The sequence below is a fragment of the Bufo bufo genome, chromosome 2 (assembly GCF_905171765.1).
Source record: "Bufo bufo chromosome 2, aBufBuf1.1, whole genome shotgun sequence".
Classification (NCBI taxonomy): Eukaryota; Metazoa; Chordata; class Amphibia; order Anura; family Bufonidae; genus Bufo; species Bufo bufo.
In genome coordinates, this window is record NC_053390.1 from 190252330 (window position 1) to 190829045 (window position 576716).

The window sequence follows — 576716 nt, forward strand, 5'->3', positions numbered from 1 at the left end:
TATATTTTGGTCTACCGACCTGTATAGTTTTTATTGGTACCATTTTGTGATATGTACAACGTTTTGATCATTGTTATTACATTTTTGGGGGTAAGGACAAGATAACTAAAAAATGGCGTATCGCGTTTTTTCATTTTTTTCCATTATGACGTTCATGACATAGGTATTTTTTAAAATATTTTTATAGTTCCATACAATTGCAGGCACATTATGCAGTACATGTACAGCATTATGCGTTAAGGGGTTAAAAGGAATGTGGCATGAAAAGATGACCTATTGTTTAAATCACATATTCTTTTAAAAATGTTGGTCCTTTTTTTTATTTTATTTTTTTTATGTCACTTAAATGTATGTAATCCTACAATTTTCACACTGGCCACTAGGTCTAAAATATGTTCAGACTTCCAATCTTTTGAGAGCAGCTGCATGGGCCGTAGACACAATGGACAGGACTTCTATGGGAGAGTTTTCTAGGCATGTTCTGTGACCTGTGCAGAGGTCAGGAGGGAGCTGATAAGCTGGGATATCATCTATTGCAAAAGTTGGATCCTGTGTTATCTGTACAGAGGTGTTACTTGCCATTGTACAATTTTTTTTAATTATAGAAAATTACATAGAAAATTAAAAACAAGTTGCCAAAACTACTAACAATAAATAAATAAATGTTTAACATAAAAATGTGATTTAAGCAATAGGTCTAGAGATTAGCAACTTTCTTGAAATTTTTAAGCGTCTGATCTGGCACATTTTAAAAAAAAATTGATTTCTACCCAAATCGTTACTAAATGACTTGATTATGCTCCAATTGGCCTGAAAATTGATATGTGACACTTTGATGTCTCCTAGTTGGTTATCTCTTTTTGCTAATTTTTTATGAATTTCTGCTCTTTCTTTCTTACCCCTTTAAGCTCTTGAATACAATGACAGCAATAGCAAATAATGTCAGAGTGAAACTGACATGTATATCTATGTTAAAATTTATTATAAACTTTATTTTTCCTTTAAAATTTTACAGTAAAAGACAACAAAGTATACAAAGTTCAGCCCCCCTATTCCCTCCACATCCACCCCCGGCTGAGAAAAAAAACCCTCTCTATTTAATAAGACATAAGACATTATCCTCTACCTAGTAGGCATATTTTATCTTACTCACTACTGGCCAAGCAGACTCAAAGTGGCTGGTGACCAATTTCTTACAAATAATGAGCGGAAATAAAAAATAATAATTAAATCATTTCCTGTCTCTTCCGAGCCCGGGCTTTAATATTCAAATCATCCCCCAAGATAGCGACAAGTGGTGAGAAACTCTTTAAATCTCATTATACCTGATATTTTTATCTCTCACCTCAGAAACTCTTAACTACCGAGCAGTTCCAAACCATGTGAAAAAAAATCAGCATCACTCCTCCCACATTTAGGTTACTATTACTCCACTGCTGTATCCTAAATAAAAATTTAGGCATGTAATAGAGCCTGGGTAATATGCAAAATTTAATTAGACAATGTTTCTCATTTAGAGAGGAATAGCCAAATATTCTGGTCCACTGAGTTTCGGAAGGCACAACTCCTTCTGCCAGAGCAGGCAGCTCTTAAATTCATGAACTGCCTCTCCAAAATATAACAATTTCTTAAACATCTGCAACAGAGCTTTCTTCTTAATTTTACCCATTTGCCACATAACTAACAATGATTCTACCTCTGTTTCAAAAATCACCATGTCCTGAGTTGTGGCAAAGGCATGCGTGGGCCACATATATTCAAACCATATTCCACTCCCTCTAATATCACATTTGCCTTTTAATTCATGCCATTCTATAAATATGCCATCAGCCCAAACATAAAAAAAATGGTTACATCCTACTTTATATGGACCATTTAAAGAGGACCTTTCATGGGTTTGTAGTAACTGAGATAAATATCTGTACCTGCGGGGTACCCCCCCCCCCCCCCCGTTGTGCTGCCACCCTGCCTGTTTTTTTTTAAATAGCGCTCCTGCGCCCCGTTATGGTCCCCTGCAAATTTTGCGCTCAGTATGGTAACACTGAGCATCGGAGCAATGGGGAGGAGACGCAGTCTTTATCTGTGGGCGTCTCCTTCTCCCCTGGCTGTAGGGCTGTCCAATCGAAGCGGAGAGCGTCACAGCCAGAGAGAAAAAAACTCCCTGGCTGTGACGCTCTGCACTGCGATTGGACAGCGCTACAGCAAGGGGAGAAGGAGAAAAACTGAGCGCAACATTTGCGGGGGGCCATAACGGGGAGCAGGAGCGCTATTTAAAAAAAATAGGCAGGGTGTCAGCACAGCGGGGGGTACCCCGCAGGTACAATATTTATCTCACTTATTAAAAACTCATGAAAGGTCCTCTTTAAGTAGCCTAATTTATAAACCAGTTAAATGTTCATTAAACCATAATAGGGCCTTGACAAACAGGTTTGTTTAATTCAGTCTTTTTTTTTTAATAAGGCCCAGGATTTCTCCAAAGATTTAACCACCAGGTTCTTTCTCCATCTTGCATTTTTTAGCTGCCCAGACTCTAAAAGTTGAAATATGTCTGAATAGTTACCCAGGCTGTTATGGATCAAATACTTGGAGAAAAAAAAAATTCTTCCATAAAGTAAGAAAATACATTTGGGATGTATTATTTTTTTTTTCATAATATCCAGAAATGAAATACCCCCCTTCTCTCTAGGTAGACCTAGATATTCCAATTTTATCCTATCCTTTTTCTGCTCCAGATTAATGCATTAAAGATGGCAACTTTTTTTTTTAAAAGAGCCTCTTCAAACCAAATCAGTGAAGCCCTAAAAAGATACAATAGTTTATAGAAGGGCAGACTTTTAATTAACACAATTCTGTCAATCCTAGAAAGGGGAAGGTCACTCCACACCACTGCTTTTTGTTTAATTCTCTAATGACTAGTTTGGATCTAGTATTATGAAAATTTGAAATGTTTCTTGATGCCTGTATCCCCAAGTAGCAGAAACTTTCAGCATTCTTCAGTACCTTCAATCCTAACAAAGGTATTCTCTCCCACATTCACAGCGGCAAGAGTGTGGACATGGACCAGTTAATTGATATATCTGAATATGCTCCATACTCTCTCACCATTTACATCACCCTAGGGAAGGAGACCAGTGGGCCCTCCAAAAACAGTAAAACATTGTCAGTGTATAAGGAAATCTTGTCCTTACTTCCTCCTGCCCCGAAATGTCAGATTAATGGATCCGCTCTCACCTGGATGATCAAAGGCATCACCAATGCAAACAGCAGGGGGGAGAGCGGACAGCCCTGGTTCATACTCCAAAATAAGGGAAACTCCCCCAAAAGCTCCCCTCCTACTGAGATGCATTTGGGCTAGAATACAAAAGTGGAACCATAATAATAAAACCCTCTCCCAGGCCGAATTTATCCAACACTGCCCAGAGGAATTCCCCCACCACCCTGTCAAAGGCCTTAACCACGTCCAACGACAGAATGGAGTGGGACCCTTCGCCTCTGCCAATCTAATTATTGAAAATAAGGGATAGATATTATGTTTAGCCATTCTTCCTGGGATAAAGCCATTTTGGTCCTCCTTAACCGCCTCCGGACCGCCTAACGCAGGATTGCGTTCCGGAGGCGGTTGATTCATTCCTCCTAGACGCGCCGGCGCGTCATCTCGCGAGACGGGAGATTTCCTGTGAACGCGCGCACACAGGAGCGCGCGTTCACAGGAACTGCAGGTAAACTAGCTGATCTACAGCCTGCCAGTGGCGATCATTCGCTGGCAGGCTGTAGATCCGATTTTTTTAACCCCTGAAAGGTATATTAGACGCTGTTTTGTTAACAGCGTCTAATATACCTGCTACCTGGTCCTCTGGTGGTCCCTTTTGCTTGGATCGACCACCAGAGGACACAGGCAGCTCTGTAAAGTAGCACCAAACACCACTACACTACACCCCCCCTGGTCACTTATTAACCCCTTATTAACCCCTGATCACCCCATATTAGACTCCCTGATCACCCCCCTGTCATTGATCACCCCCCTGTAAGGCTCCATTCAGACGTCCGTATGTGTTTTGCGGATCCGCGGAACACATACGGACGTCTGAATGGAGCCTTACAGGAGGGTGATCAATGACAGGGGGGTGATCACCCCATATAGACTCCCTGATCACCCCCCGGTCATTGATCACCCCCCTGTAAGGCTCCATTCAGACGTCCGTATGTGTTTTGTGGATCCACGGATCCCCAAAACACATACAGACGTCTGAATGGAGCCTTACAGGGGGGTGATCACCCTATATAGATGATCACCCCCCTGTCATTGATCACCCCCCTGTAAGACTCCATTCAGACGTCCGTATGTGTTTTGCGGATCCGCGGATCCACAAAACACATTCGGAGTCTGAATGGAGCCTTACAGGGGGGTGATCAATGACAGGGGGGTGATCACCCCATATAGACTCCCTGATCACCCCCCCTGTCATTGATCACCCCCCTGTAAGGCTCCATTCAGACGTCCGTATGTGTTTTATGGATCCGCGGATCCGCAAAACACATACAGACGTCTGAATGGAGCCTTACAGCGGGGTGATCACCCCATATAGACTCCCTGATCACCCCCCTGTCATTGATCACCCCCCTGTAAGGCTCCATTCAGACGCCCGTATGTGTTTTGCGGATCCACGGATCCGCAAAACACGGACACCGAGGGTCTGCAAAACACGGACACCGGCAATGTGCTTTCCGCATTTTGCGGATCCGCACATTGCCAGAACTATATAGAAAATTCCTTTTCTTGTCCGCAATTGCGGACAAGAATAGGACATGTTCTATAGGCTCTACAAAAAACGCAGTGTTCGCCCAATCAGGCGTGATCTTGTGCGCACACTTGCGTTCAGTCTGCCCTACCGCAGTGACAGAAATGTTTTTATTCTGATCACTACAAAAACACCGTAAAATCGCTGCGGCGCTATAAAAAGATCACTTTTGAGGGGCATGGCGAGTTCATAGAAGATTTTTATTTCTTTTTGTCACAAGTTAGCGGAGATTTTTTTTTTATAGTTTTTTTGTTTTTTCTTACAAAGTCTCATATTCCACTAACTTGTGACAAAAAATAAAATCTCACATGAACTCACCATACCCCTCACGGAATCCAAATGCGTAAAAATGTTTAGACATTTATATTCCAGACTTCTTCTCACGCTTTAGGGCCCCAAAAATGCCAGGGCAGTATAAATACCCCACATGTGACCCCATTTTGGAAAGAAGACACCCCAAGGTATTTCGTGAGGGGCATGGCGAGTTCATGTAAAATTTTATTTTTTGTCACAAGTTAGTGGAATATGAAACTTTGTAAGATAAAAAAAAAATCATTTTCCGCTAACTTGTGCCAAAAAAAAAATATTCTAGGAACTCGCCATGCGCCTCACGGAATACCTTGGGGTGTCTTCTTTCCAAAATGAGGTTACTTGTGGGGTATTTATACTGCCCTGGCACTTTAGGGGACCTAAAGAGTGAGAAGTAGTTTGGAATCCAAATGCGTAAAAAATGCCCTGTGAAATCGTAAAGATTCTCATTGGAATTTGGGCTCCTTTGCGCACCTAGGCTGCAAAAAAGTGTCACACATGTGGTATCGCCGTACTCAGGAGAAGTAGGGCAATGTGTTTTGGGGTGTATTTTTACATATACCCATGCTGGGTGAGAGAAATATCTCTGTAAATGACAACTTTTAAAAAATTTTTATACAAAGTTGTCAATTTACAGAGATATTCCTCTCACCCAGCATGGGTATATGTAAAAATACACCCCAAAACACATTGCCCTACTTCTCTTGAGTACGGCGATACTACATGTGTGACACTTTTTTGCAGCCTAGGTGCGTACAGGGGCCGAAAGTCCAACGAGTACCTTTAGGCTTTACAGGGTTGCTCACAATTTAGCCCCGCCCAAAATGCCAGAACAGTAAACACACCCCACAAATGACCCCATTTCGGAAAGTAGACACCCCAAGGTATTTTCTGAGGGGCATATTGAGTCCATGAAAGATTGAACTTTTTGTCACAAGTTAGCGGAAAGGGAGACTTTGTGAGAAAAAACAAAAAAAAATCAATTTCCGCTAACTTGTGCCAAAAAAAAAAACTTCTATGAACTCGCCATGCCCCTCACGGAATACCTTGGGGTATCTTATTTCCAAAATGGGGTCACATGTGGGGTATTTATACTGCCCTGGCATTTTAGGGGCCCTAAAGCGTGAGAAGAAGTCTGGAATCCAAATGCCTAAAAATGCCCTCCTAAAAGGTACTCCTTGGAATTTGGGCCCCTTTGCGCACCTAGGCTGCAAAAAAGGGTCACACATGTGGTATCGTCGTACTCAGGAGAAGTTGGGCAATGTGTTTTGGGGTGTCTTTTTACATATACCCATGCTGGGTGAGAGAAATATCTCTCTAAAATGACAACTTTGTATAAAAAAAATTGGAAAAGTTGACTTTTAGAGAGATATTTCTCTCCCCCAGCATGGGTATATGTAAAAATACACCCCAAAACACATTGCCCTACTTCTTCTGAGTATGGCGATACCACATGTGTGACACTTTTTTGCAGCCTAGGTGCCCAAAGGGGCCCAAATTCTAAAGAGCACCTTTAGGATTTCACAGGGCATTTTTTGGATTCCAGACTTCTCACGCTTTAGGTCCCCTAAAATGCCAGGGCAGTATAAATACCCCACAAATGACCCCATTTTGGAAAGAAGACACCCCAAGGTATTTCGTGATGGGCATAGTGAGTTCATGGAAGTTTTTATTTTTTGTCACAAGTTAGTGGAATATGAGACTTTGTAAAAATAAAAATAAAAAAAAAATCATCATTTTCCGCTAACTTGTGACAAAAAATAAAAACTATGAACTCACTATGCCCATCATCGAATACCTTAGGGTATCTACTTTCCGAAATGGGGTAATTTGTGGGGTGTTTTTACTGTCTGGGCATTGTAGAACCTCAGGAAACATGACAGGTGCTCAGAAAGTCAGAGCTGCTTCAAAATGCGGAAATTCACATTTTTGAACCATAGTTTGTAAACGCTATAACTTTTGCGCAAACCAATAAATATACACTTATTGCATTTTTTTATCAAAGACATGTAGAACAATAAATTCTGAGAAAAATTTATATAGAAATGTAGTTTTTTTTAAAAAAAAATTTACAACTGAAAGTGAAAAATGTCATTTTTTGCAAAAAATTCGGTCAATTTCGATTAATAACAAAAAAAGTAAAAATGTCAGCAGCAATGAAATACCACCAAATGAAAGCTCTATTAGTGAGAAGAAAAGGAGGTAAAATTAATTTGGGTGGTAAGTTGTATGACCGCGCAATAAACCGTGAAAGTAGTGTAGTGCAGAATTGTAAAAAGTGGTCTGGTCATTAAGGGGGTTTAAGCTAGGGGAGCTGAGGTGGTTAATTAATTCTGGAATAACCTTCAAAAGCCTATTTGCCAATACTTTAGTAAACCTTTTAACATCTGTATTAAAGAGTGAAATAGGCCGATATAAGTCGACCAATACAGGGTCCTTCTCTGCCTTTAACAACAAAATTATTACTGTGACAGGCGGCCCTCAGGAATAGATGAATCAAGAACTCTTAAGAGTGATAGAAGGAGAATTTGCCTATACTTCCTGTACACCTCAAAGGGGAACCCATCTCCACCTGGTAATGTTACCTTTAACTGAGTCTAGCACTTCAGTTAACTCATTTAATGTCAATGGGGCATTTAATATTTCTCTCTGTGCTTCAGTAATTCTAGGAAAAATTACTTGTGCTAAATAAGTGTTTAAATGACAATGAAATTGAAAACATTCAGATTTATATAATTCTGAGAAATAAAAGGCAAATTCTTGCAAGATTATATCTATATTAGTGCTGATCATACCAATCCTTCGCCTGGTAGAGGCTATACCTCTTCCACCCTCCTGGTACTGAATTATTGAAATCAAGCATCTATTAGGCTTTCCTGTCTTCCAATATTTATTATATCCTTGAAAAAAAAGCCACGTTTTTACTTTTGTCTAACAGAAAATCATCAAGCTGTTTCTGTTCTTTTAACAGAACCTCTATATCACTCTCCGGTGGATACAAATGTTGTGCATTTTCATACGTATACAATATTATCTAATGACATTATATTCAAAATGAATGCTCATCTCATTGCCTTTAAGAATAAGATCAGCCTGAACCAAAGTTATGTTATATGGCTGAGGAAGCCAAGATGAGTTCATGGCAAGTTCAGTTTATATAAAAAAAAAAATAATTGTGAACATAAACGGACATTGTATTTAAAAGTTATTGCTAAAGATATGAGACCATCTGTAAGGAGTAAGTCAACTCCCTAAAACATGTCTGTCTGGAGGGAACAAGGTTACTTGATAAGGACTCATGTCCTTATCGCACACCTGCTGTATGAGGTTCAATTTATATATTCATAATTATATATTATATATATATATCTCTGTATGGTATATTTAGTTTACAACATATGTTAATCAATAATTCATATAATGTGTTATCTATGTATAACAATGTATCGATTTATATATGTTATACTATGTATTTATCATTTAGAAGGTATTGTAGAAGGTACAGAAACAAATAAGTTTATGTTAATTGGATTTCAAAATAATAGTTATTCATGGACGTAGATAAGTGAAATGTACAAGTTCCGATGCCTAGCATCAAAGCCGCTATATAAAATTTTCATCAAGTCAACCTATATTTCAAAAAGATAGGAGAAGACAGTCAACTCCAACAAGTCCAGGATATAGGTAATTAAAAGTGTCAGGAAAAGACCTTCCTCAATGATTTATGGTAAGAAAGGTCAACAAGTTCATGTGAACATATTATTAGATATTTAATTTTAATGCTTAAAAATTGTTATGTTCATCTACAATACCGCAGTGCCATCTGGAGGCAGATGGATAACATTATATTATTTCATTATTTGTTCTATACCATATTAGGAGTTGAGATAACGTCATGATGTTATTAGCATGCGAATACACCCACCTTACCTGATTGGGAATCCCTAATTTAAAGGGGATGATTCTTAGGTAAGGGGGGGAATAATTATTCGTGTGCGGAGTAGCATGGAAAAGTTAGCAAGAGGAAAAAGAAGGCTAGCAAGAGAAAAAAAAGCGAGAGCTGGAGATTAAGGGAGGAAGAGAGAGAAGTGGAGCTCTCTAGAGGGGTCTATCAAGATGAAAGCCATAAAGAGATGCGCTATGGTGGACCACCCAGCTTTCCTAGAAGCAGAAGTGAGATTCCTACTAGGACTTGGTAAGAGACACAGAAAATGATATTTCATTTTATTAAGACTAATTTGATAGTGTGGGTGAAATTATACCATCTAGATTGGCGAATAAATAAATGATTAAATAAATTGATCATCTCCATATTGAGATGTAGTCTTAGGATATTGTGAGGCTTCATTCTACCTGCAGAAGAATCTAGACTCATAATCTAGAAAAGCATTAAATGATTGCTTATATATATATATTTGATAGAGCATTCTTCGCCAAGCTAAGTGATGGATTCCCACAGGAAAGATTAATTTCAAATCCTTTCCATTTAAGATCCTAGATCCCTGTTATTTGTCTTAATAGTCTTAACAAAGTTATATATGTGAAAATAGTCCAGGATGGGGCAGAAGGATACAGTTATCTCTTCTAAATTATATCCTTGGATGGATTTGCCCATCTTGAAGTCATGTGATGTGTAGTTGGTTAGGGGGGGCAGAATGTATTTATCATTCTATAATGATGTCTATGATTAGACATGCCCATCCTGATATCATGAGGTTTTCTCTGAACAGAAGTAATGTATATAACTTATGTTCATATTTTGATATCCTAACGTAATAATAGCTTGGTTATAATGTGACAAGTTATTTCCACTCACATGCATTGTTAAGCTTGTAATGCTTTATATTAACGCTATATATATATTCATTTGCATGTATCATTGTGTTTATTTACTTATATATGTTTATAATCTTGTAACCAATAAATCTGCATATTTTTATAATACCTGTGTATTATTGTATAATGCAGAACTACATTTTATCATTAATGTTATCTCACGTCAAAAAGAACTTATTTATCTGAGGAAATAGTCGGACTCAGATGTGAATTGTATCAGTTAGGTTGTCTACAATTCACCAGGTCATGATTTTAAGAATTTATGACAAATTTTATAAATGATTTTTTTATGGTTAATTATTTTTATGACCATAATTAATAATTCTTAATTGAATTATTACCCCCCGACACAAAGTATAAACATATTATACTCTTGTAGCAGATGCTTTTAAATCTTGCTCTGCAGACTTAAATCTTATTATTTTTTATTTTTTTTAAATTAATATTACCATGACTAACTCCCCCTTCATATGATTCACAATTGCATCATTATCAGGAATCACATTAAACCAGTGGGGGTTAATACTTCTTAGCCTATTAGTTCTACCTGTCTGGACAACTACATGCAAAGGGAAATGATCTAAAATGCATATCTTATATAGATATCTTATTTTCCTTATCTTGGGTCTAATCGATTGATTCTCCAGGAATAGATCTATTGTGGCATAGTGTTACATGACTCATTCCAACACAAAAATATCTTCTTACCTGGATTAAACACACGCCAAATGTCAATTAACCCCAATTTTTTATTTTTTATTGCCAATGGGGTCAAACCAACAGGGTCAACCACGTTAATGTTCTAAAATTAAAGCAATTTCCTAAAGACTGGATGTAAATGGTGGTGGATTATAAATAAAAGCCAAAATGCTAATTAAATCACCCATTTTGCAGTGAAAGAATATAATCCTACCCTCTAAATCAACTACCTTATCAAAAAACTCTCATTTTACTTTATTATGTATTAATACCGTGACCCCCCTTCCCCTTGAATATGAAATGTAGAATGAGTGATATTGGTAAGCCCACCATTTTTTATAAACTATATGAAAAATTATCCTCTATTACATATGATTCTAAGAAACAAATAATACTAGGTAAGTACTTTTTCACAACATCCATCACTGCCAACCGTTTAGGTTTATCCCCCAGTCCAAACTAAAACCTGTGTAGACATCCAGAATCTTCACTGAAAGAGAGATAAGAAAAGAAAGAAAAAAAACACACACAAACAACTCCATAAATTACTCAGCTGGGGGCCATCATTAGCAAGAAGCCTTTTTTTTAACATTATAATAATGGGTGTGCTTTTTTTTGTGTCTCTGAGGCATAATCAGGGTATACAGAAACCTTAGAGTTAACACAGGACAAGTTCCTTTTACCCCGAGCCATCTTCAAAATGATGCCCTGGTGTTTCGCACACAGTAATTTGATGATCATTGCTCTAGGGTATTTTCCTGAAGGTAAAGGGTTAGCAGGAATTCTATGTGCCCTTTCTACAGGGTGGGCCATTTATATGGATACACCTTAATAAAATGGGAATGGTTGGTGATATTAACTTCCTGTTTGTGGCACATTAGTATATGTGAGGGGGGAAACTTTTCAAGATGGGTGGTGACCATGGGGGCCATTTTGAAGTTGGCCATTTTGAATCTAACTTTTGTTTTTTCAATAGGAAGCGGGTCATGTGACACATCAAACTTATTGGGAATTTCACATGAAAAACAATGGTGTGCTTGGTTTTAACGTAACTTTATTCTTTCATGAGTTATCTACAAGTTTCTGACCACTTATAAAATGTGTTCAATGTGCTTCCCATTGTGTTGGATTGTCAATGCAACCCTCTTCTCCCACTCTTCACACACTGATAGCAACACCGCAGGAGAAATGCTAGCACAGGCTTCCAGTATCCGTACTGCTGGAACAAAAAAATTGATGGTATGGTGTGGTATATGGGGTACAAAGATAGTGGGGCCATTCTTCATCAATGGAAACCTCAAGGCCACTGGATATGCGAAATTGCTACATGATGATGTGTTTCCCTCTTTATGCACTGAAGCTGGCACGTTCCCTGAGTTTTTCCAGCAAGATGGTGCACCACCACATTATGGGTGTCAGGTCCGAGCATTCCTAGATGAACAGTTTCCTGGAAAGTGGATTGGTCGTCGTGGGCCAGTTGAATGGCCCCCAAGGTCTCCCGATCTGACCCCCTTAGACTTTTATCTTTGGGGTCATCTGAAGGCAATTGTCTATGCTGTGAAGATACGAGATGTGCAGCACCTGAAACTACGGATACTGGAAGCCTGTGCTAGCATTTCTCCTGCGGTGTTGCTATCAGTGTGTGAAGAGTGGGAGAAGAGGGTTGCATTGACAATCCAACACAATGGGCAGCACATTGAACACATTTTATAAGTGGTCAGAAACTTGTAATTAACTCATGACAGAATAAAGTTACCTTGAAACCAAGCACACCATTGTTTTTCTTGTGAAATTCCCAATAATTTGAAAAAACAAAAGTTGGATTCAAAATGGCCAACTTCAAAATGGCCGCCATGGTCACCACCCATCTTGAAAAGTTTCCCCCTCACATATACTAATGTGCCACAAACAGGAAGTTAATATCACCAACCATTCCCATTTTATTAAGGTGTATCCATATAAATGGCCCACCCTGTATATTAAAAAATGCAGACAGTTTTTCAGGCCCAAACACAGACTGTAGCCAATCTTGCATAAATCCCACCTGATTGTCTATTTCTACCCCCTCGAACAGACCAACAAATCTCAGATTTACACGCCTTAATCTATCCTCCATATCTGTCAGCTTATATTTCATGTACCTGTTACAGGACTTCACTTCTTTTAACTCAGCTTTCAGGGCAGAGGTCAAATCTTCCAGTTCTGAGATGTGACCCTCAGTCTCGGTGCATCTGTCTCTGACTTTCTGTAAGTCTTCTCTAATCGAACCAACCTGAGATGATAAAGCTTCAATAGAGGTATTATGTTTTTTTACATTTTGACAAGAATTACATTTACTCCTGACACTTGAAATACTTCCTCTGTGCAGAGTGAAGGCAACTCATCTGTTTTCCGTGTGGCAGATTTTGTTTTATTTTCCGGGAGAGTTTTATTTACTGTGGCCATGGAAGCAAGAAATGTATCAATTTTATTAGTACAAGAAAATTTAGACTAGCACAATCATGGTCACTGGTGCATATCCATCAAGCAAGCATATAGAGAACTAATAAAAGCATGGCTGCACAACATTTCACATGCAAACAATAGAACTGAGAAATTGGGGTCATTCAGAATTAATGTGGTATTATACCAACTAGAAATGAAAAAATAGAAGCTCTTTGAGGACATTTTTATCAAACGTGTGTCGGGCCCATCTACCAGGCGTCAAGGTGGCTTCCGCAGATGGGTCCCTAACACTAACAGAACTGCCTCTCTTGGACTTACCTAAGCCTACAATATTCAGGGCGATGTTCTGTTAGTGTTAGGAACCCATCTGCGGAAGCCACCTTGACGCCTGGTAGATGGGCCCAACACACATTTGATCAAAAATGTGCGCAAAGAGCTTCTATTTTTTTCATTTCTAGTAGGTATAATACCACATTAATTTTGAATGACCCCCATTTCTCAGTTCTATTGTTTGCATGTGAAATGTTGTGCAGCCATGCTTTTATTAGTTCTCAATTTTATTAGTGCCATTATTATTTTTATGCTCTTTAGTTTGGGCCACTGACCATATTTTATTTTTCTGCTTTCCACACACCAAACACAATTACCCATAGTTTCCACAGTTAGTAAATGTACTACAGTCCTGTCCAGTGCCACAGATCCCAGCAGGCTAAATTAGCCACAGTTATACAATAGTGAGTACAGAGAAACTCCACAATGTTAGTCAGGTAGTTAATTGTACAGCTATAGCCTATAGTCACGAAAAAAAAACATAAGTAGATGTTGAAATCCAGGTCCAATTATCTTGTGTACTCTAAAGCAAACCACATCAGCTGTGAATGTCTGTGGAACTACAAGTCCCAGGTGTCAAATGAAGCTTGAGCATGATTCCACTCCATTGTTTGACTTCAGGGCTGCTCCACAGCTAACGTTTCCACAGTTGGTAAGTCTACTGCACTCCTGTGCAGTGCCACAAGTCCCAGAAAGCCCAAGTATTCACCTCCTCCACCCTGGAGAGATCACTGCAGCATTCATCCACAAGTAGTAGCAGGTGCAAATACAATAGTTTCACTCTGTAGCCTGCTTATTTCCAGGCTGGGCAGTCTGTTCAACAGCCCCTTCCAAAACAGCATTTACCTATGGTGACCAGCATTTTCTCTGCAGTTTACCAAACAGGTTGGCCGGCGCCTCTCTCTAGCACCCTATTTAAAACAGAGCACTAAGATTATGGCAGAAATTTACAGCTGTTATCCCTCCATTGCCAGTCTGTCTGTGCCTGGGCTCACATTGCACTTCTCCGCATCACACTTGGCTGTACATGGAGGATGGATGATTTCCCCAGGTACGAGAGCACAGCAAGGTGAGGAGGAAGTGCTATCTCCGCTTCCTCCCATCATGCTCCTCCAGTAAACACATGTTTCACAGTGTTAACAATCAGTATGTTTAAAAACACACTGTGCAATCGCATATGTTGTGCTTTTTCTTATTAAAAAGCTTCCAAAAATTGTCAATTTTTGAGACCATATGGTGTTTAAAATACACATTGTTATAGGAAAAAAAACTGTGACTTTCCTCCAAAAATTATGCGTTAACGGGGGCAAAATCCATACCCTTGTTTACACACACACACACACACACATTAATGTCATAAGAAACAGTGAATTGTTCTGTACAAGCATCCAACAATTATGCATTAATTGGGGCAGAAAGCCTGCATGTATTTATACACGCACAACTGTTAATTGTCAGAAGAAACAGTGGCTTGTTCTGAATGAGCCTGGAAAATTCTCCTTTTTACTTTGGGGCAGTAAAGTGTGTATGTGGAAAGGGTAGGATATTGGTGGCATCTGGCTGCAATATTAGCAGCACAGCATGGAACAGACAAGAAGTAGATGTGAGTGAGGCTCTTTAGGAGTAGTAGTAGTAGTAGTAGTAGTAGTAGTAGTAGTGACAGCTGTATAATAGTAGTAACAGTAGGGATAGTGAAATAATGTAAAGTGGCAGGTGTGGCAGAGATGACAACAGCAGCCATATGGTAAGGAACATGAGGGTAGGCAGGCTGACAGCAGCAGTGGCATGATAGCAGCATCAGCCATATGGTATTAAACATGATTGTAGGCAAACAGACAGCGGCAGTGGCATAATGGGGCACTGTCAGCAAAGGCAGATCTTATCATCGGCCTTAGCTGGAGTTGTGTGAAAATCCTCATGGGTCCATGCCTCATTCATTTTGACAAAATTAATGCTTTGTACACTAGAGGTGGACAACGTTGTCTGTTTGGGTGTCATAATTTCCCCTATCGTACTGAAATCTCTCTCTGAGATGACAATGGAGGCTGGGCAGGACACAACCGAGAGACCATACTTGGCCAGTTCTGGCCACTGTTCCAATCTGCCTGCCCAGAAGTCCAGTGAACACAGTATGCGCTGGAGAAAGGCCAGCATCCAGGTAGGACTTAATCTGGGTGTGGAGGTGGTACTTCTTCATGTGCTAATTTGCATCAACCTGGTGCAGAACACAAAAAAAAAATTGCTTCGTTATGTTGATACTGAACTGGCTGCTACGGCTTTTAATGGTTGTGGTAAAGGAGACAGAAGGAGGTGGGTGACTCTGCAAAGGGCAGGGACCATCCTCATGGACAAATATGCAGGTGGCAGGCATCTGCTTGCTGAAAGCTACAGCAAACTGCGTGCACGGTGTCTCCTGGTAGTAAAGTAATTTGGCCTCACTTTTGCTTTGATAACGAGTGTCTAAAAGCATGGTTGCCCAGTAATCAACAGATTGCTTGATGGTAAGGATACAGCTTGTCATTCTGTCCAGTGTGCCCGGGGACCCAGTTCTTTCTGGCTCCTCCTCCTGAGATGATTGGACATCAATCTATCCGGGGTGCCGACCAGTTTTTGCATATTCATCATAGCCAGTGTCGTCAACATCCTCACGCTCCTGCTCTTCATCCACAACAGACAATTCCTTATCCAGTGGTAGCTCCTCTTTCTCCTCGTCCATAGGACTTTCTTTATGTGGGTCCCCAACAGCTACATAGCAGCCACCAAGATGCGTAAGCTGTTCTCCTTACACCATCCCTTTTTACATCAGCATGAGCATCTGCTCTAAGATAAATATAAGGGGGATGACATCGTCTTCTAAGTGTCTCAGTACACGACAGGCACCTCTAATGAGCTGTCAGTGCCTATCCATGAAACAACACATGCTCCCTGCTGAGGTGGTCTGCTGCATGATGAAATCATTCATGGTGTTGTGGCAGCCACGTGACGATCGTTGCCTCGTGTTCAGGTGAATGACGTAGACGGAGGAAAATTACAGCAGTCTGAGTATAGTTCAAAACCTTGTCAGGAACCCAACATGAAAGTGTCCTGGACCCTTTATTTATACACAGTTCAAAGGGTGTAACCCCTCAAAGTAAAACATGATTGGCTTACAGACATTTCAATAATGGCTTTTGAATCCATCTATTGATTGGTTAGTATTTTCCCAGTTTCACTTTTCCAAAAATGTGTTAACTAATGAGTTTAGTTTTTTTTAGCAAGAGATGCATATTTTGTTAGTAGTACGTACAAACCTTATCTTATCTTAACACACACAGTTCACTTCTATAGGTCTTTAGCTTACGCTTGTTCTTTTCCAAATGTCACCACATTATATCACGTATACAGAGAAAATGAAAAACATCTTATGAATTTTATATCCACTTTCAGAAAAGCTGGATAATTTCCTTAACAATAGCTTTATGCTTCTTGTACAGATACCTTAGCATATGCATGGTGGAATCCCAGTGAGCTGGAACGTCGCAAATCAAATCAAGAAATGGAATGGCAGACCGTTTTGTTGCTGCAAGTCCAGGAGGACATTCCTTGCGTTTTCAAAAAGTGTCCTATGACAAATTGATCACGATGCAAGGAGCATGTGTTGCGACCATGATGTTCCTGTCATTGACGCTGAACACTTTGCCCAGTTACAGTTGGCGAGAATTGCAAGGAGCAGCCCATGTTCTCCGCTACGTCAGAGTACAAGGCAGGGAGGTTTTTTTTTCAAGAAATAATGGTGGCTAGGTATCTCCCAGGAATGCTTAGCACACCTGCCATCAGCTCCCGAAAGGCAGCAGAATCCACTAAGTGGCATGGCAACCACTGTACTATCAGTAACTTGGCTAGGTGGGAGTTAAAGGGGTTGTCTCACTTCAGCAAATAGCATTTATTATGTAACATAGTAACATAGAACATAAGGCCGAAAAAAGACATTTGTCCATTCAGTTTGGCCTGTCATCCTGCAAGTTGATGCAGAGGAAGGCAAAAAAAAAAAACTGAGGTAGAAGCCAATTTTCCCCACTTTAGGGGAATATAAAAATTCCTTACCGACTCCAATCAGGCAATCAGAATAACTCCCTGGATCAACGACCCCAGTCTAGTAGCTATATCCTGTAATATTATTACGCTCCAGAAACACATCCAGGCCCCTCTTGAATTCCTTTATTGTACTCACCATCACCACCTCCTCAGGCAGAGAGTTCCATAGTCTCACTGCTCTTACCGTAAAGAATCCTTTTCTATGTTTGTGTACAAATCTTCTTTCCTCCAGACGCAGAGGATGTCCCCTCGTCACAGTTCTGGGGATAAATAGATGATGGGAGAGATCTCTGTACTGACCCCTGATATATTTATACATAGTAATTAGATCTCCCCTCAGTCGTCTATTTTCTAAACTGAATAACCCTAATTTTGATAATCTTTCACGGTACTGTAGTTGCCCCATTCCAGTTATTACTTTAGTTGCCCTCCTCTGGACCCTCTCCAGCTCTGCTATGTCTGCCTTGTTCACAGGAGCCCAGAACTGTACACAGTACTCCATGTGTGGTCTGACTAGCGATTTGTAAAGTGGTAGGACTATGTTCTTATCACGGGCATCTATGCCCCTTTTGATGCAACTCATTATCTTATTGGCCTTGGCAGTAGCTGCCTGACACTGGTTTTTGCAGCTTAGTTTGCTGTTTATTAAAATTCCTAGATCCTTTTCCATGTCAGTGTTACAGAGTGTTTTACCATTTAGTATGTACGGGTGACTTGCATTATTCCTTCCCATGTGCATAACTTTACATTTGTCAGTGTTAAACCTCATCTGCCACTTCTCTGCCCAAGCCTGCAATCTATCCAGATCCCTCTGTAGCAGTATACTGTCCTCTTCAGTGTTAATTACTTTACACAAACATAGAAGAGGATTCTTTACAGTAAGAGCAGTGAGACTATGGAACTCTCAGCCTGAGGAGGTGGTGATGGTGAGTTCACTAAAAGAGTTCAAGAGGGGCCTGGATATATTTCTGGAGTGTAATAATATTTCAAGTAATAGTTACTAGAGATGGGTCGTTGATTCAGGGAGTTATTCTGATTGCCTGATTGGAGTCGTGAAGAATTTTTTTCCCCTCTAAAGTGGGGAAAATTGGCTTCTACCTCAGTTTTTTTTTTTGCCTTCCTCTGGATCAACTTGCAAGATGACAGGCCGAACTGGATGGACAAATGTCTTTTTTCGGCCTTATGTACTATGTTACTATGTTATACAGTTTAGTGTCATCTGCGAAAATTTTTATTTTACTATGCAAGCCTTCTACAAAGCGGAAATTGATACAAGCCACTTACTAATATATTGTTATTATCCATATTGCTTCCTTTGCTGGCTGGATTCATTTTTATATCACATTATGCACTGCTTATTTCCATGGTTACGACCACCCTGCAATCCATCAGTGGTGGACGTGCTTGCACACTAGGAAAAAGCAATAGCCTATGTGCGGTCCCACAGTCCCGGCTAACAGAGAGGTCAGCGCTTTTTCCTATAATATGCAAGCACGACCACCACTAATGAATTGCAGGGTGGTTGCCACAGCCACCACCCACCTCCTTTGATGTCATCTCCTTCTCAACTCCCAAATCCCGCTCCCAGGTCCTGTCTAGCACAGGGAGTTTATATTAGGAGGAGAGTAAACCGTGGAAGAGAAGAAGAACAGGGGCAGGTGCAGAAAGCATCCAGCAGGCCTGTTGCTGGGATGTTGGTGCCGCATGGAGGGGTGCCTCTGGGGCCTGGAGATGAAGATCGTGCAGAGCAAGAAGATCATCAGGAGGCAGGACCATCAGCTGCGGGGTTCACAGCCCCCCGGCAGCTAGGTGAGGCTAACTGGGGTACTGTTAATGCGTGGACGGGCTGCCCAGGGGGGGGGGGGGGTTGGGGGGCCACAAGGGGACCTGGGTAGGGGCTTGGGTCAGCTTTTTCATAGTTTGGCAGGGTGGGTGTCGGGTTTTGGGGCTCTAGGTGTTTCCCTGGTACCGGGATGGGGGATGGCGTTAGTGGTGGAGCTGGCAGTGTGGCGAGCAGGGCATGTGACTCAGTGTCAGTGCAGACGCAGGTTGGGGGGGATGAGGATAGACCGAAGGTGGACGACGCAGCAAGTGGGGAAGTGTATGTTTGCTTTGAAGGACCGTTGGGGGCGCATTTGAAACAGGAGGCGCGGGAACGGATTTGGAAGGGGGAGTATGTGGAAATTTTTTCCTTGCTCCCCCTGGAAAGGTTTAATTTAGATAAGGGAAAAAAGGAGGACGGTGAAAAAGAGGAAGATGAAAAACTTAGGTTTCACCTAATTCCGCATACTTTTTCTAATTGGCTCCAGGCATTCGCTATTTTAGCCAGGGTCATAGGGGAAAAGAAGCCGGAGTGCTGTTTGGCTCTTTTTTGTTATATGGATGCGATTGGGGAGGCGTTCCGTGTGTACGGGGGGACGGGCTGGTTGCGATACGACGAGCAGTTCCGACAGAGGATGGCGGTGCGAAGTAACATTAGATGGGATCATAAGTATATCGGCTTATGGATGCGGGTTATGGCTCCGGTGTGTACGGGGCAGTCCTTTCGGGGTGAGTCGGGGTGGTCAGTACAGTCAACGTTTTCGGTGCCGTCAGCAAAAGGGCTTTGCTTCCTCTTTAACGAGGGCAACTGCAGATTTGGGGCAAAATGTAGGTTTAAACATGAGTGTTCGGCCTGCGGCGGTAATCATGGATTCAACCGTTGATTTAGAGGGGGCTGGCAAAAAGGAGGGGAGGCTGGTGGAAAAGGGTCTGACTCTGGTACGGGTGGAAGAGATGGGGCCCTACCTAAGTAGATACCCTAATCGAGGGGTGGCGGAATTTCTGAGGGACGGTTTTACTAAGGGTTTTTGTATTCCTTCAGCGCTGTTGCTGGTTGTTATGGGGCGAAAAAATTTGCGTTCCGTGACTAATCATCCGTAGGTGGTGTCGGAAAAATTGGCGAAGGAGGTATCCTTGGGGCATATGGATAGCTCCTTTATGAAGCCGCCTTTGGTCAATTTGAGGATATCACCTTTGGGAATTGTACCCAAGAAGGAGACGAATAAGTTTCGGCTTATTCATCATTTGTCCTATCCTAAGGGAGCGTCAGTCAATGAAGGTATCGATCCGGAACTCTGTTCGGTGGTGTACACTTTGATGCGGCTGTGGATTGGGTGCGGAAGTTGGGAGTGGGGGCATTGTTAGCAAAAACGGATATTGAGGCAGCGTTCCGTCTTTTGCCAGTTAATCCGGATAGTTTGCATTTGTTGGGATGTTATTGGCAAGGGGGTTATTTTGTGGATAGGTGCTTACTGATGGGGTGTTCGGTGTCTTGCGTATACTTTGAAGCATTTAGTTTGTTTTTGGAATGGGTCGTTATGGATGATTTCCTTTGTTTGGGCCCGGCGGGGTCCCGGGTTTGTTTGTTGTTGCCGAGCACCTTGGAGTCAGTTTTTGGTTTGTTTGGGGTGCCAGTGGCAGTTGGAAAAATGGTGGGTCCCACTACGGGAGTTTTCTGGGTATAGTCATTAACACTGAAAGGATGGAATGTCGTTTGCCTGAGGAAAAGGTACTGTCACGGCTGAGGATGGGGGAAATCCTCAGCCGTGCGATGTAGGAAGATGTCCAGTCGCTACTTGCCAGGAACACAGAATCAGGGAGCAGGTCACCTCCTGTTGCGTCCCTAACGCTGACCCTGTCTCCTACCTGCATGGGACGACCTTGATAGTAGGAGGACCCATGCGCAGGAACCTCGTATCCCTGACTTACCCTCCGACCGGTCCCTGGGCTAAGGAGCAGGGTAAGACAACCCACTCCTCCTAGGCACGGAGGAGCAGGAGTCTCACTGGCCAAGCAGCATGAAGAAGGGGTACATAAACAGGACTATGGATAAGACAGGTGAACCAAACAGTTCCACACAAACCTGTCTCAGCCTTGCTGACTGGAACCCGTGCTAAGGAAAGGCTGTCCACACAGACAAAGGTAAACAGCACACACATGAAGACACACAGGGACCAGGACATCCATAGCTGCACAAAAACCAAAGACATCAACAACACATCACGGTATTAGAACTTATGACCGGAAGGGTGGCCCTTACAAGAAGATGGAAATCACAGGAGGCTACTACAGCAAAGCATGACTGAAGCAACCTACTGAGCCATGCCAAAGTGAGAGGCTTTATAGGCCAAAGAGGCCACACCCAACGGTCAGACACACCCAGTGACATCACACACACTGGGAAGGGAGTTAACCCTTCCAGCACCACAGGAAAGGGAAAACACCAACTTAAAGGAACAGTGTCCAACACAACAAACACACTGTGGTTGTTGCCGCAGGCAACGACATGGGTGGCAAACGTGTCCTGGGAGTCAGCCCCAAGGCCGGGACACTGCCACCACATGTACACAACGACAAACGTTGCCACGAGCAACCACAGTGCAGGAAAGGTGTCCGTGCACACCACACACTACACAGAGTGCACACCGACAAACGACAGTGCATACATACACGCACACAAACTCCAAAGGGACCGCACACATACCTGTTGTCCGCGGCAACCGCACTTGAGGCAAACAACATCAAGCCTCAAGCTGCGGTTGAAACAACAACTCAAACCGCGGGCAACTGTATGCGGCTCCCAAGGAGTCACGGCCAAAACCGTGGCCGTGACAGGTACAGGATCTGCAGACGGTGGTAGAAAAGGCAAGGAAGGCGTCAAAGATCAGATTGAAGGATTTGCAGTCATTGTTGGGAAAACGTAACTTCGCGAGTCGGATTATGCCAATGGGGAGGATTTTTTGTCGACCTTTGGCGGGGGCTACGGCGGGTGTTATGGCCCCTTATTAGAGTTGAGCGAACACCTGGATGTTCGGGTTCGACGAGTTCGGCCGAACTTTCGAAAAATGTTCGGGTTCGGGATCCGAACTCGACCCGAACTTCATCCCGAACCCGAACCCCATAGAAGTCAATGGGGACCCGAACTTTTGGGCACTAAAAAGGCTGTAAAACACACCCGGAAAGGGCTAGAGGGCTGCAAAAGGCAGCAAAATGTAGTTAAATCCCCTGCAAACAAATGTAGATAGGGAAATGATGAGTTAACATAAAATAAATAAAAATTAAACAATATTAATTGGAGTGAGGTCCCATAGCACAGAATCAGGCTTCAAGTCACCCACCAATGGAGAAGGTCACTTACTATTATTTTGACCACAGCACCCAGACAAAGGAGAGAGGTCCCACAGCATAGAACCAGGCATCATATCACCCACCACAGGAGTAGGCCACCATTTAGTTACTTTGACCCCTACACCCAGACGGAGGAGAGAGGTTACACAGCAGAGAATCAGGCATTTAGATCACCCACCACAGGAGTAGGCCACCATTGAATCAGACCCCGGCAACCATGTCAGATGGCACAACCATCAGCTTCATATCAATCAGCACAGGAGAAGGCGACTTTGAAAGACTTTGACCCCTACACCCAGACGGAGGAGAGAGGTTTCACAGCAGAGAATCAGGCATTTAGATCACCCACCACAGGAGTAGGCCCCCATTGAATCAGACCCTGGCAACCATGTCAGATGGCACAACCATCAGCTTTATATCAATCAGCACAGGAGAAGGCGACTTTGAAAGACTTTGACCCCTACACCCAGATGGAGGAGAGAGGTTTCACAGCAGAGAATCAGGCATCATATCAACCACCACAGGAGAAGCCACCATTTAGTTACTTTGACCCCTGCACCCAGGAAGAGGAGAGAGGCACCACAGCACATATTCTGGCATCATATCAGCCACCACAGGAGAAGCCACCATTGAGTTACTTTGACCCCCGCACCCAGGAAGAGGAGAGAGGCACCACAGCACATATTCTGGCATCATATCAGCCACCACAGGAGAAGCCACCATTGAGTTACTTTGACCCCCGCACCCAGGAAGAGGAGAGAGGCACCACAGCACATATTCTGGCATCATATCAGCCACCACAGGAGAAGCCACCATTGAGTTACTTTGACCCCTGCACCCAGGAAGAGGAGAGAGGCCCCACAGCACATATTCTGGCATCATATCAGCCACCACAGGAGAAGCCACCATTTAGTTACTTTGACCCCTTCACCCAAACAGAGGAGAGAGGTTCCACATCAGAGAATCAGGCATCATATCAACCACCACAGGAGTAGGCCACAATTTAATGGGACCCCGGCAACCATGTCAGATGGCACAACCATCAGCTTCATATCAATCAGCACAGGAGAAGGCGACTTTGAAAGACTTTGACCCCTACACCCAGACGGAGGAGAGAGGTTTCACAGCAGAGAATCAGGCATTTAGATCACCCACCACAGGAGTAGGCCCCCATTGAATCAGACCCTGGCAACCATGTCAGATGGCACAACCATCAGCTTTATATCAATCAGCACAGGAGAAGCCACCATTGAGTTACTTTGACCCCTGCACCCAGGAAGAGGAGAGAGGCCCCACAGCACATATTCTGGCATCATATCAGCCACCACAGGAGAAGCCACCATTGAGTTACTTTGACCCCCGCACCCAGGAAGAGGAGAGAGGCACCACAGCACATATTCTGGCATCATATCAGCCACCACAGGAGAAGCCACCATTGAGTTACTTTGACCCCTGCACCCAGGAAGAGGAGAGAGGCCCCACAGCACATATTCTGGCATCATACTAACCACCACAGGAGAAGCCACCATTGAGTTACTTTGACCCCTGCACCCAGGAAGAGGAGAGAGGCCCCACAGCACATATTCTGGCATCATATCAGCCACCACAGGAGAAGCCACCATTGAGTTACTTTGACCCCCGCACCCAGGAAGAGGAGAGAGGCACCACAGCACATATTCTGGCATCATACAAGCCACCACAGGAGAAGCCACCATTGAGTTACTTTGACCCCTGCACCCAGGAAGAGGAGAGAGGCCCCACAGCACATATTCTGGCATCATACTAACCACCACAGGAGAAGCCACCATTGAGTTACTTTGACCCCTGCACCCAGGAAGAGGAGAGAGGCCCCACAGCACATATTCTGGCATCATATCAGCCACCACAGGAGAAGCCACCATTGAGTTACTTTGACCCCCGCACCCAGGAAGAGGAGAGAGGCACCACAGCACATATTCTGGCATCATATCAGCCACCACAGGAGAAGCCACCATTTAGTTACTTTGACCCCCGCACCCAGGAAGAGGAGAGAGGCACCACAGCACATATTCAGGCATCATATCACACACCACAGGAGAAGGCCTCTTTCAGTGATTTAGGCCTTTGGACCCAGACAGAGGAGAGAGGCACCACAGCACATATTCTGGCATCATATCAGCCACCACAGGAGAAGCCACCATTGAGTTACTTTGACCCCTGCACCCAGGAAGAGGAGAGAGGCCCCACAGCACATATTCTGGCATCATATCAGCCACCACAGGAGAAGCCACCATTTAGTTACTTTGACCCCTGCACCCAGGAAGAGGAGAGAGGCACCACAGCACATATTCTGGCATCATATCAGCCACCACAGGAGAAGCCACCATTTAGTTACTTTGACCCCTTCACCCAAACAGAGGAGAGAGGTTCCACATCAGAGAATCAGGCATCATATCAACCACCACAGGAGTAGGCCACAATTTAGTTTATTTGACCCCTGCACCCAGGAAGAGGAGAGAGGCCCCACAGCACATATTCTGGCATCATATCACACACCACAGGAGAAGGCCTCTTTCAGTGATTTAGGCCTTTGGACCCAGACAGAGGAGAGAGGTCAGAGATTAGCTTCGTATCCCCCAGCACAGCAGAAGACCGCTTTATTTGACTTAGGCCTCAGCACCCAGACAGAAGACAGAGGTAGCATGGCAGAGGTTATGGCTTCATGTCACCCGTTAGTTTAACCGGCCACTTTCATCTGGTTAGGCCCCGGCGCCCAGACAGAGAAGAGTTTCATTCAACTGTGGGTTTCATAAAATTTGTATCAAATAAAGAAGTGGCCCGTAGCACAACAAGACATGTTTTAGGCAGTTAATAAGGACTACTCTGCACAAGGGAGGGACAGGTCCTGTGGGATCCATGCCTGGTTCATCTTTATGAAGGTCAGCTTGTCCACGTTGGCTGTGGACAGGCGGCTGCGCTTGTCAGTAATGACGCCCCCTGCCGTGCTGAATACGCGTTCAGATAAAACGCTGGCCGCCGGGCAGGAAAGCACCTCCAAGGCATAACATGCTAACTCTGGCCACGTGGACAATTTCGAAACCCAGTAGTTGAATGGGGCCGAACCATCCGTCAGGATGTGGAGGGGTGTGCAGACATACTGTTCAACCATGTTAGTGAAATGCTGCCTCCTGCTAACACGTTCCGTATCAGGTGTCGGTGCAGATAGCTGTGGCGTGGAGACAAAACTTTTCCACATTTCTGCCATGCTAACCCTGCCCTCAGATGAGCTGGCCGTGACACAGCTGCGTTGGCGACCTCTTGCCACTCCTCTGCCTTCACCTTCCACCTGTTCCCCTGTGACATGTGGGAATGCTCTCAAGAGCGCCTCTATCAGCGTGCGCTTGTACTCGCGCATCTTACGGTCGCGCTCCAGTTCAGGAATTAAAGTGGGCACATTGTCTTTATACCGGGGATCCAGCAGGGTGGCCACCCAGTAGTCTGCCCACGTTTTAACGTGTGCAACTCTGCTGTCGTTGCGCAGGCATTGGAGCATATATTCGCTCATGTGGGCCAGGCTACCCATGGGTAAGGACAAGCTGTCCTCTGTGGGAGGCGTATCGTCATCGTCCACCGTATCCCCCCAGCCACGCACCAGTGATGGGCCTGGGCTGCCACCCCGCTGTGAACTTGCGTCATCCTCGTCCCCCTCCACCTCCTCCTCCTCATCCTCCTCGTCCTCCAGTACAGTGCCTTGGCTGGCGACTTGTGAACCTGTCCTCTGCTGCTTAAACAAACCTCCCTCTGAGCCACTTCGAACAGACTGGCCCGAAAGTGTTAGAAACGAGCCCTCATCCTCCTCCTCCTCCTCCACCTGGGCCACCTCCTCTAACATCATTGCCCTAAGTGTTTTCTCAAGGAGACATAGAAGTGGTATTGTAACGCTGATAACAGTGTCATCGCCACTGGCCATGTTGGTGGAGTACTCGAAACAGCGCAGCAGGGCACACAGGTCTCGCATGGAGGCCCAATCATTGGTGGTGAAGTGGTGCTGTTCGGCAGTACGACTGACGCGAGCGTGCTGCAGCTGAAACTCCACTATGGCCTGCTGCTGCTCGCACAGTCTCTCCAGCATGTGCAAGGTGGAGTTCCACCGGGTGGGCACGTCGCATATGAGGCGGTGAGCGGGAAGGCCGAAGTTCCGCTGTAGCGCAGACAGGCGAGCAGCGGCAGGATGTGAACAGCGGAAGCGCGCACAGACGGCCCGCACTTTATGCAGCAGCTCTGACATGTTGGGGTAGTGGTGAATGAACCTCTGCACCACCAAGTTCAGCACATGCGCCAGGCAAGGGATGTGCGTCAAACCGGCTAGTCCCAGAGCTGCCACGAGATTTCGCCCATTATCGCATACCACCAGGCCTGGCTTGAGGCCCACCGGCAGAAACCACTCGTCGGTCTGTTGTTCAATACCCCGCCACAACTCCTTTGCGCTGTGGGGCCTGTCCCCCAAACATATGAGTTTCAGAATGGCCTGCTGACGTTTACCCCGGGCTGTGCTGAAGTTGGTGGTGAAGGTGTGTGGCTGACCGGATGAGCTGGTGGAAGCAGTGGAGGAGGAAGCCGAGTAGGAGGAGGAGGCTACAGGAGGCAGAGAATGATGCCCTGCGATCCTAGGGGGCGGAAGGACGTGCGCCAAGGAACTGTCCGCCGGGGGCCCAGCCGCCACTACATTCATCCAGTGTGCAGTTAGTGAGATATAGCGTCCCTGGCCGTCCTTACTGGTCCACGTATCTGTGGTTAGGTGGACCTTGCCACAAATGGCGTTGCGCAGTGCACACTTGATTTTATCGGACACTTGCATGTGCAGGGAAGGCACGGCTGTCTTGGAGAAGTAGTGGCGGCTGGGAACCACATACTGTGGGACAGCCATGGCCATCAGCTGTTTGAAGCTGTCTGTGTCCACCAGCCGGAATGACAGCATTTCAAAGGCCAGCAGTTTAGAAATGCTGGCGTTCAGGCCAAGGGCTCGAGGGTGACTCGGGGGGAATTTGCGCTTCCTCTCTAAGGTTTGAGATATTGAGAGCTGAACGCTGCTGTGTGATATAGTGGAGACGCTAGTTGACGGTGGCGGTGGTGGTGGTGTCGGTGGCACATCCTCTGTTTGCTGCTCGGCAGGTGGCAACATTCCTCTCGAGGCGGAAGCCGAGGCAGCAGCGGTAGAGGGAGCAGGGGGAGCCTCAGCGAGTGCCTGGTTTTTAAGGTGTGTACCCCACTGCAGTTCATGCTTTGCATGTAGATGCCTGGTCATGCAGGTTGTGCTGAGGTTCAGAACGTTAATGCCTCGCCTCAGGCTCTGATGGCAGAGCGTGCAAGTCACTCGGGTCTTGTCGGTAGGACATTGTTTAAAGAAGTGCCATGCCAGGGAACTCTTTGAAGCTGCCTTTGTGGGGCTGGGTCCCTGTTGGCGATGTCCAGTAGCAGGCGAACTCTGGGGGCGGCGGCTCGTCTGCTTTGGCCCCCTGCTCCCTCTTTGGCTTCGCTGTTGTCTCGGTCTCACCACTACCTCTTCCTCTGAACTGTGAAAGTCATCGCCACGACCTTCAGTCCATGTGGGGTCTAAGACCTCATCGTCCTCTGCATCGTCTTCCACCCAGTCTCCCTCCCTGACCTCCTCCTGTTCAGTCTGCACACTGCAAAAAGACGCGGCAGTGGGCACCTGTGTTTCGTCATCATCAGCAGAGTCACCGACTCTGCTGTGGTGGTATTCCCATGTCCTCTTCATCTGGAGACATAAGTGGTTGTGCGTCAGTGCATGGTATGTCTTCCTCCACTGGGGAAGGGCTAGGTGGACGCCCCTGGGAAACCCTGGAAGCAGAGTCTTCAAACAGAAGAGACTGCTGCATAACTTGTGGCTCAGACCGTTTCCCTGATATGCTTGGGGGTGATGTGACAGACTGATGGGCTTGGTTTTCAGGTGCCACCTGTGCGCTTTCCGCAGAAGACTGGGTGGAAGACCATGTGGTGAACGTGCTGGAAGCACTGTCGGCCACCCAATCGATTAATGCCTGTACCTGCTCAGGCCTTACCATCCTAAGAGCGGCATTGGGCCCCACGAGATATTGCGGTACATTCTGCCTGCTAGTTGAGGGAGTTCGTTCCCTACTGTGTGCGCCTGGGGCCGAACGGCCACGTCCTCTACCAGCAACAGAGGCTCCACGGACACCACCACGACCGCGTCCTCGTCCCTTAATAGTATTTTTCTTCATTGTTGCGATTCAACTCGCACCACAATGAAATATATTATTTTTTATAAGCAAAATCCCCTCACTGGAATACTTTCAGTTTTTTGACTGTATGGATTACAGATGGAATGACTGTTATATGTGAGTACCGCTTTCTTTGACAGATTCTAGTATGGGTACATATATGTTTTCCCAACCCCAGCACATTAGTTTGCTAATTCCAGATGTATGAAACGCAGGCCTAACTGTATCTAGTATATTGAACGCCAGATAAACTAACTTGGCCTTTTTTAAATAAAAAAAATTCCCTCACTGGAATACTTTCAGTCTTTTGACTGTATGGATTACAGATGGAATGACTGTTATATGTGAGTACCGCTTTCTTTGACAGATTCTAGTATGGGTACATATATGTTTTCCCAACCCCAGCACATTAGTTTGCTAATTCCAGATGTATGAAACGCAGGCCTAACTGTATCTAGTATATTGAACGCCAGATAAACTAACTTGGCCTTTTTTAAATAAAAAAAATCCCCTCACTGGAATACTTTCAGTCTTTTGACTGTATGGATTACAGATGGAATGACTGTTATATGTGAGTACCGCTTTCTTTGACAGATTCTAGTATGGGTACATATATGTTTTCCCAACCCCAGCACATTAGTTTGCTAATTCCAGATGTATGAAACGCAGGCCTAACTGTATCTAGTATATTGAACGCCAGATAAACTAACTTGGCCTTTTTTAAATAAAAAAAATCCCCTCACTGGAATACTTTCAGTCTTTTGACTGTATGGATTACAGATGGAATGACTGTTATATGTGAGTACCGCTTTCTTTGACAGATTCTAGTATGGGTACATATATGTTTTCCCAACCCCAGCACATTAGTTTGCTAATTCCAGATGTATGAAACGCAGGCCTAACTGTATCTAGTATATTGAACGCCAGATAAACTAACTTGGCCTTTTTTAAATAAAAAAAAAATTCCCTCACTGGAATACTTTCAGTCTTTTGACTGTATGGATTACAGATGGAATGACTGTTATATGTGAGTACCGCTTTCTTTGACAGATTCTAGTATGGGTACATATATGTTTTCCCAACGCCAGCACATTAGTTTGCTAATTCCAGATGTATGAAACGCAGGCCTAACTGTATCTAGTATATTGAACGCCAGATAAACTAACTTGGCCTTTTTTAAATAAAAAAAAAATTCCCTCACTGGAATACTTTCAGTCTTTTGACTGTATGGATTACAGATGGAATGACTGTTATATGTGAGTACCGCTTTCTTTGACAGATTCTAGTATGGGTACATATATGTTTTCCCAACCCCAGCACATTAGTTTGCTAATTCCAGATGTATGAAACGCAGGCCTAACTGTATCTAGTATATTGAACGCCAGATAAACTAACTTGGCCTTTTTTAAATAAAAAAAAAATTCCCTCACTGGAATACTTTCAGTCTTTTGACTGTATGGATTACAGATGGAATGACTGTTATATGTGAGTACCGCTTTCTTTGACAGATTCTAGTATGGGTACATATATGTTTTCCCAACCCCAGCACATTAGTTTGCTAATTCCAGATGTATGAAACGCAGGCCTAACTGTATCTAGTATATTGAACGCCAGATAAACTAACTTGGCCTTTTTTAAATAAAAAAAATCCCCTCACTGGAATACTTTCAGTCTTTTGACTGTATGGATTACAGATGGAATGACTGTTATATGTGAGTACCCGCTTTCTTTGACAGATTCTAGTATGGGTACATATATGTTTTCCCAACCCCAGCACATTAGTTTGCTAATTCCAGATGTATGAAACGCAGGCCTAACTGTATCTAGTATATTGAACGCCAGATAAACTAACTTGGCCTTTTTTAAATAAAAAAAAAATTCCCTCACTGGAATACTTTCAGTCTTTTGACTGTATGGATTACAGATGGAATGACTGTTATATGTGAGTACCGCTTTCTTTGACAGATTCTAGTATGGGTACATATATGTTTTCCCAACCCCAGCACATTAGTTTGCTAATTCCAGATGTATGAAACGCAGGCCTAACTGTATCTAGTATATTGAACGCCAGATAAACTAACTTGGCCTTTTTTAAATAAAAAAAAAATTCCCTCACTGGAATACTTTCAGTCTTTTGACTGTATGGATTACAGATGGAATGACTGTTATATGTGAGTACCGCTTTCTTTGACAGATTCTAGTATGGGTACATATATGTTTTCCCAACCCCAGCACATTAGTTTGCTAATTCCAGATGTATGAAACGCAGGCCTAACTGTATCTAGTATATTGAACGCCAGATAAACTAACTTGGCCTTTTTTAAATAAAAAAAATCCCCTCACTGGAATACTTTCAGTCTTTTGACTGTATGGATTACAGATGGAATGACTGTTATATGTGAGTACCGCTTTCTTTGACAGATTCTAGTATGGGTACATATATGTTTTCCCAACCCCAGCACATTAGTTTGCTAATTCCAGATGTATGAAACGCAGGCCTAACTGTATCTAGTATATTGAACGCCAGATAAACTAACTTGGCCTTTTTTAAATAAAAAAAATCCCCTCACTGGAATACTTTCAGTCTTTTGACTGTATGGATTACAGATGGAATGACTGTTATATGTGAGTACCGCTTTCTTTGACAGATTCTAGTATGGGTACATATATGTTTTCCCAACCCCAGCACATTAGTTTGCTAATTCCAGATGTATGAAACGCAGGCCTAACTGTATCTAGTATATTGAACGCCAGATAAACTAACTTGGCCTTTTTTAAATAAAAAAAAAATTCCCTCACTGGAATACTTTCAGTCTTTTGACTGTATGGATTACAGATGGAATGACTGTTATATGTGAGTACCGCTTTCTTTGACAGATTCTAGTATGGGTACATATATGTTTTCCCAACCCCAGCACATTAGTTTGCTAATTCCAGATGTATGAAACGCAGGCCTAACTGTATCTAGTATATTGAACGCCAGATAAACTAACTTGGCCTTTTTTAAATAAAAAAAATTCCCTCACTGGAATACTTTCAGTCTTTTGACTGTATGGATTACAGATGGAATGACTGTTATATGTGAGTACCGCTTTCTTTGACAGATTCTAGTATGGGTACATATATGTTTTCCCAACCCCAGCACATTAGTTTGCTAATTCCAGATGTATGAAACGCAGGCCTAACTGTATCTAGTATATTGAACGCCAGATAAACTAACTTGGCCTTTTTTAAATAAAAAAAATCCCCTCACTGGAATACTTTCAGTCTTTTGACTGTATGGATTACAGATGGAATGACTGTTATATGTGAGTACCGCTTTCTTTGACAGATTCTAGTATGGGTACATATATGTTTTCCCAACCCCAGCACATTAGTTTGCTAATTCCAGATGTATGAAACGCAGGCCTAACTGTATCTAGTATATTGAACGCCAGATAAACTAACTTGGCCTTTTTTAAATAAAAAAAAAATTCCCTCACTGGAATACTTTCAGTCTTTTGACTGTATGGATTACAGATGGAATGACTGTTATATGTGAGTACCGCTTTCTTTGACAGATTCTAGTATGGGTACATATATGTTTTCCCAACCCCAGCACATTAGTTTGCTAATTCCAGATGTATGAAACGCAGGCCTAACTGTATCTAGTATATTGAACGCCAGATAAACTAACTTGGCCTTTTTTAAATAAAAAAAATTCCCTCACTGGAATACTTTCAGTCTTTTGACTGTATGGATTACAGATGGAATGACTGTTATATGTGAGTACCGCTTTCTTTGACAGATTCTAGTATGGGTACATATATGTTTTCCCAACCCCAGCACATTAGTTTGCTAATTCCAGATGTATGAAACGCAGGCCTAACTGTATCTAGTATATTGAGCGCCAGATAAACTAACTTGGCCTTTTTTAAATAAAAAAAATTCCCTCACTGGAATACTTTCAGTCTTTTGACTGTATGGATTACAGATGGAATGACTGTTATATGTGAGTACCGCTTTCTTTGACAGATTCTAGTATGGGTACATATATGTTTTCCCAACCCCAGCACATTAGTTTGCTAATTCCAGATGTATGAAACGCAGGCCTAACTGTATCTAGTATATTGAACGCCAGATAAAATAACTTGGCCTTTTTTAAATAAAAAAAAAATTCCCTCACTGGAATACTTTCAGTCTTTTGACTGTATGGATTACAGATGGAATGACTGTTATATGTGAGTACCCGCTTTCTTTGACAGATTCTAGTATGGGTACATATATGTTTTCCCAACCCCAGCACATTAGTTTGCTAATTCCAGATGTATGAAACGCAGGCCTAACTGTATCTAGTATATTGAACGCCAGATAAACTAACTTGGCCTTTTTTAAATAAAAAAAATCCCCTCACTGGAATACTTTCAGTCTTTTGACTGTATGGATTACAGATGGAATGACTGTTATATGTGAGTACCGCTTTCTTTGACAGATTCTAGTATGGGTACATATATGTTTTCCCAACCCCAGCACATTAGTTTGCTAATTCCAGATGTATGAAACGCAGGCCTAACTGTATCTAGTATATTGAACGCCAGATAAACTAACTTGGCCTTTTTTAAATAAAAAAAAAATTCCCTCACTGGAATACTTTATGGCTTTTCACTGTATGGATTACAGGTGGACTGGTATTAGTAGGGGTGACACAAGCACACCCAAGTCCCTGATGTAGGATTTCTATGGCACAGACCACTATTACAAGTGATTAATGGACGTTGGGAGAGATTGTGCTGCAGCACTAGTCCCAAGATGGCCGCCGCCTATCAGCCCAGTAACATGTGCCACAAAATGGTCTGCACAACCTTTAAAAAAAATAGCCTTGGACTGTGCTGCTAAATCGCTATTGGTCTGAATCCCAGGTGTAGATGTCTGACTTGTTTGGAGCTTTGGAATGCACACTGTGGCAGCTTCTGCTGCAGCACTACAAGTCGCAAAATGGCGGCCGGCGGTCAGCCCAGGTACATGTGGATGGAAAAATCACTCTGGCCACTCTAAAAATAGCCAATCCCTATCAAAAAAGCAGCTCAGCTGCAGTTGTTCAGATGAATCACAGGTGGAGGAGAGAAATTTGCTTCCAGTTATTCAATTATCCCTGCCTATTCTCGCCCTAGCATCAGCTGCGTCTAACCCTGTTCTATTCACATCGGGAGTGAGCACGTCCCGACGTGCGCACAAGCTTATAAGAGGCTGAGTCACATGCTGCACTTGGCCAATCACAGCCTTGCCAATAGTAGGCATGGCTGCGATGGCATCTTAGGGCAAGTAGTATGATGCATGTTGATTGGCTGCTTTGCAGCCTTTCAAAATGCGCCAAAATACATGCCGAACGACGAACCCGAACCCGAACTTTTACGAAAAAGTTCGGGTTCGGGTCCGTGTCACGAACACCCCAAAATTCGGTACGGACCCGAACTATGCTCGAACTGTTCGCTCAACACTACCCCTTATCATTTTATTAGGTTAGGGAAAGAATTGAAAGGGGATTTAGCGGTGTGGGGGCGGAATTTCTACAGCACTTTAATGGCAGGACATTGGTTTTGGGGGCAGCTGTGGATAAATTTGACATTGAATTGTTTTCGGACGCGGCGCTGGCGGCTCTGGCTTCGGGGTGTACTGTCATGGCCAATGGTGTGCGGACAGGTGGCCGGAGGCCTGGGTGGACAGGGGATGGGTTCGGAACTTGGCACTGTTAGAGCTTTTTTCCAATTGAGCTAGCAATGGTGTTGTGGGGGGATCGGTTTAGAGATAAAAAAAAAATCTGTTTTCATTGTGATAATCTGGGGGTAGTGCAGGCCATTAATAGTATGACTGCGTCGTCACCGCCTGTGGTTCGTTTGTTACAGCATTTCGTTTTGGTCTGTTTATCGCTGAATGCTTGGGTGGTAGCGGTACATGTACCGGGTGTGTTTAATAGTATTGCGGATGCCCTTTCTCGTTCGCAGTGAGAGCTGTTTCGGCAGTTGGCGCTGGGAGCGGATTTCGAGGGATTGGAGTGCCCAGAGTCCATGTGGGAGGTGTTGGAGGTACCATAGACAGGCTGCTGCAGGATTCAATGAGTACCGGGACGTGGGTGGCTTACGGTAAAGCGTGGAGTGAGTGGCAGCGGTGGTGTGAGGAGTTGGGTGCTCAGGTGAATGAGGGGGATATCCCATTATTATTGTTCCTAGGCCATGTTAAGGAGCTTGGCTGGTCTGTGGCAAAATTGAATAAGTGGATTGCGGGGGTTGCTTTTGGATTTAAATTTAGGGGGTGGCCAGATGTGACAAAAACGTTTTAGTTAGACAGGTGTTGCGGGGTTGGCGGCGCGGGAAGAAGGTTGAGGACAGAAGGAGACCAGTCTCTTTTGAGCTATTATTAAAGCTGGGTTCGCAATTGGATTTGGTTTGTAGTTCGTGTTGGGAGGTAAGGCTGCTTAAGGTATCTTTTTCTTTAGCGTTTTTTGAGGTGTTTCGGTTAGGGGAGTTGGTATGTAACAGCGTGCGGGCTATTGGCGGAGGGTTATTGAGAGAGGACGTTGTGCTTTCAGGGACAGGGTAGTGATAAAAATTTGCAGGTCAAAAATGGATAAGGAAGGTAGGAGGAGTTATGTTAGGTTGTTTGAGGTGCCTGGTTGTTCCCTTTGTCCGGTCCGGTGTTTGTGGGAGTATGACGTGGATGGTGTGGCAGAGGTGGGTCCGTTATTGAGACACGTGGACGGGTCATACTTATTGCGTTCCCAGTTTCTAGCGGTGTTTAAACGTTGTTTGCATAAGCTAGGTATTTCAGCGGAGGATTTTACAGGGCACTCGTTCAGGATAGGAGCTGCTACAGAGGCGGCCAGGTTAGGAATGAGTGATGAAGTGATCAAAAGAATTGGGAGATGGGAATCAGTTAGGTTTAGGTCCTATATTCGGGTGGGATTGTTGTAAAGTTATGCGGACTAATGTGTTTCTGTGTTTGCTGTGTCGTATTTTTCAGGTTCCAGCCCGGCTTTGGTTTGGCTTTGACGGCGGATGTTCGTCATGAGGGTCGCAGTTGGGGTTCGATACGGACGTTGCGGTTGTTCGATGGTTGGGGCTGAGAGGTATGTTGTGGGAAGGGGTTTTAAGGGAAGTTCATCGTTATGTACGGTTGGGTAGGTCACCGGATGTGTTGGTGCTTTATGTAGGGGGAAACGATTTGGGGGTTAGGCCAGTGAGAGAGCTATTATGGGACATTAAGTTTGATTTATTACGTTTGTGGTCGTTATTCCCGGGCATGGTAACTGTATGGTCCGACATTGTGCCTCGCCGAGCGTGGCATGGGGCATGATCAGTGGTGCGCCTTAATAAGGCAAGGATTAAAGTTAACAGGGCGTTGGGAAAATTTATGGGCGGTGGCGGTGCGACATTCAGAATTGGAGCCGGGTGTGGGGGCGTTTTGGAGGGCGGATGGTGTGCATGTAAATGCTGTGGGTATTGATTTGTGGTCTTTGGGGTTGCAAGAAGGAATTGAGAGAGCACTTGGGGTGTGGAGGAACGCGCAACCCTGAGGGAGGTTTGTCAGGTTGCGCGTTGTTGGCGGTGGGAGGTCCTCTAAGTTGGTGGTACGGATGCTTTGGGAGAATGGAAGGGCCTCAATGGTGGGGCTGGACTCCCATGGTTGGACAGTTGGCTCGGATGAAAGGCGTCCCCCAGGTGGTCTCCGAGCTGGTGCTTTACGGCTGGAGGCAAGATGGATGTGCCAGTTTGAGGAGTTGTGTTTAAACAAATTTTGGGCTTCAAGGACCTCCCTCGTCAGGGCTAAAACATTGTAGTTATGTTATTTATGGTTATTGTATTTATTTTAATAAACAGCTGCTGTGGCCATTAAAGGGAACCTGTCACCAAAAAAACGCTTACTAAGCTGTTAATAGTACCTTATAGTACTAGCAGTACTTACATACTAGCGCAGTTACAGAAGATGTCGGGCGCATGCGCAGTAGCGAAACTGAAGCCGGCTGAGTGTACGAGCCGGAGACGGGATCGCGCTACTGCAGCCCTTTACTGCGCATGCGGGCTGGGAGCGCGGTCCCGGCACTGAGATCCGGCTTGTCAATAAAGGCGATGGGAGGCGGGGAGAGCAGCATTGGAGACGCCTAGGCTGCTGCCCCCTTGACTTCAAACATGACTTGAAGCAGGGGGCAGCGGCTGAATAAAACATCGATTTCTCCAGGAGGCTAGATGCGGCTAAACGATGAAAAAGTGCATTAGGAAACTACTATGCAGCACTATAAGGTACTATTAACAGCTTAGTAAGCGTTTTTTTTGTGACAGGTTCCCTTTACATCCAAATTTGGTCTCTGTGTTTTATTTACGGAGTTTAGGGCAATAAGGTGGGTCAGAGCAAGTAAGGGAGGCCACCGGAAGAATAGCCAATAACCTACTCATGCTGCGTTGTGCTTGTGTTATGGTGACTATAATTGATAATGGAGAAAACGGTTATGGTATATTCACTATAGGAGAGAGAAATTCTTAAGCACATGAAAAATAATTTCAAGAGTGGGCATGTGGAGCCAGTTCAGGATGGCACACATAAAACGTGCTTTGTCTTCTAGTGACTACCAATGACATTTATCTACAGTACTTTTCACATCTGCTGCTTTGTAGGATGAAGTGATTTTATATGCCACAAGAGTGAACCAGCCACAAGCTATTTGAGTAAATGTCCCATTAATGTGTATGTATGCATGCCTGATTATCAGTAATGACTGTGTTTTTTCTTAACACATGTAGGAGGACTAGATGGGAGAATCTGGGTCGCATCTGAACTGGTAAAATCTCCAGAAAATAAAAATGAGAGTAACTAGATAGATAGATAGATAGATAGATAGATAGATAGATACCGTAGATAGAAGAACAAACTCTACATGCAGCAGCAGACTGCTCTTTGTGCAAAGACACATGGAAACACTGAAAATATGGATAAATCTGAATAGCATTATTGCTATACTTACTGTATGAAAATTGTAAGCCCTTTGTGTACATTTTTTATCAAAATTATGTCAGGCCCATCTACCAGCGACAAGGTAGCTTCCAGCAGACAAGAACTACACTATCAGACTTGCCTCTCCTGTGGCTAAGCCTACAAAATTTAGGGTATTATAGAATCCAGCTATATCATACTCTGACTAAGGCTACATTCAGGCGACTGTAGTGTTTTGCGGTTCCACAAATTGCAGATCTGCAAAATTCTGATACCGGCCTGTGTGCATTCCGCAATTTGCAGAACGCAAACGGCCAACACTTTGATGGAAATGCCTATTCTTGTCTGCAATTGCGGACAAGAATTGGACATGCTCTTTCTTTTTTGCGGGGCTGCGGAAGGGAACTATGGATGCAGACAGTACACGGTGTGCTGTCCACATCTTTTGCGGCCCCATTGAAATGAATGGGTCCACACCCATTCCGCTAAATTCTGAAACGGATGCAGACCCATTCATACGGCCGTCTGAATGAGCCCTAAAAGTCCTGGGCAGATGGGCAGGAGTGCAAGGTCCAAATGGAGGCAGCCACTCCTCCAAATGTATAATGCAACAAAATTAGACCAGCACCTCCAAACAATATTAAATAAAGTACAGGTGCATGCTACCACAGCTAAAATGTAAAAGCAAACTCTATATGCAGCAGCAGACTGCCCCATGCACAAAGACACATGCAAACACTGGAAACAGATACATCTGAATTGCATTAGTACTAATACTATATTCATTTTTTCCAAAGATTTTTTTTAAGCATTAAAAGAATGAATGAAGATCACAGGTCCGCATACGGAACGCAGCAAAAACAAAATCCATAAAACTTTTTTTTAATTCCACACCATCTGGAATTTTCTTCCAGCTTCCCACTACATCCTATGCAATATTAAATTACGCCATTAGAAAGCACAACTTGTCCTGCAAATAACAAGCCCTCACATAATCCGTGATGCTAGGGAGGCTTGTCCCCATCGCGGCCTGCTATTAGCTGCCCCCCCGTTGTCGTCAGATGTTTTGATCCGTGCAACAAGGAGATGCAGCGGCGACCGTGTAGGGACCAGGATCGACGCTGGTGGCGGGAGTGGGGTAAGTGGACACTGGGGTCATGTTTTATAGCTTGGATAAACCCTTTAATATATGGAGAAACAAAGTCTGTAACAGTAAATCTGGTCTGCATAAGGGACTGGTCTTCTCAAAGAGGTGGTCTTCAGTGTAACATATGTTGCTAAACGCCAATGTGATTCTTCCAACCATCTTACAACTGGAGCACACAACCACTAAACTATGCTATGTATCTTTGGCACTGCCTTTTTTTCTTCAGTACTGTAATGTGGTTTGAAAAAAAACTAAAGTACCTAAGTAATGCAGCTTTAGGCCCCTTTCACGCGAGCGAGTTATCCGCGCGGGTGCAATGCGTGACGTGAACGCATAGCACCCGCACTGAATCCTGACCCATTCATTTCAATGGGTCTGTGTACATGAGCGTTGTTTTTCACGCATCAGTTCTGCGTTGCGTGAAAATCGCAGCATGTTCTATATTCTGCGTTTTTCATGCAGCCCTGGCCCAATAGAAGTGAATGGGGCTGCGTGAAAAACGCATTGCATCCGCAAGCAAGTGCGGGTGCGATGCGTTTTTCACTGATGGTTGCTAAGAGGTGTTGTTTGTAAACCTTCAGTTTTTTATCACGCGCGTGAAAAACGCATCAAAACACATTGCACCCGCGCAGAAAAAACTGAACAACTGAAAGCAATTGCAGACAAAACTGACTGAACTTGCTTGCAAAATAGTGCGATTTTCACTGAACGCACCCTGAACGCATCCGGACCTAATCCATCACACTCGTGTGAAAGAGGCCTTAGGCTCCATTCAGACGTCCGTAGAATGTGTCCGCACCCGTTCCGCAATTATCCGGAATGGGTGCGGACTCATTCATTCTCTATGGGGCAGGAATGGATGCGGACAGCACACAGTGTGCTGACCGCATCCGCATTTCCGGAGCGTGGCCCCGAACTTCCGGTCCGCGGCTCCGGAAAAAAATAGAACATGTCCTATTCTTGTCTACAATAGCAGACAAGAATAGGCAGTTCTATGGGGGTGCCGGCCGGGTGTATTGCGGATCCGCAATACACTACGGACGTGTGAATGGACCCTTATTGTGTCCCAAATAAAAAATTCCAGCTTAGCAATCTTAGTTCTAGTTCTAGAACCCATGATCCTGTGCAGCTTGCATGCATCTCTACATGTACAGTATTAAAGCTCCATACACTTTACATTGAGAGTGCAACACCAAGAAGGACAAGCCATAAGGTTATGCAAATCAAGGAAATGCCAGGTGTTGCTAAGATCTGCAGATGATTAAATTTTCAAGCACCTAGCTCCAATCTGTGGTATGTCTGAAGGGCAGAAAAGCCAGATCGAAAGCAAAGATTTTTAGCCACATGAAAGCTCAAAAATTGGATCATTGTACAATGCCAATCATCCGTCTATGTTCATCTAAACGCCAGTTATTACCACTTGCCACAAAATGAGAGGGACAGAATCCATGAACAAAGAGACCTTGGTCTATCACTGTGGCAGATTGCTACGCACCTGGGCTGAGATGTCAATGTTGTGTGTCTCAGATGGGAGAACAACGATGAACTGGCAGCAAGAGGTGCACAGAGGTGAACTGGACTGATCATCTGATTGAAAGAATGGTGCATAGTGATCCATTCTATACTGCAAGTGAAATACTATATCACATCCCATGCCTAGGGAGACAAACAGTGTCTACACAAACCATCAGAAGGTGTTTTCTCGACATTGGGCTACAATCTAAATGACCAACTACAGGTGTTCCATTGACCTCATGCCACGGCTTTCAAAGGCTATCATGATCCATAGCAATATGGCAATGGAGTCTGGAATGAAGGTCTATCCTCTTCAGCGATGAGTCTCGCTTTTATCTCAGACCATAATTATAGCCAAGGTTGTTCTAGAGACCATGTGAGCAATACCATGAAGAGGCCTTCACAAAAGAATGTCACACCAGTCCTACTCCAGGGTTGGTGTGAGTGGCTTAATACAGTGGGATGTGAAAGTTTGGGCAACCTTGTTAATCATCATGATTTTCCTGTATAAATCGTTGGTTGTTACGATAAAAAATGTCAGTTAAATATATCATATAGGAGACACACACAGTGATATTTGAGAAGTGAAATGAAGTTTATTGGATTTACAGAAAGTGTGCTATAATTGTTTAAACAAAATTAGGCAGGTGCATAAATTTGGGCACCACAAAAAAGAAATGAAATCAATATTTAGTAGGTCCTCCTTTTGCAGAAATTACAGCCTCTAAACGCTTCTTGTAGGTTCCAATGAGAGTCTGGATTCTGGTTGAAGGTATTTTGGACCATTCCTTTTTACAAAACATCTTTAGTTTCATTCAGGTTTGATGGCTTCCGAGCATGGACAGCTCTCTTTAAGTCACACCACAGATTTTCAATTATATTCAGTTCTGGGGACTGAAATGGCCATTCCAGAACGTTGTACTTGTTCCTCTGCATAAATGCCTTAGTGGATCTTGAGCAGTGTTTAGGGTCGTTGTCTTGTTGAAAGATCCAGCCCCGGCGCAGCTTCAGCTTTGTCACTGATTCCTGGACATTGGTCTCCAGAATCTGCTGATAGTGAGTGGAATCCATGTGTCCCTCAACTTTGACAAGATTCCCAGTCCCTGCACTGGCCACACAGCTCCACAGCATGATGGAACCACCACCATATTTTACTGTAGGTAGCAGGTGTTTTTCTTGGAATGCTGTGTTCTTTTTCCTCCATGCATAACGCCCCTTGTTATGGCCAAATAACTCAATTTTAGTTTCATCAGTCCACAGCACCTTATTCCAAAATGAAGCTGGCTTGTCCAAATGTGCTTTAGCCCACCTCAAGCGGCACTTTTTGTGCTGTGGGCGGAGAAAAGGCTTCCTCTGCATCACTCTCGCATACAGCATCTCCTTGTGTAAAGTGCGCCGAATGGTTGAACGATGCACAGTGACTCCATCTGCATAAAGATGATGTTGTAGGTCTTTGGTGCTGGTCTGTGGGTTGACTCTGGCTGTTCTCACCATTCGTCGCTTCTGTCAATCCAAGATTTTTCTTGGTCTGCCACTTCGAGCCTTAACTTGAACTGAGCCTGTGGTCTTCCATTTCCTCAATATGTTCTGCTGAAATCTCTGAGACAGCTTTCTGTATCCTTCCCCTAAACCATGATGGTGAACAATCTTTGTCTTCAGGTTATTTGAGAGTTGTTTTGAGACCCCCATGTTGCTACTCTACAGAGAAAATTAAAAGAGGAGGGAAACTTACAATTGACCCCCTTAAATACTCTTTCTCATAATTGGATTCACCTGTGTATGTAGGTCAGGGGTCACTGAGCTTACCAAGCCAATTTGAGTTCCAATAATTAGTTCTATAGGTTTTGGAATCAATAAAATGACAACAGTGCCCAAATTTATGCACCTGCCTAATTTTCTTTAAACAATTATAGCACACTTTCTGTAAATCCAATAAACTTCATTTCACTTCTCAAATATCACTGTGTGTGTCTCCTATATGATATATTTAACTGACATTTTTTATCGTAACAACCAACGATTTATACAGGAAAATCATGACGATTAACAAGGTTGCCCAAACTTTCGCATCCCACTTTATATAGTAGCTGGACCCCTCTAGTCTTCATTGCAGGTATGCTAATAGCTCAGTGTTACATTGTTTTGGCCATGGAACCAGTAGTATGGCCATTTATCCAAAGTATACCTGGAGCAGTTTTTTAACAGGACAATGCCAGGCCACTTATTGTTCGTGCCACTGTGAGCAGCTTGCGTGGCCTAAACATGTTACCATGGCCTACAGCATCTCCAGACTTGTCTCCCATCCATCACATCTGGGACGTCATTGGTCAGAAATTGCAAAAGGACCTGCCAGCAGCGGATCTTGATGATTTGCATGCCCAAGTGCATCTGACTGATAGCATGCCAAGGCTTGTAAGGGCATGTATTTCTGCATGTGGTTAGTTTAGTGCTCTCATTAAGAGAAACAAAATAAGAGTATTGCAGGTTTGATACCTTTGAAAAAAAAATTGTTAGCCATTAAAAGGTATCAAACCTGCAATACTCTTGTTTTGTTTCTCTTAATGAGAGCACTAAATAAGTTTTCTATTGGCTAACACGGTACCAGACTTTTTCCTTTTTCTCCATGTGATGCTCATACTCGATACTGAATTAATTGAGATATTTAGAATTTTTGTTCCTTTTTATCATTTGCGTATTATGTCTATTGATCCTGTGATTTCCATAATCCCAGGACATTTTCTTCTTAGTGTTGCAATTTCAGTGTTGAGGAGTGTATATGACAGTAGTCACATTTGACCTAATCTTTTCAAATTCTCCATATCCAAAGTGATGTAGTTCAGCACTTGTCACATGGACTGGGAGATTGTTGCTGTCAACCCCAAGAAGAGCATGGCAATAAAAAGAGAATTATGCTTACATGAATACTTTTTTCACTTATAGTTGTCAGAATTCCATTTTTTAATAAGAAGCTCAAACTACTGCCTATAAACATAGAGTGTTGTTGCCTAGCACAATCCCTGAACCACTAGGGGGAGCTTAGGAGCTCCAATGTATAAACAGTATACAGTAAGCGCCTGAGCTCCCTCTAGTGGTTGCTGCAGGCCATCAGAATTTTATCAGTGAACTCTAACTCTTTGTAGATTACCTGTAGCTATCTATTAGAAAAAATTTAGCTTTTGACCTTAACAAGGATATAACAAGACATTAATCAGCACAGAAGTCTTGATCTGATTAGATTAAAAGAACAAAATGATTGTCATGCTTGGGCTTAGGCATTTACTTTCATTGAAATATATTACAAAATCTCTGACTTTTATGCTCTACTGAAAGGTCAGTATTTGCCTAGGCTTTCTGAAATTGGAGGTTCACTTTAAGTGTTCAAGGAATGTGAGTAGGTGAGGATTTTGTTAGACCTTGGGTTATTTGCAGTGATGAACTTTATTATGAAAGAAATGTAGATTTGCTGGTACGGGGTGAGCCTTGTGTACTTTCAGCAAGTGATAATCATGAGGGAGGAAGGTTATAGCAATGGAAAATGAGACTTATCCTATGTCTAATTTGCACTTGGTGGAATGCATGATATGTAGTTTAACCTTACAACAGATAAGCTTTAGTCTATACTTTGAAATTAATGCCAATCACTAGAATCAGAATAGCTTCAACTACAGATCTCTCCAGAGAAAAGGTGATATACAAGTAAAAACAAAATTCACCTCCTAATTATTATACATAAATTGAAATGAATTGCTCTGCTGAGTGAACCCCTTGTACCACAATCAGACTGGCATAGGCACAGAGTTTCAGGAATCCCTCATCCTCACGGATCTCTCATGATGAGGTATGTCCTTTGTTGAAGAAAGGTTCTCAAGACACAGTCCTCATTTTATTGCAACATAGTTACCTTCCACTTTTCCTGCAATGTCTGTGTCAACCAGTCGCCATTGCTAGGTAGCAATGGTGGGAATGTGGGGGCAGTACATGCGCAGAGTGTTTGGCTACCTGACCAATTTCAGCCATTTGGTACGGTAGGTGCAGTGGTAACCAATAGGGATGAGCGAACCCGAACTGTATAGTTCGGGTTCGTACCGAATTTTGGGGTGTCCGTGACACGGACCTGAACCCGAACATTTTAGTAAAAGTTCGGGTTCGGTGTTCGTCGTTTTCTTGGCGCTTTTTGAAAGGCTGCAAAGCAGCCAATCAACAAGCGTCATACTACTTGCCCCACGAGGCCATCACAGCCATGCCTACTATTGGCATGGCTGTGATTGGCCAGTGCAGCATGTGACCCAGCCTCTATTTAGGCTGGAGTTACGTAGCGCCGCACGTCACTCTGCTGTGCTTAGTGTAGGGAGATGTTGCAGCTGCGACGTTAGGGCGAGATTAGGCAGTGATTAACTCCTCCAAAACACTTAAGTCAGTGATCGATCTACAACTGTGGATCATTGAACTGCTGCTATTCAATTGCTCACTGTTTTTAGGCTGCCCAGAGCGTTTTTCAGTCACTTCTTTCTGGGGTGATCGGCGGCCATTTTGTGGCTTGTGGTGCGCCAGCACAAGCTGCCACCAAGTCCATTTAACCATCAATAGTGTGGTTATTTTTTTGCTATATCCTACATCAGGGGCAAGCTGCCACCAAGTCCATTTAACCATCAATAGTGTGGTTATTTTTTGGCTATATCCTACATCAGGGGCAAGCTGCCACCAAGTCCATTTAACCATCAATAGTGTGGTTATTTTTTGGCTATATCCTACATCTGGGGCAAGCTGCCACCAAGTCCATTTAACCATCAATAGTGTGGTTATTTTTTGGCTATATCCTACATCAGGGGCAAGCTGCCACCAAGTCCATTTAACTATCAATAGTGTGGTTATTTTTTTGCTATATCCTACATCAGGGGCAAGCTGTCACCAAGTCCATTTAACCATCAATAGTGTGGTTATTTTTTTGGCTATATCCTACATCAGGGGCAAGCTGCCACCAAGTCCATTTAACCATCAATACTGTGGTTATTTTTTTGCCATATCCTACATCAGGGGCAAGCTGTCACCAAGTCCATTTAACCATCAATAGTGTGGTTATTTTTTTGGCTATATCCTACATCAGGAGCAAGCTGCCACCAAGTCCATTTAACCATCAATAGTGTGGTTATTTTTTTTGCTATATCCTACATCAGGGGCAAGCTGTCACCAAGTCCATTTAACCATCAATAGTGTGGTTATTTTTTGGCTATATCCTATATCAGGGGCAAGCTGCCACCAAGTCCATTTAACCATCAATAGTGTGGTTCTTTTTTGGCTATATCCTACATCAGGGGCAAGCTGCCACCAAGTCCATTTAACCATCAATAGTGTGGTTATTTTTTTGCTATATCCTACATCAGGGGCAAGCTGTCACCAAGTCCATTTAACCATCAATAGTGTGGTTATTTTTTGGCTATATCCTACATCAGGGGCAAGCTGCCACCAAGTCCATTTAACCATCAATAGTGTGGTTATTTTTTTGCTATATCCTACATCAGGGGCAAGCTTTCACCAAGTCCATTTAACCATCAATAGTGTGGTTATTTTTTTGCTATATCCTACATCAGGGGCAAGCTGCCACCAAGTCCATTTAACCATCAATAGTGTGGTTATTTTTTTGCTATATCCTACATCAGGGGCAAGCTGTCACCAAGTCCATTTAACCATCAATAGTGTGGTTATTTTTTGGCTATATCCTACATCAGGGGCAAGCTGCCACCAAGTCCATTTAACCATCAATAGTGTGGTTATTTTTTTGCTATATCCTACATCAGGGGCTTGGCTGTGCTTGCTATTTTATTGAGGGATGAAATACAATTGCCAAAATAGCAGTACCCTAAATCTGGTGTTTCAGCCAATTGTGGCCAGCCAATTGTAATACTGTCTGCTGTCTGGCAAAGGATATATTTTTGTTCTGGGTTGAAATACAATTCCCAACTTAGCAATTTCCTAAATTAGTGGTTTCTGCTGTATCAGGCCTACTTTAAATCTATCCCTAAAAGGGTATATTAGATTCAAGGTGCTGATAGGGTCATTCTCAATAACTTTACACACACGCTACTGTGCATATCCAAGTCTAATTCTGTCCGTAAACGTATACCTGTCACCCAGCGCCTAAATAATAGGCCTGAAATTTAAATTCAGCTAAATCTGTGGTTATTGCTGTAGCTGGTCAAAATATATTGTGTCCGTCAAAGCACAGTTTTTGTTCTGGGTTGAAATACAATTCCCAACCTAGCAATTTCCTAAATTAGTGGTTTCTGCTGTATCAGGCCTACTTTAAATCTATCCATAAAAGGGTATATTAGATTCAAGGTGCTGATAGGGTCATTCTCAATAACTTCACACACACGCTACTGTGCATATCCAAGTCTAATTCTGTCCGTAAACGTATACCTGTCACCCAGCGCCTAAATAATAGGCCTCAAATTTATATTCAGCTAAATCTGTGTTTATTGCTGTAGCTGGTCATGTTATTTTGTGTCCGTCAAAGCACAGTTTTTGTTCTGGGTTGAAATACAATTCCCAACCTAGCAATTTCCTAAATTAGTGGTTTCTGCTGTATCAGGTCTACTTTAAATCTATCCATAAAAAGGTATATTAGATTCAAGGTGCTGATAGGGTCATTCTCAATAACTTCACACACACGCTACTGTGCATATCCAAGTCTAATTCTGTCCGTAAACGTATACCTGTCACCCAGCGCCTAAATAATAGGCCTGAAATTTAAATTCAGCTAAATCTGTGGTTATTGCTGTAGCTGGTCAAGTTATATTGTGTCCGTCAAAGCACAGTTTTTGTTCTGGGTTGAAATACAATTCCCAACCTAGCAATTTCCTAAATTAGTGGTTTCTGCTGTATCAGGCCTACTTTAAATCTATCCATAAAAGGGTATATTAGATTCAAGGTGCTGATAGGGTCATTCTCAATAACTTCACACACACGCTACTGTGCATATCCAAGTCTAATTCTGTCCGTAAACGTATACCTGTCACCCAGCGCCTAAATAATAGGCCTCAAATTTATATTCAGCTAAATCTGTCATTACTGCTGTGCCTGTATTAGTGTAATACGGTACCTAAATAGATAGCCAGATAGTGTTAGGTGTCTGTAAAAAAAAGCCTGAATTTGAATTCAATACATTGGGCCAAATAATATTTTTCTTATTGTGGTGAACGGTAACAATGAGGAAAACATCTAGTAAGGGACGCGGACATGGTCGTGGTGGTGTTAGTGGACCCTCTGGTGCTGGGAGAGGACGTGGCCGTTCTGCCACAGCCACACGTCCTAGTGTACCAACTACCTCAGGACCCAGTAGCCGCCAGAATTTACAGGGATATTTGGTGGGGCCCAATGCCGTTCTAAGGATGGTAAGGCCTGAGCAGGTACAGGCATTAGTCAATTGGGTGGCCGACAGTGGATCCAGCACGTTCACATTATCTCCCACCCAGTCTTCTGAAGAAAGCGCACAGATGGCGCCTGAAAACCAAGCCCATCAGTCTGTCACATCACCCCCATGCATACCAGGGAAATTGTCTGAGCCTCAAGTTATGCAGCAGTCTCTTATGCTGTTTGAAGACTCTGCTGGCAGGGTTTCCCAAGGGCATCCACCTAGCCCTTCCCCAGCGATTGAAGACATAGAATGCACTAACGCACAACCACTTATGTTTCCTGATGATGAGGACATGGGAATACCACCTCAGCACATCTCTGATGATGATGAAACACAGGTGCCAACTGCTGCGTCTTTCTGCAGTGTGCAGACTGAACAGGAGGTCAGGGATCAAGACTGGGTGGAAGACGATGCAGGGGACGATGAGGTCCTAGACCCCACATGGAATGAAGGTCGTGCCACTGACTTTCACAGTTCGGAGGAAGAGGCAGTGGTGAGACCGAGCCAACAGCGTAGCAAAAGAGGGAGCAGTGGGCAAAAGCAGAACACCCGCCGCCAAGAGACTCCGCCTGCTACTGACCGCCGCCATCTGGGACCGAGCACCCCAAAGGCAGCTTCAAGGAGTTCCCTGGCATGGCACTTCTTCAAACAATGTGCTGACGACAAGACCCGAGTGGTTTGCACGCTGTGCCATCAGAGCCTGAAGCGAGGCATTAACGTTCTGAACCTTAGCACAACCTGCATGACCAGGCACCTGCATGCAAAGCATGAACTGCAGTGGAGTAAACACCTTAAAAACAAGGAAGCCACTCAGACTCCCCTTGCTACCTCTTCTGCTGCTGCCGCCTCGGCCTCTTCTGCTGCTGCCGCCTCGGCCTCTTCCTCTGCCTCTGGAGGAACGTTGGCACCTGCCGCCCAGCAAACATGGGATGTACCACCAACACCACCACCTGCGTCACCAAGCATCTCAACCATGTCACACGGCAGCGTTCAGCTCTCCATCTCACAAGCATTTGAGAGAAAGCGTAAATTCCCACCTAGCCACCCTCGATCCCTGGCCCTGAATGCCAGCATTTCTAAACGACTGGCCTATGAAATGCTGTCATTTAGGCTGGTGGACACAGACAGCTTCAAACAGCTCATGTCGCTTGCTGTCCCACAGTATGTTGTTCCCAGCCGGCACTACTTCTCCAAGAGAGCCGTGCCTTCCCTGCACAACCAAGTATCCGATAAAATCAAGTGTGCACTGCGCAACGCCATCTGTGGCAAGGTCCACCTAACCACAGATACGTGGACCAGTAAGCACGGTCAGGGACGCTATATCTCCCTAATTGCACACTGGGTAAATGTAGTGGCGGCTGGGCCCCAGGCGGAGAGCTGTTTGGCGCACGTCCTTCCGCCGCCAAGGATCGCAGGGCAACATTCTCCTGTCTCCTCCTCCTCCTACTCAGCTTCCTCCTCCTCTTCTTCCACCTGCTCATCCAGTCAGCCACACACCTTCACCACCAACTTCAGCACAGCCCGGGGTAAACGTCAGCAGGCCATTCTGAAACTCATATGTTTGGGAGACAGGCCCCACACCGCACAGGAGTTGTGGCGGGGTATAGAACAACAGACCGACGAGTGGTTTCTGCCGGTGAGCCTCAAGCCCGGCCTGGTGGTGTGCGATAATGGGCGAAATCTCGTTGCAGCTCTGGGACTAGCCGGTTTGACGCACATCCCTTGCCTGGCGCATGTGCTGAATTTGGTGGTGCAGAAGTTCATTCACAACTACCCCGACATGTCAGAGCTGCTGCATAAAGTGCGGGCCGTCTGTTCGCGCTTCCGGCGTTCACATCCTGCCGCTGCTCGCCTGTCTGCGCTACAGCGTAACTTTGGCCTTCCCGCTCACCGCCTCATATGCGACGTGCCCACCAGGTGGAACTCCACCTTGCACATGCTGGACAGACTGTGCGAGCAGCAGCAGGCCATAGTGGAGTTTCAGCTGCAGCACGCACGGGTCAGTCGCACTGCGGAACAGCACCACTTCACCACCAATGATAGGGCCTCCATGCGAGACCTGTGTGCCCTGTTGCGCTGTTTCGAGTACTCCACCAACATGGCCAGTGGCGATGACGCCGTTATCAACGTTACTATTCCACTTCTATGTCTCCTTGAGAAAACACTTAGGGCGATGATGGAAGAGGAGGTGGCCCAGGAGGAGGAGGAGGAAGAGGGGTCTTTTTTAGCACTTTCAGGCCAGTCTCTTCGAAGTGACTCAGAGGGAGGTTTTTTGCAACAGCAGAGGCCAGGTACAAATGTGGCCAGACAGGGCCCACTACTGGAGGACGACGAGGATGAGGAGGAGGTGGAGGAGGATGAGGATGAAGCATGTTCACAGCGGGGTGGCACCCAACGCAGCTCGGGCCCATCACTGGTGCGTGGCTGGGGGGAAACGCAGGACGATGACGATACGCCTCCCACAGAGGACAGCTTGTCCTTACCTCTGGGCAGCCTGGCACACATGAGCGACTACATGCTGCAGTGCCTGCGCAACGACAGCAGAGTTGCCCACATTTTAACGTGTGCGGACTACTGGGTTGCCACCCTGCTGGATCCACAGTACAAAGACGATGTGCCCACCTTACTTGCTGCACTGGAGCGTGGTAGGAAAATGCGCGAGTACAAGCGCACGTTGGTAGACGCGCTACTGAGAGCATTCTCAAATGTCACAGGGGAACAAGTGGAAGCCCAAGGCGAAGGCAGAGGAGGAGCAAGAGGTCGCCAACGCAGCTGTGTCACGGCCAGCTCCTCTGAGGGCAGGGTTAGCATGGCAGAGATGTGGAAAAGTTTTGTCACCACGCCACAGCTAACTGCACCACCACCTGATACGGAACGTGTTAGCAGGAGGCAACATTTCACTAACATGGTGGAACAGTACGTGTGCACACCCCTCCACGTACTGACTGATGGTTCGGCCCCATTCAACTTCTGGGTCTCCAAATTGTCCAAGTGGCCAGAGCTAGCCTTTTATGCCTTGGAGGTGCTGGCCTGCACGGCGGCCAGCGTTTTGTCTGAACGTGTATTCAGCACGGCAGGGGGCGTCATTACAGACAAACGCAGCCGCCTGTCTACAGCCAATGTGGACAAGCTGACGTTCATAAAAATGAACCAGGCATGGATCCCACAGGACCTGTCCATCCCTTGTGCAGATTAGACATTACCTACCTCCCCTTAACCATATATTATTGTACTCCAGGGCACTTCCTCATTCAATTCTATTTTTATTTTCATTTTACCATTATATTGCGGGGCAACCCAAAGTTGAATGACCTCTCCTCTGTCTGGGTGCCGGGGCCTAAAAATATCTGACAGTGACCTGTTCCAGTGGTGGGTGACATGAAGCCTGATTCTCTGCTATGACATGAAGACTGATTCTCTGCTGAGTCGCTGACATGAAGCCTGAATCTCTGTTATGGGACCTCTCTCCTCTGTCTGGGTGCCGGGGCCTAAATTATATGACAATGGACTGTTCCAATGTTGGGTGACGTGAAGCTTGATTCTCTGCTATGACATGAAGATGGATTCTCTGCTGACATGAAGCCTGAATCTCTGTTATGGGACCTCTCTCCTCTGCCTGGGTGCCGGGGCCTAAATATCTGACAATGGACTGTTCCAGTGTTGGGTGACGTGAAGCCTGATTCTCTGCTATGCAGGGCTTTTTTTCTGGCGGAACGCACCGGAACGGCATTCCGCCACCTTTTGACATCGCAGCTTGCCATGCTCCAGCATCGCAGGCTGCGATGTATCAGCGGGGAGGGACTGGGAGGAGGAGCTGGGGGCCGGTGCGTTCACTGTGCTCCGGCCCCCAGCTCCAGTACAGTTATAGAATGTGTAAAATTAATAATGATTCTATTCATGAGGCCCCCTCTGTAGTAGAAGATTCAATATATCCATCCTACTCACAGGGCTGTTATCGTAATCCAGGCCGGCCGGGCAGACGAGCGTCAGCGTCACTGACTGACGTCACGTGCCTGCCCGGCCTACTTTATGAATGAAGCAGGCGGCGCAAGCACGTGATGTCAGTCAGTGACGCTGCCGCTCGTCTGCCCGGCCGGCCTGGATTACGATAACAGCCCTGTGAGTAGGATGGATATATTGAATCTTCTACTACAGAGGGGGCCTCATGAATAGAATCATTATTAATTTTACACATGGGTGGGGGAAGTCTGTGGATGGCACTGTTATGGGGTGGGGGGTCTGTGGATGGCACTGTTAAGGGGGGGGGTCTGTGGATGGCACTGTTATGGGGTGGGGGGTCTGTGGATGGCACTGTTATGGGGTGGATGGGTGTCTGTGGATGGCACTGTTATGGGGTGGGGGGGTCTGTGGATGGCACTGTTATGGGGTGGGGGGGTCTGTGGATGGCACTGTTAAGGGGGGGTCTGTGGATGGCACTGTTATGGGGTGGGGGGGGTCTGTGGATTGCACTGTTATAGGATGGGGCGGTCTGTGGATGGCACTGTTATGGGGTGGGGGGGTCTGTGGATTGCACTGTTATAGGATGGGGGGGTCTGTGGATGGCACTGTTATAGGATGGGGGATCTGCGGATGCCATCCCCAGATCCCCCATTAACAGTGCCATCCCCAGATCCCCCATTAACAGTGCCATCCCCAGATCCCCCATTAACAGTGCCATCCCCAGACCCCCCATTAACAGTGCCATCCCCATCTGGGGGGTTTCTTTGCTGGGCTGGACTTTTATAGTCCCCCCAAATTTTACTTGCATCCCTGTTCTCTAAAGGGGCGGTTTTAGGAGGCGGTCCTAGATGTGGGTAGGGGCGTGGCCAGGGGAGGGGGGCTGAGTTCCACCACCTTTTCTCTGAGAAAAAAAGCCCTGCTGCTATGACATGAAGACTGATTCTCTGCTGACATGAAGCCAGATTCTCTGCTATGGGACCTCTCTCCTCTGCCTGGGTGCCTGGGCCTAAATATCTGACAATGGACTGTTCCAGTGGTGGGTGACGTGAAGCATGATTCTCTGCTATGACATGAAGACTGATTCTCTGCTGACATGAAGCCAGATTCTATGTTATGGGACCTCTCTCCTCTGCCTGGGTGCCGGGGCCTAAATATCTGACAATGGACTGTTCCAGTGTTGGGTGACGTGAAGCCTGATTCTCTGCTATGACATGAAGACTGATTCTCTGCTGACATGAAGCCAGATTCTCTGCTATGGGACCTCTCTCCAATTGATATTGGCTAATTTTTATTTATTTTATTTTTATTTTTATTCATTTCCCTATCCACATTTGTTTGCAGGGGATTTAACTACATTTTGCTGCCTTTTGCAGCCCTCTAGCCCTTTCCTGGGCTGTTTTACAGCCTTTTTAGTGCCGAAAAGTTCGGGTCCCCATTGACTTCAATGGGGTTCGGGACGAAGTTCGGGTCGGGTTCGGATCCCGAACCCGAACATTTCCGGGAAGTTCGGCCGAACTTCTCGAACCCGAACATCCAGGTGTTCGCTCAACTCTAGTAACCAATCCAAGCATCTAGTGCTATGCTCTGCCACCTGTGCCAATTGTGTTCCACATTCTAGTGCTACCTTATTGTTTTGAGATTCCTGTTTGTTCACGCTTGGATGAACCCTCTTCTATCTGTGTTGGTAGTGACCTGGATTGTTTGGCTTCCCATTTGCCTGTCATTCTGTCACTTCTAGTAACTTCCTGGTTTTGACGCTATTCTGCCTATAAGATTTGGGTATTGGGTCAAGATTTTGGGTCTTGTCTGTCTTTCCTCTCTCTCTAGGTATTGAAGTCCTCTGACTCCTTTAAAACAAACACAGATCACAAGCCCTTCAGAAATAACAAGCCATTGTTTCTCCTTCATTTCCCTACCACATACCTTCTAGCAATATACTGTAGATGGTCAAAGAGCTGGAACGTACACAGATTTCAAAGGACCCCATAACAAAACTTAGGCTGGGCCACCCTGCACCATACAGTGTCCCAGTTCTGTATGTCAAACAGTCCCAGGCAAAACAGAACACAAAGCATGAGCTCCCAGATTTCTGACTAATTTACAATTTATTTTTATTACGTGGAAGAAATGTTTAATTAAAAAAGAATTGCATAAAAAAAATACATCTTCTGCCTCAAATCACTTTATCCAAGTCAGAAAAAGTGGAATAGGTGCCTTATCTATATGACACAACATATTTCATTGTCATGGTGCGTTTCACTGTGACAGTTTTGACTGTGTAGGCTGGCTGCAGGCTGACTCCTGTGTATGCTGGTTGCTTGGGGCTGCGTGCTGGCTGTGGTGTCTTGTGTGAACTGCTGCCTGTGAATGTGTGCACTCCCCGTGTCTGCATCTCTGTGCAGTTCCTGTCACTGTTGCCGTGTAGGCTGGCTGCAGGCTGACACCTGTGTATGCTGGTTGCTTGGGGCTATGTGCTTGCTGCAGTGGTGTGTGTGTGAACTGTGGTCTGTGTTTGTGGCTTCCGTGTCTGCATATCTGTGGTTCCTGTCTCTGGTGCCGTGCAGGCGGGCTGCATGCGCTTTGTGTACTGGCTGTGGGTGTTCCCATGTATACCGGTTCTGTATGCATGCTGGCTGCTGCCTTGTGTGAACAGGAACTGAGTTGGATTCACTTGTGATTGTATGTTCTGTGCTTTTTGTTAATCCAGTTCTGATGGGGTTAACCTTCCCTGATCTGTTCCTGGGTGTGTCTTATCAGATGCCCTCATTATGCAGCTATATCTACCTGTGAGCTGTGGGGCTTGTGGTCGGTCTTTCTTCTGCCTGCACAGCACCAGAGACAGATGCCACAGATATGGAGACACATAAGCCACAAACACAGACCACAGCTTACTCACACACCACCGCAGCCAGCACGCAGCCCCAATCAACCAGTATACACAGGTGTTAGCCTGCAGCCAGTACACGAGAGAGCTTGAAGCCAGCCTACAGGGCAACATTGACAAGAACTGCACAGAGAAGCAGACTTGGAGAGTGCACACATTCACAGGCAGCAGTTGATACAAGACACTGCAGCCAGCACGCAGCCCCAAGCAACCAACATACACAGGAGTCAGCCAAAGCCAGTACGCGAGAGAGCCTGCAGCCAGTCTACACAGCCAAAACTGTCACAGTGAACTGCACCATGACATTACGTCCCCCTCACACCCTCCCTCCGGAGGATGAACATGAACGCCAGAAAAACGTCAGGCACAACATGCAGACACCCTCTTATCGAAGGCAAAACCGGAAGACAAGACACAGAACACAGTCTCGGACAACAGACCACAGATCTACAGATCCAGGGAACAGAAACTCGGAAATTAAAGGCAAAGCTTGGAATGCCAAACATGGCACAGAACAGAGTGGTCTGGTATGCATACTGTCACGTGCCAGAGGCCAAAGGCAGACCTCCGGGATGTCTTGCAAACAAGACACAGGCAAGATTCAGACCAATGACCAACAGAGTACTTTATTACACATGTAATAAAAGAACATGACAGTACATATGCAGGTTAGGCAATAGTGGTAGCACTACCATGGAACCAAGTGCACTGGCGGACCAGAGGCAAAACACAGAGAGCAGAGAGGCAGCCCCATTCTTCATAGAGCCCCTGGTGGTGGGGATGAACTGGGCTGAGGGCTCACTGGTCACAGTTCCAGGAAGGTGCCAGTGAACTTGGTTCTGTGGTAGTGCTACCACTTTTGCCTAACCTGCATATGTTACTGTCATGTTTACTTATTAGATGTGTAATAAAGTATTCTGTTGGTCCTTGGTCTGTTTTGCCTGTGTCTTGTTTGCAAGGTCTGCCCTGGGCCTCCGGAACGTGACATTCACAATGTATTTATACCAGACAACTGGCAAAAATTCACTAATAAATCTCCTCTTCACAGTATATAAAAGAAACTGGTTGCCTATATCCAACACTAGGGGAAGCTTAGTGTATAGGAATTTATGCAGCTTTAAGGGCTCATTCACACGTTCGCATCTGTTTCGCATTTTTGCAGAACGGATGCGGTCCCACAAGATGCGGACAGCACACAGTGTTGTCCGCATCCATAATTCCGTTCCATGGCCCCTCAAAAAAAGATAGAGCATGTCCTATTCTTGTTCGTTACAGTTCTATCACAGGGCCAGCCATGTGCGGTTCGCAAAATGCGGAACGCACATGGCAGGTGTTTGTGTTTTGTGGATGTTCAATTTGCGGACCGCAAAAACACTTGTGTAATGACCCGGAGTGCCATAACCACTTCTTTTGACACCTTGCTACCATTTCCTATGTGCTAATACATAATATCTAATGTATTTTATGTCATCACCTAATAACGTGCATATGTATTCCTTAAACTGTTGTGTTCAAGTGTAATAACCTGATCCACCAGCAGATGGCGGCAGCAACCTTGGCAGTATTAGCTTCCCTGGAGAGGAATCTTTTGCTTCCTCCCAGCCCTCTGTAGCTAGAGGGAGGAGTTTAGTTAGTTAGTGAGTGAGTGAGTGAGTGAGTGAGTGAGTGAGTGAGTGAGTGAGTGAGTCTAGCTTAGACCCTGCAAGGGGAAGCAGCAGGCTCTCGTCCCTCCTGGACGGGCCTGCAAGTGTGTCTAGCTACCCTTCTTAGGGAGAGGTTGTGTGCTGGCTAGCAGGGCACAGCCTGCCCTGCTAAGCCCAGAGGCCCTGCCTCTGAAGTCTTCATGGTTGCTTGTTCCCTCCTGGGCTTGCATTGCCTCCTTCCAAGCTAAGCCGAAGCTTGAGGTACTCTAAAGCCAGGACAAGAAGTTCCTAGGGTTATAAGTAAGAGACAGACTACAGACTACATTTAAGTTCCAGCAGAAGAGGAAGTGTTTCCTAATTATACAGCCAATCATAGCAGAGCTGAGAGAGCTACCGCATAGCAGAACTGAGATTGTTGCAGATAAGTATTTGCCTGCCAAAGTCCTGCCAATACTTGCTGATGACAAAGATATCGTTTGGAAGCTGTTTGGATTACCAATTTATGCCAAGTAAGGGCAACTGTTCAACGTTACTACAAAGTCTGTACTCCATTTATTCCACCCGTTCATCATCCAAGTTCAACTACTCCTTTTGCACTGCTTCGGACCACATCACATCTGGGATCCACGGATATCCAGGTAGGAACACCGTGACACGTGTACATAACATCTACAGAGACTGTAGGCCACCCTTAACCACTCTGGCACTCCTACCCCTGGGTACCACCATTACCATCTACAAAGGGAGCCTTGTGTTTCCGCTGCTTAACTGCAGCTGGCGTCACGTTTACTTGCTCTATAAGAGGGACATATTTCGTAGAAACCTCCTAAGGGGCGAGGGATACCCCAGACGCTGAAACACCCATGGGCCCGTTGCACTTGCGGACGTGTGAATGGACCCTAATTTCTAGCAAATCCCCATACAGGACTAGTCTCTTTAAGGAGATTCAGCACCCTGACTAAGCGGCTTCCAAGGCATTGCTCTCAGCCAGACAGAATCCTATTCCATACTGACGGGGGCAAGCACCCCGAAACAGCTGTCTATGGATGCATATCTGACAGGCCCCGCTTCCTCTCTGGGCCCCTAGCAGACATGTGGTCTGCCTCCATGGAAGGAATGCTACTGTCATAGAGGAAAACAAAGTTCACTGTGGGGAAAAAAGGCTTCATTTTTTTTTTTTACAATTGGGTTCCTTTATTTGCAGATAACTATAAGGCTACTTTTACATCTGTGTTTAAATTTCCGCTATTTAGATCCGTCATAGGATTTCAATAGCGGAAGAAAACGCTTCAGTTTTGTCCCCATTCATTGTCATCGGGGACAAAACTGAACTGAACTAAACGGATCTGCAAAAAACGCTAATGTGAAAGTAACCTAAAGAAATTAGCTGAATATACATTGAGGAGACATTGAGGGATTCTGTGCTATAACACCTATACTAGTCATCCTGTAGTACTAGTCATTCCAGTAGTACCAGTGTCTCTGGTCACCAGACGGTTAAAAATCCCAGGGGCATAGACTAATAGAATGAATCTAACATATTGGTAAAGGTGATGTTCTTATCCAGGTTGTCAACACTAAGAAAACAGGGATATGTCCAAGGATATGCAAACATTTACCTGTGAGATTAGAGCTAGTTGACAACGATGACATTTGAAACATAATGAACTCCTTTTCACTCCTAAACTAGAGGTGCATGTTGAGTTTGTAATATAAGGCACTGTGCAGAATCAAAGTACAGATTGTAGCGACATCTGCTGGCCAATATGTATATCTACAGTTTATAGAGACTAAAATGGAAGTTTTTATGTTAAACTTATTTTTAAGAAATGTTGGTGGTGTTATAGTTTCATTAAATCCTAAACTCCTGTTGTTTTCATGCTGGCCACTAAGCGTAATAGTACAATGACACTTTCTGCTCTATGAAGATCACTTTTCAGCAGTCATCTCATCATCACCAGGTTTACAATGAAAGGTATCATCTATATATATTGTGAGGCAGTGACAGGCCTCCTAGCTATGAGAGGAGATGTATGGCAGGATTTTGAGGGCTTTCCCCACAATCACCAGGTCTGAGGTAAGACCAGGTGTGATCATCACATGGGGATAAAACGATCCCCAGAGTAAGGAGGAGGGGGGGTATTTTGGAACAGAGGCTCTGTGTAGCTCCAGCTAGGAGGGCTGGAGCCGCTAGGCTGAGGAAGCCTGAATTTGTGGGGAGCCTGCGACGCCTAAGGAAGAGAGGTGTTGCAAGGTCACAGTCAGGAGGACTGCTGGACCCAAGCCCCCCAAGGTATTTCACTGCTTCCACCACAAGGACTGGTGGTTTGCATTGGTTGACAGCAGGGAGGCTGTCGGACCGAAGTGAATACCGTACAATGGGAATTGCGTCTTATAGGTGAGTTAGGGAAACCTCTGTTTAGTGAGTGCCTAGCGGGCGAGTGTTTATTGTGTTGTGTTGATGTAACACAGTGTGAGTTGAAGCTGCGACTTCAAAGTGCCGAGCGATGTCAAAACTCGGATATATATGATGTGGAGAGCGCCAAATAAAAGCGATGTTTGGACACAAGAATTATACAACCAGAAAATAAATATAAATTAGAAAAAAAGGAATGTGCCACACTAAAGATGGACAATTCTTAAATCTAGCATGCTTTAAAATATCATGCTTCACAAAACAGAATGTGGGTAAGCTATGCACATATTAGCTGCCATGTACGCTTTACCGGTACCTAGTTGTTGGATGCTATGTGATGCACTATATTAGTGCTGGGTTGTTGTTGATAATGTCTATATGTCTCCGGTCATTCAATGATGCACCTTATAGGTAAATCCTTTATGCCAAAACTTTCAAATACAATCTATCACTTGTGAACGCTAGCTGCTGAAGCATCTAACCTCACAGGACCCTGCCTCATGATCAGGGGCATAGCCAAAGACTCATGGGCCCTGATGCAAGAGTTCAGCTTGGGCCCTTCGTCCCTCAGTGCTTTATGGGCAGGGGCCGGGAAGCACGTAGCCTTTGTGCTGCCTGAGGCAAAAAATTAAAAATGGCACCCCCCCATGCCAAATTCTTGACCTTACCCCTTCCCTCCAGCCAGAGGTGTAACTTGACCAGCATGCACTTTCTATAATACCAGCGTCTTCTTATGTGGCCCAAGGTTCTTTGGTCCCCCTCAGGCTCCTAGGCCGGGTAGTGACTGCTACCTCGGCACCCCCTATAGCTACGTCCCTGTTCATGATGTTTCAGAGGGCCACACACATACAGAAATTAATGGACATTTAACTTACTGCTGGTGCTGGAGCTGGCAGAAGCTTAGGGCAAGTGAGGAGAGGAGCAGGATACCCACTACCATAAGCCTTCTTCCAGGGACCAACCTTGTGGGGCACAGGTAGAGCGTTGAACGGGATACACGACACGTTTTGTTCATTAAGGACACTCATCTCTTCTGTCAGCAGCTAAAGCTGTCCATACACGTTTGTCAACAGTTGATCAAAATTGATCAAAATGACAACCAAAAGAAAGGTTTGTTGGTTAAAATTTAAAGACAGACAATCATTTTAGCTGACGGATGACCGAACATTACTGTTTGAAGTCGACCATGTTTAATAAGTTGGTCAAAATATCCTTCATTGAAATAAAGATCATTCGTGAAAAAAAGATCTTTCTTTGAAAGAACGGTCCCAGAAATATATTTCGTCCATCGCCCAGTTTCATTGAACATGTATGGCCAGTTTAAACAATGGTAAATAGTGATGAGCGGCAGGGGCAATATTCGAATTTGCGATATTTCGCGACTATTTGGTAGAATATTCGTCATATATTCGCGAATTCGACATTATTTTCTTGATCGCGAAAAATCGGCAATATAATATTGGCGCGAAATACAGGCGTGGGTCACTATAGCTACTTTGTTCAAGCTGCTAGAAGTTTCCGGAGACTAGAGAAAATGGTTGGCATGGTAGAACATTACAATAGCTTTATATCCAGATAGAGTGCTCCAATATATTCGCAATTGCTAAATCGGCCCTAATGATGCAAATATTTTGGCGCAATATGTGCAACTTCACATTTTAGCAGGTCTGGCTACATATTACTGATTGTTGCACTAAGTATTGTTGTGAACTTGTGACATCACAGCACTATGTCTGTAGCATGTACTGTATGTATGGACAGCAGAATCTATCAGCTACACTATATCAGGATCTAACCTACACTGACTATCTCCCACTAACTATCTGTATTATATATATAGAAGCTAACTAACTAACTAATTATCTAATGAAATGAAACAGTAAAGCAGAGAGCACAGCAATAACACTGCTGTCTCTCTCAGATCTGCAAAATACTGCATACAAGGGCTGCTGGGGAGGTTCTTATATAGTAAGGGGTAGGCAACTTTCCTATTGGTTGCTAGGGATGTTGCTAAGCTTAGACAAAGACATTGCAGCCTTCTTATTGGCCCACAAGCAAGAAAGGAGGTTACTGATGAAAAGAAAATCTAGAATATATCACTATATTCTAAATATTCGCAAATTCTCAAAGTGCCGATATTCACGATTAATATTCGCTATTCGAATATTCGCGCCCAACACTAATGGTAACTCCCAATATAGACTAAAATGACTGTGACTGTGTCTGTGAAATGAACATTCATCAGATGTTTAATTGCTGTTCAACCATCAGCCAACTTCTATCTAATGTGTATGGCTACCACTATTATGGTGGTTATTACCCATTTATTTCTCGCAGTACATGGGGCAGATTGGTCATTCTTCCCAATGATGGCCGTGATTGGCTGAGGTCTGGGCCTGTTATGTTTAAGGCTTTGAGTAGAGATACCTGGACCCTGGTAACAGTTACCTGATTGGTGGGGGGTTCAGGAGTGGGGCTATAAGTGTCCTGGCTCTGTGGAGCCTGGATCTGTGTGCCAACCTAGAAGATGGACGCCCTTATGGAGGAGCTCACCAGCCGTGCTTCAGAAGATGGTGCCCCGTCCTGGATCAGGGAATGCCTTCTGCGGGTCTTGTTGTCTACCTCGTCTGCGCTGGAGCCTGCTTGGATGTCGGCGGTCCCCCCTGGTCCGGTGATACATGAACACCGAGGCGCGGCGGCATCCCTGGTCTCTGAGGTCCATGTTCAACGGGGAGAAGATTCCGGAGAAGTGCGCCCTTCAGGATCTCGCAAGAGGAGCCAGAGGAAGAGGACGCAGAAGAGGAGATTTTCGCCTTCACCTTCTGGGCATGCGCGGTGATGACGTCTGACGTCCCAGCACTGCGATTCAACCAGCTGGAAGTTGCGAAGATTTGTCAATAGCAGTACGCCGGGTTGGCGCAAGTGCCATCCTCCTCCCTACAGATGCCAGGTTTGGTGTCACGGGGAGTTGAGGGACCTGTGCTAGATTACAATTTACTGGGCAAGAAGAGTCTGCAAGGCCGGCTGGACCCCTTTCCTTCCTGGATATCCTAGGACTGTTGCCGCTGCAGCACCTCAGCCTGGACCAGGTTCACAGTCGGGTGAGTGGTCTGCTGCACAGCTGGCCCCTGTGTTGTCCTCTTTGTCCACTGTCCTGTCCTCTCTTAAATCTGTTTTCCCTATGTCTTCTCCTCTGACCCCTCCCCCCTCAGCCTGCACTATGTGACCCTGTCACTACTGATGTGTCTTCTGCTTGGCTTGCAGCTGAGAGGGAAGGGGGAGGGTGATTTGGACATTGTTGTGGAGCAGTTAGTGGTTCTGCAAGGTTTGCCCGTAATTGACAGGTCTAGAGGTCTTGCTGAGAGTTGTTTTAAGGAAGTTCTGGCTTGTTCTATCTCTCCTCTTGGTTTTCATTTTTCTACATCAGTTAAAAAGAAAATATGGAACTCAGAATATGTGGATATTTTATCTCTCTTGCCTGCGTCCAAGAAATTTGTTTCCAAATTGGATCGATCGTAGGGAAGAGAGATCAGAGGAGGATAGGCGCCGTCCTGTACCTCCTTCTTTTAATAATTGGCTTCAGGCATTTTGTATCTTTGCCAGCGTTCTTGGTGAGGAATATCCTGAGAAATGCTCAGGTTTATTTCAGCATGTGGACATTGTATTGGAAGCTTACAGAAGCTTTGGCGGTTTTGGATGGTTTCAGTATGATGAGAATTTTCGTCAGAAATTGGCAGTTTATTCTCAGTTAAATTGGGGTACAAAAGATGTTGGCTGAATCTTTTGGTTCCCCAGAAATCACCGGCAGTAACCCAGCAGCCTTCCCCTGCTGGGGGTTTGTTGAAACGTGGTCTTTGCTTTTCTTACAATGAATCGCAGTGTAAATGGCCTGCGAGTTGTCTATATAAGCACGAATGTGCATTTTGCAGCGGGAGACACCTTCTTTCCAGATGTTTTAGAAAGGCGAATTTGCTGTCGCAAACGACAGCAAGGGAGTTTCTTTCCAAAAGCTTGAACGCCGGTAAACTTAGCGAAAATGCTGCCATGGTTAAGCAAGTTTCCAAATCAGCAGATAGCTGATTTATTAACTGCTGGATATTCTGAAGGTTTCATTCTGCCTCCATTTTCGGGACAGGGCTGTACAATGGTGAGTAATTTACCTTCCGGGCAGAGTTTCCCAGAAGTGGTTAGATTAAAAATACAAAAGGAAATTGATGCTGGCAGGACTTGTGGTTCTTTTTTGGTACCGTGTTTTGAAGATTTTCGTTTGTCTCCTCTTGGAGTAGTACCAAAGAAGGAGCCTAACTCTTTTCGGATTATAAATCATTTGTTTTATCCGTTTGGGAAATCTCTGAATGATGAGATTGATAAATCCTTGTCGCGTGTCTGTTATTCCACGTTTGATAATGTGGTTTCTGTTGTTAAAGCTTTTGGTAAAGGGGCCCTAATGGCTAAGGCTGATATTCAGTCTGCATTTTGGCTCCTTCCAATTCACCCATCTGCTTTTAATTCATTAAGTTTTTGTTTTGAGGGTGTTTTTTTTTTTTATAAATGTTTACCCATGGGGTGTTCTATTTCGTGTTTTTATTTTAAGGCTTTTTCCACATTTCTTGAATGGGTTGTTGCAATGCGCTCCATGAGATGAGGCATTGTACATTATCTGGATTTTGATTTACTTGTGGGTCCAGCTGACCCAAGTGTTTGTCAGGAGTTGCTATCAGAATTTTCTGGTGTTTGTTCAGAATTTGGTGTTCCTTTGTCTTCTGAAAAGACGGTGTTTCCTTCTAGTTGTGTTGAATATTTAGGGATAGTTATTGATTCATATGTTGGTGAGTTTCGTTTACAGGAAGAAATTTTTTTAATTGCCGCATAGTGATAGGCCTCATGCACACAACCGTTCCGTTTCTTTTGCGGTCCGCAAACCGTGGATCTGCAAAAAATGGAAGCAATTTTTTTTTATCCGGTAGGCAATCTTCCTGTGTAAGTGCACGGGCTCTATTGAAGGCCGCTTCTATTATTAGAAGTGGCCTTTAATAGAGACCGTGCACTTACACAGGAAGATTGCCTACCGGATAAAAAAAAGCTTGACCACCAAGAAGGACCCTTCCGTGGGAGGTTATAGTACCAACTTTCTAACCTCCTTTAACAGCAATCATACCACGATTAAAAAGATCCTTTCCAAACACTGGTTCATCCTCAAACGAGACCCCATCCTGAACAAGATTCTACCAGAGAGACCCCGTCTGACATTTAGGAGGGCCCAGTCTCTGAAGAACTTACTCTCGCCCAGCCAACTTAAACCAAAACTGAGTCCCGATTCATGTTCGGGTAGTACTGGTCCAATTGGAAGCTCTACGTGTAAGCAGCTTAAGTGCTTATGCTGCAAAAGCATACCTTTTCAATTAAAGGACATCTGAATTGTGGCTCTTCAAACATAATTTATGTACTCGAGTGCCCTTGTGGCCTCCAGTATGTGGGGCGGACCATCCAGACTCTCCGCAGTAGATTGAATAAACATAGATCGAATGTCAAAAAAGGATATCTTCAACACAGTATCTCCAGGCACGCCACTGAACACCATCAAGGCTCATTCCTTGGATTTACCATTAACCCGATAGAGCAGATCAAATCTAATGGCTACAACATTATCAAAACCTTGCGGAGACGAGAAATGTTTTGGATCTATAAGCTCAACAGTTTGAATCCACGCGGTCTCAATAAAGCATTTGAGATGAATTTATAAAAGGTATATTTGATCCATAAGAACATCTACGCTAATTTTTTCCCATGCCATGATATTCAACCCCCCGATTTTATCCAATTATATTCTGACTATAGTGCCTTTACTGTAGCCTTGCATTGAGTTATCCTACTCATTTTATACATCACTTCACTTTATATTCTTTTTCGCTCTTTGCAGTCACCATCAAACTGAAACCATCACAGTATATCATGCTCAATGCGAATGTTACCTTTAGGGACTAGCTTATCCTGTCCTGTGATTACGATTGTACAGTTAATCTGGGAAATTTATTTTACTATATTGATAATTTTAGATTTATAATTATATTTATTTTTATTTATATTTATATTTATTGTTATTTACTTTTCATATGTTCTCTGCAGAGAATGGGTCCTTGAATGGGTCCGCAATTCCGGAGATGCGGAACGGAGTCACGGAACGGAACACCGGAAGCACTACGGAGTGTTTCTTTCCGTGGTTCCACACCACAAAATAATATGACATGTCATATTTTTTTGCGGTGTGGTCCCCAATGCATGGAACGGCAGCACAACAGCTGTGTGCATGAGGCCTAACCTAGTAACCGTCAGTGACTTCAGTGGACTAGTCTTGCATGAAGAATAGATGAAGATACAACATACTGTGATTTTTCCTGAATGGACAGATGGTCAGTGATAAGTGCAGCACGCCAGACCTGCAGGGTATAGCGAAGCGAGGTCACGGTTATGGGCAATCGAGGGTTGCTCACTGTATTGGAGAACCCTGGGCAGGCATGCGGCAGTGAAGGAGAGGTAGACACAGTTCCTCTGGGGCACACTCGGTATGTAGGGACCAGGCCGGATGGTGGATGAGGTGCCCTGGATGTTACAGGTATTTTGAGTGCCTGGGGCAAGGTCCCTTTTGGATTCGTGACGCCAGTGCCTGTAACGGTGGCACACCGATTTATAGTTGGAATAATTGAGGTACACAGGTGGTATAGTGAACCAAACGTTGCTTTACTTAATAGTCCAACTTTGTACATACAGATGGTAACACAGTCCTTTAGATCACAGCTTTACAAGCAGGCTTACTCCACAAGATGGCAGGTATTAATTATGCAAGATACTCAGAGGGTAAATCCACAATGCACTCAGAATCAGGTTGTACCTTTCCTCAGAAATAGCGTACACTGTCCTTTCTAGAACTCCTGTCTGGTTTCAATCCCAAGGCCCGGATGCCTAAATGGTGGCTTAAATCCTTGGTATATATATATCTTCCTCTCGTATTAAATTCTTGCTTTGCTTCCTATATAGCATCTGCCCATCAGTGTTACTTATCTTTGCTGGTAAGATCCTGACTGGTCTTGATACTGACTGTGGGTTTCTCCCAGGAGGTTCTGTCCTGCAACTGGGGTGTCTCTACTGAGCTAATCCTAGCCTCAGGAGCTTCAGGTGGACGAAGTAACTCCTCTAGTCCCCTGGAATGAACTACCACTCCCCTGCCTGGGCCTTCCTATATATATCTAGGGCTCTCTGGCTCCCTCTAACGTCTGGGAGGCTAAACTGCACCCTAATAGGCCTGACACCCAGTTAACACAGGAAAATGCATACACATGACATTAAATGCAATCAGGACACATTAACCCCTTTTGTGCAGTGCCCACCTTTACCTAGTGGGACACTACATACAACCACGCTATAACGTTGCCCGTCCTCGGCGCAACATGGAGGGGCCCTGCCCGGCTGGATACTGCAGCCTGAAAGACAAAATAGAAAACCGGCATACATGGCAATTATCACAGCAACAGCATAAAAATTAACAAACAATGTAACTGCAAGGAATGGTGAAAAGGGGCGTCGTTCTCTTCTCTCAGGATAGTGTAAGGGAACAGGGGCGCTGACCTGGTGCAGTGTATTAATAAACCAGGATAGTCCATGAAAACATAAATAAACATAAGTCCTTGGAGGCTCAAAGGATCAACATGAGTCCATACCCAGGCTTGCAAAGGTTAAACAGGGGTTTCCCGTGAGGGGCTACCTGGGCCCATGATGTAGTCCTCAAACCTCACAGGTGGGTGTCCCCTGGTAGAACGTGTAGACCTCCTTAGTGGCAGATTCTTCCTGCCTGGACTCAGGAAGGTCAAGGGAGCTCACCGCCTCTGGAACTTCTTCAGGAGCTCTCGGAGGTGAAGTCTCCTGAGACGGGAGACCAACAGGAACATGAGCAGGAACCAGCAAATTCAGCCAAGGCGTGAGGGCCCAGTGGAGTGGCTCTTTATCGTGGATCAAGTTCTCCACAGCCTGCATAGGGTCCATAGGTGGAGCCGGCAATTCTTCCTCAGAAGGCTCAGGCTCCATCTCCTTCGCCGCTGGTTCTCCTTCTATACAGGACTTGAGATGGTTCCTGTGAACGACTTGGGGATCTTTTCCTTCTCTGGAGACCTGGTAAATGTGGGCTGCAGCATTGGGTATGGCAGTAATAAGGTAGGGAATCCTTTCCCACATGCTGTCCAACTTGCTGGTCCGGTGGTTGTTTCTCAACCATACCTTGTCTCCCAGAGCCAGGGGTCCCGCATGGGCAGTCTGGTCATAGTCCTTCTGCTGCCTTTCACGAACAATCTCCATCCGTTCTTGGACAATCTCCTTAGCATTGAGGAGACGCCTACCCAATCGGTCCTGGGCAGTGGGTTGATTACATCCGGTACCTGGACACCCAGGGAGTGATCCGCAGGCAATCTCCCTTGTCGGCCAAACATCAAATAGAACGGGGTGTAACCGGTGGAACAATGGATGGTGTTGTTGTAAGTGTACATGAGCTGCGGCAACAGAGTAGGCCAATCACCCCTCGTCTCAGGGGGTACTGCTCTCAACATTTCAATGAGAGTCTTATTCATTTTTTCGCAGAGTCCGTTACCTTGCGGATGATAGGCGGTGGTCCGGACTTTCAGGCAGTTGTGCAGCAGACACATCTCCTGGAACAGCTGTGACTCAAACGCATACCCTTGGTCCGTGAGGATCCTCTCTGGGCAGCCGTAGGGCAACAGGAAATGCTTCCAGAACGCCTCCGCTGTGGTCTTGGCTGTCAGGTCTTTCACAGGCACTGCTACGACAAACTTGGTGAAGTGATCAATTATAGTCATGGCATAAGTATACCCAGAGCGACTCGGCTCCAACTTCACATGATCAATCGCGACAAGTTCTAGAGGAGCTGTACTTACAATAGGATGGAGAGGCGCCCTCTGGTCATGGCGTTCAGTCCGTCCCACAGCACATGCAGTGCATTCTCGGCACCATTTTTCGATATCCTCTCTCATCCCAATCCAATAGAATCTCCTCCGTATGGTAGCCTCAGTCTTTTGCACACCGAAGTGTCCGGACTGGTTGTGGTACATATCCAGTACCAGGCTGGCATCCCGACGTGGCAGGAGAATTTGGTAAACTCTATCACAGGACACTGGATCCAGACTCCTTCTGAGCAACAGACCTCTTTGAAGGAATAATTGGTGGCGATGTCTCCACAGTCTCACTAGTTCTGGGTCTGCACTCTTCCTGCGGATTCTCTCAGGGATTTTCCCACTGGTAAGGAAGTCGAGCAGTTCACCGAGGACTCTACTTTCGGACTGGAGCTTAATCCATCTTTCTTGATTGCCTCTGGACTCAGGATCATCTGATGAGGGAGGATCAGCAGCAGGGAGATTTTCAGTACGGATATTATCCTGCTGGGCGAATTTATTGTAGAATGCGGGCATTTCCACTTCTTCCCAGGCATCTTTTAGCTCATCTGGGGCCTCTGTAGTGGGAAGCCGCGACAGGGCATCAGCATTATCATTGGAGCGGCCTGCCCGGTACTTCACAGTAAAGTCATAGTTGGCAAGGCGGGAGGCCCATCTTTGCTCCAGTGCCCCTAACTTGGCCGTGTTCAGATGCGCCAGGGGATTATTGTCCGTGAAGGCAACAAACGGTGTGGCAGCGAGATAGTCTTTGAACTTTTCAGTCACAGCCCACACTAAGGCAAGAAACTCCAGCTTGAAAGAACTGTAATTCTGGTCATTCTTTTCAGCTCCCTTCAGGGATCTGCTGGCGTAGGCAATTACCCTTTCTTTGTTGTCTTGCACTTGAGCCAACACGGCCCCCAGGCCTCTTTTACTGGCATCTGTGTAGAGGAGGAATGGCTTCTGATAATCTGGGTAACCCAGAACAGGGGGTTCAGTCAACTTCTTCTTTAGGAGTTGAAAGGCAATTTCTCGTTCTTGGTTCCATTCAACAGGAATAGGAGTTTTCGGGCTCTTCTTTGGATGCCCCCTCAACAGTTCCTGGATGGGATCCGCAATTTGTGCGAAATGCGGGATGAAACGCCTGTAGTACCCTGCAAAACTGAGAAAGCTTCTCACCTCTTTCACGGTCGTTGGAGTAGGCCAGTTTCGGACAGCAGCAAGTTTATCAGGATCAGGCTGTATTCCTTCGGCACTGACAACGTGCCCAAGGTATTTGACCGCTGGTTTCAGTAGGTGGCACTTGGATGGCTTGATTTTGAGGCCATATTTAGCAAAAATTTGAAACACCTCACCCAGGTGCTTTAAATGGTCCTCATACGTCTTGGAGTATACAATGACGTCATCCAGATATAAGAGTACAGTCTCAAAATTCCTATGGCCTAAACAACGTTCCATCAGCCTCTGGAACGTTCCTGGAGCGTTACACAGTCCAAACGGCATATAATTGAACTCAAACAGGCCCATAGGTGTAGTGAAAGCAGTCTTTTCTCGATCTTCTGGGGCCATGGGTACTTGCCAGTACCCACTGGTTAAGTCCAAGGTAGAGAAATAGGCTGATGACCCCAGAGCAGTCAAGGACTCTTCAATGCGTGGCAGTGGATATGCATCTTTGTGGGTGATTTGATTAATTTTTCTGTAATCCACGCAGAACCTTATGCTGCCATCTTTTTTTTGGACAAGAACTACGGGCGCAGCCCAGGGACTATGGCTGTCCCGGTATATATTAGAGTCTTTCATCTCTTTTATCATCTCTTTCACAGACTGATAGGTAGTAGGTGGTATGGGTCTGTGCCTCTCCTTAATAGGAGGATGAGAGCCGGTGGGTATGGTGTGTTTGATTACACTGACCTCTCCGTAGTCCGTGGAGTGCTTGCTGAAAGCCTGGTGGTGCTCCTTCACCAGCTTCAGGACTCCCTCTATTTGCTCTTTTGGGGTGGATTCGTTCCCCACATGTAATTCTTCCCACCAGGATGTTGTAGGGGTGCTGCTGCTCTGTGTGGTCTGGAATGCCTCCGTGGCAGGCAGACGGATCACATCCTGGAAAGACACTTGAAAAAGCTGAGCAACAGGGCAGTGTTTAAGGAGAGTAACGGGATGATCACCAAAGTTAATTAAACGGACAGGCACTTTACCTTGAGACACGGTCACCAGGCTCTTGGCTGTCCGTACGAAGGGATGATTTTCAAAGAGAATAGGTTCCACTAGGGCTTGATAGTCTTGGCCCTGGATCCCTAACACCGCACGGCACCACAGGATGATCTGGGAATTTGGAGGCAGAATTACCGGTCGGTTATCCCGGATCCGGACAGTGCAAATTTCTCCTTTCTTGTTGGCAAACTTTTGTTGAGCACACAGCACACTAATAGTCTTTTGAATAACCCTTCTGGAAGCAGGTGAGGCTGAAGATATAGCCTGATTCAATGCTTCAAGCACTTCGGAGTAGCAATTTTTTAGAACGTTAGTCCCTAAGATCACAGGGTGTCCTCCTTTATCTCCTGCTTGTACCACAATCACGCCTTGCTGTGGCAGGGTGGCTTCTCCCACCTGAAGGGTAGGTTCCCAATACCCATGCACTTTCACTGGCTTACCGTTGCTGGCAATGATATCTAGCCAGGACTCTGGTGGCTGGGTGAGGAGACTTGGATCCCAGAATTTGTCAAAGGCAGGCCGTTGAATGGTGGTGACCTGTGACCCAGTGTCCAACAGGGCTTCAAAGGGTATCCCGTTGATACATATATTAATTTTTGGACGGGATCCTACATACTTAGGCATCCAGCTTGGATCCTTTGGACCTACTGTTCTACCTCCCGAGGGGCGGTCCTCTGCCTCAGGGGTTGCCCGGTTTAACTGCCAGCACATGGATTCAGTATGTCCATATTTCTTACAATGATGGCAGACAGGCTGCTTTCTACTTCTGGGCCGGTACCTTGGTCGCCCATCAGGCTCTTTTGGGTATACGTCTCCATATGCAGGTGGGAGCCTTGGAGGAAAAGGACCTTCATCTTCTAGTAGCAATGGTCTCTCCCATTCCTCTATCTTCTTGCACACCTTCTCTAGACTTAGAGTAAGATGGTTCACTTGCTCCATGAGGGCTTCCACTACATCTGTGACTGGAGCTTGGGTGGCCTGACTGACCCCTGCAGACCCCACATTCACAGTCCTGGGCTGACAAGCCTGGGGTTCATAGGAGGCTGCTGGCCCTGGAGCAGGGTTCAGGCCTAATATACTGATTCCTTAAAGTCCAGAAATGCACAGTGGGGGTGTTGAGCTGACAACATGCGTAGCTGGCCCTTTAAATGCTCATTACTTATGCCTGCAATGAATTGCTCTCTAAGAGTCCGGTCCTGGTCCTCAGCTTCTTTAGGATCCACTTGGACTACAGCTCTCAGTGTCTCTTGTAAGGTCAGGGCAAAATCGCGGAGCGACTCTCCAGGCTGCTGCTTTCGGCTGAAGAAACGCATTTTAACTTCTGACACCGTTCTGGCCTCAAATGTGGTGCCCAAGCGATCAAAAATCTGTTCCAGGCTACTCTTCTCAGAACGGGGCCACGACATGACTTCCCTGTGGGCGGCCCCTTCCAACTGAGCTAGGAGGATCTCCATTTGTTGTTCAGCAGTTATGGGATAAAGCCGGAACAAGGCCAGTATCTGCTCCCTAAAGTCCTTTAACGTATGGGCTTCCCCTGAATAACGTGGGAACCAGGGGGCCCCAAAATAGTACGGCATAGTTAGCGGCATCAGGCTTGGCGGTGCCGCGGCGGCAGGGGCCCTAGGGTCGGCTGGGGATACTCCAGAAGGCACGACTGGGGCCACCTGTCCAATTTCCTCAGGTGTGGACATGGCGTTGCTAGGTGGGTATGGCCCTTTAAATGTAGCAGAGCGGACCGGAGCGGCAATGATAATAACTTTTTTTTTTTCACAGAAAAGTCTTTTGTCACTAACGGGGCTCCCTCCGGTGCCCTGGCAGGGGTCGGGAATGTTCCGGTAAGGTAAACAGAAGAGCCGGCAACAGTTCAAAGTCTGTACTTACTCCGGTGATGCTCGCTCCAGGTCTCGCGAGATGCGTGGCTACGGGCGTTGAGCGTCCTGCGTACAGCGTCAGCAGGTGGGTGCGGCCTCTCGTAGCTCCGGGACTCAGGTAGGCGGCACCTTTTCCTCCAGACAGGGCGGCGTTCTTCCTCCTTGCTGGCCGGGCGATGACTCCGCCTCGTTCTTTTCGCGCCAAAGTCCTCTTTTTCGCGCCAAACAGTTCACCAGGCGCACTTGCAATCCACCTCAGGTTTAAGTGGCAAAATCGCGGTCTATTCACTGACAGCAAGCGGTGGCTCAAATAAGCAGCAAACAGTCCAGAAAATATTATTTTCACACGGCTAATTAGCACAGTTCTTTGGCCCCGCACTTTTTTTAATAAAACAATAGGGCTTAGTCACTTTAAGGCAATTTTCAGCACACAGTTTTATATCCGCAATGGCGCAGGAATGTTCCGTAAATCCTGTTCGTGACGCCAATTTATGCAGCACGCCAGACCTGCAGGGTATAGCGAAGCGAGGCAATCGAGGGTTGCTCACTGTATTGGAGAACCCTGGGTAGGCATGCGGCAGTGAAGGAGAGGTAGACACAGTTCCTCTGGGGCACACTCGGTATGTAGGGACCAGGCCGGATGGTGGATGAGGTGCCCTGGATGTTACAGGTATTTTGAGTGCCTGGGGCAAGGTCCCTTTTGGATTCGTGACGCCAGTGCCTGTAACGGTGGCACACCGATTTATAGTTGGAATAATTGAGGTACACAGGTGGTATAGTGAACCAAACGTTGCTTTACTTAATAGTCCAACTTTGTACATACAGATGGTAACACAGTCCTTTAGATCACAGCTTTACAAGCAGGCTTACTCCACAAGATGGCAGGTATTAATTATGCAAGATACTCAGAGGGTAAATCCACAATGCACTCAGAATCAGGTTGTACCTTTCCTCAGAAATAGCGTACACTGTCCTTTCTAGAACTCCTGTCTGGTTTCAATCCCAAGGCCCGGATGCCTAAATGGTGGCTTAAATCCTTGGTATATATATATCTTCCTCTCGTATTAAATTCTTGCTTTGCTTCCTATATAGCCTCTGCCCATCAGTGTTACTTATCTTTGCTGGTAAGATCCTGACTGGTCTTGATACTGACTGTGGGTTTCTCCCAGGAGGTTCTGTCCTGCAACTGGGGTGTCTCTACTGAGCTCATCCTAGCCTCAGGAGCTTCAGGTGGACGAAGTAACTCCTCTAGTCCCCTGGAATGAACTACCACTCCCCTGCCTGGGCCTTCCTATATATATATCTAGGGCTCTCTGGCTCCCTCTAACGTCTGGGAGGCTAAACTGCACCCTAATAGGCCTGACACCCAGTTAACACAGGAAAATGCATACACATGACATTAAATGCAATCAGGACACATTAACCCCTTTTGTGCAGTGCCCACCTTTACCTAGTGGGACACTACATAAGCAATAGCCATGGGCATATACACACTCAAATGAATGGGTCAGGATTCAGCCCTCAACACATCGGGAGAAAAACCTTGCTCGCGTGAAATTAGCCTTAGGTTAATTTCACACGAGCAAGTTTTCTGTCTGGATACAGTCTGCATAAGTTTCAGAGCTCCTACAAGCTGATAAATAGGCAGAGTTTGCCACCTATTGTCTGAGTGCAGAGTGGCTGCGTGTAACACCAAAGGGGCCTGCTGAGAGTGCACTTAAGCTAAGGATTAATGCAGTGAGACAAGTCGCTGGGCTGGAGCCAGATGCTGGGAGAACTCAGGAGCGTGACTGGTGCTGTGCAGTAAGGCCGAATTGTAGCTGCCAGGAGACAAGCTGGTAAGCTGGTAAAGAGAATAATATGTTTTGGGAGCCATTGCTGAGTTGTGGGCTCTGGAGGCACTAGCTCAAGGTTGGAGGGAAAGCTGATAGTGAGAGACTGGCTGTCTTGAGTAAGTGGACTTGAAGGGCTAAGAAGAAACAGTACAAACCTACATTGCTATTGGGAGACAAGTTCAAGAATTAGAGAGTTATCTCTCCTACTGTGTTCTACAAGCGGAAGATGAAGTTTGTTAGATGTTTGTTGAAGTTACCTATTAATTAATGTTGTTGCTGCTACCGGGGTGTAACTATAAGGGAAGAGGCTGCTTTGGGGCCCAAACTCAGAAGGGGCCCACCCAGGATCAGGATTAAAATATTATTCCTTATTCATTATATACAGTGCCACTCTATAAAACGTATGGAGCAGGTCCCGGGTCGGATTTGAAAGAGTGATCTTGATTAGCCACAGGAGTTGTTCTTATAAGACTTGGTATCCTTGTACAAGGACTTGGACTAGAGCTGTGTTAGGCACACTGTGGCCCTGGGATTAGACACTAGCTGATGAGCACACCTTACGTTTGCAGCCTTGTATAGTTGGGCATCTGTAGTGCCCTGGCAGAAGACCCACTGTTGAAACCCTGCAATTGAGGGATAGGTGAGGCAGACTGTTGCCTGTTAGGAGCCTTCCAGAGACCCACAGCAAGCACAGTGCGATGGATGAAAGTTGACAGTAACTTTGGCTTAACCCAACTCTTGTGAAACCTCAGGTGTATTGAGGGGTTCCCAGCCTCGGTCAAGAACCACTCAAGAATTGTCATTCCACTATTAAGGAAGATGAAAGTTATTTAGTCAACTAGGAAAGGTCTGCATTAGAGATGAGCGAATCGACTTCGGATGAAACATCCAAAATCAATTTGTATAAAACTTTGTTAGAATACTGAGCCGAAGTTATTACTTTGCGAAGTCTCCCGAGACTTCGGGTAATAACTTCAAAAATTCATTTCTACTGTAAAAAACCTTTTACTGAACTTGAATTCGCTCATCCCTAGTCTGCATTATTCCAGTTTACAGACTAAAGTTAAAGTAATTAGAAATAGCCAAAATGGTGACTGCTGTGCTGTAGGACACTTTGGAGGCATTTAGAATCAATTCTGTCCTATGAACAGGTATTTTTGTTTACTTTTATACTACTCCCTATAAATAAATTAACATAATTGTTAACTTACATAATGACATACGTTTTTTACTGGCTTGTGACTTCATTTATTACAACTGTTCCAACACAAATCTTGTATATAATAAATTCACAGAGGGAAACTTGTGTAAATGTAACTACTCATCCATCTATTTATATCCATGTAAAGCTGCAACCATTCTAAATGTTCACAGTCAAGAAGTGTGAAATGGTCCAGCCTAGGAAATATGCATTTCTGGCAGCTGAAGGCTTGAGTATGTTTTAATGTTCATGGTGAAAACAAAGTGCTGATTTAAGATGAGAAAAAAAAAATGTTGAAATGACGCAGGAACAGATGTGGTTAACATTATTAGAAATTGTCCAGAGAGAGTTGAGGTAATGGAGAAAATTGATTGTGTTACCTCTTCGGCTCCTGGAAATCCTAACAAGCTTCCCAGGACAGAATGTGCTACGTCTGTTTAAATGTATTTCCTATAGGATTCTGGGACTTTTCTTTAATGAAAGATTTTTACTTGTTGGAGAATTTGATCAGTTTTTTTTTCTAATTGAATTAGCGGTGATGGGGAGGAGTTGGAGAAAATCAGGAGCTCATGAATATTGAGGACTCATCAGCATGAGCTGGAGCTGTTTAATACAAGATTTTAGAAAAATGGCTGGGTCAATTAAAGAAAATGAATTTGGCTAAAGGGATCTGTCACTAGTTTATGTTGCCCTTGGTTAGGACACCATAAAACTGGTGACAGATTCCCTTTAACTACTTACAGACCCTGCCATTTACCCCTTTCCTGACCCAACCTTATTATGCAAATCTGACATGTATTACTTTATGTGATAAGAACTTTAAAATGCTTTTACTTATCCAAGAGATTCTAAGATTTTTTTTGTGAGTTCAAATGCTTTACCTTTATTTATTTAAAAAAAAATCCAAAATTTACAAAACCTTTGGCAAAATTAGAAATTTTCTGAATTTCTCTGCCTTAAAGACAGATAGTGATACCTCACAAAATAGTTAATTAACATTCACCACATGTCTATTTGGGTCAAGTTGGTGGAGTGATTTGTGTGGTTTATTCCAATAACCAACGACACTCCTCCTGTATGGCAATAATCCAGATGCCATGTTTGCTCCATCCAGAAAGTTCGACCCATCTGGTTTTATCCCGAATACAAGGAGTTATTTGAACCCTGTCGTTCCGTGTCCAACTTCCTGGAGGCTCAAGTGGTGTTTAGCACTAACTGTTCTGTAATGCTCTTACATGTCCGGGGCTGCACATGCGCTGCAGTGAAGGGATCGCTGTTTGTCAACCCTTTGTTGTCGCGCTCAACATCGTTTGTCATAGGGATTGGGGATTGTCATACTGGAGCAGACTCATTTATTAGGTAAAATACTAGTTTATTCACTAAAAGACTAATTTGTTTGCTACAAGACTAATGTCTTCTCTAAAATAATAAATTTTGAGATAAAAGAATATTTTTCCTGACAAAAAACAACAATCAACTCGTGGGCAACTCTACTGTGTGAACATTTTTTTTTTATTTGCACTGCCCACAGGCTGTTAAATAAGACTGCTCTGTAACACTAAATCACAGTAACTGTTTGGCTGAGGAGGGGTTAAATATCAATGTGGACATGCCACAAACAGTAGAATGAGACAGGTGTATCACCCCAATTTGTGAATCACAGCCTAATAGATTTGCTTATCTATTAATCAATGTGGACATGCCACAAACAGCAGAATGAGTCTGGTATATCACCCAACTTTGTGAATCAGGTCCTAATATAATTGCTTATTTATTAATCGATGTGTCTATCTATAGCAGAACAGATTAAGTATTAATGGCGCAGCAAGTGAACTAGATAAAAATGACTATATATTAGACCGCCTGTTGAGACTGAGTCTGACGCACAGTAAGTCTATGTATAACAGAACAAATTAGGTATTAATGGCACAGCAGGTGAACTAGATAAACATGCCTATATATTAGACCATCTGTTGACAATGAGTCTGACGCACAGTAAGTCTATGTATAACAGAACAGATTAAGTATGAATGGCGCAGCAGGTGAACAAGATGTACAGGCTGATTACACTCAGCCTGTACTGTCCATGCAGTCTCCCTATGCTCTCTCTACAGTGTCTAAAAAATCTTCCTACACTGTCCATATCCAATATTCTACAATTAAAGCTTTCTAAAACACTGTCCCTAACGCTTCCCACATCTCTCCCTATGTTCAGTTCACAGTGAAATGGCGGTGACCGTGTGGGATAAGGTGTTTATAGGGCTGTGACATCACATAGGATGGCTATCTGCTGATTGGCTGGCTGCATGGCATTATGGGTCATATCGCGTTACAGGGCTTCTTACTTTCACTTTTGTAACGTGTAGCTGCCATTTTAAGAAAAAAACTTTGTTACCATTAGCGTTGAACGAATCGAAGTATACAAAGTGGACTTTGATCCAAATTTCAGGAAAAATTCAATTAGCTGCAAAGCCGAATTACCTTGTGCTTTGTGGTAACGAATCAATTCAATTTTTCCCTGAAATGGTGGTAAAATAAAAAAAAACATACCTCATGCATCGAGGCCGCCGTGGCCATCTTGCTTGAAGATCCCGCGCGAAATCTTGTGTGTGGTGACATATGACATCACCACGCCGGCCAATGTTATGGTGTCATCATGCACCACACGAAATTTCACGCTGTATCTTCAAGCAAGATGGCTGCGGTGGCCTACTTGCACTCAAATTGATAAGGTAAATACAAGGTAAGTTTTTTAACTTCTCAACTTCTGAAAGGCCTTAATATTTATCTCAGATGCCATGATCAGTGATAAACGCAATTGCATTCCCCATCATTCTACCCGTTATATACAAATGCTCTTCGTAACGAAGTAATTAGTCACAAACTACATTTTTTTGTAAGATTTGGCAAAGCAGCCAAATTGAATTTTTGAGAACTTCACTCGTCTCTAGTTACCATGAAGCTCAAGGAAATTCGGATTTGTGGTGATTCAAATTTTTCCTGAAATTTGGATCAAAGTCAATTTGTTTCACTTCGATTTGCTCAACACTAGTTTTCAGGGGCCATGTCACATTTGAAGAGTCCCTGAGTTACCCTTACAGTGGAAACCGCCAAGAAGTCACCCCTCAAGGAATTTGTTGAGGGGTGTAGTTAGTGTTTTGATCCCACAGGTGTTTTAAACAATTTAGAAACACTTGGCTGTGAAAATGAAAAATTTCATTTCTTCCAATAAAATGTTGCTTTAGCCTCATTTAACCTGCTCAGCGGTCCTGTTACTCTGGGTGGACGCGCCGGTGCGTCCTCTCGCAAGATGCGAGATTTCGGGCAAAGCCGGCCCGCGCATGCGCATCGCGGGCCGGCAAAATTTAAAAGACAAGTTCGTCATCAACCTGCCAGCCAATGATCGTCACTGGCAGGTTGATGATTTTCAAAAAATCAAATCAGAAGCCATCTAACACATTATATTTATAAATATAATGTGTTAAATGGCTTCTGTGCTCCTCTGCTGGTCCTTTTCGCCGGTTGGTTCCAGCACTCCATCACTGTGAGTACCCACCAACACCACACTTAGCCCCCAGATCACCCTCCATCACCCCAATTAACCCCTTGATCGCCCCTGTCAATCACCTAGTGAAAGGGAAAAAAGTGATCACTGTAAACTGTCACTTTTTTTTTCCCACTGGTATTGATTTATAGTTTTAGGATAGTTTAGGTCCCTTGGTTAGGTAGTTAGCGTCGGTTAGCGCCCAGCCCACCGCACCACACCGCACCGCTGTCACTTATTTGCTGATTAGCGTATCACTAATCAGCATTTGTACTTTTATAGTATCTGTAAGTGATCAAAACTGATCACAGTCAGATCTATAATTGTATTAGTGTCACCTTAGCTCGCCCTCCACCCAAAACGCAGTGTTTGCCCGATCAGGTCTGATCGGTCGCCCACACGTGCGTTCACCTACGCCCGCCCCGCCGCAGTGCCAAATTTTTTTTTGTTTTTTGATCACTGCACAATCACTTTACAAGCGCTGCGGCGATAAAAAAAAATCAGGTTTGATATTTTTTATCAATCGCAGCGGCCTTCGGTACTTCGCTAGCCTCCCCTTTGTAAGACAGGCTTGCTTTTTTTTTTGGGTAGTCTCAGGGAATACCCCTAAATTTAGTAGTCCAAATGTCAAACAGGGGGTATTCTTCTGAAGAGGCCTACAGGCTTCTGATCCAGTCGGATGAGGAATGGGAACCCTCATCTGACGAATCTAACGGGTCAGAATATGAACCTGTAGAAAGCAGTGGCAGTCTGACCCAAAGTTCGGACGAGGAGGTTGAGGTCCCTGATAGCACCAGGCGTACCCGGCCCCTTGTTGCTAGACCACAGGTTGCGCACGATCCGTTTCAAGGGCAGCAGAGTGGGGCTGGCGCTGTCGGATTACGTGGTGAGGCATACACCAGCAGCGCAGCCCATCCTGGACCTAGTACCAGCACTGCCGTACAACATGGGGAAGTGGCGAGCACCAGAAGGGCAGTTGAAGCTGGTACGGTGGCACGTGCAATAGTTACCCCATCGCAGCCACCGCAAAGACAGGCCCGTAGAGCCCCTAGAATCCCTGAGGTGCTGGCAAACCCTGATTGGCAGTCCCCAACTTCAGCTGCACCATTAGTTCCCCCTTTCACCGCCCAGTCTGGAGTTCGGGTTGAGACAGCTCAGATCGGTTCGGCCCTGGGATTTTTTGAGCTGTTCTTGACTGCGGAGTATGGATGAGCGAACCCGAACTGAAAATTTTCGTAAAAGTCCGGGTTCGGGTTCGGTGTTCGGCGCTTTCTTGGCGCTTTTTGAAAGGCTGCAAAGCAGCCAATCAACAAGCGTCATACTACTTGCCCCAAGAGGCCATCACAGCCTTGCCTACTATTGGCATGGCTGTGATTGGCCAGTGCAGCATGTGACCCAGCCTCTATATAAGCTTGGGTCACGTAGCGCTGCACGTCACTCTGCTGATACAAGCGTAGGGAGAGGTTGCTGCTGCGACGTTAGGGCGAGATTAGGCAGATTAATTCCTCCAAAAGACTTCATTCAGTGATCGATTTCCAGCTGGGGATCATTGAAGTGCTGATATTGAATTGCTCACTTTTTTTAGGCTGCCCAGAGCGTTTTTATATCACTTTTTTCTGGGGTGATTGGCGGCCATTTTGTGGCTTGTGGTGCGCCAGCACAAGCTACCACCAAGTGCATTTAACCATCAATAGTGTGGTTATTTTTTGCTATATCCTACATCAGTTGCAGGCTGAGCCTGTGTCACCCAAGTGCATTTAACCATCAATAGTGTGGTTATTTTTTGGCCATATACTACATCAGGTGCAGGCTGAGCCTGTGTCACCCAAGTGCATTTAACCATCAATAGTGTGGTTATTTTTTGGCCATATACTACATCAGGGGCAAGTTGAGCCTGTCACCCAGCGCCTAAAAAATAGGCCTGACATTTATATTCCTTCAAATCAGTACTGTTTTAGCTGGTCAAGTTATTTTTAGTGACCGTAAAAGCACAGTTTTTGTTCTGGGTTGAAAAACAATTCCCAAATTTGCCATTCTCAAAATTAGTAGTTTCTGCTATATCAGGCCTACTTTAAATCTATCCCAAAAAGGGTATATTAGATTCAAGGTGCTGATAGGGTCATTCTGAAAAACTTAACACACACGCTACAGTGCAGATACAAGTCTAATTCTGTGATTAAACGTATACCTGTCACCCAGCGCCTAAAAAATAGGCCTCACATTTATATTCAGCTAAATCTGTCATTACTGGTGTGCCTGTATTAGTGTAATACGGTACCTAAATAGATAGCTAGACAGTGTTAGGTGTCTGTAAAAAAAGGCCTGAATTTTAATTCAATACATTGGCCCGAATAATATTTTTCTTATTGTGGTGAACGGGAACAATGAGGAAAACATCTAGTAAAGGACGCGGACGTGGACATGGTCGTGGTGGTGTTAGTGGACCCTCTGGTGCTGGGAGAGGACGTGGCCGTTCTACCACAGCCACACGTCCTAGTGTACCAACTACCTCAGGTCCCAGTAGCCGCCAGAATTTACAGGGATATTTGGTGGGGCCCAATGCCGTTCTAAGGATAGTAAGGCCTGAGCAGGTACAGGCATTAGTCAATTGGGTGGCCGACAGTGCATCCAGCACGTTCACATTATCTCCCACCCAGTCTTCTGCAGAAAGCGCACAGATGGCGCATGAAAACCAAGCCCATCAGTCTGTCACATCACCCCCATGCATATCAGGGAAACTGTCTGAGCCTCAAGTTATGCAGCAGTCTCTTATGCTGTTTGAAGACTCTGCTGCCAGGGTTTCCCAAGGGCATCCACCTAGCCCTTCCCCAGGGGTGGAAGACATAGAATGCACTAATGCACAACCACTTATGTTTCCTGATGATGAGGACATGGGAATACCACCTCAGCACGTCTCTGATGATGACGAAACACAGGTGCCAACTGCTGCGTCTTTCTGCAGTGTGCAGACTGAACAGGAGGTCAGGGATCAAGACTGGGTGGAAGACGATGCAGGGGACGATGAGGTCCTAGACCCCACATGGAATGAAGGTCGTGCCACTGACTTTCACAGTTCGGAGGAAGAGGCAGTGGTGAGACCGAGCCAACAGCGTAGCAAAAGAGGGAGCAGTGGGCAAAAGCAGAACACCCGCCGCCAAGAGACTCCGCCTGCTACTGACCGCCACCATCTGGGACCGAGCACCCCAAAGGCAGCTTCAAGGAGTTCCCTGGCATGGCACTTCTTCAAACAATGTGCTGACGACAAGACCCGAGTGGTTTGCACGCTGTGCCATCAGAGTCTGAAGCGAGGCATTAACGTTCTGAACCTTAGCACAACCTGCATGACCAGGCACCTGCATGCAAAGCATGAACTGCAGTGGAGTAAACACCTTAAAAACAAGGCACTCAGGCTCCCCCTGCTACCTCTTCTGCTGCTGCCGCCTCGGCCTCTTCTGCTGCTGCCGCCTCGGCCTCTTCCTCCGCCTCTGGAGGAACGTTGGCACCTGCCGCCCAGCAAACATGGGATGTACCACCAACACCACCACCTGCGTCACCAAGCATCTCAACCATGTCACACGGCAGCGTTCAGCTCTCCATCTCACAAACATTTGAGAGAAAGCGTAAATTCCCACCTAGCCACCCTCGATCCCTGGCCCTGAATGCCAGCATTTCTAAACTACTGGTGTATGAAATGCTGTCATTTAGGCTGGTGGACACAGACAGCTTCAAACAGCTCATGTCGCTTGCTGTCCCACAGTATGTTGTTCCCAGCCGCCACTACTTCTCCAAGAGAGCCGTGCCTTCCATGCACAACCAAGTGTCCGATAAAATCAAGTGTGCACTGCGCAACGCCATCTGTGGCAAGGTCCACCTAACCACAGATACGTGGACCAGTAAGCACGGCCAGGGACGCTATATCTCCCTAACTGCACACTGGGTAAATGTAGTGGCGGCTGGGCCCCAGGCGGAGAGCTGTTTGGCGCACGTCCTTCCGCCGCCAAGGATCGCAGGGCAACATTCTTTGCCTCCTGTCTCCTCCTCCTCCTACTCAGCTTCCTCCTCCTCTTCTTCCACCTGCTCATCCAGTCAGCCACACACCTTCACCACCAACTTCAGCACAGCCCGGGGTAAACGTCAGCAGGCCGTTCTGAAACTCATATGTTTGGGGGACAGGCCCCACACCGCACAGGAGTTGTGGCGGGGTATAGAACAACAGACCGACGAGTGGTTGCTGCCGGTGAGCCTCAAGCCCGGCCTGGTGGTGTGCGATAATGGGCGAAATCTCGTTGCAGCTCTGGGACTAGCCGGTTTGACGCACATCCCTTGCCTGGCGCATGTGCTGAATTTGGTGGTGCAGAAGTTCATTCGCAACTACCCCGACATGTCAGAGCTGCTGCATAAAGTGCGGGCCGTCTGTTCGCGCTTCCGGCGTTCACACCCTGCCGCTGCTCGCCTGTCTGCGCTACACCGTAACTTCGGCCTTTTCGCTCACCGCCTCATATGCGACGTGCCCACCAGGTGGAACTCCAGCTTGCACATGCTGGACAGACTGTGCGAGCAGCAGCAGGCCATAGTGGAGTTTCAGCTGCAGCACGCACGGGTCAGTCGCACTGCGGAACAGCACCACTTCACCACCAATGACTGGGCCTCCATGCGAGACCTGTGTGCCCTGTTGCGCTGTTTCGAGTACTCCACCAACATGGCCAGTGGCGATGACGCCTTTATCAGCGTTACAATACCACTTCTATGTCTCCTTGAGAAAACACTTAGGGCGATGATGGAAGAGGAGGTGGCCCAGGAGGAAGAGGAGGAAGAGGGGTCATTTTTAGCACTTTCAGGCCAGTCTCTTCGAAGTGACTCAGAGGGAGGTTTTTTGCAACAGCAGAGGCCAGGTACAAATGTGGCCAGACAGGGCCCACTACTGGAGGACGAGGATGAGGAGGAGATGGAGGAGGATGAGGATGAAGCATGTTCACAGCGGGGTGGCACCCAAAGCAGCTCGGGCCCATCACTGGTGCGTGGCTGGTGGGAAACACAGGACGATGAGGATACGCCTCCCACAGAGGACAGCTTGTCCTTACCTCTGGGCAGCCTGGCACACATGAGCGACTACATGCTGCAGTGCCTGCGCAACGACAGCAGAGTTGCCCACATTTTAACGTATGCGGACTACTGGGTTGCCACCCTGCTGGATCCCCGGTACAAAGACAATGTGCCCACCTTAATTCCTACACTGGAGCGTGATAGGAAGATGCGCGAGTACAAGCGCACGTTGGTAGACGCGCTACTGAGAGCATTCCCAAATGTCACAGGGGAACCAGTGGAAGCCCAAGGCGAAGGCAGAGGAGGAGCAAGAGGTCGCCAACGCAGCTGTGTCACGGCCAGCTCCTCTGAGGGCAGGGTTAGCATGGCAGAGATGTGGAAAAGTTTTGTCACCACGCCACAGCTAACTGCACTACCACCTGATACGGAATGTGTTAGCAGGAGGCAACATTTCACTAACATGGTGGAACAGTACCTGTGCACACCCCTCCACGTACTGACTGATGGTTCGGCCCCATTCAACTTCTGGGTCTCCAAATTGTCCACGTGGCCAGAGCTAGCCTTTTATGCCTTGAAGGTGCTGGCCTGCCAGGCAGACAGCGTTTTGTCTGAACTTGTATTCAGCACGGCAGGGGGCGTCATTACAGACAAACGCAGCCGCCTGTCTACAGCCAATGTGGACAAGCTGACGTTCATAAAAATGAACCAGGCATGGATCCCACAGGACCTGTCCATCCCTTGTGCAGATTAGACATTAACTACCTCCCCTTAACAATATATTATTGTACTCCAGGGCACTTCCTCATTCAATCCTATTTTTATTTTCATTTTACCATTATATTGCGGGGCAACCCAAAGTTGAATGAACCTCTCCTCTGTCTGGGTGCCTGGGCCTAAATGTGTGACAGTGGCCTGTTCCAGTGGTGGGTGACGTGAAGCCTGATTCTCTGCTATGACATGAAGACTGATTCCGTGCTGACATGAAGCCAGATTCTCTGTTACGGGACCTCTCTCCTCTGTCTGGGTGCCGGGGCCTAAATATGTGACAGTGGCCTGTTCCAGTGGTGGGTGACGTGAAGCCTGATTCTCTGCTATGACATGAAGACTGATTCTGTGCTGACATGAAGCCATATTCTCTGTTACGGGACCTCTCTCCTCTGTCTGGGTGCCTGGGCCTAAATGTGTGACAGTGGCCTGTTCCAGTGGTGGGTGACGTGAAGCCTGAATCTCTGCTATGACATGAAGACTGATTCTGTGCTTACATGAAGCCAGATTCTCTGTTACGGGACCTCTCTCCTCTGTCTGGGTGCCAGGGCCTAAATGTGTGACAGTGGCCTGTTCCAGTGGTGGGTGACGTGAAGCCTGATTCTCTGCTATGACATGAAGACTGATTCTGTGCTGACATGAAGCCAGATTCTCTGTTACGGGACCTCTCTCCTCTGTCTGGGTGCCGGGCCTAAATATGTGACAGTGGCCTGTTCCAGTGGTGGGTGACGTGAAGCCTGATTCTCTGCTATGACATGAAAACTGATTCTGTGCTGACATGAAGCCAGATTCTCTGTTACGGGACCTCTCTCCTCTGTCTGGGTGCCAGGGCCTAAATGTGTGACAGTGGCCTGTTCCAGTGGTGGGTGACGTGAAGCCTGATTCTCTACTATAACATGAAGACTGATTCTGTGCTGACATGAAGCCAGATTCTCTGTTACGGGACCTCTCTCCTCTGTCTGGGTGCCTGGGCCTAAATATGTGACAGTGGCCTGTTCCAGTGGTGGGTGACGTGAAGCCTGATTCTCTGCTATGACATGAAGACTGATTCTGTGCTGACATGAAGCCAGATTCTCTGTTACGGGACCTCTCTCCTCTGTCTGGGTGCCAGGGCCTAAATGTGTGACAGTGGCCTGTTCCAGTGGTGGGTGACGTGAAGCCTGATTCTCTGCTATGACATGAAGACTGATTCTGTGCTGACATGAAGCCAGATTCTCTGTTACGGGACCTCTCTCCTCTGTCTGGGTGCCAGGGCCTAAATGTGTGACAGTGGCCTGTTCCAGTGGTGGGTGACGTGAAGCCTGATTCTCTGCTATGACATGAAGACTGATTCTGTGCTGACATGAAGCCAGATTCTCTGTTACGGGACCTCTCTCCTCTGTCTGGGTGCCAGGGCCTAAATGTGTGACAGTGGCCTGTTCCAGTGGTGGGTGACGTGAAGCCTGATTCTCTGCTATAACATGAAGACTGATTCTGTACTGACATGAAGCCAGATTCTCTGTTACGGGACCTCTCTCCTCTGTCTGGGTGCCTGGGCCTAAATATGTGACAGTGGCCTGTTCCAGTGGTGGGTGACGTGAAGCCTGATTCTCTGCTATGACATGAAGACTGATTCTGTGCTGACATGAAGCCAGATTCTCTGTTACGGGACCTCTCTCCTCTGTCTGGGTGCCAGGGCCTAAATGTGTGACAGTGGCCTCTTCCAGTGGTGGGTGACGTGAAGCCTGATTATTTGCTATGACATGAAAACTGATTCTGTGCTGACATGAAGCCAGATTCTCTGTTACGGGACCTCTCTCCTCTGTCTGGGTGCCGGGGCCTAAAAATGTGACAGTGGCCTGTTCCAGTGGTGGGTGACGTGAAGCCTGATTCTCTGCTATGACATGAAGACTGATTCTGTGCTGACATGAAGCCAGATTCTCTGTTACGGGACCTCTCTCCTCTGTCTGGGTGCCAGGGCCTAAATGTGTGACAGTGGCCTGTTACAGTGGTGGGTGACGTGAAGCCTGATTCTCTGCTATGACATGAAGACTGATTCTGTGCTGACATGAAGCCAGATTCTCTGTTACGGGACCTCTCTCCTCTGTCTGGGTGCCAGGGCCTAAATGTGTGCCAGTGGCCTCTTCCAGTGGTGGGTGACGTGAAGCCTGATTATCTGCTATGACATGAAGACTGATTCTGTGCTGACATGAAGCCAGATTCTCTGTTATGGGACCTCTCTCCTCTGTCTGGGTGCCGGGGCCTAAATATGTGACAGTGGCCTGTTCCAGTGGTGGGTGACGTGAAGCCTGATTCTCTGCTATGACATGAAGACTGATTCTGTGCTGACATGAAGCCAGATTCTCTGTTACGGGACCTCTCTCCTCTGTCTGGGTGCCGGGGCCTAAATATGTGACAGTGGCCTGTTCCAGTGGTGGGTGACGTGAAGCCTGATTCTCTGCTATGACATGAAGACTGATTCTGTGCTGACATGAAGCCAGATTCTCTGTTACGGGACCTCTCTCCTCTGTCTGGGTGCCGGGGCCTAAATATGTGACAGTGGCCTGTTCCAGTGGTGGGTGACGTGAAGCCTGATTCTCTGCTATAACATTAAGACTGATTCTGTGCTGACATGAAGCCAGATTCTCTGTTACGGGACCTCTCTCCTCTGCCTGGGTGCCTGGGCCTAAATATGTGACAGTGGCCTGTTCCAGTGGTGGGTGACGTGAAGCCTGATTCTCTGCTATGACATGAAGACTGATTCTCTGCTGACATGAAGCCAGATTCTCTGCTATGGCATGAAGAGACTGATTCTCTGCTGACGTGAAGCCCGATTCTCTGCTATGGGACCTCTGTCCAATTGATATTGGTTAATTTTTATTTTTTTTATTTTTATTTTAATTCATTTCCCTATCCACATTTGTTTGCAGGGGATTTACCTACATGTTGCTGCCTTTTGCAGCCCTCTAGCTCTTTCCTGGGCTGTTTTACAGACTTTTTAGTGCCAAAAAGTTCGGGTCCCCATTGACTTCAATGGGGTTCGGGTTCGGGACGAAGTTCGGGTCGGGTTCGGATCCCGAACCCGAACATTTCCGGGAAGTTCGGCCGAACTTCTCGAACCCGAACATCCAGGTGTTCGCTCAACTCTACTGCGGAGCTCTTGGACTTAGTCGTGGCAGAAACAAATCGGTATGCCACTCAATTTATAGCCGCCAACCCGGGAAGCTCTTATGCCCAGTATTTCCGGTGGAAACCAGTCCAAGTTTCCGAATTAAAAATTTTTCTGGGCCTTCTCCTGAACATGGGTCTAACCAAAAAGCATGAATTGCGGTCATATTGGTCCACGAGCCCGATTCATCACATGCCCATGTTCTCTGCTGCTATGTCCAGGACACGTTTTGAGACCATCCTGCGTTTCCTGCACTTTAGCGACAACACAACCTCCCGTCCCAGATGCCACCCAGCTTTTGACCGGCTCCACAAAATTCGGCCCCTCATAGACCACTTCAACAACAAATTTGCAGATTTGTATACCCCTGAGCAAAACATCTGCGTAGACGAGTCCCTAATACATTTTACCGGGCGCCTTGGCTTCAAACAATACATCCCAAGCAAGCGCGCCCGGTATGGGGTCAAATTGTATAAGCTCTGTGAAAGGGCCACAGGCTATGCCCACAAATTTCGGATCTATGAGGGAAAAGATCAGACCCTGGAGCCGGTCGGTTGCCCTGACTACCTGGGGAGCAGTGGGAAGACAGTCTGGGACTTGGTGTCACCCTTATTTGGCAAGGGGTACCATCTTTATGTGGACAATTTTTACACAAGTGTGCCCCTCTTCAGGCATTTGTTCCTAGAACAGATTGGCTGCTGTGGCACCGTGCGACCTAGTCGCTGGGGCTTCCTCCAACGGCTCGTTACCACCCGTCTTGCAAGGGGGGAGAGGGCTGCCTTGTGTAACCAAGAACTGCTCGCGGTGAAATGGAGAGACAAGCGTGATGTTTACATGCTCTCCTCCATTCACGCAGACACAACAATCCAAATTGAACGGGCAACCAGTGTCATTGAAAAGTCCCTCTGTGTCCACGACTATAATGCGCTCATGGGAGGGGTGGACTTCAATGACCAGATGTTGGCTCCCTATTTAGTTTCCCGACGCACCAGACGCTGGTATAAGAAGGTGTCTGTATATTTAATTCAATTGGCTGCATATAATAGTTTTGTTCTCTACAGTAAGGCTGGGAGAACAGGATCCTTCCTCAAATTTCAGGAAGAGATCATCGCGAACTTCCTGTATCCAGGAGGTTCAGTGGCCCCAACCACCAGTGTAGTGAGCTGTCTACACGAGCGACATTTCCCCAGTGTCGTTGCTGGTACCTCAAACCGACCGCCACTCCGAAAAAAATGTCGTGTCTGTAGCAGGAGTGGAATAAGGCGTGACACCCGCTATTTCTGTCCTGACTGCCCTGACCACCCTGCCCTATGCTTTGGAGAGTGTTTCCGGAAGTACCACACACAGGTACACTTAGCATAGGGATTGCATCTCACAGGACAGGCACGCAGGGCTATTAGGGCCTTTTCTCTCACAGCTGCTGAAAACCTCTCCTTTCACCTGGGATAAAGTGCATAATGTACTTCGCCACATCTTTGGGCGATTTGCGCTTTGCACATTGTCCCATGGGGAAGGAGAGGTTTGTCCTATAAAGGTAAAAAAACAAACAAACAAAAAAAAAACACCAGTAAGCAAAAAAGTTAACTTTAAGTTCAAAAAGTAAAAAAAAAGTTTATATGTTCTGTTCAAAAGTTATTATAAAGTTAATAAAATTTATTGCCTTGCGGCCTGGTTTTTTCTTTTTTCTTTTGTTTTTTTTACCTTCCAGGTGGACCAACCGATCGACTAACTGCAGCACTGATGTGCATTCTGACAGAAGCATTGCGCTGCTGTCAGATTACACACAAGTCGGTGTATGCGGCGCTGCAAGACGAGATTTCTCCTCTGCAGTAAAAGATACGTTTGCCGAGGCATATGAGCTGAGGAGGCGGCGGTGTTCATATGCTTTGGCAAACACTTTGTATATATAAAAAAATATAAAAAATATCCCGGCAATGATTTATTCATCCACATCGATTGATGTGAATGGAGAAATCTGGTTTGGCAGGGCATACGGGCTAAGTGGGTATGGATGTTGGTCGGAGCTCCTATGTCCTGGCAGACGCCTTTCCCCTCCTTTTTTTTTTTTGGCAGAGATTTTTTCATCCACATTGATCGATGCGAATGAAGAAATCTGTGCCGTTCATTTTTTCTTTCAGCGCAGAGGCTGAACGGAAAAAAAAAATCTCATTACCTGTATGCTCAATATAAGGAGAATAGCAGAAACTCCTAATGCTGGCCATACATGTAATGATTGCGGAGACCCTCAAATGCCAGGGCAGTACAAACACCCCACAAATGACCCCATTTTGGAAAGAAGACACCCCAAGGTATTTACTGAGGGGCATATTGAGTCCATGAAAGATTGAAATTTTTGTCCCAAGTTAGCGGAAAGGGAGACTTTGTGAGAAAAAACAAAAAAAAAATCTATTTCCGCTAACTTGTGCCAAAAATAAATAAATTCTATGAACTCGCCATGCCCCTCATTGAATACCTTGGGGTGTCTTCTTTCCAAAATGGTGTCACATGTGGGGTATTTATATTGCCCTGGCATTTTAGGGGCCCTAAAGCGTAAGAAGAAGTCTGGGATCCAAATGTCTAAAAATGCCCTCCTAAAAGGAATTTGGGGCCCTTTGCGCATCTAGGCTGCAAAAAAGTGTCACACATGTGGTATCGCCGTACTCAGGAGAAGTTGGGCAATGTGTTTTGGGGTGTCATTTTACATATACCCATGCTGGGTGAGAGAAATATCTTGGCAAAAGACAACTTTTCCCATTTTTTTTTATACAAAGTTGGCATTTGACCAAGATATTTCTCTCACCCAGCATGGGTATATGTAAAATGACACCCCAAAACACATTGCCCAACTTCTCCTGAGTACGGCAATACCACAGGTGTGACAATTTTTTGCAGCCTAGGTGGGCAAAGGGGCCCACATTCCAAAGAGCACCTTTAGGATTTCACCGGCCATTTTTTACAGATTTTGATTTCAAACTACTTACCACACATTAGGGCCCCTAGAATGCCAGGGCAGTATAACTACCCCACAAGTGACCCCATTTTTGAAAGAAGACATCCCAAGGTATTTCGTGATGGGCATAGTGAGTTCATGGAAGTTTTTATTTTTTGTCACAAGTTAGTGGAATATGAGACTTTGTAAGAAAAAATGAAATAAAAAAAAAATCATCATTTTCCACTAACTTGTGACAAAAAATAAAAAATTCTAGGAACTCGCCATGCCCCTCACGGAATACCTTGGGGTGTCTTCCTTCCAAAATGGGGTCACTTGTGGGGTAGTTATACTGCCCTGGCATTCTAGGGGCCCTAATGTGTGGTAAGTAGTTTGAAATCAAAATCTGTAAAAAATGGCCGGTGAAATCCTAAAGGTGTTCTTTGGAATGTGGGCCCCTTTGCCCACCTAAGCTGCAAAAAAGTGTCACACATGTGGTATTGCCGTACTCAGGAGAAGTTGGGCAATGTGTTTTGGGGTGTCATTTTACATATACCCATGCTGGGTGAGAGATATATCTTGCTCAAATGCCAACTTTGTATAAAAAAATGGGAAAAGTTGTCTTTTGCCAAAATATTTCTCTCACCCAGCATGGGTATATGTAAAATGACACCCCAAAACACATTGCCCAACTTATCCTGAGTACGGCAATACCACATGTGTGACACTTTTTTGCAGCCTAGGTGGGCAAAGGGGCCCACATTCCAAAGAGCACCTTTCGGATTTCACCGGCCATTTTTTACAGATTTTGATTTCAAACTACTTTGCACGCATTTGGGCCCCTAAAATGCCAGGGCAGTATAACTACCCCACAAGTGACCCCATTTTCGAAAGAAGACACCCCAAGGTATTTCGTGAAGGGCATAGTGAGTTCATGGAAGTTTTTATTTTTTGTCACAAGTTAGTGGAATATGAGACTTTGTAAGAAAAAATATAAAAATAAATAAATCATCATTTTCCGCTAACTTGTGACAAAAAATAAAACATTCTAAGAACTTGCCATGCCCCTCGCTGAATACCTTGGGGTGTCTTCTTTCCAAAATGGGGTCACTTGTGGGGTAGTTATACTGCCCTGGCATTCTAGGGGCCCTAATGTGTGGTAAGTAGTTTGAAATCAAAATCTGTAAAAAATGACCTGTGAAATCCTAAAGGTGCTCTTTGGAATGTGGGCCCCTTTGCCCACCTAAACTGCAAAAAAAGTCACACATGTGGTATTGCCGTACTCAGGAGAAGTTGGGCAATGTGTTTTGGGGTGTCATTTTACATATACCCATGCTGGGTGAGATAAATATCTTGGTCAAATGCCAACTTTGTATAAAAAATGGGAAAAGTTGTCTTTTGCCAAGATATTTCTCTCACCCAGCATGGGTATATGTAAAATTACACCCCAAAACACATTGCCCAACTTCTCCTGAGTACGGCAATACCAGATGTGTGACACTTTTTTGCAGCCTAGGTGCGTAAAGGGGCCCACATTCCAAAGAGCACCTTTCGGATTTCACCTGCCATTTTTTACAGATTTTGATTTCAAACTACTTTGCACGCATTTGGGCCCCTAAAATGCCAGGGCAGTATAACTACCCCACAAGTGACCCCATTTTGGAAAGAAGACACCCCAAGGTATTTCGTGATGGGCATAGTGAGTTCATGGAAGTTTTTATTTTTTGTCACAAGTTAGTGAAATATGAGACTTTGTAAGAAAAAAAAAATATATAAAAAATCATCATTTTCCGCTAACTTGTGACAAAAAATAAAAAGTTCTATGAACTCACTATGCCCATCAGCGAATACCTTAGGGTGTCTACTTTCCGAAATGGGGTCATTTGTGGGGTGTTTGTACTGTCTGGGCATTGTAGAACCTCAGGAAAGATGACAGGTGCTCAGAAAGTCAGAGCTGCTTCAAAAAGCGGAAATTCACATTTTTGTACCATAGTTTGTAAACGCTATAACTTTTACCCAAACCATTTTTTTTACCCAAACATTTTTTTTTTATCAAAGACATGTAGAACAATAAATTTAGAGAAAAATTTATATATGGATGTCGTTTTTTTTGCTAAATTTTACAACTGAAAGTGAAAAATGACATTTTTTTTGCAAAAAAATCGTTAAATTTCGATTAATAACAAAAAAAGTAAAAATGTCAGCAGCAATGAAATACCACCAAATGAAAGCTCTATTAGTGAGAAGAAAAGGAGGTAAAATTAATTTGGGTGGTAAGTTGCATGACCGAGCAATAAACGGTGAAAGTAGTGTAGTGCAGAAGTGTAAAAAGTGGTCTGGTCATTAAGGGTGTTTAAGCTAGAGGGGCTGAGGTGGTTAAAGAGGACCTTTCACCAGAATAAAGTATCTAAACTGACTATACAGATGTGTAGAGCGGCGCCCAGGGATCCCCCTGCACTTACTGTTATCCCCAGGCGCCGCTCCGTTCTCCGGTTATAGCCTCCGGTATATTCATAGTTAGGCTCCACCCAGGGGAACCTGCCGGCGTCTCTTTCTCCTATGCTGTAGCGCTGGCCAATCGCAGCGCTCAGCTCATAGCAGTGTTTCCATAGATATGGCATTTCACTGCTCAAAATGCTGTGCCCAGCTGGTGCCATTTAGACTCACACTACACTTCTTAAATTGATAGGCTGGTTCTAATTAATCTTCGCATAGTAAATATAAATAAACTTTATTGACAATGTAAAATACATACATGAAGATAAAAAAAGGCAGCACAAAGGTGGAACACAAAGGAGAGGAATAGGACCCAAGGAGGGGCTGGGAGGTCAGCACACCAGGAGTCAGGGAAAAATCTATAATAATAACCAGGCAAAGGCAAGGCAAATCTTATACTTAGCACTTTATCATCTCTTGATGTCCTATATATATTACGCGAAGCGCTTGGACTAATATGTTGTCTAATTTGACAATATATAATAGTCCTTCATACATATGTTCTTGCACATTGCACTTTATAGTGCCTTTGATTGATTACAGGTACTAATTGTTATTACCTAATCATATATTTATGTATGTATTGTCTTTTTAGTCACCCTGCTATGGAATAATGTTGTAAATGTTATCAGTGCAATCCTGTATTGCCACTCGGCTGTCTTTATTTATCTATTTATTTATTATGTATTCACTTATTAGCTTGCTGAGCGAAAATCGTGATTTTGATCCCTGGTTATGCATTGCTTTATTCTTACCTGCTTGATTGGATGTATTCTTATTTATTTATTATCTGCAAATGTTTTAAATGAGGTCAGGGCCGCTTGTACATTATCCAGCGTCATGATTATTCCGCCCCTGCTGCCTCTTCGTATGCCGACTGGCTATCTGGCTGAGGGGGAGGCGGCGGCCGCCGTGTCACGTGCCTCATCGCGTGACCGCTGCGTCACACCCTCTGGCGAGGTGTGGTTAGGTCGGGTTTGTGATGGCATGGTCATGCGGTCTTGTCACGTGGCGCGCCTGCTCCGCCGTCTCCTCCCTCCGCAAGTTTCTGTTGGCTGCGGACCGGCCTCGATCAGGGGCACTGCCCCATAATTTTTAATTTACATTTTTTTAATATATATTTTTTTCTTTGCTCTGATGCTGCGGTCATGTGCTGCGTCACGTGACCGCTGTGTCAGCTTCGTTCCGCCCCTATTCTGGGCACTGATTGGTCCACCAGACCTAAAGCTCCATGACTACTGATGGAGGTGTTACCTAAGTTTTTAATTAATCCCTTCACACACCTGTGTGGGCAGTATATTAGGGGAGTGTTTGTTCATTGTTTCACATCCCCAGAAGAAGCCAGATTGACTGGCGAAGAGATCAACACACCACTCAGGGTATGCTTATCTTTTTCTTTTAATCACCAAGTCTGTTTATCCTCACATTTGTCTCCATTTGCCATTGCTTGGGGCTTATTGTCTTGAGGTGTCTTGGTGACTAGCATCTGATTATTATAATATATTTTTCCCTGACTCCTGGTGTGCTGACCTCCCAGCCCCTCCTTGGGTCCTATTTCTCTCCTTTGTGTTCCACCTTTGTGCTGCCTTTTTTTAAAATATTCATGTATGTATTTTACATTGTCAATAAAGTTTATTTACATTTACTATGCGAAGATTTTTGTGCAATTTCTTTGGTGATAGTTAAGGCTCCTTGTGGGTCCGCAATTCTTTGCAATTTTTTCTGTCCGGTAACAATTTGGTAGCCTGGTTCTAATTAATGTAGACATAACCTGCTGTATGGGCCCATGGCATGGATGGATTTTGCTGGAATGGTTATTCAGTGCTATAGCACTCTTGCAGAGGAACTAATACAGTGGAAACCCCCAGCAAGTGACCCCATTTTGGAAACTACAATCCTCAAGTTATTTATAAAGGAGTGGAGTGAGCAGTTTGACTCCACAACTATTTCACAGAAATAGCTGAGCAGGTGCAGTGCAAAATAAAAACTGCAAGTTTTCCACAGATATGAAATTTCCAGCTGGTGCATTCTGAGACACCCCATGCCCCTTAAATTGTTAGGTGGATTCTACTGGGTGCAAAAATGCCATACATTTTTGAGGGATGAGGTGACATTTTTACTGGTACCATTTCAGAGTACATATGACTATTTGATTGCTCAATATTCTGCTTTTGTGAAGCGAGGTGATTAAAAAATGGCTATTGGCATTTTTTTGGGGCGTTCACCTGACGGGGTAGATCATGTGATATTTTTGTAGAACTGGTCACTATGGATACAAGGATTATAATTTTTACAATGATTAAAGGCATGAAAAGAGGAATGATCTTTTTTAAATTTTACACTTTAAACTTCTTTATTTTTTTTGTTTTGTTTTACACTTTGTTCCTCCATAAGGTCATATAAGACTCTTGGGTGTCATTTAACGTTTTTTATTTATGTATTTATCTACTTTATTTTATTGCTGATTTCTCCTGTAACTGGGGCTGTTACATGGGGGATACAGCCCCTAGAGAGTTTGTACAAGACTGTACAACCTCACTGCCGAGCTGATCATGGTCTGCCAAGACCCAGCAGCTCATGCAGACTGTAGCCGCCCGGTGTTCACATGAATGCTGGGGCCGGAACAGGAAGCTGCATAGCATTTTCTGACCTCTATACACAACGCTAGTACCAGTGCTGTTAGGGAAGGCAAGAACAGTGAAAACCCATCCCTGCCTTCTCTATGTGGAGCCCTGCTGTCGCTGACAGTAGGACAATGTTCAGCAGTTACACTGTTAGCATGTAAATGCAATCAATAACTTATCTCCATGACTGAAACATGAGTCACCAGTACTTATTGTGAGAGAATTCTTGTACAAGCCATTCTAATTGAGAAGTCAGATGACTAGTGAAACGTCTTGAAGAAAAAAAAAAAAAAAAAAAAGAACAATTCCAGTTGATGTGACTTACTACTGCTGACATACCATGACCTGGATGAATGAGAACCTTTACAGACAAATTACAGAGCCATTAATAAGTCTGTCCTATAACATGAAGTGACGTACATTATCTTGTACTGTTCTTGTAACAACTATTGATATTCTGTATCACTGAAACATGAACTGCCTCCTCTAGGTGGCGCTGATGGATTGCTTAGCTTGAAATCATAACAAAATCACCCTGTGATAAATGGAGTTTAGATTTGGATAAGCATTAAGCTGCATATTCTACGATACATTACAGAGTTATCAAATATGCAGATTAGTAAAACTGATTAGCTCAGTGCATCTTAATTCAACTTTTCTGCACATTATCATATTATATAGTTGTATAGTCTTATTTAACCAAAGCAAAGGTTCCATGTTAACCTGGTGTCACCCACACGTTACAACAAAGTAGCAGAATTCACTAGAATGACCGTGCGACTATATCTCACTGTCTTTTTTTGTTTACATGGTCTGACTTCTTAACATACCGGTAACAACTCCATGCTACATTTTCTCAAAATGAAATTGTCTTCTTCACAGTGATCTTCAGATATACTAAATACTGTGCAGTATCCATACTTCTAGCATGAGGATATATGCCAAAACATTGCCTTTAGCCTTATATTTTTCAGGTTTACTTCTGGATTTTTTTTTACAGTACTTAAAGGGTTATTCACATTTTGGAAAGTGATGCTGTAATGCTAGAATACTTCAGTACTTTATGATTCCTGGTGCCACCTCCTGGACCCCCACCAATCCTGAGATAGGTAGTGATGTGCAGTGAGCTGCAGCACAGGCCATTCAAGTAAATATAGCTGCCTACAGTTCATTGGAGAGCTGGGTGGCTAGGAACACCACAGTAGAGGAAAAACTTAAAAGGAGATATCGCTAAATCAGCTTTGTGCCCCCTTTTTTCCCAGGATCAATGAGGATTCCCAGAGGTTAGATCCCAACCCATAATAAGTTATATTACAAAATGGGCACCCCCTTGAAAAATGTTAGCTTTTTTATTTTATTTTTTTGAATCCAGAGGGAAAAAAAAGCAGGCTGTTTTGAGAGCTCCATTTATACAAGCAGGCAAATAATGCGAGTTTGTGAGTGTTCGCATGTTTGATTTTCAAGTGTGTGTTTGTATTAAGTGTGTGACTTTAGATTAGGTGACTCAAATTCCGGGACTTTAGGAGGGGACTACAGTAAGTTAGATTCTTATCACTGCACTATATTGTATTTTTCTCTTTTCTTGCGTAATCCCCATTTAGTATGTGTTCCATTATTGACAGGGCAGTCCAGTGCACATCTTTTCTAATGTATGCAGTCCTGGAACAGCCGTTTGAGGGTGCATATCTTTGTTCGAAATGTGAGCAAATTGGTCATTTGGAATCGCACATCGAGTATCTAAACGGGCGAGTTTCAACACTGAGAGGCGTTGACAATTTGAAAAAGAGTTCACTGAGCAAGCACTCTATGGGGTAGATGTGGGGGAGGGTGGTAGCAAGGAGGCTGAGGAAAGTGAGGTAGCTAGCTGGATAACAGTTAGAAAGAGGGGTAGAGGGAAGAGTGCTAGGGAGGCTAGCCCTGATCTGACACACCCCAACAAGTTTGCACAGTTGGCAGATGAGGGGGATGTCAGTTCAGAGATAGCACTGCTGCAGCCGGACACTTCCTCTGCCAGTCACGGGAATGTCGGCTCCAGTAAGCCGGGAACCAGGAGAGCAGGGCAGGCCAGACAGGTGCTATTAGTGGGAGACTCAATTATTAGGGGTACAGATAGGGCAATCTGTCACAAACACCAGGATCATCGTACGGTGTGTTGTCTTCCTGGCGCTCGAGTTCGACACATCGCGGATGGGGTTGACAGATTACTGGGAGGGACTGGAGAAGATCCAGTGGTCATGGTCCATATCGGAACCAATGACAAAGTTAGAGGTAGATGGATCGTCCTTAAAAATGATTTGAGGGATTTATGTCAAAAGCTTAGGGCAAGGACCTCAAAGGTAGTATTTTCCGAAATACTGCCTGTACCACGAGCCACACAAGAAAGGCAGCGGGAGATTAGGGAGGTTAACAAGTGGCTCAAGAACTGGTGTAGGTAGGAGGGGTTTGGGTTCCTGGAAAACTGGGCCAACTTCTCTCTCGTCAACAGGCTCTATTGTAGGGATAGGCTGCACCTCAATGGGGAAGGGGCAGCTGTGTTGGGGGAGAAGGTGGCTAGAAGGTTGGAGGAGTGTTTAAACTAGGGACTGGGGGAGGTTAATTACGTTATAGGAGGGGAAAGTAGTGCAGATTGAGACCTGGGGCAAGGTAATGGAACTGGGGGAGGAATGGAGGGAGGGACTAGAACAGTTCAGAAGGAAAGGTATAGGGTAAAAAATATACACAAACCTCTTAAATGTATGTATACTAATGTCAGAAACCTAACTAATAAAACTGAGGAACTGGAATTATTGATGTGTGAGGAGGACTATGACATAGTGGGAATAACTGAGACATGGCTGGATGATAGTTATGACTGGGCAGTTAATGTACAGGATTACAGTCTGTTTAGAAAGAATCGCCAAAACCAGAGAGGGGGAGGGGTCTGCCTTTATGTAAAGTCCTGTCTAAAGCACACAGTCCGAGAAGATATAAGTGAGGGACATGAACATGTGGAGTCACTGTGGGTAGAAATACATGGAGGCAAAAACAATAATAAATTACTAATAGGAGTTTATTATAAACCACCTAATATACCAGAGTCCACAGAAAATCTACTACTAAACGAGATAGACGTCGTGGCAAATCATGATGAGGTTGTTATTATGGGGGACTTCAACTACCCAGATATAGACTGGGAAACTGCAACCTGTACATCTCATAAAGGAAACAGGTTCTTGGCAATAACAAAAGACAATTACGTTTCCTAACTGGTTCAGGACCCGACTAGAGGGACAGCCATACTAGACTTAGTATTAACCGATAAACCTGACAGAACAACACGTGTGTAGGTTGGGGGACACCTCGGAAATAGTGACAATAAAGTAATAACCTTCCAATTATCATTCAAAAGAGTGTTCCTTCAGGGAGGAACAAAAATACCAAACTTCAAAAAAGCTAAATTTAGCCAACTAAGAGAGGCCATAGGCCTAACTAACTGGGACAAAGTCCTCAAAAATTAAAAATACAGCAACAAAATGGGATATTTTTAAAAGCATCCTAAAATCTAATTATGAGAGGTACATACCTTATGGGAATAAAAGGATAGGGAACAAGAAGAAACCAATGTGGATAAATAGAACTGTAAAGAAAGCAAGAAATGACAAAAAGAAAGCATTTAAATCACTAAAACAGGAGGGTAGTGAGAATGCACTGAAAAACTATAAGGAAAAAAATTGAATATGTAAAAAACTAATAAAAGCGGCCAAACTAGAGACCAAGAGATTAATTGCCAAAGAGAGCAAAACTTACACTAAAATGTTCTTCAATTATATAAATGGTAAAAATTATAAATCTGAAGGTGTCAGCCCTATTCACTGAAGAAAAAGATGAAATACAGAATGTAAAAGTAAATTCCCCATTAAAAGTGCCCTGTCTGACCCAAGAAGAAGTACAGAGGCGTCTTAAAAAGATTAAAATAGACAAATCTCAAAGACCAGATAGCATACACCCCCGTATCCTAAGAGAATTAAGTAATGTCATAGCCAGACCCTGATATTTACAGACTCTATACTGACAGGGAGTGTTCCACAAGATTGGCGCATAGCAAATGTGGCGCCAATATTCAAAAAGGGTCCAAAAACTGAGCCCCGGAAACTATAGACCGGTAAGTTTAACATCCGTTGTGGGTAAACTGTTTGAAGGTTTTCTAAGAGATGATATCCTGGAGCACCTCAATGAAAATAAGCCAATAACTACATATCAGCATGGCTTCGTGAGGGATTTAATCAGTTTCTATGAGGAGGTAAGTTCTAGACTTGACAGCAGGGAATCAATGGATGTCGCATATCTGGACTTCTCCAAAGCATTTGACACTGTACCACATAAAAGGTTAGTATATAAAATGAGAATGCTTGGACTGGGGGAAAATGTCTGTATGTGGGTAAGTAACTGGCTCAGTAATAGAAAACAGAAGGTGGTTATTAATGGTACACACTCAGATTGGGTCACTGTCACTAGTGGTGTACCACAGGGGTCAGTATTGGGCCCTATTCTCTTTAATATATTTATTAATGATCTTGTAGAAGGCTTGCACAGTAAAATATAAATTTTTGCAGATGACACTAAACTGTGTAAAGTAATTGACACGGAAGAGGACAGTATACTGCTACAGATGGATCTGGATAGATTGGAGGCCTGGGCAGAGAAGTGGCAGATGAGTTTTAACACTGACAAATGTAAGGTTATGCACATGGGTAGGAATAATGCAAGTCACCCGTACATACTAAATTGTAAAACACTGGGTAACACTGACATGGAAAAGTATCTAGGAATTTTAATAAACAGCAAACTAAGCTGTGAAAACCAGTGTCAGGCAGCTGCTGCCAAGGACAATAAGATAATGGGTTGCATCAAAAGGGGCATAGATGCCCGTGATGAGAACATAGTCCTGCCACGTTACAAATCGCTAGTCAGACTACACATGGAGTACTGTGTACAGTTCTGGGCTCCTGTGAACAAGGCAGACATAGCAGAGCTGGAGAGGGTACAGAGGAGGGCAACTAAAGTAATAACTGGAATGAGGGACCTACAGTACCCTGAAAGATTATCAACATTAGGGTTATTCACTTTAGAAAAAAGACGACTGAGGGGAGATTTAATTAGTATGTATAATTATATATCAGGGGTCAGTACAGAGATCTATCCCATCATCTATTTATCCCCAGTACTGTGACTGTAACAAGGGGACATCCTCTACGCCTGGAGGAAAGAAGGTTTGTACACAAACATAGAAGAGGATTCTTTACAGTAAGAGCAATGAGACTATGGAACTCTCTGCCTGAGGAGGTGGTGATGGTGAGTTTACTAAAAGAGTTCAACAGGGGCCTGGATGTATTTCTGGAGTGTAATAATATTACAGGCTATAGCTACTAGAGAGGGGTCGTTGATCCAGGGAGTTATCTGATTGGCTAAATGGAGTCGGGAAGGAATTTTTTTCCCTTAAGTGGGGAAAATTGGCTTCTACCTCACAGTTTTTTTGTTTGCCTTCCTCTGGATCAACTTGGAGGATAACAGGCCGAACTGGATGGACAGATGTCTTTTTTTCGGCCTTATATACTATATTACTATGTTACTATGTTTTGCTTTTTTAGAGCAAAGTCAAACCACAGGAAAGTCAATGGCAGATTCATGCCACTTTACAGGCATATTGTTGTATACATTTTAATCTTCTTTTTTTTTTTTACTGAAATTATTGTCAAATATAGCATGAACTGCTCAATACAGCAGATCAAGCAAGATGGATGTCTCTGTAATCATATGAATAAAATCAAAGTAGAAAATATAAATGTGAACATTTATGTTTTAATTTAAAAATATAAAGGTGATAAATTACTTATGTATAAATGATACCACACTTATTGTGCACTTAATCTATTCAGTTTATGCACATGCATCTAATAGACGGACATCTAGACAGTTTGGTAACATCTTGAAGGCACTCATGAAGCTTAACATTTTGGAAAGTCTAACCAGAAGAAAAAAATGTATTAAAGGGTTATTCCAGCCACAAACATTTATTGCTTATTAACTGGTGATAAATGTTAGAATGGGTAGGGTCTGGGACCCCCCTGATTGCTAGAAAGGCAGTCCCTGATGGATCATACCAAGGATGCGTTTGAATGGAATGCATGTAAAACCCAAATAAAGGTAACAGGGTTTGGGGGGCTGTATATAAAAAAAAATTCAACTAGAATCCCTAGATGCTGAAGTAAATTCAGCTATAGGACCGTTCATTTATCTCTTTACTGCCCTAGACTACCAAAGACAATATCTCTAACCTGTTCTAAATAACCAGGATTGTTCAGTATTACCCACTAACTTACTCTAGACTTCCAGGGATATATTAGGTACCCACTAAGTAAAACTGTATGGCATAGTAACTATTAGGCTACTTTCACACCTGCGTTCGGGTGTCCGCTCGTGAGCTCCGTTTGAAGGGGCTCACAAGCGGCCCCGAACGCATCCGTCCAGCCCTAATGCATTCTGAGTAGACGCAGATCCGCTTAGAATGCATCAGTCTGGGGGCGTTCAGCCTCCGCTCCGCTCAGCAAGCGGACACCTGAACGCTTGCAATGGGGACGGATCCGTTTGAAGATGACACTATATGGCTCAATCTTCAAACGGATCCGTCCCCCATCGACTTTCAATGTAAAGTCTGGACGGATCCGTTTAGGCTACTTTCACACTTAGAATTTTTTCTAAGTTATAATGCAGACGGATCCGTTCTGAACGGATACAAACGTCTGCATTATAGGAGCGGATCCGTCTGAGCAGACACCAGACGGACCCGCTCTGAACGGCAGTGTGAAAGTAGCCTAAGATGTACAATGAGGCATTTTGCTGTCTCCACTGTGTGCACCAATTAATTTGTGGCCCCCAGCATACTTACCCTGGTTTTGCCTTGGTGATTCAGTGATAAATTGATTTCACTATTCTATTTTCTGGGAGTAAATAATTGCTTATTGTCTGTAAAAATGCCTTGTCTGCTTTCTTAAAGAGAATATTTGGCTGACAATACAAAATAAACAGAGCAGATCAAATAATCTCTAAATAGATTCATTAGTAATGGTGGAAGCTAGTCTGACAATCATGGCATACCATTCACTTGAATGCATAGCAGAAATGTACTGTATATTATATTACACTGTATAGTCATGGAGGAAGGGGCGTATGTGCACACCAAGCTCATGCTTTTCAAACTGACATCTGAAGCAGAATACTGGCTCTCAATAAGGAGACCAGCCCTGTGTAGTGACTTACTTGAAGTGTTCCATGGTATGGAGACATATGGACAATGCTTACAGGGAAATTTCCTGGGGGACCGATGCCCAGGGGGTCAGCCAAGCCCTCCTCTCTGCTGCTGGCTGGGTACAAAATGAGCTCTCAGCGGTAATTAAACCTGTGAGAATCAAGTACTCATGTATTTGGCCATCAACTGCACATGCTCTCCTTAATTTCAATGGTCATGGAGTCTATGCAACAAATTCAAGCAGAGGTCGCCATACATACCAACAGACTGGATGAGCTGGAGCACAGGGATAGTCTGCTGGAGGATGACTCCTCAAACTCCATGATCAAAATTACTGATCTACTTAAAGCAAATGCAAAGCTACGGTAGCTGAAAAGCTGGAAGCCCTCGAAAACAGATCCAGGAAAAACAATCTGCGGCTCCTGGGTCTGCCTGAATCTATGAAACCTCATACTTTGCAGAAACTATGTGAAGAGCGATTACTGGAGGCATCTGGGCTTTCCGGCCCTAAGAGGGTGGGGAGAGCCCACCGAGTAGGACCTGTGCAACAAGAAGGAAAGAAAGACGCTGATGGACCCAGTAGACCCGGCCAAGTGATCGTAAGATTTTTGGATTACAATCATAAATGGGAGATACTGCGGGCTTTACATGCAAGCAGATCCCCACTTCAAGTTAGAGTGGAGAAAGTGTTGGTTTTTACTGACTACTCTGCGGAGGTCACAAGTAAAAGAGAGTTTAGATCAGTTTCTTCAGTCTTCTATGCGAAACGTATTAAATTCCAGCTCCTATACCCAGCCGCACCACAAGGGGGCAGTCATACTTTCAAGTAAAGTCAATGTAGGAAAGGCAACTGCTATAGGTGAAATAAAGTTCTGCAGTGCTGCAAGCAACCTGCATTGTTACAATTATCAACACAAACAACAAATTCCTAAAAGAAAAGAAAAACATAAGAAATACCCCAAAATATGTTTATTGTAATAAAACAGATGTCAACCAGATACACACTGAATGAAATCTAAAATGCATTACATATCAGCACTCGTCAAACACTGATTCAGTTGTTATTAAAATACTGTCTTTAAATACTTTTTGGTCTATACAGGTGTGTAATAAAATGTATTTATATGGGAATAAACTGGTTCTGATTTGCATTATCATTACGGGCCCAGTTGTCTAAGGAAACAAATTACCCTTTAAAGTAAAAGGGATAGTTTTTAACAATATCTAATATACAAAGATAATTTTTTTTCACCCATTTCCACAAATAGTGGAGAAGTATATTGTATAAAGTTTACATATAATTGGACCAATGTCTGCTGCCAATGACATTTAGTTATAATATCCAACCTTACAGTTGCAATGCCTACAGTAAATAGATAATAGAGCACCATGTTGTACAGAAAATTATGAGACATATGCAGAGTTACAGTACATATGTGAATGGAATGTTATAAAAAGTTATGATAAAGTATTCATTTTACTACAGCAGATGAAAACTATAACTGTATTACCAAGTACACAGTGTAACACATATGTTCAGGGCTGGATCAAGAATGGTGGAGGCCCAAGGTAAAGAACTTGGTGAAGGTCCCTTGGCGAGGTTCTCCCCCAATCTTAGCAGTACCATTCTGTAGCAGTCCCACAGCACTCACTTCCAATTTCAGCTAATTGAAAGCCCTAACCCTCTAAGTGAACCTCCAAATATGGATGGTTTTGAATAGGAGATTCTGCCTTCTAGTGGTCCATGATTTCATGTCAGCAGCTCAAGCACTGGCAGACTGGTTAAGACGGCTGCATGTTATTTAATATGGTGCTCATGGTTTTGAAACTCCAATGTCTGGCTGCTGGAAGTATCTGGGAAGTATGTAGAGCGGACTTGATGGTGAAGGCCACTATAATGTGTAAGGCTCTTGTCTATTGTCCTCTTTGTCCTCCCTATATTGTGGCCCTGCATGTGTTGAAAAGATCCAGTGTTTGATGGTGTGGTATTTTACTAGCTTTCATTGGACTTAAAAACATCCATCAAACATTCAGTATGGCTGAAATAGCCTATTAGGTGTTATGCAGCATTGTAAGGTAAAAGATTGAGTAAGGGCTCATGTACACGAATGTATTTTCTTTCCGTGTCCATTCAGGTTTTTTTTTGCGGACCGTATACGGAACCATTCATTTCAATGGGTCCACAAAAAAAACGGAATTTACTCTGTGTGCATTTCATTTCCGTATGTCCGTATTTCCATTCCGCAAAAAAATAGAACATGTCCAATTATTGTCCGCATTACGGAAAAGAAAAGTACTGTTCTATTAGAGGCCGGCTGTTCCGTTCCGCAAAATACAGAAAGCACACGGACGTCATCCATATTTTTTGAGGATCCGTTTTTTGCGGACCGCAAAATACATACGGTCATGTGCATGAGCCCTAACTGTGTAGAAAATGGCTCAATTATGACATATTAGATAAACAACAAAGGCTCCATGCTTGTTTAAATTAATTTTCACTATGTATCCCATATATTACTGCAGCAAATAAATATACATTAACATTTTACTACAGACAATAGCAAAATATCCCCAAAAAGTTGTAGATGATTAACAGAATAATAACCTCAGTGTTACACAAGATATTTGAAACCTTTATTGCTTCAGTTGGTGGTTAGCACTTTGTTCTGTTTTCTTTTCCTTTTTGACATCAAGAATAGCATAGTCTGTCTGCAGCGCCAGAATCCTGATGGACCAACTCAAAATCACTGAGATCCATCAGGATTGATTGTGATCTGTTTAAAACAGATGTGTCACGGCTTTCATTGTTCTCATAAGAACGGAAGCCATGATGGTTGTGTGAACAGATCTAAAATCTATTCCAGAAAGTAGAAACCAATCGGAAGTTAGAATGCCCAGGCCTTTTCTATGTATTCATGTATTTTTATCCATAATGAATATTTGTAAGCTTCTTTTCCAGATCCCTGAGTCAAGTTATATTGCATCACTCAGAGAGTCGGGTATAGTCACTAATAATTTTCAACATTTTTTGAAACATTTGTTTAAAAAAATATGTCAGCTATACTGCTTGACCCAAGTTTTTGTGCCCATAAATGATATCTTAATTTGTCAGGATCAATGCAATCAATGTGTCCATGACTTTTTCAAGCAATGTAATACTACAGACATTGAAAAAATGTCAACTTAGATTTTGACAAAATTGGCTTAAATGTTAACATAGTAAAATTTTATATGAGAATTTTGAAAACTTAATATTAAATATATTGAAAAACAAAAAATTTGATTTTCAACCCAAATTCTAATTAATATGTCCTATCTGTGTGCAGTCTGTAGTACTGGCACAAGACCTTGGGTCACAGATAGAATATTTTAACTTGAACTGATGAACAAATTTGAGGCTATACTTCAGTTAATATAACCGTAGATGACATGTCTTATAATAACATAATTGTATATGATATGCCTTGAAAACATCATTGTGCTGGTGAAGTACAAAAAAGTGGTCCATTAAGAATGGTCACTGACTCCTTAAAGCTTTCAAAAAGAGAACATGCTCAGATAGATAAAGAGGTGGACGTGATAAAACTGGCTGGAGTTTGCATTTGTGCCTAATGTTAAGAGATATCAATTTGTAGTCTCATTTTGAGAGTCTCCCCAAGTTCTCCTAAGAGGTAGTTTTCATCATGTTTTTTTTCCAGTTTAGCAATGTCACTTTTCTTATAAAGGGGAATGCTGGTAATGTCCAGTGTGTAAGTTCCTGGTAAAACATTCTTCTGAGCTATGTGAAGGTAACTGAGTCCATCTTTCTGATTAATGCGGAAGACAGTGTCATTACCGTTGGAGATAACATAGCGTACGTGGTTATTAAGAGGCTGAATTGCTGGCATAATTTCCAGGATGTGCTTCTTTTTCTTTAATTCCGAGATGTTTAACATTATCTTCAGTGGCTCTTCTATATCTAGGCTCTTCAGACTTATATCTTCATTCTGTTTAAAGCAAAACCCAAAAATAAGACTCAGCTAAGAGAGATATAGAAATAAAATGTAGTTTTACACCTGCTATAATATTTTATCATGATAGACATCCACAATATTTGTACCCTTGGAGCTTTTCATCCGATAATAAAACATTCGAAACATGATCTTAGAACAGAATCACCATGTTCAGATATGTGAGTATTTATACAAAACCCAAATCATCATGATTAGAGATGAACAAAGGATTCCAAAATTCAATTCGGATGCTTCGCAGAAATTAAAAAAAAAAAATTGCTTTATGACTAATTACTTTGTAGTTTCTTTTTTTTTGTAAATAGTGGGTGCATTGACAGGGAATGGCGATTGTGCAGCTCCCCGTCATTGTACCCCTCAGAGGCCACGTTCAAAGCTGATCGCAGCATCTAATAGTAATAACAGAGTGTAAAATAAAAAATTAAAAGTCATACTTACCTTATTTATTTGCTCATGATGGGCCGACCGCCGCCATCTTGATTGAAGATCTGGTGAGAAATGACCACGTCATCACGTCAACCGGCACAGGATTTCATGCAAGATCTTCAAGCAAGATGCCAGCGGCTGGCCGGTTGTGAGCAAATGGATGAGGTAAGTATGATTTTTTAAAAAAAATTTTATGCTATTTCAGGTTAAATCGATTCGCTACCACAAAGCATGAGGAAATTTGGCTTTGCGGCAAATCCAATTTATCCTGAAATTCGGATCAAAGTCCACTTTGTGGACTTCGATTCACTCAACACTAAATATGATATGAGCCATGAAAATTCACCATTAAAGGGGTTGTCTGTCTTCAGCAAATAGCATTTATCATGTAGAGAAAGTTAATACAAGGCGCTTACTAATATATTGTGATTGTCCATATTGCCCACTTTGCTGGCTTGATTCATTTTCCCATCCCATTATACACTGCTCTTATCCAGGGGTTATGACCACCCTGCGATCCAGCACCAGTGGCCGTGCTTGCACATTATAGGAAAAGTTGCTGACCTTACTGGTGGCTGGGAACATGGGAGTGCGAATAGGCCGGTGCTTTTTCCTATTGTTTGCAAGCATGGCTTTGTCTACATGATAAATTCAATTTGCTGAAGTGAGACAAACTCTTTAAGTTATGGAGTCTATATATTTACTATGCCAGATGTTAACAGCTTGTGAGTTGAAAATTCTGGGTCCCCCAATTTGAGGTGCTGGATTTTTCTTTGTATAGGTTCCTGCATAGTCATCACGCGTCAAGAAGAGGAAGGTGGGGTTGGCAGAGGAAATAGGAGCAAGGGTGCACAGAGTGGCTTCAGCACACCATAGGTGGATTTAACTGTTCATGTGCATATCCATTCAAAATAATTTTTCTTCAGAATGAAGCAACGGTTCACTAACTGAAAGGTATTGTTATCTTCAGCTGAGCTAGCCTAGGTTTAAATACCGAATACTTTTGTAGTTTCAATTGCTCTTACCGTTTCAGACTCTGTGTCATTCGAACTTCTTTTTGCCCTTCCAGTTTTCTTTGGATAGCCATTTACTTTACATTCATAGCATGCTTCTGGGGACAATTCATTCTCCTCCCTTTCCTCTCTGGCAGTAGGTAAATACTGGCCTCTGTTAAATGCCAAGCTGGACACACAGTGGCTGCAACAAAAGGAAGAAATACTTTTATAACCATTGCCATAAGTCAACATATGATTGATCAACCTCTTTCAAATATATGTCCGCTGGAATGTGTCTCTTTTGGAAGGTTCACTTCCATTTTTTTTATTAGAGATTACTTTTATGTAAGGTTATTCTGGTCAAGCAACTACTTGACGATGGATAATGAGTTAACTTAGTAATAGCACAGAACAAGACGTAAGACATTATATGAAACCTTTAAAAGGGTTTTCTTAGATGTGTTTATGTTTTTTTAATCAAAAAATCTGCAGCTGTTAAAATAAAAAAAGAAAACAAGAACAGAAAAAATTACTTTCCCATTCCCCCTCTGTTCCAGTATCCCCCTGCCACTGCAGCAGTGACATTTTTTTCCCATGACAATAATGTGATGCATACTGCCTGCAGCCAATCGCTGGCACCAGCTCTATGCAGTACAGTGGTCACGTTTCGAAAACGGCATGTCAGCACTGCAGTCAGAACAACAAAGCCTGGCTTGGAGGAGGAAGGGGTAGCTCTTGAACAAAGTATGTATATTTTTTCTAATTATTTTAACACTGTCCCTGCAAATTTTTTAATTTTTTTTTATATTAGCTCAATTATATCAATTCAGATATAGCTATAACTATAAAAACTAAAGCACAGAGTACTTAGCACTAGGTAGAGTTCTGCCTGCAGCTATAGTACCTGAGGTCTGCTGTGAGGATATTACAACATGTAAGCAGGTATAGTGGACAATTCATTGAACTGTATTTACAAGAACACAGAGAACCCCTTTAACCCCTTCTCAACCAGCGCCGTAATAGTACAGCGCAGCGGGATGTGACTTGCCGCCCACCGCCGTACTATTATGGCGAGCTGATTGGGTGGGTGCAGGAGCTGCGCACGCCTGATCAGCTGCAGGGGTCCGGCAGTCACTGATAGCCAGACCCCTGCTGTATGCAGCGGCATCGGTGAAAACACAGATGCCGGCGCATTAACGTGCGATGTGTGGAGGGAGAGAGCTTCCATTGGGTACCCGGGCTGCTGTGACGGGGCCCCGATGGCCTTCCTTAGGCATCGTAGCTGCCTTCCTGTAAGCCTGTGAGATCCAGCCCCCTGGATCTCACAGGCAAGCAGGCTGTAAGTGTATTACAGCCTGTAATACACTTACAGCCAATGCATCATAATACAGAAGTATTGTGATGCATTGTAAAGGGGATCAGACCCCCAAAAGTTGAAGTCCCACAGTGGGACAAAAAATTAAGTGTAAAAAAAGTAAAAAAAATAAAGTTTTACAAAAAATTTAAAGTTTCAAGTAAAAAGAAAAGCGTCCTTTTCCCAAAATAAAGGAAATCATTATAATTTTTTTTTCAAATAGGGAAACAAAGAAAAGTAGCCATATTAGGTATTGCCGCATCCATATCGACCGGTTCTATAAAAATATCACATGACCCAACCCCTCAGGTGAACACCATAAAAAAAGTTTAAAAAACTGTGCTAAAAAAACATTTTCTGGTCACCTTACATCGTTAAAAGTGCAACACCAAGCGATCAAAAAGGCGTATGCCCCCCAAAATAATACCAATTTAATCGTCACCTCATCCCGCAAAAAATTTGATCCTACCTAAGAAAATCGCCCAAAAATTAAAAAAAAACTATGGCTCTCAGACTATGGAGACAATAAAATATGATTTTTTTGTTTCAAAACGTAAAAAACATATTAGGTATCGCCACATCCATAACAACCTGCTCGATATAAATACCACATGACCTAACCCCTCAGGTGAGCACCATAAAAAAAGATAAAATAAAAACAGTGTCGAAAAAGCCATTTTTTGTCACCTTACATCACAAAAAGTGAAATAGCAAGCGATCAAAAAGTCATATGCACCCCAAAATTGTTCCAATCAAACCGTCAACAAATGATACCCTACCTGGGACAATCGCCCAAAAAATAAAAAAGCTATGGCTTTCAGACTATGGAGACACTAAAACATGTTTTTTTTTGTTTCAAAAGATATTATTGTGTAAAAGTTAAATAAGAAAAGTAGACATATTAGGTACCACTGTGTCTGTAACGACCTGCTATATAAAAATTTCACATGACTTAACCCCTCAGGTGAACACGGTAAAAAAATAAAATAAAAACGGTGTCAAAAAGCCATTTTTTTGTCACCTTGCATCACAAAAAGTGTAATAGCAAGCAATCAAAAAGTCATACGCACCCCAAAATCATACTAATCAAACCATAATCTTATCCTGCAAAAAATTAGATCCTACCTAAGACAATTGCCCAAAAAATAAAAAAACTATGGCTCTCAGAATATGGAGACACTAAAACATGATTTTTTTTGTTATTGTGTAATACTTAAATAAATAAATAAAAGTATACATATTAGGTATCGCCATGTCCATAAGAACCTGCTGTATAAAAATATCACATGACCCAACCCCTCAGATGAAAACATTAAAAGTATGTCAAAAAAGCAATTTTTTGTCACCTTACATCACAAAAAGTGTAATACCAAGCGATCAAAAAGTCATATGCACCAATCAAACCATCATCACATGCCCAAAAAAATTAGCCCCTACATAAGACAGTCGCCCAAATTTTTTTTAAAAATATGGCTTTCAGAATATGGAGACACTAAAAAATCATAAAAAATAAAAATGCTTTATTATATAAAACTGAAACAAAAAAAGTAGTCTTAATTGGTATTGTCTCGTCCGTAACAATCGGCTGTATAAAAATACCACGTGATCTAATCTGTCAGATGAACACTGTAAATAAGAAAAAATAAAAACCGTGCCAAAACAGCTATTTTTTGTTACCTTGCCTCACAAAAAGTGTAATAAAGAGCAACCAAAAATCATATGAACCCTAAAATAGCACCAACAAAACTGCTACCTTATCCCGTAGTTTCCGAAATGGGGTCTTTTTTTTGGAGTTTCTACTCTAGGGGTGCATCAGGGGGTCTTCAAATGTGACATGGCAGCTTAAAATTATCCCAGGGAAATCTGCCTTCCAAAACCATATGGTGTTTCTTTCCTTCTGCGCCCTGCCGTGTGCCGTACAGCAGTTTACGACCACATATGGGGTGTTTCTGTAAACTACAGAGTCAGGGTAATAAATATTGAGTTTTGTTTGGCTATTAACCCTTGCTTTGTTAGCATAAAAAAATTGATTAAAGTGGAAAACCTGCCAAAAAAGTGAAATTCTGAAATTTCATCTCAATTTTCCATTAATTCTTGTGGAACACCTAAAGGGTTAAAAAAGTTTGTAAAATCAGTTTTGAATACTTTGAGGGGTGTAGTTTTTAAAATGGGGTCATTTTTGTATGGTTTATATTATGTAAGCCTCACAAAGTGACTAGAGACCTGAACTGGTCCTTAGAAAGTGGGTTTTGGAAATTTTCTGAAAAATTTCAAGATTTGCTTCTAAACTTCTAAGCCTTATAATGTCCCAAAAAAATAAATAAAATGGCATTCACAAAATGATCCAAACATGAAGTAGACATATGGGGAATGTAAAGTAATAACTATTTTTATTATTACTATCTATTATAAATGTAGAAAAATTGAAATTTGGAAATTTGCTAATTTTTCCAAATTTCTGGTAAATTTGGTATTTTTTAATAAATAAAAATTATTTTTTTTTAAACTCAATTTTACTACTGTCATGAAGAACAGCACGGTAGCTTAGTGGTTAGCACTGGTGCCTTGCAGAGCTGGGGTCCTAGGTTTGAATCTGACCAAGGGCAACATCTGCATGGAGTTGGTATGTTCTCCCTGTGTTTGCATTGGTTTCCTCCAGGTACTCTGGTTTCCTCCCACACTCCAAAGACACTAATAGGGACCTTAGATTGTGAGCCCCACTGGGGACAGTTGGATGCTAAAGTTTGTAAAGCACTGCGGAATATAGTGGCGCTATATAAGTGCATAAAATAAATAAATAATAAATCAAGTACAATATGTGATGAAAAAAGAATAGCCTGGATAAGTAAAAGTGTTTTAAAGTTATTACCACATAAAGTGACACATGTCAGATTTGCAAAAAAATGGTCTGGGCAGGAAGGTGAAAACTGGCTCGGGGTTGAAAGTGAACATGTCAGCTCTCCTGACATTCTCCATAGAACTACAAATCTGAATCATCTTGTCTTAGAACTTTGCAGTGTTCTGTTTCTCTGTTATTCCTTCTGGAAATGTATGAATAAATTGACAACTGGGTATTACCATTCCCTTTTTTGAAATGTGCGAATCCGTACACATTATGACATTGTCTAATGAGTGCTGACAGTATGAGACTGTGTATGGGCACGCTCTGCTGACAAGGTGCATGAAAACAAAAAGTTGTCAAGTTAATCACCAGGAGGAATACCAGAGCAAAGAAACAATGCAGAATTCTAAGACAAAGAGAATTATTATTTCATGGAGAGTAGGATTATTTACTAAAAATACATGTCAAAGGATAAAGGGTCTGTTCCACAAAGGACATATATTACCTATCCACAGGACACAGGTTATATGATAAGTGTATCAGCACTTGGGGCCTCAGTGCTGGGACACCAATGATCACTAGAGCACCACCTGTAGTGAGGAGCACTTTAGACGGGTGTTCTCCGTCACTCCCATAGACTGTGATTGGAGCAGTAGCGCACATGCTCAACCGCTGCACTATTCAAATTCTTATCACTGCGGTCATGTCATGAGGGAGAATGGGGGACTTAGAATTTCCACTCTAGTGATTGGTAGGTGTCCCAGCAGTGGGACCACCAATGATCAAACATTGATAAGTGATCACCTATACTGTTAGCAATATTCCAAACACTTTAATGTAAAGGCATTAAAAAAGATCGAGAGCAACACCTTACCCTTGCCCAACTCTATAGTATCCAGGAGGACATCCACAGACATAGCCTCCGTCTGTGTTAGAACAGCCATAATTACAAGGATTGCTTGAAGTGCACTCATTCACATCATGGCAAGAAGTAGAATACTGGTCAAAGGAGAATCCTGGTGGACAAGCACATTTGTAGCTGCCTAATGTATTGTAACATGAAGCAGAGCCACATGTGTTTGGCGCTGAACATTCATTCTCATCTGTGGGAGAAAACACATAATTAACATTTTATTTCAATTTTGTGATATTTGAAATGATAAGACTTGAGAAACTGAAAATATAATTTGCTTCGATTCTGTGAAAGGACAGACATTTCACTATAATCCAAATGATCAGTGCTTCTCAATTATGACATTAGACCTGTGGAGGTTTTCTTCTTCCTATTGAGTAGGCTGTTCAAAATGAACATTTTGCAGGCTTGGACTCACTGTGATTACTACAGTGTGACAAATCCTATAAAAATTTGTAGAGTAAGAAGTAGATGTAGCTTACGGTGCTTCATGCTTATATGAATAACTTAAAGATACTATAGACAGTGGTGTACTTGTCATAAAGGCTTAGAGGGGAGGTTGACCTAGCAATGAACTGCCCATCCAAAAACACCAATTCTTATATTTCAGTGCTGTACTGCTAATGTCAAGGACATCCATTTTTATTTGGTTTTTGGACTCTTCTTTATACACTCAACTGCAGAAGCACAATTTTTTTGATTAGAGTGAAACCACTTTGAGACATCCTCTAAAAGGAGATGGCCAGTATGTAAAGTATATGATGGAGCTGAACAGTATGTTCCTAGCAACCAGTCTATCTCAGATTATTGAGTTTGTTAGGCTTCAGAGAGGCTTGACAAGATAAAGGGCATGGATTTCCTACCATATTAACCCTACTAAAATAGGTAGAATATCCTACAGTTTTCAGTAAGTAGAATTCTTACCAACACACTGGTTCCATTGGTAATGCTGAACGAAGCCCTGTGGACAGCTACAGCGGTACCCACCAGCTGCATTCTGACATCCATGTTGACATCTGTGATTTCCATCACACTCATCAACATCTGTAGAAATGAGGTTTACAAAGATGAGACTGTAACTATGAACATCTATAAATGAAAGGAAAATAACATCCTCAGCAGTACATACCATCACAATTTAAGCCAGTTGAATCCAGGGAAAATCCTCTTTCACATTCACAAGTGAAGCTTCCAGGGGTGTTCTGGCATACTCCTTTAGGACCACATAAGCCAGACTGCAAACCACATTCGTTGTTATCTGTAAAACATATTGTGGAATAAGGGCTTATTGGAATATATGAATGATAGGATAATGGGTTTATTTTTTATTAACTGGGTGGAATAGCCACAGAAAACAGAGTCTAAAGGAAAATGTTTAGAATCTTATATGATTTAGCAAGACCTAACTGAAAAGCACCAGGGTAGATGGTTCAGACAAGGCAAGTTCTAAGGAGGACAAGAGCACAAAAAGTTAGCAGCTCTTACCCTGTCCTCCTTGAGGGACACATCTCTATACAACACTTGAGGCTTGGTACTTGGGCAAATTATTTTTGTAATAAAAGGAAGATAAGATGGTAAGCAAAGGATCAGGAAAAATATTTTTGGTCTCCACATTTTGTTTGACAACCGTTTCCATATGCCTATTAGGGCAAATAGCTGTAACAGAAAGGGGCACCCCACTCTGCCCTGTATATTAGTGAGATGGGGGATGCTACATACAGAGGGCATGGCTTGTTTGTACATTAGATGTACGACCCATTATTTTTAGTAAGTGATGTGTAAGTAATTTCCATTGATGACAACTGTCTTCCTCTTTCAATTCAACTAGAGATGTGTGACCAAGAAAATCCCTTTAAAGTAGACAGAAATATTAGAGGCAATTAAACCAAATTGGTGAAAAGGAAAAGTGGAGTAACCATCCCATCAGAATGTTTCTTACATTTTCAAAAGGACCTCTGAATACTTAGATCTGAAATCTGACTGGTTATGATGGATGACTGCTCCGCTTTCCATTTGCCCTATCTGGATAAATCTACTCCAATATGCTTAATATTTCTGGGTAAAATATTCTTGGGCAACAGCTTCCGTGAAGGGAGCTTCCAGTACCTAGATATCGGCGACCTGTCCTGAAGATGTCATTAATATCAGATCGGGTGGGGGTCCTGCACACTGAACAACCAGAAGCACAAGGCTCCATCCATTGTGTAGTGGGTACTGCAGCTAAACGGAATAGTTGATAGGTTGCAGTATGTCAGCGCTGAAAATTACACAGTAGATGGAGCCTTGTGTCCACTGTATAGTTTACGGCACCAGCGGCTGCCAAAAACAGCTGATCATGGGGGTGTGGGCTGTGGGACCACCACTAATCTGATATTAATGACCTATTTTGGGGATAGATAATAGGTATCTAAGAACACAAAGACCCCTTTAATTATTACCCTTTTCTGAAAAAAACTATTTTGCAGTGACAGAACTAACATAAGACTGGTTCTTTGGTAATTTTCACATTTTTGGCAGTTTTTATTCATGTCTTATATTTCAATTTTTTACCATAACTGTCTTAAATAAATATTATTGGCCTCGTCCCTGAGAATCCCTTTAAAAGGCTTTGTTTAAGGAAAATAAATGAATTTATAGTGACAAGGAGTAAGAGTGCTTTCAAAATACACTGTCCTTTCAGCAAGCATTGACTGGGATGAATAATATGAATATTAATCAAGCAGTGACCTCACTGCTTCCAAACAGTTGGCAGCTTACAAGATCAGGCACAAAAATAGAAACAGATTTTTGTATATTTTATGGCCAAGCGGATTGTACATTGTAAAGAGAAAAAAACAGAAGGAATTAAGCAAGCCAGACGGCAATGGATGCATATGACATAATGACAAGTTAAAATAATGCTGACAAAGAACATTGCATGCTCTCTTGTGCAGATGTTCAGTGTTGTAGTTGCTAGTAAGTTCTCACCAATGCACGCCGTGTGATGTTGGGTAAAGCCCGGAGGACATTTACAACTGAAACTTCCAACGTTGTTGACACAAAGGAACTGGCAGTTGTGCTGCTTGGTTTGACATTCATCGAGATCTAAAATAAATAAGAATGACTTGGTTAGGCAATTTTCGTTCATTAGGCAGGTGCACTTGTGTTCAAGCCTTGAAATGCTGCAGATGTTTTACTATTACACATCGGAACAATCAAAGAGTTTCCTTCTGATTTTCTCTTGAAGACTACAGACATGGGCCTAGAAATGTTTGTGGAGTGCAATAATATATTGAGTAAGAGCCAAGAGCATGACTATTTATAGAGATGCTCTGGGGGTGGGCTGGCAATAGACCCTACAGGGAAATTTCACAGCTGGCCACCTGAGCCCTCATCAGCCAGGTACATAACGATCAGATGCTCTCAGCATTAATAAATGCTAGGAGCATCAGGTACTTATGTTCCTGGCTGGTGGCTACATGTCCCCCTCCTGAATTCAACTGTATCTCTGTCTTTTGGATGGTGATACAGTTTAATACTACAGCGGAGGTGGCAGTATTTTATTCAGCACTGATATTTGGCTCTGCTGGGGTGGTATTTTGTGCTGCACTACGATATTAGGGCCCCATCTGCTTTTGTTGTCCCTGCCTACTTCTGTTGTCCATGCCTACTTCTGTTGCCCCACCTTCTTTCAATTTAGATCTGCCTACACCATGTGGCCATATTTAGTTCAGGCCCACTTTAAGTTCCCAGTCCATCCCTAGAGATGCTCATTCCATTTTTAATGTCTATTCTGATAGGAAACATTCATGGTGATTTAGGATGCAACTACATAGCTCCCCGTTCATTCTAGGAATTCACAGGGATCCTGTGCTTTCTGACTTGTTCTAATGCCTTATGGTCAGGAGACAACCCAATGTACAATGGAGTTAAAGGTTCTTCTTGTCGCACCATATTATGCAAATATTAATTTGAGGAGACAATGCTGCTAGGTGAGAATATCTATATAATGTCATAAGATGGTACATTCAACAAACAGGTAACTTGGCCACTGAAATGCCACCATGATACATTCATGCAACAAATGTGGCTCTCTGTTCACCCGCAGACACAGCTTAATTCAAATTTTTGAAAGATGATGCAAACTATTTTATTGTACTAGACACATTTACAAGCTGTAAAATCAGTAACAGCTCACACTCTTTGGTCCACGGTGGTATGACAAAGTTCACTGCTTCACAATCCACATGGAGGTGCTGCCATAATGGAGATCAGGTGTATTTATTTGTCTGCTCAATCTGCATTTTTTCAAAAGAATCCTTTCTATTACCTTGAAATATGAGGGAGCATGACAAGAGAAAAATCTCTGTATATCTCTGTAGGACACTGGAAGCATGCAGATAAACGATGGGCCCATAGACTTCTATTGGTGCCCTACTATGGCTCCCATTAAATCAACACTACTAAAGTATATACATTTATACTCCATTCATTGATTCCTTTGTTCACAAAGCTCAAAAGATCTATAGATTGATTCTAAAATGTTAGAATTGCTTCTTTACTACTGGGCATTCAGGAATATATATTTATAATTTTTGGATTGAGAGAATAAACTTTCATTTGGGGCATAGCAAGTAACTAATGTTGAGTGAACTTAAGCATCCAAAGTGGAATCTGATTCCTCGTGCTTTGTGGTAATGAATACATTTTTCCTGAAATGGTGGCTGAAAATAAAAAACATTATACTCACCTCATCCACTTGCTCGAGGGGAGACCATCAAGCTGGTCATGTGGTGACATCATAGTGCTCACCGCAGGTCCTTTGGCAGGTTTTCTTCAATCAAGACAGGAACAGATGGCCTCTCCGCAAGCAAGTGAATAAGGTGAGTATAATTTATTTTTTTAACCCCTGAACAGCTTAATGGGAGTCACAGATGCCGCGATCAGCGTTGAATGCGACACCTGCGGGGTTAAATGACAGGGGTGTCGCATTAGCCGTTCCCCATCATTGCGCCCACTCCATACAATGGAACAATGGAAAGTAATTTGTAACAAATCAAATTCCTTGTTGAAGTTTGGCGAAGCAGCCGAATCAAATTTTTCTAAACTTTGCTCATCTCTAAGATCTAACATCTACTATTACTTTTTCTATGTGTACATCACACATGCAATCTGGTATACCCTATGTCTTTTCTGCTATTTGTACATCATACACCTACACTGTGAGCAATGTAAGTACTCTAACTGCTATGTGTATCTAACATCTATTATTTATCTATGTGCACATCACACACACAATCTGATATACTGTACTTATCTAGGCTCTCCATATTGCCCTAGTTTATTGTTTGTATATCCACTTCTTTACCTGGATACCCCAGTGTGCACAGGGTTTTACCTGGATACCCCAGTGTGCACAGGGTTTTCAGACAAAAAAGATGACAGTGGGATCGCCCTTGTCAGGGCAGCATTTATGCTCCAGGGTAGGGTGGAATTAGAACTTTGTAGGATTTTATGGGGTTTAGGCCTCATGCACACAACAGTATTTTTTCACGGTCCGCAAAACGGGGTTCCGTTGGTCCGTGATCCGTGACCGTTTTTTCGTCCGTGGGTCTTCCTTGATTTTTGGAGGATCCACGGACATGAAAAAAAAGTCGTTTTGGTGTCCGCCTGGCCGTGCGGAGCCAAACGGATCCGTCCTGACTTACAATGCAAGTCAATGGGGACGGATCTGTTTGACGTTGACCCAATATGATGCAATTGCAAACGGATCCGTCCCCCATTGACTTTCAATGTAAAGTCAGGAGTTAATATACCATAGAATCAGAGTTTTCTCCAATCCGATGGTATATTTTAACTTGAAGCGTCCCCATCACCATGGGAACGCCTCTATGTTAGAATATACCATCGGATTTGAGTTAAATCCTGAAACTCATATCCGACAGTATATTCTAACACAGAGGCGTTCCCATAGTGATGGGGACGCTTCAAGTTAGAATATCCTACGAACTGTGTACATGACTGCCCCCTGCTGCCTGGCAGCACCCGATCTCTTACAGGGGGCTGTGATCAGCACAATTAACCCCTCAGGTGCCGCACCTGAAGGGGTTAATTGTGCGTATCATAGCCCCTTGTAAGAGATCAGGGGCTGCCTGGCAGCAGGGGGCAGACCCCCCTCCCTCCCCAGTTTGAATATCATTGGTGGCCAGTGTGCGGCCCCCCCTCGGCCCCCCCTCCTTCCCTCTATTGTATTATCATTGGTAGCCAGTGTGCGGCCCCCCCGGCCCCCCTCCCTCTATTGTATTAATATCATTGGTGGCCAGTGCGGCCCCCTCCCTCCCTTTATTGTATTATCATTGGTAGCCAGTGTGTGGCCCCCCCGTCCCCCCCTCTATTGTATTATCATTGGTGGCCAGTGTGTGCCCCCCCGCCCCCCCTCTATTGTTTTAATATCATTGGTGGCCAGTGTGCGGCCTCCCCTCTCCCCCCCATCATTGGGGGCAGCGGAGAGTTCCGATCGGAGTCCCAGTTTAATCGCTGGGGCTCCGATCGGTAACCATGGCAACCAGGATGCTACTGCAGTCCTGGTTGCCATGGTTACTTAGCAATATTAGAAGCATCATACTTACCTGCTGCGCTGTCTGTGACCGGCTGGGAGCTCCTCCTACTGGTAAGTGACAGGTCTGTGCCACCAATGATATTAAAACAATAGAGGGGGGGCCGGGGGGGGCACACTGGCCACCAATGATAATACAATAGAGGGAGGGAGGGGGGCTGGGGGGGGCCGCACACTGGCTACCAATGATAATACAATAAAGGGAGGGAGGGGGGCCGCACTGGCCACCAATGATATTAATACAAAAGAGGGAGGGGGGGCCGGGGGGGCCACACTGGCCACCAATGATATTAATACAATAGAGGGGGGGGGGGGGGGGGGGGGGGGCCGCACTGGCCACCAATGAAATTAAAAGGGGGGGTCTGCCCCCTGCTGCCTGGCAGCCCCTGATCTCTTACAGGGGGCTATGATACGCACAATTAACCCCTTCAGGTGCAGCACCTGAGGGGTTAATTGTGCGGATCACAGCCCCCTGTAAGAGATCGGGTGCTGCCAGGCAGCAGGGGGCAGTCATGTACACAGTTCGTAGTATATTCTAACTAGAAGCGTCCCCATCACTATGGGAATGCCTCTGTGTTAGAATATACTGTCGGATTTGAGTTTTCACGAAGTGAAAACTCAGCTCTGAAAAAGCTTTTATGCAGACGGATCTTCGGATCCGTCTGTATGAAAGTAGCCTACCGGACACGGATCACGGACACGGATGCCAATTTTGTGTGCATCCGTGTTTTTTCACGGACCCATTGACTTGAATGGGTCCGTGAACCGTTGTCCGTCAAAAAAATAGGACAGGTCATATTTTTTTGACGGACAGGATACACAGATCACGGCCGCGGATGACAAACGGTGCATTTTCCGAGTTTTCAACAGACCCATTGAAAGTCAATGGGTCCGCAGTAAATCACAGAAAACGGAACAACGGCCACGGGTGCACACAACGGTCGTGTGCATGAGGCCTTACTTGGTTATATTTTTGGATCTTTTTAATCGTAGTAATAAAGACTACATTTTAGGGGAAGTTTTTTGTTTTCTGTGATATATTTTGAGCACTTCTCCCAGATCTTTGAACCCACTGAGGATAGACTTTTCAGGTCTGGGATACTTTTATAAATGCCAGCCATGGTACCAGCCACAAGTGCTACCATACCTTCCCCATAATGTCTTTTGGTTAAGCTGGACTATTTTGACGTGTGGAACTCTCAGCAGCATGTAACATGATAAGGAAGGATGTCATATGTGACATGTAACTATCACATCATCTTTTACACTAACCTTTACATGTTTTTCCATCTTCTTGCATAATATAGCCTCGAGGACATGAACACTGATAGCTGCCTTCTGTGTTCTTACAGATAAAATTGCATGGCTTGGGAGACTGTGAGCACTCATCCAGATCTATAATGCAGTAAAAAAGCATAGTGAGGAAACACATATAACTGTCCACTATTACCAAGTTAATGCTGCCTATGTAAATTAGTGACAAAGACCAATTCCAGCACTGAGTCACTTATCTATTTTGGAACTTTCAGAAAATCAGTGTTTATCAGCTGCAGTGTGAGCCGAGCCTTGGGGTCCTCTCACTGATGTGCGTGCGCTTGATATTCATGAACTCCTGGCTCCCTCACGGCTGATTGACAGCTTTCTTCCAGTTAAAGGGCGAAAGCTGTCAATCAGCGTCAGGAGGGTTTGGGAGCCTGCTGCTCATGAACACAAAGACTCTTGCACTGCGCTAAAATAGTGAGAGATTCACCACTGGTATCAGGGTCTCTGTCATTACTTTATGCTGTCCTCACATCAGGCAGCATGAACCTGGTGACAGATCCCATTTATTATGCAATATATATTTTACCATAGAATAATGATAATATATGTATAATAACACAATATATAATAATAATAATAATAATAATAAAAAAAAAAACTATTTTCTTAACTTTTCATTTTTCATGCTATAATGCCCTTATAATGCTGTTTGCAACATATATCTTAAAAGAGCCTAGATTCATTTGACAACATTGTTTCTTTTTATTCTAACACTGTAATCCCTATAAGGCAACAACACTCAAACCTGCAAGTTACCTATGAGATTCTATCTGTGATTACAATCAAGCCATTATCCTGCCTCACACAATATAACTCTTGGCTCTAAAAGTCAGCTGGGCCATTTCAACTTTTTCCCAGAATATTCCCTTAATACCTATAGTATATGCTAACAAAATATTATAATGCATTGTAATGTTTTAAGAGCTTTATTTGCAATATGACTTGAGTGTCTTACCAACACATGAAGTGCCTCCAATATCAGTTGTGTAGCCAAAATTACAAAAGCATCTAAAAGAGCCGATGTTGTTGACACACTGCCCATTGCGACACAGGTTTGGCATCACTTTACACTCATCAATATCTGTTCAAAAAGATCCCATTATATGAGTAAGAACATGCATTTGGTTATATGGTAGATTACATTTATAATGTTTGTTTAGGCCTGTGTTATAATTAAAGAATGGCAAAATATATAAAGCAAAGACACAAGAGAAAATCGACATTTTACATTTGCAGACGAATTGCAAGTATTTTCAGTGAGCTAATACTCATTGTGCATCAGGCAGTCTGAGAAGCGGTGCACCATTGTCTGAGCTATGAGACGTTGTATTTTCACAAGATTCAGGGTGGACTCACATCACTGCTATATATCCGCAAATTACTTCCACTGTTCAGCTCCACCAAAGGAGGACAATGAAAGGATGGAAGTGCTGTATCCGTCAGTTAACAAAATCAGCAATTGCACCTAAATAACCAGATTGACAATAATGTGGTCCGCTGGGTTTCTATCATGGTTTCCATAACTTTACATGACAAAATTGGGCAACATTTTGTGTTGTTTTGTTTTTTTCAGTGGAAGATTTTTAATGGTGCCTCCAATGCTCATGAGAACATACCGTGAGTCAGGAAGATTCAGAAAATTCTGCAGACTGACAAACACTTTAGGCAAATATATCTCCTATGTAAACTGATCTGTCAATTTGTCAGTAGTTTTTTTACTAGTTCAGATCAGTTATGGAGGAAAGTATACTGAAATAAAAATAAAATAAAAAAAGCAGCCAAATTGTTTTGGTCCAGAATAAAATTCATACCATTCTGCCCTGGATGCCTACTGCTCTGTAGTATAGAGCAAGAGGGACTACATAGTGATGTGTCAGTAGATGCAAATGTGTGGAGCTTAAAGGGATTCTGTCATCAGAATTTAGGCCTATGACCTAAACATATGGCGAGGTCCCTAGTAATACACAGAATCCTAAAGTGACCTTATCAAATGCGCCTGTGGCTCTATAATCATATAAAACAGGTTTATATAACCTGTCACTCACGTCAAAATGTGTCCAAGGGGACGTCTCACGATGCAGGGTGCCCGGCTGCAGCCATCTCCTTTCGGTGCCCAGCGCCGCCTTCTGAATTGAAATCTCCGCCCTCCCTCCCATTAGAGCCGCCTACCTCAGTTCATCGTTCACTCCTGCCAGCGAAGTGCGCATGTGCCTGTAATTGGGGGGCCAAGGCAGGTTCTAGCGAAGTGCGCCGGCCGACGCATGCCCACTTCGCATAACGAGGCCGCTGCCAGGAGTGAACGATGAACTGAGGTAGGCGGCTCTAATGGAAGGGAGGGCGGAGATTTCAATTCAGAAGGCGGCGCTGGGCACCGAACGGAGATGGCTGCAGTTGGGCACCCTGCATCGTGAGATGTCCCCTTGGACACATTTTGACGTGAGTGACAGGTTATATATACCTGTTTTATATGATTATAGAGCCACAGGCGCATTTGATAAGGTCACTTTAGGATTCTGTGTATTACTAGGGACCTCGCCATATGTTTAGGTTATAGGACTAAATTCTGATGACAGAATCCTACTGATAATGGGGTCTGCTGGGTTTTGCCAAAATATCCACAACTGAATCTCTAAACAAACTCTTACATGAGGACAGTGAATAGTGAAGAATGTAAACTTTCAATGCAGCCTAAAATTTTATATTATCATCCAGTGAGTCTTGAAAAATTAATGGGACTGAAAAAATGTCCTGGATTAACGTCTTCCTTATTTTTGTGATCTTACATTTATATTTATGGATTTACCTTTTCCATCAGTTGTGTATCCAGGACCATGTGGGCAAAGCTTCTTATACTGAGTGGTACCTGGTAGAGGGCAGAGCTCACACTGATTCCCCCAACCTCTACCTCCATTGCAGCAACATTCAGATTTAGTGACGTGATTGCGACTACTAGAAGACATCTGACACATTGTTTGTAGAACTTCAGAGAAGCAGAATCCCTGGCGTGTATCTGTAGGCAGTGAAAAAAATGAAAATATCATGTTAAGCTCATAATGATCAAGATAAAGTTGACATTTTTTCCATTTCTCTACCACATTATTCCTGTTTTAGCATACATAAAAATATTATTTAGGCAAGAGATTTCACCTGGTCAGATATATTTCCAAGTAAAACATTGCTGTGGCTGTTGTTATTTTTATGAGCTTTCTACTGTGGCGTCCTATTTCTATTAATCATAAATAGTTAATCGTTTTACTACTGCATAACTAGGACAGTTACCCTATGGGAAAGGCAAAGCCAGAAGGTGAGATTTATTCTCTGGTTTAAAAAATACTGTAAGATATAAAAAATGCTTTATAAGGGAGTTTATTGTGCTTTAATGTATGGACTCATTTTTCATCATTAGTTTTTGGCTTATTTTGTAGCCCAATTGGGAAATATTAATATTATTATTATCATCATTAGTGTTGAGTGAAGCAAAGCATCCAAAGTAGAATTCAGTCAAAATTTTAGGAAAAGTTCTATTCTAAACAAAGCCGATTTTCCTTGTGCTTTGTGGTAACGGATAATTTTTCCTAAAATGGTGGCTGGAATTGTCTTAAATAGAATGGGAAAAAAATAATCCCCTCATCCACTTGCTCGGGCATAGGCAGTCTGCTCCTCTCTTGATTGAAAAAGACCTGCTGAAGGACCTGTGTTGAACGTGATGACGTCACCATGTGCTCACGCTGGGTGACGTCATCACTCTCAGTACAGGTCCTTTGACAGGTCTTTTTCAATCAAGAGAGGAGCGGACTGCCTCTGTGTGAGTAAGTAGATGAGTGAAGTGATTTTTTTTTAAACCCAAAAGGCCATATTGCACTGGCGTATTACCGTTTTTTAAAGGCCTTTAGACAGGTGCACTTCTGTCTAAGAGGCCGTTAAAAACAGTCCCATTGATTGATAAGCTGAATGGGGTTTTAACATAGTGATTCATGACAAATTAATTTGTAACAAATCAAATTTCTTATCAAACTTCGGTGAAGCTGCAGAATCAAATTTTTCAAAACTTCGCTCATCTCTAATTATCATCATCATCATCTTTATTTTACCAAAAAAAGACAAGTAGGATTGATGTCAGAATTCGTTTTTTTTTTACCAAGGCATTCGATTCCTGTAAGAGATGGCTGAAATCCTTCATTGCAATCACATCGATAGCTTCCAATGGTATTGACACAACGGCCATTTTCACAGATGCCTGGTCTTGCCCGGCATTCATTCTCATCTTTTGAAGGACAGAAGAAAAGGCATAAATAAAGGGAAATGTTAAATGATGTACTGTTATCATTCCTATACTGTAGCTCACCCACCAAAATGCTGCTCCTAAATGGGCAAATTTACATCATGCATGGTTCATGTGCTTGTATTTTTATATAGTATTTTATATTGATACACACTTTTATCAAAGAAAACAACTAATATAAATTTTCCATTTGTTTTTTGTTCATGGACTTACTGCTGGTTCACGACAATGTATAAAACTTACAGGCAAGCTTGGGGTGAAAGATCATTGATAATCGATTGATTATTTCCTAGCTAAAACCATTTGTAAACCATACAAAACCATCTGTTTTGTACAAAAACAAAAAAGGACCCTTTTATAGAAAGGGAACCTTTTTCTAATATATAATCACAAATTGTTTTGCAAATAGTGGATCGAGTACTACTGGACACCTATCTTGTATCCTTCTTTTGATTGCAAAATGTATACTATCTATAGAAGAATTAAAAATAGAGCTGAAGGAACGGGCATGATTTATGTAGCTCAATACGGTGAAAAGCTTAGTGCAAACTTCCATGGAGAAGGCACACTTTACCTAAGCAGAATTATCTGTTTGCCGCGTACAGAGGACCTGTCATCTCTCCTGACATGCTTGTTTTAATGACTATATGAATTCATAATAGCAATTCTGGAGCATCTATTCTTACAGCTCTATGATGTGCCAATCCTCTATTGTTTCTTCTAGATGTTTAAGACTGAAATGCTAGCAGTCTGCAATGAAGGCCTAACTGGGTGTTACAAATGGCAGGAATACCCCTGAAAAGTCAAACCCCCAAATGGTAACACCTATATGGACAGTGGCGTACTAAGGGGGGGGCAGTCCACCCTGGGTGGCGCCAGAAGTAATGAGCTCTTCATTCAATACAGATGGAAGCGGACATTGCTGTCACTTACCGCTCAGCTCCCAGCGCTCTTCCCCTTCTTCAGGCCAGCCGTGCTCTGAATGGTGAAGCAGGAAGACTTCTCCCTGCTCCACCATTCAGCCTGCAGGCACAGATCGTGCTGCCAGCCTGTGTGTGCGGAGACTGCAGCCAAGAAATCTGCATAAACTCCACCCACACCAAGGTGCAGAGCGATCTGTGCCTGCAGGGAAGAGAGGTACAGTATGTGAGCTTCAGGAATCGGACAAGGTGAGTAGTTACTGTGTTTTTTTTGTTTGTTTTTTAATACATAGGAGGTTATGAGGGCTTTATTACTATGGAGGGGGCACAGAGGACTTTATTACCATGGATGGGGCACAGAGAGCATTACTACTATGGAGGGGGAACAGAGAGCATTACTACTATGGAGGGGGCACAGAGGGCATTACTAATGTGAAGAGAGCACAATGGGCATTTCGACTATGGAAGGGGAACAGAGCCAGAGGGCATTACTACAATAAAGGGGGCACAGAGGGCATTATTAATGTGAAGTGGCACAGTGGGCATTATTAATGTGAAGGGGACACAGAGGACATTATTACTGTGAAGGGGCACAGTGGGCATTATTTCTGTGAAGGGGCACAATGGGGATTTCTACTATGGAGGGGGCACAGAGGGCATTACTAGCACAGTGGGCATTACTACTATTAAGGGGGCACAATTGGCATTATTATTGTGAAGGGGCACAACGGGCATTATTACTATAAAGGGGGCACAATGGGGATTATTACTATGAAGGGGACACAATGGGGATTATTACTATGAAGGGGGCACAATGGGGATTATTACTATGAAGGGGGCACAATGGGGATTATTACTATGAAGGGGGCACAATGGGGATTATTAATGTGAAGGAGCACAATGGGAATTATTACTGTGAAGGGGCACAAAAAGGGCATTACAACTGTGAAAGCGGCACAGAGAGGGCATAACTACTGTGAGGGGGGCGCAATGTGGGCCCCCACATAACTACTGTGAGGGGGCACACATCTGAACAAAACTACTGTGAAGGTTGTACAATGAGGGCAATACTACTGTGAGGGGGTACAATTTTTTTAACAGTATGGTGGGGATGCCATAGAAAGGACCCATCCCGGGTGCCAAACACCCTAGGCACACCACTGCATATGGACCTTTCAGACTGCTGGTAATTAATTCATAAACTACTAGAAGGAATAACAGAGAAGTTGGGCAACATAGATGTATAAATATTGATACGCAATAATTGTTATTACTAAAATAAACTTGCTGTGAGAGATGACGGGTCCTCCTTAAAGGCTACAGGTGGAGACAATTTTTTTATGATTGCATTTTACTCATTTTGGGCTAAAAATCTTTTTTTCAATTGGTCATTATTAAAAATATTGAGCCATTCTGTCACAAAGGGTTAACCTTTTTTTCTATCTGTGTGAATCTTCTTTCATTTTCACTTTGTGTCAGTCATTTAATAACCCTTATCTCTAAATTACTAAGAGGTCATAAACACTAGTTTTAGATGTTACTCAGTAAGATAAGGACTGAGCTTTAATGAGTGTTTATGAGGTCAGAGAGCAGAGATAAGGAGCTTGTCAGCTCCCTGCCTGATGGAAGAGAGAAAAAAAATTCAGATCCTGCTAAAAGAGCATCTCAGCTCTATACAGGGAAAAGGGCTCCATATGTTTTAATAAAGACCAATTGAAAAAATGATTTTTACAATATATATGTTCAAATGTGCATCTTACACAGCATGCCTTAAGGTTCAGTCGTGGACTCCTTCCAAGTACATAAATAAAGATTTTAAGCCCAGTATAAGGTAGTCAACTTTTACCTATGCAACCTTCTCCATCTGGTCTTCGAGTCATTCCAGGAGGACAAATACACATAAATGTCCCAATGAGGTTTTTACACATCATACCCCTGGATTCACAGTCATGGAACCCTTCCAAGCACTCATCGAGATCTGTAAAGTAGTACAAGACAATCAATGTTTAAAGGTGCAGCCTTTTCCTTGTATTGACTCACCCACTAGTGAATATTTATCTTACCTTTACACATCTTCTGATCTTCTCTAAGAACATATCCAGCAGGACAAGTGCATTCATATGAACCATATGTATTAATACATCTGAATGCACAGATCAGAGGGTTTAATGCACACTCATTAATATCTGGAAGAAGGAAATACAAATACATACGTAGTCAATCATGTGTAGTTAGTGTATTTAAAAAAAAAAAAAGTGATAGCAGGCACTGGGTTTTAGTGGAAAGGTATTATGACTGTTTTCCCAAGTTTGTGTCAAATGGATGTTAGCATAGTTCTTGTGTACTACTTAAGTACTCTTTCACCTCATTATCAATAAATTCTGTCTCTGGGATTTATTGGGGTAAAGTCCCAACCCAAGAATGAAACCATCCAAATAAATTGAATTATGTTTTTTTTTTTTTTTTACCATTAAGGGACAACTACCCTTACCAGCCAAGTTGAAGTAATGGCTTACCTTCACAGTTAATCATAGGTCCAGGTTCAAATCCTTCATCACAGGTGCACTCAAAAGTACCAATAGCGTTAATGCATGTTCCATTCCCACATGGATTGCCAATAGAACATTCATCGGTATCTAAAATGGTAAGATAAATTCTACATAAACTGAATAAAAAAAATGAACAAAGCATTTTAGGGTGCATATGACGGCACATAATAAGGTTATATTAACTGATCAATGACAAGTTGTTGTTTTTGATAGTAATAGATATACATGCTTAAAGCATACTTGTCATATCAGGCGACTCTCTGTCATGAGAAATAATACTATACCTTGCCTTGATTTTTATTCTGCATTGTTCTCTAGTTTTCCCATCTGCAGGCTATTTCTATATTTGTCAGTTTTCCCTGAGTGCACACGAGAATAGTAGATCCTGCTACTCTATCTCACATAGTATACCCCCAGAAGCATTGCAGCACCATTGAGGATATTATACAGCAGTATGGAGCAGTGTAGCTGTAAATCCAGCACTGGGGGGAAATAGAAAACCTGTCTTCCTCGAGCAGATTACTTTTTCCTTCTTCCCCACCTTTTTCCATAGACATCTATGAACAACATGTAACCTGATCTCGCAGTAAGATGATAATATGACATCTCTCAAGGCAGATTTTAGCTGCAAATTGTGGGTGAATGATCAGTTCAGGGAGTGGGTGGATGATGTGGCTCATAAGAGGACAAGAGGCATTTTTCTCTGATAACATGTACTACACAGTTTCATATATTCACTTTGTCTATTAATTTATGCAAAGTGTCTACTTAAATATTGTGGCACCAAAGTTACTTTATTTGGGATTCACAGGAATAGCAATATAATTCAAATGATCCCAAGTGATTTTACTGTTTGGAATAGGTTATGAAATAGATTTCCCTTAATTCTCTATTGATTTGTGTGGTTGAGAGGAACACATCTGATTAGCAGAAATGAAATATGTTCAGGATGGTTACTAAGTGCTTATCATAGTTGTTTTGTAGCACTATGGCCCTAGTTTCAAATTCAAACCAGGGCAACATCTGAATCGAGATTGCATGTTCACCCTATGTTTGCTTTGGTTTTCTCAGAGTGCTCTGGTTTCCCACCTTGCTCCAAAAACTTGCTTTGTGCACATTTGTCTTAGGGAAATTAAATTGTAAGCCTCAATAGGGAATCGGACTGACAGATGACAATCTCTGCATAGCACTGTAAAAAATAACTGAATTTTATAAGTACAAATACATAAATACGTATAGTTAGCTGGCACATACATGAACTGAGCTGTACAGTACTGAATAATCATAACTGGTAACATATTTCACATACCAACACAGGTGATTCCTGTATAATCTAGATTATAACCCATAGGACACTCGCATCGGAAAGATCCATCCGTATTAATACAGAGACCGTTTGAACAAATTCCTGGGTTTTCTAGGCATTCATTGACATCTACAACAAGCACAAAAATGTACATTCAAAATTCATGTCACTAATTTCCATGACTGATTGAATATATTTATATTTAAAGTAGGTTATGTCTAGAATATCATACACACATACCATGAATCACCATATTGTCAGAGATCTATATTTGGTACATACAGTATATTCCAAATGTTAAAGCATTTAATTTATTGAATTTGCTATGTTAATATTCACATCAATTTACACACTTGCTGGTCCTCTCTCAATGTCTGACTACATGTAAAGGAGATGTGTATAGTACATTTGATTCCCAATATGCTGAAGGGGTATACAGTACTTCCCATTGCTATCTCTAACCTGCTTGGGAACTCTTTTTGTCCCATCTTTTGGCATTATAGTTATCTTTTGGTGTTTATATGTTTAGTATTACTATTTGTGTTTTACCTGCATTATCTTCCCAATGACGGATGTGTTATATTTACCTTCTCTGTCCCCTTCAGGACCTGTGATGGTACCATGTCCAAATGGACATAAATCTTGAAAAGCCACTGGAAATGGGAAAATACAAAAAGTATAAGCAAATGTAATAGTATTTATCTCAGAAAAAGACATTTCTTGTATCACTAACCTCTGCTCATGTCAGCTTAACAGAAGTTAACAGAGACAGACATCACAAATTTGGTAGACAAAGCAAAATATAACAAATCTGTCCTAACTGAATCAATGCAAAGAGATTTGGCAGTCTGGGCATAGCTCTTGGCAGTTCTCCAACCACAAGAATGTCATCTGAAGTAAGAAAGCATCAATATTCCTGCTTCGCATCTACAATTTATGGCCATTATAGAGCAAATTCAGCTCAAAACACTTAGGTGTTTGTCTATGATCTCAGGAATGAAATGAAGGGATGACATTAATGAAGAAAGTTAGTCTTACATACCTTCTCCTTCTTTTGGACAAAGCTCACATGGATCTCCCCAGCCCTCTCCTGTCATTGTGCTGCAGCAACAGATTGCTTTAGTGTTGTTATATGCTTTGGGAACTGAACATTTCCCATTTTCAAATTTGGTAAAACAAAAGCTTTGCCGGGTATCTGGAAGAAACATGATGCATGTATTATTAATCTTAAGTAGACTGCACTATGAAATAAAAAGGTCCTATGGGGTTATTTGCACTAAACAGCATATGGACTTTCTTGGATTTACATTGTTTAGAAAGTAAAAAGTTCAATCTTCATTTCCTACAGTATTTTTCATCAAAAAGTAGAACTAATCTTAATGTATGGAAGAAGACAAGGAATCTAGAAGCATTTCTTTGGTGATGTCTTGGGCAGATGCAATACATACCAAAACATCTTCTCCCATTATCTGATAAAACAAATTCAGGTGGACAAATGCATTGAAAACTTCCTGGGGTGTTTGCACAGGTTCCAAAAAGGCATATATTTGGCTCTTCAATACATTCATCAATGTCTATAAAAGGAAATAAAATACTTTTAAAACACTTTTGCATCAGGTAGTGTAAAATAAATGGTTACTCTTAGAATATAATCTTTGGTTTGTTGTTATAAGTACATGCCTATAGGCAATGAGCCCATTTCAAGTCCCTATACATGTATGTACACACACAGACACAAACACACTTTATTTGAATCCCATTTAAACACTACAGTACTTACATGCAATGCCATGCCTAACCACATGGTGTGCTGTTGAGAACAAACTTTATGTAATAGAAAGCACGGGAAAAGAAGGATAGTTTTAAAGAAATGTGTCACTAACATTTTTATCTGCCAGTTAAAACAAGATAGCAACACATATGCTTTTTCTAATGTGTTTTTATTTTCTGATGACAGATTTAGTTATTCTATTTCTTGAACATGATTATGGGGGCGGCCATCTTGCCTGAACTGTTCTTAACAGCATTTACAAAGCATTACGAAAATTGCTTTAATGCAGCCACATTGGCCACAGACACAATGGTCAGGAGAGGACCTCATTCACTTCTGTTGGAGAGTTTTCTAGGCATGCTCTGTGACATGTGCAGAGGTCATTGTACAAGAAGGTTAAGCATTGATAATCATCTTATTGGGAATGGTAGATCCTATTTTATCTATACACAGAGGTGATATCATTAGGCAGGATTAGAATGACAGATAAGCAGGTAACTGCAGTAAAGTGATCTGTACAGACCAAGAAGTGGCGCCTATTACTAGGCTTAGTGGCCAGTGCGAAAACCGGAAGATTTAATGTTTTTTGTTTAAATATAGATATTGACATGTAAAATTAAAAATAACAATAAAAAATTCTTGTATGTTAAACATAAAAACGTGAGTAAAACGGTAATTTTCTAATGACAGATTTCTTTTAAGTCATGCACCATTTATGTTAAATCAGTGACCTACTAATCATGTTCAGTGCTAATGTCCTATTAACAAATCACTGATGCTATACTGTATGTGTATGCAATGTGTTTTTAGCACAATTACTATTCCAATGACTCTTCTTTACATCTGGTCTGTAAAGAATCTTTGTGGAAGATGGAGAACAGTTTGGAGAACATCATTCATCCCATACACTTACATACATGGTGTATTAAGAACTTTGTTTAAAAAAATGAGAGAGGTTCTTTGAAGTCTGCTTGGAAAAAATGGGATTTTGTTGTGTGTGGTGTGTATGCTAATGCACTGAAGCTATAGGCAGTAATTGCATATTTGATGTCTATAGTGTGTTACCACAGTAAACTACATTAACAGCTTCTGGATATGTACTAGGCAGGCATCTGATGTCTTTCTTCCAAGATGAAAATCGTTCTGAAAGATCTGAGACTTTTCCCCAATCCTGAATAACATGTAGACACAGCTAATAACAGTCAAACATGGTGTTTGCCAAGCATTACAGTTCTGTAGACACTGACATTAAGTAGACTGTCTGCATTATGACATGTGCAGAAGCAATTATCAAAAAAAATGCTAAAGTGTCCATTTCTATTTGTGAGAGATTTTAATTGCCGGGGCTTCGTATTTGATGCTAGACCTGATGTGTAATGTTATATCCTGTTTTATTTCATTTGTCAGTGGACATTGAGCAGACAGTGAAAGACATGTTTATTGTCCTGTGCACAGAATATGAAGAATAAAGCAGATTCTGTCATTGCTTGCCAGCTGCTGTTAAGATCCCACAATGCTCTACTGCAACCAATGTATGAGAATACACAATACTACAGCCTCCATTATGTAATGCAAGCATTTGTGCAGCACTGTAGATAATCATTTATACGTCCACTATATGTCTCTACTGACATGTATGTATTAGATAAAACAGAGTCAGGAGTGTAGCTATAGGGGGCGCAGTGGTGGCAGTCGCTACTGGGCCCAGGAGCCTGAGGGGCCCAAAGACCCTTGTGCCGCATAAGAAGACACTGGTATTATAGAAAGTGCATGCTGGTCAAGTTACACCTCTGGCTGGAAGGAAGGGGTAAGGTCAAGAATTTGGCATGTGCTTCCCTGCCCATGGCCTCAAATCAGTGAGGGAAGGGGGCCCAAGCTGAACTCTTGCACCACGGTCCATGAGCCTGTAGCTCCGCCCCTGGGCAGAGAAATATGTAAAGGATAATGGATGTAGAAATCTTTTGCTATATGTTTTTTCTTTATATATTTTTCTGTCTGTAGTTTGAAAATGTCCCATGTTTTAGGTTCTGTTCTGTTCACATCATGGTTGGTTCATATACTGTATCAGAGATATACATTGGGAACATTTCCCAGAGTTTACATCCAACATATACCTCACAGGCATGCCAATAAATACAGTGCTAAAAGTTGGCTATTGGCTGCAATGTGAAAAAATAAATAATGTTTAAATCACCCCCTTTCCATAGAATAAAAAGATAAATAAATAAATAACCAAAAATATAAACATTATGGGCATCGCCTCATAAAAAAACACCTGTATTATTAAAATATAAAAATATAAAAATTTGCCATTTTTTAATCGCTTCTCTTACCCAAAAGAATGTAATAACATGTGATGAGATACACTCCAAAATGGTATCAATAAAAACTACAGTTCGTCCTGCCAAAAATGAGCGCCCACACAGCTCAGTAGCTATAACTATAAAAAAGTTATGGGGTTCCGAATATAGTGATATAAAATATTTTTTTCAAAGTTTAAGTTTATTTTTACACTATTTAGACATAAAAAAAAACTATACATGTGTGGTATCATTGTAATCGTGCTGACCCAGAAAATAAAGGACACAGGTCAGTTTTGCCACAAAGGGAACGCCGTGGGAACAGAATCCATAAATCCATGTTTTTTTCTTCCGAATTCGACCACATTTGGAATTTTTTTCCCGCTATACTGTATGCCATATTTAAAGGTAGCATTAGAAAAAAAAATGTCCCGCAAAAAATAAGCCCCCATACGGCTTTGTGAATGGAAAAATAAAAAAGCTTTGGCTCAAGAAAGATAGGGAACAAAAATGAAAACAAAAAAACCTCCGGTATCCTAAGGGTTATCATTGAGGCTTTTTTTTTTTCACAAAAAAGTCACAATCTCACTCCAGGAGGAGGGTGGAGAGGGAGAACTGGAGTAGCTTTTCTAGACAAAAGTGTTAGGTCTAAGGATAAGCCAAATTTTTCAAGTAACGTGACATTTGATAAATGTGGCATAAAGTACTCCAATGCAGACTCAAGCAAAACTGACTTCAAATTTTCCCCTCATGATAAATTCCCCCCTTTGGTGTGTATGTTCGGAGAAAGCTGTGAATAGAATGAAAGCAGAGTTTTGCCATGTACATAGTTTCCTCCAAGAATGCATTAAACTACTCAATGTGCACGACAATCAAATTAGAAGCTAGACTTTCTGTTACCCAGGGCAAATATCCAATTCATTGTTCCAGCTCTGTTTCTAAATACCTGAGCCAAAACTTAGTGGCTTTTTGGCACCCCATGGCATCTGGCAGCATAACAGGAAAAGACCAGCTGATGCAGGTAGAGTGAAGAGCAAACCCTGGTGCATGGATTCCACTATAGCAGTGTATCAACAGTACAGGTGAAAGAAAGCCATTCAGCTTCAGGGGTAAATAAAATTTCTTCTATTTTATTTCCGTGTCTGTCCAGTTTTTTTTTGCGGACTATTCATTCCGTTTCTGTATGTCCATATTTCCGTTCCGCAAAAAAAATTGAACATGTCCTATTATTGTCCGCATTACGGACAAGGATAGAACTGTTCTATTAGGGGACAGCTGTTCTGTTCCGCAAAAATACGGGATGCACACGGACGTCATCTGTATTTTTTGTCGATCCGTTTTTTGCGGACCGCAAAATACATATGGTCGTGTGCATGAGCCCTAAGGGTACGATGACACGGTCAGGTTTCCTAAAGCAGTTTTAAAAGACAAAATCAGGACAAATATGACTTATTTTTGGATCCACTCCTGAATTCTGAGTTTTCTTCTTTTTGAATCCACTCCTAGTTTTGACTTCAAAAACTGCCTGCAGAAACCGGACTATGTGGTCATACACTTACCATGTTCAGTTTCTTGCTCTGAATTAAACGCTAAGGCCCCTTTCACACAGGCGAGTTTTTTCCGTGCGGGTGCAATCCGTGAGGTCAACTCATTGCACCTGCACTGAATCCGGACCCTTTCACATCAATGGGGCTGAGCAGATGAGCGTTGATTTTCATGCATCACTTGTGCGTTGAGTTAAAATCGCAGCATGTTCTATATTCTGCGTTTTTCACGCAACGCAGGCCCCATAGAAATGAATGGCTGATAAGGTGAGGATGAGATGCGATTTTCACGCATGGTTGCTAGGAGATGATAGGGATGAGCAACCCCAGACCCGATTAAAGTCTATTCACTGTTTTATTTTCCCTTATAACATTGTTATAAGGGGAAATAATAGCATTCTTAATACAGAATGCTTACTAAAATGTGGCTTGAGGGTTTAAAAATAAAAAATATTAATTCAACTCATCCACTTGATCGCGGAGCCGGCATAATCTTCTTTCTTCTTCTTTTAGGACCTGCAAAAGGACCTTTGATGACGTAATCCTTCTATCTTCATTCAGCAGGACCTGCGCTGACGTCACCACGCTCACCACATGGTGAGCGCGATTACATAATCAAAGGTCCTTTGGCAGGTCCTGAAAGTAGAAGAAAGAAGACGATGACGGCTGCGCAAACAAGAGGATGAGGTGAGTTATGTTTTTATTATTTTTTAACCCTCAATTGACATTATACTTAGCATTCTGTATCAAAGAATGCTATTATATTCCATTATAACCATGTTATAATGTAAAATAATAAAATCTACAGAACACCAAACCCAATCCTGAACTTAAGTGAAGAAGTCCGGGTTCGGGTCTGGGTACCACATTCAGTTTTTTCTCACGCGCGTGCAAAACTCATTGGAAGGCAATCGCAGACAAAACTGACTGCAATTGTGTGCCTACTTGCGTGGGTTTCCCGCAATGCACCCTGAACGCATCCGGTACCTCACCCGCGACGCCCGTGTGAAGGGGGCCTAAGGCTTCAAGGGATTCATTTTGAAAATATAAAATGCTGGTCGACTCTTTTATCTATAATGTTTTAGGAGGCATAAGGGGAAAATTGCTGACAAGCAATTATAGTCATGTTTTAAGTAATAGAATAGAAGATCTAAAATACAGACAGTAACATCCAGAAATCTCTCTGTAAGGTAAGATTGTATTACACAGACTTACCTATGCAGTTATCACCCTGGACTGCATACCCCACAGGGCAAATGCATCTGAATGAGCCTTCCAAGTTCTGACAGGTTCCAGGAGCACATGATCCAGGATAAGCAATGCATTCATTGATGTCTTTAAAACAGTACATACATCATTATTAATACTGGAACATATAATCCACTGCATAGTATAAAAAAGACACAAAATAGGTAGACTACCATGCTATACGATTACATTAAGGGTCCATTCACACATCCGTGTGTGTTTTGCGGATCCGCAAAACACGGACAGCGGCAATGTGCGTTCCGCATTTTGCGGACCGCACATTGCCGGCACTAAGAGAATATGCCTATTCTTGTCCGCTATTGCGGACAAGAATAGGACATGTTCTATTTTTTTCAGGATCGGAATTGCGGACCCGGAAGTGCAGTTCCGCAATTCCGGATCGGGGCCGCACGTCGTGCGGCTCCATAGAAATGTATGGGTCCGCAATTCCGTTCCGCAAAATGCGGAATGGAATTGCAGATGTGTAAATGGAGCCAAAAATGAAGGAAAAACAGTCCATCATACATAAACAATACCTATAAATATGTTAAAGCATTATTATTATTGATATGTTCTGCATAGCTCATACATTAGTTAACCTTTATTGAAGCTTTTTACCACTGGATTTTCTGGGTAGGCATTTAAAGGAAACATGTCAGCAAAAATGTTATCTGCCAGTTAAAATCAGAGAGCAACACACATCCTTTTTTTCTAATTTTATTTTATTTTTTATGACTTAGAAAATTTCAGGAAAGACCAACTAGAGCAGCTGAACTTTATTTGGGGTTAATCAGAGGCACTTTAAATGATGGCAGGTGTATGCTGACTCCTATTTAACATGATTTTGAATGTGATTGCTTAATTCTGATCACAGCTACATCCCCAGTTATAAGATGGTGTGCACACTTCTGCAACCACATTATTTTATTTTTATATTTTTTCTTCCCTCCACCTAAAAGATTTCAGTTTGTTTTTCAATTGAGTGGTACAGTTTATAGGTCACATTAAAGGTGGAAAAAGTTCTGAAATGATTTATCTTTATTTTTTTACATCACAGAAACCTGACATTTTAACAGGGGTGTGTAGACTTTTTATATCCACTGTATATAACTGGAGTAAACTGATCTGCACAGACTAAAGGATGCATTACATGGGCAGATTTTCTGCCCGAAGATCGCTAACAAGCGTTCATATGACTTCTCGTTAGCAATCATCTTGCAGTGTAAGGCCTCTTTCACACTATCGTATGGCTATTTAAGTGTTTTGCGGTCCATTTTTCACAGATCCGTTGTTCCGTTTCCATTGTGTTTCTGTTTCGGTTCCGTTTGGCATATACAGTATACAGTAATTACATGGAACAAATTGGGCTTGGCATAACATTTTCAATAGATGGTTCTGCAAAAAAACGGAACGGATCCGGAAGACATACGGATGCATTTCCGTATGCATTCCGTTTTTTTTGCGGACCCATTGACTTTAATGGAGCCACGAAACGTGATTTGCGGCCAAATATAGGACATGTTCTATCTCTGCATGGAACGGAGCAACAGAAACGGAATGCATATACGGAATGAATGGTTCCGTATACGGACCGTATACGAAACGCAAAAAATGGCCCGCAAAACGGAAAAAAACCTGTAGCTTTAGGCTCCATTCACAAGTCCGCAACGTGTTTTGCGGATCCACGGATCCGCAAAACCCGGACAGCGGCAATGTGCGTTCCGCATTTTGCGGACCGCACATTGCCGGCACTAATAGAATATGCCTGTTCTTGTCCGCAAAATAGGACATGTTCTATTTTTTGGCGGAACGGGAGTGCGGACCCCATCGTGCTGCCCCATAGAAATGAATGGGTCCGCAATTCCGTTCCACAAAATGCGGAACGAAATTGCGGACGTGTGAATGGCCCCCTAAAGAGGCCTAATACTGTCGCATGCTGAAAGATCAGGATTTGCTGGCGGAAGATCGTTCTGTCTAATTACAATCTGCTGCTGGCAAACCCCTGTACAGCATGGGGACGAGCGATGGCATAGCGGAGAAGATTGCTGCATGTAAAAGCTCCGCTAGCAAGCAGGTGATTGCCGGGAAGGAACGCTTCCCTCGTGACAATAGTTTGCTTGATTAGGGTGTCTAATACACCCTTAAGAAGTGGCGCCATATATTAGGCTTTGTGGTCATGGCAAAAAGTACAGGATTTTATGGTTTTTGTTTAACTATAGTTATTGACATGGAACATTAAAAATTCTTTAAAAATATGTTAAACATTAAAACATGATTTAAACAATACGGTAGGTCATTTTATGATGACACGTTTCCTTTAACCAGAAAATGCAACAGTGCCAGCTAAGACATGCTTCTTCTCCCTGCCCCCATAACAAGAACCAGCTAAATGAGGGTGCAGGGCTTGAAGAAGATGTGTAGATTTTAAGAGCATAGTAGTACTATTTGTGGTTACTATGACATCTAAAAAAGAAGCAGCAAAGAAAAGTACTGCACAGTGTGGCTGGATGACCCATTCTCTAACTCTCCAGAAAGCAAGAGGAATGGAGTTTGGGTAATTTTCTGGCTACTCACAACATTATCATTAAAAGAGGTTCCCTCGGTCAGGGACTTTTTTTTCCTGAAGTAAAATGTAATCCAATTATTAATATTCTCATAAAACCAGTGATATTCCACATTTCACATCATGGTCTCAGTCCGTTTTTATTATTATGTTTGATGCAGTGAAATAAAGCCAGGAGTAGAGCCAAAAGATAGGAAAACTGTGAAGGACCCATGACCCTTTTACACCAGCCAATTCTAGATGACTTGTTCCCGAACTTAGGGCTTGCTCACTCGAACGTGCCGTGTTTTGAGGTCCACAAATTGCGGATCCGCAAAACACAGATGCCGCCCACGTGCCTTCTGCAATTTGGGGAAAGGAATGGACGGCCCATTATAGAAATGCCTATTTTTGTCCGCAAAACGGACAAGATTAGGACATGATCTATAATTTTTGCGTAGCCACGGAACGGAGCAACGGTTGCGGACAGCACACGGAGTGCTGTCCGCATCTTTTGCGGCCCCATTGAAGTGAATCGGTCCGCACTGAGCCGCATTTGCGGAACCAAACCACGGTCGCGTGAATGAGCCCTTAGGTTGATGTAAAGATGGCAATGATCTACTGAGGCTCATTTGTCGCCTGCTTCAATCTTTTATAAAGGCTTAAAAATCATTGTGTCTGAAACATATATCCCCACGTAAACTGAGGAATGGGCTGCCGACAATATGAAGACCGTATGGGGATCAAACAAGCTCGTTTGGCCATCAGGCTGTATAAAAACCCTTTAAATGAGCACTGATCAACTTATATTGTCAATCTGCACTTGTTCAAGGCTGAAATCGACCAGTGTAGAAACCCGGACATATCTCCTGTATTTGTATAACGTTTTTTGCTTCGCTAAAAATACTGTATGTGAATTTAACAATAAAACAACAAAGAATTAAAAGTTCTTTTTCTTTTGTTAAATCTAATTTTTGGATCAATTTTTGTTTAAACTCATAGCAAAACCTAGTGGAGTGATGAGAAATAATTGATATATATCAACCAAAAAACAGGTGTTCAAACAAATTAGAATATTAGTCGCTGGTTCACACATGAGTCTTTGTGAGTCTTTCAAGCTAAGCAAGAAGGAAAAAGTTTTATTTCTCCTTTATGCTGGATGCACGTCTCATTTTGGCTCATAAGAACTGCCACAAAAACTGCAGAAAACCCACCTAAATAGAAACTAACAATAATTAACTATCCTTTGGGATTTCATTGTAAAACTTCCTTAGACTTACCAATACAGTTCTTGCCATCAACAGTGAGTTCATAACCTTCATTACACAAACAGATGAAGGAGCCAATATTATTAAGACAATGGCCATTTCTGCATACCTGGCCAGGAAAGGAACTGCATTCATCAATATCTGTGAGCAAACAGAAAGTTTTTAGACAAGCATTGAGTACTGGTTGCCAATACAAACTATAGTCTGTAGTCTGCTGATGAGACTGCAGGGCAAGCAATGTCATTTTGTATTCTTCACTGTTATTATTACTGGATTACAGTGGATTATATAATGCCTATGCAAAGGCTTCACTGGAAGTGATCGTGCATCCATTGTCTATACTTTGTCACTGCCAACTATATCTTTTACTAATTTCAAAATTTACAACACATTTTATTAGTTAAATTTTGCACAAAATGTAGACATAAGGCTTCCAGATGACGATGGTTTCATATAACTAAGTGGTCATGCACAGTCCATTTTGTATGGAGACACAATAGATCTTACATAGGAGTTCATGAGCCCTTTAGTATACTTTTGAATACCTCTAATTTCATACAGAGGCATATGGAAGATGTTTCAGCCAGATCATGAATAGATAGAAAACAAATGGTGTCATGCTCCAACAGACAGTGTCTTTGGAGGTATTCTCCCTAGAAGAATATACATGCTTTATGCACCAATGCTGCATAGGCTACATGCACATGAGCCCTTAGGTAGATGACTATAAAGATAAAATCTGTAATGTAAAAGCTGCATGAATTGAAAACATTTTTGTAAACTGTAATTTATACAGTGATACATTTAAAGAACCTGTGCCTGTCATTGTCATAAATATATACAGGGGTACACATGACATTTTGAGTGTAGATAGTATCCAGTGTCAGTGTGGTTGTGTTTTTTTTTAAACTAGGAACTCCTCTCCAAACAACAATGAAGAAATTAGAAGTGAAACCCTAACTAGCAGAATCTAGAAGGCGGAGGGCATAAAAGTCAACCCACTGCAGCTAATTGTCTTGAGATTTATTTTACACTCTTCAACACTGATATTGTAACACCAAGAAGGAAAAGTTGTGGAATTATGGAAATCACAGGATTGATAGACATGTTAATCATATGCAAAAAAATAAAAAATAGAATGTTCAAAACATCTTGATTTGTTCAGCATTGAGTAAGAGCACATAAATACACACACTTACATGTCTTGGCATGCTATAAATAAGGTTAATGGTTTTCTGAGGAATGTTTTTCCACGCATAATGCACTTGGACATGCAAATTCATTGTATGCACTTATATAGCGCCACTATATTCTGCTTTACAAACTTTAGCATCCAACTGTCCCTAATGGGGCTCACAATCTAAGGTCCCTATCAGTATGTCTTTAGAGTGTGGGAGGAAACCGGAGTACCCGGAGGAAACCCACACAAACATGGGGAGAACATACAAACACCATGCAGATGTTGTCCTTGGTCAGATTTGAACCTAGGACCCCAGTGCTGCAAGGCACCAGTGCTAACCACTGAGCCACCATGCTGCATCATCAAGATCTGCTTCTGGCTGCTCTCTTTGTGATTGCCAATCAATGACATCCAGATGTGCTCTATGGGATACAAATGCTGAGATGCTGCAGGCCATAGGTATGTTTATGCCACGCAGGCTGCATGAACAATATGTAGCCTAGTGTTGTCCTGTTGAAATACTGCTCCTAGAACACTATGGAGAAATGGCCGTCCTACTGGTTCCATGACCAAATCAATTTAACATTGAGCTGTTGGTGTACCTTAAATGATGACTAGAAGGGATTGCCTACTGTACATTATGTACATAACATCACACACCATAATCCCAGGAGTAGGATTGGTTTAACGTTCCATTGTTAAGGACAATGGCCACAAAATCTCCAGATCAATCTATCATTCTATCCAAGACAAAAGCTTGCTGAAGAGGATAGACCTCCACTCCAGTCTCCACTGCTGTCTTACTGTGCACTCTGATAGCCTATGAGAGCAGTGGCATGAGGTCAACAGAACACCTGTAGCTGGACGTCTGGCTCATAGGCCAATGTCGTGCAAACTCCTTCTGATGGTTTTTGTAGACACTGCCACCCTAGGCTTGGGATACAGTATGATGACTAATTTCACTTGCAGTACAGAATAGTTCACTACGCACCATTATTCTCATTAGATGATCCCTTCATGCAGAGGCCAACTTCTTGGCCTAGTAGCATAGTGATCTGCCAGAGTGATAAACCAAGATCTCTAAGTTCAAGGATACTGTCCCTCTCAGTTTGTGATAACTGGTGATAACTGGCACAACTGGCACATAACTGGCCAGGACCGGATGGCATACACCCCCGTATCCTAAGGAAATTAAGTAATGTCATAGCTAGACTCTTATTTCTGATATTTGCAGACTCTATACTGACAGGGAATGTCCCACAGGATTGGCGCATAGCAAATGTGGCGCCAATATTCAAAAAGGGTTCAAAAACAAAGCCTGGAAACTATAGGCCGGTAAGTTTAACATCTGTTGTGGGTAAACTGTTTGAAGGTTTTCTAAGAGATGCTATCTTAGAGCATCTCAATGGAAATAAGCAAATAACGCCATATCAGCATAGCTTCATGAGGGATCGGTCATGCCAAACTAATTTAATCAGTTTCTATGAGGAGGTAAGTTCTAGACTTGACAGCGGCGAATCAATGGATGTCGTATATCTGGACTTCTCCAAAGCATTTGACACTGTACCACATAAAAGGTTAGTATAGAAAATGAGAATGCTCGGACTGGGAGAAAATGTCTGTATGTGGGTAAGTAACTGGCTGAGTGATAGAAAACAGAAGGTGGTTATTAACGGTACACACTAAGATTGGGTCACTGTCACTAGTGGAGTACCTCAGGGGTCAGTATTGGGCCCTATTCTCTTCAATATATTTATTAATGTTCTTGAAGAAGGCTTGCATAGTAAACTATCAATTTTCGCAGATGACACTAAACTGTGTAAAGTAATTAACACTGAAGAGCACAGTATACTACTACAGAGGGATCTGGATAGATTGGAGGCTTGGGCAGATAAGTGGCAGATGAGGTTTAACACTGACAAATGTAAGGTTATGCACATGGGAAGGAATAATGCAAGTCACCCGTACATACTAAATGGTAAAACACTCTGTAACACTGACATGGAAAAGGATCTAGGAATTTTAATAAATAGCAAACTAAGCTGCAAAAATCAGTGTCAGGCAGCTGCTGCCAGGGCCAATAAGATAATGGGTTGCATCAAAAGGGGCATAGATGCCCGTGATAAGAACATAGTCCTACCACTTTACAAATTGCTAGTCAGACCACACATGGAGTTCTGTGTACAGTTCTGGGCTCCTGTGAACAAGGCAGACATAGCAGAGCTGGAGAGGGTCCAGAGGAGGGCAACTAAAGTAATTACTGGAATGGGGCAACTACAGTACCCTGAAAGATTATCAAAATTAGGGTTATTTACTTTAGAAAAAAGATGACTGAGGGGAGATCTAATTACTATGTATAAATATATCAGGGGTCAGTACAGAGATCTCTCCCATCATCTATTTATCCCCAGTACTTTGACTGTGACGAGAGGACATCCTCTGCGTCTGGAGGAAAGAAGGCTTGTACAGAGCAGTGAGACTATGGAACTCTCTGCCTGAGGAGGTGGTGATGGTTAGTACAATAAAGGAATTCAAGAGGGGCCTGGATGTATTTCTGGAGCGTAATAATATTACAGGCTATAGCTACTAGAGAGGGGTCGTTGATCCAGGGAGTTATTCTGATTGCCTGATTGGAGTCGGGAAGGAATTTTTTATTCCCCTAAAGTGGGGAAAATTGGCTTCTACCTCACAGTTTTTTTTTTGCCTTCCTCTGGATCAACTTGCAGGATGACAGGCCGAACTGTATGGACAAATGTCTTTTTTCGGCCTTATGTACTATGTTACTATGTTACTATGTTACTATATAACAATGAACAATGAGAACAATGAGGCATCACACAATCAGGTTTTTTCCCACTTGCTACAGATTGGAGCTAGTTGCTTGAAAAATTGATCATCTTCAGATCTCAACAACACCTGTCACTTCCTCGATTTGCAGTGGCTTGTCCTTCTTGGTTTTGCACTTTCAATGTTGAGGAGTGTAGTTGCTACTTCTGATGAAATTTTGTAGGTTGTATTTTAAAGAGGATTTAGACATTTCACGATCTGATCTTTACTTAGTGGTCCACTCATTAGTTACATATGCCACCTTTTAGTACATGAAGAACTTAATTTTCAAATTCATTTTTGGCATATGAACCAGATTCTCCTCTAGAAGAAGATACTATAACAGAGCAAAGCTCTATGAATGGTATTCATATTGGTTTTATTGTATTTTTCGTCTAAAATCTCAGCCGAACTTGTGGCAGGATTGTGGCAGGATTATAACATGCTGTACATTTTTAAATTTATGTTTCTCATAGAAGCATATCGATTACTAACTTTATCCACATGAAAATCCACCAGGATGCCATTAACACCGCTCAGAGACATCAATGTAATAAAGAACTTACCCATGCAGTCATTATTATGAGAAAGCTCAAATCCAGGATAGCAGAGACAGTTATATGATCCCACTGTGTTTTTACAAGTTCCGTTTCCACATGGCTGACGCTCACATTCATCGATATCTGCCAAAGAGATGCACATGAAACAGGAGGAAACATTCTTCCTTCTGTGGTTTAAGTTTCTTGACAGTTGGATATTTTTTCCTAAATACTGGATGGCTAACATAAAAGCAGTCGTAGCCCAACAATAATTGACTCTCTACAACTTGTCTACTGCTACTAGACTGCCGCAGGGCGCACTTAAAATGTCAGCAGTCACAAACTCACTAACATGGATGCCAATATAATTTAATATCTTATAAGCTTAGCAATATTACTAAAGAAGTATATGAAACATACCCATGCACATTGTACGATCTGAAGACGCCTTGAAGCCATTGTTGCATACACAGTAATAACTGCCCAGCGTGTCCTCGCATATGCCATGACTGCAAACATTGGGAATTTCCAGGCATTCATTGCGATCTGCAAAATGGATGTACATCGAAAACACATGTTAATAAATAATGGAATACTAGTACAACCCGCAGGGTTATATGACCTAATGGAAGCATACATCCACTTTGCAAGTACATAAACGGAATGGTAGCATTACAATGAATGGTTCTTTGAAGACCTCGACTAGAGTATGTCATGAGGCATAGACTGGGATTTATTATGTCAGTATGAGAATTTTTCTAGTCATTTTGGACAGGTTTTTGTGTATTTATATACTGTATATGAAAGATGTAGAGTATGTGCATAGTTGAAAATACAGACCATTTGGTAGCTAATAGATTGCATCCCTGTTAGTATTAGGGCTCTTTCACACTTGCGTTCTTGTCTTCCGGCATAGAGTTCCGTCGTCGGGACTCTATGCCGGAAGAATACTGATCAGGATTATCCTAATGCATTCTGAATGGAGAGTAATCCGTTCAGGATGCATCAGGATGTCTTCAGTTCCGGTACGGAACGTTTTTTGGCCGGAGAAAATACCGCAGCATGCTGCGCTTTTTGCTCCGGCCAAAAATCCTGAAGACTTGCCGCAAGGCCGGATCCGGGATCAATGCCCATTGAAAGGCATTGATCCGGATCCGGCCTTAAGCTAAACGTCGTTTCGGCGCATTGCCGGACCCGACGTTTAGCTTTTTCTGAATAGTTACCATGGCTACCGGGACGCTAAAGTCCTGACAGCCATGGTAAGTGTAGCGGGGAGCAGGGGAGCAGCATACTTACCGTCCGTGCGGCTCCCCGGGCGCTCCAGAGTGACGTCAGGGCGCCCCAAGCGCATGGATCACGTGATCACATGGATCACGTCATCCATGCGCATGGGGCGCTCTGACGTCATTCTGGAGCGCCCGGGGAGCCGCACGGACTGTAAGTATACCGCTCCCCCGCTCCTACTATGGCAACCAGGACTTTAATAGCGTCCTGGGTGCCATAGTAACACTGAAAGCATTTGGAAGACGGTTCCGTCTTCAAATGCTTTCAGTACACTTGCGTTGTTACGGATCCGGCAGGCACCTCCGGCAACGGAAGTGCATGCCGGATCCCAACAACGCAAGTGTGAAAGAGGCCTTACTAATACTAAATATAGTGTTCTGAATATGGATGAGAAATGAATCTGTCTTCTACATATCGTACTTGCATTGTCAGTAGCCCATTGGCTCTTAGAAGGTCACACATAGCTAGATGACAGCTTTCACATTCTGAGTAGAATAGGAATGGAAGATCCAGTACGTTGCTTTGGAGAATACCTCCCCTGTTGTTTTACACCTTACCCTCTGCCATCTGCCAGTTTACAAAAGTGCTTTCCAAAAGGAAAGGACTGGGCACGTGAAATAGCAGTCCCAACCTTCTTGGCAACGTCTGCAATTTCCATCACAGACTTCTTTCCTTTTGAAACTGGCAGGGCTCTGAAGTCACTGACCCTCATATTGTATTCTTGTCAAAAGATCTCTTTTGGCTGGATTTTCACTCTGCCACTAGCAGAGGAAAAGGCGGTCTTCAGGTCTGTCCTTATAAAGGTTAGTAGGTCCATTAGGATTCACCAGAATCCGATGGAAAATGGATCCGGCATAGTTGTACTAACTCCAATTTCACCAGATGCATTGCTGCTGGTTTGAATAGAGGCTTAGAAATAGGTACAGGTGGAGGCCTGGATGAGTCATTTAGTTTCCAAGTAGCTTTGGACACAGGGTTTAGTCAGCATTGTGAAAGGTGTATATGAACGGTACACACTGTATTGAATGAAAAAAAGAGGGTCTTACCAATGCAAGCACCATTGGGCAGCAGCTTAAACCCAGCAGAACATTCACAGCGGTAACTCCCAGGACTGTTTAAGCAATCTGCATTTCTCTGGCAGAAATAATCACCACTGGAGCATTCGTCAATGTCTAAAATGTTAAATAACACCTCAGTCAGTACTGACACAAATACAAATATCCTTTCATTATGCTCCTATCATATCAACACTTTTATTCAGGCACAATTTAATTCTTAAGTAAACATAGTGTAATAGTTTTTTTTTTTTTTTTACAAATCAGAAGAAGAATAGATTATTTTTAGGTAAGTGGCTAAAGTGACCTCTGTCTTCACTGCGGGGCTCTATCATTAAATTAACTGTCCAGGACTTTCATATTACAGCTTCTCCAAAGCATATCAGATCGGTGAGAGTCCAATCCCCACCTCTACTAATCAGCTGGCTGAGTCCTCTTTCACACTTGCATTGTTGGGATCCGGCATGCACTTCCGTTGCCGGAGGTGCCCGCCGGATCCGGAAAAACGCAAGTGTACTGAAAGCATTTGAAGACGGAGCCGTCTTCAAAATGCGTTCAGTGTTACTATGGCAGCCAGGACGCTATTAAAGTCCTGGCTGCCATAGTAGTAGTGGGGAGCGGGGGAGCAATATACTTACAGTCCGTGCGGCTCCCGGGCGCTCCAGAATGACGTCAGAGCGCCCCATGCGCATGGATGACGTGATCCATGTGATCACGTGATCCATGCGATTGGGGCGCCCTGACGTCACTCTGGAGCGCCCCCGGGAGCCGCACGGACGGTAAGTACACTGCTCCCCCGCTCCCCACTACACTTTACCATGGCTGCCAGGACTTTAGCGTCCCGGCAGCCATGGTAACCACTCTGAAACTCTGAAAAAGCTAAATGTCGGGTCCGGCAATGCGCCGAAACGACGTTTAGCTTAAGGCCGGATCCGGATCAATGCCTTTCAATGGGCATTAATTCCGGATCCGGCCTTGCGGCAAGTCTTCAGGATTTTTGGCCGGAGCAAAAAGCGCAGCATGCTGCGGTATTTTCTCCGGCCAAAAAACGTTCCGTTCCGGAACTGAAGACATCCTGATGCATCCTGAACTGATTTCTCTCCATTCAGAATGCATTAGGATAAAACTGATCAGGATTCTTCCGGCATAGAGCCCCGACGACGGAACTCTATGCCGGAAGAAAAGAACGCAGGTGTGAAAGAGCCCTGAAGGGGGCACAGCGCTCTGATGACCACCATGAATCCTTCATTGTTTACCAGGCACAGTTTATTTATTTATTTTATGCACTTATATTATGCTACTATATTCCACAGCGCTTTACAGACATTAGCATCCAACTGTCCCCAATGGGGCTCACAATCTAAGGTCCTTATTAGTATATCTTTAGAGTGTGGGAGGAAACCGGAGTACCTGTAGGAAACTCACACAAACTCCATGCAGATGTTGCCCATGGACAGATTCGAACCTAGGACCCCAGTGCTATTAGGCACCAGTGCTAACCACTGAGCCACAGTGCTACCCCCGTACATTCTGTAGCTACTGTGTCTGGTACTGCGGTTCAGTGCTACTCAGTCCAGTTCAAGAGAATGGGACTGTTCTGCAATACGAGTTGTGGCCGCTACAGAATGTACAGACAGTGCACCACGGCCTCTTTAATCAGCTGATCGGGGGGGATGCCAGGAGTAGCACCATAATGGATCTGACATTGTTGGCATATCGATGGATAGACCATCAATATCAGTGTCCCAGGAAACCCCTTTAACATTTTTACACAAGGGTGTAAAAGATTTTTAATGTATATGGAGAAATATTATCAAAGGGAAAGACAATTAATCTGTGAGCTATAAGGGTTGTTACCGCTACGGCCACCTTGCCATATAAAAGAATACTTTTGTATGTTTTCAGATGGTGACATCACTGTGCTCATTTACTTCCTCCATACTGTGGCATCTCTTTTCCCATTAGCATTTAGCTTTTTTTTTATAGCAAACATTGTCTGTGACATCATTGCGCGTATTATTCTTGAATTGGGATGATGTGTTTCTTATCCATATGCTGTGTTATCACTGTGTTCCTTAACTACAGCCTTAACTATGCTTCTTCTTCTTCTTCATTATATTACTCCTCTTCTGTGACAGTAGTGTGCATTATTCCCAGATTCTGACATCACTGTGGGTTTTCCGAGATATTTTTTACTGATGACCTTATCGTCTTCATTGGTCATCAGTATCTGAATGGTTTAGGTCCAACACCCTGGACACCCACCAGTCCCATGGCCTAAGTGCTGCTCAGCCCCATTGAAGTGAAATTGGGCTGAGTTGTGATATCAAGCACAGCTTCTATACAATGTACGGCGTTGTGCTTGGTGAGCCAGAAGAAGGTAGTGACACTACTACAAGAACCGCAACCTTCTCAAACAGCTGGTCAGCAGGGGTCCTGGGTGTTGGACCCCCACCGATTAGATACTGATGACCCATTGAGAGGATTGTTCATCAGTAAAATTATATTGGAAAACCCTTTTAACCCTTTTATATGATGTCACCGTATGTGTACCGTATGTTACATACATTTGGCTTACAGTTACTACTTATACTATTTCGTATGAATCATAAAAAAGAACATAAGAATTTGGTATATATGTATACTTGCATTGTTGAACTTACCTTCGCAAACTAGAAGTAAATCATTGTAGTTAAATCCTGTTGGGCATTCACAACGGAAACTGCCTATCTGATTAATGCATACCCCATTTGCACAAATTCCAGGGATCTCTGTACATTCATCAATGTCTAGAAAATAATTGTAGAAATAAATAAAAGAAATAGAAACTAGATTATGATCAAATATTTACAGCTAGTTTCTGTAATTTTATATTTTTAGATGTCTTACCTACAGCTTTACCAGTGTGTATATCGAAGGTGAATCCAGGGATAGCTCCACAGAGGTTTCTGAAATTAACTTCAAGTGAAAGAAAAAATTACCAAAAAATTACCATTATTTTTTATAAGGGGATATAGATTAACAAAGATAACAGTGTATAAAATAATTGTCTATACAGTGCAGCAAGAATAATGTAGAGGCTCTTCTCTATGCCTTGTGTATACCTGTTTTAGACATTACTGAAGTCTGATTGCCCTGTCTCCTGCTTGTGATAGGTTTCTCCCTGTGATGGCCATGGGGTGGACTAGCCATAGACCCTACAGGGAAACTTCTCAGTAGGCTGATGCCCAGGGGTGTCCTAACCTTCCTCATGGACACTGGCGAAGCACATTATGATTTGAGATCAGTGTTAATGCTAGGATCATCAGGGACTTATGCATCTGGCCAGCGGCCGCAGGTGCCATACTGAATTTAACTGTATTGCTGTCCTCAGGACAGTGATACAGTTGAATACTGTGGCTGAGATGGCAGCAGTTTGTGCTCCACTGTAGTATTTGGTTCTGCTGGGGCAGTATTTTGTACCCCGCCTACTTCTGTTGTCTTTGCTTACTTGTGTTGGCTCTGCCTTCTGTCAGTCTGTTCCCGCCTACCACATTGGGCAACTTTTATTAAATTTTTCCAGGGCCACTTTAAATTCCCAGTCCATCCCTTGTCAGGTCTTACAAGCAGGAAGCAAAAAATATGCAAAGACATATCTCCCAAGAAAGAGAACCATCTTGCTGGTGCCACCTTTTGGAAGTGGTTCCCTATGAGTCAAAATACAACAAGCCTTGGGATTGTACAAGGAAATATAGCAAAGCCAGATATCCATCCATAGACAGCTGTTTCAGGGTGCTTGCCACTCATAGAATTCTGGTGTGGGATTCTGTCTGTCTGGGTGCCATGCCTTGAATGTGGCTTAGGCGGGGTGCGGAATTCCATTAAAGAGATCAGTCTCGGGAAGGCACCTCAAAACAACTGTCTACAGCTGAATATCTGTTTTTGCTATATTCCCTTGTCAAATCTCAAGGCTCGTTTGAAAGTTGGCGCTAGCGACATGACTCTCTTCTTTGGGAGATACCTCTTTGCATATTCATTTCCCATGGGGCATTGCCAATAAGTCTCCATACAGGACTGGTCTTTTCAAGGAGATTCAGCACCTTGCCTAAGAAGCAGGAGGCAGAGAAGTGAAGTATGAAGATGCATCTTATAGAAATGGCGATTCTACACACAGCACACAGATAGTATAGCCAGTGTGAGTCAAGGGAGTTCTTTAACATTGCAACTAATAATTGTAGGGACTCACCATATCACTGTACTCCTTGTCTTTTAGAGCAGAAATTATATCTTCATTCACACTCTACAGGACATACCATGGGGAGGGAGGGTGCCTGAAAGCACCAGGAGGGATTTGATAGGTTAAGATTAGGGATGAGTGAATTAATTCTTAGAGATCGACTCATCTCATCAACCAGTGTTCTTCACCTTTGAGGGCCTGTTCCTGCTATTGAAGAATCTTGTTAGGCTGCTTAATCGACAGGGCTGGACATCACGCCCGGCCAATCTTGCACCTGCGCTGCTGCTTCAAGTAGTGGCACATGTGCAGAGGCTCTGCTTCAGTAGCACCAACTGTTCATGTGCCAATACTGAAAGTGCAGTGGTGCATGCACAGTTGCTGCTCCAGTAGTGGAAGCAGGGTCTCTGTGCTTGTGCTGCTTCTTGGTACAGCAGTGTAGGTGTAAGACTGTCAGGGCATGTCCAGCCCTGTCAATTAAGTGGCAGGGAAAGATTCTTTACCAGTGAGGACAGCCGCCCACTGGTGAAGAACTATGGTTGATGAGATGATATCCCTAGTGATGATGTAAACCTGTAGTTCACAAGAAGTCAGCCACATAGTAAAATAAAAGACTATTTACACAGAAAAGTAGGCACTGGAATAGCGGTCAGGCTGGAATTTACATGACCATTATGAACCATAATGAAAGTGTTCAAAATGTATGTATTCAGTTGAGCTAAACTGAAACAAATGATGCTGCTAGAATATTGGTGGTTAAGTTAGCATTTTATGTGCAAAAAATGACCAGAGTTCTTCTCTAAGTCATGTGCCACTTTATCCTTCCAATGTTATGCCTCTGTAAAGTTTAGAAAATTCTGTTTAGCATTTTTATATTTACATTGGTTAAAAAAAACTGGGTTCTGCAGACAACAAATATGGTGACCACTAAAACTATTTCTCCTGACACCAGCCTAAATATGCATACTAGAAACAAGCAAATGTCTTAAAACTAGTTTAGTTTCCAATTTGGTGAATTTATAATAAAATTCGATTCGGGTCCTAATCGATTCAGCCCAAATCAAATATGCTCCAATTGCCCTGAGAATTGGTATATAACCCTCTCTGGTCTCATACTACTACTACTACTACTACTACTCTGGGTTTCTGGGCAATATTACTCATTATGGAGAGAGCCTAGTAGTACATGTACGTAGTATTGTAGGCTACGCAACACACCTCTGGGTTTCTGTGAAAGATATTCAATTAAACTTTCAAATTAGCTAAGCCTAGCTGATGCTAGCAGATGTAAGATGTGCTAATTTTAACATTTATTTTTTTTGCAGAAACCCGGAGGAGTGTCGACTATCTTACAATACTTCTCATGTGTACTGTCATACACATGAAGCACCGTCCATAAGGAAAAATTGTATCCGAATAAATGCCTCTCAGGCAACCAAGCAAATTTCCTTTGCTCAGCTCTGGTAAAGGGCTAGGTTCCTCGTATGAGGGACCCCATTTTATTTTCCTTTGGAAAGGAGATTGGCTTGCACAAGTACAGCAACAGATAAAAAAAATATTATTATGAAAAATCGCTGATTGAAAAGTTTGAAGCTACCACCAGGGAAAAGTCTTATTAAGAAAAAGCATTTATTGTTCAAGGCTGCCACCAAAAACTTGTGGATAAAGATGGGGGAAAATTAGCACACTAGATGGTTTCCAATTTTTTATTTACATATGAAGTAGTAGAAATGAAGTCCTTTGAATACCTCGCAGCCACAACCAATACAAAGATCATTGCTTTGTTCTGTTGTGCATTTATTACAGTGTATTTGTCTAGCACAGAGCTCTGAGGTCGTAATGCAGGGTAACAGGATCCCACCTGCCAAGTGCCATTCATAATATTGTGGCTTTCTTATGTAGCAGCGGTGTCTTTGGGCCTCCTCAGGCCAACTGCCGCATCCCCTATAGGTAAACCCTTCATTCAATAGCTACTCAATCAAACCCTGCTGCAACAAAGCATTAGCTTTCATACACTGCAGTGTTAACATTTTGGCAATTAGCATCCTGACCTATTTTTGAGGACATAGGGGAACATTTTTAATTCCCCTAGGCCAGCTTTCTGCTGTAAAACAGTCACAAAATATTTGCAGAGTGTGGGTTTTGTGTCGTGTTTGACACTTTACAAAAAAGTGGGCTGCGCTGGGCGAGGACTAGGTGGTGAAGGGTTAGGACTTGCTAGCCAGGCACATACAGTATATTATAATTTACACCATAAAACCGGTGTAAGCTATACCACAAATCTATGCCAGCTCCTAGCTGGTCTTAATAAGTGTCCCTCAAGGAAACCATTAATGCTCTACTGTGTTGGACAAATGTGACTATTATTAACAAACAAATTGAGGTCTGGGGTCTTCTTGTATCTAAAGGTCTGAAGCTCCCATGAGCTTCTGATCATGCAGTAATAATTTGTGTGTATAGAAAGGGACACTCTTCTTCCTGAGATTACAACTTCCTTTTTGCAACTTAAATATTTTTTGTAGACTAATAAACAAGCCTCTTAAAGTCATCTGACAGAATAAAGTAGCGTCTGCACCACGGGGATCTTTAAAGACTTCAATGCAAAATGTTTCCAGGCTACCATTAGTTTTGATTTCTAAGAAGCTGACGTTGGCAGACATTTTGCCTCTAATCATTACAACTTCAAAAATTCACCCAAACTATATGCTGACAATTAATTTACAAAATCCATTACTATATTTACTGGATTATCTCAATTTCTTGAAGAATAAGTTTCCTATAAAGAAGTTTCAATTTGTAAGGATGGCTGCCACAGCTCAGGGTTTCCTGCCAGCCATATGGTCATTGATGTGGAATGTTAATCAGTATCGGTACATGTATGGAAATGATGGCCATCAATGCATTTATTTGGTCTAGATTTAGGCCATATAGGCATTAAATGTGCTGCTATTAGCAATAAAAGAGAGATGTTCTTTGAAAACTAAAGCAGTGAATATAAAATGCTCAACTATCATTTACTATTTGCTCATAGCATTGGATGCTATAGTTTTGGTAGATATTAAATGATGTTATTTGTATTACTTACATGTGAATACAATATTCAAGCATATGGATATCATAGAAAGGGGTCTCCTGCTCAGGTGTCAACATGTAAAAAATTAACAAAGGGGTTTTCCCATCTCAACATTTATGTCCAATAGTTGCGAGTCTCAAAAAAGATTTTTAACCCCTTCACTTCGCTAAACCCCCCCCTCTAAATCTGCCGCCTGGCTTACATAGAACAAAGCAGATTAACCAGGTGTTGTCTGCAGGATTTTTACAGGACTGTTTCAGGATTGTACTGAAAAGGCTGGCAACTGAAAAACAGTGGGAGCAGCTACTGTATATGCTGGGTTTATATTTAGCATTACTTTCTAGGGTTAGTGTTTCTTTAAAGGGGTTTCTCTGGATACGTCATCAGTATCTGATCTGTAGGGGTCCAACACCTGCCGATCAGCTGTTTGAGAAGGAACCTGCACTAGTAGTAGCGTCGAGGCTTTCTCACAGCTTTCCCTGTCACATGGCCTAGGCGCATCTCAACCCCATTGAAGTGAATGGGGATGAGTTGCGATACCAAGCACAGCCGCTATTAAATGGACTTTGATCTCTATCAAATGTGCTTGGTGAGCTGAGAGAAGGCTTCGGTGGTACTGTGAGCACTGGTACCTATTCAAACAACTGATCGGCGGGGGTCCCGATAGCAGACCCCCACCGATCAGATACTGATGACCTACCCAAAGGATAGGTCATCAGTAGTGTTGAGAAAATGGAAGTCAAACAAATTGACTTTGATCCGAATTTCAGGAAAAATTAAATTCGCTGTGAAGCTGAATTTCCTCACCCTTTATGGCAAAGAATAAATTTTCCCCGAAATGGCAGGAAAAACAAAAAAAAAAACCATACTCACCTCATCCATTTACATGCAAAGAGGCCGTTGCGGCCATCTTGATTGAAAGATACTGCGTGAAATCTCATGCACGGTGACGTATGACCTCACCCTGCCGGCCAGCATAATGAAGTCATCACGTCACCGCGCAAGATTTTGCATGGTATCTTCAATCAAGATGCCCGCGACGCAACTCAAATGGATAACGTGAGTATTTATTAATTTTTTTACCCTTATTAACCCCTGAAAGGCCTAAATGGTAGCCTCAGATGCCGTGATCAGCGATGACCATGGCATCTGAGGGGCTCAATGACGGGGGAGCAAGGGGGGTGCGTTCGCCGTTCGCCGTCATTGCGCCCACTACATACAAAGAAATGCACTTCGTAACAAAGAAATTTGCTCATCTCTAGTCATCTGTATAAAGATCTCGGAAAACAATTTTAAGGTAAATGGACTTGAAATTGGACAGCTGGTTTATAAAATGCATCAGTTTTTCAATGTGCAACCACTCATTTTGACAGTAATAAGATGTATTTCAGGAACATTTTTTTAATTCTTTGGCCTATTTGTCCAAACTGTAAGGGTTAGTTGTAAAGAATAGCTTAAAAACACAAGTGAGTTAGTTCAGAAGACCTATTGCAAAATCAAATTTTAAAACTAAAAATAAGACAACATTCTTTAGGATTTTTCTACTTAAAAACTCTCACTTATTTGGTTCATGCACATGACTATACTATGGCTATATTTTGTCCTTGCTTGTGGAAAGAGGAAGAGACAAGACACCACCTCGCTTTGCCTTTGCCTTCAAATATAGTCCCGCAGTAGAGGTAATCAGGTGGGTCATCAATGAGAATTGGGACCTATTGAGAGGGGACCCTTCTTTGAACAAGTTTTCGAGTCAGCGACCTTTGGTCACATTCAGAAAGTGCCCTACCCTCAAGGATATGTTGGTTAATAGTGTATTCAGCAAACCCCAGGTGGAGACCTGGCTCAAAAAAAACAGAGGGAATTATAAGTGTGGGCATTGTTATTTTTGTGAATTAAATGCATGCAGCAAATTCCTACACATAGGAGGAGTGAAGCACGTAGTACGCGACTTCATCAATTGTCGCACACCATATGTGGTCTATGTCGTGTTTTGCCCCTGTAAAAGATTTTATATTGGGAAAACTATTCGTCCCCCTTTTGAGTGAATCCGTGAGCATGTCGGGTCCATACGTTCAGGTAAAGGTTGTCCCCGCTTGATTGAGCACATCCGCACTGCCCATGATGCCCACCCGCGTTGTCTTTCCTTTGCAGGAGTGGAGCATGTCCGACCCATCCCTAGGGGAGGGGATCGGCACTGTCTGCTCCTGCGAAGGGAAGCAAGGTGGATCTTGCATACGGGGGCCATGGGGGACGCGGGGCTGAACGACATGTCGGTCTTCCTTTAAGGGGAACTAGGTGATACACATTTGTGCCGTTTATTTAGTAATCGATGATATACCGATTTTTCAACCTGTCAGAGTTTTTTCGCTCCTCTAGTGCTTAGTATTCCCTTGCCAGTGTGGGACGATAGTTTGTCTTTTCATCACGTAGCAAAATGTATTATAATAGTGACTCTATCTTTTGTATTTACTTAAGTGCTTTTTGTCCCTTTCTGCATTTTTATGGTTTTGATTGTCATTTACCTGCGGCGCACAGCTGTTGGCGATGGTCCCGGCTACTGAGCGCCACCCCTATAAAGCGCAAGGAGGCGCGATGACGTCCACAGCGGCCAGAGGAAGCGCGATTACAAGCGCGAAACGGCCGTAGCCACTACCACCTGCAATAGAGTGTCCGCCCCAGGATCCTGCATGTAACTCTTTTTGAAGATGATACAATAAAGAAGTAACTTAACAGCAACTTCGGTGAGTGCTGCGCACCTTTACTCATTCTCCCTACATTGTTGCAAATTGAATCAACTCCCCCTCTTTAGTGCTGAGCACCACAGATGAAGTTCAATTTACCACTGCACCGGCTATCGACAAGTGAGCAATAGTGGGTCTTGGTATTGAGTGTGAGCAGTGCCGCTATATTCATTTCTCATTGTAACAATATATTTTGTACTGATCCATAATAGAGCTTGCCGGAAAAGTCCATGAGGCATCTACTTTACCTCTGATTTCAAAGTGTTTTTCTGTTGGATACATCTGACAAAAATGTGGAATAATCAGTCATACTTCATATATATGGAGTTATTCTCCCCTAAAAATATTGCTTTTAGGGGAGAATATCCATAATATCTGTAAATGTGTTATACTAAAAGCTCCAGGACATTTTTTTTTTCCCGGACGAAATGGGCGGGGTCTCCCATGGTAGCTCATAATAGGGTACCTCTTTACCTACTGCACATTGTATGATAACCTACAGTAGAGTTTGGCACACCTGGCCATTGCTCCTCAAAAATATTTGAAGATTAAGCAGTATTTATTTTTTCCTGGATTAATAGACCTCTGAAGGGGGAAGAGAATTTGACAAGGCCTAAGACGAAGAGTGGAAATGTTAAAGACAGATTTGGAGAAGGAGATTAATGACATCATATTCTGTACCTGTTCCAGGAGTTGGGCATGGTTCACAAGGTTTACTCCAGGCTTTGCCGATATTATATGTACAGCAGCACATCTTTTTTGTGACATTAAAAGGCAGTTCATTCTCACACATGGTTCCATTATAAGTTCTGTAACAATAACTCTTCCTCATATCTATAACAAATCAGAACACATTTTTGCATATATTATTGAAGTAAATTTTTGTTCAGGAACAGTTTATAAACTTGTTCTAAAATTGAATCATAGCAGAAATGTTTTAGCTAAACTTTGTCTCTGTAAGTTTTTTTGCATTTTTACTAATTTATATTCTCCCAACTAAATACTGTACTTTAACAGATCAATTCACATAATAATGTTTCACCTTATAACAAGTTTTATGTCTAAGATGATTAAACTTCTAATTAAATAATAAATAAATAAAACATACAGCCATAGAATAAGTTAACTATGGGCATTAAGGGTAAATTATGCCATATACATCAACATTTGCAAGCCTGTTGCTAGGCATGTTACACAAACTCTCTCCCTTACATCACCTTATCATAGCACACAGCTTTTACATTTGGAGAACTTTACGACCTAGCCACCGTTTTACAAGATTCTTGAATTTGGTACAATTTACTTAGTACATTTCCTCTATTTTTTCTACCTTTTCTTCAATAACAGTCTTCAGAGATTTGTCAAGAAGTACATAGAAATTGAAAGTGATTGGAATGTAATAATCTGACCTTTTTCACAATCTGCAATGATAGCAGTGCTGCAGTGAAGAGCGCTTTCCGCTACAATGATAAAGGTGCTCTGTAGCTCTGTAGCGCTGACTTCCAGCAATGAACAAAACAGCTGATCAGTGGGAATGCGGGGTGCCAGATCCTTGCCAATCAGCTAGTGATGGGCCATCACTTAAAAATTATGTGAAATGTATGAGTAAAACGATTACATTTCTAAACTTTCATTTCTCCTTTATTCATATGTTAGGACATTTGACCGATTTGAGCAAAGACCGATTGTCAGTAGCTTACCCATACAAGTGTGTCCACCGTTGACTTGCATGTACTCTGGAGGGCATATGCATGTAAAGTTCCCCAAAGTATTGTAGCATATTCCTGGTCCACAAACTCCGGGATTAGTGACGCATTCATCAATATCTAAAGGATAATACAAGAGAGATTCAATATAAAGAAACAAATATGCATGATAACATGGGTAAGAAATACACTTTTCACATATAATTTAGCTTCATGGAAATCCATAATTATTGACTGTGTGTTTGTAAAGACCCCTTTACATTGGCAGGCACAGCAGGTAATCATCAACGATCTGCTTGTACCCGATAATCGTCTGCTCGTCATAGGAGGTGAGATCTGCATTTACATTCACCTCTGCAGTTCCCATACTGAATGACTATTCCTGGGTAGTAGATAACTGTCTACACAGGAAGATCTGCTGCCTAGAAATGATGATTTAGGTGACTGCATTAGCGATGCTTTCACCCGATGAACAAGCGCTTGGTCATTCATTGGGTAACCTGCGGCACCTTCACACAGGGCAATTATTGGGAATGATTGTTCCTAGGAACACTCTTTCCCAATGACTGCACAGATCATTGGCCCATGTAAAGGGGCCTTACGTATCTATTTTATGCAAAAAGAGCCATATTGTAAATATTGTATAGCCTTATGTGACATGTTGAATACTGTATACTACACAGAGGCTACAATAAAAAAAATAGTTAAGTGTAAATGTTCCCAAAAGGTGCTATATGGAGCACAGCGTAGATTTATAGCTACTGTAAGATGTTATCTTCATCTTCTTCATTTATACAATGCAGTTACCTTCACATATACGAGTTTCCTCACTGAGATAGTAGCCTTGTGGACATTCACACTGGAAGCTTCCAAATGTATTAATACAATTACCACCTTGGCACAGACCTGGTAATTCCTGGCACTCATCAATATCTAAAGTAATAACAAGAATATTGATTAAAAAAAGAAATGCAATGTTAATTCAAAAATGTGTGCAATAGTTGTTTAGCTGCTTAAATAAAGGGGTTGCCAATGGGGCTGACGAAAAACAACAGAGTGATCTACTCTCCTTTTTTGTCAGTCCCATAGACTTTGAATGGAGTGGCGGGGTACATGGGTCACCATTCAAACTCCTCCTCACTGCAGTCGTGCATTGAGAAGGAACATGGAACTCAGGACCCTGGTTCTAGTGATCTTTGGGGTCCATAAGTGGTGCCCCAAGCAGTCAGAATCCCCTATCCTGTAATTAGGTGATAAATGTCCTCTGTGCAACACCTTTAAGAAGGGATTTTCCAGGTTTAGGAAAAAAAAAACCTTTTTCCAAAAACAGCACCACTTATGTCTAGTGTTGCCGCTAATCCCTATTCAAATGAAAGAGACTAAGCTGCAATACAGACAGAGGGGAATTGTTACTGGAAACAACATAGACCCATTTTCCTCAATACAGAAAACACATTTGCTTAATTATCAACGTATCATCTAATAATTAACTGATTTAAATAAACAAGGTTATTGAACTTGTTTGTAGAATACTTTTAGCAATTTTTAATCATAATTGTAGAAGATTTAATAATATTTTTATAATATATTTCCAAATAATTTTAATACATGAAAAAGATTCAAGACTAATTGTTGAATAGGGATGAGCGAACCCGAACTGTATAGTTCGGGTTCGTACCGAATTTTGGGGTGTCCGTGACACGGACCCGAACCCGAACATTTTCATAAAAGTCCGGGTTCGGTGTTCTGCGCTTTCTTGGCGCTTTTTGAAAGGCTGCAAAGCAGCCAATCAACAAGCGTCATACTACTTGCCCCAAGAGGCCATCACAGCCTTGCCTACTATTGGCATGGCTGTGATTGGCCAGTGCAGCATGTGACCCAGCCTCTATATAAGCTTGGGTCACGTAGCGCTGCACGTCACTCTGCTGATTCAAGCATAGGGAGAGGTTGCTGCTGCGACGTTAGGGCGAGATTAGGCAGATTAACTCCTCCAAAAGACTTCATTCTGTGATCGATCTGCAGCTGTGGATCATTGAAGTGCTAATATCGACTTGCTCACTTTTTTGAGGCTGCCCAGAGCGTTTTTAGATCACTTTTTTCTGTGGTGATCGGCGGCCATTTTGTGGCTTGTGGTGCGCCAGCACAAGCTATCACCAAGTGTATTTAACCATCAATAGTGTGGTTATTTTTTGTTATATCCTACATCAGCTGCAGGCTGAGCCTGTGTCACCGAAGTGCATTTAACCATCAACAGTCTGGTTATTTTTTGGCCATATACTACATCAGCTGCAGGCTGAGCCTGTGTCACCGAAGTGCATTTAACCATCAACAGTCTGGTTATTTTTTGGCCATATACTACATCTGGTGCAGGCTGAGCCTGTGTCACCCAAGTGCATTTAACCATCAATAGTGTGGTTATATTTTGGCCATATACTACATCAGGGGCAAGTTGAGCCTGTCACCCAGCGCCTAAAAAATAGACCTGACATTTCTATTTAACCAAATTTGTACTGTTTTAGCTGGTCAAGTTATTTGTAGTGACCGTAAAAGCACACTTTTTGTTCTGGGTTGAAAAACTATTCCCAAATTTGCCATTCCCAAAATAACAAGTTTCTGCTATATGAGGCCTACTTGAAATCTATCCCAAAAAGGATATCTTACATTGAAGGTGCTGATAGTGTCATTCAGAAAAACCTAACACACACGCTACCGTGCAGATACAAGTCTAATTCTGTGATTAAACCTATACCTGTCACACAGCGCAAAAAAAAAACAGGCCTCACATTTCTATTCAACCAAATCTGTACAGTTTTAGCTGGTCAAGTTATTTGTAGTGACCGTAAAAGCACATTTTTTGTTCTAGGTTGAAAAACTATTCCCAAATTTGCCATTCTCAAAATAACTAGTTTCTGCTATATGAGGCCTACTTGAAATCTATCCCAAAAAGGATATCTTACATTGAAGGTGCTGATAGTGTCATTCAGAAAAACCTAACACACACGCTACCGTGCAGATACAAGTCTAATTCTGTGATTAAACCTATACCTGTCACACAGCGCAAAAAAAAACAGGCCTCACATTTCTATTCAACCAAATCTGTACTGTTTTAGCTGGTCAAGTTATTTGTAGTGACTGTAAAAGCACACTTTTTGTTCTGGGTTGAAAAACTATTCCCAAATTTGCCATTCTCAAAATAACTAGTTTCTGCTATATGAGGCCTACTTGAAATCTATCCCAAAAAGGATATCTTACATTAAAGGTGCTGATAGTGTCATTCAGAAAAATTTAACACACACGCTACCGTGCAGATACAAGTCTAATTCTGTGATTAAACCTATACCTGTCACACAGCGCAAAAAAAAACAGGCCTCACATTTCTATTTAACCAAATCTGTACTGTTTTAGCTGGTCAAGTTATTTGTAGTGACCGTAAAAGCACATTTTTTGTTCTAGGTTGAAAAACTATTCCCAAATTTGCCATTCTCAAAATAACTAGTTTCTGCTATATGAGGCCTACTTGAAATCTATCCCAAAAAGGATATCTTACATTGAAGGTGCTGATAGTGTCATTCAGAAAAACCTAACACACACGCTATCGTGCAGATACAAGTCTAATTCTGTGATTAAACCTATACCTGTCACACAGCGCAAAAAAAAACAGGCCTCACATTTCTATTCAACCAAATCTGTACTGTTTTAGCTGGTCAAGTTATTTGTAGTGACCGTAAAAGCACACTTTTTGTTCTGGGTTGAAAAACTATTCCCAAATTTGCCATTCTCAAAATAACTAGTTTCTGCTATATGAGGCCTACTTAAAATCTATCCCAAAAAGGATATCTTACATTAAAGGTGCTGATAGTGTCATTCAGAAAAATTTAACACACACGCTACCGTGCAGATACAAGTCTAATTCTGTGATTAAACCTATACCTGTCACACAGCGCAAAAAAAAACAGGCCTCACATTTCTATTCAACCAAATCTGTACTGTTTTAGCTGGTCAAGTTATTTGTAGTGACCGTAAAAGCACATTTTTTGTTCTAGGTTGAAAAACTATTCCCAAATTTGCCATTCTCAAAATAACTAGTTTCTGCTATATGAGGCCTACTTGAAATCTATCCCAAAAAGGATATCTTACATTGAAGGTGCTGATAGTGTCATTCAGAAAAACCTAACACACACGCTATCGTGCAGATACAAGTCTAATTCTGTGATTAAACCTATACCTGTCACACAGCGCAAAAAAAAACAGGCCTCACATTTCTATTCAACCAAATCTGTACTGTTTTAGCTGGTCAAGTTATTTGTAGTGACCGTAAAAGCACACTTTTTGTTCTGGGGTGAAAAACTATTCCCAAATTTGCCATTCTCAAAATAACTAGTTTCTGCTATATGAGGCCTACTTGAAATCTATCCCAAAAAGGATATCTTACATTGAAGGTGCTGATAGTGTCATTCAGAAAAACCTAACACACACGCTACCGTGCAGATACAAGTCTAATTCTGTGATTAAACCTATACCTGTCACACAGCGCAAAAAAAAAACAGGCCTCACATTTCTATTCAACCAAATCAGTACTGTTTTAGCTGGTCAAGTTATTTGTAGTGACCGTAAAAGCACACTTTTTGTTCTGGGTTGAAAAACTATTCCCAAATTTGCCATTCTCAAAATTGTGGTGAACGGGAACAATGAGGAAAACATCTAATAAGGGACGCGGACGTGGACATGGTCGTGGTGGTGTTAGTGGACCACAGCCACAGCCACACGTCCTAGTGAACCAACTACCTCAGGTCCCAGTAGCCAGCAGAATTTACAGCGATATTTGGTGGGGCCCAATGCCGTTTTAAGGATGGTAAGGCCTGAGCAGGTACAGGCATTAGTCACTTGGGTGGCCGACAGTGGATCCAGCACGTTCACATTATCTCCCACCCAGTCTTCTGCAGAAAGCGCACAGATGGCGCATGAAAACCAAGCCCATCGGTCTGTCACATCACCCCCATGCATATCAGGGAAACTGTCTGAGCCTCAAGTTATGCAGCAGTCTCTTATGCTGTTTGAAGACTCTGCTGCCAGGGTTTCCCAAAGGCATCCACCTAGCCCTTCCCCAGGGGTGGAAGAGATAGAATGCACTAACGCACAACCACTTATTTTTCCTGATGATGAGGACATGGGAATACCACCTCAGCACGTCTCTGATGATGACGAAACACAGGTGCCAACTGCTGCGTCTTTCTGCAGTGTGCAGACTGAACAGGAGGTCAGGGATCAAGACTGGGTGGAAGATGATGCAGGGGACGATGAGGTCCTAGACCCCACATGGAATGAAGGTCGTGCCACTGACTTTCACAGTTCGGAGGAAGAGGCAGTGGTGAGACCGAGCCAACAGCGCAGCAAAAGAGGGAGCAGTGGGCAAAATCAGAACACCCGCCGCCAAGAGACTCCGCCTGCTACTGACCGCCGCCATCTGGGACCGAGCACCCCAAAGGCAGCTTCAAGGAGTTCCCTGGCATGGCACTTCTTCAAACAATGTGCTGACGACAAGACCCGAGTGGTTTGCACGCTGTGCCATCAGAGCCTGAAGCGAGGCATTAACGTTCTGAACCTTAGCACAACCTGCATGACCAGTCACCTGCATGCAAAGCATGAACTGCAGTGGAGTAAACACCTTAAAAACAAGGAACTCACTCAGGCTCCCCCTGCTACCTCTTCTGCTGCTGCCGCCGCCTCGGCCTCTTCTGCTGCTGCCGCCGCCTCGGCCTCTTCCTCTGCCTCTGGAGGAACGTTGGCACCTGCCGCCCAGCAAACATGGGATGTACCACCAACACCACCACCTGCATCACCAAGCATCTCAACCATGTCACACGGCAGCGTTCAGCTCTCCATCTCACAAACATTTGAGAGAAAGCGTAAATTCCCACCTAGCCACCCTCGATCCCTGGCCCTGAATGCCAGCATTTCTAAACTACTGGCCTATGAAATGCTGTCATTTAGGCTGGTGGACACACACAGCTTCAAACAGCTCATGTTGCTTGCTGTCCCACAGTATGTTGTTCCCAGCCGGCACTACTTCTCCAAGAGAGCCGTGCCTTCCCTGCACAACCAAGTGTCCGATAAAATCAAGTGTGCACTGCGCAACGCCATCTGTGGCAAGGTCCACCTAACCACAGATACGTGGACCAGTAAGCACGGCCAGGGACGCTATATCTCCCTAACTGCACACTGGGTCAATGTAGTGGCGGCTGGGCCCCAGGCGGAGAGCTGTTTGGCGCACGTCCTTCCGCCGCCAAGGATCGCAGGGCAACATTCTTTGCCTCCTGTCACCTCCTCCTCCTACTCAGCTTCCTCCTCCTCTTCTTCCACCTGCTCATCCAGTCAGCCACACACCTTCACCACCAACTTCAGCACAGCCCGGGGTAAACGTCAGCAGGCCGTTCTGAAACTCATATGTTTGGGGGACAGGCCCCACACCGCACAGGAGTTGTGGCGGGGTATAGAACAACAGACCGACGAGTGGTTGCTGCCGGTGAGCCTCAAGCCCGGCCTGGTGGTGTGCGATAATGGGCGAAATCTCATTGCAGCTCTGGGACTAGCCGGTTTGACGCACATCCCTTGCCTGGCGCATGTGCTGAATTTGGTGGTGCAGAAGTTCATTCTCAACTACCCCGACATGTCAGAGCTGCTGCATAAAGTGCGGGCCGTCTGTTCGCGCTTCCGGCGTTCACACCCTGCCGCTGCTCGCCTGTCTGCGCTACAGCGTAACTTCGGCCTTCCCGCTCACCGCCTCATATGCGACGTGCCCACCAGGCGGAACTCCACTTTGCATATGCTGGACAGACTGTGCGAGCAGCAGCAGGCCATAGTGGAGTTTCAGCTGCAGCACGCACGGGTCAGTCGCACTGCGGATCAGACCCACTTCACCACCAATGACTGGGCCTCCATGCGAGACCTGTGTGCCCTGATGCGCTGTTTCGAGTACTCCACCAACATGGCCAGTGGCGATGACGCCGTTATCAGCGTTACAATACCACTTCTATGTCTCCTTGAGAAAACACTTAGGGCGATGATGGAAGAGGAGGTGTCCCAGGAGGAAGAGGAGGAAGAGGGGTCATTTTTAGCACTTTCAGGCCAGTCTCTTCGAAGTGACTCAGAGGGAGGTTTTTTGCAACAGCAGAGGCCAGGTACAAATGTGGCCAGACAGGGCCCACTACTGGAGGACGAGGAGGACGAGGATGAAGAGGAGGTGGAGGAGGATGAGGATGAAGCATGTTCACAGCGGGGTGGCACCCAAAGCAGCTCGGGCCCATCACTGGTGCGTGGCTGGGGGGAAACACAGGACGATGACGATACGCCTCCCACAGAGGACAGCTTGTCCTTACCTCTGGGCAGCCTGGCACACATGAGCGACTACATGCTGCAGTGCCTGCGCAATGACAGCAGAGTTGCCCACATTTTAACGTGTGCGGACTACTGGGTTGCCACCCTGCTGGATCCCCGGTACAAAGACAATGTGCCCACCTTACTTCCTACACTGGAGCGTGATAGAAAGATGCGCGAGTACAAGCGCGCGTTGGTAGACGCGCTACTGAGAGCATTCCCAAATGTCACAGGGGAACCAGTGGAAGCCCAACGCGAAGGCAGAGGAGGAGCAAGAGGTCGCCAACGCAGCTGTGTCACGGCCAGCTCCTCTGAGGGCAGGGTTAGCATGGCAGAGATGTGGAAAAGTTTTGTCACCACGCCACAGCTAACTGCACCACCACCTGATACGGAACGTGTTAGCAGGAGGCAACATTTCACTAACATGGTGGAACAGTACCTGTGCACACCCCTCCACGTACTGACTGATGGTTCGGCCCCATTCAAATTCTGGGTCTCCAAATTGTCCACGTGGCCAGAGCTAGCCTTTTATGCCTTGAAGGCCAGCGTTTTGTCTGAACGTGTATTCAGCACGGCAGGGGGCGTCATTACAGACAAACGCAGCCGCCTGTCTACAGCCAAAGTGGACAAGCTAACGTTCATAAAAATGAACCAGGCATGGATCCCACAGGACCTGTCCATCCCTTGTGCAGATTAGATATTAACTACCTCCCCTTAACAATATATTATTCTACTCCAGGGCACTTCCTCATTCAATACTATTTTTATTTTCATTTTACCATTATATTGCGGGGCAACCCAAAGTTGAATGAACCTCTCCTCTGTCTGGGTGCCGGGGCCTAAATGTGTGACAGTGGCCTGTTCCAGTGGTGGGTGACGTGAAGCCTGATTCTCTGCTATGACATGAAGACAGATTCTGTGCTGACATAAGGCCAGATTCTCTGTTACGGGACCTCTCTCCTCTGCCTGGGCCTAAATATGTGACAGTGGCCTGTTCCAGTGGTGGGTGACGTGAAGCCTGATTCTCTGCTATGACATGAAGACTGATTCTGTGCTGACATAAGGCCAGATTCTCTGTTACTGGACCTCTCTCCTCTGCCTGGGTGCCTGGGCCTAAATATGTGACAGTGGCCTGTTCCAGTGGTGGGTGACGTGAAGCCTGATTCTCTGCTATGACATGAAGACAGATTCTGTGCTGACATAAGGCCAGATTCTCTGTTACGGGACCTCTCTCCTCTGTCTGGGTGCCGGGGCCTAAATATGTGACAGTGGCCTGTTCCAGTGGTGGGTGACGTGAAGCCTGATTCTCTGCTATGACATGAAGACAGATTCTGTGCTGACATAAGGCCAGATTCTCTGTTACGGGACCTCTCTCCTCTGCCTGGGTGCCTGGGCCTAAATATGTGACAGTGGCCTGTTCCAGTGGTGGGTGACGTGAAGCCTGATTCTCTGCTATGACATGAAGACTGATTCTGCGCTGACATAAGGCCAGATTCTCTGTTACGGGACCTCTCTCCTCTGTCTGGGTGCCGGGGCCTAAATATGTGACAGTGGCCTGTTCCAGTGGTGGGTGACGTGAAGCCTGATTCTCTGCTATGACATGAAGACAGATTCTGTGCTGACATAAGGCCAGATTCTCTGTTACGGGACCTCTCTCCTCTGCCTGGGTGCCTGGGCCTAAATATGTGACAGTGGCCTGTTCCAGTGGTGGGTGACGTGAAGCCTGATTCTCTGCTATGACATGAAGACTGATTCTGCGCTGACATGAAGCCAGATTCTCTGCTATGGCATGAAGAGACTGATTCTCTGCTGACATGAAGCCAGATTCTTTGCTATGGCATGAAGAGACTGATTCTCTGCTGACGTGAAGCCAGATTCTCTGCTATGGGACCTCTGTCCAATTGATATTGGTTAATTTTTTTTTTTTTTTTTAAATTCATTTCCCTATCCACATTTGTTTGCAGGGGATTTACCTACATGTTGCTGCCTTTTGCAGCCCTCTAGCTCTTTCCTGGGCTGTTTTACAGCCTTTTTAGTGCCGAAAAGTTCGGGTCCCCATTGACTTCAATGGGGTTCGGGTTCGGGACGAAGTTCGGGTCGGGTTCGGATCCCGAACCCGAACATTTCCGGGAAGTTCGGCCGAACTTCTCGAACCCGAACATCCAGGTGTTCGCTCAACTCTATTGTTGAATACTAAAGTCATTTTTTCATATTCTACTATGTTTCTGTGGATTATATAGTAGAAAGTTCTGTGGACTGTTGTAGCATTGTATCTACCTGCAGCTGTAGACTGACTTTACATTGTGCAGGTTTTCTTTTGTGTTATTGCCAAAGTAAAGGTAGTAAAAGGCTTGTTTCATTACAAAGGTTTATCCGCCATCCAGAGGATAGGGGATAAGTGTCTGATCAGCAGAAGTGGTCTGAACACTGGGGTCCCCACTGATCACAAGACCTAAATATAATGTCATGGTTTCTACTTTATATTGTGGGTGATATGCCTATATATACAGTGTTCGCTCATGTTACAATATTAATTGCTTCCATGATGACCATTGTACAGTATGTTGAAATCGTTGTAACTTGAGAAAACCAGTAACTGGTTCCAAAGCCCCAAAAAATTATCAAAAATAAGAAAAAGTGAAGTGCTTACATATAGCAGTCAGGAATAGATGCTGGAAGCTGTAAATCACTTTTTATGGCGAGGGCAGGAGCTTCTTCACCATCTTGCATAGTAGATACACCTGGTATCCAAAGGCGCAGCTCATCCTGGCACAGGCAGGGAGCGTTACAGAACATCCAGTACCACAGAGGAGCTACTAGACAACCAATAAAGGTGTTTTACCAGTGAAATGGCCATTCTGATTGGTTGGATCTGAGTCTGAGGCATTGTATGTTGAGTATAGTTTCAACTTGAATTGTGTGTTAAAAATATTGTATCCGGAGGCCATCTCACTGGATTACTGACTTTACAATCTTTATTATTTTTCTATTTGGAAGCTTCAGGGGTTATCCAACTGTTGAAAAACCTAATACAACTTGCAGTAATTAAAACTTTTAAAATGAAAATATATTATGCCTTCATGTTCCTCACTTGTTGTGTTTTAAATATTATTATAGTAAATTGTATTCATGATATTTATAATTTAGCATTTTCTGGCCTTTCTCTGCATCAGCTGTTTGAAGGATCAGTGGCACTTGGGTGAGCGCTCTTTATTGTATACCAGATACACCACTGAACATTGTATAGCAGTTGTGCCTGGTATTATAGCTCCATCCCATTAGCTTGATTGAGCTGCAGAAAGGCCATAGGACCAATTAACATGACATCACAGACCCCAAAAAGAAGCCAACAGTGTTTACCCAAGCACCTGCTGCCCCTTAGATGATCAGCAGGAGTGCCATGAGTCAGACCACCAATCTCATATAATTGATGTACTCTACACATGGGTAATCAATATTTCAGTCCCAGAAATGTGTTTAATTACCATGACTTACTTTGTTCATGAAAATCCTTACCTTCTAAAAGAATGGTAATAGGGTTAGGTCTGAAGCCTTCTCCACCAGGGCACAATGTATTATATTCAGCTGGAAACAAAAAATTTGCTTTTTTTATATAGATTATTCTTTGAGGCTATGATAAATGCTTCTTATATATCATTTTCACCCAGTAAAGTCATTACTCTCTGCTCTGCACCGATGAGGGGCAATCTTCCCCCCATTGTTATCCAAGTCATGTATCCAAGGCCTGTTTAAAAAGTTGACATCCACTAGCTACCTCACATCTGGTGGCATTAAAGGCAGAGCTTGCTAAGAGCTCATTTGTATACCCTCTTATACATTCTATGAATACATTTTTGTTTCTACAATGATAGTTTTTCTTTTGATTAGGTCAAAGTGGCATTTCAAAGTTCTTAGCCTGATCAGCATACCTGAGAGGCCAAATGAAATCTATTCTATATGGTAATCTTTCTGTGAAATACACGCATAGTTTAATGGAGTTGTGCTACTTTTGTGGTATAACTTTTGCCAAAATATTGGTGCAAAATGTTTTTTTAGACACAAACCATTTTTCCAAAAAGAAAAGATGTTTTCTAAAATGTCTACACAAGGGGGTAGTTTAAAGGAAAGGAAAAATGGTGTTACATGTGACAATATGCCCCATAAAATGCACCAAAATGTTCTTGCAAATATTTGTTGTAAACTAATAAAAAAGTATTTTGAAGTTAGACAAAAGTGTCTAAACATGAGCATGACCTATCATACAACATGTGCCAGTATAATACATTTGGCATTTTTTTTTTTATTTACATTGAATTTTAGACTGAGGGCCAAATGTAGAAATAGATTGAAGTTAATTTGCTAAAGTAGAAGACTATGGACTCACTGTGTAATAACTTGCCCCCCCTTAAAACAAATAAGAATGAGATGAGTTCTTACAGCTGTTAACTGGTGGACAAATCTCACAAGGGTTTCCCCATGCCCTTCCACGAGAGCAGCAGCATGATGACCGGCTCACACCAACACCAATCTCTGTACTACAGGAGATAGTTCCATCACCACGAGGTCCATAGTTCCGATAACAATTACCCACTCTTGTATCTAAGAAGAAACAGAGGTGATGTTATTGTACAATATATTGAGAATTACAGAGCTTACTGTATCTGAATGCTGCCCTGTGTTTCTGAATGACTGCCTCCCTTCTGCACCTATTATTTGGCATATACTTTTTCAGGATTAGGGGAATGTTTTATTAGACACCACAGTGAATGAATAGTTGTGATTGTCTGCAAGCTCCACTTACGACATGACTTTTGGGCTTGCATTCTAACTGTAATACTTGAAAGTATGGGTATAAATAATATTACTGTACTGAAGTATTTGTCATAGCTTAGTTTTATTCCAGGTCAACTTCTGAACAATGTTCTAATTAAATTTTAGCTTTCAAAAGAAGCCAAACACTTAGCGTCTGCTTCCATGCAGATTTCAATCTGTTAGCATAAAAATGATGGCATCTGGACAGGTCGAGAGATCAGTCATTAATCAGTCATACTTCCAAAAACACAGCTGGCAAACCAGAAAGACTAAATTTAAGAAGACAAACAAATTGGCTACAATATGATTCCTGAAATGTTGGAAAGTTTTTGTATGTCGTGGCATTGCAGAATGACTAGTTAAACAAAAGCAGGTGTGCATATTTCTTTTAATAGAAACACTCCTCCAATATAATATTTTTCTACCAGATTATCTAGATATGACTACTATCTACATTACATTTAGAACAAAACATGGGCTTAAAGCTATATTCACATGATGGTGGAGAAAAAATAGATGTTAAAAATTGTAAAATGCTCTATTTTTCACAGACTTTTTTTCATGAATGCTTTTCTTGAAAATGGCGAATAAAAAGAGCAGCCTTGACTTGTAGGCTGTCGGGCCATGAAAACAGACGAAATAGGAAATGTCCTATTTTTCGACGGAAATTATTCAAGGTCCATTAAAACAATGGATGTGTGACTGCACCCGTAAACTTCAACTGTTTTGAAAATGGCCATGTGACGACGGTTAAAAAAACTGCTGTCACACGGCTATTTTTCATTGTCTTGTGAATATAGCTTAAGACTAAGGCTACACAGGATTTGACACTTAACATCTGACAATCACAGCTATTTGCATAGTATACAAAGACTCATATTTATAATTCTGTGTAATCCTGATTTTTGTGAAAATTGCACAGGTCAAAAAGTTGCGTTCAATAATGCACTAAAATGGCAACATTTGTCTTCTTATGCCAAAACAAAAAGTAAACAAGCATGGCAATATTTAAATTTAGCCTCATTTATCAAAGGGAAAGGTTGAAGGAAAATGACTAGCCCAACTGTATGGATTGTCACAGCAGACATAAAAAGAAAATTCAACAGACAAATGTGCCAGGTTTAGGGCTCATGCACATGACCGTGATCGGTGCGAGGAACATGGTCCATGTGTCTGCTGGATTTCCTGGACCGACCACAGCTCCCATGAGCTGAACTTACTGTATCATACTGTTTTATGATGCAGTTCATATCTGATTACCAAACTGTGAGATACATTCGGTTCAGGGGAGCTGCAGTCGGCCTAAAAGATCCAGCACATATATGGACTGTGTTTCCGAAGCCAATCACGGCCATGTGCTTGAGCCCTTACTAAGAAGCATGAGTCTTTTAATAAATTGCGCACTTTTCTTGCCAACTACTCTCTCATATGTCACATGCAAAATAAGGCAAAATTAATAAATGTGGGGCAATCACATGAAATTGAATGATAGTTACATGGAAATCAGCAATTGTCATGTGTGTAGCCTCATCCTTGGTGTGAATCCAAAATAGGCCATTCGATCTATCGTATTTTTCAGACTAAAGGTCCTTTTACAAAAGCCTGTGTTAAAGGACATTTCACAGAGGCAGATGATAGGGTGAACGCTTGCCATTTCAAAAGCTTATTCCCAATATTTGCCCTATGTATAGGTGGCCAGCACATCCCTACTAACATGGGATGGTGTGCCGACGAAAAACAATAATTTTTATGCAAACATAAAGGATGTTTGTTGCCAGGACATTGTCCCATGTAAGCAGGTGATGACCCTAAGTAGCAAACGATTGTTCATGCAGCTATTTATTTAAGCCACTAAATGGTCCTTAAATATGTGAAATGTCTGCTCTGCCAAGATCTTCTAGCAACAACCTCCATGCCTACAACACAAAGACTCACAACACTTTACTCCCTTAAGTTGACAGGGAGCAGATCCATCTCTGGTCTGTAGATACTTCATCTTGCTGGTAAGCTCATGGGAAGGGGTTTACTGTAAAATGGTCCCTGATAATGAAAGGGCTGGTAAATGTGATGGGGCACTGTAGGCGTGTAATGTGATAGGGCACTATGGCAAGCAATATTAATTATATATTCTGGATTTCTATGACTCTACTACATCAAATAAAAAATGCCCAGAGAAAATGTACAATTTTTTTCTAATTATTGGAGCATCTTATGGCCTAGAGCAGTGATGGCGAACTTATGGCACGGGTGCCAGAGGCGGCACTCAGAGCCCTCTCTGTGGACACCCACACCCTGGAAAAAGTCTATGGTGTACCAATATGCCTTAGACTTTTTCTGCCATTCAGCAGCGCATGGCGCACTATGAACAGCACAGGCAGTGGACTGAATGTAGGCAGGATATTGTAAATAAATGATAAAGTACATGGAAGATATTCTATATTGGACTGTAGTATTCAAGGTAAATTGCTGTGGTGGCACTTTGCGATAAATAAGTGGCCTTATGTTGCAGTTTGGGAACTCGGTCTGTAAAAGGTTCGCCATCACTGGCCTAGAGCATCTCATAGTCTGAAAAATACAGAATTTTGTATTTAAAATTTCTTGTGAAGACATTCCTTTAACGTATCCTATGGGCCTCAATATTTTTCATATGCACTAGTTTTACCACTGTTCTAGAAAAAAAAAGTTCATGATAAGCTATCAAGCCTATGTTTTCCCCACATTTATTATTGTTTATAGCTTTCTGCATGGCAATAACTTCCACTGGAACCAATGAGTAACCTTTAAAGCTCCCAGGGTAAATGGAGCACTATTAGCGTCATCTTACCTACACAGCCCACTCCGGTGGGATTAAGCTGAAAGTCAGGTGGACAGTTGCATTCATATCTTCCAGGAGTGTTAACACAGAAGCCATTAACACAGTTGATAGGATCTGCACACTCATCCACATCTGCAGAAAACAATTAGATGTTACATACTTCTATAAATGTGACCTAGCCTGCCCAGCAGCTGCCCTTTTTCCACTAGACTATCTGCCCTCCTTGTCTTTGTTCTGTAGCTTCTGTATCTGGTGTGTTATTTCTTTTTTGGCTCATTTGTTGTTAGTTGACCTACTTAAATATGTGCCACCCTTATGCCTCATTCACATGTCAGTGTTTTGGTCAGTAATTTCCATCAGTGACTTAGAGCCAAAACCACTCATGGTTTTGGCTCACAATCGCTGATGGAAATCACTTGAATGAGTCTTTACCTTAGTTCTAATTTGATTAAGAACTCCAATTTCTCATGAAATGTATTCAACACAATATAGCAACATGCTTGCGAAACCCTTAAATGACTGCATGTCACAAAAGAACTAATATGTGGTGCACACAGAAACAAACAGATTAGGCATCTTGAGACACTATATTGCTAAATCGTATTTTTTAGAAAAGCTAGTCCAACCAAGCTATGGCTCGATGTTCCCAAAGCTGTGCTTCCAAGTAGCAGTCATGTATCCTGCTCAAGTTCTGTGTTCAGTGACTTAATAAGGGATCTGGTCAAACTATCAAGGTAATAGAAAGATTTAACGATCATAAAACATTGCTGTAGAGTATGAGGGGAAAAGGCAACATGGGTTACCTATGTAGTAGTTCTGATATCCTTTCCGATATCAGCTTTAGTAAATTAGGTTCAGATCATTTTATGGGCATGCAGTAGTAGAGGGGCCAGTGGTTTCCTGTAGTTGCTTGGCCATCAGGTACTAACTGTACCTGTCTGATCCTATTGTCCAATGAGGTTTATAATGTATTCTTACGCCTATTAGCTATAACGTTAAAACCACTTGATTAATATTGTCTAGGTCCCCCTTGTGCCACCAAAAAGGTTCTGATTAGTGTTGATCGAGCACCAAAGTGCTCTGGCCGAACACCTCGGGATGCTCATATGCTCTACCGAGCACCCGAGTACAATGGAAGTCAATGGGAGAACCAGAGCATTAAACCAGGCACCCCCTGGTGCATGAAAAGGTCAGAAATTGATGGAAACACCACTGAAATGGTTCGGGAACAGGATGGGGAGGATGTCTTGATGCATCTTGGACTCCCAGGTCGCTGCTGGGAACAATGTTGTCCGAGTAGTACGCCACTTTTACAGACTGACAATAATACGCACAAAACCAAAGATAAAATCCATTTTAGAGGAAAAATTGTTAGGAAACATTCTTTCCTGTATATTTACTTGTATATAAAGTGCAAGTGCTTCCAAAAATTACAAGGAAGAGGCACTCTGATACAACCTGTATATCACATAAAGGAGGGCCTTATTCACATTGTGGTACAATTGTTCAGGTAGTGGGACTCCTACACTCATAAAGCCTATGCACTAAGTGAAAGGGCTGCCAAAAATTACAAGGAACCAGCACTCCAGTACACCCTTTATTACACATAAAGGAGGGCATCATACACCCTTGAAAAATTATGATTGATGGCCTGCTGCTGAGCTTACCCTGTAAAACATTATATGCGAGGGCCTGCAGGTGAGCTGATCCTCTAAAAAATTATATGCGAGGGCCTGCAGGTGAGCTGACCCTGCAAAATATTATATGCAAAGGCCTGCAAGTGAGCTGACCCTGTAAAACATTATATGTGAGGGCCTGCAGGTGAGCTGACCCTGTAAAACCTTATATGCAAGGGCCTGCAGGTGAGCTGACCCTGTAAAAGATTGTAGGTGAGGGCCTGCTGGTGAGCTGACCCTCTAAAAAATTACATGCGAGGACATGCAGGTGAGCTGACCCTCTAAAAAATTATATGCGAGGGCCTGTAGGTGAGCTGACCCTGTAAAAGATTGTAGGTGAGGACCTGCTGGTGAGCTGACCCTCTAAAAAATTATATACGAGGAACTGCAGGTGAGCTGACCCTGTAAAACATTATATGTGAGGGCCTGCAGGTGAGCTGACCCTGTAAAAGATTGTAGGTGGGGGCTGGCTGGTGAGCTGACCCTGTAGAACATTATATGCGAGAGCCTGCAGTTGAGCTGACCCTTTAAAAAATTATATGCGAGGGCCTGCAGGTGAGCTGACCCTGTAAAGCAGTATATGCGAGGGCATTCAATGCGACGAATAAGCATGTTTATATGATGGAAGAGGAGGAGGAGGATGAGAAAAGGAAGATTCAACCATATACCCTTGTTTGTGGTGGAAGGGGTGCATGGGAATACAGTGTATTCAGTACATTATAAACAACACATTTAAAGTGCCTTTTTGTTTATCAGCTTTCCTCTGGTGGAGTCAAAAAGTCATAGTCAATCCAGGCCTTGTTCATTTTTAAAGGAGTCAACCTGTCAGCATTTTCAGTTGACAGGCGGATACGCTTATCAGTTATAATGCCACCAGCAGCACTAAATACCCGCTCGGACAAAATGCTGGCGGCAGGGCAGGCCAGCACCTCCAAGGAGTAGAACTCCAGTTCGTGCCACGTGTCCAGCGCTGGGACATGGACGTGCATGTGGTCTCTGATGGTGCTTGAGAAGGTCCAGGTGCAGGGTGGGAGGCATCCGGGCCTGCGCCTTCGACAGGGCATTGGCCAGCATGTAACACAGGGGAAGAGGAGGCAGTAGTGTGACCCACAGACACAGATTGTGGACCCAGGCGTACGTCCCACTTATTAGGGTGCTTGGATGCCATGTGGCGGATCATGCTGGTGGTGGTGAGGTTGCTAGTGTTCATGCCCCGGCTCATTTTGGCATGCCACAATTTGCAAACTACTATTCTTTTGTCATCCGCACTTTGCTCAAAAAAGCGCCATACTATGGAAAACCTACCCCTTGGCAAGGGAGATTTCCGCAAGGGGGTGTTCCGTGGAACAGTTGCGGGCCTGTTTTGTGTGGCCTGCCTTCTCCCTTTTGCAACTCCACTGCCTCTTCCAGCCTGCTGCGGTGCAGCAGATCCCTCCCCCTCTGTACTGCTGTCCTCACTCGGCTTTCTACCTTCCCAGGTTGGGTCAGTGACTTAATCGTCCACCACCTCCTCTTCCTCACTCTGCTCACCCTTCTGATTTGTTGACCTAACAACAACCTCAGTGATTGAGAACTGTGTCTCATCCTCTTCATCAACCTCTTGAGACAGTAATTGCCATTTACTTATTGGCAACTGTGTCTCATCATCATCCACCTCATTAAACAGTAATTGCCGTTCCCCACTGTCATCTTCTTGTGACTGTGAATGCTCAAGAGTTGGGAATCAGGGCACAAGATCTGTCCCTCTTCAAGCGTGCTTGGCAAGAGGGCCAAATCAAGGAATGGCGCTGAAAAAATCTCCTCTGAATATCCAAGTGTGGGATCACTTGTTTGCCCAGACTCTCCATGGTGGGAGGAAGGAGGATCAGGGTGAGGATTGTGTTGAGCAGACTCTTGGCTACTGAGACTGGACCTGGTGAAAGACAGGGTGGTGCTTAAGCAACTGAAAGCATTATCTTCTGCAATCCAACCGACCACCTGGCCGCATTGGTCTGACTTCAAGAGTGGTGTCCTGAGCCGCCCTGCAAACTGGGACATGAAGCTAGGTATCGTGGATGATTGTTTTTCTTGTGCTCTGGCGGCAGGCACAGTTTCACCGTGCCCAGGGCTACGGCCTCTGCATGTACCATCACGGCCACTGCCCCGTCCCTCACTGCTCGCCTTCTTCATATTAAATGTTATATATGCTTGAAAGTCTGTCACACATACAGTAGCGTAGGATTTGGAAGTGTATGCGCAAATAAATTTAAAAAGGTATTTGAGATGTGGAAATGTCACACAGGAGATATCCCGCAGATAATGTCAATGCTGTCACCAGCGGCTAATAAAAAATTACAGGGAATGTCACAGGTATTTAGGATGAGGAAACGTTATAAAGGAGAGGTACAACCGGTAATGTCACTGTCCGCAGCGTCTACGAAAAAAGTACACTGTATGTCACAGATACATTTTTTCAGCGCACACGTTACACAGCAGATGTGGCACTGGTAATGTCACTGTCAGAAGCGGGCACCGTCTATTGAAAAAGTACACTGTATGTCACAGATAATTTTTTTTAGTTTACACGTTACACTGCAGATGTGGCACTGGTAATGTCACTGTCAAAAGTGGACACCGTCTATAGAAAAAGTACACTGTATGTAACAGATAGATTTTTTCAGCGCATACATTACACAGCAGATGTGGCACTGGTAATGTCACTGTCAGAAGTGGACACCGTCTATTGAATAAGTACACTTTTGTCACAGATATTGTTTGGATGCACACACTTTACACTGGAGATATGGCACAGCTAATTAGACTGTCCGCAGCAGACACCGTATACGGAAAAAGTACACTGGATGTCACAGATATTTTTTAGGATGCGCACACTTTACACTAGAGATGTGGCGCAGCTAATGTCACTGTCCGCAGCGGACACCGTCTATGGAAAAAAGACACTGGATGTCACAGATATTTTTTGGATGTGCACACTTTACAATGGAGATGTGGCGCAGCTAATGTCACTGTCCGCAGTGGACACCGTCTACGGAAAAAGGACACTGGATGTCACAGATATTTTTGGGATTCGCACAGTTTACACTGGAGATGTGGTGCAGCTAATGTCACTGTCTGCAGTGGACACCATCTACGGAAAAAGGACAATGGATGTCACAGATATTTTTTGGATGCGCACACTTTACACAGGACATGTGGCTCAGCTAATGTCGCTGTCTGCAGTGGCCTAACTATTGCACGCTATTTAGCGCAGGATGCGCTAAAATAGATATTGCTGCTGCCACACACAACAATAGTCCTTAAAAGGACTTTTGAGACTCTGAAAAGTTTTTACAATACAATTATTCCTATATCACTCCCTACACTGTCTGTCCCTTCCTCAGCACAGCTCTCCCTGACTAAGACTAAGCTAAACACGCGTCATCGGATGCTATATAGCACCCGATTACACGTTTCGGCCAGACAATTACTCTAAAGCCAGTAACCAACATGGCTACAGCATTACAGTGAGGGCAGTACTTACCTGCACGTTTATTGGCTGCATAGCAGCCAAGAAACGTGCGGGGAGGAGACTCGAGCATTGCGCTCGAGCACATGTGGTATTCGGCCGAATACCGCCATGTGCCAAGCATCGAGATGCTCGAGCCAAACTGGTGTTCAGCCTAGCATGCTTGATCGACACTAGTTCTGATTCATGAAGTCATAGATGTCACAAGACCTCTGAAGTTGTTCTGCATTAAAGTGGTTTTACAGGATTATGATATTGATGGCCTATCCTCAGGATAGGTCAACAATATCAGATTGGTGGGGGTCCGACTTGTGGCTCCCCACAACTTAGCTGTGTAAGGAAGCTGTGGCATTTACTGGTGCTCTGTTGAGCGCCGTGGCTTTTTTGCAGCTTACCAAGCACAGCACCATCAATTTCAAGGCAGTTTCCTTGGTGAGATAGGCTAAGCATCGGCCCCAGTTGGCAGGGCTAACAGAAACTGCTGAGCAGGCTGGCGCTCCACTGTTTCCATAGCTCCCATTGCAGAAAATGGGAGTTACATAAAGAGCATAGCGGAACGAGTTACACTGCTTCTGTAACTCCAGAGTTACAGAAATATTTGCATAGCTTCCAGCCACTGTAATGAGAGCTACAGAAACAGTGGAGCGCCAACGCACTCAGCAGTTTCCGTAAGCCCGGCCACCTGGGCACGGCACTTAGTTCCATCTCGCCATGGAAATAACGAGATGGGACAACCCCTTTAAAGCATACTATATATTAATTATAATATAATGATATGAAGATGGTATAAGCAAAAAGTAAGAAAAAACAATAGTAGTTATGTGTATGCCGAGTCTATACCAAAGGCCTCTTTCACACGACCGTATGGCTTTTCCAGTGTTTTTCGGTAAGTTTTTCACGGATCCATTGTTCCATTTTTTTTGTTTCCGTTGTGTTTCCATTTCTGTTTCGTTTTTCTATTCCGTTTTTCTGTATGGCATATTACATAGTTATTACATAGAAAAAATTGGGCTGGGCATAAAATTTTCAATAGATGGTTCCGCAAAAACGGTACATATACGGAAGACACATGGATGCATTTCCGTATGTGTTCCTTTTTTTTTGCGGACCCATTGACTTGAATGGAGCCACGGAACGTGATTTTCAGGCAAAAATAGGACATGTTCTATCTTTCAACGGAATGGAAAAATGGATATACGGAAGCGGAATGCATGTTGAGTACATTCTTTTTTTTTGCGGAACCATTGAAATGAATGGTTCCATATATGGACCGTATACGGAATGCAAAAAACGGCCTGTAAACGAAAAAAAAAAAAACTGTCGTGTGAAAGAGGCCAATCTGTGAAGACACTAGCTGATGGCCTTGGTTTTGAGACAAGCAGGAAATATCTCAGCCTATCTTATTTCTGTCATATGTCCACAAAGTCAAACCATTACCTATGATACATACCTGTGCAATTTCCTCCTGAGCGGTCCAACTCGTAACCATCATCACAGACGCACTGAAACATGCCTGGAAGATTCCGACAGGTTCCAAACACACAAATATTCTCGAAATAACACTCATTAATATCTAAAGGAAGTAATACAAAATAAAGTTACTTTCGTGTTACCATGGGCATGTAGAATAAAAGTTTGCAAACAGTTCCATGTGCATACCCTCTTACTCTTTAACTGTTTCCAAATTTTTATCTTTTTTCCAAGGGTTACACTTATGTCATGCAATGTGTCTTAAAGGGGTTGTCCAGGCTACAGATACTGATTACCTATTCTCGGGATAAGTCATCAATATCAGATTGATGGAGTCCAACACCCTGCACCCCCACCAATCAGCTGTTTTGGGCATCCAAAACACGGAAAACTATACAGTGTATAAAGTTGAACTGAAGGCTCTGTATACTATGTAGTTTCTGTCATTACGATCTGGTGGAGCTTCATGCTGCAGTATCCTAACATGACCACTACACAGTGGTCTGAAAAAGCTGATCGGTGGAGGTGCTAGATTTCGGAGCCCACCAGTCTGATATTGATACCTATCGTGAGAATAGGCCATCAATATTCACAGCCTGGAAGAAACCTTTAAATAAAGTGTAATATCTAAAAAGCATCAGAAACATTCTTGACTTATATACTGTGTTATGCTAAGCAAATAATACAAATGTGTTATTATATTCATCTCATTACCGTTTCATGGCAATAAATATCAATTTTGTTTGAGATTCTTAAACTAAGAAGAAAATAATATTGTGTTCTCTCATTTGTCAGTTATGATATGGTACCCAAGCAAAATAAGACATCTTCACAAACACACATATCTGTTTTTCAGTTCAATTCAAGGTCTAAAATGTTAAAATTATTTTAAGGGATTTTATCACTTCAGCAAATGCCTTTTATCATGTAGACAATGTTAATACAAGGCACTTACTAATGTATTGTGATTATCTATATCCCCTCCTTTGCTGGCTTGATTAATTTTTTAATTGCATTATACACTACTCATTTTATTTCTAGGGGTTACAACCACTGCTGCAGCGTAGACATGAGGTGACCGAGATGGCAACTGTGACACATGCATCCCTATGCACATTCCCACTGTTCCGGCCATCAGAGGAGGTTGAAGCCTTTTCCTATAGTTTACAAGCAGGGCCAAGCAGTGTATAATGTGATTGAAAAATGAATTATGCCAGCAAAGGAGGCAATATGGACAATTAGATATGTCTGACCCAGGAAGAAGTGCAGCAGCATCTTGAAAAGATTAAAATAGACAAATCACCGGGTCTAGATGGCATACAAGGTCCAGCTAAGGTATAACCCTACAAAGTGGATAATCTTTAATAATATTCACAAAACAAACATTCAGTCCTATTCTGTCCAAGCATAAGCGTGTCCACCAATATAATAAAATGGGGGATAGATGACCCTAGTAATATTTCTAAAACTAGGCCCTGTGCCCAGGGGCGACTCCTGAAGGTGGAGACCCCCCGTCCTCGAACCTCACTGGCAACTCCTAGTTAACCCTAAAGTGGAAGGGCAGATAATCAATATAATTGGTGGACAAGGTCAGGTATGGACAAAAAGGATACAACAGTATGCACAATGTATACAGCCCTATTGGTAATAATACCAAAAGGTACACGGTGCAGCTGACTTCATAACACAATGACGACACCTAAGAAATAACTAATAGTAACACAGACGTATCTGTGCTCAACCCCAATGGGGTTGAGCACAGATACGTCTGTGTTACTATTAGTTATTTCTTACGTACAATGACGACACCTAAGAAATAACTAATAGTAACACAGACGTATCTGCTCAACCCCCATTAGACGACTAAGGGGCAATCTAAAAACCATGTACTGTATAAATATATCAGGGGTCAGTACAGAGATCTCTCCCATCATCTATTTATCCCCAGGACTGTGACTGTGACGAAGGGACATCCTCTGCGTCTGGAGGAAAGAAGGTTTGTACACAAACATAGAAAAGGATTCTTTACGGTAAGAGCAGTGAGACTATGGGACTCTCTGCCTGAGGAGGTGGTGATGGTGAGTACAATAAAGGAATTCAAGAGGGGCCTGGATGTATTTCTGGAGTGTAATAATATTACAGGCTATAGCTACTAGAGAAGGGTCTTTGATCCAGGGAGTTATTCTGATTGCCTGATTGGAGTCGGGAAGGAATTCCTCCCCCCTAAAATAAGGAAAATAGGCTTCCACTTTATTGGGTTTTTTGTCTTCCTCTGGATCAACTTGCAGGATAACAGGCTGAATTGGATGGACTGATGTCTTTTTTCAGCCTTACAAACTATATTACTATGTTACAGTACATTAGTAAGTGCCTTTGCATAATAAATGCCATTTGCCGAAGTGAAGCAACCCCTTTAAGAGCTGAAATTACTCTGATGTCCATTTGTAAATTTCTAAATGCTTCTAGTCCATCGGGAAGGATCAGATATTGTATTACTTTACCTACTGCTCCCAGGTTGATGTCCTTCCAAGCATTCCATATAACTTCTATTTTACCAGTTCAACCCAAATGTTAAGTAGCTGGAATAAAAAAAAAGTCACGGACTTACCTTGGCAGGATTTACTGTCTGGAGCTGGAGTGAAGCCCATCTCACATTCACATCGAAACGAACTGGGAATATTCAAACATTGTCCATTCTCACACAGATTAACATTTTCCGCACACTCGTCAACATCTGTGTGTGACAAGAAGAAATGGTGACCTGCGACATTCCACCCTCAAACACTGTTTAATAATAAAGGACATTTTTCTTTCTGCTTTCAACAGAAGATTAAGGCAAATGGCCAGTGACCAGACACCATGACCTGAAACATAACACCTCTTGCTTTTTTGTTGAATAGGACAGTTGAACATATGTATAGTAAATCTGATTTTCAACAACAGTTTCTTTTTGGCCACCAATTTGTCTCTGGTTTTACATAAAGCAAGCTTGTGTATCAGGTAATCCCATCATAGCAATGGTTCTTTGCTTTGGTTGGTAAAGTTCTCTTTTATACTTGAAAGTAACAATGATAATTCTCTACTGAGTAAAGGTGTTATGTCACCATTAAAATGTTATGGCTAATTCATAAATGACTAACCAACTGTATGGAAGGGTTATTCGCCTATTGTAGGGCAAAGATGCACTATAATTACATGAATTAGTTGCTTTATTCTGGAGAAAGAGTAATTTTAATCCATATGCAAAAAAACAATAGCATCTCCCCGTCGCGCGGATCAAAACATCTGGCGATGGGGGGAGCAGCCAATAGAAGGCGGTGACGGGGACGAGTCTCCCTAGCATCACCCGCGACGGGGAGATGCAGTGGTGGCCATGCGGGGATCAGGAGCTACGCGGTTGCTGGGGAACTGGGTAAGTATAATCTATATGAGTGACCCAAGCATTGGGAGTCATGTTTTAGACATTGGATAACCCCTTTAAGTGCACTGTGCACACACTGCCACACTGTGCACACTTGCTCCTCCTGTTTCTATGGCCATCCCCTCCATCTCTTTCTTGATTGACATGGCTAGTGGCTCCTTCAGTGCACTTCTGCTCATTTGCATATGGGTTAAAAGTACTTTTTCTTGAGAATGAAGCAACAGATCGCTAAGAGAAAACATCATTACATTCACCTGAGCTAGTCCTACAATTCATTGTGCATGGGTTAAAAATGAATGTCCTGGTGACAGATTCCCATTAAGGAAGTACATTTTTCTGCTCTGTCATTGAAGCTGTGATGAATCCCTCAAATGACAAACATCAGTGTTGACTGACATATACCACTGACTTATAATGAAGTCCATCATTTTTCTGTCATTGTGCCTGTCATTTCCCCCAAAAAAGTAATGTTGCTTGATGTGGTATTTTGTTCTTGCATTTATGAGGTGACATGCGACAGAGGCTCCTGACAAATCTTCCAGTGCAGATGTAAATCCGGTCAAAACCATAATTTTTCTCTAAGGCTGTGTCATGTATTCGCCATATCTGCAGAATATACTCATAATTTATCTTATTCTGATTAAAGTCCACATAAGTTTGGCCACTCAATAGAATATACAGTTTTTCAATTGCATTCATAGTTTGCGATAATCAGATGCATCATTTAAAGGGTTTGTCCAACCTAAAAACAAATGTAAAAGACCACTCTGCTCAAAACTGAAATATCAGCCATTATCTGGCATGTATCTGTATTCCTTACTTCTACATTGATCAGGCTTTCTGCTCCCTTTTATTTCCTGTTACTACATACGGTATTTCCACATTGCAGCATCAGGTGGCTGTTATCTCCATGACTCCATGACTCCAAGGCCAGTAAGTCTAGACCACAGCATACAGGGAGTGCAGAATTATTAGGCAAGTTGTATTTTTGAGGATTAATTTTATTATTGAACAACAACCATGTTCTCAATGAACCCAAAAAACTCATTAATATCAAAGCTGAATATTTTTGGAAGTAGTTTTTAGTTTGTTTTTAGTTTTAGCTATTTTAGGGGGATATCTGTGTGTGCAGGTGACTATTACTGTGCATAATTATTAGGCAACTTAACAAAAAACAAATATATACCCATTTCAATTATTTATTTTTACCAGTGAAACCAATATAACATCTCAACATTCACAAATATACATTTCTGACATTCAAAAAGAAAACAAAAACAAATCAGTGACCAATATAGCCACCTTTCTTTGCAAGGACACTCAAAAGCCTGCCATCCATGGATTCTGTCAGTGTTTTGATCTGTTCACCATCAACATTGCGTGCAGCAGCAACCACAGCCTCCCAGACACTGTTCAGAGAGGTGTACTGTTTTCCCTCCTTGTAAATCTCACATTTGATGATGGACCACAGGTTCTCAATGGGGTTCAGATCAGGTGAACAAGGAGGCCATGTCATTAGATTTTCTTCTTTTATACCCTTTCTTGCCAGCCACGCTGTGGAGTACTTGGACGCGTGTGATGGAGCATTGTCCTGCATGAAAATCATGTTTTTCTTGAAGAATGCAGACTTCTTCCTGTACCACTGCTTGAAGAAGGTGTCTTCCAGAAACTGGCAGTAGGACTGGGAGTTGAGCTTGACTCCATCCTCAACTCGAAAAGGCCCCACAAGCTCATCTTTGATGATACCAGCCCAAACCAGTACTCCACCTCCACCTTGCTGGCGTCTGAGTCGGACTGGAGCTCTCTGCCCTTTACCAATCCAGCCACGGGCCCATCCATCTGGCCCATCAAGACTCACTCTCATTTCATCAGTCCATAAAACCTTAGAAAAATCAGTCTTGAGATATTTCTTGGCCCAGTCTTGACGTTTCAGCTTGTGTGTCTTGTTCAGTGGTGGTCGTCTTTCAGCCTTTCTTACCTTGGCCATGTCTCTGAGTATTGCACACCTTGTGCTTTTGGGCACTCCAGTGATGTTGCAGCTCTGAAATATGGCCAAACTGGTGGCAAGTGGCATCTTGGCAGCTGCACGCTTGACTTTTCTCAGTTCATGGGCAGTTATTTTGCGCCTTGGTTTTTCCACACGCTTTTTGCGACCCTGTTGACTATTTTGAATGAAACGCTTGATTGTTCGATGATCACGCTTCAGAAGCTTTGCAATTTTAAGAGTGCTGCATCCCTCTGCAAGATATCTCACTATTTTTGACTTTTCTGAGCCTGTCAAGTCCTTCTTTTGACCCATTTTGCCAAAGGAAAGGAAGTTGCCTAAAAATTATGCACACCTGATATAGGGTGTTGATGTCATTAGACCACACCCCTTCTCATTACAGAGATGCACATCACCTAATATGCTTAATTGGTAGTAGGCTTTCGAGCCTATACAGCTTGGAGTAAGACAACATGCATAAAGAGGATGATGTGGTCAAAATACTCATTTGCCTAATAATTCTGCACTTCCTGTATATGTTTCCGTATAGAAAGAAAAGCTGGACAGAGAGTAGTGTGGGTCTGCAGTTGTCATGGGCCCCTTGTTATTCACTATAGCCATTTTCTTCTGCAATCCCTCCAATTTAATTTTAGTAAATTCTGTTCCTGAAAGGCTGACCATGGGCCCTCAAACACTATTCAAATGCTATAGTGGTCAAGATGAAGAAATACCAAATAAGCTTAACTTTACAATCTTTTAGACAGCATATACTGCAACGAAAACTGTATAAGACTACTTTCACACTAGCGTTAATATTTTCCGGTTTAGATCCGTCATAGGGTCTCAATACCGGGAAAAAAACGCTTCCGCTTTGTCCCCATTCATTGTCAATGGGGACAAAACGTAACTGAACAGAACAGAATGCTCCAAAATGCATTCTGTTCGGTTTGGTTGCGTTCTCATACCGGAGAGCAAAACGCAGCATGCTAAAGTTTGTTTTCCATCCTGGAATGGGGACGGATCCGGGACGGGGGACACAATAGAAAACGCATCCGTCCCCCTTTGACTTTCAATGGAGTTCATGACGGATCCGTCTTGGCTATGTTAAAGATAATACAACCGGTTCCGTTCATAACAGATGCAGATGGTTGTATTATCAGTAACGGAAGCGTTTTTGCTAAACCATGCCGGATCCAGCAAAAACGCTAGTGTGAAAGTAGCTTAATAAGGTCATTTTCATTGCTTTAGGGGGTTAGGGGGCACATTTATTAAGACCGGTGTTTTAGACACCGGTCTTAAAATACCCCTAAGCTGGCTGTGGTTCCACTAAAGTTATGAAGAGGCGTCCTAGCTGTCTTACATTTAGACCTTTTTTTACACCAGGAACAGGCATAGAAAATGGTAAATGAGATGAGCCTGCCGTCCCGTCCCCTTCTCCGCCTGCGACATGCCCATATTTTTAGACCTGGAGTGATCGGGGAGAAATTGTAGATTGTGGCACAACTAGCTGTATAGGCGTATAGGCGTATTTCAGCTTAATAAATGACCCCCTAAGTCGATTAGTATCTTCAGTCATGTAGTAATTATTGTGTCTTATAAGTTAAAAAAAAGCATCTACAATAAGAGAAAACAAGAAATAGCAGTTCGTTTTACCTGAACATGTAAATCCATCGCCAGTATAGCCTTCAAGGCAAGAGCACTTGTATGAGCCTGGGGTGTTTAGACAATGGGCAGAAATGCTGCACCGGTGAGTTCCGTTGGCGCATTCATCAAGGTCTACATGCAAAGAAAGTTGTTAGCTGAACTGTGTATGAACATATAATTATTATACTTTATTATTAAGATTATATCTTGGGTCTTTAGCAATCGATCCAGACTTTACACAGGATAGGGGATAACAGATTGGTGGGGGCCTACCTCTGAGATTCCATCGATCATAAAAATAGATTCCCTGTACCCCTTGGAGCCCCGAAATGAATGGAGTGGCAGATCAGGCATGCAAACTGCCACTTCATTAATCTCTATGGGGGTTCCTGTAATATCCAAGTGCATGCTCAACCTGCCACTCCATTCATTTGCGGGTGCTCTGAGGGGTACATGGTACCCATTCTTGTGATTGGTGCAAGTCCCAGCGGTAGGACTTCCATTGATCGAATAGTTATCTCCTCATCTTAATATGGCATAGATAACCTTTAACAACTGCAATGCCTCTTTACCTCGAATCAAAAAATGGAAATCTGACTATTGCATAGCAGATCCAAGACCACAGAGCTTGATGCAAAGCAAGAGAAATGTTCTGGTCCACCAGACTCCACAAAATGAAGAAACTTGCAGCACTGCTGCCCAGAATGCTATCTGTTTACTTATCAGGGGCATCAGTGCCTAGTTACATCAAAGGTGGCATCTCCTATAGCTATGCTACTGGGTATCATGGTCAAGTTTAAGATCTTCTGGGTTTGTAACAATATATTTATACATAAAACAACAGGGATGGGAATAAAGGAGAGTAGGAATTAATAAGGATAGAGCGAAATGGTATCACTAGCAAATCATGGAACAATCATGGCATTTCTGCAACTTATGAGTTTGCTTACAAGAACTCTGACCTTGTCCTATAATTGGCAGTTATATGTATATTATACCATGACATGTGGGCCACCAAATACCGCTGTGGAGATAGCAGTTAACATGTGAAGAACTTTTATATTGCTTAGAATAAAACTAATATCTATGTGATACATTTCATTATTCTGCCTACCATGGCATGTGATTCCGTTGCCTATCCATCCTTCCTTACAAGAACATTTAAAGCTTCCAGGGACGTTCAGGCATGTAGCATGTAGATCACAGTTGTGAGCACCAATATCACACTCATCCACATCTGAAAAGATTAAAGAAATATGAAGGAACATGACATTCTGAAAGGCAGAAATCAAGGTTATGGATAGGTGTATGACACAAAGTCACCATGCCAATGACCCATCCTCCTGATTTAACTTTATGTTTATAAAGGAACTCTAGATTGCTGAGATCATAAAGTCCTCTGGTGTTACCCACCACTACCTGGGTGTTAAAGGTAAAGTATCTTGAAAGAAAGATGAACAGAATATGAGCTCCTATTATTGCCCTGCATCAGGATGTACAGAGAGAATTGTGTAATAAAAAAAATGGAAAAAAGTTGTACCAAAACTCCATACATAAGTCATGAGTAAGCTGGGGAATCCTAATTCTGTACATTTTTATGTTTTTTTTTTCAAATGGACTCTTTGGATGGATGTCATCCGAATCATCTCCATGGACTGCATCTGGTATGGTAGCTTATCCTTTTTCAAGACAGGGGCAAGATCAGTAAAGTTAGAGGCCATAGTGGCAACACTATGCACACAGATAGGAGTCTATATGCATCTTCTTCCACCACTCCATGGTCTCTGCAGAGGCGAATGTATTTTATGCTTCCTGGAGAGTGTATCAGCCTATTGACAATTTTCTGAGAATTAACTACAGTTCATTGCAGCTGCCGTAAAGCACGCGCGTTCTTCTGCTCTGCCTATACAGAGGAAGGATGCATGTGTAACCAATAAAATCACCCCTAGGGGTAATTCAGGACAGATTTACTAATTCTGTCAAACATTTAGACAGCGTAAATTTTGATCAGAAAGTCTAAGACTCATGCAGAACGATACATTTGGTGCAGTCTTAGACACTTTTGTCTAACTTTAGGGTATGACTATACAGCGTGGTCATGGGGCATTCAGGCTGAAGCTGGCTCTTATTTATTGTAACTAATGAAGACCGTACTGTATAGTGTGTCAGTATTGTTAATGGCTGCACTGTATTGGAGGTGTCACGCAGCCATTAACAACACAGACCCACTGAACAGTGCCTTCTCATTAGTTTATTAGAGGCAGCTATGGTCCGTACGACAGCAGTGGTACTCGACCACATCATGGCCATATCCTGAATACCCCACAACCACGTCATGTGGTCATACCCTTACAGCACCTAGGGCAGTGATGTCTAACCTCCGGCTATCCAGCTGTGGTGAAACTACGACCAGCATGCTCTATTCATTTCTATGGAGTTCTGAGAAAAGCCAAGCAACTGTACATCTTGGGAGTCGTAGTTTTACCACAGCTGGAGTGCCGGAGGTTAGCCACAGACCTAGGGTTTGGCTTGCTTTGTGACAAATTTATGGTCAAATCTTATCATATGCTGTTGCATCCTAAACTGCACCCATTTCAGATACACCAAACCCACTTTCCACTAAGTCATGCTCCACTGTTCAGTAAGGTGCAAAAAGTGCTTGAAATGCCAATAAGTGTGGCGTATCTGCCAGAATTCCGGAGAAATTTCATGAGTAAATCTGGCCCTTTAATTCTAAGTTTCATTTAATAAAAAAAAACTACAAATAAAATGCATAAATGTATAGTGCCCTATTAAGAAAGGTTGTCCGAGGGGCTGTCCGAGTTATGAAAAAAAAAATATATAGCACTGAAAATTTGATATATAACTGAGCTAAGCAAGTTGCAGCTTGCTGTATGTGTAGGACTAAGAGTCCCAGCTGTATAATGACACTGTTAAGGGAATGGATACAAGAGCTGCCCCGAGAGACATGTCTGCCTGCTGGGAGACTCTGCAGCTTGTTGTATGTGTAGGACTACAAGTCCCAGCTGTATAATGACACTGCTAAGGGAGTGAATACAAGAGCTGCCCTGAGTGACATGTCTGCCTGCTGGGAGACTCTGCAGCATGTTGTATGTGTAGGACTACAAGTCCCAGCTGTATAATGACACTGCTAAGGGAGTGAATACAAGAGCTGCCCTGAGTGACATGTCTGCCTGCTGGGAGACTGCAGCATGTTTTATGTGTAGGACTACAAGTCCCAGCTGTATAATGACACTGCTAAGGGAGTGAATACAAGAGCTGCCCTGAGTGACATGTCTGCCTGCTGGGAGACTCTGCAGCTTGTTGTAAGTGTAGAACTACAAGTCCCACCTGTATAATGACACTACTAATACACACAGGATGTTCCCCCTACCTTCTTGTGTAATGCTCTCTCTAGTATGTCAGATCATGTGCCCAGCACATGTCTCCTCACTGCCTGCAGAGCTGTGCAGCTGAAGGGGTTAAGAATCCTAGCAGAGAGTAGACGGCAGTGAAGGGGGCGTGGCCAGCACAGTGACGTCTCATTTACAGGCTTGTAAGCGAACTTTATCAGAGCAGGGAGAGAAGCTGACATCACAGGTCATGTGACCCTTAGTGAAATCTGAGAAACCAGGCACTGCAGATAAAGTGAGTGAATTGGAAAGCTGTTACATTTGCCCAGTTAGGAACATAGAAAGAACAAAAAAATAACTCGGATAACCCCTTTAACTTTTACCCCTTTGGCCTTGACCATAGCCATGCAAACCAGGAAGCGGTTAATCCCACCATCATGCACATGCAAGCCACAAATATCACAGACAAGCTTTTTCCTCACTTCATGTGCTCATTTCATGCAACTCCATGCTTGGAAGAAAAAAACAGAGCAAAACACGAAGGTCAGGTTAGAAAGACTTTATTAGGACTGATGAAAAACAGAATATAGTAAAGACAGCACGTGTGTCCGAACACATGGAGGTAGAGAAAGCAGTAGGTTCATGGTATACCTGTACATCCAGTCGTTCCCTTTTTCACTGAATACCCCACCTGACAGTGACATACAAAGGATCCTTTGGTGTTCTCACATTCACCAAACATGCAGATGTTCGAATTGATGTCGCATTCATTAACATCTGTAGAAAACAAAAGGATGACATTTGCAAAGACAATAATTAGCGCAATAAAATCGTGATACCCAATGTGAATGAAAAATTGGTTTGGGTCGGCATATGAACTGGACATGTATTGTTGTTTTGACCATAATGCACTGATCTTCTTTACTTCTGTAAGGAGACACCAACCAGAATGTCTATAAGGCATATGTGCTGTAGAATTTATACTTCAAAATTGTGGCTGGAAAATCCACATCATTTTGCAATGAAACAGATCTCATCCACATAGTGTGTGAAAAAATACACACAAGGTGCAGATTTTAGAAAATCCAAATTCTGCGCAGTTTGAAATTTTTTTTTTTTTTAAAGGGGTTATCCAGTTTCAGGAGCAAAGAGGACAACCTCTGGCAATTAGGTAAGTACTTACCTGACGGATCCAGTGCCGCCACTCAAGTTACAGCAGTGTTGTGGACTTGACATTACTGCTGCAGCCGGGTAAAATAAGCCTGATTGAGAGAACCGGAGCTGCAGTATTGGATGTGTCAGGTAATGACTACTACACTGCGACATTTGTCGTGTGACATTTTGTTGCACCAATGTCGCGCGACAATTTTTATAATGGCAGTCTATAGTGTCGCACTGCAACATGCAACATGCTGCGACTGCGATGCGACAGTCGCAGAAAATCCATTCGAGATGGACTTTTCTGCGACTGTCACGTCGCAGCTGGTTGCATGTTGCAGTGCGACACCATAGACTATTATTAGAAAAATTGCCGCGCGACATTGGTGCAACAAAATGTCACACGACAAATGTTGCAGTGTAATTGTACCCTATCTGTCGCGCGACTTTTTGTGGGATGTCCGGTTTCCTCCTGAAACCAGACAATTCTTTGAACTGGTCACTGATTGTTAATGACTGTATGGTTGTAGGCATGACTAGGTAGTCAGTTAACAATCAGTTAATTTACAAACTGTGCCAACTCATGACCATCGGCTCCACCTTGCCTCTGCAGTACACCGGATACTACTTGGGACCCCAGCATAAATTAAATTAATATAAATTCAATTTTTAAGAAATTGGTGCCATTTTAAAGCTAGCACTCATGGAAATTGTTCATAGGGAGGACTCTTTTTTGTAGAGTGTCTTTAAGCACTTTTCATGCATTTTCATTTTCATGCATTTTTTGCACTGATTTTTTTGGGTGCATTTTTTTGCTGTCAACATGCTATCAACAAATATTAGTTGAATGCCTATTAGATGCCGGTAAAGTTTATTAATTTTTTTACTGCAACGCATTGATGCAATTATGTATTTTTCAGCAACGTTTTGCTGCCCCGTCTACAATGAAAAACACGTTGCACCTAAAAATACAAGTGGTTTTCATGGATTTTTTTTTGTGTGTTAAAAAACAGCATAGCAACTTTGTTTGTGAAGCCTTTAAGAAAGTTTTACTACTGCATAATATACATTAGAATACTATACTTATGAAATGTTTACTTTTACTGTAGCGTAAATGGTTAAATGTGAATGAAATATCCAATGGTGTGCCAAGCCAGAGATCTGTTTTCCTTAATCTGGAACAGCACTGAGAAAGTGCAACAGTTAAAGCTAGTGTGCTGATCTTATTATAAGGGGTTAAGTGCATTCAGTGCTTCTCATAAATCCATGACATCACCAGCATCTGGATTACTGTAAGTCAAATGAAGAATAGGATAAACACTGAGCCATGGAGGTGGGAAGAGTTTTTCCAACGAAGGACTCTAAGGAAAAGATTCAATGTCTAGGCCGCCAGGGGATTTCTATACCTGAACACTTTCCAGTACATCATGTGTTTTCACCAGGGATAATTTATACCATCCTTTACTTCTACAGTTTTTAATTGCCTCAGCTTCATACTAAGGATTTAAGTATACATCAGCGAGACCTCTAAAAGGGCAGCAAGTCAACTCTCTGATAATTAGTGGGAAACCAGAGTGACGACAATCGTAGTAAACTAATAGTATGTGACTAATAACTCCGCAAGACTACATTCGTTTTCAATTACTATTTAACCTTGCTCTAGTAATATCTGCAATAGCATTTAGATCTATTGTAAGTATATGAATGGCTTTAATGTTTTTTTTTTTCCCACTTTGAAAAGTTACCTTCAACAGGACATTGTACTCTGGGAAATAAAATGGATGGAAATAAAGAGGAAAGAACTGAAAGCACATACATTTTCTTGATAGATAGATATTATATATAGATATTATTTATAATATTTACTTATTGAAAACATTATTATTTGTCATCAGGGCTGGATTACATTTGTTGAGGACATCCATCCCACCTCTGGGACTCTGTCGCAGCCTGCTATTGCATGCCCCCCCCCCCTCCGTTGCCGGATGTTTTGATCCGTGCAACAGGGAGATGCAGCGGCGGCCGTGCAGGGATCCGGAGCGATGTGGGTTTTGGGGAGCAGGTAAGTATAATGTATACGAGGGGCTCGGGCATTGGGGAGATCTTTTAGATTTCAAATAACCCCGTTAACTGATCTCCAGCACTGGGTCCCATCTCGCTCATTCCTTGGCCTACGCTGCTTGTCTTGGGTTCTCCATGTAAACTTCCTGTTTGATACCGCTGCAGCCAATCACTGGTCGTATCGGTGATCTGCTTCCCTTGTGTCACGTGACCATTTGACATGATGCAAGGGGAGCAGTGGCATCAAACAAGAAGTTTACTTGGAGGGGCCTGAGACATGAAGTGGATGCCAGGGAGCAAATGAGCTGGGACCCAGCGCTGGGGATCAGGTAAGCATGCAGGTCCCGCCAGTCTGAGAATTTGTGCAAAACACCTTTAAAGCTGACGATTGCAATTCAACCAATGCAAGTGAACCATGACAATAACTGGCAACTGTAAAAGGGTCTTTAATGAGGGTGTATTGAGGTCTAATGACTATGGCAGCGTGAGCGGTAAATATGGCCCTACCAAGCATTGAGACAACCCCTTTAATATCAGGCAGATACAAAGGGAAAATAAAGGAAAACCTAGTTTGCTAAATCCAATGTCAGACCATGGATATGTAAGAACAATTAAACTTGATACAGTGATGCCGCGCACTCTCAGATGTAAGTGAAAACAGTTGCAGTAAATCTTGTGTCTTGTTTTCATCTAGTACTGGTATAAATAAGACGTGTCATGGGAAGACTGACGGATTTTTGGTCTTGCATTAGCAGCAACTCACTTACCTATGCATGTTTTCATGTCAATGCTCGCCATAAACCCATCATAGCAGAGACAGCGGTACTCTCCTGGAATATTGGTGCACTGTCCTCCATCACAGATATCAGGGTTGTCTTCACATTCATCAATATCTAGAAGATATAGATTTATATAGTCACTTAATACAATATCAGATTTCCATGATAAATAAGAACCAGTATATATTGCAATAGAAACGTTAATGAATGCCAGAGGTGCAAAACACGCATTTCTATATTGTTGGAAAGGTAATTTGTTGCCTCTTCCCAACAAATATTCCGATTAAAATAAATCACAGGTTATAGTCAAATTGTGAAAATACAGCTTAGCATCAAATATGATGTGCATCCATAAAGTTTGACAGCAATGCAAAAAATATAGACAAATGCAAGTCCTAGTAATAAATATGTCTGTTTGAAGCTAGTAATTGCTTTGTAGAAAGACTTACAATACCATTCATTCTATATCCTTCTAGTGTTTGCAACCTTTTCCCAAGATACATAACCCAAAAATAATTGTGGTTGATTTGGCTTATTGTTATCAGGAAATGAGTACGATGAGATCACTTCTCATAAATCTCACTTAGACTCTCTTGTGCAAGGGAAATGATCTTGCCATAAAGAAAACGCAATAGTTCTTTAATCGCCTTGCAAAATATATGATCCTTAGTCTGAGTCAGAATACAGCTTTATGAATCACATTCCTTCTGACAAGTGGGGATAGCTACATATTTCAGCTACTCATGCTTATAACATACATCACATACCAGGTTATTTGTCTTATCTATGCGAGTATATTTGTGTATGTCAAGTCTTTGAAACAAAGGTTATCCCAGTTACCTCCACAGGTTCTCGAGTCCGGCAGTAACGCATAGCCATCAAAGCAACTACATTGATAACTTCCTTCTGAGTTTTCACAATGTGTATCACATCCCCCATTCATTATCTTACACTCATCAATATCTGAAACAAGAAAATATATAAAGTTATACTTATCCCTGGTATGTAATATGACTTATAGGACATCTTGCTGCATCCTATTTTATAGAGTATCTTAAAAAATGGGATCCTTTAATGCAATGGGGCATGACAGGTTACCAATGTAAAAGGCAAAATTGTTGCCGTGTTGGTGACATTCGAGGATGTAGGTGGATGTGTTTCATGATGTAGGCGAAAGTGTTTGAGGATGTTGGTGGAAGTGATTGAAGATGTAGGTGCAAGTGTTTGAAGATGTTGGTAGAAGTGGTTAACAATGTAGGTTGACTTCTCGAGGATGTAGCTTCCTGCTATTTTGGAAAAAAAAACTATAAATACATTTGATGAAGACTCAATATCGGCCTTCTTAAAGGAAATATATGTTAGATTACTTTGGTTTTAAAAATATTTAGGATATGATCAACAGGGTTTATAAATAATTTTCCATACGACAAACAATGAATAAGTGTATCTATGTCAACTAAACAACTATGTTGCCATATGCACATAGTATGGTAAAATAATTCTAAAATAAACACACTCTCAGGTTCTGGAGTTAAGTATCGGTTCAGGTCCAGAATGATCCCACTGTCCGAAGCAGGTCCAGGATTGAGCATACGAGAAGCAGGACATTACGCACTTAAACTGTAACTGTTGATTCAGATGATTTTTCAGAAAAAAACTGTTATGTGTTAATACATGAAAAATAACACTCACATTTCTGGTTACTATATAATTTCTACATTAAAACATTTCTTTTTCTTATTTGTACTATTAATGTATACAGTAATAGTGCAATGTTTTGAGCCACAAATACCCTTATCAAGCATGGATGAGTATAAACAGGGACTTCAGAAACACTTTGTCTTCTATACTAGTTGTTCATTTAGTGGGGTCCTTTTGTACTGATTATCACACATACATTCCATCTCATCTGAACTTACCTATGCAGCCTAGTCGGTCTGGAGTGGATTGATATCCTGGGTCACAGGAACATTGATATGTGCCAATTATATTCACACATTTTCCATTTCTACAGAGATTGTCACTCAGTGAGCACTCATTGACATCTAAATGAGACAGAAAAATGGTTAGGTATATGTGAGGTGTACAGTGTGTTTGTACATTATAGGCTCTGCACTATTTGGCTCATATGACAGTTGATATTTCAGATTAAAAAAATATGTACTGTATAAAGTAATATATAAATAAGAAACTTTAGGTATAATGAAGCCCAGACCCCTACTGAAGACTAATTTGTACCGAAATTGAAATTGTAAAACTGTGCTATACTGAATAAGAGATTCCATCTTGGAGCCTTCTGGCCAGAAAGTATACAACAATATAATTTGGCAGAGGATGTAAGTTGCATTTACAGCAGGACTGGCAAACCGCTATATCAGGCTTATCAATTGGAGAAGAGGCTTGTTAAGGTGCCTCTACACGTAAGCTGGTTAAACCATCTGTTCTCAGTCGGCCTAGAAGAATACATTAATTCTATGGGGTTGTGATCATTTTTAACGTTTTTGACGCACTCCTTCTCTTTATTATATAAAAAAAAATTCCAACTAAGTCAGATTGCTCACCATTTTTGATTTTTTTCATCTGACATTTAATTGCGTTTCTCAGTTGTAGATACTAAAAGAAACGTACACTTAGAAATCATATTCTGATTGTAAACTCGCAAAGTCTTGGAGTTTGTCAAAGACCCTGCTATGTCCTATGAAGAGAGAAATTTATCACTGTATAGCAAATTTTTTATTTATATTTTTTTAAAAACCACTCCATCTAAACCTACCACTGATGGATCTTGCCTAATTAGTATTGCAAATAGCACTATTATTAGAATAAAGAGTAGAGGAGAAAAGGGACAGTCCTGTCTCGTGCCTCACCTCAAAATAACAACTGCTGACGATCTTTCACCATTCAGAGAGCCAAACTACGTGCCTAACTCAAAAACATCTCCCGCATCCGCGCTTTCCTTAACTTTGAATCTGTTAAAATGCTTGTACATGCCCTCATCATCTCCCGCCTAGACTACTGAAACACTCTACTCTGTGGCCTTCCATCTAGCACTCTCGCACCCCTCCAATCTATTCTCAACTCTGCTGCCCGACTAATCCACCTCTCACCCTATTACTCCTCTGCCTCTCCCCTCTGCCAATCCCTTCACTGGATCCCCATTGCCCAGCGAATTCACTTCAAAGTACTAACAAATACATACAAGGCCGTCCATAACCTGTCCCCTCCCTACATCTCTGAGCTACTTTCCCGATACACCCCCACACGCACTCTCCGATCCTCACAATACCTCCTTCTCTCCTCTCCTCTTATCGCCTCTTCCCACAATCGCCTCCAAGATTTCTCCCGTGCATCCCCCATACTCTGGAACTCGCTTCCCCAACATATCAGACTCTCACCTACAGTGGAATCCTTCAAATGAAACCTGAAAACCCACCTCTTCAGACAAGCCTACAACCAGTGACCCTGCTGCCTCTATACCGCCATGACCAACTTCACCCGCACCTACTGTGTCCTTCTCCCATACCATGTAGATTGTAGGCCTCACGGGCAGGGCCCTCTCTCCTTCTGTACCAGTTTGTAACTCGTCTTGTTTATGATTAGTGCAATTGTCTGTATTATGTATGTATACCTCTTCTCATATGTACAGCGCTATGGAATGAATGGCGCTTTAATAATAAATAATAATAATAATAACTACTTTGTCCACGCTGATTTCAAATCCATTTTAAAGCTTACCACAACAAACAGACAATGTCTAGTAGGGTACTCCTTGAAATATTGTAATAAATTGAATATACACTGAATTGACACTTCCCTTTGACATTTTTATGTGAACATTTAGGATATCATATGGAGCATACAAAGTATCTTAACGTACCTACACAGGCATCCCCTGTTGATGTGAGCTCATGTCCAGGGGGGCAATTACACAGAAAGCTGCCCTCAGTGTTCACACATTCTCCTCCTCTGCACAACAGAGGGTTCCGTTCACACTCGTCTATGTCTGCAATTAAACATACAAGAGAGAAATTTATTAAAATGATATAAAATTTCTAATTGTTCTGCCATATTGGATATCTGGCAATATCATATTGGAAATGTTTCTTTTCCAAAGTGTTACAGTGTCTGTCCTAAGTAGACATCCACTGCAACAGATGTATTCCTAGAAATTAATGCATTCTTGCCAAATCTGAAAAGTCATAAAATAGAGAAATACATAGCAGAACTGCAATTAACTATAGAAATTTATGCAAATAGTACATACCTAGGCTATGGTGCAAATTAAACGAGAAGACTGACTTTTTAAAGGCTATAAATACGTGAGTCCATTTTTTTATGATTGTTTCACACTGAACCTGTCAGTTGCTGCTCTGACGGCTCCATGTATAGTCCTTATCTGTAAACTCCTCACAGCTCATAAACCCTTATTTAAGTAATATTCTTATCAGTTTGATAAGAATTTTGCTAAGTGTTTATGAGCTGTCATTATGAAAGCAGATAGTCTGTAACATAACCCTGCAGAACAAGGCCACTTGAAAAATATTTAATTTAGCACAAAATGAGTAGAATAAAGTCAGAAAAAAATTGCCCCTGAACAGTGACATACACAGAGAAGTAAGGACCCCATATCAAGGATCAAACCGCCCCTCCCCCTCCCCTGACAGGACAGAAGGGTTTCTGCCTAAACCCTTTTCAATGAACCTTGGGCCATTTTTCCACTGCTTCATTTGCTAAAAGAGGGTAGATTCCTGACCAAGTTTTGACCTCCAGTAAAGAGGGGATAATCCCTACTTAGAATGGGCCCCCTCTTGCCCTGGGCCCCATAGCAGTTGCATGGTCTGCTGCTATGGTAGTTACGCCTCTGCCCCTGAAGGTGTTCATAGCCTTTATCTATTCAGAATTAATCTAGGTTCCTATTCCCCTTTAGCAAATTTCTCAAGTCAATTGTGTATATTTGTCAAGCACATAGTGGGAGATTTATCAAGACATAGTGGGAGATTTATCAAGACCGGCACTTTCTGTGCTAGTCTTAATATCCCCTGCACTGCCGGAGGATGCACCTAATTTATGATGATGAGCAGGCCAGTCCATGCGCCTAAATAGAAATCTACCACAGCTCTGAGCTGCCGTAGATTTCTGGCTTCATTTGCGCCAGAAAACTGAAATAAAACTGAATAACTGAATAAGCTGACCATGCCCCCTTGCCACTCATCCCTTTCTAAAAAACACCACTTGTGACTATTTTGTTTAAAAAAAATCAGATTTAAAAAGTCGCAAATACGCAAATTTGCGACTTTTTAACACCACTTTTCTGGCACAGGGAGATGATAAATCTCCCCTTTAATTGAAAAGAGGCATAAGACATAAGACAGGATATAAGACTATATATTGAGAGTGACTACTAGTGTTGAGCGAAGAGAGCTTCAGATGCTTCATCCGAAGTCGCTTGGTTCAAAACTTTGGAATAATTCTGTACAGAGATCCATCTCTGTACAGTATTAGAATGTATGGGCTCAGATGAGCCAAAGTCAGTTATTCGCGAAGTCGCACGTGACTTTGTTGAATAACTTTGGTGGAAAACCACTTAAAAACTTGAAACCAAACTTGGTTTCGGTTCCGACTAGTACCTTGGAACCGAAGCCGAGTTCAGGTTAAAGTTTTAAAGTGGTTTTCCACCGAAGTTATTCAACGAAGTCACGCGCGACTTCACAAATAACTTACTTTGGTTCATCAGAGACGATACATTCTAATACTGTACGGAGACAGATCTCCATACAATATTATTCCGAAGTTTTGAACCAAGGAACTTTGGATGAAGCATCCGAAGCTCACTTCACTCAACACTGGTGACTACATTCTTTCAAGCACAAATTTAATTATGTGAATGAAGACAATATAAAGAAAAACTATGCTATAACTTACCCATGCAATTCTTCATCATCATGAAGCCACTCTCAAAGCCTTCAAAGCAGTCACATTCAAAACTGCCAGGGGTATTCACACAAGTGCCGCTACCACAGAGGTCAGGAGAAATTCTGCATTCATCAATATCTGCACAGAGATAACATGAATACACTGATTAATAGTCCTTTATATCCAGAGTAAATAAACAATATATAAATAATTGAATATTACCTGTGCAGTTCCTTTCTTCCATATCCAAAGCAAACCCACTGTCACATTTACACTTGAAGCTTCCAATAGTATTTTTGCATTTTCCATTTGTACATATTCCAGGGAAAGCCTTACATTCATTTATATCTGGTTAGAGGCAGAAATTTAATTTTACTCAATGATCTCCATATCTTGTAAGGAATCACATTTCATGTAAATATCAAATCATAAAATGCTCAGAAAACACCAAACTTGTTCTTTTCACTCGGCAATAAAGTCTGCTATAACATAAAGACAATTTTGAGTATCTTAATGAGCAGAAAAAACTTCTGTTCCTTCTCTAGAATTATGGAGTAATTTACTAACACTCTACGCCAGTTTTTTTATATAGAAAAATCACTCATTTTGTTGCAATCGCAACAAAATTTGTGATTTTTTTTTTAGCTATTTCTGGCACCCTTAACACTTCCAAAATGTGGGCAAGCTGTGGGTGCAAGGGGTTGGGACTGTACAGCCTGACTCATTTAACAACATGTGCTCCAGAAAACTAGAGTAGATTACACCAGAAAACGACTCCAGCTCCTGGCTAGAGTAGATTTCTGTTCAGACATATGGGAGAGCAGATAATGTAGCAAATTTATTTAGAAGTGTGCGCCTCTTAACAAATGGTTTGTATCTACTGCGAGCTGGGATTTTATTAAGACTATCTGCAGAATAGAATGAAGAAAGAACAATATATGAACAGCTGAAAAATATACTGTTATACTAGTGCTTCTAAAATATCTGGATATCATTTTATGTTTCAAAATATTTTATTGAAGGAAAAACTTCAAATAGTACAGAAGTCTTGACCTGGTTGTTAATTGACGCCTCATTTAGGAGTCTACAATGTCAGCATATGGTCAGGTCCTCAAAATAATGCCAATATAACAAGTAATTAAGAAATCAAACAGACAATAGAACAATAACAATTGGTCCACTTCAAAGATAGTCCAAGGTTGCCTGTGAAATGCAGTTTCGCATAAAAGAAGTATCAGGGGGAACTGTACCAGAGGGGGCCATTATTCTATAGCGTCTCCCTATAAACTAAAGTGAATTATAATATGCTGAATAGGAAGAATAGGAAGAGGGTATCAGAGACAGACTATAGGGGATTTATGGAATGTAGTACCCAAAAGATCAATTAAAATAGAATGCACAGAGTTCCAGAAAGCACACACAATGGGGCAAGCCCACCAAATCACCACAGCACAGCTCCTAAAGCACAACCGGGAGACCGCTGGATAAATACGATACTCGGGGACATAGTACGTTCTGTGGAGAACTTTTAGAGGGGCTTCTATCAGGTTGACCTGCCAGCTACCTTTACTGATAGTCTTACAGCAGGATCACCACTTTGGTACAGGCATCTGCTGTTGAAGATCCTCCTCCCATTTGAGCATGTTGGGGAACTTACAGTCTTCCAAAGGTGTATTCAACCAGTTATAAATATAGGAGCCCAATTCCTTTCTACAGAAAGAATACAGTACAAAGCGCTCAAGAGGGGACTAGTGTTATCTATCTGGATATCATTTTACAGGTGCAAATCTCTACAGCAAAATGTCATGAAATAGCTGCCAATTCAGTGAATTAGTAAAAACACCTAGAATTCATGATGGATTGGACAAAACTGCATTACACCTTACCTTTATAGTTATATATCTAAACATTTTACTACAAAAAAAATGCATTGATCCTATGCCTACATACAGTACCTTTGGGGAGTACAATTTTTGCTTATGGAGCGCACCTAGTAGGTGTAAGGAGTCTTAAAGGCCAGAAAATGCTCCTCTGGGAACATTTGTGAGCGTTCTTTTTGGAAAGGATGCTAATTTGCATGCCTGCATATAGAGATTTTTGTCAATGTGGGAATGATTTTTCCCATTAAGAGTTTTTCTATTTATATCAAATTTATTACTTGCCAGATTAATGTTTACATGGAACAAGTTTCAGATAACTATGATCTGCAGAGAACAAAATCCTACATGTCTTTAGTTTAGAAACATCTGAAGTAATGAATTTCAAACATTAAAGGCTAGTGTTGATCGAGCACCAAAGTGCTCGGTGCTCAGGTAGAACACTTTGGGATGATAGGGTGCTCTGTAAAATGAAGTCAATTGGAGAACCAGAGCATTAAACCAGGCACTCCCTGCTCTGAAGAGGGGAGGGTGTCTGGTTCACAGGAAAAGGTCAGAATTGATGGAAACACCACTGAAATGGTTTGGGAACAGCATGGGGAGGATGTCTGGATGCATCTTGGATTCCCAGGTCACTGTTGGGAACGATGTTGTCCGAGAAGTACGCCACTTTTACAGACTGACAATAATACGCAGAAAACAGAACATAAAATCGATTTTAGAGGAAAAATTGTTAGGAAACATTCTTTCCTATATATTTACTTGTATATAAAGTGCAAGTGCTGCCAAAAATTACAAGGAAGAGGCACTATGATACAAACTGTATATCACATAAAGGAGGGCCTCATTCACATTGTGGTACAATTGTTCAGGTAGTGGGACTCCTACACTCATAAAGCCTATTCACTAAGTGAAAGGGCTGCCAAAAATTACAAGGAACCTGCACTCCAATACACCCTTTATAACACATAAAGGAGGGCATCATACACACCCTTGAAACATTATGATTGATGGCCTGCTGGTGACCGCCAAAAATATCAGGAGCAAAGGCCTGCTGGTGACCCTCTAAAACATTAGGGGCGAAGGCCTGCTGCTGAGCTGACCCTCCAAAACATTATGGGCGAAGGCCTGCTGCTAATCTGACCCTCTAAAACATTAGGGGTGAGGGTCTGCTGCTGAGCTGACCCTCCAAAACATTAGGGGGGAGGGCCTGCTGCAGATCTGACAATCTAAAACATTATGGGCAAGGGCCTGCTGGTGACCCTCTAAAACATTAGGGGTGAGGGTCTGCTGCTAAGCTGACCCTCTAAAACATTAGGAGCGAGGGCAGCCTAATAAGCATGTTTATATGATGGAGGAGGACGAGAAAAGGAAGATTAAACCATATACCCTTTTTTGTGGTGGAAGGGGTGCATGGGAATACAGTGTATTCAATTAAATAAACCATAAAAGCCACATTTAAAGTGCCTTTATGTTCAGTCGCTTTCCTCTGGTGGAGTAGAGAAGTCAGGGGCAATCCAGGACTTGTTCATTTTGATAGGATTCAACTTGTCAGAATTTTCAGTTGACAGGCAGATGAGCTTATCAGTTATTATGACCCAAGCAGCACTAAATACCCGCCCTGACAAAACGCTGGCAGCAGGGCAGGCCAGCACCTCCAAGGCGTAACGCGCCAGTTCGTTCCACGTGTCCAGCTTGGACACCCAATAGTTGTAAGGCACAGAGGGATCATTGAGGACACAGATACGGTCTGCTACGTACTCCTTCACCATCTTCCAAAACTTTTCCCTCCTTGTGACACTAGTCCGTGCATCAGGGTGAGGGTGCTGGCGGGGTGTCATGAAACTGTCCCAGGCCTTGGAGAGTGTTGCCCAGCCTCTGTTGAAATTGCTGTGTGTTCCCCTCGTCTCCCTTCTTGGTTTCCCAAGGAACTACGGACTCTGCCGCCAGCATTGTCAGCTGGAAATTTTTGGAGCAATTTTTCCACAAAGACCTTCTGGTATTGCACCATTTTTCTAGTCCTCTCCACTACAGGAATGAGAGATGAGAAGTTCTCTTTGTAGCGGGAGTCGAGAAGGGTAAACAACCAGTAATCGGTGTTGACCAAAATGCGTATAACGCGAGGGTCACGGGAAAGGCCGCCTAACATAAAGTCAGCCATGTGTGCCAAAGTCCCAACAGACAAGACTTCGCTGTCCTCATCAGGAGATGACTCAATCTCCTCATCCTCTTCCTCCTCTTCGGCCCATCCATGCTGAACAGATGGAATAAACCTGCTATGGGTACTACCCTCTGTAGTGGAGGCAACCGTATCCTGCTCCTCCTCCTCCTCCTCATCATCCAAATCACACTGAGAAGATGAACGGAGGGTGGTCTGGCTTTCACCCTGTGCACTGTCTTCCTCCATTTCCACCTCTTCCACATGCAAAGTGTCCGCCTTCATTGTGAGCAGCGAGCGTTTCAGTAGACACAGAAGTGGCATGGTTACGCTGATAATATCGCCGCTCACCATCTGTGTTGATTCCTCAAAGTTGTGTAAAACCTTACAGAGGTCAGACATCCATGCCCACACGTCGCTTGTCAAGAACGGAAGCTGACTGGAAAGGAAACTACCATGTTGCAGCTGGTATTCCACTACTGCCCTCTGATGCTCACAAAGCCTGGCCAACATGTGGAACATGGAATTCCAGCGCCTGCTCACGTCACACAATAGTCAGTGAGCTGGCAATTGCAAGCGCTGCCAGATCGGCAGAAGCTGTATATGACTTTCGGAAATGCTCAGGAAAATTGGGGTAGGTTTTGAGAAACTGCTGAACCACTAAGTTGAACACGTGGGCTAGGCATGGCATGTGTGTGAGCTTGCTGAGCTCCAAAGATGCCACCAAGTTACGGCCATTATCAGACACAACCATGCCTGGTTGTAGGTTGAGTGGTGAGAGCCGCAGCTTAGTCTGGGCCCTTATACCCTGCCATAGCTCTGCGGCGGTGTGCTGTTTGTCACCTAAGCAAATTAGTTTCAGCACGGCCTGTCGCCGCTTCCCCACTGCAGTGCTACACTGCTTCCAGCTACACCTATGCCATCCAAGGGTATGACTCGCTCCCGGCCTCCACATCGTTCACCCAGTGTGCCATCAGGGAAATGTAGCGTCCTTGGACAAAAGCACTTGTCCATGTCGTTAAGTGGACCTTCCCAATAACTACGTTGGTCAGGGCACTGGTTATGTTATGGGACACATGCTGGTGTAAGGTGGGGATGGCACACCGGGAAAAATAGTGGCGGCTGGGGACTGAGTAATGAGGGACAGACACCTCCATCAGGCTGCCGAAAGCCTCTGTGTCCACAAGCCTAAATCGTTACATTTTCAGGGCCAGCAATTTGGAAAGATGTTCATTTAGTGCTATGGCCTGTGGGTGGCTGGGTATTTGCACTTTCGTTCAAAGGCCTGGGGTGTGGACATCTGTATGCTGCGCTGGGACACAGAAGTGGTGTGCTAGCTGATGGTGCTTGCGAAGGTCCAGGTGCAGGGCAGGAGGCATCCGGGCCTGCGTCTTGGACAGGGGATTGGCCTTCATGTAACACAAGGGAAGAGGAGGCAGTGGTGTGACCCGCTGACACCGATTGTGGACCCAGGTGTTTGGCCCACCTATTAGGGTGCTTTGATGCCATGTGGTAGATCATGCTGGTGGTGGTGAGGTTGCTAGTGTTCACGCTCCTGCTCTTTTTGGTATGGCACAGGTTGCAAATGACAATTCGTCTGCACTTTCCTTAAAAAAAGCGGCAGACTGCGGAACACCTAACCCTTGGCAAGGGAGATTGCCGCAAGGGGGTGCTCCGGGGGAACAGTTGTGGGCCTGTTTGGTGTAGCCCGCCTTCTCCCTTTTGCCACCCCACTGCCTCTTACAGTCTGTTGCAGTGCTGCGGATCCCTCCCCCTCTGTACTGCTGTCCTCACTCGACTTGCCACCTTCCCAGGTTGGGTCAGTGATTTCATAATCCACCACCTCCTCTTCCACTTCCTCACTTTGGTCATCCTCTTGACTTGTTGACCTAACAACAACATCATTAATTGACAACTGTGCCTCATCCTCATCATTAACCTCAACCTCTTGAGACACTAATTTTGGTTGACTTATTGGCAACTGTGTCTCATCATCACCATCCACCTCGTGAAACACTAATTGCCATTCCCCACCGTCATCTTTTTCTGACTGTGGATGCTCAAGAGTTTGGCAATCTTCAAGCAGGCTTGGCGAGAGGGCCAAATCAAGGGATGAAAAGAGCTCCTCGGAATATAACCTGTGTGGGATCACTTGTTGCCAAGACTCTCCATGGTGGGAGGAAGGAGGATCAGGGTGAGGATTCTGTTGACCAGACTCTTGGCTACTGAGACTGGACTTTGTGGAAGACAGAGTGGTGCTTAACCGACTGGAAGCATTATCTGCTGCAATCCAGCCGACCACCAGGTCGCACTGGTGTGGCGTCAAGAGTGGCATTGTGGATGAGTGTGTTTCTTGTGCTGTGGCAGCAGGCACAATTTCACCGCGCCCAGGGCCATGGTCTCTGCGTGCACCATCAGCAGTACGGCCACTTCCCCATGCCTTACTGCTCGCCTTGAGCATATTAAATGGTATACAGTGCTGCCCATAATTATTCATACCCCTGGCAAATTTTGACTTAAAGTTACTTTTATTCAACCAGCAAGTAATTTTTCCCCACAATAATGCCTCTTGTACATCGTCTTATTATCTTTTGGGAGACACCTATGTAATTTCCCGTCAAAAAATTACTTGCTGGTTGAATAAAAGTAACTTTAAGCCAAAATTTGCCAGGGGTATGAATAATTATGGGCAGCACTGTATATGCTTTCAAGTATGTCACATGTACAGTAGCGCAGGTTTTGTAAGTGTATGTGCAAATAAATTAAACTGAATGTCACAGATATTTAGGATGCGCAAACGTTATACAGGAGATGTAGCGCAGGTAATGTCACTGCCACCAGCGGCGAAAAAATTAAAGGGACACTGACAGGCCCTATAAACATATTTAGATATTCATATGCTGTCATAGGTCTTATAATGTGTATGCCAATCATATAAGTGTGCATTTCAAACACTGTAAAATCAACTTTATATTCATATGTGAATCATATGTGAATACTTGCCTTTGTGCCCAAGGAGCGTTCTTTCTCCTGCATTTGTGCCCAGCCGCGCCCCAACTGCCATTTCCTAGCGCTGCCCGGCTCATTATTATTCACTGCGCAGGAGGCGCTGAAGCCGCCGCATTGAAGGTTATGGGACGCAGGCGTACTACGATTCCGGCGAGTGAGGGTGCCGGGTAAGGTGTCCGGCGCACGCGCAGAGGCTCCGATGCTCATACGTTTCTATTTGGCATGCGCAGGATCTCGCAGCATTGGGGACTGGAAAAGCCTAGCGCAGTGAATAATAATGAGCTGGGCGGGGCTAGGAAAAGGCATTTGGGGCGCGTCTGGGCACAAATGCAGGAGAAAGACCACCCCTTGGGCACATGTTTATAGGGCCTGTCAGTGTCCCTTTAAACTGAATGTCACTGATATTTGTGCAAACGTTATACAGGAGATGTAGTACAGGTAATGTCGCTGTCACCAGCTGTAAAAAAATTTAACTGAATGTCACTGATATTTAGGATGTTCAAACGTTATACAGGAGATGTAGCACAGGTAATGTTACTGTCACCAGCGGCAAAAAAATTTAAATGAATGTCACAGATATTTAGGATGTGCAAATGTTATACAGGAGATGTAGCACAGGTAATGTCGCTGTCAGCAGTGGCCAAACAATTGCATTGAATGTCACAGATATTAAGGATGCGTAAATGTAACACAACAGATGTAGCAGAGGTTGTGTAACTGTCAGCAGCGGCCAAACAATTGCACGCAATTTAGCGCAGGTTGCGCTAATAATATATATTGCAGCCAGATAAAACAATAGTCTCTAACACCTTTCAAGACTAAACTCTGCCTAAAAAAATTCCTGTCCCTACACTATCTGTCCCTTCTGCTGCAGCTCTCCCTGACTAAGACTAAGCTGAACCACGTGTCATTGGTTGCTATATAGCACCTTATGACGCGTTCCGGCCAGCCAATCACTGTAATGCCAATAACCAACATGGCTATGGCATTACAGTGAGTGCCAGTACTTCCCTGTACATTTATTGGCTGTGTAGCAGCCAACAAACGTGCGGGGAGGAGACTCGAGCATCGTGCTCGAGCACACGCGCTGTTTGGTTGAACACCGCAATGTGCCGAGCATCACAATGCTCAAGTCAAAATTGTGTTTGGACGAGCATGCTCGCCCAACACTATTAAAGGGTTTTTTCACCCCTCGGGGCCTCTTGGGAAGATTCCATAGCATAGGTAGACCTGTGGAGGGAATCATACTTACCTCCCCACCCTGGGCTGCTGCAGCTCTCAGGTCTCCTCTTGTTTGACGAAGGTCAAATGAAGTGGTGATGTGTCTCCTATGTGTCATGTCACATGATACATGAGTGACACGTCACTACTGCAGACAATCATTGGTTGCAGCGACTCCATGACTGCATGTAACTGGTTGTTGATAAGGGTAGACATGAGCGTCAGAAACCAACAGCAGGGATCAGGTAAGTATGATTTCCTCTGCAGATCCAGCCCCTCTGGGAGATCTCCAGGAGTGAAGAACCAAACTCTAATGATTAAATATTGAAAGAACAATGTGACCTGTTCTAGCGAACATTACCTTTATAGAAAGGTCTCCCTGATAAAACATCTCCCCTGTTCGTAAAGCCAGGACCTCTTGGACAGATGATATCGTATTCAGCAGTACCAGGCTTTGGACACTCCTCACATTCACTACCCCAGGCTTGTCCTATAGTACAACAGCAGGCATCTAGACGGAACCTGCCAGGAACTGGATGGACACACTCATCTTCATCCCATTTTAGGAAACACTGCTCCATACGTAGATCTTCAAAAAAGAAAGACACTGTCAATTATATGTTTGGATCCAAAACGTTGTAACTAAACAGTTTGAATAAATATAACATTATGGGTCAAAACAGTGACATATATTATTTGCAATCAACTCTAAAAATATGGGATTAATATAAAAATAAAAACAAGAACATTACTCACTAGAAGTCACACATTATAAATCCACTCTTGGTGCATCATATACTCTATATGTATATTGAGTCAAAAGTCAAGAACCAAAGAGATAGAGGTTGCTTGATGAGTCATAGCAGATCTGGGACCTTCACTCCAGTAGATCCAGCTGTTCCATGAATTATAAGGACAGCCATTCACTTGAATGGCAGTCAGATGCATTGTGTGGCTTCCCTATTGTAGACCAATTATTTAAGCTATGAACAGGATATAAAGTGAAGAGACAAATGCTTACCTAAACAAAGTCTGCCTGTTCCATCCAGAGTTAGCCCATCAGGGCACTTACAGGAAAACGATCCCATAGAATTGACACAAATGCCATTAGGGCACACACCAGGAAAGACTTCACACTCATTGACATCTAGATAACCATAAAACCAATCACTTAGTAAACTGAAGGAAATTTATTGAAACACAATTTTTACATAGATTTTGTATGATGAAAAAATTATACTGTCATTTCAAGAGATTTTATAAGGACAAGGCTAAAAATAATGTAGCAAACAACGAAAGCTATTATCATGTGCTAAAAAAAAACAGTTTTCAATAAAATAAGGTGCACATGCACATTACAGAACGTCTGCTGAACCAAACAATTCTAATGTGTATGGTGGTGACCCCACTCTCCTCAACAGCTATTGTCAGGGGAAAGAAGGATTGGCATGTTGGATTTTTACATACCTGGTATATTGTTTCCAAGGGAGGTGCCTGGAAGTGGATTGCTGTATTCTCTTTTCCTCACTGTATATGTGTTTAGGGGTGGGGAGGTCAGGAGACATAGCAGTCTGCTGGCAGCCTGATCCTGTGCAAATGCCGGCTATTGAAAGGACAAAAAACCGTTGCATGCAGCGTTTTTTGTCCTGCTCAAACCTGGCATTTTTTGCCGGACAGTGACTGGATCATCGCTGCACCTCATTACAATCAATGCGGATCTGGAGATGAGGTGCAGAATCTGGCAATACCGGATTCTGTGAGATCCAGCAGGCTGCTCTGTGCCTAACGGAGATGCGAACGAGCAGTAAGGTGTATGGCCACCTATTGTGTTAATCCATTTATTAGTTCATAGTGTACTATTAACCTCATAAAATTCCCAACTTATAGAAAATAAAAAGAGGTCATCTGCTTTCATACAATCTGTGCTTGTTCAATCTCTGCCATCCGGAGGAAACTAAATATTACACAGTGCCCATTTTTATCTGTAGGTTGCCTGCACAATACCTAATACCAGACAGGATCTCCAGGGTGAAAGAGGCTCTTTGTAGCTGCTCTCCAATCTAGCCAAGATATGAGGATCCTGAATAGAGGAATCCCTCTAAAAACCGTTATCTCGTGACAAAAGCCATTGAAATCTATTGAAAAGTTAGTCATCTTTTTCTTGCCATTCTTTACTTAACGCGTCAACCATCAAGTTTAGCTTGGCTGCATCTGTATGTAGTAAAGTTAGGCTGTGCTCATACTTTGTGGTTTTGTACAGACTACAGGAGGTTCTGTGAAGACTGCAGTAAAATTATGGAATAAAAACCACAACAAAACCACAATATGTGAAACAGACCAACATTACTTAAATGGTCATTCGCGTTTCAACAAACTTTGCTAAATCAATAGTAGAAGTGAATATAAGAAACTTTGTAATTTATATTTTCAGAGAAAAGTGTTTTTACTTTCTTCCTCTAGCAGCATTCTTCCTCCCCTCCATAGAATTCGATGGGCGGCATGTATGTCTCTGTTAATAAGTTCTTCTCTCTCACTGCACCTCCCTCACCCTCCCTTTTCTGTAGACTACTATGGGCAGCATGTAATCTGATCCTTCAGTGAGCTGACATCTATCTTTTCTCCAAAAGTGGACTTTACAGAGAACATTAGTTTAGGAGTGGGGTGTAAGAGTCATTTTTCTCTGATAAGATATATTACAACATTTCTTATATTCCCTTGCACTGTTCATTTATGCGAAGTTTGTAGAAATAACAGTGACTTTTTAATGCATTCAAGATGGGGAGATTTATCAAAACTGGTGTAAAAGAAAACTGGTATTGCTGTTAATCACAATCAGTCAGATTCGACCTTTCATTTTCCAAAGTAGCTCTGAAAAATGTAAGGTGGAATCTGATGGTTGCTATGGGTAACTAATCCAGTTCTACTTTACACCAGTTTTGCTAAATCTCCCTTGTACATCTTTTAGTCTGCAAGTGTCATATACAGGCTCGGACTGGCCCACCGGGGAGGTGGGGAATTCCTCGATGGGCCCCTGCACCGTAAGTGAGCCTTCATGTTTGAAAGCTCACTGTCACTAAAACTTTTTCCTTGAGCTGCAGACAGGTGGCGGTCAATGAGCTGCGTGGAGAGGCCCACCTCCTGTCTTCATTGGCCCGCCCGCTGAACACATCCATGATCCCCTGCTGCAATCTACAAAGATGTCAACCACTGGGGGGCCCACCATGCTGCCCCAAGCTGTAGTACAGGAAGTGTTAAATAGAAAGGCTGATAAAGGGGAGGAGAGCCTGTGAGTACTTTTAACTGACATGGGTTCCTCCAGTCAGCACTCCCTGTCAGTGAGCTAGCAAGCTTATATCCACATGTTCTGATTTTCACAAAAATCGCGGCAAAATGCAACGTTTTTTGTGAAAATCAGAGCATGTGGATATAAGCTCACTGACAGAAAGTACTGGCTGGGTGCACCCAGTGGCGTTGCAAGGGGGGTGCGGGGAGTGCGGACCGCACCGGGTGACACCATTGATGGGGGTGACACCAGCAGGGCCAGCATTTACGAGTCATTTGTATTGCCGTCCTCAGGAGAGGGAAAGATGTGTCTGGGATTCGAACCCATGACCTTCTGTATCAGAGGCAAAGCACTGCGATGCAGCCTCTTCCTGTGTCTCACCCTGTATGTCCATATATGGAGTCAGTGCTTGTGTATTCTAATTTAGCCTGTATTTCAGAAAAGTTTCTGCTGGGATTCGAACCCACAACCTTCTGTATCAGAGGCAAAGCACTTAACCACATATACATCTATATATCTCTAAGTATTGCTATACAGTAGATAGATATATAGAGATATAGCAGAGCTGAGTGTGCTGGGGCAGCTGTCATGTGTATAGATGTAGCAGAGCTGGGTGTGTTTGGGCAGCTGTCATGTGTATAGATGTATATTTTTTTAATACCCAACTGTTACTGCCATGGGGGGAGCGGGAGGCACTTGATACTGGCACATGGGGGGAGGGGGGTTGGCACCTGATACTGGCACATGGGGGGGGTTCGCACCTGATACTGGCACATGGGGGGGGGAGATGGCATGGCACTATGGTACTGGGACATGGGGGGGAGAGAGGCACTTGATACTGGCACTTTTTGGGGGGTGGGGAGATGGCATGGCACTATGATACTGGGACATGGGGGGGAGAGGCACTTGATACTGGCACTTTTGGGGGGGAGATGGCATGGCACTATGATACTGGGACATGGGGGGGAGGAGAGAGGCACTTGATACTGGCACTTTTGGGGGGGGGGGAGATGGCACTATGATACTGGGACATGGGGGGAGAGAGGCACTTGATACTGGCACGTGGGGGGGGGTTAGCACTTGATACTGGCACATGGGTGGGTTTGGCACTATGATACTGGCACATGGGGGGGAGAGGCACTTGATACTGGCACTTTTGGGGGGGAGATGGCATGGCACTATGATACTGGGACATGGGGGGGAGGAGAGAGGCACTTGATACTGGCACTTTTGGGGGGGGGAGATGGCACTATGATACTGGGACATGGGGGGAGAGAGGCACTTGATACTGGCACGTGGGGGGGTTAGCACTTGATACTGGCACATGGGTGGGTTTGGCACTATGATACTGGCACATGGGGGGGAGAGAGGCACTTGATACTGGCACTTTTTTTGGGGGGGGGGGGGAGATGGCACTATGATACTGGGACATGGGGGGGGAAGAGAGAGGCACTTGATACTGGTGGGAAGGAGAGAGGCACTTGATACTGGCACATGATGGGGGGGGCATCTATGGGGACACTTACTGGCACATTATTGGGGGGCATTATGGGGGACACTAGGCCGGCAGCCTATCAGAGGCCGGACACTGAGGGCATCTACTGGGGCACTATATATGGGGCATTTTATACTGGTACATTATGGGGGGCACTAGCAGGAAGGGGGGAGAGGAGCACTATGGGGGAATTTACTGGGGGCACTATATAGGGGTATTTTATACTGGGACATTATGGGGGCACTATGGGGACATTAGCTCAACTGGGGGGATTACAAGGGGGTATTTTTTGCACTGTCACATTAAAAGGAGAATTATTTCTACTAAGGAGGGGGAATTATGGTGGGCTTTATTACTCCCCTATGGTATGAGCCCCCTAGTAGCAGCACCAGCCTCTCCCTGCTCTGCTATCCCTCTGCCCTTTCTCCAAATCCTTATTATGAAATCTTTCTCATTAGGATAAAACACATCAGCTCCGCCGAGCCTCTGGCCAAAGTGTTGAAGTGGCGTCCGAGATCCCCAAGGGCCAAGCCAAGTAATTGTAAGTTTTTATGTGAAATATGTTTGTTATACACATATAGCATACACTGTGCCACACAATATACAGTATACCGCTACACTGTGCCACACAATATACAGTATACCTCTACACTGTGTAGTCTGTTCTATAAGCACCATTGTTTTGTCGTGGCGGGCAGAAAATGATCTGGAAGTGCCCCTCCCGAGACCAGGCTCTGACTGCTAGGGGGGGTCTGCTGAGCTAACGGATGCCCCCTATGGCAGTAGCACCACCATAGCCCCCATATATGGCAAAAAAATTATTGCTTCGGGGAGGGGGGGTGGGGGGGTGACACCATTTTCTACCGCACCGGGTGACACCAGCCCTAGCAACGCCACTGGATGCACCCCTGATAATTAAAAGTACTCACAGGCTCTCCTCCGCTTTATCAGCCTTCCTACACAGTATGGAAGCACTGCTGCTATGAGAGGATGCTGCAGCCACAATACACATGCCAGAGAGGGCCACCATATGAAGTAGGTAAGGGAAATCTATACTGTCCAGTATATAGTGTAGTGTTAAAGGGTGCCTTCATATGTAAAAATGTGTATAAAACCATGCCTGCCTGTGAAGTGTGTTAGACTACTTTCACACTTGCGGCAGAGTGATCTGGCAAGCAGTTTCGTCGCCGGAACTGCCTGCCGGATCCGGAAAAACGTATGCCAACTGAATGCATTTTAAGACTGATCAGGATCCTGATCCGTCTTACAAATGCATTTCAAGAACGGATTCCTCTGTCCGTTTGTTATACGGACAAACGGATCTGTTACAATTTTTTTTCACATTTTTACCGGTCTGTGCATGTGCAGACCGGAAGGACGGATCCGGAATTCTGGTATTTTAAATGCCAGATCCGGCACTAATACATTCCTATGTAAAAAAAAATGACGGATCCGGCATTCAGGCATGTCTTCAGTTTTTTTGGTCCGGAGATAAAACCGTAGCATGCTGCGGTTTTATCTTTTGCCTGATCAGTCAAAAAGACTGAACTGAAGACATCCTGATGCATCCTGAACGGATTACTCTCCATTCAGAATGCATTAGGATAAAACTGATCAGTTTTTTTCTGGTATTGAGCCCCTAAGACGGAACTCAGTGCCGGAAAAGAAAAACGCTAGTGTGAAAGTACCCTAAGTGTGACTCAAAGGGGAAAGGAAATGTTCACTAATATTTTCTTAGGAATGGTTTCTCTTTTTCTTAAAAACACACTCCAGTCCTCCTTTTGATCTAAAAACATATAAGGGAAAACAATCTCCCAAATGTGAAGTAAAAGGGAATGTATTTTGGGGTTAGACAGAAGCTGCATGCAACTTAGTGATTTCATAAGAAACAAAACTGCATATGAGTTGCATGGAAAAGTTGACAAATTTCCCATCAAAATGAGAAATTTCTGTGGCAGTTGCACGCAATGTAACAGAACACATGTAATCACTGCAGCATCACTATTTTTTATGTGCTGCTTGGTGTGATTGTGTACATATTTAAGACTGACTTCTGTTGCTTTCTCTAAATGAGCTTTGTTCTGTTACTACATGGAAGCACAGAGCTTGATTCCATTACTGTCTCTATGCACAAATCTTGGTTCTGTTACCGTCTCTATGCACAAATCTTGGTTCTGTTACCGTTTCCAGGCACAGAGCTTGGTTCTGTTACCGTCTCTATGCACTGAGCTCGGTTCTGTTACTGTCTCTATGCACAAAGCTTGGTTCTGTTACTCTCTCTATGCACAGAGCTTGGTTCTGTTACTCTCTCTATGCACAGAGCTTAGTTCTGTTACTCTCTCTATGCACAGAGCTTGGTTCTGTTACCGTCTCTATGCACACAGCTTGGTTCTGTTACCGTCTCTATGCACACAGCTTGGTTCTGTTACCGTCTCTATGCACAGAGCTTGGTTCTGTTACTCTCTCTATGCACTGAGCTTGGTTCTGTTACTCTCTCTATGCACACAGCTTGGTTCTGTTACCGTCTCTATGCACACAGCTTGGTTCTGTTACCGTCTCTATGCACACAGCTTGGTTCTGTTACCGTCTCTATGCACACAGCTTGGTTCTGTTACCGTCTCTATGCACACAGCTTGGTTCTGTTACCGTCTCTATGCACACAGCTTGGTTCTGTTACCGTCTCTATGCACAGAGCTTGGTTCTGTTACTCTCTCTATGCACTGAGCTCTATTCTGTTACTGTCTCTATGCACAGAGATTGGTTCTGTTACCGTCTCTATGCACAGAGCTTGGTTCTGTTACCGTCTCTAGGCACAGAGCTTGGTTCTGTTACTGTCTCTATGCACAGAGCTCTGTTCTGTTACTGTCTCTATGCACAAATCTTGGTTCTGTTACCGTCTCTATGCACAGAGCTTGGTTCTGTTACCGTCTCTATGCACAGAGCTCTGTTCTGTTACTGTTTCTATGCACAAATCTTGGTTCTGTTACTCTCTCTATGCACAGAGCATGGTTCTGTTACTGTCTCTATGAACAGAGCTTGATTCTGTTACTGTCTCTATGCAAAGAGCTTGCTTTTGTTACCGTATCTTTGCAGAGAGCTCGGTTCTGTTACTGTATCTATACATGCAGCTTGGTTCTGTTACTGTCTCTATGCACAGAGCTTCGTTCTGTTACTGTATCTATATACAGTTGCAAGAAAAAGGATGTGAACCCTTTGGAATGATATGGATTTCTGCACAAATTGATCATAAAATGTGATCTGATCTTCATCTAAGTCACAACAATAGACAATCACAGTCTGCTTAAACTAATAACACACAAAGGATTTAATGTTACCATGTTTTTATTGAACACACCATGTAAACATTCACAGTGCAGGTGGAAAAAGTATGTGAACCCTTGGATTTAATAACTGGTTGAACCTCCTTTGGCAGCAATAACTTCAACCAAACGGTTCCTGTAGTTGCAGATCAGACGTGCACAACGGTCAGGAGTAATTCTTGACCATTCCTCTTTACAGAACTGTTTCAGTTCAGCAATATTCTTGGGATGTCTAGTGTGAATCGCTTTCTTGAGGTCATGCCACAGCATCTTAATCGGGTTGAGGTCAGGACTTTGACTGGGCCACTCCAGAAGGCATATTTTCATCTGTTTAAGCCATTCTCTTGTTGATTTACTTCTATGCTTTGGGTCGTTGTCTTGTTGCAACACCCATCTTCTGTTGAGCTTCAGCTGGTGGACAGATGGCCTTAAGTTCTCCTGAAAAATGTATTGATAAACTTGGGAATTCATTTTTCCTTCGATGATAGCAATCCGTCCAGTCCCTGACGCAGCAAAGCAGCCCCAAACCATGATGCCCCCACCACCATACTTCACAGTTGGGATGAGGTTTTGATGTTGGTGTGCTGTGCCTCTTTTTCTCCACACAGTGTTGTGTGTTTCTTCCAAACAACTCAACTTTGGTTTCATCTGTCCACAGAATATTTTGCCAGTACTTCTGTGGAACATCCAGGTGCTCTTGTGCAAACTGTAAACGTGCAGCAATGTTTTTTTTGGACCACAGTGGCTTCCTCTGTGGTATCCTCCCATGAAATCCATTATTTTTTAGTGTTTTGCATATTGTAGATTCACTAACAGGGATGTTAGCATATGCCAGAGACTTTTGTAAGTCTTTAGCTGACACTCTAGGATTCTTCTTTATTAGTGTTGAGCGCGAATATTCGAATAGCGAATTTTTTTTGCGAATATCGGCACTTCGCTAATTTGCGAATATTTTGAATATAGCACTATAAATTCGCTATTTCCAATATTCTTTTATTTTTTATTTTTATTGTTCTATTTTTTTCTTTCCCACTTCCCAAAAGTAGTTCTTACCTGTCCTGAGGATTCCTGGCTTCCTGGCTGCTCCAGTCAGTGCCCGTTGCCGCTTCTGCCGACTTCCGTGCTCATGGAGCGTCCCCATCACCATGGGAACGCCTCCATACTAGAATGTACTGTCGGATGTGAGAATTAAGTTGAAATCGCAATGCGATTACTTCAAGTTATATTAATTGAATTGCGATTTCAACTTTAGCACTGCTATACCATATTCGTTAACTTTGTTAATTCTAGCAAGCTGACCCATTAGAAACAGCTCTAAGTTGAAATCGCAATTCGATTAATATAACTTGAAGTAATCGAATTGCGATTTCAACTTAGCACTGCTATGTTCCATATTCGTTAACTTCGTTAATTCTAGCACGCAGACCAATTAGAAACACAGCTCTAAGTTGAAATCGCAATTCGATTAATATAACTTGAAGTAATCGCATTGCGATTTCAACTTAGAGCTGTGTTTACTATGGTTGGCTTGGTAGAATTAGCGAAGATGACGAATATGACGAATGTATTCGTCATATTCCTCAAAACGAAGATAACGAAGTATTCTCCATCTTCGTTTTAACTCCATATTCGTCAACTTCGCTAATTCTAGCAATCAAATACGAAAGTTGACTATAGAGACATGCAATTATTTTACTATGCGATTATATTACTTTGCTTTTTTTAAATAAATAGAATAATTATAATAATTATCAAGTATTATAATTATTTTATTTATAAAAAAAAGCAAAGTAATATTATCGCATAGCGAATTAAAAACTTAGCTGTCTCTAGTCAACTTTCCTATTTGATTGCTAGAATTAGCGAAGTTGACGAATATGGAGCTAAAACAAAGATGGAGAATACTTCGTTATCTTCGTTTTGAGGAATATGACGAATACATTCATATTCGTCATCTTCGCTAATTCTAGATATCAAACCAATAGGAAAGTTACCTTAAGCTAAAATCGCAATACGCGAGTATTTAAATCGCATATTAATCGCGATAACTAGAATAATGACGAATATTCGATTTCGATGAATATTCAAGCGAATATTCGCGAATTTCGTCGAAATCTAATATGGCACCTCCCGCTCATCATTATTCTTCATCTCATTGAGCAGTCTGCGCTGTGCTCTAGCAGTCATCTTTACAGGAGGGCCACTCCTAGGGAGAGTAACAGCAGTGCTGAACTTTCTCCATTTATAGACAATTTGTCTTACTGTGGACTCATGAACAGCAAGGCTTTTGGAGATACTTTTATAACCCTTTCCAGCCTTACGCAAGTCAACAATTCTTAATCGTAGGTCTTCTGAGAGCTCTTTTGTGCGAGGCATCATTCACATCAGGCAATGCTTCTTGTGATAAGCAAACCCAGAACTGGTGTGTGTTTTTTATAGGGCAGGGCAGCTGTAACCAACACCTCCAATCTCATCTCATAGATTGGACTCCAGTTGGCTGACACCTCACTCCAATTAGCTCTTAGAGATGTCATTAGTCTAGGGGTTCACATACTTTTTCCACCTGCACTGTGAATATTTACATGGTGTGTTATTATAAAAACATGGTAACACTTAATTCTTTGTGTGTTATTAGTTTAAGCAGACTGTGATTGTCTATTGTTGTGACTTAAATGAAGATCAGATCACATTTTATGACCAATTTGTGCAGAAATCCATATAATTACATACTTTTTCTTGCAACTGTATGCAGCTTGGTTCTGTTAGTGTCTATATACACAGAGCTTGGTTCTGTTACTGTCTCTATTCACAGAGCTTGGTTCTGTTTTTGTACCTAGGCACAGAGCTTGGTTCTGTTATCGTATGTATGCACAGAGCTTGGTTCTGGTATCATATCTACAGTCAGGTCCATAAATATTGGGACATCGACACAATTCTAACATTTTTGGCTCTATACACCACCACAATGGATTTGAAATGTAACGAACAAGATGTGCTTTAACTGCAGACTGTCAACTTTAATTTGAGGGTATCTACATCCAAATCAGGTGAACAGTGTAGGAATTACAACAGTTTGCATATGTGTCTCCCACTTGTTAAGGGATCAAAAGTAATGGGACAGAATAATAATCATAAATCAAACTTTCACTTTTAATACTAGGTTGCAAATCCTTTGCAGTCAATTACAGCCTGAAGTCTGGAACGCATAGACATCACCAGACGTTGGTTTTCATCCCTGGTGATGCTCCGCCAGGCCTCTACTGCAACTGTCTTCAGTTCCTGCTTGTTCTTGGGGAATTTTCCCTTCAGTTTTGTCTTCAGCAAGTGAAATGCATGCTTAATCGGCTTCAGGTCAGGTGATTGACTTGGCCATTGCATAACATTCCACTTATTTCCCTTAAAAAACTCTTTGGTTGCTTTTGCAGTATGCTTTGGGTCATTGTCCATCTGTATTGTGAAGCGCCCTCCAATGAGTTCTAAAGCATTTGGCTGAATATGAGCAGATAATATTGTCCGAAACACTTCAGAATTCATCCTGCTGCTTTTGTCAGCAGTCACATCATCAATAAATACAAGAGAACCAGTTCAATTGGCAGTCATACATGCCCACGCCATGACACTACCACCACCATGCTTCACTGATGAGGTGGTATGCTTAGGATCATGAGCAGTTCCTTTCCTTCTCCATACTCTTCTCTTCCCATCACTCTGGTACAAGTTGAACTTGGTCTCATCTGTCCATAGGATGTTGTTCCAGAACTGTGAAGGCTTTTTTAGATGTCATTTAGCAAACTCTAATCTGGCCTTCATGTTTTTGAGGCTCACCAATGGTTTACATCTTGTGGTGAACCCTCTGTATTCACTCTGGTGAAGTCTTCTCTTGATTGTTGACTTTGACACACATAAACCTACCTCCTGGAGAGTGTTCTTGATCTGGCCAACTGTTGTGAAGGATGTTTTCTTCACCAGGGAAAGAATTCTTCGGTCATCCACCACAGTTGTTTTCCATGGTCTTCCGGGTCTTTTGGTGTTGCTTTTGGTTGCTGAGCTCACCGGTGCGTTACTTCTTTTTAAGAATGTTCCAAATAGTTGTTTTGGCCACGCCTAATGTTTTTACGATCTCTCTGATGGGTTTGTTTTGTTTTTTTCAGCCTAATCATGGCTTGCTTCACTGATAGTGACAGCTCTTTGGATCTCATCTTGAGAGTTGACAGCAACAGATTTCAAATGCAAATAGCACACTTGAAATGAACTCTGGACCTTTTATCTGCTCATTGTAATTGGGATAATGAGGGAATAACACACACCTGGCCATAGAACAGCTGAGAAGCCAATTGTCCCATTAATTTTGGTCCCTTAACAAGCGGGAGGCACATATGCAAACTGTTGTAATTCCTAAACCGTTCACCTGATATGGATGTAAATACCCTCAAATTAAAGCTGACAGTCTGCAGTTAAAGCACATCTTGTTCATTTCATTTCAAATCCATTGTGGTGGTGTATAGAGCCAAAAATGTTAGAATTGTGTCGATGTCCCAATATTTATGGACCTTACTGTATACACACAGCTTGGTTCTGTTATCATATCTAGGCAAAAAGCTTGGTTCTGTTATCGTATCTATACACAGATCTTAGTTCTGTTACTGTATCTAGGCACAGAGCTTGGTTCTGTTATTGCATCTATGCACAGAGCTTGGTTCTGTTATTGTATCTAGGCACAAAGCTTGGTTCTGTTATCGTATCTAGGCACATAGCTTCGTTCTGTTGTTGCATACAGATACAGAGCTTGGTTCTGCTATTGTATCTATGCACAGAGCTTGGTTCTGTTATCGTATCTAGGCACAAAGTTTGGTTCTGTTATCATATCTAGGCACAGAGCTTGGTTCTGTTATTGCATCTATGTACAGAGCTTGGTTCTGCTATTGTATCTATTCACAGAGCTTGGTTCTGTTATTGTATCTATGCACAGAGCTTGGTTCTGGTATCGTATCTATGCACAGAGCTTGGTACTGTTTTCATATCTAGGCACAGAGCTTGGTTCTGTTGACTTATCCAAGTACAAAGCTTAATTATGATGCCATCTGTTAGTGTATGATAGTTCTGAGCATGGTTCTGTTAGCATTTCTGAGTTTTCAGCACGGGTGCAATGCGTGAGATGAACACATTGCACCCGCGTGATAAAAACTGAACAACGGAATGCAATTGCAGTCAAAACTGACTGCAATTGGGTACCTACTCGCGCGGGTTTGCCGCAACGCATCCGGACCTTATCCGGACACGCTCGTGTGAAAGAGGCCTTAGTGCTCAGCTTGGTTAAGATATTGTATGTTAGTACTGAGCTTGGTTCTATTACTAGGTCTAAGTACTTGGCTCTTCTGCCATATCTATGTTTAAAGCTTATTTCTTTTACCATATCTGAGCATATCTTATTGCTGAGCTTAGTTCGGTTAGCATATCTAAGTAGCAGCTTAGGATAATATAGATAATATAGTGTATATATCATATGGATATGTTGCACGGCATTAACTTTAGTAAAATGTACTCCTTTCAAAGACAATAAGGGTCCATTCACACGTCCGTGTGTGTTTTGCGGATCCGTGGATCCGCAAAACTCGGACATCAGCTATGTGCATTCCGCATTTTGCGGACCGCACATCGCCGGCAATTAATAGAAAATGCCTATTCTTGTCCGCAATTGCGTGCTGCCCCATAGAAATGAATGGGTCCGCAATTCCGTTCCGCAAAATGCGGATGGACCCTAACTGTAACTCATGCAAAAAAAACAAGCCCTCATTCAGCTACACAGCTAGAAAAATAAGGTTATGGCTTTTGGAATACAAAGACAAAAATTACTCTTTCTCCACAAAACGTGCTTTTACAGTTCAAAATTTGTAAAATATGAAATAATCGATACAAATCTTTTTAATAATGTTATTTATACTGTTCATGCAATAAAAAAGCCATGTAATGAAAGCGGTTTTACTATTTAAAAAGTTATGTGTCCTGGAATTTGGAGTAAAATTAGTAATGAGCGGCAGGGGCAATATTTGAATTTGCGATATTTCGCAAATATTTCGTAGAATATTCGTCATATATTTGCAAATTCGAGAATTCGCTATGCTACATTTTTCAAGCTGGTATGTTTCCTGAGACTGGAGAAACAGTGTGCTCTCCGCATCTCTTCCGGCCCCATAGAGAATGAATGGGTCCGCACCCGTTCCCGATATTGCGGAACGCATGCGGACCCTTTTGCGGACGTGTGAATGGACTCTAACACCCTGTACTGGAACCTATCAGCTACACTATAGATCAATCTTACCTACACTATCTCCCCTCTAACTATCTGAATTATTTATATAAGTTAACTGTCTAATGTAATACAACAAAGCACAGATCACAGCAATGACACTGTTGTCTCTTTCATAACTGCAATAAACTTTAGAAAATAGCTGCTGGGGAGGTTCTTATATAGTAAGGGGTAGGCAACTTTTCTATTGGTTGCTAGGGATGTTGCTAAGCTGTGACAAAGCCTTCTCATTGGCCCACAAGCTAGAAGAAGAGAGGGATGATCACCTGATGTGTACTGTGTTAAAAAAACAAAAAATGAATATTTATCATTACGATTATATATCACTATATTAAAAATTTTCGCAAATTCTCGAAGTGCCGATATTCGCGATAAAAATTTGCTTTTTGAATATTCCGCTCAACACTATGTAAAATTGCTGTGTCATAAAGGCCTAACAATGAACTAGCAATATTTGCATGCAACTGTAGGGAGGGCCCCAAAAGTCACTTCCACTGGTGGGCCCTATGGTTCCCATTCCGACACTGGTCATATAGCAGTGGAATTGTGTTGGTGTAGTCCTGTAGTTGTAGTTTTAGTGTTATGTAGCTGTTACATTGCACTAATACAGAACTTAAGTGCCAGTTATGTGGTTGGTTTCAAGTCATGGCTTTCATCCTGGTGCCAATGTCAGTAATGCTATGACATCCATGATTTCATTAGTACACAACAGTATTTTTTTTGCCAACAGACAGTGAAGAGCCTGAGGGATTTGTGGTACTCACAAGCCGATACTTGGGTAGAGCACTGTAAAGCATGAAATATGACTGTGAACACAAAAACATCAAAGTAAAACAAGACAAACATCATCACCTTCACATGAAACTCCCATCACTCTTGCAAATCCACGTGGACAGGCTGGATCTATAATGAAGTAAATTACATGTGATGATTTTTAAGCTTCAATGCAATATTTTTCAGTTTGAAATAATGCTGAGATTATAAATGATGCTTTATGTTCATGTAAGCTACTATAAGATATTAAATTATTTTTAGCTATGTCTTCTGGTCCATAAAAAGATATAATATATAAAAACACTTATTTTTTACTTAATGAAGAGGGAAATATGGTATTATTATTATTATGTATATAATAGAAAGCGATGCTGGAGGATCATGCCCTTCAGCATTTCCTTTCTCTTGGTGGGCACAGCAGCTGGAGTATTCACACCAGCTGGGTCCTCACCTGCCTCCTGGTGATCTCCTCCTTAGGGCATGCACACTTCCCAGCTCTTAAAGAGGACCTGTAACATCTCCTGACATCTCTGTTTTAGTAACCTATTGCATTCCCCATGTAATAACAATTCTGGAGCATCTATTCTTATGACTCTTTGTTGTGCCATTACTTTATTATTCCTACTAGAAATTCAGAATTAATTGCTAGCAGTTTGCAATGAAAATCCAGTTGTGCATTACCAGTTGGGGGTGTGCCAGCCTGACACTGGCAGCGCCGATTGGATAGTGCCAGGTGCCAGACTGTGCAGGAACAGACTCCCAACTGGTAACACCCATCTGGACCTTCATTGCAAACTGCTAGTAATCAAATGATAACTTCTTCTGAACCTAGTCCATCGTCAAATACCCACACTCCATGCACTCAGAAGCACTACTCCACTATTGTATTAAGATGGCTGTACCATAGTTCAAATCAAGCACTTATTGCCTTTTGTGTCACCCCTATATTCTCATAGATTGTAAGCTCTTGCAAGCAGGGAGCTTAATACTCTTGTTTTAATGGTTAACTTGTTTTTTGCCATGTTATTTATGACTGTTTGTACTTGAACCTCCTGATTGTGTAGCGCTGTGGAATATATTGGCGCTATATAAATGTTATTATTATTATTATTATTATTATTATGTTTAGCAGGAATAATAAAGGAAAAACACATTATAAAGTCATAAGAATAGACTCCCCAGAATTGTTATTACAATATTTGCTAAAACAGCAGGTTAGGAAAGGTTACAAGTACTGTGTAGGGTCAAAACAGACATAGGTTAATCTTTCTTCATTCAATGGGAGCATTCCCTGAGGTATGTAGGGGGCATTCACCTATAGGAAGGAGCATGAGCAAAAGGTTCCTAGCGTGTCTAGTCCTGCAAAGGTGAGCTATTGTATTATTCTAATCTTCTGCACCCTACCTCTGCCGTTTAAGAGATTGACCATGTCCTCCCCCCTGCCTTATCCCCATATTGACCCTGTGCCAACAGTCCTTCCCACTGCCTTATCCCCATATTGACCCTGTGCCAACTGTCCCTCCCCCTGCCTTACCACTATATTAACCCTGTGCCTGTTTTCCGTATTGCATGAACTCTGCCAGTCCTGACCTCGCCTTGTCCACTGACCTTGCTATTGCCTGTCCCCTTGGTGCCATGCACCAGTGTTTCTTGACCCACCTGGGTCAGCAGCCTCTGGAAAAAAAACACTATGTACTCCTAGTACTCCTAGATGTAGTGAACTGGTGGCCCCTGCTGCAAAGTCCAGATTCCTGTAAGGGGATGAAAGGGGGAAAACCAGGGGTCCACCTTGACAATGCCCTTAGAAGCAGCCTCAACCTAAATCCATTCATTGGTCGACAGCTGCTGTGTTACATTGTTATTTAGTCCGAAATATATTAGGCATGATTTATCAAAGTCATTGGTTTTCATTTTCTTTCAGGAGCAGCACCACTATTGCCCGTGGGCTTTACTTGAATGAATCTGAGCAGACCAAACAGTCGACGGACAAGGCCTACACTACAAAAATTAGCCCCTTTTCTTGCTTTATATGTGCATCTTTATGTTACTAGTCTTAATCAATAATGTGACCCAGATTTAAGATATATATAGCTATAAACTAGAAAATACATACAAATATCCATAACATACCAAATTCACATTTTTCACAAGGACTTCCCCATGCAGCGCCCAGTGTTGCACAGCATTCTGACTTAAGAGTGGCTCCATTTATGTTGACCTCACAGCGATTATCTTGTACATTGAGCCAGCACGTTCCTTTCAAGCTGTCTGTAACAAATGAGATGTATTTTTGTATTAGTTAAACTTTGCTATAAGATTCTGGAAATACCTTAGGCACTGGTTTACTGAAGAGCATAGATAAAATTGGTTATAATGATCAATAAGTCAAACTGTTAGCTGGTGTCAAAATCTCTATCGTAATTTAGATGTATCTTATCCAGAAAGATTATTGCTTTTGGACTAAATATGTTAATAAATAATAAAAGTCTGGTTGTGAGTAAAAACTAAGATCAAGGACAACATCAGTTTGTATGTTCTCCCCGTGTTTGTGTGGGTTTCCTTCGGGTGCTCCGGTTTCCTTCCACACTCCAAAGACATATTGATCGGGAACTTAGTTTGTGAGCCCCACTGGAGACAGCAAATGATGACAATGTTTGTAAAGGGCTGCCGAATATGTCAGCGCTATATAATTGTGTAAAATAAATAAATCAAGAGATTCGTCCATTGGTTGAGGCTAGTTTCACACTAGCATTTACCATCTCCGGTAGGCTGTTCCCGCAGGGAGAAGCCTGCCTGAGATGTCTGGATCCAGATACTACCTGACACCCGTGGGCCCCATTGACTATAATGAGGATCGGCAGAGACCGGCAGTCAATGGGGCCAGACAGCAATGCAGTAGATTCAGGTAATGCCAGATCCAGACATCTCTGGCAGGCTGCTCCCTGCCGGAACAGCCTGCCAGATATGGTAAACGCTAGTGTGAAACTAGTCTAAGGCAGTGGTCTAAAACCTGGCCATCTCAAGCTTTTGGGAAACTACAACTCCCAGGTGGGAGAGCCACATGTTGGAGTAGGTACAGTCTGGGGCTTCTTGCCTAAACTGTCCATTAATCTGACTTTAAAGGGGTTGTGTCACTTCAGCAAATAGCATTTTTTATGTAGAGGAAGTTAATACAAGGCACTTCTTAATGTATTGTGATTGTCCATCTTGTCTTCTTTGCTTAATTCCTTTTTCAAACATATAAAAATCCCTCGTTTTCCGGGGTTACAACCACTGCTGCAGTGTAGCTATGAGGTGGCTGGGATGGGAGCTATTGTGCATGCATGCCTATACACACTTCCACGGTCCCAGCCACCAGAGAGGTGCACGCACGACCACTGCTGCTGGATTACAGGGTGGTCATATCCTCTAGAAATGAGCAGTGTATAATGTGATGGAAGAATGAATACAGACAGCAAAGGAGGCAATATGGATAATTAGTAAGTGGCTTGTATTAGCTTTCTCTACATGATCAATGTCATTTGCTGAAGTGAGACAACCTAAATATCTTCAAAATAAATGTTTTTTCCTTTAATTATACTATTACAGAAGGACCGGTGCCTGTGGCGACAAACGGTTTCTAGCAGGAAAAATCGAAATTGCTGGTGTGATTGTTGGCCACAAAGATTTGGTTGCACAACATACAGTACAAATGTTTGGATGAAAAAACAGACAATGTGGGAGTTAAAAGGCAGAAATGAGTAGATACTTTGGAAGGAGAAAACACACAGGATTATTTTCAAAGTGCATAGAGCACAACTACAAACTAACCACTATTTTAGGAATATGCCAACCATAATTTCAAACCAGAGCCAAACGTTCATTATTGTGGCATTAGGTTTTTCCCATTGCCTTTCAGTAAATAACAAATTTAAAGTGATGCAATGTGTTCTGATGCCATAATGTGCCAATCTGGGAGAATTGAGGCTGTCAGTTGGGGCACTGTGGGGTATTTTGGCTAGCTCTGGGGGTACATTATAGCTGGAACTATTTCGAGTCAAACTGTGTTTGAGTCTGTGTGAGAGGGTGGGGGATTGGTGGACACGCAATATATTAAAGTAAACTGGGTGGCACTCTATTTTGGCAGACTTTTGCTAGCACACTAGTAGACTTTTGCTAGCACACCACGACTGTGCAGACCCTAATTCTGAAGAAGAAACAGTTCATGTTATGCTACTGACAAAACACCTGCCTCTTCTTAAAATTCAATACGGTGTGCACATCATAAAAGTAGAGGACATATATTGTCACGTGATTGACCTTTTTCAAACGCTTACACATCTCAATGAAAACACATAAGGTGTTTTAACCACTGTAAACCTGTATTGTGATAATACACATCTTATGGACTTCCAATATAAATCATTCTGATTTTGGCAACAGACATTCAGTGTTAAAGGGGGTTTCCAGGAATAGAATATTCATGACCTATCCTCAGAATCATCAATATCAAATCGGTTGGGGGTCTGACCTGTAGCACCCCTAACAATCAGGTGGATGAAGAGGCTGCGGTGATCCGATGAGCATCTCAGCCTCTTCCTAGGACAATGATGTCACATTCATTGGTCACATAGCCTGAGTGCAGCTCAGTCCCATTCAACTGAATGGCTCTGGGTTGCAATACACTGTATGGGGCTTTGCTTGGCTCACCTGAGCAACTTCTTCAAACAGCTGATTGGCAGGGATGCTCGGTGTCAGACCTTCACTGTTCAGATATAGATCACCTGTCCTGAAGATAAGTCATCAACATGCTACTCTACTCCCAGCAAACCGCCTTAAGTATAACATGGTTTACACTACTATCATTTTCATATTTTTGTTGTATCTTCTCTTAAGCGCAGCTGAAATATAAAATATTCACTTAATATACAGTAGGATGACCTACCTATGCAGATGAGGCCAGTGGAATCCAGCTTACTTCCAGGAGAACAGTCACAGTGAAATGAGCCAAGAATATTTCTACATGCCCCATTAACACATGGACTCTTTTCACATTCATTAATGTCTGGAAGCATACAAAATACTTTTGGTTAGATTGGGATTATGTAAGAAAGTAAAGTCTAAAATGAATAAATGAAAATGTCAATATATATCCTCCCCTGTTTTAGGTATCCTAAAAATCTTACTATAATAAGTTTGAGTATAGTCTTATATGACTTGGCAGCAATGTGTATTTTTCCATAATCTCAACTAATTGTCCCAGAGAACTTTTCCTGTTCAGAATTTACATTCAATAGAGCAGCAAGTTTTGCATTCTAACAGATGCCTGTTTTTATTCCTGGTGGGTCAAGGATTGCATCATCTTAAAGGAACACTCTGGTCAGTGACATACATCATGGAAAAGGGGTCCCATAGTAAAGATTTATTTGGGCCTCTCGTTAATGATAGGATTTGCTTCTAAGACAGAAAGACCTGGTGTTTATTCCCCCCCCCCCCCCCCCCCAATTCCTTTCAATAACCCTTAGGCCAATTCCCTATCTCCTAGTTTGCTTGCAATGGAGTTTCTTAGAGTAACGTTTATCTCTACCCAAAGGTAAAAGGTATGGGACAAAAATGCATTGGCCCCATAGCTGTGACATGGGCTTCTCTAGAGTATATGCACACAGATTACACAAGGATTCTCACTTTGGTGGTATTTAAATCTATGTGTCCCCATCATTGCCTGCACTAGGTTCAACACAGTGTGCCCGTTATCCATGATGTGTTCCTTTAAATACAGATCTAGATAGATTAGCAAAACCAAGCTATTGCATGGTATTTACTGTGACCACTGTGGTTTTCCCATCACACTAATGTAAGTCAGAGGTCAACAATGGTCTTCTAAGTATCAGCGTAATATGAGAATAATGAACTCTGTATCTCTTTTTTTCCACAGAATGTGTAACCATATATTCCTCACTGACTTCTTAGCTTATTTGTAAAACTTTAAAAATAGAGGTGTCGCCCAGGATTAGAAAAATATGGACATATCAAAAGTGTTGATGGGTGGAGGCCTGAGCTATGAGACCCCACCATTTGCTAGAATGAGAGGAGAGAAGCTCTTGCTTAGCGTGCTGTCTCTCCTTACTACACCAGATGAGAGTGAGATGGGCCCATAGACTTTCTATTTAGTCAGTCTTCCTTTTCTCTCCTTGTTCTAGAGATCGGTGGGGGGAGCCTCAGCACTCAGACCCCTGACGATCATAACTTTTGAGATGTCTGTAAGCTTTCTGAAATCTCAGTGACCCTTTAAGGGGGTTGTCCAAACTTAGGAAAGAGAGGGGCTCACGAAGGGATGCTGTAAAATAATAAAATAAGCAATTGCAGGGATGCATGACAAGGATAGAAGCAGATGCAAGAATGGAATTGGTGCAAACATGCATCTATGTCTGTATTTCATAGGCAGAGCAATCTACAGTGATTATCTGTAAACCAATAATTACCTTCACAAGTATCAGTATCAGACCTGAATAAATACCCCTTGGGACATGAGCAGGTGTAACTTCCTGGTGTATTTCGGCAGAGACCATTGTCACACAGCAGTCTATTTACTAAGCATTCATCGATGTCTGGAAAACAAAACACTCTGTTTTTAAACATCACAGCAATACCATTTTGTGCAAGGGAAATTTACAGAATAGGTAGTTCTAGGCTAATCAGTGTCTCTGAAAGGGGTTCCCAAGTGTAGCCAGATTAGGTTTCAGCTCCTCTAACTTCTTGGCTATTGCAAGGTAAATGCCTTCCATTCTAGCTCAAAGAGGGCATCGCAAGTGAGGAACTACCTTCTACACCAAGCATCCTCAAACTGCGGCCCTCCAGCTGTTGTAAAACTACAACTCCCAGAATGCCCTGATGTAGGCTGATACCTGCAGGCTGTTCGGGTTGGCTGAGAGTTGTAGTTTTGCAACAGCTGGAGGGCCGCAGTGGGCATTTACATAGAGGACATTCATCCTTGCAGTTGGACCGATCAGAAAATAATTGCAAATGTTAGTTATATGCCATCATTTGCCAAGAGGGAAATACAATCATAATAAACTCATAAATAAATGTATCAAGAAATAATTCACACACAATTTGAAATTTACAACAGAGCCTCAAAAAAGCTCTGCAAAACCTGAACAGATATAAAGAAATGTCTGGAGAACATATGTTTGCTTGCATTACCACACGCAATGTTTGGAATTAACAGAAACCACAATTAATGATCTTTCCTTTTATTTACCTCAAAAAGCTCATTCGGGACAAAAGGCTATAAAATGATTTGTCAACAACATAAACTTAGGTGTCAGGTTGCATTATCTGCATTATCTGTTCCTTTGCATGCAGTTTTTTTTATTGCATACTGTGTCTGTATTATCACAATACAATATAACTCAACCTGAAGAAGATATATTTTCACATTCGCATAAAGGTTTCACACTACAACAATAATTAATAGATAACTCTAAATGAATGAAAAAACACAGCTTTGCTAAAACTCTCTGTCCAAATAGTTCACATAGTCTTGGTCCTTCATCGTTACACTTGAATGTAATATCTTCATGACCTTCCTTATAGCTCCATGCATACACTGATATAGTAAGATCTCAGAGTGGTAAGAAATGGAAAACTCAAGTGAAGCCAGACGGAAGCGAAGTTCAGGGGAGGCCGGCATGAGGGGTTTTGTAGAGCGAGGGCTAGGGTTAGGTTAGGGTTAATGAATGCGGATGTGAGGCGGGGAGTGGTCTGAGAAGGGGCGGGGGTCCGAGTTTTTAAATGAGAGTGGGAGCGGGAAAACAGGCGCCATTTTGGGGATAAGCAGGAGCCAGCATCTAGCCAGCATCGCGTCCAGCCATGTCGCAAGCAGTGGAGGCGATGCTGCGGCGGTTGAGGGAAGCGGCAGACTCCAGAGGCCCCGGGTGGTTGGAGCAGCAGGTGACTACCATGTTAGGGGGGGCGGAGGTGGGTACAGCTAGCCCCACTCCACCAGCAAGACGCCCCGAGTTACCCCCCCGGGTCCGGCGCCGTGTCAGTAGCCCCTCAGGGGACCCTTCACGCCGGGAGGTTCCCAGCCTTACCTCTCCTTCTGCCTCCCGGCATGGGAGGAATCCACGTATCCGGCGGGACCCAGCGGCGGCAGGGGGGGTCTCTTCCCAGCCCACAGCAGCGGCAGCCAGGGAGTCAGGACCGGGTTCTGTGGGATCCCCCTCCATCAGAGCGAGGAGTAGGCCTGCTCTGTGTGGGAGTAGTGGCAGCAGCAGAGACGACAGTGGGGCTGTGCAGGCATGTAGCAGTGCCCAGCGCAGGCCTTCACAGGATGGGCCCCTAGTAGTGGCAAACCTGGCTGTGTCTGGCGGAGCCAGGAGTGGGCACAGACCTCGCCAAGGACAGCATCATCTAGCGGAGGAGGACGAGGTTGCTCAGGCGGGGACCCAGTACCTGGGCAGGCCTCTTGGGCGTGAAGATGCGGTGGTGGAGTGGCACGAGGCTGCGCATGTCGGAGGAAGGGATGTGCGCAGGCCTCTTTTGGAGGACGGACGGCTTGCGGCTGGTCCCTACGGCCTAGACGTGAGGGAGCTTTCCAGAGTCTTGTTCAACGTGCCCAGCGTGGCCGCAGCTGGGGCGCCGTCTGCGTCTGAAGCAAGTGACCAAGAGAGGACTGTACTGATTGATCCAGAAGCTGTGCGACAGGAATCAGGACCTTCGGCTGCTGGGTTCACAGCGCCCGGGCAGCTAGGTGAGACATCCATGGGATCGCTGTTATCTATACTTCAAGGGTCAGGCAGTTTGGGTGGGAGCAATAGTACCATTATTGGGGGTTTGGGACGCTTGCTATGTGGCCTAGCTGGGGTCAGTCCGGATGGGGGGGTTAGGTGCGGCCCCCTTACAGGCATGAGGATTGGGGACAGGGGGTAGTAATGTGCCCACACCCGCTAGCGGAGGGGTGGCGGGGTCAGTGTCAGTACAAACGCAGGCGGGGGGAAGGGGGGGGCGAGGAAAGGTCCAGGTTAGATGATGCTGCAAAAGGGGAAGTGTATGTGTGTTTTGAGGGTCCCCTGGGAGCACACTTGAAGCCTGATGTGTGAGAAAAGATTTGGCGGGGAGAATATATAGAAATTTTTTCTCTCCTTCCGTTAGAACGCTTTAATCTGGATGTAGTAAAAAAGGATGGGGTTAGGAAGGAGGAAGATGACAAGCGTCGTTTTTTCGGCTTATCCGCGGACGTTTGGTAATTGGCTGCAGGCCTTTGCCATTCTAGCAAGTGTGATTGGGGAAAAGTATCCCGATTGCTGTTCGGCGCTTTTTTGTTACCTGGACGCAATTGGGGAAGCTTATCGGGTGTACGGGGGCTCTGGGTGGTTACGATATGATGAACAATTCCGTCAAAGAAAAACGGTCCGCCCTACCATGAGATGGGACCATAAGGATATAGCCTTATGGATGAGAGTTACAGCCCCTGGAAGGACTGGTCAGTCCTTTCGGAGTGAGTCGGGGGGGGGGGGGGGCGGCCCAGTCCACGGGGAACGCGCCAGCCGGTAAGGGGTTCTGTTTCCTTTTTAATGAAGGAGGTTGCAAGTTTGGACAAAAATGTAAATTTAGGCATGAGTGTTCCGAATGTGGGGGCGGCCATGGGGCCAACAGCTGTTTTAGAGGTGGTAGACAAAGAGGGGGGGATGGGTTTGCAAAAGGGGCGGACTCCAGTGCAAGTGGAAAGGATGGGGGATTATCTAAGTAGATATCCTAACCAAAAAGTGGCAGAATTTTTACGTTTGGGTTTTACGTTAGGATTTCATATCCCCTCTCATCCGTTGCCGGTGGTGGAGACGCGGAAGAATTTGCGCTCGGCATTAGAATTTCCGGGAATCGTGTCGGAGAAGTTAGCAAAAGAGGTTTCTTTGGGAAGGATGGATGGCCCGTTTTTTACGCCGCCCATGAGTAATTTGCGTATCTCCCCTCTGGGTTTGGTTCCCAAAAAGGACCCGAATAAATTCCGGCTTATACATCATTTATCCTTCCCAAAGGGTGCGTCGGTCAACGAGGGCATAGACCCTGAGCTTTGTTTGGTGTTTTATGCTTCCTTTGACGCGGCTGTCGAGTGGGTGAGAGAGTTAGGACCGGGTACCCTATTTGCAAAATCTGACATCGAGTCGGCATTCCGCCTATTACCGATTCACCCGGATAGTTTGTATTTACTGGGTTGCTTTTGGAATGATGGCTATTTTGTGGATAGGTGTTTGCCGATGGGCTGTTCAGTGTCTTGTGCCTATTTTGAGCGTTTTAGTTCATTTTTGGAGTGGGTGGTTGTTAAAGAGTCGGGTAGTTCATCTATTATTCCCTACCTAGACGATTTTCTGTGTTTAGGGCCGGGAGGATCTAGAGTTTGTTCCTTGTTGTTATCTACGTTGCAGTCAGTTTTTGAGTTATTTGGGGTTCCATTGGCAGTTGACAAAACAGTGGGGCCAACAACGGAGTTAAGTTTTCTGGGGATAAGTCATTGATACCATGCGAATGGAGTGTAGATTGCCAGAGGACAAGGTGTTGGATTTGAGGGCAGGGGGGGCGGCCGCATTGAGGACGAAAAAGATTCGCCTGCGGGACTTACAGTCCTTGCTGGGCAAATTGAATTTTGCCTGTCGTATTCTCCCTATGGGCGGCATTTTTAGTAGGAGGTTGGCTTCCGCGACCGGGGTATTGTGGCTCCGCATGATTTTATCAGGCTGGGTCGGGAACTGAAAGGGGATCTAATAGTGTGGGATTCGTTTCTGCAGCTTTTTAACGGCAGGGCGTTAGTTATGAGTGGGGTTGTTGATAGTTTTGATTTTGATTTGTTTACAGATGTTGCGGGTGGGGTTGGTTTTGGGGTGTACTGTAATGTACAGTGGTGTGCGGCTTGGTGGCCAGAATCCTGGGTGCTAAATGGCTGGGTTAAAAATGTGGCGTTATTGGAACTCTTTCCAATTGTGCTGGCGGTCACGCTTTGGGGGGAAAAGTTTAGGGACCGGAAAGTTAGGTTTCATTGTGGCAACCTAGGTGTAGTGCAAGCGATCAATGGCTTGACTGCCTCTTCCCCCCCGGTGATTTGTTTATTACAGCGGTTGGTCCTTATGTGTCTGTCTCTTAATGCTTGGGTGGTGGTGGTGGTGCACGTGGCAGGGTCTTCTAATAGCATCGCTGATGCACTTTCTCGTTTGCAGTGGGAGCGGTTTCGCCAGTTGGCCCCAGAGGCGAGTCCAGACGGGTTGTTGTGTCCAGAGTCGCTGTGGGAGATCTTGGAGGTACAGTAGGGGATCTGTTGCAGGCATCATTGAGTGAAGGCACGTGGAGAGCATATGATAAGGCCTGGCGTACTTGGAAACGCTGGTGTTATGACCTGGGGGTCGATGTGATAGGTGGGGAAATCCCGCTATTGTTGTTCATTGGCCATGTGAAGGAACAGGGATGGTCGGTCACGCAGATGAACAGCTGCATGGCTGGGCTGGCCTTTGGGTTCAAGTTGCGGAATTCCCGACATCACTAAGTCCTTTTTGGTGCGTTAGGTGTTAAAGGGGCATAGGAGATTTCGGCGGGTAAGGGACCCTCGACTTCCAGTGCCTTTTTCTCTGTTGCTCAAGTTGGGGGAGCAAGCGGCCTTGGTCTGACATTCGGTTTGGGAATTGAGGTTGTTCAGATTATCGTTTTCTCTGGCCTTTTTCAGGGTGTTTCTTTTGGGAGAGTTATTGTGTAGAAGTGTGAGTCGTGCGGGGGGATTGAGCGGGGAGGACGTAATTTTGTATGCCGACAGATTGGTGGTTTTTCTTTGTTTTTCTAAGACGAATCGGGAGGGAAAAGGTCACTATATAACGTTGTTTGAGGTACCGGGTTGTTTGTTGTGTCCAGTCAAGTGTTTGCGGGAGTTTCAGGAGGGGTCCGAGGTTGGTGCCGGCCCGCTTCTCAGGCATGCAGATGGGTCCTTTCTGTCAAGGTTTCAATTCCTGGCGGTATTTAAGAAGTGTTTGCATAACCTGGGAATGGATTCTGGTAACTTCACGGGTCATTCCTTCAGGATTGGGGCCGCCATGGAGGCTGCTCGGCTGGGCATGCGAGAGAAGGTGATAAAGCACATTGGGAGGTGTGAGTCAGAGCGCTTTCGGTTATATGTGCGGTTAGGGGCGGTTTGAGGGTGCGGGATTGTTTCTAATCATTGTTTTGGTTTTGTTGGCTTGCAGGTGACGCCCCGCTGTTAGTGTGGACTTTGGGACACTCATTCGTTTTTTGGGGGGCCTTGCGGGCTGATGTTCAGCAAAACGGGCGACAGTTGGGGTTTGACCGCGATGTGGCAGTGGTGAGGTGGATCGGGCGTCGAGGTATGTTGTGGGGTAGTGTCCAGCAGGAGGTACATCGTCATGCCAAGTTGGATAGGGCCCCTGATGTGCTAGTGTTGCACGTGGGGGGTAATGACCTAGGTGTTCGTCCCTGCAGGGAATTGATTCGGGACATCAGGTTAAATTTTTTACGTTTGTGGTCACTTTTCCTGTCCATGGTCACTGTGTGGTCAGACATTGTGCCGAGGAAGTCCTGGAGGGAGGCTAGATCTGTGGATAAGTTGAATAAGGCCAGGATCAAGTTAAATAGGGTGATTGGGAGATTTTGTGCCAAGCATGGGGCAGTGTCGGTGTGGCATCCGGAGTTGGAATCGGTTACCGGGGGTTTCTGGAGAGAGGATGGGGTCCACTTTAATGCAGTGGGCATTGATCTGTGGTCGCTGGATTTGCAAGGGGGAGTGGAAAGAGCTTTCCGTGTGTGGCAGAATGCGCGAGCTTGAGGATTGGAGTCAAGCTGCGTGTTGTTGGCAGGGGGAGGTCATAGAAGCTGTGGCTACTGGATGGTACAGGTGAATGAGAGGGCCTCAATGGTGGGGCTGGACTCTCAGAGTTGGGGCACCTGGTTGGCTTGGTGTGGCGTCCATCAGTTGGTGTCCCCGAGCTTGTGGTACGCGGCTGGGGGTAAGATGGAATTGCCATGGTGGTTTTGGTCGGTTAAGATGCATTTAGGCGGCTTCTACGACCTCCCTCGTCAGTCCTAAGTCAAATGGTTATGTCATTATTATTATTATAATTATTTATGTTGTTTATGTTATTTATGTTATTTAATAAAACGGCTGCTGTGGCCGATTTAATCCGAACAGTGGCTATGCGTGGTTATTTGGGATGGAGAGAGGGTTGGATGGGTTAATTTAACGGGTTGTAGAGGGCCCGAGCTTAGCCAATAACCCTACTCATGGCCAGCAAGAGAGATCAGAAGGAAATGCTGCCCATGCTTATTTTTACCATGGCTGTTCAGGACAGATGACAAAATATAAATGTATTGGCAGGTACAAGGACAGACAAGAATATCACATAAGTATCAAAAATGGGGATTCATTTAAAGGGTTCAGAAAATGTTTGATATGTCATAGCGACATATCAAAGGTCTTGATCAGTGGAGGTTTGAGTGCTGAAACCCCCCCAAAAGATCACTAGAACGAGGAGTGAGAAGTACCTACATATCACGCACTCTCTAAACCCTGCTGGAAACAAAATCAGGATGGGACCATGGACATTTCATTGAGTCTGTCTTGGTTCCTTGTTCTAGTGATCAGTGGGGTCTCAGCACTCAGACCCCCACTGATTTGACATACAGTATCAAAAGTTTTCTGAAAACTGAATCATCCACAATAAACCAAATATTCAAATGTGAACCAATGAGCTAAACATGTGCTAACTCAATGAGATCCCACCTCTCATCTTTACCTAGCCAGCTCAAGACTGAGACATTTACCACCCCTTTCTGGCCAGGGACATTTTCTGTTTATTTTAGTACATGTGTCCTTGAAAACCATAACTTTTTATTTTATTTTATTTATTTTATGAACGTGCCGTGTTTGGATGTCCGCAAATTGCGGATCCACAAAACATGGTTGCCGCCGTGTGCCTTCCGCAACTTGCGGAACGGAACAGATGGCCCATTATAGAAATGCCTTATCTTGTCCACAACACGGACAAGAATAGGACATGATCTATAATTTTTGCGGGGCCACGGAATGGAGCAACGGATGCGGACAGCAGACGGAGTGCTGTCCATATCTTTTGCGGCCACATTGATGCGGCTTGGATGCGGAAACAAACCATTGCAAAAGGCCTTATGTAAGTAATTTGTGTGTTTTTTTGTAATACATGGAGCTTTATTTTTGTATTTTTTGTTTTATTTTTATAAAATATAATTTTTTTTATATTTTTTAAATAGAACGAAATGCAACTGAAATATACAGTACAGACCAAAAGTTTGGACACACCTTCTCATTCAAAGAGTTTTCTTTATTTCCATGACTATGAAAATTGTAGATTCACACTGAAGGCATCAAAACTATGAATTAACACATGTGGAATTATATACATAACAAACATGTGTGAAACAACTGAAAATATGTCATATTCTAGGTTCTTCAAAGTAGCCACCTTTTGCTTTGATTACTGCTTTGCACACTCTTGGCATTCTCTTGATGAGCTTCAAGAGGTAGTCCCCTGAAATGGTTTTCACTTCACAGGTGTGCCCTGTCAGGTTTAATAAGTGGGATTTCTTGCCTTATAAATGGGGTTGGGACCATCAGTGGTGTTGAGGAGAAGTCAGGTGGATACACAGCTGATAGTCCTACTGAATAGACTGTTAGAATTTGTATTATGGCAAGAAAAAAGAAGCTAAGTAAAGACAAAAGAGTGGCCATCATTACTTTAAGAAATGAAGGTCAGTCAGTCAGCCGAAAAATTGGGAAAACGTTGAAAGTAAGGGCTATTTGACCATGAAGGAGAGTGATGGGGTGCTTCGCCAGATGATCTGGCCTCCACAGTCACCGGACCTGAACCCAATCGAGATGGTTTGGGGTGAGCTGGACCGCAGAGTGAAGGCAAAAGGGCCAACAAGTGCTAAGCATCTCTGGGAACTCCTTCAAGACTGTTGGAAGACCATTTCAGGGGACTACCTCTTGAAGCTCATCAAGAGAATGCCAAGAGTGAGCAAAGCAGTAATCAAAGCAAAAGGTGGCTACTTTGAAGAACCTAGAATATGACATATTTTCAGTTTTTTCACACTTGTTTGTTATGTATATAATTCAACATGTGTTAATTCATAGTTTTGATGCCTTCATAGTCATGAAAATAAAGAAAACTCTTTGAATGAGAAGGTGTGTCCAAACTTTTGGTCTGTACTGTATATATTTTTTTAATTATGTCCTCTTACTGCAAAGGTCACTTTGATATAGAATATAGTTTCCGGGGCAGGGCCCTAGAGTCTATGGTGTTATGTGTGGTAGCATTTTTTATGAATTTTTTTATCTTGCTTTTATTTTTTATCTTATACATTGTGACCCTCGTATTTAAATAGTACACTTTTATTTATTGCTGATTTCTCCTGTAATTGGGATTGACATATTTCAAAACTTCTCTATTAATTATCCAACAATGCATATCACTCTGATCCTTTTTGGATCTTGAATCTGTTGAATATGTTCTACATGTCTACTGTGTAGGTTTTACACATTTCATTACATTCTTTCAGTTTAAACAAAATTATGCGTATTAGCAGTGATATCAAAGTCACAGCTGTACCCAAGACCCAGAAATCAATACTAGGTATTTTGTTTACTCAGATAACATTTATATGACCCTTTGAAAATCCTGTAACTTACAGGACTAGACTATGATCTGAACATCTGGTGGGGACATCGGAGGAAGAGCAAACAGCCAATTACGTAACCCCCGCCAGAATCAAGGAGTTGGTGGAGCGATGGAAGGGTAAGTACTGTTGGAAGTCTATTCTCTCCACAGGTTAGCTGAAAGAGGCATTTTAGGTACAACCCCTTTAATTATCAATATCTCTTTTACCAGGGAGGTTGTTGAAAGGCTATTTCATCTATTTGCAAAAAAAATTTTTCTACAGCCTAATATTAGTAGATGTTGAAGTTATAATATCCATTCATTACAAGTTTGTACTATTTTTCTAAGTTTCTACATACCCAGGCAGTGTTTGTTGCTGAATCAAACTGTCTCAGGGCTAGATTAGTTTTCTAATAGCAATTAACTAATAAATATTCAAAATCTGTCTATAGGGAACAAAGGACAGAATCATTTTAGGATGAAATATTTATGGAGTTATAGTAGGACAAGTGCAGTGTCTCACTGCATGGCAGTGGTACACTGCTAAAGGGGTTTTAGATGTGCTTTATGGTGTCTATAAATTTTCCTGTGTAATAGGCAATTAACAGGCCATAGAAACCTAGATGGGGCTGTTACCACACTCCCCTTAGGGAGGAGGAATTAGAGTAGGAGAGTCCATGTCTAGACAGTGAAGTAAGCAGATGCAGTGAGACAGCTGCGGGATCAAACCAGCCAGTGAATAGCAAAGGTGAAGAAATAGACAAAAGGGAAGTTTACACAGCATACCAGTGTCAAGAGGAAGCGTGTGTAGAAGCTCTGTGGAGGTAATATTTTGAAAGAGAAGCTTGTGGCCTCCACAGTGAATTTGTTCAGAAGATTTAAGTCTTATGGTACCTGGACATACTTTGCAATCACACTGTGGAAGTTGCTAAAGATTCATATCCCACTGAGGACATTGTGGAATAATGTATTGTGAGTACCACAACCTGTGAAAAAGGTGAAGAACTTAGTCTGATGTTGGGGGCTGCCCCATGATTGCATAGTGAAAGAGAAGTGTTGGACCTCTATTTCTGGATTCTTGTGTGTAAGTCAGCTAGAGAGGTGCAATGTGACAAATATTGCTACAGAGAAAGAATTTGACCTGTTAACTATTACTGCAGCCATGAAACTGTGGGAACTGTGGAAATTATCCTTTGTGTAGAGAATGCCAAAAACTGACTACTGTATCTGTAACTAGATTCTTCTTCCCTAAAGAACCTTTCTGCCTGTAAACTGGTGTCATTATTGCCTCCACTGGCACCTCATCGCTAGATGCCAAGGGACCCGGCCTTGCACCTCACAATTCATCATCATCAAGGGCACCCCATACCACCATCAGGAAGGAGAAAACAAAAACCAGAGTGTGTCCTGAAGGGAACAAAGGTGTGCCCCTTTTATCACTTCACAGCCCAGAGGAGCATCAGAGTGGGTAACAACTACAACCACCATTCTTGCTACTCTCTTCTCCTCTCCCCTCTCCTGGGCTTGCTACACAAGACAGGTAAGAAATAACCACTAAATTCTTGTTATTTTTATGCTGAAAGATGAATGAACAGCATCCTGGCCTCTGCTAAGGTTAAAGTTTATGCAAAAGTAAAAAGAAAAGTCTGCTCCTTTTATGAGAATGTGTAACTAATGATTATTATACACAACAATTTCCTGTGGAGTCCAAGCCAAACTGCCCACTTTGGATTACGTCCAAAGTAAACAGATGTTCCATACACTAGTTCTTTGATTAAAGAAAAAAACTCAATCACCCTCATGTAAAACCACATATCCTTATAGACAAATTTATTTGATTTGCAAGTGGTTTAGTCATAACCATGAATCACCTTTCCCCACCAGATTTCCGTCCACTTATTTACAATCGTGTACATAACTATAAAAATCTTCTACAAAGTCACATTTATTTCACTTATGGAATCGTGACACCTTTGCTGGACCTAATCTGTTTTCAAATGGATCCAAATAAATCCTGAGGGATCTCATTGATGATCATAGGTTTATCAGGTTTTTATTTTTGACACTAGAAACCAAAAGAATCCCAAAGGAAACAAGTCTTGTGGCAACGTGAATAGACCTTTAGAGACCAAGTTTTGTTAGAAACCAGTAGTAAAATTTAAGGTTATTTGGACATTATATGCCCATTTCAAAATAGTATGTTTCTTCTCAAAAGGAACATAAATAGGGATTTTGGAGAATGTATGACTTCTAAGACTTAATCGTATTAATATTAAAGTTGTGATTATGCTACCGTATGTGTCAGTGCAATCAAATATCAGGGTTCAATAGTCTTGTTTTAGAAGTGTCCCTATACAAGCTAACAATCAAGGGTATGTCACACAGACCATAGCGTTAGGTAATGGTGTAGCCAAATGAAGCAATGATACGGTTGTAGACAAGTTATTCTTTTATTATTAGGACTACTTCCCGTTCTGTAGACTTATTCAGCATTATCGTGTCGGCATAATGTGACCCCAAATCATAATCCACAGCAATACTTACGCCCTAACTTCCTTGACTAGCAGCTGTCACCTTATCCACTGATGTGGATAGTGATCTGAATTCACACAGCAGCTAGGCTTATCTATCCGTCTAGCCACTACTCCGATGCCTCCGCCCTGTGCCAGTCATTGCACTGGTTGCACATGCAGTAGAGGATTCAATTTAAAGTCCTCATTCTCACCTACAAAGCTCTTCACAGTGCTGCACCCCCTACATCTCTTCCCTCATCTCTGTCTTTCATCCTACCCGTGCTCTCTGTTCAGCCAATGACTTACGACTGACATCCACCATAATCCGAACCTCTTACTCCCGTCTCCAAGACTTGTCCCAAGTTGACAAGTTCTCTGGAATGCCGTACCCCAATCAATTAGGTTAATTAATAACATCCACAGTTTTAGACGCTCCCTAAAAACACATCTTTTAGGTTAGCCTATTACATCTCCTAATCTAACTCTCTCCATTCACCACCCCACCCCCTTCAGAATCATTCTCCTGAAACTGATCCATCATCAGATATCCACCACACCCCATGCACCCCAGACACAAACCACTGCGCGCTGTGGATCACCCGGATCTACGTGCCGCATATGTGAAACTAGCCTAATGTGTACAGTCTTCAACTTCAAGCACTGATAAGGCTAGTTTTACATCTGTGGCACATAGATCCGGCCACCTGATCCGGCAGACAGTGTCGGGAATCGTCCGGACACAAACCGCAGTATGCAGCGATTTGTGTCCAGCTGACTCATCGCATTTTTGCCAGAATGCGGCCGGATCTCCGCTAGACCCCATTACCTAACTATGTCATTACAGGGTTCTCCCTTCAGCCAGAAATATTTGGGTGGTTTAGGTTACAATATGATTTTTGAGAGTGTAGTATAGTAAGAATGGTCTGTGACAACAAGGGAGATGAAAAATGGTGTTACATGTCCATGGCTAGTGTCAGAAAAAAACAAAAAAACTATAACTGGCAAACATAGAAAATTACAAAATTACTTGCATAAACTCACCAATACAAATCCTTCCTGAAGAATCTGATTCATAGCCACTATTACAATTACAGCGGAAGCCTCCTCGCAGGTTTTCACAAACTCCATTGGGACAGATGTCAGGATCAAGAGCACATTCATTGATGTCTGCAAGTTACAAAGCATTTGATAAGATCAAATAGAAGCTCCATAAAGTAATAGTGATATAAACCTATCTGATATCAAGCAATATGTGATTTCTGTTTCAATAGGTGGGGTTACTAGAATGATGAGGCACAGAGATGTAGTAAGTATACATTATTTGGCATAGAAATTGCTCCACACGTATTTTAAATTTAGCACTCATTGAGCCAAAATATGCCACCCCACAATCTACATTATAAGAGATAATTAAATTCTGAATGAACAGACTATACAGCATACATAAAAGAGTTGTCTCACTTCAGCAAATGGCATTTATCATATAGAGAAAGTTAATACCAGCCACTTACTAATGTATTGTGATTGTCCATATTGCTTCCTTTGCTGGCGTGATTCATTTTTCCATCACATTATACACTTCTCATTTCCAGGGGGTTATGGCCGGTCTGCAATCAAGCGGGGGGTGGCTGTGCTTGCACACTATAGGAAAAAGTGCCAGCCTATGTGCACTCGCATGGTCCCGGCCACCAGAGAGGACAGATCTTTTTTCCTATAGTGTGCAAGCACAGCCACCACCACTGGATTGCAGGGTTGTCATAACCATGGAAATGAGCCGTGTATAATGTGATGGAAAGATGAACCAAACCAGCAAAGGAGGCAATATGGACAATCACAATACATTAGTAAGTGCCTTGTATTAACCTTATATACATGATAAATGTCACTTGCTGAAGTGAGACATCTCCTTTAAACAGGACCTTTCTCTGTTCCTAACATGTCTGCTTTAGAAACGACAGGACTTTTCATAGCTATTTTCATATAACGCTATGTTTTTTCACGCATTAGTTCTGCGTTGCGTGAGAATCGCAGCATGTTCCATATTCTGCGTTTTTCATGCAGCCCTGGCCCCATAGTGAATGGGGTTCGGTGAAAAAAGCATTGCACCCGGATGTAATCCAGACACAGTCCAGATTCTATGCGTTTTTCACTGATGGTTGCTAGGAGATGTTGTTTGTAAACCTTCAAAACTGATTGCACCCGCGCGGAAAAAACAAAAACACTGAACGCAATCACAGACAAAACTGACTGAACTTGCTTGCAAAATGGTGCGAGTTTCACTGAACACATCCTGACACAATCTGTATAGTTTGTGTGAAAGAGGCCTAAAGGAATGACTCAACTGAGAAAAGAGGCTCCAGAATAGATATTTAATGCAGATTAAAATCATTTACTAAAACAGACATGTCAGGAGAGGTGGCAGGTCCTCGTTGAAGGCTTTGATTTGGAAACCTCATGTTTAAATACCCCAGTAGATAATTCTGGGAGGGGTTCCCTTTCAGGAACCTTGTTTACTAGCCACAACAGTGAATGGCTAAAACTGTGGTCTCTCACACTTGAGGGCCCAGCCTATCCGTGCACTACATGAACTGCTTATTCATTTCCACAGAAATTTTTTGGGGATACTTTGCGGGTGCCTCACTGAAAGGAAAGATAATTAAGTTCCAGTTAATTTAGCTTTTGCAAAAAGAGCATAACAGCAAGGTACAGCAGAATGAAGAGGAGACTGTAGACCAAGTTCTACAGATACTTGTGCATTCTGCATTGACTTAGTTACATTTTATTATTCCATTGTACTATTTTAGACTGTTTCTAAAAAGTTAATTTTATGCCCTGAAACTCTGTTTTAAAATTACCTCTTCCATCAACAGTAATTCCTATTCCTCCACTGCAGAGTCCATGAAATTCAGCTGTAATGAAATGATAATTTTATGAAATATTTAATGTTAATTATACATGTGCTTGAATTGCTGCAGTTATCCTTCATTTTTTGTATTTTAATAATGCATACAAATTTATTAGATCTTGCCATAAACCAAAGAAAACTGATAAATACATTATACATACAACAAATAAGTCTAGACAGAAAATAAGATGCAAGAATCTTAAAATGTATAAAAGGAACATAAATTACTGGCTGTCATTGCTTTTCGATTTTTATATTTTCGTCTCACTATTGTTATACAGTGAGGAACAGAAGTATTTGAACACCCTGCGATTTTGCAAGTTCTCCCACTTAGAAATCATGGAGGGGTCTGAAATTCACATTGCAGGTGCATTCCCACTCTGAGAGACAGAATACATTTTTTTTTTCAGAAAATAACATGATTTTTAAAGATTGTATTTGTCTTGCACTGCTGAACATAAGTATTTAAACACCTGAGAAACAGCAAGAATTCTGGCTCTCAAAGACCTGTTACTGTGGCTTTAAAAAGTCCACCCCTACTCCACTCTTTAATCTAACTTAGTAGCACCTGTCTGAGCTCTTTAAAGACACCTGTCCACCCCACAGTCAGTCAGATGCCAACTACTACCATGGGCAAGACCAAAGAGCTGTCAAAAGACACCACAGACAAAATGGTGGACCTCCACAAGGCTGGAAAGGGCTATGGGGCAATTGCCAAGCAGCTTGGTGAAAATAGATCAACTGTTGGAGCAATTGTTAGAAAATGGAAGAGGCTAAAGACAACTGTCAGTCTCCCTCGGACTGGGGCTTCATGCAAGATCTCACCTCATGGGGTATCACTGATGATAAGAAAGGTGAGGAATCAGCCCAGAACTACAAGGGAAGAGCCAGTCAATGACATGAAGAGAGCTGGGACTACAGTTTCAAAGGTCACTATCGGTAGAACACTACGCCGTCATGCATTGCACGGAAGGTTCCCCTGCTCAAGTCATCACATGTCCAGGCCCGTCAAAAGTTTGCCAATGACCATCTGGATGATCCAGAGAAGGCATGCGAGAAAGTCATGTGGTCAGATGAGACCAAAGTAGAACATTTTGGTCTAAACTTCACTCGTCGTGTTTGGAGGAAAAAGAAGAATGAGTTGCATCCCAAGAACACCATCCCTACTGTGAAGCTTGGGGGTGGTAACATCATGCTTTGGGGGTGCTTTTCTGCAATGGGGACAGGACAACTGCACTGTATTAAGGAGAGGATGAATGGGGCCATTTATTGTGAGATTTTGAGCAACAACCTCCTTCCCTCAGTCAGAGCATTAAAGATGGGTCGTGGCTGGGTCTTCCAACATGACAACGACTCAAAGCACACAGCCAGGATAACCAAGGAGTGGCTCCATAAGAAGCATATCAAGGTTCTGGAGTGGCCTAGCCAGTCTCCAGACCTAAATCCAATAGAACATCTTTGGAGGGAGCTGAAACTCTGTGTTGCTCAGCGACAGCCCCGAAACCTGACAGATCTAGAGGAGATCTGTGTGGAGGAGTGGGCCAAAATCCCTGTTGCAGTGTGTGCAAACCTGGTCAAGAACTACAGGAAACGACCTCTGTAATTGCAAACAAAGGCTTCTGTACCAAATATTAACACTGATTTTCCTCAGGTGTTCAAATACTTATGTTCATCAGTGCAAGACAAATAAATTATTTAAAAATCATACAATGTGATTTCCTGAAAAAAATATATATTCTGTCTCTCAGAGTGGGAATGCACCTACAATGTGAATTTCAGACCCCTCCATGATTTCTTAGTGGGGGAACTTGCAAAATCGCAGGGTGTTCAAATACTTCTGTTCCTCACTGTATCACAGTCAAAAGATTTTAGATTTCTTCTAGTTTCAAGTAAATTGTGATATGTAATTAATGAAAATGTATAAAAAAAAGTTTCACTATATTTTTTACATACATGTAAACCGAGCACCCGAGCACAATAGAAATCAATGGGAGAACCAGAGCATTAAACCAGGCACCCCCTGCACTGAAGAGGGGAGGATGTCTGGTTCACATGAAAAGGTCAGAAATTGATGGAAACACCACTAAAATTGTTCGGGAACAGCATGGGAAGGATGTCTGGATGCATCTTGGACTCCCAGGTTGCTGCTGCGAACGATGTTATCTGAGTAGTACACCAATTTTACAAACTGACAATAATACGCACAAAACCGAAGATAAAATCGATTTTAAAAGGAAAAATTGTTAGGAAACATTCTTTCCTGTATATTTACTTGTATATAAAGTGCAAGTGCTGCCAAAAATTACAAGGAAGAGGCACTCCGATCCAACCTGTATATCACATAAAGGAGGGCCTCATTCACATTGTGGTACAATTGTTCAGGTAGTGGGACTCCTACACTCACTAAGTGAAAGGGCTGCCAAAAATTAAAAGGAACCGGCACTCCAATACACCCTTTATTACACATAAAGGAGGGCATCATACACACCCTTGAAAAATTATGATTGATGGCCTGCTGGTGACTGTCAAAAACATTAGGAGCAAGGGCCTGCTGGTAACCCTCTAAAACATTAGCGGCGAGGGCCTGCGGCTGAACTGACCATTCAAAAAATTAGGGGTGAAAGTCTGCTGCTGAGCTGACCATCGAAAAAATTATGTTTGAGGGTCTGCTGGTGAGCCGACTCTCTAAAACATTAGGGGCAAGGGCCTGCTGCTGAGCTGACCATCAAAAAAATTATGGTTGAGGATCTGCTGCTGAGCTGACCATCTAAGACATTTAGGGGCGAGGGCCTGCTGCTGAGCTGACCATATAAAATATTATGGGCGAGGGCCCGTTGCTGAGTTGACCATCTAAAACATTAGGGGCGAGGTCCTGCTGCCGAGCTATTCATCTAAAACAATATAGGCGAGGGCCTGCTGCTAAGCTTAATATCTAAAACATTATGGGCAAGGGTCTGCTGCTGAGCTGACCATCTAAAACATTAGTGGTGAGGGTCTTCTGCTGAGCTGACCATCTAAAACATTAGGGGCGAGGGCCTGCTGCCGAGCTGAACATCTAAAACATTATGGACGAGGGTCTGCTGCTGAGATGACCATCTAAAACATTAGTGGTGAGGGTCTTCTGCTGAGCTGACCATCTAAAACATTAGGGGTGAGGGTCTGCTAATGAGCTGACTCTCTAAAACATTAGCGGCTTGTGCCTGCTGATCTGACTCTCTAAAACATTATGGGCGAGGGCCTGCTGCTGAGCTGACCTTCGAAAAAATTATAGTTGAGGGTCTGCTGCTGACCTGACCATCGAAAAAATTATGGTTGAGGGCCTAATGCTGAGCTGACCATCGAGAAAATTATGGTTCAGGGCCTGCTGCTGAGCTGACCCTCTAAAACATTAGGAGCAAGGACAGCCTAATAAGCATGTTGATATGATGGAGGAGGACGATGGGAAAAGGAAGATTGAACCATATACCCTTTTTTTGTGGTGGAAGGGGTGCATGGGAATACAGTGTATTCAATACACCATAAAAGCCACATTTAAAGTGCCTTTATGTACAGCCGCTTTCCTCTAGTGGAGTAGAGAAGTCAGGGGCAATCCAGGCCTTGTTCATTTTGATAAGAGTCAACCTGTCAGCATTTTCAGTTGACAGGCGGATGCTCTTATCAGTTATTATGCCCCCAGCAGCATTAAATACCCGCTCTGACAAAACGCTGGCAGCAGGGCAGGCCAGCACCTTCAAGGCATAGAGTGCCAGTTCGTGCCACGTGTTCAGCTTGGACACCCAATAGTTGTAAGGCGCAGAGGGATCATTGAAGACGCTGACATCGTCTGCTACATACTCCTTTACCATCTTCCAAAACTTTTCTCTCCTTGTGACACTAGTCCGCGCATCAGGGTGAGGTTGCTGGCGGATGTCATGAAACTGTCCCAGGCCTTAGAGAGTGTTGCCTTGCCTCTGTTGGAACTGCTGTGTGTTCCCCTCATCTCCCCTCCTCGTTTGCCCAAGGAACTATGTACTCTGCTGCCAGTGTTGTCAGCTGTAAATGTTTGGAGTAATTTTTCCACAAGGACCTTCTGGTATTGCACCATTTTGTTATTCCTCTAGTCTCCACCACAGGAATGAGAGATTTGAAGTTCTATTTGTAGCGGGGGTCGAGAAGGGTGAACAACTAGTAATCGGTGTTGGCCAAAATGCGTATAACGAGAGGGTCACGGGGAAAAGCAGCATAACATAAAGTCAGCCATGTGTGCCAAAGTCCCGACAAGACTTCGCTGTCCTCATCAGGAGGATGACTCTCAATCTCCTCATCCTCTTCCTCCTCTTTGACCCATCCACGCTGAACACATGGAATAAACCTGCTATGGGTACTACCCTCTGTAACGGATGCAACCCTCTCCTGCTCCTCCTCCTCCTCCTCATTATCCAATTCACGCTGAGAAGATGAATGGAGGGTAGTCTGGCTATCACCCTGTGCACTGTCTTCCCCCATTTTCACCTCTTCCACATGCAAAGCGTCCTCCTTCAATGTGAGCAGCGAGCGTTTCAGTAGACACAGAAGTGGGATGGTTACGCTGATAATAGCGGCATTGCCGCTCACCATCTCTGTTGATTCCTCAAAGTTGCGTAAAACCTCACAGAGGTCAGACATCCATGCCCGCTCGTCGCTTGTGAAGAGCGGAAGCTGAAGGGAAAGGCAATGACCATGTTGTAGCTGGTATTCCACTACTGCCCTCTGCTGCTCACAAAGCCTGGCCAACATGTGGAACATCGAGTTCGAGCGCGTGCTCACGTCGCACAACAGTCGGTGAGCTGGCAATTGCAAGCGCTGCTGCAACATTGCCAGACCGGCGGCAGCTGTAGATGACTTTCAGAAATGTGCACACACGCTGCGCACCATCACCAGTAGCTCAGGCACATTGGAGTAGGTTTTGAGAATCCGCTGAACCACTAAGTTTAACACGTGGGCTAGGCATGGTATGTGTGTGAGCTTGCCGAGCTCCAAAGCCGCCACCAAGTTACGGCCATCATCAGACGCAACCATGCCTGGTTATAGGTTGAGTGGCGAGAGGCACAGCTCAGTCTAGTCCCTTATACCCTGCTACAGATCTTTGGCGGTGTGCTGTTTGTCACCTAAACATATTAGTTTAAGAACGGCCTGTTGCCACTTCCCCACTGCAGTGCTACACTGCTTCCAGCTACTGACTGATGGATGACTGGTGCTGTAAAATCGAAAGTGGAGGAGGAGTAGGGGGGGGTTGCAGTTACTAATTTAGGTGGTGGCAGAAATCCTGTTGGAAGTAGTACCCGCAATGCTTGGCATCGGTAGTACCTGTGCCATCCCAGGGTTCAACTCGCTCCCGGCCTCCACAACGTTCACCTAGTGTGCCATTTGGGAAATGTAGCGTCCCTGGCCACAAGCACTTGTCCATGTGTCAGTCATTAAGTGGACCTTCCCAATAACTGCGTTGGTCAGGGCACGGGTGATGTTATGGGACACATGCTGGTGCAAGGCACACTGGAAAAAAAATTGTGGCGGCTGGGGACTGAGTATCAAGGGACCGCCGCCGCCATCAGACTGCGGAAAGCCTCAGTGTCCACAAGCCTAAATGGCAACATTTCCAGGGCCGGCAATTTGAAAAGGTGCGCATTTAGTGCTATGGCCTGTGTGTGGGTGGCTGGGTATTTGCGCTTTCGTTCAAATGCCTGAGGTATGGACATCTGTATGCTGCACTGGGGCACAGAAGTGGATGTGCTAGCTGATGGTGCTTGCGAAGGTCCAGGTGCAGGGCGGGAGGCATCCGGGCCTGTGTCTTGGACAGGGGATTGGCAAGCACGTAACACAGGGGAAGAGGAGGTAGTGGTGTGACGCGTAGACACTGATTGTGGACCCAGGCGTTTGGGCCACCTATTAGGATGCTTTGATTCCATGTGGCGGATCATGCTGGTGGTGGTGAGGTTGCTAGTGTTCACGCCCCTGCTCATTTTGGTACGGCACAGGTTGCAAATGACAATTCTTTTATCGTCCGCACTTTCCTTAAAAAAGCGCGGAAAACCTAGCCCTTGGAAATGGAGATTGCCGCAAGGGGGTGCTCCAGGGAAAAGTTGTGGGCCTGTTTGGTGTGGCCCACCTTCTCCCTTTTGCCACCCCACTGCCTCTTCCAGCCTGTTGTGGTGCTGCGGATCCCTCCCCCTCTGTACTGCTGTCCTTGCTCGGTTTGCCACCTTCCCAGGTTGGGTCAGTGATTTCATTGTTCACCACCTCCTCTTCCACTTCCTCACTCTGGTCATCCTCCTGACTTGTTGACCTAACAACAACCTCGCTTATTGGCAACTGTGTCTCATCATCATCATCCACCTTGTGAAACACTAATTGCCGTTCCCCACCATCATCTTCTTGTGACTGTGGATGCTCAAAAGTTTGGGCATCAGTGCACACGATCTCCTCATGTCCCTCTTCAAGTGGGCTTTGCGAGATGCCCAAATCAAAGAATGGTGCCGAAAAGAGCTCCTTGGAATATCTGAATGTGGGATTACTTGTTTGCCAAGATTCTCCATGGTGGGAGGAAGGAGACTCTTGGCTACTGAGACTGGACTTTGTGGAAGACAGGATGGTGCTTAACCGACTGGAAGCATTATCTGCTGCAATCCAACCGACCACCTGGTCACACTGATTTGACTTCGAGTGTGGTGTCCTGCGCCGCCCTGCAAACTGGGACATAAAGGTAGGTATCGTGGATGATTGTGTTTTTTGCGCTCTGGCAGCCAGTACAGTTTCACCGCGCCCAGGGCCCCGGCCTCTGTGTGCACCATCAGCAGCACGGCCACTTCCCCGTCCCTTACTGCTCACCTTCTGCCTATTAAATGGTATATATGCTTGCAAGTTTGTCACACGTACAGTAGCACAGGTTTTGTAAGTGTATGCGCAAACGTTATACAGGAGATGTAGCGCAGGTAATGTCGCTGCCACCAGCAGCGAAAAAATTAGACTGAATGTCACTGATATTTAGGATGCGCTCACGTTGAACAGGAAATGTAGCGCAGATAATGTCGCTGTCCGCAGTGTCTACGGAAAAAGTACACTGGATGTCACAGATATTTTTAGTATGCGCACACGTTAAACAGGAGATGTAGCGCAGATAATGTCGCTGTCCGCAGCGTCTACAGAAAAAGTACACTGGATGTCACAGATATTTTTAGGATGCGCACACGTTATACAGGAGATGTAGCGCAGGTATTGTAACTGTCCGCAGCGGACACCGTCTATGGAAAAACTACACTGAATGTCACAGATATTTTTAGGCTGCGCACACATTACACAGGAGATGTAGCGCAGATAATGTCGCAGTCTGCAGCGGCCAAACAATTGCAAGCTATTTAGAGCAGGTTGCGCTAAAAATATATATTGCTGCCAGATACAACAATAGTCCTTAAATGGACTTTTGGGTCTCTAATAACTGCACGCAATGTAGCGCAGGTTGCGCTAATAATATATATTGCTGCCAGATACAACAATAGTGCTTAAAAGGACTTTTGGGTCTCTAATCGCACTAAAAATATATATTGCTGCCAGACACAACACTAGTCCTTAAAAGGACTTTTGGGTCTCTAACACCAACCCTGCCTAACCAAAAAATAAAATTCAATTCCCTACACTATCTGTCCCTTCTACAGCACAGCTCTCCCTGACTAAGACTGGCCGAACCAAGTATCATCGGGTGCTTTATAGCACCCGATGACGCGTTCCGGCCAGCCAATCACTGTAATGCCAGTAACCAACATGGCTACGGCATTACAATGAGTGGCAGTACTTACTAGAGACTTTAAAATGGCGCTCGAGCACACGTGGTATTCAGCCGAGCATGCTCGATCATCACTAATGATATGTTATCTTTCATTTCTTTTATGCAGTGAATCTTTTATAAAGGTACATGATATAATCTGTTATTACCTGAGTTGCGTGGTGGACATGGTTTGCATGGTTCTCCAAACCCATAGTCTGGGTTGGCACAACAACACTCAGACTTGGTCACTGCTCTGGGAAATTGATAGACACAAACCCCTTTTTTGATGGCTCCATAGCAAGTGCTATGCACGTGGGTATCTAAAGGAACAAATAAAATTTAAAACCATATCATATAATCGCATAAACAAATTTTCTAAACTATACTACAAAGCATTAAAATTCATTTTCAGCTTTTGTAACTGATAGATAATGCATCAGAATTGTGAATCTATCTATATTTGGTGTGTCTTTTCCTACAGCTCTTGGTATGCTCTTCTTGAGATAAACACATTAGTGTTGAGGGAAATTATGGCCACCCATACACATAGTTGCCAACAGTCCTGAATTTGCAGAGACTGTCTCAAATTTTCAGAGACAATCCCTGCCTATTTGGGCTGTTCGAGGTTTGAAATTGACAGAGTTTATGTTAGCCTAACCCATAAGTGGGTGGTCCTATCTAATGGGACATTCCTAGTGTGGGGCTTGCATGCCCCAAATTTACCAATTAAAATATTAGGAAGCATACATGCCGTGGCTACTGAAATTCAGTTGTACACAACTAAATGACTGTCAATAAAATATATAGATAGGTTGGGTTCACCAACAGTGGGTCACAAACATGGATGCATGGATAGGGTATATGAAAATAAGTTTCATAAGTAAGGCAGATCTCAGACTTTTTCCATAGTCTAGTTATCTTCTAATGGGCAGAAGTAAACCCATGGAAAATACTCTAATATTACATAATCAAACACAAAATCTCATCTTTTGGTAAACAATACCCTATAAATGATGTGAGCAACTGCCTGTTTACAAGATTATACAGCTGATATCAAGTTCTAAATGTGATGGAATAAGAAAAATGCTAGAGAACTGAAATAACTAAGGAACTTACCAACACAAACACGTCCATCTACCCCAACAACCAAACCAGGAGGACATTCACAGCGAAAAGACCCTTCTGTGTTGATACAATGTCCATTCATACATATGCCTGGTGTCTGACACTCATCAACATCTACAAGAGCAGATATTGGAGAAAAATGTAAACAGAATAGAAATAAAATGAATCATATATACTTAACTAGAAGATGATCATGTGATAGAACATACCTGTACAATAGCGACCATTGGCTGCCAGGACAAATCCTGGTTTACAGATGCACTTGAAGCTGCCATCCTCATTTATACACATTCCATTTAAACACATATTTGTAGTGGCACATTCATCATGATCTGGCAATACAAGTAGGAGCTTGATTAATATTAAAAGTTTTGTGTTCATAATTACATATAGTATACTAATATACAAACATTGACCACCATTTATTGGCTGGTATTTAAATTGGCTCCTAGCAAGCCATGCCTCTAATACTAACAGATGTAAGGTAGCTATCCTACAAGTCAATATTCATCCTTTTAAAGGGTCTTGAGACTTGACTAAGTTAATAATTAAGCGAGCATATCATCTCAGGAAAGCTGTTTCAGGGAGATTGTCCCTCATCAGTGCAGAGCTATAGATGAGATCCTGGCTTAATTGTTATCCGAATCATGTCTTAAGGTCTTTTAAAATGCCAAACATTAATTCATAGGATAGCTACCTTCCATCTGTTAGCATTAGAGGTACACCTTGCTAGGAGCTCAGTTGCCTGCCCTCTTCCCAGAATTCTAGAGGAGCATTGGCTGGACTATAAGACTCCTCACACCATTTAAGGAGCTATTGTATTCCTCAAGTTAAGACTGGTATTTCATATGCCAGTCTTAAACAAAAGTTCATCACCGCATCACTCAGTTTACATGCTCATGTTTTACTTATCTTTTAACCCCTCTTGTCTTTATGTCTTGGCTTCTTATCTCTTTTGCCTTTTGCTGTTTTCCTTGCACATTTTTTAAATCATTCACATCGAAAGATTGTATTTTGTGTGAAATATCAGAGAAATGTAACATTCAGGAATAGGCGAACCCCATTAATACTGGAAAGATACTGAATGTACTTTATTTTAGGTTTTATTATTCCTCAAACTACAAGTCAATGATGAAGCAAACAAACCTATTTATGTAATAAAAACTGACCTTGATTATGATTATCATATATCCCATGCAAGAACCCTGGACACATTTCATCCATATTTGATAAGATCCATCTATGCTACTAGAGCTTAAAACCTGGTTTAGCGCTGCCTTCTAACCCTCCATGCAGTCTAGAGATACTATCTTATAAAGTAATAAAAACAAATGATACATGACGTAGTCAACTGTCCAAGATTAGATTACATGATTAATGAAATGGCAGAAAACCAGTTCATTTCAGAGAAGAACTCTTTAATATTGACAAAAAAGCCTAGATAATTTTGATCAGTATCGAGGTTTAGGCATTTGTGTTATTTTAGACTATTACTGTCTCCATGGCCATTAGAAAAATGTTGGTTGAAATGACAGCCCAAGTGCTTCTGCTAGCTTCTGCTAGCAGCTGCTTGCATGATTACTATGCAAAAAAAGGTCATTTATTTAACCATTTAGTCACAGTTTAATTGAAAGTTCTGGAGAACTGCTTTAATGACCAAGTGTTCAGCATATCAGAATTAAACAAATGACTGTTACTAATACAGCATATTCATGATAGATGGTTGTCCAATGTGGACAGTATACAGTGGATATAAAAAGTCTACACACCCTGTTAAAATGTCAGGTTTCTGTGCTGTAAAATGAGACAAAGATAAATCATTTCAGAACTTTTTCCACCTTTAATGTGACCTATAAACTGAACCACTCAATTGAAAAACAAACTGAAATCTTTTGGGTGGAGGGAAGAAAACAAAAAAAATAAAATAATGTGATTGCATAAGTGTGCACACCCTCTTATAACTGGGGATGTAGCTGTGTTCAGAATTAAGCAATCACATTCAAAATCATGTTAAATAGGAGTCAGCAAACACCTGCCATCATTTAAAGTGCCTCTGATTAACCCCAAATAAAGTTCAGCTGCTGTAGTTGGTCTTTCCTGAAATTTTCTTAGTCGCATCCTACAGCAAAAGCCATGGTCCACAGAGAGCTTCCAAAGCATCAGAGGGATCTCATTGTTAAAAGGTATCAGTCAGGAGAAGGGTACAAAAGAATTTCCAAGGCATTAGATATACCATGGAACACAGTGAAGACAGTCATCATCAAGTGGAGAAAATATGGTACAACAGTGACATTACCAAATGTCCCTCCAAAATTGATGAAAAGACGAGAAGAAAACTGGTCTGGGAGGCTACCAAGAGGCCTACAGCAGCATTAAAGGAGCTGCAGGAATATCTGTCAAGTACTGGCTGTGTGGTACATGTGACAACAATCTCCCGTATTCTTTAGACTACTTTCACACGAGCGTTCGGGTGTCCGCTCGTGCGCTCCGTTTGAAGGGGCTCACGAGCGGCCCCGAACGCATCCGTCTGGCCACAATGCATTCTCAGTGGAGGCGGATCCACTGAGAATGCATCCGCCTGCCAGCGCTCAGCCTCCGCTCCGCTCAGTGAGCGGACACCTGAACGCTGCTTGCAGCGTTCGGGTGTCCGCCTGGCCGTGCGGAGGCGAGCGGATCCGTCCAGACTTACAATGTAAGTCAATGGGGACGGATACGCTTGAAGATGACACCATATGGCTCAATCTTCAAGCGGATCCGTTCCCCATTGACTTACAATGTAAAGTCTGAACGGATCCGCTCAGGCTACTTTCATACTTAGAAAATTTTCTAAGTTTTAATGCAGACGGATCCGTTCTGAACGGATGCGAACGTCTGCATTATCGGAGTGGATCCGTCTGATGAAACATCAGACGGATCCGCTCCGAACGCTAGTGTGAAAGTAGCCTTATATGTGTGGGCTATGGGGTAGAGTGACAAGACGAAAGTCTTTTCTTACGAAGAAAAACATCCAAGCCAGGCTACATTTTTCAAAAACACATCTGAAGTCTCCCAAAAGCATGTGGGAAAAGGTATTATGGTCTGATGAAACAAAGGTTGAATTTTTTGGCCATAATTCCAAAAGATATGTTTGGCGCAAAAACAACACTGCACATCACCAAAAGAACACCATACCCACAGTGAAGCATGGTGGTGGCAGCATCATTCTTTGGGGCTGTTTTTTTTCAGCTGGAACTAGGGCCTTAGTTAAGCTAGAGGGAATTATGAACAGTTACAAATACCAGTCAATATTGGCACAAAACCTTCAGGCTTCTGCTAGAAAGATGAACATGACGAGGAACTTCATCTTTCAGCATGACAACGACCCAAAGCATACATCCAAATCAACAAAGGAATGGCTTCACCAGAAGAAGATTAAAGTTTTGGAATGGCCCAGCCAGAGCCCAGACCTGAATCCGATTGAAAATCTGTGGGGTGATCTGAAGAGGGCTGTGCACAGGAGATGCCCTCGCAATCTGACAGATTTGGAGTGTTTTTGCCAACAAGAGTGGGCAAATCTTGCCAAGTCAAAATGTGTAATGCTGATAGACTCATACCCAAAAAGACTGAGTGCTGTAATAAAATCAAGGTGCTTCAACAAAGTATTAGTTTAAGGGTATGCAACTATATTATTTTATTTTTATATTTTTTCTTCCCTCCACCTAAAAGATTTAAGTTTGTTTATCAATTGAGTGGTACAGCTTATAGGTCACATCAAAGGTGGAAAAAGTTCTGAAATGATTTATCTTTGTCTCATTTTTTTACATCACAGAAACCTGACATTTTAACAGGGGTGTGTAGACTTTTTATATCCACTGTACATATTTCTTATATTATTTTGCCAAGTATTTGAAAATGAATTCTTTTGCAAAGTTATAATTGTATTTTTTCACACGTGAATACATTTTACCTGCACAGTTCTTGCCATCAGCAGTTAGTTCAAATCCAGCATTGCAGATGCATTGAAAGCTTCCTTCTGTGTTTACACACCGACCATGTTTGCAGAGAATGCCATTTTGAATGCACTCATCAATATCTGTGAGTTAAAAAAATAGATATTATTTACATTTTAACAAACCAGATAAAAATCAATCCAATCTTTGCAAGAAATGAGAGATTATCTGTAGTGTCCCACTGCAAGTGTTGATGTCAGTGTATTTTGTGCACAGCATGTTCCAAGGGCTGTATATGGAGAGAATGGAAGTTGGTGAGCTACTATTGCTGAACTGCTCCTCTATAGAAGAAAGTGAGTCAGTCTAGAATAAGCTGTGAGTAAGTACGAAGCAAGAGTGCAGCAACGAATGAAGCTTACCTTGGGATACGTCAACCCTGTGGATTAGAAACAGCTAAAGTAACAGCAGGTGTGCCAGAGCTTGAGGAAAGAGCTATTAGATTTATCAGAACATACAGCGGCCACATAAGGGAAAGTGCAGAGCATTTGTCAAAGAAAAGTAACACATCTATATTGTGGCTACAGACTTCTGTGCATACTGGCGGGAGCAATAAGGTTCAAGTTCCCCATAATATCAAAAGTACAGAAGGGCTTTATGTTCAGAGACTGTATTCTGGTGAGGATACTGCAAAGATAAGTTATAATGAGAGTGAAAGAGGTCAGTTGCACCCCTTTGGCCAGGAAAGGAGAGACTATACAGACTGATAGAAAATGGAGAGAGAGAGAGAGAGAAAGAGAGGGGAGACCAGCCTCAATTTGTTTGACTTCAATTCGCTCATCTCTAATGATTAGGCACTTATCAGGAACAAATGGTGATTTCCTGATAATTGCCTGTAACATGGGTTCATATAAAAAGACCTTAAGGGCTCATTCACATGAGCGGATGCCGTGTGGTTAATCCTCTGCATGAAAGAGGGCCAAGCCCCGTTCCGGACAGCAGATACACAGAGCAATAACATGACTGATAATGCTCCGTGCCTCTGTGATCTTTTTACTACAAAATCACGGTGACAACTTTATCTCACCGTGATTTTGTAGTAAAAAGGTCACAGAGAGCATTATCAATAAAGTTATCGCTGCATGTCTCTGCTGTCCGGAACGGGGCTTGGCACTCTTTCATGCAGCAGAATACTTGCACGGCATCCGCTCGTGTGAAAGAGCCCTAAGGTGACTTTGACTACACATATTTGAGCAGCTGGAGAAAGCTTGAAAAGTCACTGTGTTAGTAACATTTAATAAGTCTTTTGCTATAGTATTGGATGAATCTCATGTACAGGATTATTGCTGATGTGAGTCATTGTATCGATAGTGAGCCTTCATCCTGAATGACACATCAGTGACAAAGCTTTTCTTTATCTTTTCTGCTATGCAATCGGTAGGAAATTTTGAAAAGCCACTATGAGAAGAAAAATGTTAGTACCAATGCAACACATTCGCAATAGCATTTTGCATTTGTGATGACAAAGGAAAGTCATAGTTAATAGATTATACTTACCAATACAAGCTTGTTTGGCGGGAGTTCTTTGGAAGCCAGAATGGCACTTACAGTAATATGATCCAGGAGTATTAACACAGTCACCATTATTACATGGATTTGATGTGCACTCATCCACATCTGGTTACAGTAATGAGAAAAATATAATTTGGTTTAAGGTATATCATTAGGGTTATATTATTATTCAGGGTGGAGCAGTTAAGTAAACATTTTAGATAACTTTCACTAAGTCTCCAGACAATAGAATTATTCAAATAGGCCAAGTCAAACTTTGATTATTTATCCAAATTACTTTATTTCCTTGTGGATCACTTCCACAGATTCTACATTATTAGGTAATGTCAACTATATTCTATTCATTTCTAAAACATAATTTTCCCATTAGCTAATTTTGCATAAGGTAATGTAGTTCACTTATTTAATTTAAGATTATAGTTATCATTGCACGTTTTATGTTTTTAAATTATTCTTAATGACACCCTGGGGTGCTGAGCACGCATTAGCGCAGAGTTACTGTGTATTACCAGTCTCTCTCCATTATGTCTTGTATGTTTATTTTTGCCCTTTAGAAAGTAATTGTTGGAAATTGGAAAGCCATTACACAAACAAGTTTAAGCATGTAGTGTGTACAAATAATATATATATATACTAAATAATATTGGTTCAAAAAGTCCACAAATTTCAAGCTATTATAAATGTTACTTACCAATGCATTCTGTGTGTGTATCTTGCTTATAGCCCAAATTACATTCACAGCGATAGCTATTAAGGTGGGGAATACACCGTCCATTTAGACAAAGATTTGGGTACTGTTTGCATATGTCTATGGTTTGATTTAATGTTGCTGAAATAAAAAAAAGATAAACACAAATTGGGGGGAATTCACCATGAGGGAAAAATTTGAAGTCAGTTTTTTTTAGTCTGTGTCGGCGTACTTTATACCATATTTATCAAATGTCGTATGCTGTTTGATAAATTTGTCTTATCCTTAAACCTAACACTTTTGTCTAGAAAAGCTACTCCAGTTTTCCTACTTCGTCCTCCTATTGGTATGAGACTGAGACTTTTTGTGATTTTTAAAAAAAGTCTCAGTGATAAATCTTGAGTGACACCCATATTTCAAGAGTAGTGTGAGTGGTGTAAAAATGCAAAAAATGTTTGCACAAGTAAGTTCAAAAAGTTGCCCATTTTGTGACTTTTTGAAGTCATGAGCATGATAAATCAAGGCCATTGTGCATATAGTTATTTCATAAATGTAGGTTATAACAAACGAGTTTTCCCAGTGTCTACAGTCGTGGCCAAAAGTTTTGAAAATTACAAGGAAATTGGAAAAGTTGCTGCTTAAGTTTTTATGATAGCAATTTGCATATACTCCAGAATGTTATGAAGAGTGATCAAATGAATTGCATAGTCCTTCTTTGCCATGAAAATTAACTTAATCCCCAAAAAAACTTTCCACTGCATTTCATTGCTGTCATTAACCCCTTAAGGACCGGGCTCATTTTCACCTTAAGGACCAGGCCATTTTTTGCAAATCTGACCAGTGTCACTTTAAGTGCTCATAACTTTAAAATGCTTTGACTTATCCTGGCCATTCTGATATTGTTTTTTCGTCACATATTGTACTTCATGACACTGGTAAAATGAAGTCAAAAAAATTATTTTTTTTGCACAAAAAAATACCTAATTTACCAAACATTTTGAAAAATTTGCAAATTTCAAAGTTTCAGTTTCTCTACTTCTGTAATACATAGTAATACCCCAAAAAATTGTGATGACTTTACATTCCCCATATGTCTACTTCATGTTTGAATTGTTTTGGGAATGATATTTTATTTTCTGGGGATGTTATAAGGCTTAGAAGTTTAGAAGCAAATCTTGAAATTTTTCAGAAATTTACAAAAACTAAATTTTTAGGGACCAGTTCAGATCTGAAGTCACTTTGCGAGGCTTACATAATAGAAACCACCCAAAAATGACCCCATCTTAGAAACTACACACCTCAAGGTATTCAAAAGTGATTTTGCATACATTGTTAACCCTTTAGGTGTTGCACAAGAGTTATTGGCAAATGGGGAGGAAATTTGAGAATTTCATTTTTTTGTCTAATTTTTCATTTTAACCCATTTTTTCCACTAACAAAGCAAGGGTTAACAGCCAAACAAGATTGTATCTTTATTGCCCTGACTCTGCCGTTTACAGAAACACCCAATATGTGGCCGTAAACTACTGTACGGCCACACAGCGGGGCGTAGAGTGAAAGGTGCGCGTTTGGTTTTTGGAAGGCTGATTTTTATGGACTGGTTTATTTACACCATGTCCCATTTGAAGCCCCCTGATGCACCCCTAGAGGAGAAATTCCCTAAAAGTGACCCCATCTAAGAAACTACACCCCTCAAGGTATTCAAAACTGATTTTACATACGTCGTTAACCCTTTAGGTGTTGCACAAGAGTTATTGGTAAATGGGGATGAAATTTGAGAATTTCATTTTATTGCCTAATTTTCAATTTTAACCCATTTTTTCCACTAACAAAGCAAGGGTTAACAGCCAAACAAGACTGTATCTTTATTGCCCTGACTCTGCTGTTTACAGAAACACCCCAAATGTGACCGTAAACTACTGTACGGCCACACAGTAGGGCGTAGAGTGAAAGGTGCGCGGTTTGGTTTTTGGAAGGCAGGTTTTGCTGGACTGGTTTTTTGACACCATGTCCCATTTGAAGCCCCCCTGATGCACCCCTAGATTAGAAATTCCATAAAAGTGACCCCATCTAAAAAACTACACCCTTCAAGCTATTCAAAACTGATTTTACAAACTTTGTTAACCCTTTAGGTGTTGCACAAGATTTAATGGAAAATAGAGACACAATTTCAAAATTTCACATTTTTGGCAGATTTTCCATTTTAATTTTTTTTTCCAGTTACAAAGCAAGGGTTAACAGCCAAACAAAACTCATTATTTATGGCCCTTATTCTGTAGTTTACAGAAACACCCCATATGTGGTCGTAAACCGCTGTACGGGCACACGGCAGGGCGCAGAAGGAAAAGAATGCCATACGGTTTTTGGAAGGCAGATTTTGCTGGACTGGTTTTTTGACACAATGTCCCATTTGAAGTCCCCCTGATGCACCCCTAGAGTAGAAACTCCAAAAAAGTGACTCCATTTTAGAAACTACGGGATAGGGTAGCAGTTTTGTTGGTACTATTTTAGGGTACATATGATTTTTGGTTGCTCTATATTACACTTTTTGTGCAGCAAGGTAACAAGAAATAGCTTTTTTGGCACGTTTTTTTTTTTGTTATTTACAACATTCATCTGACAGGTTTTATCATGTGGTAATTTTATAGAGCAGGTTGTCACGGACGCGGCGATACCTAATATGTATACAATTTTTTTTATTTATGTAAGTTTTATACAATAACTTCATTTTTAAAACCAAAAAAATGTTTTAGTGTCTCCATAGTCTAAGAGCCATAGTTTTTTCAGTTTTTGGGGGATTATCTTGAGTAGGGTCTCATTTTTTGTGGGATGAGATGACAGGTTGATTGGCACTATTTTGGGGTGCATATGACTTTTTGATCGCTCGCTATTACACTTTTTGTGACGTAAGATGGCAAAAAATTGCTTGTTTTACACCGTTTTTGTTTTTATTTTTTTACGGTGGTCACCTGAGGGGTTAGGTCATGTGATATTTTTATAGAGCCGGTCGATACGGATGCGGTGATACCTAATATGTATACTTTTTTTTTATTTATGTAAGTTTTACACAATGATTTCATTTTTGAAACAAAAAAAATCATGTTTTAGTGCTTCCATCGTCTAAGAGCCATAGTTTTTTCAGTTTTTGGGCGATTATCTTGAGTAGGGTCTCATTTTTTGCGGGATGAGATGACGGTTTGATTGTTACTATTTTGGCATACATGCAACTTTTTTGATCACTTTTATTACCTTTTTTGGGAAGTAAGGTGGGCAAAATTTCAATTTTCTCATAGTTTTAATTTTTTTATTTTTATGGCGTTCACCATGCGGAGAAAGTAACATGACCGTTTTATAGATCAGGTCGTTACGGACGCGGCGATACCTAATATGTGTAAATATGTGTAGTGTATTTTATTTTTTTTATTTTTATTCAGTGATAAATGTTTTTTTTACATTTTTGTGACCCAGACCCACTTGGTTCTTGAAGATCCAGTGGGTCTGATGTCTGTATAATACAGTACAGTACAATATATATTGTTCTGTGCTGTATTTTACTTACACTGAACAGATCTATGCTTTTAGCACAGATCTGTTCAGCACCATGGACAGCAGGCGTCCTGTTGCCATGGGAACCTTCCCCGTCTGCCACAACTTCGCAGACGGGGAAGGGTAAGCACAGGGCTGAGGGGGGCTCTCTGGGGGCTCTCTTCCTCTCCATCGGGGGGCTGCAAAGGCACAGCAGCCCCCCGATGGAGAGGGAGGGAGCTCCCTGACTGATGACAGTTAACTTTTTACGGACCGCGGTATGGAAAGGGTTAAACGGCTGGCATCTGCACAGATGTCAGCCGTTTATACCAGGGTGCCAGCAATGTGCTGGCACCCTGGTATACCCACTAGAAGCCAACGATCGTTCATGGGGAGGCGGGCGGGCGATCGCGATCCCGCCTGCCGCACCGCCCGCCTCCCGCAACGCCCCCACCGCCTGCGACACCCCCCCCCGCACCACCCGCCGGCATAAAATCGTGCAGGGGTGCAGGGGGGGGTGCAAAATATTGATTTTAGCCACTCTAAAGTTTCTGATCCGCGGGGATCAGAAACTGCAAAAAGCGCAGCAAACCGCAGGTCTGAATTGACCTGCGGTTTGCTGCGATCGCCGATACGGGGGGTCAAATGACCCCCTCCTGCATTGTTACGGGATGCCGGCTGAATGATTTCAGCCGAAATCCCATTCCGATTAACCCCTGGGGCGCTGGAATACAGATTTTAAGTCAGGACGTACCGGTACGTCCTGGGTCCTTGAGGACTCGGGAAATAGGGCGTACCGGTACTTCCTGGGTCCTTAAGGGGTTAAAGGATCTGCTGAAATCATTTCAGTAATCGTCTTGTTAACTCAGGTGAGAATGTTGACGAGCACAAGGCTGGAGATCATTATGTCAGGCTGATTGGGTTAAAATGGCAGACTTGACATGTTAAAAGGAGGGTGATGCTTGAAATCATTGTTCTTCCATTGTTAACCATGGTGACCTGCAAAGAAACCCGTGCAGCCATCATTGCGTTGCATAAAAATGGCTTCACAGGCAAGGATATTGTGGCTACTAAGATTGCACCTCAATCAACAATTTATAGGATCATCAAGAACTTTAAGGAAAGAGGTTCAATTCTTGTTAAGAAGGCTTCAGGGCGTCCAAGAAAGTCCAGCAAGCGCCAGGATCGTCTCCTAAAGAGGATTCAGCTGCAGGATTGGAGTGCCACCAGTGCAGAGCTTGCTCAGGAATGGCAGCAGGCAGGTGTGAGCGTATCTGCACACACAGTGAGGCGAAGACTTTTGGAAGATGGTCTGGTGTCAATAAGGCCAGCAAAGAAGCCACTTCTCTCCAAAAAAAACATCAGGGACAGATTGATCTTCTGCAGAAAGTATGGTGAATGGACTTCTGAGGACTGGGGCAAAGTCATATTCTCTGATGAAGCCTCTTTCCGATTGTTTGGGGCATCTGGAAAAAGGCTTGTCCGGAGAAGAAAAGGTGAGCTCTACCATCAGTCCTGTGTCATGCCAACAGTAAAGCATCCTTAGACCATTCATGTGTGGGGTTGCTTCTCATCCAAGGGAGTGGGCTCACTCACAATTTTGCCCAAAAACACAGCCATGAATAAAGAATGGTACCAAAACACCCTCCAACAGTAACTTCTTCCAACAATCCAACAACAGTTTGGTGAAGAACAATGCATTTTCCAGCACGATGGAGCACTTTGCCATAAGGCAAAAGTGATAACTAAGTGGCTCGGGGACCAAAACGTTGCCATTTTGGGTCCATGGCCTGGAAACTCCCCAGATCTTAATCCCATTGAGAACTTGTGGTCAATCCTCAAGAGGCGGGTGGACAAACAAAAACCCACTAATTATGACAAACTTCAAGAAGTGATTATGAAAGAATAGGTTGCTATCAGTCAGGAATTGGCCCAGAAGTTGATTGAGAGCATGCCCAGTCGAATTGCAGAGGTCCTGAAAAAGAAGGGCCAACACTGCAAATACTGACACTTTGCATAAATGTGATGTAATTGTCGATAAAAGCCTTTGAAACGTATAAAGTGCGTGTAATTATATTTCACTACATCACAGAAACAACTGAAACAAAGATCTAAAAGCAGTTTAGCAGCAAACTTCGTGAAAACTAATATTTGTGTCATTATCAAAACTTTTGGCCACGACTGTAGATATTGATAATCTATCCTCAGGATAGATCTTCAGTACCAGATCATTAGGGTTCCAACACCTGGAACCCACACCGAGCAGCTGTTTTTGGCAGCAACTGGTGAGGGAAATAAAACAGTGTTAGAGTCAGAAGGCTTCATCTACTGTGTATTGACCTGATGCGTACAGCAGTATACTGCAGCTCAGCTCCCTCTTTGTATGCTGGCTAATAGAGTGTACCACTCACTGTGTGATGCCCGAATGCCCTAACAGAGCACATAGGAATAGACAGGAGCAAAGCAGTCTTTGTAGCACTTGAAATTCCATTATACATTTTCATTATTTAATTTTTCTGTAAGTTAATAACTACAGAAAAGATGCTTCTCTGTGAAAGATATGTTTTGCTGATATTATCATTAATCTGTGACCTAAAATCTAAATTTAGTGTGCCTGGGATGCATACCTAGGCATAGCTGTTCATACTTCCTTTGGAGAACAATACAAAGGACTATTTTTAGACCTTGCCATTGTGTATTGATTATGCTGTAGCGATGAAAATATCTATATACTGATATACTACAAATATCAGTGCAGTAAAGTGTTATATCAAAAAGAAATTGCACATTAATATTATTTTATTTTTCAAGTTTTCATATCATAAATATACAATGTGCTTATTACTTATGTGTCAACTAAAGGAGGCCATAAAAACTACATGAAACTGGGGCAAATCGGCCAATTTCTTTGGGATTGGCCAACCATCCAGTGTGTATGATCTTGCCACGCCTCTCTCATGATGGACGCTGGGGGATAGAAAGGTCGGGGATGTTGGATTACAAAATGCTTATTCCAATTATTCTCATCAGTGATAAGCTGCTACCAGAGATATGTGACAGAGGTTTATTTCCTTCTCTCATTAAGAATGCTTGCCTGCGCGGCAGATCCTTTTAATGGTGGTGGGGGGATAGCTGTTGGATTAAGATTTGCATTTCCAAACAATATTGATGTACAATCTAAGTGCCAGCAACTTAATTAGTTTTCAGAGTTTTCCACTTTTCATGTCCTAATCAGATGACATAATGCCTATGCAACTCACTTTTTTATCCAGCATTCAATCAGAATATTCCATTCCAACTCACCAACACCTCCATTGCCGCCAGTGCCTGCTCCATCTATGCCTGTTCCCCCTACAATGGGAGGAAATCCATTGCCACCAGGTACAGGAATATATCCATTTCCAGGGCCAAACACATTGGGGCCGAATACATTTGGACCTCCAGGTCTTGGACCCCCAAATGGAACACCCTCAATGCAAAGCCTTCGGTAGTCATCTGGTGAGAGAAATACAATTAATTTCAATATTCATACTTAAAAATATTTCACTATTATTATCAAGTAGCCATGAAAGTATCATATAGCATGTAAGCTTGATCCATACAGGTAATGGTGGAATTCTTTTAGTGCTTCGTGTTATGATTTTATAATATGAAGATATGAGATAATCTAGTTTATGAGCAATTTGGTTATATTTAAATATACATGAAGACAACAACCTATGACAGCAGATATAGTGTCAGGCTCAGTCTAGGTTTAATCAAAAATTCACATGGAATCTAGATGCTTCTTATCAGGACAGATGAATAAATACAAATTTTTATTTTAGACCAGATTTCACCATTAAATGCTAAATGTAAGGCCCAGACAGATATATCGTTTTCTACAAAGTAGCCTGGGCCATCGAAGTGGGCCTTTTGCTTTTGGGTGCAAGATGCTCCTGTTCAGAAGAACTACGTTGTTAGCAAGCAAAGGAGGGAAAGGGGTGATTATTGGCCAAAGAGCCATAATGGAGTAGAAAATAAACCCTTCTATTTTGGACGACAGGTTCAGGAATAATGGAGTTCGGGCATATATACATAATTTTTTTAAAGGCTTGGCATTGTAAGATAAAACCAAATACTTGAATACTCACCTTAATAAATCCCAATGCCTCCTGCCCCCTCTGGACATACAGGAAATGCTCCTTAGGAATTAGGAGGAGGGTTAGGAGGAGTGGACATTTCTTGCATGTCAAGTGGTACCAGAAAGTATAGACCAGCAGAGTACCCGGGAAGCATCAGAATGGTTACAGCGGAGTCAGTGAGGTGAGTATTACTTGTATTATTTTTTTTAAACCATTTTTCCCCATTTATAAGAATTTTCTATCCACCAAATAACCCCTTTAATCTTTCCTATGGAACCTTCTCTATTTTATATATACTCTACTTATTTTGGAGGAAAAGATGTGGTATGAAGTGTACTATATTGATTTAAATTTACGCTCACTCATGTATGCTTTGATATATGATTAAACATATTAAGGAATTACTTGACTAGAGCGTTCACACTTACCAGAGCCTCTGACTGGACACAACTCCGGTAAGGTCCCCAGCGCCCAACAACGACCAGATTCACAACAACACTGCATTTTTGTAAATCGGCCTGTTATCTCCTGCGCACAGCGTCCATTTATCAGGCTGGAGAAGCAAGCACCAGATCTCTGATCTATGCAAAAGAAAAAAAAAGCCAAAAGAAATTCATTACAATCATTTAGCAATAGAAAATAAGTCAGCAATGCCTTTACTAGAAGCTTGTGTGGACATACAGCTGCACTGGGAAACTAGTACCGTATTTGGAACCACATAACATCAGCTGCAAAAACACTAATACACAGTACATATAAAACCACAATTCCTACACCACAAATGTAGAGTCAGTCATAAGTTGCACAAAACAGCTTACTTTTGAGTATGCTGGTCTCAGAAAGTGGCGAGGTAACACTGAGGCCATGCTCACACAGTAATGCTTTTAATACACCTTTTGGATGGGTTTTAACTAGCCAAAAGATGGTAGATATGAAAAAGAAGATAAGTACAAGTTGTTCCTTTATACTTGTTCATACCTTAGGATTAGCCCCTAGCTTTAAATAAAAAGCTAAAGAGGTTTCCTCATGAAATGATTTATGACATTTCAACAGCACAGGGGAAAATCGTCAGTCAATTCAGCAGAGGCCAATTTTAGTGTATCCCTTCTAAGGAGGGTAGGTTGAGCATGCATAGTCTCACTCTCCTTAAAGGGGTTCTCTGAAAATTATTTCAAATGGCCGCCAGCAACCTGTCCTTGAATGTGAGCAGCAAAACCTATAATAGAACCAACCAATAACCTCACAATAATACGCATGAGATAATATATAAAATATAACACAAAAATGTATTAAACATAATTAGACATGTACATGTCTAATTATGTTTAGTACATTTTTGTGTTCTATTTTATATATTATCTCATGCGTATTATTGTGAGGTTATTGGTTGGTTCTATTATAGGTTTTGTTGCATGATTTACTAGACCCCTTAGGATAATGATTATTGTGGTCTGAAGTACTGGTTGGTTCTAGAATGTGAGCAGGACTGGTTGTCTCCATGTGCAGAGCTGCCTAGGGGGGTGAGGAGACAAGCCTCACTAGACACTACACTGCTCTACAATAGATAGTAATGATGTGATCCTGTCTATTATATGCCATCACGGCTGAGCAGCCTGACAGGAAAACTCATCAACGTGTAACATATACAAGTGCCACTGCGTAGTGTGTATGTGGAGGAGGAGAGTGGGCCCAAAGTCTCATCTGACTCATCTCCCTCATGACGTTGGTTCACCCTGGTAATACTCTAGAAGTACTGAATTCTAGCCCCAAAGTTATAGTCTACTAAAATCAGCTGGTCTGTCACTCAGAGAGGGCAGCATAGTAGAGGTGATAGGTTCCCTCCAAATCATTCCTGGAGAATCCTTTTATTTGCTCTCTTTATGTTGGAACTTTCCAAAAACATAAATTCTGTGCTCCATTTACAGTAAGGACCAGGTCGATCTCAGGGTCTGGATCCCCAGCAATTAACATTTTCTGATATATCATATGAACATATTATAACTGTTTAATTGGAAAAACAACTGTTTATAAAATTGTTTATTTTTTAATGACCTATCCTCTACAGTGGCAGTGCTTGGTATCACAGCTCACTTCAATGGGGCTGAGCTGCGCCGAAGCCATGTGACTGATGAACGTGATGTCACATGGCCTACGCTAAGCTGCAAGAAGGCCTGAGGATAGGTCATCAGTATTAAAGTCTTGGTAATCCCCTTTAAGATTTGTAATATATTTATAGTGGTTCAGACTTCCAGAAATGGGTCTTTATGAGCCCTTGTTCCAAAAACATTTTTCCAGCTAAATTTTCATCTCTGTAATGGTTATTTAACAGTTACATGATGTAAAGCAGTCTGTTCTTGTCTCCCAGGATAATATCATTTAAAATTTTTAGTATCTTGTTATTAATAGTGCAAGGCTTGCAAGTTATTGTTTGAGGCAGTGGCATAGCATGGGGTGTGGGGGGGGGGGGGGGGTCGGGGGGGCCATTGCCCTGGGCGCCAAATTGTAGGCGACGCCAGGCAGCAGAATGAAGGTGATGGAAGCCTATGGCTCCCATCCCCTCCGTTCTGCCTCATAAGCTTCAGGCCAGGCCTGAAGCAGTGGAATAGCGCAGGAGATCGCAATTGCATCACCGTGACCTCCTGCGCCGGGTCTCGTGAGATGACTTGATGACGCGGCGCAGGAGGGCACGGTGATATGTTCCTGACCGCCTGGACCGAGACGCCCAAGCAAATGCTACAAGAGGCGATAAAGAGAGGTGAGTATTTTTTTTATTTTTTATGTAAGTACTAGGGGCCATACTGGGGGCACTATGGAGGTGGGGGAAAGAATGGGGTCCATTACAAGAGGGGCAATTACATATTATACAGAGGGGCCAATATATATTATAAAGAGGGGCCATTATACTGTATATTATAAAGAGGGGCCATTATATATTATACATAGGGGACATTATATATTATACAGAGGGGCCATTATATATTATAAAAAGGGGCCATTATATATAATAATTATACAGGGGGACCATTATATATTATGCAGAGGGGCCATTATATATTATAATTATACAGAGGGCCCGTTAATAATGGCCGCCTGCGCTGGGATGCCCAAGCAAAGGCTACAAGAGGCGATGAAGAGAGGTGAGTATTTATATATTTATAAATATATATATATATATAATGGCCCCTCTGTATAATTATTATATATAATGACCCCCCCAGTATTATTATAATATATAATGGCCCCCTCTGTATTATTAGGATATACAGTGGTCCCTCAAGATACAATGGCCTCAGGATACAATAGTTTCAATATACAATGGTCTTTTCTGACCTATCGTAAGTTGAAACCAGACTCAACATACAATGTCTGAGACTCAGATCCACCCAATCAAGGCCACTTCTCTGGTAAAATAACTGTATCAGTTGCTAGTTTGCCGCTATTCCTGACTGTTACATGTAAGGACTTGTTTTATCTGTTTTGAATAACATTTTTGGGCTTTGGAACCAATTACTCAACTTACAATGGTTTCAACATACAATAGTCATCCTGGAAGCAATTAATATTGTAACTTGACGGACCACTGTATAATGGCCCATTATATATCCTAATATTACAGAGGGTCCATTATACATTATACAGAGGGGGCCATTATACATTATACAGAGGGGGCAATTATATATAATAATAATAATAACTAATAATAATAAAACTCTGCAGAGATGAGACGCCGCTGAAAGAAGGTATCATGGCGGTCTTATCTCCGAATAAAGAAGTTGAGGAAAGTCTACATCACAGGAGATGTCACTGGATGGATGAGGTATGTGGTGCTGTATTAGACTGTATATTTTGTAGTAATGTATGTAATGTCCAAACACATATTTGTTTCACGGTAGGGTTGGGGGGTGGATTGAGAATGTGGCCCACCCTGCCGCATCCTTGCCCCAGACTTCAGGTCACACTGTGCATGTTCTGTATTCTGGGGGCTCACACCCATCTACTATATTATCTGTACTCAGAGTTATCACTGTGTTATCTGTGGTGTTACATAGGACTGCTACGTTATCTGTAAAAAGGGGTGTGTCCACAGGTTGGGGGGGCGCAAAACATGTCTTGCCCTGGGTGTTGGCAACCCACGCTACGCCACTGGGTTGAGGTGGCTGAACCCCTCTGCCTGACCTGACTTTGGACTCTAAAATCTTATAATATACATATTGTAATTTTTTTTAAATGTCAGTGTGTCAGTACTAATAAGTTCAGGTCACAGCAGCACAGCGTGGCACAAAGACCAGGAAGAGCGCTGGATCACAGGAGTGGCGACAGTGTCCGGAGCAGGAGAAGTAAATAGATTTTTGTCTTATTAACCTGGGAATTGATCTGAGGTATGATTGGGGGTCATATTCACATTGTGGGTCTTATATAAGGTCTTATTCACATTAGGGGTATAATCTGAGGTCTGAATGGAGGTCTTTTTCACAGTGGGGGTCTGATCTGAGGTTTTATTCACGTTGGGGATCTGATCTGAGGCCCAATTGGGGGTATTATTAACACTGGGGGTTTGATCTGAAGTCTGATTAACATTGGGGGGTTCATTGGGTCTCTAAGCTGAGGTCTGATTAACATTAGGGGTCTGATTGGTGGTCTGATCTGAGGTCTAATGAAAAATATTTTTTTCCTTATTTTCCTTCTCTAAAGCCTATGTACATCTTATGGCCAGGTGTATCTAATAGGGCAAAAAATATGGTACACACAGGTATATACAGTACAGACCAAAATTTTGGACACACCTTCTCATTCAAAGAGTTTTCTTTATTTTCATGACTATGAAGGCATCAAAACTATGAAGTAACACATGTGGAATTATACATAGCAAACAAGTGTGAAACAACTGAAAATATGTCATATTCTAGGTTCTTCAAAGTAGAGAAAAGGAGAGAAGAAAGAGACAGGAGGCCGCGCCTCGTGTGTGTGGCTGTATATTTGGTTTGAACGCACTGTATACAAGAAGCGCTTACCGTATGTTGTTGTGTGAAGCCACAACAACTGTAGAAAGCTTGTGCTGGTATTCTCCCGTCCAGCATGCGGGGTCCTGTACTGCTGCCAAGGGTTCCTTTTTCTCTGCCCCAGACGGTGGCAGGAGAAATAAGAATGAAGATAAAAGATATAGTGGTTTTTGAACCCTATTTGCGGCGCTGAAAACAGGAGGCAGATTCTCGTGAAGTATTTTTTTAAAAATTGGATAGCTTGTTTATTCTTTTGTCAACGCGTTTCAAGGGCGCACAGCCCTCTTCGTCAGGACAATAAAAGCATATGCTTTTATTGTCCTGACGAAGAGGGCTGTGCGCCCTTGAAACGCGTTGACAAAAGAATAAACAAGCTATCCAATTTTTAAAAAAATACTTCACGAGAATCTGCCTCCTGTTTTCAGCGCCGCAAATAGGGTTCAAAAACCACTATATCTTTTAGGTTCTTCAAAGTAGTCACCTTTTGCTTTGATTACTGCTTTGCACACTCTTCATGAGCTTCAAGAGGTAGTCCCCTGAAATGCTCTTCCAACAGTCTTGAAGGAGTTCCCAGAGATGCTTAGCACTTGTTGGCCCTTTTGCCTTCACTCTGCGGTCCAGCTCACCCCAAACCATCTCGATTGGGTTCAGGTCTGGTGACTGTGGAGGCCAGGTCATCTGGCGCAGCACCCCATCACTCTCCTTCATGGTCAAATAGCCCTTACTTTCAAAGTTTTCCCAATTTTTCGGCTGACTGACTGACCTTCATTTCTTAAAGTAATGATGGCCACTCGTTTTTCTTTACTTAGCTGCTTTTTTCTTGCCATAATACAAATTCTAACAGTCTATTCAGTAAGACTATCAGCTGTGTATCCACCTGACTTCTCCTCAACGCAACTGATGGTCCCAACCCCATTTATAAGGCAAGAAATCCCACTTATTAAACCTGACAGGGCACACCTGTGAAGTGAAAACCATTTCAAGGGACTACCTCTTGAAGCTCATCAAGAGAATGCCAAGAGTGTGCAAAGCAGTAATCAAAGCAAAAGGTGGCTACTTTGAAGAACCTAGAATATGACATATTTTCAGTTGTTTCACACTTGTTTGTTATGTATATAATTCCACATGTGTTAATTCATAGTTTTGATGCCTTCAGTGTGAATCTACAATTTTCATAGTCATGAAAATAAAGAAAACTCTTTGAATGAGAAGGTGTGTCCAAACTTTTGGTCTGTACTGTATATATATATATATATATATATATATATATAATTTTAGTTACATGCAACTTCAGATCTAATTAAAAAATAAACCAGATTGATTTTGTCTTTTGCATAACATTCTTGAATCTAAATGTGTGTTTAGCATTTTTTCTTTGACTGAAAATTATAAGTAATGTATCCAAATCCTTGCTTAGGAAGCCAAAATGAGAATGTTTGCAGTCATATTTCAATTTTATACTAACTGAGGTAAAATAAATGACAGCAATTTATAAGACCACTTGTGATATAGCTCTGTGTCAGCACAAGGTATCATGTCCCAGTGTTTAAGATCTCCATCTGTCAGCACCAGGGCACTTGCAACAATGCTGATTCTCAATCTTTAACAACTGAATCGTTGCATATTATAAAATCTTTCTGGTCGACTTCCAAACCAACATTATTACAGTAGACAGCTTTCAACAAAGTGGTGTGTAATAGCAGTCACCAACCACAGCTGAAAACTAATGCTCCTTGTCCTTGTTTTTAGATCTCCTCTGCTTGGTGAGAAAAAAAATATCAAGGTTCTTTCCGAATGTTCCTTTATGTTGTTTATATTCATTTAATGCATTTGTATATCGGATAAATCATAGTGACTAAGGGTTTTCCTGTATGAATAACCTCAGTTGACCTGAGAAGTGATGAAGTCCAGAGGAGCGATGTAAGGTTTATCTAAGGACAAACTAGATAAACCATGCATATATTAATTTATATTTCACATTTACAGACTGATTTTATTGATAAATATAGCTTGTAGAGATGAGCATTGTAAAATTTGATTTTGGTCCAGTTTGATTGCCTGGATGTGTTCTCTCTCTCTCTCTCTGCAGATTTTCATCACAGATTTCATTTATTGTCATGCATTATTTATTTAAACTAATGTATTTATAGGAAAATTTTAAAAAGCAATATCATATACTTAAAATAAAGCATTCCAAACAGGTACAGCAGTTGGCATCCATTCAGGGAGATTTACTAATCAAAATGCACCCCTATTCTGCAATCATTTTCACAAAAAACTGGCGTACATGCTTTGCACAACATTTGAGCATTTTAAACACTTTTTTCAGTATGTCTGTGGTGCAAAGGGGCAGAAGTGTTCAAATGTGATTGGTTCTCCTCAGATAGGTATACAGATTCATACAAAGTCTATAAGCATGTTGTTGTGGAAATTTTATTAGGATGTGTATTTAATATATTGTGTATTGTCATCATGTCTCTCAGTGTCAGGGTAAACCATTCCCGTGTATGTCCTGTCACAGCTGCTGGGCGCAGAGGTCTCCGTCAGCGAATGGTCCATGTGCTAAGCACTGGGCTGTGGGCCGGGGGAGACTGATGTGTTCAGCAGAGCAGTGTTTTGTTGGCTGATGTATGGACGCCGGCTAGGGCCCCCGCGCAAGACGCGTATTTATTGGCTTGGCGTGGGTGCATTTGTTAAGAGAACGATATAACGAAAGTAACGTGCGTTTGTTGTCTCTAGTGCGCCTGATCAGCCGCTGGAGATAATGACGCTGTCCTCGCCTTGCTCTGTAAGCTGGGTGGCGTGTCTTTATGATGTCATCCCTGCAACACTGGGCGGATACGCTAATTAGCTGCCAGCTGTGGACCACACCATTTAAGGACAAACTCAGTTTGTTACTTTACCTCCTGACAAAGCCTCTCCAGGTGAAACGTACGTCGAGGTGCAGCTTTTGGTCACACGCTCTGCGTCCAGCATATCATGGGTAATATATGTTTTGTTGTTTTGCTCAGTTAGTTGTTATATTCCTATTACCATCTGCACTTGGCACACTTGCCTCTGTCTGTATCATACAGCTCAATGGCTATGTGCATACCTCATGCGGCAATCCCAGGTCTGTGGGTGGGCTAGTTTGCCTTGTGCTATTTGTATCTTTTCATTTCATTTACTTTTTCTGTGCATACAGCATACATACCAGTACATGTTACTTTGAATGAACCTACAGTTATCACAATTTTCATGCTGATGTATACCTAGGGCTGTGACCTCTTTTCCCTGCCAGCTGGGTGTTTGGGAGAGAGATTGTATCTGACCTCCTTACATGAGGGCCCCCCCCCCCCCCCCTCCTGTACACCTGTGCCTTATGTCTTGTATATTGTTCGTTATTTGGTTATGTCTTAATAAATTACATATATTTTATATGTGAGTCTCCCATCTTTCTTTGGGGTTATTGGTTTTGTTCTTGTGTTGGCTTAGTTGTCCTGTAAATAAACATGCATGAGGATCATAGTAATTTTATCTGGCATTGATCACTGAGCAAGGCAAGATAAAATTAACTCCAGTGGTAATGGCAGATTATTGCATACATGTGTTTGTTGGCTAGGTTATTCTAAATGATGGTGTCTTGTCTTCCTATGTCATCACTTCCTGTATGTCATCACTTCCTGCATCCTTGTTATGGGCCAGCCCCTTTTACACCTTTTGTGAGTAAATAAAAGAAACAAACTGGGCAGGGGGGAGGGCAGTTGCTCAGCAGAACTTAACATGAAAACACCTTTGGCTGACTGCGGTCGAGATTTTTGCCTTTCCTTACACAAAGTTTGATGCGAGCGGATTACAACCATTAATATGTCTACAACAATGTACACTATATACTTGTCTCTCCAAGGAACTCTGAGAGCTATCTATCTATCTATCTATCTATCTATCTATATATCTATCTATCTATTGCTTTTACTTGCTCAGGACACATAAAATGACTGTACAGGTCCTTTTACCTGGTAGATATTTAGAAATGACTCTCAATAATTGCCTGATCATCAGTGGAGATACTTGCTGCATTTACATGCATCAATCACCACTGCTGTACTAGGACAAATGATCACTATAGCTGTTAATGCTGTGACAACAATATGATATCTAAAAAGGAAATATGCATCAGTGCACCACACCTCTGCTCCGAAGCCACTGGTAATTTATCTAACTCATGATTCTGAAAAGCAGATTCCATCATATAAAAGTGTGGCCACTAATAATGGGCTTGATCAGACCACAATTTGTATTTTACATAAATCTATGAATTATGAATGGGTTCAGTTTACCAGTAAGCAGGAAATTAATGCACTGGGATAAAAATCTCTATGACATCTACATGATAATAGGATTTCTAATGTACAGTCTAATCAATTGAGGGTTATAATGGACACAGAGTAGAATTTCTGACTGTAGTATGGAATGAATCATAGCGTTTTTCAACAAAATTGCCTCTATAAAATGAAATTAGAAAAGCAATACATATGGAAACACAGGGGCCAGAAAGCAATTTTATTTTGTTATTGTATAGAGCAGGGGTGTGGAACCTCCGTATGTGGCCTGCGGAATCATTTCATATGGCCCCCTAGCTCCCTGCCCCCCCCCCCCCGACAGAAAATAATGTATTTTTTTAAACCATAAATTTGTGGAAAGTGCCAGTGTGTCTTATAGTCTGAATGCTAATGACCGCTTCCATTATGGAAACCATCATTAGCATGCAGGAGGCACAGGAAGGTGAGGGCAGCACTGCGCTGGCTGTACTCACCCTCCCTGGTCTTCTTCTAGGTCCGGCTGTGCTCTGTGTCCTGATCGCACACAGCGTCAGGACGTAGTGCACGAAGGCGTGCACTATGACCTGGCGTTGTGTGCCGTCAGGTCACAGTACACAGTGGGACCTGGAAGAAGCCATGCCGGGAGCAGGGAGCCCTGGATCTGCAGCGCCACCGGAATCAAGCAAAGCAAATATATTTTTGTAACGTCTGATCTGAGCTCTGATGGGGGCCTTATCTGATGCTGATGGGGTTTGGGGAGTCTGATATAAGACTGATTGTGGCTAGGGGGGTACGATCTGAGACTGATTAGATCTGATCTGGGGGTCTGATCTGAGGCTGATGGGGCCTTGGGGGGTCCAATCTAAGGCTGAGTGATGCTGGGGGCACCGATCTCAGACTGATTAGATCTGATTTGGAGGTCTGATCTGACTCTGATGGGGACTTGGAAGTCTAATAGGGGTTGGGAAGTCGATCTGAGGCTGATTGGGGCTCTTATCTGAGTCTGATGGGGGCTTGGGGGTCTGATCTGAGGCTAATGGAGACTGGGGGGTCTGATGGGAGTCTGATCTGAGGCTGGGGAGGTCTGATCTGAGGCTGATGTAGGCTGGGGGGTCTGATGGGAGGCTGATCTGAGGCTGATGGAGGTTGGGGGGGGGCGATCTGAGGCTGATGGAGCTTGGGGGTCTGATTTGGGGGTCTGATCTAATTATATGTTTGACCAAATATAGCAGTCTAATTCTTAAGTTAAGAATTTTGCATGGCCCCGAAACGATGTTAAAATAGCCTAAATGGCCCACGGCAGCAAAAAGGTCCCACACCCATAATATAAAGGATTCTTATAAGGTATAAATAAGAAAATGTATTCTTAATATTGATCACCCTATGTAATCAATGTATTTAGCATGAGAAAGTAACTTCAGTACAATGGCATTTTCTGGTGAGCAGTGATGTCAAAATTTCAATAAGAAGGCATTCTGTTTTAAGATTAACCATTATGTAACATCCTAACAGCACAGAACACACAACACTAAACATGCAATGAAATGCAATCACATAAGTGACAACATAATGATTATTTGCATATTTCCTTAAGTTGAATTATTTTGGCTAATTATTAGTCATCTAATTTCCCCCCATGTTGAGCTGAAATTGAGAATTCCCCATGTAATAACAATTCTGGAACATCTATTCTTATGTCTGTATGTTGTGCCATTCCTCTATTAATTCTACTAGAAGTTATAATTGAATTGCTATTAGCCTTCAGTAAGGGTACAGAGGGGAGGTAACCAGTTGGGGGTGTGTACCTGCACAGTCTGAACATGGTAGCACTGATTGGATAGAGTGAGTCTGTGCAGGTACACTCCCAACTGGTTACCTCCCCTCTGTACCCTTACTGAAGGCTAATTCAATTCAATTATAACTTCTGGTATAAATAATAAAGGAATGGCACAACATACAGGCATAAGAATAGATGTTCCAGAATTGTTATTACACGGGAATGCATGAAAGTATTAAAACAGGCATGTCAGGAGAGAAAAAAAGGTCCTCTTTAATTGTAGGAGTCAGACCTGATGCCTGGACTCAGGTCTGATTTCATTTTGGGGTCTGGTTTTTAGTTTGAATTTGGTTTTGGATTGAATTTCATTTAGAGGTTCTGGTAAGGTGTCTGAATTCATTGAGGTGGCCTGTGCAAGAGTTTAAATTAATTTAAGGGTCTGGTATGGGATCTGAATTATGTGGTCTAAAAGTTTTCTATTGGACGCAGCTATCTAGGTATTCTTCCTGCTTTTATCTGCATTGATGTCCTTAGGCACTATAATATTGGCAATTTAGTATTTGTAGGCAATGGGTCACACTGAAGCACTGAACTGATGGTAGCAATGGGATTCATAGGGGGCATTGCCATACAGGCTGGTGGATGGTTACAGAAATGAGAGGTCAAAGATGTCTGGGCAGTAAACTGCAATCATCAAGAAAACTTGTCATAATGGTCTGGGCTGGATGGATAAGAAAAAGAAAAAAAATGACTCTAATTAATATTATTAGTTTCTACATTTATTTTCCATTATTTAACCCCTTACAGTGACATACATGTATGTCATTGGTCGCTAGGAAGTATATAGAGCTAGCTCAGGAGCTGAGCCAGGGTTGGAGATAACGTTGATCCCACTTGTTTCAACCCCACATGCCAACCCTGGCTATTACCTATAGAAGTATATGAAGAGGAGTAAGGTGGGAGTAGGTGTAGAAAGAAAGTGGCAAAGACAAGCAGATGCTCCTGGCCCTAGTAAGGGTTTTACTGTCTCATCCCAGTGATTGTTTCACAGCAACACCGCTTAGTACTGCTATACAATGTCCCCCATATTGCTGCTGTTTCTGAGAGTGTGCTTCTGAGAAATAGGAGCACAGGATCTGCATTTATCTGTGCATGTAATGTATGGGAGACATGATAGCTGATAATCTCTGCCTACTCTGGAGCTGAACTTAGGGAAAACTGACAATTACAGATAAGTCTACAGGGGTGAAAACTGTAGCTTGATATAAAGTCATACAGTCAGGTCTCATCCCTGGTGATGCTCTGCCAGGCCTCTACTGCAACTGTCTTCAGTTCCTGCTTGTTCTTGGGGCATTTTCCCTTCAGTTTTGTCTTCAGCAAGTGAAATGCATATTCAATCGGGTTCAGGTCAGGTGATTGACTTGGCCATTGCATAACATTCCACTTCTTTCCCTTAAAAAACTCTTTGGTTGCTTTTGCAGTATGCTTTGGGTCATTGTCCATCTGCACTGTGAAGCACCGTCCAATGAGTTCTGAAGCATTTGGCTGAATATGAACAGACAATATTGCCCGAAACACTTCAGAATTCATCCTGCTGCTTTTGTCAGCAGTCACATCATCAATAAATACAAGAGAACCAGTTCCATTGGCAGCCATACATGCCCACGCCATGACACTACCACCACCATGCTTCACTGATGAGGTGGTATGCTTAGAATTCCTTCTCCATACTCTTCTCTTCCCATCACTCTGGTACAAGTTGATCTTGGTCTCATCTGCCCATAGGATGTTGTTCCAGAACTGTGAAGGCTTTTTTAGATGTCGTTTGGCAAACTGTAATCTGGCCTTCATGTTTTTGAGGCTCACCAATGGTTTACATTTTGTGGTGAACCCTCTGTATTCACTCTGGTGAAGTCTTCTTTTAATTGTTGACTTTGACACACATACACCTACCTCCTGGAGAGTGTTCTTGATCTGGCCAACTGTTGTGAAGGGTGTTTTCTTCACCAGGGAAAGAATTCTTCGGTCATCCACCACAGTTGTTTTCCATGGTCTTCCGGGTCTTTTGGTGTTGCTTTTGGTTGCTGAGCTCACCGGTGCGTTACTTCTTTTTAAGAATGTTCCAAATAGTTGTTGGCCACGCCTAATGTTTTTACGATCTCTCTGATGGGTTTGTTTTGTTTTTTCAGCCTAATCATGGCTTGCTTCACTGATAGTGACAGCTCTTTGGATCTCATCTTGAGAGTTGACAGCAACAGATTTCAAATGCAAATAGCACACTTGAAATGAACTCTGGACCTTTTATGTTTTATCTGCTCATTGTAATTGGAATAATGAGGGAATAACACACACCTGGCCATGGAACAGCTGAGAAGCCAATTGTCCCATTACTTTTGGTCCCTTAACAAGTGGGAGGCACATATGCAAACTGTTGTAATTCCTACACCGTTCACCTGATTTGGATGTAAATACCCTCAAATTAAAGCTGACAGTCGGCAGTTAAAGCACATCTTGTTCGTTTCATTTCAAATCCATTGTGGTGGTGTATAGAGCCAAAAATGTTAGAATTGTGTCTATGTCCCAATATTTATGGACCTGACTGTATATTGGCCAGTAACAGTGTTATCCCTCTTGTGCTTGCACATGATGGCTGATCAATGATTTTAAAAAGTCACCTCAATTGACATATAGGCTTTAAAGGGGCTGTCTCGTCTCAGACATGGAAACAATCAAGTCAGACAGGTGAGCACCTCAAAGTGAAGCTGAGTGCAAAATGCAAGTGTGGCAATACTCTGTTCATTGCTTTTGGAGTTCCAAATATAACTGAGCTGGCTCAGCTATATCTGTCAGTCCCATAACGTTGAATTGACAAGTGGCTATGTATGCATGATGTGTTCTCGATTCATTACCTTGGGGTTTATAAAAATAGCTGAGTGTGCTCACTTGACTTTTTTGGAAATCCCATAAAAGTGAATGGAGAGCACCCGTGAAAGCGTGGTGTGCGGGTACTCTCCTACGCGTCATGTTCTGGTGATAGAAGCGGGCCCCAGAGTTGGGACCTGCACCAATCTGGCACCTATTTGACATCTTAAAGTATGAGATGGGCCAACCCCTATAACTGAAATACCTTAAAACACAGTGTGTAGGATGAGGAGCAAAAACATACTTTTAGCCTCTTAATAATGGTGCTAATTATCTGTTTAAGTAATCTCATGTTCATCAAACACATGTTTGACATATTTCTTACCTATACACTGTAATCCATCAACAGATGTCAGAAATCCACGTGGGCAAAGGCAATAATAGCTACCAATCGTGTTGGAACATTCTCCTCCATTACAAATACCAGGAATAGTGCTGCATTCATCAATGTCTGTTGGTTTAAATAAAACATAAGGAATGATTAGATTGAATTTTTTTTTGCTTCTTGAAGCATTTACCAAATGAATACCATTTCTACATCTAAAACTTTAGAGAGAAGCAATTTCAGTAATAGCAATTCGTGACTAAACTTTAACAAAGGCATCTTTTTTTTTTAACGACAGCTTGCATCTATTTTACTAATGTCACAAGACCCCCCAGAGGAACATCTTTGTTAGCTTTTTCTAAAGTCAACGTTCAAATAGGAAAGCACACTGGCTCAGTGGATAACAGTTTCCTTGAAGTGCTGGAGTGGACTTTTATGTTCTCCCCATGTTTGTGTATGGGTTTCCTCCTGGGACTCTGGTTTACTTCCAAATTCCAAAATCTTGCTGGTAATGGGATTTCTCTAAGATTGGTTCTAGTGTGTGTTTTTCACCTCATGCCCATAACCTTATTATAGATCTCCATTGTAATATAGCACTCATAGAAATCATTGTCCCTCTGATATCTTTATGTGGCATATGTAATTTTTTTTTCATGGAGTCATGTAAAACCTGTGAGAAAAAAGTAAGAAGCTGAAATGATCTACTCTACTTTTTCCCCCCAAAGTAAGAGTGGACTCCAATTTTTCATTCCAACTATTTGGTACATTTTAGCTAGTAATGTGGAGACTAATATGGGAGTTAGCAGATTCATATATAGCTTTGTGGGAAAATATTTAATATAATTTGTATTTTATTCATTTAAATCCCTGCTGTTGCTATGTTTGGGATTCCGGGGGTGTTTTCTTCAGTTACAGCTTTCCCTCTATGACTGTGCATACAGAGATAGCTGTCAATCACTGATAGGACCGCCCGCAGGACTCCTAAGCATAGAAAGAGCAGGGATTTAAATGAATAAATGCTGGATCTTCTATAGAATCGTATATCAATCTCATTAGGTCTTCCTGCCCTATAACATGCTGGTCACAGATGGAAATGCTTGTACAACAGGTTCCCTTTAAATAAATACAGTAATAATTTTAAATGAATGGGCTATACCATATTTTGTATTTCATTTTCTCCTATAATTAAATAATCTACTCAACGTGTCACCATTCGTTATTTTGTTCTGAAGATAGATTTCTTACAATATCAAGCAGGCTGGGATGGGCTGTCTACATTTCCCAACGAAAATACAGCAATAACATGTTATAATAATACTTCACGCAACGAAGAATAGAAAATTAAACTCTTGAAAGGAAGCAGGAGCATGGAGAAGGAGGGAAACATAACAATGGAAGAATAAATCTGAGTTTAAAGGGGTTGTCCACAGATATCTTCATCACTAAGTCCCATACAACTTGGGGGACATGGCACCACTGATGCTAGTCATTGGCTGCAGTGGCACATGTGAACCTATCCATGCTGGAAGCTTACAGGCAGGTGATCAGAGCGTGGAGAAGAGAGTGGTGAATAGAAGGAGTTGGAACCGAGCAGCAGGGAGCAGGTAAGTACCTTGATTTCAAAGGTCAAGCAGGGAGGGGGGGAGAATTTAAAAACTTTCTGTATAAAAAAACTGAACAAACCCTTTAACATATATAAACTACAAAAAAAAACTGAACTGGGCAGTTGTGGACCCTCCATGATATTAGTTGGTAGAGGGGATGGCACCCTTTCTTTTTTAACTTTAATATTTTATTTCATTTAAATTAATCTCTAATGTCAAGAGAATATTTTGAGTTTTGCCGAAATTGGTACAACATGAAAATATTGTGGATATGTTCTTTGTAATTTGGAAACTACAGATATGCAAGTTCTAGTAAAAAGCTATCCAATCTTTCAAATAAAAACATTCTTTGAAATACAATCTGGATTGTGAGATGCAAAGCCAAACACTTGAAATAAAGCTAATAGTTGTAAATTCTAAAAACTTGCAATGTCCAGGAATTCCTAAACCTTTCCATGAACTGACCACATTAAGAGCAGAAATATAATGTGTTGAAGGAAATGACTTTTTAGTTAATCCCATGGAACTCAACTGCTCAGCAAATGTTACAAAATTCCCAGCCCTGTACTGCGTATATATCTAAATATATTGAGGCCAATAACAAGGAGTCATACATATCTTAATGCCGGTAAAGCAGGTTTTCCTGTAATTTTAGGATAACATCTGAATGAGAAAATTTGTGTTTGATTATACACATACAATAGATCGCACATATCATAGCTCTATAATTATAGAAAATACTATTTGTCAGGGTCATTCCTAAAATGGTTATCCCATGGTTAATGTAAAAAGTGAAAATTAAACATCATAGTACATAGCAATCTATGTACCTCACATAGATCCAAACCTTGAACCTCACATGGATCCAGAAATCTCCCCATTCATTGGTTCAATAGCTAAGCTAGAAATATTTCAAGTTGGTAGAGGTTCCTTTTTTGGTGCTGCATTTCAGTAAATGTAGTTGGGGATTTGGTCAGGATTAATGGTATCCTCAATGGTAAGAAATACAGGTATATACACTGCGTGCAGAATTATTAGGCAAATGAGTATTTTGACCACATCATCCTCTTTATGCATGTTGTCTTACTCCAAGCTGTATAGGCTCGAAAGCCTACTACCAATTAAGCATATTAGGTGATGTGCATCTCTGTAATGAGAAGGGGTGTGGTCTAATGACATCAACACCCTATATTAGGTGTGCATAATTATTAGGCAACTTTCCTTTACTTTGGCAAAATGGGTCAAAAGAAGGACTTGACAGGCTCAGAAAAGTCAAAAATAGTGAGATATCTTGCAGAGGGATGCAGCACTCTTAAAATTGCAAAGCTTCTGAAGCGTGATCATCGAACAATCAAGCGTTTCATTCAAAATAGTCAACAGGGTCGCAAGAAGCGTGTGGAAAAACCAAGGCGCAAAATAACTGCCCATGAACTGAGAAAAGTCAAGCATGCAGCTGCCAAGATGCCACTTGCCACCAGTTTGGCCATATTTCAGAGCTGCAACATCACTGGAGTGCCCAAAAGCACAAGGTGTGCAATACTCAGAGACATGGCCAAGGTAAGAAAGGCTGAAAGACGACCACCACTGAACAAGACACACAAGCTGAAATGTCAAGACTGGGCCAAGAAATATCTCAAGACTGATTTTTCTAAGGTTTTATGGACTGATGAAATGAGAGTGAGTCTTGATGGGCCAGATGGATGGGCCCGTGGCTGGATTGGTAAAGGGCAGAGAGCTCCAGTCCGACTCAGACGCCAGCAAGGTGGAGGTGGAGTACTGGTTTGGGCTGGTATCATCAAAGATGAGCTTGTGGGGCCTTTTCGGGTTGAGGATGGAGTCAAGCTCAACTCCCAGTCCTACTGCCAGTTTCTGGAAGACACCTTCTTCAAGCAGTGGTACAGGAAGAAGTCTGCATCCTTCAAGAAAAACATGATTTTCATGCAGGACAATGCTCCATCACACGCGTCCAAGTACTCCACAGCGTGGCTGGCAAGAAAGGGTATAAAAGAAGAAAATCTAATGACATGGCCTCCTTGTTCACCTGATCTGAACCCCATTGAGAACCTGTGGTCCATCATCAAATGTGAGATTTACAAGGAGGGAAAACAGTACACCTCTCTGAACAGTGTCTGGGAGGCTGTGGTTGCTGCTGCACGCAATGTTGATGGTGAACAGATTAAAACACTGACAGAATCCATGGATGGCAGGCTTTTGAGTGTCCTTGCAAAGAAAGGTGGCTATATTGGTCACTGATTTGTTTTTGTTTTGTTTTTGAATGTCAGAAATGTATATTTGTGAATGTTGAGATGTTATATTGGTTTCACTGGTAAAAATAAATAATTGAAATGGGTATATATTTGTTTTTTGTTAAGTTGCCTAATAATTATGCACAGTAATAGTCCCCTGCACACACAGATATCCCCCTAAAATAGCTAAAACTAAAAACAAACTAAAAACTACTTCCAAAAATATTCAGCTTTGATATTAATGAGTTTTTTGGGTTCATTGAGAACATGGTTGTTGTTCAATAATAAAATTAATCCTCAAAAATACAACTTGCCTAATAATTCTGCACTCCCTGTACTTATCTATAGCAGGCATTGGATTGTCTCCAAATTTACATATTTTGTAGCAGGACGACATATAGCCAATGTCAGTAAGAAACTATATTCAGCATAAAGAGAACAAGAAGTCATGGAAGTGAGGATATAGTCCCCCACAGAGCCCTGATTTTACCATCAGGTGAGGATATAGTCCCCACAGAGCCTTGATTTTACCATCAGGTGAGGATATAGTCCCCACAGAGCCTTGATTTTAACATCAAGTAAGGATATAGTTCCCACAGACCTCTGATTTTAACATCAAGTGAGGATATAGTCCCCACAGAGCCTTGAATTCAACATCATCGAGTCTGTCTGGCATTACATGAAGAGACAGAAGGATTTGAACAAGCGTACATCCTCTAAAGATCTGTGCTTAGTACTTAAGATGTCTGGAATAACCTCTGTGCTGAGTTCCTTCAAAAACTACGTGCAAGTGTATCCAGTGTCCGACTGGGGTTCCTTGGGCCCACCAGAGGAAATTATTATCAGGGCCCAATATGAATATCATGAATAAAGTCTAATAGTTTTCAGAGAAATAGACCTTAGACCTCCAAATTGGATTTTTGTCTTGGAATTTTGGGGGCCACTGTGGCTTTGGACATGGGGACCACTGGAAGATCCTCTGGTACAATGGTTGGCCAATACAAACCTGAGTATACCTAGAAGAAGTGATGCTGTTTTGAAGGCATAGGAGGTTACACCAAATATTGATTTGATTTAGGCTTCTCTTTTGTTTATTCACTTTGCATTTCGTTATAAACTAACACAGTTTTTTTTAAAGCATTCTTACTTTTCAGCATTTTTTCCACAGTTTCCTAAAACTTTTGAACAGTACTGTATATATATATATATATATATATATATATATATATATACACTGCTCAAAAAAATAAAGGGAACACAAAAATAACACATCCTAGATCTGAATTAATTAAATATTCTTCTGAAATACTTTGTTCTTTACATAGTTGAAAGTGCTGACAACAAAATCACACAAAAATTAAAAAATGGAAATCAAATTTTTCAACCCATGGAGGTCTGGATTTGGAGTCACACTCAAAATTAAACTGGAAAAACACACTACAGGCTGATCCAACTTTGATGTAATGTCCTTAAAGCAAGTCAAAATGAGGCTCAGTAGTGTGTGTGTGGCCTCCATGTGCCTGTATGACCTCCCTACAACGCCTGTGCATGCTCCTGATGAGGTGGCGGACGGTCTCCTGAGGGATCTCCTCCCAGACCTGGACTAAAGCATCTGCCAACTCCTGGACAGTCTGTGGTGCAACGTGACGTTGGTGGATAGAGCGAGACATGATGTCCCAGATGTGCTCAATTGGATTCAGGTCTGGGGAACGGGCGGGCCAGTCCATAGCATCAATGCCTTCGTCTTGCAGGAACTGCTGACACACTCCAGCCACATGAGGTCTAGCATTGTCTTGCATTAGGAGGAACCCAGGGCCAACCGCACCAGCATATGGTCTCACAAGGGGTCTGAGGATCTCATCTCGGTACCTAATGGCAGTCAGGCTACCTCTGGTGAGCACATGGAGGGCTGTGCGGCCCTCCAAAGAAATGCCACCCCACACCATTACTGCCAAACCGGTCATGCTGGAGGATGTTGCAGGCAGCAGAACGTTCTCCACGGCGTCTCTAGACTCTGTCATGTCTATCACATGTGCTCAGTGGGAACCTGCTTTGATCTGTGAAGAGCCCAGGGTGCCAGTGGCAAATTTGCCAATCTTGGTGTTCTCTGGCAAATGCCAAACGTCCTGCACGATGTTGGGCTGTAAGCACAACCCCCACCTGTGGACGTCGGGCCCTCATATCACCCTCATGGAGTCTGTTTCTGACAGTTTGAGCAGACACATGCACATTTGTGGCCTGCTGGAGGTCATTTTGCAGGGCTCTGGCAGTGCTCCTCCTGTTCCTCCTTGCACAAAGGCGGAGGTAGCGGTCCTGCTGCTGGGTTGTTGCCCTCCTACGGCCTCCTCCACGTCTCCTGATGTACTGGCCTGTCTCCTGGTAGCACCTCCATGCTCTGGACACTATGCTGACAGACACAGCATACCTTCTTGCCACAGCTCGCATTGATGTGCCATCCTGGATAAGCTGCACTACCTGAGCCACTTGTGTGGGTTGTAGACTCCGTCTCATGCTACCACTAGAGTGAAAGCACCGCCAGCATTCAAAAGTGACCAAAACATCAGCCAGGAAGCATAGGTACTGAGAAGTGGTCTGTGATCACCACTTGCAGAACCACTCCTTTATTGGGGGTGTCTTGCGAATTGCCTATAATTTCCACCTGTTGTCTATCCCATTTGCACAACAGCATGTGAAATTGATTGTCACTCAGTGTTGCTTCCTAAGTGGACAGTTTGATTTCACAGAAGTGTGATTGACTTGGAGTTACATTGTGTTGTTTAAGTGTTCCCTTTATTTTTTTGAGCAGTGTATTTATATATATATATATATATATATATATAAATATATAGATACTGTAAATTGTAAGTGGTCAACTCGACATGTTGTGGAGATCTTGAATGTGGTGGGAACACAGATTACGGATCAGTGAATTTCTTGAAATTCAATTCAGATTCAATTTGGCTAAATCGGTCGGGCGATTTGGGTCTGAATAAATTCAACCCAAATTAAAAGTGCTTCCATTGCCCGGAAAATTTGTGGATGACATTCCTAGGACTGTATGCAACTCATTTCAAGCTCTTTAATACACAGTGAACATTAATAATTTTAAAGAGGACCTCCCTTGATGTGTTTCCTATAAAACAACAATTCTGGAACATATTTTCATAGAACTGTGCATTGTGCAATTCCTCTCTTATTAATCCTAGAAATGTATTGTAACGGATCTCCTGGCACCCTGATTGGGTACCTCCGTTGATGGATGCTCCCAGTGCCTCCCAAGGACTCCAAGCACTCAGCTCTGCACCAAAACCACCACAGGAGCCAGGAACAGCTCTTACAAAAGCTAGTAGTTATGCCAGGGGAGTATAGAAAATCTTCAGCGTATAGCAATCCCCCAGTGTCGATCAGTTACCCAAACACCAGCCTCAACTCGGTAAAGGGTAAAAACAAGAACTCTTTAATGGGTTATTTTGAACAGCAGAAGTGGAGCCCCTGACCTGGCTCTGCTGTCCCTCCTCTGACGCCTGGGTCTGACTAGGTGTGGGGGGTTCTGTGGCTGAAACCACCTGCACCAGTTGGAAGGGATGTCACTGGGGTACTGACGGGCGGTACCTCCTCCTCCATCCCTTCCAAAAGGTCCTGATCGTCTGGACCAAGCTGCAGCTCACTCTCCGGCATTACCTCCCCCATGATGTCACTGTCGCTGTCAAAAAGCAGCAGGGAAGAGTCTTGGGGGATGGTCCTGCACGAGGCGGAGAACTGCTGCTACTGCTCTGAGCCAGTGCAGAGGACTCTGTGCCAGTGGCTTGTGTCACAAAGACACCACTGCCTCAGCGTCCTGAGACAAAATTGGGCGGCTGACATGGCCAAAAAAATCTCGGATGAGGTTGACGCCCCTGCTAGCTGCGCCCGCCACTCTGTGGGTAGAGGAGCAGCCCTGTGCTGGCAGCGGTCCAGCACTGGAACCAACTCCCCTACCACGACCACGGTTGCCAGCACGCCCACGTCCACTCATGATTTGCCCAAAATTAAATTAAAGGCCAAATAAATAAACAAATAAAATAAGGAGGGAATACGTTTATTGAGTTTGGGACAATGGGGCAAAAATGTAATTTAGAATAACAGATAGTGAATTTTTTTTTTTTTTTTTTAAAGACGAAAGACGGTGACACTAATCCCTCCCTAGCACAGTAATTCCTAAACTAGCACACTAAACCCTAAGACAGTGACAGAAAAAACGGACAGGAACTATTTTTTTTTTAAGGACGAAGGACACTGACAATATACACTAGCAAAGTAATTCCTAAAATAGCACACTGAACACAAACCCTATTAAAGCACAGTAATCCCTCCCTATCACACTCCATTGTATACATTACTACTGGGGATTGCCATTGGCAACGGATCACATGTGCAGGATTTGCTCCCCCGGATGGAAGTGCGCTACAGCATAGGTGGTTTGCAGCATCTCCTGCTTTGTAAGAACACTTTATTTTGTGAATCTGTTTGTATATGCATGACTGGAGGTGTGGCAACTCCAGGACTGAATGTGCCTGATTTTTAACTATGGGTAACATTCAGGTGCACCTGTTTTGCCTGCGTCACATGAATCAGTGATAAGTGGGACTCACAGCCTCCTCCCTCCTCCCATTGTATGTGTGATTTTACGCTGGAGGTAACTGGGGGTCAGTTGGCTGTGTGTTGGACTCTATGCCCCTATCAATAATTGCTTATATGGCATAGGTAGGTTAGCGTTAGGTCCCGTGAGACTATGAAAGACCTTGGCGAGGTGTGCAGACTCCGGTATGTTCTTGATATACAGTTGTGTTCAAAATTATTCAACCCCCAATGCTGTAAAGGGTTTTAGGGAATTTAGTGTACATTTGTAATTGTGTTCAGAATGAAATCTTACAAGGACTTTTTAAAGAACCAAATGCAACTAAAATGACATCAATTGTTTTTGTAATACAGTATTAAATGTTTTTTTGTGATTTCTTCATTGACACAATTATTCAACCCCTTAACCTCTTAAGGACATAGGGCGTACAGGTACGCCCTTGTGCCCTGGTACTTAAGGACACAGGGCGTACATGTACGCCCTGTGTATTTTCGATCACTGCCGTGCGGCTGGCAGTGATCGGAACCCGGTGCCTGCTCAAATCATTGAGCAGGCACCTAGGCTAAATGCGCGGGGGGGGTCCCGTGACCCCCCCATGTCGGCGATCGCGGCAAACCGCAGGTCAATTCAGACCTGCGGTTTGCTGCGATTTCTGAAGTTTCTGGTCCCCGCGGTCCCTGACCGCGGGGATCATAAACTTTATATGCCTAAAAAAAAAGTTTTATTCACCCCCCCCCCTGCACCCCCGAATGATTTTTATGGTGGTGGGAGGTGCAGGGGGGGTGTTGCGGGCGGTGTGGGCGGTGCGGGAGGCGGGCGGTGCGGCAGGCGGGATCGCGATCCCCCGCCCGCCTCCCCTTGTATAATCGTTGGTATCTAGTGGGGATACCAGGGTGCCAGCACATTGCTGGCACCCTGGTATAAACGGCTGACATCTGCGATGCGATGTCAGCCGTTTAACCCTTTCCATCCAGCGGTCCGTACGGACCGCTGTATGGAAAAGGTTAACAGCGCAGGGAGCTCCCTCCCTCTCCCATCGGGGGGCTGCTGTGCCTTTGCAGCCCCCCGATGGGGAGGGAGAGAGCCCCCAGAGAGCCCCCCGAGAGATCCCCTCCTTACCCTTCCCCGTCTGCGAAGTTCTGAGCAGTACTGAGCAGACGGGGAAGGTTCCCATGGCAACAGGACGCCTCTCAGGCGTCCTGCTGTCCATGGTGCTGAACAGATCTGTGCTGAAAGGCATAGATCTGTTCAGTGTAAGTAAAATACAGTACAGAACAATATATATTGTACTGTACTGTATTATACAGACATCAGACCCACTGGATCTTCAAGAACCAAGTGGGTCTGGGTCAAAAAAAAGTGAATAAAAGTGAAAAAAAAGTAAAAATCAAAAAACACATTTATCACTGATAAAAAATGAAAAAAATAAAATTCCCTACACATGTTTGGTATCGCCGCGTCCGTAACGACCTGATCTATAAAACGGTCATGTTACTTTACCCGAACGGTGAACACCATAAAAATAAAAAATAAAAAACTATGATGAAATTGAAATTTTGCCCACCTTACTTCCCAAAAAAGGTAATAAAAGTGATCAAAAAAGTCGCATGTACGCCAAAATTGTAACAATCAAACCGTCATCTCATCCCGCAAAAATCATACCCTACCCAAGATAATCGCCCAAAAACTGAAAAAACTATGGCTCTTAGACTATGGAAACACTAAAACATGATTTTTTTTGTTTCAAAAATGAAATCATTGTGTAAAACTTACATAAATAAAAAAAAAGTATACATATTAGGTATCGCCGCGTCCGTATCGCCCGGCTCTATAAAAATATCACATGATCTAACCCCTCAGATGACCACCGTAAAAAAATAAAAATAAAAACGGTGTAAAAAAAGCCATTTTTTGTCATCTTACGTCACAAAAAGTGTAATAGCAAGCAATCAAAAAGTCATATGCACCCCAAAATAGATGCCAATCAAACCGTCATCTCATCCCGCAAAAAATGAGACCCTACTTAAGATAATCGCCCAAAAACTGAAAAAACTATGGCTCTTAGACTATGGAGACACTAAAACATTTTTTTGGTTTTAAAAATGAAATCATTGTGTAAAACTTACATAAATAAAAAAAATTGTATACATATTAGGTATCTCCGCGTCCGTGACAACCTGCTCTATAAAATTACCACATGATCTAACCTGTCAGATGAATGTTGTAAATAACAAAAAAAAAAACGGTGCCAAAAAGCTATTTCTTGTTACCTTGCCGCACAAAAAGTGTAATATAGAGCAACCAAAAATCATATGTACCCTAAACTAGTACCAACAAAACTGCCACCCTATCCCATAGTTTCTAAAATGGGGTCACTTTTTTGGAGTTTCTACTCTAGGGGTGCATCAGGGGGGCTTCAAATGGGACATGGTGTCAAAAAAAACAGTCCAGCAAAATATGCCTTCCAAAAACCATATGGTGTTCCTTTCCTTCTGCGCCCTGCCGTGTGCCCGTACAGCTGTTTACGACCACATATGGGGTGTTTCTGTAAACTACAGAATTAGGGCCATAAATAATGAGTTTTGTTTGGCTGTTAACCCTTGCTTTGTAACTGGAAAAAAAATATTAAAATGGAAAATCTGCCAAAAAAGTGAAATTTTGAAATTGTATCTCTATTTTCCATTAAATCTTGTGCAACACCTAAAGGGTTAACAAAGTTTGTAAAATCAGTTTTGAATACCTTGAGGGGTGTAGTTTCTTAGATGGGGTCACTTTTATGGAGTTTATAATCTAGGGGTGCATCAGGGGGGCTTCAAATGGGACATGGTGCCAAAAAAACAGTCCAGCAAAATCAGCCCTCCAAAAACCAAACGGCGCACCTTTCACTCTACGCCCCGCTGTGTGCCCGTACAGTAGTTTACGTCCACATATGGGGTGTTTCTGTAAACAGCAGAGTCAGGGCAATAAAGATACAGTCTTGTTTGGCTGTTAACCCTTGCTTTGTTAGTGGAAACAATGGGTTAAAATGGAAAATTAGGCAAAAAAATGAAATTCTCAAATTTCATCGCCATTTGCCAATAACTCTTGTGCAACACCTAAAGGGTTAACGACGTATGTAAAATCAGTTTTGAATACCTTGAGGGGTGTAGTTTCTTAGATGGGGTCACTTTTAGGGAGTTTCTCCTCTAGGGGTGCATCAGGGGGCTTCAAATGGGACATGGTGTAAATAAACCAGTCCATAAAAATCAGCCTTCCAAAAACCAAACGGCGCACCTTTCACTCTACGCCCCGCTGTGTGGCCGTACAGTAGTTTACGGCCACATATTGGGTGTTTCTGTAAATGGCAGAGTCAGGGCAATAAAGATACAGTCTTGTTTGGCTGTTAACCCTTGGTTTGTTAGTGGAAAAAATGGGTTAAAATGAAAAATTAGACAAAAAAATGAAATTCTCAAATTTCCTCCCTATTTGCCAATAACTCTTGTGCAACACCTAAAGGGTTAACAACGTATGCAAAATCAGTTTTGAATACCTTGAGGGGTGTAGTTTCTTAGATGGGGTCATTTTTGGGTGGTTTCTATAATGTAAGCCTCGCAAAGTGACTTGAGACCTGAACTGGTCCCTAGAAATTGAGTTTTTGTAAATTTCGGAAAAATTTCAAGATTTGCTTCTAAACTTCTAAGCCTTATAACATCCCCAAAAAATAAAATATCATTCCCAAAACAATTCAAACATGAAGTAGACATATGGGGAATGTAAAGTCATCACAATTTTTGGGGGTATTACTATGTATTACAGAAGTAGAGAAACTGAAACTTTGAAATTTGCTAATTTTTTTCAAATTTTTGTTAAATAAGGTATTTTTTGGTGCCCAAAAATTTTTTTTTTTGACTCCATTTTACCAGTGTCATGAAGTACAATATGTGACGAAAAAACAATCTCAGAACGGCCTGGATAAGTCAAACCGTTTTAAAGTTATCAGCACTTAAAGGGACTCTGGTCAGATTTTCAAAAAATGGCCTGGTCCTAAGGTGTAAAAAGGCTGTGTCCTTAAGGGGTTAAAGACTACCACTCTTAAGAACAGAGGTTCATTCAAGTGTTTTCGATCAGGTATTGAAAACACCTATGGATGTGAAGGAGCAGCAATTAAGCATAATAAGCACCAATTAGGCAGATTTAAAAGGACTGTGATACTCAGCTCCTTCTAGACATTTACTGGTGTGTTTACAAACATGGTGAAGTCAAGTGAATGGTCCAGGAAGACAAGAGAAGAGGTTATTTCTCTTCACAGGAAGGGCAATGGCTATAAGAAGATTGCAAAGATGTTAAACATACCAAGAGACACCATAGGAAGCATCATTCGCAAATTCAAGGCAAAGGGCACTGTTGAAACGCTACCTGGTCGTGGCAGAAAGAAGATGATGACTTCGACTGCTGTGCGCTACCTGAAGCGCAAAGTGGAGAAAAGTCCCTGTGTGACTGCTGAGGAACTGAAAAAAGATTTGTCATATGTGGGTACTATAGTTTCAGCTCAGACAATAAGGCGCACATTGCGTAATGAAGGCCTCCATGCCAGAACTCCCAGGCGCACCCCCTTGCTGTCTCCAAAGAATAAGAAGAGTCGACTGCAGTATGCCAAAAGTCATGTGGACAAACCACAAAAGTTTTGGGATAGTGTTTGGGCCCATGGATCAACGCTATGTTTGGAGGAGGAAGAACAAGGCCTATGAAGAAAAGAACACCTTGCCTACTGTGAAGCATGGCGGGGGGGGGTCAATCATGCTTTGGGGCTGTTTTGCTTCTACAGGTACAGGGAAGCTTCAGCGTGTGCAAGGTACCATGAATTCTCTTCAGTACCAGGAGATATTGGATGAAAATGTGATGCAGTCCGTCACAAACCTGAGGCTTGGGAGACATTGGACCTTTCAACAGGACAATGATCCCAAGCATACCTCCAAGTCCACTAGAGCATGGTTGCAGATTAAAGGCTGGAACATTTTGAAGTGGCCATCGCAGTCACCAGACTTAAATCTGATTGAGAACCTCTGGTGGGACTTAAAGAAAGCAGTTCAGCGCGCAAGCCTAAGAATGTGACTGAACTAGAGGCTTTTGCCCATGAAGAATAGGCGAAGATACCCGTAGATCGCTGCAAGACACTTGTGTCAAGCTATGCTTCACGTTTAAAAGCTTCACGTTATAACTGGAAAAGGATGTTGTACTAAGTACTAAGATTGAATGTCACTTGGGGGTTGAATAAAACTGATAATGATGTGAGCACAGAAAAGACATTTGTGGTTATTTCATTATACATGTTATGTTATATTTGTCTGACTTACAAGTGCCTCTTTGATTTAATTGTAAACAAGATGACTGAAATGATCAAAATCAATGTCAAACTGGCCAAAACACTCAATTTCAGTGGGGGTTGAATAATTTTGAACACAACTGCAAGAATATATTGGCGAAAATCTCATTTTTAATACCAGTGTGAGGGTTTAGCCATATATTGTCAAGTGAATCTACCATTTTTGTGCACTATTTCTTTGTCCACTCTTTGTTCTATTTTATTAATTACATTCGCATATCTGGATATCCTGTTTATGATGTCCTTGTGGTAAATGTAGTCCGCTGCGGGCATCCTCCTTTGTATGCAGAAGAAAATGCTGGGGATTGCTGTTAGCAACGGACCACATGTGCAGGATATGCTCTCCCGTTTAAGAATGCGCAACAGCATTTGGGGTCTGAGCATTTCTAAACCACTTTGGTATGTAGGACGTTTTTGTGGAACACGTGGTCCGTTGCAGTAATCCTCCATTGTATACATGACTGGTGGGGATTGCCGTTGGCAATGGATCACATGTTAGGAAGTGCGCTACAGCATAGGGGGTTTGGAGCATCTCCTGCTTTGTAAGACCACTTTATTCTGTGAATCTCCCTATCACACTACCTAACATCCTGCATTGGAACCTATGAGCTACATTATATCAGGATACCCAGTACTGGCTCTTGCCCTTTATGCTTTTTAGACGGGGTCCCTCTTCAAACACTGGAGCATGAAGGCCTCCATTTGCATTAAATTGGAAGTAGTGGAGCGCCCTGACTCCTGCTCATTGCCCAGGAGAATGTCGTCCTCGGTCTCCTCCCCCCAGCCACGGACAACACCAGGGATTCCCGAAAAGTTTAAAGTCCCCCTCAAAGCCTGCTCTTCTTGCTCCTCCTCCCCCCCAGACACCATCCTCCTCTAATTCCTCTTCAGACTCCTGCTGACTTGTCTCAGATGGAGTAGTCCCCCCTGGGAAGTCATTCAGCATTGCGACTTCCTCATCTCCAGCTCCTGCTCCTTGACGGCTTGATCAATGACATTACGCAATGCACTCTGCAGAAAGAAGGCATAGGGTACAATGTCACAGATGGCGCCCTGGCTGCGACTGAACAGTTTAGTGATCTCATCAAATGGCCGCAGAAGTCTGCATGCGTCGTGCATAAGCAGCCACTGGTGCGGTGAAAAAAAAACAAGCTCCCCAGAACCTGTCCTGCCGCAGAGTTCGTACAGGTAGTCATTAACGGCACTTTGCTGCTGGAGCAGCCTATCAAGCATATACAAGGTGGAGTTCCAGCTCGTCGGGCTGTCACAAATCAGACGTCTGACGAGCAAGTGGTGTCGCCGGTGAATGTCAGCAAGGCTAGCCATGGCCGTGTAAGATCTTCTAAAATGGCCAGAGATTTTCGTTGCCTGCCGCAAGACGTCCTGGACCCCGGGGTATTTGGCAATGAATTGCTGCATGACTAAGTTCAGGACGTGTGCCATGCACGGCACGTGTGTCATTTTGCCCTGTTTCAGCGTGCTCAGCAGATTGGCAACGTTGTCGCACACCACTTTACCAACTGTCAAATTGAGCGGGTTAGCCACTGATCGGCCTGTGACCGCGGAGCTGAAAGCAGTGCAGGACCGGTGTGGCTCTTGGCTTCCAGGCACAACAGCCGCAGCACATCATGGTAACGTCTTACCTGGGACACCAAATAGGTTCCGGGGAGCTTGGGGGGCGCAGCGGAAGAGGTGGTAGCAGTGGAAAAGGTGGAGTCAGACGAGGAGGAGACAGAGGAAGGAGTAGGAGGAGGAGAAAAAGGGGCAGGCCTGCATGCAATCCTTGGCGGTAACACGGCTGGCTGCGCATCGGTAAGGTCTGGGAATGGATGGGAAAATAATTCCTCTGACTCGAGTGGAGGGCCTATGGTGGTGGTGCTGGTGGATTTGGGGGTGCACACAGCAGAGAGTGAGGAGGGTGCAGATACAGAGGATGAGGAGGGTGCAGAAGCGATAGGCTGAGTGAGCCACTCAACCAACTGTGGTACGCCCTTTGAAGTAATAGCACGCGCCTTCTCCAACTTCCCAATAAGGCTCCGGCCTGGTGCATCTGCTCGATCCCTACCACACCTGCGGAACAGTCTGCCTCCTCCTCTGCCTGTCATTTTCAAAATGACCCTGTGCCTAAGTCCCTAGAGAAGAGCAGTATTTGTGGAAGCAGGTATCTCGCAGGCCTCAATCAATATTTGGTGGAAACAGGTATATTGAACCCCTTAATTGGTATTTTGTGGAAGCAGGTGTATTGCAGGCCTCAATCAATATTTATATCACTGAAGGCAACTTCCTAAAAATTTACTTTTAATCAGTATATCATAAAATACATCAGGTAAGACGGGTCCCACCAGGACCAATATAGCCCTAGTACTACGGCTATATTGGTCCTGGTGGGATCCGTCTTACCTGATGTATTTTATGATATACCGATTAAAAGTAAATTTTTAAGAAGTTGCCCGCAGTGATACTTGTATTGTTATAGCAACTGTCTGTGAGATATTATTTTCAGTGATTTTCTCAATCAATATTTGGTGGAAACAGGTATATCGAACCCCTTAATCAGTAATTTGTGGAAGCAGGTATATCGCAGCCCTCAATCAGTATTTTGTAGAAGCAGGTATATCAAACCCCTTAATCAGTATTTTGTGGAAGCAGGTATATCGCAGCCTCAATCAGTATTTTGTGGAAGCAGGTATATCAAACCCCTTAATCAGAGTTTTGTGGAAGCAGGTATATCGCAGGCCTCAATAAATATTTGGCGGAAATAGGTATATCGAACCCCTTAATCAGTATTTTGTGGAAGCAGGTATCTCGCAGGCCTCAATCAATATTTGATGGAAACAGGTATATCGAACCCCTTAATCAGCATTTTGTGGAAGCAGGTATCTTGCAGGACTCAATCAATATTTGGTGGAAGCAGGTATGTCGAACCCCTTAGTCAGTATTTTGTGGAAGCAGGCATTTTGCAGCCTCAATCAGTATTTTGTGGAAGCAGGTATATCAAATCCCTTAATCAGTATTTTGTGGAAGCAGGTATCTCGCAGGCCCCAATCAATATTTGGTGGAAACAGGTATATCGAAACCCTTAATCAGTATTTTGTGGAAGCAGGTATATCGCAGGCCTCAATCAATATTTGGTGGAAACAGGTATACTGAACCGCTTAATCAGTATTTTGTGGAAGCAGGTATATCGCAGCCCTCAATCAGTATTTTGTGGAAGAAGGTATATCAAACCCCTTAATCAGTATTTTGTGAAAGCAGGTATATTGCAGGCCTCAATCAATATTAGGTGGAAACAGGTATATCGAACCCCTTAATCAGTATTTTGTGGAAGCAGGTATATCGCAGCCCTCAATCAGTATTTTGTGGAAGCAGGTATATCAAACCCCTTAATCAGTATTTTGTGGAGGCAGGTATATCGCAGGCCTCAATTAATTTTTTGGCACAAAAGTTATATGATACCACCCTGTTTATTTGGGGCAACAGGTATATCACACCCCTCAATCATTTTTCTGGGGGGCATCAGGTATATCACACCCATTGCAAATAGTTGTTCCAATAGTGCTTGTCCCTCCATATAGCTGCAGTATGGCAGCAGAACCGCACACAACTACTGCACAATACAAATGCACTATAATATACTTTCTATGTTAGAAAGTATAAGTATATCACAGCCCTCAGTATATCACAACTATCGATAACACACCTATACCAGTCCTTAAAAGGACTTTTGTGGCCCTATTAGCTAGCCTTTGTTGTCCCTAACAGCCTGTCCCTGCTCCACAAAGCAACCTCTCCCTACATTAGTAAAACACAGAATATAAAATGGCTGCCAGATCAGGTTCTTTTATAGGGTGGGGGTGTTTCCATGCGCTGAAACATCTCAATTGGCTGTCCTGTCCCACCTGATGGATGTGTCATGTGTCAAAGTTCAGCACAATGCAAAATAATATGGCACCGGTGGACATCGCCATATGTTTGCATGTTCGGCGAATCGCGAACGCACAAAGTTCACTGCGAAACGACCACCGGGCGAACCGCAAGGCCATATCCATCGGTGGGTTCGTCAGACACAACCCTTAGTTGGCATGACCCAGAAGCAGGCCCTGTACCCTCACCTGTCCTCAACCTGCCTCTGTCCTTTTCTGTTCCCTCAGCCAGAGAAGTATTATATGCTGTGGGCTCAGCTCCACTATACAGTGAGGACGAGCTACTAGAGTACAGTCAGCAGCTACTGATGTGGAGGAGACATCCTTTGCTTCCTCCGCTAGGCGGGCAAGTAGTGATGAGGAGAGTGGCATGGGAGCTGGTGTTGCAAGCGGTGAGGCTCCTGACCCAGAGACCATTGAGGAGGACATCAGTGATGTGCAGACAGTACTCGATGATGAGGATGTAGCTGATTGCACTTGGGACCTGGGTGAATTAGGGGCTTCATCATCATCGGAAGAAGAGGGTGGCAGCTTGCCAGTGAGGCAGCGGCGGAGCCAGCAAGTCGCTAGCGTGGCCGGGAGTCAGCAGGGTAGCAGCAGTGGGAGGTCAGTAGCCAAACGTGCCCGGCATAGACCACCCGCTTCGCAGGAGCCTACCTGCCTGGAAAGTATTGGTGCATGGGTTCACAGAAGCAGCAGCGGTAGCAGTCAGTCAGTGTGGGATGTTGAGGGAAAAATCACCTACTCAGTGGTGTGGCAGTTTTTTGTTAAGCCACCGGAGGAGGTGAACGTGGCCATATGTAGAATTTGTGGGCAGAAGGTGAAGCGTGGCCAGGGTGCCAATGTTGGCACCACGGCCCCGCATCAACATATGCAGCATCACCATAAAGTGGCCTGGGAGAATCGTGGCTCCGATGTGGTAGTCCAGCCTGCCGCAGCAACCGCTGCATTACCCAGTGGCACGCATCCGGTTTTAGGCAGTCAAGGCTCCACCACCTGCTGGTCCTGATGCTCCTGCTCCTCCTCCTCCTACTCCTCATCAGTCATTCCATCAGCAATCGATCATCGAAGCGATTGCCAAGAGACAACTGTATGTATGCACTCATCCAACGACATAGAATCGGAATGTGCTCCTGGCCAAGTTGCTGGTGCTGCAGTCCCTCCCTTTCCAAGTGGTGGACTGTGCACCTTTAAGAGATCTGTTGGCTTGTGCCGAGGTGGAGAGTCCCAAGCCGTCATTTCTTTGCCAAAAAGGCAGTACAATTCCTGCACAAACATGTAGAACAGAAGGTGGGCCAGTCCTTGAGCCTGTTGGTGTCTGCCAAAGTGCACGGTAGCGCCGACGTGTGGAGCTGTAACTATGGTCAGGGACAATATATGTCTGTTACGGCCCACTGGGTCAATGTGGTTTCTGCACAGCCACACCAGCAACTTGGCCAGGTGACGCCGCTTCCGCCTCCACGTTGTCACGCCGTTGGTCCTGCGACAATGTCCGCCTCTACCGCCACCATGTCCTCAGCCTCCACTGCAGGGACAATTCACAGTACCCCTCCAGCATACCACATGTGCAGGGCACAGCGGTGTCACCCTGTTCTGCACCTCATTTTCCTGGGCGAACGAAGTCACACAGGGGAGGAACTGCTCCGTGTCCTTCATCAGGAAATCGAATCCTGGCTTTCTCCACGACAACTCAAAATCGGAACCATGGTGACCGACAACGGGGAGAACATGGTGTCGGCGCTGCGTCAAGGAGGGCTGAGCCATGCACCCTGCATGGAACATATGTTCAATCTGGTTGTCAAGCAGTTCCTGAAGTCTTCCACCCATCTGCAAGACATCCTAAAAATGGCCAGGAATCTTTGCATGCACTTCAGCCACTTGTACACCACCAAACAGACCCTCCTTGAACTGCAGCGGCAGAACGGGGTCCCCCAACATAGGCTGATATGAGACGTTTCCACCCGTTGGAATTCCACCCTCCATATCTTGGACCGACTATACGATCAGAGAGAGGCCATAAACGATTTCTTGATGATACAGGCGGACAGGAGTACTCCCCTGTTTAACTTCGATGTTAGCCAGTGGCAACTCATGCGTGACACCAGATATTTGCTCGTGCCCTTTAAGGAGGCCACGTTATTTGTCAGTCGCCAGGACTACTGGATGAGCAACATCATTCCACTGCTTCATATCCTGGAACAGATGCTTGCACACCTGGCTGGTCAGGGGACTGGAGATGTGGCGCCTACATCTCATGGCCATATGAGCCCTGTGGGGGCTGAACTGGAGGAGCAAGAGGACATTGGAGCACAAGCAATGTGTAGCGAAATGGGTGGTTTTTACACACAGATGACAGGAGAGGAGGAGCAGGAGCAGCCAGAGGAGCTACAGGGCAATGAGGAAGATGAGGCCGAGGACCCAGACACACCGTGGCAGTATGCATTCGAGATGGAGGCAGGGAGTCCCTGTGAGTCACTTGCACAAATGGCCCGATGCATGCTCACTTGCTTGCGTAGTGACAGCCGAATTGTCACCATTCGGCAGAGGGATGACTTCTGGCTCTCCACCTTGTTGGACCCTCTCTACTGGTCCAAAATGGGGGCCTTTTTTACACCCGCTGAGAGGGAGGACAAACTGAATTACTATAGAGACATCCTATGTAGTCAGTTGGCCACTGCCTATCTACGCCATTGTCCATCTCTCGCATCGTCCATCCTCTCTGACTGGGGGGGCCCTCTGCGCTCATGTTCCTCTGCCATGGCTGCTGTGGCAGGGTGGGGGGTAGGAGCAGTTCCAGCTCCATCAGCAGCAATTTGAGTCTGGAGTCGCTGATGAGCAGCTTTCTTCACCCGCCTAGTGAAGAAACTATTCGCCAGCAGCAGCATCTAGACCTGAAGCAGGACCTGAACCAGCAGGTGGTGGCATACTTGGACAGTACCCTGCCACCCCACATTGAAAATCCACTGGACTATCGGGCAGCCAAACTGGATTTGTGGCCGCAACTAGCAGAGTTTGCCCTGGAAAAGCTGTCCTGCCGGCCAGTAGTGTGGCATCAGAGCGGGTATTTAGTGCGGCAGGGGCCATAGTTACCCCAAGAAGAACTCGCCTGTCCACCCAAAATGTGGAGAGACTTACCTTTGTCAAGATGAATCAGGCGTGGATCAGCCAGGATTTCCACCCACAAATGCCTGATGCATCAGACTAGATCATCCATGGTGCCACACCAACACTTTGACAAAAGAGACCGGATTCTTCTGGCTACCTGCCTCAGCTACTATTCTGATGCTGCCACCCGCCTGATGCCACACATCTGATGCCAAGTGCTCCTTCTTTCAGCCACCATCTTCAGCTGGTACTCGGATTGCCACCCACTGCCCCACTCTGTCACCTTGCCACTCTCTGGTCTCCTGATGCTGCTGCCACCTCCCCACTCTGTCACCAGGTCACTCTGTAGTCTCCTGATGCTGCTGCCACCTCCACATTATGTCACCTAGCCACTCTGTGGTCTCCTGATGCTGCTGTCACTTCCACACTTTGTCACCTTACCACTCTGTGGTCTCCTGATGCTGCTGCTGCCACCTCCACACTGTCATTGTGCCACTCTGTGGCCTCCTGATGCTTCCACCACCTCCACACTCTGTCATTGTGCAACTCTGTGGCCTCCTGATGCTGCCACCACCTCCACACTCTGTCATTGTGCCACTCTGTGGCCTCCTGATGCTGCCGCCACCTCCAGACTCTATCATTGGGCCACTCTGTGGTCTCCTCATGCTGATTCCACCTCACCACTATTTTATAGTGCCACTTTGTGGACTTCTCATTCTGTTCCCACCCTCCCCACTTCATGACTGGGCCGCTATTTTGCCTTTCGACCTGGCTGACATAATCATTTATTTGACCCTTCTTCTGATCTGTCAGAAGGAATGAAAAATTAGAAGCACAATGGATCCTGTGTATGTTACAGCTGTAAGGCCTGCATGACATGGGCCCTATTTTGCATCAGCATTGGCTTATGATTTGGTAGCTAAAAACAGGAGGTGGTACAAAACACAGAAGACATGCAAGGATCTTTTTTTTTTTTTTGTTCTGACGGATCAGGCACAATAATCATAGTCAATAATGACGTCAACACAAACTTCCTGCTGACACCCTTTCCACTGTGTCGGGGGGCTCTACTTGTATAAGCGTTTAATAGAATAGGTTCTGTAGACATCTATGTGGAATCAGCTGCCGACAGTGTAAAAGGAGTGCGCTTCTTCTTGACACTAACATTGACCTGTAAGGCTGAAGTCACACTTGAGTTATTTGGTCATTTTTGGCTCCGTAACTGCCCAAATAAGTGAAGTGTACAGGGATTCTAAGAGCGACACCTGTCATCTGCATGTCTTACTGACTCACAGTATTGTTTCACTACAACAGCAGACTCCCTATGCGTGTTACTGCAAGGCACAGTGTTCTACACCACTATAAGGGCTCTCTGCAGCCAGGAAATACCCGTTTTGTAAAGCGATTCGCAGCATATAAATTCAGATCGAACAGAATTTTTTTCGAAAAATTTGGCGAACCGGCCGAATCTAATTTTTGAAAAATTCGCTCAACTCTAATAATAGCTCAAGATATTTTTTATGCAACAAAATGAAAAATAGCTTGAGAAAAGAATGGTTTATTTTTACTGAATAAACTTTTTATTAAACTTGTGACTCAGTTGTCAATTATAAGAAAAATGGGAGCCCTGTGTTTACCAATTAGTAGAGGTTATGCTACTTGGATAATCCATGTCAACATGTCTCATTCACATTCTTAGATAATGATGAGAAATTCTGAAGAGTGCAAACACACAATAACATTTCTTTATTTTTCATATCCATGATTTGGATTGTTTATTTGTGTCATGCCAAAAATGATCTGGAACAGCTGAGTGATTTTTATATTAATTGGAGTCTACGTTAGTTCAGAGAAATAATCCTTTTGGCGACTGCCATCAGGTAGTACGTCATGTCTGGGAAGTGGTAAGTCAGACAAGACACAGTTGTCATTGCTTCTTCATTGTTAGGAGCAGAACGATGCTCTGTTTATATATCTAAGAGGGAAAACAGTAATCCTATAAATTCATGCACAGCATCCATACGCTTCACATTACGAAGATTTGCAGGGTCTTTCTTTATGGAACAAATACATAAACATGCTCATTCGTGATAGTAAACTTTGAAAATCACTAAAGTGAGCAATAGTGTAAGACAGTGAAGCACAACTTTTTCTGATCTAAGGACCACATTTTCAGATTGAACAAGTCCCAAGAATATAAATGAGCGAATCTTCCAAGATTTGGTTTGTTTCGAATTCGCAGAATTTAAAAAAAAGTTCGGCTTGGGTCCGAATCTATTCGTTACGAACCAAAGTTGCTCCCAGTCCCTTGGAAATAGGTATATAACCTCCTCTTGTACTAAAAGAAACAGATTTTTTATGAAAAGCTCCTATCTCGTTTCCTTAATTTCTTTCAAATTTTTTATTTTTCCCTCGCTCATCCCCCCTACCTAAGCTCTAGGATGAATGACATATAGAAAATCAAAACTGTAAAAAGTTAGTCAGGGCCTGCAAGGTTCCCTGATTTGGACAGTAGATTGTTTCAGGGATTCACCGGACCTTCTCTCCCAGCAACCACAATGCGGATAGCAGCACTGGTTGGCTTCTCTCATTCCAAGGTGTGTCAGACAACACCAATGATTTGATTAATCATACCCTCAAGCCTAGGTCTGGTGTCAGATATAAAGCTAGCATTGCAGAGTACCATGATTGATACACTAGGAATCTGCTCTCATCTCCTTGAATAAGAAGCTACCTTGAAATTTCTTGGAAATTAATTTCAGTCAGGTCTTGCTTTATACATGATCAAGATTTACCAGAGAGAGGAGTAGAAGTCTCTTGGCCTCCCTTTCCCAAATATTTTGCAATTTGAGAAGTAGAACCCTTATAAGCCTTCCCGAGTAGCTTCCTCAGGAAGGGCTCAGGCCTTGGTAGTGAGGATAGCAAAACTATCACTGGTTCAGGTGAAAATGTGTCTTCCTAAAAGAGGTGTTCACATTGTGTTAAGGGTAAGGAAAAAGACAGCCCACATCAAGGAGGCACCTATACAGTGAGACCTCAGTAGTGACCTCAGTGCCCCTTCACTCTGCCTGATTACCTACAAACAGCCGTCCAGCTGCACTGTCCTACGCAGCGTATACTCTGCCGGATGCAAATTCCAATTTCTGGACAATCTCAAATCCAAAACCAGCAAGTCCAAAAACCAAGAGTGACAGCACCCAGTATACTCAAAAAGTCTTCTTTATTTAGGGTACATGTAACATTTTGAGTTTTGCCCTAAATGGTCTTTGTCAACAATATAAAAAAACACGTGCATACAGAGGTATATATAGGACAAGGGGAATAATTAACTAACCAATCAACTCCCACCATAAACTGATATCATCCTGTATAGCAGTTATACAGAGGTAATATTAAATTTATCATCTAACTACTTCATATCACATGAGCAATATTATCACCCTTAGGTGGTCAGGCTCAGAGTACATATGAATCATGATCACCAACATACCACCGTGGCGCCAATCCTCTATAATCGGAGTGTGCTCCAAGTTACTGTGCATGTCCAGTGATGTCACTATAATCTGATATAGGCAAAAATTCACAATATCTTCATCCTCACTTCCATACCATAGTCAAAGAGATCATTAAACATCCAAGTCCTTCAGTCTTGGTGCACACTATAAACTACTGCGCATGCCTGAAATTCTGTACCTGAGTCTCATGATTCCATTTATAGCACTTGCATCGTAGTCTAGGGAACCAGTGAGCATCTATTGTAACCACAACTCACTGAATTAATTCAATGTAAACTGGTATTCATAAATCATATCCAGAATATTTAACAACAGCAATATACCTCATTCTTCTGGAAAACAGCATAAGGTCAAGCGATGACATATTTTATTAAAGGTATTTTATCTATATATAGTTTGCAAAAGTAAGAATACGTTAGATGCTATATCCTTGGGGTCCTATACAAGTCTATGAAGGCCACCCATAGAAACTAGCTACATTGTGTTCCATAACCAAGTAAGCAACAGCCCCCAACCCAACCTGTCCATGATGAATGGAATGGAGCACTCATATCTGATACTCCTTTCACAGCACTAGGGGGTCCTAAATAATGACGAGTGTGCATACCACAATACATATCGCACCCCATAGCCAAATCTGGGGAACATCCAGAATATCATCAACATTTAGCTAACGGCACTCACTAACATCTGTACAGGATGGTCAAGATTTTGCAAAAATATCTTGACTTATCTAACCATTACAGACATGATATATCAAACTTATTTATCAGATTGAGACCACCCTACAGAAAGGCCTCAGCTAACACAATAAGATGATGCATCTTGTTTGCATTGAAGTAAGCAGGTATTGATACTGCAATCCTTTGAGCACACTCTATTAGAAGCACTGCTTCATTCTGTGCTGCAGTTAGAGTGATATCATTAACCCCTTCACAGACTTTAAAAAAATAAAATAATTTGGTGATATATATAGCTGACCATGTGCTTCCTGCTCATGGAAGGTTTGCTGGCGCAGAGTGATGCAACAGGTCATTGCCTGCTCAACCTGAGAGATATTAATGGTAGCAGTATTTTTAAGGATTCAGCTCTCCTTGAAAGGAAAAACCCCTGAACAGCATAGAAATAGGTTTAGAATTAGGTACCCATCCGTATCGAGGTCACCTTGCTGTTGGTGGATAGGCCCAAATACTTCTTGATCAAAAACAGATCTGCTAAGAACCTCTAATTGCATTTTAGAAGAGTTTGTATATAGATCATACACAGTTAGTTTGAAGAATGCTTTGCTGTCTGCTTGCCTTTCCCTTTTTCTGTGCTGTTGTTAGAGGCCTCACAATTAGTGTTGATCGAGCATGCTCGGCGAAGACCAATTCGGCTCGAGCATCGCGATTCTCGGCACATCGCGGTGTTCGGCTGAATACCACATGTGCTCGAGCGCGATGCTCGAGTCTCCTCCCCGCACGTTTGTTGGCTATAAACATGCAGGTAAGTACTGCCACTCACTGTAATGCCGTAGACATGTTGGTTACTGGCATTACAGTAATTGGCTGGCCGGAACGCGTCATCGGGTGCTATAAAGCACCCGATGACACGTGGTTCGGCTCAGTATTAGTCAGGGAGAGCTGGGCTGTAGAAGGGACAGATAGTGTAGGGAATTGATGTGGACTATTGTGTCTGGCAGCAATATATATTTTTAGCGCAACCTGCGCTAAATTGCGTGCTATTGTCGAGACCCAAAAGTCCTTTTAAGGACTATTGTTGTATGTGTATCTGGCAGCAATATATATTTTTAGCGCAACCTGCGCTAAATTGCGTGCAATTGTTTGGCCACTGCATTACCGCCGTGACATTGCCTGCGCTACATCTCCAGAATAACGTTAGCACATCTGAAATATCAGTGACATTCAGTGTAATTTTGTCGCCGCTGGTGGCAGCAACATTACCTGCGCTACATCTCCAGTATAACTTTAGCACATCCGAAATATCAGTTATATTCAGTCTAATTTTTTTGATGCTGCTGGCAGCGACATTACCTGCGCTACATCTCCAGTATAACGTTAGCGCATCTGAAATATCAGTGACATTCAGTCAAATTATTTCGCTGCTCGTGTCAGCGACATTACCTGTGCTACATCTCCTGTAAAACGTTTGCCCATCCTAAATATCAGTGACATTCAATCAAATTTTTTCGCTGCTATTGGCAGCAACATTACCTGTGCTTCATTTCTAGTGATGAGTGGGAGGTGCCATATTTGATTTCGCGATATTTTGCGAATATTCGATTGAATATTTGTCTCATATTCGTCTAAATTGAATATTCGTCATTATTCTATTTATCGCGAATAATATGCGATTTAATTATTCGCGTATTGCGATTTTCTTTTAACTGTATAAGGCAACTTTCCTATTGGTTGGCTATGGCTATGGCTAATATGTGTATTTTACGAATATTCGCTATATTGCTATATATTCTTGTTTTAGAATATTATGAATATTCTAAAAAACTAAGTTATAGCAATATAGCGAATATTCGTAAAATACACATATAAGCTGCAATTTAGCTAATATAGTGCTTTAATCTTTTTTTATAGTCAAATTTTTTTTGTCTCTTCTGGAGTTTAGATTTGGAAAAAATTTACACTATAAAAAAAAATACTATAGCATTATATTAGCTAAATATGTATGTATGTATGGCCTGTATGTGTATTTTACGAATATTCGCTATATTGCTATATATTCTTGTTTTAGAATATTACGAATATTCTAAAAAACGAAGTTATAGCAATATAGCGAATATTCGTAAAATACACATATAGACTGCAATTTAGCTAATATAGTGCTATAGTATTTTTTTTATAGTCAAATTTTTTGTCTCATCTGAAGTTCAGATTCGGAAAAACAACACTATAAAAAAAAAAATACTATCGCACTATATTAGCTAAATTGCAGTCTATATGTGTATTTTACGAATATTCGCTATATTGCTAAATATTCTTGTTTTTGAATATTACGAATATTCAAAAAAATCAAGTTTTAGCAATATAGCAAATATATTCGTTATTTAGAATATTCTTTTTTTTTTAAATCTGAGCTGTTATTCCGCTTTGGCATACTCCTCCCCGACAAGCATCCGGATCTGAGTTTTCACGATCTCAGGGAAAACTCAGATCCGATGGTATTTTCTAACCCACAGGCGTTCCCATGGTGACGGGGACGCTTGTCGGGGAGGAGTATGCGAACAACTGTACAGATAAAAAAAAACAAGCGAATATTCTAAATAACGAATATATTACCTATATTGCTATATATTCCTTTTTTAGAATATTCGTCATTTTTCCAATCTAAAGTCATGATACCTCCCTGCTTAAGTTGCTTGTGGGCCAATGACTCATTGACCCACAAGAAAGAAGCAGGGAGGAATCATGTTTTCAGATGTGAAAAAATGACGAATATTCGATATAGCGAATATATAGCACTATATTCGAAATATTCATTTCCTGTATAACGTTTGCCCATCCTAAATATCAGTGACATTCAGTCTAACTTATTTGCACATACGCTTACAAAACCTGCGCTACTGTACGTGTGACATACTTGCAAGCATATATACCATTTAATATGCGGAAGGCAAGCAGTAAGGCAGGGGGAAGTGGCCGTGCTGCTGATGGTGCATGCAGAGGCCGTGGACCTGTGCGCGGTGAAACTGTGCCTGCTGCCAGAGCACAAGAAACACACTCATCCATGATACCTAGCTTCATGTCCCAGTTTGCAGGGTGGCGCACCACACCACACTCAAAGTCACACTAGTGCGACCAGGTGGTCGGTTGGATTGCAGCAGATAATGCTTCCAGTCGGTTAAGCACCACTCTGTCTTCCACAAAGTCCAGTCTCAGTAGCCAAGAGTCTGGTGAATAGAATCCATGCCCTGATGCTCCTTTCTCCCACCATGGAGAGTCTTTGCAAATAAATGATCCCACATTAGGATATTCCGAGGAGCTCTTTTCATCGCCACTCCTAAATTTGGGCCTCTCGCCAAGCCTGCTTGAAGAGGGATATGAGGAGTTCTTGTTCCCTGATTCACAAACTCTTGAGCATCCACAGTCAGAAGAAGATGGCGGTGGGGAAGGGCAATAAGTCAACCGCAATTAGTGTCTCAAGAGGTTGATGATGAGGATGAGACACAGTTGTCAATAAGTGAGGTTGTTGTTAGGTCAATGTGGAAGGAAGTGGAAGAGGAGATGGTGGACGATAAAATCACTGACCCAACCTGGGAAGGTGGAAAGCCGAGCGAGGTCAGACGTACAGAGGTGCACTGCAACAAGCTGGAAGTTGGGTGGCAAAAGGGAGAAGGGGTGACGCACCAAGCAGGCCCGCAACTGTTCCCCTGCACACCCCCTTGCAAAATTCTCCCTTGCCAAGGGGTAGGTGTTTTGCAGTCTGGTGATTTTTTTGATGAAAGTGTGGATGATAAAACAATTGTCATTTGCAACCTGTGCCGTACCAAAATGAGCAGGGGCGTGAACACTAGCAACCTCACCACCACCAGCATGATCCGCCATATGGCACCAAAGCACCCTAATAGGTGGGCCGAATGCCTGGGTACACAATCAGTGTCTGCGGGTCACACCACTGCCTCCTCTTCCCCTGTGTTATGTGCTGGCCAATCCCCTGTCCAAGACGCAGGCCCTGATGCCTCCCGCCCTGCACCTGGACTTTCGCAAGCACCATCAGCTAGCACATCCACTTCTGTGTCCCAGCGCAGTGTACAGATGTCCATACCCCAGGCCTTTGAATAAAAGCGCAAATACCCAGCCACCCACCCACAGGCCATAATACTAAATGCGCACCTTTTCAAATTGCTGGCCCTGGAAATGTTGTCATTTAGGCTTGTGGACACTAAGGATTTCCACAGTCTGATGGCAGTGGCCGTCCTTCGTTACTCAGTCCCCAGCTGCACTATTTTGCCCGGTGTGCCGTCCCTGCCTTACACCAGCATGTGTCTCGTAACATCACCCGTGCCCTGACCAACACAGTTATTGAGAAGGTCCACTTAACGATTGACAAGGGATGGCACAGGAACATGGGATGGCACAGGTGCTACCGACGCTAGGGATTGTGGGCCCTACTTCTATCAGGATTTCCACCACCATCTACATTAGTGTCTGAACCCCCCTTCTCTTCCTCCACCTCCTCCTACACTTCCACCTCTGAATTGTCATATTGCAATACCAGTCATCCATCAGTCAGTAGTTGGAAGCAGTGTAGCACTGCAGTGGGGAAGCGGCAACAGGCCGTGCTGAAACTTATTTGCTTAGGTGACAAACAGCACACCACAAAAGAGCTGTGGCAGAGTATAAGGGACCAGACAGAGCTGTGGCTCTCGCCACTCAACCTACAACCAGGCATGGTTGTGTCTGATAATGGCCGTAACTTGGTGGCAGTTTTGGAAGTCGGCAAGCTCACACACATACCATGCCTAGCCCACGTGTTAAACTTAGTGGTTCAGTGGTTTCTCAAAACCTACCCCAATTTGCCTGAGCTACTGGTGAAGCTCACTGACTGTTGTGCGATGTGAGCAGGGGCTTGAACTCCACGTTCCACATGTTGGCCAGGCTTTGTGAGCAGCAGAGGGCAATAGTGGAAAACCAGCTGCAACATGGTCATTGCCTTTCCAGTCAGCTGCCTCTCTTCCCTAGCGACGATTAGGCATGGATTTCTGACCTCTGTGAGGTTTTACACAACTTTGAGGAATCAACAGAGATGGTGAGCGGCGATGTCGCGATCAGCGTAACCATCCCACTTCTGTGTCTACTGAAACGCTCGATGCTCACAATGAAGGTGGACGCTTTGCATGTGGAAGAGGTGGAAATAGGGGAAGACAGTACACAGGGTAATAGCCAGACCACCCTAATTTCGTATTCTCAGCTCGAATTAGATGAGGATGAGGAGGAGGAGCATGAGACGGTTGCCTCCGCTACAGAGGGTAGTACCCATAGCAGGTTTATTCCATCGGTTCAGCGTGGATGGGAAGAAGAGGAGGATGAGGATGAGGAGATTGAGAGTCATCCTCCTGATGAGGACAGTGAAGTCTTGTCGGTTGGGACTCTGGCACACATGGCTGAGTTTATGTTATGCTGCCTTTCCCGATACCCTCGCTTTGTACGCATTTTGGCCAACATCGATTACTGATTGTTTACGCATCTCGACCCCTGCTACGAAGAGAACTTCTCTTCTCTCATTCCGGTGGTGGAGAAGACTAGCAAAATGGTGCAATACCAGAAGATCCTTGTGGAAATATTGCTTGAAAAATTTCCAGCTGACAACGCTGGCGGCAGAGAACATAGTTCCTTGGGCAACCTAGGAGGGAAGATGAGGGGAACACACAGCAGTTCCAACAGAGGCAGGGCAACATTCTCCAAGGCCTGGAACAGTTTCATGACACCCCGCCAGCACCCTCACTCTGATAAGCGACCCACTGTCACAAGGAGGGAAAAATTTTGGAAGATGGTGAAGGAGTACGTAGCAGACCTTGCCTGCATCCTCAATGATCCCTCTGTGCCTTACAACTATTGCGTGTCCAAGCTGGCCGAGAGTGTTTTGTCAGAGTGGGTGTTTAGTGTTGCTGGGGGCATAATAACTGATAAGCGCATCCGCATGTCAACTGAAAATGCTGACCGGTTGACTCTTATAAAAATGAGCAAGGCCTGGATTGCCCCTGACTTCTCTACTTCACCAGAGGAAAGCGGCTGAACATAAAGACACTTTAAATGTGGCTTTTATGGTGTATTGGTTGAATCCTACTTTTCTTGTCCTCCTTCTCCTCCTCCATCATATCAAAATTCTGATTAGGCTGCCCTCACTCCTAATGTTTTAGAGGGTCAGCTCAGCAGCAGGCCCTCAACCATAATTTTTTTGATAGTCAGCTCAGCAGCAGGCCCTCGCCTATAATTTTTTCCATGGTCAGATCAGCAGCAGGCACTCGCTCCTAATGTTTTAGAGAGTTAGCTCAGCAACAGACCCTCAACCATAATTTTTTCGATGGTCAGCTCAGCAGCAGACCCTCACCCCTAATGTTTTAGATGGTCAGCTCAGCAGCAGGCACTAGCCCATAATTTTTTCCATGGTCATATCAGCAGCAGACACTCACCCCTAATGTTTTAGAGAGTCAGCTCGGCAGCAGACCCTTACCCCTAATGTTTTAGATGGTCAGCTCAGCAGCAGACTCTTGCCCATAATTTTTTCCATGGTCAGATCAGCAGCAGGCCCTCATCCCTAATGTTTTAGAAGTTCAGATCAGCAGCAGGCCCTCACACCTAATGTTTTAGAAGGTCAGATCAGCAGCGGACCCACACCCCAAATTTTTTAGATGGTCAGCTCAGCAGCAGACCCTCACCCCTAATTTTTTAGATGGTCAGCTCAGCAGCAGACCCTCACCCCTAATTTTTTAGATGATCATCTCAGCAGCAGACCCTCACCCCTAATGCTTTAGATGGTCAGATCAGTAGCAGGCCCTCACCCCTAATGTTTTAGAGGGTCACCAGCAGGCCCTTGCTCCTAATGTTTTTGAGGGTCACCAGCAGGCCAATTCAATCAATCAATTCAAGGGTGTGTATGATGCCCTCCTTTATGTGTAATAAAGGGTGTATTGGAGTGCCGATTCCTTGTAATTTTTGGCAGCCCTTTCACTTAGTGCATAGGCTTTATGAGTGTAGGAGTCCCACTACATGAACAATTGTACCACAATGTGAATGAGGCCCTCCTTTATGTGATATACAGGTTTTATCGGCGTGCCTCTTCCTTGTAATTTTTGGCAGCACTTGCACTTTATATACAATGGTAATATAAAGTGCAAACTGTAATGGTCATTGATAATTGTTGCTTTATATACAGTAAGTCATCCAAGAAGCCAGAAGATCGGGGCTTGGTCTCAAGTTGAATTCAGGAAGTAGATCTTGCAGTTTGTATCTCCGAAATGCCCACGGATATACCAGATTGAGCTGTAGTCAGAGTTTCTTCAATGTGAAGTAGACCTAAGAAGAATTAGACTGCACACTCTGGTCACATATTCTTGCAAGAATTATTGCTGGATATGTTGATCATTCTTAGAACTCCAATGTTCAGTGATATAATGCCCTGGTGCTCATGAGTCATTTAGGATGAAAGATAACTTGCATGGCCATCATTCCTCCTGAGAAAATATTTGGAGTTGCCTGCAGCTTTGCAGAATTGCATTATATGACAGTGCCAGCTTACTGCTCATCACTGTGAGACTGTTTATTTTTTTTCTCTGCAAATTAGAAAGCAGCCACCAATACCCATAGATGGTGCTAGTTGGTTTTCCTATTCTTCTACAACAAAACATGTGCAGGTCAAAGATTTCTGCAAACTGTACTAACACTTAGCTTTTCTCTGGCTGCAGGTGAATTATAATGTATATATTATAATAAGACTCTGCGGCATATACATAAATAATACAGACACATTGAAACAAAGATTTGAAAGATAGCATTTAACTTTGTTGACCCAAAAATAGAATCTTCCTGCAACTAATGAACTTGTTATAATTTCCATACCCTGAACACTTAACAGATTTCAGCTGTGTTCATGTGGAATTTCTGGCACCAGTAGAGTGACATGTTTTCTGTGTACACCAGTTCTGTTTGCAGAGTACTGGCCTGGACCACACTTGCTGAATTCATACACCAGATCTGACTCAGTAACGGAAGCACACAGTTCATTTAAGGGAATATGAATACAAAATACACACCGTTCCCCTGTGAAACAATGTTAATAATATAACTGACATAAAAAAAACAATGGAAATCTCAAATGATTTAAAATGTTTGGTGATGTTTTTTGCTCATATATTTAATAATAACTTAAAAAATTCTGCAGATTTAATAGTCGCTAACAAGCCTCACAATAGGCCAGGGAAGGAGATTTAGGCTTTAAAAGAAGTGAATGAGAATCCTGCTCCAGTGTGTGCTCATGTGTGCAGGAACCAGGTATGTAGCTCAGTTGGAGCCAAAGCCCAGGTACCAGAGCAGTCAGAGTAGAACTGGTCCCCTCTGACTACCAGCAAAGCGGCAGAATCAGCTCGATACTGGTGGTAATTGAAGCTTAAAGGGGTTTTGTCACTTTAGCAAATGGCATTTATTATGTAGAGAAAGTTAATACAAGGCATTTACTAATATATTATTATCCATATTGCTTTGTTTGCTGGCTGGATTAATTTTTCCATCACATTATACACTGCTCGTTTTTATGGTTACAACTAGAGATGAGCAAATCGAAGTTGACAAAGTGGAATTCGATCCAAATTTCAGGAAAAATTTGATTCGCATTTGAATTTCCTCACGCTTCGTGGTAACGAATCACAATTTTTCCTAAAATGGCTACGGCACATGTTAGGACATGGAGCAAAGAACTCTGGGAATGAGGGATCACCCATAATGCCATGCATGCAGCCAATCAGCTGCCAGCCAGCCTTGTGATGTCACAGCCCTATAAATAGCCTCAGCCATCTTGAATTCAGCCTTTTTCCAGTGTAGAGATGTCAGCAGGCGCTAGGGACAGTGCTAGGAAAGACTTGACATTTTTTATTTTGCTGAATAGAAGTTCAGAGAAAGAGCATTAGAAGTGTAGGGAAAGGATAGGGAGAATTTATTCCACAGTATTGAAGCAGAACAGGTTTCAATAGTGGAGTGTACAGCCTGGGTAATAGGAACAATTCCATTACACCTTGCTGCACTGACTGGGGATCCAAATTGCTATTATACTGCTGCTTTTAGGTTTGCAGTTAGATGATACCTCTGTAATTACAGCAAACCGTTCTTTTTATTCGGGTGCAAGTGCTGTGTGATACAGCCATTAACAGGATGTATTACTAGGAAATATTTCTTATTAGCTCTTGTGCAGTGCAGTTATATGTTCTAAATAGGGATAAGCGAACCATGGAAGTTTGGGTTCGTCAGGTTTGGCCAAACTTCAGGTCAAAGTTCGGGTTCGGGACCCGAACGTGACCCCGAACCCCATTGAAGTCGATGGGGACCCGAACATGGTTATAACGGAAAATAATAACATTCTTAAGACAGAATGCTAAATAAAATGGCCATTGAGGGGTTAAAAATAATAAAAAAAAACACCTCATCCACTTGATCCTGCAGCCTGTATCCTCTTCTTTCTTCTTTCTGTAGGACCTGCAAAAGGATCTGCGATGATATCACCGCGCTCACCATGTGGTGAGCATGGTGATGTCACCACAGGTGCTTCTATCTTCATTCAGCAGGACCTGCAATGACGTCACAGCGCTCGCCACGTGGTGAGCGCAGTGACGTCATCACAGGTCCTTTTGCAGGTCCTGCAGAAAGAAGAAAGAAGAGGATACCGACTGCGCGATCAATTAACCCCTTAATTGCCATTTTATTTAGCATTCTGTCTTAAGAATGCTATTATTTTCCGTTATAAACCTGTTATAATGGAAAATAATAAAATCACCCGAACACCGAACCCGAACTTCAGTAAAAAAGTCCAGGTTCGGGTCTGGTTACCCGAACTCGCAAAGTTCGGTACGAACCAGAACTTTGCAGTTCAGGTTCGCTCAACCCTAGTTCTAAAGCCTTTTTGGCATGTATTAGTGGGGGAAAAAGGGCTTATTTGTCATTCAGCGGTACAGTTATATGTTGTAAAGCCTTTTGTGGCATGTATTAGTGGCAAAAAAATAGTATTATTTGCCATTCAACGGTGCAGTTATATGTTCTAAATTGTCTTGTATTAGTGGCAAGTAAAAGTATTATTTGCCGTTCAGTGGTGCAGTTAGATGTTCCAAAGCCTTTTCTGGCATGTATAAGTGGGGAAAAAGGGCTTATTAGCCATTGTGCGGTGAAGTGAGAAAATTACAGCCCTTTTTGGCGTGTATCAGTGGCAAAAGAAAAGTATTATTTGCCATTCAGGGGTGCAGTTATATGTTCTAAAGCTTTTTTGTCGTGTATTAGTGGCAAAAAGTATTATTTGCAGTTGTGTGGTGAAGTGAGAAAATTACAGCCCTTTTTGGGGTGTATTAGTGGCAAAAAAATGTATTATTTGCCATTCAGTGGTGCAGTTATATGTTCTAAAGCCTTTTTTGGCGTGTATTAGTGGCCAAAAAAAGGGGCTTATTAGCTGTTGTGTGGTGAAGTGCCAAAATTACAGATGATTTTGGGGTGTATTTATTTCCTTTTTATTTACTTATTTGAACTAACAGTGTGTCAGACAGAGAAGTGACAGGCCCTGCACAGGGGAGGGGCAGAGGCCTAAATGTTTCTGGCGCAGGCACAGGTCGCAGAACAGTAAGGGAGCGTGGCAGCAGGGGTCACTTCCAGAGGCCTGAGCTCCCAGTGTCAGCTAGTGGTCGTGTCTTGACTAGCAACCCAGCGGTTCCTGAATGGTTGACTCAGTCATCCACTTCATCCCAAGTGACATCAGACACCCCCAGCCAAGAGTCAGTGGGTTAGTAAGACACAACCCTTAGTTGGCATGGCCCTGGAGCAGGCCCTGTGCCCTCAACTGTCTTCAACCTTACTCTGTCCTTTTCTGTTCCCTCAGCCATAGAAGTATAATATGCGAGGACGAGCTACTAGAGTACAGTCAGCAGCTACTGGTCAGCCAAGATGTGGAGGAGACATCCGCCGCTTCCTCTTGTAGGCAGGCAAGTAGTGATGAAGAGAGTGGCGTGAGAGCTGGTGTTGCTAGTTGTCAGGCTCCTGGCTCAGAGACCGTTTTGAAGGACATCAGTGATGTGCAGACAGTACTGGATGATGATGTAGCCTATCGCAATTGGGAACTGGGTGATGAAGGGGCTTTATCATAATCGTTAGAAGAGGGTGGCAGCTTGCGCGTGAGGCAGTGGCAGGGTCAGCAAGTCAATAGCGTGGCTGGGAGTCAGCAAAGTGGCAGAAGTGGGAGATTTGGAGCCAAACATGCCTGGGGTAGACCACCTGCTTCGCAGGAGCCTACCTTCCTGGATAATAGTGGTGCAGGGGTTCACGGAGGCAGCGGCGGTAGCAGTCAGTAAGTACGAAGTGTTGGGGGTAAAATCACCTACTCGGCTGTGTGGCAGTTTTTTGTTAAGCAGCCGGAGGAGGTGAACATGGCCATTTACTGAATTCACCACCTCAGCCAAAGGGAGCTGTCTGTCCTTCCCATCATCCACCGGTCCTGATGATCCTGCGCCTCACCCTCCTATTCCTCATCAGTCATTCCGTCAGCAATCGATCACCGAAGCGAGAAACAGTATGTGTGCACTCATCCAAGGGCGCAGAAGCTGAATGTGCTCCTGGCCAAGTTGCTGGTGCGGCAGTCCCTCCCTTTCTAAGTGGTGGACTCTGCACCTTTCAGAGAACTTATAGCTTGTGCCGTGCCGAGGTGGAGAGTCCTAAGCCGTCCTTTCTTTGCCAAAAAGGCATTACCAGCCCTGCACAAATATGTAGAACAGAAGGTGGGCCAGTCCTTGAGCCTGTCGGTGTCTGCCAAAGTGCACGGCAGCGCCGACGTGTGGAGCTGTAAATACGGTCAAGGAGAATATATGTCCTTTATGGCCCACTGGGTAAATGTGGTTCCTGCCCAGCCAAACCAGCAACTTAGCCACGTGACGGCGCTTCTGCCTTCACGTTCTCATGCCGTTGGTCCTGCGACAATGTCTGCCTCTGCCTCCCCATCCTCCACCGTGTACTCAGCCTCCACTGCAGGGACAATTCACATTGCTCCTCCAGCATACCACATGTGCAGGACACGGCGGTGTCAGGCAGTTCTATACCTCGTTTGCCTGGGCGAAGGGAGTCACACAGGGGAGGAACTGCTCTGTGTCCTTTATTAAGAAATAGAATCCTGGCTTTCTCTGCGACTACTCAAAATCGGAACCATGGTGACCGACAGTGGGAAGAACATGGTGTCGGCACTGCGTCAAGGTGGGCTGAGCCATGCGCCCTGAATGGCGCACATGTTCAATCTGGTCGTCAAGAGGTTCCTGAAGTCTTACACCCATCTGCAAGACATCCTAAAAATGGGCAGGAAACTTTGCATGCACTTCAGCCACTCGTACACCGCAAATCAGACCCTCCTTGAGCTGCAGCCGCAGAACGGGGTACAACAACATAGGCTGATATGTGACATTTCCACCCATTGGAATTCCACCCTCCATATATTGGACTGATCAGAGAGAGGCCATAAACGATTTATTGATGATACAGGCGGACAGGAGTACTCCCCTGTGTAACTTTAATGTTAGCCAGTGGCAGCTCATGCATGACACCTGCCATTTGCTTGTGCCTTTTTAGGAGGCCACGTTATTTGTCATTCGGCTGGACTACGGGATGAACAACATCATTCCACTGCTTCATATCCTGGAACAGATGCTAGTACATATGGCTGGTCAGGGGACTGGAGATGTGGCACCCACATCTCAAGGCCACATAAGCCCTGTGGGGGCTGAACTGGAGGAGGAAGACATTGGATCACAAGTAATGTCTACACAGGTGACAGGAGAGGAGGAGCAGGAGCAGCTGGAGGAGCAAGAGTGAGATGAGGAAGATGAGGCCCAGGCACAGCGTGGCAGTATGTAGAGATGGAGGCAGGGAGCCCCACCGAGTCACTTTCTTTAACGGCCCGCTACATGCTCGCTTGCTTAGGTAGTGACAGCCGCATTGTCACCATTCGGCAGAGGATGACTTCTGGCTCTTTACCTTGTTGGACCCTCGCCACCAGTCCAAAATGGAGGCCTTTTTTACACTCGCTGAGAGGGAGGACAAGCTGAACTACTATAGAGACATCCTATGTAGTCAGTTGGCTACTGCTTATCTGCGCCATCGTCCATCCTCTCGCAGGTCTGACCGGGGGGGGCCCTCTGCGCTCTCGTTCCACTGCCATGGCTGCTGTGGCGGGGTGGGGGATAGGAGCAGTACCAGCTCCATCAGCAGCAGCTTGGGTCTAGAGTGGATGATGAGCAGCTTTCTTAACCTGCCTAGTGAACAAACTACTCACCAGCAGCATCTAGATCTGGAGAAGAACCTGAACCAGCAGGTGGTGGCATACCTGACGGTTTCGAAACGCGTTTGTGAACCAAAACTTAATTTAGCGGTGATTGGATCTCAAAAAGACCCTCCATTGAAACAGCACATCATGCATGGCGAAGTTGGCGTCCCGATAATCACAGCCCGCATGCACTACAACAAAAGGTGCCAACACGAGCGCAAACTCCAAGGCTGAGACTGGACAGCCGCGGAAGATAAGGTATATAAAGGGCGAAGCCACGTATGTATAAACCAGTGCAGAGTGCTGTATGAAAACGCCTGGATGCCGATAAGAGATACTAACTTTAAGAGTATTGCAGCCAATAATATACAAACAGCATGGCATAAGCACGGCACAAGTAAGCTGTAATACAGGAGAGACTAAGATTCTAATATATTACTATAAAGGAACATTGTATGAAAGGATTATAACAATCATGATTTTAAAACAAAAACGGCGAATGAGAATGGCCACACGTGATTATAGGTTCCATATGATTGCGAGAGCTCCGAAACAGGAACCAAGAAAGAGAGTGGGACTATAATTTGCTGCTACAATATTTGCTATTAAGCGTCTTTCATTATTAGTTTTATTTTTCTGCATATTTTGTGTATTTTATGGTTATTTTAAGATGTCATTTTTAGAGTATAAAATTTTTATTTTTTTATGAATAAAATATAGAAACATATTGTTAAAGCCAGCCATTGATTTATTTACCAAGGTCTTAAAGCTAGGTGGTTGTAGCAGGCTGAGCTACATTTCAGTGAGCGCTTTAGAGAGATTGTGTTTTTTGATTGAGTTAGTCCAGGCAGCATGCTGAAGGTAGGGCTGGTTTGGTGTTCAGGCCCATATTTCACTTCCTAAGCCCCCTGCTTCATAGCTATATTAGAGACAATTGGGGGAGGAGGACAGAACGAGGCAGCTATTCATTGCCACCATAGAGGGACCACTTCTGAGGAGGTATTTTGTGCTGCACTGTGCTATTTGGTTCTGTGGGATGGTACTCTGTGCTGCACTATGGTATTGCAATGCCCTGACCTGAAACCCAGCGCACTTTCCCTACTTACTTGCAGTTCAAGGCAATGGTAGCAAGACCGCAACTGGTCGATGGTCCTTATGTTACTAAAGTGCAAAGACAAACACCAAGAAACAAAAACAATGCAAAAGGAATAGTCATATGAAAATGGGTCAGAACCAGGTGGACAACACAGTACAAAAATGAGACAGAGGGTAGTCAAAAGACAAGCTGAGATCAAATACCAGATGGGTTGCACAGTACAAATCACGTGAGACAGAAAGTGGTCAAAATACAAGCCGAGGTCAAAAGCACAAACAAATCCAAATGAATTCAAAAACCAGGAACCTAGCTAGTGAGTCCAAACAAGACTATAATGGGCAGTGCTTTATGGCAGGAAGAGGTTTAAATAGAGCGCTGAGTCCCTGGATCACCACCTTATCAAGCCATTAGTCATAACACTAGCACACAGGAATAGAGCAGCGATAGAGCAATCATCCCACCACTAGTCTCCTCCAGCACACACCCGTTGTGGGGAGAAAGAGCATTGCATCCTGTTGCTAAGGATGCTATTGTGTCACTAGGGGTGTGGCTTAGCAGTGAGTCTCTCCCTGTGCAGTTGCGTTGAAGTTAAAGATCTCGCTGCTGGAGCCCGGACAGGTAAGTTTGTGACAGGTATTACTGACAACACCCTGACAACTTGCATTGGTCCCATCTACTTTTGTTGCCCCACTTTCTGTAAATTTGGAACCACCTAAAACATTTGGGACACTTTTAGTTTTTTTTCTCAAAGCCACTTTAAGCTCCCAGTCTGCCCTTGGATTTCCTGTTCCCTTCATCCCATATATAATTGACACATATTGACTGTGGTCACTGGTAGTTATTCTGCACAGAGGGCCCACCGGCAGTTTGGTAAAGGAAATAGCAGGACAGCACTTGGCATTGCATACACTGTGATGGGATCTAAGAGCACTTTTGTGGAGTAAGGCTGCTTTCCCTCAGTGTTTCGTCAGTGATTTCAATCAGCGATTGTCAGACAAAACTAGGTGCAGGTAAAAAACAGAGAACAGGTCCAAATCTTTCCATTATACCTTATTTCTGTGTAGGCTCTACCCCTGGTTTTGGTTCACACTGATTAATAGAAATTACTCACCGAAAACTGACTGTGTGAAAGCTGCCCTAAGGCCTCATGCACACAACCGTTTTTTTTGCGGTCCGCAAAATGGATTTCCGTTGTTCCGTGATCCGTGACAGTTTTTTTCTTCCGTGGGTCCTCCTTGATTTTTGGAGGATCCACGGACATGAAAAGTGAAAAAAAAAAATAAGTCAAGTTTGCATTGAAAATGATAGGAAAAACGGACACGGATCACGGACACGGATCACGGACGCGGATGACTATCTTGTGTGTATTCGTGATTTTTCACTGACATATTGACTTGAATGGGTCCACGAACCGTTGTCAGTGAAAAAAATAGGACAGGTCCTATTTTTTTCACGGACTGGAAAAACGGATCACGGACAAGGAAGCCAAACGGTGCATTTTCAGATTTTTCCACGGACCCATTGAAAGTCAATGGGTCCGCGAAAAAAAAAAAACTGAAAACGGAACAACGGCCGCGGATGCACACAACGGTCGTGTGCATGAGGCCTAAAGGTGCTGTCCAGGAACACATAATTTCTAACAGGTGCTGGTAGTCTGCCTTCCCTACTGAAAGGATCATACCTGCTCCTTGCCGCTCCAGGCCTCCTCGCTGGCTCTCATATCTCCATCTGTCTCTTGTGGACACATCAACTATAAAGCGAGAAGTTGGCTGAAGGAAGTCAGGTAACCATGCCCATGCCAGGTAGGAGGAAAACAAATCCTGGGCCAGAACATGGAGATGTGGGAGCCAGTGAGGAGGACCGAAGTGGCAGGGAGCAGGTAAATATGATCCTTTCAGTAAGGGAGGTAGGCAGCTGACAACATACCAGGCAATTATTAGGAAAGAACCATATGTTCTCAATAAATGCCCGCTCGTCCGAGGAGGTGAGGGCTGCATGTCACAAAGTCCTATTTTGCTCATTTTTGAAGCCATAGTTTTGGAGAGCCGGTTGTAATAAACTCACCAGCGTGTTTTTGCATGATTATTCCAAATTATAAATCAAGTCAGCAAAAGGAAAGACTTTCCTATGGAAGCATCTATCTGGCTTACCTTCACACTTTTGTGTTGTTTCACTCTGCTTATGACCAATAGGACACTTGCATTCATAAGATCCATCTGTATTAATGCAGTTTCCTCCTTGGCAGAGTCCTGGAATTGCTTGACATTCATCAATATCTGGAAAGTTTGAAAAATAACATTTGCATGCAAGTAAATTGGAAATTGATGCTTCATAATGGGAAAGCAATGCTAAAAACACAAACTTTAGGCAGTTGTTCTATAGCTTTAGCTGCTTTGCATACATGAAAGCTATACTATTATTTTTGCAAATAATAAGGCTAATGGTCATAATTTTATGTAATCCAACATAGCATATTTACAGATTTCATTTTAAAATAATAGAGGCAGTGAAAACTAGATTATTTTGGACCAATGCTATTCTTTTTTTTATCCATTAGAAATACAAGATTTAATAGGAACAAATAATAAAAGAAGGGTCATGGGATGTAGGTATGTGGCATTGACAACAGTAATATAAAGTCTTAAAGTGCAGCAGATTTGGATCACCCACTTGAAACCATAAACAGATGCTTATGGTCTAGTGTGCAAGTTGCGTTCAACTATTCACAGCATACATAGAGAACAGGGTATGCTGCATACATGGAGATTAGGGTATGTTCTGCCAGCTACTGCAAACATGAAGATCAGGGCATGCTCCATCATTCACTGCATACATGGAGATGTGGGCATGCTCTGCCAGTCACTGCATACATGGAGATCAGAGAAATGTTCTGCCAGTCACTGCATACATGGCGATCAGGGCATGCTCCACCATTCACTGCATACATGGAGATCAAGGCATGCTCCAACATGCACTGCATACATGGCGATCAGGGCATGCTCCACCATTCATTGCATACATTGAAATCAGGGCATGTTCCGTCAGCCACTGCATACATGGAGATCAGGGCATGCTCTACCATTCACTGCATACATGGAGATCAGGGTATGCTCCAAAATTCACTGCATACATGGAGATCAGGGCATGCTCCGCCAGTAACTGCATACATGGAGGTCAGGGCATGCTCCACCATTCACTGCATACATGGAGGTCAGGGCATACTCCACCATTCACTGCATACATGGCGATCAGAGCATGCTCCACCATTTACTGCATACATGGCGATCAGGGCATGCTCCACCATTCATTGCATACATTGAAATCAGGGCATGTTCTGCCAGCCACTGCAAACATGAAGATCAGGGCATGCTCCATCATTCACTGCATACATGGAGATCAGGGCATGCTCTGCCAGTCACTGCATACATGGAGATCAGAGAAATGTTCTGCCAGTCACTGCATACATGGCGATCAGGGAATGCTCCACCATTCCCTGCATACATGGAGATCAGGGCATGCTCCAACATTCACTGCATACATGGCGATCAGGGCATGCTCCACCATTCATTGCATACATTGAAATCAGGGCATGTTCCGCCAGCCACTGCATACATGGAGATCAGGGCATGCTCTACCATTCACTGCATACATGGAGATCAGGGTATGCTCCACCATTCACTGCATACATGGAGATCAGGGCATGCTCCGCCAGTCACTGCATACATGGAGGTCAGGGCATGCTCCACCATTCACTGCATACATGGCGATCAGAGCATGCTCCACCATTCACTGCATACATGGCGATCAAGACATGCTCCACCATTCATTGCATACATTGAAATCAGGGCATGTTCCGTCAGCCACTGCATACATGGAGATCAGGGCATGCTCTACCATTCACTGCATACATGGAGATCAGGGTATGCTCCACCATTCACTGCATACATGGAGATCAGGGCATGCTCCGCCAGTCACTGCATACATGGAGATCAGGGCGTGCTCCGCCAGTCACTGCATACATGGAGGTCAGGGCATGCTCCACCATTCACTGCACAATGGAGATCAGGGCATGTTCCGCCAGCCACTGCATGCATGGAAATCATTGCATGCTCCACCATTCATTGCATACATGGAAATCAGGGCTTATTCCGCCAGCCACTGCATACATGGAGATCAGGGCATGCTCTACCATTCACTGCATACATGGATATCAGGGCATGCTCCACCATTTACTGCATACATGGCGATCAGGGCATGCTCCACCATTCATTGCACACATGGAAATCAGGGCATGTTCCGCCAGCCACTGCATACATGATCAGGGCATGCTCTACCATTCACTGCATACATGGAGATCAGGGCATGCTCCACCATTTACTGCATACATGGCGTTCAGGGCATGTTCCACCATTCATTGCACACATGGAAATCAGGGCATGTTCCGCCAGCCACTGCATACATGGAGATCAGGGCATGCTCTACCATTCACTGCATACATGGAGATCAGGGCATGCTCCGCCAGTCACTGCATACATGGAGGTCACAGGCATGCTCCACCATTCACTGCACACATGGCGATCAGGGAATGCTGGACCATTCACTGCATACATGGAGATCAGGGCATGTTCCGCCAGCCACTGCATACATGGAGATCAGGGCATGCTCGACCATTCACTGCATACATGGAGATCAGGGTATGCTCCACCATTCACTGCATACATGCAGATCAGGGCGTGCTCCGCCAGTCACTGCATACATGGAGGTCAGGGCATGCTCCAGCATTCACTGCAGACATGGCGATCAGGACATGCTCCACCATTCACTGCATACATGGAGATCAGGGCATGCTCCACCAGCCACTGCATACATGGAGATCAGGGCATGCTCCGCCAGTCACTGCATACATGGAGATCAGGGCATGTTCCGCCAGTAACTGCATACATGGTGATCAGGGCATGTTCCGCCAGCCACTCCATACATGGAGGTCAGGGCATGTTCCGCCAGTAACTGCATACATGGAGATCAGGGCATGCTCAGCTCTACAAACACCTGTAGGAAGCCTTACTGATATGACCAATAACTTTTCCCACATGAAATTAGAGCACCAAGATATGGATGTTACAGTTACTGTACCACCAATTGCAATGAATAACATACCACCTAGAAACCACTGATGGGTTGCTGAAAATCACTGGCTACCAGTTGCCCAATAACTACATATAACAACTACTTATCTACTTATAACAGCAAGGTACTACTGACCATCAACAAAGAAACATCACCAGAAAAGGATTGGTCAAGTATTTCAATGTGCAGAAAAGGAACAAAAGCATGTAGGGATCATCTCACTATGGAAATTGAAGAAGAGCTGATATTATCAGGTTCTCCCTAGGAAGAATAATCTATCTATTGACCTAAAATACAAGTTCTACAAGACAGCACACATCAAATTATAAATCCTTTGTTATCCATTGCACTCTTTGCTATGTTCACATAAGATGGAAAATGCCTAGCCATTACAGGTGGGTATGAAAATAAGAAAAATCATGATTAATGGGGTGGTACAGCTAGTACATATTGATGACCTATCCTCAGGATAGGTCATCAATATCTGATTTGGGGGTCTGACTCCCAACACCCCCAATGATCAGCTGGTTGAAAAGGGGGACGGCGCTCCTTTGAGCACTGTTTCCTCTTCAAGATTACACTGCGTGTGGTCTCATTTGCAGCGGCGGCACAGTATAATTACAAGTGATCATCTTATTTACGTGAATGGAACAAACATTTGCAATTAATATGTACCGCCAAGACTAGCGCCGCTTCCTCTTTAAACAACTGATCAGTGAGAGAGCCAGGGGGTTGGACCCCTGATGATCCTGAGGACAGGTCATCTATATTAGAATCTCGAAAAACCTCTTTAATTCTGCACATCCTTACCATCACTTTGTGTATAAATGTGCTTAAATTCTTTCTACCCAAAAAAAAATAATTGCAGAGCTTGGCTTTCCTACATGAAAGAGGACTTTTTCGTCTTACACTAAGTGAAAACATCCATTGACTGTTACAAAATGCTGAAAACACAACAACTCCTTCATGAAGAAAATCTTTTGGAAGAAAGCATTACTTAGAATCACAGCTTTTGACTATAAATCTTATTACCGCATACTTTATATGTAACAGAACAATCCAAGCTATAGTACAGTATGCCAGAACGGACACAATGACACTATCTCCATGTTTTACTGAAAGATCTCACTAAACTTACATCTATAAAACAGAACTGTTAAATCACTCTTTATCCTATTTGAGATACATAAAAAGTCTGAATTAGGGTCCTGTGTATATGTGTCCTGTGTCCTCATATACTGTAAATCGAACAGCGGTCAAGTAAGCAAGCTGCATCTTCATTAATCTCTATGGAGCTGGAACAAGGCTCCTATTCTTGTGATCGGTGGGAATCTCAGTGGTTGGACCCCCACCTCAGTCTGCATTAAGGGTACAGAGGGGTGGTAACCAGTTGGGGGGGTGTACCACAGTCTGAAAATGGCAGCACTGATTGGATAGAGAGAGTCTGTGTAGGTACACACCTCCAACTGGTTACCGCCCCTCTGTACCCTTACTGCAGACTGCTAGCAATTATTTCATAACTTCTAGTTGAAGTAATAAAGGAATGGAACAACATAGAGTCATAAGAATAGATGTTTCAGAATTGTTATTACATAGGGAATGCATGAAGCTATTAAAGCAGGCATGTCATCAGTGGAGAAAGGTCTTGTTTCAGATGAGGACCCAGTTCAGGTCCTACCTCCATTAACCAGAGTGGAGAGTACACTGATATCAAATTGTGTAACATTTCAGTTCTCATGTGGTTTGTGCTTCAATGTCCTGACCCCAACTGATTACAAGTGATCACTTGGGGTCCAAGCAGCAACATGCCATGTGTTCAGATTGTCATTGAGGTGACCAATGTCCAAAGCAATCACATTTATAGCCAGGATTTGTGGCATGGTGCAAACATTACCAAATGGAGTCACCTTGCTCATAGCGACATCACTATGAAATATGTTAATGACTGCACATGCTACTTAGTATGCCATAGGAATATTAATTTGACTTTAACTAGTCGGGCTCATCAGAATGCATAAAGGCTTTTGTAATTAGGAAAGGAGAAAAGGCTCTTGCACAATCTAATGTCACTGGGGAATAGTTATTTCTGTCTGTTATAGCCTTTGACCAGTTCACCCCCTGCTTGTTACTTTATCACTTAGTTATGTCTTTGTTCTCTGTTGTGATATACTGGCTATGCTCAAAATAAACATGTAAAATGCAGACATCGCAGCAGATCCCAATGTCTCGTCGTCTAAAACCAACAGTTTTTATAATTACCTAATCAAATTCTACAGATAGGCACATTTGTGTTAAATTTCAGGTGTGTATTAAAATCTATGTAACACTAAAACATAATGTAATATTCTTGTAGGTGCTATAGATAATTACGCTTTAGTATTATATTGCATGGTATTCTGATTAACAGGATGCCCTTGATTATAGTAATTATATCTGGCGTGAGCAGGGAGAAGTCACAGATTGCGGCGAAAAGGACCATGGCGCCGCAATCTGCCCCAGAAATATGCCTAATATAGGCATATTTCTGGTTAATAAATGACACCCTATGTTTTTGGAGTCTAGATTTTTTGGTTGTCTAAGTAATTTTACATCTTGTGCCTAACATCGGGGCAGTGTTATGGATCTGATGCATTTGAAGAGGGTCATGTAGCCATTATTCTACTGGTATGAACCATTCTTCTCTACTCCTGCAACTGTAGCTATATAGCTGCTCCATACAGAGTCATATGACCAATGCTGACTGTAAGTTAGTTAAGTGTTCCTCAGAAAGGTCTTCAGTATGACCCTTTTGCTAAAATGGTTTAATAACCACTAACTTACATGAATATATTTTATAAATTAGCATTTATCAACTTATAACATATCATAAAGCATTTTAGCTGAATGGATGTAGTGTATGTACACAAAAAAAGTTTAAAAGTAAAATGTAGGTCTAGTAGCTGATATGATACGCAAGCATGCATTTCTTGAAGGGTTTCAGAGGTTGATTGTCATGGGCTTTTTAAGTAGTAGTATAATTATTGCCTTCACAGTAAAATATATTGATTTATTTTACTTACAGGAAATTAATTTATTACAAATAGACATTAGTATGAAGCAGTTTACCTTGGCAGGCTCCACTGCGTACATTGGGAATGTAGCCACGACGGCAGGGATGTGGTTGAGCAGGGCACATCTCACATGGGTGTCCCCAGGCACGTCCAATGGTTGCACAGCAGAGAGTTTTTGTGCATACGATACCCGTCACCTGACCCTGACACATCTGATTGCTGACTTGAGTGAAGCAGGGCCCTGTTCTGTAGTCTGAAAGTAAAAACAGCAAAAGAAAATATTCAGATCCGGTCAGCACCATCTCATGATCTCAAAACCTCAAATTCAGCAAATCTACTATGAAAACAGAAATATGAATAAATTGAAAACCCAGATGACACATTTATATTGTTAGTCTATACTTGTAAATACCTTTTTTCTTTCTTTTTATTACATTTACAGACCATTTGTCTAATTAAATGTACAATACAACAAATACTATGCAACTATAATATGAATATAAATCGTATATGAATGAACAAGGTATAAATGAAAATATAACTAAGGCTTAATGAAGTATTAGGAATTATTTACAAATTTGTTGTAATCCACTCGCAGTGGTTGCATCTGAATTCTGCATCTGAAATTCTTACAAAATCTCACATCAATGCATTAAAGGGGTTCCCCGGGAATAAGAAAATATTATTACTGAAAATACTTAACTACAACTTGATTCTGAATATATTCCCAAATACCTTTCATTAGTTATAATGGCTCGCTTTATCTGGGGAGCAATCATCAGAAAAAATAAATTGGTCGCTTTCCTATTAGTACACACAAAACCTGTCCTAATCACACAGGGGATAAGTTACTTCACAACACTGAGCTAAAGAGCTGCCTCATACTCCTCTCTGCTCTACTTGTCAGGGATTATGATCCTGAAGACAGTTTAATATGATCCTCAGCTGAAGATCTGTAGGAATGGAGCTCATGATTAGGGATGAGCGAACCCGAACTGTATAGTTCGGGTTCGTACCGAATTTTGGGGTGTCCATGACACGGACCCGAACCCGAGCATTTTCATAAAAGTCCGGGTTCGGGTTCGGTGTTCGGCGCTTTCTTGGCGCTTTTTGAAAGGCTGCAAAGCAGCCAATCAACAAGCGTCATACTACTTGCCCCAAGAGGCCATCACAGCCTTGCCTACTATTGGCATGGCTGTGATTGGCCAGTGCAGCATGTGACCCAGCCTCTATATAAGCTTGGGTCACGTAGCGCTGCACGTCACTCTGCTGATTCAAGCATAGGGAGAGGTTGCTGCTGCGACGTTAGGGCGAGATTAGGCAGATTAACTCCTCCAAAAGACTTCATTCTGTGATCGATCTCCAGCTGTGGATCATTGAAGTGCTAATATCGACTTACTCACTTTTTTTAGGCTGCCCAGAGCGTTATTAGATCACTTTTTTCCTTGGTGATCGGCGGCCATTTTGTGGCTTGTGGTGCGCCAGCACAAGCTACCACCAAGTGCTTTTAACCATCAATAGTGTGGTTATTTTTTGCTATATCCTACATCAGCTGCAGGCTGAGCCTGTGTCACCGAAGTGCATTTAACCATCAACAGTCTGGTTATTTTTTGGCCATATACTACATCAGGTGCAGGCTGAGCCTGTGTCACCCAAGTGCATTTAACCATCAACAGTGTGGTTATTTTTTGGCCATATACTACATCAGGTGCAGGCTGAGCCTGTGTCACCCAAGTGCATTTAACCATCAACAGTGTGGTTAATTTTTGGCCATATACTACATCAGGTGCAGGCTGAGCCTGTGTCACCCAAGTGCATTTAACCATCAACAGTGTGGTTAATTTTTGGCCATATACTACATCAGGTGCAGGCTGAGCCTGTGTCACCCAAGTGCATTTAACCATCAATAGTGTGGTTATTTTTGGCCATATACTACATCAGGGGCAAGTTGAGCCTGTCACCCAACGCCTAAAAAAATAGACCTGACATTTCTATTCAACCAAATCTGTACTGTTTTAGCTGGTCAAGTTATTTGTAGTGACCGTAAAAGCACAGTTTTTGTTCTGGGTTGAAAAACTATTCCCAAATTTGCCATTCTCAAAATAACTAAGTAGTTTATGTTATATGAAGCCTACTTGAAATCTATCCCAAAAAGGATATCTTAGATTCAAGGTGCTGATAGTGTCATTCAGAAAAACTTAACACACACGCTACCGTGCAGATACAAGTCTAATTCTGTGATTAAACGTATACCTGTCATACAGCGCAAAAAAAAATAGGCCTCACATTTCTATTCAACCAAATCTGTACTGTTTGAGCTGGTCAAATTATTTGTAGTGACCGTAAAAGCACAGTTTTTGTTCTGGGGTGAAAAACTATTCCAAAATTTGACATTCTCAAAATAACTAAGTAGTTTATGCTATATGAGGCCTACTTGAAATCTATCCCAAAAAGGATATCTTAGATTCAAGGTGCTGATAGTGTCATTCAGAAAAACTTAACACACACGCTACCGTGCAGATACAAGTCTAATTCTGTGATTAAACGTATACCTGTCATACAGCGCAAAAAAAAATAGACCTCACATTTCTATTCAACCAAATCTGTACTGTTTGAGCTGGTCAAATTATTTGTAGTGACCGTAAAAGCACAGTTTTTGTTCTGGGGTGAAAAACTATTCCAAAATTTGACATTCTCAAAATAACTAAGTAGTTTATGCTATATGAGGCCTACTTGAAATCTATTCCAAAAAGGATATCTTAGATTCAAGGTGCTGATAGTGTCATTCAGAAAAACTTAACACACATGCTACCGTGCAGATACAAGTCTAATTCTGTGATTAAACGTATACCTGTCACACAGCGCAAAAAAAAATAGGTCTCACATTTCTATTCAACCAAATCTGTACTGTTTGAGCTGGTCAAGTTATTTGTAGTGACCGTAAAAGCACAGTTTTTGTTCTGGGTTGAAAAACTATTCCCAAATTTGACATTCTCAAAATAAGTAGTTTATGCTATATGAAGCCTACTTGAAATCTATCCCAAAAAGGATATCTTCGATTCAAGGTGCTGATAGTGTCATTCAGAAAAACTTAACACACACGCTACCGTGCAGATACAAGTCTAATTCTGTGATTAAACCTATACCTGTCACACAGCGCAAAAAAAAAAAAGGTCTCACATTTCTATTCAACCAAATCTGTACTGTTTGAGCTGGTCAAGTTATTTGTAGTGACCGTAAAAGCACAGTTTTTGTTCTGGGGTGAAAAACTATTCCCAAATTTGACATTCTCAAAATAAGTAGTTTATGCTATATGAGGCCTACTTGAAATCTATCCCAAAAAGGATATCTTAGATTCAAGGTGCTGATAGTGTCATTCAGAAAAACTTAACACACACGCTACCGTGCAGATACAAGTCTAATTCTGTGATTAAACCTATACCTTTCACACAGCGCAAAAAAAAATAGGTCTCACAATTCTATTCAACCAAATCTGTACTGTTTGAGCTGGTCAAGTTATTTGTAGTGACCGTAAAAGCACAGTTTTTGTTCTGGGGTGAAAAACTATTCCCAAATTTGACATTCTCAAAATAAGTAGTTTATGCTATATGAGGCCTACTTGAAATCTATCCCAAAAAGGATATCTTAGATTCAAGGTGCTGATAGTGTCATTCAGAAAAACTTAACACACACGCTACCGTGCAGATACAAGTCTAATTCTGTGATTAAACGTATACCTGTCATACAGCGCAAAAAAAAATAGGCCTCACATTTCTATTCAACCAAATCTGTACTGTTTGAGCTGGTCAAATTATTTGTAGTGACCGTAAAAGCACAGTTTTTGTTCTGGGGTGAAAAACTATTCCAAAATTTGACATTCTCAAAATTGTGGTGAACGGGAACAATGAGGAAAACATCTAATAAGGGACGCGTACGCGGACGTGGACATGGTCGTGGTGGTGTTAGTGGACCCTCTGGTGCTGGGAGAGGACGTGGCCGTTCTGCCACAGCCACACGTCCTAGTGAATCAACTACCTCAGGTCCCAGTAGCCAGCAAAATTTACAGCGATATTTGGTGGGGCCCAATGCCGTTCTAAGGATGGTAAGGCCTGAGCAGGTACAGGCATTAGTCAATTGGGTGGCCGACAGTGGATCCAGCACGTTCACATTATCTCCCACCCAGTCTTCTGCAGAAAGCGCACAGATGGCGCATGAAAACCAAGCCCATCGGTCTGTCACATCACCCCCATGCATATCAGGGAAACTGTCTGAGCCTCAAGTTATGCAGCAGTCTCTTATGCTGTTTGAAGACTCTGCTGCCAGGGTTTCCCAAGAGCATCCACCTAGCCCTTCCCCAGGGGTGGAAGAGATAGAATGCACTAACGCACAACCACTTATTTTTCATGATGATGAGGACATGGGAATACCCCCTCAGCACGTCTCTGATGATGACGAAACACAGGTGCCAACTGCTGCGTCTTTCTGCAGTTTGCAGACTGAAAGGGAGGTCAGGGATCAAGACTGGGTGGAAGACGATGCAGGGGACGATGAGGTCCTAGACCCAACATGGAATGAAGGTCGTGTCACTGACTTTCACAGTTCGGAGGAAGAGGCAGTGGTGAGACCGAGCCAACAGCGTAGCAAAAGAGGGAGCAGTGGGCAAAATCAGAACACCCGCCGCCAAGAGACTCCGCCTGCTACTGACCACCGCCATCTGGGACCGAGCACCCCAAAGGCAGCTTCAAGGAGTTCCCTGGCATGGCACTTCTTCAAACAATGTGCTGACGACAAGACCTGAGTGGTTTGCACGCTGTGCCATCAGAGCCTGAAGCGAGGCATTAACGTTCTGAACCTTAGCACAACCTGCATGACCAGGCTCCTGCATGCAAAGCATGAACTGCAGTGCAGTAAACACCTTAAAAACAAGGAAGTCACTCAGGCTCGACCTGCTACCTCTTCTGCTGCCGCCGCCTCGGCCTCTTCCTCCGCCTCTGGAGGAACGTTGGCACCTGCCGCCCAGCAAACATGGGATGTACCACCAACACCACCACCTGCGTCACCAAGCATCTCAACCATGTCACACGGCAGCGTTCAGCTCTCCATCTCACAAACATTTGAGAGAAAGCGTAAATTCCCACCTAGCCACCCTCGATCCCTGGCCCTGAATGCCAGCATTTCTAAACTACTGGCCTATGAAATGCTGTCATTTAGGCTGGTGGACACACACAGCTTCAAACAGCTCATGTCGCTTGCTGTCCCACATTATGTTGTTCCCAGCCGCCACTACTTCTCCAAGAGAGCCGTGCCTTCCCTGCACAAACAAGTGTCCGATAAAATCAAGTGTGCACTGCGCAACGCCATCTGTGGCAAGGTCCACCTAACCACAGATACGTGGACCAGTAAGCACGGCCAGGGACGCTATATCTCCCTAACTGCACACTGGGTAAATGTAGTGGCGGCTGGGCCCCAGGCGGAGAGCTTTTTGGCGCACGTCCTTCCGCCGCCAAGGATCGCAGGGCAACATTCTTTGCCTCCTGTCTCCTCCTCCTCCTACTCAGCTTCCTCCTCCTCTTCTTCCACCTGCTCATCCAGTCAGCCACACACCTTCACCACCAACTTCAGCACAGCCCGGGGTAAACGTCAGCAGGCCGTTCTGAAACTCATATGTTTGGGGGACAGGCCCCACACCGCACAGGAGTTGTGGCGGGGTATAGAACAACAGACCGACAAGTGGTTGCTGTCGGTGAGCCTCAAGCCCGGCCTGGTGGTGTGCGATAATGGGCGAAATCTCATTGCAGCTCTGGGACTAGCCGGTTTGATGCACATCCCTTGCCTGGCGCATGTGCTGAATTTGGTGGTGCAGAAGTTCATTCGCAACTACCCCGACATGTCAGAGCTGCTGCATAAAGTGCGGGCCGTCTGTTCGCGCTTCCGGCGTTCACACCCTGCTGCTGCACGCCTGTCTGCGCTACAGCGTAACTTCGGCCTTCCTGCTCACCGCCTCATATGCGATGTGCCCACCAGGTGGAACTCCACCTTGCACATGCTGGACAGACTGTGCGAGCAGCAGCAGGCCATAGTGGAGTTTCAGCTGCTGCATGCACGGGTCAGTCGCACTGTGGAATAGCACCACTTCACCACCAATGATGGGCCTCCATGCGAGACCTGTGTGCCCTGTTGCGCTGTTTCGAGTACTCCACCAACATGGCCAGTGGCGATGACGCCGTTATCAGCATTACAATACCACTTCTATGTCTCCTTGAGAAAACACTTAGGGCGATGATGGAAGAGGAGGTGGCCCAGGAGGAAGAGGAGGAAGAGGGGTCATTTTTAGCACTTTCAGGCCAGTCTCTTCGAAGTGACTCAGAGGGAGGTTTTTTGCAACACCAGAGGCCAGGTACAAATGTGGCCAGACAGGGCCCACTACTGGAGGACGAGGAGGACGAGGATGAGGAGGAGGTGGAGGAGGATGAGGATAAAGCATTTTCACAGCGGGGTGGCACCCAAAGCGCTCGGGCCCATCACTGGTGCGTGGCTGGGGGGAAACACAGGACGATGACGATACGCCTCCCACAGAGGACAGCTTGTCCTTACCTCTGGGCAGCCTGGCACACATGAGCGACTACATGCTGCAGTGCCTGCGCAACGACAGCAGAGTTGCCCACATTTTAACGTGTGCGGACTACTGGGTTGCCACCCTGCTGGATCCCCGGTACAAAGACAATGTGCCCACCTTACTTCCTACACTGGAGCGTGATGGGAAGATGCGCGAGTACAAGCGCACGTTGGTAGACGCGCTTCTGAGAGCATTCCCAAATGTCACAGGGGAACCAGTGGAAGCCCAAGGCGAAGGCAGAGGAGGAGCAAGAGGTCGCCAACGCAGCTGTGTCACGGCCAGCTCCTCTGAGGGCAGGGTTAGCATGGCAGAGATGTGGAAAAGTTTTGTCACCACGCCACAGCTAACTGCACCACCACCTGATACGGAACGTGTTAGCAGGAGGCAACATTTCACTAACATGGTGGAACAGTACCTGTGCACACCCCTCCACGTACTGACTGATGGTTCGGCCCCATTCAACTTCTGGGTCTCCAAATTGTCCACCTGGCCAGAGCTAGCCTTTTATTCCTTGGAGGTGCTGGCCTGCCCGGCGGCCAGCGTTTTGTCTGAACGTGTATTCAGCACGGCAGGGGGCGTCATTACAGACAAACGCAGCCGCCTGTCTACAGCCAATGTGGACAAGCTGACGTTCATAAAAATGAACCAGGCATGGATCCCACAGGACCTGTCCATCCCTTGTGCAGATTAGATATTAACTACCTCCCCTTAACAATATATTATTCTACTCCAGGGCACTTCCTCATTCAATACTATTTTTATTTTCATTTTACCATTATATCGCGGGGCAACCCAAAGTTGAATGAACCTCTCCTCTGTCTGGGTGCCGGGGCCTAAATGTGTGACAGTGGCCTGTTCCAGTGGTGGGTGACGTGAAGCCTGATTCTCTGCTATGACATGAAGACAGATTCTGTGCTGACATAAGGCCAGATTCTCTGTTACGGGACCTCTCTCCTCTGCCTGGGTGCCGGGGCCTAAATGTGTGACAGTGGCCTGTTCCAGTGGTGGGTGACGTGAAGCCTGATTCTCTGCTATGACATGAAGACAGATTCTGTGCTGACATAAGGCCAGATTCTCTGTTACGGGACCTCTCTCCTCTGCCTGGGTGCCGGGGCCTAAATGTGTGACAGTGGCCTGTTCCAGTGGTGGGTGACGTGAAGCCTGATTCTCTGCTATGACATGAAGACAGATTCTGTGCTGACATAAGGCCAGATTCTCTGTTACGGGACCTCTCTCCTCTGTCTGGGTGCCTGGGCCTAAATGTGTGACAGTGGCCTGTTCCAGTGGTGGGTGACGTGAAGCCTGATTCTCTGCTATGACATGAAGACAGATTCTGTGCTGACATAAGGCCAGATTCTCTGTTACGGGACCTCTCTCCTCTGCCTGGGTGCCTGGGCCTAAATGTGTGACAGTGGCCTGTTCCAGTGGTGGGTGACGTGATGCCTGATTCTCTGCTATGACATGAAGACTGATTCTGCGCTGACATAAGGCCAGATTCTCTGTTACGGGACCTCTCTTCTCTGCCTGGGTGCCTGGGCCTAAATGTGTGACAGTGGCCTGTTCCAGTGGTGGGTGACGTGATGCCTGATTCTCTGCTATGACATGAAGACTGATTCTGCGCTGACATAAGGCCAGATTCTCTGTTACGGGACCTCTCTCCTCTGCCTGGGTGCCGGGGCCTAAATGTGTGACAGTGGCCTGTTCCAGTGGTGGGTGACGTGAAGCCTGATTCTCTGCTATGACATGAAGACAGATTCTGTGCTGACATAAGGCCAGATTCTCTGTTACGGGACCTCTCTCTTCTGCCTGGGTGCCGGGGCCTAAATGTGTGACAGTGGCCTGTTCCAGTGATGGGTGACGTGAAGCCTGATTCTCTGCTATGACATGAAGACAGATTCTGTGCTGACATAAGGCCAGATTCTCTGTTACGGGACCTCTCTCCTCTGCCTGGGTGCCTGGGCCTAAATATGTGACAGTGGCCTGTTCCAGTGGTGGGTGACGTGAAGCCTGATTCTGCGCTGACATAAGGCCAGATTCTCTGTTACGGGACCTCTCTCCTCTGCTTGGGTGCCGGGGCCTAAATGTGTGACAGTGGCCTGTTCCAGTGGTGGGTGACGTGAAGCCTGATTCTCTGCTATAACATGAAGACAGATTCTGTGCTGACATAAGGCCAGATTCTCTGTTACGGGACCTCTCTCCTCTGTCTGGGTGCCGGGGCCTAAATATGAAGCCAGATTCTCTGCTATGGCATGAAGAGACTGATTCTCTGCTGACATGAAGCCAGATTCTTTGCTATGGCATGAAGAGACTGATTCTCTGCTGAAGTGAAGCCAGATTCTCTGCTATGGGACCTCTGTCCAATTGATATTGGTTAATTTTTATTTTTTTTATTTTTATTTTAATTCATTTCCCTATCCACATTTGTTTGCAGGGGATTTACCTACATGTTGCTGCCTTTTGCAGCCCTCTAGCTCTTTCCTGGGCTGTTTTACAGCCTTTTTAGTGCCGAAAAGTTCCGGTCCCCATTGACTTCAATGGGGTTCGGGTTCGAACCCGAACATTTCCGGGAAGTTCGGCCGAACTTCTCGAACCCGAACATCCAGGTGTTCGCTCAACTCTACTCATGATGAGACATGAAGTACAGAGAGGATGGTAGGGATATGGATAATGAGCAGCAGCATTTGTAGGAAGTCTTCAGTACCACAGCCCCATATTACCACAGTCTGTCCTGTCCATCCTCTATATCAGGAGGGCCGCAGGTTGAGCATGCCTGCTCTATATGCTTCATATTAATATGTTGCACTATATCACTAATGGCTAGTTTGTAGGGAAACTGTCATCCTCTATTAGCTACAGCTGAGTGTCCCTGGAGGACTCATTCTCAAACATTCAACAAAAGATGATCCGCTTGCATCATCCTGTTCAATAATAAGATCAACAATGGGTGCCAGACATTCATGAATATGTGGCAATGAAACAATGAAAATATAAAACATGACCTCCAATATCAAAGATCAAGAATCTATAGCCGTATTGTAGTGAGGATTGTCCAGGCAAGGGGCGTACACAAATTTCACCACACACATATCACCATTGAATATAAGCTTCCTCAGAGGTCTTTAACTGCCTAAAATTATTTTGTGGCAGCGTGTATAAAGATTGTTATAGATTTTTGAATATTGGATGTTGATTTGTTTTTATAGTTTCTTTTCTTTTAGGGATGTTTTATTATTTATATGGTCTATCAATCTCGCATGCCATTCAGCTTTAGTGTATCCCCCTTTCTTGATATTGGAAGGTGAATCTTCAACCCAGTCTGAGGTCCAGAGAATTCTGGATTAGGATTTTATTGAGAATATCTCTGCTCTTTGCTCCATTCATCTTTCCCTCAACCCTGACCAGTCTCCCTGTCCCAGCTGCTGAACCCCCCACCTCCCCTCCCCCCCCCCCACACACAGCATGATGCTCTTACCAGCTTCACTGTAAGAATAGTATTGGACAGGTGATCAGTAGTGCCTAGTTAACTCCAGACATGATGCTTAAAATTTATAATGGACAGTGGGTGTGTAAAACTGCCCGTCTTGATTTTGGGCTAGTCCTAAGGGCATTACCCTGGCAGTCCTCTGTATTTCACCCTTTAACCCCTATACAGGGATCTGGTCTTCACTGCAGGAGCGCTACCAGGCCATTAGTTATTGGAATAGTCCCAGCGCACCATGAAGAAGTCTTCTAAGAGACTTTATTTTTGTGCAGTCACCTTCCAGCAATAGTGAAGACCCCGATCCTGCTCCAGCTGCTTAGCTGACTCAAGCAACGTGGCTGTTCGAGCTCCCCACTACCTCTCTGACCCCCGTTCAAGTGTGGATGATTCTGAGGGGAGCTCTTTGGTTACTCCAACGCAGCCCCGATCAACCGATCTAACTACCAACAGTCTCTGCCAAGCTATCAACAGCTTAGTGAAACAAGACCTGCGGCACAAATGGTTCACCTCACTCCACTTCTCCATAAGCCAGTCCAGAAAAGCAAAAAACAAACTGGGACACCATGCAAAACCTCTGTAACAAGACATAGAGATCCTGTCCACTGAGTGTTGAAGATGCCCTTAAAGGGAACGTGTCATGCTGAGCAGGTGACGCTGAGCAGATTGATATATAGTTTGAGGGAAAAGATTTAAACTTGTACTATATCTATTTATATCCATGCACATTCTGGGCTTTGAAGTCCAGGAGGCAGTCCAATTAGTGATTGACAGCCTCCCCTCTATGACTGTGAATACAGACATAGCTGTCAATCACTGATAGAAATTCAAATGAATGAAACACAAATTTTACTGAATCTTTTCCCACAAAACTGTATATTAATCTGCTGAGCTCATCCTGCTCTATAACGTGCTGTATGCAGATTAATTTGCATTTTCATGGTGAAAGGATCCCTTTAAGGCCATACTTACAAAAATCTAGGCCGCATCAGAAACCTTTCTGAAATGATGGCTCTATGCTGTTCTATACAAAAGAACATCAACCAGACCATCACCAACCTCGCATCCACCATTAGTGAACACAAAGATGGAAGGGAACATGAGTAATTTTCTCCAGGCCCACAATGATCTAGTTGATGCCTACAATAATCTTACAAATAAACTTGTAATAATCAAGCTTAAGACTGCGGACCTCTAAGATAGATATTAAAAGACCATCGTTAAATTCTGTAGCATCCCTGAAAAGTTCCCTCTTTCTAAGCTTTCTAAATATCTCCAAAGGCTTTTCCACTCGATTCTCCCTCACACTTAATACCATTGCTTGCATTAATTTTTCTGCATAAAAGAGCAAGGCCTTCAGAAAACTACCAACGCTGCCAGACCCCTACCAATCAATCTCCCGAACAATGATTCAAGCCAGGAGGCTTCTCTCACAAATAACACAATCTCTCCACCACCGGAGCATCCCATATAAATGATGGTTTCCCAAAGAAAATAATTTTCACCAGGAATGGAGTCACTCACATCATCTCTTCAGTGGATAAAGGCCTTAATTTTCTCCAGGTCTCCTAGAACCATATTGAAGTGAAACACTTTACCAAGAATCACCTAAGATACTCAAAGTTCCATCCTAAAAATCATGGCACAGAATATTTTTTTTCCTGCTAACCTTCCCCACTGTTTGCGCAGTCTTACCCACTGTTCTGTTTATAGACTCCTAGAAACATAGAAGATTGACGGCATAAAAAGATCACCTGGTCCATCTCGTCTGCCTTGATATTATTTCTTTTTTTTATCTTAGGATAAACATGTGTTTATCCCAGGCAGGTTTAAGTTCATGTACTGTAGATTTCCCACTCACATGTTCTGGGAACTTTGTTCCAAGCTTCAACCCCTTGTTCAGTAAAATAATATTTCTTGACATTGCTTTTCATCTTATCCCTTGCTAATTTCAGATTGTGCCTCAGTTTTTTGTGTTCTTATTGAGAACACTCCCCCTCAACATTAATTAAACCTTTAACTAGAGTTGAGCGAACACCTAGATGTTCGAGTTCGGGGAGTTCGGCCAAACTTTAAAAAAAAGTTTGGGTTCGGGACCCGAACTTGATCCGAACCTGGACCCGAACCCGAACCCCATTGAAGTCAATGGGGACCCGAACTTATTATTATTTTCCGTTCTAACATGGTTATAATGGAAAATAATAGTATTAGCTTTTTCAGATCTGAGTTTTTTCACACAGAGGCGTTCTAACACAGAAGCAGTGGAGCGCCCTGGCTCCTGCTCAAAAAACACAAAATGGCTGACATGTTACTAGCATCATAGAGGGCTGTCAGAATGCAGCATTTCCAGGCCTTGCTGCGAGAGATGCTGCATTCTGCTGTGTGGGCACTGGCAGAGGAATTTCCACCCACAGCGAAACAGGTGTGGGTACCGATCCTACCGTGCCTGCAAAAAGAGGGCAGTTTTAAGATGTGTTGGTTACTTCGGATATTAGATCATTCTTGCAGCAAACCCATCAACAACCACCCTCCAGATCCAGCCTCAGGGAATGCCTAGACCAACAGGTGTCCGACTACATCGGGTTAAACGCCGATGTGGACGCTCTGAGAAGCGAGGAACCCCCTGACTACTGGGTGTGCAGGCTTGACCTGTGGCCAGAGCTGGCACAATTTGCCATGGAAATTTTGGCTTGCCCCTCGTTGAGTGTTCTGTCCGAAAGGACGTTAAGCGCAGCAGGAGGGATCGTGACCGGTAAGCGCACTTGCCTAGCTCACAACAGTGTGGACTACCTCAGATTTTTTAAAAATGAATGAGGCATGGATCTCGGAGGAATTGAACACCTGTGATGACCATGTGTAATTGAATTTCCTCATGCCAGCCCCCACCACCCAGAACAAAGAATGGTCCTTGCCTTATGTATATATAGCGGCATAAAATGCTTATTGCCTAATTTTTTGGAGCCTGTACTGGCCGACAGTTACATTCTTATCCTGTGACCGACTAATGTACCTCCAGCCAAAGAATCTAAAGTTCTTTGCTGTCAGGTGAATGCCTATTGGCTAATTTTTGGGGCCTGTACTGGCCGACAGTTACATATTTCTCCTGTGACCGCCTAATGTACCTCCAGCCACAAAATCCAAATTCTTTGCTGTCAGGTGAATGCCTTTTGCCTAATTTTTGGGGCCTGTACTGGCCGACTGGACATTTTTTATCTCTAGCCACATAATCACACCCCTGTTTCACTCCTCTGCCTCTCATTATGGTGGCGTATGAATCGCATTCACCATAAGGACCTTCTAATGTCACAGGGTCATGTGACTGTGCCCCCCACCCCATACTGTGCCCCCTTACATCCTGCATTGTGCCCTCTTACCACACCCTGTGCAGTGCCCCTAGTCATTCCCTTTACTGTGACCTCTTATACCCTTTTATCCGGTCACGGTATGGAGGTGTTATCCGGTCACTGTACAGAGGTGATATCCGGTCAATCTATGTGGTATCTAATAACTGGATGGCCATAACAGTATCTCTTTCTCTGCCCACGCCATCCTTTTTTGGCATGAGTGGGAAAAATATGCAGTTTGCGGTGCTTAGGACCTTTGCGCCACAATCTGTGTCAGAAATACGCCTAACATAGACGTATTTCTATATAATAAATGACCACATAATTGTATTATTATTCGGGGGTAGGGCTAATATCTTTATATTATATAGATTCTAGTGTATTATACTGTGCCCTGTATTTCCCAGTAGAAAACGATCCTTGGGAAACACAGTCCTCAGCCCTGACTACCAGGACCAGGTAGTACTCTGTCAGTACATGGCGGTTTCTCCTCTCTGCCACACTGCTCCGCTGTGTACTGCAGCTTATTCTGACACTAGGGCTGGGTTCACATCCTATTTTTGCCATCCATTTATTGCATACCAAAAACGTATGCGTTAACACAGGCATCCTCAAACTGCGCCCCTCCAGCTGTTGTAAAACTACAACTCCTACAATGCCATGCTGTAGACTAATAGCTGTAGGTTGTTCGGTCATGCTGGGAGTTGTAGTTTTGCAACAGCTGGAGGGCTGCAGTTTGAGGATGCCTGCGTTAACAGATGCCTCAAACTGTTGCTGTACAGTGGGGTCCGTTTACCATACAGTTCCATAGTAGAAAAAAAAAATCAATAACGTATGCATTTTTTTTAATGGACTCTGCAGGATACAAAAATGTGGTGTGCTGCACATTTGTATACATCAAACAGATAGGAAATAAAAAATTTCTAGGCTCCAGCAGGGCACATTTTTGAGAGTTTCCATTTAAGACATTAAAATGGCCCCTGATTAAAATACATATTTTTTGTGGGAATTTTTGCCAATGATCCCCCTCTGGTATATCACTGTCCATGTTGTGGGACTATTTGTGTACTTCTAGTAAGTGTTTGCTGGCTGAAAATATGACCTGAAGATTTTTCCGGTTCGCCTGTCATTAAAGTGAATGAACATTTGATCGTGAACACGCGTTCGCGAATCATCCTGGCCGATGTTCGTCCATCACTATATATATATATATACTTCTGGTATACAGTACAGACCAAAAGTTTGGACACACCTTCTCATTCAAAGAGTTTTCTTTATTTTCATGACTATGAAAATTGTAGATTCACACTGAAGGCATCAAAACTATGAATGTGTGCATAGCAGTAATCAAAGCAAAAGGTGGCTACTTTGAAGAACCTAGAATATGACATATTTTCAGTTGTTTCACACTTGTTTGTTATGTATATAATTCCACATGTGTTAATTCATAGTTTTGATGCCTTCATAGTCATGAAAATAAAGAAAACTCTTTGAATGAGAAGGTATGTCCAAACTTTTGGTCTGTACTGTATATGAATGCATAATATGTGGGAAACTACTACTGATGTTTTTAGCCATAATATATTTGCATATATTATAATATATTATATATTCTAAACATATTATAATATATGTAAATATATTATGGCTAAAAACTTTTTTAGCCTCTATTTCTGAAAAGTTTCTGCCGGGATTTGAATTTACAACCTTCTACATTAGAGGAAAGGACTTTAACCACTCAGCTATAAAGCTGAATGATAAACTGTGTTAGAAAAACCTCATAGTAGTTTGTCATGTAGTAAGTATTCCTATACAGCAGAAGTATAATTTCATATTTCACTGCAGTGTAACATGTAGCTGTATAGCGTAGTGGTTAAGATTCTTGGCTCTAATGTAGAAGGTTGCGACTTCAAATTCCAGCAGAAATTTTTCAGAAATATAGGCTAAATTGGATTTAAATACACTGACTTGAGCATCGCGCTTGAGCACACGAGGTATTTGGGCAAATACTGCGATATGCCGAGCATCGCGATGGTGTTCGGACGAGCATGCTCACTCAACACTACTCTGTCTTAGACTCCAGTCAATTAATGTCAGGGGTCTATGGGGTCGAACAGGTCTCTCAAAAGATCACTCCTAGGAAGCAAGACTTTCCCATGCAGTCTTAATCTGCATATGGGAATCCCACATCAAACACCAGAACCCACCAAACTTTACTTACAATTGGTACCCTGATACAGTATATACTACTACAACACCACAAAAGAACTCTGGGGTATGTATAGCCATCCACATCTCTGTCTCTTTTCAGGAGATTAATGTTATCTCAAATAAGGGAGGAAGATTTGTTGTACTCATAAGCATTATCAATGATGTTATCTACACAATAGTCAATCTTTAAGCACCCATTTCTTCTCAATTCTCATCTTTGAACACAGTGAAAATTAAGCTAGCACCAAAAATTACAGGTAGGTTAATTATTTGTGCAGACTTTATTATTGTTCACAATGGATGTATGGACACCACATTGAGACACAATAGATTTGGGTCCCTGGCTTCACCAGGAAGACTTGTATGATATCTGATGCAGCTATTACACCGATTATACGTGTCCCTAATTTCCCAACTAACACATACAGTACATATGGCGAAATAACAAATAGATATTTTCTCTAAAATCAAATTGAGACACCTCACCACTGATCGACATGATTATTTTACACTTAATGCCCGACAGCTACTAATTATTTCTCTTTATGGAATGCTTTATGGGTTGTTTGATTCAGCAAACATATTTAATAAATCTCACCATAAAGAAACCCACAATCTTTTAGAGAGAATAGCAGTATTGGGGGCCAACACCAAGTAAATCCTAATCCATAATTGCTAACCAAATTACAGGAAGCCAAGTTTACCCTGCAAAAACACTTAGAATCAATATTCAACAAACAAAATAAATCCTGAAAAAGACTGACTACAATTTGTTATAGAAAAGCTAGCAAATTAATGGAAAATAGAGTGGCCCAATAAAGCGGCCTAAGTGAAATCTAGTATAGCTGAATGCTTGCTCACACAATTCCAAAATAATTCACCTCCAGGAAACAGCTGCTGAATTCAGCAAATATTTTCATAACCAGTACAATCTTTATGCACGCCCAGCTACTCCTCAACTGACTTCCCCCCAAATAAACACCTTTTTTTAATTCAGTAAAGCTACCAGCCTTAAAGCCTAAACAAAATGATTCTTTAAACACTCCTATCAGAATAAGATATTTCTAACACCATAAATTCACATAAACTAGGTAAATCCAGGGCTTGATGGCTTCACCAGAGAATACTTCAAGCTAGTATCATCACCCGGTAAAACTCGCAAAACTCCTACAGATTTTTGTCCCATCTCTGTCCTTAATGTCAATCTCAAAATGTACACGAAAGTGGTAGCGTCCGGACTCTTAACCCTTCTCCCTTTTATCATTAAAAGTAATTAAGGGGTTAGGGGTTCGCATTGGTTTCGCTAGATGTGGAAAGCCTGTACACTAGGATACCACAAAACGTAGGGGTTCAAGCGGTCGGAGAAGTGCTAGGTAGAACAGAGAAAAATACTACAGTATGTATTGTCAATTCATTGAAGAAGCACTTACTTTTATTCTTTCCTGCAATGTCTTCATGTTTGGAGATCAATGGTACCGGCAGAGACTAGGAACAGCAATGGGTATGCCTGTATCCTGTACATATGCTAATCTGTTTCTGACCGTATTTGAGGACAGATATGTTATTACTACAATTAACCCATATTTACAGTATATACAGCCGTTTCTGAGATATGTCGATGACGCATTTGTAATCTGGTCGGGCACTGAGATGCAGTGTGGAGAGATTGTCTCTTACCTGAATAATTGCAACAATATGAACATGAGATTCACCCTCAATTATGGGGGTCATTCTCTTGAGTTCTTAGATGCGCACATATAAACTGGAGAAAATGGCATGCGGACTAGTGGCTACCGCGAGCCTACAGCCACAAACTCCCTACTGCATCACAAAAGCTTTCATCCAGATAACGTCAAGAGGTCAGTACCCTATGGCCAATTTATACGGCAAAAGCTTATAAATAATACTGAGGAGGGGTACAATAGACAATCAGAATTAAAAGGGAGATTACTCAACAGGGGATATAGAGAAAAGGATGTAGAAACAGCGAGAAAAAAAGCTGGATCATTAACTCAGCAGGAGTTGTTATATAGAAATAGAAGAAATGCGAATGATAAAATGCGCTATGTATTTCCTTTACTGGGATAGAGCAGGTGCCAGGGCACTCCTGCAAAGGGAATCAAGATGGATAATGAGAGCCGATGCCTTAGGTCCCTTGAGACTAAATCATAGAAATGACCTAAGTGTTTTCATTTGAAGTTCAATTCGCTACTAGAGTTGAGCGAACCCGAACTGTAAAGTTCGGGTTCGTACCGAACTTTAGGGTTTTCGGCACCTGGACCCGAACCCGAACATTTACGTAAAAGTTCGGGTTTGGGTTCGGTGTTCGGTGATTTTTATGGCGCTTTTTGAAAGGCTGCAAAGCAGCCAATCAACAAGCGTCATACTACTTGCCCCAAAAGGCCATCACAGCCATGCCTACTATTGGCATGGCTGTGATTGGCCAACTGCAGCATGTGACCCAGCTTCTATTTAAGCTGGAGTCACATAGCGCCGCCCGTCACTCTGCTCGGATTAATGTAGGGAGAGGCTGCAGCTGCTGTGAGGGAGAGATCAGGGAGAAATATTATCAAGAACTGGTTTATGTACTCAGCGATCTACAGAAAAAGTGTTTTGTGGGTGCAGTGCACAATTTTTTTAAGCCTGCCATGAGCCAACTACTGCTGAAAAAAAACTTTTATTTCTTCAGTTATTCAATACCAATACATGCACATCTGGGATTAGACAAGCATAAGTGACTGTCACATTTAGGACAAAAATACAGCTTTTTGGTTAGGGTGAAAAAAACCCTGTAATATACTGCACATCTGGGATTACACGTGTATAAGTCACTGTCAAATTTAGGACAGAAATACAGCTTTTTGTTTAGGGTCAAAAAACCCTCTAATATATTGCATATCTGGGATTACACGTGTATAAATCACTGTCACATTTAGGACAGAAATACAGCTTTTTGGTTAGGGTGAAAAAACCCTCTAATATACTGCAAATCTGGGATTACACGTGTATAAATCACTGTCACATTTAGGACAGAAATACAGCTTTTTGGTTAGGGTGAAAAAACCCTCTAATATATTGCATATCTGGGATTACACGTGTATAAATCACTGTGACATTTAGGACAGAAATACAGCTTTTTGGTTAAGGTGAACAAACCCTCTAATATACTGCACATCTGGGATTACACGTGCATAAATCACTGTCACATTTAGGACAGAAATACAGCTTTTTGGTTAGGGTGAAAAAACGCTTTAATATACTGCACATCTGGGATTAGACAAGCATAAGTGACTGTCACATTTAGGACAGAAATAATGTTTTTTGGTTTGGGTGAAAAAACCCTCTAATATACTGCACATCTGGGATTACACGTGCATAAGTCACTGTCACATTTAGGCCATAAATACGGCTTTGGCATACTGGGGTGAAAAAAGCCTCTCATATACTGCACATCTGGGATTACATGTGCATAAGTCACTGTCACATTTAGGACAGAAATACAGCTTTTTGGTTAGGGTAAAAAAAAACGTCTAATATACTGCACATCTGGGATTAGACAAGCATAAGTGACTGTCACATTTAGGACAGAAATACAGCTTTTTGGTTAGGGTGAATAAACCATATAATATACTGCACATCTGGGATTACACGTGCATAAGTCACTGTCAAATTTAGGACAGAAATACAGCTTTTTGTTAAGGGTGAAAAAACCCTCTTATATACTGCACATCTAGGATTACACATGCATAAGTGACTGTCACATTTAGGACAGAAATACAGCTTTTTGGTTAGGGTGAAAAAACCCTCTAATATACTGCACATCTGGGATTACACGTGCATAAGTGACTGTCACATTTAGGCCATAAATACAGCTTTGGCATACTGGGGTGAAAAAAGCCTCTGGTATAACGCACATCTGGGATTACACGTGCATAAGTGAATATTACATTTAGGACAGAAATACAGCTTTTTGGTTAGGGTGAAAAAATGCTCTAATATACTGCACATCTGGGATTAGACAAGCATAAGTGACTGTCACATTTAGGACAGAAATAATGTTTTTTTGTTTGGGTGAAAAAACCCTCTAATATACTGCACATCTGGGATTACACGTGCATAAGTCACTGTCACATTTAGGCCATAAATACGGCTTTGGCATACTGGGGTGAAAAAAGCCTCTCATATACTGCACATCTGGGATTACACGTGCATAAGTCACTGTCACATTTAGGACAGAAATACAGCTTTTTGGTTTGGGTGAAAAAACCCTCTAATATACTGCACATCTAGGATTACACATGCATAAGTGACTGTCACATTTAGGACAGAAATACAGCTTTTTGGTTAGGGTGAAAAAACCCTCTAATATACTGCACATCTGGGATTACACGTGCATAAGTGACTGTCACATTTAGGCCATAAATACAGCTTTGGCATACTGGGGTGAAAAAAGCCTCTCATATAACGCACATCTGGGATTACACGTGCATAAGTGACTATCACATTTAGGACAGAAATACAGCGTTTTGGTTAGGGTGAAAAAAACGTCTAATATACTGCACATCTGGGATTAGACAAGCATAAGTGACTGTCACATTTAGGACAGAAATAATGTTTTTTGGTTTGGGTGAAAAAACCCTCTAATATACTGCACATCTGGGATTACACGTGCATAAGTCACTGTCACATTTAGGCCATAAATACGGCTTTGGCATACTGGGGTGAAAAAAGCCTCTCATATACTGCACATCTGGGATTACACGTGCATAAGTCACTGTCACATTTAGGACAGAAATACAGCTTTTTGGTTAGGGTGAAAAAACCGTCTAATATACTGCACATCTGGGATTAGACAAGCATAAGTGACTGTCACATTTAGGACGGAAATACAGCTTTTTGGTTAAGGTAATTAAGCCATATAATATACTGCACATCTGGAATTTCACGTGCATAACTTACTGTCACATTTAGGACAGAAATACAGCTTTTTGGTTAGAGTGAAAAAACCCTGTATTATACTGCACATCTGGGATTACACGTGCATAAGTCACTGTCAAATTTAGGACAGAAATACAGCTTTTTGGTTAGGGTGAAAAAACCGTCTAATATACTGCACATCTGGGATTAGACAAGCATAAGTGACTGTCACATTTAGGACAGAAATACAGTTTTTTGGTTAGGGTGAAAAAACCCTTTAATATACTGCACATCTGGGATTACACGTGCATAAGTCACTGTCAAATTTAGGACAGAAATACAGCTTTTTGTTTAGGGTGAAAAAACCCTCTTATATACTTCACATCTAGGATTACACATGCATAAGTGACTGTCACATTTAGGACAGAAATACAGCTTTTTGGTTATGGTGAAAAAACCCTCTAATATACTGCACATCTGGGATTACACGTGCATAAGTGACTGTCACATTTAGGCCATAAATACGGCTTTGGCATACTGGGGTGAAAAAAGCCTCTCATATACTGCACATCTGGGATTACATGTGCATAAATCACTGTCACATTTAGGACAGAAATTCCGCTTTTTGGTTAGGGTGAAAAAACCCTCTAATATACTACACATCTGTGATTACACGTACATAAGTGACTGTCACATTTAGGCCATAAATACGGCTTTGGCATACTGGGGTGAAAAAAGACTCTCATATACTGCACATTTGGGATTTCACGTGCATAAGTGACTGTCCCATTTAGGACAGAAATACAGCTTTTTGGTTAGGGTGAAAAAACCCTCTAATATACTGCACATCTGGGATTACACGTGCATAAGTCACTGTCACATTTATGACAGAAATACAGCTTTTTGGTTAGGGGGAAAAAACCCTCTAATATACTGCACATCTGGTATTAGACAAGCATAATTGACTGTCATATTTAGGACAGAAATACAGCTTTTTGGTTAGGGTGAAAAAGCTCTCTAATATACTGCACATCTAGGATTACACATGCATAAGTCACTGTCACATTTAGGACAGAAATACAGCTTTTTGGTTAGGGTGAAAAACCCCTCTAATATACTGCACATCTGGGATTACACGTGCATAAGTGACTGTCACATTTAGGCCATAAATACGGCTTTGGCATACTGGTGTGAAAAAAGCCTCTCATATACTGCACATTTGGGATTACACGTGCATAAGTGACTGTCACATTTAGGACAGAAATACAGCTTTTTAGTTAGGGTGAAAAAACCCTCTAATATACTGCACATCTGGGATTACACGTGCATAAATCACTGTCACATTTAGGCCATAAATACGGCTTTGGCATACTGGGGTGAAAAAAGCCTCTCATATACTGCACATCTGTGATTACACGTGCATAATTCACTGTCACATTTAGGACAGAAATACGTCTTTTTGGTTAGGGGGAAAAAACCCTCTAATATTCTGCTCATCTGGGATTAGACAAGCATAAGTGACTGTCACATTTTTGACAGAAATACAGCTTTTTGGTTAGGGTGAAAAACCCCTCTAATATACTGCACATCTGGGATTACACGTGCATAAGTGACTGTCACATTTTGGACAAAAATACAGCTTTTTGGTTAGGGTGAAAAAACCCTCTAATATACTGCACATCTAGGATTAGACAAGCATAAGTGACTGTCACATTTAGGACAGAAATACAGCTTTTTAGTTAGGGTGAAAAAACCCTCTAATATACTGCACATCTGGGATTACACGTGCATAAGTAACTGTCACATTTAGGCCATAAATACGGCTTTGGCATACTGGGGTGAAAAATGCCTCTGATATACTGCACATCTAGGATTAGACGTGCATAAGTGACTATCACATTTAGGCCAGAAATACGGCTTTTTGGTTACTGGGGTGAAAAAAGCCTCTAATATACTGCACATCTGGGATTAGACAAGCATCAGTGACTGTCACATTTAGGCCACAAATACGGCTTTTTGGTTACTGGGGTGAAAAAAGACTCTCATATGCTGCACATTTTTGCGATTTCACGTGCATAAGTGACTGTCCCATTTAGGACAGAAATACAGCTTTTTGGTTAGGGTGAAAAAACCCTCTAATATACTACACATCTGGGATTACACGTGCATAAATCACTGTCACATTTAGGACAGAAATACGGCTTAGGCATACTGGGGTGAAAAAAGCCTCTAATATACTGCACATCTGGGATTACACGTGCATAAGTCACTGTCACATTTAGGACAGAAATACAGCTTTTTGGTTAGGGTGAAAAAACCCTCTAATATACTGCACATCTGGTATTAGACAAGCATAACTGACTGTCACATTCAGGACAAAAATACAGCCTTTTGGTTAGGGTGAAAAAACCCTCTAATATACTGCACATCTGGGATTACACGTGCATAAGTCACTGTCATATTTAGGACAGAAATACAGCTTTTTGGTTAGGGTGAAAAAGCTCTCTAATATACTGCACATCTAGGATTACACATGCATAAGTCACTGTCACATTTAGGACAGAAATACAGCTTTTTGGTTAGGGTGAAAAAACCCTCTAATATACTGCACATCTGGGATTACACGTGCATAAATCACTGTCACATTTAGGCCATAAATACGGCTTTGGCATACTGGGGTGAAAAAAGCCTCTCATATACTGCACATCTGTGATTACACGTGCATAAGTCACTGTCACATTTAGGACAGAAATACGGCTTTTTGGTTAGGGGGAAAAAACCCTCTAATATTCTGCTCATCTGGGATTAGACAAGCATAATTGACTGTCACATTTAAGACAGAATTACAGCTTTTTGGTTAGGGTGAAAAACCCCTCTAATATACTGCACATCTGTGATTACAGATGCATAAATCACTGTCACATTTTTGACAGAAATACAGCTTTTTGGTTAGGGTGAAAAACCCCTCTAATATACTGCACATCTGGGATTACACGTGCATAAGTGACTGTCACATTTTGGACAAAAATACAGCTTTTTGGTTAGGGTGAAAAAAACCCTCTAATATACTGCACATCTAGGATTAGACAAGCATAAGTGACTGTCAAATTTAGGACAGAAATACAGCTTTTTAGTTAGGGTGAAAAAACCCTCTAATATACTGCACATCTGGGATTACACGTGCATAAGTAACTGTCACATTTAGGCCATAAATACGGCTTTGGCATACTGGGGTGAAAAAAGCCTCTGATATACTGCACATCTGGGATTACATGTGCATAAATCACTGTCACATTTAGGACAGAAATTCCGCTTTTTGGTTAGGGTGAAAAAACCCTCTAATATACTACACATCTGTGATTACACGTACATAAGTGACTGTCACATTTAGGCCATAAATACGGCTTTGGCATACTGGGGTGAAAAAAGACTCTCATATACTGCACATTTGGGATTTCACGTGCATAAGTGACTGTCCCATTTAGGACAGAAATAAAGCTTTTTGGTTAGGGTGAAAAAACCTTCTAATATACTGCACATCTGGGATTACACGTGCATAAGTCACTGTCACATTTATGACAGAAATACAGCTTTTTGGTTAGGGGGAAAAAACCCTCTAATATACTGCACATCTGGTATTAGACAAGCATAATTGACTGTCATATTTAGGACAGAAATACAGCTTTTTGGTTAGGGTGAAAAAGCTCTCTAATATACTGCACATCTAGGATTACACATGCATAAGTCACTGTCACATTTAGGACAGAAATACAGCTTTTTGGTTAGGGTGAAAAACCCCTCTAATATACTGCACATCTGGGATTACACGTGCATAAGTGACTGTCACATTTAGGCCATAAATACGGCTTTGGCATACTGGTGTGAAAAAAGCCTCTCATATACTGCACATTTGGGATTACACGTGCATAAGTGACTGTCACATTTAGGACAGAAATACAGCTTTTTAGTTAGGGTGAAAAAACCCTCTAATATACTGCACATCTGGGATTACACGTGCATAAATCACTGTCACATTTAGGCCATAAATACGGCTTTGGCATACTGGGGTGAAAAAAGCCTCTCATATACTGCACATCTGTGATTACACGTGCATAAGTCACTGTCACATTTAGGACAGAAATACGTCTTTTTGGTTAGGGGGAAAAAACCCTCTAATATTCTGCTCATCTGGGATTAGACAAGCATAAGTGACTGTCACATTTTTGACAGAAATACAGCTTTTTGGTTAGGGTGAAAAACCCCTCTAATATACTGCACATCTGGGATTACACGTGCATAAGTGACTGTCACATTTTGGACAAAAATACAGCTTTTTGGTTAGGGTGAAAAAACCCTCTAATATACTGCACATCTGGTATTAGACAAGCATAACTGACTGTCACATTCAGGACAAAAATACAGCCTTTTGGTTAGGGTGAAAAAACCCTCTAATATACTGCACATCTGGGATTACACGTGCATAAGTCACTGTCACATTTAGGCCATAAATACGGCTTTGGCATACTGGGGTGAAAAAAGACTCTCATATACTGCACATCTGGGATTACACGTTCATAAGTGACTGTCATATTTAGGACAGAAATACAGCTTTTTGGTTAGGGTGAAAAAGCTCTCTAATATACTGCACATCTAGGATTACACATGCATAAGTCACTGTCACATTTAGGACAGAAATACAGCTTTTTGGTTAGGGTGAAAAAACCCTCTAATATACTGCACATCTGGGATTACACGTGCATAAATCACTGTCACATTTAGGCCATAAATACGGCTTTGGCATACTGGGGTGAAAAAAGCCTCTCATATACTGCACATCTGTGATTACACGTGCATAAGTCACTGTCACATTTAGGACAGAAATACGGCTTTTTGGTTAGGGGGAAAAAACCCTCTAATATTCTGCTCATCTGGGATTAGACAAGCATAATTGACTGTCACATTTAAGACAGAATTACAGCTTTTTGGTTAGGGTGAAAAACCCCTCTAATATACTGCACATCTGTGATTACAGATGCATAAATCACTGTCACATTTTTGACAGAAATACAGCTTTTTGGTTAGGGTGAAAAACCCCTCTAATATACTGCACATCTGGGATTACACGTGCATAAGTGACTGTCACATTTTGGACAAAAATACAGCTTTTTGGTTAGGGTGAAAAAACCCTCTAATATACTGCACATCTAGGATTAGACAAGCATAAGTGACTGTCAAATTTAGGACAGAAATACAGCTTTTTAGTTAGGGTGAAAAAACCCTCTAATATACTGCACATCTGGGATTACACGTGCATAAGTCACTGTCACATTTATGACAGAAATACAGCTTTTTGGTTAGGGGGAAAAAACCCTCTAATATACTGCACATCTGGGATTACACGTGCATAAGTCACTGTCACATTTAGGCCATAAATACGGCTTTGGCATACTGGTGTGAAAAAAGCCTCTCATATACTGCACATTTGGGATTACACATGCATAAGTGACTGTCACATTTAGGACAGAAATACAGCTTTTTGGTTAGGGTGAAAAAACCCTCTAATATACTGCACATCTGGAATTACACGTGCATAAGTCACTGTCACATTTAGGCCATAAATACGGCTTTGGCATACTGGTGTGAAAAAAGCCTCTCATATACTGCACATCTGTGATTACACGTGCATAAGTCACTGTCACATTTAGGACATAAATACGGCTTTTTGGTTAGGGGGAAAAAACCCTCTAATATTCTGCTCATCTGGAATTAGACAAGCATAAGTGACTGTCACATTTAAGACAGAAATACAGCTTTTTGGTTACGGTGAAAAACCCCTCTAATATATTGCACATCTGGGATTACAGATGCATAAGTCACTGTCACATTTTTGACAGAAATACAGCTTTTTGGTTAGGGTGAAAAACCCCTCTAATATACTGCACATCTGGGATTACACGTGCATAAGTGACTGTCACATTTGGGACAGAAATACAGCTTTTTAGTTAGGGTGAAAAAACCCTTTAATATACTGCACATCTGGGATTACACGTGCATAAGTAACTGTCACATTTATGCTATAAATACGGCTTTGGCATACTGGGATGAAAAAAGCCTCTGATATACTGCACATCTAGGATTAGACGTGCATAAGTGACTATCACATTTAGGCCAGAAATACGGCTTTTTGGTTACTGGTGTGAAAAAAGCCTCTAATATACTGCACATCTGGGATTAGACAAGCATCAGTGACTGTCACATTTAGGCCACAAATACGGCTTTTTGGTTACTGGGGTGAAAAAACCCTCTGATATACTGCACATCTGGGATAAGACGTGCATAAGTGAGTGTCACATTTAGGCCACAAATACCGCTGTCATATAGAGTTAAAAAAAAAAATTGAGTGCAGTATCCTACATCAGGGTTTATATTGGCGGTTAATTATTTTTAACATACTTTACCACTTTTTACTTTGCTTTGTGAAAGCTGTGCCATCAGAGCCTGAAGTGAGGCATTAACGTTCTGAACCTTAGCACAACCTGCATGACCAGGCATCTACATGCGAGACACGGGCTGCAGTGGAGTAAGCACCTTCAAAACCTGCTCCCTCTTCTGCTGCTGCATCAGCCTCTTCCTCTGCCTCTGGAGGAATGTTGGCACCTGCTGCCAGTCAAACAGAGGATGTGCCACCAACAACACCACCTCCATCACCAAGCATCTCCACCATGTCACACGGAAGCGATCAGCTCTCCATCTCACAAACCTTTGAGAGGAAGCGTAAATTCCCACCTAGCCACCCTCGATCCCTGGCCCTGAATGCCAGCATTTCTAAACTACTGGCCTTTGAAATGCTGTCATTCAGGCTGGTTGATACGGACAGCTTCAAACAGCTCATGTCGCTAGCTGTCCCACAGTACGTCATTCCCAGCCGCCATTACTTCTCCAGGAGAGCTGTGCCCTCCCTGCACAACCAAGTATCGGATAAAATCAAGTGTGCACTGCGCAACGCCATCTGTGGCAAGGTCCACCTAACCACAGATACGTGGACCAGTATGCACGGCCAGGGACGCTATATCTCCCTAACTGCACACTGGGTAAATGTAGTGGCGGCTGTGCCCCAGGCGGAGAGCTGTTTGGCGCACGTCCTTCCGCCTCCAAGGATCACAGGGCATCCTTTTTTGCCTCCTGTTGCCTCCTCTTCCTACTCGGCTTCCTCCGCCTCTTCTACCACCTTCTCATCCGGTCAGCGACAGACCTTCACCACCAACTTCAGCACAGCCAGGGGTAAACGTCAGCAGGTCATTCTGAAACTGATGTGTTTGGGTGACAGGCCCCACACCGCGCAGGAGTTGTGGCGGGGTATAGAACAACAGACCGACGAGTGGTTGCTGCCAGTGAGCCTCAAGCCCGGCATGGTGGTGTGCGATAATGGGCGAAATCTCGTTGCAGCTCTGGGACTAGCCGGTTTGACGCACATCCCTTGCCTGGCGCATGTGCTGAATTTGGTGGTGCAGAAATTCATTCACAACTACCCCGACATGTCAGAGCTGCTGCATAAAGTGCGGGCCGCCTGTGCGTGCTTCCAGCGTTCTCATCCTGCCGCCGCTCGGCTGTCTGCTCTACAGCGTAAACTTTGGCCTTCCCGCTCACCGCCTCATATGCATAGGCGTGCGCACGGGGTGTGCCGGGTGTGCCTGGGCACACCCTAATCATCACCTCCGTGCTGCACTGCCATCTGCCAACTCCTGATGCGATCCCTCACATAGGCTTCAGGCTAAGGGTCTGAAGCCTATGAGACAGTAGAGCGCTAGAATGGATTTGCTCTAGGGAGGTATGATGTCGGGAAAGAGGCGGAGTCTCGTCATACAGGGGGCGGGGCCTCAAGATATGCAGGAAATTCAACAGAGCAAGTTGCAGAGAGGAGCAGATTAAGGTTAGAGGGGTCTGAAGAGAGGGGGTGAAGTGATATTATTTACCTTGGGACTGTATGCTGGAGGGGCTAAAGGCAGAGATAGTGATGTATTTTACATGGGACTGTATGCTGGAGGGGCTGAAGGCAGGAGGGGTGATATTATTTTACATGGGACTGTATGCTGGAAGGGCTGAAGGCTGGGGGAGTTTTGTATTTTACATGGGACTGTATGTTGGAGGGGCTGAAGGCAGGGCGTGATGTATTTTACATGGGACTGTATGCTGAAGGGGCCCAAGGCAGGCAGCGAAGAGAGGAAGGGTGATATTATTTACATGGGACTATGTTGGAGGGGCTGAAGGCAAGGAGTGATGTATTTTACATGGGACTGTATGCTGGAGGGGCTGAAGAGCGCCATAATTATTACTATTAGGGTTCATTCACAAGTCCGCAGTGTTTTGCGGATCCGCAACACACCCGCCAGGCACCCCCATAGAACAGCCTATTTTTGTCCACAGCTGCGGACAAGAATAGGACATGTTCTATTTTTTTCCAGAGCCGCGGACCGGAAGTTCGGCAGGCCGCTCCGGAAATGCGGATGCGAAGAGCACACTGTGTGCTTTCCGCATCCATTCCGTCCCCATGGAGAATGCATGGGTCCGCACCCGTTCCGCACAATTGTGGAATGGATGCGGACACATTTTGCGGACACATTTTGCGGACGTGTGAATGGAGCCTAATACAGAGGGGGCCATTATAATATTAAGAATAATAACAACACAGAGGGGCCAGTATATATTATAATTATACGGAGGGCATTATACTTATGGGCACTACGGGTGGAGGGGGGGTCTGTTATCTGAGGATGATAAAGTGAGAAATCTAAACATTTTTCCGTGAAAATCTGCAGAGACACGGCTGAAAGAAGGTATCATGGCGGTCTTATCTCCGAATGAAGACGTTGAGGAAGGTCTACATCACAGGAGACGTCACTGGATGTAACAGGTGTGTGCTGCTGTACTCTACTGTATAGTGTGCACCATTATATGTAATGTCCATCCACATATCTGGGGGGGGGGGGGGGGGGGATGGCTATAGGATTTAGCTCACACTGCCGCAGTCCGGTCCCAGACTTCAGGTCACACTGTGCGTGTTCTGAATTCTGGGGCCTCATACCCATCTACTACATTATCTGTACTCAGAGAGTTACCACTGTCATCTGTGGTATTACATAGGACTGCAGGTGACATCTACTACATTATCTGTACTCAGAGAGTTACCACTGTGTTATCTGTGGTATTACATAGGACTGCAGGTGACATCTGCTACATTATCTGTACTCAGTTATCACTGTGTTATCTGAGGTGTTACATAGGACTGCAGGTGATATCTGCTACACTATCTGTACTCAGTTATCACTGTGTTATCTGTGGTGTTACATAGGACTGCAGGTGACATCTGCATTATTTGTAAAAAGGGGCGTGTCCACAGATTGGGGGGAGAAATACTTGGCTTGCCCCGGGTGCTAACAACCCACGCTACACCACTGGAATCTGCCCTGTATGTTCCCTGCTGCTTGCTACCCCTCCTCAATTACACCCCTGTATAATGTACCCTGATACCCCTCAGTTATGTGATACTGTATAACTGAGGGGTATCAGGGTAAATTACAGGGGGTAATATAACTGAAGGATCAGGGTAAATTATACAGGGGGTAAAACTAAGGGGTATTAGGGTACATTATTATACAGGGGTAATATAACTGAGGAGGGCTATCTCAGGGGACATGATGAAGGGGTAATATAACTTATATAATATAAGTTATATTACCCCTGTATAATGTCCCTGATAGCCCTCCTTAGTTATATTACTCCTGTATAATAATGTACCCTGATACCCCTTAGTGTATTTGTGTGTGTGTATATATATGTGTGTGTATATATATACACACGCGCGCGGCAGCGTGTGTTTGTGCTTTAGGGTGCACACCCTAATGCAATAGGCTGCGCACACCTATGCTCATATGCGACGTGTTCACCAGGTGGAACTCCACCTTGCACATGCTGGAGAGACTGTGCGAGCAGCAGCAGGCCATAGTGGAGTTTCAGCTGCAGCATGCACGGGTGAGTCGCACTGCGGAACAGCACCACTTCACCACCAATGACTGGGCCTCCATGCGAGATCTGTGTGCCCTGTTGCGCTGTTTTGAGTACTCCATCAACATGGCCACTGGCGATGACGCCGTTATCAGCGTTACAATACCACTTCTATGTCTCCTTGAGATAACACTTAGGGCGATGATGGAAGAGGAGGTGGCCCAGGACAAGGAGGAGGAAGAGGGGTCATCTCTAACACTTTCAGGCCAGTCTTTTAGAAGTGGCTCAGAAAGAGGATTTTTGCAACAGCAGAGGCCAGGTACAAATTTGGCCAGCCAGGGCCCACTACTGGAGGATGAGGAGGAGGAGGATGGGGATGAAGCATGTTCACAACGGGGTGGCATCCAACGCAGCTCGGGCCCATCACTGGTGCGTGGCTGGGGGGATACGGAGGACGCAGACGATACGCCTCCCACAGTGGACAGCTTGTCCTTACCTCTGGGCAGCCTGGCACACATGAGCGACTACATGCTGCAATGCCTGCGCAACTATCACGGTCGGCGTGACTATCACATACGTGACACAGAGGGAGGGAACAAGGAAGGCCCTGCCCAAGTGAGAGGGAAGGTGGTGACCCCTGACTCACCTAGCGGCTGGCACCTGGCTGCCCTGACGTCCCTAGACGGGTTCCTCACCCGTACGCCGATCACGTGCCTAAAGCCCTGGCTTTCCCTAAGCTGAGCCCTAGATAGTGAACAGGGCGGTGGGAACACTAGTCCGCACCACTAGCTCTAAAGGAAAACACCAAGGGAAGGACAGACAATACAAACTCAACATATAATCCCAGGTGGGCGACAACAGGAGACAACAAGAAGCCCAACAGGGATCCGGAGGGTAGCACTCTGGAACGACAACCAGGATACACAACTCCAGTGGGTCAGTATAGATGTCCAGGCAGGAAGCTCTATAACTGGCAACTAGAGAAGTGTGAGGGGAGAATATAAGGAGGTTGGGAGTGGCAGACAGGAAACAGCTGAGGAGGAGAAGCTACGGATCCCTGATTGAGACAAAAAGGATAGCAAGGCAAACACAGAAAACCATCACTAAGAAACAACGTGATCTTTAGATATAGAGCGCGCAGCCACCCGCTGCGACCTCCTGACCCCGGGTATAACGGAGTCAGACGTGGCTCTTGATACCCTCGTGACAGCAACGACTCCAGAGTTGCCCACATTTTAACGTGTGCTGATTACTGGATGGCCACCCTGCTGGATCCCCGTTACAAAGACAATGTGCCGCCCTTAATTCCCTCACTGGAGCATGATAGGAAGATGCGCGACAATAGGCGCACGCTGGTAGACGCGCTCCTGAGAGCATTCCCGACTGACGCCGGGAGACAAGTGGAAGCACAAGGCAAAGGCAGGGGAGGAGGAAGAGGTCGCCAAACTAGCTGTGTCAGCGCCAGCACCTCAGAAGGCAGGTGGAAAAGCTTGTGGAAAAGCATGTGGAAAAGCTTTGTCACCTCGCCGCAACAACCGGCCCCAACTGCTGATATGGAGCGTGTTAGCAGGAGGCAGCATTTGAACAACATGGTGGAACAGTACCTGTGCACACGACTACACGTACTGACTGATGGTTCTGCCCCATTCAACTTCTGGGTCTCCAAATTTTTCACATGGCCAGAGCTTGCCCTGTATGCCTTGGAGGTGATGTCCTGCCCTGCAGCCAGTGTACTCTCTGAACGTGTATCTAGCACGGCAGGAGGCGTCATTACAGACAGACGCAGCCGCCTGTCCACAGCCAACGTGGACAAGCTCACGTTCATTAAAATGAACCAGGCTTGGATCCCACAAGACTTTCTGTACCTTGTGCAGAATAGACATTTATACCACCATCAAACATACATTCTTGTACTCAAGTCAAGTGCAATGATTCTTTTTTTTTATTTTTTTTATTTGTCCCAATATTTTGGGGGCTACCTACCCCAATAAAAAAAACCAAAAAAACATTGTTGGCTACCTCCTCCTCCTCCATTGCTGCCTCCACCTACAACACCACATTCACTGCCTTGTCAACCTCCGACTCCATATCCACCTACTTCTCTGAGTTGCAGGTTAATAATTTGTAATTTTTTTTTGTTTTATTTCATTTTAAGTTATTTCCCTATCCACATTTGTTTGCAGAGAAGTTGCCATGCTCTTAAGCACATTTTACTACCTTTTACATCCCTCTAGCCTTTTCAAGAACTATTTTAGAGCCATTTTAATTTTAAAAAGTGGCAATTTTAGTGCCCTAAATTGAAAAAATTCTTATTTTCAATTGTCGGGTGACATTTTACCTTTTTTGGCATATACAAACCCCTGCTGTGCCTGGGTGACAGGGGCCTAAATCTCTCAAAATCCTCTGTTCTATTGCTGGTTGACATTTTGCTGTGAATGAACCTCTGCTGTGCCTGGGTGACAGGGGCCTAAATCTCTCAAAATCCTCTGTTGTATTGCTGGGTGACATGAACCCCCTTTTGCTGTGAATGAACTCCTGCTCTGCATTGCTGACAGGGGCCTAAATCTCTCAAAATCATCTGTTCTATTGCTGGGTGACATGATTCCCCTTTTGCCGTGAATGAACCCCTGCTGTGCCTGGGTGACAGGGGCCTAAATCTCTCAAAATCCTCTGTTGTATTGCTGGGTGACATGAACCCCCTTTTGCCGTGAATGAATCCCTGCTGTGCCTGGGTGACAGGGGCCTAAATCTCTCAAAATCCTCTGTTGTATTGCTGGGTGACATGAACCCCCTTTTGCCGTGAATGAACCCCTGCTCTGCATTGCTGACAGGGGCCTAAATCTCTCAAAATCCTCTGTTCTATTGCTGGGTGACATGAACCCCCTTTTGCCGTGAATGAACCCCTGCTCTGCATTGCTGACAGGGGCCTAAATCTCTCAAAATCCTCTGTTCTATTGCTGGGTGACAAGAACCCCCTTTTGCCGTGAATGAACCCCTGCTGTGCCTGGGTGACTGGGGCCTAAATCTCTCAAAATCCTCTGTTCTATTGCTGGGTGACATGAACCCCCTTTTGCCGTGAATGAACCCCTGCTCTGCATTGCTGACAGGGGCCTAAATCTCTCAAAATCCTCTGTTCTATTGCTGGGTGACATGAACCCCCTTTTGCCGTGAATGAACCCCTGCTGTGCCTGGGTGACAGGGGCCTAAATCTCTCAAAATCCTCTGTTCTATTGCTGGGTGACAAGAACCCCCTTTTGCCGTGAATGAACCCATGCTGTGCCTGGGTGACTGGGGCCTAAATCTCTCAAAATCCTCTGTTGTATTGCTGGGTGACATGATCCTCCTTTTGCCGTGAATGAACCCATGCTGTGCCTGGGTGACAGGGACCTAAATCTCTCAAAATCCTCTGTTGTATTGCTGGGTGACATGAACCCCCTTTTGCTGTGAATGAACTCCTGCTCTGCATTGCTGACAGGGGCCTAAATGTCTCAAAATCCTCTGTTGTTTTGCTGGGTGAAATGAACCCCCTTTTGCCATGAATGAACCCGTGCTCTGCATTGCTGACTGGGGACTAAATCTCTCAAAATCCTCTGTTGTATTGCTGGGTGACATGAACCCCCTTTTGCTGTGAATGAACCCCTGCTGTGCCTGAGTGACAGGGGCCTAAATCTCTCAAAATCCTCTGTTGTATTGCTGGGTGACATGATCCCCCTTTTGCCGTGAATGAACCCCTGCTCTGCATTGCTGACAGGGGCCTAAATCTCTCAAAATCCTCTGTTCTATTGCTGGGTGACATGAACCCCCTTTTGCCGTGAATGAACCCCTGCTCTGCATTGCTGACAGGGGCCTAAATCTCTTAAAATCGTCTGTTCTATTGCTGGGTGACATGAACCCCCTTTTGCCGTGAATGAACCCCTGCTGTGCCTGGGTGACAGGCGCCTAAATCTCTCAAAATCGTCTTTCTATTGCTGGGTGACATGATCCTCCTTTTGCCGTGACTGAACCCCTGCTGTGCCTGGGTGACAGGGGCCTAAATCTCTCAAAATCCTCTGTTCTATTGCTGGGTGACATGATCCCCCTTTTGCCGTGAATGAACCCCTGCTCTGCATTGCTGACAGGGAACTAAATTTAGTGAAAATGCGCGGTTACAAGTGCACGCTGATGATAGCATTCCCACCTGACAGCGGGGGCACAGTGGAAGCACAAGGCGAAGGCAGAGGAGGAGGAAGAGGTCGCCAACGCAGTGCACTTATTCTTACTTTTATTTTGTTATATGTCCCAATATTTTGGGGGATACCCCAATTAAAAAATAAAAAATAACACAAATCAGTGTTGGCTACCTATTCCTCCTTCACCGCCGCTTCCACCTACGCCGCCACTTCAACCTACACCGCCACATCCACCCATCCACCGCCTCCTCAACCTCCTACTCCTAGATCCAGATTGTTATATTTAATTTTTCTGTATTTTATTTTAAGTCATTTCCCTATCCACATTTGTTTGCAGAACAGTTGTTATGCTCTTAAGCACATTTTGATGCCTTTTGCAGCCCTTTAGCCCTTTCCAGGATTATTTTAGAGCCATTTTAGTGCCCAAAAGTTTGGGTCCCCATTGACTTCAATGGGGTTCGGGTTCGGGGTCAAGTTCGTGTCCCGAACCCGAACTTTTTTTTCAAGTTTGGCCGAACCTGCCGATCCCAAACACCCAGGTGTCCGCTCAACTGTATTCGCTACCTACTGACCGCATAGATGCGATTTTATTCAGCTGTTATAGTGTATACTTATGGTTACAAGGGAGATCAGCGTCTGGGTTGCCTAGGTGTATAAAGTGCGCGTGATAGCGCAATGAGGTCATTGGCCTGACGAAGCGCAAGTTAGCACAAAATTGCCATCGCCGCATACTCCATCCGTGTATACCTGCACTGTATGCTCCAGCCCGAAGATTTTACACATGAACGAATAAAGCATCGTTTTATCTACACTGGTGAGTGCCACCTTTTCTATTGTTCTCCTTTTGGTTAAAAGTAATTAAGATGGCTTCCTTAAGGGCCGACTTGCTCAATATGGAACCAGACTCCTCATAAACCTAGTAAAGGATGATGAGATCCTGTGAATGTCTTCTCTGCTCTACTTACTGGATGCGAAGAAAGTATTTTAGAGGATGTATTTGAGGTTCACTTTTGAAACTCTTAAACACTTTGGTTTAACAGGCCCCATCCTTTCTGTGATTCAAGCTTTATGCAAATGCAAATGGTATAATATTCAAACACTTTCAGATCACAAATGGCACATGCCTGTCATGGTCTTACCTGCTTGCTGCTCTCCTTCGTTTGACATGTGCTGGCGGCCATCTTGGGTCCTGGGTTTCTTGTAGCCTTCCACCCTGCGGCTCCTCCTTCCCCTGGGAGGAGCTGGATGCCTAGCTCATATATATAGGAGGTCTGTGGCTTCAGTTCCTTGCTTGGTCCTCTTGTGTTCACATGCTTCTAAGACTGCTGCTGCTTCTGGTTCCTGATCCTGGCTTCGTCTGACTACCCTGCTGGTTCCTGATCCTGGCTTCGTCTGACTACCCTGCTGGTTCCTGATCCTGGCTTCGTCTGACTACCCTGCTGGTTCCTGATCCTGGCTTCGTCTGACTACCCTTCTGGTTCCTGACCTCTGGCTTCGCAAAGACTCTGCTCGGTTTCACCATCCGTTTGGACTTTTGCTTTACAGCTTTATTTTCAATAAAGCCTTCTTATTTTCATTTATCTCTTGTTGTACGTCTGGTTCATGGTTCCGTGACACTAGGACCAAGCCATGAATTCTGACGGTACAGGGCCATCCTCGCTACCCACGCTGGTTGCCAGACTTGATCAGCAGGATCACCTGTTGGGTCGGTTCGCTGTGGCGTTGCAAACCCTGCTTGAACGCACGGCTCATTTCGCTCCCGTTGCCGATGGGTCGGTTGTCGCTCCTGGGCTCGCTCCTACTGCCGCTCCGGTTGTTGCGCCAGAGTCTACCCCGACACCTGTTGTTGCGCCTGCGGTGTTTCGGGGTATGACCGGTTCTGCCCCTCTTCCACAGCGCTTTGGGGGAGAGCCAACTCAGTGCCGAGGTTTCCTTAACCAGGTGGGCATTTATTTCGAGTTGCTGCCACATGCCTTTCCTACTGAGAGATCAAAGGTGGGCTTCTTGATCTCGCTGCTCTCGGACAAGGCCTTGGCCTGGGCCAGCCCTTTATGGGAGAACAACAATCCGGTGGTTGCCGAGTTTTCCGGTTTTGTTGCTTCTCTTCGGAAGGTATTCGATGTGCCGGCTCGTGCTGCCTCTGCTGCGAAGCTCCTTATGTCCATCAGACAGGGTTCACGATCCGTAGCTGAATACGCCATTGAGTTTCGTACCCTGGCAGCAGAGGTGGGCTGGAATAATGAGGCTCTGGTCGCTGCTTTCTCTCATGGTCTCTCGGATGCCTTGAAGGATGAGGTTGCAGCTAAGGACCTACCAGTTGAGCTCGAGTCTCTTATTTCTTTCCTGATTTTGATTGACACCAGACTCAGGGAGAGACCTTCCTTTAAGGAGAACCTGCGGAGGTCTTCTAACAGATTGGTGCCTACGTTTGCTGTCCCACCCGTGCCTCCCTCTCCTCCCACGCCTCCTGGGGATGACTTGTCTGGGGGTGAACCCATGCAGCTGGGGTTTGCTCGCCTGTCCGAGGGGGAGAGGGCACTCCGGAGACGCGAGGGCCGATGCATGTACTGTGGTCTCGGTGGGCATTTTCGGTTGGCATGTCCGAACCGTCCGGGAAACGCTCGTACCCTGAGATCCTGTCGGGGGCAGATCTTGGGTGGAGTCTCCTCGTCCCCGGTTTCCCGTGTTGACAAACCACTGATCACTGTTGTCCTCTCCTGGGTCGGGGGCTCGGTGACGACCCAGGCGTTGGTGGACTCTGGTGCTGGTGGTTTGTTCATTGATAGTGTGTTCGCTGCCGCCAATTCCATTCCTCTGCAGGCTCGAGGTTCCCCACTGGCTCTTGAGGCGATAGACGGCAGACCCCTTCTGCCGCCACACGTGACTCATGAGACCCTTCCAGTGGGGATAGCCATTGGTGCCGTTCACAGAGAGTCGGTCTGCCTCCAGGTTATTTCGTCTCCACACTACTCGGTGGTCTTGGGGTACCCCTGGCTCCAGAAGCATAATCCGACTTTCGATTGGAGATCGGTCGAGATCCTCTCGTGGTCACCGCAGTGTGGGGCTAGTTGCATCCATGGGTCTGTCAAGTTGCTGTGTACTTCCTCGGACTCTCTGTTGCCTCCTGAATACGAGGAGTACCGGGATGTATTCGATAAGGTGCGCGCGGTTGCCCTACCTCCGCACCGCCCATACGATTGTGCCATAGAGTTACAATCTGGTGCCGTTCCTCCTCGTGGCAAAGTCTATCCACTGTCGGTAGCGGAGAATGAGGCCATGGAGGAGTACGTGAGGGAGGCGCTTTCACGCGGACACATTCGCAAATCTTCGTCCCCGGCAGGGGCTGGATTTTTCTTTGTGAAAAAGAAGGGCGGTGAGTTGAGGCCTTGCATCGATTACAGGGGTCTCAATCGCATCACGATCAAGAACGCTTACCCGATACCCTTGATTTCCGAGCTGTTCGATCGCCTTAAAGGGGCCACGGTCTTTACCAAACTCGACCTGAGGGCGGCATATAACCTGGTAAGGATCAAGGCGGGCGATGAGTGGAAGACCGCGTTTAACACCAGGACCGGTCATTACGAATCCTTGGTTATGCCCTTTGGGTTGTGCAATGCGCCCGCAGTCTTTCAGGAATTCATCAACGATGTTTTCCGTGACCTGTTGCAGCAGTGTGTGGTAGTCTATTTGGATGACATCTTGGTATATTCTGAATCCATGGAGGCCCACATTCTGGATGTCAGACGAGTGTTGCAACGGTTACGAGAGAACAAGCTGTTCGGTAAGCTTGAGAAATGCGAATTTCACCGATCCCAGGTAACCTTCTTAGGTTACATCATTTCCGCTGAGGGGTTCTCCATGGATCCTGAGAAGGTTTCGGCTGTCTTACAGTGGCCCCAGCCCAGTGGTCTTCGTTCCCTGCAGCGCTTTTTGGGCTTCGCCAATTATTATCGGAAGTTCATCAGGGACTTTTCCATGCTGGCCAAGCCTCTCACGGATCTGACCAGGAAGGGCAGTAATTCCCAGGTCTGGCCGCTCGAGGCCATCCGAGCTTTTGAGGCCCTAAAGTCCGCCTTTGTGTCGGCTCCGATTCTGTCGCATCCCAACCCTGGGTTGCCCTTTGTCCTCGAGGTGGACGCGTCTGAGACGGGAGTAGGCGCCCTTCTGTCTCAGCGTAGAACACCAGAGGGTCCTCTGCTTCCTTGTGGGTTTTACTCCCGGAAACTGTCTTCCGCGGAGTGCAACTATCAGATTGGTGACAGGGAGTTATTGGCCATCGTGCAGGCCCTTAAAGAATGGAGGCACTTGCTCGAGGGTTCGGTGGTTCCGGTTCTCATCCTGACGGACCACAAGAATCTGACCTACCTTTCTGAGGCCAAGAGATTGACACCACGTCAGGCCAGATGGGCTCTGTTCTTGTCACGTTTTAATTACGTGGTCTCCTACCTACCCGGTTCCAAGAACATCAGGGCGGATGCCTTATCACGGCAGTACTCCGAGCTGTCCAGGGAGGAGTCGATTCCGACTTCGGTCATACCTCCGAATCAGATCCTGGCCGCCATTCGCACCAGCCTGACCTCTCCCCTGGGTGAGCAGATTTTGGCGGCTCAATCTGGTGCTCCCTCTGGGAGACCCAACGGCAGATGTTTTGTGCCTGAGGAGTTGCGCACTCGGTTGTTGCGAACCTACCATAACTCCAAGACCGCGGGGCATCCTGGAAAGAATCAGCTGTCCTGGGCTGTTTCACGTCTGTTCTGGTGGCCTTCCCTACGTTCCGACATCGCCGCATATGTAGCGGCATGCTCCGTTTGTGCCCAGAGTAAGTCCCCTCGGCACCTTCCGTTGGGCCTTCTGCAACCCATAGCCACCGGGGAGCGCCCATGGTCACACCTGGGGATGGATTTCATTGTGGACCTCCCTGCATCCCGAGGCCATACGGTCATTCTCATGATTGTGGATCGGTTTTCCAAAATGTGCCACTGTGTTCCTCTCAAGAAGTTACCCTCTGCACAAGAGTTGGCCACGATTTTTGCCAGGGAGGTCTTCCGGTTGCACGGTTTGCCTAAGGAGATTGTGTCGGATCGGGGGAGTCAGTTTGTGTCCAGGTTCTGGCGCGCCTTTTGCTCCCAGTTGGGGATTCATCTCTCCTTCTCCTCGGCCTACCACCCTCAGTCCAATGGGGCCGCAGAACGATCCAATCAGGCCTTGGAGCAATTCCTTCGTTGCTATGTCTCCGATCACCAAGACAATTGGGTTGACCTCCTGCCTTGGGCTGAGTTTGCCAGGAACACGGCGGTGAACTCTTCCTCTGGGACGTCTCCCTTCATGGCCAATTATGGGTTCCAACCTGCCGTGTTACCGGAGGTATTCTCTCGCCAGGATATTCCGGCTGTGGAGGATCACCTTTCCGTCCTACGTGCTTCTTGGGTACAGATCCAGAAGTCCCTTGAGGTCTCTGCGCAGCGCCAGAGATTCCAGGCTGATCGCAGACGAGCGCCTGCTCCTTCCTACCAGGTCGGAGACCGTGTATGGTTGTCCACCCGCAACCTCAACCTTCGAGTGCCCACTCCCAAGCTGGCGCCTCGCTTTGTTGGTCCCTTCCGAGTGCTTCGCAGGGTAAACCCGGTAGCCTATGCCCTTGCGCTTCCTCCTGGCATGCGGATCTCCAACGTGTTTCATGTCTCCCTGTTGAAGCCACTTGTGTGTAATCGTTTCACTTCCTCGGTTCCTCGGCCTCGTCCGGTCCAAGTGGGCAATCGTGAGGAATATGAAGTGAGCAATATCCTGGACTCACGCCTGGTCCGCGGTCGGTTGCAGTTTTTGGTCCATTGGCGTGGTTATGGTCCAGAGGAGCGTTCCTGGGTTCCCTCCGCAGATGTCCATGCTCCTGCCTTGCTCCGAGCCTTCCACGCACGCTTCCCTCAGAAACCGTTTTGTGCTCCGCGGAGGAGGGGCCCTTGAGGGGGAGGTACTGTCATGGTCTTACCTGCTTGCTGCTCTCCTTCGTTTGACATGTGCTGGCGGCCATCTTGGGTCCTGGGTTTCTTGTAGCCTTCCACCCTGCGGCTCCTCCTTCCCCTGGGAGGAGCTGGATGCCTAGCTCATATATATAGGAGGTCTGTGGCTTCAGTTCCTTGCTTGGTCCTCTTGTGTTCACATGCTTCTAAGACTGCTGCTGCTTCTGGTTCCTGATCCTGGCTTCGTCTGACTACCCTGCTGGTTCCTGATCCTGGCTTCGTCTGACTACCCTGCTGGTTCCTGATCCTGGCTTCGTCTGACTACCCTGCTGGTTCCTGATCCTGGCTTCGTCTGACTACCCTTCTGGTTCCTGACCTCTGGCTTCGCAAAGACTCTGCTCGGTTTCACCATCCGTTTGGACTTTTGCTTTACAGCTTTATTTTCAATAAAGCCTTCTTATTTTCATTTATCTCTTGTTGTACGTCTGGTTCATGGTTCCGTGACAATGCCATGCATCATTCCCTTCCTAATGCTCTTCATGTTGTTCAGCTCAATTTCCTACTATAAAATCAATGCCACCCAAGTCACAAATATTAGGCATACACCTTTTCCAAAAATTGCTCTCCATTTCAGTGGAACTCTCACTCAATACCATACCGTAGCATCCAGCTTACCTCGACTACATATAAACTAATTTCTGCAAATTTCCTGGCCCTTTGTTCAAACAGTCAAGAATGAACTGGGACAATATGAGATGAGTTTGATGTGTAGAATAGTTCTGTACAAAATGCTTATGTTATTGTCACGGCTGTGTCTCGGTCCCGGTGTAGTTTGCTGTGACAACATGCAGTTGCCTGGTGCAACGTGTTGTTTCTGCATGTGTCTCCCTAGTCTGGTGGTTATGGGGTTAAGGTGTGGATCTGGATGTGGTCTCATGGCTCTACTTATCCTGTTGCTGTGAGATTGAGGTCAGTTGTATTCCAGCCTTGGTTGGTGCTGGAGCCTTGCTCCGTTCCTGGATATTCCATCTGTCCAGTGTGAGGGCCCCCTAGTTTGACATACTGTCAAGGTGCGGTGTGGAAATAGAGACTAGGCCTGCACACCAAGGTAAAGGGAGCAGGTCACCTCCTAAAGCATCCCTAATCCTCGCCCTGACTCCTATCCATATGAGCGGACCCAGATGGTAGGAGGGCTCATACACAGGAACCTCGGGCACTACTAACCCTAAAGATCCCTGGAATAGAGTCAGAATCAGAGACGACCGGTTCTTCTAAAACATGGATGAACCAGAAGTCTCCCACTGGCCTAGCTGCAAAGAAAGGAAAAGACAGTGAAAAGCAACTTGTTTGTCAGGTAAGAACCCAGAACAACTAGCACTTACCTGCCGCAGCAAAACACCAGAAACTGCCTGGACCCCATGCGAACCGGATACATGTTGCTCACTGACTTGTATTTTCCCCTCCGGAGAACCCAGGAGCCCTCTCACCGAAGGCACAGACAGACAGGGGCACGTCTAGCATCCATACAGGACAATACACACCAACGACAGTCCAGACATGGAACAACAACTTGACATACAACAGACCCTGAACATAACCCACACCAAACATATACTAGGGAAGGTAGGGTAGAATACATAGAAACATAGGGAAGACATTGGTGTCAAACTAGGTGGCCCTCACACTGGACAGACGGAATATCCAGGAAAGGAGCAAGGCTCCAGTACCCACCAAGGCTGTAATACAACAGACCTCTTCCTCACAGCAACAGGATAAGTAGAGCCATGAGCCCACCTAGATTCACACCTTAGCCCCTTTAATAAATGACCCTCTTAATCTTCGAATTTTACTTTTCCCCTTTTCCTGCAACTCCTTGATAGTAAAAGACGCCCCCCTTCCCCCGACGGTAAAGGCTTCATTGTCGGCCTGGCAATTAGGCTATATCTCAACAGAACAATCCATACCAAATGTCAAAATATCCAGAAATTTCTGGACAGTCCGTGAAAATGTGCAACTTTTTTCTTGTGTCCGTGGGAAAAAAAATTGCTGTGTCCGTGATTTTTTTGGAGGGTGGTGGTACTTGCCTGCATCCTTTTGGTGGTAATTACCATCAATTTACAGCTTACAATAAATGCTGGTAATGAGTTCTTATTAGTAAACAAATTCTGGTTGGTGACCCTGTTTGGAAGTCCTATCATTCCACATCCCTGCACTATCAATCTGCTGTTTTTCACCCAATTTAAGGACAAATTTAATATACCCAAATGAAAACTATATAAATACATTCAAATTTCATCCCACTTGCCTGCAGGTTACCATTTTTAAGTGTCGATCCCTCCCATTCTAAATGATCTTGAGTGATCTCCATCCTAGCCCTGCCTTACATTACAAAGGCATACAACCACAGCACTCCTTGTTATCACACGACACTTGGCTTCAAAACAAAAGATTCCTCATCTCCTCAAGTGGGAAACTTACTTTTCTAAAACATTTTCACTGGAAGGTGGCATTGTCATAGGCATGCAAAGTGACTCTGTGCATCCTACTGGGAGCAATACAAAAAACTTCTCAGATGGTACTACACTCCTTTATGTACATCTATCCCTCCTCCTCACCATTTTGCTGGAGTAATTGTGGCAATATAGGCTTTTGGAAATGCCCACTCCTTCTTTCCTTTTGGCCTGGGGTGTCTACCTTGCTAAGATCTCTAAATCCTGCTTTAACACCAGAACTAGCACTTCTCTTGATTGGAGCAGACACATTTCCCAGTACTAATATAATGATCATCTGCCTTATCCTACACTCTGCCAGGCTACCCATAGCAAGAAATTGGAAATCATGATTGGCACCGACACTTGATGAACTAAAACTCTTAGACTCTCAAAACTTTCCTTATGAAAAAAATATTGAAAAATCAGAAGGGAAACTATGACTCTTTTCATCATAAATGGAATTTCTGGACATTTATACACCCATTTCTGCACTCCTAACTTTCACTAAGACCTCTAAATCTAACAAAGCTGTTACTCTGCAGTCCACAATAATGGTTCATTGGTGCGGTGTCACAAATTGCTTTCGCTTTTCTCTGTCGACTCCCATTCCACAAAATGTGCACTTCTGTTGCAATATGGAGGTTTCTTGTACTCTTCTCAAACTTTTTTCCTTCACTTGCTTATCAATGCATTTTGTATCATACGGTATTTTTCATTGGATCTACGATCAATACTATTTTTTGTATAATTTGATGTCAAAATGTTAATGGTCTCAATGTACTACTTAATTGACATTACTATAGTTATTTGTATCTTATTGTTATGTTTTTTTGTTGTACTTTTGAAAAATCCAATAAAAACATATTCAATTAAAAAATGTGATCCAATTCAGCAACAAGATAGATGAAGAGAGGTCAATGGGAAGCCTGTCCTTGAGCTTCCCCCATTTTAATTAGCATGTTGATCCAGATATAAGCAAACAAAGGAACAGAGCAGGAGCCAATATATACACAATAATCCTTAACCTAAGCTTGACTGTTTGAAGAAATAAAATGCAGATTAAGGAAGTAATTAATCATTAATAATAGACAGAATATTAGGTGGAAGTAAACCTGCTTACTGGGCACAGTATCTAAAGACGTTGTTCCAATTTTCCTGTTAGGTGATCATACCTTGAAGTTGCCTTATGAATTTTGAGTTCTCATTATGCTAAATTGGTATGTATTCTAAAGGTCTCTTTACATGTGACGATATTACAGCAGATTGTCAGGAAGGAAGCGTAGGAGACCACTATATTTACATGCAACAATCTCCTCCAGAGTATGGGGAGGAGTGATCGCTATTGTCATCACTCTTCCCCATAAGGACTCGTTTGTTGCCAGGAATTCATGTTTACACGGCACGATCTGCTGCTGTAAACAATCATTTTTGCATAAATGATCTGAATACCTGATGAATGAGCGCTTTGCTCGTTCATTGGGTAATCGGCGATACATTATTATGAACGCTTGTTAGAGATAATCTGTGCGATTCTTGGCCCTTGTAAAGGGGTCTTTAGTCTGTCTACTGTACTTCAAGGAGGGTTCAATCACTTCTCAAGATTAGCAAATTTCGTAACATTCTCTCTTTTCCTCTCTCATTATAAGCTTAGACAGCGTGCTGACTCTCCATAAAGACACCAGCTTTGTATGGAGACTTTTTAGTAGTGCTCCATGGTATGGAGACGCATTGGCAATGCTTAATAAAGAAAATATATGCAAAGAGGCATCATCTAGTGAAAGAGAAACATCTGGCTAGCACTACATTCTGGAAATGGTTCCCTATGAGTCAAAGTCCGACTTTTTAACAAGCTTTGGAACTTGACAAGAAAAAACTGCCAATCCAAATACACATGACGTATCCATCCATAGACAGCTGTTTCAGTGTGCTTGTCTCTCATCAGTACAGAGCAGGTACAGTACAGACTGATACCTTGAACACAGCAGGGTTCTGGCTCTTCTTAAAGTGACAAGCAGAGTATGAAGGCATTTGAGTAGTGCTCCATTGTATGAAGAGCTATTGGCAATGCTCCATGGGAAAACAAATCTCTGGTATCTCCCAGGGAAAGAGAACCATCTCACTAGCGCCACCTTTTCACATGCCTCTACATAAAATGTAATGATCAGAATGCAAGGATCAGAATAGACTGGCTACTAAGAGTATAAACTAAAGAAAATGTACTAATGCCAATTTACAAATACAATTTTGATAACCTATTTTGGGGAAAGAAGCTTCAGGAGACATTACATAGTCTTTATTGACTGTTGGATGGATAGCACAGTCCATATGCTATAAAGGCCTGTACAGTATATTCTTTCTATACATCATGAAATCTGCAGGACACAATACATCCTTCCCCGCAGTCCTGAACTTGTGGCCCTGTGATCAACATCCAGGGATTGAGTTTCAACATAAGATATACTGGAACACCAGATATGCTTGGCTCTTTCACTTCTGTTTGTTTAAACCCAAAGAACTTCTTTAAAGGATTAACTTCCAAATTTGATAATTTTGGCAGGTACCGTACAGTCGTTCAATACTTAGGGGCTTAAAAACATTTTTATAGATTATATCTATTTCAGCAATACAAATATATAATTCCACATTATTTTGATAATTCAGCCTGTAAAACATTTATTTGGGGTAACACATGTAAGAACTGTAAGTGTTTTTAGCACATGGTTTAAAGGGTATCTGTCACCACAATTCTGGACTAATCGTGCAGTAATATATTAGTAACACTGCACATAAGGAGGCCAGATCGCTATTTTTTTTATTTTCCTACTGCCTCCTGTCCCCCCTCTCTCATCACTCAAAGCTGGCCTGTACTAACATAAGTAGGGGACTCCTGTGTGCAAGAAGACAAGGTATTCCAGTGCTGCTTTAAATATTGACGGCAGGAATGGGGGAAATATTTTAAAAAAATTATCTGGGGTTCTTACCTTAGCTCTAGTACTACTTATGTACTACAAATATTACTCCAAAATCATGGTGACCGATTCCGTTTAAGACATTGTGGCTATTCACCCATGTAGTAAATGGGACAAAAGTTCCTCAAGGATGCCTGAGCTTGAATATTTAGCAATTTAATAAAAATGTAGCAGGCTGTGAAGACCACAGTGTTGAGTGAGGCTGTGTGTTAAAGGGGATTTGTAAATTATGACTTACAATGAAAGAAAACCCAGTAAACTGCTCCATCTAACCTGGATCTAAATCCAACAGGCAAACTGCCTATTGCTCAGGCGCCTTTTTCATTGAATGCTCCAAATAGAATGCTCATTCTGAATCACTGGCCCATGTAAAAGGATTTCTGATGACCGGACAAATGATATTTTGTTGGCGGCACACTTCCATGTGTAAACAATATGCAAACTGTCCCCCATTTAGTTTGCATCTAGCCATGAAGAAATTAGCTCAATTGGGGAGCCTTAGACAAATGGTAGTAATGTGTCAAATGTTTTGAAAAATGTAGACCTGGCCTAACATTTATGTATAAATTTACATGAAATAAATGATAGCACTGACGATTTTGATCTCTTATTAAATGATATGCTGCCTATTAATTTATCAACCGTGAAATTAAAATGATATGATATACACATTATATAGGCACAATATCTAATATCTAACTAATTGTCAAGATGTAAGCTGCCATCAAACTATTTTTGTAATATCCTGCATGTATGACGTTGTTAACATTAGCCAGCTATAGACATATGTAATGGCTACCAGAATCAGCTACATTACCGCTGATGTGATTAATATAACCCTGACATGTAATGAACCTCAATTACACATCTTGTAAACACCCAAGAGTTTCTTTCAAAAATATCCTTAAACAAAATGATTGCAGCCTTTAGAAAAGGCAGTATTTCCATTTGCAGTGTATTTCATTCCAAATGTAAATATAATATTCTTTGCAGATGGCTTGAATCGAGAATTTTCCAAGCATAAATATTCGAAAATGTGAACATCTATTTCTTTTATGTGTTTATGCCAACTTTAGCAGACAGACTGTATTAAAACAATTCTGTGATGTCTAGATCCCAATTAATACTATAACAGTAAGAAGACAGGCTAGGTAAGGGCATGATAAGGTCTGGAAGGAGCTGACTGAACTGGACAGTGAAATTGTCACAAAATTGTAATCCCACATCTCCTCTAACATGTGTTGCCTTACTAAATCTCCATCATAATGGCTTACAAATAAAAACGCTCTGGGATTTTTTTTCTAGATGATTGCTCGTAAAAAACTAGTCAAATGTCAACTCTGATTTCAATGATGATAAGATAACAAAATACAATGCAAATTATATCCAAAATTTTTACTGCACTTTTTTACTCGTCCAAAATGTAAGAAAGCAAGCCACAAATGCCACTGTAACAATAAGTCAGCAGATTTGTATCTATGAAACTGGCTGACCTGTTGTATGTGCACTTGGCAGCTGAAGGCATCTGTGTTGGTCCCATGTTCATATGTGACCGCATTGCGGAGAAAAATGATGTTTTAATATATGCAAATGAGCCTCGAGGAGCAACAGGGCATTGCCAATACACCTAGAGGCTCTGCTCTCTCTGCAACTGCTGCACCCTCTACGCTTTGATTGACAGGACCAGGCAGTGAAAATGTCATCATGCCTGGCTCTGTCAATCAAAGTGGAGAGCGTGCAGCAGCTGCAGAGAGAGCAGAGCCTCTAGGTGTAATGGCAACACTGTGATTGCTCCTAGAGGCTCATTTGCCTATGTTAAGACATTATTTTTCTCTGCAATGCGGACACATATGAACATAGGACCAACACAGATGCCTTCAGCTGCCAAGTGCACATGTAACAGGTCAGCCAGTTTCATAGATACAAATCTGCTGTTACAGTGGCATTTGTGGCTTGCTTTCGTACATTTCTCACATGTAACAACAGGTCAGCCAGTTTCATGAGTACAAATTTGTCGAGATATGCCATTTAAGTCACGTTCTGTTGGGAAGTTAAATGGTTTTGGGTACAATATACTTACAATATGGTAATGATGGTTTTAAAATATATTTTATATATTTAAAAAAAAGACAACCACTGTCACATATCACAGAATCTGTGTGACTCAAATTACTTTTTTGTATATCATATGTAATGTTGATCAAAGTATTGGAAAATTCAATTTGGCTGCTTCACCGAATTTTACAAACAAATTTGCTTTGTGATGACTTACGTCACAAAGCGCATTTCTTTGTAAGTAGTGGGTGTTATGATCCCAGGCATCTGATGGCAATATTACAGTGTAAAATAAAAAATAAAATAAAAATTACATCATACTTACCACTTCCATTTGCTCGCGATGGGCCGGCCGCTGCCATCTTGATTGAAGTTCTAGCATGAATTCTCACGTGGCCCTTGAAGACGTTATCACGTCGGCTGGTGTGTTGACGTCATATGTCACCACACACCATGCACAGGATTTTGTGCAAGATCTTTAATCAAGATGCTGGCGGCCGGCCCATCGCGAGTAAATGGATGAGGGAAGTATTTTTATTTTTTTACTCCCTGGCATCGCGGGTGACACTAGGAAGGCTCGTCCCTGTCCCCGCCTGCCATTGGCTGTTCCCTTCCAACACCGGATGTTTTAATCCGTGTACAGGGAGAAGCAGCAGCAGCGGTGCGGGGCGGCGCAGGGATAGGGAGGCAGTAAATTCCATGTGAGGGCCCTGGCACATGGGGGGGGCTGTTTATGACATTGGATAATCCCTTTAAGTCACCATTGCCACTATTTCTGAAACTGTAACCTTCCTCCAATTTCCTAAATAAAAGGCTTACTGAAGTAATTGGTCATCAAAACTCTTAAGTTCCACCACAAATACATTTTTTGCATTGTTTATTATATATGCTTATTAGTAGTATCTGATTGTTCAGATTCTGATTGAACATTAAAAAAAGGGACATTTCATCTCTCTTCTGAATAAATAATAGGTCATCAAAAAAACGCCACCAGATGACCAAGTTCGCACGTAGTTTGCCATGATGGAAAATGTGAACATCCTCCGATCTAACCATATAAATATTGGCGAAAGGGGGTTAGCTGTTCTATTAGCCAGAGGAGGCAGCTGCTGCAAACCATGGCTCTTGTGGTGTCAAACTGAGCTCATCCATGTGCTACATATATGGCCAGCTTGAGCTTCCGTCACAATAAAAGGTGATCTATAGGGGATTCAGGACCTGTATTGATCAGCTGATTATCAGACTGGCTTTAATATAAAAAGGAGTTGTTGTAATGGGACAAACCCTGTAAATATGACTTAAAGCATTTTTAGCAGTTTGGCTATGAGGTGTATTCCATAAAAAAAAAAAAGGGATGAACCGTTACCAAATAGGAAAAGAAAAGTTCTGTTGGAAAGAACTATATATAATCACAGAGTCAGGGTCTATTACATGCTACCAAATTACTGAGCATAATGGCTTTCTAATGCATCCACATTAAGCTGTCTAAAATATAACAAACCACAAAAAGACAATAACCATTTCACTCCCTTAGTGTCTGGATCCTGTGAATTTTTGCAAGGAAAATTAATGAAAAAATACAGCTAGGGTAAAACAATAAGGTTTATTACATTTCCTTAAACATATTTGTTCAAAATTTGGATACTCTGGTGTTCCTCATGGCAACTTTTAGTAGAAATTAAATTCTGACCTTTTTAAGCCCCTTAAGATTTAGCATAAATAGTGATTACGGATCTCATTCAACAATATTCACAGCTGAAAAGCATGCACTGTTTTCTTGCTAAAAAGAAGTAAGTCTGCAACTTTTGTAATCTTGCCAGTCATTAGTTACTGTTCAACCTTGTGTCTCCAGCCCGGAAATTAGTCTGCAAGGACTTCAGATAGCCGAGGAACTAGTCAGGATTTATCATACAGCTAAAGAGAAGAGGCCTTATGCAGGGAAATTACAGTACATATGTTCAAAATTTAGACAAATCCTCTGTTAAAAAGAGAGAGTAGATTTCACAATCCCAAAACAGAGATAAACAGGGCTCTGCTAAGTAGACATTGATGGTAAAACAATGGACATTTAATCAACAGATGATTATAAAGCACATATACAATGAGCTATCACAAACAATCCAAAGCTAAGGTAGACTGAGGACAGCATCAACACAGGGCTCAATAGGAACTTTACTAAGGCAGGCCTGGTAGACTTCAAAAGGCTCCCAACTGTTATACATAGCAACTGAATGGCTTCCATTATCTTGTTGCAGACAAGTTATGTGGTCACCAAAAGCAGTCCGCTCCTGGTAAATTACCCCTCAGATGCTGTGGTCTAAATTCACTATGGCATCTGAGGGGTTAAACATCCATGATTGGAGTTGCCTTCGATCAACTCCAGCAGACACTTCTGGGGGTTGTTTGCTGTGTGCCCTAGTAGACATGGTGAGAGTCCAGATTACACTACCCCTACACACTGACAGCCTTCTCTATACATGCAGTAATACAGGGAAAGCAGACGATCGTCCAGTGTGGTCAGGTTAATCAGGACTCTCACCGTCTCTCCTAGGAGTCCTGCCAGAATTTACCCTGCTTTTTACCTAGATATCCTGCTCCAAATCATATAAACTTGTATATCAAAGAACTCAGCTTCTTATCTTCTAGCATATCCTGCTGTCAGATAGCACAGCAAAAATCACCCAACAGATTCCTTTTAAAGACTGCCATTATCTCAAAACATCTTTTTGAGAAGCACGGTGACTGTCTATATATCATAGAAGTATTTTCACATGGTCATTGCCAAACACATTTCATATGGAAGACTGAAAAACATGAACCACTAATAACACCTAACAATGTCAAAAAGTCCAAGCATGCGCTCTGCCCTTAAAGGCTGGGTGCATCTGTGGTTCAGTGAGCAAAAATAAGCTGTAGGAACAGTCAACCAGATTTTGTTTAATATATATGCCAACGTCAGGGTATCAGCTCAGATATCCATCCATGTTGCATCTCTTGGCGACGAGAATCTGTGCTGCAAGGTAGATGACGAAATGTACAGTCCAGTATAGTTCTTTATCTGGGAAGCAAAAGGAGCAAGGGTGCAACAGTTCCTTGAGCCCGCCCTTGGTGCACTTAACTGCTCATTTACATATGGATCAAAAGATCTGTTTGTCCAGCATGAAGCCAGTTAACTTTATATTCAGCTGAGCTAGCACTACAATGCATTGTGCCTGGGTTAAGAGTGAATTTCCTGGGGACAGACTCCATGTAAAGTGTTACTGTTGTTTCAGTTTATTTTTAATATAGTGTAGGGACAGGGATGTTAAACACATTTAAAATATATAATTTATTGGGGAAATGTGTTTTTTTACCAGCAAACTGGGTGTAATGAGTCTTCTTTGCAACACACTAAATTGCTAAGGAGAGTCTTTGACTGGTGTTCCTATCCTATCTCTGTTGTACCCCTGTCTATGTGTAGGGGTACTGTATCTGCAAATGGTTTGTTATTTAATGTATTTTATTGCTATGTATTGTACCCAGAATAGCCATGTATAGATAGCACAGCCAGGGTTAACAATCCTGGCTCAACCTTTGCAGGAGGTTGGGTGATGATCCAAGATTCTTTGCCAACTGTTAGTCAGTCTAGACTGGAGTTCAGAGAAGAAGGAAGTGGTAGCCTATGCTCCTTTTTCTTAGGCTTCATGCTACAGAGCCTCAATGATCTTTGCATGATGTACAGAAAGAGAGAAGAAGAAAAACAAAGGAGAGAACTAGAGAACTTAGAAACTGCATGGCTGAGCTTTGGAGTCAGTAAGGTAACCTGCTACCAAAAGCTGCTTAGACCTTGTTAAGACACCCTTCACATCTGGACACGACTTTGCCAGTCATATCTCTAAAACCCTGTATCCCACAGTGGATCTACAGCTACTTTTATAAAAATACTATTGGCTGCCCTAGATTTAACAGGAAGAGATTTCAGACAGATAGAGAGAGAAGGGGCCATAACTCGCATCCTTGCCTAAATCTATACATCCTTATCTGGGACAGAGTTGCACTGTGTACAGTTTGAAATGTGTCTGCTATAATTAGAAATACCTGTACTACAACTTCTATTTTTGCACTACAGTTAAGAGAGACATTTATTATTTTAAAGCTGACCTGGTTACTGAATCATGCACGATATCCAGCCATTGCACTCTACATGCCCTGCCTTGCACCCATCCAAACACATAACATCACAGGTAATCCAGCTACCGTACCCGCAGGCAGGAGCCCCAGAACTGGGTGTGCACCAAGGGATAAAAGGGTGCCCCTTCCTTTCGTTGAACCGTCCCCAGGGAACAACGATCTGAGGGAAGTCAAGATTGTGATAGCCAGAGCCACTACCACACTTATCCTCTGCTCTAGCTCCTTGGGTGCTTGCTGCATATGTGACTTGCTGTCCCTGCTAACTGCTGGCAGGCTCATTAACTTTAATGCGCATTTGTATGAACATTCGTTCCCTACATTCGGTCTGAATATCGGGCCATGTAAAACTGCCATAAGCAGGGCTGAAGAGCTAGGAAAGAAGTTTAATGGCAGGTTTACACTGTCCGATATTTGGGCTGATTATCGGGAACAAAAGTTCATATGAATGCTCATTCGGTCTAGGTAAAGGTACCGTAGATCACCTGACGAACAGGCAAAATGCTTGTGTATTGGGTGAATTCATCTTTCATGCAGACACCTAAAGCTTGCTATACATTTCAGATAATGATCAGTTGTCCATGGGATCGTTCATATGAACGATCCCACCAACTAAAATGCCTGACCAGGGAGTACGTTTTTAATAAAATCAGACTCCCTGGTGCTTGATCACAATGGCAAATGATCGGCTAAATTCAGCCAGTCATGCCATCAACATGCAGTTTCAGAAGATGACTGTCCAAAGTTTTCAAGCACAGTGGACTACTTTTTCAGAGTCTGCAGTCAGCAATCATGAATCACCAGAATGGCCAAAATCTGCCATTCTAACCGACTGTAATATCATGTGTATGGACACCTTTAGTCATCCTTTCTGGGCAGCAAATCTTGCTGTGTAAACAGCAATCTGCTGCCCAAAAACAATGTGCCTGATTTATCATGCCTTCACTCCAGAATTCTGGCTTCAAAAAGTCACAAAATAGGGCTTTCGCAACTTTTGTGCAAACATTTTGCCACTTTTTGTGTTTTTACACCACTCAGTCCAGTTTTGAAATGTGGAGAGGAGAGTGGACGTGGTTAGCTATGTTAATACATTTTACTCAAGATCTATCATTGAGATTTTTTTAAAGAGTCACAAAAAAGTTGCAATCTCATTCCAGGAGGAGGATGGACTAGGAAAACTGGGCTAGCTTTTCCAGACAGAACTGTTAGAGTTAAGCATGAGACAAATTTATCAAACAACATACTTTACGACATTTGATAAATGTAGCATAAAGTACACCAACGTAGACTCAAGCAAAACTGACTTCACATATTCCTCTCATGATAAATTTTCCCCAATGAATTTGTATGAGGACGAGTGATGGCAGTAGCCATTACTTGTCCCAATTCAGTGGAGATGATCGCTGCATGTAAATCCACTGATGAGCAGGCAATTATCAGGTTATGTAGTATGTGGTAATTCAGCAGGTCGAAGAGTAGTGAGGGATAAGCAGCAATAGAAAAGTAAATAATAAGCTACAGATGGAAGATAACTAAAACAGGCAATTGGTAAAATTACATAGGGAGTTTTAAATAGAGCATAGTGCCCATTTAAATTGTAATTGGGGTGCCTGGCATCATACTAACCTTGTGGAGAGTGGAAAGGCAATGTCGGCAACAAGGATTGGAGTACAGAGAGGTAAGTTTGTTATAAACAGATACAATCATGTACAACCAAAATCGATCCAATATAACCAATTCAATGTGTCTCAGGAACACTCAAAATATAATGATTAATGATTCCCCATTTGGACTACTCCTCCTGACGAAGCTGGTAACGCGAAACGCGCGTTGAGGTTCGGTGTCACGAGCACAATAGCACTTTAGGTATGTTTATCTTGTACATTGTTATAGCCTCTCTATACCTTTACTTTTTACTTTAGCCAAAAGCTCTTAGGGTATTAGACAGTTGGTATAGGTGCTACATATATCCAGCAATAGTAAGTAGATGTATTCAGTTACTTCCATTATGATGTCTGGACACCTTTAGGCTTTCTGGCCCCAGCTCCATTGCTCTGCAATTGTATTATGGTGGTATAGATTTGAGGCTTTGATCTATTACTGATATATATATATATATATATATATATATATATATATATAATTATCAGGCATTTTAAAGTGGCATAATTTGTTGTATTCTCTACTATTGAGTATTTATTTACATGTTTTAATCATGGTATATTAATAAAATATTTATTGATCATAGCAGAACATTTTATACTCGTATTTATTGGTTGAGATATTATATTTGGAGTGTTCCTGAGACACATTGAATTGGTTATATTGGATCGATTTTGGTTGTAGTTGAGATACAATCATGTGTAGAAAGGCTGTGCCAAATGACATCTTGATGAAAAATTTGATGACATTGGTGATAGGGGCGTTATGATGAGGGCACTACTGTATTTTGGGTGTAGATTTTTCTAACCAAATTAGATAGCCTACTACGTTTTAATGGTTTCTTATAGAGATTAGCTAATTTCTCAAAAATTCAATCCGGCCAGTTCGCCTAATATTTTGAAAAAGTTCAGTTTGATCCTAATTTATCTGTGGCGATTTACATTAAAAAATGGCTATTTCCTAGCTGCAGAGAGTCTTTATAGTGGTGTAGAACACTGTGCCTTGCAGTATCATGCATAGGGAGTCTGCTGTGGTAGTGAAACAATACTGTGAGTCGGTATGACATGCAGATGACAGGCATCGCTTTTAGAATCACTACACACTTCACTTATTTGGGCAGTTACGAGACAAAACTGACCAAATAACTCAAGTGTGAACTCAGCCTTACAGGTAAATGTTAGCATCAAGAAGAAGCGCACTCATTTACACCGTCGGCAGCTGATTCCACATATATGTTTACATAACCTGTTCTATTACGCTTATACAAGTAGAGCCCTCCGACAGAGTTCAGAGGGTGTCAGCAGTAAGTTTGTGTTGACATCACTGATTATTTTGCCCTTCCTCTGATCCATCAGAACAATAACCCCCAAAAAACAGACCCTGTCTGTGAAGCATTCGCCTTCATTCGGTCAGCATTTGGTCAGTAATCCATCAGTATCGCTAAAGCCAAAAAAATACCAGAAGTGGATCCAAAACAGAGATGACATGTGAATGGAATATTTGCATGTCTTCTGTGTTTTGTACCCACTACTGCTTTTGGCTACCAAATCATAAGCCGAATCTGATGCAAAATTGGGACCATGTCATGCAGGCCTTACAGCTCTTACATAGACAGGATCAGTTGTGTGTCTCATTTTTCCTTCCTTCTGACAGATCAGAAGAAGGGTCAAATAAATGACGATGTCAGCCAGGCCAAAATGCAAAATAGTGGCCCAGTCATGAAGTGGGGAGGGTAGGAACAGCATGAAAAGTCCACAGAATGGCACTATGACATAGTGGTGAGGTGGAAGCAGCATGAGGAGACCACAGAGTGGCCCACTGACAGAGTGTGGAGGTGGCAGCAGCAGCAGCATCAGGAGGAGTCAACAGGGTGGCACAATGACAGAGTGTGGAGGTGGCAGCAGCATCATCAGGAGGCCATAGAGTGGCACAATGACAGAGTATGAAGGTGGCCGCAGCAGCATCAGGAGGAGCCCACAGGATGGCCCAATGACAGTGTGGAGGTAGCAGCAGCATCAGGAGGCCACAGAGTGGCAAGGTGACATAGTGTTGAGGTAGCAGCAGCATCAGGAGATCACAGAGTGGCAAGGTGACATAGTGTGGAGGTGGCAGCAGCATCAGGAGACCACAGAGTGGCAAGGTGACATACTGTGGAGGTGGCAGCAGCATCAGGAGATCACAGAGTGGCAAGGTGACATAGTGTAGAGGTGTCAGCAGCATCAGGAGACCACAGAGTGGCAAGGTGACATAGTGTGGAGGTGGCAGCAGCATCAGGAGACCACAGAGTGGCCAGGTGACATAGTGTGGAAGTGGCAGCAGCATCAGGAGACCACAGAGTGGCAAGGTGACATAGTGTAGAGGTGGCAGCAGCATCAGGATACCACAAAGTGGCAAGGTGACATAGTGTGGAAGTGGCAGCAGCATCAGGAGACCACAGAGTGGTAAGGTGACATTGTGTGGAGGTGGCAGCAGCATGAGGAGACCACAGAGTGGCAAGGTGACATAGTGTGGATGTGGCAGCAGCATCAGGAGGCCACTATGGCAAGGTGACATAGTGTGGAGGTGGGAGGCAATACCAGTACCCGCTGAAGATGGTGGGTGAAAGAAGGAGCACTTGGCATCAGATGTGTGGAATCAGGCGGATGGCAGCATCAGAATAGTAGCTGAGTCAGGTAGCCAGAAGAAACCCGTCTCTTTGTCAACTGTTTGTGTGGCACCATGGATGATCTAGTCTGATGCATCAGGCATTGGTGGGTGGAAATCCTGGCTGATCCACGCCTGATTAATCTTGACAAAGGTCAGTCTCTACATTTTGGGTGGAAAGACGAGTTCTTCTTGGGGTAACTATGCCACACTACTGGCCGGGCAGTACAGCTTTTCCAGGGCCAGCTGTGCCAGTTTATCCAACGGATCTTCAATGTGGGGTGGCAGGATGCTGCCCATGTATGCCACCACCTGCTTGTTCAAGTCCTGTTCCAGGTCTAGCTGTTGCTGGTGAGTAGTTTCTTCACTAGGCAGGTGAAGAAAGCTGCTCATCAGCGACTCTAAACTCAAGTTGCTGCTAATGGAGCTGGAACTGCTCCTCCCCCCCCCCCCCCACCCTGCCACAGCAGCCATAGCAGAGGAACATGAGCGCAGAGGGCCCTCCCGGTCAGACCTGTGATAGGATGGATGAAGGCGCAGATAGGCAGAGACTAACTGACTACATAGGATGTCTCTATAGTAGTTCAGTTTGTCCTCCCTCTCAGCAGGTGTAAAAAAGGCATCCATTTTGTACCTGTAGCGACGGTCCAATAAGGTGGAGAGCCAGAAGTCATCCCTCTGCCGAATGGTCACAATTCAGCTGTCACTATGCAAGCAAGTGAGCATGGATCAGGCCATTTGTGCACATGACTCAGAGGGACTCCCTGCCTCCATCTCCAGTGCATTCTGCCACGGTGTGTCTGGGCCCTCTGCCTCGTCTTCCTCATCGCCCTGTAGCTCCTCTGGCTGCTCCTGCTCCTCCTCTACTGTCACCTGTGTAGAAAAACCACCCTTTTCGCTACACATTTCTTGTGCTCCAATGTCCTTCTCCAGTTCAGCCTCCACAGGGCTCATGTGGCCGTGAGATCTAGGCATCACGTCTCCAGTCCCCTGACCAGCCAGATTTCCCAGCATCTGTTCCAGGACATGAAGCAGTGGAATGACATTGTTCATCCCGTAGTTCTGGCGACTGACAAATAACATGGCCTCCTAAAAGGGCCTAAAATAACGGCAGGTGTCCCGCATGAGCTGCCACTGGCTGACATCAAAGTTACACACGGGAGTACTCCGGTCCGCTTGGATCATCAAGAAATCATTTATGGCCTTTCTCTGTTCGTATAGTCGGTCCAACATGTGGAAGGTGGAATTCCAACTGGTAGAAATGTCGCATATCAGACTATGTTGTGGGATGCTGTTCTGCCGCTGCAGCTCAAGGAGGTTGTGCTTTGCGTTGTACGAGTGGCTGAAGTGCATGCAAAGTTTCCTGGCCATTTTTAGGATGTCTTGCAGATGGGTGGAAGACTTCAGGAACCGCTTGATAACTGGATTGAACACGTGTGCCATGCAGGGCGCATAGCTCAGCCCCCCTTTAGGCAGCGCCGACACCATGTTCTTCCCTTTGTCGGTCACCATGGTTCCGATTTTGAGTAGTCGCGGAAAAAGCCAGGATTCAATTTCTTGATGAAGGACACAGAGTTCCTCCCCAGTGTGACTCTATTTGCCCAGGCAAACGAGGTGCAGAACAGTGTGACACCGCCGTGCCCTGCACATGTGGTATGCTGTAGGGGTACTGTGAATTATCCGTGCAGTCGAGGCTGAGGACACGGTGGAGGATGAGAAAGGAATAGGCAGACATTGTCGCAGAACCAACGGCGTGGAACGTGGAGGAGGAAGCGGCGTTACCTGGCAAAGTTGCTGGTGTGACTGTGCCGGAACCACATTCACCCAGTGGGCCGTAAAGGACATGTATTGCCCCTGACCGTAGTTACAGCTCCACACGTCTGCGCTGCTGTGCACTTTGGCAGACACTGACAGGCTCAAGGACTGGCCCATCTTCTGTTCTACATGTGTGTGCAGGGCTGGTACTGCTTTTTTGGCAAAGAAATTACATCTTGAGACTCTCTACCTTGGCTTTGCACAAGCCATCAGTTCTCTGAAAAGTGCAGAGTCCACCACTTGGAAAGGGAGGGACTACAGCACCCATAGGCATGTGCACAGGGTGTGCCGGGTGTGCCTGGGCACACCCTAATCAAGCCTGCTGGCTAGCGAATACTAATGAAGCACTTCCATTTTTGAAGCGCTCATTAGTACTGGAGGACCATGAAGAGGTGAACGCTTCCTGGTAATCGGCTGTCGGCTGTGCAGGGTTGCAAACAGCGTAAGGCACTTTGTGATGTCACGCTGTGCGCGCCAGTTCAGAGCACAGCAAACAGCAGGAGGAAGAGGATCGCGGGCGGCGAGGAGCGGAGGCGTCCAGGAGTAGAGAGGTAAGTGTTTTTGATTTTTTTTACATGCTTGGGGCATAATGGAGGCTAATGAGAGGCATAATGAGGGCTAATGAAGCAAATGGGGGCTAATGAGGCAAATGGGGGCTAATTAGGCATATGGGGGCTAATGAGGCATAATGGGGGCTAATGAGAGGCATAATAGGGGGTAATGAGGAATAATGGGGCTAATGAGAAGCATAATGGGGGCTAATGAGAAGCATAATGGGGGCTAATGAGAAGCATAATGGGGGCTATTGAGGCATAAGGGCTGATAATGGGGGCTAATGGCATAAAGGCACGTGCAGTGTGTGTGTGTGTGTGTTTGTGCTTTAGGGTGCACACCCTAATGCAATAGGCTGCGCACGCCTATGGCAGCACCAGCAACTTGGCCAGGAGCACATTCAGCTTCTGCGCCATTGGATGAGTGCACGCAAACTGTTGTCTCTTGGCAATCGCTTTGGTAATCGATTACTAATGGAACGATTTATGAGGAGTAGGAGGAGGAGCAGGAGCATCAGGACCAGAAGATGATGGGAAGGACAGACAGCTCCCTTCAGCTAAGGTGGTGGAGACTTGACTGACTGAAATCGGGTGCGTGCCATCGGTTGCTGCGGCAGGCTGGACCACCACATCGGAGCACAGTTCTCCCAGTCCACTTTATGGTGACACTGCATATGTTGACGTAGGGTCGTGGTGCCAACATTGGCACCCTGGCCACGCTTCACCTTCTGCCCACAGATTCTACAAATGGCCATGTTCACCACCTCCGGCGGCATAACAAACAACTGCCACACCGCTGAGTAGGTGATTTTACCCCCAACACTCCCCACTGACTGACTGCCACCGCCGCTGCTTCCGTGAACCCCTGCACCTCTACTTTCCGGGCAGGTAGGCTTCTGCAAAGCGGGTGGTCTACCCCGGGCACATTTGGCTTCCGACCTCCAACTGCTGCCACCCTGCTGACTCCAGGCCATGTCAGCGACTTGCTGGCTCCGCCGTTGCCTCGCGGGCATGCTGCCACCCTCTTCTCCCGATGATGATGAAGCCCTTAACTCACCTAGCTCCCAAGTGCGATCAGCTACATCATCATCATCGAGTACTGTCTGCACGTCACTGATGTCCTCCTCAATGGTCTCTGGGTCAGGAGCCTGACCCACTAAAAAACCAGCTCCCATGCCCCTCTCCTCATCACTACTTGCCCGCCTACCGGAGGAAGCGGCGGATATCTCCTCCACATCTTGGCTGGCCAGTAGCTACTGACTCTCCTCTAGTAGCTCGTCCTCGCTGTATAGTGGAGCTAAGCCCACAGCATATAATATTTCTCTGGCTGAGGGAACAGAAAAGGACAGAGGCAGGTTGAGGACAGGTGAGGGCACAGGGCCTGTTCCCGGGCCATGCCAACTAATGATTGTGTCTGACGAACCCACCGACTCTTGGCTGTGGGTGTCTGATGTCACTTGGGACGAAGTGGATGACGGAGTCAACCATTCAAGAACCGCTGGGCTGCTGGTCAAGACACGACCACTAGATGACACCGGCAGCACAGGTCTCTCGCTGTGTATTCTGCTGCCATGCCCCCTTACTCTGCTGCGACCTGTGCCTGCGCCAAAAACATTTAGGCCTCTGCCATTCCCCTGTGCAGGGCATGGCACTTTTCTGTCTGATAGATCAAATAAATAAATAAAAAGGGAAATTAAAAGACCCCAAAAAAGTCTGTAATTTTCTCACTTCACCACACAATGGCTAATAAGCCCTTTTTTCCCCACTAATACATGCCAAAAAGGGCTTTAGAACATATAACTGCACCACTGAACTGCAAAAAAGCCCATATTTTTTTCCACTAATGCATTCCAAAAAAGGGCTTTAGAACATATAACTGAACCGCTGAATGACAAATATATATATTTTTGTCACTAAAACACGCCAAAAAGGGCTTTAGAACATATAACAGCACAGCTGAATGGCAAATATATATATTTTTGCCACTAATACACGCCAAAAATGGGTTTAGAACATTTAACTGCACTGCTGAAAGGCAAAAAGACGCTTATTTTTTTATCACTTATACACGCAAAAAAGGGCTTTGAAACAAATAACTGCACCGCTGAACGGCAAATATATATTCTTTTGCCACTAATAAACGCCAAAAAGGTCTGTGATTTTCCCACTTCACCACACAACGGCAAATCATTTTATTTGTGCCATTAATACACACCAAAAAGGTCTTTATAACATATAATTGCACTGCTGAATGGCAAATATATTTTTTGCCACTAATACACGCCAAATAGGGCTTTGGAACATATAACTGCACCGCTGAATGGCAAATATATATATTTTTGCCACTAATACACGCCAAAACCACGTCAACCATTCAAAAAGGGCTGTAATTTTCTCACTTCACCACACAACAGCAAAAGCTTTTTTTTGTGCCACTAATACACGCCAAAAAGGGCTTTAGAATGTATAACTGCACCGCTGAATGGCAAATAATATATATTTTTTTGCCACTAATACACACCAAAAAGGGCTTTAAAACATATAACTGCACCTCTGAACGGCAAAAAGGCCTTATTTTTTTTCCACATACATGCCACAAAAGGCTTTAGAACATATACAATAACTGCACTGCTGAATGGCAAATAAATATATTTTTTGCCACTAATACATGCCAAAAAGGGCTTTGGAACATATAACTGCACCGCTGAATGGCAAATATATATTCTTTTGCCACTAATGCACGCCAAAACCATGTCAACCATTCAAAAAGGGCTGTAATTTTCTCACTTCACCACACAACGGCAAAAACTATTTTTTGTGCCACTAATACACGCCAAATAGGTCTTTAGAACATATAACTGTACTGTTGAACAGCAAATATATATTTTTTGCCACTTATACACGCAAAAAAGGGCTGTAATTTTCTCACTTCACCACACAACAGCAAATACTTTTTTGTGCCACTAAAAAAGTGCTTTAGAACATATAACTGCTTTGCTGAACAGCAAATATATATATTATTGCCACTAATGCATGCCAAAAAGTGTTTTCATTTTCTTACTTCACCACAAATTGGCACATACTTTTTTTTTGCCACTAATACATGCCAAGAAGGGCTCTAGAACATATAACAGCACCGCTGAACGACAAATATATATTTTTTTGCCACTAATACACGGCAAAAATGGCTTTAGAACATATAACTGCACTGCTGAAAGGCAAAAAGATGCTTATTTTTTTCCACTTATTCACGCAAAAAAGGGCTTTGAAACATATAACTGCACCGCTGAACGGCAAATATATATTCTTTTGCCACTAATAAATGCCAAAAAGGGCTGTGATTTTCTCACTTCACCACACAACGGCAAATAATTTTATTTGTGCCATTAATACACACCAAAAAGGTCTTTAGAACAAATAACTGCACTGCTGAATGGCAAATAAATATATTTTTTGCCACTAATACACGCCAAAAAGGGATTTGGAACCTATAACTGCACCGCTGAATGGCAAATATATATTTTTTTGCCACTAATACACGCCAAAACCACGTCAACCATTCAAAAAGGGCTGTAATTTTCTCACTTCACCACACAACGGCAAAAACTATTTTTTGTGCCACTAATACACACCAAAAAGGCAAATAATATATATTTTTTTGCTACTAATACACACCAAAAAGGGCTTTAAAACATATAACTGCACCGCTGAACGGCAAATAGGGCTTATTTTTTTTCCACATACATGCCACAAAAGGCTTTAGAACATATACAGTAACTACACCGCTGAACGGCAAATAATATATATTTTTTTGCTACTAATGCACACCAAAAAGGGCTTTAGAACATATAACTGCACCACTGGATGGCAAAAAGGCCCTTATTTTTTTCTACTGATACACACCACAAAACACTTTAGAACATATAACTGCACCGCTGAACAGCAAATAATATACAGTACAGACCAAAAGTTTGGACACACCTTCTCATTCAAAGAGTTTTCTTTATTTTCATGACTATGAAAATTGTAGATTCACACTGAAGGCATCAAAACTATGAATTAACACATGTGGAATTATATACATAACAAACAAGTGTGAAACAACCGAAAATATGTCATATTCTAGGTTCTTCAAAGTAGCCACCTTTTGCTTTGATTACTGCTTTGCACACTCTTGGCATTCTCTTGATGAGCTTCAAGAGGTAGTCCCCTGAAATGGTTTTCACTTCACAGGTGTGCCCTGTCAGGTTTAATAAGTGGGATTTCTTGCCTTATAAATGGGGTTGGGACCATCAGTTGCATTGAGGAGAAGTCAGGTGGATACACAGCTGATAGTCCTACTGAATAGACTTTTAGAATTTGTATTATGGCAAGAAAAAAGCAGCTAAGTAAAGAAAAACGAGTGGCCATCATTACTTTAAGAAAGGAAGGTCAGTCAGTCAGCCAAAAAATTGGGAAAACTTTGAAAGTAAGGGCTATTTGACCATGAAGGAGAGTGATGAGGTGCTGCGCCAGATGACCTGGCCTCCACAGTCACCGGACCTGAACCCAATCGAGATGGTTTGGGGTGAGCTGGACCGCAGAGTGAAGGCAAAAGGGCCAACAAGTGCTAAGCATCTCTGGGAACTCCTTCAAGACTGTTGGAAGACCATTTCAGGGGACTACCTCTTGAAGCTCATCAAGAGAATGCCAAGAGTGTGCAAAGCAGTAATCAAAGCAAAAGGGGGCTACTTTGAAGAACCTAGAATATGACATATTTTCAGTTGTTTCACACTTGTTTGTTATGTATATAATTCCACATGTGTTAATTCATAGTTTTGATGCCTTCATAGTCATGAACATAAAGAAAACTCTTTTAAATGAGAAGGTGTGTCCAAACTTTTGGTCTGTACTGTATATTTTTTTGCCACTAATCCAAGCCAAAAGCGGCTTTAGAACAGATAACTACACCGCTGAATGGCAAATAATATATATTTTTTTGCTACTTATACACGCCAAAAAGGGCTGCAATTTTCTCACTTCTCCACACAACGGCTAATAAGCCCTTTTTTTCCCCACTGATACACGCCAAAAAGGGCTTTAGAACATATAACTGCACCGCTGAACGGCAAAAATTATATATTTTTTGCCACTAATCCAAGCCAATAAAGGCTTTAATTGGCTAATAATAAGCCATTTTTTTGCCACTAATACAAGGCAAAAAATGCTTTAGAACATATAATTGCACCGCACAAGGGCAAATAAGACATAGAAATATTTCCTTGTAATAAACCCTGTTAATGGCTGTATCAAACAACACTTGCACCCCAATAACAAGAGCGGTTTGCTGGAATTGCAGAGCTATATAATGGCAATTTGGATCCGCAGTCAGTGCAGCAAGGTGTAATAGGATTGTTCCTATTACCCAGGCTGTAAACTCCCCTACTGAACCCTGTTCTTCTTCAATACTGTGGAATGTTTCCTCCCTATCCTTTCCCTGAACTTCTATCTAAATAAAAGTTTTAAAGTCTTTTCTGCCACTGTCCCTAGCGCCTGCTGACGTCTCTCCCTGCACTAGTACTAGGGATCGACCGATATTGATTTTTTAGGGCCGATACCGATAATTTGTGAACTTTCAGGCCTATAGCCGATAATTTAAACCGATATTCTGTGAAATTTCATTTTTGAAAAAATCTGCTGAAAATGAATATTTTAAGTGTTAATGTTTAGTTTTTTTTTGTAAATCTTTCTTTTTTATTTATACTTAATATTTTGGTGTTTATTTTTTACAAACTTTTAACCCCCTTAGGGACTAGAACCCTTGTCCTATTCACCCTGATAGATCTCTATCAGGGTGAATAGAATCTCACTGTCCCTGCTGTGTTGTGCGCACAGCAGCATGGAGCTTACAATGGCAGCCAGGGCTTCAATAGCGTCCTGGCTGCCATTGTAACTGATCGGAGCCCCAGGCTTACACTGCTGGGGCACCGATCGGAGGAGGAGGGGAGAGGGGACCCTGTGGCAACTGCCACCAATGATTAAAACTGGGGGGGGCTTGGGTGGGGAGCGCACTGCGCCACCAATGTTTTTAATACGGGGTGGGGGGCGCACTGCGCCACCAATGATTAATACTGGGGGGCCACACTGCGCCACCAATGAAGATAAATCTCTCATTTATTCATATACAGGAGGCGGGAGCTGGCTGCAGAATCACATAGCCGGCTCCCGACCTCTATGAGCGGTAGCTGCGATCCGTGGCACATAAGGGGTTAACTACCGCGGATCGCAGCTACCGCTCATAGAGGTCGGGAGCCGGCTATGTGATTCTGCAGCCATCTCCTGCCTCCTGTTCAATTTGAATGAATGAGTAAGTCAACATCATTGGTGGCACAGTGGCCACAGCCCCTCCCCTCCTCTTGTCTTCTCCCCTCTCATTGGCGGCAGCGGCAGCAGCATCACAGGGGGAGGGAGACACTGCTTCCTTCTCCCCTGTGCTGCTGAGGGAACACAGAGAGAGCTGACAGCAGCGCGATCTGTGTTCCCCATACGTTATCGGAATATCGGCAAAATAGATGCCGATACCGATAACTGTCAAAATCCTGAATATCGGCCGATAATATCGGTAAAACCGATAATCGGTCGATCCCTACTAAGTACACTGGAAAATGGCTGAATCCAAAATGACTGAGGCTATTTATAGGGCTGTGACATCACAGGGCTGGCTGGCTGCTGATTGGCTGCATGCATAGCATTGTGGGTGATCCCTTGTTCCCAGTTTTCCTGAAATTCAGATCAAATTCCACTTCGTCAACTTCGATTCGCTCATCTCTAGTTTCTTACTCAGATCACAACAATAAAACAACCACTATTGTGAATTTTTGAATGCAAATTATCATGAAATATCAAAAACTATTGGTATCCATTTGCAAAGATATTGTAGTAATAAAGAAAAGAAAGAGATAAAACTAAATTTTATGTAACAAAAAGTACATGTGAAATGAGTTGTCCTATTAAGAAAACCCTATTAGAATATAAAGACATCATAGAGGAAGATAGGTTGTCCACTTGAGATTCCTTATTATCTGGAAAGTAACTCTTTGGGCAGCTCTGGCTCTGCAGGATTCAGCACAACTATGTATTTGGGTGAGACAACCCATTTAAAAAACAAAAACAAACAATGGCTTTCAAAATTCATACTAAATAAGTTAAGCAGTAAAACATGTTCACTTACCTCTTTCACACAGAGGACCAGTAAATCCATAAACACAGGCACATCGATTGGGTCCAATGCAACGGCCTCCGTTCTGGCAACTGTTTTCACAGACAGCTATGGAAATACATTTATATAAAAATAAGCATATATCCAAAAACTTCTGTTCATTATCAGCATTGAAGTTGTTTACGGCCCCACGCTTGCTGCTTTGCCACTGCCTGGCCCTGTCAATCAAAGCAGCATGGGAGGATCTGATCAAAGAAAGGAGTGGAGCTTAGGGGCAACAAGAGCAGTGGTGATGCCCTCTTTGCACCAGGTCTAATTTGCATATTAAGAAAAAGTATCACAACTTGGGAACAGAACCTAGTATCAAAAAAAGAAAAACAGTGTCTTAATCGGGTGAACCACAGGTATATGTCTATGCAGATAGTTGGATAGGGAGGTCGCTGGTGACCGACTCCCTTTAAGCCTTAGACATATATATACATTTTGGCCCATAATACAAAGAACAAAACGGAACCATATTTTGCACCTTACAGCGCCTTACAATTCTACTTGTAAAGCAGAGGTGCAAAACCTGCTCCCACACTACTGTTCTGTGCAGTCTCCAGCAATCAGGATAAAGGCATGTTTGCCGATGTCCTGATGATTATGGTGTTGAGAATTGAGTGTTATGATTAGGCATCAACTATATGCTCTCTGCACTAATCATAGATAATAATGCCGGACTTGAAAGATAAATTTGAGTGCCCTCTAGTGGCTGCTCACATGTATTTTCCATGAGAGGAGTGGCAAGGAGTGGTAGCATGGGAGCAGGGACCGGTAAATACTAATGGTGCACTAAATTCCGGGAGCTGGACATTGTGTGGCTGGCACTGATTATGTGTGGCAGTGTGACTGACACTGTTAGGGAGGTGACACTGTGTGGCCAGTGCGGTTGTTGAGGAGACTGTGTTGCTGGTGTGCAGTGTGTGGCATTAAGACTGAGATCATTATGGGACGACTGTGTGTATTGGACTGTTATAGAGAAATTGTGGGGCAGTATTCTGTTTTCAGAAACTTAACAGGACAATTCCATCAGAAAGTACCGTAATATTCTTTTTTAAGGTTTACTATGCCATTGAACAATAAATACAAAATAATGTCCTTCTGTCAGTTTCAATATAAGGCTACTTTCATACTAGTGTTTTTTGTGGATCCGTCATGGATCTGCAAAAACGCTTCCGTTACAATAATACAACCGCATGCATCCATCATGAACGGATCCGGTTGTATTATGTCTTCTATAGCCATGACGGATCCATTGAACACCATTGAAAGTCAATGGGGACGGATTCATTTTTTATTGTGTCAGAGAAAACGGATCCGTCCCCATTGACTTACATTGCGTGTCAGGATGGATCCGTCTTGCTCTGCACCACATCACGGACAGAAAAACACTGCTTTCAGCGTTATTCTATCCATGATGGGAATACAACCAAATGGAACGGAATGCATTCTGGTGCACTCCGTTTCGTTCAGTTCAGTTTTGTCCCCATTGATAATGAATAGGGACAAAACTGAAACGTTTACTTCCGCTATTAAGATCCTATGACGGATCTCAATAGCGGAATTGAAAACGCTAGTGTGAAAGTAGCCTTTATCATAAGACCTCCGATATAGATAGGTAATCCATTGTCAGTTTACTGATGCTGTAAGGGGAAGATGTTATCTGAAGGCTAATCCAGATAATAATAGTAGATGTCAAATTGAGCTCTATTGTTCTTTTTATAGACCTAGATAAACATGCCTAAAGTAGAGCATTGTATTAATTAGTATAATGTGTGAGGGTAACTAAAGGGGAATCTCTATGTTGGAGTGAGGTGAGTCCAAGCAAGGTTGAAATTAAACAGCCAGCACACGAAGTAGTATAAGTGGAGTGACTTTAAAAATTCATATCGAGAAACCATCCACCCATATTTTTTTTTTAAACACTTGATGAAAGTGTCCCTTTAAATGAGTGATACAGGAAAACTGTTACTGTGTTATGTCTATTGCCAACCATGACTGGTTTTCTCTTTTTGGTGTTTTTGAATCCATGTATCATTCCTCTCCACAATTAAATCTTGAATTAGTTAAGACATAGTGGGGCAAATTTAATAATCCTGTAGACCAATATTTCCCAGCTATCAGGGCATTATGGGAGTTGTAGTCATCAGCTGAAGATCCACAGTTTAGAGATTAGTCCTGTAGACAATGTAAAAGACAGGCTGTCTAGACCTGCACCAGATTTATCACCGTGGCTCAGTCTGGATGATAAATGTGGTGCAGGGACACATACTTTTCACTCGCTCTATACCGACTATTGGAGACAGAATTTTACATAAGAATTGTAGTTCAATTTTGATACTAAATATTGTATATTAGACCATGCCATTTTCCCTCAAATCCATGCCCCTTTATCAATAGTGCAATACTTCCCTGTCAGATATTTATTACATATATCGTAGACATAGCATAAAAGACATGACATAAATAATCCTTGGGTATAATCAATGTGTCCTTTTAACCTCTGCTTTAGAGTATCCAGGTTCGATCTTTCATTATATTTTGAAGGGGCCTCAAATGAAATGATATACCGTATTTAGAGTCTGTTTGATATGGACCACAATTATTCTTGCTTACACGAAGCCTAAAGAGGACGTGTCACCAGCAGAAGTGACTGTTCTTCTATTTCATGATTAGAAATTCTTGTCCTATTACGTTTATGTCGGTATCAGGATTCTGGTGAGGAGCTTACTGATATAATAGCGAGCTAAATCTGACCCATTCAAGACAGGTATATTGTATATAGTTAAATATATTGCACTTTAATAATGTTGTTTTTATTTAATAGCACCGTGTTTTTGTACTATACAGCCATGCATTCATTTCCATAAAATTTGTATGTCAGATAGATTTTTAAAGCTTTACAGTTGTCAGTGGTATTTATACTTAGCTATCCACACTCTGAGCACTTTAAGTCCTTCGCTAAAAATCTCAGCATCGAGCCCAGTTTCACACATATGCAGTATACAGTAATGGGAACATGTGAAAATATGAGAAAGGCTGTGACCTCTCCTGCAGCTGTATGTTTGGAGCTTTTGTTATTGAAAGAGCCGTTTTATCTCTTACTCCCTACACTGGGGCTGTAAGACATCAAATGCTTGGCTATGAACCACACACAAGAGTAAAGGAATCTGCTTAGATGGCTGAGAGATAGACAATGATTGTGGCTTAAAGGCAAAAAAGTAGCAAAAAAAAACCAAATAGACACTTTCATTTACTGTGGCTTTGTGACTAGGGATGAGCGAAGGGCGCTTCGGATCCTAGATCCAAAGTTGCTTCATTCAAAACGTTGGAATAATGCTGTACGGAGATCCGTCTCCGTACAGAATTAAAATGTACAGCCTCCAATGAGCCGAAGTCAGTTTCCTCAGATCCGAACTGGAGTTCAGATCCAAGTTTTAAAATGGTTTTCCAGTTTAAAAATCAAATACCGAATTTATTCACCGAAGTCTCACGAGACTTAAGCTCATGGGAGGCCGTACATTTTTATGTTGTACGGAGACAGATCTCCATACAGCATTAATCCGAAGTTTTGAGTGAAGTGACTTCAGAACTAGAATCCAAAGCTCACTTCGCTCATCGTTATTTGTGACTATTATAAAGATGTAATTATACCCGGAAGGATCCTCAGTAGAGATGAGCAAATTTTTTAAAATTCAATTCTGGCATTAAAAGTATTTTTAAAGGAAGAGGGAGGTACTCACGTTTATTACTTCACTAAATGAGACATGAATGAAGGTGATGACTAGGGAAGAGAAAATTTCTCGAAATTCAATTTGGATTTGATTTAGCTGAATAAATTGAGCGATCCAATTTGCATCTGAATAAATTTTCCACTTAAATCAAAACCAACTTCCCTAAAACATTTTAATGCCAGGCTAGCTTTAGTAATCTAAATTAGTGACAGCAACACTGTGACTATGAGGATACACATGGCTGTTAGTGGTAACAAATAGCACCTATAAAAACAATCTGCACTGCAGTATTTTTTATGGTCTCAAAATTGTTTACCTTTTTGGTGGCAAATACCTGCTGGTGTGTATACACACACACACACTGCCTAGGGTCATGCAATCCTATTTAATTAGTGTTGAGCAAACCCGAACTGTAAAGTTGGGGTCCGTACCGAACTTTGCGAGTTGGGGTACCCGGACCCGAACTTTACAGCAAAAATTTGGGTTCGAGTTCGGTGTTCAGGTATTTAATAAAGCTTGTTGAAAGGCTGCAGGGCAACCAATCAACAAGCTTTTAAGCTGTGGGCACTTAGAAGCCATCACAGCCATGCCTAGTAATGGCATGGCTGTGATTGGATGGTGCATCATGTGACCCAGCCTCTATACAAGCTGGATCACGTGTAGCACCGCCCATAAGCTCTGAGTAGTGCAGGGACAGGAAGCAGGCAGCTGAACTAAGGGAGAGTGTTAGGAATTTCATATGGCTATTTATTCTGTGGGTGACCTATACACCAGCTTTGCACCCCTGACACAAAAATATAATAATTAATCTAGCTGTTAATTCTGTGGGTGACCTATAGTGATTTTTTGTGGGTGCAATGCACCATCTTTGCACTCCTGACACAGTAATATAATAATTTATCTGGCTGTTAATTCTGTGGGTGACCTATAGCGATTTTCTTTGTGGGTGCAATGCACCATCTTTGTGTGAGGTACACCTGCACTGCATCCATGATGGGGAAATTAATATAATTAATACGTCTGTTAGTTCGGTGGGTGACCACAAAGAATGAGGAGAGCATCAAATAAGGGGCGTGGCCCTGGTCGTGGTGCTGCTGGTGGAGCTCCTGTTGCAGGAAGAGGACGTGGTCGATCTGTGCCAGCTACATGCCCAAATGAAACACCTTCCTCAGGTGCACGTAGGTGATAGAACGTTCAGCGTTATTTTGCAGGCCCGAATACCGGTGTACGAATGGTGAGAGTAAGTAGAGGCGGTAGTAGATTGGGTGGCTGACAGTGCCTCCAGTTCCTTCACATTGTCTCACACCCGGTCCCCTGCTGAAATTGCAGAGTTGGCACCTGCCGCCCATGGGCATCTGTATTTCACCTCACCCCCTTGCAAATCAGCCAAGCAGTCTGAGCCCCAAGTCATGCAGCAGTCTCTTATGCTTTTTAATGACTCTGCTGGCAGGGTTTCCGTGGGCCATCCACCTAGCCCTGCCCCAGAAGTGGAAGAGATTAAGTGCACTGATGCCCAAACACTTAAGTTTTAGGATATGGACATGGGAGGACCACCAAAGCATGTCTCTGATGATGAGGAAACACAGGTGCCAACTGCTGCGGCTTTCTGCAGTGTGCAGACCAGCATGGAGGTCAGGGGTGAAGAGTGGGTGGAAGATGATGTGGAGGATGATGAGGTCCTCGACCCCACAGGGAATCAAGGTCATGTGAGTGATGTGAGCAGTTCGGAGGAAGAGGTGGTGGTCACACAGCGCCAGCCGCACAGCAAAAGAGGGAGCAGGGTGCAAAAGCAGAGTGGCCGCCCCATAGCCAGTATGCCTGCTACTGCCCACCACACCCAGGGACTGAGTACACGAAAGCCAGCTCCAAGTAGTTCCCTGGCATGGCAGTTCTTCAGACAATGTGCTGACGACAAGACGCGAGTGGTTTGCACGATGTGCAATCAGAGCGTGAAGCGAGGCAAAAATGCACCACCTGCATGACCAGGCATCTAAATGCAAAGCACGAGCTGCAGGGGAGTACACACCTCAAAAACCACAAAAGATCTCAGGCTACCACTGCTCCCTCTTCTGCTGCACTATTGGCCTCTTCCTCCTCCTCTGGAGTGACAGTGGCACCTGCCACCCCACAAACAGAGGATGTGGCAGCAACACCACCACCTCCACCACGCATCTCCTCACTGTCCCATGGAAGTGTTCAGCTGTCCACCCGCCAAAAACTGGAGGGAAAGAGGAAGTACTCCCCTACCCACCAGCGATCCAGGGCCCTGAATGCCAGCATTTCTAAATTCCTGGCCTTTGAAATGCTGTCATTCCGTCTGGTGGAGACTGAGACTTTTAAAAACCTTAAGGCGGTGGCTGTCCCACAGTACGTGGTTCCCAGCCGCCATTACTTTTCCAGGTGAGCCATCCCTGTCCTGCACAACCAAGTGGCGGACAAAATCAGGTGTGCACTGCCCAACGCCATCTGTGGCAAGGTCCACATCTGTGGCAAGGTCCACATAACCACCGATACCACCGATAACCACTGATACCACATAACCACCGATACAGTTATATCTCCCTAACTGCACACTGGGTAAATACAGTGACGGCTGGGCCTGAGGTGAATAGCAGTTTGGTGCATGTCCTTCCGCCACCGAGGATTGCAGGACGTTTCTCGTTGCCTCCTGTTGCCTCCTCCTCCTACTCCGCTTCCTTGCTTCCTCATCCATCAGCGTAACACCTGCACCACCAACTTCAGCACAGCCAGGGGGAACCACAGCGGGCTGTTTTGAAACTCATCTGTTTGGGGTGAAAACCCCACACCGTGCAGGAGCTGTGGACGGGCATGAAACAACAGATCGATGAGTGGTTGGTGCCACTGAGACTCAAGCCTGGCCTAGTAGTGTGCGATAACGGGCAAAATCTTGTAGAAGCTCTGGGCCTAGCCGGTTTGACGCGCATCCTTTGATTGGCGCATGTGCTGAATTTGGTGGTGCAGGGGTTCCTAAAAAATTACCACAATATGTCAGAGCTGCTGCAGAAAATGCTGGCCATCTGTGTGCGCTTTGGGCGTTCTCACCCTTTTGCTGCTCGCCTAATATGCGACGTACCCACAAGGTGGAACTCCACCTTGCACATGCTGGAGAGACAGTGCGAGAAGCAGCAGGCGATAGTGGAGTTTCAGCTGCAGCATGCATGGGTGAGTCGCTCTGCGGAACAGCACCACTTCACCACCAACGGGTGGGCCTCCATGCGGCACGTGTGTGCCGTGTTGCGCTGTTTTGAGTACTACATCTTTTCCCAAAATAAAGTTAAAAAAAAGATTGTAACAAATAGGGAAAAAAAGAAAAGTACACATATTAGGTATTGCCATGTCCGTATTGACCGGCTCTATAAAAATATCACATGACCTAACCCCTCAAATAAACACTGTCAAAAATAAAAATAAAAACTGTGCTAAAAAAACTAAAAAAAATTTTGGTCACATTACATCACTAAAAGTGCAACACCAAGCGATCAAATAGACGTATGCGCCACAAAATAGTACCAATCTATCCATCACCTAATAAAACAAAATTTTATACCCTACCTAAGACAATCTCCCAAAAAATAAAGAAACTATGGCTCTCAGACTATTGAGACACTAAAACATGATTTTTTTGGTTTAAAAAATGCTGTTATTATGTAAAACTTAAGTATATAAAAAAATGTATACATATTAGTTATTGCCGCGTCCATAAGAACCTGCTCTATAAAAATACCACATCACCTAACCCCTCAGGTGAACACCGTAAAAAATAAAAAAAATAAAAAAATAAACTGTGTTAAAAAAGCTATTTACTGTCACCTTACATCACAAAAAGTGTAATAGCAAGCGATCAAAGAGTCATATGCACCCCAAAATAGTGCCAATCTAACCGTCACCTCATCCCACAAAAATGATACCCTACCTAAGACAATCGACCAAAAACTGAAAAAACTATGGTTCTAAGAATATGGAGACACTAAAACAGGATTTTTTTTTGTTTCAAAAATGATATTATTGTGTAAAACTTAAATAAAAAAGTAGACATATTAGGTATCGCCGCGTCCGTAAGAACCTGCTCTTTAAAAATATCACATGAGCTAACCCCTCAAATGAACACCGTAAAAAAAATTAAACGGTGCACAATTTTTTGCTCACCTTACTTCACAAAAAGTGTAATAGCAAGCGATCAAAAGGTCATATACACCCTAAAATAGTAACAATCAAACCGTCATCTCATCCCTAATAAAAATGAGCCCCTACACAAGACAGTTGCCCAAAAAAAAAAGAAATCGGCTTTCAAAATGTGGAGACACTAAAAAATCTTTTTTACAAAAATGCTTTATTATGTTAAACTGAAACAAACAACCAAAAAAATTCATATTTGGTATTGTCTCGTCTGTAACAACCTGATCTATAAAAATAACACGTTATCTAACCTTTCAGATGAACATTGTAAATAGCAACAAATAAAAACTGTGCCAAAACAGCTATTTTTTGTTACCTTGTCTCACAAAAAGTGTAATATAGAGCAACCAAAAATCATATGTACCCTAAAATAGTACCAACAAAACTGCCACATTATCTCATAGCTTCCAAAATGGGGTCACTTTTTTGGAGTCCAGCAAAATCTGCCTTCCAAAAACCATATGGCATTAATTTCCTTCTGAGCAATGCTGTGTGCCTGTTCAGCAGTTTACAACCACATATGGGTTTTTTCTGTAAACTACAGAATCAGGGCAATAAATATTGAGGTTTTTTTTGGCTGTTAACCCTTGCTTTGTAACTGGAAAAAATGGATTAAAATGAAAAATCTGCCAAAAAAGGGAAATTCTATAATGTTATCTCTATTTTCCATTAATTCTTGTGGAACATTTAAAGGGTTGACAAAGTTTGTTAAATCAGTTTTGTATACCTTGAGGGGTGTAGTTTTTAAAATGGGGTCACTTTTTTGGAGTTTCTACTCTAGGGGTTCATCAGGGGGTCTTCAAATGTGACATGGCAGCTTAAAATTATCCCAGTGAAATCTGCTTTTCGAAAACCATATGACGTTCCTTTCTTTCTGCGCAATACTGTGTGCCCGTACACATATGGGGTGTTTCTGTAAACTACAGAATCAGGGCAATAAATATTGAGTTTTGTTTGGCTGTTAACCCTTGCTTTGTTAGTGGAATAAAATTGATTAAAATGGAAAATCTATAAAAAAAAACTGAAATACTGATTTTCATTTTTCATTAATTCTTGTGGAACACTTGAAGGGTTAACAAAGTTTGTAAAATCAGTTTTGAATACCTTGAGGGTGTAGTTTCTAAAATGGGATCATTTTTGGGTGGTTTCTATTATGTAAGCCTCACAAAGTGACTTCAGACCTGAACTGGTCCTTAAAAAGTGGGTTTTGGAAATTTTCTAAGATTTGCTTCTAAACTTCTAATGTCCCCAAAAAATAAAATGGCATTCACAAAATGATCCAAACATGAAGTAGGCATATGGGGAATGTAAAGTAATAACTATTTTTGGAGGTATTACTATCTATTATAAAAGTATTCTCTATTACCGCTCAGCCCTATTCTTAATCTTTCCTGTCTTCTGATCTGAAAAATGGCTAACACCATTTTGAGAAATTCACCCAAATGGAATTGACAACATTTTTTATTTGATTTGACCCAAATCTTTATAAAATTCAGGATGAATTTGATTAGTTTAGAACTGGTTTGCTCATCTCTAGTGTTATTTATTTTAATGAATTGAATTGTATAATGTTATCACTAGTGTTGATCGAGCATGCTCGGCCGAACACCAGTTCGATGCTTAGCACATCGCGGTGTTTGGCCGAATATCGTGTGTGCTTGTGTGCAATGCAAGTTTCTGTTAGGATTCGAACTCACAACCTTCTACATGACAGCCAAGAATGTTAAATACTACACTATAGAGCTGCATGGCCAGTTACTAAAAAAAATATAAAATATGAGACTTCTGATGTATAGGAATACTTACTAGTAGTAAGTATTCCTATATAGCAGAAGTCTCATATTTTATATTTTTCTAGTAACTGGCCATGCAGCTCAATAGTGTAGTGGATAAGATTCTTGGCTGTAATGTAGAAGGTTGTGAGTTTGAATCCCACCAGAAACTTTTCCGAAATAGAGGCTAAATTAGATTTAAATACACTGGATGTCCCCAAGCACTGACTCCATATATGGACATAGCTATATATGGAGTCAGAGCAGGGACTCCTAAGCCGAACTAGAGTCCCGACACCCTCCCCTCTTCAGAGTGGGGGGTGCCTAGTTTAATCTCGGGTTCTCCCATTGACTTCCATTGTGCTCGGGTGTTCTACTCGAGAACATTGAGCACTTTGGTGCTCGCTCAACACTAGTTATCACATATAATAATAATTATTATTAACATGTATTCAATAGGTTAAAAATGGTATCTAATATTAGGCTTACTGAATACCCATTAAGAAGAAAACACATAGGATTTACAATACTTACGTTGTCCACAATGAGCTCCAATATAACCCTTTTGACAGCGACAATGATCCTCAACACATGTTCCTCCATTCATGCATCGAATGCTACACTGAGAGACTGTAAAAATAAATTCAGAGATTATATGGAAATTCAAAATTAAAGTCATAGATTATTTTTCATCCTAATATATATCATTTTAGTCAAGCTACATATATTACAATGTAAGGGTCAAGGGAGATTATTGAACTTGTAGAACTGATACCCAGAGAAAGATGAATTTAGTAAATAAGACAACAATATGAGACTCCACTAACAGATATGTGTCTTAACTCTTTGATCAAACGGCAACTACCTTGACAACTCTGACACTAAATAGTCAAACAGAAGAATTCTATATTATATATTGGTGATCTGGATGCACAATATACTACCTCATGACTTGTGAAATTTCTAGAACCTACAGACATTATTATCATATAAACCTTGTTTTTTAACCTCACCAGTTTTAGAAATGCAGGCTGGGGCCACTTGTCCATTGGAGCATGTGCACATGTTTGGACGGGAGCAGAATCCTTCTCCACAGCTATTTCTACAAATTGCTATAGAAAGAGAACAAAAAGGAAAATTGAATCTAAATATGAAATTTAATTAAACAAGAACAAAAATTTCATTAATCGTCTTCTGACAAGCCTTTTAATATTACTCCTAACTTTCAGCATGTAGCAATACTAGACTAGCATATGGCAAGACTACTGTAGAGATGAGTGAATCTCTCTAAATTTTATTTGGGTTCATCTTGCCCAAATCGACCAAAAAAGTGAATGACACTCTGAGGTCTCCTAGGATACATACATATTTTTTTCTTGTTTCTCATTTTAACAATTTTTTAAATAAATTTAAAAAAAAAAGAAAAAATTATTTCTCTCCAAAACTTCACAATAATTTGGATTCAGATCCTTCTCGAATTTTTACTAAATTTGGGTAGAATTAGATTTGCTAATCTCTAGACAAGACCATAATGGTATATATGACAAATTTAATATCCATGTTTCTCCCCTTCAAATTCCCTTTGTCATGTTTTAAAGGAATTCTGATGAGTAAGCCCTACATAGAAGGGGGAGGAAACATATTTAGTTCACTAGTACCCATAATAGCCTAAAGGCCCCTGCCCAAGCATCATTCAGATACTTGCTAACAAGCGTTTGTAGGAACATTGTTAGCAAAGATCTGCTGGTGTAAAGGTGATCACATCATTCATGTGCCTGCAGCAGCTGGTGCCATCTAAACAGCACTCTGCTGCCAGCAAACAAGGATTATGTATGGGGACGAGCAAAGGCATTAGCCATCACTCCTCCCCATATTGTGGAGGAAATCACTTCATGTAAATGCATGGTCTTCTTCACTGATAAGCAGACGATTGCTGGGAAGGAACATTTGCTCAATTAAGCAGTGTAAAGTGGCCTTAAGGGCTGTTGCACACGAGTGAGTCCATTTAGGGAATCATGCTCCGTGTGTGAGTGTGATCCTCCGTTTTGGACATGGAGTGCACAGCATTATCATGATTTATAATAAATGTGCCTCTGCTTGACCTTACTTCTACATAATCATGCTGATAACTTTATATCACTATGATTCTGTAGAAATAAGGTAAGGCAGAGGCACATAGCATTAGAAATCATAATAATGCCGTGCACTCCTGCAAATCCAGAAATGAGGATCACGCTCACACACAGGGCGTGATTCCCGCAATGGACTCACTCACTTTGAAACAGCCTTAAGGAATAATTCATGCATGCACAATCTAGATTGGTGAATCAAACCAGTCTTAATACATTTCTCCACATGTGTCTGCCCTGCTGACAGGGTCCTTTTATTTGACCTGAGAGGCAGACTTTTTGTATCATCAATATCTAACTGAAAATTAACTAGTTGATTACACAAGGCACTGAATGTACCCTCTCAGGGTGTATCTATAGGGAGTTTAGACTAGCAGTCCCAACAAGCACCTGGTGTCTGCGGTAGCTCACAAACCCCTCAACAAACTAATATTACATATGGAACTTGGTACAGATTTTAAATTGTGGCCCTGAAGTTTTAAGTTATGCTTCAGAACCAACTCCAACCAGTTTTATTGATCAGAAGATCAGTATTGGACTGGGATTCCTTGGGCCCACCAGAGGAAATTATATCATCAATACAGTCTAATAGGTTTTGAATCAAATATACCCTACTGGCAAATGGTTGAATCCAAAAGCAGACTAATTGTTTTTTTTCCTGAGTCTTTGGGGTTCACTATAGCATTACAGCTTAGGCCCTCCGGAGGATCCTCTGGTACTCTGGTAGGCCTGTCTGACCCTGCTGTAGATAACTATTTCAGACTAACTTCTATTGGCTACCACAGCATCCACAAAATATACATGAAAATGATCACTGTAGATATACAGTACATGAAAATGCGCAAGTATAAGGTGGTTATTCCTTGATTGAACACTCCTCTTACATCTTGAGACCAAGTAAGAGAGACAGAGAAATGTATTGTCTTCTATTTACAATGTAACGCAAATATGTCCCTGTTCCTTCTTACTCCAAAGTATATCACATTATTTAAAATTAGAAATAGTTCAGCTTACTTATATCTGCCTTGTACAAAGGCTTTTGCCATCACTAGCACAGTCCACCCATACATTTATGTCTGGCCTTAGTGGTCCTTTAGCGACATAAAAGGTACAATTAAGAATTATGCTATTAGTCACATCGCTCTGGAACATATCAAACCATGATGAACCTTATAAATATTGTCAGAGTTGACCTGGGAAAGTAATTTTCTACCTGATGTGCAATGTTCCATTTTAACCTCACATAAACAATGTCTCTCTATATAACAGATTTAAATCTATGTATAGTTTTTGCTATGGAGATTCAGTATATAATTAGCATAACAATAAACTACCGCATGTCTTTGTATTTATGTTTCTGAAGTCATGAAATAAGTGAAGATATGGATCTAAGCCAATGGTGCAAGGAGATGATAGCTCCTATCACCAGCAAATTGCAAAACTAAAGTTGAACATATTTTTTTTTTTGTTTTAATTTGTTTGGCAGCAGTTGAGATACAGTGAAGTGATAAAGAAGAAATCTTGCAATTTTCTTACCAGTGTCTGTATTTGTGAGTTATCCCCTCCCCTCTGATCCTCAGCTGTGTCATGTGACCAGCACTCTGAATGTCCAAAAAAACACAGATGTGGACTAGAGAGGAGCGAATTTTTCAAAAATTCGATTCAGCTGGTTCGCCAGTTTTTAATTTTTTTTATTTGGTTTGATCCGAATTTATTTGCGGTGAATCGGATAAAAAAACGTCTATTTTCCTGGCTGCAGAGAGCCTTTATAGTGGTGTAGAACACTGTGCCTTGCAGTAACATGGGAGTCTGCTGTGGTAGTAAAATAATACTGTAAGTCAGTATGATATGCAGATGACCAAATAACTCAAGTATGTACTCAGCACTACAGGTTGATGTTAGAGACAAGAAGAAGCGCACTCCCTTTACACCGTCGGCAGCTGATTCCACATACATGTCTACAGAACCTGTTCTATTAAACGCTTATACAAGTAGAGCCCCCCGACAGAGTTTAGAGGGTGTCAGCAGTAAGTTTGTGTTGACATCACTGATTATTTTTCCCTTCCTCTGATCCGTCAGAACAATAACCCCCAAAAAACGGATCCTGTCTGTTGAGCATCCGCCTTCACTCGGTCAGCATTTGGTCAGTAATCCATCAGTATTGCTAATGCAAAAAAAAACAGGAGTGGATCCAAAACAGAGATGACACGTGAATGGAATATTTGCATGTCTTCTGTGTTTTGTACCCACTCCTGCTTTTCGCTACCAAAGCACAAGCCAATTCTGATGGGACCATACAGGTCTTACAGCTGCTGCACATACAGGATCTGCTGTGCATCAAATTTTTCCTTCCTTCTGACAGACCAGAAGAAGGGCCAAATAAATGATGATGTCAGCCAGGCCGAAAGGCAAAATAGTGGCCCAGTCTTGAAGTAGGGAGGGTGAGAACAGCATGAGAAGTCCACAGAGTGGCCCTATGACATAGTGGTGAGGTGGAAGCAGCAATAGGAGACCACAGAGTGGCCTAATGACAGAGTGTGGAGGTGGCGGCAGCATCATGAGGAGGCCACAGAGTGGCACAATGACAGTATGGAGGTGGCGGCAGCATCAGAAGGCCACAGAGTGGCACAATGACATAGTGATGAGGTGACAGCAGCATCAGGAGACCACAGAGTGACCCGGTGACAGAGTGGGGAGGTGGTTGGCAATACAAGTACCAGCTAAAGATGGTGGGTGAAAAAAGGAGCACTTGGCAACAGATGTGTGGCATCAGGCGAGTGGCAGCATCAGAATAGTAGCTGAGGCAGGTAGAAAAGAAGAAACCGGTCTCTTTTGTCAAAGTGTTGGTGTGGCACCATGGATGATCTAGTCTGATGCATCAGGCATTTGTGGCTGGAAATCCTGGCTGTTCCACGCTTGATTCATCTTGACAAAGGTCAGTCTCTCCACATTTTGAGTGGACAGGCGAGTTCTTCTGCGGGTAACTATGGCCCCCGCCGCACTAAACAACCGCTGTGATGCCACACTACTGGCCGGGCAGTACAGGTTTTCCGAGGGCAAACTCAGCCAGTTGCGGCCACAAATCCAGTTTGGCTGCCCAGTAGTTCAGCAGATCTTCAATGTGGGGTGGCAGGGTGCTGTCCAATTATGCCACCAGCTGTTGGTTCAGGTTATGCTCCAGGTCTAGATGCTGCTGCTGGTGAGTAGTTTCTTCACTAGGCGGGTGAAGAAAGCTGCTCATCAGGGACTCTAGACTCAGGCTGCTGCTGATGGAGCTGGTACTGCTCCTGCCAAACCACCCCTCCCCAGCAGCCATGGCAGTGGAACGTAAGCGCAGAGGGCCCCCCCCAGTCAGACCTGCAAAAGTATGGACGATAACGCAGATAGGCAGTGGCCAAATGACTATATAGGATGTCTTTATAGTAGTTCAGTTTGTCTTCTCTCTCAGCAGGTGTAAAAAAGGCCCCCATTTTGGACTGGTAGTGAGGGTCCAGCAAGGTGGGGAGCCAGAAGTCATCCCTCTGCTGAATGGTGACAATTCGGCTGTCATCACTCAAGCAAGTGAGCATGCATCGGGTCATTTGTGCAAGTGACTCGGAGGGACTCCATGCCTCGATCTCCACTGCATACTGCCATGGTGTGTCTGGGTCCTCTGCCTCGTCTTCTTCACCCTGTAGCTCCTCTGGCTGCTCCTGATCCTCCTCTCCTGTCACATGTGTAGAAAAACCACCAATTTTTGTTACACATTGCTTGAGCTCCAATCTCGTCCTCCTCCTCCAGTTCAGCCCCTACAGGGCTCAAGTGTCACGGATGGTGTTGCAGAAAACTGGAAGTTATAAATAAACATCCGACTGACTTGATCCCAAACTAAGGAACATATGGGTGAGCCCTATAAAACCCCTAGAGCTCTCCCTGACTGCTTTGCCCATGCAAAGATCTTTATGATAGAAAATTGCATGCCCTCGTACCTAGACTGAGTGACACCTGAAAACCCTATAATAGTGAGGGGACACGACCACCGGCTCCCTGCACTTAATAAGGAGGAAGTCAGGGTCACCTAGAATCAAGCCAGCACGGAAACACAAATAAAGAAAAAGACTTATCTGAGGAACCAGCAGTTGCAGCCTCTTGCAGTGAACACAATCCAGGAAGTAGTATAAACCGCAAAGTTAGGCAGTATGGGAGGGAATATAAAGGGAGGCAATCAGTGTAAATAGATGACAGCTGGGAGAAGGAAAAGAGATGACAAAGTGAAACCAAAACAAAGAACATCATGCAAGAGGTACAGAAGAACGTCTGCCACAGCTTCTCAGAGAGCTGGCGGTGACATCAAGTGACCGTGAGATGTAGACGCCACGTCCCCAGACCCCTGACCAGCCAGATTTACCAGCATCTGTTCTAGGACATGAAGCAGTGGAATGACATTGTTCATCCCGTAGTCCTGGCGACTGACAAATAACGTGGCCTCCTCAAAGGGCCTGAGCAAACAGCAGGTGTCACTGGCTGACATCTAAGTTACACAGGGGAGTACTCCTGTCCGCTTGGATCATCAAGAAATCATTTAAGGCCTTTCTCTGTTCATATTGTCGGTCCAACATATTGAGGATGGAATTCCAACGGGTGGAAACGTTGCATATCAGCCTATGTAGGGAGATACCATTCTGCCGCTGCAGCTCAAGGAGGGTGTGCTTTGCGTTGTACAAGTGGCTGAAGTGCATGCAAAGTTTCCTGGCCATTTTTAGGATGTCTTGCAGATGGGTGGAAGACTTCAGGTACCGATTGACAACCATCTTGAACATGTGTGCCATGCAGGGCGCATTGCTCAGCCCTCGTTGACGCAGCGCCGACACCATGTTCTTCCCGTTGTCGGCCTCCATGGTTCCGATTTTGAGTAGTCGCAGAGAAAGCCAGGATTCGATTTCTTGATGAAGGACACGGAGCAGTTCTCCCCAGTGTGACTCTGTTTGCCCAGGCAAACGAGGTGCAGAACAGAGTGTCACCGCCGGGCACTGCACATGTGGTATGCTGAAGGGGATTCTGAATTGTCCCTGCAGTGGAGGGTGAGGACACAGTGGAGGATGAGGAGGCAGAGGCGGACATTGTCGCAGGACCAACGGCGTGAGAACGTGGAGGCGGAAGCGGCATCACCTGGCCAAGTTGCTTGTGTGGCTGTGCAGGAACCACATTCACCCAGAGGGCCGTAAAGGACTTGCCCACCTTCTGTTCTACATGTGTGTGCAGTGCTGGTACTGCCTTTTTTGCAAATAAATGACAACTAGGGACTCTCCGCCTCGGTTCAGCACAAGCCACTTGGAAAGGGAGGGACTGCAGCACCAGCAACTCGGCCATGAGCACATTTAGCTTCTGCACCATTGGATGAGTGCACGCATACTGTTGTCTCTTGGCAATCGCTTCAGTGATCGATTGCTGACAGAATGACTGATGAGAAGTAGGAGGGCAAGGACCAGGAGCATCAGGACCAGCAGATAATGGGAAGGACAGACAGCTACCTTCGGCTGAGGTGGTGGAGCCTTGACTGCCTGAAACCCCAGCGCATGCCACTGGGTGATGTAGCGGTTGCTGTGGCAGGCTGGACCACAACATCTGAGCCACGGTTCTCCCAGGCCACTTTATGTTGACGCTGCATATGTTGATGCAGGGCCGTGGTGCCAACATTGGCACCCTGGCCACGCTTCACCTTCTGCCCACAGATTCTACAAATGGTCATGTTCACCTCCTCCGGCGGCTTAACAAAAAACTACCACACCGCCGAGTAGGTGATTTTAGCCCCCACCACTCCACACTGACTGACTGCTACCGCTGCTGCTTCTGTGAACCCCTGCACCTCTACTTTCTCTGCGAAGCGGGTGGTCTACCCCAGGCACGTTTGGCTCCCGACCTCGAACTGCTGCCACCCTGCTGACTCCCGGCCACACTAGCGACTTGCTGGCTCTGCCGCTGCCTCACTGGCAAGCTGCCACCCTCTTCTCCCGATGATGATGAAGCCCTTAATTTACCCGGCTCCTAAGTACGATGAGCTACATCATCATCATACAGTACTGTCTGCACATCACTGATGTCCTCCTCAACGGTCCCTGGGTCAGGAGCCTGACCGCTAGAAACACCAGCTCCCACGCCACTCTCCTCATCACTACTTGCCTGCTTACCGGAGAAAGCAGCGGATGTCTCCACCACATCTTGGCGGGCCAGTAGCTACTGACCTCCTCTAGTAGGTCGTCCTTGCTGTATAGTGGAGCTGAGCCCACAGCATATAATATTTCTCTGGCTGAGGGAACAGAAAAGGACAGAGGCAGGTTGAGGACAGGTGAGGGCACAGGGCCTGTTCCCGGGCCATGCCAACTAATGATTGTGTCTGACGAACCCACCGACTCTTGGCTGGGGGTGTCTGATGTCACTTGCGATGAAGTCGAAGATCGAGTTAACCATTCAAGAACCGCTGGGATGCTGGTCAAGACACGACCACTAGCTGACACTTGGAGCTCAGGCCTCTCAAAGTGACCCCTGCTGTCACGGCCCCTTACTCTGCTGTGACCTCTGCCTGCGCCAGAAACATTTAGGCCTCTGCCACTCCCCTGTGCAGGGCCTGTCACTTCTCTGTCTGACATGCTGTTAGATCAAATAAATAAATAAAAAGGAAATTAAAACACACCAAAAAAGTCTGTAATTTTCTCATTTCACCACACAACGGCTAATAAGCCAATTTTTTCACACTAATACACACAAAAAAGGGCTTTAGAACATATAACTGCACCGCTGAACTGCAAATATATTTTACTTTTGCCACTAAAACACACCACAAAAGGCTTTAGAATATATAACTGCACCTCTGAAAGGCAAATATATTTTACTTTTGCCACTAATACACGGCAAAAAGGGCTTTAGAACATATAACTGCATCGCTGAACGACAAATAGGCCCTTATTTTTTTCCACTTATACATGCCACAGAAGGCTTTAGAACATATAACTGAATACAACCAAAAATATTAAACAGTATACGTCCGCAATATTTACATTAGTAAAATTGCCTGATTCGGACGTTAAAAAGAAAATAACTAATCTTTATTAAATGTTGCACTTAAAATTGGAGTCTCAACCTCTCATTTATAGCTCCTACTATTCAGGCGGTGTATAACCCCAGACGGTGGGGAGAGGTTTAGTGAATTTTAGCGCTTATGCTTCCTATCTCAAGCTCGCTGGCTTGTGTATAGCTGGAGTGTACCTCATATATCCTATAAAACATGGGTTACACTACATCAGCCTGTAATAGCAGCCATGTACCCATAGCATTCAACATTGTACTACATTGTAGCAGTCACAATGTTGTTGCAGCACATATATTCCAATAACCGTCACTGTATGGAGCCGATAAGTAGAATTGCTGCACTTCACTGCCTATTAGAGAAACAGCTAGAAGAACCAGCTAGTTTTAACCAGAACTAAGATAGTGTGGTCTACATGTAACCCTGTGAAGTTACACCGGCTGCGTTATCTGAAATGCCCAGTAGATGGACTCAGTATGCTGTTAATAAGACATTGAGCATTGATCACATGACTGGCTGAAATGAGTCACATGGTTAGTGACATCATCGCAGGTCCTAAAACGACGCTGGCTGCACAGCTCAAAAGAGGAAGGTCCTGGAAAAGTTTCTAGAAGCTATGATTTGCTTAGCCAGAGAGAGGACATGGGTCTGGCATTGAGAGACTGCAGCACAGAGATAGAACCTGGCGGAGAGAACTTACTTCACCCAAGATCACACCTGCTGAGAAAGGGACCGCTGGCAAAGACAAGCACTGAGTCCAGACGTCTGGTGAATCCAGTGAAAGGAGATTGCTGCGGACTGGCCTGGTAAATGGTGTTGTGAGGGTAAGTCAAACCTCTCCCTGTATCACCACAGGGCACCTGTCTCCTCACCACAATAAAGACTCTGAGGTCCAGTGACGGACATTACACAGCTTAGGCTGCTTCAGTGACCCTGCGGAGCAAGAGCTTATAAGGGCCCCAACTCTCCTATGTGCACCAACGGCCATTAGGGTCAAGATAGGGGGTGGGACGCAGGTGTGCTAGTGGGTGGGTGAGGAAGAATCCACATTACCCTGTTATTTGTGTTACGCTATTGTATTTTCCTATGTATGTTAGTTCATTTTGTTACGCACTATATAAAGTTAATTCCAGTTAGGCTGTGTCAGTCTCATTTGCACCAAGTATGTTCCCAGTGGAGCCTCACATCCCTACCCCGGATGTTCCACTGGGTGGAGGCACTGCCGCAGACATGTACCCCAACTCCCACATAGCGGAGGCTCAGGATCCGCCTGTCAGGCATAGTGAGTTAACTAGGGTTAGGGACCCCATAGACACTAGGGGGCGCCCCCAAAACCCCGTTACATATGGAGGCACTGCTGAGATCAATTGGGGTACAACCAGTGAGAATAGATTAAATCCTCAGGCCACTCCCTCCTTTGCAAAAGAGTGGGCCCAGCAAAGAAATGTACCATTGCAGCAAGCTGTGATGTTATGCAGAGTCCCATCCTGCTGTGAGATGAATCACGTCATCTTGTGTATAGAACTTCGATTGGGAATAGAAATGGCGACCGTCAGGGATATCCTGCAGGATTCTGAAGGCCAAACTTACATGTTAATATATTGTCATACGGACTTGGGAGACCATGAGATGCCTACCAACATTCATTTATATGGAGCCCCGGATGAAGGATGCTCTTTAGTGTACGCTCTACTTGAGAAGAAAGAAAGGGTCTCGCTGCAACAACCCTTTAAATTAGAACAGAGAGATTATGTCACAGAAAATTATTCTAAGCTCCTGACTCCCATCTCCGGAAAGGCCGGAGCCATTCCTAAACAAGCTGCCCATCCTCCTAGAGAACGGGGGATGATTACTCCTAAAGCAGAATTTCATCCATCTACAGCATTACTGAAACCAGACAACCCTGAAGTCCGCACCCCGCCTACAGGAGGTAGTGATGTATCGGACATACTCCAGAAACTCTCAGAAGCCATAGTGACGGCAAACCACACCCATAGTTACCGCAAACTTAAGGTGTTTTCTGGGAATCAGCCTGTTCCTTCAGGAGAAGAGCCTTTTGAGGTCTGGAAGGATAATGCTATGCAGTTGTTGGAGGAATGGTCTTGTACGGATACCATAAAGAAACAGCGGTTGGTGGAGAGTCTTCGTTTTCCCGCTACAGACATGATAAGACTGTACAAGGGAGTAAATGGGCAAGCTACTGTGCACGACTATCTACAAGTTTTGCAGGATGCTTATGGGAAATCAGAAGATTTGGATGATCTGCTGGTTAAGTTCCTAGCCACTAAGCAGAAGGAGCATGAAAAAGCCACTGACTATATCAACCGGTTACAGCTATCGCTTGGAAAGTTATTCCATAAAGGAGCAGTTCCTGCCTCTGAGTTGGATGCTCGGCTATCTAAGCAAATTCAGAGAGGTGGCTTAATCAATAATCCAATTATGATTCTGCTGAGAGCCAAGTTGGATGATAAAGTCCTGCCTTATTCCACCTTAATAAATACAGCCAGGAGATTGGAAGACCAGATGTGTCCACCCCTACAGAAGGAGAAAGAGGATACAGAACTGTCAGCTCTTAGGAAGAAGGTGGCTGAATTGGAGTTCTTATGCAAGTCACCACCAGAGAGAGCAGATCCTCCCCCTGGAAGTGGGGGGCAACACAGGAAGACTCAGAAAAAACTGTTTCCTGAGGATTCACCCCGCCGAGGGGATTGCTTTAAATGTGGAAAGTCAGGGCATTTTCAGCGGGAGTGCCCTGCGAACTCCATGGAGGTGGATGTGGAGGTGCTGGCAACCGAGCTTGAGGAGACTCAAATGACCAGGTCTTACAAGCGAAGGAAGACCCGGCCTACATATGGGTTATCTGTAGGAGCCAAGATTGGGCCTAAATCTTTGATACACGTGCAAGTAGAAGGAATTCAGGCTTCAGCATTGCTAGATACAGGTTCTCAAGTCACCATTATCTACCGAGACTTCTATGAACGTCATTTGAAACACATTCCTATGGAACCTGCAGGAGAGTTTCAGCTATGGGGCGTTGGTTCTCAAGCTCAACCTGTGGAGGGATGCATAAAAGTGACCATAACTATTCCCCAGTTAAACACTGGGATAATATGTCCTATGGAGCTGGAAGCTTTAATATGCCCTGCAGCCAGGAAAGTGTGTGCCCCAATAATATTGGGCACTAATGCAAAGATGGTACAGGATGTATTCAAGGCCTATCTGACAGAAGTGGGAGATGTCTCCTTAGACCGACTGATGGAGGTCAGCCCTGTCCTAGGGAAAGAGTGTAGACGACTAGCCCTTGAAACAAAACCAGGGTCGTGCCACTATTCAGGAACAGAACCTGCATTTGTGAAGCCTGGTGAGACCAAAACCTTACGAACCATAGCCTCAATGCACCATGAAATGTTGGGGGGAACTGGACAATACCTTATTGAGTCTCTGCCTGAAGAGGATCAGAAGAAAGGGTGGACTCTCATATCTGAGGTAAAAGATTGGCGGAAAAGGTGGTGTCGGAGCTTTCCTGTGATGGTACAGAATTTAACCCCCACGGAAATCCGGATTGATCGTCATCAGAAGATTGGTGTGATACACCTTTTGGATCAAGTTTCGTCCATCATGTCTGTGAGTGCAGAACAGAAGGATCATGTGAAAGCACCTTTAGATTTTGATCTAGAAGATTCTCCTCTACCACAGGAGTGGAAAGACAGCCTTCGTTCAAAACTGGTCACCCGAGAGGGAGTGTTTTCCAGAGCAGAGATGGACGTGGGGTGTTCTAAGAGTGCCACCCATACTATAAGACTTGCTGATTCTACTCCTTTCAGAGAAAGGTCAAGAAGAATACCCCCTCGAGATGTGGAAGATGTCCGGGACATACTCCAGCAGATGGAAGGAGCAGGCATCATCACAGAGTCTCGGAGCCCCTATGCCTCACCTATTGTGGTAGTGAGAAAAAAGAATGGTTCAGTTCGGCTATGTGTGGACTACCGTACTTTGAACAAGAGGACTGTGCCAGATCAGTACACTTTGCCCCGGATAGAGGATCTTCTGAACGCCCTATCTGGCAGCCAGTGGTTCAGTGTGCTTGACTTGAGGTCTGGATATTATCAGGTACCCATGAAGAAGGAGGATCAGGAAAAGACAGCTTTCATCTGCCCTTTGGGGTTTTTCCAGTTTACCAGAATGCCACAGGGAGTCACAGGAGCTCCTGCTACTTTTCAGAGGCTGATGGAGAAAACTGTGGGGGATATGAATCCCAAAGAGTGTCTAGTATAGACATATAGTCTCCGCTGAAGGAGTAGCCACAGATCCTGCTAAAATTGAAGCAGTGTTGAATTGGCCAAGACCAGATAACATCAGTGAGTTGCGGTCCTTTCTCGGATTCTGTGGTTACTACCGAAGGTTTGTGAAAGACTACTCAAAGATTGCTCGAGAGTTACATGACCTACTGAAGATTACCTCTGACGTAACGGGTGCTAAGGCACCATCTCCTAAAGACCCCTTTGGAGAGAAATGGACTTCAGGATGTGAAGATGCCTTTCTGACATTGAAGAAGAGACTTACAGAAGCTCCTGTTTTAGCCTATGCAGACCCTGAGAAACCATATATCCTCCATGTGGATGCCAGTATGGAAGGTCTAGGGGGTGTACTGCACCAAAGTTATCCAGAAGGATTGAGGCCGGTGGCTTACATAAGTAGAAGTCTTACAGGTGCAGAGAAGAACTATCCAGTCCATAAATTGGAATTTCTGGCACTCAAGTGGGCCATCGTGGATAAGCTACATGACTATTTGTATGGAGCAACATTCGAAGTAAGGACTGACAACAATCCACTTACTTACATTCAGACTACAGCTAAGCTGGATGCCACAGGACATAGGTGGTTGGCTGCCTTATCAAGCTACAGTTTCAGCCTGAAGTACAAGCCTGGGCCCAAGAATGTCAGCGCAGATGCCCTGTCCCGCAGACCTAGACTCCCTCCTCACCAAGAAGAAGAGGAGTGGGAAGAGATCCCTGGGCCGGGGGTAGGAGCCTTTTGTCAGATGTATGTGGTGGCCGAGAGTCAAGAAGAGTTTGCCGAGCTAAGGGGGATAGATTCCATTAGCCACTCTCCAGAAGCCGTGCCTGAGGTGTTCCATGCTCCAGTCATGCTTCAACAGTGGTCCAGTATAACCACAGAAGACAAGAAGAAGGCTCAAGCGCAGGACTGGTATATTGGGATAGTTATCAGAGCAATAAAGACTAAGAATCCTAAATTGCTGACTTCTCTACCTGTGAGTCAAAGAGAATTATACCGAAGAGAATGGAGCCGACTACATCTTGAAGATGGAGTACTCTATAGGGTCGTGAAGTATCATGATCACCCTGACAGAAAACAATTGGTACTACCCCACAGATACCGTGGCATGGTCCTGAGAGCTCTCCACGATCAACATGGGCATCTCGGGGTGGACAAGACCTATGGCCTAGTATAAGATCGGTTCTATTGGCCTCGCATGAGGGAACATGTCGAGCAACATGTAAAGACATGCAGGAGGTGTATCCAGAGGAAGACCCTGCCTGTGAGAGCTGCCCCTATGGGTCATCTGAAAAGTACGGGACCCATGGATCTTGTGTGCATGGACTATCTCGGCATTGAGAGCGATACAGCGGGAATTGGAAATGTGCTGGTGGTAACGGACCATTTCACCAGATATGCTCAAGCCTTCCCCACTAAAGATCAAAAAGCTGTGACTGTAGCCAAAGTCCTTTGGCAGAAGTATTTTATTCACTATGGACTACCCAATCGGATACACTCTGATCAAGGTAGAGACTTTGAGAGTAAGTTGATCAAGGAGCTGTTGGACATGTTGCAGGTGCAGAAGTCCAGAACCACACCTTATCATCTGGAGGGTGATGCACAGCCAGAATGGTTCAATAGGACCCTCCTAGATATGCTAGGGACTCTCAAGCAAGTCGAGAAGCGGTCTTGGAGTAAACATGTGGAAGCCATGGTCCACGCATACAACTGTACAAGGCATGAATCTACAGGGTTCTCACCCTATTTCCTAATGTTCGGAAGAGAAGCTCGATTACCGATAGATGTCCGTTTGGGAGTGTCTCCTGATGGAACAGATTCAACTTCACACTTTCAATATGTGAGGAACCTCAAACAAAGCCTTCATCGGGCCTATGAGTTGGCCACCCAAGCTGCAGCAAAAATGGAAGAACGGAACAAAAGAAGGTATGATTCTAAGGTGAGATATCGGGAGATTCAAGCAGGGGATAAAGTTCTTCTCCGGAATCTAGGTGTGCCTGGAAAACACAAACTGGCTGACAGATGGAAAGATACCCTGTTTGAGGTTGTGTCCAAACTGGAAGGACTGCCAGTGTACAACATTAGGGGCCCGGAGGGCCGAATAAAGGCTTGGCATAGAAACCATCTGCTTCCAGTTGTGTATGCTGATGAAGAGGAAGAGAGTAGTGAAGAACTGGAGGAAAACCCAGCAGAGAGTCCTGGAAATGGGGCAGAGGAGACCCCGGGAACTCCCAGTGCAGAGGATCAGTGGTGGTCATCACCCGCAGAAGAAACACAGCAATTGCCTCCTTTAACTCCGGTGGTTCCACAAAGTCCCGGAACCTCTCCTGGGTCACAAAGTTCTCCAAGGTTGAATCCAGAAAGTCCATGTTTTGTGCCTGGAACTTCCCTTAGAGACTCTACTTCGAAGGCAGGAGTCGAAGTCCCACAGTTGATGTCCCAAGATCCTCTCCCACAGCGAGAACTGAGACACAGTACCAGAGTGCGGCAACCCCCTAGGGCCTTAGTTTATGATAATATAGGAGAGCCCAGTTATGCCCCACTGACACAAGCAGCATCTAAAATGGCCACTTTCCTACATGCACTAGCTGAAGTGGTAAATGTTAGTGACTCTTTACCCTAAATAAATAGCTAGCTAGGATATTACTGTGCCAATTGTACTGTATGTATGCTAAACATTTTTCTGTTGAATTTTTGTTAAGCCCCCTGGCTCGGACTTGCCAGTGGAAGGCAAGTATTTTTCAAGGGGGAGCATGTAACCCTGTGAAGTTACACCGGCTGCGTTATCTGAAATGCCCCGTAGATGGACTCAGTATGCTGTTAATAAGACATTGAGCATTGATCACATGACTGGCTGAAATGAGTCACATGGTTAGTGACATCATCGCAGGTCCTAAAACGACGCTGGCTGCACAGCTCAAAAGAGGAAGGTCCTGGAAAAGTTTCTAGAAGCTACGATTTGCTCAGCCAGAGAGAGGACATGGGTCTGGCATTGAGAGACTGCAGCACAGAGATAGAACCTGGCGGAGAGAACTTACTTCACCCAAGATCACACCTGCTGAGAGAGGGACCGCTGGCAAAGACAAGCACTGAGTCCAGACGTCTGGTGAATCCAGTGAAAGGAGATTGCTGCGGACTGACCTGGTTAATGGTGTTGTGAGGGTAAGTCAAACCTCTCCCTGTATCACCACAGGGCACCTTTCTCCTCACCACAATAAAGACTCTGAGGTCCAGTGACGGACATTACACAGCTTAGGCTGCTTCAGTGACCCTGCGGAGCAAGAGCTTATAAGGGCCCCAACTCTCCTATGTGCACCAACGGCCATTAGGGCGAAGATAGGGGGTGGGACGCAGGTGTGCTAGTGGGTGGGTGAGGAAGAATCCACATTACCCTGTTATTTGTGTTACGCTATTGTATTTTCCTATGTATGTTAGTTCATTTTGTTACGCACTATATAAAGTTAATTCCAGTTAGGCTGTGTCAGTCTCATTTGCACCAAGTATGTTCCCAGTGGAGCCTCACATCCCTACCCCGGATGTTCCACTGGGTGGAGGCACTGCCGCAGACATGTACCCCAACTCCCAGATAGCGGAGGCTCAGGATCCGCCTGTCAGGCATAGTGAGTTAACTAGGGTTAGGGACCCCATAGACACTAGGGGGCGCCCCCAAAACCCCGTTACATACATAAATGACCTAGTGTCCTCTCATCGACACTATTCCTGGTACGCTCGCCCCCTATGCTGTTTCTGTATCTGTCTAACGCTCAACGCGTTTCTGTGCAAGAGTGACCCTGCACATCATCAGGAGCAGATATTAACAGTAGCAAGTATTATCAAACGCACATAGAGGCGTGCGGACTGGCAGTATTTGTGACAGCCGTACTGGCCACCCGCGCTTCGCCTTGAAATAGGTCAAGCCCCACCCCTCAGCAGGCACGGTCTCGATGGTAGACAATCACGATGGGGGTGTGCGCGTTATCTCCACCCACCGTGTGACGCACACCTCTCATGCTGTGTAGCAACGCTGAGGAGTGTGAAGTAGGTATATAGGAGGGAATCAATAGGCGGCTGTGCTTGTCATTCTGGCAGCAGCACTGCAGTTGGAGGATGGAGATAAGGATACTGGACTCAAAACACCTCAAAGTATCTCATACATTTCAATATCTGTGTTAATTTAAAACAGCAACAGTGCACAAGGGGAACAAAGCAATATTTTCTAATCTATTGTATAATATAGGCTGAATCACAGACTACTGTGTATCATGCTGTCTATCAAAAGATGTAAAGATACACAGGGGCACAACCCATACCAGATTGTGATATTAATCCCCAAGGGGGATATATGAGTAACCATAAAACAGGCGTAAGGTAACAAACAAGCCTGAAAGAAATTACCCATATATTGTATATTAAGAGGTAGTCAGAGATATGGGGTACATGATGCTTCTAAATGAAACATGTGTATGAGATGGTATCATTTGGGCCCCACGGTTTAACAGTTCGCATTCAAAAAATCCATTGAGCCTCTTTTCATAATAAGATCGTATCAACGTCACCTCCTCGTGCTGGTCGTGTCACATGTTCAATCCCCTGAAATTTGACTGTATCTATTGTCCCTATTTGACAATCATTCACATGTCGTGCTAACGGTGTGTCCGCCTCATTTATAATATCAGACAGATGTTCCCCTATTCTTTTCCTGAATTCATGTTTTTTTTGGCCAATATATTGGCTACCGCATGCACAAGTCAGTAAATAAACCACTCCTACAGTTTTGCAGTTCCCAAAAAATCTCAGCCCATACGTTGTCCCTGTGGTAGTACTGCTATAAAAATTTCCCTTCTTGATGTATTTACAGAAGGAGCATGTGCCACATGGGAACGCCCCTTTCAGGTCATTTCTGAACCATGATTTTTCTGGTTTAGGAGCCTGATAAAAACTGTGAACCAAATAGTCCCTAAAATTGCGGTTGTTCCATCAGGAAAGGCCCTATTTCCGGGTCAGAATTTAGAATCACCCAATGTGTTGACATAATCTCTGTGATCTCTCGGTGAGATCTATTATAGGTACCAATGATCCTGCATGTGTTCTTGTCTTTTTCCCTTATTTTTGTACTTAGTAATTGTTCTCGATTACTGCTTAGTGCATGTTGATATGCACTTTTTATAGTCCCTTGTGGATAGCCACGGTTCTGGAACCGAGTCTGTAGATAACGGGCTGCCACCCTAAAATCCGCCAAATCAGAACAATTCCTCCAGGCCCTTAAGTATTGCCCTTTTAGAATACCTCTCTTAAGGGCAAACGGATGGCCACTGTTCCACTTCAGGAGATTGTTTGTTTCAGTTGGTGAATAAATTAGTTGTTAATCTCCCGGACTCATCCAGCGAAATGGAAAGGTCCAAGAATGATATTTGTTTGGCTTGAATCTCTGATGTAAAATATAGACCGAGATAATTTTCGTTTAGCTCGGCTCTAAATTGATGGAATTCAGCCTTTTGTCCTTTCCATAGAATAAACACATCATCGATAAACCTGATCCACAGTATTACCGATGATGTGAACCGTTCCATCATATCAGTAAACACAAACTCACTCTCCCACCAGCCCAGGAATAGGTTGGCATAAGTCGGGGCACAGGGGCTCCTCATTACCACACCCCTGAGCTGGTGGAAGATCTGGCCTGCAAAACAAAATATGTTTCATGTCAGGGTAAATTCAATTAGGTCCATGAGGAAGCTGTTGTGGCGCTGACAATGTTCACCTCTTTGTTGGAAGTAAAATTGTATAGCCTGACATCCCTTGTCATATGGAATTCAGCTATATAAAGCTTTCACACCAAGGCTAGCAGCCAGGTACTCTCCTCACATTGAATTCCATCCAGACGTTTAAGAACATCTAAAAGATAAACCGACAAGTGATGATATATTTTACTTTTGCCACTAATACACGGCAAAAAGGCTTTAGAACAAATAACTGCACTGCTAAATGGCAAATAGGCCTTATTTTTTTCCACTAATACACGCCACAAAAGGCTTTAGAACATATAACTGCACCACTGAATGGAAAATATATTTTACTTTTTCCACTAATACACTCCACAAAAGGCTTTAGAGCATATAACTGCACAGCTGAACAGCAAATATATTTTACTTTTGCCACTAATACATGGCAAAAAGGGCTTTAGAACATCTAACTGCACCGCTGAACGGCAAATATATTTAACTTTTGCCACTAATAGACAACAAAAAGTGCTATAATTTTAGCACTTCACCACACAACGGCTAATAATCCCTTTTTTCCCACTAATACAAGCCAAAAAATGCTTTAGAACATATAACTGCAAGGCTGAACGTCAAATATATTTTAGTTTTCCACTAATACACGCCACAAAAGGCTTTAGAACATATAACTGCACCGCTGAACGGCAAATATATTTTTCTTTTGCCACTAATAAATGACAAAAAGTGCAGTCATTTTTGCACTTCACCACACAACGGCTAATAAGCCCTTTTTTCAGACTAATATAAGGCAAAAAATGCTTTAGAACATATAAGACGTAAAAATATTTCATTGTAATAAACCCTATTAATTGCTGTATCAAACAGCACTTGCACCCCGATAACAAGAACTGTTTGCTGGAATTACAGAGCTGTATAATGGCAATTTGGGTCACCAGTCAGTGCAGCAAGGTGTAATTGGATTGTTCCTATTACCCAGGCTGTAACCTCCCCTACTGAACTCTGTTCAACATAAATGCTGTCGAATGATTCCTCCCTATTCTTTCCCTACAACTTGAATAATCTTTCCTTGCACTTGTAAATCGTTTTTTTAGCACAATGAAATTTTTTCCTAGCACTGTCCCTAGGGCCTGCTGACGTCTCTCCCTGCACTAAGTACACTGGTGAATGGCAGAATCCAAGATGATCCCACCTTCTCAGAGTTCTCACACGTGCAGCAGCCATTTTAGGAAAAAAAATTGATTTGTCATCACGAATTGTGAGGAAATTCGGATTCGGTGCAAATTGAATTTTTCCTGAAATTCGGATCGAATTCCACTTCGTCCACTTCGATTCGCTCATCTCTAGTGTGGACAGGAAGCCAGTTGATCTCGATGTCAGACTCTTCAGAATGAATGGAGAAGTAACTGACTTCCTGTCCTGTGTCATTTGGAAATCAGAGTGTTGGTCATATGACACAGCTAAGTACGGGTGCACGAGAAACTTAGAGTGGCCCTGGAAAAAAACTAAAAGTGTCCCCATGTTGTAGGTAGGTTCAGATTAACGGAAGTTTAGCAGCACACGTAGGCAGGGACAACAAAAGCAGTCAGAACCAAAAATACCTTAATGAAGCACAAAATACAGTCCCAGCAGAACAAAATACTGCCGACCCCACCACAGTATTTAAATGGATTTTCTGAGACATATCCTCTGGATAGGTCATCATTATCTGATCAGTGGTGGTCCGACACTCGGGACTCCCAGCAATCAGTTGTTTGAGAAGGCATTGGCGCTCCTGTGAGCGCAGCAGCTTTCTCCCAGCTCACCAAGCACAGCATCATACATCGTATAGTGCTGTGCATAGTATCGGAGCTCAGGGCCCCATTCACTTCAATGGGGCTGAGATGCGCCTAGGCCATGTGACTGATGAAAGTGACATCACCTCGCCTAGGGAAAGCGGAGAGAGGTCCACAAGCACTGGTGCCTTTTCAAACAGCTGATCTGTATGTTTGGGTTACCAGGTGTCAGACATCCACTGATCAGATACTGGTGGCCTATCCAGAAAATAGGTCATCAGTACATAAGTCTTGGAAAACCTCTTTAAAGGTGTTTTTCTGGGCTTTCAACACTGATGACCTATCCTCTGGATAGAGTATGATGGGGTGGACAGCACTCCTAGTAAGTCAGCGATGGGTGCATGTCTTCTGGTAAAGTGGTAAGCTTTCCTGTGCTAAATAGGGTAATCCATGTTTAGAAAAAAGAAGGAGGATGGAGACACGTCCTTTTGTTGGAATTTATTCCAGATGCAACGTTTTGGCTAAAGAGCCTTTGTCAAGCATGCATACACCCAGTGGTGTGGGGTTTAAATACCCACCTAGTGACATTATCACAATAGGCTTGTCCATCAACTAACCCCATGACATCACAGGGGTCAAAAGGTGGAGCCAGCGAAATACATCACAAAACAACAAAAGTGGATTATGCACTACTAAATAATAAACATTGAACACAAAGAAAGTGGTGGACATCCTGTTCACCGCTGCTGCTGTCCATGGCAAAGCATGGTGAACAGGAAGAGAAAAGAGAGGCGGCACGTGGGCACTGTGCGTGCCGTTCCTCTTAAAGCTGATTAGCAAGTGCGCCGGGTGTAGGACCCCCGACGATCTGATATTGACGACCTAATCTGAGTATAGGTCATTAAAATTAAAAGCCCGGACAACCCCTTTAACTATATGACCATCCTTAGCATGACAATAATGGTTCTAGAAATTAATTAATGTTGAGAGGATCAGATCATTATGTACCTGGCTAGCGGCCATGAAGAGGGCTCAAGCAGCCCCCTGGGCATTGGTCCACTGGGAAATTTCCCTGTAGGGTGTATTTCCAATCCACCGATGCAGCTAAGGATCAGAAGGGAGGTTTTAACTCACAAATACAGTCACTGGTATGAAGATTATCTTCACTGCAATTTACATAATTTTACCTATCTAAGGCCTCTTTCACACGGGCGTTGCGGAAAAATGTGCGGGTGCGTTGCGGGAACACCCGCGATTTTTCCGCGCGAGTGCAAAACATTGTAATGCGTTTTGCACTCGCGTGAGAAAAATCGTGCGTGTTTGGTACCCGAACCCGAACTTCTTCACAGAAGTTCGGGCTTGGGATCGGTGTTCTGTAAATAGTATTATTTTCCCTTATAACATGGTTATAAGGGAAAATAATAGCATTCTGAATACAGAATGCAAAGTAAAATAGCACCGGAGGGGCTAAAAAAAAATAAAAAAAAATTTAACTTACCTTAAAGAGGACCTTTCACTAGAATAAAAAATCTAAACTAACTATACAGACATGTAGAGCGGCGCCCAGGGATCTCCCTGCACTTACTATTATCCCTGGGCGCCGCTCCATTCTCCTGTTATAGCCTCCGGTATCTTCATAGTTAGGCTCCACCCAGTTGAGCCTGCCGGCGTCTCCTTCCCCCAGGCTGTAGCGCTGGCCAATCGTAGCGCTCAGCTCATAGCCTGAGAGAAAAAAAAGCCTCTCAGGCTATGAGCTGGGTGCTGCGATTGGCCAGCGCTACAGCATGGGAAAATGAGACGCCGGCAGGCTCAACTGGGTGGAGCCTAACTATGAAGATACCGGAGGCTATACCGGGCGAACGGAGCGGCGCCCAGGTATAACAGTAAGTGCAGGGGGATCCCTGGGCGCCGCTCTACATGTATGTATAGTTAGTTTAGATTTTTTATTCTAGTGAAAGGTCCTCTTTAATCCACTTGCTCGCGTAGCCCGGCATCTCATTGTGTCTCCTTTGATGAAAGACCTGTGGTGAGCATTAACTATAGTTCAAGGACCTGGGATGACGTCACTCTGGTCATCACATGGTACGTCACATGATCTTTTACCATGGTGAATCACCATGGTAAAAGATCATGTGACGTACCATGTGATGACCGGAGTGACATCATCCCAGGTCCTTGAACTATAGTTATCGCTCACCACAGGTCTTTCATCAAAGGAGACACAAGGAGATGCCGGGCTACGCGAGCAAGTGGATTAAGGTGAGTTAAATTTTTTTTTATTTTTTTTTAACCCCTCCAGTGCTATTTTACTTTGCATTCTGTATTCAGAATGCTATTATTTTCCCTTATAACCATGTTATAAGGGAAAATAATAATGATCGGGTCTCCATCCCGATCGTCTCCTAGCAACCGTGCGTGAAAATCGCACCGCATCCGCACTTGCTTGCGGATGCTTGCGATTTTCACGCAACCCCATTCATTTCTATGGGGCCTGCGTTACGTGAAAAACACACAAAGAGGAGCACGCTGCGATTTTCACGCAACGCAAAAGTGATGCGTGAAAATCACTGCTCGTGTGCACAGCCCCATAGAAATGAATGGGTCGGTATTCAGTGCGGATGCAATGCGTTCACCTCCCGCATCGCATCCGCGCGGAATACTCGCTCGTGTGAAAGGGGCCTAAGGCTACTTTCACACTTGCGGCAGTGTTATCCGGCGGGAAGTTCCGTCGTCGGATCCGCCGATCTGCCGCTGACTGAAAGCATTTGTGAGACGAATCCGGATGCAGATCCGTCTCACAAATGCATTGCAAGGACGGATCCATCTCTCCGCTTGTCATGCGGACAGACGGATCCGTCTTGTATCCGGCACTAATACATTCCTATGAGAAAAAATGCCGGATTCGGCATTCAGGCATGTCTTCAGTTTTTTTGCCGGAGATAAAACCGTAGCATGCTACGGTTTTATCTTTTGCCTGAACAGTCAAAACGACTGAACTGAAGACATCCTGATGCATCCTGAACGGATTACTCTCCATTCAGAATGCATGGGGTTATGCCTGATCAGTTCTTTTCCGGTATAGAGCCCCTGTGACGGAACTCTATGCCAGAAAAGAAAAACGCTAGTGTGAAAGTACCCGAACAAGTCAGAGAATAAAACTTTTCTCGAACTGCTTCTTTAAGATATTTGACTGCAGAATATGATTGCATATGCTGAAATGTTTCATGCCCAAGCTTTTGCTGTGACCATAAATGGCTTTTAATAACTTCAAGTAGTTTAAAATGCAGATTACATTGATATTGCCCGATGAATACACTGCGTGCAGAATTATTAGGCAAATGAGTATTTTGACCACATCATCCTCTTTATGCATGTTGTCTTACTCCAAGCTGTATAGGATCGAAAGCCTACTACCAATTAAGCATATTAGGTGATGTGCATCTCTGTAATGAGAAGGGGTGTGGTCTAATGACATCAACACCCTATATTAGGTGTGCATAATTATTAGGCAACTTCCTTTCCTTTGGCAAAATGGGTCAAAAGAAGGACTTGACAGGCTCAGAAAAGTCAAAAATAGTGAGATATCTTGCAGAGGGATGCAGCACTCATGGATGCACTCATTGGATGCATGCAAAGCTTCTGAAGCGTGATCATCGAACAATCAAGCGTTTCATTCAAAATAGTCAACAGGGTCGCAAGAAGCGTGTGGAAAAACCAAGGCGCAAAATAACTGCCCATTAACTGAGAAAAGTCAAGCGTGCAGCTGCCAAGATGCCACTTGCCACCAGTTTGGCCATATTTCAGAGCTGCAACATCACTGGAGTGCCCAAAAGCACAAGGTGTGCAATACTCAGAGACATGGCCAAGGTAAGAAAGGCTGAAAGATGACCACCACTGAACAAGACACACAAGCTGAAACATCAAGACTGGGCCAAGAAATATCTCAAGACTGATTTTTCTAAGGTTTTATGGACTGATGAAATGAGAGTGAGTCTTGATGGGCCAGATGGATGGGCCCGTGGCTGGATTGGTAAAGGGCAGAGAGCTCCAGTCCGACTCAGACGCCAGCAAGGTGGAGGTGGAGTACTGGTTTGGGCTGGTATCATCAAAGATGAGCTTGTGGGGCCTTTTCGGGTTGAGGATGGAGTCAAGCTCAACTCCCAGTCCTACTGCCAGTTTCTGGAAGACACCTTCTTCAAGCAGTGGTACAGGAAGATGTATCCTTCAAGAAAAACATGATTTTCATGCAGGACAATGCTCCATTACACGCGTCCAAGTACTCCACAGCGTGGCTGGCAAGAAAGGGTATAAAAGAAGAAAATCTAATGACATGGCCTCCTTGTTCACCTGATCTGAACCCCATTGAGAACCTGTGGTCCATCATCAAATGTGAGATTTACAAGAAGGGAAAACAGTACACCTCTCTGAACAGTGTCTGGGAGGCTGTGGTTGCTGCTGCACGCAATGTTGATGGTGAACAGATCAAAACACTGACAGAATCCATGGATGGCAGGCTTTTGAGTGTCCTTGCAAAGAAAGGTGGCTATATTGGTCACTGATTTGTTTTTGTTTTGTTTTTGAATGTCAGAAATGTATATTTGTGAATGTTGAGATGTTATATTGGTTTCACTGGTAAAAATAAATAATTGAAATGGGTATATATTTGTTTTTTGTTAAGTTGCCTAATAATTATGCACAGTAATAGTCACCTGCACACACAGATATCCCCCTAAAATAGCTAAAACTAAAAACAAACTAAAAGCTACTTCCAAAAATATTCAGCTTTGATATTAATGAGTTTTTTGGGTTCATTGAGAACCCATGGTTGTTGTTCAATAATAAAATTAATCCTCAAAAATACAACTTGCCTAATAATTCTGCACTCCCTGTATGTATGCAGGAGTAATTGTGCTGTCACCATAGTCCATAGCAGCCCATTAACCAATGCAATGCAGTAATATTACCAAAGCAAGTTGATTTTATTAACTATGGAGACGAGCAATAGCCACTGCAATCTCTTGTCCTCAAAGAAAATCATTCTTTCTAAAAAGCAGATCTTCTAGGTGACTACATTAGCGATATTCTCACCTAATGAAGAAGCTTTTTCATGGGATGATTGGGAGATTGTTCATCAGGTGATTGGCAGAACCTTTACACAAGGCAATTATTCCTAGCCACACTCCTTTTCTTTAATTGCCCTGATTGTTGACTTGTGTAAAGCGGCCTGAAAGGCTATGTCAACCTTCAGGTGGCAAATTTTTTTTATGATTGCATTTTACTTATTTTGGGCTAAAAATATTTTGTTTCATATGTCTACTCTTTATTAAAAATATTGAGCCGTTCTGTCACAAAAGATTAGCTGTGTGAATGGTACTTTCACTTTCTTTTTTTTTTAAACTTTCAATTTTTATTGATTTTTCAACATAAGAAAATCAGACAGTAAATATGTAATTTGCATAAGCCAGAACAATGTTAAGATTTGCAAGTACAACTTTGACATTTATATTGTGATGTTACATATTTAAGCCAACAAAAGAATACTAGCTAATAAATGTCACTTGTATAATCCAGCAACTATCACTTAATATATGTTAAGCATATTGATGACATATACAACAAATTGTAACATAGTCAATTCAAGAACAAGACTAATAGATTGAATCCAGAACTTGTGATCCATTTCTAAGATATATTTTATTCTATACTTTAGTGTACCGCTATATATGCTTATCCTATACCGTAATCCATCCACCGTCCTCCATCCACCGCTCTCTCCCGCCATGTATGTATACCACAGTATTAGTCCCTACAGAGCTACAGAGTGAATCTTAACTGCAAACGGGCATGAGCTCCACAATTCCCATCTTTTGTGAGCCCTTAAGCGTTCAGAGTAAGAATCTGCATATATATATTCATGTTGCATATACTGGTTAACTAGTGAGATCACATCAGGCACCTGAGGAGTAATGGGCAGCTTCCATGAGGTTGCAATAAGCTTCCTTGCAGCTGAGAGAATGCCCATCATAACCGGTCTATGGGAGTGAGGTAAATCTCCTATTCCGATGGATAACACAGCTAATGGAGGGTCGAGGGGGATCTGGAAGCCCGCCACTGTCGAGATAAGGTCAAAAATCTTCCTCCAAAAAGGGAGAATAATAGGGCATGACCACCACATATGTGATAAGCTTCCCTTTTCCCCACAATTCCTCCAGCAGTTTGAACTATATTCAGGATCCATGTGTGCTATGCGGGCCGGCGTCAAGTACCATCTAAGTTGTATTTTCCTATTTTGTTCAATGTGATTAATACATTTGGCAGTAGCTATCGTCCAGTGGAAAGCATCCCTCCACTCCCCTACCGACCAAGAGCTTTCAAATTCTTCTTCCCATTTCACCATAAAGTTAAGCTTTGTTTCTAAAGTAGGGTCAAGTGCATGATATGCAGTAGCAAGGCCTTTCCCCTGACCTGTCGTACCAGTAAAGTATTTACCAAAAGGGGTCGTTTCATTCAATGAAATAGTGGGAAGTCTCGTTCTGTGCAGCATATGCCTAACTTGTAGGTACTGATAGAAACAAGTGTTAGGTATACCATAATTCTGATGTAAGGTCTCAAATGTTTTCATAGTATCACCTTCATACAACTGATCCAGACGTGTGATACCTGCCTTCTCCCATTTATCTAAGGAGAGATCAGGGACCCCATATGTAAGCGCAACGAGTGGGATCTCAGATCTCTTAGGTGTGAAAAGCAACCCTTTCTCTATATAATTGGACCAGGTCCAAACTGCCGCTTGCATAGTCAAGAGAGGGGGTGTAGATTTAGGCGCTTCTAGGGAAAGGGCGGCAAGAAAGCCTGGGAGAGAACCCAGTTTTGTGTAGGTGGATTCTAAATCATGCCATCTCTGTAGCGAGGAAGGCGCCCACCACTCTTTAGTCTGCTCAATGAGGTTCGCCTTATAATAACGAATGAGGTCCGGGACTCCAAGGCCCCCTTCTCTCAGTTTTGGGTATAGGGCTCGACGGTCCACCCTAGGTGCTTTGTTACCCCATATAAATTTTATAAGGTCCGACTGCAATAGTTTTAATATTTTTTGTGGAATGATAAGAGGAATACATCTAAGTTTATAGAGGATCTTAGGAAGAATCATCATTTTGACCGCATTAATTCTGGCCAGCCATGACATAAACAGTTTAGAATACTCGGCATAGTCTGTTAGTAATTCTTTTCTCAGGGAGTCGAGATTGCTTCTCACCAAATTTTGTATACGAGGTGTTAATAGTATGCCCAGGTAAACTATGCCATCCTCTGCCCACTGAAATGGAGCCCTCGCCAGAATTTCCCTTTTGAGGGGTTCTTGGATCGCAAATGGGAGAATATGCGATTTTGTAACATTAAGTTTATAGAAGGAGGCTAGAGCATATTCATTTAAGACTTTCATAACGTTTGGGAGAGATATCTCTGGGTTCGTAAGTGATAACAGGACATCATCTGCGTACAATCCTATTTTGTGTGATGCATTACCCACATGTATACCTAAAATACCTGGGTCCAAGCGGATTCTTTCTGCCAGGGGCTCCATCACTAGCGCAAAAACCAACGGTGACAACGGGCAGCCTTGTCTGGTACCGTTCGTTATATCAAAGCTTTTGGAATAAAAGCCAGATGCTAAAACTCGAGCTGATGGCAGAGAATATAGATTTAAGATAGCCGATAGAATAGGTCCCCGGAACCCAAAATGATTTAACACCTCCGTCAGAAACCCCCAGTGCACCCTATCGAAAGCTTTTTCAGCGTCAAGCGATATAAATATTGTGGGTACTTTCACTTTCACTTTGTGCTGCTCATCTAAAAAACCTTATCTTTAAATGACTAAAAGGTCATAAACACTTTTTTAAGCCACGTTCTTATTAGTAAGATAAGAATTGAACTATAATGAGTGTTTATAAGGTCAGAGATCAGAGAAAAGGATCCTGTCAGCTGAGCTGCCTGATGGAACAGAGTGAAAATTCTAATTTTGCTGCTATATAAACTCAAATCTGGGAAAAGGCCTCAACATTTTTAATACAGACCAAAAGACCAATTGAAAAAAAAAGATTTTTAGCTCAAAATGAGAACAATGTAATAGTAAAACATTGCCCTCACAGGTGTACATAGCCTTTAATTTGTCACATTAAATTTGTCAGAGGTAACTCGTAGGAATATCTTTGTATTTATGGCATTTCTTATCACTATGTATACGTGTATGATGCAAATCCTTCCTTTGTGCTGATTGATACACTGTATATCCTCTGAACACCTATGTGAAACTTAATAAAAACGATTATTAAAAAAAAATTAAAAATTGTCACATTCAATCCGAGTCAGTTTAGCATTTACAGTGGCTTGAAAAAGCCACCCTTCACCCTCGAACCTTTCCACATTTTTTCATGTTACACCCACAAACTTAAATGTACCGTATTTTCCGGCGTATAAGACGACTCGGCGCATAAGACGACCCCCAACTTTTCCATTTAAAATATAGGGTTTGTGCTATACTCGTCGTATAAGACTACCGCTGCCTGCCCAGCCCTCCCTGTCTCCATGACGATCTTCTCCAGTCCAGGGAACTGACCATAGCAGCCAGGGCTTCAGTAGCGTCCTGGCTACCATGGTAACCTATCTTTTTCTTTTCACATTCCCAGTTTCCCCACATAGGAACTACTAGGGGCTGGGAAAAGATGGTGGGTCCATTGCCATGGGGAATCTGTGGATGGCACTTTTATGGAGGGGATCTGTGGATGGCACTGTTATTGGGGGGTGGGATCTGTGGATGGCACTGTTATGGGGAGGGGGATCTGTGGATGGCACTGTTATGGGGAGGGGATCAGTGGATGGCACTGTTATGAGGAGGGGGATCTGTGGATGACACTGCTATGGGGAGGGGGATCTGTGGATGACACTGCTATGGGGGGATCTAGGGATGACACTATATAGCATCTTATGCTATATGTGTCATCCACCGATCTCCCCCATAACAGTGTCCCCCAATACACCGTCCCACGCCGCTCACAGCAGTATAATATCTAATGACTATTCCTTAACCGGCAGTAACTTGAACTTTAAATCAGCGCTATGATCTTTATAACCTTACATGAAGCTCTGGTAACGTCACTCTCTCACGTGACGCGCCTGCTCCGCCTGCTTCATTCATAGAGTAGGCGGAGCAGGCGCATCACATGAGTGAGTGACATTATGCCGCCGCCCGCTCTGCCTGTTAACCGGAGCTTCAATAAGTACAATGAACATGAACCTATTAACAGACTGGTACAGTACAGTGTCCGATTGCCAGGGGAAACAGGTCTGCTCGGTGGCCCACTCTGACATCGGAGCCCCAGGCCAATGATGAGGCATGTCGGGACTCCAGAGCGTCAGGACACTCAGCCAGCAAAAGGCTCAGTACAAAAGGCCGACACCTGCATGTGCAGGTGCCGCTGAATTTCTAGTCTTCTGGCTCCCCCTGATTGTCCCTTGCTGTAATTGAAGACTCCACTGGCATGGATTTTCAGAATAAGCATTGTAACTATGTTTTTGACTTCTGGTGATTTGGTATTGTATTTAATCTCTTGGTTTTTTACTTTCTTGTGTGTGGTTATCTCATTTGCCTCTGGTCATTTTCTGTACCTCATTGTCCGCATTTGACTGTTTTCTGTACTCAGTACTTGTTTGTCTGTTTGTTGTTCCCTGTTTGTGTGTCACCCTCACATGTATTTCAGTATAGGGACTTCCGCCCTGTTGTGGGGTCACTGCCTAGGGTGACCATGCTATTAGGTAGGCATAGTGGGTCCAGGAAGTTTTAGGGATGCACTATGCTTGTGTGTGACGGTAGTTGTTTTATCCTGACATATTCACTGGCCCAAACCTATGACTTCCTGTTATTTTACATCATGAATCCGGTCCATGATTTAGTGGAACATGCAGAGCCTCCCACTGATGGTCCAGGATTTAACCCAGTGGGTCCATAATCAGGGGACTATTCAGGGGTCCCTGGGCAGTACCTTGGCTGCCCTGTCAATGGAACCTAAAATTAAACTTCCAGAGAATTTTGCGGGTGACAGAAAATATTTTTTGCTTTTAAGAAAGCCTGAAAAATTTACTTCAGACTCAGGCCTTTTTCTTCTGTTTCTGAGCAGCAATAAGAAGGATTAGTCATTGCATTGTTACAGGGAGATCCCCAAGAGTGGTCATTCTCTCTTTGATTCACCTGTTTTGGCCCTATTTGACAATTTCTTTTCGGCTATGGGGCTGTTGTATGATGAGCCAGACAAAGCAGCAGATGCTGAAGGTAAACTGGTCAGTTTGAAACAAGGTAGTCGGCCTATAAAGGAGTTTGGTGCAGAGTTTAGGAAGTGGTGTATTGCTTCTGGGTGGAACAACCCTGCATTAAGGTGTCAGTGTTGCCGAGGTCTTTCTGAGACCTTAAAGGATTTACTTGTCTGCTATCCTACCCCTGACTCTTTAGACGAGACTATGATACTTTTAGTATGTTTGAATTGTTGGCTTAGAAAATTAAATAGGGAATGCATGGTTTTGCAGGTTCCCAGGTATCCTCTAGATCCGGAGCCTACTCTTCCTGTACCGGTTTCTGTGCCACCTCTCTCTCTGTGGAATAAAGAACTCTCAGAAGAAGTCAGGGATTTTGCTGTTCTATTTCGGTGCTACCAATGCCCTTCTTGAATAGATCTTCAATATCATATCGGCGGGGTTCCAACACCTAGCACCCCCACCATTCAGCTGGTTGAAGGGAAGGCTGTGCTCTTACTCTCTCTTCATTGACAGCAGTGAGCAGGTGTAATTTCAAGCTGCCCTATGCACTTCAATGGGACAGCTCCTTCCTATTCAAGTGTATACTACAGAGCCGCCCCATAGAAGTGAATGGGACGGCTTGTAATTACACCTGCTGACCGCTGAGATGTAAACAGCGAGCAGGTAAACAATGAAGGGAAGGCCGTTCTGTCACGGAGTGTGGCCTTCTCTTTAACCAGCTGATCGGTGGGGGTGCCAGGTGTTGGACCCTGCTGATTTGATATTGACCTATAAAAAAAGGAATAAAATATTTTTCTGTTATTGCCAAACATCTCACAGATCTAACCAAGAATGGTGCAGATCTTTTTAATTGGAATCTCTGGTTGCCTTTGAGAGGTAGAGAAAATGTTTTGTCGACCCTCCCATTCTTACTCAACTGGATCAGAATGGACCTTCTGTTCTGGGGGTTGATGCTTCTGAGGTTGGAGTGGAAGCGGTTTTGTCTCAGGACATATCTACCCTCACTTGTATGAAGCCATGTGCAAATTTATCTAGAAGATTTTCTGCTGCTGAAGCTAACTATGATATTCGCAGTTTGAGCTTTTGGTTTTGACGGAATGGCATCTCCAAAATTGCGATACAAATTGATCTCCTCTGTTCAACGCAATATTTTCGGGAATATTATGAAGTTTAACCCCTTCCAGCATTTTCACGTACATGTACGTGAGGGAATGTGGTCTCTTGCTGCTTCCCAATGTACGTGTTCTGGTCAGACAGGTGCAGGAGCTGTGCCCCCCAATCAGCGCTGACCACGGCACGTGCAGAATTTACAGAGGAAGGGGGCTCTCTCTGACTCCATTGGCCCTTTTACCATAAAATCATGTATAATAAAAACATATAAAAAATAAACATATTAGGCATCGCCATGTCCATAATGACCGACTTTATAAAAAGTCACATGATCTACGCCCTCAGATGAACGCCGTTCAAAAAAACTGTGCAAAAAAAGCATTGTCAGCTTACATCCCAAAAAGTGTAATACCAAGCGATCAAAAAGACCTATTTACCCGAAAGATGGGTTGAAGGAGCAGTTACATAACAAAAAGAGGCCAACACCCCCATGTCTGCCTGCAAGTGGAGTATGGGTATATTGGGGTTTTCCATAAAAGAGTGTGGCAGGGAAAGCTGTGTCAGAGGATGTCAACCATGTTTCTTTGAGACCAAGGAAGGTAATTTTGGGGGAAATGAAGAGGTCATAAATGTAGGAAATCTTATTCCATAATGCCCTGGACAGAGAAACTGGGGGAGCCGGGGTCAGGTGAATGGATATGAGGTTTAAGAGATGAGAGTTGTTAGTGGTAGGGGCTTAGTGATAGAATGAGATAGAATAGTATTATACTATCCATCTTTAGTTATGAATTGACCTTTAGAGGCTGAAAGTTCTACCAAACTGTATCTGATAATGAAATACAGTTTTATCACCTCTAATCAGCTATATAAAAACATAAAGGTGTCCATACACCTTAGATAGATATCAATGGAACCCAACAATTTGGTTAGGACTAGCCAAGTGTGTGTGTGTGGACTCCAATAGCACATGTTAGGGGAAAGAAGGATTGGGGATGTTTGATTTCAACATGCCCAATCCTTTGTTCCCATGGGAGATAAACTGCCTATTCAGAACACATGCACGCTTGGCTGAGCCAATGAGAAAGCATTCGGCCATTAGTTATTAAAGGTATGTGGTCATCTTTACTGTTGTTCACCTAGAGAACCATGTGTCTGCTGCACATAGAACACATTCTTTTCTGCAGATCAGACCTGTTCTGCGCTGATAACATGGCATCTATTCAGCATGGAATGATCCATCTTGGTATTTATCTATGTAAATATATATATTTTTTACAATTGTCCAATCTTATTCAATAGCTCTGTCCTCAGATAGACCATTGTAGTGGGTGGTAAATAGCACCCTGCATGCCTGCTTTGTAATGGATCTCCATTCACATAAAGTGAACTGGGATAGAAGGGGATTCTTTACTGTCAGAACAGTAAGAGAAGAGAACTGTTTATTAAAAAGGGGCCTGGATGCACTTGAGTTTAATAATATTATAGGTTATTGTTACTGTATTTCTGGAGAAAGGACGTTGATCCAGGGATTTATCCTGATTGCCAGATTTGGAGTCAGGAAGGAATTTTTCCACCAAAATTGGCTTCTATCTTTTGCGTTGCTTTGGATCAGCTTTGTAGGATATTTGGCTGAACTGGAGGCATGTCTTTTTTCAGCCTTACAGACTATATGTTATTAGGTTACTTTTCAGTCTCTTCTTTTAGTCAGCTTCTAGCTGACACATTGTCCTCACTACCTTAATAATCACATAAGTTATGGTAATCAAATTAGTTTCCAAATACAAAAGAGAAGAGTATCCAGTAATTGAATAGAGCAAAAAATGTATGCAAAATAATAATCAAACAGTAGAAATTTTGGTAGAATATGCATTTTAACTTAATGGAAAGCACCAGAATGTATTCCATTCCGTTTGGTTGCATTCCCATGCATTTTTCTGTCTGGCATAGGATGCAGAGCAAGACAGATATGGCATGAAACACAATGTAAGTCAATGGTGCCGGATCTGTTTTCTCGGATACAAAAGAAAATGGATCCGACACCCATTGATTTACAATGGTTTTAGTGCCAGATCCTTCATGGCTATTTTAGAGATGATACTACCGGATCCGTTCATAGCGGATTCTGCCATTTGTATTATCCAGACAGAAGCATTTTTACTGAACCTACCGGATCCAGTGAAGTGAGGGGCGTGACCCACAGCGTATTGGGGCCATCGTATGTGACTGCTATCAGCCTCTCCTCTTATAACGCTCCAGCGCTGATATAACTTCCAGACATGACATCATATGTGACTGATATCAGCCGCTCCTGTTATAATGCTCCAGCACTGATATAACCTCCAGAGACATTACATCATATGTGACCGATATCAGCCGCTCCTCCTATAATGCTCCAGAGACATTACATCATTTGTGACTGATATCAGCTCCTTCTCTTATAACGTTTCAGCGCTGATATAACCTCCAGAGACATTACATCACATATGGCTGATATCAGCAGCTCCTCTTATAACGCTTCAGCGCTGATATAACCTCCACAGACATTACATCATATGTGACCGATATCAGCTACTCCTCTTATAATGCTCCAGCACTGATATAACCTCCAGAGACATTACATCATATGTGACTGATATCAGCCGCTCCTCTTATAACGCTCCAGCACTGATCTCTGTATTCATCTGTATCGCCGTCCTCAGGACAGCGATACTGATGGATGCTGCAGTGGGGCAGGGGAGAGGTGCTTCCCTTACCCATTCCTCTGATAGGCTGCAGGCCTAGTGCCTTCAGCCTATCAGAGGCCGTTGCAGGCGGTGCGATGATGTCATTGCGCCGCCTGAGCCGTACAGCGCGAGACACAGAGAGTGTCATGGAGGTAAGTATGTGAGTTATTTTTATTTTTTTAACACTATGCTGTTGCCCAGAATGGGGAAGGGGGGAGAGGAGCACTATGGGGGCATCTATAGGGGGAATTATACTGGCACAAATGGGGGGAGAGGAGCACTATGGGGAATCTAGTAGGGGATATTATACTGGCACACATGGGGGGAGAGGAGCACTATGGGAGCATCTACTAGGGGGCTTTATACTGGCACACATGGGGGAGAGGAGCACTATGGAGAATCTAGTAGGGGATATTATACTGGCACACATGGGGGGAGAGGAGCACTATGGGAGCATCTACTAGGGGGCTTTATACTGGCACACATGGGGGAGAGGAGCACTATGGAGGCATCTACTAGGGGACATTATTTACTGGCACACATGGGGGGAGAGGAGCATTATGGGGACATCTACTAGGGGGCATTATTTACTGGCACACATGGGAGGGAGCACTATGAAGGCATCTACATGGGGGCATTATTTACTGGCACACATGGGAGGGATGAGCATTATGGGGGCATATACTAGGGGGCATTATTTACTGGCACACATCGGGGAGAGGAGCACTATGGGGACATCTACTGGGAGCCCTATATATTAGAATTATACTGGCACTATGGAGGGAGAGGAGCCATATGAGGGCATCTACTGGGGGCCCTATATATTGGCATTATATACTGTCACACATGGGGTACACTATGGAGAAGTGGGGGAGAGGTGCACTATGGGGGCATCTGCTGGGGGGCATTATATAGGAGCATTTTATACTGGCACAAACTATATGTGCAATATGGGGGTGGGGATGAGTACCATAGTGGCATTTTATACTGGCATACATTATATGGGCACTATGGGGAAGGGGGGAGAGGAACATTATCGGGGCATATACTTGGGGCACTCTATAGGGGCATTTTATACTGGCACATTATGTCAGGCACCATGGAACGGGGGAGGAGCACTACGGGGGCTTCTACTGGGGGCCCTATATAGGAGTATTTTATACTGATGCAAAATTATGGGGCACTATGGGGACATTATCTCAACTGGTGGCACAAAGTTTTTTTTGGGGGGCACACAGTAGGGGGCATTGGCACACATTATGAGGGCACTATAGGGACATTGACTCTACTAGGGGCACTAAGAGGAGGTATTTTTTACTGTCACACAACAGGGCATTTTTTTGTATCATTATTTTTGGGGGACATTATGTTTATTAGTGTCAGGGACACTATTTTCTGGGCGCAGTAATTTTTTAGGGAACTGTGTGCCAATAATTATTGAAGAGGCACTATCTGGTACTAGTATTTTCAGGGGGTTTATCTGTTTCTGCAGTATAGTATTGGGGAGCAGAGCAGACACAGGATGGGGTGTTCAGAAGGTTGGAGGATGTTGGAAAAGTAGGAAACTAAGATGTATGTCTGTCAAACTCTGCAGAGAGAAGAGACGGCTGAAAGAAATCATCATGGTGGTCTGGTCTGAAAGGAGGAGATGAGGAAAGAGAATATCTAAGAAGACGTCACTGGATGTACAAGGTAGGTGGCGCTGTATTAGGCTACTTTCAAATCTGCGTTAGTGATTCTAGCAGGCTGTTCCAGCTGAGAATAGCCTGCCAGAATTCACTGGATCCGGCACTGCTGGATGCAGAGTAAATGCCCGCCGGACCCATTAACTATAATGGGATACGGTAGAGATCTGGACACAATCTGGCAAAAATGCAGAGAATCAGCGGGACATAAACTGCTGCATGCTGTGGTTTGTGTCTGGACAGATCGTAGTGCTGCGGGTGTCAAAGTAGCCTTACCTTGTATGTTTTGTATTGCTGTATGTAATATTAGGAGGGAATAGGTTAGGTTGAGAATTTGGCATGGGGGGGTGGAGAGGCCCAGGCACATTCTTTGCACAGGGGCCCTCTGTTGTCTGTGTCCGCCCCTGCTCCTCTTATATCTCTCCAGTACTGATATAACCTCCAGAGACATTATATCATATGTGACTGATATCAGCCACTCCTCTTATAACGCTCCAGTACAGATATAACCTCATAAGACATTACATCATATGGGACTGATATCAGCCGCTCCTCTTATAATATTCCAGAAATTATATAACCTTCAGAGGGCAGGAGGAGCTGCCCTGCGATGTGTACTGGTGCTGGGGCAGTAAATAAATGTGGGAACACTTAGGCAGGGCGCACCGGTCCACTGCATAGTAAAAGGCTATCGGCCCACCGGGAAGTTTCCCGGTGGGGTGAATGGCCAATCCGCTCCTGGCCACCATGCTCCAGCGGGTCATGGACTGGTGTTGTCACGCTTCTTTTAAACAATGGGTTACCATTGAACATCTGTGTTCCCAGTCCCCCCCTTGCTATTTTACCGTGGGCGATATCCCAGATTTCTATTGCACTTTCTACCCACCCTACCATAGGCCCTACCCTACTTCAATTTCACAAAAACGCTAGCCTGGCTACGGTCTCGCCAGAACCATCCCCAGTGTTGCAAGTCCTAGGACACTCGGATTTACCAGCTAGCTGTTCCCCTGGACCTTTTATGACCTGGTGCCTAGTGGGTAAGTGTCGAGCCCCTCACTTTAGAACATCAGGACAATGGTTTGCATATCCTGAACTACTGAATCTCTCAGACCCATGTGCGTTGGGGCCTTGGAGAGTTAGGCAGCTGTCCCATGTCCTTTCCACTGTACCCACGGCCCCAGGATTTGACAGACCTGTCACTCCTTTCTAAAAAGCGTGTATTTGCTTGGGTATATACCTGCATTCTCTATCTGAATTCTATAAGACTTCGGTGTTGCCCCAGTCGGGTTTCCGCCTTTCCTAACATTGACTGATGGGCCTCTGATCTAGAGATGAACATCTCCTCCGACCAGTGGCCAAGACTTTACCGTTTCACTCACAAATCCTCAATAGCTATCAAATTTCACGAAGCAGGTTACAAAGTACTGTCTAGATGGTATTATGTACCGACTCGTCTACATAAAATGTTCCCTTCAGTCTCCCCGTTGTGTTGGCAACGTGAGTCAGTGCAAGGCTCTCTGATTCATATCTTCTGGCATTGTAGCAAACTCGGACAGTTCAGGGAGTTGGTCCACAGGACCATTGCTTCAATTTGTCTGTTTTCCATACCAAATACCCCTGGTTTCTTTTTGCTATTCCTCTCGGATTTACCTACTCCTCTTCTCAGTAAGTCAATCTTGCCACATTTGGTAAGTGCTGCTCGGGCCTGCACTCAAGCCAGGTGGACTCCTCCTCCCTACCATCTGTAGATCTTTGGATTCCCAAGGCAGAAGACATCCTGAGAATGGAGGAGCTGACAGCTCTTTTGAGAAACATGAGGCCTTCATTACCTCTTGAACCCCTTGGTTTAGGTTCCAGTGCTCTCCGGAATCAGGCTTTATTGGCCTAATGGAGACTTAGAGATTGGGGAGGGGGGTTCCCTTCCTCTACCAGTATTATTTTCTCCATCTGTCTCACCCACCTTTCCCCAGGTTGCGTATCCGTCTCCCCTCTCTTGTCCAGATGTTGTCTGTCTCCTCCTTGCCCTCTGTTGGCTTTCTGTTGCCATTATTTTCCCATAGTCTATTTGCCTTTTGGCATGTATGTGGTTATATGAAGATCTCTTATGTGGATAAGATATACCATCTTGTTTTCATTTGCCTTTCTGGTATCTATACTGCTTTATGAAGACTAGTCATGCTTTGTTCGACAAGATATAATCAGCATTTCCATCTGTAGCCCACCATCTTTATTGAGAGGTCCGATTATTGTATTTGCTTTTTCTATTTTCCTTAAATAAAGAATTAAAAGAAAAAAATAGAAATGAATGGGGTAACAGCGCGACTCACAAGTTGCCGCTACTGCAACCACAAAGTAACGAAAAAATCCAGCAGACACTGTTCCCATTCATTTCTATGACGCAATACTACACCGTGACCCTTGATCATGTGAACGCTGCCATCACCGTGGAGCCCCAACCTTAAGGAACAATTCCACCTTTCATTTTTCACAGCTCCTTTGAAAAATGAAAGGTGGAATCTGATTGGCTGCTATGGGAAACTAAGCCAGTTCTACTTTACACCAGTTTGATAAATCTCCCCCAATGTTTCCATGATAACAAGCATAATACTTCTGAAAACATATTATACATTTCCAAACTACAATGCCTCTACTACTGCCAATTCATATGTTTTTATACAATTACATGTCATCTATAGATTTTGTAAAATAATGTTAGATGGACATAAAATTGATTTATTAAAAAGCCTATAAATTCAAGAAACTGGAATTGCTGCGAATATAATCTCCAAAACAAAGTCTGAGAGCCATTATATAAACAGCCCAGCTTGATTTGGACCATGTATAATATTTAATTTTCAAATAAGTCAGATATTATATGGCCCATAGTATTTATATTTCCCTGTAAGGAGTGGCTCCAAAACTGCATATCAGTGAAACATATGCCTTTAACTCTTTAGGGTATAGCTCCAGTTATAAAGTAACATTCCAAAATTAACTTTTAAATGAACTGCTTTTATTTTCAGTGAAGTTCAATTACATATAATTTTTGTCTGCCATTGCCAGGGCTTTTTCAAGGGTATAGTAAAGGTGGAACACTGTTGAGTGCGCTTGTCAACAGAAGCCTGTCTGTATAATGGAACATAAAGTCTGCCCCATGCATTTACTTCCAAGGCTGTTGGCATCTGCAGGCAGTATGGTCCATCAAAAACTAGCACTGTTTGTGGTGACATACGACTGCCTTGGAAGCATCTCCAAAATGCTATTTGTTAGAGATGATTCAGCATCTACAGCATATAACGATTTAGCAACCAAACAATATATTGCGAAATTAGCCATTTCAATACTCACATATTTTCACAGTTTTCTATGTCTCATTAGACTAATGAAAGGAAAATTGCTTTAGGAACTTTCCATCTAATTTAATCACTGCATGCAAATATGAGTACTTCATTCCAAAGCTGTGGCCATTAATAAAGAGCTAGTCTCCCTTTGCTTGCCTCTCCTTTCTCTACTGAGAAGGCTTTTCACTAGTTTAGGCTCCATTCAGACGCCCGTAACGTGTTTTGCGGACCGCACATTGCTGGCACTAATAGAATATGCCTATTGGACAAGAATTGGACATGTTCTATTTTTTTCGGGAACGAAATTGCGAACCCGAAAGTGCGGGTCCGCAATTCTGTGTCCGGGCAGCACATTGTGCTGCCCCATAGAAATGAATGGGTCCGCAATTCCGTTCCGCAAAATGCGGAACTAAATTGCGGACATGTGAATGGACCCTAATAATGACTTTTAAATTCATAGCCAATGATCCACAACAGCATTCAAAAGGTTGAGCATATACAGTACAGACCAAAAGTTTAGACACACCTTCTCATTCAAAGAGTTTTCTTTATTTTCATGACTATGAAGGCATCAAAACTATGAATTAACACATGTGGAATTATATACATAACAAACAAGTGTGAAACAACTGAAAATATGTCATATTCTAGGTTCTTCAAAGTAGCCACCTTTTGCTTTGATTACTGCTTTGCACACTCTTGGCATTCTCTTGATGAGCTTCAAGAGGTAGTCCCCTGAAATGGTTTTCACTTCACAGGTGTGCCCTGTCAGGTTTAATAAGTGGGATTTCTTGCCTTATAAATGGGGTTGGGACCATCAGTTGTGTTGAGGAGAAGTTAGGTGGATACACAGCTGATAGTCCAACTGAATAGACTGCTAGAATTTGTGTTATGGCAAGAAAAAAGCAGCTAAGTAAAGAAAAACGAGTGGCCATCATTACTTTAAGAAATGAAGGTCAGTCAGTCAGCCGAAAAATTGGGAAAACTTTGAAAGTAAGGGCTATTTGACCATGAAGGAGAGTGATGGGGTGCTGCGCCAGATGACCTGGCCTCCACAGTCACCGGACCTGAACCCAATCGAGATGGTTTGGGGTGAGCTGGACCACAGAGTGAAGGCAAAAGGGCCAACAAGTGCTAAGCATCTCTGGGAACTCCTTCAAGACTGTTGGAAGACCATTTCAGGGGACTACCTCTTGAAGCTCATCAAGAGAATGCCAAGAGTGTGCAAAGCAGTAATCAAAGCAAAAGGTGGCTACTTTGAAGAACCTAGAATATGACATATTTTCAGTTGTTTCACACTTGTTTGTTATGTATATAATTCCACATGTGTTAATTCATAGTTTTGATGCCTTCATAGTCATGAAAATAAAGAAAACTCTTTGAATGAGACGGTGTGTCCAAACTTTTGGTCTGTACTGTATGTTGTTCTGGTTTACACTCGAGTAATTAATCCAAAATATGTTTGATGAGACTTTGGTAGGGTCAGTCAGGTTCTTCTAACCAAATCGACCCTAGTGTTGATCGAGCATGCTCGAGCGCCATGCTCGAGTCTCCTCCCTGCACGTTTCTTGGCTGCTACGTAGCCAATAAACGTGCAGGTAAGTTCTGCCCTCACTGTAATGCCAGTTGGCTACTGGCATTACAGTGATTGGCTGGCCGGAACGCGTCATCGGGTGCTATATAGCACCCGATGATGCATGTTAGGCTCATTCGTAGTCTGGGAGAGCTGAGCATAGGAAGGGACAGAGAGTGTAGGGAGTGTAATTGTATATTTTTTTTATACAAAAATGTTTCAGAGACCCAAAAGTCCTTGTAAGGACTATTGTGTGTGACAGCAGCAATATATATTTTTAGCGCATCCTGCTCTAAATAACGTGTAATAGGCCGCTACGGACAGTTCAATTATTTGCGCCACATCTCCTGTGTAAAGTGTGCGCATCCCTAAAATATCAGTGATATCCAGTGTACTTTTTAGACACTGCGAACAGTGACATTATCTGTAGTACCTGTCCTGTATAACGTTTCCTCATCACAAATACCTGTAAAAAAATTTGCGCATACACTTCCAAATCCTACGCTACTGTACGTATGACATACTTTCAAGCATATATCACATTTAAAATGAAGAAGGCGAGCAGTAAGGGACGGGGAAGTGGCCGTGATGCTGATGGTGCACACAGACGCCGTGGCCCTGGGCGCAGAGAAACTGTGCCTGCTGCCAGAGCACAAGAAAAACAATCATCCACGATACCTAGCTTCATGTCCCAGCTTGCAGGGTGACGCAGGACAACGTTAGCGAAGTCAGCCCAGTGTGACCAGGTGGTCGGTTGGATTGCAGCAGATAATGCTTGCAGTCGGTTAAGCACCCCCCTGTCTTCCACCGGTCTCAGTACCCAGGAGTCTGGTCAACACAATCCTCGACCTGATCCTCCTTCCTCCCACCACTTACAGCCAAACAAGTGATCCCACACTCGGATATTCCGAGGATCACTTTTCATCGCCATTACTTGATTTGGCCCTCTCGCCAAGCCCGCTTGAAGAGGGACATGAGATCTTGTGCCCTGATTCTTTTTTTGCAAATCTGACCAGTGTCACTTTAAGTGCTGATAACTTTAAAACGCTTTGACTTATCCAGGTCATTCTGAGATAGTTTTTTGTCACATATTGTACTTCATGACACTGGTAAAATGGAGTAAAAAAAATATAATTTTTATTTATAAAAAAAATACCAAATTTACAAAAAAATAGGAAAAATTAGCAAATTTCCAAGTTTCAATTTCTCTACTTCTATAATACATAGTAATACCTACAAAAATAGTTATTACTTTACATTCTCCATATGTCTACTTCATGTTTGGATCATTTTATAAATTACATTTTATTTTTTGGGGATGTTACAAGGCTTAGGCTACTTTCACACTCGCGTTTGGTGCGGATCCGTCATGGATCTGCATAGACGGATCCGTTCAGATAATACAAACGTCTGCATCCATTCAGAACGGATCAGTTTGTATTATCTTTAACATAGCCAAGACGGGTCCGTCTTGAACACCATTGAAAGTCAATGGAGGACGGATCCGTTTTCTATTGTGCCAGATTGCGTCATAGAAAACTGATCCGTCCCCCATGACTTACATTATGTGTCAGAACGGATCCGTTTGGCTCAATTCTGTCAGACGGATACCAAAACGCTGCAAGCAGCGTTTTGGTGTCCGCCTCCAAAGCAGAATGGAAGCGGAACGGAGGCAAACTGATGCATTCTGAGCGGATCCTTTTCCATTCAGAATGCATTAGGGCAAAACTGATCTGTTTTGGACAACTTGTGAGAGCCCTGAACGGATCTCACAAACAGAAAGCCAAAACGCCAGTGTGAAAGTAGCCTTAGAAGTTTAGAAGCAAATCTTGAAATGTTTCAGAAATTTTCAAAAACCCACTTTTTAAGGACCAGTTCAGGTCTGAAGTCACTTTGTGAGGCTTACATAATAGAAACCACACAAAAATGACCCCATTCTAGAAACTACACCCCTCAAGGTATTCAAAACTTATTTTACAAACTTTTTTAACCCTTTAGGTGTTACACAAGAATTAATGGAAAATAGAGATAACATTTCTAAATGTCACTTTTTTGGCAGATTTTCAATTTTCTTACAGTTACAAAGCAAGGGTTAATAGCCAAAAAAACCTCTATATTTATGGCCCTGATTCTGTAGTTTACAGAAACACTCCATATGTGGTCGTAAACTGCTGTTAGGGTACACAGCAGGGCACAGAAGGAAAGGAATGCCATATGGCTTTTGGAAAGCAGATTTTGCTGGACTGGTTTTTTGACACCATGTCCCATTTGAAGCCCCCCTGATGCACCCCTAGAGTAGAAACTCCAAAAAAGTGACCCCATTTTAGAAACTACACCCCTCAAGGTATACAAAACAGATTTTTACAAATTTTGTTAACCCTTTAGGTCTTCCACAAGAATTTATGGAAAATAGAGATAGCATTTCAAAATGTCACTTTTTTGGCAGATTTTCCATTTTTATAATTTTTTTTTCAGTTACAAAGCAAGGGTTAACAGCCAAACAAAACTCAATATTTATGGCTCTGATTCTGTAGTTTACAGAAACACCCCATATGTGGTTGTAAACTGCTGTACGGGCACACGGCAGGGCGCAGAAGGAAAGGAATGCCATACGGTTTTTGTAAAGCAGATTTTGCTGGACTGGTGTTTTGACACCATGTCCCATTTGAAGCCCCCCCTGATGCACCCCTAGAATAGAAACTCCAAAAAAGTGACCCCATTTTAGAAACTACGGGATAGGGTGGCAGTTTTGTTGGTACTATTTTAGGGTACATATGATTTTTGGTTGCTCTATATTACACTTTTTGTGAGGCAAAGTAACAAGAAATAGCTGTTTTGGCACCGTTTTTATTTTTTGTTTCTTTACAACATTCATCTGACAGGTTAGATCATGTGGTATTTTTATAGAGTAGGTTGTCACGGACGCTACAATACCAAATATGACTACTTTTTGTTGTTGTTTGTTTCAGTTTTACATAACAAAGCATTATTTTTTTTTATGATTCTTTAGTGTCTCCACATTCTGAAAGCCATAGTTTTATTTATTTTTTGAGTGACTGTTTTGTGTAGGGGCTAATTTTTTGGGTGGATGACAGTTTGATTGGCACTATTTTGCGGTGCGTATGACTTTTTGATCGCTTGCTATTACACATTTTGTGATGTAAGGTGACAAAAAATTGCTTTTTTTACACCGTTTTTAATTTTTAATTTTTTTTTACGGTGTTCACCTAAGGGGTTAGGTCATATAGAGCAGGTTATTACGGACACGGCCATACCTAATATGTATACTTTTTTAAATATACTTAAGTTTTACACAATAACAGCTTTTTTAAAACAAAGAAAATGATGTTTTAGAAGGGGAGGGATATGCAGCATCGCAACAGGCTGGAAGAGGCAGTGGGGTGCCAAAAGGGAGAAGGCAGGCAACACCAAACAGACCTGCAACTGTTCCACGGAGCACCCCCTTGCGGAAATCTCCCTTGCCAAGGGGTAGATGTTCCGCAGTATGGTGCTTTTTTTAGGAAAGTGCGGACGACAAAAGAATAGTAGTTTGCAACCTGTGCCATATGAAAATGAGCTGGGGTGTTATGTTATGTTATGTTATGTTACTAAGTCCTTGTATAGCGCTCTAGGGGAACTCAATCCGATCGAAGCGCTTGTGGACGGCTATATTTGTGAGCCCCTACGTCATCCTACACAAATAGCCAGGTCTTAACCAGCTTCCTAAATTCCAGGTAATCTGATGTTGTTCTGATATGTTCTGGGAGGGAGTTCCAGATCTTGGGGGCTAATGCTGAGAAACGTCTGTCCCCCCTTGTCTTGAGGCAGGTTCTTGGCACCGACAGAAGGCAGGCTGAGGTGGATCTCAGTTCTCTAGGAGGATGGTAACGTGTTATCTTTTTTTGCAGATAGATGGGGCCTGTTTTGTGGAGGGCTTTGTGTGTGAACACTTGCAACCTCACCACCACCAGTATGATCCACCACATGGCATCCAAGCACTGTAATAAGTGGGACGAACGCCTGGGTCCACAATCTGTGTCTGCGGGTCACACCACTGTCTCCTCTTCCCCTATGTTACGTGCTGGATAATCCCCTGTCGAAGACGCAGGCCCGGAAGCCTCCCACCCTCCACCTGGACCTTCGCAAGCACCATCAGCGACCACATCCACTTCCATGTCCCAGCGCAGCGTACAAATGTCCTTACCCCAGGCCTTTGAACGCAAGCAAAAATACCCAGCCACCCACCCACAGGCCATAACTCTAAATGTGCAGCTTTCCAAATTACTGGCCCTGGAAATTTTGCCATTTAGGCTTGTGGACTCTGAGGCCTTCCGCAGCCTGATGTCGGCAGTCGTCCCGCGTTACGCAGTCCCCAGCCGCCACTATTTTTCAAGGTGTGCCATGCCTGCCTTACACCAACATGTGTCCCGTAACATCACACATGCCCTGACCAGCGCAGTTACTGGGAAGGTCCACTTAACCACAGACACATTGACAAGTGAATTCGGCCAGGGATGGTACATTTCCCTGACCGAACACTGGGTGAATGTTGTGGAGGTCGGGAGCGAGTCGTACCCTGGGATGGCACAGGTGCTACGTTGATCAGGGTTTCCGCCAGCACCTAAGTTAGTGGCTACAAACCCCACTTATCCTCCGCCTCCTCCTCCACTTCCACCTCCGAATTTTCCGCGTGCAGCACCAGTCAGTCATCAGTCAGTAGCTGGACGCAGTGTTGCACAGGCCCTGCTGAAGCTGATATTCTTAGGCGACAAAGAGCACACTGCCGCAGAACTGTGGCAGGGGCTAAGAGACCAGACTGAGCTGTGGCTCTTGCCACTCAACCTACAACCTGGCATGGTTGTGTCTGATAATGGCCGTAACTTGGTGGCGGCATTGGAACTCGGCAAGCTCAGACACATCCCATGCCTAACCAACGTGTTCAACCTTGTGGTTCAGCGGTTTCTCAAAACCTACCCCAATTTGTCTGAGCTACTGGTGAAGGTGCGCCGCATGTGTGCACATTTCTGCAATCCATCAAAAGCTTCAGACGGTCTGTCAACGCTGCAGCAGCACTTGAAATTGCCAGCTCACTGACTGTTGTGCGACGTGAGCACGCGCTGGAACTTCACGTTCCACATGTTGGCCAGGCTTTGTGAGCAGCAGAGGGCAGTAGTGGAATACCAGCTGCAACATGGTCGCCGCCTTTCCAGTCAGCTTCCGCTATTTACAAGCGAGGAGTGGGCATGGATGTCTGACCTCTGTGAGCTTTTAAGACACTTTGAGGAATCAACACAGATGGTGAGCGGTGATAACGCTATTATCAGCGTAACCATCCCCCTTATGTGACTACTCAAACACTCGCTGCTCACAATTAAGGACGATGCTTTGCATGTGGAAGAGGTAGAAATAGGGGAAGACATTACACAGGGTGATAGCCAGAACAGCCTCAGTTCGTCTTCTCAGCGCGAATTGGACGGTGAAGAGGAGGAGGAGGAAGAGCAGGAGACGATTGCCTCAGCTACAGAGGGTAGTACCCATGGAAGTTTAATTCCATCTGTTTAGCATGGGTGGGCAGAAGAGGAGGAAGAGGATGTCGAGATTGAGAGTGATCCTCCTGATGATGACAGTGAAGTCTTGCCTGTTGGTACTCTGGCACACATGGCTGACTTCATGTTAGGCTGTCTTTCCCGTGACCCGCGAGTTATATGCATTTTAGACAACACGGATTACTGGTTGTTCACTCTTCTCGACCCCCACTACAAAAATTTCCATCTGACAACACTGGCGGCAGTGTCTGTAGTTCCTTGGCCAACCAAGGAGGGGAGACAAGGGGAACACACAGCAGTTCTAACAGAGGCAGAGCAACACTCTCCAAAGCCTGAGACAGTTTCATGACACCCAGCCAGCACCCTCACCCTGATGCGCGGTCTAGTGTCACAAGGAGGGAAAATTTTTGGAAGACGGTGAAGGAGTACATAGCAGACCATGTCAGTGTCCTCAATGATCCCTCAGTGCCTTACAACTACTGAGTGTCCAAGCTGGACACGTGGCACGAACTGGCGCTCTACACCTTGGAGGTGCTGGCCTGCTGTCACCGCCAGCTCTCTGAGAAGGTCTGACAGACGTTCTTCTGTACCTCTTGCATGATGTTCTTTGTTTTGGTTTCACTTTCTCATCTCCTTTCCTTCTCCCAGCTGTCATCTATTTACACTGATTGCCTCCATTTATATTCCCTCCCATACTGCCTCACTTTGCGGTTTATACGTCTTCCTGGATGAGTTGTTCACTGCTGGATGCTCCTTCTCCTGATTCCTCAGATAAGTCTGTTTCCTTTATTTGTGTTTACTTGCTGGCTTGATTGTAGGTGACCCTGACTCCATCCGTATTAAGTGCAGGGAGCCGGTGGTCGTGTTCCCTCACTATTATAGGGTTTTCAGGTGTCAGATAGTATAAGGTACGTGGACATGCAATCCTCTACCATAAAGATCTTTGCATGGGCTTAGCAGTCAGGGAGAGCTCTAGGGATTTTATAGGGCTCACCCATATGCTCCTTAGTTTGGGATCAAGCCAGTTGGATGTTTATTTATAAGTTCTAGTTTTCTGCAACACCATCCGTGACATTATAAACCGCCATAACCGTCTTAAGCATGGATCCGGTTTCAGCCTTGATTGACCGCATGCAGGGTCTTTCACTGGAGGTAGCAGATCTCCGTAAAACTGTGTCTCAGTTTCAGATGACTGGTTCTGCTTGCGTTCACGGAGTTTGTTCCGAGCCTAAGATCTCACTTCCGGATACGTTCTCCGGGGGTAGTGAGAATTTTGTTCGCTTTAGAGAGGCTTGCAAACTCCATTTTTGCCTACTTCTCCATTCCCCTGGTGATGAGGAGCAGAGGGTGGGGAGTATCATCTCGCTGCTCAGGGATAACACTCAGTCTTGGGCCTTTTTGCTGCCGGTGGGGGCATGGCCCCTCCGATTGGTGGATGAATTTTTTGTAGCCCTGGGGCAGATATATGATGACCCGGATCGTATTGCTCTGGCTGAATCTAAACTGCGTCTTTTATGCCAGGGTAAACAGTCCGCAGAGATATATTGTTCAGAATTTCGGAGATGGGCAGCTGATACTGGTTGGAATGATGCTGCACTCCGAAGTCAATTTTGCCATGGTCTTTCAGAGGGATTGAAAGATGCATTTGCCTTTCATGAGAGACCTGCCTCGTTGGAGTCTGCCATGTCTCTAGCTTGACAGGCGTCTTAGAGAGAGAGGAGAGACCACTCCTTCCTGTCATATTCAGTCTAAGGACAGTGGGGCGGTCTCATTCAGTGCGCAGGGGCCTCAGTCTCTCTCAATTCCCTCTGAGAAGGAGGCCATGCAGCTGGGTTTGCTTGCCTCTGAAAGTAGAGGATTCAGCTCTCAGAGGAGGGTTTGTTTCTGTTGTGGGGGTATAAATCAAATGAGTTTTCTGAGGGTAATAAAGAAACAAAAAGAAAAAAAACCTCCAAAAACTTTCCATCTGTTACTATCGGCAAGGTTGATGCGGAAATTGAAGGCTTGCCGTTTGCTTGTAGTTCCCGTTTTGTCCTACCTGCCAGGGTGGCGCTAGATAGCAAGAACATTGTTTGTGAGAATTTTGTAGATAGTGGAGCAGCTGTCAATCTCATTGATAATCAATTTGCTATAACACATGGTTTCCAGGTATGCACTTTGGGTAAGGATATACCTGTTTTTGCTATCGATTCCGCTCCACTTTCTCAGAAATCGCTAAAGGGCATAGTTCACAATATCCGTTTGACTGTGGGTGATGCTCATGTTGAGGATATGTCATGTTTTGTCCTAAGCGGATTACCTACTCCTCTAGTGTTGGGGCTACCCTGGCTCACTAAACATAACCCCACCATTGATTGGCAAGCAAGGCAAATAAATGGTTGGAGTGACTTTTGCAGAGAGAATTGCCTCACGGCGTCTCTTTCAGAGGTTTCTACCAAGACTGTACCATCTTTTCTCTCTGAATTTTCGAATGTGTTTTCCGACAGTGGTGTCCAGGAGCTGCCCCCTCACCGGGAGTACGACTGCCCTATTAATCTCATCCCGGGCGCCAAGCTGCCAAAATCACGTTTATACAATCTCTCCCAACCTGAAAGAGTCGCTATGCGTACTTATAGCTCTGAGAGCCTGAGAAAGGGACACATCCGACCCTCGAAGTCACCTGTTGCCGCTGTTTTTTTTTTGGTTAAGATAAAAAGATGGTTCTTTAAGACCATGTCTGGATTTCAGGGAGCTGAACTGTATCACAATTCGTGACCCTTATCCGCTTCCTTTGATCCTGTTTAACCAGATTGTTGGGGCTAAAGTTTTTTCTAAGGCTACTTTCACACTAGCGTTCGGAGCGGGTCCGTCTGATGTTTCATCAGACGGATCCGCTCCTATAATGCAGACGTTTGCATCTGTTCAGAACGGATCCGTCTGCATTATAACTTAGAAAAATTTCTAAGTGTGAAAGTAGCCTGAGCGGATCCGTCCAGACTTTACATTGAAAGTCAATGGGGGACGGATCCGTTTGAAGATTGAGCCATATTGTGTCATCTTCAAGCGGATCCGTCCCCATTGACTTACATTGTAAGTCTGGACGGATCCGCTCGCCTCCGCACGGCCAGGCGGACACCCGAACGCTGCAAGCAGCGTTCAGGTGTCCGCTCACTGAGCGGAGCGGAGGCTGAACGCTGGCAGACGGATGCATTCTCAGTGGATCCGCCTCCACTGAGAATGCATTAGGGCCGGACGGCTGCGTTCAGGGCCGCTTGTGAGCCCCTTCAAACGGAGCTCACGAGCAGACACCTGAACGCAGGTGTGAAAGTAGCCTAAGTTGGATTTAAAAGGGGCATACAACCTAGTCAGGGTCAGGGAAGGGGACGAATGGAAGACGGCCTTCAATACCCCTGAGGGCCATTTCGAGAATTTGGTTATGCCCTTTGGTTTGATGAATGCTCCGGCCGTCTTCCAACATTTTGTGAACAGCATTTTTTATCATTTAATGGGGAAATTTGTACTGGTGTATCTAGATGACATTTAGATTTTTTCTCCTGATTTCAAAACTCATAGGCCCCTTTCACACGAGCGAGTATTCCGCGCGGATGTGATGCGGGAGGTGAACGCATTGCATCCGCACTGAATACCGACCCATTCATTTCTATGGGGCTGTGAAAAATTGCGTGAAAATCGCAGCATGCTCCTCTTTGTGCGTTTTTCACGTAACGCAGGCCCCATAGAAATGAATAGGGTTGCGTGAAAATCGCAAGCATCCGCAAGCAAGTGCGGATGCGGTGCGATTTTCACGCACGGTTGCTAGGAGACGATCGGGATGGAGACCCGATCATTATTATTTTCCCTTATAACATGGTTATAAGGGAAAATAATAGCATTCTGAATACAGAATGCATAGTAAAACAGCACTGGAGGGGTTAAAAAAAAATAAAAAGTCATTTAACTCACCTTAATCCACTTGCTCGCGTAGCCGGCATCTCCGTCTGTCTCTTTTACTGTATAGGACCTGTGGTGAGCATTAACTATAGTTCAAGGACCTGGGATGACGTCACTCCGGTCATCACATGGTACGTCACATGATCTTTTACCATGGTGAATCACCATGGTAAAAGATCATGTGACGTACCATGTGATGACCGGAGTGACGTCATCCCAGGTCCTTGAACTATAGTTAATGCTCACCACAGGTCCTATACAGTAAAAAAAAGACAGACGGAGATGCCGGCTACGCGAGCAAGTGGATTAAGGTGAGTTAAATGACTTTTTTTTTTTTTTTTTTAACCCCTCCAGTGCTGTTTTACTATGCATTCTGTATTCAGAATGCTATTATTTTCCCTTATAACCATGTTATAAGGGAAAATAATACTATTTACAGAACACCGATCCCAAGCCCGAACTTCTGTGAAGAAGTTCGGGTTTGGGTACCAAACACGCGCGATTTTTCTCACGCGAGTGCAAAACGCATTACAATGTTTTGCACTCGCGCGGAAAAATCGCGGGTGTTCCCGCAACGCACCCGCACATTTTTCCGCAACGCCCGTGTGAAAGAGGCCATAGGGACCACCTACGTCAGGTCTTGCTGATTCTGCGGGAGAATAAATTGTACGCTAAACTGGAAAAATGTGTGTTTGCGGTTCCAGAGATTCAATTTCTGGGTTTTCTTCTGTCCGCTTCTGGTTTTCGCATGGACCCTGAGAAGGTCCGCGCTGTGCTTGATTGGGAGCTTCCTGAGAATCAGAAGGCGCTGATGCGGTTTTAAGATTTTGCCAATTATTACAGAAAGTTCATTTTGAATTATTCCTCTGTTGTTAAACCACTCACTGATATGACTAAAAAGGGCGTAGATTTTTCCTCCTGGTCGGTAGATGCGCTTAAGGCCTTTTCTAGTATCAAAGAGAGTTTTGCTTCCGATCCCATCTTGGTACAACCTGATGTCTCTCTACCTTTCATTGTTGAGGTGGACGCTTCTGAGGTGGGTGTGGGTGCGGTCTTGTCTCAGGGTCCCTCTCCTGCCAAATGGCGACCGTGTGCCTTTTTCTCAAGGAAACTCTCCTCCGCAGTGAGAAATTACGATGTGGGAGATAGGGAGTTGTTGGCCATCAAATTAGCTTTTGAGGAATGGCGCCATTGGCTAGAGGGAGCCAGACACCCTTATTACCGTGTTTACCGACCATAAGAATATGGCCTACTTGGAATCAGCCAAGCGTCTGAACCCGAGACAGGCCAGATGGTCTTTATTCTTTTCTAGGTTTAATTTTGTTGTCACGTTCTGCCCTGGGGTTAAAAATGTGAAGGCTGATGCCCTGTCACGTTGTTTTCCGGGAGGGGGGAACTTTGAAGACCCGGGTCCCATTTTGGCTGAAGGGGTGGTCGTCTCTGCTCTTTATCCTGATTTGGAGGCAGAGGTTCAGGCAGCCCAGGCAGAGGCTCCTGATCTTTGTCCTCCTGGGAGGTTGTTTGTGCCTCTCGCTTTACGACACAAGGTTTTTAAGGAGCACCACGATACTGTCCTTGCTGGGCACCCGGGGAGTAGAGCCACAGTGGATCTCAGAGATTCTGGTGGCCGGCTCTTCGTAAGACGGTTGAGGGTTTTGTGGCAGCCTGCGAGACCTGCGCTCATGCCAAGGTCCCTCATTCACGGCCATCGGGTTCTCTCCTCCCGTTACCCATTCCTTCCCGTCCTTGGACGCATCTGTCCATGGACTTCATTATGGACCTGCCTCGTTCCTCGGGGAAGACTGTGATTCTGGTAGTAGTGGACCGTTTTAGCAAAATGGCGCATTTCATTCCCTTTCCTGGGTTACCCAATGCTAAGACGCTGGTGCAATCATTTGTTGATCACATTGTCAAATTGCATGGCATTCCTTCAGACATCGTTTCTGATAGGGGCACGCATTTTGTTTCCAGATTCTGGAATGCCTTCTGTTCTCGCTTGGGGGTTCGGTTGTCGTTCTCTTCTGCTTTTCACCCGCAGTCGAATGGCCAGACCGAACGCGTCAATCAGAATCTGGAGACATATCTGCGCTGTTTTGTGGCAGAGAATCAGGAGGATTGGTGTTCTTTTTTGTCCCTTGCTGAGTTTGCTTTAAATAACCGTCGCCAGGAGTCCTCTGATAAGTCACCATTTTTTGGTGCATATAGGTTTCATCCGCAGTTTGGGACATTCTCTGGAGAGGGGTCTTCTGGTTTACCTGATGAGGAGAGATTTTCCTCATCTTTGTCATTTATTTGGCAAAAGATTCAGGGTAATCTGAAGAGGATGAGTGAGAGATATAAGCATGTGGCGGATAAGAGACGTGTGCCTGGTCCGGACCTGAATGTGGGTGATCTGGTGTGGTTGTCTACAAAGAATATCAAACTGAAGGTTCCCTCCTGGAAGTTGGATCCTAAGTTTATTGGGCCTTACAAGATCTTGTCCGTCATCAATCCTGTTGCCTTCCGTCTTGATCTTCCTCAGACTTGGAAGATCCATAATGTTTTTCACAGGTCCCTATTAAAACCGTATGTCCAACCCACTGTAACCTCCTCTTTGCCTCCTCCTCCGATTGTTGTTGATGGTAATCTTGAATTTCAGGTCTCTAGGATTGTGGATTCTCGCATTATCCGCGGTTCTCTCCAGTACCTCGTTCATTGGGAAGTTTATGGTCCTGAGGAGAGGATGTGGGTCCCAGTGGCGGACATTAACCACCTCCGGACCGCTGTACGCACAGACGCGTCCTGGAGGTGGTTGTTTAATTCCTCCTGGACGCGCCGGCGCGTCCTCTCGCGAGACGCGAGATTTCGGTCACAGCCGGCCCGCGCATGCGCATCGCGGGCCGGCAAAAGTTAAAGGACTATTGCATCAGCAACCTGCCAGCCAATGATCGTCGCTGGCAGGTTGCTGATTTTTAAAAAATCGAATCACAAGCCAGATAACAGATCATATTAGTAAATATGATCTGTTATATGGCTTCTCTGCTCCTCTGCTGGTCCTTTTCGTCGGTTGGATCCAGCAGAGAAGCAGACATCACTGTGAGTACACACCAAACACTGCCCTTAGCCCCTGATCACCATCCATCACCCCCATCATCCAAATTAACCCCTTGATCGCCCCCTGTCAATCACTTAGTGAAAGACAAAAAGTGATCAGTGTAAACTGACACATTTTTTTTTCACTAGTATTGGCTGTTAGGTTTTAGGGATAATTTAGGCCCCTTGGTTAGGTAGTTAGCGTCAGTTAGCGCCCACCCCACCGCACCGCAGTCACTTTTATTCGCTGTTTAGCGTATCGCTAATCAGCATTTGTACTTTTATAGTATCTGTAAGTGATCAAAACTGATCACGGTCAGATCTATAATAGTATTAGTGTCACCTTAGCTCGCCCTCCACCCAAAACGCAGTGTTTGCCCGATCAGGCCTGATCGGTCGCCCACACGTGCGTTCACCCACGCCCGCCCCACCGCAGTGACAAAAAATTATTATTTTTTTGATCACTGCACATTCACTTTACACGCTCTGCGGCGATAAAAAAATCAGTTTTGATATTTTTTATCAACCGCAGCGGCCTCTGGTACTTCGCTAGCCTCCCCTTTGTAAGACAGGCTTGCTTTTTTTCTTAGGTAGTCTCAGGGAATACCCCTAAATTTAGTAGTCCAAAATGTTAAACAGGGGGTATTCTTCTGAAGAGGCCTACAGGATTCTGACCCAGTCGGATGAGGAGTGGGAACCCTCATCTGACGAATCTAGCGGGTCAGAATATGAACCTGTAGAAAGCAGTGGCTCTCTGACCCAAAGTTCGGACGAGGAGGTTGAGGTCCCTGGCAGCACCAGGCGTACCCGGCCCCGTGTCGCTAGACCACAGGTTATGCAGGATCCGCTTCAAGAGCAGCAGAGTGGGGCTGTCGCTGCCGGATCACGTGGTGAGGCATACACCAGCAGCGCAGCCCTTCCTGGACCAGGTACCAGCACTGCCGTACAACATGGTGAAGTAGCGAGCACCAGAAGGGCAGTTGTAGCTGGTACGGTGGCACGTGCACTAGTTACCCCGTCGCAGCCACCGCACAGACAGGCCTGTAGAGCCCCTAGAATCCCTGAGGTGCTGGCAAACCCTGATTGGCAGTCACCAACTTCAGCCGCACCAGTAGTTCCCCCTTTCACCGCCCAGTCTGGAGTTCGGGTTGAGACGGCTCAGATCACTACGGCCCTGGGATTTTTTGAGCTGTTCTTGACTGCGGAGCTCTTGGACTTAGTCGTGGCAGAGACCAACCAATATGCCACACAATTTATAACCGCAAACCCGGGAAGCTTTTATGCCCAGCCTTTCCGGTGGAAACCAGTCCAAGTTTCCGAACTTAAAATTTTTCTGGGCCTTCTCCTCAACATGGGTCTAACCAAAAAGCATGAATTGCGGTCATATTGGTCCACGAACCCGATTCATTACATGCCCATGTTCTCTGCTGCTATGTCCAGGACACGATTTGAGGCCATCCTGCGTTTCCTGCACTTTAGCGACAGCACCACCTCCCGTCCCAGAGGCCACCCAGCTTTTGACCGGCTCCACAAAATTCGGCCCCTCATAGACCATTTCAACCAGAAATTTGCAGATTTGTATACCCCTGAGCAAAACATCTGCGTAGACGAGTCCCTAATACATTTTACCGGGCGCCTTGGCTTCAAACAATACATCCCAAGCAAGTGTGCCCGGTATGGGGTCAAATTGTATAAGCTCTGTGAAAGGGCCACAGGCTATACCCACAAATTTCGGATCTATGAGGGAAAAGAGCAGACCCTGGAGCCGGTCGGTTGCCCTGACTACCTGGGGAGCAGTGGGAAGACAGTCTGGGACTTGGTGTCACCCTTATTCGGCAAGGGGTACCATCTTTATGTGGACAATTTTTACACAAGTGTGGCCCTCTTTAGGCATTTGTTTCTAGAACGGATTTGCGCCTGTGGCACCGCGCGAACTAGTCGCGTGGGCTTCCCCCAACGGCTTGTAACCACCCGTCTTGCAAGGGGGGAGAGGGCTGCCTTGTGTAACGAAGAACTGCTCACGGTGAAATGGAGAGACAAGCGTGACGTTTACATGCTCTCCTCCATTCAAGCAGACACGACAATACAAATTCAAAGGGCAACCCGTGTCATTGAAAAGCCCCTCTCAGTTCACGACTATAATTTGCTCATGGGAGGGGTGGACTTCAATGACCAGATGTTGGCTCCCTATTTAGTTTCCCGCAGAACCAGACGCTGGTATAAGAAGGTGTCTGTATATTTAATTCAATTGGCGCTCTACAATAGTTTTGTTCTCTACAGTAAGGCTGGGAGAACACGATCCTTCCTCAAATTCCAGGAAGAGATCATCGAGAACCTCCTTTACCCAGGAGGTTCCGTGGCCCCATCCACCAGTGTAGTTAGCCGTCTACACGAGCGACATTTCCCCAGTGTCGTTGCTGTTACCTCAACCCAACCGCCACCCCGAAAAAAATGTCGTGTCTGTAGCAGGAGTGGAATAAGGCGTGACACCCGCTATTTCTGTCCTGACTGTCCGGACCACCCTGCCCTATGCTTAGGAGAGTGTTTCCGGAAGTACCACACACAGGTACACCTAGCATAGGGATCACATCTCACCAGGACAGGCACACAGGGCTATTAGGGCCCTTTCTCTCACAGCTGCTGCAAACCTCTCCTTTCACCTGGGATAAAGTGCATAACGTACTTCGCCACATCTTTGGGCGATTTGCGCTTTGCACATTGTCCCATGGGGAAGGAGAGGTTTGTTCTATAAAGGTAAAAAAAACTAAACAAAAAAAAAATTACCGGTAAGTGAAAAAGTTAAAAAAAGTTAATATGTTCTGTTCTAAAGTTAATAAAGTTATTGCTTTGCGGCCTGGTTTTTTCTTTTTTGTTTTGTTTTTTTTACCTTCCAGGTGGACCAACCGATCGACCAGCTGCAGCACTGATGTGCATTCGGACAGAAGCATTGCGGTGTATGCGGCGCTGCAAGACGAGATTTCTCCTCTGCAGTAAAAGATATGTTTGCCGAGGCATATGAGCTGAGAAGGTGGTCATATACTTTGGCAAACACTTTGTATATATAAAAAAAAAAATACCGGCAATGATTTATTCATCCACATCGATTGATGTGAATGGAGAAATCTGGTTTGCCAGGGCATACGAGCTGAAGTGGGTATGGATGTTGGGCGGAGCTCCTATGTCCTGGCAGACGCCTTTCCCCTCCTTTTTCTTTTTTTGGCAGAGATTTTTTCATCCACATTGATCGATGCGAATGAAGAAATCTGTGCCGTTCATTTTTTTCTTTCAGCCCAGAGGCTGAACGAAAAAAAAAAATCTCATTACCCGTATGCTCAATATAAGGAGAATAGCAGAAACTCCTAATGCTGGCCATACATGTAATGATTGCGGAGACCCTCAAATGCCAGGGCAGTACAAACACCCCACAAATAACACCATTTTGGAAAGAAGACACCCCAAGGTATTCGCTGAGGGGCATATTGAGTCCATGAAAGATTGAAATTTTTGTCCCAAGTTAGTGGAAAGGGAGACTTTGTGAGAACAAAATCAAAAAAATCAATTTCCGCTAACTTGTGTGAATTTTTTTTTTTTCAATGAACTCGCCATGCCCCTCATTGAATACCTTGGGGTGTCTTCTTTCCAAAATGGGGTCACATGTGGGGTATTTATACTGCCCTGGCATTTTAGGGGCCCCAAAGCGTGAGAAGAAGTCTGGTATCCAAATGTCTAAAAATGCCCTCCTAAAAGGAATTTGGGCCCCTTTGCCCACCTAGGCTGCAAAAAAGTGTCACACATCTGGTATCTCTGTATTCAGGAGAAGTTGAGGAATGTGTTTTGGGGTGTCTTTTTACATATACCCATGCTGGGTGAGATACATATCTTGGTCAAATGCCAACTTTGTATAAAAAAATGGGAAAAGTAGTCTTTTGCCAAGATATTTCTCTCACCCAGCATGGGTATATGTAAAATGACCCCACAAAACACATTCCCCACCTTCTCCTGAGTACGGAGATACCAGATGTGTGACACTTTTTTGCAGCCTAGGTGGGCAAAGGGGCCCACATTCCAAAGAGCACCTTTCGGATTTCACAGGTCATTTACCTACTTACCACATATTAGGGCCCCTGGAAAATGCCAGGGCAGTATAACTACCCCACAAGTGACCCCATTTTGGAAAGAAGACACCCCAAGGTATTCCGTGAGGGGCATGGCAAGTTCCTAGAATTTTTTATTTTTTGTCACAAGTTAGTGGAAAATGATGATTTTTTTTTTTTTTCATACAAAGTCTCATATTCCACTAACTTGTGACAAAAAATAAAAACTTCCATGAAAACTCACTATGCCCATCAGCGAATACCTTGGGGTCTCTTATTTCCAAAATGGGGTCACTTGTGGGGTAGTTATACTGCCCTGGCATTCTAGGGGCCCAAATGTGTGGTAAGGAGTTTGAAATCAAATTCTGTAAAAAATGACCTGTGAAATCCGAAAGGTGCTCTTTGGAATATGGGCCCCTTTGCCCACCTAGGCTGCAAAAAAGTGTCACACATCTGGTATCTCCGTACTCAGGAGAAGGTGGGGAATGTGTTTTGGGGTGTCATTTTACATATACCCATGCTGGGTGAGAGAAATATCTTGGCAAAAGACAACTTTTCCCATTTTTTTTATACAAAGCTGGCATTTGACCAAGATATTTATCTCACCCAGCATGGGTATATGTAAAAAGACACCCCAAAACACATTCCTCAACTTCTCCTGAGTACGGAGATACCAGATGTGTGACACTTTTTTGCAGCCTAGGTGGGCAAAGGGGCCCATATTCCAAAGAGCACCTTTCGGATTTCACAGGTCATTTTTTACAGAATTTGATTTCAAACTCCTTACCACACATTTGGGCCCCTAGAATGCCAGGGCAGTATAACTACCGCACAAGTGACCCCATTTTGGAAAAAAGAGACCCCAAGGTATTCGCTGATGGGCATAGTGAGTTCATAGAACTTTTTATTTTTTGTCACAAGTTAGTGGAATATGAGACTTTGTAAGAAAAAAATAAAAATATAAAAAAATCATAATTTTCCGCTAACTTGTGACAAAAAATAAAAAGTTCTATGAACTCACTATGCCCATCAGCGAATACCTTAGGGTGTGTACTTTCCGAAATGGGGTCATTTTTGGGGTGTTTGTACTGTCTGGGCATTGTAGAACCTCAGGAAACATGACAGGTGCTCAGAAAGTCAGAGCTGCTTAAAAAAGCGGAAATTCACATTTTTGTACCATAGTTTGTAAACGCTATAACTTTTACCCAAACCATTTTTTTTTTTTACCCAAACATTTATTTTTTATCAAAGACATGTAGAACAATAAATTTAGAGCAAAATTTATATATGGATGTCATTTTTTTTGCAAAATTTTACAACTGAAAGTGAAAAATGTCATTTTTTTTGCAAAAAAATCGTTAAATTTCGATTAATAACAAAAAAAGTAAAAATGTCAGCAGCAATGAAATACCACCAAATGAAAGCTCTATTAGTGAGAAGAAAAGGAGGTAAAATTCATTTGGGTGGTAAGTTGCATGACCGAGCAATAAACGGTGAAAGTAGTGTAGTGCAGAAGTGTAAAAAGTGGCCTGGTCTTTCAGGGTGTTTAAGCACTGGGGGCTGAGGTGGTTAAGGCCACTTGTCTCATCAGGGCTTTCCATAGGTCCCATCCTGAGAATGTGGGCTCTGAGTATCCAGAGTCCACTCGTAGAGGGAGGGGTACTGTCACCGCCAGCTCTCTGAGAAGGTCTGACAGACGTTCTTCTGTACCTCTTGCATGATGTTCTTTGTTTTGGTTTCACTTTCTCATCTCCTTTCCTTCTCCCAGCTGTCATCTATTTACACTGATTGCCTCCCTTTATATTCCCTCCCATACTGCCTCACTTTGCGGTTTATACTTCTTCCTGGATGAGTTGTTCACTGCTGGATGCTCCTTCTCCTGATTCCTCAGATAAGTCTGTTTCCTTTATTTGTGTTTACTTGCTGGCTTGATTGTGGGTGACCCTGACTCCGTCCGTATTAAGTGCAGGGAGCCGGTGGTCGTGTCCCCTCACTATTATAGGGTTTTCAGGTGTCAGATAGTATAAGGTACGTGGACATGCAATCCTCTACCATAAAGATCTTTGCATGGGCTTAGCAGTCAGGGAGAGCTCTAGGGGTTTTATAGGGCTCACCCATATGCTCCTTAGTTTGGGATCAAGCCAGTCGGATGTTTATCTATAAGTTCCAGCTTTCTGCAACACCATCCGTGACACCTGCCCTGCCGCCAGCGTTTTGTCTGAGCGGGTATTTAGTGCTGCTGGTGGCATTATAACAGATAAGCGTATCTGCCTGTTAACTGAAAATGCTGACAGGTTGACTCTTATAAAAATAAACAAGGCTTGGAATGACCATCGACTCCATCAGAGGAAAGCTGATGAACATAAAGGCACTTTAAATGTGTTGTTTATAATGTACTGAATACACTGCATTCCCATGCACCCCTTCCATCACAAACAAGGGTATATGGTTCAATCTTCCTGTTCTCATACTCCTTCTCCTCTTCCATCATATCAACACATGCTTATTCGTCTCATATAATGACCTCACATATATGCCCTTCGCATATAATGTTTTACAGGGTCAGCTCACCAGCAGGCCCTCACCTTCAATCTTTTACAGAGTCAGCTCACCAGCATGCCCTCGCATATAATGTTTTACAGGGTCAGCTCACCAGCAGGCCCTCTCATATAATTTTTTAGAGGGTCAGCTCACCAGCAGGCCTTCACCTCCAATCTTTTACAGGGTCAGCTCACCAGCAGGCCTGCACCTAAAATCTTTTACAGGGTAAGCTCACCTACAGGCCCGCACCAAGAATCTTTTACAGGGTCAGCTCACCTACAGGCCCTCAACTAATTATACCTAATAGGTGATTTGCGCGCATGCTGCCTTGCTTGGATGTGGTAGCCGTAGCTGTTTCTCAGGCTCCCTTTCCGGAATCGAACCATGATTCCCCCATTACCCGTGGTCACCATGGTTTGCGCTGAAAATAACATCGAAAGTTGATAGGGCAGACATCCGAATGGATTGTCGCCATCACGGGGACGTGTGATTGGCCCCAGGTTATCTAGAGTCACCAAAGCAGCAGCAGGCCCTCGCCCATAATGTTTTAGATGGTCAGATCAGCAGGCCCTTTCTCCAAATGTTTGAGGGTCACCAGCAGGCCATCAATCATAATTTTTCAAGACTGTGTATGATGCCCTCCTTTATGTGTTACAAAGGGTGTATTGGAGTGCCGATTCCTTGTAGATTTTGGGAGCCCTTTCACTTAGTGCATAGGCTTTATGAGTGTAGGAGTCCCACTACCTGAACAATTGTACCACAATGTGAATGAGGTCCTCCTTTATGTGATATACAGGTTGTATCGGAGTGCCTCTTTCTTATAATTTTTGGCAGCACTTGCACTTTATATACAAGTAAATATACAGGAAAGAATGTTTCCTAACAATTATTCCTCTAAAATCGATTTTATCTTCGGTTTGGTGCGTATTGTTGTCAGTCTGTAAAAGTGGCTTACTACTCGGACAACATTGTTCCCAGCAGCGACCTGGGAGTCCAAGATGCATCCAGACATCCTCCGCATGCTGTTCTCGATCCATTTCAGTGGTATTTCTATCATTTTCTGACCTTTTCCTATGAACCAGGCACCCTCCCCTCTTCAGAGCATGGGGTGCCTGGTTTAATGCTCGGGTTCTCCCATTGTGCTCGGTAGAGCACCCGAGCATCCCAATGTGTTCAGCCAGAGCACCCGAGCACTTTGGTGCTCGATCAACACTAGACCCTACATTTATTATTTACAAATACATGTGCTTGTTGATATGCTGAAACAGGTAGAACTTCTCCCCAAGCTGTTGTCACAAAGTTTTAAACACAATATTCTCTAGAATTCTGTTCTATTCTGGACCATTACACATATTTCAAACAGCCCAGTATCAATGATATTAGCTCCAGGCCATTATCCCTTCTCCATAAGACGTTTACAGTTGGCCTACAGATTTGGGCAGAGAGCATTCTCTTGGCATCTATTGAACCCACATTCATCCAACAGACTGCCAGATGGTAAAGTATGATCCAACAGAGGTGTGCTTTACAATACTTCAGCCAACAGTGCTACACAAGGAACTCTAAGACTTGTGAGCAACTACTCAGCCATGGAAACCCGATTTATTACATTTCTGATGAAAAATGACTGTGCTGACTTTGCTTCCAGAAGTGGTTTTGAAAATGGTGCAGTCATTGATAAATGATTTTTACAGACTTCATGGCTCAACTCTTGGTGGTCCCATTCTGCCCTATCTGTATGCTAAAGATGTTTCTAAAATGGCTAGGCACACATTAGGGTTTCTAAATACTTTTGACCATGCAGTGTAGTTTAAAGTAATGTTTTTACTGTTTTCTCAAAATATCTAAATTTTGTGTGAAATCAGAAGCCAAAGTCAATCAAGAGTTCAGGCAAAAATAAAAATAAAGTTTGATCTTAAAACAAAACTTAAACACAGCAACCAAACCCAAAAGCAAAAGTTAGGGGTCTACATACTGTACCAACTTATTTGAAGATTGAAAATATGAAGAATTAAAGTAGCAGTGAATGACATGTAGAAAGGAATTCTAAAGAGGATAAATATGAGAAAATCCTGTAGTATAATACTTATTATAGTAATAAAGAGAGAATAGTCATGTGTATGCATGTGTCTGGAAATTTGTGGAGATATAGAGAAGCCAAGTTATACTGGGCTTTACAGGTTAAAATAAGTACAGTATTTCAGAATGTATTCTCACTGTAATGAGAAGACACAGGAAAAGTAAAATTTGAGTCGCAAAGAGCTTGTATGGAATGAAAGCATATATAGTCAATCAAAGCACTCCCCTGTGTGCAAATAATAGGCTGACAAACGAGTCTCACTTTGACTCTATACTTGCAGTTTCTCACATACAACTCAGCCATTATGATCAAGCATATGAGGAAAAAGTTACTCACACTTCAGAAGTATCTTCAATATATTTGTAGCTTTATTCTTCTTGATAAAAGACATATATGGCTCACAGGCACTTTTTGTTCAGAGGACGCTGAGCTGTACCACGCTAGTTTGTGCGTGATGTTTCGGGGGTCACGCCCCCTTACTCATGGAATGGATACACACATGCTTAGCCACTGCTTTATTCAAACACGAAGAAAATGACACATAGTAACCCCTTAAAAATGATCATGGGGACCCTGCAGTATATTTTATTCATGGGAGTCAGTGACAGATGTATACTACTATATAGTCTCCAAATAGCCGTCATCTACCATCTATAAGGCCCTGCTACCACCCTTTTTTACCACTTCAATATTTGGCTTCTACACTTCCTCTCCACTGACATCCCTGCCATCATCATGGGGGATTTGGCATCCCTATTGACACACACAACCCAACTGCCTCCAAACTTCTATCTCTTACTTCCTCCTTTGGCCTCAGGCAATGGTCCTCCACAGCCACCCACAGAGATGGACACACGATAGACCTGGTCTTCAACTGCCTCTTCTCCCCATTTAATCTCTCAGACTCTCCTCTCCACTTTTCTGACCACAATCTTCTTACATTCTCAAACACTCTATCTTCAACTGCCCCTTCAGTACATAAACTAGCACACCCTTGTAGAATCATCAAACAGCTCTCCATTCACACACTTTCTAACTGTCTCTCACTGCTGTTCACCATATCTTCCCTTTACGACACTGACTCAGCCTCTGCTTTTACAACACTGCAATAACTTCAGCCCTTGACTCAGACACTCCCCTCACATACACCAAAACCCCACAAATCAATCGACAACCCTTGCACACTCACCAGACAAAAAAAGAAGAAGCAAGTTTGCAAAGTCGCAGAACGACACTGGAAGAAAACTAACTTCAAGAAAGACTTTATCTCATACAAACAAGCTGTTCTCAGCTTCAAGTCTGCACTCACCTCTTCTAAACAGGACTACTTCAATACTCATATAATCTCTTTCCCACAACCCCAAACAATTGTTTAATATCTTTAACTCTCTACTTCCCCCTCCCACATCCCTCATCTCCGCCAAAGACTTTGCCTCATATTTCAAAGATAAAATTGAAGATTGAGAAAGCCTCAAGCAACAACCCCCACTATCCCCCTAAACAACTGTTCAGTGCTCTTCCTAGATAACACAGTTTACCAGTGTCACAGAAGAAAAGCTCTCCACCTTAATCTTCAAATCACACCTCCCCACCTGTGCCCTTGACACAATCCCATCCCACCTCATCCCTAACCTCACCACTATAGTTGTTTCTGCTCTAACCCTCCCATTCAACCTATCACTTACCACTGGTGTTTTGATCCTCTTTTAAACATGCAACCATCACACCCATACTCAAGAAGCCTTCCCTGGACCCATCCTTTTTATTCAGCTATTTCCCCATCTCACTACTCCCATTCATGTCATCCCATCTCTCATCCAACTTACTTTTTAATCCAGTAAAAAACAACTTCAGACCCAGTCACTCAACTAGAACAGCCCTAACCAAAGTTGTCAATGATCTGCTTGCTGACAAAGCATAATGTCATTACTCTGTGCTCCTCCTTCTTGACCTGTCCTCTGTCCAAACCCTTACTTCCAACTGTCACTTTCAACTCAAGTACATATCTTGCATTCTCTCCTTCCTCACCCCTGAGTCAACTAAAATGCTAGTGCATGCAGTCATTATCTCCTTTCTGGAGGACTGCAACATTCTCCTTATCTAGCACTCTGGCACCTCACCAATCTATTCTCAACTCTGCTGCCCAGTTAATCCACCTCTTCCCTTGTTTCTCCTCTGACTCTCTCCTCTGCTAATCCATTCACTGGCTCCCCCTTGCCCAGCGAATTAACAAATTTACATTTAAGGCCATCCACAATCTGCCCCCTCTTTACATCTCTGACCTGCTTTCCAGATACATATCCACACATACTCTTTGTTCCTCATAGGACCTCATTCTTTGCTCTCCACTTTGTTCCTCATAACATCTAAATTTTGTGTGAAATAGCTGATCCGGGATGGCTCTTACTGGGAGTAGTCAAAGTGCTGGGTGGGTGACTACTCCCCATGTTCCAGGCCAGGTTTTGCTAGACATAAAAACCAGCCAGCACTGCCAGGTGTGTTGGATTTACCTCCCTCTGACAGTGGAAATCAGGAGTCTGTGTGCTGTGAACTGAGGGCTGTGCTGGGATTTGAGGTTTGAGCCAGGCTGGAGGACTCAGGCCCCTCTAAAGGCGAACAGGCCGCCTATGGACTTGATGAGGCTGAACTGCTAACAGGGTGGGAATTAACACCCAGGAGAAAAGGTGACTTTTTTGTTCATGGACTTTCCTTGTGTGTGAACAAACACCAAGCCACCTACGTTTTGTGATACACCTTATCTGCATTTTGTTATACACCAATGTGTGAATAAACACTGCTGTTTGATTCAAGAACTGTGTACTTTGCTCTACACTGCATCCGCTAGTCCTAACAACCAGAGCGAATCCCCATAGCATGTATTAAAGCATATTCTAGTAAAAATGAATTTCATAGTGCTCTTAGCTATTTATTTACAGTAGCTTTTTACTGTCAAAGTTTCCCTTCTTGTGCTATAGAGCTGTTCTTCCTCCTAATTTACTACCAGAAAGTTGTTATCACTGTCTTCCATGTTACACATACAGTGGAGCTGTAGACCTGTCACTGGCCACTGTTTCTACAAATGTCTTAGTACACATTATACCTAGCAAAATGTTTCTCGCTCTCTTCTATTTCTCTATTCTTATCCTGCTCTACATAACAAACTTGAATGTATGCCCTGGAGTAGAAAACTGGAGGTATGCTTTAAATATCTTAAGATGTAAATTTAGGTTTGTGCATATTTTAAAGTACTGGTTTAGCAGTATTGGACTCTGTCTAAATACTTGATGGCTATGGCTTTTCTCTCATACAACAAAGTGATTTCTCTGTAACAATAACCTTTCTTTGGGCCTTACATTTTAATAGAAAACAGTGTGGCCAAAAACATCTATATTGTTAAAATTATAGTATTATTTTATTATTTTTGGGTATATGTTTAAAGCATTATTACTCAAGCTGTAGGAAATAAAAAATAAATAAAATAGGCACATTAAGGATGTCATATAACAGTTTAGATTTGCTGAAAGAAATGGCACACTTACGAACAATACACTGGTTTCCTCCAGGAAGTGTCTTCCACCCAGGGCAACAGTAAGAGTGAAACCTAGATCCGCATACATTTGGCCTTTTGAAAATAATAATAATAAAAATATGAGAATCAGAACACACATAGACCAACACGCATAAAGATATGCCTGTTTTCTACAGGAAAAACTCAAACCTGAAAATAAACCATTGGCAATTGAGCAATGCCTTAACCTTCCTTCTTTCCAATATTTACTTTTCTATGGTTTATTCATTGTATAGAATGTCAGTATTTCTCTTAAAGGGTCACTAACTTTTCACAAAAATGTTGCTATGTCATAAAGGCATATCAAAAATTGTGATTGACAGGGGTCTGAGTGCCGAGACCCCCACTGATCCCTAGAACGAGCTTCATTCTTCATTCATTCTTGGGATTGATGAGGGTCTTAGCACTTAGACTCCCACTGTTCACAACTTTTGATGTCTCTAAATTATTATTACAACATTTTTTTTAAAGTTAGTGACCCTTTAATTTCACAATAAGTCTATTCGAGACACCCCTTAGGGCCTGCATAATGCCAGTACGAAATGAAGAGGTCACACTACACTATTTGTAGGTACATACTACAATAGGTCAACAATGTCTAAATGAGTCCTAACCCTCTCATTTTCTAGTTTGGTTTATGATCGATGTAAGGCATGACCTTCCTAATGTGCTATGCACTGACTTGAAGAAGCTGATGGGCACACCAACAGTAAATAATAGTTGTGCATTCAAGACTGTTTTCTCTATGCCCTCCAAGAAACCTAGAGCTAGACAGATATACCATTGTTTGTACAGTCATGGGTTCAATACAATAAACTAGGACTACCACTGAAGGCATTATGTTAGCATACTTGTTAGCATCATGTTAGCATACTTTATTTGTGTGACCAGGAGAAATATTATATCATATTGAATACTATAGACTACATTAATATATGTTAATAGGTGCTCTTTGGCTATTTTCAGCTATACTATTAAGCACATAGGGGGCATATACAATGCCTTTTACAACACAATTCTGGTGTTGAAAAGTCTCAAATACCATGTATTTGTGGCGAAATTTGCAACTTTTTGGCCCTCAAAAGTGGTGTTAAAAGGAGCTGTTGTGAGGGTGGGGGCAGGCCAGCTAGGAGGGTTCTGTAGATTTAAATGTGTCGTATGGCCCGCCGGAGATTGCAACAAATTGCGCCACAACATAAATTTGTCGCATTCTCGGGCAGCTTAGAGGGGATCAAGACTAGTGCATAAAACGCTGATCTTGATAAATGTCACCTATTTTTTTTAACAGTTTTAAGCATCATATAAATATCATCATTTTAAGGAAATACTAGTTCTATACAACAGTACATATCCAGAGAGGTTGTCTGCTCAATAATGCAATATGTTTCAGTTTTCAACCCAACAATGAAATATCAGAAGATTATGGTGTACAAGCTTTCTAACATGAAGTGAAAACGAATTTTTTCACATATAATTGATAAATAATATGTACTTATTTTGATGACAGAACATGGCTTTAAGAGTAACGCAAGACTGTAGACAGTTTCAATAGAAAGTCTATGAGCTCATCTACCACCTCGCGCTCAGCAGCGAAGAGAAGCTGCAATCGGCTGAGCGCTTCTGACCCGTCGTTCTAGAGATCGGTGGGGGTCTCAGAGCTGTGAACTCCACCGATCAAAACTTATGATATATCCCTATGACATATCAAAATTTTTTAAAGTGTAATTACTAATTACTCTTTCATTAATTAAAGAAAATGAAGAAGGTGACCACAATTATGGCCTCTCTTACAGACTTCTTAAATTGATTGTCTCCCAACTTTTTTTTTTAATTCTGAAAATTCTAAATATTCTAAAATACCTCAATATATTAGCACAGGCTGCTGCTATAGGTACTTTATTTGCTCACATTGTGATATATGTAACACATACATAGACTGTGACGTATGTGTAACTAAACATGCCATAACTATGCAGCAGAAATTCCCAAGATCCCAGCTTGGGAGCCACATTGGGTCATGGTAGTTCATAGTGTAGCAGAACTTTTTGAGCTTACTAACTTTTATGTTTTATGTTTTGCTTCCCAATTGCATGTATGTTAAATGATTTACACAAAATACATAAAATTCTGTATGAATTAAAATATAGCTATAATCAGAACTTCTTTGTCTGCTATGTACCCAAGTAAAGCAAACATATTTATAGCTATGGAAAAAAGTAACAAATATAGAACTATTGTCATAATAATAGAAAGAAACTAAAACAGTGGCTGCTACTTATGTAGATCCTGCTGCCTAGATTTCTGTTTATCTTGCCAGTAGAAATCCTGCAAGATATCCAAAGTAAGCAAAGTCCTAGTCAAGTTCATTCATAAAACGCAAATAGCTCTTGCAGATTTAGAGCATTCTAAGCAGAGGAATAACTGAAAGTTCCAACAACATAGTGATTAGAGGGTTCAGGAATCCTCTAGTGTTCAGATAATGAAGCTTCAAACAAACCCTTAAAAGTTTACTACCCTTATCTAACAGTAATTTAGGTTTATGTATGGAATGTATAGATTATCTTCAATAGCACATACTGAAATGAAAGTTACACAACACTAGCTCATTAGAGCCAATTGATCCAAGCACAGATAAGAAAAAAACACTTAGGCTGTATTTCAGATGGAAAGATAGTATATATACAGTTCATGTACATAGGGGATCATTCATAGTCTCTACTTTGTATGCATAGATAAAATGATTAGCAAATAAAATGACTAAGTGTGGTTAACTCTTCATAGGTTAAAAGCCTAAAACCAAACAAAGAATATTCTCCAGCGAAGCAACTGTAAAGGGTTAAATTCTACCCAGAGTGAGGGGTACTTCTAGCAACCACTGTTGGCTTGCACACATTTTACGTGACTGCCTGGCCTCCAGATCTCTCAACGTTTACTGTTCTGATATGCATTGTGGTGATTAGTTAATAATATAAAAGTAACAGCAAATGTTGCACATATCAGGCTAATGGAGGTACCATGGGACCGTTTCAGCTTAAATGTTTATAAAATCCATATCTTAATAACCTGCAACAGTATGTGCAAAGATGTAGAGCCTAATTTTAATCCACCACTCTATCAAATTCCCTGCAGATTATGAGCAAGTGTTTATCCTACATAAACCAAAGCATCACGCACCGCCAACTAACTCTTGGGTTAGTCAGTGGCTGGATGGAAACTATGGAAAAAAAGAATACAGTATTGTCTTTTTTCCAGAAGCAATGCTAGGTTTAAGATCTTATTTGGAATATCTTCAAAAATGATTGTCAGATCACTGCAAACCTCCAGTTAGTAGAACCTTCGGATGAGGCATTATATAAAGGACTTGCATTATGGTGCATTTCTGATAACATTATATTGGAAGATTGATCACAAAGTTGTGCCAAACTGGAGTTTTCAGAAGCAGGAAATATCATCAAAATAACAAAAGTTTGCTGAAATATTATTTGAGTAATAATGTACACAACAATACACAGATTGTGCTATTAATGGTAACTACCTACCCGTGCAAAGAATACTGTGATCCCCTCCTGCGGGTCCTACTAACAACAGTAGACCCATCCTTTGCATCCTGTGTTCCAAGTCTGGATTCTGCATTAAAAGATTGTTGACCAGCCGAGCATCCCAAAAGCATAAGAAAGTAGCCCAGCAGGAGCACAGCCCTCCTTTTTGACCTTGGCATCATATATTGATGCTGTGTATCAAACATTGTCATTCAGGACAGAAAGGAATCCACTTCAAAGCTGGAGGCTAAAAAGTTGCTTAATATTCACATCCAGAATACAACTAATCCTTGTGTTAGGGAACCAAAGTGAAAAAAATAAGCTATATTGATGTCCCAGGTGGCATAAGGTATGGTATATTATTGAGAAGTTGGTGGGTACATAAATAATAGGTACTCAATCCTAAGTAAATCAGTGCTTCAAAGAAATGATTCTTGCACTGTGGTTGAGGCCAGTAAAAAAGAGCATCAAAAGTGAAAAGCTGTAGAAGAAAGCAATCTCTGTGCTAGAGAGTGCAGACTTGTCCCCATGCTCAGTCTGTGTGAGAAGCAGGATTAGGATGAGAGTGCTGAGGGCCAGGGGTTTATGAGGCGGCTGCCTGTCAGTGGGGAGGAAACCACAGAACCAGTCACACACGTGAAGGGTAAGGGGAGGAGGAGGAGGGAGAAAATGGGATGGAGAAGAGAGCAGAGAAAAGAGAGGAGAAAGAAACTGAAATGGGGACTTTCTTATATTAAGCTTTTAGTGATCACTAACTTTTTAAACTGATACTTTGTGTTGGTACTTATTGTATTGGTACTTTTGCTGTACTTTCTAATACCTTTGCAAAGTGTATGTGTTTTCTAATAAAAGATGATAAGCCTTCTCTTTTTGAGTTTGATTCCTTGAAAACCCAATTTGCAGTTCATACATTTGTAATACATACCCATGATTACTTACAGTAGACGGCTGAAGTTATGAGCTGCAACACCAGAAACAGCTCATGGACAAGAGTGGCACTGTTTTTGTTTGGAGTAATAAAAGAAGACATATTTTTTTTCTGTAAATTCATACAACCCTAGGTTAATGTGCTAATACCCGAAACTTTCCTTCCTTTCCATAGAAAGGTTTCTCTGCATAAAAAAGCTTTCTAAACCCAACATTGTTCCCTGTTCATTTCAGTAATCTCTTTTCACTCTGTAGAGATCATAGTATTAAAGAGGTTCTCCAGGGCTTTACTTACAGGGGTTATCCAACCCTTATAATGACCCCTCCAATGCCCGGGCTCATATAGATTATACTTACCCTACTCCTCAGCACCTGTGTTGTTACTGATCCCCGCATGGCGGCCACTGCTTCTCTAGCGTCACCTGCGATGCTAGTAAAGCTCGTCCCTATCGCGATCCTCAATTGCCCGCCCCCCGTCGCCGAATGTTTTGATCTGTGTGACGGGGAGATGCAGCAGAGGCTGTGGGGGGGGGGGGGGGGGGGGCTTAGGAGCGACGTGGGTCCCGGGAAGGGGGGAAATTATAATCTATATGAAGTGCCCGGGCATTGGGGGGGGGGGGGTCATTATAGGGGTTGGATAACCCCTTTAAATTCTCTGTTTCATCCAACCTGTGTGAGAGCATTTCAGTAATACTTACTGTTCTGTGACACCGCCGATTCCACACTCTCGGTTGTGATCATGTGACTGCCCACCTGGCTGCAGATGTGCTCCTGTTTCTTCCTGTGCAGCTACATGTACATTATACAGCTGAACGGGAAGACACAGGAACACATTCGTTCCAGACTTCAGCGGAAAAGCTCGCAGCCAGTAAGGAGATCACTTGATCATAGCTGAGATCACGGAAGGGTAATTACTGCTGAAACTCTCTCCTTTTCAGGGTGAGGTCAAAAACAGGAAGTACGAAATTTAGTGTTCAGGTGTAAAATTTGATTAGGGCAGGGTATAGCAAACTTAACTAGAAAAGCTACAATTTCTGGGGAAATTGTGTGGTGTTCTTGCCTCTACCAGTAGTCTACAACTGAAGTGGGCAGAGTAACTGGGTGGAGTGGCTGAGTAAATGTTGTGTGGTTGGAGTGACTGGAGTAACTGGGGAAAGGTTGGACTAGGCAGAGTAACTTTATGGAGTAGGCAGAGTAACTGTGTGGAGTGTTTGGAGTGAGTAAAGATAGTAAACATTACACTAACCCAGTGGTCGGCAAAGTGTGGCTAGCGAGCCACAAGCGGCTCTTTATACCCTTGAATGCGGCTCTTTGGTGCGGGCTCCCACGGCAAAACCAACCCATCCTGCACTACAGAGGAATCTTGCCTGTGGGACGCATTTGCGCTCCACAACGCAAGAGAGGGCGTGTTGCTCCTGCACCGGGTCCAGAGTCCTGCCCTTGCACCTCTGTCACTGACCTGACATCAGTGACATTGCTCCGCCTCTCCCCTCGTTAGTTCTTATGATGGACAGTGACCAGCAACAGGACGGGCCGATCTGGGCGGAGATATAATAGCCCCGCCCCCTTTTCTACCCGCGATTCCTGCAGCCTGATTGAACCTTCCAATCTTCCATGCCCAGCAAGCTGAACATCAGGTGTATTGCCACAACTGCACCATTGATGTGAGTAGCTGGAATTACTGCGGTTATATTCAGCTTTCCCAGACTGTGCACATGTGATCTGCAGTACAGTAGGAAAGCTGGGTGAATTATATCATGACATGTCATCCAGCTTCCCTGCTATCCTGCATGGCAAAAGTGCAGAGGCATTAGAGTATGGGGGAGAGGCACAGCAGGAAAGCTGGGTGTCTACATATGTGTATTGTATATGTGTGCGTCCATGTATGTGGTGACTGTGTGTATGAGTGCGCCCCTGTATGTGAAGAGTATGTGTATGAGTGCGTCCATGTATCTGGAGAGTGTGTGTATGAATGCATCTATGTATATGGTGAGTGCATGTATGAGTGCGTCCATGTATGTGGAGAGTGCGTGTATGAGTGCATCTATGTATATGGTGAGCACATGTATGAATGCATCTATGCAGGGCCGGATTAAGAGCATCATGGGCCTGGTGCTGAGGATTTTGCTGGGCCTTTTTATGGAACTGCACTCAGTGTCTTAATTACATATATATTTTATCGATACCATTAAAGTATTTTGTTCCTGCAACTACCCCTTCATTTGGCGTCTATCTTGGCAACATGGAGGGGGACCACGGGAGGGGGACCCTGAGGGTGGGGCACCCTCAGGGCACTATAGTGTCAGGAAAACCGCGTTGTTTTCCTTACACTATAGTGATCATTTAACATGACTATGAAGATTACTGTTTTCTAGCTGCTGTGGACTGTGGACAACAGCAGCTAGAAACAGTAATTTTCATAGAGCTGTGTTATGATTTATGGACACAGCACTCAGCATGCTTAGCCAGTCAGATAGAAGGCTGGCTAAGCATGCTGAGAGCTGTGTCTAAATAACATAACACATTAAAGGGATTCTGTCCCCAGGTTTCACTCCTGTCAGCTAAAAATATGCTGATGTTCAGGGCGTCTTCACGATTCCTAATGTGGGCTTATAAATGTCATCTGTGGGCTTATTTAGCTGAAAAACGCTATTACTAACCTGTCAGTCAAACAAATAAGGTGCCCAAGGGGATGTTAATGAATGCAAGGTGTTGGCCGCACCCGCCGCCGTTCGTGCCCAGCGCCGCCTTTCCGGACTTCTGCTCCGCCTCCTAATCCTCTGTGCCGCCTCTCGCTCTCCCTCCCTCCTCCTCCTGCTGTAAGATCTCGCGCATACAGGGGTTGAGCGAAGTGCCGGCGCATGCGCACTTCGCTGTAAGAAGCCAAATGGAGAAGTCTGCACGGGCGCATCAGGCAGAGCCCTGTGCACAAGCGCGAGATCTTACAGCAGAAGGAGGGGGGAGGGAGGGAGAGCGAGAGGCGGCACAGAGGATTAGGAGGCGGTGCAGAAGTCCGGAAAGGCGGCGCTGGGCACGAACGGCGGTGGGTGCGGCGGGCATCTTGCACCCATTAACATCCCCTTGGGCACCTTATTTGTTTGACTGACAGGTTAGTAATAGCTGTTTTTTAGCTAAATAAGCCCACAGATGACATTTAGAAGCCCACATTAGGAATCGTGAAGACGCCCTGAACATCAGCATATTTTTAGCTGACAGGGGTCAAACCTGGTGACAGAATCCCTTTAAAGAAATTACTGTTTCTAGCTGCTGTGGACTAGCAGCTAGAAACAGTAATTTCTTTAATGTGTTATGTTATAGAGACTGAGCTCTCAGCATGCTTAGCCAGTCAGTAATTTTCATAGTGCTGTTATGATTTATGGACACAGCTCTCAGCATGCTTAGCCAGCATTCTATCTGGCTGTGCTTCTTGAGAGTCACAGTCCACAGGCTCAGAAACAGCCTGTGGACTGTGACTCTCAAGATGCAAAGCCAGATAGAAGGCTGGCTAAGCATGCTGAGAGCTGTGTCCATAAATCATAACAGCACTATGATTGCCCTCCCTTCCAACTGGATGAGTTTATCTGATACCTGCCCTGCTCCAGAAGCTCCTGCTGTCTCGCGGGCTGGTGTGGCTGAGCGCTGTGGGCCGTGTGCTGGTCGAAACTGCTGAGCAGGTTGTACACAGCGCAGCGTGCAGGAGGGATAACCGCAGGCGCACTGAGGTCATATCCGGCGGGCCGGCATTACAGGAACCGCACCAGCTGCTCTGACGTCCTGCCGCCGGATATCCTGTGACGTATATCCGGCGGCAGGACGTCAGAGCAGCTGGTGCTGTTCCTGTAATGCCGCGGCCTGCCGGATATGACCTCAGTAGTGATAGGAAGTTCGGATCTTTCAGATGAATCGGTTCATGAATCGGATCTTCAGTTCACTTGCTGAGTCACTGACTGCTGAGCCGACTCGCAAGTGAACCGAAGACTCTAGGTGCCGGTGCGCATGCGCAGATGCTATAAATTCGATTCACTTGCTGCTGCTGACTCAGTCGGCTCTTCAGCTCTCTAATAAGTGAGTCCGGATCAGGAAAAGGGATTGATTATAGTGATAGTGAAGGGAAGCTGAGGCTGACGCCGGACAGGACTCAGGAGCTGTCACTGTGGTGTGCATTGTTGTCTGTTGTGCATTGTTACCCACAGTGACAACAGTCTGACACTGACAGTAAGTAGTACAACGAACCAAGTGAAGTGAAATGTGAATGCACGCACAGGGAAAACTATGTGCTGAATTGATAACAGTATTACAGTAACACAGTCACTGGCTGATAATAAAATAGTCCCCACAGTCCCCACTTAACGGAATCCATAAAGGAGATGTGAACCCACCCTTAGTTATATAGCTACTGAATGAGATGCCTTTAACATATATATCGCCTGAGAAGCCAATTTGATCCTAAAGGGTTAATTCAACCTGTAAACTAAACTCCGTGTCATCTGTCACTTCTCTTATCTCTCTGCTCCTGTCAAAGGCGTACATAGAAATCACTGGGCCCCATAGGAAGAATCTAAATTGGGCCCCCATTCCCTTTTATAGCCCCTCCCACTACCCATTCCAGGCCTCTCTCTTTGTTCCATGAACTATGTTCGCTGCTGTTTTATAATTTATGCCATCAGGGCCGGATTGGGATTACAAAACAGGCCTGGCACACAAACGAGGTATAATAGATGCAGTGTGTACAGATATATAGTTTATACAGCAGTGTACTGATATGTGAGGTACGAGGTATAATATATGCAGTGTGTTCAGGTATATAGTATATACAGCAGTGTACTGATATATGAGGTATAAATTACAGCTCGTACCTCACATATCAATCCAATACTGTATATACAATATACCTGTACACACCATCTATTATACCTCGTACCTAACATATCAGTACACTGCTGTATATACAATATATCTATACACACTGCATATATTATACCTTGTACCTCACATATCAGTACACTGCTGTATATACAATATACCTGTACACACCATCTATTATACCTCGTACCTAACATATCAGTACACTGCTGTATATACAATATATCTATACACACTGCATATATTATACCTTGTACCTCACATATCAGTACACTGCAATATATATTATATATCTGTACATATTGCATCTATAATACTGTTTAATATATGCAGTGTGTGTGTGTGTATATTTGTAATATACAGAAACATGTGGATTGTTCCCGATTGGTTTGCTATTACTTTGTGGAACGTTTCACTGAATGGTTCATGAAATATCAGCGTTTTTGTGGCGAAATTGGTCCCATAGGAATAAATGGCGTAATGTTCAAAACTAGAGTGGGAGCTGACAAAAGCTAGAGTGGGAGCTGAAAAATCAGGACATGATTTCTAAACTGCCACCACTCCCTTATTTCCAAGCCCACCTACACAAATCTTATATCAAAACATTCAGCTATCCCTGCTGCCACTACAAATGTCCACAGCTAAGCCATAGTCTTAATAGTTTTCACAATATGACCATTTGTTTGTAACTCATGCCGACCATTGACATTCATTGAAACTCCACTCTAGCCACCTCAAATTTGAAGGGCAATTTCTAAACTGCAACTGTGCCTTCATTTTTAATATTTCAGAGACATTCTATGCATCAAAATGTAGGTCTGGGTCTTGTGATTCTCCCAATCAAAGCTCTTCGCTGTAGGATTTATCATTTTTAAACTACAACCGTTTGAAGATGGCAACCGCCAGTGAAGTGAGCAAGTTGGAGCAGTTTCTTTTTAACCGCTCTTCTCTGCCCTTGCTGTAGAGTGAGTTGCCATAGGAACCCAAGTGAGTGAGCAGCCAGCAGAGTGACAAAAGCTAGAGTGTGAGATGAAAAATCAGGACATGATTTCTAAACTGCCACCACTCCCTCATTTTCAAGCCCAACTACACAAATCGGCTGCTAATGTTTTTATAAATGTATGTTTTAATGTAACTGTGAAGCACTTTGGGAAACAACATTGCAATTAAATGTGCTATATAAATAAATAAAAGTTGAAATGCATTTCTCACTCTATCAAGCTTGCCATGTGCACTTTTTAAATTTGATCAATCAATTGGTTAGTGCAGTGGTGGGCAAACTTTTTTGTCAACTGAGCCAAATATCGCCAAAACCACGATTGAAATTTTTTTGGAGAGCCACATTTTTTAAACCTAAAATATATAGGAAGGAAGCGCTTGCTGAAGTGAATGGCAGCCCGCATCATGGACCCAATTCACTTCAATGGGTCCAGGATCCGGGATATGAGTGCTATAGAGTGCTTCTGTGGTGCTTCTGGCTGTGCCTCCGCACAGCAAAAAAGTAGTGCATGCGCTGCAATTGTAATAGACATGTCTGATTTACCTCTACATATCCACAAGTATTTTAGCCTCTGTACCTTTCATACTGCAGCCATGGACGCAATCATACACGCACTCTCCACATACATGGACGCAGTCATACACGCACTCTCCACATACATGGACGCAGTCATACACGCACTCTCCACATACATGGACGCAATCATACACGCACTCTCCACATACATGGACGCAGTCATACTCGCACTCTCCACATACATGGACTCAGTCATACACGCTCTCTCCACATACATGGACGCAGTCATACACGCACTCTCCACAAAAATGGACGCAGTCATGCACGCACTTTCCACATACATGGACGCAGTCATACACCCACTCTCCACATACATGGACGCAGTCATACACCCACTCTCCACATACATGGACGCAGTCATATACGCACTCTCCACATACATGGACGCAGTCATACACCCACTCTCCACATACATGGACGCAGTCATACACGCACTCTCCACATACATGGACGCAGTGATAGACACACTCTCCACAAAAATGGACGCAGTCATGCACGCACACTCCACATACATGGACGCAGTCATACACGCACTCTCCACATACATGGACGCAATCATACACGCACTCTCCACATACATGGACGCAGTCATACTCGCACTCTCCACATACATGGACTCAGTCATACACGCTCTCTCCACATACATGGACGCAGTCATACACGCACTCTCCACAAAAATGGACGCAGTCATGCACGCACTCTCCACATACATGGACGCAGTCATACACGCACTCTCCACATACATGGACGCAGTCATACACCCACTCTCCACATACATGGACGCAGTCATATACGCACTCTCCACATACATGGACGCAGTCATACACGCACTCTCCACATACATGGACGCAGTGATAGACACACTCTCCACATACATGGACGCAGTCTCCACATACATGGACGCAGTCATACACGCACTCTCCACATACATGGACGCAGTCATACACACACTCTCCACATACATGGACGCAGTGATAGACACACTCTCCACATACATGGACGCAGTCATACACGCACTCTCCACATACATGGACGCAGTCATACACGCACTCTCCACATACATGGACGCAGTCTCCACAAACATGGACGCAGTCATACACGCACTCTCCACATACATGGACGCAGTCATACACACACTCTCCACATACATGGACGCAGTGATAGATACACTCTCCACATACATGGACGCAGTCATACACGCATACTCCACATATATGGACGCACTCTCCACATACATAGATGCATTCATACACACACTCTCCACATACATGGACACACTCATACACACACTCAACATATACATGGACACACTCATACACACACTCAACATATACATAGATGCAGGGCCGGATTAACGTAGGGGCTGATGGAGCTGCAGCTCCAGGCCCCTACCATAAAATAGGCCCATCTGCCAGCCAAAAGGCCGTCGGGAGGGTTAAAAGTCCTCTGTTGTACACAGCGCAGCGTCACATAGCACACAGACAATGCAGAGACGCTCACCTCACGCTGGCAGCAGGAGCCTGAGGGAGGGACTCGGGAGGAGCGTAATATGATCCTAGAGTGGAAGCTGCTTCTGCCAGCCCCTCCCCTCCCCGCCCACCAACCAATCAGAGCTGAGGCAAGGCAAGCACTGGCAGCTCTGAGTAGTACAGGGAGTCTTCACAGGTCCTGTAAGGGAACTGCACAGTGTAAAGTGTAGTTCCCAGGTTAGAACAGTGCATCTGCCAGGACCTGTGATGACATCATCTTCAGCATCACAGGTCCTGCAGAATCTAGCAAAGGAACTGCACCAAAAATGGTGTAGTTCCTAGGTTTAAAAGGTACATCTGCCAGGACCTGTGATGACATCATCACAGGTCCTTCAACACCTAACAGCAAGTATTAGAAGTTCACAAGCAGCTCTGCATTGATCCATACAGACTGGAATGGAGTGGTAAGAGGAGGTCCTCCACTTTTCATCATTTACCCCCCCCCCCTCCATGCCCTGTTTTTACTTATTGCTCACTGTATAATGCTGTATAATACTTCAGACAGGTACAGTGGCCACAACCTCATGTACTTCACACACAGTGACTATAATGCATAACTGACCACATATTTCTATAAACACTGCATCTACAGTATTATACCTTGTATGCCTCACATCTATATATATTTGTCATTGTAGTGTAAAAACTGTGGGATGAGTTAGGGTGGTAAATTTGGCTATAATAAAAAGAATAAATATGTGAGATAACAGTAAGTGGTCTTGCCATGCAAGAACACTTAATAACTGGAAATAACTGGTACAGGGCAAGTAAAGGGCTAGTGAAGTCTGTTCGTGTATCCTGTCCTTGATGACATTAGGCCAAGCTGGTTGCCATGGACACCAGATATCGCTAGAAATGGAGAAGCATAGGGTACTGTTGGAGACTAGAAGCATTTAATTGGAGCAGAGAACCAGAAGGCAGCTGTTGCAGAGAAGCTGCTGTTACTCTGGACCTCAGAGAGAAGAATAATACTTGTACTACCAAAACTCCTCTCTACATTTTTCCAGCAATTCCCACTGAGGTCCCTTAGAATGAATCCCTAGGCCATGTTAAAAATAAATTTACCAAAGAGTCAATACTATTTGTATAAAATAAACTGCCACACAAACCAAAATAAGTAAAAAAAATGATTCTCATGAACCTTAACACATAAATGCATGATATCTAGACTAAAGACTGATGTAAACTGTTGTCTGTGACACATTTCAATGAAGTTTCTTCAATGTATTCCCATCATATTATAAGCTTTAATTCAAACTCCCTGCTTGATTCCAGGTCTAAAATATTGTTGTTCTGCCCAAACAACATCTAGTCACTAGTGCTGATCGAGCACCAAAGCTCGAGCTCGAGTAGAACACTTTGCGATGCTCGGGTGCTCTACAGAGCACCCGAGCACAATGGAAGTCAATGGGAGAACCAGAGCATTAAACCAGGCACCCCCTGCTCTGAAGAGGGGAGGGTGTGTGGCTCATAGAAAAAGATCAGAAATTGATGGAAACACCACTGAAATGGTTCAGGAACAGCATGGGGAGGATGTCTGGATGCATCTTGGACTCCCAGGTAGCTGCTGGGAACGATGTTGTCCGAGTAGTACGTCACTTTTACAGACTGACAATAATATGCACCAAACCGAAGATAGAATTGTTAGGAAACATTCTTTCCTATATATTTACCTGTATAAAAAGTACAAGTGCTGCCAAAAATTACAATGAAGAGACACTCCGATACAACCTGTATATCACATAAAGGAGGGCCTCATTCACATTGTGGTACAATTGTTCAGGTAGAGGGACTCCTACACTCATAAAGCCTATACACTAAGTGAAAGGCTGCCAAAAAATACAAGTATCCAGCACTCCAATACACCCTTTATTACACATAAAGAAGGGCATAATACACACCCTTGAAAAATTATGATTGATGCAGTGGCGTGCCTAGGGTGTTTGGCACCCGGGGCGGGTCCTTTCTCTGGCACCCCCCCCCCCCCCACCAATAATTTTAAAAAATTGTACCCCCTTACAGTAGTATTGCCCTCATTGTACAACCTTCAAAGTAGTTTTGTCCAGATATGTGCCCTCTCACGGTAGTTATGCCCATATTGTGCCCCTTCAAGGTAGTTATGTCTTCACTGTACAACTGTTATGCCCACATTGTGCCCCCTTTAAAGTACTTATACCTTCATTGTGCCCCCTTCACATAAGTTTACAGTTATGCCCACCAACTTTACAAGAGTAATGCTCTTTGTGCGCCCTTCACAGTAGTAATGCCATCTGTGCCTCCTTCATAGTAGTAATGCCCATTGTGCACCTTTATAATAGTAATGCCCATTGTGCCCCCTTCATAGTAATACTGCCCACTGTTCCTCCTTCACAGTAGCAATGCCCACTGTGCCTCCTTCACAGTAGTAATGACCATTGTCCCAACTTCATAGTTATAATGCCCATTGTATCCAATTTATAGTAGTAATGCCCATTGTGCCCCCTCTATAGTAGTAATGCCCATTGTGCCCCCTAATACTAGTAATCCCCCTTATAGTAGTATTGCCCTCTGTGCCCCCTTTGTAGTAGTAATGCGCTCTGTGCCCCCTTTGTTGTAGTAATGCTTTCTGTGCCCCCTTTGTAGTAGTAATGCCCTCTGTAGAAATGTGTGGGCGGAGCTTATGCAGATTTACGGGGCTACAGGCTCCACCCACACATGACGGCAGCGCGTTTTGTGCCTGCAGGCCGAATGGTGGAGCGGGGAGAAGTCTTCCTGCTTCACCATTCAGTGCGGGAGAGATGGAGCGCAGGGAGCTGAGTGACAGGACCACAGCTCCCTGTGCTCCAGCAATGAGCGCTTCTATCTATATTGATGGAATCGCTCTTTGCATCTATGCTCTGGCACCCCCTGAGAGCCGTCACCCGGGGCGGACCGCTCCCCACGCGCCCCCTTGGCACGCCACTGGATTGATGGCCTACTGGTGTCGCCACTATTTTTCCCAATGTGCCGTCTCCGCCTTACACCAGCATGTGTCCCGTTACATCACCCGTGCACTGACCAACGCAGTTATTGGGAAGGTCCACTTAACGACTGACACATGGACAACTGCTTTTGGCCAGGGATGCAACATTTCCCAAACGGCACACTGGGTGAACGTTGTGGAGGCCGGGAGCGAGTCGTACCCTGGAATGGCACAGGTGCTACCGACGCCAAGGATTGCGGGCCCTACTTCCTTCAGGATTTTTGGTTGCTCTATATTACCCTTTTTGTGAGGCAAGGTAACAAAAAATATCTGTTTTGGCACCGTTTTTATTTTTTGTTATTTATCTGACAGGTTAGATCGTGTGGTACACTGCCTGTCCAAAAAAAAAGTCGCCACCTGGATTTAACTAAGCACATAGCTATGAGCCTTCTATTGGATAATTACTGCATGGGCGATTATCTTTCAGCTGGCAACAAGTTATTTAACCCCAACTGGTGCAATGAGTTCCTTCTAATTTCTTAAACAACCATGTCGAAAGACACATCTCGTGGTCGTGGAAAAGATGTTAGTCTGTTTGAGAAGGACCAAATCATTGGCATGCATCAAGCAGAGAAAACATCGAAAGAGATTGCAGAAACTACTAAAATTGGGTTAAGAACTGTCCAACGCATTATTAAAAACTGGAAGGATAGTGGGGACCCATTCAAGGAAGAATTGTGGCGGGAAAAAAATCCTGAATAATCGTGATCGGCGATCACTTAAACGTTTGGTGAAATCAAATCGAAGAAAAACAACAGTAGAATTCAGGGCTATTAGTGATGAGCGAGCATGCTCGGCCGAATACCTGTTCGGCTCAAGCATCGCAATGCTCGGCAGATGCGAGTGCTCGGCCGAATAATTAGGGGGCTTTAATACAATTGAAGTCAATGGGAGACAACCAGGCACCCCCTGCTCGGAAGACAAGAGGGTGTCTGGCTCATAAAAAAAGGTTAGAAATTGATGGAAACCCCATCAAAATGGTTTAGCAACAGCATTAAGAGGATAACTGGATGCGTCTTAGGCTACTTTCACACTACCATTCAGAGCGGGTCCGTCTGATGTCTGCTCAGACGGATCCGCTCCTATAATGCAGACGTTTGGATACGTTCAGAACGGATCCGTCTGCATTATAGTTGAAAAAAATTTCTAAGTGTGAAAGTAGCCTGAACGGATCCGTACAGACTTTACATTGAAAGTCAATGGGGGACGGATCCGTTTGAAGATTGAGCCATATGGTGTCATCTTCAAACGGATCCGTCCCCATTGACTTACATTGTAAGTCTGGACGGTCCGCTTGCCTCCGCACGGCCAGGCGGACCCCCGCACGCTGCAAGCAGTGTTCAGGTGTCCGCTTGCTGAGCGGAGGCTGAACGCTGCCAGACTGATGCATTCTGAGTGCATCCGCATCCACTCAGAATGCATTAGGGCAGGACGGATGCGTTCGGGGACGCTTTTGAGCCCCTTCAAACAGAGCTCACAAGCGGACACCCGAATGCAGGTGTGAAAGTAGCCTTAGACTCCTATTTACGACATACAATAGACAACCCCACAAAGGCTATATACCAAAAGCCAGGTATGTGCCAAATCAATCCATGAGACAGATAACAGTCAGCATACCTTACAATGGCAGTCTTGTGCACTATGAAATATTCCAAACCAGCTCTCATCTGACTGAGAACCAGTAAACCTCAAAGTTATTTTGCATCTGTTGGATGGCTTGGGTGGACCTGCACACCTAGATTAATATCATTAGGGTGACAAAAAGTTTTCCGATTGTCCTAACATAATATTCAATAACCTTTCTGTAAAAACGTATTATGGGCAAGACATGCAAATGAGCAGAAGCTGCCTTGTTTTTCAGCTGTCATAAGACTATAAAAACCAATAGAGGGCGCTATGGAGTTATGAACAGCGCCCTCTATTGGTTTTACAGTCTTATGACAAGTTTAATATTCTTGTCAGAAGACTGTAAAACCAATAAAGGGTGCTGTTCATAACTCCATAGCGCCCTCTATTGGTTTCGTAGTCTTCTGACAAGAATATTAGACTATTCTTATGACAAGCTTATTAGCCTTTTGCATGGAAAATTTGTGATTAGAATATTTGCGATCTACACTAGGATGATATCTGACACTGGGAAAGCTGGGTAATAACTCAGTGATAAAATCTGACACTGGGAAAGCTGGGTAATAACTTGCGATCTACATTGAGTTATTACCCAGCTTTTCCAGTGTCAGATATTATCACTGACTTACTACATAATTATTACATAATATTCGCTAGATTGCTATATATTCATTTTTTAGAATATTCTTAATATTCAAAAAAAAAGAATATATAGCAATATAGCAAATATTATGTAATAATTATGTAGTAAGTCAATGATCTGACACTGGAAAAGCTGGGTGTAGATCTCGAGTTATTACCCAGCTTTCCCAGTGTCAGATTTTATCACTGAGTTATTACCCAGCTTTCCCAGTGTCAGATATGATCCTAGTGTAGATCGCAAATATTCTAATCGTGAATTTTCCATGCAAAAGGCTAATAAGCTTGTCATAAGAATACAGTCTAATATTCTTGTCAGAAGACTATGAAACCAAAAGAGGGCGCTATGGAGTTATGAACAGCAGTGTGACACTAGGCATTGACACCGCTCAATGGTCCCGAGCAGTATCAAACCACTACCGTGCATGCAAGGCGGGTGTATTAGCCGTGGTATAAGTGGCCATCATAGCGCTGTTGCCGCTGCCTCTAGACGCATTAGACCAGCTGGTGCCGCGTCATCTGCCGCCTGCATTGGTGTGGACATATGTTTGTCAATTAGGAGATTTTTTATATTAGGTTAGAGTTCTTTCCCCCATCCATATTTTAACCAAGGTTAAATAAAGACGTAGTTTTACTAATTCCATCATAACGTTCCTTTGGCCAGTAAGTTATAAGAGCATTTACACACGCACAAAGTGAAGGGAACTCAAGGGATTGGGACTAAACAGCTGTGTAGCCATAAGAAAACCACTAATCAGTGAGGCAAACCAGAAAAAAAGGCTTCATTTAGCTAGGGAGCATAAAGATTGGACTCTGGAGCAATGGAAGAAGGTCATGTGGTCTGATGAGTCAAGATTTACTCTGTTTGAGAGTGATGGGCGCATCAGGGTAAGAAGAGAGGCAGATGAAGTGATGCACCCATCATGCCTAGTGCATACTGTACAAGCCTGTGGGGGCAGTGCTATGACCTGGGGTTGCTGCAGTTGGTCAGGTCTAGGTTCAGCAACAGTATGTGCTCCAAGAATGAGGTCAGCTGACTACCTGAACATACTGAATGACCAGGTTATTCTATCAATGGATTTTTTCTTCCCTGCTGGCACAGGCATATTCCAAGATGACAATGCCAGGGTTCATCGGGCTCAAATTGTGAAAGAGTGGTTCAGGGAGCATGAGACATCATTTTCACACATAGATTGGCCACCACAGAGTCCAGACCTTAACCCCATTGAGAATCTTTGGGATGTGCTGGAGAAGGCTTTGCGCAGCAGTCAGACTCTACCATCATCAATGCAAAATCTTGGTGAAAAATTAATGCAACACTGGATGGAAATAAATCTTGGGACATTGCAGAAGCTTTTCGAAACAATGCCACAGCGAATGCATGCCGTAATCAAAGCTAAAGGTGGTCCAACAAAATATTAGAGCGTGTGACCTTTCTTTTTTTGGTGGCGATTTTTTTTTTGACAGGCAGTGTATTTTTATAGAGCAGGTTGTTACGGACGCGACCAAATATGACTATTTTGGTTGTTTGTTTCAGTTTTACATAATAAAGCATTTTTGAAAAAAATGCATTTTTAGTGTCTCCATATTCTGAAAGTCATATTACAATTTTTTTGGGGGGGACTGTCTTATTTAGGGGCTTTTTTTTTCGTTATGAGATGACGGTTTTATTGGTACTATTTTAGGGTGTGTATGACTTTTTGATAGCTTGGTATTACACTTTTTGTGATGTAAGATGACAAAAAAAAATCTTTTTTTACACACTTTTTATTTATTTAATTTTTTTTACGGTGTTCACCTGAGGGGTTAGTTCATGTGATATTTTTATACAGCAGGTTCTTACGGATGCGGCGATACCTAATATGTATACTTTTTTTATTTATGTTTTAAACTGCATTTTTTTATTTAAAAAAATCATGTTTCAGTGTCTCCATATTCTGAGAGACATAGTTTTTTATTTTTTGGGCGATTGTCTTAGGTAGCATCTAATTTTTTGCGGGATGAGATGAAGGTTTGATTGGTACTATTTTGTGGTGCGTATGACTTTTTGATCGCTTTGTATTACACTTTTTGTGATGTAAGGTGACAAAACATGGCTTTCATGACACCGTTTTTTTTTTTTTTTTTACGGTGTTCATCTGAGGGGTTAGTTCATGTGGCATTTTTATAGACAAGGTCATTACGGACGTGGCGATACCTAATATGTCAACTTTTTTTTATTTATGTAAGTTTTACACAATGATATCATTTTTGAAACAAAAAAAATTATGTTTTAGTGTCTCCATAGTCTGAGAGCGATAGTTTTTTCAGTTTTTGGGCGATTGTATTAGGTAGGCTATAATTTTTGCGGAATGAGATGACGGTTTGATTGCCACTATTTTGGGTCGCATATGACTTTTTGATCACTTGCTATTACACTTTTTGTGATGTAAGGTTATTTTTTTACGGTGTTCACCTGAGGGGTTAGTTTATGTGGCATTTTTATAGACAAGGTCATTACGGACATGGCGATACTTACTATGTCAACTTTTTTTTTATTTATGTAAGTTTTACACAATGATATCATTTTTGAAACATAAAAAATTATGTTTTAGTGTCTCCATAGTCTGAGAGCAACAGTTTTTTCAGTTTTTGGGCGATTGTATTAGGTAGGCTATAATTTTTGCGGGATGAGATGGCGGTTTGATTGGAACTATTTTGGGGTGCATATGACTTTTTGATCACTTGCTATTACACTTTTTGTGATGTAAGGTTATTTTTTTACGGTGTTCACCTGAGGGGTTAGGTCGTGTGATATTTTTTATAGAGAAGGTCTTTACGGACCTGGCAATACTTAATATGTCTCAGTTTTTATTTATTTATTTAAGTTTTACACAATAATATCATTTTTGAAACAAAAAAATATAATCATGTTTTAGTATCTCCATAGTCTGAGAGCCATATTTATTTTTTATTTTTTGGGCGATTGTCTTAGATAGGATATCATTTTTGCGGGATGAGATGACGGTTTGATTGGCACTATTTTGGGGTGCATATGACTTTTTTGCTTGCTATTACACTTTTTGTGATGTAAGGTGACAAAAAATGGCTTTTTGACACCCTTTTATTTTATCTTTTTTACAGTGTTCACCTGAGGGGTTAGGTCATGTGGTATTTTTATAGAGAAGGTTTTTAATGATGTGGCAGTACCTAATATGTCTACTTTTTTTTATTTTTTTACATTTAACACAATAAAAGCATTTTTGAAATAAAAAAAATCATGTTTTAGTGTCTCCATAGTCTGAGAGCCATAGTTTTTTTATTTTTTGGGCGATTGTCTTAGGTAGGGGCTAATTTTTGGCGGGATTGGTACTATTTTGGGGGGCATTCGCCCTTTTGATCGCTTGGTGTTGCACTTTTAGTGATGTAAGGTGACAAAAAATGTTTTTTTTTAGCACAGTTTTCATTTTATTTTTTTGACGTTATTCGCCTGAGGTATTAGGTCATGTGATATTTTTATAGAGCCAGTCAATACGGACGCGGCGATACCTAATATGTCTACTGTTCTTTTATTCCCTATTTTTTTAAAAATTTTTACTTTATTTTGGGAAAAGGACACTATTTCTTTTTAACTTGAAACGTTTAATATTTTTTTTTGCAAAACAGTTTTTTTTTTTTTCACTTCATTTTTTGTCCCACTCTGGGACTTAAACTTTTGGGGGTCTGATCCCCTTTACAATGCAACACAATTCTTCTGTATTGTGATGCATTGGCTTTAAGTGTATTAACAGTGTAATACACATACAGCCTGCTTTCCTGTGAGATCCAGGGGGCTGGATCTCACAGGCTAAGAGGGAACGCAGTCACGATGCCTAAGTAAGGCATCGGGCTGCCTTGCCTGCCATCGGGTCGCCGTCACAGCAGCGAGGGGACCCGATGGCTGCTCTCTCCTTCTCCATACATCGCACGTGCCGCGATCAGCGCGGACCGCAGCACATCAAAGGTTAATGTGCCGGCATCAGTGTTTTCACTGATGCCGGCGCATACAGCAGGGGTCCGGCTATCAGTCACTGCCGGACCACTGCCGCTGATCAGCCCGCCGTAATAGTACGACGCTGGGCGGCAAGTCACGTACTATTACGGCACTGGCCGTGAAGGGGTTAACCGACTGGAAGCATTATCTGCTGCAATCCAACCGACCACCTGGCCGCACTGGTGTGACTTCGAGAGTGGTGTTCTGCACCGCCCTGCAAACGGGGACATGAAGCTAAGTATCGTGGATGAGTGTGTTTCTTTTGCTCAGTTTCACCGTGCCCAGAGCCACGGCCTCTGCATGCACCATCAGCAGCACAGCCACTTCCCCGTCCCTTACTGCTCGCCTTGAGCAAATTAAATAGTATATATGCTTGCAAGTATGTCAAACGTATAGTAGCGCAGGTTTTGTTAAGTGTATGCGTAAATAAATTAAACTGAATGTCACAGATATTTCGGATGCTCAAACGTTACACAGGAGATGTAGCGCATGTAATGTCGCTGTCACCAGCGGCGAAAAAATTAAGCTGAATGTCACTGATATTTAGGATGTGCAAACGTTATACAGGAGATGTAGTGCAGGTAATGTCGCTGTTACCAGGGGCAAAAAAACTAAACTGAATGTCACTGATATTTTGGATGCTCAAACGTGACACAGGAGATATGTAGCGCAGGTAATGTCGCTGTTACCAGAGGCAAAAAAATGTAACTGAATGTCACTAATATTTAGGATGTGCAAACGTTATACAGGAGATGTAGCGCAGGTAATGTCGCTGTCACCAGCAGCGAAAAAATTCAACTTAATTTCCTTGATATTTAGGATGCGCAAACGTTATAAAGGAGATGTAGCGCAGGTAATGTCGCTGTCACCAGCGGCAAAATAATTAAACTGACTGTCACTGATATTTATGATGCGCAAATGTTATACAGGAGATGTAGCGCAGGTAATGTCACTGCTGTCACCTGCGGCTAACGTTATACAGGAGATGTAGCACAGGTAATGTCGCTTCTGTCACCAGCGGCTAACGTTATACAAGAGATGTAGTGCAGGTAATGTCACTGCTGTCACCAGCATCCAAACAATTGTACACAATTTAGCGCACGTGGGGCTAATATTTTTCCCAGCCAGATTAAACAATAGTCCTTAAAAGGACTGTTGGGTCTCTAACACCTTTCAACACTCAAAACTCCCTAAAAAAAACACAATTCCTCTTCCTACACTATCTGTCCCTTCTGCTGCAGCTTTCCCTGACTAAGGCCTCATGCACACGACCATATTTTTTCACGGTCCGCAAAACGGGGTTCCGTTGGTCCGTGATCCGTCGCCGTTTTTTCGTCCGTGGGTCTTCCTTGATTTTTGGAGGATCCACGGACATGAAAAAAAAATTTGTTTTGGTGTCCGTCTGGCCGTGCGGAGGTTTGACGTTGACACAATATGGTGCAATTTCAAACGGATCCGTTCCCCATTGATTTTCAATGTAAAGTCAGGAGTCCCATTATACCATCGGATCAGAGTTTTCTCCAATCCGATGGTATATTTTAACTTGAAGCGTCCCCATCACCATGGGAACGCCTCTATGTTAGAATATACTGTCGGATATGAGTTAGATCGTGAAACTCATATCCGACAGTATATTCTAACACAGAGGCGTTCCCATAGTGATGGGGATGCTTCTAGTTAGAATATACTACAAACTGTGTACATGACTGCCCCCTGCTGCCTGGCAGCACCCGATCTCTTACAGGGGGCTGTGATCCGCACAATTAACCCCTCAGGTGCTGCACCTGAGGGGTTAATTATGCGAATCACAGCCCCCTGTAAGAGATCAGGGGCTGCCAGGCAGCAGGGGGCAGACCCCCCTCCCTCCCCAGTTTGAATATCATTGGTGGCCAGTGTGCGGCCCCCACCCCCGGCCCCCCTCCTTCCCTCTATCGTATTATCATTGGTGACCAGTGTGCCCCCCCCCCCCCCGCCCCCCCTCCCTCCCTCTATTGTATTATCATTGGTGGCCAGAGGGAGGGAGGGAGGGCCGGGGGGGCCGCACTGGCCACCAATTAAATTAAAACTGGGGAGGGAGGGGGGTCTGCCCCCTGCTGCCTGGCAGCCCCTTATCTCTTATAGGGGGCTATGATATGCACAATTAACCCCTCAGGTGAAGCACCTGAGGGGTTAATTGTGCGGATCACAGCCCCCTGTAAGAGATCGGGTGCTGCCAGGCAGCAGGGGGCAGTCATGTACACAGTTCGTAGTATATTCTAACTAGAAGCGTCCCCATCACTATGGGAACGCCTCTGTGTTAGAATATACTGTCGGATATGAGTTTTCACGAAGTGAAAACTCATCTCTGAAAAAGCTTTTATGCAGACGGATCTTCGGATCCGTCTGTATGAAAGTAACCTACCGCCACGGATCACGGACGCGGATGCCAATCTTGTGTGCATCCGTGTTCTTTCACGGACCCATTGACTTGAATGGGTCCGTGAACCGTTGTCTGTCAAAAAAATAGGACAGGTCATATTTTTTTGACGGACAGGAAACACGGATCACGGATGCGGCTGCAAAACGGTGCATTTTCCGATTTTTCCACGGACCCATTGAAAGTCAATGGGTCCGCGAAAAAAAACGGAAAACGGCACAACGGCCACGGATGCACACAACGGTCGTGTGCATGAGGCCTAAGTCTGAGCCGAACCACGTGTCATCGGGTGCTATATAGCACCCGATGACGCGTTCTGGCCAGCCAATCACTGTAATGCCAGTAACCAACATGGCTACGGCATTACAGTGAGTGGCAGTACTTTCCCGCACTTTTATCGATGCTCGAGTAAAAAAGGTGTTCGGCCGAGCATGCTCGCCCAACACTACTAGTCACCACAGTATTTCACACATTACCTAAAATACATAAAAGGCTAAACAGCCCACCTGGACACCCAATAATAAGAATCTATTCTATCTTCCTCAGGCCGGGTTCACATCTGCACTTGTAATCCTGGTAGTCTGTTCCAGTGGAGAAACAGACTGCCGGAATTCCCTGTTTCCGGCATACATGTCTGCTTTTGGCCGGACCAAAAATACTACACGCTGCATTTTTTGTCCGGTTGAAAGCGGCTGGACCCCTGCCGAATCCCATTACAGTGAATGGGGACCCGGTGGTGCACAGTGGTAGCTAGCTATGACGCATACGGTGAACTCTGGTAGTCTGTTCCTCTGCCGGAACCAACTGCTAGAGTTAAAGGTACCGATGTGAACTCAGCCCTAGATATTTATTTTGATACAGTTCTAACTCCTGTAAGTACGAACTCCATTTCTTTCATTATTGATACCTGACTTTCTTACCAAACTGGTCTTTTGACCGCTTACAGTACCTCCAACCACATTCCACTGATGTTGCATGTAATAGTGTGTATACTTCTAATGAACATGAAAAAGGGATTTAGTCCATTAGGAAACTTCGATCTGAGTACCCTGACCAAACATCTGAACAACAGGAACTTTGTTTTTTCTGTTCGGGGATACATACGAAAGAGGGGTACTGTGATGGGATCAAATGTGGCCACTCTCCATATGTAAATGCTTATATGATATTGTTTGGATAATACTTATACTTTCTATATCTGCATTTACTATTCCACAATTACGCTCTAGCATGGTATGGTTTCATTGATATTTTTTGCATATTAGTGGGGGCCTGAATCAACCATGTCTTCTATCAGAGATCAGCTTCTTTGACACACTGATTCACATAACAGAGAGGGACATCTGAGAATAGACTTATACACCAAATTGACTGATATAAAAGGGTTATTCCATTATGGCACCTGCCATCCACTATCCACTAAAAATTCACTACCTTGCTCCCAATAAACCAGAGTAAGGTGCATTGTCTCAACTCACAGAGACTGGAGCAAAGATTGTCCACTATCATAGATAAATTCAAGCAGAGGTGATACTTGAATATCCTACTCAGATGTGATTGTTCCTGAGTGAAACATACACAAATCAACACTGATGTAAATACATAATTCCTAGCCTACATCACCACATATCACCCTCTCTCACCTAAGACTTCATATTCCATAAGGAACAATGGTTCTTGCTAGACCAGTCTACAGTATATATCCAGAGAGGAATTTCAAACCTCTAGAAGAGGTCCGAAAATAGTTGGGAGGGACATTAGGGTGACTGACATTAGGGGCTTATCCTGTATCCCAAGACAGCACTTTGGCAGTCAATTCTCCATTGTTATCAAGGGGCGCACTATAGTACATTCATACTCAGGGAAAACCTTTCCATGAATTAATTAATCTTATGTTGTTTATCTGGTGAAATGTCAGGATGTTCACTAGAGGATCTCAAAACATTACTTGCTCCTGTGCTCATACTACCCCTTCCTTTTCATTTTTCACTCTCTCCATTTATTGTCTCCCTTTTTCAATTTAATTACCTGCATGCATAAACACATGTCTTTTTTTATTAGCTTGCAACATCCTGTCTAGCGCATGCTGCCTGGACATCACACAGTGCTCTGCCCTCCTGCAGTGCGGTACAGACTCGGGCCATGTCTCTCTGCTTAGCATCCAAGCTCCTACGCAACAAGTCTCTTCCCTCTCGACAGTAGCGCATGTGCACTGGTCTTTTCAAAATGCTGGGATCTCCCATCTACTGGGCACCGGTTCCATACATACCATATAGGTCACATAGTAAGCAATTTTTACGTGAGCATAGTCTTGCTACTAGGACATTATTTTCTATTATATAAACTTTGTAAAGGAGAATGCAAATGAGCTCTTAGCAAGCTCTGTCTCTAATGCCACCAGATGTAAGGTAGACATGACTTGGATAATAATTAAGCCTGCACCTCATCTGCAGACAGCTGCTTCAGGGTGATTGCTCCTCATTAGTGATGAGCGCAGCATAGGCAATATTCGTTTTCGCGATATTTAGCAAATTTTTTGCCTAATATTCTCCATAAATTCGCAAATGATAGAATTCGTGATCTCCAGTCATTATTTTCTTGATTGCGAAAGTCGGCAATGTAATATGACCATATTGCGCGCGCAATACAGTCGTGTCTCACTTTTGCTATGTTTTTCAAGCTGCTAGAAGTTTCTGAGACTGCAGAAAATGCACAGTACAGTAATTCCTATCACTCTACCTAACACCCTGCACTGGAACCTATCAGCTACACTATATCACTATCTAACCTACACTGACTATCTCCCACTAACTATCTGTATTATATATATATGAGCTAACTAACTATCTAATGTAATTGAATAAGGATCTAGATGACTCAGCAAAGCACAGAGCACAGCAATGGCTGCTGGGGAGTCTCTTATATAGTAAGGGGTAGGCAACTTTCCTATTGGTTGCTAGGGATGTTGCTAAGCTCAGACAAAGATATTGCAGCCTTCTTATTGGCCCACAAGCAAGAAGCAGTGAGGGTACTGATGAAAAAAAATCTAGAATATTCATGATTATGAAGATATAGCACTATATTCTACATCTTTGCGAATTCTCAAAGTGACGATATTTGCAATAAAAATTAGCGATTAGAATATTCGCTCCCAACACTACTCCTCATCAGTGCAGAGCAGAGAGTACTGGATTAACTGGGTGAGAAGCCTAGGTCAGGATTCAGGGGATAAGCTTTGCATTCATTTTTCTCTTCTACAGTACACTGCGTGCAGAATTATTAGGCAAATGAGTATTTTGACCACATCATCCTCTTTATGCATGTTGTCTTACTCCAAGCTGTATAGGCCTACTACCAATTAAGCATATTAGGTGATGTGCATCTCTGTAATGAGAAGGGGTGTGGTCTAATGACATCAACACCCTATATTAGGTGTGCATAATTATTAGGCAACTTCCTTTCCTTTGGCAAAATGGGTCAAAAGAAGGACTTGACAGGCTCAGAAAAGTCAAAAATAGTGAGATATCTTGCAGAGGGATGCAGCACTCTTAAAATTGAAAAGCTTCTGAAGCGTGATCATTGAACAATCAAGCGTTTCATTCAAAATAGTCAACAGGGTCGCAAGAAGCGTGTGGAAAAACCAAGGCGCAAAATAACTGCCCATGAACTGAGAAAAGTCAAGCGTGCAGCTGCCAAGATGCCACTTGCCACAGTTTGGCCATATTTCAGAGCTGCAACATCACTGGAGTGCCCAAAAGCACAAGGTGTGCAATACTCAGAGACATGGCCAAGGTAAGAAAGGCTGAAAGATGACACCACTGAACAAGACACACAATCTGAAACGTCAAGACTGGGCCAAGAAATATCTCAAGACTGATTTTTCTAAGGTTTTATGGACTGATGAAATGAGAGTGAGTCTTGATGGCCAGATGGATGGGCCGTGGCTGGATTGGTAAAGGGCAGAGAGCTCCAGTCCGACTCAGACGCCAGCAAGGTGGAGGTGGAGTACTGGTTTGGGCTGGTATCATCAAAGATGAGCTTGTGGGGCCTTTTCGGGTTGAGGATGGAGTCAAGCTCAACTCCCAGTCCTACTGCCAGTTTCTGGAAGACACCTTCTTCAAGCAGTGGTACAGGAAGAAGTCTGCATCCTTCAAGAAAAACATGATTTTCATGCAGGACAATGCTCCATCACACGCATCCAAGTACTCCACAGCGTGGCTGGCAAGAAAGGGTATAAAAGAAGAAAATCTAATGACATGGCCTCCTTGTTCACCTGATCTGAACCCATTGAGAACCTGTGGTCCATCATCAAATGTGAGATTTACAAAGAGGGAAAACAGTACACCTCTCTGAACAGTGTCTGGGAGGCTGTGGTTGCTGCTGCACGCAATGTTGATGGTGAACAGATCAAAACACTGACAGAATCCATGGATGGCAGGCTTTTGAGTGTCCTTACAAAGAAAGGTAGCTATATTGGTCACTGATTTGTTTTTGTTTTGTTTTTGAATGTCAGAAATGTATATTTGTGAATGTTGAGATGTTATATTGGTTTCACTGGTAAAAATAAATAATTGAAATGGGTATATATTTGTTTTTTGTTAAGTTGCCTAATAATTATGCACAGTAATAGTCACCTGCACACACAGATATCCCCCTAAAATAGCTAAAACTAAAAACAAACTAAAAACTACTTCCAAAAATATTCAGCTTTGATATTAATGAGTTTTTTGGGTTCATTGAGAACATGGTTGTTGTTCAATAATAAAATTAATCCTCAAAAATACAACTTGCCTAATAATTCTGCACTCCCTGTATATATAGTATCTCCATTAAACGCTGTTATATTAGGAAATATGTTATGTATAAATGTATGGGTCTTAAGCTTCCAGAGTGGTAGAAGGAACCATATTACAGGAATTATCTCTTCCTATATTGAACCCCTCACTGTTTATTTTCCCTCATGACTACTAGTTTATGTATTGTTTCTTATGTGAATGGATCGTTGTTTTAGTACTATAATTTTCATTCTCGTAATGCCCAGTAAGTTGCAAATCGTTATTATGCATCCACTAACTACCTCTAACATCTATATTAACATTATTCGTCTTTATTGAATAATTGCAGCTGGAGAAAGTCTGATTGACCAAAACGTGTGGTTTCCTTGTTTGGCAACATTATGCTACTAATATTGAGCTTGGATTAACAATAAACATTAACACGTAATAGCAAATTTACTGGAGTACTTTGAAATATTTTGCTTGTCATATGGGACTGAGACACGACCTCCACAAGCACTACAGGTGGTATCTATGGTGTCTATAATTTCACCTCTAGGATAAAAATATTGCAGTACCCCTTCAGTTTTTAAAAATGCGATTCACCAAGAAATTTGATTTGTTCCAAATTAATTTGTCACGAATCGCTATAAATCAGGTATACCCAGGCCACTCTGCCTAATCATTTTGGTGGCCCAATCTCAGTGTGAAGGCTTGGAAGTTAACACTTTCCTGACCGATGACAGTAAATTTACATTGGGGGCCGGGAATGTAAGAATGGCACCCGCTGGCATGTGCAGCGGGCGACATGGCCACTGGGTGTCTGCCATTTTAAAGAGCAGACACCCAGCACAAATGACCACGACCACCAGTAATGCCGGTCACGGACTTTCAACCCTTCAGATGCCGTGGTCATCCGGATGTGCTCCGGCTCTCGCCGGAGGGGATGAGGGGAATTGGAGCATGTATACAGCAGCCCCAGTCCTCCTGTGTAATAATACCAGAGAGGGTACACAACATTGAGGCGGGAAAACCTCTCTAAAAGCAATAAAATAGAGGGATCCACAATATGGATGACCATAATCCAATGTGGATCCCTCTATAATGTCCAGGATCCCACCCTAATATGAACCTAATGGTATTTCGGTTTTAAAATTATTAGGATTGAAACCAGATGCCAAACATGATGGATGGATCAAACATGGCCGTGGGATTATTGTAGCAACATTTTGTTTGACTTTGTTACAGAACGAAGTTTTCCTAAACTCCGGACACAAATTTTGCTTTGATTGCTTCGCTTTACTCAACACTAACTATGAGACAACAAAGTCTTCCTGCCCAGTATAGATTTACATTATCATTCCTGAGATTTGCACTGTTCATCAATGAGTAGCTGACCATTCTCATATACCTGTATTGTTAACGTTCTATGCAATTCCTTCTCAAGACCTTCTTCAGTTACACTACTTCTCTATTCCCTACTGCGTTCTGTTGGCTTAGCAAATGGTAAGACTGGAGGATGAGCTATGTGTGGGTTTTGGGATGAGCTATGTGTGAGATCTGGGATGAGCTATGTGTGAGATCTGGGATAAGTTATGTGTGGGATCTGGGATGAGCTATGTGTGGGATCTGGGATGAGCTATGTGTGGGATCTGGGATGTGCTATGTGTGGTTTTCTGAACACCCAGCTAAATGTAGGTTCTAGGATACGTTATATGTGGGTTATGGGATGAGCAATGTTTGAGTTCCCTAATTCCTGTACTCCCCAAGATTTCTCCTACTGGCTTTTATTTCCTTATCTTTCCTCTCTTTGTGTTCTTACAGATAAACCATATTACCCTACTTCCATACTTCTATCTTACTCTCTTATAATTCCTCACAAATACCCCTGGCATGACATTATGATTATACATTGTTGGTAAAAGTTGGTAAAAAGTTTCCATATACCTCATTCTGACCTTCATCACCATCATTTTGAAATCAATTCATTCAAAATGAATAACGATACATGAAAAAGACTGCTCATATAGGTATTCTTGCAAGATAAATGCTCAGGCACTGGTGAAGATAAATGTTGTGGCATTGGTGGATTGAATTTCAGTGCTCCTCAGAATGCACTTGACTGCTCAGATCTTTGAAGTGTATAAGGGTGTTACAACTCTCCAACAACAGCATTGTCAGGAAAAAGAAGGATCAGTCAGGTTAGATTTCAGGTGTATGGCAGTCACTTATTCTCCTCAACCCATTGATATGACATGCATGTTTAGCTGAGCCAAGCATCCATGTGAATGCGGGAGGGGACAGCTATTCAGGTGTATCGGTCACCATTACTTATGCTCATTTGCCTCAATATGTGAGTGGTCAATATTTGGTAGTTTGTGTGGTTGCCATCATTCAGTCCTTGCTTTAATAGAAATTACTAATCCTGGCACTAACTTTTTGGAAAGTTTGTGCTTATACAGACTATACTGAACAATGAGATTTTCCGTGAAAAGTATGGTGAAGGGCAGATAACTAGCCTGGGTCTACAGAGACAGGAGCTTCTTTTCAGATGGCCTCTCCCTTTAGTTAGATAATAAAATGAATCTGCAGACACTGACCCTAATGGAGAGAGTTAAAAAGAAAATAAATGGCAGGTAAGTATTCCCCTGAGGAACTGAGTCATTAATATCCTCATAAAATTACAACTGGGAATCTGTTTCAACAGTGAAAACAACCCAGCACATACAGAAAGTAACACCTGAGATTTTTATAATCTTCCCTCATTTTAAGCATGTACATTACAAAGATAAATGAGCAGAGAAACATCTGCTACAAGCATGCAACTGTACATTCCACTGTTCCTCTGTCTTACTTCACAGTTTCCACTTCACAGCTAAAATTTGGAAGTTTAGCTATTTTTATCTTTCCTCCTGGTTATAATGAATTACAATGGTATCTGAGCTCATATACCTTAGACACATCTCATACACTTTGTTACTGTACAGCAATGGAACCACTACTAGAGATTAACGGACTTTAGGAGGGGAATACAATAAGTTAGATTCTTATCACTGCACTGTATTGTATTTGTCTCTTTTCTTGCATAATCCCCATTTTTGACAGTGCAGTCCAGTGCACATCTTGTCTAATGTATGAAGTCCTGGAACAGCCGTTTGAGGGTGCATATCTTTGTTCAAAATGTGAGCAAATTGCCGTTTGGAATCGCACATCGAGTGTCTAAACGGGCGAGTTTCAACACTGAGAAGCGTTGACAATTTGGAAGAGAGTTTGCTACTCACTGAGGCAAGCGATCTATGTGGTAGATGTGTGGGAGGGTGGTAGCAAGGAGGCTCAGGAAGTGAGGTAGCTAGCTGGGTAACAGTTAGAAAGCGGGGTAGAGGGAAGAGTGCCAGGAGGCTAGCCCTGATCTGACACACCCCAACAAGTTTGCACGGTTGGCTGATGAGGGGGGTGTCAGTCAGGGAGAGCACTTGCTGCACCCAGACACTTCCTCTGCCAATCAGGGGAATGTCAGCTCCAGTAAGCATAAGACCAGGAGAGCAGGGCAGGCCAGACAGGTGCTGGTAGTGGGAGACTCAATTATTAGGGGTACAGATAGGGAAATCTGTCACAAAGACCGAGATCGTCAAACGGTATGTTGTCTTCCTGGCGCTTGAGTTCGACACATCGCGGATCGGGTTGACAGGATTACTGGGAGGGGCTAAAGAAGATCCAGCGGTCATGGTCCATATCGGAACCAATGACAAAATAGAGGTAGGTGGATCGTCCTTAAAAATGATTTTAGGGATTTAGGTCAAAATTCACTCTATTCGAACTAGGACCCTTTAAAATATACAGTTTATTATTTATCCTTAAAATTATGCCCCATATTGGTGGCTGATAACATACACAAGTGCAGGACCAAAGGCCGGCTACTTAATACTACACATATAGCAACCACCACATTTGTGACGTATATAAGTATTGCCATTGCCATTTTATATGAAGAAGCTCTGCCACTGCACTGATCGCTCCCTGATGAGCCATTGTATTATGACGAAACGCTTTGGATAGAACTTGCAGTCAGCTATTAGAGGAAGGGATACTTAGGTCAGGCCCAAGGTTCCAGCGGCTGGGGGTCGCTCTTTTCAGGGCGAGTGCTCCGACTATAGCCAGTTAGCCTATCTCCCCACTCAAGACTAGAGTCAGGGTCAGAGACAAGTAGGCTTAGCTGTATATTCAATACTGAGCAATATCTGCAGATCTCGCCTAGAAGCAACCCCTACCACAAACCGCCAAGCCCTCACTAGGGCAAAAGACCATATACCCCTTTCCTAGCAAAGAGCCATACGCACCAAAGTGCGTGTGTAAAAATTTTAGTAACACTGTCCTCACTTATTTAAAGAGATTAATAAAAGTTACGTATTATTTTATCTCACAAGGTACACTCAGTTCACAACATAACATTTATTGAGACTACTGAGCTAACAGATAGTCTGTCAAGAAAGACAGACTATATTACATTGGGGTATATTATATTGTCTTATACTACTCAATGAAACATGTAAAAGACAGTCTCTCATTCAGGCCTATGGGCGCTTGTGATTTGCATCTATAAATCAATTCTGCCTCCTTTTGGAAGATTTTTTTATTCCAGTCTCCTTTCCTAGGGGACATAAGGACCCATTCCAGGGCAGAGAATTTGAGAGCCTTAACAGTCCCTTCATGAAACTCGTTTACATGGTCGGCGACTGGTGTGATATTCTTCTTCACGACATCGTTTAAGTGTTCACAAATTCTTTTCCTAAGTTTCCTAAAAGTCTTCCCTATATAATCTCTAGGGCAGGGACATTGGCAGATATAAATCACCCCTTTTGTTCTGCAATTGATGAAGTCTCGTATAGTGAATATCCCACCAGTGTAACCATCTTGCATACAGAAATGGGGGAACACGCCTTGCATGCTCCACATCTGAACACACCCGTAGGTCTGCAGTCCAGCCAAGTACCTGGGGATGCCAGAGGTACATAATGGCTATGCACCAGCCTGTCTCTCAGACTTCTGCCTTTACGGTACGTTATGCTCGGGTAAGCATGATGTCGTTAGTCACCTCTGGGTCTATTCTAAGAATGGGCCAGTACTTTTCTAATATTTCTTTTACCTCTTTATTGGCAGTGTCATATATAGAGATAAGTTGGGTCCGTGCTTTTTCATTTCTGTCTTCCTCAGGGTTGCCTTTGGATATCCCCTGTCTTGTAGTCTATAATATAGATTCTTTGATTCAAGATGGAAATCCTCCAGAGAAGAGCAATTTCTGCACAAGCGCAGGTACTGCCCTCTCGGAATGCCACTCTTTAATGAGGGCGGATGATGACTCTCCCATCGTAAGATCGTATTTGTTGCTGTGGATTTCCTAAACACATTACTCATTAAACGTTACCCCTGCTTATAGACTTTTACATCCAAAAAACGTATACACTCAGTCTGGATATCGTTGATGTTCAAAGTGTCAACAAATCTCGTGAACTCTCTCTTTGCTCATTCCACAGCACACAAACTTCATTGATATATCTTATCCAGAAGGCGATTTCTCCTGCCACCATGTTGTGTTCCCAGGGGAAAACTACTGTTATCTCCCACCAGCCCAGGAAGAGGTTGGCATATGTAGGGGCACAGGCCGCACCCATTGCTGTCCCCCTGAGCTGTTGGTAAAATCGCCCCTGAACAAAGACGTAATTGTGCTTTAGGATGTACTCTAATAGGCTGAGAATTAAACTGATTATGATTCTTGAAATGTGTCCCTCTAGTGCTGAGATAGTAGTTAATTGCCATTAGTCCCTTCTAGTGGGGGATACTCTATATAAAGACTTGGACATCTTACTAGCAAGCAACACAGAAGAGTTCAACAACCAAGGACTCCACTTTGTTCAAAAATTCATTGTATCTCTTGTATAAGATGCCAATGAGAGAACAAATTCTCTCATCATTGGTCTATGTATACCCACTATTTTGTGTTAGGGAGTGATACCAGAAACTATTGGATGACCCCTTTGGGAACTTATCCCTTATGTATCTTTGGAAGGCTGTAAAAGGTAGCTATTTGTGGTGCTGAGGGTAGCATAAATTCATATTCGGCCTTGCCAATGGTCTTATTACCCAGGCCAGATTGAAGGATAGATTTAAGCCTTTCTCGAAACATATCAGTCGTGTCTCCTGGTAGGATCCGGTAACCATCTGCAACTTTTAGGAGGTCTAAACACATCCTTGAATACATGTCGTGATCCATAATTACCAAATTTCCGCCTTTGTCGGACTGCTTGATAACCATGGATCTATCCGACTCCAAAGTTCTCAATGCCTCCACTTCTGGCAGGGACATATTTCCATGCCCACAGTGGGGGAACTTGAGACGTTCTAATTCAGTGGTCAGGAGGTGTTGAAAAATGTCAATGACTTCATAATTTGAGAGGGGAGGTGGTGACTTGGTGCTTTTTAAGCTGAGCTTAGTAAAGGGGCCCTCTCCAGGGTTCCTCGAGCCCTCTTCCCATAGTTCCATGAGCAGTCCTAGATCAGCCCGATCGCTGTCCTGTATTCCCAGTCTCTCATATGACTGCCTATTGGAGCTCTCAAAAAACTTTCTCCACTTTAATTTTCTGCAGAAGAGGTCTAAATCCTTTACCCAGGTGAATACCTTAAAATTGGTTGTGGGGACAAAGGACAGGCCCTTCTGCAGTACCGAGATATCAGCCTCATTTAATACCCGTGGAGAGAGAAAGCTTAGGGCAAGGACCTCAAAGGTAGTATTTTCCGAAATACTACCGGTACCACGAGCCACACAAGCAAGGCATCGGGAGATTAGGGAGGTTAACAAGTGGCTCAATCACTGGTGTAGGAAGGAGGGGTTTGGGTTCCTGGAGAACTGGGTTGACTTCTCTGTTGGCTATTGTAGGGATGGGCTGCACATTAATGGGGAAGGGGCAGCTGTGTTGGGGGAGAAGATGACTAGAAGTTTGGAGGAGTGTTAAAACTAGGGACTGGGGGAGGGTAATTAGGTAATAGGATGGGAAGATAGTGCAGATAGAGACCGGGGGCAAGGTAATAGGACTGGGGGAGAAATGGAAGGAGGGACTAGAACAGCTCAGAAGGAAAAGTGTAGGGTACAAAATATACATAAACTATTAGTATGTATACTAATGCCAGAAGCCTGACTAATAAAACTGGAGAACTGGAATTAGTGATGTGTGAGGATGACTATGACATAGTGGGAATAACTGAGACATGGCTGGATGATAGTTATGACTGGGCAGTTAATGTACAGGATTACAGTCTGTTTAGAAAGAATCGCCAAAACCAGAGAGGGGGAGGGGTCTGCCTTTATGCAAAGTCCTGTTTAAAGCACACAGTCCGAGAAGATATAAGGGACATGAACATGTGGAGTCACTGTGGGTAGAAATACATGGAGGCAATAACAATAATAAATTACTAATAGGAGTTTATTATAAACCACCTAATGTACCAGAGTCCACAGAAAATCTACTACTAAACGAGATAGACGCGGCGGCAGATCATAATGAGGTGGTTATTATGGGGGACTTCAACTACTACGACTACGGAACTAAAACATGTATATCTCATAAAGGAAACAGGTTCTTGCCAATAACCAAAGACAATTACCATTCCCAACTGGTTCAGGACCCGACTAGAGGGACGACCAAACTGGACTTAGTATTAACCAATAGACCTGACAGAACAACAGATGTGCAGGTCGGGGGACACCTGGGAAATAGTGAACATAAAGTAATAACCTTCCAATTATCATTCAAAAGAGTGTTTCTTCAGGGAGGAACAAGAATACCAAACTTCAAAAAAGCTAAATTTAGCCAACTAAGAGAGGCCATAGGCCTGACTAACTGGGACCAAGTTCTCAAAAATAAAAATACAGCCACAAAATGGGATATTTTTTAAAATGATCCTAAAATCTAATTGTGAGAGGTACATACCTTATGGGAAAAAAAGGTTAAGGAACAAGAAAAAAACAATGTGGATAAACAGAACTGTAAAGAAAGCAATAAACGACAAAAAGAAAGCATTTAAATCAATAAAACAGGAGGGTAGTGAGGAAGCACTGAAAAACTGTAAGGAAAAAAATAGAATATGTAAAAAACAAATAAGAGAAGCCAAACTAGAGACCGAGAGATTAATTGCCAAAGAGAGCAAAACTAACCCTAACATGTTTTTCAATTACGGTATATAAATAGTAAAAAGTATAAATCTGAAGGTGTTGGCCCTCTACAGAGTAATGAGGGGGGAGTTGCAGAGAGCGATGAGGAGAAAGCAAAGCTATTAAAGGGGTTGTCCGGGTTCAGAGCTGAACCCGGACATACCCTTATTTTTAACCAGACAGCTCCCCTGAGGCTAGCATCGGAGCATCGCACGACTTTTTTGTTTTCAATAACACACTGCCGGGCGGTAACTTCCGCCCGGCAGTGTGTTCGGTGACGTCACCGGCTCAGAGGGGCGGGCTTTAGCTCTGCCCTAGCCGTTTTACTGGCTAGGGCAGAGCTAAATCCCGCCCATCAGTGCCGGTGACATCACCAGGGTTCCTGTCAGCCCCATTGAGGGCCCCGGTACGTCAACGGAACTTCTAAAAATGCCTTTGCCCTGTGCAATTTAGCAGGGGCTGCCGGGGTGAAAATGGAGGGATGTCCAGGTTCAGCTCTGAACCCGGACAACCCCTTTAAGTATTTTTTTTCTCCACTGTTATTCATTGAATAAAATAAACTGTTATGCACATGGGAAGGAATAATGCAAGTCACCAGTACATACTAAATGGTAAAACACTGGGTAACACTGACATGAAAAAGGACCTAGGAATTTTAGTGAACAGCAAACTAAGCTGTAAAAAACAGTGTCAGGCAGCTGCTGCCAAGGCCAATAAGATAATGAGTTGCATCAAAAGGGGCATAGATGCCTGTGATGAGAACATAGTGCTACCACTTTACAAATCACTAGTCAGACCACACATGGAGTACTGTGTACAGTTCTGGGTTCCTGTGAACAAAGCAACAAAGCAGACATACCAGAGCTGGAGAGGGTACAGAGGAGGGCAACTAAAGTAATACCTGGATTGGGTGGACTACAGTACCCTGAAAGATTATCAACAAGACTGAGGGGAGATCTAATTACTATGTATAAATATATCAGGGGTTAGTACAGAGATCTCTCACATCATCAATTTTTCCCCAGGATTGTAACTGTGACAAGAGGACATCCTCTGCATCTGGAGGAAGGAAGGTTTGTACACAAACATTATAACAATATACAGTGGGATGCGAAAGTTTGGGCAACCTTGTTAATCGTCATGATTTTCCTGTATAAATCGTTGGTTGTTACGATAAAAAATGTCAGTTAAATATATCATATAGGAGACACACACAGTGATATTTGAGAAGTGAAATTAAGTTTATTGGATTTACAGAAAGTGTGCTATAATTGTTTAAACAAAATTAGGCAGGTGCCTAATTTTGGGCACCACAAAAAAGAAATGAAATCAATATTTAGTAGATCCTCCTTTTGCAGAAATTACAGCCTCTAAACGCTTCCTGTAGGTTCCAATGAGAGTCTGGATTTTGGTTGAAGGTATTTTGGACCATTCCTCTTTACAAAACATCTTTAGTTCATTCAGGTTTGATGGCTTCCGAGCATGGAGAGCTCTCTTTAAGTCAAACCACAGATTTTCAATTATATTCAGGTCTGGGGACTGAGATGGCCATTCCAGAACGTTGTACTTGTTCCTCTGCATAAATGCCTTAGTGGATTTTGAGCAGTGTTTAGGGTCGTTGTCTTGTTGAAAGATCCAGCCCCGGCGCAGCTTCAGCTTTGTCACTGATTCCTGGACATTGGTCTCCAGAATCTGCTGATACTGAGTGGAATCCATGCGTCCCTCAACTTTGACAAGATTCCCAGTCCCTGCACTGGCTACACAGCCCCACAGCATGATGGAACCACGACCATATTTTACTGTAGGCAGCAGGTGTTTTTCTTGGAATGCTGTGTTCTTTTTCCTCCATGCATAACGCCCCTTGTTATGGCCAAATAACTCAATTTTAGTTTCATCAGTCCACAGCACCTTATTCCAAAATGAAGCTGGCTTGTCCAAATGTGCTTTGTCCCACCTCAAGTGGCACTTTTTGTGCTGTGGGCGGAGAAAAGGCTTCCTCTGCATCACTCTCGCATACAGCATCTCCTTGTGTAAAGTACGCCGAATGGTTGAATGATGCACAATGACTCCATCTGCAGCAAGATGATGTTGTAGGTCTTTGGTGCTGGTCTGTGGGTTGACTCTGACTGTTCTCACCATTCGTCGCTTCTGTCTATCCGAGATTTTTCTTGGTCTGCCACTTCGAGCCTTAACTTGAACTGAGCCTGTGGTCTTTCATTTCCTCAATATGTTCCTAACTGTGGAAACAGACAGCTGAAATCTCTGAGACAGCTTTCTGTATCCTTCCCCTAAACCATGATGGTGAACAATCTTTGTCTTCAGGTTATTTGAGAGTTGTTTTGAGACCCCCATGTTGCTACTCTTCAGAGAAAATTAAAAGAGGAGGAATACTTACAATTGACCCCCTTAAATACTCTTTCTCATAATTGGAATCACCTGTGTATGTAGGTCAGAGGTCACTGAGCTTACCAAGCCAATTTGAGTTCCAATTGTGAGACAGTGACAGGTCTCACTCAGGTTAGAGGCAAGGAAGGGGTGGATAGTGTGGTCCACACCCCTGTTCCACCACAGGTGAGAGAAGCTGGAGGTAATCAGCCTGGCATAAGGCACCTCCCAGAGTGTCAGAAAGTGGGTAGTGTGTTACCTGTGTACAGAGGCCTGGAGGCTCTGTCTGTGTGGTCTCAGCTGGGCAAGGCTGAGGGACCACAAGGCTGGGAGATAGCCTGGAGTTGGGGGACGCAGCGACGCCTGGGAGGGTCGCAGGGCCATAGTCAGGCAGACTACTGAGCCCCAATCCCCCACAAGAAATACTGAACTGGAGACAGTGGGCGTACTGTGCTCTGTACAGCCAGGAGGCCGTGGGATATTGGCTGACAAAGCCGCATGGGTTCACAGGGTGTGAACTGTGACTTTAGGTGAGTCAGGAAATTATATGTTTAGTTAGAGCCCAGCCGGGCAGGTGTTTATTTTGTACCATTTATGTTTGGATTGCTGAGGAGCCAAATAAAGTGATGTTTGGACCAGAAACTTGGTGTCTGGCGACGATATTTGTGTGAATCACCCCCGGAGAAGAGCTAAACCCCTACAATTGGTGGAGGATGCGGGCAGAGAAGATGGAAGATGCTTCTGCTAAACCAGATGATGGGGCTGATGTGGATGCCGAAGACCTCAGACCCGTGGTAGCGTGTAGCCTAGGCCTGGAAGACGTCCCCTCTGCATACAAGGGCTTCCAAATAGCCAGCAGCCTGCTGGGGAAGAAGTACGAGGAGGTGAACGATCAGTTTTCGGATCCGGGCTATTACGATGGGCTGTATCTCCTGACTCCTCCACAAAATGAGAACAGGGTCCTGGGTGAGCCTCTAGAGAAAATGACAGAAGACGAGGAGTCTGCTGAAGACCCTGGTGCCTCCTGCCTCGATGAGAAAGAGGGGGAGGGGTTAACAGGGCAAGTTTATGGTGCCATGTCTGAGAAGGCGGTCAAAGAGACTGGAGACTTCAAGAAGACAAAGACTGAAAAAGTTAAGGCCGATATGCTGGTTGACATGAAGTCCCCATGTTCTACAGAGACCAAAGTTAAGCCAAAGGGAGCCGCGGCCGAAGTGGAAAAAGCCGCTAAAGAAGCAGAGGTCTCTAAAACTGTCATAGTAGCTGGAGTAACTACTGTTGGAAAGAAGGAAGAAGTGACCCAGATGCACATAAAAGAAGCGAGTAGGGGCAAGCATGCTCTGCTGAAGGAGCCCTGCAAAGCAAAGGAGAAAGTGTCGGGATATGACTATGACTATGACTGGGAACAGTTCAGGCAAGAGCTGCAGCAGTCCAAGAAAGGACGTGAGGCGCATGTACAGGAGCCAGAGGATCTAAAAAGAGAGAGAGATCAAAATATACGACAGCGCATCATCATCTCTCGGGAAAGAGTAAGAAAAGAGTATCTGGCCATGAGATGGGCACATGAGGCCTTTAGGCAGTTTCTGTTAGGCAAGATGTTGGTTTTGGTGATGAACCAAGCTCTGCTGGCGTGGGTCTGGCAGAACAAAGGGAAGGTACGTGTCACCGAGGTTCCTGGCCTCGGTGAAATAAGAACCGGTAATTTTCTGTGTCAGCGGCAGCTAGTGCTCGCTGACACTGGGTTACTTAGTGTGGCTGTAAAGCCAATCTGGGCCGGTTCTTATTGGGAGCAGCCAAAGAGCAGGGTGGGTGGCTGTTCCCCACGTCCAGGCCAGGTCGATACCCTCTCACCAGCCTCCCCTGGCTATGCAGGTGTTCACCCTCACGGGCTTGAACAAAGGGGGGGGATATGTGAGACAGTGACAGGTCTCACTTAGGTTAGAGGCAAGGAAGGGGTGGATAGTGTGGTCCACACCCCTGTTCCACCACAGGTGAGAGAAGCTGGAGGTAATCAGCCTGGCATAAGGCACCTCCCAGAGTGTCAGAAAGTGGGTAGTGTGTTACCTGTGTACAGAGGCCTGGAGGCTCTGTCTGTGTGGTCTCAGCTGGGCAAGGCTGAGGGACCACAAGGCTGGGAGATAGCCTGGAGTTGGGGGACGCAGCGACACCTGGGAGGGTCGCAGGGCCATAGTCAGGCAGACTACTGAGCCCCAATCCCCCACAAGAAATACTGAACTGGAGACAGTGGGCGTACTGTGCTCTGTACAGCCAGGAGGCCGTGGGATATTGGCTGACAAAGCCGCATGGGTTCACAGGGTGTGAACTGTGACTTTAGGTGAGTCAGGAAATTATATGTTTAGTTAGAGCCCAGCCGGGCAGGTGTTTATTTTGTACCATTTATGTTTGGATTGCTGAGGAGCCAAATAAAGTGATGTTTGGACCAGAAACTTGGTGTCTGGCGACGATATTTGTGTGAATCACCCCCGGAGAAGAGCTAAACCCCTACACAATAATTAGTTCTAAAGGTTTTGGAATCAATAAAATGACAACAGAGCCCAAATTTATGCACCTGCCTAATTTTGTTTAAACAATTATAGCACACTTTCTGTAAATCCAATAAACTTAATTTCACTTCTCAAATATCACTGTGTGTGTCTCCTATATGATATATTTAACTGACATTTTTTATCGTAACAACCAATGATTTATACAGGAAAATCATGCCGATTAACAAGGTTGCCCAAACTTTCGCATCCCACTGTAATAATAACAAAGACAGGTGCACTCTGCGGTCTTACTAAACCCTCAAACTGATATTAAAATTGAGAGATTAGCCAACATGTCCTACGGTGTAGGACATGTCTGAGCCCGAGCACCACGCCAAGGTTTCTCAAGTAGCTTGGGACCTAACACTCAGCTACCTGTGCCGTATGGGCAATACCAGGGGCCAGTGGGCAAATTACAGGAGCATGAGGTCCGACTCACAGACAATTAACCAGTTACCTCCAGCATGTAACCATGCTAGCGATGGAAGGAGGGAGGAGTCTGCGAGTCCCACTCAAGACTTGCTGATATGGCCCAGGCCTCGCAGGTGCACCTAAATGTAGCCTGTGGATGGAAAGCAGGCACATTTAAATTGGAGTTTATACACCTCCAGGCATCTCTATATATACAAACTGAAAAGAATAGCGTGGTATTAAACAAGCAGGAAGTGCTCAAACCCACATGCAGTTGTGCACATATATCCAGGGGAGCAAATCCTGCACTTGTGGCCCATTGCTAATGACGATCCCCAGCAAAAATGCATACAGTGGAGGATGCCCGCAGCGAACCACAAGTACCACAATAGACATTCTACACAAACATAGAAGAGGATTCTTTACGGTAAGAGCAGTGAGACTATGGGACTCTCTGCTTGAGGAGGTGGTGATGGTGAGTTCACTAAAAGAGTTCAAGAGGGGCCTGGATGTATTTCTGGAGTGTAATAATATTACAGGCTATAGCTACTAGATATGAGTCATTGATCCAGGGAGTTATTCTGAGGGCCTGATTGGAGTCGGAAAGGAATTTTTTCCCCCTTAAGTGGGGAAAATTGGCTTCTACCTCACAGTGTTTTTTTTGCCTTCCTCTGGATTAACTTACAGGATAACAGGCTGAACTGGATGGACAAATGTCTTTTTTCGGCCTTATATACTATGTTACTATGTTACAATGTTACTTCTTGCTGAATTACGTGTTGCAGATGTGATATATGACTATTGTTTGAACTGATGGGATTTTGTGTTGTACCACAGAAAATGTTCTATTGTTCTAACATGTCTACAGTATTGTTCAGTGATTATTTTCTTCTATACAAGCTCCAAGTTAAACTAGACCATAAGGAGAATTTGGCTGTCAGATTCCCAAGGAATCTGACAAAAATCTAATGCCATGTTCCATCAGATGCCAATCTAGAAGCAAAATAAATGTCTGGCAAAGGAAGCAGGGAGAGCAAGGGTGCAGTGAGTGGCTGGCGACCTCCCTCAGTACACTTAACTGTCCATTTGCATATGTATTAAAAGTACTTTTACTCTAGAATGAAACAATGGATCGCTAAGTGAAAGGTACCTGTCATGGCAGTGTCACGGTCTCGGTGTGTTGCGCCGTGACACGTTGCCATGCATGCTGTTGCCAGTAGCAACATGTGGTTATTAGCATGTGTGTGATTTGCTCCTGTTTCCCTTGTTACTTCCCTGGCTGGTGCATGAGGGGTTAACCACCTTGCTGGGTGGGTTCACTAGGTGCTTCTTATACCTGTGGCTGGAGACCAGGAGTCAGTTGTACTCCAGCCTTGGTGTGTGCAGGAGCTATGCTCCTGGTCTGGATTTTCCATCTTCCAGTGTGAGGGCCACCTAGTGGGACATCAATGTCATCCCGTTGTTTCCCCGTGTCGCCTTCCCTTCCTATTATGTTTCTATGTGTGGTGTTGTTGGTATGGGTTGGTGTTTGATGTCTATTCGTTGTTACATGTCTGGTGGTGTTTGTTGTCCAGCATGTTAGCTAGACATCCCCCCTGTTTATCTGTTGTTGCCTCCAGAAGGGGGTGTCAGGGTTTCCCCGGAGGGGGAACCACAAGTCAGTGTGCAGCTCTGCCGGGGGCCGCCATGCATCCTGTCTGCAAGGGGCTCCAGTTGTCGCTGTTGCCGCGGCAGGTAAGTGCGTGTTGTTTCTGGGCTCTTACTGCCGACTCTGTAGCTGTGCACTGCCTGTCCCATTCCTTGCAGCTAGGCCGGTGAGACTCCTGTTCATCCGTATCTGGAATGAACAGGTCATCTCAGCCTTTTCTCTATTTGAGGGTGACTCAGGGTCCGAGGTTCTTGGGTATGAGCCGTCCTACCATGTAGGTCCATTTATATGGTGAGAAGTCAGGGTGACGATTAGGGAAGCAATAGAAGGTGACCTGCTCCCTTATCCTATCTCCCAGGTCTAGTTGCTATCTCATCTGCTCCTCATTGTATGATGGGGAGTTTCCCCCACTCCCCATCGTGACAGTATGTCCCACTAAGGCTACTTTGTTTGTTGCCTTCGGAAAAGGGTTCAGCATGTGTCGCCTGCCGTTTTCTGGCGTGCATGCTTGTACTCCGGATGATGGGTGAAAGGAGAGATTCTGTTAACGGTGGGGTTCATGGTGACTCGTGTTGCCGTTGTTGTGTGAACCATTACCTGTGTTGGTATCTCTTCTCATCCTCTCTCAGTGGTTCTGTTGTGAACTGTGTCTGTGGTGGATGAGGCGTTCAGTGAGGACTCTCCGAGCTGTTTATTGGCTGGCTGGCCGGTTCCTAGTTGGTGGTTCTAGCGTGCTGGCGGCAGTCTCGGGGAGACTTCCTTGCACTGATGCTGGTATTCTACTACCCTCCTGTTGTTGTGGGTGTCCCATGTTGTTTTCCCGTTTCAGCTTTGAGAGGGCTTTGAGGGGAGGGAATGTCACGACAGTGTCATAGTCTTGGTGTGGTGCGCCGTGACACGTTGCCGTGCATGTCATTGCCAGGGACAACATGTGGTTATTAGTATGTGTGTGATTTGCTCCTGTTTCCCCTGTTCTTTCCATGGCTGGAGTGAGAGGTTAACCACCATGTTGGGTGTGGTCACTAGGTGCTTCTTATACCTGTGGCTGGAGACCAGGAGTCAGTTGTACTCCAGCCTTGGTCTGTGCTGGAGTTATGCTCCTGGTCTGGATTTTCAATTTTCCAGTGTGAGGGACACCTAGTGGGACATCAATGTCACCCCTTTATTTCCCTGTGTCTCCTTCATTTCCTATTATGTTTCTATGTGTGGTGTTGTTGGTATGGGTTGGTGTTTGATGTCTATTCATTGTTACATGTCTGGTGGTGTTTGTTGTCCAGCAGGTTTGCTAGACATCCCCCTTGTCTATCTAGTCCAGGTCAGTATGCAAGTTCTTTAATCCTTCTTACTTCCTCGTTTGCAGAGAGAGCCTGAGGGCTGCAAATATCCCTCAAGTAGATATCCTGCAACCAATGGAATTATAATAGTGTAAATCCGTATGTAACAGTAACCTGCATTGCACTGATTGTACTCACACTTAAAAAACAGAGCAATGTAATAAAGGAGCGCTTTGTTGAAAAGGGCTATAAAAATGAAGACCTGGAGAGGTGCATAAAAGATGTAACAGAACAGCAAGAGAGAACTCCCAACAATAAACCTAAAAAAATAGAGAAGACCATGGATTTCCGCTTTTCATTTATAACCCAGTTCACACAGTGTTCTGGTGAACTGAAAAACGCAATCAGAAAGAACTGGTCGATTTTAAAAAATGACCCAATTTTGGGACGTGTTATTCCTGAGCAACCGACAGTCATCTATAAAAAGGCTCCCAACTTAAAAAATAAATTGGTACACAGCGCCAATCGTTTTGAAAATAAATATAAAAATAAAAAAACGAAAAATAGCTTTAATTGGTGTGGTTTTTGCATTCCATGCAAGAACAGAAAAAGAACAGAAAAATTACAAAAGAGTATGCTAATCAAAAGCACCAATAAAGATAAAAAATTAGAAGTAGTAGGTGAGATGACTTGGAAAATAGTAGAGGGGTTGTATATGTACTGGAGTGCCCTTGTGGTCTCCAGTATGTGGGACGGACTATTAGACCTCTAAAAGTCTGCATACAGGAACACATAAGAAATATAAAAAAGTATCGGCCCATTATAAAAAATACCACCAAAAAAAAACCAGAGGGTCTAAAGTTTATGGGAGTGGAATCCGTACAAAACCATTGGAGGGGAGGCAGTCTTTTGGAGAAAATCAATAGGCAGGAAACCAAGTGGATATACGAATTAGGTACACTACAGCCGGGAGGTCTAAATGTAGATTTTGACCTGCAGGCTGTATTGAATCAGTGAAAAAACCTTATACTAAAAAGCATGCTCATGTGAATGGGGACGTAACTACATGCGTCTTCTTTCCCCTGGGGATGAGGAGAGTCCAGTATAGGGTTAATAGCAGGATAGGAAAATACTGTGGAGGAACACACCTGATTCCTGATTAGTTGCAGGGAATGAATAAGAAGGAGGGGGAGGGTGAAAACAAGTGTGCCCCTGACGAAGCTCTAGGAGTGAAACCCGGGTCGGGCAGAAGCAGCAGACGCTGGGAATTTTATGTGTTTTAAAAGCTGTTTTAAGAAAGTTGTCTTGTGAGTATGGACAAATAAAAAGTTTTAAAGAAGTATTACGGAGCTTCACTATTGCAGAAGCCATTCTTGTCCACAGAATACTTCCAGGAATCTGAAGATAAGATATACAGATTTGTCTGTGGTATATACCATTTGAGTCCGTGTGGGGACTGAACCAGATTGTATGGAAATGTGGCTGTTTCGACAGAATAAGAGCAACCTACCACGGAGAGATTACATTTACGCCTTGTGTGATACGCAGTGTGTGAGTACAATCAGTGCAATGTAGGTTACTGTAAGGCCACTTTCACACTAGCGTTCGGGTGTCCGCTCGTGAGCTCCGTTTGAAGGGGCTCACGAGCGGCCCCGAACGCATCCGTCTGGCCCCAATGCATTCACAGTGGAGGCGGATCCACTGAGAATGATTCCGCCTGCCAGCGCTCAGCCTCCGCTCCGCTCAGTGAGCGGACACCTGAACGCTGCTTGCAGCGTTCGGGTGTCCGCCTGGCCGTGCGGAGGCGAGCGGATCCGTCCAGACTTACAATGTAAGTCAATGGGGACGGATCCGCTTGAAGATGACACCATATGGCTCAATCTTCAAGCGGATCCGTTCCCCATTGACTTACAATGTAAAGTCTGAACGGATCCGCTCAGGCTACTTTCATACTTAGAAAATTTTCTACGTTTTAATGCAGACGGATCCGTTCTGAACGGATGCGAACGTCTGCATTATCGGAGCGGATCCGTCTGATGAAACATCAGACGGATCCGCTCCGAACGCTAGTGTGAAAGTAGCCTTACATACGGATTTACACTATTATAATTCCATTGGTTGCAGGATATCTACTTGAGGGATATTTGCAGCCCTCAGGCTCTCTCTGCAAACGAGGAAGTGAGAAGGATTAAAGAACTTGCATACTGACCTGGACCAGAAGCGCGGTCCGAACCCTATATATTGTACCTGTTTATAACGTGATTGAACCCACATCACTTTTCGGACCTGCTGCATAGCATTATTGCGGACTGGTGATATATTTATTCCCTTGTCTATCTGTTGTTGCCTCCGGAAGGGGGTGTCAGGGTTCCCCAGAGGGGGAACCACAAGTCAGTGTGCAGCTCTGCCGGGGGCTGCCATGCATCCTGTCTGCATGGAGCTCCGGTTGTTGTTGTTGCCGCGGCAGGTAAGTGCGTGTGGTTTCTGGGCACTTACTGCCGATTCTATAGCTGTGCACTGCCTGTCCCTTTCCTTGCAGCTAGGCCAGTGAGACTCCTGTTCATCCGTGTCTGGGATGAACAGGTCATCTCAGCCCTTTCTCTATTTAAGGGATTATCAGGGCGACTCAGGGTTCAAAGTTCCTGGGTATGAGCCGTCCTACCATCCAGGTCGGCTCATATGGTGAGGAGTAAGGGCGAGGATTAGGCCTAGTTGCTATCTCGTCTGCTCCTCATTGTAAGGTGGGGAGTTTCCCCCCACTCCCCACCGTGAGAGTACAATTACATTCAGCAGAGCTAGCCCGCTAGGCGTTGTGCCTGATTTTACTATGAATTTCATAGTGGCAGACTCCCTTTAAACCATTAACACAATATGAAGTAACTCTATGTCATTAATGTTATGGGGAAGCATAGAATGGGCTCATGTGCTCTGCTCACTCCAAATGTGGTGGATGCCAGCTGTATAATTCCAGTCATTCAGTCTCTCAGATGCAACTGTCATAGCAACCACAGCTTTCATGTTTTAGACAAAGGGAGGGGGCTCCCTCTGCTCTCCGATTGGAGCCCCCATGGAAAAATTGCAGGGTTCAGATCCATTGCTAGGATGGTCTGGGACCTTGTGAAGGCTCTAAAGGCCTGTCATGGTGAGCTGCCTGCAAAGCTGAGCCTGAGGCATGGCCGGAAGGGCAGCCTGTGACAATCTCAAAGACTGCATTAGCAATCTATTGCAGTTTATGGTACAACCGATCACAAGATTGTATGTACAAGTCTACTAAGGGGAATAAAAAGTACAGTAAAAAAGTGGTCAAATATATATTTTTTATAAAAAAACACAAAAATACCAAAAATTCAAATCACCTCATTCCCCAATTTAAACGTAGAAATAAACATCATTGGTATTGCCGCATCTGAAGATGTCTGAACTACATAAATATAGCAATATTTATCATGTGTGGTGAATACAGATGAGCGAATCGAAGCTGACGAAGTGGAATTCGTTTAGAATTTCAGGAAAAATTTGATTCGCAACGAATGCGAATTTCTTCGCGCTTCGTGGTAACGAATCACATTTTTCCTGAAATGGCAGCTACACGTGTGAGGACTGAGGACATAAGGGAAGGAACTCTGGGAAGGCGGGATCACCCAGATTGACATGCCTGCTTGGAGCCAATCAGCAGCCAGCCCTATAAATACGGCGGCCATCTTAGTCAGACATTTTCCAGCGTTCAGAGTGCAGGGACAGACGTGGGAAGGCGCTAGGGACAGCAATTGGAAAAACATGTTTGTGGGAAAAAAAGACTGAAAAAATGATTAATAAGTGCAGGAAAAGAATAGGGAGGAATCATTTCACAGCATCTTAGTGCAGGAAGAGACGTTAGAAGGCGCTAGGAACATTGATAGGAAATTATTTGGGGATCCAAATAGCCATTAGACAGCTGTGTCATTCCAGTTATTTGTTATTCGGCTGCAAGTGCTATGTCGAAAGCCTTTCGTGGCCTATATCTTAGTATCTTTAGTATCTTATATCAGTACTACAAGAAAAATATATACGCATTTCACTTCTGCAGCGTATAGGGGCGTATTTCAGTAAAAAAATTAAAATATATACGCACTGCACTGTTGCAGTTATCTCTGGTAAAAGTGTATAGGAGCATATTTCAGTACTACAAGAAAAATATATATGCACTTTACTCTAAGTTTTTTTTCTGGGCAAAGCGTATAGTAGCCTATTTCAGTCCAACAAGAAAAATATATTAATTCACTTCTGCAGTTATTTCTGTGGAAAGCGTATAGTGGCGTATTTCAGTAAAAAAAGAAAAAATATATGCGCACTGCACTGTTGCAGTTATTTCTGGTGAAAGCGTATAGGGGTGCATTTCAGTCCAACAAGAAAAATATATTTTCAGTTCACATCTGCAGTCATTTCTGGTGAAAGCATATAGGGGAGTATTACAGTAAAAAAAAATATATATATACACACTGCACTGTTCCAGTTATTTCTGTTGAAAGCCTATAGTGGTGTATTTCAGTAAAAAAAAATATATATATATATATTATATATTATATATTATATATATATATATATATATATATATATATATATACGCACTGCACTGTTGCAGTTATTTCTGGTGAAAGCGTCTGGGGTCGTAGTTCAGTACTACAAGAAAGTAAGAATTAGTCTTACCGGTAATGATGTTTCCAGGAGTCCGACATGACAGCACTACATGGAGGTTGTCTCCCCCGCCCACTATTGGGACAGGAAACAGAGAGGTTAAAAGCTCCCCCCCCCACCCACCATCACCAGTGTTTTATAGATTATCACACAATAATGGGTAACATAGTGAAAAAAAGTAAAGGAAGATTACTCTAATCATTAGGGAGGGAACTACCAGTGCTGTCATGTCGGACTCCTGGAAACATCATTACCGGTAAGACTAATTCTTACTTTCCAGGACGTCCTCCATGACAGCACTACATGGAGTAGGAATACCAAATTAATCCAAAAACTAGGGAGGGACCGCAGCCTGAAGAACTTTACGTCCAAAAGACTGGTCAATATTCCCTGACACATTTAGTCTGTAATGCTTACAAAAGGTTTGGGAGCTTGCCCAGGTGGCTGCTCTACATATCTGGTCGATAGAAGCATTCGCATGTTCGGCCCATGAAGCCGAGACTGCTCTCGTTGAATGAGCCCTAATCTCCTGGGGACAGGGAAGCTCCTGGCTCTGATAGGCCTCTTTAATGACTATCTTAATCCATCTAGCTAAGGTTGCTTTAGAAGCTTTCTTGCCTTTATTGCGGCCTGAAAATTGAACAAACAGATTTGAGTCCACTCTAAAGGAACTGGTAACGTCTAGGTAAAAAAGGAGAGAACGTCTGACGTCTAGAAGATGGAACTCCTTCTCCCTTTCGGTCTTTGGGTCTGTGAAGAAAGTTGGTAGTACTATCTCCTGGTTACGATGAAAGGAAGAAGCTACCTTCGGTATAAAGGACGGGTCTAGTCTTAATATGACTCTATCTTCACAGATTGTAAGGTACGGTTCACGGATGGTGAGGGCCTGGATCTCCCCTAGCCTACGGGCTGATGTGATAGCCACTAAGAACATCATCTTTAAGGTCAGGTTTCTTAGGCTACTGTCGTGTAGGGGTTCAAAAGGTGATTTTGTTAAGGCATTAAGAACTAGCGACAGATCCCAGGGAGGGACCTGGGACCTTAGTGTTGGCCTAATCCGTGTGGTTGCCTTTAAGAACCTGCTTACCCATCGATTTTCTGACAGGGAATAGTTTAGAAACCAACTTAAGGCTGCAGTTTGGACCTTAAGGGTACTGGGCCTGAGACCCATGTTAAACCCTTCCTGGAGGAAATCAAGAATATCTCCCACACTCGGGAGTAGAGGATTCTTCTCTCTCAGCGCCATCCAGGAGCAGAATTTTTTCCAGATTTTATTATAAATCGCCGAGGTCACCTGTTTATGGCCTCTCTGAATAGTGGCTATTACTTCTTCTGAGAACCCCTGTAATCTTAACAAGTCCCTTTCAGAAGCCACGCTGTTAATTTCAGCCTGTTTATTTCCGGATTCCATATTGGACCCTGATGCAACAGGTCTGGCCTGAGAGGGAGGGGAACCGGTTCTTCTTGACTCAGGGAGGACAGGACCGGGAACCAGGCTTGTTTTGGCCAAAAGGGAGCTATGAAGATCACTTTGGCCGATTCTCTGCTGATCTTCTTTAGGGCTACTGAAATCAGAGGGAAAGGAGGAAACGCATACGCCAGCTTCATGTTCCAGGACTGAGATAGAGCGTCTACGGCCGTGGGGTGATCGGCAGGATTCCGGGAGAAGAAGGAGGTTGTTTGAGTATTCTCCCTTGAAGCAAAGAGGTCGATGTCCGGATATCCCCATGAGGCTGTCAACTCTAGAAACACCTGTCTGTTCAAAGTCCACTCGTTTGGATCTATAAAGTGTCTGCTGAAGAAATCTGCCGACTGGTTTTTTGAACCTTGTAGGTGTACGGCTGAGATTGACAGCACATTCTCCTCTGCCCAGGAAAAAATCTTGTTTGTTAGATTCTGGAGGAGAGGGTATCTTGTTCCTCCCTGATGTCTGAGGAAAGAGACTGCTGTCATGTTGTCTGACAGGATTCGTATGTTCTGTCCACTCAGAAGATCCTGACTCTGTCTGAGAGCTTCCCAAACGGCCTGAAGTTCTCTGAAGTTTGAAGACCTGTTTTTTATGGTCTGGCTCCAGGTTCCTTGGAAATAGTAGATTCCAACCTTTGCCCCCCAACCCTGTTGGCTGGCATGTGTAGTTACTATGACGTACGGATTTAGATTCCAGGAAACGCCTTTTGATAGGTTGCTTGATGTCTGCCACCAGTCCAGGGATCTTCGAGCATTCTCCTTTATAAGGATCCTCCGGTCTATGGATCGGTGGTCTCCGTCCCAGACCGATAGAATCATCTTCTGCAGGACTCTCGTGTGATGTTGACTCCACGGTACTGTAAATATGCAAGATGTCATCAGGCCCAGGATGCTCATGGCATTTCTGATGGTGCACACTGATTTCCCCTGAAATGCTCTCAATTTCTTGACCAGGTTTTGTTGTTTTTGAGGTGGAAGAAAAGACCTCTGTAGGTTTGAATCTAGTAGTGTTCCCAGGAAGATCTTCTTGGTCTCTGGTAATAGGTCCGATTTTTCCCAATTTATGATCCAGCCGAGATCCTGTAAGAGGGATATTGTTGTCTGGGTTTGTGACGCTAGAACCGGTGCAGAGTCTGCGGTCAGGAGGAGATCGTCCAGATAAGGTACAATCTTTATTCCCTTCAGCCTGAGGAAGGCCACTATCTCTATTATCAATTTTGTGAACACCCGGGGGGCTGTTGATATCCCAAAGGGCAGGCACTGAAACTGATAGTGGTTTACTCTGCCTGCTTCCCTTACTGCAAATCTTAGGAATTTTTGGTGGTCCGGATGTATTGGTACATGGTAATATGCATCTTTTAAGTCTAAGGTGCACATTACCGCTCCCTGAGAAATGAGGGGTGTTGTTGATCTTATTGATTCCATCTTGAAACGACGGTACTTTATGAAGACGTTTAGAGGTTTTAGGTTGATTATAGTTCTGAAAGAACCATCCGGCTTCTTGACCAGGAATAACCTTGAATAGAAGCCCCTGCCTTCCTGACCCGCAGGGACGCGAGTCACTGCACCTAGATTTTTTAGTTTTGCGACGTCTTTTAAAAGATTTTCCTGTTGTGTACCTCCTCCGTACCCTGTTAGCACAAATTTGTGTTGCGGAATAGATATGAATTCTATCTTGTACCCTTCTTGAATAATTTGGAGCACCCAAGGATTCTGAGTTACCTGGCTCCATGCTGGGAGAAAGGATCTTAATCTCCCCCCGACTGGTCTGGCGTCATTGTTTGTCCTGGGAAGTGTTGGGGTTAAGCAGAAATCCTCTGCCCCTACCCCCTTTAGGATAGGACCATCTCCCTGATTTCCCCTTATCCTTATACGCTTGGTTTTTTGGCTGGAATTTTTTACGAAAAAACTGCGTCTTCTTAGTTTTAGTCTCAGGAAACCCTATCTTTTTATCTGAGGCCTTCTCCAGAATTTTGTCCAGACTAGGGCCGAACACGTATGATCCTGAGAAGGGGATTGCACATAGCTTATTCTTTGAGGTGAGATCACCAGACCAGTTCTTCAGCCACAAAGCCCTTCTTGCGGTGTTCAGAAGGGCCCCGCCTTTAGCTGCGAACCTGACTGACTCTGCTGAGGCGTCTGCTGTAAAGGCTGTCGCCATCTTTAGGAGCGGGATAGTCTCCAAAATGTCTTCCCTGGGAGTTCCCATTGACAAATGATTCTCCAGTTGAGATAACCACAATAAAAGGGACCTAGCCACTGAAGTAGCTGCCACGTTAGTAGACATTAAGGCCGCAGAAGCTTCCCAAGATTTCCTCAGGAGACCATCGGCTTTGCGGTCCATGGGGTCTTTCAGCTGGGAGGAGTCTTCGAATGGGATCGCTGTTTTTTTAGCTACCCTTGCGACCGGGGCGTCGATTTTGGGGATTTCTTCCCAAATTTTAGTGTCCTCTTTGTCGAAGGATAAACGGCTTTTAAATTCTCTAGGAATAAACAGCCTTTTTTCTACATCCTCCCATTCATCCAGGATCATTTGTTTTAGGCTAGAATTTAAGGGGAACACCTTCCTCTGTTTTGTAATCAGGCCAGCAAACATCTCCTCCTGAATGGATCTCTTAGCTGGTTCGTCTGAGATATCCATAGTCTGTCTAACTGCAGTTAGGAGGGAATCCATATCCTCAGTTGAGAAGCAGTACTTGCGTCTCTCCTCATGGGATGAGGAAGGTAAAGACTCCTCTTCTTCCTCCTCCCCTGAATATTCCACCTCTATGACCTCTGTGTCTGACTCCAAGATTTCCCTAGGTCTTTTAATCCCGGTGGTCTGTTCAGCCACCTTAGGCGTTATTAAGGAGGAAACTGACGCTTTGACCTCTTCCTTAATGATGGCTCTAATGTCCGTTAAAAGGGACGACTGTTCCTCTTTCATTATTTTGTTAATACAATCGGTACAAAGCTTCTTTGTATATGACTCCTGAAGCCTTTTATTGCAAATAGCACATCTCCTGGGCTTCTTTTTGATATCCACCTTTAGGGTAGGATCTTTCTCTCCCTAGGAGACATGGTGATGGGCTCAGGGATTTATGGCCTGTTTTTTCTATCACTATCCCATACGCCAGCTTCACCACATGTAGTGCTGGGTTACTCACATGTCCCTGGGCAGGAGGGTCTGGGGACTGCTCTCTCACACCAGACGAGTCCATGACTGAGGGACTGACACCTAGCCCACCAGACTTTTAAATGCCACTGGCACTTACCCCTCCTGACGTGGATGCTCCTCCCACAAATTCTGGATGGACGCGAGGCCGTTCGCTAGGCCTCCAGCGTCCCTCGCCGCTTGGGGATCGTCCGCAGAGCGCCGCCATGCTGGTTTCGGCGTCGGAGGTCACGCGCATGCGCACTCCTCTGCCGGCGCTTAGTCGTCACTTCCGGTTCAGCGCCGAACCCGGAAGTGAGAAGAGAAGCGCTCCGGTTCCCGCGCGATCCCTCCTGGAGGAGCGTCCTGCAGCCCAGAGCCCCAGCGGGGTTGCGGCTACCGTATCCCAGCCCCTGGTATACCCGCCTCCAGCCGCGAGTCGCGTCACCCACAGGTACTGGAGAGGGCTGGGAGGCTAAGGGACCCCAGCATAGGGGATTTAGCCCGGCGAAATAGAAAAAGAAAAAAGGATTATACAGGTCTACAAGAGACCACTCTCTGCCCTGTCTATTATTGGGACAGGAAAAAACACTGGTGATGGTGGGTGGGGGGGGGAGCTTTTAACCTCTCTGTTTCCTGTCCCAATAGTGGGCGGGGGAGACAACCTCCATGTAGTGCTGTCATGGAGGACGTCCTGGAAAAATATATACGCACTTCACTATATTCTTAGTTAACTTCTGCAGTTATTTCTGTGGAAAGCATATAGTGGTATATTTCAGTAAAAAAATTAAAATATATACTGTAGGAAAGCGTAAGGGGCCGTCATTGACGGAAGATATGTGTCACCGAGGTTCCTGGCCTCGGTGAAGTAAGAGCCGGTAACTTTAAGTGTCAGCGGCAGCTAGGGCTGACTGACACTATTGATTATTTTGTGTGGCTGTAAAGCCGATCCGGGCCGGCTCTTACTGGGAGCAGCCAAAGTGCAGGTTGGATGGCTGTTCCCCACATTCCAGACCGGGATTTGGTTTGGGATAAAAACCCAGCCAGCAGTCTCAGCTGGGCAGATTATCCTCCATCTGATACTGGAGCTTTGTCAGTCTGGGTGTTGGAGCCTGAGAGTTTGGGCCAGGACTAAGGCCTGCTATATTGTTTGGGAAAAAAGCACGTGGACTTCTGCTTTACCCAAGAACTTATGTGCTGCAGCCTGGTGTGAACAAACACCAGACTCAAGGTGACTTTTTTTCCGTGAAACTGCCATTTTGCTGTCACTTTACTTATGTGTGAATAAAACACTGCACTGTTTAAGTTAAAAATGTTATGGTGTTGCAGACGGCAGAAGTGTCCCAGAATGTCCACGATGCCCAGAAAACTGTCCGCGTGTTGATTCCAAAGAGGACCCCCTCGGATGACGTCGAGACCTATCTGGTGGTCTTTGAAAAAGTGTCCGTGAGGGAAAAGTTCCCCCGAGACCAGTGGGCTGAGGTTGTTGCTCCATTCCTGGCGTCTAGTCCCCAGCAAGTATTGTTTGATCTCCCCAATGATCAAGCGTCCGACTACCCGACAATAAAAGGTGAGATCCTGGTGAGACTCGGGGTGAATGTATTGGTCCGGGCCCAGAGGGTGCATCAGTGGGAATTTAACCCGGCTGAACCCTCCAGACTAGTGTTGATCACGAATATTCGAATTTCGAATTTTTATCGCGAATATAGGTACTTCAAAAATAGTGATATATATTTGTAATTTCGCATATTCAAATTTTTTTTTTAGCAGTACACATGATCCCTCCCTGCTTCTAGCTTGTGGGCCAATGAGAAGGCTGCAGTATATTTGACTTTAGGAGTAGTGTTGTTTGCGAATTTCGAATTTTTATTGCGATTTTTTTTCAACTTACAACTATTAGACAAAGAAGATTATAGCACTATATTAGCTAAATTGCTCTATATTCTTTTTTTTTTTTCGAATAATTGCTATATTGCTATAACTTCGTTTTTTCCAATATTCGTAATATTTTAAAACAAGAATATTTAGCAATATAGTGAATATTCGAAAAAAACGAATTTAGAGCAATTTAGCTAATATAGTGCTATAATCTTCTTTGTCTAATAGTTGTAATATTTTTCTCATCTGAAGTTCAGATTGGAAAAAAAATACAACTATAAAAAAAAAGATTATAGCACTATATTAGCTAAATTGCTCTAAATTCGTTTTTTTTCGAATATTCACTATATTGCTATATATTCTTGTTTTAGAATATTACGAATATTCGAAAAAACGAAGTTATAGCAATATAGCAAATATTCGAAAAAAAAAAACGAATATAGAGCAATTTAGCTAATATAGTGCTATAATCTTCTTTGTCTAATAGACTTGTAAGTTGAAAAAAATCGCGAAAAAATTCGCATGACGAAAATCCGCATATTACACGCTCATTACCTTGCTGATTTTTCGAGTAAAAAAAAATCTGAGAATATAACAATTATTCGAATATGCGAATATTCGACGAATATTCTACAAAATATTTGCGAAATATCGCGAATTCGAATATGACCCCGGCCGCTCATCACTACTCCAGACCACAATATTGTGATCTGCTGCACCAAAAATGGCTGCAGCTTGACATATTGACTCCCACTGCTATGTTGGATCGGCTGTTGGTGGAAGTGTTTTGGAGGGCTTTGCCGTACCCTCTCCAGCACTGGATCGGCCAGGTGTCTCTGAATAATGCCTTGGAGATGGTCGACCGACCTGGTGGAGCGCTATAAGGCCACCAGAAATCTGCAGGGGGGTTCTTTTGGGAGGGGGCCAGCTAAACCCAGAAATCTCCACTCCAAACCCAGTGGCCAGCCAAACTCGCCTGCGGTATCGGTAACTTTCGTATCCAGCCAGAGGTGGTCTGCTAGCGGTGTCACGAACCTGGACATATAAGAGCCAACTGTCCCCATTGGGGTGAACTAATGGACACCAACTATAGCTACCGCCACTCATTGTATGTCAGGAAGCTATGTGCCAGAGGTACCTCCGAGACTGTAGACAATAGTCACCTGTGCCAGGTGGAAGTGGGGGACACTCTAGCGGTGGCACTGTTGGATTTAGGGAGCCTGGTGCGGCCCGCCGAGTATACTGTCCGAAAAGTCTGCGTTGTCTGCATTCATGGGGACTTAAAAGAGTATCCCACCGCCCTGGTCTCTCTGTCATCAGTGGCCGGCAGGTGGATGCATGAGGTGGCCGTCGCCACAAAGTTACCATATGAGTTGATAATTGGGAGAGACTTCCCCGGTTTCCCGGCACTCTGGCTGGATACGAAAGTTACCGATACCCAGGAGACAGATGTAATCCTAGCAGAGTGGCCTGGCTCAGGGGGGAGGCCAGAACCTTGGGAACCTGAGTCAAAATGGCCAGCAGTAGGGATGACCCCCACTTCGGTGGAAGAGGGGGAGACAACCCCGCTAAGTGTGATGGTGGGAGACGTGGAGGCCTTGCCGCCGGGTCCTGAGCTGGCAGACCTCAATGTCTCTGGGGATAATTTTGGGACAGCACAGCACCAGGACCCGACTCTATCCCGAGCCTGGAAGAATGTGGTAGTAGTTGAGGGTGAGCCGCAACAACTGGGGGCCGAGTCTATGTTCCCCCGTTTTGTGGTTCAACAGGAGATGCTGTACAGGATAAATAAACTACAGGGTGAGCATATTGAACAGCTGGTGGTGCCCTAGGCGTATCGCAAGCTCGTGTTGGAGTTAGCCCACCAACATGTTCTTGGGGGACACCTGGGCCAGCAGAAAACGCAGGACCGGATTCTACAGCGGTTCTATTGGCCCAGTGTGTTCAGAGAGATGGAAGAGTATTGCAAGTCTTGCCCAACCTGCCAGATAACCAGCCCCCAACCACATTTCCGTAGTCCTCTAGTCCCTCTCCTGATTATTTAGGTTCCATTCCAGCGGATCGCTATGGATCTCGTAGGCCCAATACCGAAGTCGGCTAGAGGGCACCAACACATCTTGGTCATCCTCGACTACGCCACTCGGTACCTGGAGGCAGGGCCGCCATCAGGGGGGTACAGCTGATACCCCAGTAAGGGGCCAGGCCGGTCCCGAGCCTTTTTTTTTTTTTGTGAGTCAGTCAGTGAGTGATAGGCCGCCTTGCTACAGGTAATCCGTATCTTGCAGTAACTCATCTCTTTGCGATCTTACACTCAGCTCCAGTAACAGGCAGTGCGGGCGGCGCTCACTCACTGACGTCACGCGCCTGCTCCCTCCACTAGGCGGCGCAGGCACGTGACGTCAGTAAGTGAGCGCTGCTGCCCGCACTGCCTGTTACTGGAGGGAGCTGAATGTAAGGTAGTAAAGAGATGAGCGCTGATTTAATGTTAAAGTTACTGCAGGATACGAATTATCATTTATAAATTTATACTCGCGGCGGGGAGGGGGATCTGTGGATGGCACTGTTATGGAGGGGGATCTGTGGATGACACTTATGGGGGGAATCTGTGGATAACACTGTTATTGAGAGGGATCTGTGGATGACACTGTCATGAGTTGGATCTGTGGATGACACATATAGCATAAGATGCTATATACGGTATGTGTCAACCACAGGTCCCCCTCCATAACAGTGTCAACCACAGGTCCCCCTCCATAACAGTGTCATCCACAGATCCCCCTCCATAACAGTGTCATCCACAGATCCCCCTCCATAATAGTGTCATCCACAGATCCCCATAACTGTGTCATGTACAGATCCCCCCCCATAAGTGTCATCCACAGATCCCCCTCCATAACAGTGTCATCCACAGATACCCCATAACAGTGCCATCCACAGATCTCCCATAATAGTGTCATCCACAGATCCCCCCAAAAAAAGTTTCATCCACAGATCCCCAATAACAGTGCCATCCACAGATCCCCCATAATAGTGTCATCCACAGATCCTTCATAACAGTGTCCTCTACAGATCCCCCATAACAGTGACTGGAGCAGACCTGCTGATAAACACACCTAGGCCACCACCAGTCAAGGTAAAAACTTACAGCTGTCAATAATGTAATGTAGGTCATGTAATGTTTTGAGGCCAAAATGGCCCAGATGACCACCAAGAATATCTAGAATATCTAAAATTAGCTGGTCAAGTAAAATGTTGCATGAAACAATCATTAAATAGGTGGCCGACAAAAAAGGGACGGGCCAAAGGGCGTGGTCAATGGGCTGAGTCAAGGGGGCGGCAAAATTAGCTTTCGCCTAGGGTGGCAAAAATACTTCCACCAGTCCTGTTCGCACGCTGCAGTCTGACAGTCAAGTTTGCAGGTGCGGGAAGTGGAAGCCTTAGCCAGGACTAGGAGGAACCAGACCGAGGCGAGACCAAAGACAAGAGTCCACAGACTGGAGCGCAGACTGGGGTGTGTCCTTGGGGGTGGAGAGGGGGCTGGGAGGAGTAGTCAGGACACATTCTAAAGGGGCGGAGTAGGAGCAGGCCACGGAGGAGGGGGGGCCCAGGCCTTGAGCTGTGTAAGGGGCCCCAAAATTTCTGATGGGAGCTCTGCCTGGAGGCGGTGCCACTGTGTCATACATCAGCCAAACTCATAGCTAAGGAGTTAATAGAGATGTTTTCTCGAGTGGGTCTGCCTAAGGAGGTTCTGACTGACCAAGGGACCCCGTTTATGTCCAAGGTCATGAGGGAACTCTGTAAGTTGCTCCACATAAAAGAGTTACGGACATCAGTGTATCAACTGCAAACGGATGGCCTGGTAGAAAGGTTTAATCAAACATTAAAAAATATGTTAAAGAGAGTGGTGTCTAAGGATGGGAGGGACTGGGATCTTCTTTCGCCCTATCTCATGTTCACAGTGCGAGAAGTGCCCCTTGCCTCTACTGGGTTATCGCCCTTCGAACTGCTATACGGCAGACACCCTCGCGGTCTGTTGGATGTCGCCAAAGAGGCGTGGGAACAACAACCCACACCGCACAAAAGTGTTGTTGAGTATGTCACCCAGATGGATGGATGGAAACAGTGTTACCTCTTTTTAGGGAGCATATGGAGGCAGCGCAGCGAGCCCAGAGTAGGATCTATAATCGGCAGGCTCGGGTCCGGAACTTTAACCCGGGTGATCGGGTATTGGTGCTGGTACCAAACGTAGACAGTAAGTTCCTAGCTAGGTGGCAGGGGCCCTACGAGGTACTTGAAAAAATTGGAGAGGTAGATTACAAGGTACATCAGCCGGGGAGGCGAAAGCAGGAGCAGGTGTACCATGTGATTCTGCTCAAACCCTGGAAAGATCAGGAAACCTGTACGGAAGACAGCCCAGGTCCAGGGTTTCTAGGGGAAGCGGATTCGGTCCCTCGGTCTGAAGCAAGGGAAGCGGCTGCCACAGTGAAAATTGCTGACAGCCTCTCCTCTAAACAGGCTCAGGAGGCCAGGGAGTTCATTAGTCGGAACACGGATGTGTTCTCGGACCTTCCTGGATGCACTTTCATAATCCAACATGACATTATCACTGAGCCTCAGGCAAAAGTCCGGTTAAAACTGTACCGGGTACCTGAGGCTCGGCGACAAGCCATCGCGGAGGAAGTGCAGCTGATGCTGCAGCTAGGTGTCATCGAGGAGTCAAAAAGTGAATGGGCCAGTCTGATAGTCTTAATACCAAAGCCGGAAGGGACATTGCGCCAACAGTCCAACAATATAAATATACTCTCAGTTCACTTCTGCAGTTATTTCTGGTGAAAGCGTAAAGGGGCGTATTTCAGTACTACAAGAAAAATATAGACGCAGTTCACTCTTTAATTTTTTTCTGGTCAAAGCGTATAGTGGCGTATTTGAGTCCAACCAGAAAAATATATTCTCAGTTCACTTCTGCAGTTAATTGTGGTGAAAGTGTTTAGTCGCCTATTTCAGTACAAAAAGAAAAATATATTTGTCGCTTTTAGGGGTGTTTAAATTTCCATTTAATTTGTTTAGGTCAGCTACAAGTATGTCAGGCAGAAAAGTGCTTGGCCATGCACAGAGGAGTGACAGAGGCCGCAGCCGAGTAAGAGGGCGTGGCAGCAGGAGTCGCAGCGGGAGGCTTGAGCTCCTGCTGTCATCTAGTGGTCGTGTCTTGACCAGCAACCCTGCGGTTCTTGATTGGTTAACTCGGTCATCCACGTCATCCCAAGTGACATCAGACACCCCCAGCCAACAGTCGGTGGGTTCGTTAAACACAACCCTTAGTTGGCATGGCCCGGGAGCAGGCCCTGTGCCCTCACCTGTCCTTAACCTGTGTCTGTCCTTTTCTGTTCCCCCATGGCGAGAAGTACCACATGCTGTGGGCTCAGCTCCACTTTTCAGCGAGGAAGAGCTACTAGAGGACAGTCAGCAGCTACTGCCCAGCCAAGATCTGGAGCAGACATCTGCCGCTTCCTCCGCTAGACGGGCAAGTAGTGATGCGGAGAGTGGCATGGGAGGTGGTGTTGCGAGCGGTCAGGCTCCTGACCCAGAGATTATTGAGGAGGATATCAGTGACGTGTAGACACTACTCAGTGATGATTAAGCCGATCGCACTTGGGAGCCGGGTGCAGAAAGGCTTCATCATCATCAGGAGAAGAGGGTGGCAGCTTGTCTGTGAGGCTGCGGCTGAGCCAGCAAGGTAGTAGCATGGCTGGGAATCATGGCTGGGAATCAGCATGGCTGGAAATCAGCAGAATCGCAGCAGTTGCAGGTCGGGAGCCAAACGTGCCCGGGGTAGACCACCCACTTTGCAGCAGCCTACGGTACCTGCCCGGAAAAGAGTAGTGCACCGGTTCATGGAAGCAGCGGCGGTAGCAGTCAGCCAGTGAGTGGTGTTGGGGGGAAAATCAGGTACTCGGCGGTGTGGCAGTTTTTTGTGAAGCCGCCAGAAGAGGTCAACATGGCCATATGTAGAATCTGTAGGCAGAAGGTGAAGCATGGCCAGGGTGCCAATATTGGCACCACAGCCCTGCGTCAACATATGTAGAGTCACCATAAAGTGGCCCGGGAGAACCGTGGCTCTGATGTGGTGGTCCAACCTGTGACTGCTGCATCACCCAGTGGCACGCACCCGGTTTCAGCAAGTCAAGGCTCCACCACCTCAGCCGAAGGGAGCTATCTGTCATTCCCTTCTTCTGCTGGTCCAGATGCTTCTGCTCCTACTTCTCGTCAGTTATTCCGTCAGAAATTGATCACAAAAGCGATTGCCAAGAGACAACAGTATGCGTGCACTCATCCAACGGCGCAGAAGCTGAACGTGCTCCTGTCCAAGTTGCTGGTGCTTCAGTCTCTCCCTTTCCAAGTAGTGAACTCTGCACCTTTCAGAGAACTGATGGCTTGTGCCGAGCCGAGTTGGAGAGTCCCAAGCCGTCATTTTTTTGAGAGAAAGGCAGTACCAACCGTGCACAAACATGTAGAACAGAAGGTGGGCCAGTCCTTGACCCTGTCGGTGTCTGCCAAAGTGCACGGCAGCGCCGATGTATGGAGCTGTAATTACGTTCAGGGACAAAAAATGTCCTTTACGGCCCACTGGGTGAATGTGGTTCACTGGGTGAATGTGGTTCCTGCACAGTCACACCAGCAACTTGGCCAGGTCACGCCGCTTCCGCCTCCACGTTCTCACGTCGTTGGTCCTGCGACAATGTCCGCCTCTGCATCCTCATGCTCCACCATGTCCTCAGCCTCCACTGCAGGGACAAGTCGCAGTGCTCCTCCAGCATACCACATGTGCAGGACACGGCGGTGTCATGCAGTTCTGCACCTAGTTTCCCTGGGCGAACTGAGTCACACAGAGGAGGTACTGCTTTGTGTGATTCATCAAAAAATCTAATCCTGGCTTTCTCCATGACAAATGAAAATAAGAACCATGGTTACCGACAATGGGAAGAACATAGTGTGCATAATATAACAGATAGGCCAGCACTACTCACTGTTGTTGCAGTAGTTCCAGTATGTGGTGGTGCCTGCAGCATTGGATCCTGGTCCAGGGGTTCCCGTAGTTGCCAACGATAAGTAGAAAAGCCACGGCACTCCAAATGGATCAAATTAAATTCCTTTTATTACACCTTGTGCAGCAACGTTTCAACCAAATGGTCTTTATCAAGCTCACAGTACACAAATGACATAGTGAACATTTAAATACCACCCCATGGCCTCGCATTGGTTACAGCTTGGCCCTACCCATTAACCCCCTACGTACTTCCTAAAATTCTACACATGTTTTAACATCCCTATTTCCTTTCTCATACAACATTCTTTTGCATACTGTGTCTCCATGCTGTAGGAGCCTCTGTCGGACCTTCATCACTCAGGTATAACCAAGTATTTACACACTGATTAGTTCATCGCCGGCGTCCCTGAATTCAATCTGCGCTTGCGCCATGTCATCACTTCTGCCCTTCTGTTTGTATTTCTGCCAGGTTCAGTCCTATTGTCATGCGCCGGAGTTCCCGATCACGTGACTCTATCTCTTTAGTGACATAATGTCACCTGACCACTAGTTGCTATGCTACAAGACGCTAAAACCTAGCGATGTCGGATACTTGGACTGCCTCTGAGCTGGATCTCTCGATAACGTGATGTGGTCCGCCAGGTACACACCAAACAGAAAATATTGTATTTAAAATACTATGTGCTTTAATACTACGTACGAGGTGCTATATCATGGGGATCACTGGTAGCATCTTTAGGGGTACGTTCCTCTCAACTTAGTTTCCATATATTCGTAGGGTGAATTACATGGTGTTAATTAAATGGCTGTTTGGCAGATCTCCCACCATTCAGCTAGTGGCTGGTATATAGGGCATATGTTCCGGGGGGGGGGTCAGCCCTCAGTTCACATGCTCATCCAATCCTATATTTACATTCATCCATAGGGGAGTTTAGGAGAGTGGGGGGCTACACTCCAATGACTGGATAAGCCCTCCCCATTTCCCTTTTTCCCTCTTTACATTTGTGGATAGATCTGCTATTTCATTATCCAGCTCAGGCACCATTTCACTCCATTCTCATTAATCTTATCCCTAAGATATCAGCAATGAATCCCCATGACTACAGGCCCTATCCATTAAATCCATTATTTCTGGTGCAGACCAGTGCAACCTCGCATCACCTTCTAAAGGCTTCCATAGTAGGTTCTCTTACTCCGCTAATTAGCTACAGATCTCTCTTTTAAGTTATTGTTATAAAGTCCAAATACGGTTCTCCCACAGCATGTGCACAGCTGCATCTAGAGATAAGGATACAAAATAAGATAATAAATATTACATAAAAATAGGGATGTACAGAATAGACTAGAGGGTTAAATTTTATACATATAAAAAAACACACACGGCTACTTAGCCTGGTGTTTAGGTTATATTAACACACACATCCTGATCTAGGGTTCAGAAGAGAGAGCCTACCTTAAATTCCCTATTCAGGCCCTTTGGCTCCATGGTCTCCAATTCATAGATCCACCGCAGCACTTTCTTTTTTAACAGCTTTTCCCTGTCTCCACCTCTCCTCAACAAAGGGACACTATCTATGATCCTATATCTTAACTGAGAGACATTATGCCTATATCTCCAAAAGTGCTCTGGTACCGGTAACTCAGCCTCTTCATCACATTCTTGGTTTTGTTGACTCTCTTTTTTAGCTAATAGCTTACGTATTGTAAACCTATGCTGGTTTATTCTGTTTTTACAGGGCTGTGTCGTCTCTCCAATATAGAGAAGGCCACACGGGCACTGTAAACTGTAGATGACAAAATCTGTATTGCACGTGTAATGCCCTCTAATGTCAGATTTTTTCCCCGATCTTGGATGGCAGAAGGAGTCACCCTTCATCAGGCTGCCGCAATTGCAGCAGCCCAAGCAAGGGTAACATCCCCTTCTACCAACCTCTTTTTTCCTGGTTTTAACATCAGCTGACGTCAGGCTATCCTTGAGATTTCTTGGTCTTTTATATGACATTAATGGGGGGGATTGGAATTCTATTACCTTTGGGAAGGACTGTGTCAGTATGTGCCAATTATGCCTTAATATGTCAGAAATCTTATTGCTCATTTTTGTGTATGTTAACACAAATTGGATCCTAGTAACCTTCTGTTCCTCCCTCCTTATTATTGTAGTTAGTAGTTGCTGTCGATCACTATTTCTAGCCTTTTCTAGATGTTGGTCTACCAACTTTTTAGGGTACTTCCTATCCCTAAATCTCTGTCCCATTTTTTGCCATCTGTCATCTACCAAGTTTTCATCTGACACTATCCTTCTTGCCTGTAAAAATTGTCTAAAAGGTAAGGATTCCAAAGTCCTCCTAGGGTGTGCACTATCAAAGCATAGCATGCTGTTCCTATCTGTCGGTTTAATGAATAGGTCGGTTTCAAGTTTACCTTCCCTCACATAAACCGTTGTATCCAAGAGTTGCAAAGATTCTGCTGAGTACACTTTTGTAAATTTTAACTGATCATGTAGCTGATTAACATAGTCATGAAAACCATGTAGATCTGCCTCTGTACCATTCCATATTAGCAAAATGTCATCTATATACCGCATCCACCCCCTCACATTTCTGTAGAGGGCGGATGGTTGCCTGAGCTGGATAATGAAATAGCAAATCTATCCACAAATATAAAGAGGGAAAAAGGGAAATGGGGAGGGCTTATCCAGTCATTGGAGTGTAGCCCCCACTCTCCTAAACTCCCCTATGGATGAATGTGAATATAGGACTGGATGAGCATGTGAACTGAGGGCTGACCCCCCCGGAACATATGCCCTATATACCAGCCACTAGCTGAATGGTGGGAGATCTGCCAAACAGCCATTTAATTAACACCATGTAATTCACCCTACGAATATATGGAAACTAAGTTGAGAGGAACGTACCCCTAAAGATGCCACCAGTGATCCCCATGATATAGCACCTCGTACGTAGTATTAAAGCACATAGTATTTTAAATACAATATTTTCTGTTTGGTGTGTACCTGGCAGACCGCATCACGTTATCGAGAGATCCCGCTCAGAGGCAGTCCAAGTATCCGACATCGCTAGGTTGTAGCGTCTTGTAGCATAGCAACTAGTGGTCAGGTGACATTATGTCACTAAAGAGATAGAGTCACGTGATCGGGAACTCCGGCGCATGACAATAGGACTGAACCTGGCGGAAGTACAAACAGAAGGGCGGAAGTAATGACATGGCGCAAGCGCAGATTGAATTCAGGGACGCCGGCGATGAACTAATCAGTGTGTATATACTTGGTTACACCTGAGTGATGAAGGTCCGACGGAGGCTCCTACAGCATGGAGACACGGTATGCAAAAGAATGTTGTATGAGAAAGGAAATGGGGATGTTAAAACATGTGTAGAATTTTAGGAAGTACGTAGGGGGTTAATGGGTAGGGCCAAGTTGTAACCAATGCGAGGCCATGGGGTGGTATTTAAATGTTCACTATGTCATTTGTGTACTGTGAGCTTGATAAAGACAGTTTGGTTGAAACGTTGCTGCACAAGGTGTAATAAAAGGAATTTAATTTGATCCATTTGGAGTGCCGTGGCTTTTCTACTTATCGTTAAGAACATAGTGTGGGCGCTGCGTCAAGGAATGCACGCGTGTTCAATCTGGTTGTGAAGCGGTTCCTGAAATCTTCCACCCATCTTCAAGACATCCTAAAAATTGGCAGGAAACTTTGCATGCACTTCAGCCACTTATACACCGCAAAGCACACCCTCCTTGAGCTGCAGCGGCAGATCGGCACCCCCAATATAGGCTGATATGTGACGTTTCCACCGGTTGGAATTCCACCCTCCATATGTTGGACCGACTATACGAACAGAGAAACGCCATCAACGATTTATTGATAATGCAAGCGGATAGGAGTACTCCTCTGTTCAACTTCGATGTCAGCCAGTGGCAGCTCATGCATGACACCTGTCGTTTGCATAGGCCCTTTGAGGACGTTATTTGTAAGTTGCCAGGCGTACGGGCTGAACGACGTCATTACACTGCTTCATGTCCTGAAACAAATGATGGTAACAATGGCTGGTCAGGGGACTGGAGACGTGGGGCCTAGATCTTACGGCAACATGAGCCCCCTTGGGGGCTGAACTGGAAGGGGAGGAGTTGGGGGAGGAGGACATTGGAGCACAGGCATTGTGTAGTGAAATGGGTGGTTTTTCTACTCAGCTGACAGGACAGGAGGAGCAGGAGCAGCCAGAGGAGCTGCATGGCGATGAGGAAGATGAGACAGAGGACCCGGACACACCATGGCAGTATGCCGTGGAGATGGAGGCGGGGAGTCCCTCCGAGTCACTTGCACAAAAGTCTCATCAGACCAGAGCACCTTCGTCCATACATTTTGGGAGTCTCCCACATGCCTTTTTGCAAACTCATAACATGCCTTTTTGTTTTTTGCTGAAAGTAATGGCTTTTTTCTGGCCATTCTGCCATAAAGCCCAACTCTATGGAGCGTACGGATTATTGTCGTCCTATGTACAGATACTCCAGTCTCTGATGTGGAACTCTGCAGCTCCTCCAGGGTTACCTTAGGTCTCTGTGCTGCCTCTCTGATTAATTCCCTCTTTGCCCAGTCCATGAGCTTTGGTGGACGACCATCTCTTGGCAGGTTTGCTGTTGTGCCATGTTCTTTCCATTTGGTTATGATAGATTTGATGGTGCTCCTGGGGATCATCAAAGATTTGGATATTTTTTATAACCTAACCCTGTGTTGTACTTCTCAACAACATTGTTTCTTACTTGTCTGGAGTTCCTTGGTCTTCATGGCAGTGTTTGGTTAGTGATGCCGTTTGCTTAGGTGTTGCAGCCCCTGGGGCCTTTCAAATAAAGGTGTGTATATGTAATGACAGATCATGTGACACTTAGATTGCACACAGGTGGACATCATTTCACTAATTATTTGACTTCTGAAGGGGATTGGTTGCACCAGATCTTTTTATGGGCTTCCTAACAAAGGGGGTGAATACATACGCACATGCCAATGTTCTGTTTCTATTTCTAAACAATAGTTTCATTTATATATTTTTCTCATTTCACTTCACCATTTTGGACTATTATGTTCTGATCCATCACATAAAATCACATAAAAAGTCAAGGGGGGTGAATACTTTTTCAAGGCACTGTAGGTAGATCAGGATTTTATCAGGGAAAGCATAACAAAGGTGTTTACCCAGAGTTCTGTGTGTGCTTCATACTGAGGGCAGATGCTGTTTAGCAGGAAGTGAAAGTGTTTTATAGGCTTATTGCCAGCACCTCCAGCATCAGTAGCATCAACAGCATCCATGTGACCGAGCTACAAAAGATAGGACATGTCCTATACTTTGCTGCAACATGTGGACCACAAACTCATCAAAGTCAATGGGTCTGCACTGTAATGTGGCATGCATACAGCCAGTATCCGTGTTTTGCAGATCCGCAGTATGCAGACCACAAAACACTTATGGTCGTGTGCATGAGGACTTTTTGCAGGCCTATGCAGAACACGCCACTGTATATTCTGACAATTAACACTTGTGTGTGTATAAATACAGGCAGGCATTTTGAAATATTTCTAATATTAAAAAGCATAACAAACACGCTGTTTGCTAAGGCTATTTTCACACTAACGTTTTCAATTCCGCTGTTGAGATCCGTCATAGGATCTCAATAGCAGATGAAAACGCTTTAGTTTTGTCTCAGTTCATTGCCAATGGGGACAAAACTGAACTGAACGAAACGGAATGCACCAAAATGTATTCTGTTCCATTTGGTTGCGCTCTCATTGCGGACAGAATAACGCTGAAAGCAGTCTTTTTCTGTCCGCAATGTGGTGCGGAGCAAGAGGGATCCATCCTGATACACAATGTAAGTCAAGGGGACAGATCCGTTTTATCTGACACAATAGAAAATGGATCCGTCCCCTATTGACTTTCAATAGTGTTCATGACGGATCCGTCATGGCTATATAAGACATAATACAACTGGATCCGTTCATGACTGATGCATGCGGATGTAATATTGTAACAGAAGTATTTTTGCAGATCCATGACGGATACGAAAAAAACGCTAGTGTGAAAGTAGCCTAACATTGCCAACCATGAGTTTCCCCATAGCTTTATGTCACTGACATTTTTTGCTATTGCTGTCATTTCATGAAAGGGCTTAAAGGGGTGGGGGAAATAGAGAGAAAGACAAGTGAAAAAAATATGAGAGCTCAGAGTGTCATATACTAATTTTCAAGCCAATTGGAGAATGTTTGATTCAGGTCGAATCATTTTAGACACATCAAATTTCTTTAAAAATTTGATGAATCGGACACAAGATGAATTTCAAGATATATGTGTAAACCCTACTGGCACACATTGCAACTTGCGATTGCACTACCCCCTGTCATTGAACCTCTCAGATGTCGCATTCATCGCAGCATCTGAGATTAATATTAAGGCATTTTTAAGGGTTTCATCTTTTAAACCAAAAAATCTAATTATACTGACCTTATCCATTTGAGCGCCAATAGGCCGCCATAGCCATCTTGCTTGAAGATCCAGCGCAAAATCTTGTGCAGTGTGTGATGATGTCATCATGCTGGCTGGAACGAAATTTCATGCTAGATTTTCAAGCAGGATGTCCATGGCACCCTCTCCGAACTCAAATGGAGGTGAGTATGATTTTTGAAATATTTTTACCACCATTTCAGGGAAAATTGATTTGTTACCTCGAAGCACAAGGAAATTCAGCCTCACAGTGAATTGAATTTTCCCTGAAATTCGGATCAAAGTCCACTTCGGATACTTCAATTTGCCCAACATTACTTACAATGTTATTATTGAGCTCAATGTATAACAGTATGTAGCTAGCGCCTAAGCTCCCTCTAGTGGTGGATGTATGCAGCCAGCAAGCTATCTGTACAGCGGCTGCTGTGCACAGCTGTTCCCCTGCTTACCACCGCAGTCTCGGGCATCGTGTTCAGTAGTAATCTACTGCTAGTGTTTCCTTTCAGCCCTGGCCACAGCATGCTTGCTGCTTGTTTCCTGCAGTATTTCCTTAAGAGCCGGCGCGCGTCACTTCCTGTGTTTTATGGGTTGGATCATGTGACCTCGCCAACCAAATCTAGCCCTCCTGGCTCAACCCCCTTTCCAGATGCCTCAGTGTCAAGGTCCATGTGTCCTGCTTAGGTTACCGATATCTGCTTGTGTTCCTGACTCGTACTTGTATTCCTGGACTCTGCTACCTGTTTGATCCCTGCCTGCTTGCCTTTACTCTCCTGTTGCCAACCCAGATTGCCTGACCTGTGCCGCCTGCCTTGACCTATTGCCTGTCTGACTTCACCTCTGCCTCATCCTTTGGTCCTGAACTGTTGCTCCTGGTTATGACTCAGCCTGATAACAATGCCTGTACCTCTAGTACCTTTCTCAGGTACCTCCTGGTGTGCCTATCCTCCTCAAGACGTAGCGACCTGGTGTTCCACTCGGGAAAGTCTATCTCCACCATCAGGGGTACTGTGAAGATCGAGGAGTTCACTTAATGTAGACAACTCCCTTAGAGGAGGTAGGACACGTGGCACAGTGTGTCTTTTTAAGCAGCTATACATATATTCACACAGACATATGAGGGCTTGTTTTTTGAAGGACTTTCTAATGGCACCATTTAACATTGTATGAGAAGCTATAAAAAAATCCAAATGGGGTGTAATTGGAAAATAAAATGCAATTCTGCTATAGTTTTATGGGTTTTATTTTTATGATGTGATAAATCTGACCTATTAACTTCCATTCTCAGTTTTTCCTATGTTTTAACCCCTTGGCGACCTCCACTGTATATGTATGGCAGAATTCACTACTATAAAGGCGGGTTTCTGCTGTTTCAAACAGCAGAGAACCACGGCGGATTTATGTGATCAGCACTGTGGCTGATCGCATAAATTTAACCCATCAGATGCCATGGTCAAATGGGACCAACAGCATCTGAGCGGTCAGGAAGTAAGTAGGAGCTGCGCGCTTCTGTGCCCGTAAGAGCTTTTCCCAGCTGAGATCGGGGAACTTATTACAGTACAGTAATAGCCCAAAGCCTCAAGCAGGCTTCGCTAGCTATTACTAGTATATACCAATACATGTCCGCAGGTGGCAGCACTGTATTGGGATATTGTAAATGGAGTGTTCTTTGATGGCTATATCTAATGATTGCCAGTTGTAGTCACCCATGGTGACTTAAAAAATATATAAATAAATAAACATTTTTAAAAATATAAAAAAAAGAAAAATATAAAAGTTCAAATTACCCAAAATCAAAATAAAAGTACATAACTAATAAAAAAATGCACATCATGGGCATTGCCATGTGTGAAAAGCCCGTACTAAAATATAACAATATTTATCCCGTTATAACGTGGCCAATTGGCCATTTTTTTGTCACTTCACTTCCCCCAAAATAATGTAAAAAAAAGTGGTCAAAAAGTCATACACACTTCAATATCACAGAAAAGCACAGATTGCCATGCAAAAATACACATAGCTACAAAAAAGTTTTAGGGGTCAGAATATGGCTATAAAAAAAAGTTGCTGTATTTTTTTCAGTATTAAAACGCAAGAAAAACTATACTAGTGTGGTATTGTTGTAATTATAATGACCTGGAATTGAAGATAACAGGTTTAATTTTACCGCATAGGTTACACCATCAAAAAAAAATCCATAAAACTTTGGCAGAATTGCGTTTTCTTTCCAATTACACCCCATTTGGAATTTTTCTCCAGCTCACCACTTTTCACCACAATTCAATATTAAATAGTGCCATTAGAAAGTACAACTTGTCCAGCAAAAAATAAGAGCTGCGTGAACAGAAAACTAAAAAAGTTATTGCACTGTGAAGGCGGGGAGTGAAAAGCAAAAATAAACGTTTTTTATTTTATATATATATAATATATATATATATTTATTATTTTTTGCGGCCACAGCAACTGAACGTCTACCCCTGAACTTGATGTGGGCGAGACGTTGGGCCTCTGGAGTTCAATGCTTCTGGGATTTCACTGCTCAGATGCCGTGGTCGCAATTGACCACAGGTTCTGAGGCTTTAAAAGTCCATGGTAAGCATTATAGAGGTAATTTATCCAACTGGTGTAAAGTAGAACTGACCAATCAGATTCCACCTTTCATTTTCCAAAGGCGCTGTCAAAAATGAAAGGTGGAATCTGATTGGTTGCTATGGTCAACTAAGCCAGTTCTACTTTACACCAGTTTGATAAATGACCCCATATATGTCTAAAACAGCAGAAACCCAGCAGTCATGGCATTCACTCAGTTCCTAAGAGGGTGCCATTTGTAAATGCTCAATTTATGCCATACATGTACGCCGGTCATTAAGACGTGGTTAAAATAATGATTTATGAACATAGCTGTAATTTTGTAATGTATTTCTTTTACCTTTATTGCTTCTATATTCTGTTCTGGGCTGGGGACACATGACTATGTCCATGAGGCTCTTTCTTACTTCCTGTGATGTTATGTCCAAGGGTGTGTCAAAGCCAACCCCAGGGCATTGATAGGAAAATGTTTATGTAAATAGCTGGGTGGGGCTTGTTAGGAGTGGTTCTGAAAGGGAGTTTTGTGAGTAACAACTCCCAAAAACTAAAGCTGAACATGAACAGGATTAGATAAAGTCTTTTCTATGTGAATCCTGGTTTTTATATTAACAGTATATTTCCATGGTAATAGTGAGAAATTTGTGGAAGGGAGATGAGCAATACCAATATGTAATACAGGGGCGGACACAGACAGCAGATGGCGGAGGTCAATACAATCAAATCACATTATTATGACCACTTCCTACTTTTGATGTTGCAGCAAAGTAGTGGCCAAAGAGAAGAAGGAGATCATAAAGTAAATAAGTAACAGTATGTGGTCCCTCTCGGGAATGTATTGTGCTCAACTGTAACTGTTGTGCCAAGTGGGCACAACACCAATAATAGCTGGGGTAGCAAGTGCAGGGGTGGCGCAGCCGATGCCATCTTAGATCTTCGGAGGCAGAGGCCAATCCACCGAAGCAGTAATAGAAAGGTAGAGCAGGAAGGAGCAGACCAATTGGGTCTCACTCTTGAGAAGGAAGGAGCTCCCACTTCTCTCAGCTGGAAGCTTTCCTGTATCAATATGCTGCTATTTAGAGCTTTCAAGTGAGCAGAGCGGGCTCAGACAGAAGCCCGTTCAGCTCAGCTAAATCCTTGCATAGCGCTTCTGTAAGTGCTATGCCAGGATTTAGCTAAGATCAGGGGGCACAGGCAGGAGCAGCGATCTGTACACATTGCTCGCTGCGGCCCCATTCCACAGTACAGTGGAATCGGAACACACGTACACCGCTGACATGTCAGAAGTGTACAAACATAGTGATGGTACAGCGCTTAGGAGAGGCTAAGTTCAGATGGCTATTTCTCTAGTAAAAAAAGCAAAACACATTACAAAAATTATTTTAAGAACATTTCCAGCATTTTCAGATAACATTTGTTAAAAGTTTAAGTTGCTCTTTAACGGGTTACAGTAGGGAAACCTACCAAAAATGGTTTTGAGAAATCAATTCTCAGACAGCTTTGTTTTCTTAGCAGATTATTGAATTGTGTGCAGAAAAATGTTCTTTAGACCAAATAATTTGCATAATCCATACAGTGTATCATCTAATTGAAATCATTGGGTAATTAGCTCACCAACACACAATAGAGGCTTAGGTAGTGCTACCTCATTAATACAGTGAACACATAACTAATTCTTTGATAGCACCTATCAGACAGCCAAATGCACACTATATTAGTGTCTTTGGGTAATAAGAGAGCAGACCTGTCTTCATAGTATGCTGTCTCTAATTACAGTCTAATGGCCAATCTACCTGGTTCATTCTACGAAGTATGATTAAACATTTAATTATTGTTTTCATTCTAAGCATATACCTCCATCAACACTTAACAATAATAGAATAAAAAAAGTGAGAGACAAGAGAGAAATAATATCCTAGGAGGTAGATCATCAAAATCAGATTAGTGGGGCTCCGACACCTAGTTGTTTTTGGCAGCCGCTACCATGGGAAAAAAAAAAGTATATAGAGCTGGAATCGGAAGGCTCCATTCTCTGCTTAATGAGCTGAGATGCAGTACGTTGCATGGCCACTACATGATGGATGGAGCTTTCTGCTTCCAGCTCCATCCACTGTTTTATTTCTTCTACTAGTGTTTGCCAAAAACAGATGATCGATAGGGATGTCCCATGTCAGACCGGCAACAATCTCATATGGATGACGTAGCCAGAGGAGTAGAAAATGCCTTAAAAATTGCACACAGGGGGAATAGGAGCACCCATGTATGGACGCTCTGTTGCGATGCTTTTATAATACATATTATATTAAAACGTCCTGTACAAGGTCAAATTTAAGAACATGGAAGTGCACAAATTTAACCTAGATATTTTCGTTTTTAATATTATCATGCCCAGTGTTTTATTCTAATGGAAGATAAGCCTCTTCAGCAATGACTTATCTCCCTCTTCTGCACTGCATGCATGTTTATGGGGACGTTTGGGGAGATACTGTGTAGTTACTGGCCAAATGAGCAATAGTTTGGTCTCCAGTGGCATGCTTACCATGAAGACCCGGGGTGAAAGGTTCCCACGACAGAACTTTTTGTCTTTCTTCCTGATATACAGTACAGACCAAAAGTTTGGACACACCTTCTCATTCAAAGAGTTTTCTTTATTTTCATGACTATGAAGGCATCAAAACTATGAGTTAACACATGTGGAATTATATACATAACAAACAAGTGTGAAACAACTGAAAATATGTCATATTCTAGGTTCTTCAAAGTAGCCACCGTTTGCTTTGATTACTGCTTTGCACACTCTTGGCATTCTCTTGATGAGCTTCAAGAGGTAGTCCCCTGAAATGGTCTTCCAACAGTCTTGAAGGAGTTCCCAGAGATGCTTAGCACTTGTTGGCCCTTTTGCCTTAACTCTGCGGTCCAGCTCACCCCAAACCATCTCGATTGGGTTCAGGTCCGGTGAGTGTGGAGGGCAGGTCATCTGGCTCAGCACCCCATCACTCTCCTTCATGGTCAAATAGCCCTTACTTTCAAAGTTTTCCCAATTTTTCGGCTGACTGACTGACCTTAATTTATTAAAGTAATGATGGCCACTCGTTTTTCTTTACTTAGCTGCTTTTTTCTTGCCATAATACAAATTCTAACAGTCTATTCAGTAGGACTATCAGCTGTGTATCCACCTGACTTCTCCTCAACGCCACTGATGGTCCCAACCCCATTTATAAGGCAAGAAATCCCACTTATTAAACCTGACAGGGCACACCTGTGAAGTGAAAACCATTTCAGGGGACTACCTCTTGAAGCTCATCAAGAGAATGCCAAGAGTGTGCAAAGCAGTAATCAAAGCAAAAGGTGGCTACTTTGAAGAACCTAGAATATGACATATTTTCAGTTGTTTCACACTTGTTTGTTATGTATATAATTCCACATGTGTTAATTCATAGTTTTGATGCCTTCAGTGTGAATCTACAATTTTCATAGTCATGAAAATAAAGAAAACTCTTTGAATGAGAAGGTTTGTCCAAACTTTTGGTCTGTACTGTAGATCCACGGCATTTGTCTGCAGCCATCACTAGGGGGAGCTGAATGCAAAGAGACTTTTACATCTGTCAAAAAGGTAAGTTTATAAAGTCCTATCCACTGAGCTCCCCCTTGTGGTCGCTTTAGGAAGCCAGTTTTATAATATCCCGTGTGAGGGGAAGCAGATAGAGCTGTATGGGAGAAGATTTTTCTATACATTGAGAATATGGTGTTCAGAATGAGCACAATATTTATGAAGCAAAAAATATTGTTAGACCAGCACCTCTAAACCATATGAATCAATGTACAGGTACATGCTACCATGGCTGACATGCTTAAGCTAACAGACACTAATATAACAGCACACTGCTTTTTGCACAGAGACTGAAAACGTGGGTATCCTGAATTGCTATACTTACTGTGCATGAGTATTTCAAGCTACCTACAAAATCTAAACAGGCCACTTTGTTGTTGGTGAATGGGCCCACACAATTTTAATCAAACGTGCTCAAAAGGCTTCACATTTTCATACAGTAAGTATAACTGTAATGAAACTCAGGATAATCCATGTTTTCAATGTTTGCATATGTCTTTGCTCTTAAAACAGCGTGTTACTACATGTTGTATATGTTTATGAAGCATGTGTTCCATTTCTTTCTGACATAGAAGTCAGGTAGAGAGGGTGAAGTGCATCACATTTAATTTAAAAAAAAAATTATTTGTCAGAAATATCACTGGGAGCACTTACTGAGTTTTGCTATGGGTCCATACGATATCTGTGATTTATAATGAATACCATTGTTCTTTAACAAAAAGACAACTGGGAAGAGTCATATCTCCTTCAGATGTTATGTACCAATATATTTACACAATCAAATAGTACTAGGCCTTGGCTTGCAAGCTCATTTGCTAATTATACATGAAATGAACATTAATTTCTGTGAACGCATGCCAGCATTTTCCAGTGTAAACAATTTACTGAGCAGAATTTTTATATTAGCACAATATGGGAATGCAAGCACTGCTCATATCTCACACAAATGTCTAGCGTAAACTGGGTGGGATTAACATAGTACAATGAAAAGGAATGACAATCAGGACAAGGTAAATTATCTCCACAAGAGGAGCTATGTTTGTGGTTCTAGATAAATGCTATTTATAAAGGCTTTTTTCACAAACAAAAATGTTCTCAACTGGCAGAAAGTTAACAAAATATTCACATATTGGTCGCAAAATTCTGAATGCTAGGATCATATTCATTATATTGAACATGACACATGCTCTTTTTAAATGAATTGTTTCCCACAATCAAGGCATTGAAGTGATCTAGAACAAAAAAATGATGGCAAGAAATAAAGATTAACAATACATCAGGAGTTGCCACATGTTTTCTCTTTATGGGATCTTCCAGGGTAGAACAGCAAGTAGCCAGGCATCTCAGGTGACCGCTTCATGTGGCTGCCATGGATTCTCAACTACATTGGACAACTAGTGCACAGCACATAAAGCTTGGCTTGCTGTACTCTTCTGTAAGATTGTTATAAAGCAGGCTGAGCCTTCATCTCTGACCAAGTTGGAAGGGGCTTCAGCCAGTTTTTCTGATGTCTTGTGATACCCAGTGCTGTGTATCTGATTACACATATATTAAATGAGCAGTAAATCCTTCCTTCATTCCTTCTGTTCTCCCTCCATTTTACTATAGGTCATGCCCCTGTGTCTAATGATGCAGCATCTCCAGTGCTGGTAGAAAGCCACTGTAAAGAAACAGAAATGCAGAGTAGTAAAAGGTCATGTCCAGGACCACCACCAGTAAACTCTAAATCTGCTACCTATTTTCCTTCACAGTAGTAGATATAAGGCTACACTTAGGTTATTTACCAGTGTCTATCATGAAGCTGGATGGACTTGCCTACTAGTGACTTGGGTTACATCTGCGGAATAAGGTGGCAGAAAATAGGTGCAAGCTCACAGGTAGCATATCTATCAGATGCCTATGAGTAACAGGAGAGTTAAATGCTTGAGCAATTAGAATCAACAGAAACCAAACAGCAGACAATGGGTTAAACCAGAAAATAAGCTGAGGAGTCAAAGCCAGAAGAAACAGTTACAGCCTAATCAGTAGTCAAGGGGTTAATCCAGAATGTAGCCGAGGTCAATACACAGGAAGTTCCAACAGAAATGCAGCATTATTATGAGAACACCAAACAAACAGGAGAAAGGAATACAGAATCACAGCATGGACAGCAGTAAGTACAAGACTTAAATCCCCCATCTGGGTGTGGGATTTGATGCCTTAATAGGAACCTAGTTGGCTTGTCATTCAGCCTCATTGACCAGCTTAGGTTTTTGCTTTGTCGGCATTGCAACGCTCCTAAAACAGCCATGCACTGGATCATGGCTAAGTAAATTCCTGACAGCAACCCTCTATGTCACAGAGATTTGCCAGCTCTTTGGAGAGTCCAGGAAATCCCCCCTTTTTGGGTGCTTCCTGGACATTCAATAGAGATTTTTTGTCTCACATCTCACATTGTTCCCTGTTAAATCAAGCAATATACCATTTGTCAATTGTAATCATGCTCATATTCTAAGTTATTGCAGCTACATACTTGTTAAGGCACAGAGTGAAAACGTTTATTGCATTCTAAATATCAGTTACAGTAGTGACTTCTTTTAAAGAGTCACTGTACTTTCACACAATTTCATTTATTTTAATAGAGAATGGTGTAACTAGCAAATTTATAAATCACTTCATTTAAAAAATATGCCTGCATCCACCTGAAAAAAGCTGTAAAATCATGGCCACTAGGGGTCTCACTTCCACCTAAGTTGCAGTCTGTTGTCAGGCAAGATCCGTTCCTGATAACAGATAATAAGGATATGGCTGAGAGGAAGTGGGGGCGTGTCAGAGCTAGCCGAGATCCACAAAGCTTCTGAACATCACAGGAGTCTCCTACCTTTCTGTAAGGGTGATTTATCACTCCTTATCTGTTCTGTGAGCTCCAGAGCTGAAAACAAGGATGGTGGGAAGTAAGGGAAAGGATGTCACAGAAGTACACTGCTGGCAGATTCCATGGAAGTTAGACGGCCCCTGCTTCTGAGAGAAATGCATTTAGCTGTGCAGCTGAAGAGAACTGTTAGGCCAAAGGAGACATTATGAAAGCCCACAAAAAACTTGTTCCTTCACAGTTATGACTGTACAAAGAAGCACAGCCATTATTCAAACTTTTTTTGAAAACTCGGGTACGCTTTAAGTACAATATGAACCATGTACAGTCCATGTTAAATTGTTAAGTTAAATATTACAGTGTGAATTACAGTAGATAGTAATCCTTAATTTTTTCAGATTTTCACTTTTGTGCAGGGAGCTTGTCATTATGGGTTTGACACAAAAACCTCATTGGAATGTGGCGCCCCATGTGTGGTAAATTGCACATACTGAGATCGTTTTTAGAGATCCCTATTGAACAGTAATATATTTTTTCAGTATGTTTCTCATTACCTTTTGGAAAACACATGGCTGTACAATGAGTTTCTGTATTTATTCCCACAAGCCATTGGATAAACACATTGTAGCTTAGGCATTATTATTATGCAGTTGTGTATAGAAGTACATGATTTTCAATCTATAAAGTCTCTTATAACTAATAACATACAGTTTAACTTGCTTTTAAAGTCACAGAAAATGAAAGCTATGAATGCCACCATATGTGGTAGTATTGAAAAAGTATACTTATATTCTGTTTCCTTTTCCTTTCTGCACTTCTCCAATAGACCTCAAGATATACTAATGATCATTCATTCAAATTCAGCATATATAATTTGAGTCCAGAGCGAATAGGAGCATTGTGCCACCAAAAAATGGAAGAATTGACAGTAAAGGGAAAAGGCTACACATCAGCAAATTTATTTTAAATTAATCTCTGATTAGTTACGAATTTCACTAAAAAATGTTTGCCAAACAAATCCAAAGTGTTTTGACTTGTTTCAGGTGAGGAGCGTAAAAATAGCACCAGTTCCATTTTACTATGAAAATTGGTGAGGAAAACAGGAAGGAGAATAAATGCTCTGATTGACTCAGAGACTGACAGCCTGATCAGCCAATCAGGATTCTGGCAGGTCATTATGCTCAGAATGAGCAAAACATCATTCTTTACACAACTTGCCATATGAAAGCATGTGTTTTGGCTGTGTCTGCCAAAAGCAATTGCAGACACAAGCTAGCAGTCTATGTGTGATAGGGAAAGTATACAAAGAGTATAGGGAGAGTACAATGATAAAATTAGGCAGATTTAGGGTTTTATCAGGGCAGAGGTGTGGCTAGGCTTTTCAGAACATGGGGCAAGGATTCAGCATGCCTTTCCCCCCCATTTGGCACTCAAATTTACATAAAGAGGGAAAAGTTCAGTGGTGCGCCTTGGCAATTTTTTTTTACACTAAACCACCACTCTAACTCTAACTTAGTGCCACCCCACAGTACTAATACTCACATTGAACCCCCTCACTGCAGTTTTGCCTATATTATGTCCTCATTTTGCCCGCCTTTGGCCCCTAGCACCCTCTCCAGCTCTATAAAAAAAAACATAAATACTCACCTCATTCCCTGGTGATTGGAGCATCCTGCATTCCCCAGCACCAGCATGATATGCTTACACACACACATTGCGCTTCTGGCTGTGCAGAAGGCTGATGAAGTGGCATCACCAGTTATTGTGGGAAAATAGAAGTGGCCTCCTTCTCCCGGTCTCCTTTGAGGCAGCCAGGAAGCATCCACATGCAGTACAGTGTTCTTGTAATCATCATCATCAGTTACAATTTCACCCACTCAGACTACTCCTCCTCCTACTCCTTCCCATCATCAGTCATCAATGGAAAGTGTGGCCAGGAAAAAACTCTACACATGCAGCAATCAAATAGTATGCAAGGTTAACTCCCAACTGGCCAAGTTGCTGGTGGTGCCATTGCTGCTGTACCACTTAGTAGATTCTCCTGCTTTTAAGAAACTGATGACATGCGCTCAGCCTCACTGAGGCCATCTCTGCATTCTACTGTCATATGGTGGAGAATATAGGCAGCTCCCTGCAATTGTCACTGTACGGCAAGGTGAACACCACCATGGACACCTGGAGCAGCTATTATGGGCAGGGATAGTACATGTCTTTGACAGCCCACTTGGTCAATGTTTTTTTATGGATCCCCCTTCCATTTTCCCTTATTATACATCATGTGTAAAGTTAAGCATTGCTATGCCATGTTAGAGCCTGGGCAGGAGTAGCCACACAGCTGATCAGCTGCTAAAGTGCATCAAGCAGCAAACATCCCATTGGCTGTATCCCTGCCAACTCCAACTGGGCAAGGTTATCAGTGAAAATGGTAGGAACTTCATGGCTGTGCTGCATTTGGGGGAAATAACAGATGATCCCTATATAGTTAATTCATAAATGAAGTAGTGCAACTGTCATGGTGGGGAGTGGGGGAAACCCCCCACCGTACAATGTAGGGAATTTTGGAAAGCAACTAGGCCTGAATGCTGAGATCAGGGAGCAGGTCGCCTCCTATAGCGTCCCTAATCCTCACCCTGACCTCCTAACCGCATGAGCGAACCCAGATGGTAGGAGGGCTCATGCACTGGAACCTCGGACCCTAACTGACCCTGATGATCCCTGGGATAAAGGTCAGGAAAAGGAGAGGACCAGTTCATCCACAACACAGATGAACCGGCGTCTCCATCAGGCCTAGATGCAAGTAGGAGCAGACAGTAAGCAGAGGACAAACTCGACAGGTAAGTGTCCTGTGGCAGAAAGACAACAGACCACAGGACCACAACGTCACTTAACTGCCCACAACTAAAAGGAATGAGTTGTCTGCACCACAATCATTGGATCCTATGAAAAGCACTGAAGCCCAAAAACACAAATCTGGACTCAGTACCAACACCAAACACAGGAGCAGTAGTAACTGCCTGGATCACCATGCGGCAAGAAGCATGGTGGACCCAGACAGTGCTGCTTAACTGAGTTGTAGTTCCCCCTCTGGGGAACCCCAGGGACCCCCCTTCCGGAGGTACAGACAAACAGGGGAAATGTCAAACAACCATGCTGGACTACAAACACCAAATAAACCAGACATGGAACACCAAATGACATACAACAAACACCCTGTACATCACACACCATACTCAAAACAACAAGTGAGGATAGGTAAAGGAATAGAAACAAACGACAGACAAGGGCATGACATTGCAGATGACATAGATGTCATATTAGGATGGCCCACAGATAGCATCCAAGAAAGGAGCAAGCTCCTTCTCATACAAAGGCAGACATAACAATAATCTAAGTCTCACAGCAACAGTATATGAAGAGACCTGAAACCACATCCAGCTCCACATTGCTCACACCTTAACCCCATGCACATCAGAAAGGAAGGGCAACAGCTTTAAAGGGAAAGCACACACGCATGCAATACAACAACACATTGCCACCGGCAACCAGCATGCGCGGCGAAAGTGTCACGGCAAACTACCTCCAAGCCGTGACAGCAACGCATTTTGAAAGAATACCATTGTTTGTAGAGGTTTCTGGCTATGTTCAGGAGACTTTCTTCACATTTCAGCCATTCTTATGAGGCAAGGAAGTCCCTCCTGGACTTGCAGTGTCAGAGCGGTCTGCCATTTTGCTATTGTACCACGTTCCAACTCACTGGAATTCCACCTTGCATATGCTTAAGCATCTGTAAGAGCAGCAAAAAGCAGGGATCATGTGTTGTTTTGAGGTCAGGTGGTGCTGCTAATCAAAGACACATGTTGCATACTCAGTCCCTTTGAAAAATCCACCAGATTTGTCAGTAGGGACATCTGCTGCATCAACGATGTAATCCCCCTGATTTTTATAGAGCAGACGCTCACGGGGGAAGAGGCCGCATCTTGCTGGCCGCCCTGTAGCTGTTGGTGACCCACATGGACAAAGTCCCATGAAAAAAAAGAGTAGGATGAGGAGCTACCACTGGTGGAGGAGCACAAGGCTGATGATGACAAAACTGGCCATGATAACCAGTCATTTCAAAGGGGGTGAAACTGGAAAGAACTGATCCTCTAGCACACTGGCGAGTATTGCAAGCTTTTTGCTTGCTTGCTTACATGCTGACAGGTGTATCATTAGCATGAAGCAATTTAATGATTACTGGATCAAAGCAAAATTAGGGAATGCTTTCCTGTTGCCAGAAAGAAGCTATCACAAGTAGCAGAATCTTCAGCAGCCAGTTCAGTCTCATTAACATGATGGTGCATTTTATTGATGTGCTGTGTCAGGCTGATGTAAAGCAGGAAACAAAGACGTACCACCTGAACTACTAGGTAGGCCTTTTTCCTGCATGTACTGTGTTCTCTGACCCCATGGACTCTGGGCAGGCAGACTGGAACATTGGCCATAACTGTCCCAGTTTGCTCTTGCTGTACTGTCTTATCTAGGCTCCAGTGCCATCTCAGAAATGGTTTTCAGAGTGGCAGGTGGTGTAGTCACACCCAAATGGACAAACTTCTCCTCTACCTGTGTACAAAACATCACTTCTGTCAAAATTAATTCAGCTCAAAATTCCATGCTGTGTTTCTACTGTGACCGCTACTATTGCCTCAAATATTACCTGTTACATCAACGGCCCACATCCAGCCTTACATCTATTAGGAACATTATTCACTGAACTACTTCTATTTTTTCCCCTACTACCTCTCCCCTGCTCTTCTTGTTCTGTGTGTAGTTGCACGGTTGATTTTAATTGTTAATCAGTGTCTGTTATAAATACTAGGCTTCCCTCTCACGCCTGAGCTTAGGTTCCTAGTTTACTAGTTTATTAGTGAAGATGTGCTATTCTGATTAGTGTTGAGCTAACTTCTGTTTTAAGTTCGGCGTCTAAAGTTCGGCTTCCGGTTAGCGGAGAATCCCGATATGGATTCCGAATTCCGTTGTGGTCCATGGTAGCGGAATCAGAAATGGCCGATTATTGATTCCGCTACCACGGACCACAACGGAATTCGGAATCCATATCGGGATTCTCCACTAACCGGAAGCCGAACTTTAGACGCCAAACTTAAAACAGAAGTTCGCTCAACACTAATTCTGATGTCTGCATGTGTACTGACTCCGCTGCCTTCCCTACCCTTAGCCTGTCTACCGTACTGACCCTTTGCTGGCTCCCCTGACCTTGGATTAGTTTCACAGAATTACACATACTCTGTCTGCCCTCATCTCTGCCTGTTTACTGACTATAAATATTGCTTGATGCTTATGTTTGTGTCCCTGTCCCCAATGGTTTAGCTGACAACTACACCAGGACTTTTGCAAGAGGTAGTGACCTGATGGGTCCCCTGCAGTGAAGACTAGATCCCTGTATAGAGGTTAAAGGGTATAAACCAGGTGATTGCCAGGACAATGCCATTAGGATTAGCCCAATGTCAAATTGGTTAGTTGATAAAATGGGTCCACATCCACTGCCCCTTACTTTACCCCTACACACCTTACCTTTTCTACATCCACACTGTACTGCTGCTCCCAATTAAAAGAGATTTTTTCCAGGCTTGTTCAGAACAAGCCACTGTTTCTTTTGACAATAAACACTAGTGTGTATAAATATGGGAGTCATTCTCCCTCTGTTCATGCATAATTTCTGGGTGCTTTTGTAAAATGAGCCAAGGTTTCTTATGGCATTAATATGTGTGTATGTATAAACAAGACCATCTGCCCGAGTTAAAGAGTAATTTTTGGATGCTTGTCCCAACATGTCAATGTTTTTTTCCCATAACATCATGTGTGTTTAAACACCATCTGCCCCTAATAAGAAACAATTTTTTAAATGTTTATAATAATTAAAAGCATAACAAGTATTAAATCAGGCTTTTTATGTCAGAGGTCCTTAGCCGCCACCGCTGCCCTGCTACTCATCATGCTGCACAGCATGCAGTCTCATATGCACACTCAACTGTGACCTTTTAAGGGGCCAGTGCATGCATCTGCCAATCCTTCCCCTGCCAAAAGCTGAGGGTCCCTGGGTATATTATGCATTCTCTCCTGGCATTGAGTGCCTGAGCTTTAAAGTTCCCTGTGATCAGCAAAGGTGTTTGGAAGAATTAGTGGTTTAGCTTGATTCTCTTGTGTTACTCCATTGTTATCCATTCTGTTTTCCTGTCTAGGTTCATGCTGTGTACCCATCCTGCCTGTGTATGTTTGACTTCACAGTTCAGTTTTAGTTCAAGTCACTGTTTAAGTTATCCTAGTCTGTCTGCCCGTGCTACAGTCTTGCCTGCCTTGTTCCTAAATCCAGCACTACCCCATCCGCAGTTGCAGTTCCAGTATTAAACACTGTACTGACTGCTTCTGCAATTGTGGGTCAATTTCCCTGCGTCTCTGCTATCCAGTCAAGTTTCAAAAGTCAAGTTCTGCCAAAAACCCCACAATCAGCATAAGTGATAGTTCAGATTATGCTGAGCGGTGTAGTGTGGCCTACAGTATATGTCTCTTTATGTGTCACGGTGCTCCTACCTGGATACAGTGGGACCCCAGGCTTTGGCTCCGTAGCATTAAAAAGGGGAATAATTGAGGGATGAAGGAAAAATAACTTGAGTCCAGACCTTGATATGAAATTCAATGGCAGCTTTACTTGAATAAACTTTCATTCAAATTATTTGCAGGCTTTGTGTGGGTTCCAGCAGGCTTTAGCATAAACTGGCAGGCAAACTTAATAACTTTGCTTTCTCTCTTTCTCTACTGTACTGTCAGGCTTGCTTAAATACTTCACTTTCCTGCTCTGTGCTGCACTAGAATCCTAAGTCTGGTTTCTGTACTTTAGGTCTGTTCTGGTATCCTTGGATGGGGTGCCGTTGACTGTTATTGCCCTACTGACACTCAGTATAACTGATCTTAAGCCGAAGAACAATTTCCTCTGACTGCTACTTCTTTCAGGTCTTCTTAGCTCCAACAAGGAGTCTAAACTGGAATAAACTAGAACTGCCACCCCTCCTTCTGGTAGCAAGCAGGACTGGCACACTTCTGTCCAAAGGGGGGAGAATGGAATGGTGAGTTCCATTCTATCTAACCAGGCACACTACATTGCATAACAAGATTAGGAATGCACAGTGGAGAGGACCTGGACAAAATACATAAGATGGCATTTAGGTTAGACCATTAAAGATAGTAACAGGGTGTAGGAATGGTAACACCACTCCGGGGTGTTACACTTGCACCAGTTTCCCTGACAACAGTGGGTCAGCTGTTAACTACACCGGAAATATCCCAGGAGGTAGTGGTCTGGCTGCTAACCTTCAGATAAGTCCAGATCCCTGTACAGGGGTTAAAGGGTGATCACAGCAGAAGCCCTAGAAAAATGCCCTTTGGGTTAGTTGACACTGTTTACCCATAGCTAGGAGACCACAGAATGGTATATACCAATTTTCAAGGCAATTGGACCCCTTTGGATATGTGTTGAATCAATTTGACCAAAAAATAAAAATAAAAAATTTGCTGAATCAGACACAAAACAAATATTAAGAAGTTCGCTCATCTCTAGAAAGGCTTCACTAGTGGACATCCATGAAAAGTGTTCTGTGAATTCATAGTTGCTCTATGGTGGTAATGGTTTGGTCAGTTTCACAGCAGGTATGAGTCTTTATATAGGATCACTGGCTATTTTATTAGAAATTATGCTCTGGTTGCACCATCAAAAGCAGACCTGAAAGATTAAAAGCTACCATAGTTTTCAGAAAAAAAAAGGTAGGACTACTACATAATTAATAGTAAAATAGTATGGTTGAAAAAACATATATGTCTACAGGGCTGGTTTTAGACAATGTGTGGCCCTGGGCAAAATTTGAAATGGCCGATTGTCAACTCTGGTACAGTATGTACACCAGAAATTTAACTCTAAACCAGCTTGTAGCATACAGTACATGATAGTAAATATATTTGGCTGTGGGAAGTCACATAGCTCTTGCAAAGCCTCACTGACTTTTCTTTAACCATTTTTTAAATGTTTGAAGTGTCAAGAGAAGTGAAACATCTCAAATGATGGCATTCTTTCATCCTTTCTAGCAATTGATCCTGTAGATGCATATTCCCTTAGAAGTCACACAGAAGTCAAAGAAAATTCAGTGGGGGGGGACATTACATTATTGTCGAGTTAAGGATAGATTAAAGGGGTATGAGTCTGAAGGTAGGACAAGTCCTGTAGGAGTAGCTAAAAAGGTATGATCAAGAAGTGTATAAAATTCAGAAGGATGATACATGTAATACAATTACTAAAAATGAATGCTAAGTTGATACCTTCTTCTTTCTGGAGACCCCTCTTTCAACTAATAGTGTCTTTATGGCTTATTGTATATACTGTAGGCTGATGCACAGGACAATGATTGGGAACAATATATTCACTCTTGATCATTCCCTGATTGGTGAGCAGTAGTGGTCATGCATTTACATGCGCCAATCATGTCCTCTCTATGGGGATGAACAATCACTACTCCAATTCTTCATGCCCATGAAGATTCCATGTTTGTTACCAACACATTCCGGTTTACACAGGGTGATGTGCTGCCCACAAATAAGAGTTTTAGATGGTGCACAAAAGATGTGATCATCCAACACCGAGTGATGACTCACAGGATATCTATTGGGAACGAGTATTTGTACCAACATTCATCAGTAAATTGTCTCAATCTTCGACCCTTGTAAAAGGTTTCTGTAACTATATAGTGGTAATATTAAAAGGGTTTTCCAGAATTTTTATATTGATGACCTATCCTCAGAATAGGTAATCAGTGTCTGATCGGTGGTGGTCTGACACTCGGGATCCCCGCTGATCTGCTGTTTTGAGAAGGCATTAGCGCTCCTATGAGCACTTCTGCTTTCTTGCAGCTTACCGAGCAAAGCGCTGTACATACAGATAGTGGCTGTGTTTGATATCACAGCTCAGCCCCATTCACTTAAATAAGGCTGAGCTGCTCCTAGGCCACGTTACACATGAACGTGTCATCACTGGCCTAGGAAAAGCAGAGAGAAGGCCATGGCATTCACATAAGTTCTGAAAACAGCTGATCAGCAGGGGTCCTGGGTGTTGGACTCTCACCGATAAGATACTGATGAGTGACCTATCCTGATGATAGGTCATCAGTATTAAAAATGCGGAAAACCCCTTTAATTTAATGTTATATATGCCCACTGCATTAGTCCAACATCCAGTGCATTTTACTGCAACAATCAATCTGCATATATTTTATAATGATAAAGTTAACATTTCAATAGCCTAGCAGTGAATAGAAAAGAGAAAAAAGACAATAATAAAATGGATTTAACTATGACAAAAACCATGAGCACCCCATAAAAAAAGTCTAAGGCCCCTTTCACACGGGCGAGTATTCCGCGCGGATGCGATGTGTGAGGTGAACGCATTGCACCCGCACTGAATACCGACCCATTCATTTCTATGGGGCTGTTCACATGAGCGGTGATTTTCACGCATCACTTGTGTGTTGCGTGAAAATCGCAGCATGTTCTATATTCTGCGTTTTTCACGCAACGCAGGCCCCATAGAAGTGAATAGGGTTGCGTGAACATCGCAAGCATCCGCAAGCAAGTGCGGATGCGGTGCGATTTTCACGCACGGTTGCTAGGAGACGATCAGGATGGAGACCCGATCATTATTATTTTCCCTTATAACATGGTTATAAGGGAAAATAATAGCATTCTGAATACAGAATGCATAGTAAACTAGCGCTGGAGGGGTTAAAAAAATAATAATAATTTAACTCACCTTAGTCCACTTGATCGCGTAGCCCGGCATCTCCTTCTGTCTCCTTTGCTGAACAGGACCTGATGGTGAGCATTAATTACAGGTAAAGGACCTTTGGTGACGTCACTCCGGTCATCACATGATCCATCACATGTTCTTTTACCATGGTGATGGATCATGTGATGACCGGAGTGACGTCACCACAGGTCCTTTACCTGTAATGAATGCTCACCACAGGTCCTGTTCAGTAAAGGAGACAGAAGGAGATGCCGGGCTACGCGATCAAGTGGACTAAGGCGAGTTAAATTTATTTTATTTTTTTTAACCCCTCCAGCGCTAGTTTACTATGCATTCTGCATTCAGAATGCTATTATTTTCCCTTATAACTATGTTATAAGGGGAAATAATACAATCTACAGAACACCGATCCCAAGCCCGAACTTCTGTGAATAAGTTCGGGTTTGGGTACCAAACATGCGCGATTTTTCTCACGTGAGTGCAAAACGCATTACAATGTTTTGCACTCACGCGGAAAAATCGCGGGTGTTCCCGCAACGCACCCGCACATTTTCCCGCAACGCCCGTGTTAACCCAGCCTAAAGGTTAAAACAGGAAATTCTGGATAAACTCTATTCATGTGGTGATGGGAACAGGTCAATCTCCTCAAATTATTACTTTTTTAATAATAGTTTGTTTTTTGCTATCCCTGAATAGGTGTTAAAGGGTTTGTCTCACTTGAGCAAATGGCATTTATCATGTAGAGAAAATTAATACGAGGTATTTACAAATGTAATGTTATTGTCCATATTTCTTCCTTTGCTGTCTAGATTCCTTTTTCCATAACATTATACACTGCTCATATCCAGGGGTTACGACCACCCTGCAATCCAGCAGCAACATCTGAGTTTGAACCCTGGAGGAAAAAATGCCAGCCTCTCTGGTGTCCAGGACCATGGGAGTGAGCATAGCCACGCATGAGCAGCCTCTCCTGTCCGGGCCACCTCGTATGTGCACTGCATCTGTGGGTGAAACCCCTGGAAATGAGCAGTGTATAATGTGATGGAAAAGTGAATCAAGCCAGCAAAGGATGCAAAATGGACAATCACAATATATTAGTATTAACTTTGTCTACATGATGGATGCCATTTGCTGAAGTGAGACAACCCCTTTAGGCATGCCATGTAAGAAAATTAACTTTACTTAGCTAAGAAATGCCGTATTTTACGTTCTATAAGACGCACCAGCCCATAAGACACACCTATGTTTTAGAGGAGGACAATAAGAAGAAAAATATTTCTCATTAGACCTTAGATCAGACCAGCAACAGACCCCCAATGTTACTCAGAACTCAGCTCACAGCCCCAATCAGACCTCCAATGTTAATAAGATCCTCAATTAGACCTCAGATCAGACCCACAATCAGACCTCAGCTCAGACCCCAATGTGAATGACCCCCAATCAGACCTCAGATAAGAGCACCAATATAAATAAGACCCCCCATTCAGACTTCAGATGAGACCCCCATGCCTCAGATGAGACCCATGCCTCAGATGAGACCCCATGCCTTAGATCAGACCCCCATGCCTTAGATCAGAACCCCATGCCTTAGATCAGACCCCCCATTCCACAGATCAGCCCCCAACCTCAGGTCAGTCCCTATCCTCAGATCAGCCCCCAGCTTCAGAGCAAATAAAATAAAATAAATCAACTTACTTTTCTAACTCTGGACGCTGCCGGTCCTCACCTCCTACTCTCTTCTTCTTCTTCCTGCTGTTGGCTGTGCTGTGACCCGACACGCAGAGCGTTATGTCACAGAGCATCCTCACGCTGTGCGCAGTCACAGCACATCTGACGACAGAAGATCAGGAAGCGGTGAGTACAGAGCCCGGGGAGCACTGCATTCACCGCTTCCCGATCCTCCGGTACTAATGAGCACTTCCATAATGAAAGCACTCATTAGTATTCGCACCATAAGACACAGTGACATTTCCCCCCCACTTTGGGGAGAAAAAATGTGTCTTATAGGGGGAAAAATACAGTACTTACATTTTGAATGCATTTGGCACAAATAAAACACTGAAATACATCATATATTTATGATTACAAGATTTTACTGTGTTGCCCTCCAAAAGAGTACAGAACAGGAAGAAATACCATCCTAATTCTATACAGATGTGCTGTGCATTCTTGCAAGTCTTGGGACAAAAGAGGAAATGCTAGTCACATCCCCCTCTGAGCCTTCAGTAAAAAAAATATCATCTACTACTATAAAAGCTGCATGTGAACACAATAAAGTGAAATATAAATGTGAGCCTCTATAATAATGCATTCTCTGCTAAATAATCATAATAAGGCCCTTTAATGGCCGGACTCGAAATGTTCTTGGCCTAGTTCAGTTCAGAATTCTTAACAACGTTTGCTCCAGAATATCATCACGTTGTCTCTTATTACTCTTCTGATTTCAAGGTTAGATGGGTCACATGAATATCAGAGTCATGATCAGGTCTTCTGCAAAGTAATCCTCTATCAGGAATAAGGAAAACTGTGTCTTTAGCACCACCTATTGGGGGTAGCTACCCTATAAGTCAATATCTGACATTTTAACGAGACGTCAAGCCAAACTAATCTCCATATAAAAATAAAAAAACATTTGCAGACAGATGTTTTGGGATTTTTGCTTCTTCTAATTGCAAAGCTACCCTCCAAATAGGTGGTGCTAAAGTGGCAATTTTCTTCTTTCTGGAAGACAGCTGCAGGATTACTTTGCATACCTTTTTACCTGGAAGCAGTGCGAATAAGACTCCCTATGTCATGTGACGTTACCACACTGTGTGCATAAGGTCCTGCTGCCTCCAGTAAGGAACGAGTGTCCCTGCGCACGAAAGAGGATGAGGTGAGTATGTTTTTTTTTTTAATGGCCGTTAGACAGGTGCACTCCTGTCTAAATGGCCATTAAAAATGGGCCCATTAATTTCAATGGGGTCCACCTAACCATGAAAAATGCCAAAAGTAAGACATGTTCATTTTTTGACGTCCGGTTTCTACAGCATGTAAAAAACGGTCATGTGAATAGCTCCATAGACTTTAATTGTCTCTGAAAACGGCAGTGTGACAAATAAGTCTGAGCTTCCTGTTATGGCAGTGAGTGTGGACCCACTCTACCAACCAACCTCTTTGACGATGGGCTAACTCTAAGCGCATTATTCTGGTAGTTCTGCTTTAGTCACCCTTTAACCCTTGTTCAGGGATCTGGACTTTGCTGCAAGGGAGCCACCAGGCCACTACCTTCTCCAGTCTGGTTGGCGGCTGAACCATGGGGTTAGAGACACCGCTGCACAAAACTGAGGAGTCAGGCAGTATGCATCTGAATAGAGGCTTAAAGGGCTTCTGTCACCCCACTTAAGTGATTTTTTTTTTTTGGGCCAGTTAAATTAGTTATATTGCGATATATGAAAATATAATGGTGTTACTTACTTTGATCCAACAGTTTCTTCCAAAAACGAAGTTTTATAATATGTAAATTCGGACTCTACCAGCAAGTAGGGCGGCTACTTGCTGGTAGCTGCTGCAGAAAACTGCCCCCTCGTCGTGTTGATTGACAGGGCCAGCCGGGATCTCCTCCTCCGGCCAGCCCTGTCGGCATTTCAAAAATCGTGCGCCTGTGTTCATTCGGCGCAGGCGCTCTGAGATGAGGAGGCTCGTCTCCTCAGAACTCCCTCAGTGCGCCTGCGCCGATGACATCACCGAAATACGCTGCGTGCAGAATTATTAGGCAAATGAGTATTTTGACCACATCATCCTCTTTATGCATGTTGTCTTACTCCAAGCTGTATAGGCTCGAAAGCCTACTACCAATTAAGCATATTAGGTGATGTGCATCTCTGTAATGAGAAGGGGTGTGGTCTAATGACATCAACACCCTATATTAGGTGTGCATAACTATTAGGCAACTTCCTTTCCTTTGGCAAAATGGGTCAAAAGAAGGACTTGACAGGCTCAGAAAAGTAAAAAATAGTGAGATATCTTGCAGAGGGATGCAGCACTCTTAAAATTGCAAAGCTTCTGAAGCGTGATCATCGAACAATCAAGCGTTTCATTCAAAATAGTCAACAGGGTCGCAAGAAGCATGTGGAAAAACCAAGGCGCAAAATAACTGCCCATGAACTGAGAAAAGTCAAGCGTGCAGCTGCCAAGATGCCACTTGCCACCAGTTTGGCCATATTTCAGAGCTGCATCATCACTGGAGTGCCCAAAAGCACAAGGTGTGCAATACTCAGAGACATGGCCAAGGTAAGAAAGGCTGAAAGACGACCACCACTGAACAAGACACACAAGCTGAAACGTCAAGACTGGGCCAAGAAATATCTCAAGACTGATTTTTCTAAGGTTTTATGGACTGATGAAATGAGAGTGAGTCTTGATGGGCCAGATGGATGGGCCCGTGGCTGGATTGGTAAAGGGCAGAGAGCTCCAGTCCGACTCAGACGCCAGCAAGGTGGAGGTGGAGTACTGGTTTGGGCTGGTATCATCAAAGATGAGCTTGTGGGGCCTTTTCGGGTTGAGGATGGAGTCAAGCTCAACTCCCAGTCCTACTGCCAGTTTCTGGAAGACACCTTCTTCAAGCAGTGGTACAGGAAGAAGTCTGCATCCTTCAAGAAAAACATGATTTTCATGCAGGACAATGCTCCATCACACGCGTCCAAGTACTCCACAGCGTGGCTGGCAAGAAAGGGTATAAAATAAGAAAATCTAATGACATGGCCTCCTTGTTCACCTGATCTGAACCCCATTGAGAACCTGTGGTCCATCATCAAATGTGAGATTTACAAGGAGGGAAAACAGTACACCTCTCTGAACAGTGTCTGGGAGGCTGTGGTTTCTGCTGCACGCAATGTTGATGGTGAACACATCAAAACACTGACAGAATCCATGGATGGCAGGCTTTTGAGTGTCCTTGCAAAGAAAGGTGGCTATATTGGTCACTGATTTGTTTTTGTTTTGTTTTTGAATGTCAGAAATGTATATTTGTGAATGTTGAGATGTTATATTGGTTTCACTGGTAAAAATAAATAATTGAAATGGGTATATATTTGTTTTTTGTTAAGTTGCCTAATAATTATGCACAGTAATAGTCACCTGCACACACAGATATCCCCCTAAAATAGCTAAAACTAAAAACAAACTAAAAACTACTTCCAAAAATATTCAGCTTTGATATTAATTATTAATTATTTTGGGTTCATTGAGAACATGGTTGTTGTTCAATAATAAAATTAATCCTCAAAAATACAACGTGCCTAATAATTCTGCACTCCCTGTACATATGGCCTGACAAACCTAGTGAGCACACAGTTTGGAAGGTAGGATCGCCTTATTTTGTGGTTCTTGTGAATTCAAAATGCTTTCTACTCCAAAACTATTTTATATATGCTATAGATATAGGTATTTTTGCTAGAAGTAAGACAACAATATCAAGACAATGTCAATGACATAGAAAAAATAATGTTCTATGAAAACCAAAATTTAAAAGCAGTTATTAGGGCTTTTTCACACGGTCAGTATTTGGTCAGTATTTTGCATCTGTAGTTGGTCAGTATTTGTGAGCCAAAATCAGAAGTGGAACCTACAGAGAAAAGGTACAATAGAAATATTTGTATCTCTTCTGAGTTTTGGACCCACTCCTGGTTTTGGCTTACAAATACTGATGCAAAAATAACGAACAAATACTGACCGTGTGAAAGAGGCCCTACAGATAAATATTTTTTATCACTAGTTGATTTCTGACGTTCACTCGGACGGTTCGGCGAATTTCCCAAAAAGATTTAATTCGATCCGAATTTATTCATGACAAATCACGTTAAAAAACAGCTATTTCCTGGCTGCTGAGAGCATAGTAGTGTAGAACACTGTGCATTGCAGAAACATGCATAGGGAGTCCGCTGTGCTAGTGAAACAGTACTGTGAGTCAGTATGACATGCAGATGACAGGCGTTACTATTAGAATTACTTCACACTTCCCTTATTTGGTCAGATATGGGGCCAAAACTGACCACATAACTCAAGTATAAACTCAGCCTTACAGGTCAATGTTAGCATCAAGAATAAGTGCACTCCTTTTACACCGTCGTCAGCTGATTCCACATAGATTTCTACAGAACCTGTTCTGTTGCACGCTGAAACAAGTACTGTAGTGCCCCCATGACCCAGTGGTGAGGTGGCAACAGCATGGGGAGTCAACACAGTGGCCCAATCACAGAGTGGTGCGGTTGGGAATTGCATGTGGACTCGCATGAGGAGTCAACACAGTCACAGAGTGGTGAGGGTGGGAATCGCATGAGAAATCACATGAGTCGCCAACACAGTGGCCCAGTCACAGAGTGTTGAGGGTGGGAATCGCATGAGTCGTTAGCACAGTGGCCCAGTCACAGAGTGGTGAGGGTGGGAATCGCATGAATCGTCAACACAGTGGCCCAGTCACAGAGTGGTGCGGTTAGGAATTGCATGTGGACTCGCAGGAGGAGTCAACACAGTCACAGAGTGGTGAGGGTGGGAATCGCATGAGAAATCGCATAAGTCGTCAACACAGTGGCCCAGTCACAGAGTGGTGAGGGTGGGAATCACATGAGGAATCGCATGAGTCGTCAACACAGTGGGCCAGTCACAGAGTGGTGAGGGTGGGAATCGCATGAGGAATCGCATGAGTCGTCAATACAGTGGCCCAGTCACAGAGTGGTGAGGGTGGGAATCGCATGAGTCGTCAACACAGTGGCCCAGTCACAGAGTGGTGAGGGTGGGAATCGCATGGGGAATCGCATGAATCGTCAACACAGTGGCCTAGTCACAGAGTGGTGAGGGTGGGAATCGCATGAGGAATCGCATGAATCATCAAAATAGTGGCCCAGTCACAGAGTGGTGAGGGTTGGAATCACATATGGAATCACATGAGTTGTCAACACAGTGGCCCAGTCAAAGAGTGGTGAGGGTGGGAATTGCAACGGGCGTCTCTCCCTAGGGCCCTATATAACATGACCCAGGTGTAGGAATGCCGAGTGGTATAGTGCGACCTAAAATGTCTCTTTATGTGTGTCACGGTGCTCCTACCTGGATATGGCTGGACCCCAGGCTTTGGCTCCGAAGTAATAAATAGGGGGAATAATTGAGGGATTTGAAAGAAAGATTGAGTCCAGACCTTGAATGTAGTTGAACAGCAGCCTTACTTTGTATAAACATTCTCCAAAACGGTTTACAGACTTTGTTTTGGTCCCAGAAGGCTTTACCATTAAAACTGGTAGCCAAACTCGACCTTGCTACATCTGTTTCTCTCTGGCACTGCTGTACTGACAGGCTGACTATATAACGTTGCTTCTTCTTGTATGCTGCACTTCTCTTTGTATGGTCTGTCTCTAGATTAGGCCAGGGAATTTTCCTCCTGGCTCCTGAGGCTCTAAGCTTTGGCCTCCATGGCCATCAGAGCTGAGGCTACTCTGGCTGGCTTGGGCACATCCAGGAGAGACGTTCCCCCTGCACACCTGTCCCCTAGCAGGGAATAAGCTAGACTAACTGGACTTCTGCCCCACCCTTCCTGCAGGAAGTAGGACTCCCCCACTTCTCTACAGAAGGGGGTTAGAATGGAATGGAAGGTTCCACTCTATCTAAGATAGCTCTGCCGTATTTTCTGCCACCTGCTGGTGAACCAGGCACATTACATGAACAGTTACATAACATTAGAAATGCACAGTGTGGAGGACCTGAAATAAAATACATAGATGACATTAATGTTAGCAAACACAGATAGAAGCCGGGTGCAGGAGTGGTGGCACCACTCTGGGGTGTTACATTCCCACTTACTTAAAACTAAGCCGCCCTCGGCTTGTGCTTAGGGTGTACTCTAAGAGTACCCAAGGAAGGTTAAAGTGCTGCATGAGACTGAGTGCTGCATGTACTATTACATACAAAGACTGACATAGTTATAGCTACCACTAGGTTGCTGCCCATATGAGTAGAGTGTCTATTCACAGTTTGACCTCTCGGTAATAACCAGTGAACCAAAGAGTCTGCACAAAGAACTCAAATACTCCCGTTTTGTGTGGATACCGGACCCTAGTACCACCGGAAGCGTGGGGGTGTCATGTACTGTAATCCCTCCATGATGCTATGAGACGCCCGCAAATAGACGGGTGGCTTCATCTTGTATTCCCTCCAAGCACCAAGGTCTATAGAAAGCTTTTCGCATGGTCACCTTGATGACTAAACAGGTAGCTAAACATATTTTCCTTAAGGCGGTGCACAAGGCCTTAGGACATAAACAGACTAGGAGGAGGAGCCTGTTCTCTCCCATATCTCCAGGAGGGTTAATCCCTCTAAACATACATTATCACCGGGGTTACCCTTGACGGTGTTAGATCTGCTTGTGACTTACCTCTTGGTCCCCCTTGTGTAGCAAAAATACAATACAATGAATAGGCTTTCTGAGCTAACACAAGTTAACATAACAACCATTAGTATTAACGTCCTCAGAGGCAGTCCATATGAGCAATAAAGTAAGGTTGCTATCTATTTGGCCAACTACCTGTATATAAAGTCTAAAGTCTATTTAAAAATGCATACTTGGTCACATTGTGGTACCTGTAAGAGAGTACATACAATGGGCTAAATACTTGAATGTTGCAGAACCTGTAAAAACGTTAGTGCAACAATAATGCAAATATATAAGGAAATAGCATAGTGCAATTAAATTCACATTTGAGTCTTTTTCTCCAGTGCTAGCGGATCAAATGCACCAAACTGGAACCATGTAGTGCAAAAGTCCTTCGTAATCCACATGAGATAATAATATTTGTAATCCACATGGGTATGATATAAAGTAGCAGCAATGGCAAAAGAGAACCCTTTTTTGCAAAAGGGGCTCCCAAAATAACCTGAGAAGGGTAAAAAAGGAATTGGCGCAGACGTGCTCAACTGGGAGGTATTCTCTACAGATGGGGGGAGTCCTAACAGACATGTCTATCTAGGTGAAGAACAAACGGGGGCAACCAAACATTAAAACGAGCCAACAAGTCCTCAACCGTCAGGAGTAGTCCAGGTCGTGGCTCCCATTAGTCCATGGTTCTTTTCAGGATCCAATGAAGGGACTCCTTAGAGGAGGTTCTTGAAGTCCTCCTCGCTGCTGCTAATGCTGCTGCTACTAGAAGACATAAGAGGGCGCTCTTGCCTCTTGTAAGCCAGGCTGGCTGCCATGGAAGTGCTTTGCTGACCTCTGGGGGACGATTTTGGTAATGACTGTGTGGTCACACTGGTTATTACGGCAGCCACCCTTTCATTTACAGTGCCGGAACCTCCTGTCGGGGCAGGGGAGTTCAGAATCTCTGGCTGCAAGGGACATGGTAGTTGGACCTCCGCTGATGGTGTACGAAATAGGGGACCTCTGACTGCTGCCAATGCCATCTTCCAGGGAAGCTGGTAATTTACCATGTTAGGGTTATAGGAAAAAGCGACTGCTGACAATCTTCCCAGCTGGATAGTTGGAGGCGGGGGCAGACCCAGGATCAGTGGCTCCGGCTGGGGCTGTGGCTTTTCCTGAAATCGAAGACCTCCCTCTGCGGTCTCTTGGAGGCAGCGCGCACGTCCTGCGGCAGCTGGTTCCTCCTGCCAGCACTCCGGTACTGGCAACGGGACATGGGGCTTAGATAGTAGGGTCACCCCGGTGGCGAACGGGCCCTTGAGGGAGTCCATGGGGGTATATTCCACATGATCCCCCGCATATAAACTATGGTGGGCTTGGGGAAGATAGAGGCGCTTGACGGAACGACAACCCACAAATAGCTCCTCACCGTTCTCGTCATCCTTCAGTAAGCCGATCCCTCTAGCTCACGGAGAACCAGATAACGGTGCCCCGGCGACTCTCCAATTCTGGGTCTCTCAGCTGTGGCTGATCTAAGGCGCGGACCACCCAGTCTTTGATGGCCTTTTTATATTTCCACATGGTCATAGCTTGGGCCGTCATTATTAGAGCTGAGCGAATCTAAGCTGACGAAGTGGTAGGCGGGATCACCCTGATTGACATGCCTGCATGCAGCAAATCAGCAGCCAGCCAGCCCTGTGATGTCACAGCCCTATAAATACGGCAGCCATTTTAGATTTTGCCATTTTCCATCTCTCAGATTGAAGGGACAGACGTGTGAAGGCGCTAGGGACATCTATTGGAAAAACGATTGTGGGGAAAAAAAAGACAGAAAAAACGATTTAGGCTACTTTCACACCTGCGTTCGGTGCGGATCCGTCTTGTATCTGCACAGACAGATCCACACCGATAATGCAAACGCTTGTATCCATTCAGAACGGATCCGTTTGCATTATTCTTTAAAAAAAAAAAAAAAGGCAAAACGGATCGTCCTGACTTACATTGAAAGTCAATGGAGGACGGATCCGTTTTCAATTGCACCATATTGTGTTAGTGAAAACTGATCCGTCCCCATTGACTTACATTGTAAGTCAGGACGGATCCGTTTGGCTCCGCATCATCAGGCGGACACCAAAACGCTGCAAGCGGAGCCAAACTGATGCATTCTGAACGGATCAGTTTTGGACCGCTTGTGAAAGCCCATGACGGATCTCACAAGCGGACCCAGAAACGCCAGTGTGAAAGTAGCCTTCTAAATGCAGGGAAAGGATAGGGAGGAATCATTTCACAGCATCTTAGTGCAGGGAGAGACGTCAGAAGGCGCTAGGGAAATTGATAGGAAAGTGATTTACAAGTGCAGGGAACGATTATTTGGGGATCCAAATAGTCATTAGACAGCTCTGTCATTCAAGATTTTTGTTATTGGGCTGCAAGTCTTATGTTGAAAAGCCTTTAGAGGCTTATTTCTTAGTATCTTATTCAGCACTACAAAAAAAATATATACACATTTCACTTCTGCAGTTATTTCTGTTGAAAGCGTATTGGTGCGTATTTCAGTAACAAACAAAAATATATACCCACTGCACTGTTGCAGTTATTTCTGGTGAAAGCGTATAGGGGCGTATTTCAGTACAACAAGAAATATATATATATATATATATATACGTACTGCACTAGTGCAGTTATTACTGGTGACAGCGTATAGGGACAGATTTCAGTCCAACAATAAAAATATATATGCACTGCACTGTTGCAGTTATTTCTGTTGAAAGCGTATAGGGGCGTATTTCAGTAAAAAAATGACAAATATATACGCACTGCACTGTTGCAGTTATTTCTGGTGAAAGCTTATAGGCGTGCATTACAGTAAAAAAAGATAAATATATTCTCAGTGCATTTCTGCAGTTAATTCTGGTGAAAGCGTATAGGGGCGTATTTCAGTAAAATAAGACAAATATATACGCACTGCATTGTTGCAATTATTTCTGGTGAAAGCGTATAGGGGCGTATTTCAGTAAAAAAATTAAAATATAAACGCACTGCACTATTTAATTGTTTTCTGCTTAAAGTGTATATAAGGGGGTATTTCATAAAAAAAATATACGCACTGCACTGTTGCAGTTATTTCTGTTAAAAGCGTATAGGGGCGTATTACAATAAAAAAAGATAAATATATACACACTGCACTGTTGCAGTTATTTCTGGTGAATGCGTATAGGGGAGTATTTAAGTAAAATATAAAAAATATATTCTCAGTGCCTTTCTGCAGTTATTTCTGTTGAAAGCGTATAGGGGTATATTACAGTAAAAAATAAATATATATACGCATTTCACTGGTGCATTTATTTCTGCTGAAAGTGTTTACTTGCCTATTTCAGTACAAAAAGAAAAATATATTCTCAGTTCACGTCGGCGGTTATATATGTTGTTGAAAGCATGGCTGGGAGTCAGCAGGGTGGCAGCAGTGGGAGGGCGGGAGTCAAATGTGCCCAGGGTAGAGCACCTGCTTCACAGTAGCCTACGTACCCCGGAAGTAATGGTGCAGCGGTTCACGGAAGTAGCGGCTGCAGTTCACGTCGGTGGCGCCTATATGTGTTGAAAGCGTTTAGTGGCCTATTTCAGTACAAACAGAAAAATGTATTCTCAGTTCACGTCAGCGGCGGTTATATGTGTTGAAAGCGTTTAGTGGCCTATTTCAGTACAAACAGAAATATACATTCTCAGTTCACATCAGCGGCGGTGATATAGTATAACAAAGTGAGAGATTTTGTCTGGGAAAACAGGTACTTTCCTCCCAGCATGTGCTGCTGGGCTCATTTACAGCCAGGTGAGGTCAAATACCGAAAACCAAACAAGTGGAATAGTGTATCAAAAATGTAATTTATTATAAAATATAAAAGATATGGAGAACAACAGGATGGTATACAGTACACGGAGAAGCACAGGGCCAGTCACCCCAGAAACACCACCAATGAAGCTGTGCAGTGTGGAGCACAGATAGGTACGACCAAAGTATAAGGGCATAAGGCTCTGGGGTAGCCAGGATAATGTGGCATATAATGGTCGCCCCTAATAGGGTATTGTACACAGGGTACCACAGACCAAATATAGTAAACCAAGAGCCGTAGCTAACATACACGGAAATGCATAGGCACCACAACCGGCCAATGATAATGACACAAATAATGAGGATCACTGGCTGGAATCAAAATGCTGACATGCGCCTAAATACAGAGGACCCAATGTGGATACATACAAGGGTGCCCTGTACATAGTGTGGAGCCGTGCTAATAACAGGACGTACCTGAAGACATGGTGGTGGAATGGATGTCAGGCCCTGAGCGCGAGACCTCGACGCGCGTTTCACCTCAGCGGCTTCGTCAGGAGGTACTATGTGATAGGTGAACAGGGTATATATAGAGTATACTGGGGGTGGGACGATGGAAGAGGATTACCTGGATGCGGCACATCTGCGGACCACACGATCGGGCGCGGGAAGCCCCATGATATGCGGCGCCATCTCTCAGCGCGTCCACATCCGTGCACCGCGCATGCGCGGCGCTTGCAGACGTCACGGAGCGCATCGAGTTGGTTCTGTAATTTGAGAGATTTCATTACTATGCACATTATAGAATTAAGACGGAGAGTGTCTCGAATTATGGGCTATATTGTACTACTGATCATAATTAGCACTCCCGACTGTATGCCTTTTGGATTATTGATTTTAATGACTATATGCATATTATTGATGGCACCCTTTTCACATATTTGATGTTTGTTAATCCCCTTTTTTATCCACTATGTAATTAGATCATTTGTATGATCTATATAATAGCACTACAGTTCCATTTATTATGGACCCCCAGTATATCACCTGCTGTCTATATGATGTATCACTGCGTGGGCAGGTCATGGTGTCACGTTATAGATAGTTACACCTACGATCATGCCCTCATTCTAACTACCCACTTTCCACTTATTATATTTTCACTTTATTTTCACTGGCGGATTTCTCTTTGTTGATATGATATGGTCTGTGGTATGCAGGACCCAATGTGGATGCAGCGGGTGTGCAGTCTGTGGCATTGTCATAGCACCTGTGTGACTATGTCTATCCTTAGGTTCTCTGTCAGAGCCGTGAGTTGCGGGTCACCTGCGTTCCACGGGGTCGCGGGGTGCGCATGCGCTGTGCGACGGCATCTCGATGCGCTCCGTGACGTCTGCAAGCGCCGCGCATGCGCGGTGCGCGGATGTGGACGCGCTGAGAGATGGCGCCGCATATCATGGGGCTTCCCGCGCCCGATCGTGTGGTCCGCAGATGTGCCGCATCCAGGTAATCCTCTTCCATCGTCCCACCCCCAGTATACTCTATATATACCCTGTTCACCTATCACATAGTACCTCCTGACGAAGCCGCTGAGGTGAAACGCGCGTCGAGGTCTCGCGCTCAGGGCCTGACATCCATTCCACCACCATGTCTTCAGGTACGTCCTGTTATTAGCACGGCTCCACACTATGTACAGGGCACCCTTGTATGTATCCACATTGGGTCCTCTGTATTTAGGCGCATGTCAGCATTTTGATTCCAGCCAGTGATCCTCATTATTTGTGTCATTATCATTGGCCGGTTGTGGTGCCTATGCATTTCCGTGTATGTTAGCTACGGCTCTTGGTTTACTATATTTGGTCTGTGGTACCCTGTGTACAATACCCTATTAGGGGCGACCATTATATGCCACATTATCCTGGCTACCCCAGAGCCTTATGCCCTTATACTTTGGTCGTACCTATCTGTGCTCCACACTGCACAGCTTCATTGGTGGTGTTTCTGGGGTGACTGGCCCTGTGCTTCTCTGTGTACTGTATACCATCCTGTTGTTCTCCATATCTTTTATATTTTATAATAAATTACATTTTTGATACACTATTCCACTTGTTTGGTTTTTGGTCTACTCTGTATGTGGTACAAGTGGAAATTATAGCTGTCTAAGTTGACAGAGCTGCCTTTTTGTAGGTTAATAGAGGTCAAATACCGGACTGGATTTTAAGTGCCGGTCTGGGGTTTGGCA

General features: G+C 43.5%; 1 protein-coding gene across 1 annotated transcript; it reads right to left on the minus strand.

The window, feature by feature from the left end:
- Positions 1 to 105033: 105033 nt before the first annotated feature.
- FBN2 (fibrillin 2) lies at positions 105034 to 477373 on the minus strand. The gene is made up of 65 exons (XM_040415981.1): positions 476837 to 477373; positions 473269 to 473351; positions 407745 to 407843; positions 407266 to 407361; positions 396999 to 397094; positions 330796 to 330993; positions 324714 to 324839; positions 283088 to 283213; positions 269191 to 269343; positions 267942 to 268133; positions 261117 to 261254; positions 260411 to 260530; positions 258874 to 258999; positions 255137 to 255259; positions 254919 to 255041; positions 253970 to 254122; positions 245976 to 246029; positions 244162 to 244287; positions 231404 to 231529; positions 229867 to 229986; positions 227073 to 227210; positions 225021 to 225071; positions 210785 to 210910; positions 210125 to 210352; positions 201721 to 201846; positions 201508 to 201636; positions 199463 to 199588; positions 197505 to 197630; positions 196426 to 196548; positions 195574 to 195699; positions 192239 to 192364; positions 189349 to 189471; positions 188244 to 188366; positions 183794 to 183919; positions 181166 to 181288; positions 174544 to 174666; positions 171345 to 171506; positions 170424 to 170492; positions 160341 to 160466; positions 159528 to 159653; positions 158509 to 158661; positions 150690 to 150758; positions 150464 to 150589; positions 147792 to 147917; positions 145882 to 146007; positions 145489 to 145605; positions 140929 to 141057; positions 137074 to 137193; positions 131692 to 131817; positions 131286 to 131438; positions 130831 to 130896; positions 130247 to 130372; positions 128905 to 129024; positions 128452 to 128574; positions 128235 to 128366; positions 125325 to 125450; positions 123990 to 124196; positions 122142 to 122267; positions 121136 to 121258; positions 116236 to 116352; positions 114398 to 114526; positions 114193 to 114312; positions 113230 to 113458; positions 108190 to 108361; positions 105034 to 106714 (listed from the first exon to the last, which is right to left on the minus strand). The coding sequence occupies exons 1-65, from the start codon at positions 477046 to 477048 to the stop codon at positions 106343 to 106345; spliced, it is 8649 nt and encodes a 2882-aa protein (XP_040271915.1). The 5' UTR covers positions 477049 to 477373; the 3' UTR covers positions 105034 to 106342.
- Between the last annotated feature and the right edge of the window lie 99343 nt (positions 477374 to 576716).

Excerpts from the sequence above, each read along its gene's own strand:
- FBN2 (XM_040415981.1), bottom strand. The coding sequence starts at position 477,048 with ATGACAATGTTTGATACACAGCATCAATATATGATGCCAAGGTCAAAA. Across the intron at positions 255,042-255,136 it reads CAATGGTCGCTATTGTACAG|ATGTTGATGAGTGTCAGACA; the intron begins GTATGTTCTATC and ends CTGCTCTTGTAG. Across the intron at positions 244,288-245,975 it reads AATTACTGTTGATGGAAGAG|ACATCAATGAATGTGCTCTT; the intron begins GTAATTTTAAAA and ends TGTAACTTGCAG.